The sequence below is a fragment of the Rana temporaria genome, chromosome 6 (genome assembly GCF_905171775.1).
Source record: "Rana temporaria chromosome 6, aRanTem1.1, whole genome shotgun sequence".
NCBI classification, from domain to species: Eukaryota; Metazoa; Chordata; class Amphibia; order Anura; family Ranidae; genus Rana; species Rana temporaria.
The window spans coordinates 32135349-32712064 of NC_053494.1; the positions used below are offsets into that span (position 1 = coordinate 32135349).

Below are 576716 nucleotides of genomic sequence, written 5' to 3' on the forward strand. Positions count from 1 at the left end.
TAAGGACCGCCGCACGACTATATACGTCAACAGAATGGCACGGCTGGGCACATGGACGTATAAGAGCCCAGCCATGGGTCGCGAGCGCGATCCGAAGCTCCATGACCACGTCCGCGGGACCCGCTGACCCGATCGCCGCGGGTGTCCCGCGATCGGGTCACAAGAGCTGAAGATTGGGGAGAGGTCAGTGTAAACACACCTTTCCCATTCTTCTCTGTAGCAGTGTCAGTGATCGTCTGTTCCCTGATAAAGGGAACGACGATCACTGACGTCACACGTCTAGCCCCGCCCCCCTACAGTAAGAAACACACATGAGGTCACACTTAACCCCTACACCGCCCCCTAGTGGTTAACCCCTTCACTGCCATTGTCATTTTCACAGTAATCAGTGCATTTTTTAGGACTTTTCGCTGTGAAAATGACAATGGTCCCAAAAATATGTCAAAAGTGTCCAATGTGTCCGCCATAATGTCGCAGTCATGAAAAAAATTTGCTGATCGCCGCCATTAGTAGGAAAAAAAAAATATTAATAAAAATGCCATAAAACTATCCCCTATTTTGTAAACACTATAAATTTTGCGCAAACCAATCAATAAGTGCTTACTGCGATTTTTTTACCAAAAATATGTAGAAGAACACTTTTTTTATATCTTTTTTGGGGATATGTATCATAGCAAAAAGTAAAAAATATCGATTTTTTTTCAAAATTGTCGCTCTATTTTTGTTTATAGCGCAAAAAATAAAAACCGCAGAGGTGATCAAATACCACCAAAAGAAAGCTCTATTTGTGGGAAAAAAAGGACGCCAATTTTGTTTGGGAGCCACGTCGCACGACCGCGCAATTGTCAGTTAAAGTGACGCAGTGCTGAATCGCAAGGTCCTTAACCTGCATAATGGTCCGGGTCTTAACCGGTTAAAATGACATAATTGCATTTTAGTCTAAATATGAGATCTGAGGTCTTTTTGACCCCAGATCTCATATTTAAGAGGACCTTTTTAAAAAAAAACAATGTAAAAAAAAAAAAAGAAAGTTAAATAAATAAGAAAAAAAAATCTTTTAAAGGGCCCCGTCCCGATGAGCTTGTGCGCAGAAGGGAACGCCTACGTGAGCAGGGCCCGCATATGAAAACGGTGTTCAAACCACACATGTGAGGTATCGCCGCGATTGTTAGAGAAATAATTCTAGCCCTAGACCTCCTCTGTAACTCAAAACATGCAACCTGTAGAATGTTTTAAACGTCGTCTATGGAGATTTTTTAGGGTAAAAGTTTGTCGCCATTCCACGAGCAGGCACAACGTTGAAGTGTGACATGTTGGGTATCAATTTACTCGGTATTACATTATTTTTCACAAAATGTAAAAAAAATTGGGCTAACTTTTCTGTTGTCTTATTTTTTAATTCAAACATTTTACCAAAAAAAGTGCGCTTGTATGACCGCTGCACAAATACTGTATGACAACAAGTATTGCAACGACCGCCATTTTATTCTCTAGGGTGTACTATTTAAATCAGGCGCGTCCCGCGCCGATTTAAATGTGCATGCGCCATCCGTGAATTTTCCTGGCGTACATTGCTCCCACTGACGTCGCTAGGACATCAGTGGTTTCGGCGTGAGCGTAACTTGCGACGATCGGGTTTGAGAATCGACGTAAAAAAAAAAAATTGGACGCGGGAACGATGGCTATACTTAACATTGGCTGCGCCTCATAGAAGCAGGGGTAAGTATACGCCAGGAAAACTGCTACGTAAACATCGTAAAAACACTGCGTCGGGCCCGCGTACGTTCGTGAATTGGCGTATCTCGCTGATTTACATATTTCTCAGCGTAAATCAGTGAAAACCCCCCCAGCGGCCATTTTAAAATGCAGTTAAGATCTGACGGTGTAACACAGTTACACCTGTCAGATCTTAGGCATATCTATGCGTAACTGATTCTATGAATCAGGCGCATAGATACGACCGGCCTAAGTCAGAGATACAACGGCGTATCAGGAGATACACAGTCGTATCTCTCTGTGAATCTGGCCCATTCTGTGTATCCTGCAACTCTAAATGGTCCCTCCTGCTGACTACCACATCACTACAGGGGATAATATTGATGTAATGGTCAACAGGAGGAACCAGTCTGTGCCAACCAAGATAAGAATGGGAGAATACAGATGTTCTACCTTGTGTCATTATGAGTTGAGGAGAACATCACTGCATGATAGTTTGGCTTCTCGGAAAAGATATATACAGAGAAAAGTGTAGCGCTAAAATGTGTAAAAAAGATATCCTATGATGGATATCAGAAATGGTGTTGGATAAATAATAATCAACACCACATGTGACCACCGTAGTGCAAAAAAGCTCATAAAATCAAAGTGACAGTGGCATCAGTAATCCTGTCACTTTGATTTCATGAGCGCTTTTTACATCACTGCAAATGTGAGTGTATTTCTTCCTTTTTATTCAAATATTGTGGAATAATTTGCAGAATTACGCTATGTGCACCCCTTCTTTCTTCTCTTTTTTTTATAATTTATCAGTTGGATACCATGTTATGATACTTAAATCACGATTCGGAGCTTCTTCGTTATCTATTCGAGCCGGATTTCCTATCTGGGTCTCCTGGACCCACACATCTGAGGTTTCATCGAGACATCTATGATATCCCTTCTATGGTTTAATGACCTCTGACAAGCTAGATTGACCTAGTGGGTATACGCTCATTTGGATTCAATCTTTCCGGTAAGCCTTGAGACATATGGTGGTGGATCCTCTATCAATTTTTCCAGTCACTAACTGAATGAATTTATTGGACTTATATAGATTCTGTTTGCACATGTAGTTTTTTCACTGACTTTTTTGCACTACGGTGGTCACATGTGGTGTTGATTATCATTCATCCAACACCATTTCTGATATCCATCATAGGATATCTTTTTTACACATTTTCGGGCAGATCCACATACGCTGCGCCCGGCGCAGATGTAAGATACGCTACGCCGCTGTAACTTACTTGGCATTGGTTTGAATCCTCAACGAATTTGCGCTGTAAGTTACGGCGGCGTAGTGTCTCTCTCGCAGCGTAAGGGAGCGGAATTCAAATTGGGCGGGTAGGGGGTGTGTTTCATTTAAATGAAGCGCGTTCCCTTTGCCGAACGAACTGCGCATGCGCCATCCGTAAAAACTCCCAGGGTGCATTGCTCCAAATGACGTCGCAAGGACGTCATTGTTTTCAACGTGAACGTAAATGGCGTCCAGCCCCATTCACGGACGACTTACGCAAAATTTTCAAAATTAGACATGGGAACGACGGCCATACTTAACATTGAGTACGCCACCATATAGCAGCTTTAACTATACGCCGGAAAAAGCCGTACGGAAACGACGTAAAAAAATGCGACGGCCGGTCGTACGTTCGTGGATCGTCGGAAATAGCTCATTTGCATACTCAACGCGGATTACGACGGGAACGCCACCTAGCGGAAGCCGAAAAATTGCATCTAAGACCCGACGGCGTACGAAGACGTAAGCCTGTCGGATCTAACACAGATGCCATTGTATCTTGTTTTGTGGATACCAAAACAAAGATATGACGCGCAAAATTTGAAATTACGCGGCGTATCAAGAGATACGCCGGCGTAATTTCTTTGAGGATCTGCCCCTTTAGCGCTACACTTTTCTCTGTATATATCTTTTATTGCAATTTTTTTATCTATTTTGCTGTGTTAGCTGCTGCATCTTTTCACTATTTTAGACAGCGCGGTATTGTTTTCCATTTTTGAGCTTCTCGTAAAAGAGCCTGGCTAAATGTGACGTTGTGCAGATTTTAACTGAAAATTGTAGCATCTTTATAAGCTCTTGTGCCATACTGCAACACAGTACATGGGTCCAGGGCATGTCCAGCTTTGGAAGTGAATTGTCAGCCAACCTTCTTTTCCTCCCATTGACCATCAATGCTCGGACATTTCTCTTTTTTTCATCACTTACCTTGGGGCATACCTCCACCCAAGGACTGCCAAAGGCAGGACATTTTCTTCCCCCACTAACCAAATTGAAGAACAAAGCCAAATCAAAGGCATGTGTAGAGGGGAAAGAACACATAAAAATGCATTCATCACGGACTCGAGAATAAGAGACAAATAAAAAATTGTACTCAAGCCAGAAGAGCTCAAAGACAGGAAGGAGTAATTAAACCATGGTTCCCACATTTTATGAAATATGGCTTGTGAGTCAGTGATAGTTTATTGTTAACCAGCATCATATTAATTTGTTCCTTAACTACTTGGAAATAGACTGTAGCTTTCTACCATACTTTGGTTATTGTTTGTTAAGCAGCCAGAAACAAATAACTAGCCAATTTCTGTTGGGAGGAAAAGAGACCGGGAATCATGTGGTGGAGGAGAGCCACCTGTAATGCCGCGTACACACGACCGTTTTTCGGGTTGTAAAAAATGACGTTTTTAAGGGTCTAGAAAAAACAAAGGGCCAGATTCACAAAAGAGATACGACGGCGTATCTCCTGATACGCCGTCGTATCTCTGTGTTACGGCCGTCCTAACTATGCGACTGATTCATAGAATCAGTTACGCATAGCTAGCCCTAAGATCCGACAGGTGTAATTGAATTACACTTTCGGATCTTAAGGATGCAATTCTAGGCCGGCCGCTAGGTGGCGAGGCCATTGCGGTCGGCGTAGAATATGCAAATGACTAGTTACAGCGATTCCCGAACGTCCGCGCTGCCCGTCGATCTAACTTTACGTTGTTTCCGTCGAGTTACGCCGCGTAAAATTAGGGCTGAGCCCTAGTTGTTCTAAGCCATGTTTAAGTATGGCCGTCGTTCCCGCGTCGAAAGTTAAAAAACCACGTCGTTTGCGTAAGTCGTCCGTGAATGGCGCTGGACGCCATTTACGTTAACGTCTAAACAAATGACGTCCGTGCAACGTCATTTAGCGCAATGCACGTCGGGTAATTTACCCGATGGAGCATGCCCATTTGAATTGGGCGGGCTTGCGCCGAGGGCATTTTTGTTACACCGCCGCAAGTTTACAGGTAAGAGTTCTGAGAATCAGGCACTTACGCTGTAAACCTGCGGCGGTGTAACGTAAATCAGATGCGTTACGCTGCCGTGGAGCAACGCAATTGTATCTGAATCTGGCCCAAAGTTTTTTTCAACCCAATCATTAAAATGGCCTTGCCTACACACGATCGTGAAAAAAAAAATGCTCTAGCAAAGCGCGGTGACGTACAACGGCACTATAAAGGAGAAGTTCAATTCGGATGGCGCCACCCTTGGGGCTGCTTTTGCTCCACCCACCAATTTTTAGAAGTACATTTATACCATCACCAAGATGGCCGAACCTAATGCCTGAAAAAGGAGCATGCATGCTCCAAATGCGTGCACCGTCCCGCTCCATCTGACATCTACCTCACACACGGAAGTGACGTCGGCAGCTTCTGTCTGCATGTACCCATGAACTACCAGCACAGCCGTGACCATCCGTGACCAGACTGACACCTTTACACACCGCAGCACGTCCTGCTTTCAGAGCGGATGAACCCTGCACAGTGTCTCCACCTTGCTGACCTTCTCTTATTTACAGTGGGCCAGATTCAGGTAGATCCGTGCAATATTTGCGTGGGCAAAGGGCAACGAGTTTTGCTCTGCGCCCACGCAAATATTTTGAAATGCCCGCGATTCACGGAGCAGTAGCTCCGTAAATTGCGCGGGCGATATGCTAAATAGCCGGGCGTAAGGCTGCCTAATGTAAATGATCCCGCCGGGGGCAGGAATCATTTAAATTAGGCGCGCTCCCGCGCCGAGCGAACAGCGCATGCTCCGTCGGGAAACTTTCCCGACGTGCATTGCGGCAAATGACGTCGCAAGGACGTCATTTGCTTCTAAGTGAACGTGAATGGCGTCCAGCGCCATTCACGAATCACTTACGTAAACGACGTGAAATTTAAATTTCACGAGCGGGAAGTGCGGCTATACTTTAGCATTGGTTGCCCCTGCTATAGCAGGAGCAACCTTGCGCTAAAGTCGCCGTACGGAAACTCCGTACCTTGCGTGCGCAGGGCCCGCGCAACTTTTGTGAATCGGTGGTAGTATGCAATTTGCATACTATACGCCGATCACAATGGCCGCGCCCCCTAGCGGCCAACGCAAGAATGCAGCCAAAGATATGAAGGCATAAGGAGGCTTATGCCTGTCATATCTTAGGCTGCAGTCGGTGTAACGAGGTTCCTGAATCAGGAGCACTCGTTACACCGGAGCAAGTAAGCACTTGCGCCGCGCAACCTATGGTTGCGCGGGCGCAAGTGCTTCTTGAATCTGGGCCACTGTGTATATATTTTTTGTTGCCATTAAAATACTTGACATGCTGCATTTAGATGGCGCTGCTCTCTTTCCTTGGCCAGCTTGGACCTTTGGGGTTCATAGTTATGTGCACTTGCAGAGACGTGGAAGAGAGAGAGGCTCCTGTTTGAATCAGATGTGGAACTAGAAGCGAGAAATATTTTTTATAATAATGACCTGAAAATCTGGACCAGGTGTTTTGTCGGCTTCAAGGATTTAATAGCTAAGGGAACCTTAGCTTCAAAGATATCCATAAATGTTGGAAGAATTGGCCAGATTTGTTGATTGAGAAGGAGGCGGGTATGCTATGTAAGCAATAGAAAAAGTCAGAAAATAGGGAGACCAATCTGGAGGGGTCAGAAGTGAAGTGTGATCACCAGCTCTATTCCACAGTTGGATGGGGGCTAAAGTCTTCCCGGCTGTGTTAAGTTTCCAACTCCTGCATGCTGTATACTTTGATATGTTGTACCTTACATAAACTCCTGTGCTCTACATTCTTTGTACCTTTATATACTCCTGACCCCTTTACCCTACACATATGTTGTATGTTACATACTTATGTTAGCTTAACTGTACTTTGCATACTACTGACTAGGGATGAGCCGAACAACCCCCACGTTTGGTTCGCACCAGAACCTGCGAACAGACCAAAAGTTTGTGTGAACTTTAGAACCCCATTAAAGTCTATGGGACTCGAACGTTTGAAATCTAAAGTGCTAATTTTAAAGGCTAATATGCAAGTTATTGTCCTAAAATGTTTTTGGGGACCCGGGTCCTGCCCCTGGGGACATGTATCAATGCAATAAAAGTTTTAAAAACGGCAGTTTTTTCGGGAGCAGTGATTTTAAATTACTTTTTATCCTTCAGAAATTACACTTTGTGCAGGGACAGTTCTAAGCACAGTTCTAAGCAAGGGAAACAAGCGCTGCTTTACAGACATACTTTACACCCCCCTAGGTATGAATCTTAATGGAATATTTCACTTTTATTATTTCACTTTAAGCATTATTAAAATCACTGCTCCCGAAAAAACTGCATTTTTTTAAAAACTTTTTTTGCTTTGATACATGTCCCCTGGGGCAGGACCCAGGTCCCCAAACATTTTTTATGACAATAACTTGCATATAAGCCTTTAAAATTAGCACTTTAGATTTCTCCTATAGACTTTTCCAGGGTGTTCTGCGGCTTTTCGAATTTGCCGCGAACATGAGTTCGACTGGAACTCGAAGCTCATCCCTACTACTGACTAAGGTGTTTATTGATTAAACCAGGGGTCCTCAAACTATGGCCCTTCAATTGTTCAGGAACTACAATTCCCATCATGCCTAGTCATGTCAGTGAATGTCAGAGTCTTGCAATGCCTCATGGGATGCGTAGTTCTGCAACAGCTGGAGGGCCGTAGTTTGAAGATCCCTGGCTTAAACAGTTGCTGATTGCTAAGTAATTTCCAAGTGTTTTAATAAAGTTCTTCCTTAAAATTTATATCAGGGCAAAATAAAAATAAAACATATTTAGTACATTTCTGCAAGACATGCACATTTTTCCTCATAAGCCCATAGCTGTTTTTATATTCCAACTGTTTTATTCCCTTAAAAATTTGGCAGGTACAGAAAAATACCTGTTGATTTGGCAGGAATACAGTATGCTAACTTCTTGTTTGAGCTGACAGAGCATTACTTTTGCTCAACTGAAATCTCAACCTCAACCAGCGTTGTCAGCTCCACCTTCTGGACTACCAAACTCTGCCTGTCCCCCACCCTTCTGTGTCCTACATACATTGATTTCTGTCCCAGCAAAACAATTGTGATGTCTTGACTGCAAGAGGTGTTGTGCAGTGTAATGAAATTATGCGCTGGAAGCTTCTAGGATACAGCAAATGGCTTTACTTTTATGGAGGAATATCAGAACATGTCTTTTCATGGAACAGTAACACGGAGCAAACAAGTACATGCACTGAGATAGACAATGCATCCTGTCATATCATAGAAAACATGAACTATACACTATAATACTACAGCGCCACCTGCTGCATAGATAGGTATAATGCATACAGTATTGTCAGTTTATTATCAACCATGCTGTTGTTCTTTCCAACAAGAGGCTGCCCACAAAATGTGTATAGAAACAGGACTCTTGGGAGATGTGGTTTTGGGGGATGTGTAGGTCAGCAGAAACTGTATTTGCAAGACATTGCTTGGCGATTATGCCACAGGAAGTAATAAAAGTTGTTTCTCACTACAGAAAGATGGTAAAAGAAAAAAAATACTGTTAGGGCATGAACTGGGATGATTGGAGGTAGAGCTGCACAACTATTCTGGCTAAAATGCGAATCATGATTTTTTTGCTTAGAATAAAATCATGATTCTCTCAGTGGAACACCATCTTTCACATTATACAAAAAATTAGACTAACTTTACTGTTTAGTTTATTTTAAATTCGTTAAAGTGTGTTTTTTCCAATAAAATTGCATTTGAAAGACCGCTCTGCAAATACAGTGTGACATTAAAAATTGCAACAACTGTCATTTTATTCTCTAGGGTCTATGCTAAATATATATATATATATATATATATATATATATATATATATATATATATATATAATGTTTGGGGGTACTAAGTAATTGTCTGCAAAAAAATACTGATTTTAACTTGTAAGCAACAAATGTCAGAAAAAGGTTTAGTCTTTAAGTGGTTAAACTGACCTCATTTACAGGCCAAAGTTTATCCTTTGGATCTAAAAGAATTACGTTACAATGTTTCTCTTTATCTCTGATGTTGTGATAAACTTGGCAGGCTGCCTGAATTTATTTATTTGTCAGCTGTCAGAATTGAGCAGAGAACTCTCTGCACTTGTTACATAGAATCGGGGAAATGCTATTTTAAGATCGTGAGTAGAATTGAATCGTGATTGTGATACATTTGCCTATATGTCTCAGTGTACTGCTCCCTGCTAGCCATGGGTAGAGGTAGAAAGGAATTTCATGTGTGATTCATTCCTCTGACAGGTTATTGACGTGCTAATGTCCTCTCACTATTCTAAACGTTAATTGATCTATTGTGTTGTGTAAAGAAGATCTGTGTTTACCCTTAAAAGATGTGTATTGTATCATCAGGCTAAATGATTAGAGAAGTAGTATGTTAATTATTCTGATTGCTTCAGTGTAGTAATTAACTCCCCTGATGTCTTTATCTAAAGAAACGTGTCTGCATGGTCGGCTCCGACTTGTCTCCTATAATCTGTATGGGAAACCCCACTGTGTGAGGGGGGCGTTCCTAACAGGCTGTAACCACATATAAGCTGAGTTTTTGTGTCAATAAAGTGTCTTGGTTCCAGCATCCAGTCTTGACTCATGTGTGGGGAATCCTGTGATGTTCTTGTATGGAGAGGAGGGAATGCTTGACGGGGATATCATACCGATACCGTCACAAATTGGTTGGCAGCAGCGGGATCTTCCCTTCTACTCTCCTTCACACCCGGATTCCAAGCAGACACTGGAAGAACTACTGGAAGGATTGCTAGCAACAAAACCAAGCGGGTCATCATAGCGGAATCAATGGAGATAGACCAGGAGGACGGGATTGCAGCAACGCCAGCAGTACAAGAGATGGAGACACCAGTGATTCAGGAGGAGGAATCGCCAGCCAACAAGCTAATGAGAGAGAAGCTAGCTTGGTTCGGCCCGAACCCAACGCCGGATGTGGTGCTGAAAGTGATGGACCTGTTAGCGGAGGAGGCTAAACAAATAAGGGACGCAGAACTACAGAAGGATAAACAAATAAGAGACGCAGAACTACATAAGGCTAAACAAATAAGGGACGCAGAACTACAGAAGGATAAACAAATAAGGGACGCAGAACTACAGTTAAAACTGGCAGCAGTCCAACAAGCAGCCGCACATTCTCCAAACAGTGAGTACAGCACAGCAGACGCAAGGAAGATTCCGTTTAGCGCTTTTAAAGCTTTTGATGAAAAGGACTGTGAGATTGATAACTTCCTGGCGGATTTTGAGCGACAATGTAACCTGCACCGAATAGCTAGAAGAGAGTGGGTTGCAATATTGTCAGGCAAACTGTCAGGCAAAGCTTCTGATGCTTTCCGGACCGTGCCAGATCAGGATATCCATAGCTACGCCCGGGTTAAAGAAGTGCTCCTGGCTCGTTATGCAGTAACCCCAGAGTCCCACCGACAGAAGTTCAGGGACTCACGCAAAACCACGAAAGACTCTTACGCAGAATGGGCATGCCAGTTGTGCCTGTCGGCCTCTAACTGGGTTAACAGCAGCCAGGCCACCACCGCAGAGGACATTTTGCAACTAATGCTCCTGGAGCAATTTTACAATCACATCCAGACGGATGTCAAAGATTGGGTGAGAGATCGCAGGCCCATGACTCTACCAGAGGCCGCTAAGTTGGCGGATGAATATGCGGATACTCGCAAGACAAACCAGGTCACACCACGGGTACAACCTCCACCACAAACGGTGCCCTCCCACCCACCAGCCGCTAGATACCAACCTCCTAACAGACCGGTGACATCTAGCCCTCGCTATCCACGCCAGGAGGACAACGAACAACGCTGCTTCCGGTGCAAACAGTTGGGTCACTTCAAGCAGAATTGCCCCATGAATGACAACACCAGGTCAAATTGGTCTCAACCTGGGTACCGCCCACCAGCAGCAGCCCATTGTGTAGACTCGGCTTGGGATCCCCAGGAGCGGGGTCGGGAAGAACCATTGGGCACCCCTTACGAAGCCCTCATGGTACAATCTGCTATTACGGACAACAGGGAACACCATTGTCAGCTGGTCATGGGCTCCAGCCCTGAGCCAGAGGGGCCCTGGAGGGAGCTGGGCAGAAAGAGGCACCGCCGGCCACCCTTCAAGAAGAAGAGGTCCTGGAAGCCGTATAACAAGCTGACCTGGGAGGAGAAGAAGCGACTGGAGGAGAGGGAGTCGCAGCGGGCGTCCCAGATGCGGGCCGAGATGTTCGCCAAGGGCCCACCGGTGGCCCCTTACACCACCACCCAGTTCCTGATGATGAAGGACCACGTGGAGAGCCTGCAGGACATGAGCAAGCAGGAGCTGATCCATGAGTACATGGAGCTGGAGGAGTGCATAAGCCGCATGGAGGAGGAGAACAACCACCTGAGGTCACAGCGGGCTGACCCCCCCAGGCTCCATGAACTGGAGATGGAGCTGGAGAAGCTCCAAGAGGAGAACCGGCGGCTGCGGAGGGAGCAGGGGGTGGCTGAACTTATGGGGCTCTGAGTCCCCTCTCTCCCCCCCCCCGGACTCTGAGCACCAGTGCTACAACAAATATAACTTTTCCTTTTTATGAATCTCCTGTGATTGTCACTTCAGAGCCATAACCTGCCCCCTCCCATAGCGGGACACCTAGACGGCGGCGCACAGACCCATTCGCTGTCTTCACACTGACTTCTGGTGACTTTGCAGATCGCACAAAGACTTGGGGACTGACCGGCGTGTGATCTGACGACCCGGTGACATACCTGAGTCTGAAGCAGTTGTCAAGGGAGGTCAGTCATGCCAAACGGAGTTAACCTCGGACTAAAAGCTCTGAACCCGTCAACCCTACTGGACCAGGGAAGGTCCAACCGGGTTTGCCGGAGCAGGGAGAAAAAGGGGGGCCATTGTGATACATTTGCCTATATGTCTCAGTGTACTGCTCCCTGCTAGCCATGGGTAGAGGTAGAAAGGAATTTCATGTGTGATTCATTCCTCTGACAGGTTATTGACGTGCTAATGTCCTCTCACTATTCTAAACGTTAATTGATCTATTGTGTTGTGTAAAGAAGATCTGTGTTTACCCTTAAAAGATGTGTATTGTATCATCAGGCTAAATGATTAGAGAAGTAGTATGTTAATTATTCTGATTGCTTCAGTGTAGTAATTAACTCCCCTGATGTCTTTATCTAAAGAAACGTGTCTGCATGGTCGGCTCCGACTTGTCTCCTATAATCTGTATGGGAAACCCCACTGTGTGAGGGGGGCGTTCCTAACAGGCTGTAACCACATATAAGCTGAGTTTTTGTGTCAATAAAGTGTCTTGGTTCCAGCATCCAGTCTTGACTCATGTGTGGGGAATCCTGTGATGTTCTTGTATGGAGAGGAGGGAATGCTTGACGGGGATATCATACCGATACCGTCACAGTGATTAATTAAACAATTAGTTTTGCAGGTCTAATTGGAGATAAATGTAATTTTTATAGATTTTAATAGATCACAGCTTACCAATCATTAGATGTGGTGGCTGTGTTTGTTTTCTTTTTTGAGCTTCGCACCGTAGGACAGCACTGTAGCATTGTCAGTGTGGGGGAAGGGGAGTGTTAGATATAATATCAGATTTAAATACACTAAGAAATTGAAACCAAACTCCGGCTAAAACTTTATAAGCAGTTATTTTTCTTTTTGGGATAAAGACTTTATACATTAGTGGTTAGTGAGACTTTCCACCTTACATTGGTGGTCAGTGAGAAAAATTTCCTCTTTATAATGGTGGTCAGTAAAAAGAAATCCCTGCTTACATTAGTGGTCAGTGAGAATTTCCACCTTACATTGGTGATCAGTGAAAATAATTTCCCTCCTACTTCGGTTGCCAGTGAGAATAATTTCCTCCATTCTTTGGTGGTCTTAGAGAATAATTTCCATCTTACATTAGTGGTCAGTGAGAAGAATTTCCCCCTTACAATGGTGGTCAGTAAAATGGATTCCTCACTTACATTAGTGATCAGTGAGAATTTCCACCTTACATTGGTGGTCAGTGAGAAGAATTTTCTCTTTACAATGGTGGTCACTAAAAAGAAATCCCTGCTTACATTGGTGGTCAGTGAGAGTTTCCACTTTAAATTGGTGGTCAGTGAATAGAATTTCATCCTTACTTTAGTGGCCAGTGAGAAGAATTTCTTCTTTACATTGGTGGTCTGTGAGAATAATTCCCCCATTTCAATGGTGGTCAGTAAAAATAATGTCCTGCTTACATTAGTGGTCAGTGAGAAGAATTTCCTCCTTACATTGGGGGTCTGTGAGAATAATTTCCATCTTACAATGGTGGTCAGTAAAAAAAAAATCCCGCTTACATTAGTGGTTAGTGAGACTTTCCACCTTACATTGGTGGTCAGTGAGAAGAATTTCCTCTTTATAATGGTGGTCAGTAAAAAGAAATCCCTGCTTACATTAGTGGTCAGTGAGAATTTCCACCTTACATTGGTGGTCAGTAAAAATAATTTCCTCCCTACTTCGGTTGGCAAAGAGAAGAATTTCCTCCTTACATTGGTGGTCAGTGAGAAGAATTTCCTCCTTACATTGGTGGTCAGAGAAAATAATTCACTGCTTACATTGGTGGTCAGTGAGAAGAATTTCTCCTTTATAATGGTGGTCAGTAAAAAGAAATCCCTGCTTACATTAGTGGTCAGTGAGAATTTCCACCTTACATTGGTGATCAGTGAAAATAATTTCCTCCCTACTTCGGTTGCCAGTGAGAATAATTTCCTCCATTCTTTGGTGGTCTGTGAGAATAATTTCCTCCTTACATTAGTGGTCAGTGAGAAGAATTTACCCCTTACAATGGTGGTCAGTAAAATAATTCCTCACTTACATTAGTGATCAGTGAGAATTTCCACCTTAAATTAGTGGTCAGTGGGAAGAATTTCGGGCCAGATCCTCAAAAGGGATACGCCGGCTTATCTACTGTTACGCCTGTGTATCCCTGTTTCTATCTTTGGAACTGATCCACAGAATCAGTTTCCAAAAGATAGGCAGAAGATCCGACATGTGTAAGGGACTTACACTGCTGGATCTTAGGATGCAGTACCGCATCCGCCGCTGGGGGCATTTCAAGTCGAAATGCCGCTTCGCGTATGCAAATGAGCACTTACGGAGATCCACAAAGCGGTTTAGCTTCGTGAAATCTCCGTAAATACTTACGTTGCAATCGTAAAATTAGGGCTGCTTTTACAAAGTGTAAACTGTTTACACCTTGTAAAAGTAGACCCTTCTTACCCACGACGCTGTTATTTTTTTTCCCGCCGTATCTTTTATTTTTCCCGACGCAACTTTTTTTACCCGGCGCGATTCTCAAAACTCGGCGTAACGTAAAACCGCGCTATGCACCTCGGGAAAATGACGTCGTGAGCATGCGCAGTACATCCGGCGCGGGAGCGCGCCTAATTTAAATGGGACTCGCCCCATGAAAATAGGAACGCCTTGTGCCGGACGGATTTAAGTTACACAGCCGAAAATTTCTAGGTAAGTGCTTTGTGGATCGGGCACTTAGGTAGAAATTTTGCGGCAGTGTAACTTAAAACAGAATATTTAAGTTACGGCGGATCTTTGTGGATCTGGCCCTTCCTCTTTACAATGGTGGTCAGTAAAAAGAAATCCTGGCTTACATTGGTGGTCAGTGAGAGTTTCTACTTTAAATTGGTGGTCAGTGAATAGAATTTCCTCCTTACTTTGGTGGTCAGTGAGAATAATTCCCCCCTTTCAATGGTGGTCAGTAAAAAGAATTTCCTGCTTACATTAGTGGTCAGTGAGAATTTCCACCTTATATTGGTGGTCAGTGAGAAGAATTTCCTCCTTACATTGACCCTTGGAGGTCAATCAGTCATAGCCCAAGGATCCTCCAGCAACCTATCAAAGAAGAACCTCGGGTTCCATGGAACTTTGGTTGAGGATATCTACTTTAAAGTAAAATTTGCATCACTTAATGCAAATAGCAAAAACCTGGCAAAAGAAAATGACTGCAGCTGGAGCTTCAACTGCATTAGCCATGAATCTCCTCTGTAAATCTTCCTGCATGCAGTCTTGGCGCTCAGCGTTTTTTAAATTAATTTTGACCCTAGAAATGGCTACAGCTTAATCAATGCTGTATTTTTGCCTTTTTACAATGACCTTGTCTTTCTTATTATGCAGGGATGGGAATTGTGTTTTGAGATTACTCTTAAAATAAGATGGGACCGTTGACAATGCAGCATTCTTTCAGCAGAACAAATTCGGACTTTGAAAGATTTATTGGCCTAGATTCACGTAGGGCGGCTTTACGTTGTGCAGGCGTAGCGTATCTTATTTACGCTACGCCGCCGCTACTTAGAGAGGCAAGTGCTGTATTCACAAAGCACTTGCGTCCTAAGTTACGGCGGCGTAGCGTAAATCGCCCGGCGTAAGCGCACGTAATTCAAAGTAGGCAGGTCGTGGGCGTGTTGTATTTAAATTAAGCGTGACCCCATGTGGATGCATGGCCGAACGAACGGCGCATGCTCAGTATCACGTCGTATTTACGCCAAAAGATACGCCGGCTCAAGGCCTGTGACGTAAAAGTAACCTACGCACAGCCCCATTCACGTACGGCTTACGTAAACAACGTAAAAAGATACGCTTGTTCCGACGTCCATACCTTGCATGGGCTGCGCCACCTAGAGACCTGCTTTATCTTTACGCCGGCGTATGTCTTACGTAAATGGCGTAACTAATTGCGACGGGCGTACGTACGTTCGTGAATCGGCGTATCTTGCTCATTTACATATTCGATGCGGAAATCAATGGAAGCGCCACCTAGCGGCCAGCGTGAATATGCACCCCAAGATACGACGGCGTAGGAGACTTATGCTGCTCGTATCTTGGCCAAATCTATGCGTAACTGATTCTATGAATCAGGCGCATAGATACAACGGCGGCCATTCGGACTTACGATGGCGTATCTGGAGATACGCCGCCGTAAGTCTTTGTGAATCTGGGCCATTGTGTCTCAAATTAATTTAGTACTGACCGATTGCACAACGATTTATAGAGTACATTGAAGCATTTACAAGTCCTTGTTCTTAAATACAGTCCAGTATACTGTCCTTACCACAATCATACCAATAGCTCCCTATGGAGTGAACCACACAAGCAGCATGCCTTAGTGATAAATCAAATACGAGTATTAAGCATTCACCTACAACTACAGTACATGCAAACTCAGGGCCGACAGTAAAAAAATCCGGCAACTCGGAAGGTTCAAATCCAATTTTCTTTATTGAAAACAATGTTGGGGTAAAAAAAAACAGGAACAAAACAGTTGACGTGTTTCCGCCTAGGCAAGCCTTGTTCATAACAGTTGACACGTTTCAACTTATGCAGGCCTTAGTCATGGCTGAAACCAGGTGTCAAGTCCTGGGGAAAAAAGTGTGGGAAGTGTGGGAACTCCCACCCAAGATCCACTCCCCCACCAAAAAAAAAAAATGATACGCTCATATGCATAATTACTAATTACTGAACCTTAGTAATCCTTTATGTTACTGGCCGCTTCCTGTATATGGATTCATTGGGTAGTGTGCGGGTATTCCGTCACTTCCTCGATGCCGCAATGTCTCCTGGGAGCTTTTTATATTGTTCCCAGGAGACATTGCGGAGGTCTGCCGCAAGTTATCGCGGGATTTAGAAAGAACTTGCAAATTTTTTTTTGGGTGAACCCCCGCTTTAAGCATTTGATGGTATTTTGCCCCATCCACTTTCTTCTATCCTGACAAGTGCCCCAGTCCCTGTTGCAGAGAAACACCCCCATAACCGTATATTACCACCTCCATGCTATACCTGCTAGGTCCTGCATCTTACATGAAAGTTAGGCTTTCTTTTTGCATCCTTTTTACCTCTAACCAGCGATTTTGTTTTGTATGTGTTGTTCTGACATGCTGCATATAACTGCATAATGCAATCTATTTCATGAATAATTTCACAATACAAGCTGACATAGTTCTTTGGTTGTGCTTTGAAGTATTTCTTAACACACCTGCCAACAAAATTTCCTCTCTGTGTTTTTCCCACCAAGGTATCCTGACCTAAGAGGTGCTTTTCAAGTACTGTCAGGGCCGCCATCAGGGAGGTACAGGCATTACACCTGTAAGGGACCCGATGGTCCCCAGGGGCCCGGCCGCCCCCATTTTTTTTTTCGTTTGACCCCCCACCTTTAGCAACTCATTACAGGGGTCCGCACCCCAGTTTTCTTTTTCTTTGTCTGACCCCCCCACCTTTAGCAAGTCGTGACTTTAGTAACTTGTGGCAGGAGAGAAAAGAGAAGACTTGACTCGACTTTGTTTTGTTCGTCAGCACCAACCCCCCCGTCCCGCTTATCATCTCGTGGCAGGAGAGAGAAGAGAAGAGATGACACTTTTGTTACCACAACCCCCCCCCCCCCCGCGCTTATCATCTTGCGGCAGGAGAGAGGAGGCCCCCCTTCCCGTTCCCTGCTCCAGGGGGGGCCTGCCCAAAGCTGTGTAGGGGGCCCCAAAATTTGTGATGGCTGCACTGAGTACTGTACTCCATGGGGGGTCCGCATTGTTAATTATGTTGATCTAAATGTATTGGTAATATTCAATCAATTTCACCTAAGATAATTATTTACTCTAAAACAATGACTTTATATATTAGGAGGGAAATGAAAATGTTATATTGGTTAACTGTTTTACCCTAAAGCTGAACTCCGGGCAAAAAGATTAATAAAGTGAGTACACCCCTTACATTTTTGTAAATATTTTATTATATCTTCTCATGTGACAACACTGAAGAAATTACACTTTGCTACAATGTAAAGTAGTGAGTGTACAGCTTGTATAACAGTGTAAATTTGCTATCCCTTCAAAATAACTCAACACACAGCCATTAATGTCTAAACCGTGGGAACAAAAGCAAATACATCCCTAAGTGAAAATGTCCAAATTGGGCCCAATTAGCCATTTTCCCTCCCTGGTGTCATGTGACTCATTAGTGTTACAAGGTCTCAGGTGTGAAGGGGGAGTAGGTGTGGTAAATTTGGTGTTATCGCTCTCACTGTTTCTCATGGCAAATAACTCTCTGAGGATCTAAAAAAAAACTAAATTGTTGCTCTACATAAAGATGGCCTAGGCTATAAGAAGATTGCCAAGACCCTGAAACTGAGCTGCAGCACGGTGGTCAAAACCATACAGCGGTTTAACAGGACAGGTTCCACTCAGAACAGGCCTCGCCATGGTCAACCAAAGAAGTTGAGTGCACGTGCTCAGCGTCATATCCAGAGGATGTCTTTGGGAAATAAACGTATGAATGCTGCCAGCATTGCTGCAGAGGTTGAAGGGGTGGAGGTCAGCCTGTCTGTGCTCAGACCATACGCCACACACGGCATCAAACTGGTCTGCATCCTCTTCTAAAGATGATGGACAAGAAAGCCTGCAAACAGTTTGCTGAAGACAACCATGTCCTGTGGTCTGATGAGACCAAGATGAACGTATTTGATTCAGATGGTGTCAAGCGTGTGTGGCGGCAACCAGGTGAAGAGTACAAAGACAAGTGTGTCTTGCCTACAGTCAAGCATGGTGGTGGGAGTGTCATGGTCTGGGGCTGCATGAGTGCTGCTGGTGATCTGACGATATGGTTCCTCCTATCGATATGGTTCCCGTCTTGATTGCACATGCGCAATCCGAGCCGACGTAAATCACCGAACCTGAGCAGCTAGAGCAAGAGGTCCAGGGCGACTTGGAATTTGCTGTAAGTGGGCAGTCAGCCTCACGTCTCGCTTAGCTCGCTGTGCTCGGACAGCTCGATGCGCTCTCTCGGCCTCCTGGCTCTTTTTTTAACATCCTCCAATCCATAGGGATGTTAAGGAATGAGCCTGGATGCCGCCCGAGGTTCGTAAATTTCCTTGGGCGTCGCATGCGCCTGCGGAACACCGGAACTGGGTTGGATAAGCTTATATGGTGTATAAGCTCCCGTTGCTAATTCAAAGAGGCCTGTGGAGATAAAGCTGAACGTGTAGGGTGATCTCTACAGTCAGGTGGTATACCCTGTTGCTGTTACGTACCTGGGTGTGAGCCTGATGCGTGGAGGGAGACCTCCCGTACAACCCCGGCTCGGAGACCACTGGAATGGGGACAGTGGTGGTAAGAGCATGGTGAGGTAAGGGTGCCTGTTCTGATAGTTGCTGTTGGTGAAGCTGGAATCGCTGGGCAGGAAGCAGGTGATGCAACTCAGCAGAGCAGCAGATGCAAATCAGCAAAGCAGCAGAAGCAGGTCAGCAGATGCAGATCAGGTGATGCAGGTCAGCAGAGTCAGGCAGGCCGGGTCATACACTTCAGAGCAACAGCATAAACGGCAGGCAGGAGAATAGTCGGAGTCCAGGCTGGGTCTAAGCAACGGTAATCAGGCAGAGAACTGAGCAGGGTCAAACGAGCCGAAGTCAGGACTGGAGACAGAAGCAAGGTCAGGAGAAGCCGGGTCATACACTGGAACAGAATGCTTCAAACAGGAACAGGAATACAAGGGAACAGACGCAGATCAAGCCGCGAGGTGCAGCATCCCCACAGCGTCTTTTATAGGCTGCTGGGCGCCAAAGGTGCGTCTAATGCGTGCGCATGCACGCACAACAGCTGCATAGGTGCGTGCAAGGTCCGTGGTTGGTGCATGCGCGCGCCGAGGGGAGCGAGCAGTACGTCCCTGACAGCAATATATTAGTGGATCGCTCTTCCCCTGGTGCATTTCCACAGCATGGTGCCTGTGCCGAGTGGCTGACACTCTGTGTTTACAATGTAGAGGGGCAGCTACTTGGCATCGAACTCAGAAGCTAGTGGAGATCACTGGAGTGGCGGTGTCTGCTACAATATTTTGCAGCTTCTAGACTAGAGGGATCCCATAGGTATGGCATAAACATAGTTTCATTGGTCTAAGCTGGACCAATGTAACTATAAAAAATATCCAACCTGGACTTCTTCTTTAACAAGCTCCATTGGCCATAAAAATTGTCTTTCTTGCAAAAACGTCATGATGAAGAAAGAACACAGCTGCATTGCCTGTCAGCCTTCACAATCCTCTAATGGTAATGATTACCGCTGTGGGCAATACATTTATAGAAATTGCCAGAAAAGTTGACAGAAAAGAGTAACTGCTGTGAGTGGTCCTTGCCTCAGCACGGCAGTAAAGAACTATTTGTATGAAGGAATGGGGGAAATGAAGTGTGGTGAGACCGTCTGGATAGGAAAGGTTGGTGGTGAAAGTAAGAGGCAGTAAAAGAAAATGTGGTCCCGATGCTGTGCTAGAGTATTATGATTGAAAACTATGTCCTGATATGCCTGCACCCGGGAGGCGGCATGATAGGATTATTGGACAAACTCTGAACGGTGTTGTATGTGAGAAACACTAAGGATATGAAAAGTGGCGAAGTGTCACTTTTGCCCCTATATAGGTCATGCTCTGGGGAAACAACAGCATTTGAGGCAGGTTTTATAACCTGACAGTTCTAATATTCTCCATTACAGTGACCACCTTTGAATAAAGTGAACCTGTCCTCAGTACATGCAAGTGGCAGCTTCATGTAAAGTGGAATTCCAGTATATATCTAATTAAGCCTAAAACTGCTCCTACCTCTTTCTAACCCTACTCCAGGGATAAGCAATTAGCGGACCTCCAGCTGTTGCCAAACTACAAGTCCCATCATGCCTCTGCCTCTGGGTGTCATGCTTGATGCTGTCAGAGTCTCGCTATGCCTCATGGGACTTGTAGTTTGGCAACATCTGGAGGTCCGCTAATTGCTTATCCCTGCCCTACTCCGTAGAAAAAAAATGCTTATACTTACCTACAGGGGCTCCAGTCTGGTCACATGATCTCCCCAGCAGCCAGCTTCAGGGGGAGGAGAGATCGCCGTCAATGGCTGAAATGCTTGTGTGGTGACATCACCCATAGGCTTAGCATAGGACATCTGTTGTTGGTTGTGCCTCCTCTCCCCTGAAGCCGCCAAAAGCAGGAGCGCCCTGAATAGAGGTAAGCATAAGCATCTTCTTTCTACAGGATAGTTAGAACAAGAGTTAGAAGGATCGGTGAGAGACGTTTTAGGCTTAGTTAGATATATAGGTGGATTCAGAAAGACTTAGGCCGGCGTATCTAAGTCTGAATCTGCGCCGACGCAAATTTAAGTGTATTCTGGTAACCAGATACGCTTAAATTAGGCTAAGATACGAGCGGCGTAAGTGTCTTACACCGTCGTATCTTAAAGTGTAATTTTCAGGCTGGCCGCTAGGTGGCGCTTCCATTGCGTTCGGCGTAGAATATGTAAATCACTAGATACGCCGATTCACGAACGTACGCCCGGCTCGACGCAGTACAGATACGCCGTTTACGTAAGGCATTTTCAGGCGTATAGTTATTCCATCAAATAGCTGGACTAGTAATGTTAAGTATGGCCGTCGTTCCCGCGTCGAAATTTGAAAATTTTACGTCGTTTGCGTAAGTCGTCCGTGAATAGGGCTGGATGTAATTTACGTCCACGTCGAAACCAATTCGTCCGTGCGGCGTACTTAGCCGCAATGCACACTGGGAAATGTACACGGACGGCGCATGCGCCGTTCTTAAAAAACGTCCATCGCGTCAGGTCACACTTCATATACATAAAACACGCCCCCCACATCCTCATTTGAATTAGGCACGCTTACGCCGGCCCCATTTACGCTACGTCGCCGTAACTTAGCAGGCAAGTACTTTGTGAATACAGTACATGCCTTGCTTACTCACGGCGGCGTAGTGTAAATACGATACACTACGCCGCCGCAAAGATGCGGTGGGCTTTCTGAATCTAGCTAATAGACTTCCACTCTATTAGCTCACAACTGGGAATGGGTGAACGGTTCGACCCAAGCATTAATTCGGGCCGAACATTGGCTGTTCAACCATTCGACAAACACCCAAATTATCGGGGCGTTCAACCATTTTTTCGGCCCGCCGAATGACCAAAATGCACTGCGCCACCGCACGGTGCATTGGAATCCTTGATTGATTGCAAGTTTAACACTGTATATATTTCAGTGTGATACCTTGCATTTAACTCAGTATTGTTCAGTGCGTTAGTGCTGTTTTACCCAGTATACTTCAGTGTGTTACTGCAAGTTTAACGCCATATATTTCAGTGCATTACCTTCTGTTTAATACAGTATAGTTCAGTGCGTTACTGCAAGTTTAATGCCGTATATTTCAGTGTGGACAGAGGATACTATGGGGACAGAGGCCACTATGGGGACAGAGGCTACTATGGGGGCAGAGGACACTATGAAGGGCAGGGGACACTATAGGGGCAGAGGACACTATGGGGGTAGAGGAAACTATGGGGACAGAGGACACTATGGGGGCAGAGGACAGAGGGCACTATGGGGGCTGAGGATAGAGGACACTATGGGGCAGAGGACACTATGGAGGCAGAGGATACTATGGGGGCAGAGGACACTATTTATTATTATACAGGATTTATATAGCGCCAACAGTTTGCTCAGCGCTTAACAAAATGAAGGCAGACATTACAGTTACAATACAATTTGCTACAAGAGGAACCAGAGGGCTCTGCTCGCTAGAGCTTACAATCTGGGAGGGAGGGTGAATTGATACAAAAGGTAATAGCTGTGGGGATGAGCTGATGGAGAAAGTAAAACAGTGTATTAGTTAGAAGCAGCATAATCTTCTTTAAAGAGAAGGATTTTCAGGGATCATCTAAATATGGATAGATTAGGGGACTGTCAGACAAATTGGGGTAGGGAGTTTCAAAGGATGGGAGAAGCTCTGTAGAAATCCTGTAGGCGAGCATGGGAGGAGGTGACAAGGGAGCTAGAGAGCAGAAGGTCTTGGAAGGACCAAAGAGTGCAGCTTGGTTGATATTTTGAGACTAGATTAGTGATGTAGCTGGGGCAGAGTTGTGGATGACTTCATAAATTATTGTTAGTACTTTGAATTTTATTCGTTGGGTGAGCGGAAGCCAGTGAAGGGATTGGCAGAGAGGGATGGAGGACACTGAATGGTTGGTAAGGTAGATAAGTCTTGCAGCAGCATTCATTATGGACTGAAGGTAAACCAATGAGGAGTGAGTTGCAGTAGTAGAGGCGAGAGATAAACAGGGAGTGAATTAGAAGCTTGGTGGTGTCATCGGTTAAAAAGAGGCGTATTCTAGAGATGTTGCGGAGGCTAAGGCAGCATGATTTGGATAGGGATTGGATGTCGGCCTGAAAGGACAGTTCAGAGTCTAGAGTTACCCCTAGCACCCTGGCATGTGGGGACGGACTGATAGTTGTGCCATTGATCTTGACATAGAACTCAGGGGAAGGGCAGAGATTCAGTTTAAGGAAGTGGTGTGACATCCATTCTGATATGTCTGTTAGTAAATCATTGATGTGTGAGGAGACTGATGGGGTAAGCTGAGGGGCATAGCTTTGACACTATGGGGGCTGAGGACACTATGGAAGCATAAGACACTGCAGTGGGGGGGGGGGGGGTGCAGGGACAGAAGACACAGTTTTAGGGGGCACAGGAAACTTGCTATGGGGGAGGGGGGCAGAGGACACCTGGGAGCGATGTGAAGGGGGACAGAGGACACTGCAATGGAGGGGACCCTATTAGGGACCCCATCACCCCTTCTCACTTGGGGCAGGAAACCCTTCTCCCCTGGGGATGAGGCCCCCATATCCCCAGACACAGGGACCCCATCACCCCTGGGGACAGGGACTCCACCTCCCCTAGGGACAGGGACCACTTCTCACTTATGGACAGGGACCCCATCACCCCAGAGGACGATGGCCCCCATCTCCCCTAAGGACAGGAACCACATCTTCAGATCATGCTGTCTGGCAGAGCTGGCGTCAGCCACCCTTGGGTGCCAGGATGGGGGTGGGGCAATAAAATCTGAATCACCAGCCACAGATTCCCTCAGGGTGAACTGGCTTTGTATTAGTGAAGCACCTTACAGTGAGGTAAACCTGTACTGTTATTACTATGTTAGAATTATTACTATCTTCATTTATTAGCAGGTGAATGCGGCCCTCCATGCATTCACATACATTGAATCCGGCCTATAAGTGGAAAGGTTGCTGACCCCTGGTCTATATACACTCCTCCAGTACACTTGCTTGCAGGACTCCACTGGCACACTTGACAAAAAGATGATTCTGAGACAGTACTAAGTCAGATCTTAGAGCAACAGCCTGTTATAGGCAGGAACCCGGGGCTCCTTTAAATGTGTAGCAGAAGTCAGTGTGTAGTCAGCATTAAAAGAGAAGTATGTTTTTTATTTTAGATTCATACTTACCTAGGTGGATGCAGCATCAGACTGATGCTGCAGCTGTCCCCCAGGCGCCTCTAAATTGAGAACCCAGACACCGAACACCGCCGATGGCTTGGTTCTCTCACCCGTCAGTCAGCATCTCTCCTCTCTGCTCCTCAATGCTCATTGGAGCGCTAAGCTGTGGAGGGGCGGGGAGCGGCCGTCTTAGCAGCTTGCTGAGACTGCCATCAGTCAAGGCAGCTGGCGGATCCAGACTTCCAGAGGTCAGGATGAAGCGCTGCCTCAACTAATTGCAGTGACGTAAGCGAAGAGCGGACTTTAGACCACTTTCCACTGAAAACGGGTCACAAGAGTGCAAAGCGAATTGCACTTCTGTGACCCTTAGGAGAAGCCCAGCCTAATAAGCTCAGGCTGGACTTCTCCTTTAATCACTCCTCTTGTGGCTACTGATCCCAGCACCACCTCTTCAGGCACTGCCAACCCGTCTGGCTGTAACTGCCCCTTTCACTAGCCCTCCTGGCTGCTTCTCCACAGTCCTCCCAAACTGCTCACTCACAAAAGTGACTCCTCAGGAGATCTCTCGGACATGCTGACTCTCTCCCGCTGTTCTCACACTTGCCCCCATGCATCCAGGAAAGGATTCCTCCATGTGTTGTAGAGCTGCACGATTAATCGCGGAGAGAATCGCGATCTCGATTCTCCCTGCCCGCGATCTCCCCACGGGATGACCCGCGATTCTTCTGTTTCACGGCCGGTTCTATGTGACTAGCATGGAACGCAAATGGCGCCGATATCGGAACCGACGTCAGCAGCCTGCGCCGCTGGATGGATGCCTGGGCTTCTCTTGCAGATCTGTACAACTGTAGTGTGTATCCATGCACCACCCAGTGGTTGCCGGCGGTACTGCTTTTGATGTATAAAAAAAGAGACCAGTGATGTGTCTATAATGTTAAAGACCATATAACTCCTATGAAAAAAGCAGAATCAAAGTTTGATTCTGCCTTTTTCATAAGAGTTATATGGTCTTTAACATTATAGACATATCACTGGTCTGTTTTTTATATATTCATATTTTCAGATAAATCACAGGTTTATTTTGACCAGAATCGTGCAGCTCTAATGTGTTGTAGAGGCTCTTTCCAGCACCCGAGCCCCAGGCCCAAGGTCACCCCCCCCAGATTAGGGGGCACCCTCAAGGGCCACCAACAGCCATCTCCATCTTCAACCCAACTGCCCCTGCTGGCATGACTCATGCCTATTTATGAGATGCCTACCCCCTTCCAGACCCTTTTTTGCTTGAGATTGGTCGAGGACCTCATAAATATATGATAGATTAAACAGTAGGTGTGGCGCTGTTCTCCTAAATAATACCAGGACAATGATGCACTCTAGCCAATAACTGTGGTTGGTTAATTAAATGAACAATCCTTGGTGCAAAAAGAATATAACATATAAACATAAGTGACTGATGCTTAAATGTGGCTGGTACTCTGGCAAGTTGATTAATCATATGCATGATGTGACATAAGTGCAATTTTAAATAAATAAAGTGACTGGTGCTTTAAATGCAATTAGTGCTATAACAAATTAATTATTCATATGCATGTACAAATCGTGACATAAGTGCAATCTTAATATAAAGTGGCTTGTGCTCCGGTGATCAAATTGATATGGCACAGTTCTTATTTGAAAACACAAAGGGCCAGATTCTTAAAGATTTACGATGGCGTATCAGTAGGGTGCATATTTACGCTGGCCGCTAGGTGGCGCTTCCGTTGATTTCTGCGTCGAATATGCAAATGAGCTATATACGCCGATTCACGAACGTACGTGCGCCCGTCGCATTTAGTTACGTCGTTTACGTAAGACATACGCTGGCGTAAAGATAAAGCAGGTCTCTAGGTGGCACAGCCAATGCAAAGTATGGACGTCGGAACAAGCGTATCTTTTTACGTTGTTTGCCAATGCAAAGTAGGATGAAAGTAGTGTAGTAGTGTGAACCCAGCCTAAGGCTGGGTTCACACTACTACACTACTTTCATCCTACTTTGCTCTGCTACATTGGTCCTACATTTATCCTACATTGGTCCTACATCCATCCTACTTTCATGAACAGGATACTACTTTGGTCCGACTTCAATGATATTCAATGGGCCTGAAGTAGGATCAATGTAGGACCAAAAGTAGTACAGGGAGCATTTTCAAAGTCGGACCGACTTGTGTAGGACGCTACAAGACGCTCTCATAGGGAAACATTGAACACAGAGCAAAGTAGGATGAAAGTAGTGTAGTAGTGTGAACCCAGCCTACTTTCATCCTACTTTGCTCTGTGTTCAATGTTTCCCTATGAGAGCATCTTGTAGCGTCCTACACAAGTCGGTCCGACTTTGAAAATGCTCCCTGTACTACTTTTGGTCCTACATTCAGGGGCGTTGCTAGGTGGCAAAAAGACCAGGGGCTTCAGCCCGAAGCCAAGCCGCCACCTGGGGGGTGTTGTAGCACGGTCGGTGGAGTGGCGCGGCGCAGGGTGACCTACCTGACACATACCCTGACCTAAGTCAGTGTGTGTGTGTGTGTGTGTGTGTGTGTGTGTGTGTCAGTACACACTGACATAACCTGCATACACTAACACAACCAGACGCCACTCCACTGACCACTGAGACCAGACTACACTGACCAGACTACACTGACCACTGAGACCAGACTCCACTGAGACCACAGACTCCACTGACCACTGAGACCAGACTACACTGACCAGACTACACTGACCACTGAGACCACACTACACTGACCACACTACACTGACCACACTACACTGACCACACTACACTGACCACTGAGACCACACTCCACTGACCACTGAGACCACACTCCACTGACCAGACTCCGCTGACCACTGAGACCAGACTCCACTGACCACTGAGACCACACTCCACTGACACCACACTCCACTGACCAGACTCCACTGACCACTGAGACCAGACTCCACTGACCACACTCCACTGACCACTGAGACCAGACTACACTGACCACACTCCACTGACCACACTCCACTGACCACTGAGACCAGACTACACTGACTAGACTCCACTGACCACACTCCACTGACACCATACTACACTGACCACACTCCACTGACCACTGACCAGACTCCACTGACCACTGAGACCAGACTCCACTGACTAGACTCCACTGACCACTGAGACCAGACTCCACTGACTAGACTCCACTGACCACTGAGACCAGACTCCACTGACTAGACTCCACTGACCACTGAGACCAGACTCCACTGACTAGACTCCACTGACCACTGAGACCAGACTCCACTGACTAGACTCCACTGACCACTGAGACCAGACTCCACTGACTAGACTCCACTGACCACTGAGACCAGACTACACTGACTAAACTCCACTGACCACTGAGACCAGACTACACTGGTCTCAGTGGAGTCTGTGGTCTCAGTGGAGTCTGTGGAGTCTGTGGTCTCAGTGGAGTCTGTGGTCTCAGTGGAGTCTGTGGTCTCAGTGGAGTCTGTGGTCTCAGTGGAGTCTGTGGTCTCAGTGGTCAGTGTAGTCTGGTCAGACTACACTGACCACACTACACTGACCAGACTCCACTGAGACCAGACTACACTGACCACACTACACTGACCACTGAGACCAGACTCCACTGACCACACTACACTGACCACTGAGACCAGACTACACTGACCACACTACACTGACCACTGAGACCACACTCCACTGACCACACTCCACTGAGACCAGACTACACTGACCACTGAGACCAGACTACACTGACCACTGAGACCAGACTACACTGACCACTGAGACCAGACTACACTGACCACTGAGACCAGACTACACTGACCACTGAGACCAGACTACACTGGCCACTGAGACCAGACTACACTGACCACTGAGACCAGACTACACTGACCACTGAGACCAGACTACACTGGTCTCAGTGGTCAGTGTAGTCTGGTCAGTGGAGTGTGGTCTCAGTGGTCAGTGTAGTCTGGTCAGTGGAGTCTGGTCTCAGTGGTCAGTGGAGTCTGTGGTCTCAGTGGAGTCTGTGGTCTCAGTGGTCAGTGTAGTCTGGTCAGACTACACTGACCAGACTCCACCGACCACACTACACTGACCACTGACCAGACTACACTGACCACTGAGACCAGACTACACTGACCACTGACCAGACTACACTGACCACTGAGACCATACTACACTGACCACTGAGACCAGACTACACTGACCACTGAGACCAGACTACACTGACCACTGAGACCAGACTACACTGACCACTGAGACCAGACTACACTGACCACTGAGACCAGACTACACTGACCACTGAGACCAGACTACACTGACCACTGAGACCAGACTACACTGACCACTGAGACCAGACTACACTGACCAGACTACACTGGTCTCAGTGGTCAGTGTAGTCTGGTCAGTGGAGTCTGGTCTCAGTGGTCAGTGGAGTCTGGTCTCAGTGGTCAGTGGAGTCTGGTCTCAGTGGTCAGTGGAGTCTGGTCTCAGTGGTCAGTGGAGTCTGGTCTCAGTGGTCAGTGGAGTCTGGTCTCAGTGGTCAGTGGAGTCTGGTCTCAGTGGTCAGTGGAGTCTGTGGTCTCAGTGGTCAGTGGAGTCTGTGGTCTCAGTGGTCAGTGGAGTCTGGTCAGACTACACTGACCAGACTCCACTGACCACACTACACTGACCACTGACCAGACTCCACTGACCACTGACTCCACTGACCACTGAGACCAGAATCCACTGACCACTGAGACCAGACTCCACTGACCACTGAGACCATACTACACTGACCACTGAGACCAGACTACACTGACCACTGAGACCACACTCCACTGACCACACTCCACTGAGACCAGACTACACTGACCACTGAGACCAGACTACACTGACCACTGAGACCAGACTACACTGACCACTGAGACCAGACTACACTGACCACTGAGACCAGACTACACTGACCACTGAGACCAGACTACACTGACCACTGAGACCAGACTACACTGACCACTGAGACCAGACTACACTGGCCACTGAGACCAGACTACACTGACCACTGAGACCAGACTACACTGGTCTCAGTGGTCAGTGTAGTCTGGTCAGTGGAGTCTGGTCTCAGTGGTCAGTGGAGTCTGTGGTCTCAGTGGAGTCTGTGGTCTCAGTGGTCAGTGTAGTCTGGTCAGACTACACTGACCAGACTCCACCGACCACACTACACTGACCAGACTCCACTGACCACTGAGACCAGACTACACTGACCACTGAGACCAGACTACACTGACCACTGAGACCAGACTCCACTGACCACTGAGACCAGACTCCACTGACCACCGAGACCAGACTCCACTGACCACCGAGACCAGACTCCACTGACCACTGAGACCAGACTCCACTGACCACTGAGACCAGACTACACTGACCACTGAGACCAGACTACACTGACCACTGAGACCAGACTACACTGACCACTGAGACCAGACTACACTGACCACTGAGACCAGACTACACTGACCACTGAGACCAGACTACACTGACCACTGAGACCAGACTACACTGACCACTGAGACCAGACTACACTGACCACTGAGACCAGACTACACTGACCACTGAGACCAGACTAAACTGACCACTGAGACCAGACTACACTGACCACTGACCAGACTACACTGACCACTGAGACCAGACTACACTGACCACTGACCAGACTACACTGACCACTGAGACCAGACTACACTGACCACTGAGACCAGACTACACTGACCACTGAGACCAGACTACACTGACCACTGAGACCAGACTACACTGACCACTGAGACCAGACTACACTGACCACTGAGACCAGACTACACTGACCACTGAGACCAGACTACACTGACCACTGAGACCAGACTACACTGACCACTGAGACCAGACTACACTGACCACTGAGACCAGACTACACTGACCACTGAGACCAGACTCCACTGACCGGTGACCTGACTACACTGACCTCACTACACTGACCTCTGACCTCACTACACTGACCTCTGACCTCACTACACTGACCTACATACACAATCACTGGGTGACCTACCTCGTGGTACAGATGCAGCCAGGACTCGAGGAGGTTCGGGAGCCGATCAGCGATGTGGGGTGCAGGCAGCGCTGTCAGGAGCCGAGGAGGAGAGCCGCATCATGGCGCGCCGGGCGGCATTGTAATTGCCGCCTTCTCAGCTTGCAGGCAGCGCATGGGTCCGGCCATGCGTGGCGTGACGCGTCATCACGTCCCGGCTGCGGATTTGTCCACTGTGATGTCCATCATAACAGCACAGCGCGCCTATGATGGACATCTCACACTGGCCAATCCTGGGATCACGGGCGGGACCGTGATGCGTCCGTCGCACTCGCACGGCAAGTCTGCTGACAAGCAGCACTGTCTGCACTTGACAAAGATAAAAGTTTTACCTGGCCCGACGATTCGGGGCTAATAATGTTATATTAAACGGCCGAGACTCGGGGCTTTTCGGGGTACCATTCGGGGCTTCAGCCCACCAAGCCCCGCCCTAACAACGCCCCTGCCTACATTGATCCTACTTAAGGCTGGGTTCACACTACTACACTACTTTCATCCTACTTTGCTCTGTGTTCAATGTTTCCCTATGAGAGCGTCTTGTAGCATCCTACACAAGTCGGTCCGACTTTGAAAATGCTCCCTGTACTACTTTTGGTCCTACATTGATCCTACTTCAGGCCCATTGAATATCATTGAAGTCGGACCAAAGTAGTATCCTGTTCATGAAAGTAGGATGGATGTAGGACCAATGTAGGATAAATGTAGGACCAATGTAGCAGAGCAAAGTAGGATGAAAGTAGTGTAGTAGTGTGAACCCAGCCTAACACAGAACTCCTTCACACAATCACGGGGTCAATTAGCACAAGCCACAATGAAAGATCCTTAGAAGTTATCCTAGACTCATTTACATTATAACAGGCAGACAGGTGGCTGGAGTTGAACACATTAGCATCTCCTTACAGTATATGTCCCAACAGTATGAATGAGTCACTGTTTCTAATATGGCATATATCCTGGGAGATATTGTGGATAAATATAACTGTCCCGTTTTAACCACTTAAGACCCGGACCATTACGCAGGTAAAGGACCTGGCCAGTTTTTGCGATTCGGCACTTCGTCGCTTTAACTGACAATTGCGCGGTCGTGCGATGTGGCTCCCAAACAAAATTGGCGTTTTTTTTCCCCACAAATAGAGCTTTCTTTTGGTGGTATTTGATCACCTCTGCGGTTTTTATTTTTTGCGCTATTAAAAAAAAATAAAGTGACAATTTTGAAAAAAAAACAATATTTTTTACTTTTTGCTATAATAAATACCCCCAAAAAAGACATAAAATTTTATTTTTTCTCAGTTTAGGCCGATACGTATTCTTGTACATATTTTTGTTAAAAAAAATCGCAATAAGTGTTTATCGATTGGTTTGCTCAAAATTTACAAAATAGGGGATAGTTTTATTGCATTTTTATTAATATTTTTTTTTTACTACTAATGGCGGCGTTCATCAATTTTTTTCGTGACTGCGGCATTATGGCGGATACATTGGACAATTTTGACACATTTTTGGGACCATTGTCATTTTCACAGCAAAAAATGCTATAAAAATGCATTGTTTACTGTGAAAATGACAATTGCAGTGGGAGTTAACCACTAGGGGGCGCTGAAGGGGTTAAGTGTGACCTCATATGTGTTTCTAACTGTAGGGGGCGGGGCTGGACGTGTGACATCATTGATCGCCTTTCCCTATATCAGGGAACAGACGATCAATGACAGCGCCACAGTGAAGAACGGGGAAGCTGTGTTTACACAAAGCTCCCCCCGTTCTTCAGCTCCGGGGACCGATCGGGTCCACGGGTCCCACGGCCGCGGTCACAGAGCTTCGGATGGGGTCGCGCGCGCCCGCGTCCCACGGCTGGGCACTTAAAGAGGACGTACAGGTACGTGCTTGTGCCCAGCCGTGCCATTCTCCCGACGTATATGTGCAGGAGGCCGTCCTTAAGTGGTTTAGACATTTCCTAATGTCCGTTATTTTCTTGCTCACCCTGTGCCCCTAATAGACACAGGGTAATTTAGACATAAGAGGTGCATGGGGAGCTGAAGCAAGGGTGTCCTATACTTTCTAAGGGATTCTGGGTTCCATGGGCCCTCCAGTTACACTTTGCAAAAAACAGTTTATTGAGGGCCAGTGGGAAAAAATGCTGCCTACATTGGTGGCAAGTGGGAAGAATGTCCCCTTTACAGTGGTGGTCAGAAAGCCACTCTTATAGGCAGCTTTGACTTTTTCCTAGTGGCCTTAAAGCGGAGTTCCACCTAAAAATGGAACTTCCGCTTAACCCACTCCTCGCCCCCTTACATGCCACATTTGGCATGTCATTTTTTTGGGGGGGGAGTGGGGGCTTCAGGAGAAGGGGACTTCCTGTCCCACTTCCTCCTTCCGCCGAGGGGCTGGAAAGGCGATTAGCTTAATCGCCTTTTCACAGCCCCTCCCTGTAGGCGAGCGCCTGTCCAATCGGACGGCGCTGCGCCACTCGCGCATGCGCAGTGCCGCTCGCGCATGCGCAGTGGGTGCCCGGCCGTGAAGCCGAAAGCTGTCACTGCCGGGTGCCCACACTAGGAATGAGGGGGGGCGAGGAGCGGAGCCCCGACCGGCGCGTCGCTGGAGCCGTGGAGCAGGTAAGTGTCTGTTTATTAAAAGTCAGCAGCTACACTTTTTGTAGCTGCTGACTTTTAATAAACTTAAAAAATGGCTGGAAAACCCCTTTAACCCTGGAACTATGCAAGCACCAAACAACAGCTCAAGGAACCCCTAGCAACCTCCGAAGAAACCCTAGTTGAGAACGGCTGGCTAAAGAGTCAGAATAAAAACCTGTCAACTAGCATTTTCAAAACAAGGTTATCTTTAGGAGACCCTGTATTTCTCTTATGATAAGTTTACAATATGCACTATATTGATCTTTCTACGTATAGAGCTTCATTACAAAGATAAAATGTGACAGATGGACAGACAGGGCAGAATTTTTTGCCATAAAATGTATAAAAAAACATAAAGCTGGAAGATTCATATCTCTTATACCTTGATTGATCTTTTTTCCTTTATTGGACTTGTGGTTAGATAAAGAACTCAACCTACGTTTAGTGTCTAAGCTCCACAAGAGCAAAATGACCACATCTGATGTCTAACAAAAGGTGCAAAACTGCAGGTTGCTTGGCCTACCCCGTGGTATTTTCCTGGACAGCTTAAACACATTTTCAACAAACATTTATTTGATTTACGCGTCTATTGTGCTTTAAAGGGTTCAAAACTGTGTGAGCCAAAAATAGAAAAAAATAATTCAGGTTACACACAAGCGCGCAGGCAGCAACTGCTAGAAAATGACAGAATGATATATATATGTTCTAAGGCCATGAACTTTCCCATAACACGGCAACGAAGGGTGAATGCATCAAGGGTTAAACTGAACTAGGTTAAAAAAAAAAAAAAAGATTTTTTCTTTTTCATTTTTTTTTCTTTTCGACTGCGTTCTCTCGCCTCTAAATGCTTCCTCTCTACACAGTGAGGATGGAAGTGATTTGTGCTAGGCCTTTCCATTCATATTTCATGTTTTCCCTGCAGCGCAGCTGTTTACCGAGCTCAGTGGCTGCTTTGATGGAAATTGGCAGAGACAGCAACCAGCTAAGAGTAAATCAGAGGCTGTCTCACATCTCCCACTGCTTGCAGTGTGTGTCAGTATGCAGTGAATACCGGCTGTTGGAAGTGTGCAGAGTGCTGTGCATAGTCTTACCAGGCAGAACAGTATGAATGCAGTTTTTCCAGTGCTGTCGCAAATCATGGATGAGAATTGACAGCAGAGGTGCCATTTTTTAGGTAGTTCTGGATTTACCTGGCTGAGCCATTTTCCATAGTTGTGCCTCCCAAATGATGGACAGTAAAAATTTGACAGTAGCTGTAACCCCTCCAGGCTCTATCCAAAATAAAATTAATGCCCTGTACACACGATCGGTTCGTCTGATGAAAACAACCGATGGATTTTTTTGTCAGATATCCGATGAAGCTGGCTTTCATCAGTCTTGCCTACACACCATCGGTTAAAAATCCGATCATGTCCAACGCGGTGACGTAAAACACAACGACGTGCAGAGAAAAATGAAGTTCAATGCTTCAGAGAATGCGTCGACTTGATTCTGAGCATGCTTGGATTTTTGACCGATGGATTTCCCCACAGACGAAAAAAACTGATGGGGTCCACACACAATCGGTTCGTCCGATGAAAACGGTCCATCGGTCCGTTTTCATCAGACAAACCGATCGTGTGAACAGGGCATTAGAGTTTTTTTTATTTTTTCTAGTGTTGGGCTTACAGAGACATTTTAATTTTGCCCATTTGGTACATAGTGACAGTTCCTCCAGATAGTCCTCCAGCTCAGCAAGGTATACTTACATTTATGCTAACTTGCCCCTCCCCGCTGCAGGAGGCCACCCTAATGAAAATGGTGTTAGATGGGTTTTGGAGCTTACTCAGCTGGATGACTTGCCCTCCATGTGACAGTGTTCATGCCTGGTGTTTGTCCACCCGAGCATGTGACCTTCCCCATACCCAAACATGAGAGCAGCGAAGCTAGGGCTCCAATGCAGCAGGAAAGGAATTGCGCATGGGTGAGTATACCTTTCTGGGGATTGAAGGGAAGGCTATCCAGAGGCACTGTTACTTTGCCTTGAATGAGTGAAATAAAAAGTAAGTGTAGCCAAGGTCCGCTTATGTGCTCATAAGTTACTTGTTACATAAGTTACTGTCCTCTGCCCCCTACTGTTAATTGGGTGGGTGGCGACTCTGTTCTGACCTCTGACACCAGTAGGTGGGACACGGCAATAGCCCTGGCCTGTTCAAAAACTGAGTTTGAATTAACTGAGAGTGTATATAAATGGTTTCAGCAAAATCCAGAGGTGTGACAATACCTGTTGAATTTAGACTGTGGTTAATGTTATTGTAAATTTGTTAACAACCTTTTCTCCTCACTAAGTTTTAGGATGGATGTCTCCATGTCTTTAGGGACCAAATAGTTTAAGTGGGTGGAGAGTGTAGCCAAGGTCAGCTATTTTATAAGTTAGAGACAATTTATCTGTTGTTAACACTACAGGTCACAGCACACTGGTCAAGCTGACGCGTTTCACACTGTACTAGTGTTTAATCATAGCTGATGACCTGTAGTGTGGTTTTGGATTTTACAATAAAGGCAATTTTTATTTGGAGTGTGGCTGTCCAGAAGAATCTGTTCTTTTGTTTTGCCCAGCGATGCGGCTGCCCGGATCATTGCTCCTCTCCCCCTCCTCTCTACCGGCGCCTCCATTGCCACTCTGGGCACCCGACCATGACAGCTTTGCCTGCCCGAGTCGTGCTGTGCTCTCGGAGTGGACAGGCAATCTTCTGGGACCTATTATGTGTCCCAGGAGATCGCCTAGAGGGAGGGGTCTCCTAGGTGGAGAGGAGGAGTCATCTAGGCGGCCCGTAGGCAGAAGTGGGACAGGAAGTGCCACTTCTAACGAAGCCCCCCCCCCCCCCCAAAAAAAATACATGCCAAATGTGGCACGTAAGGGGGCGAGGAGTGCTTAAAGTGGAAATTCCACTTTTGGGTAGAACTCCGCTTTAAAGACATTACTGTTGTACAACACACATACAGATTGGCTGGTGGTACTTGTAGTCCCACGGAAGTAAAATTCTCTGTTATACAGGCCACAGCCAGTAGATACCTATGCTCAGTACACATTACTGTTTTCAGCAGCCACATCAAATGACATCTTTAAGAAAGAAGGAAGCTATACTATTACCAGGATAAATCACATCTTTGCTAATTTTGTCACATCTTGCTCTTTTGGCTCACTTTATTTACAACTAAAGAAAGAGGCTAGCCGAAGATATCTGGATTTCAAGGAACACCCCTCACCCTTTTTATAAAATGTTCTTCCCATCTGCCCAAATTGCATTGAACTGCTACAGGAAGCCATCCTTTTGAATATAAGATTGTTTCAATATTGTACAGGATTGCTCGACTGTGCGCTGAGGGGGCAGAAGGGATAGACCTGACACATACGATATAGTGCCTTACTTTCTGTTAACCTGTTCACATAGGTCTCTGTATTGGGTGAGCACTTGTGTTCACTCATAATTCAGGGAATCTTGCACCAATATATTTAGTTTAGACAAGTTTGAGATAAAGGGTGGTATATACAGGGGTGTCCTCATTACTGGTCAAAGTTAATGTACTTAAGTATCTTGTGTTTTGATACTACAGTAAACATATTTGAACTGTTTCTCAGCCTATCAGCGGCCGCGACGGGACATTGCTGCGGCCGCTGATAGGCTGAGCGCACTGTGAGTCACCGACCCGCAGGAAGTGGAAGAGACCGGGACGGCGATATCGGAACAACGGGGGATCGTAGGCAGGTAAGTGAAAGTTTATTTTGTATAGTTTTACAGCCCGGGCACAGCGGGGGTTAAAAGTTTTAGGTCAGAGAACTCCTTTAAGTACTTGACTAATTCTCAGGCCTCGTACACACGACCGAGAATCTCGTCATAAAAGAAACGTTGTTTTCCTTGACAAGATTCTTGTCAGGCTTGACGAGAATCTTGTCAAGCTTTTCTTGCATACACACTGTCAAGACAAAATCTTGTCGTTCTCAAACGCAGTGACGTACAACACGTACGACGGCACTATAAAGGGGAAGTTCGATTCCACTGGCGCCACCCTTGGGGCAGCTTTTGCTAATCTCGTTTTACCACGTGTTAGTAAAAGTTTGGTGAGAGACGATTCACGCTTTTCAGTCTGTTACAGCATGACGAATGTGCTATCTCCATTACGAACGTTACTTTTACCGAAGGTGCGCTCCCGTCTCATACTTTATTCTAAGCATGCGCGGGTTTCTAAGCATACACACGATCGTGTTTCTCGTCGTAAACCAGCCCGGCGAGAAACACGTCGAGGAAATTGAGACTCCCAACGAGAAAAAAGAGAGCATATTTGGTAATGGGTATTTGTTCAGTGTTGGGGTTGATTCATCTATAATTTACCTATGCATTTTTAGTGCTTTTTCCATTTTGCAGATTTGCACTATAGTCCATTCAACATTTCTATAGAACACGTTCTGTAGAGCAAATCTGCAAAATGCAAAAAGCACTAAAAATGCCAGCCTTCTAATAGAAGGATCTATGCTGGTACATTACATCTTGTTGAAAGTAATAGAGTCGCCCTGGCTGGTGGGTCGGTGTCAGTTTATAATCTGTACCCTTATTTATATTATAATAATTATATAATTATAATATATATTTTATCATGTACTCTTGCATGAGCTCCTTTATGTTTCATGTCCATATCCCCTGCGTGGGAATTGGTTATCTGTTTCCCTTTTCATACCTCAAAAAGACATTGAATCAGAAAATAAAATCCACAGTTTGTTCCCAGTAGGGGTGGACCGGAGACATGTTCAATGTTTCCTATGGACTATCAGAGTCCCTCTGTACAAGTCTTTTTGAGATCCAACTGTATCAACTTATTATTGATTGTTTTGTTCAAGTTCGACAAATTGTACGTGATCTTTCTTTTACTGATGTTCATAATGTATGGATGGTTTGACCTTTCCACATGGATTACCCATTATGGGATTGTATGATCTGATGAATCACCTGAACAATTGGATGTTCAACCAGTCTTATACTCTTCTGGTTCCTGTCCATCCGTTGCAAGGGAGGTCTGACATTTAGGCTACAGTTGACAACCTGAGTGCATTTTTGGCCCAATTGCCCATCTTGGAGTGCTTGCATAAGTTTATTTGCAATGGTCTCCCCAAGATAGGGTGGGATTGGTTTGGCTTATAAATGTTTTACTTTATAATTGATCATTCTTAGTTTTACTCTCATGGTACCTAATGTCCAAAGATAACTTTATATATGGTGTAATGTTCATTTTAAAGCACTTTCCATTGTGTTTTTTGCAGGATCCTTCTAAGGCCTCGTACACACGATAGGTTAACCAGAGGACAACGCTCTGAAGGACCATTTTCATCGGTCCAAACCGATTCGTGTGTAGGCCCCATAGGTTGTTTAACCTTAGGTTAAAAAATTGGCAACTTGCGTTAAAATTTAACTGATGGATTGCTAACCGACAGGTCAAAACCGATCGTTAGTATGCAAAACCATCGGTTAAAAATCCACGCATGCTCAGAATGAAGTCGACGCATGCTTGCAAGCATTGAACTTAGTTTTTTTCAGCAAGTCGTTGTGTTTTACGTCACCGCGTTCTGACACGATCGTTTTTTTAACTGATGGTGTGTACGCACGACGGGACATCAGTCAGCTTCATAGGTTAACCTAGGACAACGGTCCTTCAGACCGTTGTCCTCTGGTTAACCTATCGTGTGTATGAGGCTTTAGTGTACAAATAAGTCCCTACGCAACCTTTCTGGATCTATTATAATTCACTGAACCCCATTATTCTGTTCTTCTAACTGCATTCATAAGACCCTGCAGTATATTTTCAAGCTATTATAGAGTCTTGTGTCCATTCTGATACCAATCAATGCACTTCCTGGGAATTGCAAAGTCTTTTCTTTAAATGTCCTCCAAGAACAGAGCAAATTTTCTAAGAAGGAGCGTACTTCCAAAGTTGCAGGCAAATGGGTTCTCCATCAATTCACTTTTCTTGTCCAATATTTTTTATTAAATTTTTCAAAATTTTTAACAAGCCGTGGTTTGCCCACGCAGGGGCGACATAGAACATACAACAAAAAAAATATAAAAAATGTAAGAAATAGCGCATGAACACATAATAGACAACAAGATCAATTATAACCCAGGCCATAAAGGACCAGGTTGAAACATAGACCTATGTCCTAAACACAAATATCTTTCTGTACCTAGGAGTACAGCAGCTTGCATTGTTGGTCCTTATAACGAAGAATAATGACAGAGAAAGCAAACAGGAAAGAAGGAGAAGGGAAAACGAAAGAGTAGAGAGAAAGAGAAGCCCCAGAAGAGGGCAAGTATCACGGACATGGGACCCGCCGGAGCAAGTCTTCCTAAAGCCGACCATAACTGGTCGGGGGCAGGGATGGAAAAGCATAACTTATCCATGGTTCCCACACTTTCAAGAATTTTGCATGCGAATCCTTCAATATACTGGACATCTGCTCATTAATCATCATAGCCGTCATTCTGGATCTCACCCCCTGGAAAGCAACCGACGGAGTCTTCCAGGCCTGAGCAATAGTCCTTTTGGCAGAAATAAAAAGATACGTGGCCAATTTCTGTTGGGGCGCAAATAGGCCCAGTATCGGGCAGTGTAAAAGAGCCAATCGGGCATCCCTACGGACCGTCACATGAAATAATGTCTGTAATAGGCCAAAGACCCTTGACCAAAAGCCGATCAAGCGTGGGCACGACCACCATACATGTAAGACGTCCCCACGTTGACCACAATTCCGAAAGCATCTGTCACTGCTACCAGGATAAGCGTGGGCTAGTCTAGCTGGAACCCAGTACCACCGCAGAAGTACTTTATAGGCGGCCTCTAGAATGGAAGTGTTAAATGAACACTTCGCAATTGACGTCCAAGCTTTGCTCCAGTCCTCTCCCTCAACACTAGAACCAAGGTCTCGCTCCCATTGAGTCACATAGGAGAGGGTCGATAAGGACGACCTACTATTAAGAGATGCATAACATCAATTCACTTTTAATGACTGTATAACTAGACCTACACAGAAGGAACCCAGGAATATGATGTAGTCTGGCAGTGGTCATCCACGGAGATACTTAACCCACTGAACTGGTTTCAAGGGCTTCTGTATGGATGTTTACAGGCATGACACATCAATAGTTGTAGTTGCCATAGTAACAGAAGATCATCAGGTTTCCTGATGCCAAACTGTAATGTGTAAGACAGCCTTTCCAAAACCTCTCGAATAGGATTAAATAATAATTTTCCCAGACTGTGCTTTTTGAGGTACATGTAGCTTATTACTGTTTGCAAACTTTAAGAACAGTGGAAATATTAGCTTAAAGTTCCATGAACAAAAGAGCCCACATTTCTGTCTTCATGTCTCCAACTCCCATCTCCGTCACTTTCTGTGTAAGTTCCAACAAGCAGCTTCCACTGAGAATGACCAAAAAAGTCAAATCAACGCAATAACCTGCGCAAACCCTGAACTTGCAGCTCTCCGCTGCTAAGCAACCAATGCCCTTCTACTAACACCCTTTAAAAGCCCAACTCTGAGCTCTGCAACCAATCCCCTCCCCTCACACATCCATATTTTTCTTAATTTTTTTATAACTTTTTATAAAGTCTTCAGGCTGGACAGGGAATGTGCTGGGTTCTCTTCCTCTTGGGATCTTCTCCAGCAGCAGGTAGTCCTCTGTGTTTGCGAAAGCACCTGTCAGGGATCAGGTGGGAGACTGAGTTGATGGGGTCGGCCTCTCTTATATCTTCTGTCCTGGCTCCGCTGAAGGTGAGACAGAGGAAGCCGAAGGACAAGAGGGAGACGAGTGCCTGAAGAGGAAGATCCCGGGTGAACTGCTTGTCAGGGTTCAGCGGTCTGGAGCATGCTTTTGCATACTAACCGTCAGTTTTGACCGATCGGTTAGGCGTCCATCGGTTGAATTTTAAAGCAAGTTCTAAATTTTTCGACCGAAGGATAACGGACCGATGGGGCCCACACACCATCGGTTTGGACCGATGAAACGGACCTTCAGTCCGTTTCCATCGGTTTTGACTGACCGTGTGTACAAGGCCTAAGGCTCCATACACATCATGCATGTTCCCATGCATCGCGTGTAGGGCATCTCCTCCCTCCCACAGTTCCCACCCACAGTTTGCCATGGTGTGCTAGGTGTGCCACATTACTACAGTACTAAAACTACCCAAAGGTTCTCTCTGTTTCTCTCACCCCTCAAATAATTCGTTTAAATATGTATTTGTTTTTACAAAAAATTGCTTGCCATTTCATTAAATTTATTTCCATAAAAAGACCCAACAAAATCCTCAGCACAGGCCCATGATACTCTTAATCCAGCCCTGCTCCCGATACGCAGACCTCAACATAAAGCCACACATACAAAAGTAGATTTTCATTTTGAACGTTTGTGTGAATTTAAATTGCAAGCCCTTAAAAAATATTGATAAGCTATGCCAATCTCTTAAATTGTAACATTCAATATCAAGTAACATGAAAAGTGATGTAGTGTGTGGCCCAGATCCACAAATAAAATTACGCCGGCGTATCTATTGATACGCCGCGTAATTTCTACGATGCCCCGTCGTATCTTTGTTTTGTATCCACAAAACAAAATACGACTGAATGTGGGCTCGATTCGACTGGCGTACGTCTTAGTACGCCGTCGGATCTTAGTGCATAATTTATGCAGGCCGCTAGTGCGATTCCGTTGATTTCCGCGTAGAGTATGCAAATGAGCTAGATACGGCGGTCTACAAACATACGTCCGCCCGGCGCATTTTTCTACGTCGTTTGCGTAAGGCTTTTTCGGCGTAACGTTACCCCCTCTCTATAGGCGCACGCAATGTTAAGTATGGACGTCGGGCCAGCGTCGAATTTCCGTTGTGTACGTCGTTTGCGTAAAACGTTCGCGAATAGGTTTTGCGTAAATTACATTCACGTTGGAAAGCATTGACTATTTGCGACGTGATTTAAAAAATGCGCACTGGATACCCCCACGGACGGCGCATGCGGCCGTTTCAAAATAAACATCATTTACGTAATAATAAATTAACCATAAAACACGCCCACATCTTATCCATTTGAATTGCCGCCCTTACGCCGACACAGTTACACTACGCCGCCGTAACTTACGGCGCAAATTCTTTGTGGATACGAAAATACGTTGTAAGTTACGGCGGCGTAGTGTATCTGAGATACGCTACGCCGGGCTTACATATGCGCCGAGGTACGTGGATCTGGCCCTGTATGTTTACTGAAGTAGAACCTTTACCCACTCCTTTGTACTAATGTATTTAGGGAACATTCTATTGCGAAACTAACAATCTTTAATCGTGGCATTAATTGCACCTGATACTATGATGGTTTTTGTAGATGGCATCAAGAGATGTGCCGTAGATATTGTGATGCTAAGAGCTTTGACCATCCAAAAACAAAGCAAGAGGAAGAGTAAAAAGCAGAGCTATAGAGCATGGAGTGGTTGAAGAACCATGATAAATGTTCTCATGATTTACTACATGTGCTTTGAATAAAAGGCTAGACACACAAAGGGCCAGATCCACAGTCGCCGAGCGCAACTTAACTTTTCAGAGTTAAGTTACACTGCCGCAAATCTCCCAAGTTAGGTGCCGATCCACAAAGCACTTACCTGGAAATTTGCGGCGCTGTAACTTAAATCCGTCCGGCGCAAGGCGTTCCTATTCAAATGGGCGAGTCCCATTAAATTAGGCGCGCTCCCGCGCCGGACGTACTGCGGCATGCTCCGTCGGGTAAATACCCGACGTTGCATTGCGCTAACTGACGTCGCTCCGACGTCATTGCTTAGACGTTAACGTAAATGGCGTCCAGCGCCATTCACGGACGTCTTACGCAAACGACGTAGAATTTAAAATTCGGACACGGGAACGACGGCCATACTTAACATGGCTTAGGGACAACTAGGGCTTAGCCTAGTTTACGCGGGCGGAACTCAGACGTAAACGACGTAGATTTAGACGGTCGGGCCCGTCGGAGCGTTCGTGGATCGCCGTAACTGTCATTTGCATATTCTACGCCGGGCCTGCAATGGCCTCGCCACCTAGCGGTCCGGCCTAGAATTGCATCCTTAAGATCCGACAGGGTAATTCAATTACACATGTCGGATCTTCGTCCTAACTATGGGAAACTGAGTCTGTGGATCAGTTCCATAGTTAGGACCAGGGATACGACGGAGTAACAGCAGTTACTCCGCCGTATCTCTTTTGAGGATCTGGCCCAGATTTTTTAAGGTTGCCTTCAAAAAGGGTTTTTATAATACTGTATAAAAGACTGCTATACATATTCTGTATTTTAATGGCATTACAGACATTTTAACCACTTACCGACCGCCGCACGACTATATACGTCGGCACTTTGAAGAGGGATAGCTGCTGCCATATCCAAGGTACCAATCTCTTCAGGCGGCAGTTAAGTAAACGTTAATGGTGGTCTCTGCAGCGGGCCCCCCCTCCTGCAGCTCTCCCACACCCTCCACCGCTTACTGGAGCCATTGGTAGCGGCAAAGGCGATCAGGTCTTGTTTTCTGCTGGGTATGGATATGAGTGAGGGCAAGATGGCCCCCACCCGTCTCCATACCATAGCAGGGCGTAAGCGACGTCAAAACGTCACTTTCGCCCATAGCTCTTAAAGGGAATTTTTTTTATTGCATTTTAGTCTAAATATTAAATCTGAGGTCTTTTTGACCCCAGATCTCATATTTAAGAGGAACTGTCATGCTTTTTTTTTCTATTACAGGGGATGTTTACATTCCTTGTTATAGGACTAAAAGTGACACAATTTAAAAAACAAAACAAAAAAAGTGTAAAAATAAATAAAATCAAGTAAAATAAACAAGAATTTTTATTTATTTATTTAAAGCGCCCCGTCCCGACGAGCTTGCGCGCAGAAGCAAACACATACATGAGCAGTGACCGCATATGAAAACGGTGTTCAAACCACACACATGAGGTATCGTCGCAATCATTAGAGCGAGAGCAATAATTCTAGTCCTAGACCTCTGTAATGCCGCGTACACACGATCGGGCAAACCGATGAGAACGGTCTGATGGACTGTTTTCATCGGACCAAACCGATCGTGTGTAGGTGCCATCGGTTATTTATCCATAGGTTAAAAAAAAGCAATCTTGTTTTAAATTGAATCGATGGATACCTAACCGATAGAAAAAAATTATGTTTGTAGGCACGTCCATCGGTTAAAAATCCACGCATGCTCAGAATCAAGTTCGACGCATGCTTGGAAGCATTGAACTTAGTTTTTTTTCAGCACGTCGTTGTGTGTTTTACGTCACCGCGTTCTGACCCGATTGTTTTTTAACCGAGAGGTGTGTAGGCACGGACTGACCAATCAGTCAGCTTCATCGGTTTAACCGATGAAGCGTCCATCAGACCGTTTTCATCGGATGGACCAATCGTGTGTACAGGGCATAACTCAAAACATGCAACCTGTAGAATTTTTTAAATGTTGCCTATGGAGATTCTTAAGGGTAAAAGTTTGACGCCATTCCACAAGCCGGGCGCAATATTGAAGCGTGACAGTTTGGGTATCAATTTACTCAGCGTAACATTATCTTTCACAATATAAAAAAAAATTGGGCTAACTTATTTATTACTTATTTTTTTATTCAAAAAGAAATTTTTTCCCAAAAAAGTGCGCTTGTAAGAATGCTGCGCAAATAAGGTATGAGCAAAAAGTATTGCAAAGACCATTTTATTCTCTAGGGTGTTAGGAAAAAATATATATAATGTATGGGGTTTCTAAGTAACAAAAAAATTATTTTAACTTGTAACACTGAGTCTGAAAACAGGCTCGGGGCAGATGCGTGTTATTTAGTCAGTTCACAATGAAATTAGACTGTGACAGGAGCGATTTAGGAAGCAATGGCTCGGCTCTCTTTTTTTAGCCCCCTTCCATATGGGGAAAATTCCTGGCATCCTCTCTTACATGTAAAAATCATAATTTTTTTATAGAAAATTACTCAGAACCCCAAACATATATATATAATATATATATATATATATAATATATATATATATATATATATTATATATAATATAAAAATAGTTATACTTTTTTTTACTAGAGACCCTAGGGAATAAATGGCGGTTTTTGCAACTTTTTATGTCACACTGTATGTTGCGCAGCAATTATTCAAATGCTTTTTTTTTTTAAAAAGTTTTGTAAATTGAAAAAAAATAAAAAATAAAGTTAGCCCAATTTTTTTATTTTATATGAAAGATGATCTTATGCCGAGTAAATAGATACCTAACATGTCACACATAAAAAATGGGAACACTTGTGGAATGACGCCTAACTTCGGTACTTAAACCGGGGTTCACCCTAAAAAAAAAAAAAAAATCTTGGTCTACCATCCATTCTAGCATACTAGCGTCAGCTACATTATGCTTTAATTATTTTTTTGGCGCTGTACTTACAGTGTAATCCTTTAGTGTTTAGGAAAATAACTATACTAGAAGTATAGATAAACACCGCGCTACTATAAAAAACTTATAAAATCGAGCCAACACCACGGAATGATCAATTTCCGAAAACAAACAAAATAAAACATAAAGTGTAGCGCTAATTATAAGTTGAGATAAAGGATTGGGTATATTAATAATGTAACCAATCATTGAAAAGTGTCCGTATGAAACACATAAAAGAGTCCTAAAAAACTGGTGAAAAAAATTATAATAAATGAATCCTCAAAATTCAGTTCACAGTGATAAATGTGCAAAATAAACTTCAATAAAGAAATGGTAATAAATCTTCATAGGTAAAAAAGATGTATAAATCCAGCACCAAAATGAATGGACGCTTACCAGAAGCTGTGGACCCAGAATAGGCATATACCTAGTGGGTCATTTGCGCTTTAAAGTTGATGATACCAGCGAGGAGGTGAAGTCCAACACAGGATCAGGTGAACTTCGGTTCAGGAAGCACCTTGTATTAGGTAGTAGACTTGGGTCCATATGGAGGTTCAGACACTCAATACAACGAAGTTAGAAAAAAGAAGGCAAAAATGCACATAGTGTAAATCCGTTTAAAAGTTTACTTGATAGCAAAATCAAAAAATGGGTTACACTCACATTTTCAGCATTGGTACAGGCATGTAACAAAGAGCAGTATTGGTCAGGCAAATTCCCGACATGTTTCAATCTAAACGATCATCATCTGGGGTAGTACTAGATGATGATCGTTATATTGCAATCAAAATTTGCAATATTATCAGTAGATAAGCCGACCTAACTCAGAATCTACGCCGACGTATGTTTAAGTGTATTCTCAAACAGAGATACGCTTAAACATATCTAAGATACGACGGCTTGCGCCGTCCTATCTTAGATTGCAATATTTCGGATGGCCGCTAGGTGGCGCTTCCATTGCGGTCGGCGTAGAATATGTAAATTAGTAGATACGCCGATTCACGAACGTACGCCTGGCCGCCGCAGTAGATTTACGCCATTTCCGTAAGGCATTATCAGGCCTAAAGTTATTCCATCTATTAGGTGGAATAGCAATGTTAAAGTATGGCCGCCGTTCCCGCCGCGAGATTCGAAATTTTTACGTCATTTGCGTAAGTCGTCCGCGAATAGCGATTTACGTTGTTTACGTCCACGTCGAAATCAATAGGCCCGTGCGGCGTACTTAGCCGCAATGCACACTGGGAAATGTAGGCTGCCCAGCGCATGCGCAGTTTCAAAAACGTAAAAACTTCAAGCTCATTACTAAAACACGCCCCCCCTCCAACACATTTGAATTAGGCGCCCTTCGCCCGCCCGCATTTACGCTACGCCGCCCCTAAGTAAGGAGGCCAAGTACTTTGAGATTACAGTACTTGCCTCTCTTACTTAAGGCGCGTAGCGTAAACACGCTAGGCTACGCCGCCTTAGATTTGCGCGCCCGTACCTGAATTACTAATAGAGTTTATATAAATAAGTTAATTAATTCAAGCTGATCATTGTAAGCACTCCTCTCAGAGGTACAAACCTCTCACTGCTACATCACCTCCCTGCCCTGGACCTCTGGCCCCTTAATAAAAAAAATAAAAAAAATGTTTTTATTTAAAAAAATAAACAAAAAAAAAAGGGGGTTGCCATCTGGGCTCCTGGGGACCTCCAGGACCCTTACAGGTGTACTGCCTGTACCCCCCTGATGGCGGCCCTGCTTATATGCTTTGACCATTACTGGATTAACTCTTTTGCTGCAAAAAAAAAATGAAAACAAATGCATCCATCATATCTAAGAATTGGTAAGCTACAATTGAAAAAATGTTTGCATTTGGGTTTAATACCTCTTAAACCGCTTGCCGACCAACCACTGTCATTATACTGCGGCAGGTGCACTTTGCAAAGTGGATTTGCCTTTCAGAAAAACCCCCACTGTTTTGTTTTCAAAATTGCCGCATCTTTTTGGTTCTAAAAATTTGAAGAGGTGATTAAATACCACCAAAAGAAAGCATTATTTGTGGGAAAAATGTCAATTATGCTTGGGTACAACGTCGCACGACCGCGGAATTGTCAGTTAAAGCACAGCAGTGCCGTATCGCAAAAAATGGCCTGTCATTAAGGGGGTATTCTTTTCATTATCTGTGCCCCTTTCTGATGATCATGTGCTGAGGGAATATTTCTTCAGTTTCGGGTGCATGCCCGTTTCCCGCTCGCATGTTCTTCTGCCTTGGCTCAAGTCCCGGCCAGCCACCTGCCTACTTATCTCCTTGCTTTCCTTGGTGTGATCTTCCGCCGCTCCTCACGCAGTAGTAGCCGGAACCCAGAGAGTGAGACTCGATAGCCTGTGAGGCGAGCAGCGGCGATGGGCAGAGAGTTTTTACTAGTAACAAAAAAAAAACTTGTCCCTGGATTTCATTTAAAAAATCTAGTCACCTTAGCCCAAGAGAGATAGAAGGAATTGGCAAAGGGTTGACCTCTCTAGGATCTACCGCAAACTGAAAATATCAGTTATGCCCTGTAGACACGGTCAGGATTCCCGACAGGTCAAGGTTTGTCGGAAATCCAGACGGGAAAATTCGAGAACCCTCTCTCCCACACACAAGCGGGTTTTCCGATGGGAACACTCTGGGGTAGATTCAATAACAATTATGCATTTTTTACGTAGGCGCAGGGCACCGTTTTTGCCCTGCGCCCCCGCAAATTTACTGCGCTACCCGCGATTCACGGAGCAGTAGCTCCGTAAATTGCGTGTGCGCTCTTTAAAATTGCCCGGCGTAAGCGCGCGCAATTTAAATGATCCCGTAGGTTGCGGGAATCATTTAAATTAGGCGCGTTCCCGCGCCGATCGTAGAGCGCATGCTCCGTCGGGAAGCTTTCCCGACGTGCATTGCGGCAAATGACGTCGCAAGGACGTCATTTGCTTCAAAGTGAACGTGAATGGCGTCCAGCGCCATTCACGAATCACTTACGCAAACTACGGAAAGTTCAAATTTCGCAACGCGGGAACGACGGGAATACGTAACATTGGCTGCCCCTGCTAATAGCAGGGGCAGCCTTAAGCGAAAACCGCCGTACGCAAACGACGTAAACTGCGTACGCAGGGCTCGCGTAACGTTGTGAATCGGCGTTAGTATGCAATTTGCATACTATACGCTGAGCACAACGGGAACGCCACCTAGCGGCCATCGCAAGAATGCAGCCTAAGATATGCGGGCATAAGAGCCTAGGTGCCACGCATTCTTAGGCTGCTGTCGGCGTAACGAGGTTCCTGAATCAGGAGCATTCGTTACGCCGGCGCAAGTAAGCAACTATGGTTACGCAGGCGCAATTGCTCTCTGAATCCGGCCTCTGATGAGAGCTTTTGCCCGGAATCTCGGCCATGTGTAAGCTCCATCTGAGTTTTTCGATGAGAAAACTGCCAAAAACTTCAGGTTTTCCGCCGGGCAAAAAAGAGAGCAGGTTCTCTTTTTTTGTCCCAGCGTTTTTTGAGCAGTTTTCGCGTCGGAAAAAAACTGCGAGGAGCATACACACGGCGGGACTCCCGGCCAAAAGCGTTCCTTGCAGTTTTCCCGTCGGAAACCCGGTCGTGTGTACGGGGCTTTAGAGATGGACTAACCCTTTAAACAAGGCAACATCAGACTGGCACTTGTGCTGCGTTTCATCTCCCAGCAGGACGTCTATTGAGGGATGTGAGGTCTCCTAGATCTCCAAGCACTCATTCCCTAGTTCTGCAAGGTACTGGCGTATTAAACTGCCTTGTTGCCAAGGGACTTCACACTGCAGAGAGGTGGTGCTGCTGAAATTACTGGCAATGAGAACGTTAAGCTCCACTGCAGAAGCAGGAGGGGGGGGGGGGAAAAAATAAGATTTCAGGCATGTGTATAAAAATGGTACAAGAAGATAACATGTTCTATCTTCTCCTCTGACGTAGGATGTTGTTACCGTTCCAACTATTGAATGACTGGTAGTGTTTGGTGGCGGTGGGGGGGGGGGGGTGAAGTGAATAGATTTGAAGAATCTCTAAGGAAGAAATGGGTGGTGGTGGGGGGGGGGCGGGAGAAAGGATTTGAAAAAGGGAAGGAGGGCAAGGATGGAGAGGGAGAGACAAGCGAAAAGGCGAAGATTGTCTATAAAAGAAGGGGGTAACCTCGCTGGCGCTGAATGACAGGGAAGGTGATCTAGATGCTCCTCTCTCATTAAACATTCCTAAGAGAATCAGGCTGAGCGAGAGGGACAGAGAAGAGACGGCTGCTAGGACCAGACCGCAGGAACGATGCTGGGCTTCTCTGTATCCTTTGAACATTAGCAATGAATAGAAGATAATGCAATGGTTGTTGTTTGTGCATGGGTGAGACGGGGAGACAAACTGTGGTACTGAGGTGGGCGGGGCACTGCAGACCCGGGGGGCTCAGGTAGAGGTGATGTCATGGTGTCACAGGTACATGTCTAAACTGATTTTTACAGGTTTGAGAAGATGCACTTTTGCTACCTTTATACTTGAATCATAGAGACATCCAGCACAGCGGCATGCCGTATACTCCGACCATTACTGTTTTAACTCTTTCGCTGCCAAAAAAAAAAAAGGTCCAACGGTTGCAGGAATGATATTTCATGCAGAAAATCTGCGCTATTTCCCCAGCTTTCCTCCCTCTTGCTACAACACAGATAGCGACGTTACAGATAACCGTAACACGGTCAATCTCTGCATCTTGCCCCCCTGCTTGAGTTGATTACTCATCCAACCCTGCTGCTAAACTAGTCTGCGGAGGTATTTGTAGGGCAGAAATCAGAACTGAGGTTTCGCAGGAACGGTGAAATGTATCTATAGATCTTTATTATAGATCTCCCCCTTTCCAAAAGTCAGCCTGTCTTGGTGGAGGTGATCTCCATACCAGATTGCAGACGTTTCCAGGAGCAATTATATGCTTTGCGCCAGCTGAGTGATGGTGGCAGGAGCAGTCCGTGGTTAAAATTCTGTGAATGTCTGTGTGACTTCATGTCTGCTCTCTATGACCGGGGAGAAGAGTTTTTTTTTTAAATTAAAATGTGAATCTTTTATAGGTGTAAATGGAGATTTATGCTTCACGAGTGGGAAGTTTTTCTTCCTGCAGGTAAACATCTACCTATAGAGGTTTGTATACATAGGACCTTCATTCTTATTTCTTATATTGCTTGTCCATCATAACGGCTTTTAATTTGGTTTTGTGTCTTTGAAGAAAGTTAACATGACTTCTCTATGCAGGAAGATTTTGTGATATGGGAAATGTGTGCCCTGATATTGCTCAGTGCTTAGGTCCTGATGTCTGTAGATGAGGAAGATGTATCCTGATGTCTGTAGGTGAGGAAGATGTGTCCTGATGTCTGTAGGTGAGGAAGATGTGTCCTGATGTCTGTAGGTAAGGAAGACATGTGTCCTGATGTCTGTAGGCGAGGAAGATGTGTCCGGATGTATGTGAGTGAGGAAGACATGTGTCCTGATGTCTGTAGGTGAGGAAGATGTGTCCGGATGTATGTGAGTGAGGAAGACGCGTGTCCTGATGTCTGTAGGTGAGGAAGATGTGTCCTGATGTCTGTAGGTGAGGAAGATGTGTCCTGATGTCTGTAGGTGAGGAAGATGTGTCCTGATGTATGTGAGTGAGGAAGATGTGTCCTGATGTCTGTGAGTAAGAAAGACATGTGTCCTGAGGTCTGTAGGCGAGGAAGATGTGTTCTGATTTCTGTGAGTAAGGAAGATGTGTCCTGATGTCTGTAGGTGACAAAGATGTGTCCTGATGTCTGTAGGTGATGAAGATGTGTCCTGATGTCTGTAGGTGATGAAGATGTGTCCTGATGTATGCGAATGAGGAAGACTGACGCGGAACGCCTGAAGCCCAAACAAGTTCTGGACCCTTTTTTGTCGCTCGAGTTTGGGCGTTTTACATTGGTGACCCTAGACCTGTAAAAAATCGCGGTAAAAAACGCTGCGTTTTGTCGCGGCAAATCGTGGTAAAAAACGATGCGTTTTGTCGCGGCAAATCGCGGTAAAAAACGCCGCAAAACGCTACACTCAGGTGTGAATGCAGCCTTACTCTGATACCCCTAACTAATATCTAGTGGAACCAATTGCCTTCAGAAGTCACCTAATTAGTAAATAGAGTCCACCTGTGTGTAATTTAATCTTAGTATAAATACAGGTGTTTTGTGAAGTCCTCAGAGGTTTGTAGAGAACCTTAAGCCCCGTACACACGATCGGAATTTCCGATGGAAAAAGTCCAACAGACTTTTTGCATCGGAAATTCCGACCGCGTATATGCTCCATCTGACTTTTTCCGAGGAATTCCGTCGGAGTTTAGATAAGGAACATGTTCTCTATTACTCCGTCGGAATTCTGATGTGAGTTTGGTCGGACAAAGGTCGGATCGTGTGTACGGGGCTTTAGTGAACAAACAGCATCATGAAGGCCAAGGAACACACCAGACAGGTCAGGGATAAAGTTGTGGAGAAGTTTGAAGCAGGGTTAGGTTATAAAAAAATATCCCAAGCTTTGAACATCTCGCTGAGGATTGTTCAATCCATCATCCGGGAAGGGAAAGAGTATGGCACAACTGCAAACCTACCAAGGCATGGCCATCCACTGAAACTGACAGGCCGGGCAAGGAGAGCATTAATCAGAGAAGCAGCGAAGAGGCCCATGGTAACTGGAGGAGCTGCAGAGATCCACAGCTCAGGTGGAAGAATCTGTTCACAGGACAACTATTAGTCGTGCTCTCCACAAATCTGACCTTTATGGAAGAGTGGCAAGAAGAAATTCATTGTTGAAAGAAAGCCATAAGAAGTCCCATTTTGCAGTTTGCGAGAAGACGTGGGGGACACGGCAAACATGTGGAAGAAGGTGCTCTGGTCAGACGAGACGAAAATTGAACTTTTTGGCTTAAAAGCAAAATGTTATGTGTGGTGGAAAACTAACACTGCACATCAACCTGAACAAACCATTCCCACCGTGAAACATGGTGGTGGCAGAATCATGGTGTGGGGATGCTTTTCTTCAGCAGGGACAGGGAAGCTGGTCAGAGTTGATGGGAAGATGGATGGAGCCAAATACTGGGCAATCTTAGAAGAAAACCTGTTAAGAGTCTGCAAAAGACTTGAGTCTGGGGTTGAGGTTCACCTTCCAGCAGGACAACAACCCTAAACATACAGCCAGAGCTACAATGGAATGGATTCGATTAAAGCATATTCATGTGCATAGGGTGTGCCTGGTGTGCCTGGGCACACCCTAATGCCCAGACACACCCAGAGCTTTTTTGCTGCCAAAATGTGTGAGAACTTTTTTTTTTTCTAATTGACACTGGTAGCTAGCTGCAAGAATGTGTACAACTCCTGTGGGAACTGCAGCCACTGGCCATAGAGTAATCAGTCAGTCAGTGCATTTTCCGATGAGAACCAGCAGTGGTTCTCAACCTTCCATTGCTGTGGTTCTCAACCTTCTAGTGCTGTGACCCCTTGATAACATTTCCCAAGCTGTGGGGACCCCTAACGGTAAAATAATTTTTTGTAGCATGGGTTGTCAGCACCCAAGGCAAGACAAGAAATTTGCGCCCCTAACCCACAGACATTTAGCGCTAATTGAGTCCTTTTTATTGGCAACTATAATCACAGGTTACTCACAGTTACTCACTGTGTCTCCAGCTTCACTGTGTCTCTGACTTTGTGGTGTCTCGTAGCAGTGACACCTATGCCGAAATCAGGAGATAGGGTCTCCCCCAGCCCCTCCCACTTCACTTTCCTCACCAGTCAGCTGACCTCTAGTCTTTGCCCCCCAGCCATGTCGTGAACTGAATTGGCGCCTGAGAAGAGGCTGAGTGGGTGGCTGTGGGCTCCAGGTACAGGCTAGCTGGGCAGCCACAGGATCCAGGGATAGCCCTGCTGGGTGGCAGCTGGGAGAGTGGTGTGGGCTTCAGGAACAGCCCAGGATTCGGTGACCCCTGGTATATCATCATTCGACCCCCCAGTGGGTCCCGACCAACAGGTTGAGAACCACTGGGCTACAGCATCCCTGTCAGCTGAATATCACTCCACCACCAGTTATCAGAGAAGAAGCATGTGAACTTCAGAGAGCATCTGATACTTCCTGACTACTTACTTCACAGCTGTGGTTTCCCACCATCCTATGCCTGTGTTGCCACAAGACAGCTTGCCAAACTCCTCTCTGATGCAGCATTGGGGGGAAACGGTCTCTCTTCTCGGGTTCCTGCCTCGCTGAGTCGGGCTTACACAGCTGCTCCAGTGCAGGTGGGCGGAGCAGGAAGAGGAAGAGATCATCACACACAGTGCACCCACAATCACTTTCCCCCTGTCCAGCGCACAGCACAGCTCTCCCTGGGGATGACTGAAGATATGAGAGGACAGATAGCAGCCTTTGCCTGTGAGTACTCAACTTCTCTGCCTTTTCTACTATACATTTCTGTTCTGTAAACAGGGCAGGTATACTGAAAGAGAAAGTAAAATTCTTCAACAGGTTAGGAATTCCTGGGACTTCTGAGGTGTTACATAAATGTATTCCACATACACATTATATTCTGTTTAAAACATTATTTTTTTAATAACATATAATGTGTATATATGGAATACATCTATGTAGCACCTCAGAAGTCTCAGGAATTCCTAACCTATCAAAAACTTGTATCATAATAATACAGGCCTCCGCAACTTTGACAGGCAAGTGCAGTATTCACAAAGCAAAGTTGCGGCGGCGGCGTAGTGTAACTCCAGGACAGTAAAAAAGTCTTACCTGATTCTAATTTCTATTAGCCGTGATATTATCACATATGGTCATACCATATAGGGACAATAACCCAGTATGGTATGATGGGGAGGCTGGAGTGGTCACCAGAGCCAGTAACTCATGCCTCGTACCACGACCAGTTTTCCCGTCGGGAAAACTGCCATGACAGCTTTTGGCGGGAAAACTGGCCGTGTGTATGCTCCATGGTAGTTTTTCCTGGACAGGAAAACCACCGGAAATCGCGGCAGGAAAAATTAGAACATGTTCTCTTTTTTCTTGCCGCGATTCCCAGCTGTCTTTTTCCTGGCAGTTACCTATGGGGTGGAGCATATACATGTCTGGGATTCCAGGCCAAAGCTCTCAACGCAGTTTTCCCGAAGGGAAAAACCTCTGGTGTGTACACAGGGAAAGTGACCGAGCAGGTTCTCGGTTTTCCCCCCCGAATCCCAATTGTGTGTACGGGGCATTAGGCTACTTTCACACTGGGGCGTCACGGGCGTTAGCGGTAAAGTGCCGCTATTTTTAGTGGCGCTTTACCGGTTGTTTTTTCGGCCGCTAGCAGGGCGCTTTTAATGATTTCAATGGCAGGGGCGCTTTTAGAGCGGTGTATTCACTGCTCCTACAGCACCTCAAAGATGCGGCTGGCAGGACTTTTTTTACTGTCCTGCCAGCGCACTGCTCTTTCCACACTGGAGAGAATTGAGCAGGTCTTTCAGGGTGCTTTGCAGGTGTTTGTTTTAGCTCTATAGTGCCTGCAAAGCGACCCAGTGTGAAAGTAGCCATAAGACACCTTTCACACTGGGGTATTTTCAGGCATTTTAAAGCGCCTTAAAAATGCCTCCTCAGGTCCTTACTGGAGCCCGCTGTCTCCTGGGACCAGTGTGTTTGTCAGAAGACAGCGGGGGGGTGATGCGAAGTGGCGTGACCGAAAGGTGGCAAATGTGACACGGGGGGGGGGGGGGTGAGGCGTTTGTGTCTTGGCGCCTGATTCAAAGAATCAGATACGCCAGAATTTGTCTAAGATACGACCAGCACAAGTCTCCTACGCCGTCATATCTTAACTGCATATTTACGCTGGCCGCTAGGGGCGTGTACGCTGATTTACGCCTAGAATATGTAAATCAGCTAGATACGCCTATTCACGAACGTACGCCCGGCCGTCGCAGTACAGATACGTCGTTTACGTTAGGCTTTTTCCGGCGTAAAGTTACCCCTGCTATATGAGGCGCAGCCAATGTTAAGTATGGACGTCGGGCCAGCGTCGAATTTTCCGTCGATTACGTCGTTTGCGTAAGTCGTTCGTGAATAGGGCTGCGCGTCATTTACGTTCACGTCGAAAGCATTGGCTTTTTGCGGGTTAATTTGGAGCATGCGCACTGGGATACTTTCACGGACGTTCGTAAAAAGCGTCATTTACGCGGGGTCACAATAAATTAACATAAAACACGCCCACATGTTCCACATTTGAATTAGGCGGGCTTACGCCGGCCTATTTACGCTACACCGCCGCAACTTTGCTTTGTGAATACTGCACTTGCCTGTCAAAGTTGCGGAGGCGTAACGTAAATAGGATACGTTACGCCCGCACACAAATACGCGCTCCCTACCTGAATCTACCCCACAGTATATACACAAAGTCGTGCAGCACTTACTTTCTCTAAGGACCCCTGAAGTGATTGACCACTGGAGACCAGAGATAAACCTGGGTATGGGGAAATGTGACTTTTTCCCCCCTGTACAATAAGGTTGCACAGTGCATATGGCTCACCCATGTGATGTTGCCTCGGTCAGTTAAAGCTGTGTCCTGGAAGTTCATAGCCCTGTGCAAATTAGGACTCTGGCAACTTGTACATTACAAAGGGCTTTTCTTTTTGCTCCCAGGGGCTGAATGGAGCAGCAGGGGAGGGAAAGGAAGATAGATGTAGGTATGTGTCAGTGCAGTATTGTTCGTAGTTGTCCATGTGTTAGTCCGTAGGGTTCAATATGAGTTGGTCCACCCTTTGCAGCTATAACAGCTTCAACTCTTCTGGGAAGGCTGTCCACTAGGTTTAGGAGTGTGTCTTTGGGAATGTTTGACCATTCTTCCAGAAGCGCATTTGTGAGGTCGGCACTGATGTGAACGAGAAGACCTGGCTCACAGACTCCGCTCTAATTCATCCTAAATGTGTTCTCTCGGATTGAGGTCAGAACTGTTCAGGCCAGTCTCCACCCCAAACGTGCGCATCCATGGGCCGGATTCAGGTAGAATTGCGCTTTTTTTGCGGAGGCGCAGGGCAACGATTTTGCCCTGCGCCCCCGCAAATTTGCTCCGCTGCCCTCGATTCACGGAGCAGTAGCTCCGTAAATTGCGAGGGCGCGCCGGCAAAATTGCCCGGCGCTAGAGCACGCAATTTAAATGATCCCGTAGGGGGCGGGAATCATTTAAATTAGGCGCGTTCCCGCGCCGATCGTAGCGTGCATGCTCCTTAGGGAAACTTTCCCGACGTGCATTGCGGCAAATGACGTCGCAAGGACGTCATTTGCTTCAAAGTGAACGTGAATGGCGTCCAGCGCCATTCACGAATCACTTACGCAAACGACGTAAAATTCTAATTTGGCGATGCGGGGTATCCATAACATGGGCTGCCCCTGCTAATAGCAGGGGCAGCCTTGCGCGAAAACCGACGTACGGAAACTCCGTAACTTGCGTACGCAGGGCTCGCGCAACATTGTGAATCGGTGTTAGTATGCAATTTGCATACTATAAACTGAGCACAATGGGAGCACCCCCTAGCGGTCATCGCAAGAATGCAGCCTAAGATATGCGTGGCATAAGAGCCTTATGCCACGCAGATTTTAGGCTGCAGTCGGCGTTACGATGTTCCTGAATCAGGAGCATTCGTTACGCCGGGGCAAGTAAGCAATTGCGCTGTGTAACCTATGGTTACGCAGGCGCAATTGCTTCTTGAATCTGGCTCCATGTATTTATGGATCTTGCTTTGTGCACTGGTCCAAATCATATGGTGGAGGGGGGATTATGGTGTGTTGTTTTTCCGGGTTGGGCCTGGCCCCTTAGTTCCAGTGAAGTCTCTTCTCTTAAGACGCCATTTGGACAATTTCATGCTCCCAACTTTGTGGGAAGAGTTTGCTGATGGCCCCTTCCTGTTCCAACGTGACTACGCACCAGTGCACAGGCAAAGACAATAAAAACACGTATGAGTGAGTTTGGGGTGGAGGGACTTGATTGGCCTGCACAGAGTCCTGATCTCAACCCGCTAGAACACCTTTTGAAAGAATTAGAGAGGAGACTGCAAGCCAGACCTTCTTGTCCAACATCAGTGCCTGTCCTCACAAATGTGCTTCTGGAAGAATGGTCAAACATTCCCATAGACACACTCCCAAACCTTGTGGACAGCCTTCCCAGAAGAGTTGAAGCTGTTATAACTGCAAAGGGTGGGCCAACTCAATATTGAACCCTACAGACTAAGACTGGGATGCCTTTATGGTTATGTGCGTGTAAAGGCAGGCGTCCCAATACTTTTGACAATATAGTGTATGTACAATAATGATTGCTGGAATTTGATATTGTCATTTTCATCTCTTTCTCCGGCAAATGTTGCGACCCCTGACATTGTTACATGCATTCTCAACTAAACTATAAATAGATAATTAAAAAGATTCCTTGAAATTGTCTTTAAAGCCTGCACAATAAAACACAACATAATCGCATGAAACAACAGAGGAAGGGAGACATTTGAGTTAAAAAGGCCTCACACCCGTGGAGTGTTCACATAGCAACTGACAGCTCTACTTATGCCCCACTAGTATAATAAGGCAGCGCTGATCCATATCGCCAACTCGCCCTACAGAGGCTTATCACTAACTAAAGGGATTCAGTTTAAAGAACATTTCCTTTTTTTCTTGTGTTAGTAATGTACGATAATTTAACATATCAAAAATTTGTGGAATGGCAACTGACAGAAGCAGAGTGGAGAGGAAGGTGGGTCGGGAGGTTGGGTTGGGTTTCTTGGGTATTTTTTTTAATTTTGAAGGATGACATGTTTTAAATAATATGCATAGTAAATATTTTAGTGGTCATAAACAGGCATCTGCGTCTGTAGCAATCTAAAATGGATTAGATTTTGTGTGCATCTTTTGCAATGTTGTGAGTTGCCCTTTGTAGTGTATTTCAATCAGTTTTTATGTATCATTAGGTACTAATGTTGATGAATCATTACTTAGCTACAGCATTACGGGCCAGATTCACGTAGAAATGGACTACGCTGCGGCGGCGTAACGTATCCCATTTACGTTACACCGCCGCAAGTTTTCAGCGTAAGTGCTTGATTCACAAAGCACTTGCCTGTAAACTTGCGGCGGTGTAACGTAAATCCGCCTGTGGGACCATTTAAATTAGGCGCATTCCCGCGCCGAACGTACTGCGCATGCTCCGTCCCTAAAATTTCCCGACGTGCATTGCGCTAAATGACGTCGCAAGGACGTCATTGGTTTCGACGTTAACGGAAATGGCGCCCAGCACCATTCACGGATTACTTACGCAAACTACGTGAAATTTAAAAATTCGACGTGGGAATGACGGCCATACTTAACATTGGTTAGACCACCTAGAGGGCATGCTTAGTTTTACGTGACGTATCTCTACAGAAACTACGTAAATTTAGAGCAACGGGGAAAGTGGATGTTCGTGAATCGGCGTAACTAGTCATTTGCATATTCTACGCCAACCGCAATGGAATCGCCACCTAGCGGCCGGCCTAGAATTGCAGCCTAAGATCCGACGGTGTAAGTCACTTACACCTGTCGGATCTTAGGGAGATCTATGCGTTACCTGATTCTATGAATCAGGCGCATAGATACGACAATTGTATCTCAGAGATACGACGGCATATCAGGAGATACGCCGTTGTATCTCTTTTGTGAATCTGGCCCTACATCCCTTAATATGTGGAAGACAATGAGGAGTAATAAATGGGCTTTTTAGGGTGCAATACACTACCACACAAAGATTTCCTTAAAAGTCAAGTTTTATTAAATAATAGGTTAAAATATTGTGTCCATATAAAAACAAATGCAATCATGACCTAATTCTTATAGTCCTTAGTCTCAAAGCGGTATTGTACATGTGGATCCCGCCATGTTTTGCCCGTTAGGGCTTCTTCAGGGGATGAAATATCCGCTAAGGATCAGGGCATTCCTGGGGTTACACATAAGTAGCTTGAATTTAAAGGGTCACTAAAGGAATTTTTTTTTTTTAGCTAAATAGCTTCCTTTACCTTACTGCAGTCCTGGTTTCATGTCCTCATTGTTAGTTTTTGCTCTGATGTTGCTGTAATTCTGCTCTGTTCTGGACACTTCCTGGTTGTCTGTTTCCTGAGGACCACAGTACTGGGAGCTTCTAGTTTCGTTTTCCAAACCATCACTTCTCTATGGCTCTATACAGCACAGAGGCAGGATAACATGTAAAAACTAAACTGAAACTACAGGTACATTATATGATTGATTTTTATCTATTTTTAATCATTTTTAAAAGGAATCAGTTAACTTTTATGTAACTATACCCTGCAAACAGTCATTTGAGCAACACATTTATTTTCCTTTACAACTCCTTTAAGGTCTGAACTATTCAAATATGTTCACGAAAATGTCAAATCATAAAGGGCTCTACGTGACCACAGGAGGCACACAGGGACCACAATATTATATTTCTGGAGATCACCACATTGGGGCATGAGCATGAGATCCTCCCTGAAGGATATAGTGTCACTACTCAGAGAACACTTTTATCTGCGGTGTGCACTTCCCCTCTTGACTCCAGCGCCCAAACGGGTGAAACATGTTGGGATCTCTAGAAATATAATGGTCCTTGTGTGCCTCCTGTGGTCACGTAGAGCCCTTTTATGATTTGACATCTTTGTAAACATCTTTGAATAGTTCAGACCTTAAATGTGCTACTTATGTGTAACCGCAGGAATGTCCTTATCCTTAGGGCTTCTTCAGGCGATGAAATATCCGCTAACGGGCGAAACATGTCGGGATCCACCAGTACAATACCACTATGAGACTATGGCCTATAAGAATTAGGTCATGAGTGCATTTGTTTTTATATGGACACAAAATCTTAACCTATTGTTTTAATAAAAAATTACTTTTAAGGAAATCTTTGCACAATTTTTATGTACAGTATATTTTTGTTAACAAACAGTTTATAAAAAAACCCCAACCTTACCCCCAACTCTCCAACCTTCCCTGATGACCAATCAGCTGTAGACACTACTTCAGTAGTCAAGGCCAAAAAGTTATTTTGTACAATTTGTGAATGTTTATTATGTGCAATCCACATTACATTTGAAATAAAGTTTTCCTTGTTTTCTTAAAATGGAACCTTAGTCGTTGGTTGGTCCTCCATGTTCTCCTCGGTGGTGTCTGTGGATGGTGGGGGTGGTGTTGGTTGGTCCTCTGTGTTATCCTCGGTGGTGTCTGTGGATGGTGGGGATGGTGTTGGTTGGTCCTCTGTGTTCTCCTCGGTGGTGTCTGTGGATGGTGGGGATGGTGTTGGTTGGTCCTCTGTGTTATCCTCGGTGGTGTCTGTGGGTGGTGGGGATGGTGTTGGTTGGTCCTCTGTGTTATCCTCGGTGGTGTCTGTGGATGGTGGGGATGGTGTTGGTTGGTCCTCTGTGTTCTCCTCGGTGGTGTCTGTGGATGGTGGGGGTGGTGTTGGTTGGTCCTCTGTGTTCTCCTCGGTGGTGTCTGTGGATGGTGGGGATGGTGTTGGTTGGTCCTCTGTGTTCTCCTCGGTGGTGTCTGTGGATGGTGGGGATGGTGTTGGTTGGTCCTCTGTGTTCTCCTCGGTGGTGTCTGTGGATGGTGGGGGTGGTGTTGGTTGGTCCTCTGTGTTCTCCTTGTAGTGTCTGTGGGTGGTGGGGGTGGTGTTGGTTGGTCCTCTGTGTTCTCCTCGTAGTGTCTGTGGGTGGTGGGGGTGGTGTTGGTTGGTCCTCTGTGTTCTCCACGTAGTGTCTGTGGGTGGTGGGGGTGGTGTTGGTTGGTCCTCTGTGTTCTCCTCGGTGGTGTCTGTGGATGGTGGGGGTGGTGTTGGTTGGTCCTCTGTGTTCTCCTCGTAGTGTCTGTGGGTGGTGTTGGTTGGTCCTCTGTGTTCTCCTCGGTGGTGTCTGTGGATGGTGGGGGTGGTGTTGGTTGGTCCTCTGTGTTCTCCTCGTAGTGTCTGTGGGTGGTGTTGGTTGGTCCTCTGTGTTCTCCTCGGTGGTGTCTGTGGGTGGTGGGGATGGTGTTGGTTGGTCCTCTGTGTTATCCTCGGTGGTGTCTGTGGATGGTGGGGATGGTGTTGGTTGGTCCTCTGTGTTCTCCTCGGTGGTGTCTGTGGATGGTGGGGGTGGTGTTGGTTGGTCCTCTGTGTTCTCCTCGGTGGTGTCTGTGGATGGTGGGGATGGTGTTGGTTGGTCCTCTGTGTTCTCCTCGGTGGTGTCTGTGGATGGTGGGGATGGTGTTGGTTGGTCCTCTGTGTTCTCCTCGGTGGTGTCTGTGGATGGTGGGGGTGGTGTTGGTTGGTCCTCTGTGTTCTCCTTGTAGTGTCTGTGGGTGGTGGGGGTGGTGTTGGTTGGTCCTCTGTGTTCTCCTCGTAGTGTCTGTGGGTGGTGGGGGGTGGTGTTGGTTGGTCCTCTGTGTTCTCCACGTAGTGTCTGTGGGTGGTGGGGGTGGTGTTGGTTGGTCCTCTGTGTTCTCCTCGGTGGTGTCTGTGGATGGTGGGGGTGGTGTTGGTTGGTCCTCTGTGTTCTCCTCGTAGTGTCTGTGGGTGGTGTTGGTTGGTCCTCTGTGTTCTCCTCGGTGGTGTCTGTGGATGGTGGGGGTGGTGTTGGTTGGTCCTTTGTGTTCTCCACGTAGTGTCTATGGGTGGTGGGGGTGGTGTTGGTTGTTCCTCTGTGTTCTCCTCGGTGGTGTCTGTGGATGGTGGGGGTGGTGTTGGTTGGTCCTCCGTGTTCTCCACGTAGTGTCTGTTTGTGGTGGGGGTGGTGTTGGTTGGTCCTCCGTGTTCTCCTCAGTGATGTCTATGGGTGGGGTTGGTCGGTCCTCCATGTTTTCCTCTGTGATGTCTATGGGTGGGGTTGGTCGGTCCTCCATGTTTTCCTCTGTGATGTCTATGGGTGGTGTTGGTTGGTCCTCTCATCTGATCTCAAAAACAAAAAAAATAAAGAAAAAAATGGAACTTTAGTCAAACCTCTCTTGGTGACCACGTAGAATACAGGTGTAGATCTCTCCAACGAGGACACAGACAATAATTAAAATGTGGTAGAATGTGTAAAAGCGATATTCTTTTTATGGTTGTTGGTGACCCCTTTGAAAAAATATCTTCTCTCTTCCTGTTCTCAGGGTTAGGAAAACTCACCCTTTCTTTCTGGTTCGTCTCAGTAACGTTAAAGTGGAAGTTCACCCTAGAATTACTCTATGTACTGTATGTTAAATGGCCATATTACACATGTACCTTAATAAATGTATAGCACCATGTTTTGCCCTGTACACACGTAATGTCCGACAAGAAAAGTCTGATGTGTAGGCTCCATCTGACTTTTCCTGTCGGAATTTCCGCCAACAAAAATTTGAGAGCTTGTTCTCAAATTTTCCGACTGAAAAAAATTCCAATCGGAAATTCCAATCGTCTGTAGCAATTCCGACGCGCAAAATTTCGATGCATGCTCTGAAACAATTAGACGCATGCATTGCTCGGAAGCATTGAACTTAATTTTCTCGGCTCGTCGTAGTGTTGTACGTCACCGCGTTCTTGACGGTCGAAAGTTCAGAGAACTTTTGTGTGACCGTGTGTATGCAAGCCAAGCTTGAGCTGAATTCCGTCGGAAAAACCATCCAAGGTTTTTTCCGACAGAAAATCCGATCGTGTGTATGCGCCATTAGACATCTGTCGTCATTTAAGTTATCCAGATATTAGCATGTCTGTGCATTAGCATTGGAAACTGCTGACTATTTACGAGCAACACCATGAAACTCTTGGTGTCGCTCAGCCTCCCATACTATCCATGTCTTGTAATTGCAAACCCTGAGGCCCTGTACACACGTCCGAGAAACTCTACGGGCAAAACACATCGTTTTGCTCGTCGAGTTCCTTGTGAAGCCGCCGAGGATCTCGGCGAGCCAAGTTTCCTCATTGACTAACGAGGAAATAGAGAACATGTTCTCTATTTGGCCCGACGAGATCCTCGTCGGTTTCCTCGGCCAAAAGTGTACACACGACCGGGTTTCTCAGCAGAATACGGCTCCGATCGAGTTTCTGGCTGAATTCTGCCGAGAAACTCGGTCGTGTGTACGGGGCCTGACTGGGAAACACTTCTTCTGTATCCTGATGCCGTCAAAGACATAGTTGCATGTTTTTGCTCGCATTTTCCATTGCTGCTTCCCAGACAACGGGAGTGCGGACAGAAATCAAACATGGTACTACACATTTCTCAAAGTGCATGCATTATATGGCTGCTTAATGTTTATAGGGTAATTATAGTTTGAACTTCCACTTGAAACCATAGTATGCAGTGTGTGGTCTTCAGCACGTAATTTGTAGGTCAAAATCAAAGTTGATCAGCATATCCTATTATGATGAATAAAACTTGCATCTTTACTTCTTAAAAGCAAGTTACAGACTTGCTTCCCATGATAAAAAAAAAATCAGGTTATAGCTTAACCACTTAAGACCCGGACCTTTAGGCAGCTAAAGGACCTGGCCAGTTTTTGCGTTCGGCACTGCGTCGCTTTAACTGACAATTGCGCAGTCCAGCGACGTGGCTCCCAAAGAAAATTGGCGTCCTTTTTTTCCCACAAATAGAGCTTTCTTTTGGTGGTATTTGATCACCTCTGCGGTTTTTATTTTTTGCGCTATAAACAAAAATGGAGCGACAATTTTGAAAAAAATGCAATATTTTTTACATTTTGCTATAATAAATATCCCCCAAAAATATATATAAAAAAATGTTTTTTCCTCAGTTAAGGCCGATACGTATTCTTCTTCCACCTATTTTTGGTAAAAACAAAAAATCGCAATAAGCTTTTATCGATTGGTTTGCGCAAAATTTATAGCGTTTACAAAATAGGGGATAGTTTTATTACATTTTTATTAATTATAATTTTTTTACTACTAATGGCGGCGATCAGCGATTTTTTTCGTGACTGTGACATTATGGCGGACACTTTTGACACATTTTTGGGACCATTGTAATTTTCACAGCAAAAAGTGCTATAAAAATGCACTGTTTACTGTGAAAACGACAATTGCAGTTTGGGAGTTAACCACAAGGGGGCGCTGAAGGGGTTAAGTGTGACCTCATTTGTGTTTCTAACTGTAGGGGGGTGTGGCTGTAGTTGTGACGTCATTGATTGTGTTTCCCTATAAAAGGGAACACACGATCAATGACGGCGCCACAGTGAAGAACGGGGAAGCTGTGTTTACACACAGCTCTCCCCGTTCTTCAGCTCCGGGGACCGATCGCGGGACTCCAGCGCCGATCGGGGCTGCGGGTCCTGCTGTCACGGAGCTTCGGACCAGGTAGCGAGCACGCGCACCGGGAGCGCGCCCGCGACCCACGGCTGGGCACTTAAAGAGGACGTACCTGTGCGTTCTTGTGCCCAGCCGTGCCATTCTGCCGACGTATATGTGCAGGAGGCGGTCCTTAAGTGGTTAAAGGGGTTGTAAAGGTACAATTTTTTTTCCTAAATAGCTTGCTTTACCTCAGTGCCCTCCTCCTTCACTTACCTCATCCTTCCATTTTGCTTTTAAATGTCCTTATTTCTTCTGAGAAATCCTTACTTCCTGTTCTTCTGTCTGTAACTCCACACCGTAATGCGAGGCTTTCTCCCTGGTGTGGAGTGTCGTGCTCGCCCCCTCCCTTGGACTACCGCAGAGTCAGGACGCCCACTAAGGCCTCATTCACACAGGCGGACTCCGTCGCTCCCGTCAGCTCAGCGGGAGATCAGTCCGCAGATCTCCGCTGAGCCGACAGATGACAAGCTCCTCTCTGCTCACTGAGAGGGGAGGGGCTTGTCGTGCACCGCTGTGTCCTATGGAGCGATCTGATGAAAACGGACAGCATGTCCGTTTTCATCAGATCTTACCTGATCCGATCCGCATGGACAGATGGGGATGTGGCCCCCATACGTCTGTTTTTAGCGGATCGGGTCGGATGTCAGCGGACATGTCTCCGCTGACATCCGACGCTCCATAGCGATGCATGGAGCGGCCGTTCAGGTCCGTGACAGACGGACCCGAACAGCCCGTAGTGTGAATGAGGCCTAACACACAGCTCCTTTCTCTATTGGCAACGTAGAGAGCGTCCTGACCCTCCTGTAGTCCAAGGGAGGGGGCGAGCACGACACTCCACACCAGGGAGAAAGCCTTGCATTACTGTGTGTAGAAGAACAGGAAGTGAGGATTTCTCAGAAGAAATAAGGACATTTAAAAGCAAAATGGAAGGATGAGGTAAGTGAAGGAGGACTGCACTGAGGTAAAGGAAGCTATTTAGGAAAAAAAAATTGTACCTTTACAACCCCTTGAAGGTTTTACAATGCATTTCGACCCTATCTGAGTCTTGATCCCATGCTTTTATCAGGTATGCATATCAAACTTCTATCTTCGTGTTCTGACCACACAGGGAGTAGAAACTTCCACAAGGAGGCCATGGGTTTAAAAAAAACATCCTGGCAGAGTTTCTAACTCTCCACCACTTGGCTGAACTAAACAGGGTTTTGGCTGGAGTTTTATTTTAATGACATGTTGGAACTGTGCTGTGTCTTTCTGGTTGGTTATTCTCTTTAACATAAAATTCATAGCGTCTTCAGTTTTTGCTGTCCCGATGTGACCTCTTTCAAGTCTGGAAGCTTTGGTTGTTGAAGGGCAGCTCCGTTGGGCTGTCTCGGGGAATGCGTCCAGGATCATCATCCAACCTGCCCAGACTTTGTGGGCAGAGGGTCAGGTCATTGGCAAATGAACCTCTAGAGTGGCAGCATGTCTTCATTTGGAAAGTTAACAGAATATTTCAGTCTGAGGAAATCACGAGAGGATATCCGACCTGGACGCAGCACGGGACGGAGAAGTGGGAGCTACTGCTGTACTGTCACTCAATCAAGGTATACAATATATCGCACTATTTACTACCTGTATCCCCCTGAGGAGATTCTTCTTTGTCTTGGTGACTTTGTCACAGGGACAGAATGTAATGGGAAAGCCAAATTGTCACACTTCTCCGGAACAGGAAATAATAGGAAATCTCCTCAATGGGACACTGTAAAAAAAGCCTGACAGGCATTTTAACCATTGCCTTCTCTATTCAAAAATGTTTTTTGGGGGTGATTTTGATATTTTGTAAGTGCTTGAGTACATGGACTATTAGATCAGTTGTTTGAGCTCAGTTTGTACTTTGATTTTACTCCTCTATGACTATGCAACTTGATGCAAATTTGTGGTAAACATATCAAACGTATAGCAAACATAATGCAAATGCACAAAACGTGATCTCAAATGGGCATGGGGCTCTGCATTATGGTACTTTGCGGTGTGACTTTAAAGGGTCACTAAAGGAAAACATTTTTTTTGCTGAAATGACTGTTTACAGGGTATAGAGACATAAAAGTTAACTGATTCCTTTAAAAAATGATTAAAAATTGAATTTAAACTATCATATAATGTGCCTCTAGTTTCACGTTCGGTTTTAAAGGTACATACATGAATTTCCGGGTGAGAGGTGAGTCGGGAAGACTCACAGAACAAAAACAACAAATCCAGGGCAGTGTTTTGTTTTTAAAATTAATCTGATTGGTTCTGAGGAATTTTAGACACACAGTAATGACAGCTTAGACCACCGTGAAAATCTCCCAGTACTGTGGTTATAAGGAAACAGGCAACCAGGAAGTGTGGAGATCACAGCAGAATTACAGCAACTTCAAAGCAAAAACGAACAATGAGGACATGAAACCAGTACTGCAGTAAGGTAAAGGAAGCTATTTAGCTAAAAAAAAAATTTCCTTTAGTGACCCTTTAAGTGTACTGTGATAGTTAGCTGTAGAGATTTTTCCAGCCATGACAGATCCTCAGGCTTACTCACTGACAGTACTTGTCCTGGCCGGGAATGCCTGGAGGAGCACAGTCCCCGCCCCCTGCTTGTGATTGGAGAAATCATAAATCCTGCCTCTCGTGTCCAATCACTGTGCTGTGATTCGTTACAGCACAAGCTGATTTTTGGGAAGGGGGCTGTCCCTGAAGGGTAGTTTGGAAATGTGGTCACCCTACATAGAACAGGCCAGGCCACCGGTTGCTATAAACAAAAGTTGATGCCCCAGATCAAAATGAAACGACGAGGAGGGCCAGCATGACTGGGACGTGCAGAAGAGTGGGAGTATTAGTGGGGTGATTTTTTGAAAGAGGTAGTGTGCTTATGGGATCGGAGGGTCCACGGCATAGGGTGTGTCCTGTAGTGGGTAAAGAGGCGGGGCGATCTTGTCAGAGCTTGTGAAACATCAGACAGGTTTCTCCCACCCTCTCTTGGTTTGTTTTTTGGATGGTGGGAGCTTCCTGCCTTTTTTGAGGTTCCGGTTGGGTTCTCTGTACTTAGGGTTTGGCTGGTCAATTATTATTTTCTGGGTCTGTTTTTATTCTTGTTATAGCAGTGAGCAGGGGGTCTATTGGGTATTTGAAGGCAGTGCTGTTTCAGAATTGTGGAGAATTATGGGTTGGGCCCATCTTAGATATAGGTGTCCCTTCCTATAAATACATTGGTAACATCAGGGGTCTAATTAGGTTGTATCGGTAGTACGTAAGTGGTTAATTGTCCTCGAGGTGGTGTAATGGTGGCCCTTTATTAGATGGCACATACAACCACTCATAACTGCATTTATTGTGATTTACAAATTGTAAGATGCAAATATTATAGTATATCTGTAATAATATTTGTTTTGTATCTTAGATTAAATGCTTTCTTGGAGCTGCGTCTTTTTTTTTTTTTTAAATAAAGTATTTATTTAAAAAAAAAGAATTATAAAGGGTCATATTCAGCCCATATCAATGCAGTGCGTACTACAATGCATTCACAGGTGCAGCCTGCTGTCTCCATCCTTGGATCTTTCAGAGCTCATACAGCTGTACAGACCTTTCTGTTACACCTGATCCGGCTATTTCTTTATGTATACCGGAAGCACTCTGAGGCCGCGTACTCAAAACCGATGAGAATGGACCGAAGATCAGTTTCATCGGTCCAAACCGACCATGTGTACAGACCAAAATTTTAAAACTTGCTTTAAAATCGAACCGATGGACCGCTGACCGATAGGTCCAAACCAATCTTTAGTACACAAAAGCATCGGTTCAAAACCCACGCATGCTCAAAATCAAGTCGACGCATGCTTGGAAGCATTGAACTTCGTTTTTTTCAGCACGTCGTGTGTTTTACGTCACCGCGTTCTGACCCGATCGGATTTTGAACTGATGGTATGTACACACATGAGACCATCAGGCCACTTCAGCGGTGGACCGATGAAAACGGTCCGTCGGACCATTCTCATCAGATGAACCGGTCGTGTGTAAGCGGCCTAAAGAGTCCTGGACCCCACCTGAGACACAACCTTTCCCCTGTAAGGGGGGAATTTCATAAACAGTTGTGTATACCTAATTGTTTCTTTTTACTGGATGTGTGAGTGACTCACATTACCAGGAAACTTACTTCGTAGGTAGAAGACTTGCGTACATTCAAGGTTCCTCTCAACCCTAGTGGTATCTCAGTAACCGTCACTGTCTTCTGTCTCCAAAGTGACCTTCCATTTCACTAGGTCATCTGGGACCAGCCTTGACTGTCCCTCACCTGGTCAGAGATCTGAAGCAGTGGCATACGGTTAAGTGGTTCTTTAATGCCCTCATTATCAGACAAGTTGTATTTCTCCTCTCCTCCCTTACAGAAGTGTTGGGTGTTGAAGGACCATTCTGTCAGATGTTATGCCCCGTACACACCATCACTTTATGTGATGAAAAAAAACGACGTTTTTAAAAACGTCACTTTAATTGACTGTGTGTGGGGGAAAACGTTGTTTTATGTCTTGTAAAAAACGACCAAAAAAAATTGAAGCATGCTTCAATTTTATGTGTCGTTTTTCAAAACGTTGTTTTTTACTTCACAGAAATTGACCGTGTGTAGCAAAAAACGTCGTTTAAAAAGACGTTTTTACACCCGCGCATGCCCAGAAGCGAGCTTCAATGGAAAACGTGGTGAGAACGTAACCTCGCTTTGCTAGAACATTGTGAGAAAAACGATGGTGTGTAGGCAACTTTGTCTTTGAAAATTGAAGTTTCAAAAACATAGTTTTTTACTTCACAGAAAATGACGTTTTTTTTTCATCACATAAAGTGATGGTGTGTACGGGGCATTACTCTATCCCACCTATGTCTTGGCCTAACTCTGCACAGATTTGGTTCCTGAGTAGTCTGCAGCAGGCCAATGTCATCTTATGGGCAGCAGGCAGAGTACACTATTCTCCTGTTGCAGGTAACCTCAGGAAGACACGAAGATCCCTTTTTTGACAGCAGGGGACTCATCCAACTAGGATTGGACCCTCTTTCAATGACAGATTTGATGCATATTGAGGAAGGAACTCAAGTTTATTCTCTTGTTTTGGCTTCCAGCCAGGCATTTGCTTTTAATAAGTCTCTTGTTCCTTATAACACACAGGATCTGGGCATTTAGGAGCATCCTTAGACCTATGGCTTGGCATTATGGCTCTTTAGCAGGGTTCCACTAGAGTTGCTCAAGAGGTATTTCTCATGTACCAGGGAGGATGTTTTCAGTTATCCTCAACCCTTCTGTCCATTTCCAACGCAGTTAGCTACCAGAGTATTCATGCCCACCCTTCTTTAGGTGTTTCCTTGCACCCTGTCCTTTCAGTCATTGTGGGACAAAATTCCTGAGCTGTCTGGCAGACTCAGAAGTCGTCGCACCATCTTTGCAGGCTGTTGTGTTGGGTTTCTTCTTAGTCAGCCTCGCCTAGAAAATTAGTTGTGTGACACGACGCTCAGGTAGATATGGAGTACTATGAAATTGATCTTTACAAATTAGGAGTATTAAGGCCTATGGCCTTTCTACTTAACTGAATGATACGTTTTGTCAAGACCTGTTTTTGTATAGGTTCCCTCTGTGGATCTTAACCACTGTAGGAAACAAAAGGGACACAAGGGGGCACAAGACTTTGGCCCTGTACACATGGCCGGGAATCCCGTCAGGAAAATAACGTCGGTTTTCCTGACGGGAATTCCTGGCAAGCTTCACTTGCAAAGCTGTGCATACAGACGGCCATTCAAAAGAACCGCCGTTCTTTTGAATTGGAAGAACACAGTGACGTCATCAACTACGACGAGCAATCGTGCTACACCCCACACTAAACTTGTATGCTACCGCGCATGCGTCTAACTCTTATCGAGTATGCGCTGGTTTACCTGGGACAGGTAAGCATACAGACGACTGGTTTTCTCGGCAGGAAACACTCTCTGGGGAATCCCAGCGGGAAAATAGAAAGCAGGGTTCTCTATTTTCCTGTCGGGATTCTCGGCTGTTTTCCTGACGGGAAAACTGCTAGGGAGCATATACATGGCCGGGATTCCCGGCCAAATGCTCTCCTGGCAGTTTTCCTGCCGGGAAAACTGGTCATGTGTACAAGGCTTAAGTCTAGCAGGTTAAAAAATTCTGGCTTTTATTAAAAGCCAAATGGCAACTTACATGGATGGTAGATAATCTACTACCTATGTAAGTTGCCATTTGGATTTTAAGAAAACCCAGTAATTTTTTACCTGCTACGCTTAGTCTGGCGTCCTCTTGTATCCCCTTTGTTTCCTACAGAATTGCTTGCCTCTATGGAGAGCTGCTTCTATATGTTTGATATATGTTTTTTTTTTTTTTATATTACAGACTTTTACAATTAAGGACTTTGTTTTTAACTAATAGGGCAGATCTGTTTTTCCAGCGCCATTCATGATTTCCTTTTGTGGACCTTAACCACTGGCCAGTGGGAATGTGTGGTAGCTGGGAGGATTCGTTCAAGCATGTCCATGGTTGTCCATTTGTGTAAGCAAATTGGAAGTGAATGAGAAAAGCACACAGTTCACGTTTTTTGAGTATGTTATATAATAGCATTGGGAAATCAAATTAGTTAGGTGGAGTGGAAAAAAATTACATAGAAAAACAAAAGATAGAATGGGGCATATAAAGAAAGTATTGAAGGTAGATAGAGGGGAAAGATGGAAAAAATAAGCAAGACAATAAAAAGAAGAGTTGCTTAAATACTGTTTGTCTAAAAAAAACTGCATTGTTACTTGCACATCATTGGACGATGAAAGTCACCACATCCACTAAGCTTTTGACAATTTTTCCTTTCAAATTGCAATTTCCCTTGCAAGGAGAACAGTATATTTGCCTTTGGTGACCCAACCCCATTGCGTCATCATGACAGCCAGGTAATTAGCATTTCCTGGAGAGGTTAATAACAGTAGCCTACATAATTGTTCAGTTCAGTAAGTGTCCTTTATTTATACAGGTTCAGAGCTGATAAAATACAGTCTAGACACTGATCAAATCTAACGAATACTGGAATCTAAGGATGAGCTCCGGCGTGTTCGCATAGAACACGTGCGGAGCCCGCCAGGAAGTCGGCACCCGCGCTGCGCTAATCACAGCCAGGCAGACATTTCCTGATGCTCGGCTGCAGAGATCGGGAAATGTCTGCCTGGCTGTGATTAGAGCAGCGCGAGTCCTGACTTCCTGGCGGGCTCCGCACGTGTTCTATGCGAACACGCCAGTGCTCATCCTTACTGGAATCTATATAATTTTGTGTAGCATCCTCTAGTGTGCTAGTAGTGAAGTACAGGCAAATTTATTTGACTCATGGTAAGTGTGAGCTTGAAATCTGGGTCAGCGCTTATTGCAGGTAAGGCTGGAGGACTCATACAGGCAGGTCTCTGGTGCCTCCCCCTGATTGTGGAAGTTTGGAAAAGCGTCTAGAAGTTAGTGGGTGGAGGGCAGGAGGGTTGATCTGCTTACGTGCTGAGGAGTCTGTCGGTGGCCTAGGAGGGGTCTCCTAGGTCTAGGGAAGACCCCAGCACTAGGCTGAACTCAGGCTGGCTCAGGAGGATCCATTCAGTAGAGCAGTTTGATTTGGAATCTTGCCTGAGAGTAGTGGGAGCAAGGAGGACAGAGTGAGTACATCAGCACACCCAGGGATTTTCAGGGGAGAGACTGCCACATGTAGCAAGCTTTCTAAAGGACAAGGTTGGGCTTAACCCTTTTTATCCTTGCCCTGGAAGATCTTCAGAGCAGCCAGGAGGGCTGGTAGTGCCTGCAAGCAGTGAAGCTGGGAGTAGTTCTACACAAGTAGAGGATACACTCCTGTATGCAGTTTCTCCTATTTATTTGTGTGATATTTCCAAGAAGGACCGAGACCTCCAAATTTGTAATGGACTTTTGCTACTAATCTACTAAGGCTCAGTTCACACCTATGCGTTTTTTGGTGCTTTTTGGAGAAACGCACTACAGTCCATTTAACATGGTTTCTTATGGGACATGTTCACATCTATGCTTTTTTCAGCCCTTGCATTTTTGGACAGTTTAGGGACTTTTTTGAAAGCAAAACAATGCTTCTTACACTATACATGCACATGAACTGTAATGGTATCCCAGTCTTAGTCTGTAGGGTTCAATACTGAGTTGACCCAGAGGAAAAAAGAGATCCGGATGGCCGCACTCCAATTAAATATATTTTAATGGTGTCAGTCCATACAGCAAAGAATAAAAAAGATTGGTAATGCGTTTCACACTGTGGTTGCAGGTCCTTACTCATATCAAGCTATGAGTAAGGACCTGTAACCACGATGTGAAACGCGTCAGTGCCTTTGCTGTATTGCTTTTATTTCATTTAATAAAATCTTTTAAATGGTAATGCACTAGGTCGGTGCGCCCTCCTTTTTCTTTTTTGGGAATGTTTGACCATTCTTCCAGAGGCGCATTTGTGAGGTCAGGCACTGATGTTGGACGAGAAGGCCTCGCAGTCTTTCCTCTGATTCATCCAAAAGGTGTTCTATCAGGTTGAGGCCAGGACTCTATGCAGGCCAGTCAAATTTCTCCACCCTCTGGGCCAGATCCACGTACCTTGGCGCATCTATACGTCCGGCATAGAGTATCTCGGATACACTATGCCGCCGTAACTTACAGCGTATTTTCCGTATCCTCAAAGAATTTGCGCCGTAAGTTACGGCGGCGTAGTGTAACTGTGTCGGTGTAAGGGCGCGCAATTCAAATGGATGAGATGGTAGCGTGTTTTATGGTAATTCCTATTGACCCCACGTAATCAACGTTTTTTTTGAACGGCGCATGTGCTGTCCGTGGGGGTATCCCAGTGCGCATGCTCGAAATTAACCCGCAACAAGCCAATGCTTTCGACGTGAACGATATTCTACGCAAAGCCCTATTCGCGAAAGTTTTACGCAAACGACGTACACGACGGAAAATTCGACGCTGGCCCGACGTCCATACTTAACATTGGCTACGCCTCATATAGCAGGGGTAACTTTACGCCAGGGAAAAAGCCTTACGGAAACTACGTAAAAAAAATCGCCGGCCGGACGTACGTTTGTGGATTGCCGTATCTAGCTAATTTGAATACTCGACGCGGAAATCGACGGAAGCGCCACCTAGCGGCCAGCGTAAATATGCACCTTAGATCCAATGGAGTACTAAGACGTATGCCAGTCGGATCTAGCCCAGCTTCAGGCGTATCTTGTTTTGTGGATACAAAACAAAGATACGCCGAAGCAAAATAGAAGTTACGCGGCGTATCAATAGATACGCCAGCGTAAATTCTTTGTGAATCTGGCCCTCTATCTCTATGTTGTTGTTCTTTGATACAAACTGGGCTTCCCATGTATCTCTTCACCCATCCAAGTTGTTACCCCTGATAAAACATAAAAACAAAGCAGACAAGGGACTGACTTCTTGTGTTTGGATGCGATCAGAGAATGCGTGTTGCCTGGCTTTGCAGGAATAGGAGAGCCAGTTATCAGCAGTCCCTGCAGGGGTAGTGCTACATTTGTAATGAGTTTATTTGGAGTCCTTTCATAGAACATTAGCAGGAGGATCAGACCAAAAAGTATAATTCAATGGAGTTGCAGTGTCCAGGAATTTTGGCGGTGGATAGGTAAGAGAAGCGATCCAAATCTTAGCTTTCACCATCTAACTCCCCACAAGAAAAATGACATCAGAAATGTTAATTTTAGCGGCAGGCTGTGTTCATGCGTTCTTATTTAATAAATAATAAATGAGCTCCAGTATGTCATGACACAGTTTGTCTTCCCAAAGGAAAAAAGTGACATGATATGAGGGTGTAAGTGACAAGAGATGGCTGACACAGTCAGGATCTAAGCCAGTTCTCCTGTCTTGCTAGGGGCGGTTACCTCTCACAGCAAGCAACAATGTAACTATGTATGCCAGTGAACAGTGGCTGGCCAAAAAAGAGAGAACTGCTTATTATTGTCAAACAGTATACACCAATCCGCCATAACATTATGACCACTGACGGGTAACATTGATTATCTCGTTACATTGGACGTGAAAGTGTGAGAGATACAGATAATACAGATAACAGATGCAGATAATATCTGGGTTTGAGGAAAATATATTTAGAAATGTATTTAGTAGGGCTTTGCATCTTGACCGGTCTCACGATTCGATGCGATTACGATTATCAAGTCCACGATTCGATTCGATTCCGCGATGCATCACGATGCATCAAGATTACTGCGCGCGGTTTTCATCTGTTCTTAAAAAAAACTCTCTGCATGTAACAAACTGTAAACACAGCAGACAACTTAAAGAGGAGCTCCAGACTGACCCCAAAATACTACAAGAGATGGACAGAGACTGCGGACAATGATATTAGAGAGAGGATCAGAGACTGCGGACAATGATACTAGAGAGGATCAGAGACTGCGGACAATGATACTAGAGAGGATCAGAGACTGCGGACAATGATACTAGAGAGGATCAGAGACTGCGGACAATGATACTAGAGAGGATCAGAGACTGCGGACAATGATACTAGAGAGGATCAGAGACTGCGGACAATGATACTAGAGAGGATCAGAGACTGCGGACAATGATACTAGAGAGGATCAGAGACTACGGACATGATACTAGAGAGGATCAGAGACTGCGGACATGATACTAGAGAGGATCAGAGACTGCGGACATGATACTAGAGAGGATCCGAGACTGCGGACATTGTCCCCATAAAGTCCTGCCAAACGACAATGTATGCCATGTCATAAATTATGGTTTATGTATGTCTTATTGTCTTAGTGATTGATTCACATCACAACTTCGATACCTTTTTTTTGTATGATTTTTGCTTTTGCTCATTACTGCCACACACGTGCAATGCATGGCTGCATGTGTGTGGCAGTGATGAGCAAAAGCAAAAATCATACAAAAAAAAAGGGTTTCAATTTCAAATCAATGATGTTAATCAATCACTAAGACAATAAGACATACATAAACCAGTGTGCCATCAGTGTGCCAATGCCATCAATTGCTGCCAGTGTGCCATCAATTGCTGCCAGTATGCTGCCAGTATGCCATCAACTGCTGCCAGTGTGCCATCAATTGCCACCAATTGCTGCCAGTGCGCCACCAATTGCTGCCTGTGTGCCACCAATTGCTGTCAGTGTGCCACCAATTGCTGTCAGTGTGCCCATAAATTGCCGTCAGTGTGCCATCAATTGCCGCCACTGTGCCCATAAATTGCCGTCAGTGTGCCATCGGCTTTCAGACTCAAAGTGCGGCGCGCAGGTGACGTCATCATAACATCGATTATTGCAAGTCGTAGCATCATTGCAAAACATTGTCTGCCCTGTCACTTTTCATGGAGATCATTTTCGGCCCTGCCACTGTCACTTTTCCTGGAGGGCATTGTCTGCCCTGCCACTGTCCCTTTTCATAGAGATCATTTTCGGCCCTGTCACTGTCACTTTTCCTGGAGGGCATTGTCTGCCCTGCCACTGTCCCTTTTCATAGAGATCATTTTCGGCCCTGTCACTGCCATTTTTCCTGGAGAGCATTGTCTGCCCTGCCACTTTCACTTTTCGTGGAGATCATTTTTGGCCCTGCCACTGTCACTTTTCCTGGAGAGCATTGTTTTCCCTGCCCTTGTCACTTTTCCTGGAGAGAATTGTCTGCCCTGTCACTTTTCCTGGAGAGCATTGTCTGCCCTGCCACTGTCACTTTTCCTGGAGAGAATTGTCTGCCCTGTCACTTTTCCTGGAGAGCATTGTCTGCCCTGCCACTGTCACTTTTCCTGGAGAGAATTGTCTGCCCTGTCACTTTTCCTGGAGAGAATTGTCTGCCCTGTCACTTTTCCTGGAGAGCATTGTCTGCCCTGTCACTTTTCCTGGAGAGCTTTGTCTGCCCTGCCACTGTCACTTTTCCTGGAGGGCATTGTCTGCTCTGCCACTGTCACTTTTCCTGGATGACATTGTCTGCCCTGCCACTGTCACTTTTCATGGAGATCATTGTCTGCCCTGCCACTGTCACTTTTCCTGGAGAGCTTTGTCTGCCCTGCCACTGTCACTTTTCCTGGAGAGCTTTGTCTGCCCTGTCACTGTCACTTTTCCTGGAGAGCATTGTCTGCCCTGCCACTGTCACTTTTCCTGGAGGGCATTGTCTGCTCTGCCACTGTCCCTTTTCCTGGAGGACATTGTCTGCCTTGCTACTGTCACTTTTCCTGGAGGGCATTGTCTGCTCTGCCACTGTCCCTTTTCCTGGAGGACATTGTCTGCCTTGCTACTGTCACTTTTCCTGGAGAGGATTGTCTGCTCTGCTACTGTCACTTTTCCTGGAGAGGATTGTCTGCCCTCCCACTTTCACTTATCCTGCAGAGCATTGTCTGCCCTGTCACTGTCACTTTTCATGGAGACCATTGTCTGCCCTGTCACTGTCACTTTTGATGGAGACCATTGTCTATATGTAAATGTGGAGAAAAATATAAATAGAAGCATATGACATACAAAAGGAATTTATATACTGAATATTATTATTATTATAGATATTAACCAAATATAGATACCAGACTATTATATAGTTTGCTAAAGTGGGCCTTTAAAGTGTATGCAATCTCTTGATTGAACTTATTTGATTCCTTTATGTTCATTAAATATTAAATTAACATTTTTTTTATTTGCTTGCCAAGTGGAAAAAAAAGCTTTTTGATCCTGGCAAAAATCCAGTGCTGTCCTATGCACTCTGCAATGCCATCTTAAGCCTTCCTATCAGCTGTGCCCAGGTTTTCTCTGTGAACTACAAAATTACTCTCACTTTATAGTTTTTTTGCCTGACTAAGGGTAGACACCTAAAATTATGCACCTCACCCCAAGAAGTAATTAAAAAAAGGGAGTGAATTTTTGGAGGGGCCTATAGCGCTGCTTATACAAATAATAATCAAAACCAGTCAGATGTATACAAGGTGACTAAAACGGATAACAAGACACAAAAAGTTGTTGGGTTTTACAAAAGATCTCCGTTATGGTGGTTGCACATGGAGGCTTTGAAGAGATTGAATGGTCGTAGGTTATTACATGTTTCGCCTCAATGCTTCATCAGGGGATGACCAGAGGTCATTTTGTAGGGCTCTGGCAGTGCTCATCCTGTTCCTCCTTGCACAAAAGAGGAGATACCCATCTTGCTGATGGGTTAAGGACCTTCTACGGCCCTGCCCAGCTGTCCTAGAGTAACTGCCTGTCCCCTCGAATCTCCTCCATGAGCTAGAGACTGTGCTGGGAGACACAGCAAACCTTCTGGCAATTGCATGTATTGATGTGCCATCCTGGAGGAGTTGGACTGCCTGTGAAACCTTTATAGGGTTCAAGTATCGCCTCGTGCTACAAGTAGTGATACTGACTCTAGCCAATTGCAAAACTAGTGAAAACAGAAAAGATGAGTAGAGAAAAAAATGTTGGTGGCCTCCACCTGTAAAGCCATTCCTGTTCTGGAGGTCGTCTCTTTGTTGCCCATCTAGTGCACCTGTTGTTATTTTCATTAACACCAAAGCAGCTGAAACTAATGAACAACTTAAAGTGGAGTTCCACCCATAAATATAACATTACATCAGTACGAATTTTTTTTTTTTTTTTTTTTAGATGCCTTCAAAGTGTTGTTGCTAGGCAGAATAGTAAATCTTCCCACTTCCTGCACCTAGGTGCTTAATGCTTCCTAACCTACACCGCACAGACTCCTGGGAATGTAGTGGCTGTAACTTTCCAGGAGTCTGTGCACTCCCCAGTCTCAAAGAATCATGTGACTTGGACAGCACAGGTGCTGAAACCTGATCTGACACTGCTTGTGCAGCACTGAGCATGTGCGAGATCTGCAAGGCTGAAATCCAGGAAGTCATACAGTCTGCCTTCATGATGCCCACACTTAAGATGGCCCCAGTCAATTTCTATTTTATAAAGTGTCTAAATGCTGTAACAACCTAACAAAACAGACCTTAGTTTACAGGCCAACTTTACTAGAATACATTAAGCTTATGTATTACAGGGGTATTTATATTTAAAAAGTGAAATTGTGGCCGGAACTCCGCTTTAAGCCCTGTACACACAATCGGTTTGACTGATGAAAACGGACCGATGGACCGTTTTCATCGGAAAAAACGATCCTGTGTGGGCCCCATCGGTTTGTTTTCCATCTGTGAAAAAAAATAGAACATGTTTTAAAAATTTCCTATGGATAAAAAACTGATAGAAAAAAATGATCGTCTGTAGAACTCCATCGGAGAAAAATCCACCCATGCTCAGAATCAAGTCGACGCATGCTCGGAAGCATTGAACTTCATTTTTCTCAGCACGTCGTAGTGTTTCACGTCACCGCGTTGGACACGGTCGGATGTTTGACTGATGGTGTGTAGGCAAGACTGATGAAAGTCAGCTTCAGGGCATACAGGGCATAACTCTGCTACTAAACTGACCAGATCAATATCTCAGGAATTTAATTGACTTGTTGCTATTCTCTGATTAAAAAGTGTTCCTTTCATTTTCTTGAGCAGTGTATATGTGTATGACAATTTAAAACAGTTTATTGATATTATTTATTTATTTTTACTCTCCAAAAGCTGTTTTTTTTTTTCTGAACCTGTGATCAGCCGCAGAGGATTACAAATTCCTCCTTCGTATGTTTCCCTGCAGGCAGGCTGGGAAAGATCTGGGTCACGTGACAGCTGTATAACGATTAGACCCGGTTCACACAGGGGCGGCACGACTTTGGGGGCGACTCTGCAAGGTGATCTCAAGACGACTTCAGAGGCGACTTGCAAAATTACTTCTGTATTGAAGTCAATGCAAGTGGCCCCCCGAGTCGCCCCCAAAGTCGTACAAGAACCTTTTTCTAAGTCGGAGCGACTTGAGTCGCTCCTATTAGAATGGTTCCATTGAACAGAGCGGAGTGCGACTTGTCAGGTGGCTGAGTCGCCTGACGAGTCGCCCCTGTGTGAACCGTCTCTGAGGAAAAAGATACTTAAAACCCTTTCACACTGAACCGTTTTTACAGCGTTTTAGCATTAAAAATAGCGCTATTAAAACGTTTATAAATGCTCTCCTTGCATCTCAATGGACCCTTTCACAATAAGTCCTGCAAGCAGCATCTTTGGAGCAGCTTTTGGGCGCTGAAAAAAACGTTCCAGAAACGCCCCTCCATTGAAAAGAAATTGAAAGCTCTGTAAAAACGCCTTACCCTTTCACACTGAGGCGTTGCACTGGCGGGGCGTTGAGAAAAGTCTTGCAAGCAGCATCTTTGGAGCAGCTTTTGGGCGCTGAAAAAAACGCTCCAAAAACGCCCCTCTCCATTGAAATGAATTGAAAGCGCTGTAAAAACGCCTTACCCTTTCACACTGAAAATTTTGTGCGGTATTTCCGCGAAAAGTAATCGGCAAGAACTTTCAAAACAAACACCTCTTATAAAAGAACTAGCAATTGCGTCTGACTCTTAATTGTGATAACGATTTGTCTTTTTCCATTATGCAAATGGAGAACGGCTCACAAAACACAAACGTCTTTTGCTTGCTAAACCACAGAGTCTTTTGGAGCACTTATAGGAAGAGAATGAACCAATTATCCTCTTTATAAAGTGCCCATGGCACTTCCTGTAAATTAGATCTGTATAAACGGAACACTGCACCCCACCACCACCCCCTCTTTTTAGAAGAAAATAATAACTGAAAGCAAAAAAAAAAAATCAAAAGCGGAGGAAAAAAAAAAAAAAAACTCCCAGACTTATGTTCTGACTTCTGTCTGCTTCCTTTAGGCGCTGGTGACATCACTATCTTTTATCCTAGGATCTTAGGAAAGCTAAGGATATCAAATCTCACGAGAAGATGCTCAAACACTATGCAGTTGAGTTTTTTGTAAGACTGATCGGAAAGGTTCATAAAACAGTCCCACAGAAGTCTAAAGCCTCGTACACGTGATCGGATTTCCCGACAACAAATGTGTGATGGCAGGGTTTTGTTGGAAAATCCGACCATTTGTATTCTCCATCGGACAATTGTCGAATTGTCCGACAACAAATGTTGGATAGCGTGCTTTCAAATTTTCCGACAACAAATGTGTGCCGTCGGATTGTCCAAGTCAGTCGGAAAAAAATCCAAAGTACAAACATGCATGCTCAGAAGCAATGCTAACCATAGCACAACATTAGCAGAAGTTGCCCAAAGGGTGGCGCTAAAGAGCTGAAAAACCACATATTTTCGTATTTGTTGGCTGACAACGTTTTGCCGTCTGTATGTAGAATAAGTTCATGGCCAACGCCCTTCTGACAAAATTCCACAGCTTCATTTCATTGTGGGCCGCATCAGCATTATGATTGCCCACAAAAGGGCCGGTTGTATCTGTAAGATTAGATGTCCAGCGCATCCCCTCCCTTTACATTAGATGTCAAGAGCCACCCCACCATCAGAAGTTGGGTCCCCCACTCTCCCTTACATCACAGTGCACCACCTTACCTTATGCTGCTGCTGGGAAGATGCATTGCTTGAAAGCAGAAAGTAAGGGTCTGGAGTAGGACCAGAGGAGGGTTGGAGCCACATGAAATGGCCTGGAGGGCCGGATTCAGCCCGCGGGCCTTGTGTTTGCCACCTATGCTTTAAGGTCATCGGGTCTGCAGGGGATGGATCATGGAAGCTACAAAAAGGGAACAGTTCTATCTTGAAAGTTTAAATTGAGTTTGTTTGCTCAATGTCTTTATGCCTTTCCACCACAGTGTATGTAACATTCTGTCACTTGTTTATCATTAATTTGTCATTTTGCAATGTGCCGGTGTAATGTGACAATGACTGCAATGCGCTTTCTATACAGCCAGGTGACAAGTTGTGCCAGCATCGCTAGATACTGTTCTGATACCAGTGAGATTTCAAACTTATGCTTCCTTCCAGGAGCTCTGTCTTCATTCCAGTGTTAATTTTCTAATGGCTTTTTTTTTTCGTGGATGGTTTCCAGTCCAACACAGATCATTAGGCTTTACAATGTCATTATCAATGTCATTATGCATTATCAATGTCGTCATGCAAGTACAGCAAATATGCCTTAAAGATGAAGTGTGGCTGCGTAGCTGAAGCCCAATGCTGTTTTACAGCAGCCACTCATTTTTGGGGCCCAGGTGCCTCTAACAATCATTCACACGTGAAAGAATCGGAAGCCCACCCTCAGTAGTATCAAGCAAGTTATCCTTGTAACAAGCAAGTTATCCTTGCTGATTTGCATATCATCAGAAACAAAACAATACTGTCAATGGGTAATATTTACAGATCTTAACGGATTTGCTTTAAAAATATTTGTTATGGTGTTTAGGCTCCATTCACATCTAACAGGTAAGAGAGCTGCCGCTCCAGGTGAGCTCACTAGGGTAATTGATGTCCACTCAGAAGCAGATGGGTGCTGGCAATGCACAGGATGTGCAAAAACAATAAGGATATGGACAGCCGCACTCCAGTAACTTGAAAAAAGACGTGCCCTTTATTGGGTACAGGAAAAAATGCACTACAGGTATCAGCACACAGTGGGATAAACAGCTGACGCGTTTCGCATTAAGTGTCAATGCTTAATCATAGCTATAGTATAGCTATGATTAAGCATTGACACTCAATGCGAAACGCGTCAGCTGTTTATCCCACTGTGTGCTGATACCTGTAGTGCATTTTTTCCTGTACCCAATAAAGGGCACGTCTTTTTTCAAGTTACTGGAGTGCGGCTGTCGGTATCCTTATTGTTTTTGCACATCCATTCACATCTAGGCAGACGAAATCGCGGCGTTTTGTCCCGCGAATTGCGCGGCAAATAGCGGCGTTTTGTACCGCGATTTGCGGCGACCAAACGCTGCGATTGTCCGCCTAGATGTGCCCCTAGGATGTGCCCCTCTATGGAGATGGTTCCCGAACGCCAAAAGCCGCCTGAAAAAAAGGTCCGGGACCTTTTTTCAGGCGACAGGCGTACGGCGTTCGGCGTGGAGATGTGAACCATCTCCATAGAGGGCAATGTGTTTCCAGCCCTCTGGCGGCAGCGGCGTCACACTACAGGCGACAAAACGCCTAGGTGTGAATGGGGACTTAGGGTTTATAAGTCGGCCACAGATGACATGAATTTGAAAATTGGAGCCACGTGTGGCTTTATCAGCACAACCCAGCTCAACAAAAGTCCATTTGAAAATCGACTTACCTGGGTCAAAATTATTGCACAACAGGGACTGCAGCCAATCAGATGTAGTCACTGTTCGGGTATTCAGGCAGCTGTGGGTGCTGCCGTAGCTTGAATACAATAGTAGGCACTGGAGATTCCTACAGTAAAGCCTGATACACAAAAGAAGTTGTGTTGAACCAAAAAAAACCTGAAGAGCTCGGGAGCAGATCATGTACTAATAATCCAATGTTAGTACATCGATCTCCCCCGCTGAGCTATTGGCTATTGTGTTCTAATGGGGGGGGGGGGGTGCCCCCCCAGAATACACCAGTCGGCTCTCTCAGCCATTGGCTTGGAGCGTTGATTGGATGCTTTTTCGGTCATGCCCCTTCTACAGAAGTCTGACGTTTGGCTGGCTTCTGTCAGACCGGCTGCTGTACACAAGTGCTGAATGTCAGCTGGTTTCTATTGAACCGGCCAATATCACCCGATATTCGGCCCGTGTGTAAGGAGCTTTACTGTGCCATACTGAGCCTAAACACTAAAATAAAGGCAGCTTAAGATCATATGATTTGAAAATGTGACATAGCTCTTTGTTCCCCAGACTTACCCTCCCTTTACTCTATTGCAGTGTGGTAAGCCTTGAGGTCCAATCGGGTTAATTATGTGCTGATAAGATAGCGAGACCTGTTCTTTTCGATCATCCCCAAGTGTGTCCTGAAGAAGCGAAACGCGTTGGCTCACAGGGGCTCACTGCTGTCCATTTGGTGTCAACCTTCTGTTCACATCATCGTATCTTTCTGTATTTAATGTATGTTTTTTTAACTCTTTCTATACTTGATCTGCCTGTGAGCGATTCGTTACTAATAAAATACAATTTTTTATTATACTCTCGTCCATCTTGCCTACAAAGTCTGAAACAGAGTCTTTGACTTTCATTTTTTCACAAACTTGGTCCTGTCGGATGTGGCTTTAGGAGTGTTGTTCTATTATTTTTTGCTATATCATAATGGTAAATGCTGAAATAAAAGCAAGGGTATCTATAAAACAACCAATTCATCAAGGCTGAAAAACTCTTCCTGAAAGAAAATGTCAACCATAATTTGGCGAGTACTTAGCTGTACACCCATTATAAGCCTTTCTTGCTACTGACTTATAATCTACAAACAAAATATCACCAGTGGTTGGCATCAACGTCCTAAAGAGGGAGGGCCAGATTCAGAGAGAACTTACGCCGACGTATCTGTTGATACGCCGCGTAAGTTCTAGGATGCGCTGTCGTATCTATGCGCCGTATTCTTGAAACCAGATACCCCTGAATTCTGGCTCCATCGGACCGACGTAAGTCTCCTACGCCATCGTATCTTGGGTGCATATTTACGCTGGCCACTAGGGGCGCTTCCATTGATTTACGCGTCGAATATGTAAATGACCTAGATACGCCGATTCACGAACGTACTTGCGCCCGTCGCAGTAAGCTACGCCGTTTACGTGAGGCATACGTCCGGCGTAAAGTTAAGCCTAATAAAGCAGGGGTAAGTCATGTTAGGGCATGGACGTCGGAACAGCCGTCGGATTTTACGTTGTTTGCATAAGTCGTACGTGAATAGGGCTGGGCGTAGGTTACGTTCACGTCGAAAGCATTGAGCCGAAGTATCTTAGGGAGTATATACGACGTGATTCTGAGCATGCGCGCGCATTCGCCGTTCGTTCGGGAATTCATTTACATGGGGTCACGGCAAATTTTAATACAACACGCCCACTACCTTCCTAATTTGAATTAGGCGGGCTTACGCCGGCCCATTTACGCTACGCTGATGTAACTTAAGGAGCAAGTGCTTTGTGAATACTGCTCTTGCCTCTCAGAGTTACGTCGGCGTAGCGCATATGAGATGCGCTACGCCCGCACAAAAATACGCCGCTGTCTCCGAATCTGGCCCGGAGTATCTAAAGAGTTTGAAATGTCGGCTTGGAAATGCTTGTTCTTTGTGAGCAGTCATTAATGTTTTGTGCTTCATTTCCCATTAGGTCCCTGGATAGAAAGTTGCAGAGGCCGGTCCTTGGGAAGTCCCTTACGTTACCCAGCATCCCTCAGTCTCCAGTGCTGACTAGAGTTCCCCAACTTCAGGAAGGACTCCCCCGCCTCCCTTCCACATGTTCAACCAGTACAGACACCCTGACATCGTGCAAACTGCCACCAGCCGGTACGTTTTACAATACAGAAGGTCTGGGGTGGTTTGAAGTAATGAACACCGTTTTGAAAAGTAGATCAATTGTCTTCCTTTGTACTGACAGCACAAGACAAATTCATATGTGACTTTACAAATCTCGGCTTTCTGTAATATACAGCAACAATATCATTTTTCACCAAAACTCTGCAATTTATCATTAGATGTACGACAAGCCATTTTTTGGTTTCAAGTAGAGAACGGGGAAGAGTTAGAACTCCTGTCAGGTTTTTTTTCCTTTCTAGGGCTTCATTAGAGAGATTTCTGTTCCTGCTGACAGCCTTTCCAGAGGTGGCTGGGGGGGGGGTTCCTTGAGCAATGAGCAAATTCTGCCTCTCATATGAGTAACCACTAACAACAGCTGTCTGTAAGGAGGTATTTTCCCCAATGACTACAGACATAGGTGTGCTCAGCCTATTGCATTAGGGTGTGAACCCCAAAGCTCAAACACACATGCCTTTCTCTGCAGCCTCAGCTGCACTGGACCGTGAATGAAACTGCTCTGTGCGGAGTGGCTTCCTGTTTATTCACAAAATAAAGCATAGTAAACGCAGTTTAGCATGCTTCAGTTACAAATGAACACAGTGGGTGAGCGTGTTTATTTAGAAAAGGAAGACACCGGTAAATTACATATTTACTAGCCTCTTCCTCCACTCTCCATCCTGTAATATCCCCCGCAGCAGTTTGAGGGAATGGAGGGAAGGGAAGCCAGCAGCACTGTGGGGCAGGTGGGCCAACACGGGGGGGTAGCCCGGGCAGTAGGGGGAATCGGCACCACAAAAAGTGATTAGGGGAGGGGTGCCTAACCTTTTGAAGAGTGAGGGCCACTTAAGTGACTTGGTAACCGGTCGCGGGCCACAATGAGCGGAGCGAGTGGATGGCATGTCCGTGTCTGCTCTGCATATGCAGAGCGGACACTGACACAGCCCATTATAGTTTTTAGCGGATCGTATTGGAGGTAGGACACAAGTCAGTTTATGTCTGCCACTACTTAGAGGTGAATGGAGGGTCCAATTGGTCAGACTGAGCATGTGAAAGGGGCCCAAGGCTGCTTTCACACTGATGTGCTGTAGTTTACCTGCACCGTGGATGCAATGCAGTGTTACCTTTGACTTGCCTGCACTTTGCAATAGACTTCTATTATATTCTGCAGGTTTGTTGCACTTTCAGAAAGATCACCAAACTGAGGCGATGCGCTGGCGGGAGAAAAAAATCTCCTGCAAGCAGCATCTTAGGAGCGGTGAGAGGAGCGGTGTTTATACCGCTCCTTCCCATTGAAAACAATGGGACACAGCGGTAATACCGCCGGCAATGCACCTCTGCAGAGGCGCATTGCCGGCAGTATTAACCCTTTTTCGCCGCTAGCAGGGGTTAATACCGTACCGCTATTGGCTGAATACCGCCGCAATTCCGACGGTATAGCGCCACTAAAAATAGCGACACCATACCGCCACTGCACATGCTTTCCCCGTGTGAAAGGGGCCTTACAGGAGATTTTTACATTAAGGGGTTGTAAAGGAATTTTTTTTTTCCCTAAATAGCTTCCTTTACCTTAGTGCAGTCCTCCTTCACTCACCTCATCCTTCCATTTTGCTTTTAAATGTCCTTATTTCTTCTGAGAAATCTTCACTTCCTGTTCTTCTGTCTGTAACTCACCACCAGAGGCGGCTCTTTAGATAGGAAAATTAGGCGGTCGCCTAAGGCCTCACACTCACAGGGGCCTCGCGCCCGTCTAACTAGCCCAATGCATTACCCCAGTTTTGAGAGACAGCGGACCTTAACGCTGATGTGCTCAGGCAGCGTTAAGAGCCCTGACTCAAGAGAGGGGCCGCCAGCGTCCGTAACAACCAGTAAATATCGGTGACACCACCCCTTGTGACATCAATGACCCAGCATGCCCTCAGTCAATGACGTCACAAGGAGGAGGGTTCACCAGGTGACATCACCGGGTGGCCCCTGCCCCTTAGTTATTAAAGAGCTGGATCTGGGGGCCACGTTGTTAAAAGGGGGCTTCCAGATTCAGATAAGCCCCCTGCCCGCAGACCCCCACAACCACCGGCCAGGGTTGTGGGGAAGAGGCTCTTGTCCTTTAATTATTTTTCCCATCATGGGTGTGAGTGGGGCCCCATGTCAAGTCTTTTGCCTAAGGCCTCACAAAGCCTAGAGCCGCCTCTGCTCACCACCGTAATGCGAGGCTCTCTTCCTGGTGTGGAGAAAGCCTCTTGAGGGAGGAGGGGGCGAGCAGGAGAGTCAGGACGCCAACTAACACACAGCTCCTTTCTCTGACTCGCCCCCTCAAGGGGCTTTCTCCACACCAGGGAGAAAGCCTCGCATTACTGTGTGGAGTTACAGACAGAAGAACAGGAAGTGAGGATTTCTCAGAAGAAATAAGGACATTTAAAAGCAAAATGGAAGGATGAGGTAAGTGAAGGAGGACTGCACTAAGGTAAAGGAAGCTATTTAGGAACAAAAAAATCCTTTACAACCCCTTTAGGCAAGGTAGAATAAAAAGAAAAGTGTGGGATATTACAAAATAAATGAGTAAGAACAGACATATGGATAGCCCCTCTGGGGACAGCGATCTGCGGTGACACTGCTGCCCTGCTGGAGCAGAATCACTCAAAGCTGACCCTTGTTTTACAAATGAGAGGCCCAGGCTGGCTGCGATCCCGCACTCCTTGACATCGCATCTGTAACTGGGGGAAGACGCGTGCCGACGTCTGCCAAAACTGCTTCTGTTCTCAGTTGATACACGCAAATGTTTTGTCAAGTAATGCTTTGGTACACACTCCAGGAAACATACACTGCTAACTCCGTCTTCAGTCTGTACTTCTGATACTTGGTTATTTCTGTGTCTACGTATTATTTTACAAACGCAAAACTCTTGTACTTTATTAGAAACCATCAAATATTTTTTTATTCCAGTCTTGTATATTACTGTGTTGGTATTTCTTGTTAGCTTTCATCATGCCATTATTACAGCCTTGATTTGTATTGCCAGTGTGCTTTTTAACGTGTGAATTATCCCTGTACTATGGGATTTAGAGGTGGTCAAATAATAAGCTGCAGAAGACATATGGCATAATAGAGTTCTATAGGTTTTGGGTCTTCCAGGGTGCTGAATTTAGTTAAAGCGGAGTTCCACCTAAAAATGGAACTTCCGCTTAACCCACTCCTCGCCCCCTTACATGCCACATCTGGCATGTAATTTTTTTGGGGGGGGGGGAGTGGGGGCTTCAGGAGAAGGGGACTTCCTGTCCCACTTCCTCCTTCCGCCGAGGGGCTGGAAAGGCGATTAGCTTAATCGCCTTTTCACAGCCCCTCCCTGTAGGCGAGCGCCTGTCCAATCGGACAGCGCCGCTCGCGCATGCGCACTGCCGCTTGCGCATGCGCAGTGGGTGCCCGGCCATGAAGCCGAAAGCTGTCACTGCCGGGTGCCCACACTAGGAATGAAGACGCCGGCCGGCGAGGGGGGGCGAGGAGCGGAGCCCCGCCCGGCGCGTCGCTGGAGCCGTGGAGCAGGTAAGTGTCTGTTTATTAAAAGCCAGCAGCTACACTTTTTGTAGCTGCTACTTTTTGTAGCTGCTGACTTTTAATAAACTTTTAATAAACTTTTAATAAACTTAAAAAAAGGTGGAAAATCCCTTTTAAAGGAATGTATAAATACTGTATTTCTCAGTGTTTGCAGTCAAATTCTAACTTAATGCATTAACCACTTAACCCCCGGACCATATTGCTGGTCAAAGACCAGAGCGCTTTTTTGCGATTCGGCACTGCGTCGCTTTAACTGACAATTGCGCGGTCGTGCGACATGGCTCCAAACAAAATTGGCTTCCTTTTTTCCCCACAAATAGAGCTTTCTTTTGGTGGTATTTGATCACCTCTGCGGTTTTTATTTTTTGCGCTATAAACGAAAATAGAGCGACAATTTTGAAAAAAATGAATATTTTTTACTTTTTGCTTTAATAAATATGCTCAAAAAAGATATAAAAAAATGTTTTTTTCCTCAGTTTAGGCCGATATGTATTCTTCTACATATTTTTCATTAAAAAAATCGCAATAAACGTTTATTGATTGGTTTGCGCAAAAGTTATAGCGTTTACAAAATAGGGGGTAGTTTTATGGCATTTTTATTAATATTTTTTTTTTTACTAGTAATGGTGGCAAACAGCGATTTTTTTTCAGTACTGCGACATTATGGCGGACACTTCGGACACTTTTGACACATTTTTGGGACCATTGGCATTTTTATAGCGATCAGTGCTATAAAAATGCATTGGATTACTATAAAAATGCCACTGGCAGGGAAGGGGTTAACACTAGGGGGCGGGGAAGGGGTTAAGTATGTTCCCTGGGTGTGTTCTAACTGTAGGGGGGGTGGCCTCACTAGGGGAAATGACTGATCGCTGTTCATACATTGTATGAACAGACGGTCAGGCATTTCTCCCCTGACAGGACCGGGAGCTGTGTGTTTACACACACAACTCCCGGTCCTAGCTCTGTAACGAGCAATCGCGGCTGCCCGGCGCCGATCGCGCCCGCCGGGCACGCGCACGGGAGTCAGGGACGAGCGGGGGGCACTTAGAGAGCCAACTTTTTAGTGCGGGCTCTCGCGCAGGGGAGCCGACCTGCCGCCGTAGAACTGCGGCGGCTGGTCGGCAAGTAGTTAAATATGATGATGCGCTTACTTTTACTACTTCAGCCCCGGAAGAATTTACCCCCTTCGCAAAAAATAAAAACCGCAGAGGTGATCAAATACCACCAAAAGAAAGCTCTGTTTGTGGGGAAAAAAAAGGACGCAAATTTTGTTTGGGAGTCACGCCGCACAGTCGCGCAATTGTCAGTTAAAACGACGCAGTGCCGAAAGTGGCCCGGTCATTTGGCAGCCAAATGGTCCGGGGCTTAAGTGGTTAAAGATAAAAAATTCCGACACCACTTCTTTGACTTTTTCTCTAGGTCAGCCAAAGACAGCCAGGCAACTGGTAATTTTAGTGAGAGGTCTGGTATTGGTAAAAGATTACTGAACTGTATAATGAAATATGCTGGATGGTATTTAGTTTGAAATGAATGTTTTTTTCTAGTGCCTTTACTGTGAGATGTCCCTCACACTGCGTGTGTTTTCTTCACAGTGGACTCATGGCGCTCTGGAGAAAGGCAGCTAAGCACCAGCACCTTCCCTACACGGATCTTCTCTTCCCCAGAAGAAACCCGTCCCGGTCACCAGCAAGCCTTCCACATACGGAAGAGCATTTCTGTGGACAACCACCTTAGTTCTTGTCATTACCCATTGCAGCCACCCGACCCCCAGGGACAAAGAGTGAAGAGCAAACTGAGAAGACAATTTGTAAGTACATACTTTCTGCTTTCTGGTTCCAATAAAGATCAGGTACAAGAGAAGCATGGAATTTGTAAACAGGGGTCATTTATTGTTTTAGGGATGACCACAACAGCATATGATGTGGGCATTCATGTTTGTAGTGTCTTCACGTCCACAATTGTAGCAAGTCACTGAATTTTTTTCAGGAGGAACAGCTATGGAAGTTAAGGACTGACTGGGTTCTGGAGCAGTTCCTCCAGACAACACAATGATTTTGTCTGCCAACATGGCTATCATTTCCATTATTTGTGGCTTCAGGGTGACTATCTTTAAATTGACCTCCATCTTAGCTACTGACCCAACTTTGGCAAGTGATGCTGCCCCCACCTCGGGGTTGTTGGCCTCAAACATACTGTAGCTTCCTGCTCTCTCACTGTTCTAATGAGCTCAGGATACTTTAGCAACATGCTATTTTCTGAAATATTTTGCTGTATCCAGACTGGCATCTTGCTTAGTTCTCTGATGTACTCAGACAGGCATTCACCCTGGTATTGAAAGGCATGCTCAAATTGATAAATCAGACCTGAAGCCTTCTCTGTTCGTCCAAATTCCTCCTGTGGCATGGTAAGGTAATCATAGGCTGCTCAATGTTTTGACTGAACTTGAGATTCCTGATAGCTTTGTCAAAAACTCCTTTTAACTCTTAATAATACATTGCTTCATCTGTGCTTCAGAGACATCCTGTATGGTCTATTCCATCCAGGTTTCATACTCTTGTCCCCGAGGAGAGCCCCAACTTTCTGTAGCTGTCCCCCTAGTGGATGCTGCTAACCTGACAACACATGAAGAAATTTGCTACTATGGTAACTGAGTTTGCTGACATGAAAGCTCTTTTGGTAGGTGCGGCATAATTTGAGCTCCCTGGACTGGCATCTGGCACTCTCAGCGAAATCAAGCAGGCCTCAGATTCGTTAGTTAGTTGGAGAATGTCCACTTTGGAAACAGATGGGAACCCCCTATTTCCACTAACACCAACAAAGGGGGAACTATTTCTTCCACCGATATCAATGACGGGATACTACTCCTCCTCCTAATAGGGGCACTATGCCGCCTCTTTGACCACCAACCCTGATGCCATATTTAATTTCACTGATGCCAGGCCAGTGACATTTCTGCCCCTGCTGGTCACACTCTCCGGCGCCCTGCTTAAGCCTGACGGACAATAAACTTGCCCTTTGAAAAGTTTGGAGACCCCTGGTTTAGATCAAAGCATATTCATGTGTTAGAATAGTCCAGTCAAAGTCCAGACCTAAATCTAGTTGAGAATCTGTGGCAAGACTTGAAAATTGCTGTTCACAGACGCTCTCCATCCAATCTGACAGAGCTTGAGCAATTTTGCAAAGAATAATGGACAAAAATTTCACTCTTTAGATGTGCAAAGCTGGTAGAGACATCCCCAAAAAGACTTTCAGCTGTAACTGCAGCGAAAGGCAGTTCTACAAAGTATTGAGTCAGGGGGGCTGAATACAAATTTCAAGGCACTGTACTCCCGCAGAAGTTGCTGGATAGGATGGGTTCTCTGTTCTGCCATGACTCTTTAAACTGCTTGGTCCCCACTGACACACATGGATATAGATTGAAGGCCACTCACACTTGTTTAACATAAGCATTTGTAGTTTACCACATCTTATCAGTATTCAGGAAATAGAACTGCTGGGTGTTAGATAAAGTAAGTATATTGTAATAAGGCAAGTCATACACTAGGCAGGCAACTGAACATATTTAAGGATGCTTAACTAAAAAGGGTGAACACTGGCCTGATAAGAGGTACCCCTGGAGGTGGCTACGAAGTACCTGGTGCCTTTCTGTCACTATTAACCAGCTATTATTGGGGCCCATCTGTACATTGGTGCAGAGGAAGCTGTCTATTTAGGGCTGATGGGCTGTTAGGTAAGAATCAGTCTCTATTGGCATTAACTATAGGCAGTAAAAGGTTAAGGTCAGTTGTTCCTCTCACTACTTCTGGTATGCAATGGATCCAGTCCAGTATGCTTGGGGACCTGTTGTCTTAGAAATCCCAGTCCTCACAATCAGGTCTCTCACAAGGCTCAGTCCCAGCGTTCAGACTCTCACCAGCTCTCAGGATCAGTTTCTATAAAGGTGGGCATAGACAGGTAGGAGTAACAGGTCTGTGCCCCAAAGTCCACATCACCAGAGCCTCTCAGTGGCTCAGTCCTCAGCCTCTATGGATGCAGCGCATAGCTCTGGTCCCAACCAGGTGCTTTCGCAGTGTAGTCATGCACAGCAGCAGGTCTGCACACTCTGGTTTCTCTGCACGGTCTGCCCATAACTCTGCAGAATTGTCCAGGAAAAGTTCTGTGCTCCCCTCTTCTTACTTAGAGCAGCTGGGGCATTAATATCTGCAGCCCATAGCCTCCATTGCACAGCCACTTTTCCCATCATCCACGGTCCCATCATCCACTAGGGAAGGGGAATGAGCGGCTTGACTCCTAAGTCCTCTTTTCCCTTACAGACCTCACCACTGATGACAGGAGGGGGTGGGGGAGCAGGGGAAGACTAGAGCAGCAGGATCTCACACAGCCTTCTCTGTAGTATGGCAGACGGCCAGTTTCCCCCCAAATGCTGCCAGTTTGTCCCCAAATGCAGACCGTTTCCCCCCAGCCCGGCATTTACCTTCCTTGGACAGCGCCGTCCTCCTCCATGCTCCATCTGCTCCCTCGATGTCTTCTCCCATCCTCGATGTCGCTTCAGCCAATCAGGTGACCGGTAACCAGACCCGGGGCACCTGATTAGCTGAGAGGTGGGTCAGTGTTAGGGAAGCGATTCCCTAACACAGCATGGTTTAAACAGGGAACGCACAGTCGTGCGCCCTCTGTTTAACTATTTGAAAGCCGATTAGAGCCCACAGGCTCTAATTGGGAAGCCTATTAGAGCCTCTGGTTCTAATCAGGCACTTCCAAAACACACCCACCGCTGTTATTCAGATGGCCGGCGCTCAACAGGGGGCCGGACACCTGAATAGTAGGCGGCAGCGACGATGATAGATATATTCATGCAATGAGTGACGGGTGCGTGCAGGAGAGAGGGTGCGGCACTCTTGCGCCCACTATGGACGCACCGCCACTGTCTGCCACCAATGCAGTCTCCAGTGTCATCTCTCCCACTAAAGCCTGTCCAATGGACAACAAATCAACACTAACACCTTTGTGCAACGAGCAGGGAGCTGAGTCAGGAATCAGTAGTGTTAAATTAGGAAAGTTCTCAAGTGGTGGTACTGTTTAGCAGTATGTTCAGTGCCGATCCTGACCTCTCTGGGGCCCCAAGCAAAATGACATGTCACATTAAAGTTGAGAAGCTGGGGGGGGGGGGGGGGGGGGGGGCTGCCGACAGTGACACATGAAAGATTGAAGTTCAGAAGCGGGGGGAGGGGGTGTTCTGCTGTGTTGGAAATTACGTCTTACATTAAAGTGAGAAGCGGGGGTTGCTGACTTCTTACCTCTTCTCCCATGCAGCCAGCGAGTTGAGAAGCAGGGTGAAGGGCCGAAATTGACTTCTCACCAGGCAGGGCCTCTAGTAATTTGGGGGGCCCTCCACAGCTTTGCGGGGCCCTAAGCGGCTTGCATAGTGAGCCTATAGGGCGGATAGGCCCTGAGTTTTGTATTACAATAATGAATAGACAAAATTACAAATCCTTTTGCAGGTAAAACAGTAAACATCTGTATTTAAATGATGTATTTTAGTTGTTTGTCTGGAGTTCCACTTTAACTAGACCAATAAGTGAGTGCTTCTGAAAGTTAAAATGATTTGGTATCAGATACATATTTTCTATGCACCTTGAAACATCTCTGGAAGTCTTGATGTGTGTTTGGATTTGTAATGATGGCCATTCAGTTCCTGGCAGATGGTCAGATCTGGGCCTTATATCTGTTCTTGATTCGAGGTCTGCCTGTGTATGGTTACCCTTATAATATTGCCATTTTATGCAACAAGGACAATATTGTACTAAGTGCTAAATGATACATGGCTCTACTGCTATAAATGTAGAAATAAGATGTTGATTTTCTCATATCTTCATGTGTCGTTGCATTGAAGTGATTCGTCTTAGGATAACTTTTAGCAATTTATTTTAATCAGTAACTTTGAAAAGTGACTGTTAATGATAGAATGAGGTACACAGTCTGATTTCCATCATTGGATGCTGTAGGTACCCAAAAAAAAAAGATGTTTGGCACCCAAAACATCACCCTTGTGCTGGGATTTTGCCATTTGCAAAGAACATTTTCTTGTTTTACCGATCTTAACCCAGCTGGAATATTGGGGCAGTTTGTATGTACATTTACATGGGATGAGCGTATTTCTGCTTATTATAAAAACCATAGAGGGAAAAGCCATCTCCTGGCTTTGGCACCTTATAGTTCCGTTCACGGGACTTCTACACGCCGACGGACTGATGTTAACCCCTCCTCATCTGGATTCAGCAGTGGTATCGTTGTACACATTTTTATACCAGTATCATACTTAGCTACATGTTTTTATGACTGCTTTTGCTACCGTTTGGTATTACTCGCACCATTTTTACAGTTTATGTAGCTACATCGATTTTATCTCCAGTGCAATATTTATTTTGTTACCTACTTGAAGACTATAAAAGTTTTGATGCTATTCCCATCGAGCGCTGCCTTTGTGTGTTTTTTGTATCCTGCTATCCATTTTTCCAGTGGTTGGTAGCTGCACTGGGAATCGGCCTGCAAGGAGATCAGCTAAAAGTAGTTGGATCTGTATGTGCGTTATAATTAATCGAAATTAGTCGATTAATTGATTTAAAAAAAATTGATTAATCAAACACGAAAATTTTAATCAGTAACAGCCCTAATAATAAGGAATGTCCTTTCCCTTCAATGTTAAGTGCTGAGGGGCCAGTAGTTTACATGGAGCCGTTGAATTAATCAAACATTTATAAACATTAGAAACGAAAAGCAAGGCCAATTGTAAGGCTGCTTTCACACTGAGGCGTGCAGCCGCGGTGACGGTATAGCCGCGCTATTTGTAGCGCGGCTATACCGTCGTATTTACCGCGATATTCGGGCGCTAGCGGTGAGGTTTTAACCCCCACTAGCGGCCGAAAAAGGGGCGTTGCGGGCGGTATTACCGCGCTTTCCCATTGATTTCAATGGTAAGGCGCGGTATAGGAGCGGTGAACACACCGCTCCTATACCGCGGTAAAGATGCGGCTAGCAGGACTTTTGGAGCGCTCCTGCTAGCGCACCGCTTCAATGTGAAAGCCTTCGGGCTTTCACATTGAACACTACAGGGCATGATTTTTCATGCGGTATAGCAGCGCTATTTTTAGCGCTGTACCGCATGAAAAACGCCCCAATGTGCAAGGGGCCTAATAGAAACCTGTTCATTAGGCTCACTCCTGAAAAGTTGAGTCATTGGGTCAGTGGCCCTGTAAACATATAGGGCCAGATTCACGTACATCGGCGTATCTTTGCGCGGGCGTATCTCATATGCGCTACGCCGCCGTAACTTAGAGAGGTGAGTACCGTATTCACAAAGAACTTGCGCCCTAAGTTACGGCGGCGTATCGTAAATGGGCCGGTGTAAGCCCGCCTAATTCAAAGTAGGCTGGTAGGGGGCGTGTTGTATGGAAATAAATAGTGGCCCCACGTAAATGACGCACCTAACGAACGGCGCATGCGCGCATGCTCAGTATCACGTTGAATTTTCTCCTTAAGTTACGCCGGCTCAATGCTTAGTCGACGTGAACGTAACCTACGCCCATCCCCATTCACGTACGACTTACGCAAACGACGTAAAATACGACGCTGTTCGGACGTTTCCGACGTCCATACCTTAACATGACTTACCCCTGCTTTATGAGGGGTAAAGTTACGCCGGTCGTACGCCTTACGGAAACAGCGTATTTTAATTCGCCGGGCGCAAGTACGTTCGTGAATCGGCGTATCTAGCTCATTTGCATATTCGATGCGGAAATATACGAAAGCGCCCCTAGCGACCAGCGTAAATATGCACCTAAGATACGACGGCGTAAGAGACTCACGTCAGTCGTATCTTAGACAAATTCTGGCGTATCTGATTCTTTGATTCAGGCGCCGAGATACGACGCCTCACATTACGCCGTCGTAAGTCCTTTGTGAATCCGGGCCATAGAATTCTACTACTGTTGCTCTTTAAATCCTTAACAGATCACAGATTTGAGAACGGAGAAAAGTCAAATGGTTTTCCTAACACATTGATCTCTTTACAGTTGTGCATTGCTAGCAGAATGCTAATTAAATGCTTGCACAGTTTCCATGCCCCCATAGCAACCAAGTGCTGGATGTAACTGATGGTGCTTACTGTTGATGAAAATCACTTTATGCTGTGATGTATAACCAAGCTTGTGTATTCAGCTGCTTATTTTATTTTTTTAAAGCGGAGGTTCACCCAAAAATCCACTTTTTGACATTAGCTGTAGCATACTGCTAACATCTGCAGTATGCTGTTTTTTTGTTTTTTTTACTTGTACTTATCGTTATATGAGCCCTTGTTTTCCGGCTCCGAGCGGGGAATCCTGCGGGGAATGGGCGTTTCTAAGCGAAGAGGAGTTGATTGACGGCTGCTAAGGCGCGTCTTGGCCTCTGTTTAATCTTCAACTGCCATGATGCTGCACATGTGATCAGTTGTGACACCAGCCATTGGATGGTTTTACAGTTTGGTTGAGAGCACAACCAATGTGACAGTTAGCAATCCCGGCATGCCAGGAATGTAACTGCTTTTTCAAACTGTTAAATTGATGGGTTTACTTCCGCTTTAAGGATGCTGGAAAGTTCATTTTGAGGGTGAACCTCCGCTTTAAATGGTAAATCAAAGTAGAACTTTAAAACACCAATTTGTTTGCATTGCCCCTGTTTATTACCCCACATGCTCAAAGGCATATTTGGGTATCCTGTTGCCCCAGGCCTACCTGGATTATGACTACCCATGTACCCCTGTACAAGCTAGGACTAATATTAGAATTTGCTATTGGAGTGGGGTCTGGTTTATATACAGAGCTACAGTATGGATATAACCTTCTGACTCCTGACTTCTGCCCTTCTGACTCCCCTCAACAATCCCTGCAGCCTCTGTAATGTTCTTTATCATCCAGCAAGGGACACAGGAATTCAGATACTGCTGTGTTATTCTGCCGCCCACAGGAGGCCGGGATACTCAGCCCCCATATAAACCCTCCTCTTGCTTTGTTTTTTGCTACTGTCCTAGGAAGCGTGATGCCTTACCTTCAGCTCTACAGAGAGAGGTCTAATTACTTTTTGCTAGCCTTTCTATCCTTTTGTGGATTTTTCCTGCTGGGGGCATTGAAAATTCTAGCCACCGCCAGTTTTACTGTGGCTTAGGGACCAAGGCTGATGTCATCTGCTGGGTGGAGCGATGATCGTGTAATCTGTCCTGTGACCTTGTCCTCTTTGGTTGCAAAAACAAAATCAGCACCATCTACCTGGGTTTCTGAGTATCTGAATCCTTCCTCACATTGGGTCTAGTTCCATTACTGCTCCGTGGACACAGTGGGCTAGATTCAGGTAGGGGCGCGCATTTTTACGGCGGCGCAGCGTATCGTATTTACGCTACGCCGCCGCAACTTACAAGAGCAAGTGCAGTATTCACAAAGCACTTGCTCCGTAAGATGCGACGGCGTAGCGTAAATGGGGCCGGCGTAAGCGCGCCTAATTCAAATGTGGAAGGGGGGGCGTGTTTTATGTTAATGTGTGATGACCTGACGTGATTGACGTTTTTTACGAACGGCGCATGCGCCGTCCGTGTACATATCCCAGTGTGCATTGCTCCCAAGTACACCGCAACGACGTCATTGGTTTTGACGTGAACGTAAATTACGTCCAGCCCTATTCGAGAACGACTTACGCAAACAACGTAAAAAATTCAAAATTTGAAGCGGGAACGACGTCCATACTTAACATTGCGTGCGCCTCATATAAGCAGGAGCAACGCCGGAAAAGCTTTACGCGAACGACGTAAAAAACTACCGCCGGGCGCACATACGTTTGTGAATCGGCGTAACTAGGTAATTTGCGAAAACAACGGAAGCGACTCTAGCGGCCAGCGTAAAAATGCACACAATTCTACGCCGCTGCATTCAAGTTACGTCGGAGGAGGAAGCCTATTTTTTGGACGTATCTGCCTTGGAGAATCGGCGTAAACGATACGCCGACTTGAAATTGAAATAGGGTGCAATATTTACGCTGGCCGCTAGGTGGCGCTTCCGTTGAGTTCGGCGTAGAATATGCAAATGCCTAGATACGCCGATTCAGAAACGTACGTGCGCCCGTCGCATTGGGGCTGGACGTAATTTACGTTCACGTCGAAACCAATACGTCCTTGCGGCGTACTTAGCCGCAATGCACACTGGGATATGTACACGGACAGCGCATGCACCGTTCGTAAAAAAAACGTCAATCACGTTGGGTCACCACCCATTTACATAAAACACGCCCCCCTCATCCTCATTTGAATTAGGCGCGCTTACGCCGGCCTTATTTACGCTACGCCGCCGTAACTTAGGAGGCAAGTGCTTTGTGAATACAGTACTTGCCTCTCTGATTTACGGCGGCGTATCGTAAATACGATACGCTACGCCGCCGTAAAAATGCGCCCGGCTACCTGAATCTAGCTAAGATTTTTTTTTGAAAAGTTGCTCGTTATTCAAAATGCTCTTTAACTGCGTTACTCGTAAACCGAGGTTCCACTGTATAGCTAAATATTTGTGTGTTGGGGGGGGGGGGGGTAGGTAGGTAGGTAGGTTTCAATAAATGTGTATATCAGTCTATGCACCCTTTCCTATGCAGTATTTCTGGTAATACCTAGATTAGCCTAGCAGGTAGTCATGGTCGATGGTAGTCGGTTGATTTTCTCTCAAGCAGGTGACTCTTTAAAGTTTAATAGCTGCACCCAGTGTTTTGTATTATGCCTGTAAAATGACCCGGACATTGATATCTGCTTATCACTCCGTTTCCTCCCTCATTACCAGCCCTAGTAGTGTAATGAGGATCTCCTGTTACGTTTCTATGAAATCTAAACCCCTGTTCCTTTTTTTTTTTTCTTCAAAAAGAATCTAGTGAAAAGCAGGTATCCCTGAGCAGCTTCTGGGATAATGATATGAACTCCATCTGAGGCATCAGAAAGGTCTGGTACTTCCAGTTTCAGTCTGCGACTTCTGTGGAATTCCTTAGACACGTTATTATAAGACGCAGATACAGAGAAGATCCCCGGCGCTTTTTATGACTACCGGTCTCCACTCGTCCAACCAGTTGACAGATCTTAGCGAGAATCTTTCTTTATCCCTGTAGTTGTCCCGTGTCAATCTATCTAATCTGCCTGCCTGGAATTAGGAGATGTTTTTCAAGGTGTGATCAAAATAATTTATTCTTCACTTTTATGAGACGCGTTGGAGATTTTACACATAGTAAAACCACCCATCGCTTTGATCTTAGTCCATAAAATTTGATGAACAATTTGTTTCCGGGGTAAAAACATTTCAGAAAACAGCGCTTTTCTTGCTATGTGTGTAATGGGGACGTTTGGACCCCAAGGCCCGGGTCGTCGCTGATGTGGTAGATCATGCGGGATGTTCAGAAGGGGAAATCTGTGTTTTGGGGTAAGAAGTCTTTTTTTATTTTTGGACTTGTGATGATTTCCGTGTCATAGTATTTTCAATATCAAGTGTTTTAAAGGCTTGGCTTAGATTGTTAAAGGTTCCAAGAGACATACAACCCATGCCATTTATTATTTATTTGTTGCATTGTGGAACGCTATAGGGGAGCACATACAGTACTTTGTGGATCACTTTTGATGAATACCCTCAGCTGGCCACTGGTATTTTTTAGTGAAGAGATAATACTACAAACACGATGATTTCGGGTTCCTGATTAAATAAGGTAAGTGTACAGAATGAGTGGGTTTAGGGTTAGGATTAAAGTGGAACTTCACTCTCCCAATCAATATTAAAGGGTCACTAAAGGAATTTTTTTTTTTAGCTAAATAGCTTCCTTTACCTTGCTGCAGTCCTGGTTTCATGTCCTCATTGTTCGTTTTTGCATTCATGTTGCTGTAAATCCTCTCTGTTCTGGACACTTCCTGGTTGCCTGTTTCCTGATGACCACAGTACTGGGAGATTTCTCACGGTGGTCACTAATCAAGGAGGTGTGAGTAAAACTAAACTGGATTGGTGCTGAGGAGTTTTAGACAAAGTATCACTGCTCTCTATTGGCTGACTGCCCTCTAGTGGCTCTCTGTACATCAGAGAACCAGCAAACAACAGCAAAAACGAAACTACACTGCAGGCACATTATATGATTGTTTTTTTTATCTATTTTTAATCATTTTTAAAAGGAATCAGTTAACTATTATGTCTCTATGCCCTGTAAACAGTCATTTCAGCAAAAAAAAAAATTTCCTTTAGTGACCCTTTAATAATTTTTAATGTTCATGCTGCTAGCATTAGTAAACAGTAATTCATATTTCGTTGCTTTTAACCACTTACCGCCCGTCCTATAGCAAAATGACGGCTGGCAGTGGTTCAGTTATCCTGACTGGACGTCATATGATGTCCAGCAGGATAACAGCCGCCGCACACCCGTGGGGGCATGCATCGCAGCGATCAGTGGTGCAGTGTGTCAGTCTGACACACCGGTACACCGATCTTGGTAAAGACTGATCACAATGTAAACAGGAAAAGCCGTTTATCGTTTTTTCCTCACTCGCGTCTGAGTGAGTAGAGGATAGCCGATCGGTGACTCTCCTGACGGGGTTTCTGCGCTGATTGTTTATCAGCGCAGACCCCCCCCAATCAAAATGTGCTGGAAAACTCGGCTTATACTCGAGTATATACGGTAACTCACCATATGTACAACAGTCCCAAAGGTGTTCTATCGGGTTGAGGTCAGGACTCTGTGCAGGCCAACAATTGCAAGGTCCTTTGCTGGAGTCCACATCTGCTTCTTGGCTTCTTCCAGATGCTGGTCTTCAGCCATCTTGATTGGCGAGATGATGTAATTCCTCCCTTCAGTCATCATAGCACACAGGCGCCATGCCAGAAATGTAAAAAAGGTTCTGCATGCGTAGTTCAGCGTACATTCTACAGATCACTGCAAGTAGACAGGTAACTTTATTTTATGTCAGAAGAGACCTTGCATTAGCTTTTCATTTTTTAATTTAGACCTGCTTTAAGGGGTTAGGTTAGAAAAGCCTTTTTAAACCAAGGCGCCCAGGCATCTTCAGGGGTGCCTTGGCAAAATGCCTAAAAATTGCCCAAAAATTGTATACAAGCCAGTGAGTGGAACAAGCCTACCTTTTAGTTACACAAAGCCATAGATTTTTATTGTGCACCATTACGATCTTCTGATGAGAAATGCCCCATGCTGAATAATGCCCAGCCGGAGCCGCCGAAAGCCTCCGAACATTGGAATTGACGATCAGCTGTAGAGGGCGCCTGCACGCGATAGTCGACATTGTGCCACACGCTCCCGATGCTCGTGCAAGTCTGCAAGGGGCGGATTTGTTCATGATGGGCACGTTTGTGCGGCGGATGCCTACAGAAGGGGGCGCCATTTGTAATGTTGGGCAGTGCTATTGCTTGTGTTAGATAGCCCGCAAACATGTGTAGGAAGAATAGCAGACATATATTTGTTTCGTAAAAAATTCCGCCACCATCTTAACAGCACTGCCCATCATTACAAAACACGCCCCCTACTGTAGGCATCCGCCCCTCACACGTGCCCATCATGAAGAAATCCGCCTCTTGCAGAGTTGCACGAGAATCGGGAGCGTGTGGCACAATGACGGCTATTGTGCGCAGGCGCCCTCTACAGCTGATCGTCGATTCCGATGTTCGGAGGGTTTCGGACGCTTTGTACTGCGCAAGCGTTGCGCATGCGCAGTACCAGGCGGGCATTATTCGTCAGGACACCGGTGACTTGTCCTCAATGTTCCCCTAACGGGGAAGTTCCTTCACTGACTGAGCAGGCGCAAACTTCCCGACAGAAATCTCCGAACCTCGCCCGGCATCCAGGCTCATTCTTTAACATCCCAGTGGATTGGAGGATGTTAAAAAAAGAGCCAGGAGGCCGAGCGAGCGAAGCGAGCCGTCCGAGCGCAGTGAGGACGTGAGGCCGACTGGACACTTACCTCGAAATCCACGTCGCCCTGGATGCCGGCCGCCGTTCGGGGATTTCCGTCAGCAAGTTTGCACCTGCGCAGTCCTTGAAGGAACTTTCCCGATAGCTGAAACCATCTCAGCACATCAGTTTGCGCATGCGCTGGAACTTCCACGATAGCTGGAACCAGCACGGCAGATCACCGGCATCCTAACAACCAATAACATCATCAGTTAATATGGAGAATGATGGTTGCCTGCCCAGCATCCTGTTTGACCCTACCCTGCCCCTCTCCATCGGCACTGGGGTCACATTGGTGATTAGTTGCCTTTCTGCAATCAAAATCTACTTTTTGGCTCTAATTCCTATTAAAAAATCGCAGTGTACTTCCTGCCACGTGAGTGTGAGTAGGCACTGCGGTGCCTCTAGCCGACATTTTATTGTTTTAATTAAAAAACAAAAACAATAACCATTTGGTCTCATCGAAATGACAAACAAGGAGGCGGTGATTCCGGAAAGCGGCAGTTGGTTCTCGGTGCCCAATTCTGATTGGGGTTGAGAAGCTCAGACATCACATGAAGGACATTCGTCTGTCTGTGTAATATTAGTAACATTGTTTTATGTCAACGTGATTTAGCTTTATTATTATCAGCCGAATCCAGCGTGAGATTCAAGGTCTGTTTTTAATTTGATATGCCCAAACAGAATTGTACGTTTCACGCTAACATTTACTGTTGCCTAGCAACCTATTTGCTGTATGTACATTGGGGTGGTAAAATTGCAGTCCTAGAATTTGAGCAGTTGCAAGCAGAATATCGAAATTCATTACATTGTTTAGAATAAAATAAAAGCCGTGAGGTTCCAGCACATGTATGTACATGGCTGATATAACCCAGAATTAGACACCCCGTCTGCCTGCCGCTCCTGCGTGACTTTCCTCTATATTTTATATTTATTCTTAGCACGTAGCATAATGCCGAACACCAAGAAAATATAAACACACACACACAAAAAAAAAAAGAACGCCATTTGATCTACAGTATATATACATTCCCAAAATCATCATTAAAAATAATTTAAAATAATTATTATAATTTCAAAATAAATACAGCTTTAGATTGTAAGCTCATTTTAGATTCACGAGCAGGGCCCTCCCATTCCTTCTGTATTGAACTCTATTAATAAATAATAATAATAATTAATAAATATAACACTAATAAATAATTTCACAGTTGTGACTCTCGTAATTTGTTTTAAAATTTTTTACTTAATTCACTTATTGTTCTGTGTCTACTTATTTGATAACATGTCACTTTAACCACTTAAGCCCTGGACCATTTTGCGATTTGGCACTCCGTCGTTTTAACTGACAATTGCGCGGTCGTGCGACGTGGCTCCCAAACAAAATTGGCGTCCTTTTTTTCCCACAAATGGAGCTTTGTTTTGGTGGTATTTGATCACCTCTGCAGTTTTTATTTTTTGCACTATAAACAAAAATAAATCGACAAGTTTGAAAAAAAATCAATATTTTTTACTTTTTGCTATAATAAATATTCCTGAAAAATCTATAAAAAAAACACAGCTTAGAACCATATGTATTCTTCTACATATTTTTGGTAAATAAGCGTATATTGATTGGTTTGCACAAAATTTATAGCGTCTACAAAATAGAGGTTAGTTTCATGGCATTTTTATAATTTTTATAATTTTTTGTTTTACTAGTAATGGCGGCGATCTACAATTTTTATCATGAATGCCACTTTTGACGCATTTTTGGGACCATTGTAATTTTTACAGCGACCAGTGCTATAAATATGCACTGATTACTGTGAAAATGACACTGGCAGTGAAGGAGTTAACCACTATGTGGCGCTGAATGGTTAAGTGTGTCCTAGGGAGTGATTCTAATAAGTGACATGTCACTGATCGCTGCTCCCGATGAGAGGGAGCAGTAGATTAGTGTCCTGTCACTAGGTAGAATGGGGAGATGTTTGTTTACACTTGCCTCTCCCCATTCTGCAGCTCTGTGACCCGATTGCGGGACACAGGCGGACATTGAGTCTGCGGATCCCGCGGGCACAGTCATGGAGCTTGTGGCAGGAGCGCGCACGGGCACACCCGCACAGCGGGATTTTCAAAATGACATACGTTACTTTGCCCAGCCGTGACATTCTGCCGATGTAAATGTACAGTAGCCAGTCCTTAATCGGTTAACAGCATAGCTTCACTTGGAGTTGCAGCTATATTGTTAGGTTGGTTTCCAGCGCAGTTATTTCTTCTTTTTGAAGCCAGTAGGTTTTAATAACAGCCAGTCGGCTAGCATTTTTGAAACAGGTGGGAACTGAAAGTGTTGAAGTCATCAAACAACTCAGCTTCCCCGGCACCCCATTCTCAGTGGCCTTCCAATCTCACATATAAATACAGAGCCGAAGCTCAGGAAGGAGGGAGCAGAGTGAGCTAAGCTGCTGAGAAAATGACTTGATGGACTTCAGTCCTTCTGCTCCAACTTTGAGGATGAATATCTCCACAGTGTTTATGGCTACAGAGGTCAGTGGGAATTTGATTAGAAGGCCATTTAGAATAATTAAATAATGCATATTTAAGGAGGGCTTCCATTGTAGAAAACAGAAAGTTAGTTGCCACTGTCATCTGCAATGGGACTTGTGCATACACATTAATCTTTAGAATACTAAAGCGGACCTTTCAGTCTGACTCTCAGGTGGCTATGACCCCCACCCCTTCCAGTGCAGTTTTGCCGAGGGGTCTGCCCAGCCTTCATGTCCTGGCAGAGCCCTTTGGCACACACATGTAGGTGATTTCCCATGCATGCAAAAAGACTGACTCAACAAAAGTCGATTTTTCAATTGACTGTTGTCAAAGGAGCCAGGCAGAAAAATAATGTCCCAACAGCACCTGCATCCAATCACATGAAGGCATTGTTTGGGTATTCTGACAGCTGTAGGTGTGGCTATGAAAATCTTAGTAGCCAGCACTGCAAAGTCATCCATCGTCTATCATGCAAAATCATTCACCATCCATCATGTAGAGTCATCCATCGTCTATCATGCAAAGTCATCCATCGTCTATCATGCAGAGTCATCCATCGTCTATCATGCAGAGTCATCCATCGTCTATCATGCAGAGTCATCCATCGTCTATCATGCAGAGTCATCCATCGTCTATCATGCAAAGTCATCCATCGTCTATCATGCAAAGTCATCCATCGTCTATCATGCAAAGTCATCCATCGTCTATCATGCAAAGTCATCCATCGTCTATCATGCATAATCATTCACCACCCATCATGCAAAGTCATCCATCGTCTATCATGCAAAGTCATCCATCGTCTATCATGCAAAGTCATCCATCGTCTATCATGCAAAGTCATCCATCGTCTATCATGCAAAGTCATCCATCGTCTATCATGCAAAGTCATCCATCGTCTATCATGCAGAATCATCCATCGTCTATCATGCAGAGTCATCCATCGTCTATCATGCAGAGTCATCCATCGTCTATCATGCAGAATCATCCATCGTCTATCATGCATAATCATTCACTACCCATCATGCAGAGTCATCCATCGTCTATCATGCATAATCATTCACTACCCATCATGCAGAGTCATCCATCGTCTATCATGCATAATCATTCACTACCCATCATGCAGAGTCATCCATCGTCTATCATGCATAATCATTCACTACCCATCATGCAGAGTCATCCATCGTCTATCATGCATAATCATTCACTACCCATCATGCAGAGTCATCCATCGTCTATCATGCATAATCATTCACTACCCATCATGCAGAGTCATCCATCGTCTATCATGCATAATCATTCACTACCCATCATGCAGAGTCATCCATCGTCTATCATGCATAATCATTCACTACCCATCATGCAGAGTCATCCATCGTCTATCATGCAAAGTCATCCATCGTCTATCATGCAGAGTCATCCATCGTCTATCATGCATAATCATTCACTACCCATCATGCAGAGTCATCCATCGTCTATCATGCAGAGTCATCCATCGTCTATCATGCAGAGTCATCCATCCATGCTGTTGAGCCTGCAGGGAAATCTTACTACTGTATCTGTATAGCCAGGTCAAAGTCGAACTTGAAAACTTTTACAAGGTCCTCTCTCCTTTCTCCCCCCCCTGGTTGTGAGATGTTGCGCATCGGGGGCGTATGTGCAGGGGTCATAGAAGCGACCCGGCGCCGTGCTCCAGGGGGCCATTGCGGCCCCCTGTACACCTGGATAGGAGTGGCATCGGGGGAGGCATATAGAGGAATCAATCCACCAATCAACTCCACAGATTGATCGGCTCCTCTACATGCGCCCTGCCGCTCCTTCTGTCCACCTCCTGCTGTGTGATCTCTCCCGGCCCCCCTCTTCCCCTACAGCACTGTTGGGTTCCCCCCTCCCCTCTCCCACCAGCTGCTGCGGGGGATGTTTTCAGGATGGAGAGACTAGAAGGGGCGAACAAATGTGTCAATTAGCAGCCCCTTCCTTGTCTTAATGACAATGATCACTGACTCTGTTCATTCATGACTGTGTTTACTATGCTTCGGTTTGTAAATGAATCTGTACAGGACTATTCCTGTCCATTCATTCTGTGCTGCTGAGGCTGCAGAGATGGAGATTGATCATTAACCACTTAAGGACCGCCTCCTGCACATATACGTCGGCAGAATGGCACGGCTGGGCACATGTATGTATAGGTACGTCCTGTACTTTTACCCAGCCGTGGCTCGCAGGCGTGCGCCCGCGACCCGGTCTGAAGCTCCGTGACCGGGACTGTGGAACCCGCGGACTGGATTGCCGCTGGAGTCCCGCAAACGGTCCCCGGAGCTGAAGAACGGGGAGAGCCGTGTGTAAACACAAGCTTCCCCGTTCTTCACTGTGGCGGCTGCATCGATCGTGTCATCCCTTTTATAGAGGGACACAATCGATGATGTCACACTTACAGCCACACCCCCCTACAGTTGTAAACACACTTCAGGGAACACATAACTCCTTCAGCGCCCCCTTGTGGTTAATTCCCAAACTGCAACTACCATTTTCACAATAAACAATGCATTTTTTGCTGTGAAAATGACAATGGTCCCAAACATGTGTCAAAATTGTCCGAAGTGTCCGCCATAATGTCGCAGTCACGAAAAAACTCGCTGATCGCCGCCATTAGTAGTAAAAAAAAAAAAAAATAATAAAAATGCAATAAAACTATCCCCTATTTTGTAAACGCTATAAATTTTGCGCGAACCAACCGATAAACGCTTATTGCGATTTTTTTTTAACCAAAAATAGGTAGGAGAATACATATCGGCCTAAAATGAGTAAAAAAATGTTTTTTTTTTATATATTATAGCAAAAAGTAAAAAATATTGCATTTTTTTCAAAATGGTCATTCTATTTTTGATTATAGCGCAAAAAATAAAAACCGCAGAGGTGATCAAATACGACCAAAAGAAAGCTCTATTTGTGGGAAAAAAAGGACGCCAGTTTTGTTTGGGAGCCACGTCGCACGACCTCGCAATTGTCAGTTAAAGCGACGCAGTGCAGAATCGCAAAACCTGGCCTGGGCATTTAGCTGCCTAAAGGTCAGGGGCTTAAGTGGTTAAAGAAAAATTTCACTCTGCCTATACCCCCTCCCCAAAAAAATGTAATAAAAAAATGCAACAAATAAAAACACTGTAGCTGTACGTCGGCACGGGAATTCGCTTTTGTGGGCGTACGCTCTCATTGGCCAGCGGTAGAGCCAATCAGTGGGTCCGGTGGACTCGATGTCCGCCGGCCACCCGCAATCATTGCCCGCAGTGACAGAATGGGGATCTACCTGTGAAAAATAAAAAGGCAGATCTCTGTACTGACAGGGGACATCACACAGATCCTGTCTGCTATGCAAGAAGACGGATCTATGTGTTTCCCCAGTCACACAGTCCCCCATATAGTTAGAGCACACAGTGAGTTAACACATTTAACCCCTTGATCGCCCCTGATGTTAACCCCTTCCCTGCCAGTGTCATTAGTAAAATAACAGTGCATATTTTTAGCACTGATCACTGTAATAATGTCACTGGTTCCCAAAAAAGTGTCCGATCCATGTGCCGCAATGTCACAGTCCTGCTAAACATTACTGATTGCCGGCATTGCTAGTAAAAAGAAAAAAAGAAAATAATAAAAATGCCATAAATCTATCCCCTATTTTGTGAACCCGATAACTTTAGCGAAAACCAATCAATATACGCTTATGCGATTTTTTTAACCAAAAATATGTAGCAGAATCTGCCTAAACTAATGAATACATATTTTTTTTTTTTTTATGTTTTATAGCAGAAAGTAGCTTTTATTTTTAAATTGTCACTCTTTTTTGGTTTATAGCGCAAACAAATTAAACCGCAGGTTAAACAGAGGACAACGGTCTGATGGACCATTTTTATCGGTCAAAACCGATCGTGTGTGGGCCCCATCGGTTATTTATCTATAGGTTAAAAAAAAAGCAATCTTGTTTTAAATTTAACCGATGGGGAAAAAAACGATCGTTAGTAGGCACAACCATCGGTTAAAAATCCACGCATGCTCAGAATCAAGTCGACGCATGCTTGGAAGCATTGAACTTCATTTTTTTCAGCACGTCGTTGTGTTTTACGTCACCGCGTTCTGACGCGATCGTTTTTTTAACCGATGGTGTGTAGGCGCGACGGACCATCAGTCAGCTTCATCGGTTAACCGATGAAAACGGTCCATCAGACCGCTCTCATCGGATGGACCGTTCGTGTGTACGCGGCATAAAAGAAAGCTCTATTTGTGGGGGGAAAAAAATCATAAATTTTGTTTGGGTACAGCGTTGCACGACCGCACAATTGTCAGTTAAAGTGACGCAGTGCCGTATTGCAAAAAATGGCTTGGTCAGGAAGTGGGTAAATCCTTCCGGGGCTGAAGTTTTTAAAATGAACACAGCGTCACCTGACCTTGCGAAATGAATAGTCCTAATTAACCCCCCCCCCCCCTTTATGTCTGTAACATTGAGACCAGTTTACTGTTAGCTTGCAGCCTCTGGTGTCAATTCTCCCTCTAGTGATCAGATGTGGCATTGCACCAAATTCAGAAAGGCATTGAACAGAGCAACAAGTGCACCTGTCAGGGTGAATGCCACGAGTATGATGGCACGTTTTTACCAAATAAATGTACATTTGTCTATTACCTCTAGATTAAATATTTCTGGTGGAATGACGATATTAGCTATGTTTTAGCTGCTATTTTTTTAGGCTACTGTAGCTGCTACAGTAGCTTGCCTCTTGATCATTGCCCGCGGCGCTCTGCGTGCCCTCTTTATTTTTTGATAGTACAGTGTCTCTGTATACCATTCCTCTGCGCTTCTCTCCCACTAGGGGGTGATATACCCCCAGATAGCATTCAGTGGCATCCTTTGTGCGGGCTGATACGGTACCGGAAAGGATTCTATTGTCCTGTGTCCTTTGCTAAAGCTAAAAAAAACTTGATAAGGTCAGCGGCAGCAGCAAATCTTTATTATCTGCTACAGGGACATTTAACCAAATAGTAGCTGTTGTGGAAACTGTTACACAGCCACGGTGTAAGGCGATGATATAACCACTTTAATTTTCAGTGCTTATTGTACTTCTGTGTACATAGGAGAAAGTGTGCCGATGACGGATAGATAGCACACAAAGCCAGCAGGAGAAATGCCAGCCGCTGGTTTTTATATAAAGAAATTAGCTGGTTTTCTCTTTTCTATCAATGTATTCATCCCTGTTTGTATCCCTATGGAAACCCATGGAAAAGTTGGCTAATCCTCCTTAAATCTGTCTCTTTAAAGCCTCGTACACACGATAGGTTAACCAGAGGACAGCGGTCTGAAGGACCGTTGTCATCGGTTAACCGATGAGGCTGACTGATGGTCCGTCACGTCCACACACCATTGGTTAGATAACTGATCGTGTCAGAACGCGGTGACGTAAAACACAACGACGTGCTGAAAAAAACGAAGTTCAATGCTTCCAAGCATGCGTCGACTTGATTATGAGCATGCGTGGGTTTTTAACCGATGGTTGTGCCTACTAACGATCGGTTTTGACCTATCGGTTAGGAACCCATAGGTTAATTTTTAAAGCAAGTTGGCTTTTTTTTTAACCGATGGTTAAATAACCTATGGGGCCCACACACGATTGGTTTTGACCAATGAAAACGGTCCGTCAGACCATTGTCCTCCATAGTCTGGTTAACCCAGACTATGGAACGCTTTACCAACCAGCATTCGGTTGGAGGAGAACCACTTAGCATTCAGGAGAAAGATCAAAACTCATCTCTTTTGATATCAAAGGAGACAGGAACAACAAGTGCCCAGAGGCGATTTAGTTTGCATGTGCCACGCTATATAAGTTTTAATTCATTCATTCATTCAACCTATCGTGTGTACGAGGCCTTAGGCCCCGTACAGACGAGCGGACAGTGCGATGAAAACGGTCCGCCGGACCGTTTTCATTGGACATGTCGGCTGGGAGATTTCGGTCTGATGGCTGTACACACCATCAAACCGAAATCCGCGCGGACAGAGAACGCGGTGACGTAGACGACACCGACGTTCTCTATCGCGCGAGTTCAATGCTTCCACGCATGCGTCGATACAATTAGACGCAAGCGCGGGATTTCTGTCCGCTGGTTAGACATACTAACCAACGGACTTGTCCGCCGGACAGCTTCCCAGCGGACATGTATCTTAGCATGCTAAGAAACAATTGTCTGCTTGAAATCTGTCCGCTAGCCTGTACACACGATCGGATCTGTCCGCTGACACTGGTCGGCGGACCAGTTTCAGCGGACATGTCCGGTCGTGTGTACGAGGCCTTAGAGTGTCTGTACAACATGGCTGTCTGTTTAGGTCTTATCTAGGAAGAACTGCCTGTGTTAGATCTTAAAGTGGTGTTTTCGCCGAAAAAAAATATATTAAAAGTCAGCAGCAACAAATACTGCAGCTGCTGACTTTTAATATATGGACACTTACCTGTCACTGGCGCCCGCGATGTCGGGTCCTGAAGACGATTTGTCTCTCGGGTGGAGGCAACCGCCATCTTCGGTAAGGGAATCAGGAAGTGAAGCCTTGCAGTTTCACTTCCTGGTTCCCTACTGCACATGCGCGAGTCGCACTGTGTGTCCTCACGGTTCGCTGCTGTCTTCTGGGACCTTTGTGTCTCCCAGAAGACAGCAGGGGGGACAGAGTAGGCGCCGGACGTAGCATAGGTCACCACGATCACCGCAGTGATCTATGTCCCGAAAGTGGGAGCAAACACCTGTATTACACAGGTATCTGCTTCCTCCTCCCTCATGAAAAGTGCCAAATGTGACACCAGAGGGGAGGTTCAATTTTTGGGTAAAACTTGCTTTAAAGTGGTTGTAAAGCTCAGGCATGAAATATGGACAAAGCATATCCCTTTTTTAGTCAATCCGTAGCACTAAATGCCATTTCAATCTGCTGCTTTGTTTGTCTTCTATCAGCATGAGTCACTTCTGATAAGTTTTCCTGACACCAAGAGAAAAAAATGTGACAGAAGGAGCTCCAGCACACAGCCTGTGATTGACAGCCTCAGCTCTGTTTCTGTGTGCTGTGTGAAGAGGGGTGTGTCCCCTCCTTCCAATAAGCGCTCACTAAGTTCTGCAGAGTCTCTCCAGCCTGCTTTCTGAACGCTCAGAGGAGTTGTATAAGTTTGGCACTTTTAATGGCTGTAGAGAAGACATGGCTTCAGAAAAACAGGTACAACTTATGTAGGGGGATTTGTTTAATCTCTGTGTAGTATCTGAGGCTAGTCTCCTCACTGGGTATATGTGAGGTTTACAAGCACTTTAATTAACTGCTTCAGCCCCGGACCATTTTGGTGGTCAATGACCGGGCCACTTTTTGCGATTCGGCACTGCGTCGCTTTAACTGACAATTGCGCGGCTGTGCGACATGGCTCCCAAACAGAATTGGCGTCCTTTTTTTCCCCACAAATAGAGCTTTGTTTTGGTGGTATTTTATCACCTCTCCGATTTTTATTTTTTGCGCTATAAACAAAAAAAGAGCAACAATTTTCAAAAGAATTTAATATTTGTTACTTTTTTCTATAATAAATATCCCCAAAAAATATATAAAAACTTTTTTTTCCCACAGTTTAGGCCGATACGTATTCTTCTACATATTTTTGGTAAAAAATATCGCAATAAACATCTATTGATTGGTTGGCGCAAAAGTTATAGCTTCTACAAAATAGGGGACTGTTTTATGGCATTTTTATTAATATATATTTTTTTTACTAGTAATGGTGGCGATCAGCGATTTTTATCGTGACTGCGACATTATGACGGACACATTGGACACTTTTGACGCCATTTTGGGATCATTGTCATTTTTACAGCGATCAGTGCTATAAAAATACACTGGTTACTGTAAAAATGACACAGGCAGTGAAGGGGTTAACCACTAGGTGGCGCTGCAGGGCTTAAGTGTTCCCTAGGGAGTGATTCTTACTGTTAGGGGGCGTGGCTACACGTGACACATCACTGATGACCGTTCCCGATCACGGGGAACGGTCATCAGTGACAGTGTCACTAGGCAGAATAGGGGAATGCCTTGTTTACAAAGGCATTCCTCTGTTCTGCTCTTGCTGACCGCAATCGCTGGCCTCCCGGGAACTCAATTTCCCGGGACCTGCGGCTACACTCGCGAGGCACGCGTCGGGCGTACGCGTGCTCGCTGGGCGGCAGATTTAAAGGGACAAACCTATATGCCAATCTGGCTGCCCGTGCCATTCTGTCGATGTGAATAGTCGTGCGGCGGTCGGCAAGTGGTTAAAGTTGAACCTCAGGTATGGGTTGTTTTGCATAGTTACTTTCAGCCATCTTGACCCAACATAATATATAGTATACATAGGCCATACCTTGCTAAACCCTCTGGAAGCAGGGAATCGGTGTAGTAGCTGCTGAAACAGTGTATTGGCTACTTTTAAGATTGTACCCCTGACTTTTATTGCAGTAAAGTTGTATCTGGCCCTCTTGGGCGTGGTGTGACGCTTTGTTTTCCATTTTTGTTGCACTAAATGAAAAGAGACTGGTTTGCTCTTATAAAGGATACAGAATGCTCTGCAAAACTAGTGTCATAGGTATATCATGTATTAAAAGTTTTTTTTATCCACTTTAGCCGACCGCCGCCTGTACATTTACGTCGGCAAAATGGCACGTGTGGGTGCTCCGTGACCATGCCCGCGAGACCCGCAGACTCGATGTCCGCCGGTGTCCCACGATTGTGTCACGGAGCTGCAGAATGGGGAGATGCCTATGTAAACAAGGCATTTCCCTGTTCTGCCTTGTGACATGATCTACTGATCCCTGTAATCGGGAGCAGTGATCACTGTTGTGTCACTGGTAGCCCATCCCCCCACACAGTTACAATCACTCCCTAGGACACACTTAACCCCTTCATCACCCCATAGTATTTAACCCCTTCCCTGCCAGTGTAATCAGTGCATTTTTATAGCACTGATCGCTGTATAAATGACAATGGGCACAAAATAGCGTCAAAAGTGTCTGATGTGTCCGCCATAATGTCGCAGTCACGGAAAAAATCGCTGATCGCCGCTATTGTTAAAAAAAAAAAATTATAATAAAAATGCCATAAAACTATCCCCTATTTTGTAGACGCTATTACTTTTCCGCAAACCAATCAATATACGCTTATTGCGTTTTTTGTTTTTTTTTAACCAAAAATATGTCGAAGAATACGTATCGGCCTAAACTGAGAAAGAATTATTTTTTTTATATATTTTTGGGGGATATTTATTATAGCAAAAAGTAAAAAATATTCCTTTTTTTTCTAAATTGTCTCTCTTTTTTTGTTTATAGCACAAAACATAAATAACGCAGAGGTGATCAAATACCACCAAAAGAAAGCTCTATTTGTGGGGGGAAAAAAGGACGTCAATTTTGTTTGGGTACAAAGTCGCACAGTTAAAGAGACGCAGTGCCGAATCGCAAAAAGTGCTCTGGTCAGGAAGGGGGTAAATTCTTCTGGGGATGAAGTGGTTAAAAATATTTTTATTAATTTTACGTTAGAAAAAAAAAATGACAAGACATAACATTCAAAGTCATATACCAGTATATATATATATATATATATATATATATATATATTGTACTTCTAGAATATGCATACCACAAAACATTTTAATACCCCTTAATATACATATAATTCCAAGATTCTTTCAAACCCCCCCCCTCCCCTAAAAAAAAAAAATATTTAAAAAAAGGAAAAGAAAAAAAGGTGAAAATAATATTTATTAGTGTAGGAAGAAAGAGACAGGGGGCCCCGGTATTGGAAATCTCCCTGGTTCCACCTATCAAAAACTGCCCCCCCCCCCCCATTCTCCAACCAACAAATTCACTAGAAACAAAAACGATCCTCCTTATTAACCATAAAACCCCTAATACCTAGAAATTATGAAATATGTAATTATTTATTGATTGATTGAGGGGTGAGTCCCGAGAAAAAAAATGCATCCCGCTGTCACCCCGGTTCCCCCTATTCCCTGTGTTCCCCTGAGAAATATTGACCACAATTACACTACTAACATCCTAGTGAAAAAAAAGGGTGGGGGGTAAAGAAAGAAGGTGAAAATATGAATATAAAATAAAGTAATAATGTAACATAAAGATTGTTTATAAATAATAAAAAATTATAAAAACAGCAGTTTAAAATTTTTTTTTAAATGAAATAAATAAAATTGCCCCCAAACCATTTCGGTTTCCCTTTAAGAATATTGGATTCTGAAATATCATACAGGTAACATGTTCTATCCACCAAAATAGCAGCTTAAATAAACCTGACTATTCTCAGCAATATAAAACATCGTGCCCCCGGGGCAGTTCATTTTATCTTGCCGCAGAAGATAGGAAAACTAATTTTTATTACAGGCAACACAGGGATCGAGTTTCCCCGCACTTATGATATGAGTATCAGAACAGAAACGGCAGGTCTCAAAATCCATGCTGTGTGCCTGAGGACGCTGAGAAACACGCGCCGCCACATACAGGCCAAGTCAGTAAAAAAAAAAAATATATATATATATTGAAAATGTTTATTTTATAAATGCCATTTGCAGCAGAAATATTTTTATTTCATTTTAAGTTCAAGCATGCAAAGTAATGTGTAAGGCTACAGCCATACACTTGTAGACTTGTTGTAGTTGTAGACCTCTATATTCCTCCATGCATGCTACAAGGCATGAATAGAGGAACCTGGAATGCTGCCTGTTGTACTCAGACAGCCACTGCACCATCAGCTGCCTGAATACCCAAAACAGCAACTGCATCCAGGGCTGCCATCAGGGGGGTACAGGCATTACACCTGTATAGGGGCGCGATGGTCCCAAGGGGCCTGGTTGGCCCCCCTCCTGTTTTTTTTTTTTGCATTACACCTGTAAGGGGCCCGATGGTCCCCAGGGCCCCTTACAGGCCTGGCTGCCCCCTTCCGGGTTTTTTTTTTATTTTTTATTTTTTGCATTACACCAACTGCATCCAGGGCCGCCATCAGGGGGGTACAGGCATTACACCTGTAAGGGGCGCGATGGTCCCAAGGGGCCTGGTTGGCCCCCCTCCTGTTTTTTTTGCATTACACCTGTAAGGGGCCTCGATGGTCCCCAGGGCCCCTTACAGGCCTGGCTGCCCCCCTCCCGAGTTTTTTTTTATTTATTTAATTTTTTTTTTTTTTTGCATTACACCTGTAAGGGGCCTGATGGTCCCCAAAGCCCGACCGGGCCCCCTCCCGTTTTTCTTTGCATTAGGTACCCAATGGTCCCCAGGCCCCCCCCCCCCCCCGCTTATCTCGTGTCAGGAGAGATGAGATTAAACTTGTGTTTTTTTCGTCAGCACCCCCTCCCGTTCCCTGCTCCAGGGGGGCCCTGCCTAAAGCTGTGTAAGGGGCCCCAAAATTTGTGATGGCTGCCCTGACTGCATCTGATATGATGCAGTTACTGTTCAGCTGAATTTTCCACCGGCTCCTTTGATTTTTCAATCAAGCTTTGTTGAGCACGGTGGTGGTGGCACAGCTTGAATTGTGGATGAGTCCTGCTGAATCAGAAGAAATTCAAGCTGCGTATGGGTAGCTTTATTTCTAACGTAAGTGTATTTCCTTTATTAAAAATATTGATTTGATAAAAGGTAGAGCTGATATTGTGACATCAATAATTGCCAATGGAAAAAAAACTGTACTCTATGTCCCGGTACACACGGGCAAACATGTACGATGAAACCGGTCCGTCGGACCGTTTTCACCATACATGTCTGCCAGAGGGCTTCTGTATGATGGCTGTACTAACCATCGTACAGAAGTCCGCGCGTAAACAATACGCGGGGCATGTCCGCGTCGTGGGCGGGCCTGCCATTTAAAGGCTTCCACGCATGCGTCGAAGTCATTCGACGCATGCGAGGGACGGCGGGCGCTCGGACATGTACGGTAGGTCTGTACTGACGACCGTACATGTCCGAGCGGGCAGGATTCCAGCGGACAGTTTTAAAACACGTCCAGGAATATTTGTCTGCTGGGAAAAGGCCGGGCGGGCAAATGTTTGCTGGAATCCTGCACGCTCGCGCCTACACACGACCGAACATGTCTGCTGAAACTGGTCCGCGGACCAGTTTCAGCATACATGTTTGGTCGTGTGTACGGGGTTTATGTCTTTAGAAAACAATATTATAAAAGAGACTGCTTCATACAAATATCTGAATGTTAGATATGAGAAAATTAAACCTGGTAAAGGTGCGCTGTTTTATTTTACCACTTCCCGCCCGTAGGAACTCATATGACGTCCTGGACTTTCAGTAGTTGTATCATGATGATGCCTACAGCCAGGGGCGGACTGACCATTCGAGCACTCGGGCACTGCCCGAGGGCCCCATGCCACTAGGGGCCCCATCAGGGGTGACAGCCTCAGTAAAACCAGGGACAGTATGTAAAAATCTGTGTTTTTTAAATAAATCCCAAGATTATAGCTGCTCCGCCTCTCCAGTACCCTTTCAGTGTGTGTATGTGTATTCTGTGTGTATGTGTATTGTGTGTGTATATTGTGTGTCTGTGTGTGTATACTGTATGTGTGTGTATACTGTGTTGCCCCATAATCTATTACCTGGGGGCCTCATAATCTCCTATTGCCCGGGGGCCTCATAATCTCCTATTGCCCGAGGGCCCCATAATCTTCTATTGCCCGGGGGCCCCATAATCTTCTATTGCCCGGGGGCCCCATGAGTTCTCAGTCCGCCCCTGCCTACAGCTACAGGCATCATTTCAGTATCTTTTTTTCAGCCAGCGATTCCCTGTAATGTAAAAGCTGTCCTAGCAGCTAATTAGCTGTTGGATTGCTTTTACAGGCGGAAGCATTGCCGCCGGGTTATATAGAAATGGTCGTGGACCAGATGGCCCCCGACCATCTCTGTGGTCCTGGGAGGCCGGAAGCGGCGTTATGATTACGGCAGATGTACATACTGCTATTTTGTTCTGGAAAACATGAGACTTTTTTTTTTTTTTTTTGATCTTATGCTTTTCAGGATAGAGGAGACATCTGTGGTGCTTAGCTGTGGAGGTGCGAGGAGCGGCCGTCTCAGCCTCTCATAGGCTCGCTGAGAGGCTGAGATGGCTATCAGTCAAGTCACCTGGCGGATCCAGACTCCCAGAGATCACACAGATCTGGACTGATCTGTGTGATGTCAGCAGAGAGTGGACTTCAGACCACTCTCTGCTGAAAACGGGTCACAGGAGTGCTAAACGAATTGCACTCCTGTGACCTGTAGGAGACGCCCAGCCAAACAAGCTCAAGCTGGACTTCTCCTTCAAAGTAACGCAGTGTCGTATCGCCAGGGCTTTTTTTCAGCTAGAACTTGGTGGAACTCAGTTCCACCACCTCTGGCTCAGGCCCTCTGCTCCTGCTCACCACTGTCACTTGTAAACACAGAAGTCCGGCTTCTGTGTTTACAAGTGACAGCTTGTCTCCCAACGGCTCCCACAGATCGCATATGAGCAGCTCTCACTGAGTGCAGGATGGGGGCAAGTGGGATGCAGGTGCCCAGGGTGCAGTGCAGATCCCGATTTCCCCCTCTGGATGATCTCCCTGAAAGTGAGAGAGGCAGAGCCACCTACAGTGTGTGGGGAGGCACTACAGCCAGCTGGATTTTTTAGCTTAAAGCGGATGTGCCATGGGAAAAAAATATTAAAAGCCAGCAGCTACAAATACTGCAGCTGCTGACTTTTAATATTAGGACACTTACCTGTCCTGGAGTCCAGCGCCGTCCGCAGCAGAGGAGGAGCGATCGCTCATCACTCTGCTGCCCCCCCCGCCATCCTCAGTGAGGGAACCAGGAAGTGAAGCGCTCCGGCTTCACTGCCCGGTACCCTACGGCGCATGCGCGAGTTGCGCTGCGCCGCTGATTGGCTCCTGCTGTGTACTGGGAGCCGAGTGTTCCCAGAGCACAACTGGGGGAGGACGGGAGGTGACGTTCTGCCCACAGTAAACCCGAAACTGTGTGGCCAGAAGTGGGTGCAAATACCTGAAAGGTGTCAAATGTGACACCGGAGGGGGGGAGGGTTCCGATCAGCGTGAGTTCCACTTTAGGGTGGAGCTCCGCTTTAAAGCGGAGCTCCACCCAAATCTTCCGGAGGTCAAGTAATTAGGTCAACTAATAGTCAACTAATTAAGTTGTCTATACCTCACATGTCGCATCCATTTTCCTCGAAGGAACCACAAATTAATTTTTTTTTAAATTTAGCTTTCCATGTAATTGAAAATAATTTTTCTTTTATTATTGTTATGTTATTTGCTGTTATTTTAAAAATGATAAAATCTCAGTAGCGGAAATTGTAACGCCTACGTAGAGTTAAATTGATCTTAGTCAGACTTTGTGAAGTAATGATACATAGTGCAGAGAGTAAAGAATTATGAAATGACTTGAAGAAAGTTAAAGGAACACTAAAGGTTTGTTTTTTATTAGATCAATTGATTGCTGTAAGCTAGAGCATTTAAATATCACTTACCTCGTTTTTCCTTTTGACTTCCAAAATACAGTAATCCAGGTTTGAAAATGCCATTTCCTGTCTCTCCTCTTCTTGCTTTCCACCAGCATCTGAGCCGTTTTGCATGGTGGAAAGCAGAATGTGCTCACCCCCTCCCTATGACTACAGCCCTGCGTGAAGATGCTCTCTTATCCCTCACAGGCATGGAGGCTAAGCCTAATGGGAACTGTAGTTCCCATTAGGCCGTGATGTAGCAAGAATGAATGCGCACCGCAAACCAGGAAGTCAGTGAGAATAACGATTCAGGAGTGACAGAGGTGAATAAAACAGCTCGATTTCAACAGGTATCAAACTAGTTATATTGCAAAACATTACTTTTTACTTTATCAGCTACTGTCAGACTTTAATTTGAGAGGAAAATATTTTTGTCTTTACAACCCCTTTAATTCTTGAGTAGGAGATGTGCCTTCATTTGCAGCCACACATTCCTGACACATTTAATAAATGGAGAGGATGTGTGATGGCTCCTCGGGGGATGTTATCCCTTCATTGGTCAGTTCCTGAATATTTTTAGCCCGGTGTTAACTCGGAGTAATGGCTCTGCCAATCATATCCCAGATGTGTGTGATTCAAGACTTATCAGTTGACCAGCGGGGCTCGTCTGTTCTCTCCGCCGTGTCTCATGGTATCTGCACTACGGGATAACACTCCCCGGACTTAAATAACCAATTCAATTCCAAGCTGACAGACGGTCTAATATACCAGCGTGGAGGTAATCATTTCACATTCACACAAGTCCAGCCACAGATGAGTCTTGCCTGAGGCCCTTATTTAGGAATTGCAATGTCTAGATAATCAAGACTGCTTCTGAAGAGGTCTATATATAGTCACAGGAGGGGTTCTGGAGATGGCTAGCCCTCCTCTGATGCAAAATGTTAAAGCTGAACTCCAGGCAACCAGCTAAAAACTCAAATGAATTGCCATATAATGATGCTCAGCAGACAGAAGGCTGCAGATAAATGAGTACAGCTTATGTTGAAGGGTTTGTTTCATATATGTGTATCACCTGAGACTGGTCACTTATGTGGGTATATGTACGTTTTTACAACTACTTTAAGTGGTTGTAAACCCTTAGGCCTCGTACACACGACGGGACCTGTCCGATGAAAACGGTCCGCAGACCGTTTTCATCGGACATGTCCGCTGGGATCATTTGGTCTGATGGCTGTACACACCATCAGACCAAATTTCCCACGGAAAGGATACGCGGTGACTTGGCCGCGCCGATGACGCGGCGATGTGCGTGACCCTGGAAGGTCAATGCTTCCACGTATGCGTCGAATAACTTCGACGCATGCGAGGGCTTTCGGCCGAGCGGACATGTCCGATGAGTCATACAGACGACCGAACATACTAAGAAACATTTGTCCGCTGGAAACCTGTCCGCTCGGCCGGGAATCCGGTCCTGTTTATCTGTAGCCCTCTCTTCTCTACAGCTGTTTAATGTACAGCATTTAGACAACCTTTCTGAGCTCTAGAAGGCAGGGGGAAAAGATCTGAAGTCACACACTGAAAAGCACAGAGCAAGGAGCTGAGTGTAATCTGAGACCTGAGTGAATGGAATGGAAACATCCCCCTCTACACAGTCATGCACAGCCGAGGCTGTCATTTACCTGCTGTGTGCTAGAGGAGTGACAGGGCCATCTCCTGAGATTGCCCAGTGTCAGCATTGACCAGCAGGCTCCAAACTGCAGCCCAGGAGCAGAATGCACCCCTTTCCTTGCCTTTATCCGGCCCTTGGTTCAATATTTCATTTACGAACACCAACAATGGGGCATAATTCCTGGTGCTGAGGCCAACAGTGGGAAACTATTACCCCCACTGACACCATAACAAGGGCATATTTCCTCCCACTGGCAACAGTGGGGCGTAAAGCCTTCCATGGACACCAACGATGGGGCATAATTCCCTTATTGACACCAACAATGGGGCAAAATTCCCTTATTGACACCAACAACAATGGAGCATAATTTCTTCCATTGATACCAACGATGGGCCTCTATTCCTCCCACTGACATCATCAAAAGGGCAGAATTCCTACAACTGGCAACAACAGTAGGGCAGAATTTCTTCCAATGGCACCAACGATGGGGCACTATTCCTCCACTGACTCTAAAGATAAGGCACTGAATTACTCCCACTGGATGCCAGGACATTTTCTACTCCCACTGGCCCTAGTCCCGCCCCCTTTAAATCTAGGGAACAGTAAAGTGACCCTTTGTTTAGAAAGTTTGGAGAGCCCCTGGCATAGATTATCAGAAGAGACTCGTGCAGATAGTAGAGGAATGAGAGAGCAGACAGAAATCACACTAGGTGCCTTGGATTGAGGTAAGTACACACTTTGTACAACCACATTGAAGGTCTCGCCCCCCTTTTTTGGTAACTGGACTGTGAAAGGAGAAGCAGCACACTGATGAGCTCTGATACTCTACTCTCTCGTCCTATGAACATGCTCCTTGCATTAAAATACAACCTAATTGATCATAAAGTGATCCTAGTGGACATACAGCTACTGGATCACGTTTCCAGGCGGTGGAAGGGGGTCATCCCCTCCTGCTGCCGCCGCCTTTACCGGGCTCTCCTTTTACATTAGGGAGCCCAATAAGGATGCGACCAGCAGCATCGGCTCCCGATTCCACGGCCCATGCGATCACAAGCTGAATAAAGTTGATCAAATAAATAAAGGTGCAGTGTTAAAAAAAAATTAAGAAAATAAATAATAATTAAAAAAAATTAAAGAGCCCCGTCCCTTGTGCTTACACGCAAATGCTCACGCCTATGCGCATATGTAAACGGTGATCGGACGTCAGAACAAGAGCAATAATTCTAGGACCAGACCGCTGTACAAATATTGTGCAACAAATTGCAGCAACCACCATTTTATTCTTCAGGGTCTCTGCTTAAAATAATATATAATATTTGGAGTTTCTAAGTAATTTTCTACCAAAAAAAAAAAAATGCAGCTTTTTACATGTACATGTGTTTTACCAAAAAAATGGGTATTATATTGTGCTTGTGTGCACTGAAAACTCATTAAAGAGTATTTTTTAAAAGAACTTTGGTGTCTGATAAACCGCTGCACAAATATTGTGCCACAAATTGAAACAACCACTACTTTATTCTCCAGGGTCTCTGCTTAAAATAATAATGTTTGAAGTTTTAAAGACATTTTCGACCAAAAAAAAAAAATGCTGATTTTTACATGTATGACAGAAATGTCGGAATTGGCCTGGACTGGAACTAGTTCAGAGTAGTTGCACAGTATGTCAGCTCAGATGCCAACTGAGTGATGCCCACTTGTTATACCCACTGGCCTGGATTCAAGAAGCAATTGCGCCTGTGTAACCATAGGTTACACAGCGCAATTGCTTACTTGCCCCGGCGTAACGAATGCTCCTGATTCAGGAACCTCGTTACGCCGACTGCAGCCTAAGATATGCGCGGCATAAGGCTCTTATGCCCGCATATCTTAGGCTGCATTCTTGCGATGGCCGCTAGGTGGCGTTCCCGTTGTGCCCAGCGTATAGTATGCAAATTGCATACTAACGCCGATTCACAACGTTGCGCGAGCCCTGCGTAGGCAATTTACGTCGTTTCCGTACGGCGGTTTTTGCGTAAGGCTGCCCCTGCTATTAGCAGGGGCAGCCCATGTTACGTATACCCGTCGTTCCCGCGTCGGGAAATTTGAAAATTACGTAGTTTGCGTAAGTGAATCGTGAATGGCGCTGGACTCCATTCTTGTTTACTTTGAAGCAAATGACGTCCTTGCGACGTCATTTGCAGCAATGCACGTCGGGAAAGTTTCCCGACGGAGCATGCGCTCTACGATCGGCGCGGGAATGCGCCTAATTTAAATGATTCCCGCCCCCTACGGGATCATTTAAATTGCGCGCGCTTACGCCGGGCATTTTGCCGGAGCGCCCACGCAATTTACGTTGCCCTGTGCCTCCGTAAAAAATGCGCAAAGGTACCTGAATCTACCCCACTGACTTTATGTTATCTTCACCCTCATAGAAGAGTTCAGACAAAATGAAAAATCAATTCCAACAGAATTCAGTTGTAAATAGACCAGACATGGGGGGCCTTATAGGCAGTACAGAAGGGCAGTAATCGGGTACAGAACTGAACCGCAGGGTACTCTGATAAACATCACGGTTTCCAAGGAAATATGCTTTTTCTAATATTTAATCTTTATGTAGGAAACACTACAAGACCACAAGTGTGGCTTTAAATATCTTACAAATATAAAAGGAGTTGGGATTCTTTTTTTTTACAGTTTCCATGGAAACCAAATAAAAACCGGAAAGCTTTATTACATGCCCTGTTTATGCTGCTCATGCACTAGGTGGAGGCAATAGCACGAGTCTTCCACCAGCTACCAGTAGAGGGCCTGACACCTTTAGTTGGACTTTAGAGCAGGGGTAGGCAACCTGGGGCCCTCCAGCTGTTGCAGGAGGGCCCCACGGGGACACAGACAGCATTAAAAACCTGAAAGGTGTTCTAATCCCTATCCACTCCATACAAAAATAATAAAATGTATCACATGGAATTCCTTTATGTACACAGGTCTTTAAAATATGGCTAGCATATTCTTCCTATGCGTTCTGGCGCCTGGGAAGCCACATGCATCGCATACAGCCTGCCATGTGAATGGCAGTACACATGATATTGCATACCTCCCAACTGTCCCTGATTTTGAGGGACTGTCCCTGATTTGGAGCAATGTCCCTCTGTCCCTCATTCTCCTCATGTGTCCCTCTGTCCCTCATTCTCCTCATGTGTCCCTCATTTTGGTCTGATCTATATAGATTTATATAAAATGCACTTTTTATTCATCAAAAAGTGTTTCCCAGTGCTAAACCTTTCATCTGATTTCTAAATTGCTGCATTTGTAAATTCCAAAAGCCATTATAAAGAAATAGTAGTGGAAAAAAAAAGCACTTGTGGATTTAACCAATCGTATTTTTTTGTACAATTCTCCTTTAAGGGGGCGTGGCAAGAGGTGTGCCCTATGCCTGCATACTTTTGCGGATAGGTGTCCCTCATTCCCATCTCAGAAAGTTGGGAGGTATGGATATTGTTATTGTTATTATACAGGATTTATATAGCACCAACAAGTTGCATAGGGGTAGATCCACAGAGCGAGTACGCCGGTGTATCTACTGATACGCCGGCGTACTTTCAAATTTCCTGCGTCGTATCGTTGTTTTGAATCCTCAAAACAAGATAAGACAGCTTCTGGGTTAGATCCGACAGGTGTACGTCTTCGTATCGCCTTCGGATCTAAGATGCAATACTTCGGTGTCCGCTGGCTGGTGTTCACGTCGTTTTCCACGTTGGGTATGCAAATTAGCTATTTCCGACGATCCACGAACGTACGAGTGGCCGGCGCATTTTTTTACGTCGTCTCTAGTCGGCTTTTTCCGGCGTATAGTTAAAGCTGGTATTTCGTCGCGTATAGTTAGATTTGCCATGTTAAGTATGGCCGTCGTTCCCGCGTTTAATTTGAATTACGACGTCATTTAGCGCAAAGCACGGCGGGAAATTTAGGGACGGCGCATGCGCAGTTCATTCGGCGCGGGGACGCGCTTCATTTAAATGAAACACGGCCCCTAATCGCCGATTTGAATTCCGCGCCGTTACGCCGCTTGAGATACACTACGCCGCCGTAACTTACGGCGCAAATTCTTTGGGGATTCAAACCAGCAAAAAGTAAGTTACAGTGGCGTAGCGTATCTCACATACGCTGCGCTGATGTATTTGTATGTGGATCTACCCCATAGTGCTTTACAGCATGAGGGCTGACAGTACAGTTACAATACAATTCAATACAGGAGGGCCCTGCTCGTTAGAGCTTACAATCTAGGAGGGAGTGTGTCAAGTTATACAAAAAGTAATAACTGTGGGGGGAGAACTGGTGGAGAAAATAAAAGTACAGTTGTTAGGTGGGGGTAGAATACTCTTCTCTGAAGAGAAGGGTTTTCAGGGATCATCCAAAAAGCTAAACAGAGTAGGAGATAGTCTGACAGATTTGGGGTAGGGAGTTCCATGGGATGGGAGTGGCTCAGGAGAAGTCTTGGAGGCGAGTATGGGAGGAGGTGACAAGGGAGCTGGAAAGCAGGAGGTCTTGGGATGAACGGAGAAGACGATTTGGGTGGCATTTTGAAACTAGGTTGGTGATGTAGCCGGGGGCAGAGTTGTGAATGGCTTTGTAAGTTGTTAGTATTTTGAATTTAATTTGTTGGGCGCCAGTGGAGGGATTGACAGAGAGGAGTAGCAGACACTGAACGGCTGGTAAGGTGGATGAGTCTGGTATCAGCATTCATGATGGACTGAAGGGGGAATAGCATATGTAAAGGTAAGCCAATAAGAAGGGAGTTGCAATAGTTGAGGCGAGAGATGACCAGCAAACACTCAAAAAAAGATCCAAAAACCCTTCTGGGCATGGAGCATTTCTCGTTTTTTTAATGCGTGTTTTGGTGTGCTCTTGTACACGCCAGTGCTCTTATATGTCGTCATTTACCTGGACATGCACATCTCATGTACAGCGGAGAACGTTGATGTTCAGAAAATAAATTGGACGCCCATGTGTGGATAAACATAGATGCAAAGGAGCATCAGCATTAACAAGAGCACGGCCACGTGCAGCTAGTCTTGTATAGTAGAGTGTATGCAGCAAGTGTGGCACTGGAAAATTACTCTGGGCATGTAATATACCTATAAAAGCTTGATGCACAGAACCCCATATGTGCTCTAATGCCGGGAGGCAGAGCGGCTCCCAATCTAAAAAACAAACACAAGAGGGCACCTCCATCTAGGGGTAGCGATTTATTAAAAAGATGAAAAGACAATAAAAAGGCACTCACTAGTTAAAAGTAGATCAAGGCTTATTATAAACCCATATAGATCTGAGTGAGTGAGTGCATTTTTATTGTCTTTCATTCTTTTTAATAATTTGCTATACCATAACTAGATGGTGGCTCCCTCTTGTGTTTGTTTTTTGTAGGTGCATAAGGATCTCAAGACCTAATCTCAGAGGGTCTGCATCCACGTCACCTGGTGTTTCCTACCACTCTCCTGATCCTCTTATGTGCCCCATAAATGACAGTCAGGTTCTAGTCAGTGCAATACCTTTTTTCATTTTCTTTGGGAGCGGCTCCCAATGATTGGCTTTCACATCTGCCGCAGGCTCCTGATCAGGAGTGGTGACCCACAGCTGTCAGAGAGTGGGCTCCCAGCATTCAACCTTAGACTGCCATGTGACATTAAAGTCCACCTTTCCTACTTCTAAATAAATGCATTATGTGGTTGGGAAAATGTCAAACAGCTTAAAGAGACCCTATTGCCAGACTATTTATTAAAATAAAAGTCTTCTCATATAATTATATGTACATTTAAAGTGATACTAAAGGTTCCCCTTTTTTTTTTTTAAATAACAAACATGTCATACTTGCCTCCACTGTGTAGCTCGTTTTGCACAGAGTGACCCCAAACATAATCTCGTCAGCTCTCGCCGGCTCCTCCCCGCATTAGATAACCCCCCCTGGGAAGCTCTCTCCTGAGGGGGTTACCTTGCGGGCGCGCTCCTGAGTCATACACCCGGCGTCCATAGACGCAGAGTGTATGACTCGACCCCGGCACCCACGTCATTGGATTTGATTGACAGCAGTGGGAGCCGATGGCTGCGCTGCTATCAATCTAGCCAATCAAAGCCGGGACTCCGTGGAGAGGAGGATGGCGGGGACGTGCCAAACAGGAACTGGCTCAGGTAACTAAAACGCATAGTAAAAATGCATAGGATGCATTAAGGTGAAAAAACACGAAACTTTACAACCCCTTTAAGATTTTATGCATGTTATCCTCCCTTCGTAAGAAATTCAATAGGTGTGAGACTGCTGCTGGGTGCCGCCATCTTGGATGTTATGTCAGAAGTCCCAGTAGACTTTGAGCTGTTTGTTTCTCAAGTCACATTCTATAGCAGCTAATCAAAGCCACTTTGCAAGTGGATAAAACGTTAATTTTGGAATGAAGGGAATTAGAAAATAAATATATGCAACAATCACTTTTATTGTCTCATTTCTGCCAGCATTCTCTAGAACGGTTATATCTCATGATATTATTATTATGAAGGATTTATATAGCGCCAACAGTTTGTGTAGCGCTTTACAATGAGGGCAGGCAGTACAGTTACAATAAAATGTAATACAAGAGGAATCGGAGGGTCTTAAGCCGCGTACACACGATCAGTCCATCCGATGAGATCGCTCTGATGGACCGCTGTCATCGGTTAACCGATGAAGATGACTGATGGTCTGTCGCGCCTACACACCATCGGTTAAAAAAACGATCGTGTCAGAACGCGGTGACGTAAAACACAACGACGTGCTGAAAAAAATGAAGTTCAATGCTTCCAAGCATGCGTCGACTTGATTCTGAGCATGCATGGATTTTTAACAGATGGTTGTGCCTACTAACGATCGGTTTTGACCTATCGGTTAGGAATCCATCGGTTAAATTTAAAGCAAGTTGGCTTTTTTTTAACCGATGGTTAAATAACCTATGGGGCCCACACACAATCGGTTTTGACCGATGAAAACGGTCCATCAGACCGTTGTCCTCTGTTTAACCTATCGTGTGTACGAGGCCTTACTCGTTAGATCTTACAATCAAGGGGGAGGCTCAAGTGGTACAAGAGGAAATAGCTATGGGGGATGAACTGATGGAGTAAATACAAGTATAGTTGTTAGGTGGGGGCAGGATAAGCTTCTCTGAAGAGAAGGGTTTTCAGGGATTGTCTAAAAGTGAACAGGGTAGGGGACAGTCAGACAGATTGGGGTAAGGAGTTCCATAGGATGGGAGAGGTTCAGGAAAAGTCCTGGAGGTGAGTATGGAAGCAGGTGATGAGGGATTTAGGGAGCAGGAGGTCTTGGGAGGAACTAAGTTTCATGTACCAGACTGTCGAGCCCGAGATGGCGAGGGTGGCCTCTTGCACATTTCCCATTCAAGAACCCCTGGTAGTGGAGACAGGAACTGATAGGGCAGTGGAAGAGTGCAAGTGTCTGGAAGCTGTAGTAATGAGCTGTAGCTTGGAGACACAGGAGACCTTCCAGTGGTGGTGTGGAGTCTGGTCACAAGCCTTGTTCAGCAGGAGCAAGGCAGGCAGGTGCAGAATAAAGATCAGGTTCAAGGTCTGGAACAGGAAAAGGTTAGTAACGTGCTGGCAGTGGGGTGCCAAATCAGGAAGCAGAGATGTAGTCAAGTCTAAGCGGAGGTCAGTAGCATAAGGGAGAAACAGATATAACAGGCAAGTGTTGGTCCAAGAGAGGTGCCAGACGTAGCCGGGTCAGGAACAAGGTTAGCAGACATGGATAAGAATCAGGAACAAAGGAACCTTTTTGGGCATATGGAGAATTTCGCAGTTTTTCAATGTACGCTTTGGTGTACGACAAAATGTGCGACAAAAGGCGTGCCTGCTAACGGCGTTTGGAGTGCCATTAGCAAATAAAGGTACCGCAAGCACAACGCGGGTTTGCAGTGTGTTTCCGAAATGCGTAGCAAAACCTGTTCTTGTGTGTTCTGTTGCACATTGTGAACGGAGCCTTACTGTTACAGAATATAGTGAGATCGTTTCTCTATAAAGAGCACCTTGGTGTGTTGCTGAGCATTATTGTGAACCCGATGGGGATAGTTTCTTTCTAGTGTTTTAGATGGATCTGTAAGAGATTATTACATAACAGCGGGAGACTCTCACACAATGTTATATGCTGAGAATGAAGGTCCTGACTGTGTCAAGGTTACTGTCATATGAAGGGAGCTTATCTGTCTTCTCAGCAGTCTGGACAGTGTTCCAGCAGCTGCTGTTAATGTCTCTGATCATTATAAATAGTAATTCTACCAGTAAGTGAGGTGATTTTTAGACACATCATGTTGGTTCCGAGACACGCTTAATATATCCTCCGGTGGATTTCTTCTTACTGGAAAAAATTCAAACCTCTGATCAGGGCCATCTTTAATATTGATTGGACCCTGGGCAAAAAAAATCTTGGGGGCCCCCAAATTTCACTCTTCACCTGCTCTGGGACATACAATAAATAGCATCTAGACTCAAAATCAGTTTTCTGTATCAGATCGGGTAGCGATTGCTATTGGTTACATATCATTACCGCTTGCTGACTGATTGCTAGAGGTTACAGCACACATTATGGCTCACTGATTAGTTGCTAGAGGTTACAGCACATGATTTCTGCTTGTTGACTGGATGATGGAGATTATTGTACAGGATAATTTGCTCACCATAGGCGTGCACACAGGGTGTGCCAGGTATGCCCAGGCACATCCTAATCCCCCTGTGCAGCACAGATTTCCTCCTACTGCCCTTGCTCCCATGTTTCCCCCCGCAACGATGCCAGCTTCCCTCCTCTCCTATCGGCTGTTGCTGCTGGGATGTTTTACGAGTGGGGAAGGGGCCAGTAAATATGTAGTTTACTGGCCCCTTCCCTTTCTGAATAAACATTGTGCGTGATCGGTAGTGTGTATTTGGGCTTTGGGGTGCACACCCTAATGCAATAGGCTGCACACACCTATGCTGCTCACCGATTGGTTTCTAGAGGTTACAGCACATCATCTCCTTAATGCCTGCACACCATGGACTGGGGAGGTGAGCAGACCCATCAATGGATCCAGCAGCATTCAGTATAGGTGATGGTGGATATGACCTTAAGGGGGTATGATATACATATGAATGCCGCCTTTATTTACATATCAATTCCACCGGACGCCACTATTTACATATGAATGACGTCACTATTTACATATGAATGACGGTTATTTACATGTAAAGACAGAGTCTGCAGGTGAGTCATCTGTACACAATTGGGCAGAGCTGGGCAGCATTAGTAACAGAACTTCCCACTGAGATATCGGGACACAGCACAGGACTAAAACTTCTAGAAACAAGAGAATTCAAACCAGGATAGTTGGCAAGTAAGTTTTAGGCAGCTTCATTGGACCCCACAACAATGACAGATGCCCCTGCCTCTGATGCATTCACTTCCTACATAGAGGTTATGTGTGTCAGCTACGGGGCACATCAAGAGGTATTCATTGGTCATTTATCTTTACATTTTTGGAGACTTAAAGCGGAGTTCCAGCCTGTAAAAAAATACTGTAGCTGCTGAATTTTAATATAAGGATACTTACCTGTCCAGGGATCCCGCAATGTCGCCACACCTAGCCGATTCGTCAATCGGCTTTGGGTGCAGACACCAACATCTTCACTAAGTGAAACAGAAGTGAAGCAGTTTCCTACTGCGCATGCGTGAGTCACGCTGTGGTTTTTGAACCTGTGTGTCTCCCAGAAGGCTTGGGGGGGGGGGGGGGGAGGAAGAGGAGCCATACATTTTGTAGATGCAGCGATCCTACCCAGAAGTGGGAGCGGGTATATGGTTTTAACAGGTATCTGCTCTCCCCAAAAAGTGCAAAGGGGGCAGTATGGGGGGGGGGGGGGGACGACGACAAACAAGCGGAGCCTCGCCTTTTGGGTGAAGCTCCACTTTAAAATAGAACTATAGGCAAAACATTTTTTACCCCATTTTGGATAGAGCAAGGGAGGGTTATAACCCATCAGATTTTTGTTTTTCCATCTGTCCCATTGTGGAGCTTTCCCTTCACTTCCTGTCCCATAGACAAACAGCAAGGAAATCCCTGCAAAGTAAGGGAATTTCTTTAGGAAAACCCCAGGTCACCAGAACTAGTGTCCCCATTGGAAGATATCCCCTCCATGACTTTTCTGGCTCTTCTAAGTGGCATTGCAGGCCACAATCAAATGGTAGGTCAATCAGCCACAGGCACCCCTAGCAACCTCTGAAGGATTTCTAGGGTTCCACGAAAATCTGCTTGAGAATGGCTGGTCTTTATCCGCTTAGTGACAGCCCTACGTACCCCAATTTACATCAGTGTACTGCTACTGGCCTCCTGCTCTCTGCTGTGCTGAGGCGCCGCAGACCCCGAGACCGGGTGTTACTGCCTTCCATTCAAAAATGGCGCCAGGCGTGACCATTACACCACTGCACATGCGCCCACCCAAAAATTGGTGATCATGTATGAGCTTTGCAGGCTTTGTAATGGTGCAAGTGCAGTTGCGCTGTCAGCTGATAATGGGAATGGTGTTCCCATGTGTTCCTGCAGGACTCAAACCGTAATTTGACCCCTTGATCACCCCTTCACATCCAGTGTCATTAGTACAGTGACAGTGTATAGCACCTCACTGTGCCCATTGCTTGCCTCACCATACTGTGCCCATTGCAGCTTCACTTTGCCAATCTGCATACCTGCTTAGCCCGTTACGTGCAGTCAGACGTCCAGTTTAAAAAAGCTGTGAACCCCAGAGGAATTAGAGAAAACATTAAGAGCTGCACCAGTGTCTAAACTCGCAGCAGGGTCTGGAATTAGGGGGAGGCGGAGCTGCTAGACATAAAGAGATCAACCGACCAACTATAACCTGGACTGTAAAAAAAAAATCTGTTCCGGCTGTCTCGCAAGGTACCTGGGGAGAACGACCTTGCTCCGATCCTGGTCTCCAGGTCTCTGGTCCTGAGCCGGGTGGACGCTGAGTTCAGGGTCGGTCTGGACCTCGTCTTGTTCCGTGATAGGCGGAACACTCAGTTTCCCAGAAGACACTGTGTTCAGTGTTCCGCCTATCACGGACGCCCTCTCTTTCTCGTTACATGGACGAGGACGAGAGGACGTCCGTGATAGGACAGGACAGAACAGGATGAGGAGGAGGCTTGGCTTTTTTCCACTGGACACCCGCGGTCTGACTGCATGTAAGCAGGTACACAGACTCGAGTATAAGCCGAGGGGGGCATTTTCAGCACAAAAAAATGTGCTGCAAAACCCGACTTATACTCGATGGGGACACTAATTCAGGTAACCTGGGGGCCCCAAGGAAATCCCTTAATTTGCAGGAATTTCCTCTCACTTCATGTTTGGCTATTGGAAGGTGAAGGTAAACCTCTGCAATGGGACACGGATGGCGGAAAAAAATCTGACAGGGGTTATAACCCTCCTTTACTCTAAGGCCCCATGCACACGAGACGCTGGTAAACTCGAGTTCAGAGGCATTTGGGCATTTTTTTCAACTGCCCCTGAACACATTTAATGTTATCCTATGTGTCCATGCACACAATCACGTTTTTTGGCGTTTTGAAGCAGTTGGGTTTAGGACCGTTTTTTCAGACGCAAAAATTTGGGTTCAGACGTAAACGTTTTTGTGTTTCAAAGCTTTGGGAGGGTCTACAATGTCTTTGTTACGGACGCTGATAGCCGCAAACGCGGTAAAACTCTGCTAAACGCCGTGAAATTCGCTGCAAAAACGGGCGTTTTAAAGGCCGGTTTTTGCCTTTGAAAACTTGAATTTACATGTGTTTGCTTTTGCTTCTCGTGTGCATGGGGCCTAAAAGTTTTGCCTATAGTTCTACTTTAAAAGAGGTGTTCAGAAAAAAAGGAAACAAAATAAGAAAAACAGCACCGTTTGTAATGAAATAAATCTGTGTCTTTGTCCATTTAAACATATAACATTTTTAGTTTTGGGTGTTTATGTGCTGCAATAGCAGTAATGCAGTAGCAAGTGACATAATCTAATTTGAAATGAATTCCTCTGTCCACCACTAGGTGGAACTCTTTAACCAAAAGCTGGAAAAAAAACAAAGTGCATGTAATAATAGCTGACACCAAATTTATAGGAGGAGACTGGGAGATCTGGTTTGGAAAGTATACATTGTGAATTATGTGTATGCTGAGGTGAAATTGCCAATACATTTGCCTTGTAATATAAAATAGGCTAATGCATGTTTATAATTTTGACCTCTATCAACTTTCTAGATATCGGGCCAGATTCAGATAGGTTACGCGGATCTAAAGATCCGCTCACCTATCTCAGTCACGTTATGCCGCCGCAAGTTTTTGAGGCAAGTGCTTTATTCAGAAAGCACTTGCCTGTAAACTTGCGGCGGCGTATCGTAAATCCCCCGGCGGAATTCAAATTCCGCGGGTAGGGGGCGTGTAAAATTTAAATCAGACGCGTCCCTGCGCCGAACGAACTGCGAATGCGCCGTCTGTAAATTTTCCCAGCGTGCATTGCTCTAAATGACGTCGCTAGGACGTCATTGGTTTCGAAGGGAACGTAAATTACGTCCATCCGTATTCGCGAACGACTTACGCAAATGACGTAAAATTTCAAAACTCGGCGCGGGAACGACGACCATACTTAACATTAGCTACGCCTCATATAGCAGGAGTAACTATACGCCGGAAAAAGCCGAACGCAAACGACGTAAAAAAAAAGCGCCGGGCGGACGTTCGTTTCTGAATCGGCGTAACTCCTCATTTGCATATTCCTCGCGTAATAATACGGAAGCGCCACCTAGCGGCCGGCCTGGAATTGCAGCCTATGATCCGACGGTGTAAGTCACTTACACCTGTCGGATCTTAGGGATATCTATGCGTAACCTGATTCTATGAATCAGTCGCATAGATACGACAGCCGGACTCAGAGATAAGATAGGGTATCAGGAGATACGCCGTCGTATCTTCTTTCTGAATCCTGGCCATCCTGTCTATATATACCTGGCTCATGGCAAACTGCATTCACATTATAGGAGAGATTGATTTGGGAATTCCCAAAAGTATTGGGACGCCTGCTTTTACACTCACATGAACTTTAATGGCATTCCAGTCTTATTCCATATGGTTGCATATTTACTGTTCATGCAGCCAGTGACATCACTGGCGCATGCGCTCTGAAGGCACGGCCACCCGTGCCTTTTCTTCCGAGCCTGAGCCGGAGTCCGCAAACCTGGAAGCAAGACGGGTTAAGATGAGAGCGACTGCAGTGCTGGCATCTCGGCGCTGGAATAGCTTTGCTTTAAGGTAAGTTTAACATATTGTGCTAGCATGTTATGCATACTAGCACATTATGACATTACCTTGCAGGTGCAAAACAAAAAAAAAATGTCCAGCTGTTTATAACCGCTTTAAAGTAAACTCTCACTGACCCTTGTAGCTGCAGGCACTGCTCAGAGTTCATCCTTAAAGTTCAAAATAGCAGCAATTAAGTCTTTTCAATCAGGTCTTAGTACTTTCTCTCCCCCCTGTACCTTTGCACACGCTCTGTTTTTATAGATTGGAAGGCTGTCAACTCACTGGGGAGCAGAGGAAGCTACTGAGAGAAAAGAAAATACATTTATTTATATATTTATTTTTGTTGTACATTTTGAGAATACATTGTTCCACAATGCCTGCAGCTGCACAGGTTACTGAAAGCGTACAGTTAATAAGCATTACAACTTGTAAAGAAAATGTAAATGTTTGAATCTGATGATATTTTATTTTTTTATATAAAAAAGCAGACAAATCCTGCCTGATTAATATAAATATATTTTTATATATAAATATATATATATATATATATATATATATATATATATATATATATATATATATATATATACACACTATATTGCCAAAATTATTGGGACACCTGCCTTTACAAGCACATGATCTTTAATCGCATGCCAGTCTTAGTCTGTAGGGTTCAATATTGAATTGGCTCACCCTTTGCAGCTATAACAGCTTCAACTCTTTTTGGGATGGCTGTCCACAAGGTTTAGGAGTGTGTCTAGGGGAATGTTTGACCAAATCTTCCAGAAGAGCATTTGTGAGGTCAAGGCACGAATGTTCGCCGCAAATAACACATATCTCCTGCGCTAAAAGGTGGGCCCAACAGTGGTGTTACTCTAGGCTCTTGTCCTGGGAAGCTGCGCTCATATGACTGGGGATGTCTAGATGCACTGGAATTGAGAAATAAACAAAGAGCGTATCGGCCTAGTGCATTATCCTCAATAAATTACTTTATTGTGTAATAACAAAGAGTGATACTCACAAACATGCGCTTGGATACAGCTTATCAAATTATTAGCAGCTTTTCGTCCATGTTATCACATTACAGATATAGGGCCAGATCCCCATACATCTGCGCCAGACGCAGCGTATCCAAGATACGCTACGCCGCTGTAACTTACTTTTGTTTTGTTTGAATCCACAACGAATCCGCGGCTCAAGTTACGGCGGCGTAGTGTATCTGTTGCGGCGTAAGGGCGCGGAATTCAAATGGAAGTGATGGGGGCTTGTTTTATGTTAATACGTCGTGATGCGACGTAAACAACGTTTTTTTTTAACTGCGCATGCGCCGTCCCTGGGGGTATCCCAGTGCGCATGCTCGAAATTAAACCGGAACCAGCCAATGCTCACGACGGTGACGTCATTCTACACAAATTCCTATTTGCGAACGACTTACGCAAACGACGCAAAAAATTCAAAATTGTACGCGGGAAGGCCATACTTAACATTGAGTACGCCTCAGAACAGCAGCTTTAACTATACGCCGGAAAAAGCCGAACTCAAACGGCGAAAAAAAAATGCGCCGGCCGACGTACGTTCGTGGATCGCCGTAAATAGCTAATTTGCATACTCGACGTGGATTTCGACGGAAACGCCACCTAGCGGCCGCCGAAAAATTGCATCTAAGATCCGAAGGCTTATGAAGACGTACGCCTGTCGGATCAAGCCGCGATGCCATCGTATCTTGTTTTGAGGATTCAAAACAAAGATACGACGCGGGAATTTTGAAAATAATTTCTTTGTGGATCTGCCCCATAATGTTTCACAGTAAAACTGGCTGACGTGTTTCAAGGTATCATCTCTTCCTTAGAGCCAACCGATATTGGACGAGAAGGCCTGGCTCGCAGTCTCCACTCTAATTTATCAAAAAGGTGTTCTATCAGGTTGAGGTCAGGATTCCGTGCAAGCCAGTCAAGTTCCTCCACCCCAAATTCGCTCATCCACATTATATTGCCAAAAGTATTGGGCCACCCCTCCAAACCATTTGGTGGAGGGGGGATCATGGTGTGGGGTTGTTTTTTAGGGGTTGGGCTTGGCCCTTTAGTTCCAGTGAAGTGAAGTATCAAGGAGTCAGCATACTAAGACATTTTGGACAATTTCCTGCTCTCAGGAGATTGATCTGAATGTTGAATATATACAATATAGTGTCAGAGGTATTGGGATGCCCGCCTTTACACTCACATGAACTTCAATGGCATCGCAGTCTTAGTCTGTAGGGTTCAATATTGAGTTGGCCCACCCTTTGCAGCTATAAAAGCTTCAACTCCTCTGGGAAGGCTGTCCACAAGGTTTAGGAGTGTGTCTATGGGAATGTTTGACCATTCTTCCAGAAATGCATTTGTGAGGTCAGGCACTGATGTTGGACGAGAAGGCCTGGCTCGCAGTCTCTTCTCTCATTCATCCAAAAGGTGTTGAGGTCACCCATGTATTTTTGGACCTTGCTTTGTGCACTGCAAATCATTGGGGGGGGGGGGGGGGTATGATGTGGGGTTGCTTTTCAGGTGTTGGGTTTGGCCCCTTAGTTCCAGTAAAGGGAACTCTTAAGGTGTCGGATTACCAAGACATTTTGGACAATTTCATGCTCCCAACTTTGTGGGAAGAGTTTGGGAGTGGTCCCTTCCTGTTCCAACATGATTGTGCAAAAACAAGGTCCATAAAGACATGGATGAGCGAGTTTGAGGTGGAGGAACTTGACTGGCCTGCACTTTAACCCGATAGAACACCTTTGGTCCAACATCAGTGCCTGACCTCACAAATACGCCTCTGGAAGAATGGTCAAACATTGCCATAGACACACTCCTAAACCTTGTGGACAGCCTTCCCAGAAGAGTTGAACGAGAGAGAGGGAGAGAGAAAAAGACTCTGGGCCAGATTCACGTACAGCTGCGTATCTTTAGTCGGGCGTAGCGCATCTCATATGCCCTACGCCGACGTAACTTAGTGAGGCAAGTACTGTATTCACAAAGCACTTGCTCCCTAAGTTACGGCGGCGTAGCGTAAATGGGCCGGCGTAAGCCCGCGTTATTCAAAGTAGGTTGGTAGGGGGTGTGTTGTATGGAAATGAATCGTGACCCCATGTAAATGATGCGCCGAACGAACGGCGCATGCACGCGCATGCTCAGTATCACGTTGAATTTACACCCTAAGATACGACGGCTCAATGGCAACTACGTGAACGTAACCTACGCCCAGCCCCATTCACGTACGACTTACGTAAACGACGTAAAAAGATACGCTTGTTCCGACGTCCATACTTTGCATTCCTTGCGCCTCATATAGCAGCGGTAACTTTACGCCGGACGTAAGCCTTACGTAAACGGCGTAGCGGGCGCAAGTACGTTCGTGAATCGGTGTATCTAGCTCATTTACATATTCTATGCGTAAATCTACGGAAGCGCCCCTTGCGGCCAGCGTAAATATGCACCCAAGATACGACGGCGTACGGCAACTTACGTCGGTCGGCTGAAGCCATATTTCAGGTGTATCTAGGTTCCTGAATACAGGGCATAGATACGACGGCGCATCTTTGAACTTACGTATCAATAGATTAGTCGGCGTAAGTCGTCTGTGAATCCGGGGCCTCTTTCTGCAGTCACTAATGCTGGCAATAGACTGCCTAAGATTTAGGTGCAGTTGTCTTTATGCAGTTATGGCATATACCATATTAATTCATGTTCTCTATGAAATATAATAATAGATCTACTTAAATCCATATTCTTGGCTGTAAAGATACAGACGTGCACAAGTACTATAGTGTGTGAAATTATGGAGATCCAGAACGGAACGGAATAACGACTTTCAGAAATGGGTCAAATAAATGTACATAACTTTTGAGTGGTTTACGGGAAAAATATTGCTCAGTGATAGACAAAAAAACTCATTAATATTGTGATTATTCCTTTAAGGTATTGTTTTAAGGTCTGTGAGAATTTGGTGGGGGGAGGATGACTATAAGGCCCCCACTCTTCTCCTGCTAAGGCTGTCTGCATGTGCTAATTCTCCCTGCTGCTTTGTAAAGCTGCAGCTTTTAGAGATATATTTATATGAGAAGCAGCTGCTGGGAGTCTTATATTCTGGGTCTTTCTCATTCAGTGGGTTCTCTTTGATGCCTTGCTCTAGGAAATGACTGCTATCATTGAAAACCTTCGACCCCCAAATCTGTTCATTCCAAGATAGGTCTGCCTGCTACTCTAATCATTCCCGTTTATTTCTCGATTTCTGCCTAGTACAATGCATCGATACTAGGGTTGTCCCGATACCACTTTTTTAGGACCAAGTACAAGTACCGATACTTTTTTTCATGTACTCGCCGATACCGATTACCGATACTTTTTTGAAGAATGCCCCTTACATTGGCAGGCAGGGGGAAAGAATGCCCCTTACATTGGCATGCAGGGGGAAAGAATGCCACCAACATTGGCGGTCAGGGGGAAAGAATGCCCCTTACATTGGCGGTCAGGGGGAAAAAATGCCCCTTACATTGGCGGTCAGGGGGAAAAAATGCCCCTTATATTGGCGGTCAGGGGGAAAAGAATGCCCCTTACATTGGCGGTCAGGGGGAAAGAATGCCCCTTACATTGGCGGTCAGGGGGAAAAGAATGCCCCTTACATTGGCGGTCAGGGGGAAAGAATGCCCCTTACCTTGGCGGTCAGGAGGAAAGAATGCCCCTTACCTTGGCGGTCAGGAGGAAAGAATGCCCCTTACATTGGCGGTCAGGGGGAAAGAATGCCCCTTACATTGGCGGTCAGGGGGAAAGAATGCCCCTTACATTGGCGGTCAGGGGGAAAGAATGCCCCTTACCTTGGCGGTCAGGAGGAAAGAATGCCCCTTACATTGGCGGTCAGGAGGAAAGAATGCCCCTTACATTGGCGGTCAGGGGGAAATAATGCCCCTTACCTTGGCGGTCAGGAGGAAAGAATGCCCCTTACATTGGCGGTCAGGGGGAAAGAATGCCCCTTACCTTGGCGGTCAGTGGGAAGAATGCCCCTTACATTGCTGGTCAGTGGGAAGATTGTCCTGCACTCCTGAAGAGTTGGTTCATATTCACCAAAGGAAGGCAGGTCTCCCCTCCCCCTTGGGCCATTCTTAGTGCACTGCTTATCAAAACTCCCTCCCCAGCATCGAAACAAACAGGCAGGAGACTGAGTCACATCTAGCAAAATACCCGCCAGGCTGATGGGATTTACACAGAGAAACAAGCCTTCCCAAATGGCACCCTAAGCATGAGGCACTCCTTCCACCATATTTCTGGGTAAGAGAGAAACATCACTTGTTCCCTTCCCCAGCAGAAGACACGCTGCAAGTTTTACAAACAGTAGCTCATTAAGACGGAAGGCAAGACTGTGTGCATGTCACTTTACTTGCCCGCCTGAAGACTCGCTCTGTTCTCTGCTCTGATCCCCGCCGCGCACTCCGCCCCCTCCACTCTGATTCCCGCCGTGCACTCCGTCCCTGCTCTCCGCTGTACCTCTGTACGCCTCGCCACGCTCTCCACCCTGATCCCCTCCCCGCTCTCCGCCCGCCGCACGCTGACTTCTCTCATCCGAAGTATCGGGTGAAGCATCGGGAGCATTTGCGCGAGTACAAGTACTCACGCAAATGCTCGGTATCGGTCCCGATACCGATACTAGTATCAGTATCGGGACAACCCTATCGGATACAATGATCAGATACAGTGATCAGATACAATGATCAGATACAGTGATCAGATACAGTGATCAGATACAATGATCAGATACAATAATCAGATACAGTGATCAGATACAGTGATCAGATACAGTGATCAGATACAGTGATCAGATACAATGATCAGATACAGTGATCAGATACAATGATCAGATACAGTGATCAGATACAGTGATCAGATACAGTGATCAGATACAATGATCAGATACAGTGATCAGATACAGTGATCAGATACAGTGATCAGATACAGTGATCAGATACAGTGATCAGATACAATGATCAGATACAATGATCAGATACAGTGATCAGATACAGTGATCAGATACAGTGATCAGATACAGTGATCAGATACAATGATCAGATACAATGATCAGATACAGTGATCAGATACAATGATCAGATACAATGATCAGATACAATGATCAGATACATTGATCAGATACAGTGATCAGATACAATGATCAGATACATTGATCAGATACAGTGATCAGATACAGCGATCAGATACAACGATCAGATACAATGATCAGATACAATGATCAGATACAGTGATCAGATACAGTGATCAGATACAATGATCAGATACAGTGATCAGATACAGTGATCAGATACAGTGATCAGATACAATGATCAGATACAGTGATCAGATACAATGATCAGATACAATGATCAGATACAGTGATCAGATACAGTGATCAGATACAGTGATCAGATACAATGATCAGATACAGTGATCAGATACAATGATCAGATACAGTGATCAGATACAATGATCAGATACAATGATCAGATACAGTGATCAGATACAATGATCAGAAACAATGATCAGATACAGTGATCAGATACAGTGATCAGATACAGTGATCAGATACAATGATCAGATACAATGATCAGATACAATGATCAGATACAGTGATCACATGAAATAAGTCTGGTTGTACTGAAGTCGTTCAATGGATCAACTTCAGTACGCCCAGCCTGCCAATAGATGGATTAAGATTGGGTCGATTCCTGCTGAACCGGGCCAATTTCGACCTTTCTTTTACCAGCCTAAGTGTGTGTGTGTGTGTGTGTGTGTGTGGGGATGGGTTTAATACGTACATGATATTGGGGGGGGGGAAAGATGATGTTTTCGCAACAAATCTCACTTTTTCATTCTGCGCTAGTTCCTCTTTATATACATATATTATTCTGTTTAGTTTTCCTATCCAACAGCTTCACCCAAATCTTTGTCCCGTTATCATCACTGTGGCATGTACAGTACAGTGACATAAATCTGAAATTCTCTGTTCAGATGTTTGTGCCCCAAATGCATGTTTTTACATTTAATTTGCATTAAATAGCTCTATCTGCCGTTGTCAAACTTCTTTCTTAATCTTTAATAATCTTTGCTTTCCTGACACAACATTTTAGATCTGTAGGATAAACACACACAGGTATTTTAATGAAACATTGCTATTTTATGTATCCTTACGGGAAACTTATGATCACTATATAAGCAATAAATAACCAGGAGATGTTACAAGGAGGCCTTTGTGTATATTATTTTATCCATCATGCAAAGTGTCTTAGGAGCCCCAAAAACTGTGTTATTTTAAGGGGGTTTTCCCTTTCCTTCTGGTCTCAGGAAACACAACAGGAAGTGTGTGGAAATCTCTCCAGTGGGAAGGGAAGTCACCTCTTAGACAAGTGGTGGCCAACTTGAAATTTAGAGTGTGGCTGCTGACACTTCCAGAGGGCCACACAATAGCAATGGCCAAAAATTTCAGTCCTGCTTCAATTTTTGTAGCGTATTGCAATGAACACCAAAGTAAAAGCAACCCCTAGCATTGGTGCCACTGGACGCCATAATAACCCCTAGCATTGGTGCCACTGGACGCAATAATAACCCCTAGCATTGGTGCCACTGGATGCCATAATAACCCCTAGCATTGGTGCCACTGGACGCAATAATAACCCCTAGCATTGGTGCCACTGGACGCAATAATAACCCCTAGCATTGGTTCCACTGGACGCAATAATAACCCCTAGCATTGGTGCCACTGGACGCAATAATAACCCCTAGCATTGGTGCCACTGGACGCCATAATAACCCCTAGCATTGGTGCCACTGGACGCAATAATAACCCCTAGCATTGGTGCCACTGGACGCAATAATAACCCCTAGCATTGGTGCCACTGGACGCCTTAATAACCCCTAGCATTGGTGCCACTGGACACAATAATAACCCCTAGCATTGGTGCCACTGGACGCAATAATAACCCCTAGCATTGGTGTCAGTGGATGTAAAAATTACCTTCCAACATTGGTGTCAATAAATGTAATAATAACCTCCTAGCACTATTGTGAATACTATTAACCCTCCCTCAACCCCCCCTGCTTTGGCTCCTAACCCCTCTACCCCACTAAATGGGTATTTAGAGAAAGATAATTGGACAGTTTAAACTAAATGAGTAATCATGGCAGAGAAAGTTAACCCCCATCTCTCCTTCCTGTATTGGTGGTCATGGCAGTAAAAGTTAACCCCCCCCATCTCCTCCTGTGTTGGTGATCATGGCTCTAAAAGTTAACCCCCTGCCCCATCGGCGGACATGGTAGTGAAAGTTAACCCCCACCACCCCCTTTTGGTGATAACTTACCCATAAGAAGCTCTTGCGCCGCTCTAACCCACCTTAACCTGTCCAGGCATGGACTCCACTGGATTTGTAAAGGTATGCTGTGGTATCTGGTATAAAGTTGTCAGTAGCAGATCCTTTAAGTCATGTAAGATAGGTTGGGCCTCCATGGATTGGATTTTCCAATTTTTCCAGCACATTCCACAGATGCTTGATTGGATTGAAATCTGGAGAATTTGGAGGCCAGGTCAACACCTCAAACTCGTGTTCCTCAAACTATTCTTGAACGCATCAGACCTTCTTCCATTGCTCTGTGGTCCGGTTATGATGCTTATCTTTGGCTGTAAACAGCATGGGCACCCTGACCCTGACTGGTCTACAGCTATGCAGCCCCATAGGCATCCAGCTGTGATGCACTGTGCATTCTGACACCTTTCATTCAGAGCCAAAATTACCTTGTTTAGCAAATTGAGCCTCACTAGCTCTTCTGTTGGATTAGACTACATGAGCCAGCCTTCGCTCCCCACATGCATCAACAAGCCTTGGCTGTCAGTGACCCTGTCGCCAGTTTGCTGGTTTTACTTCCTTGGACCACTTTTGGTCTGTCCTGACCACTGCAGACTGGGATCATCCCACAAGAGCTGCAGTTTTGGAATTGCTCTGACCCAGTCGTCTTGCCACTACAATTTGGCCCTTGTCAAAGCTAAATCCTTACGGATGCCCATTTTTCTGCTTTCAACACATCAACCTCAGGGGCAACATTTTACTTGCTGCCTAATATACCCCACCCACTTTTAGGTGCTACTGTCATGAAATAATCAGTGTTATTCACTTTACCTTTACCGCTGATTGGTGTATGTAATGAGAACAAATTCTAAGGCCCCGTACACACGAGAGGACTGGATTCCAGCGGATAGATTTCTTAGCATGCTAAGACATTTTTATCCGCTGGAAATCCATCGGCCGGAAATATATCCGCGGAAAAATATCCGCTCGGACGTACACACCACCGGATCTATCCGCTGGAACTGATCTGCGGATAAATCCCAGCGGATAGATCCGGTGGTGTGTACGAGGCCTAAATGGTTGATCCATGGGGAGAATCTATAGAAAATCTTGAGAATATGGGAATATCACCAGAGTAAAAGAAGGAACCATAGAGAAAAGCCTGCCATATATATGTACCCGCCCGATGGTAGGCTGCTTATTGTGGTACCACAGGGTGCGTTTTATAGAGTATAACCATGTAGAAGAGCTTTTGGTTAAATGCATGGGGTGGAAAACTGGAGCAAGAGTGGGAAAGGAGGTCAGCTTGTGAGATAATGGGTGGGTTGGGGATGGAAAGAAGGGAGAGGGTAAAGGGAAGGGGTCTTTTGAGGTGGAAGGAGGGTAGCGGGGGTGGGGGAATGACACAGGGGACTCGAAAAAACACACAGTGGAGTTCTTCTGCAGTTGTCATGAGGATTATATCAAGGCTTGGTTATCAGTTGAGAGGTCTGAAACAGAGTAGCAGTTGGGAAAATATTCGTAACTGAGTCCTAACAAACAAGTGGTATTTATCCGAAAATTTAAGTGACAGTAAAAGTTTGGTGATAGTAAAACCAGTTTCTTCAGTGAAGGTTCTTTCAGTACTAAAGGGAGGAAGTTGGGTCCTCCATAAATTGAATGTCTGAGACCCTCAAACACCAAAGAGGTGGTGGAGTTGTCTGTTACCAGAATAATGAAATGCAGGTTCTCTTGTAGGCAGGTCATGATAGATGGTTGGAATGGCGTAGGAATTCCACCAGGTTATCTCCCAGGTCCATTCCTGTCAGGCCTCGTACACACGACGGGACATGTCCGATTTCCGTTTTCATCGGACATGTCCGCTGGTGGATTTTGGTCTGATGGCTGTACACACCATCAGACCAAATTTCTCGTGGACAGCGAACGCGGTGACGTGGCCGCGCCATCGACGCGGCGACGTGTGCGACCCTGGAAGGTCAATGCTTCCACGCATGCGTCAAATCACTTCGATGCATGCGAGGGCTTTCGGCCGAGCGGACTTGTCCGGTGAGTCGTACAGACGACCGAACATGTCCGACGGACAGGCTTCCAGCGGACATGTTTCTTAGCATGCTAAGAAACATTTGTCCGCTGGAAACCTGTCCGATCCGCCAGAAAATTGTCCGGTCGGCCGTACAGACGACCGAACATGTCCGCGGAAACTGGTCAGACGGACCAGTTTCAGCAGACATGTTCGGTCGTGTGTACGAGGCCTCAGATTAATACTAATCAGTTTTATATTTGACCAGAAGGGCTTTAACAGAGGAAACTCCCAAAAAATATAGAGAAAGATACTTTGCTATTGTTATGCTAAGAGTCGGTTCACACAGCAGCGGCACGACTTCGGGGGCGACTCTGCTAGTCGTCCTGAGGACGACTTCAGAGGCGATTTGCAAAACGACTTCTGTATAGAAGTCAATGCAGGTCGCCCCGAGCCGCACCCCGAAGTCGTACAGGAACCTTTTTCTAAGTCGGAGCGACTTGCGTCGCTTCTATTAGAACGGTTCCATTGCATTGAATGGGACGCCTGTCGTGTCGCCCCAGTGTGAACCGGGTCTAAGGGTTTTAACCCTTCTCTACTTTAGCTAAAGAAAAAAAAACTTTTTGTATAGATACAGGTGTGTGGTAGCCAGTGCTAATTTCGTCAACAAAATTAATACTATTTTAGTCAACTAAAATACGATTAAAACAAAAACAATTCAGATGACCAAAATGCGACTAAAAACTAAAATGGCGTTTTAGTCAAAAGACTATAATTCAGGCTGGGTTCACACTATGTGCGGCCACAGGGCACAGCAGGGGGTCACCGTTCACCATTTCAGGTCTGAATCAGATCCGATTTGTTGCCTGAATTCAGGCCTGAAACAGAGCCAAAGATACACAGGACCCTTCTGCTGTGCGCTCTGCGGCCGCCCCGAAGATGTGTGAACCGACTCCATTGAGAGACGGTCACACTCTCCTGTCATGTGAATTGGAAACCCACATCCAATTTGTAATAGTGTGAACCCAGCCTACAACTAAATCGAATCGAAATTTGATGTCAAAATTAACACTGGTTATATATCACAAAGGCTAAATTTGTGTCTGTAGTGCATGCATAAGTAATAACATTATTCGATTTTTACTCCAGGAGTATATAATGAGTTTGGAAATTCTAGAGAAATGCTTAAATAATGCATTACAATTTCACTAAACCCATTCGATTTTTGTGACTAAAATGTACTGGAGATTTTATTTGACTAAAATACAACTAAAACAATTCAGATGACTAAAATATGACTAAAAGTAAAATTAAATTTTAGTCAAAAGTTTTTGATTAAAACTAAATCGGAATTTGATGTCAAAATTATCACTGGTGGTAGCTTTTTGAACTGTCTACCTCAAGGATCCTCAAGCTACGGCCCTCCAGCTGTTGCGGAACTATACATCCCATGAGGCATTGTAAAACTCTGACATTCACAGACCTGACTAGGCATGATGGGAATTGTAGTTCCTGAACAACTGGAGGGCCATAGTTTGAAGACCCATGGTCTACCTAGTGCAAGATTTTAAAGAAAATAAGTACACTAGGTTCACAGGCATGATGACAGTCATCTATGATGAGTTAATCTAAAATCAATGCTCTCGCCTAGCAGTAAAAAGAGCCGCTGGTTCGAAACCCAACCACGGCACTACCTGCCTGGAGTTTGCATTTTCTCCCTGTGTCTGCGTGGGTTTCCTCCGGGTACTACGGTTTCCTCCCACACTCCAAAGACATGCTGGTAGGTTAATTGGCTTCTGTCTAAATTGGCCCTAGTATATGAATGTGAGTTAGGGACCTTAGATTGTAAGCTCCTTGAGGGTAGGGGCCAATGTGAATGTACAATGTATATGTAAAGCGTTGCGTAAATTGACGGTGCAATATACCGTATTTATCGGCGTATACCGCACACTTTTCCCCCCTTAAAATAAGGCCAAATCGCGGGTGCGCGATATACGCCGATACCCGCTTCCCGCACTGTGTTTGAACCTTGCCGCGACATATACCGAGCACAGTACACTCGGCAAGGCTCGGCTCCCCTCGCCGTCACGCCCTGTGCCGCCTCCTATGCAAGAAGAGCCGAGCGTGCCTGAGTGTACTGCGCTCGGTAGAGCCCGGGAGAAGCGAGGAGGACACCACCGAGGCCGCAGACAGAGGCCGGACCGGACAAGGCCGCCGATGGACGCCGGGCAAGACACCGACGAGGGGCATTCAAACTGTAAGTATTATATTTTTTTCCCGAAATTTCTCTTCCAGGTCAGGGGTGTGAGCTATACGCCGGGGTGCGTTATATGAAGATAAATACGGTAAGTACCTTAAATAATAATAATAATAAGATTCATAACTCACAAAATGCCCTTTTTTTAATGCTGTAATTCTACCTGGAATACACAAGAGGGCAGTAAGTCTATTTCCAATTGAGCTGGTGGAAAACGATGGCTTGCCTGCGTCTCTGGCCTACTTGCGTATTAGATGACTGACCGTATCTGTGTCAGTGATGAATTACCGGATAATTCAGGCTGTAATAACAGCAGGTAGTTAGAAAACTGTTTTAGACAATGCAGCCTTAGGTTAAAATGTAATTATTAAGAACCACTCACAAGGCACAAACTCAATTTTCTGTTCTGTTATTATGAATGGGCTCCTCTGCATATCAATTTATTCCATGTACCTTATATTTAATACCACCCACGTCTTGCCGGTAACGCTTAAGCCTGCCGTGCCTCTACTTGCATTGTTGCTTTCTTTGGCCAGAGTGTATGATCCAGATACAAGTCTCCAGGGTATACCTGATACAGGTTTTTTTTTCTTGGGGGGGGGGGGGGCTATTTTTTCAAGCTTACATTTTATACATATGATTTAATGGGATCATGTGCTCAGATAAATATATAGCTGACCATTGCTGACCTCATCTTTTGAATATGTTAGTTGGTTTTCTTGCTTATCCTCAGGCTTCTGTTCTTTTTGGGTTGCTGGCCCGGTGTTCTCATTTCTATTTATTTCAGTATAGTTGTTCTGGGATCAAAGTGAGCTGAAAACTTTGAGGACACAGTTGGGAATATACATTCTGGGGCAGATCCACAGTGAGAGTACGCCGGCATATCTACTGATACGCCGGCGTACTTTCAAATTTCCCGCGTCGTATCTTTGGTTTGAATCCTCAAACCAAGATACGACGGCATCTGGGTTAGATCCGATAGGCGTACGGCTTTGTACGCCTTCGGATCTTAGATGCAATACTTCGGCGTCCGCTGGGTGGAGTTCTCGTCGTTTTCCGCGTCGAGTATGCAAATTTGCTATTTCCGACGATCCATGAACGTACGCGCGGCCGTCGCATTTTTTTACGTCGTCTCTAGACGGCTTTTTCCGGCGTATAGTTAAAGCTGCTATTTTGCGGCGTATAGTTAGACTTGCCATGTTAAGTATGGCCGTCGTTCCCGCGTTTATTTTGAATTTTTTTTAAAAAAAATTGCGTAAGTCGTCCGTGAATCGGGATGGACGTAATTCACGTCTAAGTTAAAAAAAATTACGTCCTTTAAAATGAAACACGCCCCCTAATCGCCAATTTGAATTCCGCCGCCAGAGATAGACTATGCCGCCGTAACTTACGGAGCACATTCTACCAGGATTCGAACTAAAGCCAGCTAAAGCTGCGCGGGTTCAGATCTCTGTGGATCTGCCCCTCTGTATCTGTACATATACTGATGTGTACTGTTTAAAGATGGCTGTACACTGCCCGAATTTGGGCTGATTTAGCAAATTTGGACTTGTTGGTGGCCCTGTGGGCACCACCAGGCTTGAAAAAAGTTGAATTTGAATTTTGTTGATGGAGACAGCCAAGCAGCAACTGTGTCCTATCCAATGTAGTCAACGCTCGGGTATTCAGTAGCTATTCTTCCCCCTACATTAGCCATTAGGGGAGATCCCTTGGCCATGTTTAGCATTGATGGAGCAATCTATTAGATTTAAATCTTTGTGCCTATGGCTAGCTCTGCCTGCTAAAAAAAAAAAAAAGATTTGTTCAACCAGTCTTTTGATCCAATACCCCCTGCCAGACAGTGTTGCCAAGTCATGGGCCTTTGCTGAAGCAGCAGGACTGCTTGGCCCAGGACACACCCCTAGCCTAAGACTGGACTGTGAAGGAGCAGCAGAACTCACTTTGATCTCTACTCACATCAGTATGTTCTCTTTGTATGTCTAATAGTAGTAGTAAAAATGCTCGAGCAAAGCGCGGTGACGTACAACACGTACAAGGGCACTATAAAGTGGAAGTTCCATTCCAATGGCGCCACCCTTTGGGCTGCTTTTGCTGATTTCGTGTTAGTAAAAGACGATTTGCGCTTTTCAGTCTGTTACAGCGTGATGAACTCCATTACAAACGCTAGTTTTACCAGAACGAGCGCTCCCGTCTCATAACTTGCTTCTGAGCATGCGCGTTTTTTTCACGTCGTTAAAGCCCACACACGACCATTTTTTACGACGTTAAAAACGACAACGTTAAAAACAACAACGTTAAAAATGAAGTGAAGAATTAGAGCATGTTCTAAATTTTTAATGCCCATTTTATACATTGTGAAAAAAGCTCTGGAGCCCACACACAATCGTTTTTAATGACATTAAAAAAACATCATTTTTTTACAACTCGGCATTAGAGTTAATTGCTGTGTACTTTCATGGACATAATGGGCTATATTCAGAAAGAGATACGACAGCGTATCTCCTGATACGCCGTCGTATCTCTGAGTCCGGCCGTCGTATCTATGCGCCTGATTCATAGAATCAGGTTACGCATAGATATCCCTAAGATCCGACAGGTGTAAGTGACTTACACCATCGGATCTTAGGCTGCAATTCCAGGCCCGCCGCTAGGTGGCTCTTCCGTATTATTACGCGAGGAATATGCAAATGAGGAGTTGCGCCGATTCAGAAACGAACGACCGCCCGGCGTTTTTTTTTTACGCCGTTTGCGTTCGGCTTTTTCCGGCGTATAGTTACCCCCTGCTATATGAGGGGTAGCTAATGTTATGCCGCGTACACACCATCACTTTATGTGATAGAAAAAAAACAAAATTTTCTGTGAAGTAAAAAACAACGTTTTTGATACTTCAATTTTCAAAAACGACGTTGCCTACACACCATCGTTTTTTCACAATGCTCTAGCAAAGCGAGGTTACGTTCACCACTTTTTTCCATTGAAGCTCGCTTCATAACTTGCTTCTGGGCATGCGCGGGTTTAAAAACGTCGTTTTAAACGTCGTTTTTTGCTACACACGGTCAATTTCTGTGAAACAAAAAACGACGTTTTGAAAAACGACACATAAAATTGAAGCATGCTTCAAATTTTTTTTGTCGTTTTTCACAAGACATAAAACTAAGTTTTCCCCCACACACGGTCTATTAAATTGACGTTTTTAAAAATGTCGTTTTTTTTCATCACATAAAGTGATGGTGTGTACGCGGCATTAAGTATGGCCGTCGTTCCCGTGCCGAGTTTTGAAATTTTACGTCGTTTGCGAATACGGATGGACGTAATTTACGTTCACGTCGAAAGCAATGACGTCCTTGCGGCGGAATTTCGAGCATGCGCACTGGGATATTTTACGGACGGCGCATGCGCCGTTCAAATAAAACGTAAAAAACGCGGGGTCAACACAACTTTAACTAAAACACGCCCCCTACATCCCCATTTGAATTACACGGCCTTACGCCGCAATAGATACTTTACGCCGCCGTAACTAAGGGTGCAAGTTCTTTCTGAATAAAGGACTTGCGCCCAAAGTTAGAGCGGCGTAACGTATCTCAGATACGTTACGCCGGGCGGACAGATAGGCCAATGTATCTGAATCCAGCTCACTGAGTGCAAAGGCTTTGGAAAGTGCTGTACCCAGACCAGTGGCGTTTTTCTAGAATATAAGATTTGCAAGCCGTAGAGTAACAATTGTTTGGTCCACCCTAATGATAATTTAACCAGGATTCTGATCTCAGGCAGAGAGGTTGCTGGTCAGGATGTGTCTACAACAACGGCTTGGGATAATAGGGAGGTGTGATTAGCATTGGGCAGCAGATGATGTCATTCTGATTTCCCAGGCTAGGGGGAAGGGTAGGTATAATCACCATGACGATATCCCATAGTTTCCTCGTCACAACAGGGCATTCCAGAGGCATCGTTTCACCCATTCCCGGGCAACAGATGTTTCACACGTGCTAAGAATCAGAGTCAACAAAGCATCCAGAAATAGAGTTGTGTGAGCTCATGGGGTGGGAGCCAGCGCAGCTTTCTGGGCCCCCCTTGTAAGAGGCTCTTGCACAAATCCATTGGCCACATGGATCAGATAGCCGCAGGGATGACATCATCCCGTCTCTGGCCAGCGCAGGCTTTTCGCCCTCACTGTGAATACCAGTGTACTGGCTGTCCATTTCCGATCGCAACCCTCAGCCTTTTCACCATAGAAGATATGTTAATGACTGGTGCTTGAAGTGGATCTCTCGGTGAATGAGAGGCCGGCGCACCACGATCAAATGAAATGGTTCATGGCAGATAAGAAAGGATGTTATAATTATAACAGATAAAGTAGCAGAAAAAGGGAACTGTTGGGGAAACAATTGTTGGCTTTGGGCACTTCATGGTGGATAGAAGTGAGGGTATGGTGCAGCTGCCAAGCAGTTATATTACCGAATGTAACAAAAAACATGCATACTGTTTGTAGCGTTTTGTACATAATTATATAAGGGGGGAGTTTACCATTTCCTGGCCCAACGTGGGGGTCAAAAAAACTGAAAATGTGTAAGGCCCCGTACACACGTCCGAGAAAAACACATCGTTTTGCTCGTCGAGTTCCTTGTGAAGCCGCCGGGGATCTCGGCGAGCCAAATTTTCCCATTGACCAACGAGGAAATAGAGAACATGTTCTCTATTTGGCTCGACGAGTTCCTCGGCGGGTTTCTCGGCGAAAAGTGTACACACGACCGGTTTTCTCGGCAGAATACGTCTCCCATCGAGTTTCTTGCTGAATTCTGCCGAGAAACCCGGTCGTGTGTACGGGGCCTCAGAGTTGTGCTTTAGGAGGCACTTTCTACCCAAGATGATTTGTGTACCCCTACATATCAATCATATCGTATTTCCGATTACTTATTCAATTGTAAGGGTGACCAATCATTGCCCACTTTTGTCAATGGCTGGTGGCAAACTCTAGATAATAATATTAAAGTAGTGATTAAAAATGTCTAAACTAGCTGATGGACTGTTTACTTAAAGTGGTTGTAAACCCTTACAGACCACTTAGACCAGGGGTCTCAAACTGGAGGCCCTCCAGCTGTTGCGAAACTACAAGTCCCATGAGGCATTGCAAGGCTGACAGTTACAAGCATGACTCCCACAGGCAGAGGCATGATGGGACATGTAGTTTTGCAACAGCTGGGTGGGCCACCAGTTTGAGACCCCTGACTTTTACCTACAGGTAAGCCTAGATTAAGGCTTACCTGTAGGTGCAAGAAATATCTCCTTAACCTACACGGTTAAGGAGATATTTGCAAGAAAGGTGGCACCGATGTCTACGGCGCATGTGTGCCGTAGACAACGGCGCAGGCGCACTAAGCATGCCATTTCTGAATATACTCTGGTTTCTCTTCAGAATGAAGGAAATCTTCCCTGGCCTTCTTGTCTGGATTTTGTTGCACCTGCCCCCGGACAGTTGTTCCGGAGAGAACACCTGCTCCCCTTCCGGTCGGGGGAGTGGTTAGTATTTCCCGAATGTGATTAGGAGGGAGCGATGGGAGTGGTGGGAGTAACAGGGCACGGGCTCTCCCTAAACTTTCTGAGCTCCTTTCCTCCTGGCTGGGATGGGTGCTGCTGGTCCGGGCTGTGGGCCGGGCGCTCCGTTGAAAAGCCTATGATGATGTGCCCCTGGAGTGGCAGTCCAGGGGTGCCGAAATTGCACTTGTGTTTCTACCGGCACATTTGCTTTTTGGCACCTTGGTCACGTCACTATATAACTCTTTTTGACCACCTGCCTCTAGGGCAGTGTTTCTCAATTCCAGTCCTCAGGCCCCCCCAACAGGTCAGGTTTTCAGGATTTCCCTCAGATGAAAAGGCTGTGGTGATTACTAAGGCAGTGAAACTGATCAAATCACCTGTGCAAAATAATGGAAATCCTGAAAACCTGACCTGTTGGGGGGGCCTGAGGACTGGAATTGAGAAACACTGCTCTAGGGCCAGGCCTTTTGGTCAGGACCAGAGGAATTTTTGATTCCTGGCCGGAGGGCCGGCCATTGTACTACACATCGGTCACTTTTTCACTCTCCTCATCTTCCTTCTCCCCCACTTTCTTTTTTGTTTCCCCTTTGTTTGTCACTTTTATGTTTTTTTTTGTTCGGTGTTCACGTTTGTCACGTTTGATTAGTAGGGTGCGGGTCCTCGGGCCAGCTCTGAACGTCTTGGGAGTGGGTGGACATGGCCTTCTGGCTTAGTTCGCCTGCTCTCATGGGGACTCCCATCGGGGGAGCCCCACCTAGTACTGGGAGGGTTCTGTTTCGGCAGACCCTCTAAGGAATGGGGTCTGTGTTTTTTTTTTTTTTTTGAACATGCTTTATTTTTTCACGACATTTTAAACTATGACGTTTTTCGGGTTGTAAAAAATGATCGTGTGTGGGCTTTAACGACGTGAAATACCCGCGCATGCTCAGAAGCAAGTTATGAGACGGGAGCGCTCGTTCTGGTAAAACTACCGTTCGAAATGGAGTAAGCACATTCATCACGCTGTAACAGACAAAAAAACGCGAATCGTCTTTTACTAACACGGAATCAGCTAAAGCAGCTCAAAGGGTGGCGTCATCCGCATTGAACTTCCCCTTTATAGTGCTGTCGTACGTGTTGTACGTCACCGCGCTTTGCTAGAGCATTTTTTTGTTCACGATCGTGTGTGGGAAACGTCGTTTTAATGATGAAGTTGAAAAAAAATTAGTTTTTTCTAGAGCCTGAAAAACTTTGTTTTTTTACAACCCGAAAAATTATCGTGTGTATGTGGCGTCATGGTCCCATATGTCCCAAAAATAAGACCTAGTTTAAAATGCTTGTAAAATCCTATAATCCACTTTATTACAGTAGTATATAATGTACAATGTGTGTGTTTCTGTAATATAATTGTGACAAATACCTTCGTCATAGCGCCACTCTGCACTTCTGTGACCTGCCGGAGCTCTCTTCCCCGCAATTGTATTACAGAAACACACACATTGAACATTATATACCACTGTAATAAAGTGGATTATAGGATTTTACAAGCATTTTAAACTAGGGCTTATTTTTGGGGTAGGTCTTATTTTCAGGGAAACACGGTATAAGGTGAACCTGTTACTTTCCTACTATGGACAAACTACAGGGTCAGTTTAATTTGAACTCTTAAATCAAAATGGGTTAACAAACTAATGAAGCACCAGTCAAAGATGAAGTCAGCTACGTGTTTGATATTGTTCTTGGTGGCCTATGAAAGTGTTCTACACATTATTGCATCAAACCAGCAAGGAAAGAGTTAAAGGCTGAGCTGGTAATAATGACCATCTGCCCACAGTGGATGTACAGTACAACCCCTCTTCATACACCAGCCCAAGCCATGGGATTGACAAAGATATCCTGTGCAATCCCGTCTCCTTCCCAGAAGTCAGAAATCCCTCTCACTTGTGTAGTTTAATTTTCCAGCAGTTCACATGAGCTTAATCTCATTTCATAAGGAATTCCCTTTTATCTCTCTTCTCTATGGATTTAGATCCATCCCCCCCATTTGCACCTGTGTTTTTGCTGCTGGGAACAAAAAAAAAGAAAAAAGAAAAAGAAAATGTAATTATTTTCCTTGCCATAAATTACTGGTGTTTTCGTCACATTGCCAAACAGTAGCATGGTCTGTATTCCCCAAACTCTGGTGGTTTCTACTATACAACTCATAAATAATATTACAGCTAAGTGGAAGTGACGGAGCAATTGCAGAGTTCATCTTGTATTGAACTGCACAAGGATAAAGACAACTGTGGAGCTTTCCGTGGATAGGGAATACAAATTAAATACATTTTCATGGCTATCCGTGTACTTTATTCATTTTTGCAGCATAGATTTGGCGGATTTGAAGAGAACAAAAAAAGACAATGGGCCAGATTCAGAAACAAATGCCTATCTTTAGGCGGGCGTAGCGTATCTCATATACGCTACGCCGCCGTAACTTTGAGAGTCAAGTCCCGTATTCAGAAATAACTTGCGCCCGAAGTTATTTCTTAGCGTATATGGGCGTATATGGGCCAGCGTAAGCCCGCCTAATTCAAAATAGGCTGGTAGGGGGCGTGTTGTATGCTAATTAATCGGGACCCCACGTAATTGACGCTACTAACGAACGGCGCATGCGCCGTCTGTGAAAGTATCCCAGTGCGCATGCTCCAAATTACGCCGCAAATAGTCAATGCTTTAGACGTGAACGTAACTTACGCACAGCCCTATTCGCGTACGACTTACGTAAACGACGCAAAATTCGACGCTGTCCCGACGTCCATACTTAACATTGGCTACGCCTCATATAGCAGGGGTAACTTTACGCCGGAAAAAGCCTTACGTAAACGACGTAAATCAATGTGCCGGGCGGACGTACGTTTGTGAATCGGCGTATCTAGCTCATTTGCATATTCTTCGCGTAAATCTACGGAAGCGCCTCTAGCGGCCAGCGTTAATATGCACCCTAAGATACAACGGCGTAGGAGACTTACGCTGCTCGTATCTAGGCAACAGTGAGGCGTATCCGATTCTATGAATCAGGCGCCGAGATGCGGAGTTACGGATCTGGAGATATCTAGAGATACGCCGACGTAACTCCTTTCTGAATCTGGCCCAATGTATTGATCGTCAAAGTTTTGTAAGAATGCATCAAAGATTTGATTGCCATAGGGTTCAAATAAAGGCTGATGTTCGGCATTTCTGATCCAGTGGAGGGCAAATAAATGTGACAAATGGTAGAACAAATACAAAAAATGTATTTACGTGTTGGTAAGGTGCATATAAATCTGTTGTTCCATCCAAGAGCTGGAGATACTTGTAACACTTCTAAGTTGTGGTGTTTCAGAGGCTGAGAAATTATTTGGAAAAGTTGGGAGAGTACCCAAGCACTTCCCCATTCTAGAGGAACTTAAAAATGAACTTACCACCCTGTTTTTTTCTTTTTAGCCCCCCCCCTTCTCTGTTTTTCTGGGGTAAATCCTACAAACATATTCACATGTCCAGAAAATCCAATGTTGAAAAATCAAACACAGCCACTGTGCCATCAAACGCAGCCACTGTGCCCATTAAATGCAGCCACTGTGTTTATCAATTGCCACCACTGTGCCACCAAATGCAGCCACTGTGTCCATCAAACGCAGCCACTGTGCCCATCAATTGCCGCTACTGTGCCCATCAATTTCTGCCAGTGTGCTCATCAATTGCCACTACTGTGCCCAGTACCGTATACACTTGAGTATAAGCCAAGTTTTTCAGCAAATTTTTTTGTGCTGAAAATGCCCCCTTCGGCTTATACTCGAGTCACCTTTTTGCGCCTGATATCCCGGACTTTGGGGACCGGTATCGGTACTGGCCCTGGACCCCAAACTTGGCACACATGTAGCCACACTCTTCCTCTATAAGTGTGCAATGTTTGTTGTCCGGGGGGACCTACGTCCGGGGAGCGCAGATTTTTCAAAGCCGGGTAGCCCTTCCATAGACTCCCATGTTAAACGGTAATTTCTCTGGTGAATTGGGTACCCAGTACCAGCCGGTCATACGTCCCCTAAACCCGGAACTTAGGACACATGTAGCCCCATTTCTTCTCTGAAAGTGTGCACTGTTTGTTGTCTGGGGGACCTACGGCTGGGGAGCATCGATTTTTCAACCCGGGCACCCCTTCTATAGACTCCCATTTTAAACGTCAGTCTAGTCATAGACAAAGTGAGGCATGGGCATAGTGAGGCATGGGCACAGTGAGGCATGGGCACAGTGAGGCATGAACATGGACACAGTGAGGCATGCAGATGGACACCCTAGGCTTATTCTTGAGTCAATACATTTTCCCTGTTTTTTGTGGTAAAATTAGGTGCCTTGGCTTATATTCGGGTCAGCTTATACTCAAGTATATATGGTAATTGCTGCCAGTGTGCCCATCAATTGCTGCCAGTGTACCCATCAGTTTCAGCTACTGTGCCCATCAGTTTCTACCAGTGTGCCCATCAATTGCTGCTACTGTGCCCTTTAAATGCTGCCAGTGTGTAGCATTGTCTCAGTGTCTCGGTGCAGTGTCTCGGTGGAGCAGCAATGCATGAATCTATCTATAGTGATAGACAGGTGGCAGGAGAGAGGGGGCAGCGCCCGTGGGCCCTTTATGGACGCACCGCCACTGATCTGCGGTGATCCGTTGCTCTGCAGCTGCACACCAAATTTTGTGCCACCACCTTCCCTTCCTATAGCATTGGAAGCTTGTTTCTCTTCAGGATTCTCATTGGCTCCTTAACTGTGTGGAAGCCAATGTCAATTTCCCCATAGAAGCCAATGGAAACGAAAATTATTTGTTCCACATTGACTTCAATGGCATGCAATACTGCATGTGGCCAGAGGTAGGGGGCACCGGAGAGCCTGGCAAAATATCCCACCCCCCTCCCCTATTGACCCGAGGAGCCTTTGACTTACTAAAGTTGGCCATACAATCATTTCGGTCATAAATTTTCATTTTGAAGAGCATTCATTTGATATACTAATAGTTATTGGGATTAAATCGACCAAAGTGAAAAAAGATCATTTGAAGCCGCAGGATTGAACTAATTTCTCACAGTAAATGTGTTTTTTCGTTTTGGAAAGTCTATTCATTCCAAAATCAAATGTTAAAAGCAAATGGTTGTCAAAGTGGACCTTCCCCTTCTATATGAACTCCCCCCTTCTCCACCCTCCTCCCATCCGCTTCACAAATTGGATTTCTTTTTTTTTTATTTACCTTCTCTTAGAGAAAAAAAGTGTGGCCCCGCCCTCAATGCACATCATTCGCCTAGACCAGGGGTCTCCAAACTGCGGCCCGAGGGCCATATGTGGCCCTTTGCTAGCCTTTATCCGGCCCTTTGGGGCACTATTCATCCCACTGATACCAACAACGGAGCACTATTTCTTCCACCAATACCAATGATGCGATACTATTCCTGCTACTAATTAGAGGCACTACTCCTCCTCCTATTGACCACCAACCCTGAGGCCGTTTTTATTCTCACTGATGCCGGGCCCAAGAATTTTTTTGCCTCCGCTGGGCACAATCCGGCCCTGTTAGAGTCTGAAAGACAATATACTGGCCCTTTATTTGAAAAGTTTGGAGACCAATGGCATAGTCGAATGACATGCATAATGCTCGCTAGGCCTCATTTAATATGCACATCACATGTCCCAGGAGGCCTTTGGTAATTTTTTCCGAAGTGGGGGGGGGGGGCAGGCCTAGCGGCACATAATTTGCAATTGCCCGCTGAACTTGGTAGAGATGGCGGGTCTCTTAATGATGTCACAAGCAAGATAGCGACATGGGACCCAGCGGTGTCTGCTGATAGAAAGATGTCAGAAGGACAACGCTGGATCTGGTGGCTGAGTGAGTATCTGAACTTTTCCTAGAACAACAGGAGGTAAGCGGGGCAGAGAAAAAAAATGGGGGGGGTGGCTAAGCTGAAGGTCCTCTTTAAGTACTTTCGAACAACATTCATCATGTCATTCAATGTACTGATGGGAATTTTCATACAAATGTTCATTGGAAAATCTACTAGCGTATGGCCAACTTTAAACCTTTCATCGATATTGCCTTGGCTGTAAATGGGTTCTTGGTACTTCACTGCACTGTAGCTATGAAGTGGAAGATCACCAAACACTCCTATGCTACAACTGCCATTCTCAACCAGGATTCCATGGAACCCTAGGGTTCTTCCAATGGTTGCTTGGGGTTCCTTAAACTGCAACTGGCCTCTATTTTTATACGTATTTGATTTAAAAATGTGCGCAGGTTTGCTTCCATTCAACCCACTCTAAATGAGGCCCTTTATGTACTCTGTAATGTGTACATTTATTGCCCTGTAGTATATGAAGTCTGTCACAAGGTGGCCCTGCAGCTTCTGGAATAGATAATTGCACCAGTGGGAACTTTATATCAATTTTAACTTCTCCTTAATTACAACACATAAATGCAAAATACAATACATATGGCAACACTTTTTCCCCCTATATATATATATATATATATATATATATATATATATATATATATATATATATATATATATACATATATATATATATATATATATATATATATATATACACATATATATATATATATATATATATATATATATATATATATACACATATATATATATATACATATATAAATTTTGTGAAAATAGTGCAGCGCTGCGTATCTATAATACTTAAACAAATATAAACAAATAATTATACATTTCATAAAACAATTTATGAAAAAATAAAATAAATAAATTATAAAAAAAAGTTCATATGTAAGTTTCCAAAGCTGTCACCGCTGTGTAAAATCCTATTTAAATGGATCCAATATTCAGTGCACACCACCACCTGCTAAAATGCCTGCTCACCTCAAGGATGAGTATAAAACTCATAGGCCCGGATTCACGTATAAGCGCGCATCTTTGTGCGGGCGTAAGGTATCCTATTTACGTTACGCCTCTGCAACTTTGACAGGCAAGTGCAGTATTCTCAAACCAAAGTTGCGGCGGCATAGCGTAAATAGGCCGGCGTAAGCCCGCCTAATTCAAATGTGGAACATGTGGGCGTGTGTTATGTAAATTTAATGTGACCCCGCGTAAATTACGCTTTTTACAAACGGCGCATGCGCCGTCCGTGAAAGTATCCCAGTGCGCATGCTCCAAATTAACCCGCAAGAAGCCAATGCTTTCGACGTGAACGTAAATGACGCACAGCCCTATTCGCAAACGACTTACGCAAACGACGTAAATGTGACAAATTCGACGCTGTTCCGACGTCCATACTTAACATTGCTACGCCTCATCTACGCCTCATATAGCAGGGGTAACTTTACGCCGGGAAAAGCCTAACGTAAACGGCGTATCTGTACTGCGTCGGCCGGGCGTACGTTCGTGAATTGGCGTATCTAGCTGATTTACATATTTCTAGCCGTAAATCAGCGTACACGCCCCTAGCGGCCAGCGTAAATATGCAGTTAAGATACGACGGCGTAGGAGACTTACGCTGGTCGTATCTTATACAAATTCTGGTGTATCTGATTCTTTGAATCAGGCGCCAAGATACGACGCCTCACACTCAGAGATACAACGGCGTATCTCCTACGAGAATCTGGGCCATAGACAGATCAGTCCATGTGTCCACCACGATCAATCCACTTTACCAATGGTAGTAATTCCTACAGTCCCCAGACTGCACCTCTGTGTGGGTAATCAACGTTTGAATTGTCTCCAAACACCACCTTCCTCCATTCTCTTTTTAATAATCAATTCCTCTTCTATATCCAGGGTTAAGGACATGAAACAAAAAACACAAGTACCATAGTGTTCTCTGCTTTTAAATTTATTAAAAAAGCCCCCCTAAAAAGTTACACTTAGAAGAAATAACAATAAAAACAGCATGTATCAAATGACCAGCTCATTCACCGCAGATCAAGACTCACGGTGCTTCGCCTGACATCACAGATACGACTCCTTCCCTCTAAACGCTTGTCGGCCTCTCATTTGCCTTCATCAGTAGATCTAGAACAACCATTTTAAGGCTGAACTCTAGGTACAGATATTTTAATTTCAATATATCCCTCAAAAAAGGATATAAATCCAATGTGTGTGTATACTTAATGCCTTTGCAAACTCAGTTGTTACCTTGTAAAAGTAGCAATGCTGCACATAGCCTGTGCAGACAGCAGAGCTGTGGGAGGGACCCAGCAGGCCCACCAACTAAAGACTGCCTGCAGAAAGATAGGGGGGGGGGTGGAGACAAGACTAGCCACTCTGCACAATGAGAGAGAACAGCATTGAGTGGTCTTCATTACAGGAAGCTTCTGCGTAGAGGTAAAATCTGCGTCACTCATTTGTGAAATCGAATTGTACATGACTGTGTAATCTCAGTCCAGGAATCAGATACTGACTCTGGACAATGCCTCATAAAGATGGATTTATCACCATGGTTCATTATTGTGATGCCTACAGTGGTGGTCATTGGGAAAAATGCTCCTTATGTTGGTGGTCAATGGGAAGAATGCTCCTTACATTGATGGTAAGTGAGAATAATGCTCTTTACATTGGTGGTCAATGGGAAAAAACTCCATAACCCCCCTGGCGGTATTCCCGAGTCTGACTCGGGGTTACATTTTTCTGCTGCAATCGGTAACCCTGAGTCAGACTCGGGCTCGCCTTGCTGAATCCACAGGCATGGTTTACTTACCTTATTCCTGGATCCAGTGATGCCACCGCGCTGTGTGAGCGAGCGGGACCTCGCTCGATTCACACAGTGCCTCTGTGCGCCGATCTCCGTTCCCTGCGACGTTACGACGCACGGGGGTGGAGAACAGCGCCAAATTCAAAAAGGTAAACAAACACCTTACATAAAGTATACTGTAATCTTATAGATTAGGCTTCTTTCACACTATGGATTGTATGTCCGTTTTATAATATCCGTATTACACCTATTAACGGACGTTTATTAACGGATTTAATAATGGATACATACGGATAAATATTTTACCATTCTTCCTTTATTGAAAACGGATAATGTTTATCCGTATATATCCGTATACATCCGTTATATCATTCCTTTCTAACGTCCGTTAATAAAAACCATTTCACCCTTTCTTGAAGTCCAGCTCCAGAAGTCTTTACTGAGCATGCTCAGTAAAATTAACGTCCGTTAACATAACGGACATTTACGGAGACATTTACTAACGTCCGTGCGCCATAGACTTCAATGTTAAAATATAACGGACGTTAATATATCCGTTACTTGCAACGGACAAAAAATGGACAAAAAATAGTGCAAGACCCGTCACATATTCCGTTATAACTAACGTCCGTACGTTATAACGGACTATTACGGATCTTTACGGAACATAAAAAAATTCCATAGACTTTAATGATATTTTATAAAGGACGTATAACTTCCGTTTTTTAACATTATCTGACGGATTTTAATACGGATTATTAAAACGGATTTATTTTGTAGTGTGAAAAGGGCCTTACAGTACTGTATGTAAAAAAATACACACCCCCCTTGTCCCTAGTGGTCTGCCCAGTGTCCTACATGTACTTTTATACGGTATAATAAAAACTGTTCTTTCTGCCTGCAAACTGGAGATTGTCCATAGCAACCAAAAGTGTCCCTTTATGTCAAAAGTGCAGCTAGAAAACAGCGATAATAAATTAGAATCACTTGCAGAATTGTGCGATAGCGATTTGTGGGGAAATTCGTCATAAAAAAATAAAAGTAATGACAGCGACAATTCTGCAACTGAGCACATTTCAGTGATTTTGAGTTGATTATATTATTGAATAATTTTTATTATAATTATATTATTATTTGTTATAATTATTTATTATATTATAATTTATAATTTTGTTTTTAAAAAAAATTCATACCCGGGATGCCTACTAGACTCTTGTTTGGACAGATTTAAGTGAGTTATTCCTAATAATTACAGGCCTACAATATAAAATGCCAAATTTCCTTGCAAATAATGGTACCGCTTTCAGCACCTTTTTTCTGAAATAATCATACCGCCAGGGAGGTTAAATTGGTGGTCAGTGGGAAGAATGCTCCTTACATTAGTGGTCAGTGGGAAGAATGATCCTTACAATGGTGGTCATTGGGAAAAATGCTCCTTATGTTGGTGGTCAGTGGGAAGAATGATCCTTATGTTGGTGGTCAGTGGGAAGAATGATCCTTACATTGATGGTCAATGGGAAGAAACTCCTCAAATTGGTGGTCAATGGGAGGAATGCTCCTTACAATGGTGGTCATTGGGAAAAATGCTCCTTATGTTGGTGGTCAGTGGGAAGAATGATCCTTACATTGGTGGTCAGTAGTAAGAATGCTCCTTACATTGGTAGTCAGTGGGAAGAATGCTCCTTAGGGTCCTTTCACACGGAGCGGACCGTTTCTGTGTCCGCTCCGTGTGTCAGCCAAAGCTCAGCGGGGATCCTCCGTCATCCCCGCTGAGCTGTCGGCGGATAGGGCGGTCCCCGCACACAGTGCAGAGACCGCCCTGTCTCTGCTCTGCTCTCCCCTATGGGGGATCGGATGCAGACGGACCGTCTGTCCGTCTGCATCCGATCCGTTCCGCCGGACGGAAGAAAAATAGGTTTTCTTCCGTTTGCAAAAGCGGATCCCGACGGACGCGGATGGTCGCGGACGTTAGCGGATGCTCCATCCGCTAATGGACGCGATCCCATAGGGATTCATTACAAGTCCGTGTAATGAACGGACGTGCGGAGCGGACGTCTGAAAGGGGCCTAACATGTATAGCCCTTTATTAATTGCTACAAATATTGTAGGTAACCTCTGGAGGAACCCTAGTAAAGAAAGGCTAAGTTAAACAGTGTTCAACTTCAAGCAAACCCGTACTTTGTGGCAGAAAATAAAGGCCACAGGGAATGCACCAACTAATGCAACACATTTTTAATTAAGAAACATGCTAATAAATACACTCATGAAATAAAATGAAGGGTTTATTTATCTGAAGCTCAGAGCAGTCTTTCCTGCAAAGTCCAACTTATTTATTGAAATCCCAGAAAGTGCTCAGAATCAGTAGAGAAGATGGACAAACCTGGTGGTCCTCTGTGGTTAGCGGCAGGAGCTGTAGGCAAAGTGGTAACTGTGCAATGGGAGCGGAGGGATGGGACCCGCCAGATGACAACGTGTAGTGACGAAAATGCCCCCAAGACATTTGTTACTGGAGCATGGGACCTCATGGAATGACTTCCCCATTGCTCCTGTTCTGGTGACAACTTAAAATTTAGAATTTTCCCATCACTTTTAGTCCTGCTGATCGGGACAAATAGAATAAATTTTCCTAATAGGAACTTTGGGCCAGATTCAGATACAATTACGTTGCTCCACGGCAGCGTAACGTATCTGTTTTACGTTACACCGCCGCAGGTTTACAGCGCAAGTGCCTGATTCTCAAAACTCTTACCTGTAAACTTGCGGCGGTGTAACGTAAATGCACTCGGCGCAAGCCCGCCCAATTCAAATGGGGCGGGCACCATTTAAATTAGGTGCGTTCCCGCTCCGAACGTACTGCGCATGCTCCATCGGGTAAATTACCCGACGTGCATTGCGCTAAATGACGTCGCACGGACGTCATTTGTTTAGACGTTAACGTAAATGGGGTCCAGCGCCATTCACGGACGACTTACGCAAACGACGTGGTTTTTTAAATTTCAACGCGGGAACGACGGCCATACTTAACATGGCTTAGAACAACTAGGGCTCAGCCCTAATTTTACGTGGCGTAACTCGACGGAAACGACGTAAAGTTAGATCGATGGGCAGCGCGCACGTTCAGGGATCGCCGTAACTAGTCATTTGCATATTCTACGCCGACCGCAATGGCCTCGCCACCTAGCGGTCGGCCTAGAATTGCATCCTTAAGATCCGAAAGTGTAATTCAATTACACCTGTCGGATCTTAGGGCTAGCTATGCGTAACTGATTCTATGAATCAGTCGCATAGTTAGGACGGCCGTAACACAGAGATACGATGGCGTATCAGGAGATACGCCGTCGTATCTCTTCTGTGAATCTGGCCCACAGCCGGTAACAAAATCCCAACAAGGGGTCTTAAACATACCCCATATTATCAAAAAAAAATTGAAAAACTAAAATTTGGCTTTACCTACACTTGCAAGTGGCAAAAAAATCTTATTTCCGTACATGAAAGTTAGTTTGTCTCCTAGGACTGATGTCACATCACATGTAATCATTAGCCAGCGCATTTGGCTGCTCGGCTTTTCTCGTAGGTTTTTAGCCACAACCAAAGAGGTTAATCCATCTCCTATTTCTTCCCTCCAAACCATTTTCCCACGCCTACTCTTTTCTCCTTTCCCCGGACCTCCTTTCAGGACTGCACACGCATTCTGACACTTGAAGTTGCGTCATTCTTTCGTTATTCGTGCGTGAGGCAAGGGGGTATGTGCCTGGAGTACTGGTATGGTTTCGGGTGTTAGCGTCCCAAGAGAGCAAGTGAAAACATTTTGCAGTGACCAGACAAGTGCGCACCACCCCCTCCCTTCTCCCATTGAGATGAGACACTATTTGAATATGATCCGTGTTTGTGGATCAAGCTTAGCTGTTGTGTTAGTAACATGGCAACAGGCCGGGTTATCAAGCACATAAATCAGCGGGTCATGTTCAGAACTCCAGCTCTCTTCAAGTCACCAACTTGCAGAATTAAAAAATTGCAGGGCAAGGCTGGTTCAGGTCTATGTTATTGCAACATCTGACCTTGCTTCAACTTGTGCACCCAGGAAAGGCTTATAGGGAGCACCTGCTAAAACACCTGCTAAGGAGACGGAATGAGCCCTATCTCTTCACGCCATCTAGGGATTACTTTATAAGTACAGGGTCATTTTCTGTGAGATGGGCGTGTGAGAGACGGGTATATTTTCTATATAATTTTAGGGTGATTAAAGCAAAAGTCTAGGCTAACAGTTAAATACATCGGGCCAGATTCAGAAAAGAGATACGACGGTGTATTTCAAGATACACCGTCGTATCTCTGTTTTTGGCCCCGGGCATCTATGCGTCTGATTCCTAGAATCATAGATACGGCATAGATCCGACAGGTGTAAGTCACTTACACCGTCGGATCTTAGATGTAATTCTACGCTGGCCGCTAGGTGGGGTTTAAGTTGATTTCTCATTTGACTATGCAAATGAGCCTGATACGCCGATTCCCGAACTATTTTGCGCCGCCTCGTCGTTTACGTTGTTTTCGTAAGCGTAAGGTTACCCCTGCTATATGAGGGGTAACCTTACGTCAGTCCGCCGTATGCCATGTTAAGTATGGCGTCGGGTCAGCGTCGTCTTTTTCCGTCGTTTACGTTGTTTTACTAAATCGTTCGCGAATCGGAACTTTACGTCAATGACGCTCACGTCGGCTTCATTGACGTTTTCTGTCGTGAGCTGGAGCATGCGCACTGGGCTATTTTTACGGCCGGCGCATGCGCAGTTCGATCGGCGCGGGGGCGCGCTTAATTTAAATACAAGCCGCCCCCTTTGAATTATGCGGCCATACGCCGGGCCATTTACACTACGCCGCCGCAAATTAAGGAGCAAGTGCTTGGAGAATACGGCACTTGCTCCAGTAAGTTGTGGCGGTGTAGTGTAAATGGCTTACACTACGCCGCCGCAGATTCTATGTGAATCTGCCCCAGTGTGATTCAAAAAGGATGGTGCAAAAGTAAAGACAATTTATTCATAATGGAATGAACCTAACACAACTGTATTAACATGAAAAAAACACATTAAAGCCAGTTTTACACTGAGACGGTAGGTGCCTCGGTGGTAAAGCGCCGCTATTTTTTGGGGTGCTCTACCGTCAATTTTGCGATGCTATTCGGCCGCTAGCGGGGCGCTTTTACCCCCCACTAGTGGCCGGGAAAGGGTTAAAACCACCGCAAAGCACCTCTGCAGAGGCTCTTTGCCGGCGGTATAGCCGCGGTGCTCACTGATTTCAATGGGAAGGAGCGGTATACACACCGCTCCAAAGATGCTTCTAGCAGGACTTTTTTTACCGTCCTGCTAGTGCACCGCTCCAATGTGAAAGGGGTCTAACAGTCCAAGTCTTATCTCTGCATTACAAATGTTCAATATGAGCCCCGCTGGTGACATGGCAGATGTTTAAATGGTACTCCAGTTCTCTCCAGACTCGTGACAGCATGTCCTTGGATATTGACTCAGGTCGTTCAGATCCAGTGGCATTGAGGGGACATACACCAAGTCTTTAGTGTACCCCCACAGAAAGATGTCACAGGGTGTTAGGTCCTCTCAATCACGAAGTCCAGATCAACATTGGTGAATGGTTCTTTCCTGCATGGCCAATCAAATGTTCTGTTAGTCTATCATATTATATTATTATTTGTTATAATTATTTATTATATTATAATTTATAATTTTGTTTTTAAAAAAAATTCATACCCGGGATGCCTACTAGACTCTTGTTTGGACAGATTTAGGTGAGTTATTCCTAATAATTACAGGCCTACAATATAAAATGCCAAATTTCCTTGCAAATAATGGTACCGCTTTCAGCACCTTTTTTCTGAAATAATCATACCGCCAGGGAGGTTAAATTGGTGGTCAGTGGGAAGAATGCTCCTTACATTAGTGGTCAGTGGGAAGAATGATCCTTACAATGGTGGTCATTGGGAAAAATGCTCCTTATGTTGGTGGTCAGTGGGAAGAATGATCCTTATGTTGGTGGTCAGTGGGAAGAATGATCCTTACATTGATGGTCAATGGGAAGAAACTCCTCAAATTGGTGGTCAATGGGAGGAATGCTCCTTACAATGGTGGTCATTGGGAAAAATGCTCCTTATGTTGGTGGTCAGTGGGAAGAATGATCCTTACATTGGTGGTCAGTAGTAAGAATGCTCCTTACATTGGTAGTCAGTGGGAAGAATGCTCCTTAGGGTCCTTTCACACGGAGCGGACCGTTTCTGTGTCCGCTCCGTGTGTCAGCCAAAGCTCAGCGGGGATCCTCCGTCATCCCCGCTGAGCTGTCGGCGGATAGGGCGGTCCCCGCACACAGTGCAGAGACCGCCCTGTCTCTGCTCTGCTCTCCCCTATGGGGGATCGGATGCAGACGGACCGTCTGTCCGTCTGCATCCGATCCGTTCCGCCGGACGGAAGAAAAATAGGTTTTCTTCCGTTTGCAAAAGCGGATCCCGACGGACGCGGATGGTCGCGGACGTTAGCGGATGCTCCATCCGCTAATGGACGCGATCCCATAGGGATTCATTACAAGTCCGTGTAATGAACGGACGTGCGGAGCGGAAGTATCAGCTAACATCCAAGTGGAAATGAAGAGGAGCTAAAAAGAATGTTATTGAGTGAGTGAGTAACTTGTATAGCTCTACAATTGCGATCTGAATCCCTCAAGGAGCTTTGCATTCATTGTCGTCCTGATCCTTCAGAAGAGGTGGGTTTTTTAGTTTTTTCCTAAAAGCCCGATGTTTTTTTTCCATGCGGATAGTCGTGGGTAGAGCGTTCCAGAGTCGTTCTCCCTTAGATTTGTAGTGGGATTTGGGGATTTGGAGAAGGTTTTGGTTGGTTGACCGGAGGACGCGATTAGTGACGTAGGGTTTTATTTTCTCGCTTAAGTTTTGAGAAGCCTTTCCTTGTGCACATTTGTGAATGAGCCAGAGGGTCTTGAATGTGACCCGATCCTTTACGGCTAGCCAGTGGAGGGACCTCAAGACCGGGGAGATAGGTTCCCACGTTTTTTTACCTGTTACCAGTCTGGCTGCCGTGACAGTGGTTACTCTTCTGAGAGACAGATATTGCTGATTGCTCAAGTAACCCTTTGCAACCTCTGGATGAACCCTAGTTGAGAAAGGCTCAGTTAGCCAGTGGTCAACCTCACGCAAACCCGTACTCTGGCAGAAAATAAAATGCACAGGGAACACACCAACTTCTATACATTCATAGAAATAATAAGAAGGAATTGTTTTTCTGAAGGCTCAGACCAGCCTTTTCTTCAAAGCCCAACCCATTTCATGAAGTCCCAGAAAGTCCTTGGGATCAATGGAGAAAGCTGGACAAATCTAGTGGTCCTCTGCGGCCTCTGAGTGGTAAATATGGAATGGGAGCCTAGCGATGGACCCGCCAGATGACAACAATGTAGTGGCATGGGGGGTGGGAGGGGGGACATACACCAAGTCCATGGTGTACCCCCACAGAAAGAAGTTGCAGGGTGTATGTCTGGCCATCGTGGAGGCCAGAGCGATATTGGTGAATTGTTCTTTACTGCATGGCCAATCCAACATTCTATAGGGCATCATTCAGGTATCGGCAAACATCCAAGTAAAAATGAGTAGGAGCACCATTCTGCTGAAACACTAGGTTAGGCTAAGTTAGGTTAACTATCCTTGAGTTGCAAGCTGTTTGTGAGTTTCTTTGCCTAGACTTCCCATATCAAATCCCCCCATGACATTTCAATGGCTGGCTTAAATTAAAGAGCAGTTAAATATACAGTATGTCAACCATGTATTCTGCCTGGAGTTCCACTACAATTATCATGCATATCAAATACTTGATCTTCAGCCAAATTTCAGTTCAGAATCCTGCCAAGGAAACGACCAATTCATAATACTATAAGGGCCATTTCACATAGGTGGTTTTCATTCCGATCAGCAAGGGCTCACAGATCCCCTGCTGATCGGAGCAGAGCGGGATGGTAGACTGGTCCGTGTCTGCTAAATTTATGCAGAGTGGAGACGACAGAGCCTGCTCTGGCCTATGGACCGGCAGGTGTAAACACTCTGCTGTCTGTTTACATCTGACTACCTCCAGTCCGGTCCACCCAAATGGAACAGGACACAGTCGTCCTCCATTTTTTTTTTTGTGGGCCTGATCGGACCTGGAGGTACTGTAGGCGGGTGTAAACAGACACAAGTCCTTTTATATCAGGGGATCCATAGGGATGCATGGACCATCCATGGCAGTAGGATGTGGTTGGATCACCTGTGTGAAAGGGAACTAAGGGCTCTTTCAGACAGGTAGCTTAGGTGGCAGTAAAAACAAGTGGCTGAGCCATGGTTTTGCTGCCCCAAGGCAGCCCACCATAATTGTATTAATGTAGCTGAATAGGGCATAAAACAGATAGCAGAGTTTGACAGGTGGCACTGCCTGTTAAACTCCCCCTTTGAGTTCAGTGAAGCCACAACACATCCATAAGCCAAAAGCTTACATTTTTGGCACAGTCCCAAAATATAAAATAAAAGTAAGAAAAAAAAAAACCCTACAGGGGTCAACCACTACTATACAACCCTCTCAAAGGTGACCTAATTTTCTATAAAGCCTGCTTTTGAGTGGACGTTACCACAGTGCACCTTAACTCTGGGTATATGTCATTGCCATTCATTTTGAATATACAGTTCGACATACAATATGGATGTTACTTCTAAGTGCACTGACTTTTACTACCATTTTTTAACATACAGTAAAATTTACTTTTAGATGGCTGGCTATAAGATTTTTAGTATGCCATATTTATTATGTGCACACAGTTTTTAGATATTCCAGTTTTTATGATTTTGTGTTGTCTTGTTCCTCCCCCCTGATGAAGGAGCCTTAAACTCCCGAAACCCGTTGGCCTTGTCTACTGACTTTGTACCAAGATCAATTAGGTAGATTCACAAAGAGTTAGGCCGGCTTATCAGTAGATAAGCCGACCTAACTCCGAATCTACGCCACCGTATGTTTAGGCGTATGCTCAAACAGAGTTACGCTTGCGCCGTCCTATCTTAGATTGCAATTTTTTGGATGGCCGCTAGGTGGCGCTTCCATTGTGGCCGGCGTAGATTATGTAAATGAGCTTGTACGCCGATTCACGAATGTACGCCCGGCCGCCGCAGTCGAATTACGTAGTTTCCGTAAGGCCTTAGGGGGCCTAAAGTTATTCCACCTATGAGGTGGAATAACAATGTTAAAGTATGGCCGCCATTCCCGCCGCGAGGTTCGAATTTTTTACGTCGTTTGCGTAAGTCGTCCGCGAATCGGGAGTTACGTCGTTTACGTCCACATCGAAATCAATAGGCCCGTACGGCCTACTTAGCCGCAATGCGCACTGGGAAATGTAGGCGCCCGGTGCATGCGCCGTAGCAAAAAACGTCAAAAAACAGGAGGTCAAGCCTCATTACCATACAACACGCCCACCTCCAACCAATTTGAATTAGGCGCCCTTACGCCCGCTCGTTTTAGGCTACGCCGCCGTATATTAGCAGGTAAGTAGATTGAGAATCACCACTAGCCTAGCTAATTTACGGCGGCGTAGCCTAAACACAGTAAGCTACGCCGCCGTAACTTTAGTCCACTGTACGTGAATCTACCTAAATATGTTTTTACTGGACATGCACTAACCGGTGATGCTCTAATCCTTGTACACTTTGCCATTTATTTTTAATGGCACACTTAAAGCATATATACAGTAATGCACCTATACTACAGTGCACCACAATGTGTAGATGTGCTTTGTGGTGCACTACGCTGAAAAAAATAGTACGTTGAGACTTGTTAAAAGCCTATTAAAAAAAGTGGTTTGCTGTAAGGCAAAACGTCTCAATTCACATATAAAGGATTTGAGTTGCCCCAATATAAATGTATGAAGGGATCCTAAGAGCAAAATATGTTCACAGGTATAGGGCAGAAATTGTGTGGAGGTTGGTTGTTGTTTATGTGAGGTATTTTACAGTTCAGAGAGAATAAATACATCATTACAAGCCTTTTAAGACTTTAATCTACCATGTATCTCACATACTTTAGATTCTTTCTTTGGTTTTGGTTTTTAATGTATTTTTTGAGAGGTAATTTCAGCTGTCCATTGTGGACATTCAGCACAACAGTTTCCCTGAGAACAAAACTCCCCTGAATAAAATACAATTTCACAGATATAGACTACTGGTTGATGCCAATGCAACAAGTGCATAGCATTGTCATGACCGTGACTGCTGACAGCCTTTAGCTTCAGTATTTTGAGATACTATTACGTTTGCATGATTGCACAGGGGCTTAGTGATTAGCACCTATACCATGCAGCACTGAGGTTCTTGGTTCAAATCTTGGCCAGACCACTGTCTGCATGGAGTTTGCATGTTCACCCTATAATCACATTGGGCCAGATTCACGTACAATTGCGCCTTTGGAAATTTAAGCCATTTAAGTTACACCGCCGTAAGTTTTCAGGTTTAGTGCTCGATCCACAAAGCACTTACCTGGAAACTTGCGGCGGTGTATCGTAAATGTGTCCGGCGCAAGGCGGGCCAAATCAAATGGGCGGCTAACATTTAAATTAGGCGAGCGCCCGCGCCGGACCTACTGCGCATGCTCCGTTTCCTAACTCCCGCCGTGCTTTGCGCGAAGTGACGTCATTTTTTCAAACGGCGACGCGCGTAGCGTACTTCCGTATTCCCGGACGGCTTACGCAAACGACGTTAAATTTAGAATTTCGACGCGGGAACGACGGCCATACTTTAGACAGCAATACGCTTGCTGACTAAAGTTAGGGCACCAAAAACGACTACTAACTTTGCGACGGGAAACTATACTAGCGGCGACGTAGCGAACACGAAAAACCGTTGTGGATCGCCGTAACTGCTAATTTGCATACCCGACGCTGGTTTACGACGCAAACTCCCCCCAGCGGCGGCCGCGGTACTGCATCCTAAGATCCGACAGTGTAAAACAATTACACCTGTCGGATCTTAGGGATATCTATGCGTAACTGATTCTATGAATCAGTCGCATAGATAGAAACAGAGATACGACGGCATATCAGGAGATACGCCGTCGTATCTCTTTTGTGAATCTGGCCCATTGTTTTTTTCCTCACTCCAAAGATATGCTAGTAGGGTAATTCACTCTTCCACGGACGACTTACGCAAACGACGTAAAATTTTCAAATTTCGACGCGGGAACGACGGCCATACTTAACATTGGCTAGGCCAGCTATTTGTTGGAATAACTTTACGCCGGAAAAACCCATACGCAAACGACGTAAAAAAAATGCGCCGGGTGCACGTACGTTCGTGAATTGGCGTATCTAGTCATTTACATATTCTACGCCGAACTCAATGGAAGCGCCACCTAGCGGCCAGCCTAAAAATGACACTTTAAGATACAACGGCGTAGGAGACTTACGCCGCTCGTATCTTAGCCTAATTTAAGCGTATCTGGTTTCCAGAATACGCTTAAATTTTGGACGGCGTATATTCAGAGTTACGTCGGCGTATCTACTGATACGCCGGCGTAACTGTATCTGAATCTAGCTATTAGTGTATTATCACACTTTTGGTAGTCAGATAGTACATTTTTATTAAGTCTGCACATCAGACCAATAGAAGGGACAACTAAGGAAGAAAGAAGGACCAGACAGATTTGATAAAGTCTCTCCAAATAAGGGACAGGCAGGAACTATGCATCATTGTACGCCAAGGGAGCAAAGAGGTTAATTTTTTTTTTTTTTTTTCATTGAAATCAGGGTGGATTTGAAGGAGGTGTTGAAACTGAGCCCCACAAAACGTGCAGTGAATTCCTGCAGGGTAGGATCATGGGAGGGAATGAGAGAGCTGTGAGATCAGTCTGGTAGAGGATGTAGTCCTTCTGCCAGGCTTTCTCCCCTTTACCACCCTCCCTCCACAGTTATTCAACAGTTGTCTTTTCCATGCATTCCTGTGTTAAAGAGATGATCAAGTTTCCTGAGTGATAAAGTAGAGTCATGGTATTGAGAAAGTAAGCAGTATATTTCCCTTCTCATACCATGTGTTTGTACGTCTCCCTATAAAGTGGGATAAAATGCTCTCACACCAGTGAAAAACTAGAAGCTGAATTACGAGTACAGTTAGAGGACCGGAACCTATAAAAGTAGACTTTAAATGTCATCTGTACAGCTTTATGTTGGTCCAACCAAAGAACTATCTTTAGGATAATCTACATTTTATGCTTGTATCAAAGTCTGCACTAAATTCAAACATTAAAATCACAAAGTCATACAAAAGCAAAAACAAAAAGTAAGTATATATATATATATATATATATATATATATATATATATATATATATATATATATATATATATATATATATATTGAGTAGATATATAGAAATATTATATATATAGAAATATTGTATATACCGTATATACACGAGTATAAGCCGTCCCGAATATAAGCCGAGGCACCTAATTTTACCACAAGAAAATGGGAAAACTGACTCTCTATGTTGCAGATAGAGAAAGGAGCTGTGTGTTAGTGGGCGTCCTGACTCTCCTGTAGTCCAAGGGAGGGGGCGAGCACGACACTCCACAGAAATATGGACATTTAAAAGCAAAATGGAAGGATGAGGTAAGTGAAGGAGGACTGCACTAAGGTAAAGGAAGCTATTTAGGAAAAACAAATTACCTTTACAACCCCTTTAAGCTTGTGTGGGAGTATAGTTATGCAAAAAAAAAAAAAGCTAAAAACCGCTACAGCTAAAAAATGCTGCAAAACACATTTGCAGGGTACAGATTTAGACAGCTAAAGCTACTGATGTTTTTATAATGTCCAGTGTGCATGAGACCAAAAGGATGAACTTCGGTCTGCAAATGAGATCAGTTTAGCCACTTAAAGACACTTGTTGCTTAAAGCGAGTATTTTGGGCTAGAAAACTACTTAGAACCCCAAACATTTTATATATATATATATATATATATATATATATATATATATATATACTTAGCTGAGACCCTAGAGAATAAAATGAAGATCGTTGCAATATATGTTACACGGTATTTGCGCAGCGGCCTTTCAAAAGTATTGTGTATTGGTTCATGTTATATTTTTATATGGTAAAGCTCAAGAAAAAAAAAACGTATTGAACCAAATATATATTTTTTTTTTTCCGAGTATGTCTTTCGAGTAGAATTTTCCATCCTGCTCCTTTTTCTAATCATTGTGGTGAAATAAAACCATTGATTTGACACCACTCACCATTAGAAAATCCAATAAAAATGACAAATGATAAACAAAAATCTACTAGTGTATGGTCAGCTTTATTCTTGTTATCCTTTACCAGGGTAACATGTGTCTAAACCCACGTAATTCTATGGTGAGTGAGAGTCTCAGCTAAGGCAGAGCTGGTTGGAACAATGGTGCTGCTGGTAACAATAACAAATGCGTTCCTGTTGTGGTCATGTGACGCTTGTTATATCGTATTACAGCGTCATATAGTTACCAGCATATAAATATTACAGTGCGGTTATTCTGCCAATTGTTTATTGCATGAAAACAAAATCTAAGGAAACATTTCCCCTCCATACACAATAGCAGTAATAAGCCCAACAATGCTCTAAATAAAACTCCTGTACCTGACGTAACTGTTGGTACATAACTCAATGCAGTGAATGAATGGAGAACCTTTTACTCTACTTTGCTTTCCTGGTTCCCTCTTTCCCTCCTTGCTTACCCTTAGAGCCCTTTCACACTGTGCCACCCATAGCATCGGCAGTAAAACGCCGCTATTTTTACCACCGGCGCTATGGGCGGATTTGCGGCGCATTTTGGCCCCTTATAACCCCCGCTAAAGAGTTATAAGGGTTTACCCCCCCCCCCCCGAGAAAGGGTTAAAATCGCCCGCAATGCGCTGCTTCAGTTGTGCATTGTGGGCGGTTTAGCCGCAGTATAGCCGCACTGTCCCATTGATTTCAATGGGCAGCAGCGGAGGAGGAGCGGTAAACACACCGCTCCTTCTCCACTCCAAAGATGCGGCTAGCAGGACTTTTTTTACCGTCCTGCTAGCGCACCGCTTTAGTGTGAAAGCCCGGGGGCTTTCACATTGGAGTGAATGGGGACAGATTTTTATGGGTGTATTGCAGGCGCTATTTTTAACGCTATAGTACCTGCAATATGCTCCAGTGTGAAAGGGGTCTTATGCTGCATACACACGATCGCTCAAACCGATGAGAACGGTCTGATGGACAGTTTTCATCGGACCAAACCGATCGTGTGTGGGCCCCAACGATTAATTATCCATAGGTTAAAAAAAAGCAATCTTGTTTTAAATTTAACCGATGGATACCTAACCGATAGAAAGAAACGATCGTTAAAAATCCACGCTTGCTCAGAATCAAGTCGACGCATGCTTGGAAGCATTGAACTTCATTTTTTTCAGCACGTCGTTGTGTTTTACGTCACCGCGTTCTGACACGATCGTTTTTTTAACTAATGGTTTGTAGGCACGACGGACCATCAGTCAGCTTCATCGGTTAATCGATGACAACGGTCCATCAGACTGTTTTCATCGGATGAACCGATCGTGTGTACAGGGCTTTACTCCACACTGTGAGCTTCTTACAGTGTGCATCATAAGCTTTCAGCAAGTCAGATTGATGCCGGTGTCTCGTCACATTCAGCTCCCCATAACAGATTGCTCCGGAAGTGACGTCCCATCACCGCCATCTTGCTACACCCCACACTCCTGCACAGTAATGATAGAGTGAGAAGGGGGCAAGCGGACATCTTGTTACACCCACCGGAGTTTTAAATTTCACAGTTATTTTCAACACAAAACGGAGCTTATGTGCTCAAATACAGTGGGCTAGATTCAGGTAGCTGCGCGCGATCTTACGGCGGCGCAGCGTATCGTATTTACGCTGCGCCGCCGTAAGTTTGAGAGGCAAGTGCTGTATTCACAAAGCACTTGCCTCCTAACTTACGGCGCCTAATTCAAATGATGATGAGGGGGGCGTGTTTTATTTAAATTAATGGTGACCCCGCATATTTTACGTTTTTTACGAACGGCGCATGCTCGAAATTCCGCCGTAAATCGTCATTGCTTTCGACGTGAACGTAAATTACGTCCAGCCCTATTTGCGAACGACTTACGCAAACGACGTAAAAAATTCAAATTTTGAAGCGGGAACGACGTCCATACTTAACATTGGCTGAAAAAGCCTAACGTAAACAACGTAAATAAATTGCGCCGGCCGTACGTACGTTTGTGAATCGGCGTATCTAGGTCATTTGCATATTCTACGCCGAAAACAACGGAAGCGCCCCTAGTGGCCAGCGTAAAATTGCACACAATTATACGCTGCCGTATTCAAGTTACGTCGGCGGAGGAAGCCTATTTTTTGAACGTATCTGCCTTTGAGAATCGGCGTAAGGATACGACGGCGCAGATTTTAAATTACGGCGGTGTATCTGGAGATACGCCGCCGTAACTACTACCTGAATCTAGCCCAGTGTTTGGAAATCCGGTGGACTGTTTACATGTTAAAGGTAAAAGTCAGAGGTGTTCTGTCACATTAGCAACCATGTAAGGTCAGCAGGTTTGCTGCTGCTTTTAAAATGTAACATCTAAACAGTCTGTCGGATTTCCAAATACTGTATTAAGAGCCGATTCACACTGGGGCGACTTGCGATCCGACTTCATGTCGCCTCAAGTCGTCCCAAGTCGCGCTGTAGAGAAAAACAATGGAAGTGAATGGGAGCGGTGTTAATACACACGACTCAAGGCGATCCGACTTCAGAAAAGGTTCCTGTACTACTTCAATCCGACTTGTAGGCGATTTGTACCCATTGATTTCAATGGAAGTCGCCTCAGAAGTCGGATCACTGTCTAGCTACTTTCCAGGAAGATAACATACATTTCTCAGGCAAACCCCTCCCTCCCCCTCCCTCTCCCAGAGCTGATTGTTGTTTTATTGGCCACTGGAAAGTCTCCTGTCCTGGAGACAACTTCAAGTTGTGTTGTAAATCGCCCCAGATCGCCCCGTGGTTCATGTTCAAGTCGTGTCGGAGTCGCCTCTGAAAGTCGCGCTGGAAGTCGTGTCGCCCTAGTGTGACTCTTAAACATATAAGCTCTGTTTTGTGTTGAAAATAACTGTGAAATCTAAAACTCCGGTGGGTGTAACAAGATGTCCACCTGCCCCCTTCACACTCTATCATTACTGTGCAGGAGTGTGGGGTGTAGCAAGATGGCGGCTACAGAACTTCACTTCCAGAGCATTCTGTGATGGGGAGCCGAATGTGACGAGACACCGGCCTCATTTCCTGGCTGGAGGAGCAGCATCATCTAGCGCTAGCCCTTTCCTTCCCCTTGCCTGTTACTTTCATTCATTGGATTTCAATCCTCTTAGTTATAGAGCAGGGATATGCAATTAGCGCACCTTCAGCTGTTGCAAAACTACAAGTCCCATCATGCCTCTGCCTCTGGGTGTCATGCTTGTGGCTGTCAGAGTCTTGCTATGCCTCATGGGACTTGTAGTTCTGCAACAGCTGGAGGTCAACCAATTGCATATCCCTGTTATAGAGTCTCAACATTCAAATGCAGCCTTGCCTAGGAAGCCCCTCTCCTCCAGACTGACATCCATTCATCAAGGCATTTTCATATTTGCATAACTCCTCCCAAGGACCAGCCAGATTAGTACTGAGGGAGGGTGGTGTGATGTTTTCAAGAATCTCTATACAGCACCCTGCTGGCCCCTCCCACCAGTTATGATCTCACTGCATTGCATAGTGTAGCACAGAGACCCAGTGGTTATGTCATGGCATCCAAAATTACGTATGTCATCAAAACAGAAAATTGCTTCTTTTTAAAATGTTATTAGCATGTTGATCAGGGAGTAACAGTGGAACAATGGAAGGAAAAATATAAGCTTTAGGTAATACTATCTTCCGAAAGGAATACTATTTTTTGGATGAGTACAGCCCATCCCTCTCCTTACTCTAGTACGTTGGAGGTGTCGGCAGCCTCGAGGTCTGAGCACTGGGCGGAGCTTTTATAGGGGCAGGTTGTAGCGCCTACGCACCTGTTTTCCCTTAGGTAATACTATATATAATGTACCGTATATATAATGTCCATATTAAGAAAAGTTGTATCCAATGCAGAGCAGCTGTTAGAAGTCACGGAGCCCCATACAGCCTATGGGCCCTTTCACAGGTGCGGACAAACGGTCCGTTTATTACAAGTCCGTTTACGGACTTGTAATGCATCCCTATGGGATTGTGGACGTTAGCGGATGATGCATCCGCTAACATCCGCAAACATCCGCCTCCGCAAAGATCCGCATTTGCGGACAGAAGAAAATCCTATTTTTCTTCCGTCTGCCGGATCGGATGAACACGGACACACGGCCCGTATTCATCCGATTCCCCATAGGGGAGAGCGGAGGAGAGACAGGGCGGTCTCTGCACAGTGTGCGGGGACCGCCCTGTCATCCGCCAGCTCAGCGGGGATTTACGGATGATCCCAGCTGAGCCGACGGACACACACGGGGCGGATCAATACGGATCTGCTCCGTGTAAAAGGGCCCTAACTGACAGGGCCCCCCCCCCGGACAAAAGTGACTGAGGATGTAGATGTATCATTCCCATTTTCTGTAGCTTCAGCTGCACAGATGAATGAATGGGAAGTGCTCTGAGGCTTCCTGCTCATTCACAATCTGAATGGACACATGAGTGACCCACCCTTCCACATCCTTTTCAGGCCATTGGCCCCTTTTCAGGGTCCGGGCACCTCAATTACAGCAGCGTTTTTTTTTTTTTTAGGCACCTGATTAGAGCGTCAAAAAAGGCGTCAAAAAAGGTGACCTGTGAGCGTCATGCTTGGCACTCGCAGTTCACCCAGGTGTGTTAGAAAAGCAAATTAATATTTGCTTTCCTAACACTGAAGCGCCTCTCCACCAATCAGGTGCTCGGGTCTGTTACCCGTCACCTGATTGGCTGAAATGACAGGCGCTGTGATTGGACGCCTGATAGAAGAAGAGGACGGGGAAAGATGCATGGAGGACACAGCTCGCCGCCGGCACCCGCTCCCCACCAAGACACGGTAAGTACCGGGCAGATGGTGAGCGGGCAGGGGGGTGTCACAGTGGCGGCATTCGATGGGCACAGTGACTGCATTTGATGGGCGCAGTGGCTGCAATTGATGGGCACAGTGGCGGCAATTGATAGGCACAGTGGCTACAATTGAGGGGCACAGTGGCGGCAATTGATGGGCACAGTGGCTGCAATTGATGGGCACAGTGGTGGCAATTGATGGGCACAGTGGCTGCAATTGATGGGCACAGTGGTGGCAATTGAGGGGCACAGTGGCTGCAATTGATGGGCACAGTGGCTGCAATTGATGGGCACAGTGGTGGCAATTGATGGGCACAGTGGCTGCAATTGATGTTTTTTTTCAGTATTTTTCAGTCTGTTTGCACCCCCAAAAATGTTGAGCACCAGCTGCCACTGTAATAAAGCATATATTCCATTTAATATTTATACACTTACATATCAAGTGTCTTGTGATTACATCAAACAACAGCATAGCTAGTAAAAAAACAAACTGGAGACCTTTCCCACTTGGGCCAAAGTATGGAGAGAAGGCACGGAGACAACCGGAGACGTACACCCCAAACGCGCCCAATAGGGCGTGGTATCGCCAAATCAAGGACTTAACCCCAAGTCCTCAAAGATCTACAGACAATTATTGTTTTTTTAATAAAAATGTCATGTTGCTTGGGACACAGCCGCTGCTCCCAATTTGACAGCCATACAGCAGTGGGTGCCCGGCCCCCATTGCAGACAGTGCGTGTTTGGGGCCGCGCAGATGTCAGATTGGGAACAGCGGCTGTGTCCATGCAGCTGCTGTGTCCCAAGTGACATAAATGGGACAGCCTGCACATGGATGTAGGCAACACCTGTGCATCCCCGTGAACATGACCTTCACACGAGTGTACACTGCAGTACGCCCCATGTGAACGAAGCTTCTATATTCAGTCCTGAGAAAAGTTGCTTTCTTTGTAATAGTAAAATAAAGTCCCATTGCTACATAATTACTACAGTACACAGAACGCCATGGGAATGAGTCAGTGTGAGGTGACACAGCGGTGGCATGGGACACAGAATACAGAGGGCCAGATTCACAGTAGAAATACGCCGACGTATCTACTGATAATCCGGCGTACTTTCAAATTTGCCGCGTCGTATCTTTAGTTTGAATTCTCAAACCAAGATACGACGGCTTTAGGCTTCGATCCGACAGGCGTACGGCTTCGTACGCCTTCGGATCGTTGGTGTAATACTTTGGCGCCCGCTGGGTGGAGTTTGCGCCGTTTTCCGCGTCGGGTATGCTAATTAGCTGTTTACGGCGATTCACGAAGGTACGGGCGTTCATCGCATTCTCTTACGTCGTCGCTAGTCGGCTTTTCCCGGCGTATAGTTACGGCTGCTATTTCATGGCTTATATTTAGACTGCCCATGTTAAAGTATGGCCGTCGTTCCCGCGTCAAATTTAAATTTTTTATTTTTTGGCGTAAGTCGTCCGTGAATAGGAATGGACGTAACGCACGTCGCCGTTCAAAAGATTACGTCGGTGCGACGTCATTTCGCGCAAAGCACGCCGGGAAATTTCAAAACGGAGCATGCGCAGTACGTTCAGCGCGGGAACGCGCCTAATTTAAATGATACACGCCCCATTTGAATTAGGCGGGCTTGCGCCGGACGCATTTACGCTACGCCGCCGCAAGTTTACAGGCAAGTGCTTTGTGAATCAAGCACTTGCGCTTAAAACTTGCGGCGGTGTAACATAAATGGGATACGTTAGACCGCCGCAAATGTACCTGAATCTGGCCCAGAGATTTTAGGCACACCTGCTGTACTTCATTAAAAAATATATATATATTTTTCTTTTTTTGCATTACTGGAAGCCCTCGCTTCGATATATTAGAACTACATAGAAGTAGTTTAAATGATGCACTATTTATGCTGTCAGGCACTCCGTCTGTAGGATACATAATAGTGATTATTTTTAGGAATCATCTGAAACCCTAAGCCTTATGCGTAAATTCCCCTGCCTGCTGCGTAATCCTGATGTGTGTATGTATCAAGTTCCTAGCCTGAATGTGATCTTGGCTGGAGCACGGAGTATTTAGTAGCTGATATAGCCCTTCCATCCCTCCTCTCATTCCCTGGCAGAGGTCTGGGGAGCTATGCTAACAGCAAAAAGGGTAACAACGTTAGGAGGGGGGTATTCTTTATATCATCACAGGTTGACAATCTGGATTGATGGATGATGGGGAATGTTGGTAGACATCGTTCAACTATGGAAAAAGAATAAAGATACCTGTAGCCTTACTCCACTTACTCCACCCAAAGCTAAATATGAGGGAAAACTAAATACAGTGGAACCTCGCTTTAAGAGTAACTTGGTTTGAGAGCGTTTTGATTTGCAAGCAACTTTTTTTTTTAAATTCTGATTTGGTTTGCGAGTGTTGACTCACAAGACGAGCAGAATTCAAGCTAAATAGGCCCGCAGTACCTCATTTGGTCTGGGGGGGGGGGGCAGAAGCTGAGCAGAGCCGAAAATAGGCCTGCAGTACCTCATTTGGTCTGAGGTACGGGAGCGCAGAAGCGGAGTAGAGGCGAAAATAGGCCTGCAGTACCTCATTTTGCCTGAGGTACGGGGGCACAGTAGCCGAGAAAAGCCAAACATTGGCCTGCAGTACCTCATTTGGCCTGAGGTTCAGGGGCTCAGGCCTTTTCGGACGTTTTTTTTTGGCCGCATTCGTTATTGCATCCCGTTGAAGTCAATGCAGAACAAATTATTTTCGTTTCTATTGACTTCAATGGGAAAACTCGCTTTGATATGCGAGTACTTTGAATTACGAGCATTCTCCTGGAACGGATTATGCTCGTAATCCGAGGTTCCACTGTCCAAGAACTAGAGATGTCTCAATACCGATACTAGTATTGGTACCGATACCAAGCATTTCCCCGAGTACTTGTACTCGGGGGAAATGCTCCGATACTTCACCCGATACCTGGGCAGTCAGGGTGATCGGTGCGGCAGGGGAGTTGCAAGTCTTCTCTGTGCTGTCTTCTCCCCCCGTGCTGTCTTCTCCTCTTGTGCTGTCTTCTCCCCCCGTGCTGCCTTCTCCCCCATGCTGCATTCTCCTCCCGTGCTCTGTGCTGCCTTCTCCCCCCATACTCTGTGCTGCCTTCTCCCCTGTGCTCCGTGCTGCCTTCTCCCCCCGTGCTCCGTGCTGCCTTCTCCCCCCGTGCTCCGTGCTGCCTTCTCCCCCCGTGCTCCGTGCTGCCTTCTCCCCCCGTGCTCCGTGCTGCGTTCTCCCCCCGTGCTCCCTTCTCCCCCCGTGCTCCGTGCTGCCTTCTCCCCCGTGCTCCGTGCTGCCTTCTCCCCCGTGCTCCGTGCTGCCTTCTCCCCCGTGCTCCGTGCTAGGTAAGGGGCGCAGGAAACAAGCAAAAGTGTCCTCAGGCCTTTTCGGACGTTTTTTTGGGCCGCATTTGGTATTGCATCCCGTTAAAGTCAATGCAGAACAAATTATTTTCGTTTCCATTGACTTCAATGGGAAAACTCGCTTTGATATGCGAGTTCTTTGGATTACGAGCATTCTCCTGGAACGGATTATGCTCGTAATCCGAGGTTCTACTGTCCAAGAACAATATGTTACAACTTCTTATTATTATATAGAATTTATATAGTGCCAACAGTTTGCGCAATGCTTTACAATATAAAGGGACACAGTACAATTACAATACAAAATGGTTTAGGAGCGCCCTTCTCCTGCAAGCTTACAATCTAATGGGGAGAGGCTGGTAAAACAAAATGTTGTAACTGTGAGGGATGAATGGACGAGGAAGGTAGAAGATTTGGTTGTTAGCTGAAGGCAGGACAGGCCTCTGAGAAGATGATTTTTCACGGATTGCCTAAAAGTGGAGTAGGAGATTAACCGGACAGATTGGGGTAGAGATTTCCAGAGGATGGGAGAGGCTCTGGAGAAGTCCTGAGCATGGGAGGAGGAGACAAGGGAGCTAGAGAGAAGGAGGTCTTGGGAGGAGCGCAGAGGAAGGTTTGGGTTGATGCTTCCCACGTGGTTGATGCTTCTCTGGGGGGTATTCTGAATCCTACTCTATCCATGAATGAGGAATACTACATTTTGGGACTTTAAGATGAAGCACACTGCTAGACTCAATGGATCAATTGAAGTAAACAAATTTATTAGTTACAGAGAGGGCATGACAAACGCCAATAAGGGATAAGTAGGTAAAATAGTAATGAGTTTACAAAGACAAAAGTCTAAACAGTGCACTACGATGAGCCAAGAAAATGAAGTTCAATGCTTCCGATCATGAAATTGTTTCCGAGCATGCGTCTGAATTTTGTGCCTCGGAATTGCTACAGACGATCGGAAATTCCGATTGGAATTTTTTTCCGTCTGAAAATTTGAGAACCAGCTCTCAAATTTTTGTTGCTGGAAATTCCGACAGGAAAAGTCTGATGGAGCATACACGTGGGCGGAATTTCCGACCAAAAGCTCACATCGGACCTTTCTTGTCGGATATTCCGACCGCGTGTACGAGGCATTACAGTTTTGAAGCAAAGAGATGAGTCTTAAAGCGGAGGTCCAGCGACAATTTTTTTCTTAAACCTTTCAGACACTTACATATGCATTATGTTACACTTACTTGTTTAGTGCAATATCTCCCCCGATGTCCGGTTTCGTTTGAAAAACGTAGTTATAAAAACTGTTGATGGCAGGTTTCATGTTGCTTGTGGGCACGTAAAGCCCACAGGCATAAACTTCCTGGATGCAGTGAATGCTGAGCTACCAGCATTCACCGCTCGTTCCCGCGCATGCTCAGTTTGTATGGCGCGGAGCGACCTAAACTTCTACGTTGCCATCACAACGGGCATCGTCATCGGAAGTTGCCGCCCCCTTGTGATGGTAACAGAGAACACAAAACAAACACAGACAAAGGAAAACTCTGTATAGGGCGTCACTTCCAGTTTTGGGATCTCGCGATCATTAGCAGCGGCCATCCGCAATGACTCCTGGGAATACTAACACTTAGCTCCCATGATACACGCCCATACCCGCGGGGGGTCAGAACCAGGAAGTAAGACAGAAAAGAAGGCTGGACAGGTACTTTTTTTTTATTATTATTTCATTTGACAATCTATGATGTGCGAGAATGGGATTAAAGGGGTTGAAAAGGTACAATTTATTTTCCCTAAATAGCTTCCTTTACCTTAGTGCAGTCCTCCTTCACTTACCACATCCTTCCATTTTGCTTTTAAATGTCCTTATTTCTTCTGAGAAATCCTCACTTCCTGTTCTTCTGTCTGTAACTCCACACAGTAATGCGAGGCTTTCTCCCTGGTGTGGAGTGTCGTGCTCGCCCCCTCCCTTGGACTACAGGAGAGTCAGGATGCCCACTAACACACAGCTACTTTCTCTGTCTGCAACGTAGTCTGACTCTCCTGTAGTCCAAGGGAGGGGTGAGCACGACACTCCACACCAGGGAGAAAGCCTTGCATTACTGTGTGGAGTTACAGACAGAAGAACAGGAAGTGAGGATTTCTCCGAAGAAATGAGGACATTTAAAAGCAAAATGGAAGGATGAGGTAAGTGAAGGAGGACTGCACTAAGGTAAAGGAAGCTATTTAGGGAAAATAATTGTACCTTTACAACCCCTTTAAGGTGAACTTAAATTCTTGTGTGGACCTCCACTTTAAAGCGGAGGTTCACCCAAATAACATTTTTCTCAGAACAACTAAGGACTGTAAGTTAAAAAGCTGTCATAGGACCCCGCCAGCCTGAACAACTTAAAGCGGAGGTTCACCCAAATAAAAAAAAATTCAGAACTTCTTTAGACTTCTAACATGTACAGTCCGCAATTTTTTTTTTTTTTACGCTGTACATACCTTATAATCTATCTTTTCATTCCGGGTACTTCTCCCCGCCTGCGCCGTATACAGCCGACTAGCAGATCTGCATGTTCAGCTTCTTTCGGAAACGCAGTGACTCGGATGCGCCTACGCAATACGGGGGGCGGGGCCTTATCCTTATCCGGAAAAGACGTCAATCTTCTGGGCGACCTTCCAGATGACATGTCTCCTCAGCTTGGAAACGCCTACTCCCGCGGGGAGAAGTACCCGGAAGCCGAAGATAAAGATAGATTATAAGGTATGTACAGCGTAAAAAAAAAAAAAAAATTGCGGACTGTACATGTTAGAAGTCTAAAGAAGTTGTTCTGAGAAAAATGTTATTTGGGTGAACCTCCGCTTTAAGTTGTTCAGGCTGGTGGGGTCCTATGACAGCTTTTTAACTTATAGTCCTTAGATGTGGTGGCTGCATTCGTTTTCCTTTTTTGTTTTCACGCTAAACATTTTCAACAAATACAGAAAATACTTGTTGATCTTGCCAGAAATGCTGTCTCTTTGTCACTTCTCGTGAGCTGCACCGTGAAATATCTTCCCTCCTGGATATCTTTTGTAAGCTACTCCCCCCTCCCCCCATGTAATGGAGATGAAAACATATGGATATGATTGGAATCCATATCAGGAGAGCAGCCTAGGGTGACAGCCATGTCCTTCTCCATAGATAACAGTGGAGGGGTGATGTAGCCACCCGGTTACATTAAGCAGGTTATTTTCAGGATTACCAAGTGTAAAAAAAGAAGCTATTTACTGATTATTTTCACTCATTACCTGGAATTGCTCTTTACAGTGGATCTATTCGCATCAGGCTAAATGAACTTTTTCCTGTAATGGATAATAAAGGGTTTGAATGCTTCATTTTCGTGGAGAAAATTCTGCTCTGGACCTTAGGCATTGCTTATATAAGCAGAATCCTAGGCATTTGGTCATGTGATCTGTGCAGATGTGCAGGGTTGCATTTTAGATTGGTTGAACCTGCTGTCCTGTAGAGGTCAATGCCTAGGCCTTTGCTCATGTGACCAGCACTGCAGTCAATTTCTTCAGAGTAAGCTGGGAGGAGTGTCTGCCTGTAATGTCATACGTTGACAGTGGAACCTTGCAGGCATTGTGACTTTTCATGACATCCCTGTAGTCCCATTGCAGGAGCACATACACAAGGATTACCTATGTAAAAGCACAGAAAAGAGAGAGACACAAGTAGTAGATGTATTAAAAAATAAAAATAAAAAAGTGTACACTCACAATAGTGCAAACGGCACATATATGTCAAGCCAGTAGATGGCAGCCTCTCCACAGCCTCCTGGAAGCAGCATCTTGCCCTGGATTAATAACCAGCCTTGAGGCGATTTAGTTCGCATTTGTAGCCAGTGCCGATCCTGACCTGCCTGGGGCCCTAAGCAAAATGACATGGCACATTAAAAATGAGAAGCGGGGGGCGCTGACAACAGTGACATGTCACATTAACCACTTCCAGCCCAAGGACGTCATATGACGTCCTGGACTTTCAATGGGGATATCTGAATGATGCCTGCAGCCACAGGCATTATTCAGATATCCATCTCTTCAGCCGACGAATCCCTGCACCATAAGAACGATCATAGAGGCGCCCCCCCTCCCGCCGCCATCCGGTGCTTCTCCGGGCTCTCCTTTGCCATCGGAGACCTGGAGAAACGATCCACCGGCGTCCGATGGAAACCATAGAGTAGACTGGTGACCAGATGGTCACCAGTCATCTCTATGATCGTCGGAGGCCCAGGCGCGATGTTATGACGTCACGCCCGGGTCCTGGAATGTAAACACAGCCGCAATCGCGGCTGAAAGCATGAGATCCGTGAAAATTTTTTCACGATCTAATGCTTTCCAGCCTGGAGGAGAGATGTGGGGTCTTATTGACCCCGCATCGCTCCATAAAGAGGACCTGTCACAAACCATTCCTATTACAAGGGATGTTTACATTCCTTGTAATAGGAATAAAAGTGATCAAAAAAAAAAAAATGTCCAAAAAAGTGTAAAAATTAAAGAAATTGAGTAAAATAATTTTTTTTTTTTTTTTTTAAACGCCCCTATCCCCGGTAGCTCGCGTTTAGAAGCAAACACACACGTAAGTCCCGCCCACATATGTAAACGCCGTTCAAACCACACATGTGAGGTATCGCCGCGAGCATTAGAGCGCCAGCAACAATTCTAGCACCAGACCTCCTCTGTAACTCTAAATTTGTAACTTGTAAAAAAAAAATAAGCGACGCCTATGGAGATTTTAAAGTACTGACGTTTGGCGCCATTCCATGAGTGTTCGCAATTTTAAAGCGTGACATGTTAGGTATCTATTTACTCGGCATAACTTCATCTTTCACATTATACAAAAAAAATTGGGCTAACTTTACTGTTTTGTTATTTTTTAATTCACAAACCGTTTTTTTTCCCCCAAAAAAAGGCGTTTGAAAAATGATTGCGCAAATACTGTGTGAGATAAAAAGTTGCAATGGCCGGCATTTTATTCCCTAGGGTGTCTGCTAAAAAAAACATATATAGTGTTTGGGGGTTCTGAGTAATTTTCTAACAAAAAAAAAGATTATTTATGCATGTAGGAGAGAAGTGCCAAAATAGGCCCGGTATGGAAGTGGTTAAAGAAAATTGAGAAGCGGGGGGAGGGGGTGTTCTGTTGTCGGAAATGACATCTTACATTAAAGTGAGAAGCGGGGGGTGCTGACTTCTTACCTCTTCTCCCATGCAGCCAGCGAGTTGAGAAGCGGGGTGAGGGGGCGAAAATGACTTCTCACCAGGCGGGGCCTCTAGTAATTTTGGGGGCCCTTTGCAGCTTTGCGGGGCCCTAAGCGCCTTGCATAGTGAGCCTATAGGGCGGATCGGCCCTGTTTGTAGCGCTATATAAGTTAATCACTCACTCTCACTGTACAGAGACTCAGGGGGGAAGCCAGGCATCTGGATGGTGTTGACGTCACAGGGGCGTGGCTACACATTTCAGGGTGGAGCTTCCTCTTTGTCAAACCAATAACATAATATTGGCTTGACAAAGGAGCAGCTTCACCCCAAAACGCTGATATCCTGATCCTGCTGAAGGTGCTGATGCCAACGATGTTTTAACCCTTTAGGCACCTGATAACGTCCTGAGCCACTAAGGGCTTATAGACTTTTATCTTATTTTATTTTTTTATGAAACCTTATTAGAGGTTGGCATCATTTTGCACAATTAATATTTTGGGTGCACACTTTGCTGTCTGACCTTGTGTGATTTTTATAAAGCTGTGGCTGCTTTGGAAAGAAAAAAGGAACTGTAATGCCTCGTACACACACGACCGGTTTTCCAGACAGGGAAACTGCGAGGAGAGCTTTGTGTATGCTCCTCGCAAAACTGCCGAAAAACAAAAAAAGAGAACCAGCTTTCTTTTTTCCCGCTGGGAAAACCGGCAAACTTTTGCCCAGCGTTTTTTGGCAGTTTTCCTATGGGAACGGCCAGGGGCGGACTGACCATTCGTGCACTGCCCGAGGGCCCCATGCCACTAGGGGGCCCCATCAGGTTTGCCAGCCTCAGTAAAACCAGGGACAGTATGTAAAAATCTGTTTTTAAAAAAAATACCAAGATTATAGCTGCCCCGCCTCTCCAGTACTTTTTCAGTGTGTGTATGTGTATTCTGTATGTATACATGCCCCATAATCTATTGCCTGGGGGCCCCATAATCTCCTGTTGCCTGGGGGCCCCATGAGTTGAAGTCCACCCCTGCACACGACCAGGATTCCCGACCAAAGCTCCATTGCAGTTTTCCTGTCGGGAAAACCAGCTGTGTGTAGGGGAAAGACTGCACGAGTACGTTCTCGGCTTTCCCCTTGGGATTTCCGACGGGAACTTTTCTCGTCGGAAATCCTGCACGTGTGTACAGGGCATAAGGCATTAAACGCCTTGAGCTAGATTCAGGTAGGGACGCGCATAGTTACGGCGGCGCAGCATATCGTATTTACGCTACGCCGCCGTAAGTTAGAGAGGCAAGTGCTGTATTCACAAAGCACTTGCCTTCTAAGTTACGGTGGCGTAGCGTAAATAGGGCCGGCGTAAGCGCGCGTAATTTAAATGTGGATGAGGGGGCGTGTTTTATGTAAATTCTTGGTGACCCAACGTGATTGACGTTTTTTACGAATGGCACATGCGCCGTCCGTGTACATATCCCAGTGAGCATTGCTCCAAAGTACGCCGCAAGGACGTATTGCTTTCGATGTGAACGTAAATTACGTCCAGCCCTATTCGCGAACGACTTACGCAAACGACGTAAAATATTCAAAATTTGACGCGGAAACGACGTCCATACTTAACATTGGTACGCCTCATGTACGCCACCATATAGCAGGGGTAACTTTACGCCGTGAAAAGCCTAACGTAAACGGCGTATCTGTACTGCGTCGGACCGGCGTACGTTCGTGAATTCGCGTATATAGCTGATTTACACATTTCTAGGCGTAAATCAGCATACACGCCCCTAGCGGCCAGTGTAAATATGCAGTTAAGATCCAACAGCGTAACAGACTTACGCCGGTCGGTTATAATACAAATCTATGCGTAACTGATTCTAAGAATCAGGCACATAGATACGACCGCCCAGACTCAGAGATACGACGGCGTATCTGGAGATAAGCCGTCGTATCTCTTTTGAGAATCTGGCCCCTTGTCTTTTGATCCCCTTGTAATGTATTTAGCCGATTAAAACTGAGGGTTCAGTTGGGCTTTAATGTAGCTGCACTGATAGATTCTTGCGCTAATACATTTAACAGAAAAAAATAAGTTGTTCTTAGATCTTCAATATTTGGGTTTCCATACACTTTAGACTAATTTAAGTCTCTACATTTTGGTGGACCTTCAGATGTCATCCAATATTGTTTTACATTTTTTTCCCCGTAAAAAGTTGTTGGATGTGAAGCTGGCGGGAACGGACATTTGCCATAAGCCAGCGTTCCTATGAACACGTGACTCTTCCAGACAAACGATCCAAAGAATTCAACCCTATGTGGGCTGCTATTGGTCATTTTTCCATACCATGTTTATGTGTCAAACATTTCCAGACAGTCAAATGAATGTTTAGAAATCATTCATGTCTAAACAACTTTTATCTAATGTCAGTGGGCACCTTAAATTGCTGATTTGGCTGTAATTTCAGCACTGCAGTGCTAGCATTACATTGATCTTGGCAATCTGCAACAGCGATGAAAGTTTCGAGGGAGTAGAAAGGGCTTTTATATTGCAAATGTCATCGCTGAATCTGTTAGACTAATCCTCAAGTCAAATATCCTGAAAACCCATTATGTAAAGTTTAGAAGGAGAATAAACTATTGAAGGGAATATCTAGGTTTTATATTGATATTTTCTTTCTTTATTATGGTAAGAACCAATCAAAAATTTTGCATTTTTTTGTGTCAAATAAATATAAAATATAGCATATTAAAGCGGAGCTCCACCCTAAAGTGGAGCTCCCGCTGATCGGAAACCCTCCCCCCCTCCGGTGTCACATTTGACACCTTTCAGGGGTGAGGGGGGTGCAGATACCTGTCTAAAGACAGGTATTTGCACCCACTTCCGGCCACAGTCTGCGGGCAGGACGTCACCTCCCATCCTCCCCCCCATTGTGCTTTGGGAACAATCGGAGCACAGCAGGAGCCAATCAGCAGGCGCATCGCGACTCGCGCATGCGCCGTAGGGAACCTGGCAGTGAAGCTGGACCGCTTCACTTCCTGGTTCCCTCACCGAGGATGGCGGGGGGGCAGCAGAGTGACGAGCGATCGCTCGTCCTCTGCTGCGGACGGCGCTGTACTCCAGGACAGGCTAGTGTGCCGATATTAAAAATCAGCAGCTGCAGTATTTGTAGCTGCTGACTTTTATTTTTTTTATTTCAGCGGACATCCTCTTTAATATTTAGCATTGTCCTTATAAGTCAGTAGATGGAGCTTTAGCCTCCTTTAAATATGTTTTCCTTTATTTCCTTAGCTCCTTTGTTGTAAAGAGACAGTCATTTTCACATCTCAGTAGCTCAATCTTAAAGAGGATGTCCGCTGAAAAAAAAAAATATTAAAAGCCAGCAGCTACAAATACTGCAGCTGCTGACTTTTAATATTAGGACACTTACCTGTCCTGGAGTCCAGCGCCGTCCGCAGCAGAGGACGAGCGATCACTCGTCACTCTGCTGCCCCCCCGCCATCCTCAGTGAGGAAACCAGGAAGTGAAGCGCTCCGGCTTCACTGCCCGGTTCCCTACGGCGCATACACGATTTGCGCTGCGCCTGCTGATTGGCTCCCGCTGTGCTCTGGGAGCCGAGTGTTCCCAGAACAGAACTGGGGGGGGGGGGACGGGAGGTGACGTCCTGCCCGCAGTCTTTCCGCAGACTGTGGCCGGAAGTGGGTGCAAATACCTGTCTTTAGACAGGTATTTGCACCCCCCTCCCCCCTGAAAGGTGTCAAATGTGACACCGGAAGGGGGGGGGGGTTCCGATCAGCGGGAGTTCCACTTTAGGGTGGAGCTCCGCTTTAAATTTGCAGACACAGAAATGAATAAATATGTTTTTAATGGTCTCGTCAGAGGTGTCAGTTAGACAAAGTCAGCTTCAAAGCAGGTAGCTTCAACTATGCTTCCGTGTTATCTATTTAGATAACTCATAGTTCTCTTGGAATCATTTGTCTAGTATACTTCTAAACCTTGAAAATATTCCCATTGACTATGTAGCAAGTAGAGCATTGCTGAATATAGTTACCCTAGATATGTATGAGGGCACTTTAACTACAGGGAGTGCAGAATTATTAGGCAAGTTGTATTTTTGAGGATTAATTTTATTATTGAACAACAACCATGTTCTCAATGAACCCAAAAAACTCATTAATATCAAAGCTGAATATTTTTGGAAGTAGTTTTTAGTTTGTTTTTAGTTTTAGCTATTTTAGGGGGATATCTGTGTGTGCAGGTGACTATTACTGTGCATAATTATTAGGCAACTTAACAAAAAAACAAATATATACCCATTTCAATTATTTATTTTTACCAGTGAAACCAATATAACATCTCAACATTCACAAATATACATTTCTGACATTCAAAAACAAAACAAAAACAAATCAGTGACCAATATAGCCACCTTTCTTTGCAAGGACACTCAAAAGCCTGCCATCCATGGATTCTGTCAGTGTTTTGATCTGTTCACCATCAACATTGCGTGCAGCAGCAACCACAGCCTCCCAGACACTGTTCAGAGAGGTGTACTGTTTTCCCTCCTTGTAAATCTCACATTTGATGATGGACCACAGGTTCTCAATGGGGTTCAGATCAGGTGAACAAGGAGGCCATGTCATTAGTTTTTCTTCTTTTATACCCTTTCTTGCCAGCCACGCTGTGGAGTACTTGGACGCGTGTGATGGAGCATTGTCCTGCATGAAAATCATGTTTTTCTTGAAGGATGAAGACTTCTTCCTGTACCACTGCTTGAAGAAGGTGTCTTCCAGAAACTGGCAGTAGGACTGGGAGTTGAGCTTGACTCCATCCTCAACCCGAAAAGGCCCCACAAGCTCATCTTTGATGATACCAGCCCAAACCAGTACTCCACCTCCACCTTGCTGGCGTCTGAGTCGGACTGGAGCTCTCTGCCCTTTACCAATCCAGCCACGGGCCCATCCATCTGGCCCATCAAGACTCACTCTCATTTCATCAGTCCATAAAACCTTAGAAAAATCAGTCTTGAGATATTTCTTGGCCCAGTCTTGACTTTTCAGCTTGTGTGTCTTGTTCAGTGGTGGTCGTCTTTCAGCCTTTCTTACCTTGGCCATGTCTCTGAGTATTGCACACCTTGTGCTTTTGGGCACTCCAGTGATGTTGCAGCTCTGAAATATGGCCAAACTGGTGGCAAGTGGCATCTTGGCAGCTGCACGCTTGACTTTTCTCAGTTCATAGGCAGTTATTTTGCGCCTTGGTTTTTCCTCTTTAATATTTAGCATTGTCCTTATAAGTCAGTAGATGGAGCTTTAGCCTCCTTTAAATATGTTTTCCTTTATTTCCTTAGCTCCTTTGTTGTAAAGAGACAGTCATTTTCACATCTCAGTAGCTCAATCTTAAAGAGGATGTCCGCTGAAAAAAAAAAATATTAAAAGCCAGCAGCTACAAATACTGCAGCTGCTGACTTTTAATATTAGGACACTTACCTGTCCTGGAGTCCAGCGCCGTCCGCAGCAGAGGACGAGCGATCACTCGTCACTCTGCTGCCCCCCCGCCATCCTCAGTGAGGAAACCAGGAAGTGAAGCGCTCCGGCTTCACTGCCCGGTTCCCTACGGCGCATACACGATTTGCGCTGCGCCTGCTGATTGGCTCCCGCTGTGCTCTGGGAGCCGAGTGTTCCCAGAACAGAACTGGGGGGGGGGGGGCGGGAGGTGACGTCCTGCCCGCAGTCTTTCCGCAGACTGTGGCCGGAAGTGGGTGCAAATACCTGTCTTTAGACAGGTATTTGCACCCCCCTCCCCCCTGAAAGGTGTCAAATGTGACACCGGAAGGGGGGGGGGGGTTCCGATCAGCGGGAGTTCCACTTTAGGGTGGAGCTCCGCTTTAAATTTGCAGACACAGAAATGAATAAATATGTTTTTAATGGTCTCGTCAGAGGTGTCAGTTAGACAAAGTCAGCTTCAAAGCAGGTAGCTTCAACTATGCTTCCGTGTTATCTATTTAGATAACTCATAGTTCTCTTGGAATCATTTGTCTAGTATACTTCTAAACCTTGAAAATATTCCCATTGACTATGTAGCAAGTAGAGCATTGCTGAATATAGTTACCCTAGATATGTATGAGGGCACTTTAACTACAGGGAGTGCAGAATTATTAGGCAAGTTGTATTTTTGAGGATTAATTTTATTATTGAACAACAACCATGTTCTCAATGAACCCAAAAAACTCATTAATATCAAAGCTGAATATTTTTGGAAGTAGTTTTTAGTTTGTTTTTAGTTTTAGCTATTTTAGGGGGATATCTGTGTGTGCAGGTGACTATTACTGTGCATAATTATTAGGCAACTTAACAAAAAAAACAAATATATACCCATTTCAATTATTTATTTTTACCAGTGAAACCAATATAACATCTCAACATTCGCAAATATACATTTCTGACATTCAAAAACAAAACAAAAACAAATCAGTGACCAATATAGCCACCTTTCTTTGCAAGGACACTCAAAAGCCTGCCATCCATGGATTCTGTCAGTGTTTTGATCTGTTCACCATCAACATTGCGTGCAGCAGCAACCACAGCCTCCCAGACACTGTTCAGAGAGGTGTACTGTTTTCCCTCCTTGTAAATCTCACATTTGATGATGGACCACAGGTTCTCAATGGGGTTCAGATCAGGTGAACAAGGAGGCCATGTCATTAGTTTTTCTTCTTTTATACCCTTTCTTGCCAGCCACGCTGTGGAGTACTTGGACGCGTGTGATGGAGCATTGTCCTGCATGAAAATCATGTTTTTCTTGAAGGATGAAGACTTCTTCCTGTACCACTGCTTGAAGAAGGTGTCTTCCAGAAACTGGCAGTAGGACTGGGAGTTGAGCTTGACTCCATCCTCAACCCGAAAAGGCCCCACAAGCTCATCTTTGATGATACCAGCCCAAACCAGTACTCCACCTCCACCTTGCTGGCGTCTGAGTCGGACTGGAGCTCTCTGCCCTTTACCAATCCAGCCACGGGCCCATCCATCTGGCCCATCAAGACTCACTCTCATTTCATCAGTCCATAAAACCTTAGAAAAATCAGTCTTGAGATATTTCTTGGCCCAGTCTTGACTTTTCAGCTTGTGTGTCTTGTTCAGTGGTGGTCGTCTTTCAGCCTTTCTTACCTTGGCCATGTCTCTGAGTATTGCACACCTTGTGCTTTTGGGCACTCCAGTGATGTTGCAGCTCTGAAATATGGCCAAACTGGTGGCAAGTGGCATCTTGGCAGCTGCACGCTTGACTTTTCTCAGTTCATAGGCAGTTATTTTGCGCCTTGGTTTTTCCACACGCTTGCGACCCTGTTGACTATTTTGAATGAAACGCTTGATTGTTCGATGATCACGCTTCAGAAGCTTTGCAATTTTAAGAGTGCTGCATCCCTCTGCAAGATATCTCACTATTTTTGACTTTTCTGAGCCTGTCAAGTCCTTCTTTTGACCCATTTTGCCAAAGGAAAGGAAGTTGCCTAATAATTATGCACACCTGATATAGGGTGTTGATGTCATTAGACCACACCCCTCATTACAGAGATGCACATCACCTAATATGCTTAATTGGTAGTAGGCTTTCGAGCCTATACAGCTTGGAGTAAGACAACATGCATAAAGAGGATGATGTGGTCAAAATACTCATTTGCCTAATAATTCTGCACTCCCTGTATAAACGTACAAACATTTTTGGCCAAGATAGCCTGAATGGCACCTATTTTATCCACAGCCTGTCAGTCATCCGGTATAATTGCCGTGCGTATAATTAATGAACACCCGTGGTGATTTGTTATAGCTGTGGCAAATACCATTTCAGCTGCATTCAGTCGATGTTGAATGGCAGCACACCGCGGGAAGTATCTGTTTATGGCTCACGTTTTCATGGCTACAAAATTGTTCTAATTTTATAACAACGAGCAAAAAAATGAAATCGCTTGCATGAAAAATATGGTAATGACTTTTTTTTTTTTTCGTAAAAGAGTTTTCTGTAGTAAATAAAAAAACAGGTCTCAGCATAGAATGATCAATCCAGATAGTGGAACAAAAATATTTAATTCTGCTTCACTATATTTAAAAGTAGAAGAAGCTGACACATAGTCGTTCTTCATATTGGTCTATGAAGGTGATAGTTTCTCAACAGGATTTTCCATACACCATTTCATACCACCTGACAACCACTACCATCTCATTTGTTTTATTTGGGGGATATAACTTGGTTGGGGAAAGGGGATATGGGATGCCCATAGAACAGATCACTTTGCCATCATATTTAAAGAATTGTTGAATGGATTGGGCCTTGAAAAACTGATGGAATCTAACATTCACAGTCACTTCCCCTGCATCAACTCCCGCAGGCTGTTACTTCTCCTCTGCACCAACTCCTGCAGACTATTGCTCCCAGGACTCTTCTCCTCCTGCACAAACTTCACTGTGAACTATTAGTCTTTCCGCCCCATCATCTTCATATTACACCAGGCATCACTCTGAATGGTCCCAGGTGCTGACTAAACTTGCAGACTTGTTAGTAGGCCAGGAGCCTGCAGTACACCTTCTTGCTTCCTAGTTATTTAGCAGCTTGCACTTGGTGGTGGACTACTGATCCCAGCTAGCCCGACTTGCATATCCTGTGCCCGCAGGCCATATCGATTTGACACAATAACCCACAGTCTCTCCTCTGGTCTCGCACCCAGCTCACTTGGCATGCCTCCTCCAGATATCCACTGTGATGGAAGTGAAATAAAATGAATATTTTATTCTATGCTATTTTGTGTTATGATTACTTTCCTCCTGAGCTACTCAAATGTTACATATGTATGTGTGAAAATATACCACAGTGCTGTTACTTTTCTTAAGAGACATTATAGGGTTAAATGAACCTTCAGGAAGTAATTAAGTGAAGACAGCTCTTATCGCTCCCTTGTACGCACTCCTAAACTCCCTACTTCCGGCCCATCCCATCGAGTGAAAAAGATGGCCCCCAAAAGACTTTGAAACATGTGCCACGATGCCAAGAACAGACGTCACAGGGGCGTGTAATAAGGGACTATGTATAGACTGAACCAATCAAATGTGCTTATGTGTGTGATGTCATGTTGTCTTTAAAAGGACAAATAAAGTGGGTCCGGTCTCTCTCTGGCTGGAACACCGAAAGAAGCAGTTTGTTTCTCAGCTCTCTGCAGTCTTTCATTATTTGGGTCAAATGGCAGAAATGGGTTTCGCCCTGAGAATTGTGTCAGGGGTCTCATCTTTATCACCACGCCTCACTCACTGACCTTCTCCTGCCCTGAGTCCATGGTGAAGAACTTAACCGGACCTGCATTCCAATTGCTTCTCCAGCCCCTCTGTTTCAGGACACCTCCTCTATGACCGTGTAAGGACGAGGCTCCCTCCCAGATCCCGGGCTCCTCCGCCAAGGCGAGCAACCCCACCCCCTCCAGATGGGGATGGGCCTCCTGCTGTGATCTAGCACTCCATTCTTTCCGTCTCCTAGCCGACAACTCCCCTCCAGAAGCATGCCCTGGCAGCTACCACACAAAAATCCTCACCTCTAAAGCCTCGTACACACAACCGAGGAACTCGACGGGCGAAACACATCGTTTTCCTTGTCGAGTTCCTTGTTAGGCTGTCGAGAAACTCGACAAGCCAATTTTCTCCATTCCCGTCAAGGAAATAGAGAACTTGCTCTCTTTTTAGCTCGTCGAGTTTCTTGACAGTTTCCTCGACGAAAATGTACACACGACCGGTTTCCTCTGCAAAAAAATATCTCCCAGCAATTTTCTTGCTGGTTTTTGCCGAGAAACTCGGTCGTGTGTACGAGGCCTTACACCTACCTAAGGTAGAGGGTGCTACATGAATCTGACGGCAGTGGATTATATACAGTAACATTCAGAATACAAATATTTGAGTGGGTTTATTGTCGGTAGCACAGCTGCATTTCTGAATAATATTCTCTGTTCTCTGATTGATTTTACTTGATCCCTGGGGTTCTGTTATAATAAGGCCTAGTTATAAATAAACAGTGAGCAATAGTACTTATTATTGACATTCATATGTTAACTGAGTTTACATGAAGTTAGCTGCCATTGTGAACAAGAACCTCAGTGCAAATGTGATACATCAAAACTATGTTACTTAAAGAGTAAACTAGAAAGGGGAATACATCTCTTTATTTTTAGGAATCAATAGGAATAATTGACGTAAATGACACACTAGGCCTTTGATGAAGTCACAACTTCTAAAGATGGCCGGAAAGTATACCTGAAGCAGCAGGTAAAGAGGTCAAGCCGTAGCATCTTCAGAGGCAGAATTAGATCATGTAGGAGTAGAATGCTCTCTGAGAATAGCAGCGAGTGTGGGCTGACATAAAGCTGACTCACTACTGATGCAAACTATGCTGTTAATTTAACCTCGCTGCCTTCGTCATGGGCCAGTGCTACCCTCCTCCAGCAAACCTAGGGAGAGTTGTGTCACACTAACAGTATGACCGGAAATATCCCACAATAGCCAAAATGCAATGGGATTTATGATGATAGAACACAACCTTCAAATGTCTGATCTGACAGTCTTTTGAAAATATCTGCACATTGCTCATTCAGGATCACTTCTAGATCGTCAATATATGCAGAAACGCATTTAAAGTCTTTTACGTACCTTGTGGCATAGCCTAACGTGTAGAGGGAGACCTCTAGTATAGCCCTGACTCAATGGCCACTGATGTTGCGATGGTGGCCGCGAGAACGCGGTGAGGTAAGAGTGCCTGTAAGATCTTCCACCGGTCGCAGAGGTGTGTGGTCAGTGCATCACCAGAGTTGAGCTGGATAGCTGGAGTAGCGGATGGCAGCAGGAACAGCCAGGTAGTCAGCAGCTGGTTGCAGACCAGGAGGACTGGCAGCAAAAAGCAGGTGGGAGACCAGTGTAGCCAGGCAGTATACCGAGCAGAACAGACGGATTACTGGATGCAGGGTCAGACAAGCAAGGTCAACAACGGATAGTCAGATACAGACATAGACGGCAGGCAGAGAATGGTCAGGATACAGACAGAGGTTGGCAACACGAGGACAGGCAGATGAGTAAGAGGAGTCTAGAGGCAAGCCAAGGTCAGGGCATGTAGAGTTCAAGCGTGGCCAGGATAACCCCTCTCAATCACAGGCATCAAACACAGGAGCAAGAACAGGAAAACAGGCAACAGCTGAAGATCAGACAGCAATCCACTAGTGAAGCTGCTGCACTTACAGTGCCTTGAAAAAATATTCATACCCCTAAAAAATTTCCACATTTTGCCATGTTACAACCAAAAACGTAAATGGATTTTATTGGGATTTTATGTGATAGATCAACACAAAGTTTTTTTTACAAATAAATATGTGGAAAAAACATGGCAGATCGTCGTTCTGACAGGAGGAAAGAGATGGAATTTGTGTCCCTGCAAAAATTGTGTGCATGTGTTTATATACGGTGGGTGTCAGTAGGGCAGTGGACGGGTTTAATAGTTTTTAATTTTTTTTAATTTTAATTTATTTTTTATAATAATAAAAAAAAAAAGTTTTGCCGAGAAAATAGGATTTTTGTTTATTTGTTGAAATATTAGGGGTTGAAACAGGGGGAATATGCACCACATGGGCTATCTAGGGTGTGTGCACACATATGATAGTTACATATTGATTTCAGGGGAAATACACTTGCCAATTCTTGTTTTCTTCGACTTAGACAGGTTTGATAATTGGATCTTGACTCCTATAGCTCATTTTCTATGTCTGGAACGTTTGGACCCTAATGCCCCGTACACATGATCAGGCTTTTGCCCGGCCAAACTCATATCGGAACATGTTCTCTATCTTAACTCTGATGGAATTCCTCGGAATATGCAATGGAAAAACTCAGATGAGGCATACACGCGGTCGGAATTTTCGATGGAAAAAGTCCGTCTGACTTTTTCCATCGGAAATTCCGATCGTGTGTACGGGGCATTAGTTGTAACTGGTTACGGAAGTGTAGCACTACCCTTAGAAGGAGCTGCTGGTTTGTTTTGGGTGGCATGTTACCTCATGGCTCCTCCGCTGTCTAAGGGTGTATGGTGAATGAAGCATTAACGGAATGTCCACGACAGGTGTCTTTTTCTGTGCTCTTTATTAAAAACAATAAAACTTGGTGGTGATAGAAGAGTTGAAGTAAAAGGAGAAATAGCAGATTCAGGCGCAGCAATAGGGAAACAGTCCTGCTTCCAATAACACTAAGGCCGCGTACACACGGTTGGTCAAAACCGATGAAAACGGACTGAAGGACCTTTTCATCGGACCAAACCGATCGTGTGTGGGCCCCATCGGTCAGTTATCTTTCAGTCAAAAAATGTAGAACTTGCTTTAAAATTGAACCGATGATAGACGCCTAAAGCCTCGTACACACGGCCGAGGAACTCGACGTGCCAAACACATCGAGTTCCTCGGCCAGTTCAGCCCTGAACCCGCCGAGGACCTCGGCGTGACGAGAGCTCCCATAGAACAACGAGGAAATAGAGAACATGTTCTCTATTTCCTCGCCGAGGTCCTCGTCGGCTTCCTCGGCCGAAAGTGTACACACGACCAGTTTCCTCGGCAGAATTCAGCCAGAAACTCGGTCGGAAGCTGAATTCTGCCGAGGAAACTGGTCGTGTGTACGGGGCCTAACCGATAGGTCAAAACCAACGGTTAGTATGCAAAAGCCATGCATGTTCAGAATCAAGTCGACGCATGCTTGGAAGCATTGAACTTCGTTTTTCAGCACGTCCTTGTGTTTTACGTCACCGCGTTCTGACCCGATCGGTTATTTAACCTATGGTGTGTAGGCACATCAGACCATCAGTCAGCTTCATCGGTTAACCGATGAGAACGGTTCTTCGGACCGTTCTCATCGGATGGACTGACCGTGTGTACGCGGCCTTAGTCTTCTTCGCCACTCCAGCCGGAGTGGGTATAACGTACAGGGCCAGGCCTCTCTCACTGGCCTGGCAGTAGAGTATCACTCAGAACTTAGAGGAAAACTCTCTGCCACAGACCCTCCTTAGGATTGAGGTAGCGGAGGTAATCCTCCTTAATAGACTTTGGCCTGGATCTCCTTCAGGTAGTTTGCAGGTTACCGACTGACAGGTGACCAACGTCCATCCTTTCAGTAATCGGTTCCCTTGATCCCCGGTGGATTGTGGAGGCCCTATTGGATTGCCAGCCTCTCTTGGCTCTCCTCAGATGGACTCCCCACCGAACAGCTATCTCGCTTGGGATCTTCTCAGGATTGGGGATCCAGTCGATTACTGGGGCCCCCGCCACAGCTTTAAATGTTCCAGACCAACATGGTCCGGGAACCAGGAACACCGCGTGGCATGCGCACCCCAGCCTCTAAGGCCATTTAGCCGGGGCACCGTGATGCAGTCACCCTAAAGGTTGGTACCGCACTCGAAGAAGAAGAGCCCAAACCCATGGCGTCTGTCTCATAAATACCCTCCCCCAGCATGCACAGCGAGGAGAAACCCTCCTGATAGGCTGCTGGGGAAAAGCACCCAAACCTCAACTCCACTGCTGCCACCTATTGTCCTGGGGTGGGAACAGCACCCCAGGAACAACAGAATAAGCCCAGAGCACAGCACAGCTGAGACAGAGACCCAATTCAACAGAATAACTGGATCAGAGCCAATTAACTCTCTGATCTCTCTCTAAATTTAACAAAGCACTGGTACTTGGAAGTAACCAGGCGCTACAGAAGTTTGGGGAGTTTGTAAACCTGTGTTGCGTATCTTTAGGCTTCTTATTTTCAGACCTTGTATCTTGTACACCTGTATTATATATTGTATATAATACTGATGCAGCGATTGCGTTTAATGCCTGTCTTATCCTACAGATTTTCTTCTGTAAGTTCCTTCTCTTACTTTAAAAACCAATAAAAACTTTATAAAGCCTCCATTAGTCAAAACAGCATGTTAGTGCTCCAAGGATTCCTATTATTAGCATAGGCAGGTAGTTGCCCCAGGCTGTTCTTTTACTGGGCAGACTGTCAGACGAACACGAACATTACTCCTGGAAAATAAAGAACATTACTGTATGCCATGCAATGACATGGAACGGTGAAGAACTGCTCCATTTCTTATTAGAATGAGTGGCAATATCTGAGCATTGCTAATCCTAGTCATTGCTTCTGGTGTTACTATTATTGGTCACAGAAGAGAGAACTTTTTTGAGGCTTTGATTAGTTATAGGAAAGAATCTCTCCAGCTATTTTCATTTAATTGAGCAGACCTATGCTTCTACCACTGCCAACTAACGCCAGAATCATTCTTTTTGCTTTAGCCCAAGCTACAGTCTATCACCGAATATAATTTAAAACTGGCTGAGTGCCGAGGTTGAATTATGTGCAGGCAACCTTGGAAACCATCTTGGGCCTGGTGGATTTTATTTTACATTTGGACAGAGTAGAATGGTAGAACATCTATCAGGGTTTTATTGCTGTCTGTGTCCACGCTGGGGAGATTCACCTCTTTGTTTGTCCTGGTGACCATTGTCACCAGGACTATGATTGAGGAAATTCCAAACTTTTGAGCTGTCGACATAAACAGTAATAAAGGGTACATCATCCTATGGGAGCACTTGCTGCAATGGCAACTGATTTAAAGTGGTTGTAAAGGTAAAAAAAAAAAGGTTTTAAATAACAAACATGTTCTACTTACCTCCACTGTGCAGCTCGTTTTGCACATAGTGGCCCGAACGTCCTCTTCTGGGCTCTCACGGCTCCTCCCCGCAATAGCTAACCCCCTCTGGGAAGCTCTCGTATGAGGGGGTTACCTTGCGGGTGCGCTCCCGTGTCATACACTCGGCGTCCATAGATGCCGGGTGTATGACTCGGCCCGCCCCCTGGCGGCCACGTCATTGGATTTGATGATAGCAGCGGGAGCCAATCTGCGCTGCTATCAATCTATCCAATGAAGAGCCAAGAAGCCTAGGGGAGAGCGACGAGGGATCGCGGCCACTGAAATTCTAGGTTCAGGTAAGTAAATAAGGGGCTCGGGGGGGCGGTCACTGCAAGGCATTAAGGCATAAGCCTCGTACACACGACGGAGAAACACGATGGGCAAAACACATCGTTTTGCTCGTCCAGTTCCTTGATAGGCTGTCGAGGATCTCGGCGAGCCAAATTTCTCCATTGCTGTCAAGGTAAAAGAAGACATGCTCTCTTTTTGGCTCGATGAGATCCTCGACAGTTTCCTCGTCAAACTGTACACACGACCGGTTTTGCCGAGAAACTTGGTCGTGTGTACGAGGCCATAGATGGTAATCTCAAGGCCTGCGGGCCGAATCCGGCCCTCCAAGACATTTCATGTGGCCCTCACACCTCTCCTGCAGCTGCAGGAGAGTTCCAGCCCTCCTCTGGTCCTACTCCTGACCCTTACTTTACCCAAACTGAGCGATTTGTATTCTGTGAATGGAAACTAACAAGACTGATTACTATTGTATGAACAGGAAATCCGGGACAATTGCAATGTAAAAAATAAAATGTGTACCGTCCTCTGTTATCTGTTGCATAATTCATACTGTAAGATATTGCTTTACTTGGCAAACAAGTCCTGCTTGCTAATGTGTATGTAAACCCTTACAATGAACTTATCTTATTTGCTCCCTTCTGGTTTGTTAAATGCTGTATGTATTTTGAAAGGTTTTTCTTATACCTGTTTGATAAGTAAAAAAAAATCATGTTGATCTTGTCAGAAATTCAGAGCTGTCATATGCACTTATCTCAAAGTTTCTATTTAGATCTCCCAGTTCTTATTGTTGGACTACATAATGATTACTCTTTATGGTGTAGGGACCTAAGAGTGGAAGTAGCTGAGTAGTTTAGTAAAATACACTGGACAGTGCTGATACCAGTCTGTCTACAGTCCACAAGAGGAATAAGTAGCTGAGTGTGTTTTTAGGCAGTTCAATAGGTATGTTATTTTTATTTGCAGTAATTTATTCACGGATTAGCCATAACATTATGACAGGTAAAGTGAATAAAAGTGATATTTTTGAGAAAATGGCACCTGGAAGTAGGTGGAGTATATTAGGCAGCTAGTGAACATGTTGTCCCAGAAGTTGATGTGTTAAAGCAGAAAAAATAGGCAAGCGTAAGAGCGACTTTGAAAATGGAACACATTTTAATGCTAGACAACTGGGTCAGAGCAACTCCAAAACTGTGCTCTTGTGGGATGTTTCCAGTCTGCAGTGGTCAGGATCTTTGTTAAAATGGTTCAAGGAAAGAAAACCAGTGAACCAGCCACAGGGTCATGGGCGGCCAAGATTCAATGATGCACGTGGGGAGCAAAGGCTGGCCTGTGTAGTTCAATCCTATAGAAGAGCCATTGTAGCTCAAATTGCTGAAAAAGCTATTGCTGGTTGCGATAGAAAGGTGTCAGAACACACAGTGCATCGCAGTTTGTTGTGTATGGGGCTGCGTAGTCGCATACTGGTCAGGGTGCCTATACTGACCCGTGTCCACAGCTAAAAGCGCCTACAATGGGCATGTGAGCATCAGAACTGGACAATGAAGCAATAAAAAAAGGTGGTCTGGTCTGATGAATTTAAAGGAACACTAAAGGTTCGTTTTTTATTAGATCAATTGATTGCTGTAAGCTAGAGCATTTAAATATCACGTACCTCGTTTTTTCTTTTGACCTCCAAAATACAGTTAATACAGTAATCCAGGTTTGAAAATGCCATTTCCTGTCACTCCTCTTCTTGCTTTCCACCAGCATCTGAGCCGTTTTGCATGGTGGAAAGCAGAATGTGCTCACCCCCTCCCTATGACTACAGCCCTGCGTGAAGATGTTCTCTTATCCCTCACAGGCATGGAGGCTAAGCCTAATGGGAACTGTAGTTCCCATTAGGCCGTGATGTAGCAAGAATGAATGCGCACCGCAAACCAGGAAGTCAGTGAGAATAATGATTCAGGAGTGACGGAGGTGAATAAAACAGCTCAATTTCAACAGGTATCAAACTAGTTATGATGCAAAACATTACTTTTTACTTTATCAGCTACTGTCAGACTTTAATTTAAGAGGAAAATATTTTTGTCTTTACAACCCCTTTAAGAATGGTTAGCACAACAATAAGTTTGAGGTGTTGACTCGGCCTCCAAATTCTCCAGCTCTAAATCCAATTGAGCATCTGCGGGATGTGCTGGTAAAACATGTCTTATCCATTGAGACCCCACCTCCCAACTTACATAACTTAAAGGATCTTCTACTGACAGCTTGGTGCCAGATACCTCAGCATACCTTCAAGCCTCATACACACGACCGAGGAACTCGACGGGAGAAACACATTGTTTTCCTCGTTGAGTTCCTTGTTAGGCTGTTGAGGAACTCGACAAGGCAAGTTTCTCCATTCCCGTCGAGGAAAAAGAAAACATGCTCTCTTTTTGGCTCGACGGGATCCTCGACAGTTTCCTCGTCGAAAAAAAAATCCCAGCAAGTTTCTTGCTGTTTTTTGCAGAGAAACTCGGTCGTGTGTACGAGGCCTTAGAGGTCTAGTGGAGTCCATGCCTTGATGAGTTATGGTGGGCAGTCATAATGATATAGTTGATCGGTGTATAGTGCTGATAATTTACTGCCCACATCCTCTATGGCTGCAGTTGAATCGAGGGAGAGAAAACATAACCAATCGGATTGTAAGTATCGAGAATGTGCACACGGGCCTCACTTTCCATTGTGATTCTAGTGAATTACAACATTCTTGATGATTTTGTTAGCATAATGTTGGCTAGGAGACTAAAGCTTTAAAAACAAACCTACAGAACCCATCTTGTTTGTAACCCAAGAACTGCCTGTATGTGCTTGGCTGAGGAGCCAATGGGGCAAAGCTACTGAACACCTCTAAGTCAGAATCCCCCTTAAAGGTGACGTACTGCATTGCTGCAGAGCCCAGATTGGCCTGGAATAGCCGCCCCCTTCACTGGGGCAGAGGCTGGCACTAGCACCACTCTTCTCATGACAGAAGCGGGCCGCCTCTCTCCCAGAACGCATCACATGTTCATTGGGAATCCTATGTTAAATCATTCGTAGAGGACCTGATTCTGGGTCAGGTTTCCATGCGTAGCCGAGCAACTACCTTGCTGCGATCTTTTGAAAGTCATCCCTTAAGCCAAGATTTAACCGCTTGCTGACCAGCGCACGACAATGTACGTTGGCACAATGACACAGCTGCGCAAATGGGCGTACAAGTACGTCCCCTTTAAGTCACGGCTTAGTGGGCGCGTACCCCGTGACCGCGCCAGCGTGTCCCACGGACTCAATGTCCGCCGGGGACTCGCGATCGTGACATGGAACTGCAGAACGGGGAGATGCCTATGTAAACAAGGCATTTCCCTGTTCTGCCTGGCAACATGACAGGGATCTACTGCTCTCTATCATCGGGAGCAGTGATCTCTGTCATGTTGTAGTGAGACCATCCCCCCCACAGTGAGAATCACTCTCTAGAACACACTTAACCCCTTGATCGCCCCTAGTGTTTAACCCCTTCCTTACCAGTGCCATTTAACCAGTAATCAGTGCATTTTTATAGCACTGATTGCTGTATAAATGACAATGGTCCCAAAATAGTGTCAAAAGTGTCTGATGTGTCCGCCATAATGTCGTAGTCACGATAAAAATCGCAGATCGCCGCCATTACTAATAATAAGAAATTAATTAAAAAAATTGCCATAAATCTATCCCCTATTTTGTAGAAACTATGGGCCAGATTCACGTAGAATCACAGCGGCGTAACGTATCGCATTTACGTTACACCGCCGCAAGTTTTATGGGCAAGTGCTTGATTCACAAAGCACTTGCCTGTAAACTTGCGGCGGCGTAGCGTAAATCCGTCCTGCGCAAGCCCGCCTAATTCAAATGGGGCGTGTATCATTTAAATTAGGCGCGTTCCCGCGCCGAACGTACTGCGCATGCTCCGTTTTGAAATTTCCCGCCGTGCACCGACGTAATTTTTTGAAAGTCGACGTGAGTTACGTCCTTTCCTATTCACGGACGACTTATGCAAAAAATAAATACATTTGAAATTCGACGCGGGAACGACGGCCATACTATAACATGGCAAGTCTAAAGATAGGCCACGAAATAACAGCTTTAACTATACGACGGGAAAAGCCGACTAGCGACGACGTAAGAGAATGCGACGGCCGCACGTACCTTCGTGAATCGCCGTAAACAGCTAATTAGCATACCCGACGCGGAAAACGACACAAACTCCACCCAGCGGGCGCCAAAGTATTACACCTACGATCCGAAGGCGTACGAAGCCGTACGCCTGTCGGGTCGAAGCCAAAAGCCGTCGGATCTTGGTTTGAGGATTCAAACTAAAGATACGACGCAGCAAATTTGAAAATACGCCGGAGTATCAGTAGATACTGCGGCGTATTTCTTCTGTGAATCTGGCCCTATAACGCTTATTGCGATTTTTTTTCCCAAAAGTATGTCGAAGAATATGTATTGGCCTGAACTGAGAAAGACATATTTTTTTTATATATATTTTTGGGGGATATTTATTATAGCAAAAAGTAAATATTGCTTTTTTTTTTTAAATTGTTGCTCTTTTTTTGTTTATAGTGCAAAAAATTTAAACCGCAGAAGTGATCAGATACAAGCTCTATTTGTTAGGAAAAAAAAGGACGTCAATTTTGTTTGGGTGCAACATCGCACGATCGCGCAATTGTCAGTTAAAGTGACACAGTGCTCTGGTCAGGAAGGAGGTAAATTCTTCTGGGGGCTGATGTGGTTTAAAAAAGAAAACTAGTACGGACGATAGACCATATTTGGTATGGATGTCACCTGATGAGAAACTTTTGGGAAAAAGTTCATGAGATATATTGGAAAGTATCGGGAGTAGAGAGGAATTTAAATATAGAAATGTCATTACTATCTTTGACTCCAGACTCAATAAAGAGTATAAAGAAGGATATTTTTCAACATATGATAACGGCTGCTAGAACAATAATAGCTCGTAAGTAGAGAAAATAAAAGCCCAAATATAGCAGACTGGATATGTGAAATGAACTAAATACAATACATGGAAAAACAGATAAGAGGAGAAGGATATATAAATAGTCAAATGGCAGAAATATGGCAAAAATGAGATGCATTCCAGCTCTCGGAACGAATGAAAGAATATATATAAATGAAAATCAGGAGAAATACGAAAGGTAAAGGAAATGGAAAACGGGAGAAAAATAAGCGGGAGAGGGGGATATAGAGAAAGAAAATAATAATTTGGATATGGAAGACAATAGGAGCATATGCAGATTAATGATGAAATTATTTTGTATCAAAGGGTTATTAAAGGAAAAAAATGTTTTCCTTTAAAATAACAAACATGTGCAGTTTGTTTTGCACAGAGTGGCCCCCGATCCACGTCTTCTGGGGTCCCTCGGCGGCTGTCTCTGGTCCTCCCCGCATGTACTCACCACATTCATGCGAGAGCTCGCATGGTGGTGAGTAATTGCGGGCGCGCTCCCGTGATACAGCGAGTGGCCTTAGCCGCTCACTGTATCACTCGGGCCCGCCCCTCGGCACGCCGCGTCACTGGATGTGATTGACAGCAGCGCCCGCCAATGGCTGCGCTGCTTTCAATCCATCCGCTCTACGCAATCAGCGGCCAGGCTGAGTGGCGAAGAGGATCTCGGGACCGCGCGGGACTTTCCAGGGGTCAGGTAAGTATAACGGGGGGTCGGGGGGGGGGGGGGCGGCAGCATCAGATGTTTTTTTACCTTAATGCATAGATTGCATTAAGGTGAATTTTTTTTTTTACTTTACAACTCCTTTAAGGATAAAGGGCCAGATTCACAAACGAGATACGACGGCGTATCTACTGATACGCCGTCGTATCTCTGTTTCTAACTATGCGACTGATTCATAGAATCAGTTGCGCATAGCTAGCCCTAAGATACGACAGGTGTAATGGACTTACACTGTCGGATCTTAGGATGCAGTACCGCGGCTGCCGCTGGGGGGGAGTTCTCGTCGTAAACCAGCCTCGGGTATGCAAATTAGCACTTACGGAGATCCACGAAGCTTTTTCCCTTTCGTTAAGTCGCCGTAAGTGTTAGTTTGCCGTCGCAAAGATAGGGTACCTTTTACAAAGTGTAAAGTTAGTACACCATGTAAAAGTGTACCCGTCTTTTCCGCATCGCTGTCAAATTTTTTTTTTAAAAAATTTTTTCCCGGCGCAACTCTTTTTTCCCCGACGCAACTTTTTTTTACCCGTCGTGATTCACAAAACCTCGGCGCATTGTAACTTCGCGCAAAGCACGTCGGGAAATTTGCGTCGGGAGCATGCGCAGTACGTCCGGCGCGGGAGCGCGCCTAATTTAAATGGGACTCGCCCCATTTGAATTGGCCCGCCTTGCGCCGGCCGGATTTAGGATACACCGCCGCAAATTTACAGGTAAGTGCTTTGTGGATCGGGCACTAACTTGGAAAAATTGCGGCGGTGTAACTTAAATCGGAAAAGTTAAGTTGCGCCCAGGCTACGTGAATCTGGCCCAAAGTAACTAATAGAGATTCATCAAGATTTGGCATATGGAATAACTAATGGAAATAATGTGAATGTTAAAAAGAATTATGTATAAATGTAAAAGTTTTTGTATTTGGTAAAAAATCAATAAAAATAAATTGAAAACAAAAAAGAAGAAAACAAATAACAAAAAACGTAAATGTGTAAATCCTCCCACCTTTGGTTGCAGTTTCTAGGAGGGGGAGAAGGTGAAGCACAAAGAATCCTTCTGATTTGGCTGATTCAGCCCTGGTTCACACTGGGTACGATTTGGAACGATTTGAGATGCGATTTGACATGTCAAATCGCATCTCAAATCGGCGGCATTTGCCGGCAATTGTCGGCAATGGCACTGTCCTAATCAGTGCGACGCCGCATCTGCGATTTCAAAAAGTAGTTCCTGTACTACTTTTTGCGATTTCGGGCCGCGATTTACATTAAATTGTGGCCGAAATCGCGGCAAAATCGCGGTAAAATCGCGCATTTTACCGCGATTTTGAATTCGCAGCAGTGTGAACCTAGGCTCAAGGGACGTAAAATAAGCCTTTTTTAATAAGTTTGGAGCACTTGCACCACATAGTAACTGGATTTGAGACCTGTTTGGACTGCGACACAGGGGACTTTAGATGTTCTTTAACTGCTTGCCTATTAAAGGCTCTATAATTCCATGATGCTTCCTCAGTCAAATAGAGAGGGTCCCTTATGGCGTCAGCAGTGGGTCCAATATTCAAACACAACCAATAATAGTGTACCGTATATAGAAACACAATTACAGAGCATTGACGTAGAATCCCATTAGAAAAATAATACACACACAGTAGCAATTTGTAAGCTAAGTAGAGAAGTAGGTGAACATAAAAATAGACTTGTAAAGACAGTTCTATGCAGCACCCCGTGGGAAATGATGGAGCATGTTGTGTTAATAAGGTTATATGGTGGTAATAATGGGAACTGGGAGGATCGATAGAATGTTTGCACAAATTGTATACTGTATGACAGAAGAGGCCGTTCAAAGCAGAAATAAACTCTCTCAATCAGCGTGTACTAAGCTGCTATCTTTAGTAAATAGATAGGAAAGTATATTATATTTACTTATGTTAAACCTTTTTTTTTTTTTACATTTCTTCAGTTGCTTTCTGGTTTATTGCCAAGGCCAAAATGATGTCATACGTTCCGGAGTCTTCAAGGGCATTTTGTATTTCCATGTAGAGCAGTGGTCTCCAAACTACGACCATTTGCTTGCCTTTATCCGCCCCCTGGTTGCATTATTCCTGCCACTGACACCAACAACGGGGCACTATTCCTTCTATTGACACCAATGATGAGGAATAATTCCTTCCACTGACAACAGAATTTGGGCATTATGGGCCAGATTCACATAGAACTGCGGTGGCGTAACTTATCGTAGATACGTTACACCGCCTCAAGTTTTCATCGCAAGTGCCTGATTCACAAAGCACTTGCGATGAAAACTACGCCGGCGGCCTCCGGCGCAAGGCGGACCAATTTAAATGGGCGTGTGCCATTTAAATTAGGCGCGCTCCCGCGCCGGACCTACTGCGCATGCTCCGTTTCTTAACTCCCGCCGTGCTTTGTGCGCCGTGACGTCATTTTTTCGAACGGCGACGCGCGTAGCGTAATTCCGTATTCCCGGACGACTTACGCAAACGACGTTATTTTTTAAATTTCGACGCGGGAACGATGCCCATACTTTAGACAGCAATACGTGTGCTGTGTAAAGTTAGGGCACCAAAAACGACGACGACTTTACGACAGGAAACTAGACTAGCGGCGACGTAGCGAACGCGAAAATCCGTTGTGGATCCGCCGTAACTCCTAATTTGCATACCCGACGCTGGTTTACGACGCAAACTCCCCCCAGCGGCGGCCGCGGTACTGCATCCTAAGATCCGACAGAGTTAAACAATTACACCTGTCGGATCTTATGGCTATCTATGCGTAACTGATTCTATGAATCAGTCTTATAGATAGAAACAGAGATACGCCGTCGTATCTCTTTGGTGAATCTATTCTCCCACTGACACCAACAACGGGGCACTATTTCCTTCTATTGACACCGATGATGAGGAATAATTCCTTCCACTGACAACAGAAATTGGGCCCTATTCTCCCACTGACACCAACAACGGGGCACTATTTCCTTCTATTAACAACCAATGATGAGGAATAATTCCTTCCACTGACACCAACAATTTCTCCCCCTAATATCAAAGATTGGGCATTGTTTACTAACACAGTCCTGCCCCCTAAAGTCTGAAGGACAGTAAAGTGGCCCTTTCATTAGAAAGTTTGGAGAATCCTGATCTAGAGGAGGGGCTTTCCCAACTAAACACCCCCTCCTGCCTTTATGCCTGAGCTAAGGGCAGATGGATTCCAGGAAGCAAATACTACATGAATCATCTGCCCTTACTCAACAAGAAATGGTAGGAGTTGCGATTTCTCAACAAAATAAATTGTTATTATCACTACACAGGATTTATATACCACCAACAGTTTGCACAGCACTTTACAAAAGGAAGGCATACAATACAATTCAATGCAAGAGGAATCAGATATAGTTTAGTTCCGCTTAACCACTTCCTTACCTGAAAGATAACTACAGTGCGGCTCTGTTGTTTATGGGAGGGCATCGATGGACGTCCTCCTGGAACCACACATCCAGCACGCTCTGTGTCAGTTGTGTCCAATAACAACTGATCACAGTGTAAACAGACTTGTCAGTTATCGACAGTACTTTCCCCATGCGCTGTCACAGCGTAAGGAAAGAAAAGCTGATAACTGGAAATCCTGACAGCGGACATGTACACAAATAATCAGTGCAGCCCCATCAGTGTCAATTGGTGCCCATCAATGCTGCCCATCAGTGCTATCTATTAGTCAGGCTACGCCAGTAGTCAGTCAGTCAGTCAGTCAGTGTCAGCGGTGGAGTAGGGCGCTTCGGATCTTCCGCATACGAGCCTGCTTCCACCCAGACCTGGCAGTCAGAGGCAGGCAGCTGTTAGGCTAGACGCTCCAGGAAACAAGCTCCCTGGACCCAGGAACCAGCATCTCGCTCTCCACGAGGACTCCTCTCTTCCGCAGGTAAGACCCTGCCTCTCAGGGCCTGTCATCTTGGGGATCCACTGACGGCCGTCCTTATCAGGGCAGCCGTCACACAGACCCCACACTGCGGCTTTCTATACTATTTCTTGCCGGCATCTATCGCCAGCACGGCCACCCGCTTTGTGGTAGTCCCAAGTCACCCCCCCTGGGTGTATTTCCGGCGTTTTTTGGTGCTCTTGCACCCCCGCGCCAGCCTGCTCCTTCTCGCGGCCGCCGCACCTTAGGAAAGTCCGCGGCTTCAGCCGCGGCCTACCGGCGCGCCGTTCTTTTCTCCCTACACTAAATTCCTAAGCACAGTTTGCTCTGGTTATTCACCCCCACACCCCCAGAGGCCCACTGTTCAGCAAATTCATCGGTAAATATCATTTTTACCAAGCTGACAGCCCCCCCCCCCAGCCCGGGTCCTGTGCTTTGCCTGGCGGCCATTATTTTGGTATACCCCAGCAGCAGTGACACCCAGCATCCCCCCCCCTTTTTTTCCCCTCCATAAGCCGTCAGTCTTTTGATCCAGGGTTTTGAGCCGATCGCCATCAGGGATCAGGAAGGAATTTTTCTCCCTGCCGCAGCACATTGGCCAGCTTGCCCAGGGTTTTTTTGCCTTCCTCTGGACCAAAAATAAAACCCTATTTCCCTTGAGCTAGGATTCTCGAATCCTCTCTCACCCTACGCCCGCACTCCAGCCCTCGGTGACTGGCAACAATGGTTAAGTTGCGATACTCTGCAGAAACCATTTGGGGTCTGAGACAATTCGCAACTACATTACCTGCCGCCACCACAATAGCCCTAAAATCAGATCAACTTTTGAGGTTCGATCATCGATCGATCACCAAAAATTTCAATCATTCACCACAGCTCAAGCACATATCATGTGCTTTGCTTAACACTAGATCAGCAGTTAAACACCGATCAGAAATCCATGATTTCTTACTACAATACGATCTAGACTGCCTCTTTATTACGGAAAGTTGGCTGTCGGACGATTGCAACACCATTCTCGGAGAACTGGTGCCAGCAAACTATCGCATCTTAACGGAAAATAGAATAGGGCAAAGGGGAGGAGGCCTGGCGGTGATTCATAAGTCGCATATTGCAATCACTAAACCAGTCCTTCAAAATCCTCTACCTTTTATGGAAACCCTTACGCTTCAACTTCAAGCTCATTCTCAGGAGACCGTTCATATTCTCCTCTGCTATAGGCCCCCTGGGCCCAAATCGCAGTTGATATCAGCATTAACGGAGTTCATTTCCACCTACTCCCTTAGCAGCAATCATCTTTTGCTGCTCGGGGATTTCAACTTATGGGCTAACTCCTCACAGGATCCCATCGCGGATGCCTGCATCAACCACCTGGAAGGATTAGGACTTCAACAACTTATACGCGGACCAACGCATGCTTCAGGTCACACACTCGACCTAATTTTCAGACAAAATCTGAAAATAAACATTCTGGGAAATGAACCTTTGCCATGGACAGACCACCATGCAATTAGCTTCATAATCCCCAGAACTCCATTAGTCAGGAAAGTACCCAAGCCAGGGACAATACACTGGGCTAGATCTCAGAGGAAGCTCCACTCGGAACTCTTCAGATCTACCCTGGGAAAGCGAATTGGGGCTATTCCTCCTCAGCTAGCAGCCTCAGATACTTTGGATGCCATTAATGCAGCTCTGCTACAGTCAGCCGACTTAGCAGCACCAAAGCGCAAACTCCGCAGCCGGGCAAAAAAATCCAGCTGGTTCAATAACCAGCTGTCGCTATTGAAGCAAGAGCGCAGAAGGGCGGAAGCCGCCTGGAAAAGAAGTCCGTCAGAAGACCGCCTCAACTTCTACAAAGCAGTAACAACACGCTATCACAAGGAAATTTTCGAAGCCAAAAAACTTCACTTCTCCAGGGTGATTAACAGCGCAATGAATCGCCCACGCGAACTCTTCAGGATGGTCACCCAGACCATGAATCCGGGATGTCTAGAAGTCCCCACTTCAGACACCCAAGAGTTCTGCAATGAACTATCGGATTTCTTCATCAACAAAATTGAAAAAATTCGGGTAAGTATTCGGCAAAACAATACTCCACTCAGCCCCGTCTTCAATCAAAACAACGACGGAACGCCTCTACAATCAACTAAGTTCACTTTGGAACCCATCTCCATCGATACAACAAAAAAATTCATTGGTGTGCTGCGCAACAGCACAGCACCGAATGACATCATTCCCACCAAGCTACTGAAGGAATGTGCCGACATCCTGGCGCCTCCGATCACGCAGCTTATAAATCAGTCATTTAAGGAAGGCATAGTGCCTTCCCTGCTGAAAGAGGGCACAATCCTGCCGATCTTGAAAAAACCTAATTTGGATCCTATGGACCCAACTCACCGCCGTCCCATAACAGGTCTAAATGCTCTGTCCAAGATAATGGAGAAAGTGGTGGTAAAACAGCTGCAACAGCATCTGGATACCCACAACCTACTCGATCCATTTCAATCCGGGTTCCGTCCCGGTCACGGGACAGAAACGGCCTTACTGAAAATATGGGACGATGCGCTCGAGGCCGCAGACGAAGGAGAATCCTGTCTCCTGGTTCTGCTGGACCTAAGCGCAGCTTTTGACACAGTAGACCACAAATTGCTACTGAGACGACTAACAGAAGTCGCCGGAGTCTCAGAAGATACCTTACCATGGTTCTCCTCTTTTCTTGGAAACCGATCACAAACAGTGAAACTGGGATCCTTCACATCAGAAAAACGCACGGTGCCATGTGGGGTCCCCCAAGGATCCCCCCTATCACCAGTGCTGTTTAATATCTATCTTCGTCCTCTCTTTGATATTATCAGTAGCCATGAACTACTTTATCACTCTTATGCAGACGACACGCAGTTGTACTTTCGCATCTGCCATAAAAAGGATCATCATCTCAGATTAGAGAAATGTCTCTCTTCAATAGAAAACTGGATGACTAAGAGTTATCTCAAACTCAATAGTGCTAAAACCGAACTCTTTATCTTCGATGCCAGTCGGAAGAAACCACCGACAACAAACTGGACACCGTCTCCCATTCTGGGACAAATCATCGGCCCTAGTTCCAAAGTCAAAAGCCTGGGAGTCACGTTTGACACCTTTATGACAATGGACGCACAAATAGGGTCAGTAGTCAGCGGGGCGCACCATTTGATGCGCCTACTACGCAGACTTATTCCATTTATCCCCAAAGAAGACGTAGCAGTCGTGGTGGGATCTATCGTGAATTCCAGACTGGACTATGCAAATGCCCTTTACCTCGGGCTACCCAAGTACCAAATCGCTCGTCTTCAAGTCGTACAGAATACGGCCGCTAGACTGGTGACTGGGAAAAAATCTTGGGAATCAATCTCACCTTCACTGAGATCCCTTCACTGGCTGCCAGTGAAAGACAGAATTGCATTCAAAGCACTCTGCCTGACACATAAGTGCATCCATGGGAAGGCTCCTAGATATCTATGCGATAAGATCAAACCGCACAATTGCAACCGCATTCTGCGATCCACCGACCAAAATCTGGTCAAGGTTCCTAAAACCAAATACAAGTCCAAAGGAGAAAGAAGGTTTGCTTTCCAGGGCCCCAGGCTTTGGAATGCTTTACCAACCAGCATTCGGTTGGAGCAAAACCACCTGTCTTTCAGAAGGCAGATCAAGACCCTGCTATTCTGAAAGGCATGAGACAAAAAACAACAAGCGCCCAGAGGCGATTCAGTTCGCATGTGCCGCGCTATATAAGTTTTTCATTCATTCATTAGTGCCCATCAGTGCTGCCTATCAGTGCTCATCAGTGCAGCCTCATCAGTGCATATCAGTGCAGCCTCATCAGTGCCCATCAGTGCAGTCTCATCAGTGCCCATCAGTGCATATCAGTGCAGCCTCATCAGTGCCCATCAGTGCAGCCTATGAGTGCTCATTAGTGCATATCAGTGCAGCCTCATGAGTGCCCATCAGTGCAGCCTGTCAGTGCTCAGTAGTGCATATCAGTGCAGCCTCATCATTCCCCATCAGAGCAGCCTCATCAGTGCCCATCAGTGAAGGAGAAAAAGTACTTATTTGCAAAATGTTTTTTGTTTGTTTAGCAAAAAATTAAAAAACCCAGTGGTGATTAGAAATCACCAAAAGAAAGCTATATCAGTCTCAAAAAAATGATACCATTTTTATTTGGTTACAGTGTAGCATGACCGCGCAATTGTCATTCAAAATGTGACTGCGCTGAAAATTGGCCTGGGCAGGAAGGAGTTACAAGTGCCAAGTAAGCAAGTGGTTAAAGAATGTTTTATCATAGGAATCGTAATAAACTCATCTATACCTGGCGAATCCTGATAAAACATAAAGCAATACTGATTTCCTATGACAGGCTTGGCTGGAGCTGGACTTGTCTGCAGATCGAAATGTCATAAAGGTTGATTGACTGAAGTAATAGAGACAATTCACTTTGCAAAGTGAAAGTAAATAAGGTGAAGCTGTTATCACTTGGCATACCCAACCAGGACTGAAAGCAGGGGCGGACTGACAACTCATGGGGCCCCCGGGCAATAGGAGATTATGGGGCCCCCGGGCTTACAGATGGCCACCACGCCAGGAGGCAGTGCAGAGGCGGGGCAGCTAAAATCTCTGAATTTTCACATCAAAAGCGTGTCGGTTTCAGACATATGAGGGACAGATGTAATAAAAAACACAGATTTTTACATACTGTCCCTGGTTTCATTGAACCTGGCAACCCTGATGGGGCCCCCTAGTGGCATGGGGCCCTCGAGCAGTGCCCGAGAGCTTCAATGGTCAGTCCGCCCCTGACTGAAAGATAAAAGAAAAAAACACAATTTGTATGGGCACCATTGGTTAACTAAAGAAAACACTTATTTACTAACCTCATAAAATGTTCAAGTGTATTTTGTCTGTACAAGCATACAATAAAAATCTTCAACATACAATAAAGCAGTGGTTCTCAACCTCAGTCCTCAAGTACCCCCAACAGGCCATGTTTTGGGAATTTCCCTTAGATAAAATAGCTCTTATTAATACCTTGTCATTGATATTGATTTAAAGCAGCTGTGCAAAGTAAAGAAAAATCTGAAAACATGGCCCATTGGGGGTACTTGAGGACTGAGTTTGAGAACACAGGGCCTGATCCACAAAAACCCGGCGTAACTTAATTTTTCCCGTTAAAGTTACACCACCGCAAAATCTCTACCTAAGTGCCTGATCCACAAAGCACTTACCTAGAAATTTTGAGCGGTGTAACTTAAATCCGTCCGGCGCAAGGCGTTCCTAATCTAATGGGGCGAGTCCCATTTAAATTAGGCGCGCTCCCGCGCCGGACATACTGCGCATGCTCCCGACGCGATTTTCCCGACGTGCTTTGCGCAAAGTTACGCCAGCACCTCTTAGTTTTATTGAAGTCAAAATGCAGAAGCCATATACAAAAAGCCAATAACAAATACTACTGACATTTCGGGGCCACAACAGATCTATTTCCCAAGGTGTAGGGGTCATTTGTGGCCCCAAAATGCCAGTGATATTTGTCATTGACTCTGGTTTTTGTATACGGCTTCTGCAATTTGACCTAATTAAAATTGTGAGATGTATTGGCTGAGGAATATCATCATTATCGAATGGTTCTTAATGGTGTCATCGTGGGCCATGCACTCCTGACTAATGAAGGAAACACAGGGGGGTCTGGGGCTGGATGGATTTATAATAATGGTGATGAGACCAGGGACATCAGAGGGAGGTGTTCACTGTCTTCTGCCACTTTGACATCCACGGCCTCTAAACATTCTCACCCCTTTATTGGAATTTCCATGGTAACCTCCAATATCTTCGCTGAGGAATGTCTGCACTGATGCATTCTATTTTACGTTGTTAGAGATATAATGTTATAATGGTAAACCCACTTGGGCTGATTTACTAGGAATTGAGAATCTTCCCACAATAAATTGTGTATATACTGTATTGATTTCAGCTATCCAATCATGTGAAAAGCAAATTCCTGTTCATTTTGAATACCCAATCATGTGTAGATGAAATAAGGAACAGGAATTTGCTTTTTACAGGATTGGACAATTGAAGTGAAAAATAATTCAATTTATTGTGGGAAGATTCTCAGTTCCTTTAGTTATTAGCCTTTAGGTCTTCACTGACCTGGTTTCTAGCAGATTAAAAATTAATCTTCAATAACTCCAGCACTGTTTTTTTTTTTTTGCCGAGCTATTTTAACAGATTCGTCTGTCTCTTAACCTTTCTAAACGAACTGCTAGTTGTCGTCTCCAATGTAACATTTCCAATATTTGACCCTATTTAAAGTTAAAATATTAGAGCATCAGCATGCCCTGCTTTATCAATAAAAAGCTGACTCTGTGACCTACTAGTGAACAAACTCACATCCCTCCAGTCCAATCTACCCTGCTGCTCAACTCCATCTCCAGCCTTCTCTATGGCCTACCATTTAGAAATTGCAACCATTCACATCATTCCTACTTTGCAACTCAACTCCTCCACCTCCAGCTTTCTTTTTGGCCTACCATTTGGAAACTTCCACCATTTAAATCAATCCTACTCTACTACTCAATTATTTTACTTCCAGCCTTCTGTGTACTGTTGAGAATTTCCACTATTCGGGTCAGTTCTACTCTGCAACTCAACTCCTCCACTTCCAGCTTTCTCTTTGGCCTACCATTTAGAAACTTCCACCATCAAAATCAATCCTACTCTACTGTTCAATTCCTTTACTTCCAGCCTTCTGTGTACTATTGAGAATTTCCACCATTCGGGTCAGTTCTACTCTGCAACTCAATTCCTCCAACTCCAGCCTTCTCTGTGTCCTACCATTTAGAAATTCCACCATTTGGATCAATCCTACTCTGTTAGGCCTCGTACACACGACCGAGTTTCTCGGCAAAAACCAGCAAGAAACATGCTGGGAGATATTTTTTTGCCGAGGAAACCGGTCGTGTGTACATTTTCGTTGAGGAAACTGTCGAGAAACTCGACGAGCCAAAAAGAGAGCAATATTTCCTCGACGGGAATGGAGAAACTTGCCTTGTCCAGTTTCTCGACAGCCTAACAAGGAACACGCTGAGGAAAACGATGTGTTTCGCCTGTCGAGTTCCTCGGTCGTGTGTACGAGGCTTTACTCAATTCCTCCACCTCCAGCTTTCTCTATGACCTACCATTTAGAAATCAATCATACTATACTGCTCAATTCCTTTACTTCCAACCTTCTGTGTACTCTTGAGAATTTCCACTAATTGGGTCAGTTCTACTCTGCTACTCAATTCCTCCACCTCCAGCCTTCTCTGTGTCCTACCATTTAGAAAATTACACCATTTGGATCAATCCTACTCTGTTAAGCCTCGTACACACGTTTGGACTTCCATCTGGCAAATCCGTGGATTTTTGTCCGAAGAGCGTTGTCCATGAACTTGTTCTGCATACAGACGGCAGAACATTTTCAGCCAACATACACCAAACTACGTGGTTTTTCAGCTCTTTAGCACCACCCTTTGGGCAACTTCTACTATTGTTGTCTGATGGTTAGCATTGGTTTGGAGAATGCGTGTTTGTACTATGGATTTTAGTCCGACAGACTTGTGTACACACAATCGAATGACCCGACGGAACACATTTGTTGTCGGACAATTTGAGAGCATGACCATCCAACATTTGTTGTCGGAAATACCGACAACAATTGTCTAATGGAGCATACAGAAGGTCGGATTATCCGACAAAACACGTCCATCACACAATTGTTGCCGGATATCCGATCCTGTGTACGGGCCTTTTTACTCAATTCCTCCACCTCCAGCCTGCTTCTCTTTCTTATCATTGAGAAACTTTCGCGATTTGAATCAATCCTACTTTGCTTCTCAGTTCCTCCACCTTCAGCCTTCTATGTTTCCTACCATTGAGAAACTTTGACCAATCTGTTTAATCCTACTCTGCCACTCAATTCCTCCACCTCCAGCCTTCTATGTTGCCTACCATTGAGAAACTTTGACCATTCTGATTAATCCTACTCGGCTACTCAATTCCTCCACCTCCAGCCTTCTATGTGGCCTAGCATTAAAAAAACTAGAACTCCATATGTGTGGGTGCGGCATGATGCGGCGGCAATAACACACACACACACACACACACACACACACACACACAATTTAAATGCAATTAATGGAATTTGTATTGAAGTAAAGAAAAACAGTTCACAACAAGGCCGGTGGAAGACCCAACTGGGAACACTCACAGATGCCAACAGCAAGTAGTGGAGCAGGTTTCTGCTGAACTGACTATTGGTGTTATTTACGAAAGGCAAATCCACTTTGCAATACAAGTGCAAACTATAAGTGCAAAGTGCATTTGAAATGGCACTGAAAGTGCAGTTGCTGTAAATCTGAGGGGTAGATCTGAAATGAGGGAATCTTGTGCAAGCTAAAATGCAGTTTTTTATTTTCCTTGCATGTCCCCCTTGGATCTACAGCGACTGCACTTGAAAGTGCACTTTGCACTTGAAGTGCAAAGCGGATTTTCTTTTTTTAAATAACCCCCAGTGTCTGTCTGGAGGGGTGGAATGCGGGCTGGCCGGTCTTAACCCAAATGTGAAGGTGTCCTAGGAGAGTGCAGAGCCCTATGCTTTTCGTCACTTGTCTGGAACCTTTCCGTACCTACACTACCTACATGCTGGATGCATGCCAAACCCAGGAGTCAGGGCCTAAAATAGACTCACACCCAAGATAGCCCAGGAAATCATAGAGGAATCACGTTCTTCCTGACTTCCTCTGCACTGCCGCTGCGATTGAGCCCCACCTGCAATGAAGAAAATAGACTGCACCTGCCTACACCCCACACTTGAAAAGCTAGTAAATACCCTAATCATTTCCCTGGGTCATTGTTGCTCTAGTAATTTCTGTGGCCTAGTAGTGCACAAACTGGAACTCCTCCAATCCATACTACTTTGCTACTTAACTCTTCTACCTCCCCTCAGTTCTAAAGTGCTTTCTCCTCTTGTCAATTGCTCCAATGGCTGCTAGTTATACAAAGAATACAGTTCAAAGTCAAACCTACAAGCTGCCTTCTTCCTGGCTCATTTTCTTCCATTTCCCTGGTCTTTGGACACTATCCCAATTGCAGCCTCCACTCTATACATGACCTTCTTCCCTTCAGCACTCTTATCACATCTTCTTCACACTCTTGCCTTCATCTCTTCTCACACGCCTCTCTTCTTCTCTGGAATTCTCTTACACATGCTTTTTTAGCACCCTCCAGACCTTCAAACACACTTTAAATTCCCCTCTTTAATCGTAAGTACTCTATTCTCTTCATTTACTAATCACACACTACTTTCAAAACTCAGAAAGCATATGCCTTACACCTTGTTTCAGCCCTTACTCCTGGATATTGGAAACTCGAAGAACGTGTTTCTTTGCTGTTGTACTTTTTTATTGCTAAATATGTTTTTTTACATTTATCATTTGGAGTGTTTTCATGTATTTATATTATCTGTGTCGAGACAAAGTTTTATACCCAGGGTAAAAACGCCAAAGTTTGACTCATTCCCGACTTCATGAGCTGTAAACTACTTTAGCAGTGAAGGCCTTAAAGCCACCCTCATGCCCAAGGTCGCCTCCTCTTCTGCCCACCCCTCATCCTGGCGCTGTGCATAACTCACCCTAGTTTTTGATGTTTGTGAGAGATGACGCCATTGTAAGTGATCAACAAAAAGATGAATTTGAGGGTTGCTAGTGTTTCCTGTGTTCTGCCAGTGCAGAACTTGAGAAGTGGGACTTCTCTGGTGGAAGAGCAGCAGTGCCTTCTGAATAATGTCAGATGGCGTGCATGATGATGATGTGCCACTGAAGATGTAGCCTCAACAGAAAGCATATGTATGTGCTGAGAGAGCAGAGTGCTGAGTTCCATTGTGTAGGCTGGGCCTCGGAAGATCCCCCACAGAGAGGACTATGAAAGCAGCGAAACCTAAGCTGTCATACAGTATGTGGGACCAGCAATGGAAGGCCAAGTTTCTCTAGATGTTCTTGATCACCTGCCCCCCATGAAGAGCATAGAAACTGTAATGCCATGTACACACGATCGGACATTCCGACAACAAAACCGTGGATTTTTTTCCGACGGATGTTGGCTCAAACTTGTCTTGTCTCTCAAATTTTTGTTGGTGAAAAGTCCAACAGCAAATGTCCGATGGAGCCTACACACGGTCGGAATTTCCAGACAAAAAGCTCCCATCGAACATTTGTTGTCGGACACTCCAACCATGTGTACGCGGCATATAGCTATGACTAAGCATTGAACTCCAATGTGAAACGGTCAGCTATTACCCCACTGTCTGCTGTTTTTATTGTGCCTTTTCCTTTTCATCAATAAAGGCCACCTTTTTAGGCTTATTGGTGTGCGACTGTCCATACCTTCCTTTCCAAGTTTTGCTTCGTGCATTGCCGGCACCCATCTGTTTCTGAGAGGACATTGATTGCGTATTGCGCTTACCTGGAGCGGCTATCTTCCCCTTCTTTTTAGGGATCCAATGATGTCCTCACCCAAGCCAATCCTCTAATCAGCTTCGGGTGCAGACAGCAGCATCTTAAAGCGGGAGTTCACCCATAAGACAATTTTTTCAAACAATCCCCTTAGATGGATGCTCGTTTTGTCTAGGGGAATCGGCTAGTTGTTTTAAAATATGAGCTGTACTTACCGTTTTCGAGATGCATCTTCTCCGTCGCTTCCGGGTATGGGTCTTTGGGAGCGGGCGTTCCTTCTTGATTGACAGTCTTCCCAGAGGCTTTCCGACGGTCGCATCCATCGCGTCACTAGTAGCCGAAAGAAGCCGAACGTCGGTGCGGCTCTATACTGCGCCTGTGCACCGACGTTCGGCTTCTTTCGGAAAATCGTGACGCGATGGATGCGACCGTCGGAAGCCTCTCGGAAGACTGTCAATCAAAATAGGAACGCCCAGTCCCGCAGCCCATACCCGGAAGCGGCGGAGAAGATGCATCTCGTAAACGGTAAGTACTGAGCTGTATTTTAAACTAGCCGATTCCCCTAGACAAAACGAGCATCCATCTAAGGGGAAAAAGTATTATGTACGGGTGAACCCCCGCTTTAAGTAAGCAAAACTGTCAGTGAAATTACAGCTTCACAACCGGTTTTCCATTGCGAATGTCTAAGCCGCACTGCGCCTTGTGAATGGTCGCACAGCCTTCCAGGACCTGTGTTGTGTCCCAGAAGGCTGTGGGGGTGTGGGGGAAGCTGAACACCTGACTTGAATCGCCACAGTGCATATGACTGGAAGTGGGAGCTGGTACCTATCAAAACCGTTCAACCCAAAAAAGTGCCAAATGTGGCGGGGGGGGGGGGGGGGGTGCAAACAGGCAGAACTTCCCCTTTTGGGTGAAGTTTCACTTTTATTTTTCTTATTCAATTTTGGTGTTTAGTTTTTGCGCATCCCACCACACGTTTGGGGGGGGGGGGGAAGAAAAACGATATCATAATAATAATTCTAGGAATTCACAGAGAATCTCATACCTATGGCCATAAACATGAAAGGTTGGTGCGTCTCTATTGTGCTATAGAGAATGTGGCTCCAGGCTAGGGGACGATGAGTAGTTGGAGCACATCGCATTATCCCTCATCGTATCTCATGACTGACAGGCGCCTCAGGCCGAGAATATTGATGTCTGTCTGAGAGGAAATTATAATCAGTTAAAGTTCTGAAATAATAACATGCCAGAAAGAGAAGAACCGCTAATCTGTCCCCCGTCTAGGTAAAACAAACCCAAACCCGGCTGTGTATGTCATGCTCCACTGATTCTTCTTGTAATTGTAGGACATAGCAGGAAGTTGTATGATGGCTCTAGTAAGGAGGGGGGGAAGGTGAAAGTAAACTTTTCTTTGCATTGATTAGCATTTGGCCGTGTGCTTTTCTCTCTCTGTTGTGGAGTTTGCCTTTAGTCTATTGCCAAGCAACCAGATTGTAAAAGTACAACAGGCAGTGTGTGAGGAAAGCATGCACCCAGCTCTCCCCAACCCTCACTGGTTTCTCCATAGGAGCTGGCTGAAGGATCCAACATTTCCCTGGGCCCCTCTCTTTAAGGAGAGGGGCAACTCAGCGCCAAAGAGTCGGGGGGCAACCGGGACAGAGGAACTGCTGAGCAAAATTTTGGTGCTAAACGGCTGGAGAAAGGAGGGAAAGTTGAAAAAAGGAAGAGGAAGAGGAGGAGGAGTGCCCCACTGCTTGAACCTCACTTCTCCGCTTAAGGTTTGCCTGACATTCCTTTTCACTAGTCTAGTGCTTAGTAGCATTCATCCCCCTTCCTTCCCATTGTATGGAGTTACCAATTCCTAAACATTTCCCATTCATCGCCCATTCACCGGCGGATCTGCTAGGTCTGCACTTGCACAGAGAATTTAGTCTCCGCTGCTACCCTCTTAGTTATATCATTTGCAAACTTGCTCTGTCCTGCTAATTGTACAATAAGTACATTAATTATCAGGGTGCTTAAAAGATTGGTGTCTCATGCCGCGTACACACGGTCGTTTTTTGTGATGAAATAAAACAACGTTTTTAAAAACGTCATTTAAAATTATCGTTTGTGGGCTTCACATCGTTTTTTGTCTTCTAAAAAACGACCAAAAAAAAAATTCAAACATGCTTACATTTTTTATGTTGTTTTTCAAAATGTCGTTTTTTGTGTCATAAAAAATGATCGTGTGTGGGCTAAAACTGCGTTTTAAACAACGTTTTAAAGCCGCGCATGCTCAGAAGCAAGTTATGAGATGGGAGCTTGAATGGAACAGAGTGCCATCGTACGTGTTGTACGCAGAGCTTTTTTTCTCAGAAAATAGATGCAGGAACTCAACCACGACCCGTTCAGATTTCACAAACAGTGGAAGGGTCTTAAAGGGGTATTAAATACCCGAATTGCATTAAATACAGAGTGCAGAGTTCAGGGGGTTACAAAGCTGTCACTTGTAAACACATAAACCAAACTTCTGTGTTTACAAGTGATTGTGGTGAGCAGGCACCAAAGGGTCTGAGCCAAAGGTGGTGGAACTGAGTTCCCCCAAGTTCCCCCTGAAAAAAAGCCCTGGTTGTACGTAACCGCGCTTTGCTAGAGCATTTTCAGAAAACGATGGTGTGTGGGCAACGTCGTTTTTTTTTTATGAAGTTAGAAAAACTTTGGTTTTTTTTTCATGATGAAAAACATTGTTTTATTTCATCACAAAAAACGACCGTGTGTACGCGGCATTAGAAGTCATAAGTTGTTAACCACTTACGGACCCAGCCTTTTTCTGACATTTGTTGTTTACTAGTAAAAATCTGTATTTTTTTATAGAAAATGACTTAGAACCCACATGATATATTTTTTTTAGCAGAGACCCTAGAGAATAAAATGGCGGGCGTTGCAATTTTTTTATGTCACACGCCGTTTTTCAAGCGTAATTCTTTGGGGGGAAGAATACACTTTTTAAAAATGTTATTGCAGAAAAACATAATAAATAACCCAATTGTTTTGTAAAATATAAAAGATGATTTCGGGCCCAATAAATAGATGGCAAACATGTCACGCATGCCCGTCACGCAAAACTATGCATGCCTGCACAACGGCAACATACAATGTCAATTTTACTATCTATAGGTGATGCTTTAAAAGCCTTTACAGCTTAACACTTTATATCTACAGAGGAGGTCTAGTGCTAGAATTACTGCCCATGATTTGACATTCGCAGCAATACTTTACATGTGTGGGACGATCGCTGTTTGTGTGCATGTCACCTTTACGCGCCGGCACGGGGGAAAAGGGGCACTTTATTTTGCACTTTCAGTTTTTTTTTTATTACTTTCATTGCTGTCACAAAGAATGTACAGGTGATACTCGAAAAATTAGAGTATTGTGCAAAAGTTCATTGCTTTGATACAGCACTTTGGGAACATCCAACTTCTTTTGCAATTACCTTTTGAGGCTTTCCCTCCTTATAGAGGGTGTCAATGATGGTTTTTCTGCACAACTGTCAGGTCAGCAGTCTTTCCCATGATTGTGATTCCTACTGATCCAGACTGAGAGACCATGTAAAGGCTCAGGAACCCTTTTCAAGTGTTATGGCTTAATTAGCTGATTAAGCCTCGTACACATGACCAAGGAACTCGACGGGCGAAACACATCGTTTTCCTCGTCGAGTTCCTTGTTAGGCTGTCGAGAAACTCGACAAGGCAAGTTTCTCCATTCCCGTCGAGGAAATAGAGAACTTGCTCTCTTTTTGGCTCGTCGAGTTTCTCGACAGTTTCCTCGACGAAAATGTACACACGACCGGTTTCCTCTGCAAAAATATATCTCCCAGCAAGTTTCTTGCTGGTTTTTGCCGGGAAACTCAGTCGTGTGTACGAGGCCTTAGAGTGGGACACTTTGAGCCTAGAATATTGCACTTTTTCACAATATTCTAATTTTCTGAGCTTGTGGATTTGGGGTTTTCATGAGCTGTAAGCCATAATCATCACAATTATGACAAATCATGGCTTGAACTATCTTGCTTTGCATGTAATGAGTCTATCTCATATATTAGTTTCACCTTTTAAGTTGCATTAGTGAAATAAATTAACTTTTGCATGATATTCAAATTTTTCGAGTATTACCTGTAAACATCCTTGTACCAGCAATAGGGACGTGACAAGTATTCTTTATGGAGGGAACTAGGTTCAATAAGACCCCAAATCTCTCCTTTGCACTTGAAAGCATTCAAAACGCCAAGATTGCCACCAATGACAGCCAGGTAAACCGGAAGTGATATCATCGCCTCCAGGTTACCATATCGGAGACCCGTACCAAGCTGATTACGGCTTTGTATTGGTCTCCGGCTAGCCGGCTGGTAGCTCGGGTCTTGCAGTGGAACGGGAGATCCCAAGAGAGACACTGCTTGTAATAACAACCTAGTGGCTAGTTAACCACTCCGGTTGCTATTACAAGAGAGCTGACCGTTGGCTCTAATAAACAGTACCGGGGAGATGCCTGAAGCTGCAGGCATCTCCCCGGTACAACCACTTGAAGTCAAATGACGTACCAGGTACGTGATTTGGTGACAAGTGGTTAAGTTATAAGCTGTTTAAGTGACACTTAAAACAAATTATGCTTAACTCAAAAAGTCCCTTCCACTGCATGTAGAAACAAAGCCACCCTCTCTTGCACATTCCCAAGATAGACTATGGGCTGTGTAGTGTACATATTGCAGGACACATGACCAGAACTAATGTGCACTGCTCATTCCAAGCACACTGAAGTGAGGGGGGAAAAGAGAGGTTTGGGAGCTCATTGAGGACGTTACAAGGAAGCTAGAAACGGTTCAATAAAAAATAGGTTACATGGCCATTACGTAGTGGATATGTATGGATTATTTTTGATGAATAAGGATTTTGTTAAGTGATACTTTGTGCAGCTAAAACTTTTGCTCTAGACTTGGATAGTGTTGGGTAGGATTAGAACCCCAGTTGGGTTTTTACTGCTATCTGGGGCACTGTTGGAGAGATTTCCCCTCTCTGAAGCTGGCCTTACATTGATTGAATTATGGCTGATTCCTTCCCATTTACAGTGAGGAAAAAAATTATTTGATCCTTGACTGATTTTGTATGTTTGCCCACTGACAAATAAATGATCAGTTTATAATTTTAATGGTCGGTTTATTTTAACATTGAGAGAAAAAAAACAAAAAGATTCAGAAAAACGCATTTCAAAAAAGTTATAAATTGATTCGCATTTTAATAAGTGAAAGAAGTATTTGATCCCTTCGCAAAACATGACTTAGTACTTGGTGGCAAAACCCTTGTTGGCAATCACAGGGATCAGACCTTCCTTGTAGTTGGCCACCAGGTTTGCACTCAACTCAGGAGGGATTTTGTCCCACTCCTCTTTGCAAATTCTCTTCAAGTCACTTGTCACTTGCCTAATGACAGCCACTTTCCCCCCGCCGCTAAATAACTGTAGGGGTGGGGTCACCCAGTGATGTCACCCCACCCCCATGATGTCACTTCAGAGATCCCCGCCCCATGTCTGCTCATTAAAAACCAATGAGTCACTGGTTGGGAAGCTGGCGGTTGCTGGCTCCTTAAAATGCCAAAGCTCAAAAACGCTTAAAAAGGTTGTACTAAAAGTCTCAAAAACATTCATAAAAACGTGTTACAAAAATGCTAAAAAAAAGTGACGCTCAGGTGTGAATGCAGCCAGAGTATCTCAGCCTTCTGCAGTGGCCCAGTCAGAGTCCTGACCTCACCCCTATTGAGATGCTGTGGCACCCGAAACACCCAAGAAGACTGTAAGGACTCATTTGCTCTTCCTTCGACTTCAACACACATTAACGGCTAGTTTACACTTGCTTCAAAACAAGGCTTCGGACAGGCTTTGTTGAAGCTCTCTGAACGCTAGTCAAAGCTACTGTCACTAAATTAAATTTTTAGCCTACAGTCCTGTTTACACCTTGCTTTTGCTTTGCTTTGCTTCGGCTTTGCTTCAAAAATGATACCCCATGTAGCTTTAGTGGTGCTATGGCAAAACTTGCTTGGCGTCCCTCAAAGCCTCACCAAAGCCCCACCAAAGGCTCATCGAAGCCCCATTGAAGCCCCACCAAAGCCTATCTCCCTAGGATCTGACAGGTGTAAGTGACTTACACCATCGGATCTTAGGCTGCAATCTCCCACTGGCCGCTAGGTGGCATTTCGTTTTTTGTACGCAACGAATATGCAAATGAGGAGTTCCGCCGATTCAGAAACGATTTTTTTTTACGTCGCTTGCGTTCGGCTTTTTCCGGCGTATAGTTACCCCTGCTATGTGAGGGGTATCCTATGTTAAGTATGGCCGTCGTTCCCGCGCCGAGTTTTACATTTTTACGTCGTTTGCGTAAGTCGTTCGCGAATACGGCTGGACGTAATTTACGTTCACGTCGAAAGCAATGACGTCCTAGCGACGTCATTTGGAGCAATGCACGCTGGGAAATTTAGCCGGCGGCGCATGTGCAGTTAAATCGGCGCGGGGACGCACCTGATTTAAATAGTACACTCCCCCTAGCTGCGGAATTTGAATTCCGCCGGGGGATTTACGATATGCCGCTGCAAGTTTTGAGGTAAGTGCTTTCTGAATACAGCACTAGCCTCAAAAACTTGCGCTGGCGGATCGTAAATCAGATAGATTACGCGGATCTAAAGATCCGCTAATCTATCTGAATCTACCCCATTGTATTTAGTGACAGGAGCTTTGATTGCCGTTCAGCGAGCTTTAACAAAGCGTGCCTGAAGTCATGTTTTGAAGCAATTGTAAACTAGCCCTAAATGTTACCTTTTACAAGGAATCAGAAGCCCCTCCACTAAACCAACTCAAAGCCTTCCTATCCATAACCTCTTAAGCTGGTCATACATGAATTGAAATTCGGCTCATTCAGCAGGGACCAGCCAAATTTCAATCTTTGTATGGGCAGGATTATTGTAACCAAGTGGATTGATCAATCAACTTGGGTAGAACTAGCATGTCAAGTTTTGCTACATACGGTTATTGCCAGTGGCTATAGTCACTGCCAGTAAGCATTGTATTCTGCCGACTGGGCATGCTCCCAGCACCCCCGCTGGTAGAATACAATAGCGCAGCAGGAGGCATTCTTCCATCAACACTGGCTGTGTTAATAGGGGAATTAAGTGATTTTCTTTCCTTCCACCCGTGGTGGAAGGAAAGAAAATCGTATCATCTATGGCCAGGTTATACATTCTTGTTGCTCTCCAATCTCTGCTCCATAGTAGCCATTTTATTCCATGCACTGCACTCATAATGGCCAACAAGCCTGAAACAGCTTTATGCAGTTTGGAATAAATTACTGTAATATTAGGCTGTATCTGGGCTAAAAACCAGCAAATTTATAGCTGGCCAATGGGCAACCATTCGCATGGCTCCAACCACGATCTTGAAATAAGGAATAAACCCCTTGTTGTTTTTTTGGGATCCATGATGGAAGTGAGATACACCAGTTTTAGGAAGGTCGTACTACGCCTTTTGCTACGAAACACAAATAGGACTGTGGAGGGGACCCAGAAATCCAGACTTAGCACCTCTGGAACTCATCACGATCTTCTGCCGCCCATTTCTACCAACTGCTGTTACCAGAATATACACTGCAAACTATGGAGAAAATGTTTCTTTGACATTATGGGCCAGATTCACGAAAAATTACGGCGGCGTAACGTATGTCCTTTACGTTACTCCGCCGTAAGTTTTCATCGTAAGTGCTTGATTCACAAAGCTCTTGCGTGTAAACTTGCGGCGGCGTAGCGTAAAGCCGTCCGGCGCAAGCCCGCCTAATTCAAATGGGGCGGGGACCATTTAAATTAGGCGCGTTCCCGTGCCGGACGTACTGCGCATGCTCGTTTTGACATTTCCCGCCGTGCTTTGCGCAAAATGACGTCGCCCCGACGTAATGTTTTGAACGGCGACGTGCGTAACGTACTTTCGTATTCCCAGGCGACTTACGCAAAAAAAAAAAAAATTTTAATTCGACGCGGGAACGACGGCCATACTTTTACACCACCTAAATAGCAGCCGTGACTTTGCGACGCAAAAAGCCAACTAGCGATGACGTAAGAGAATGCGACGTACGCGCGTACCTTCGTGGATCGCCGTAAACAGCTAATTAGCATACCCGACGCGGAAAACGACGCGATCTCCACCCAGCGGCCGCCAAAGTATTGCATCCTAAGATCCAAAGGCGTACGAAGCCGTACGCCTGTCGGATCTTAGCCAAATGCCGTTGTATCTTTGTTTGTGAATTACAAATAAAGATACGACGCGGCAAATTTGAAAGTACGCCGAAGTATCAGCAGATACTCCGGCGTACTTTTTCTGTGAATCTGGCCCTATAAGTCTTATGATCGGATGCGGCGATGTGATAAAGATTTTTGATCTTTTATGTTTTTTACTGGCTTAACGTTTTTAATGTTAGAAATAAAAAGTGATTTTATTTTCAAGTGGTCACTTCTTGGATAATTGTGATGGTGGGAAGTACTGGCGTCCTACCGTTGACCGTGGGAACACTATACATTTTATAAATAGAAATAATATAGAAGTTTAATATATCTAAAACGACTGTGCGGAATTGTAAATCCAAGTCATGCTGGTGGGATCGCTCTATTTCTATTTCACAAAGTTGGACGGCTTCTGCTCTGTAGGTCTGGGGAAGTCCTGATGTGTTAGACAGGAAAGCCCTCTTGTCTTGCTGAGTCAAAGGTTAACTCCTTATCCACATGATTCCTGGTATGTGAGCTGTTGTGTGTTGCGCCTCCATCATTTACACACTTATTGCTGCGTGCTTGTAGCTGGAGGTGAGAAGAAGGTGCTGATAATAAAGTGTCAACTAATTCCCAATTAGTTCTCCTTTGTCTGACAATGACTGGTAATCCGCTGAATTTCCTGTAGCTCTGCAGGTGTATAATAAGGGCCTCGGGGTTGGAATACCTCAGGGGCAATGTACCTTCCCCAGGGAGACAAATAATACCATCAAGGCTTTGTCTGACAGACTGCTATCCACACTGACCTTTGACATTCCAGACAGGAGTCATCTCAGCATGACCAGAATACCTGTCAAGACTTTCCGAGAAGGCCTACCATTAAACTTGGAGTTCAGTTATTGCACCTTTTTCGAGAAGGGCCAATACTATATTTAAACTGTATACTGTCTAAAGGCAATTGCTTTGTTATTTTTGTTTTGACTAGAGCAGGCATGTCCAAGTCTGGCCTGTGGGCCAATTGCGGCCCGTATTCAGGTTTAATGTGCCCCCCCTCCCCCCTGGTAGTTTGGATATATATATTTCGTGGCCCCAAGGGCCACAAAATATATATACTGAATAGCCGCTGCCTCGGAGGGGGCGAGACTAGCGCCATCAGATTACATACAGGAGAATCTCTTGTTTACCGGGGCTGCATCTGTATTCGGTAGTCCTGTCTCCTGGGCTGCCATTGGATGACTGTTCTGTCTACGATTGGAGGCGGGACTTTGTATTAAAGAGGCCGCCATGTAAACAGGAGATTCTCCTGTATGTAATCTGTTGGCGCTCATCCTGTCCCCTCCGAGGCTGAGGATGGGCATCGATCAGGCTGCACTGATGGCAATAGCGAGGCTGCATTCATGGCACATGTGAGGCTGCATTGATGGGCACTGACCCTTATTTTGCTTCCCAGTTATTTATTTATTTAAAATACATTTTTCCTGAAACTTCCCTCAAAGTAAAGGTGCATGTTATTCGCAGATAAATACGGTACATCCAAATAACACACCCGAGCTCAACCTTAGTCCTGAGCAACGCTCTGGGATTAGTTGGGGCCACAAAAGATATCTATCGCCACAAAGGCAAGATAATTCTTGTTGGGCAGTCTATTGGTGCTCAGATGAACACACTTAGACCGAATTTTAATGGTTCAAAGAATATCAGGCAAAATGGTCGGCCCTCACGCACATTCACTTCATCAAATCTGTCCCTCTTTGAAAAAAGTTTGGACACCCCTGAACTAGAGTATTTTTTTATTACAGGCATTTATATAGCACCAATATTTAAGGCAACAGGGGCGGATAGTTTGTTAAACGCCGCCTCTGGACTCAGCAACACTCTGTGTTATGGCCGATTAGGTGCGGCCTGTGTGTGTGGGGCCAAAACTCGCAGAAACGCAGACCCTGGACACATGAGAAGAGTGTTTACATCTAAATAGCAGCGGCACCAGCCATAGATTTGTACAGAGCACAAATATGACAGCCGCCGCTGTTCGCACGCAGTGTGTGAAGGCAGTCTAAGGCAGGCCATACATTGTCGAATTTCTAAAGATTTTTTTTTTGAAAATCCGAAAATTTGTGCATTTTGTGATCCGACGGTGCCACCATTGATTTTGAAATTCAACCAACCAAACCTTCAATTTCACCTCATGTTCCTACACAAAAGAATTTTCGTGTCTGGGAATCTTATTTTCTTTTCTTGCACATGCGCATTTATTTTTACCGTATTTATCGGCGTATAACACGCACAGGCGTATAACACGCACCCTAACTTTAAGAGGGAAGTTTCAGGAAAATATACTTTCCATAGCCCCCTGCGTATAACATGCAGGCACAGTTTACCCTCTATTTTCAGGGTAAAAAAGGAGTGTTCTACGCCAATATATACAGTACATTTCCCGCACGATTCTATCATTATTTATTAGAAACTTGTTTGTTTTTCCCAAAATTTCCAACCTGTCCAATTAATAAAATTCAATGGGCGCACGAAAATCGGCGGTTACTGCAGCCCACTAATGATGCGTAATACGAATGAAAATTCTTAGATAGGATTTTCAAAAGAAAATTCTTTCAAAATTCGAACCCGTTTACATCTGAGCGATGCAAAATTGGATTTTGCCTGAGATTACGGATTACAGAAAAATAACGGCAAAACATGCAACACGCTTAGGGTGCCATTCATTTTTAAAGACACCGCAAACGTGGTTAGCATGCACGTGGTTTGCCGAGTGACTAACTTGCCAAAATGTCCGCTGAAAAAACAAAATAATGTTCCACACCTTCTTTTGCCCGTTTGTTATGCATAGGACAGCCCATTCAAGTAAAACGTGCAAAAAAAAAAAAAACCGCAAATGGGAATGTGCGTTCTGGCTATGCAAAGTGTGAATGGGCCTTAGGGCTTGTTCACGCTAGTGGTTGGGGGGGGGGGGGCAACCCTCCAACTGTAAGGCCGCGTACACACGGTCGGTCCAAACCGATGAAAACGGCCTGAAGTGCAGTTTCATCGGTCCAAACCGACTGTGTGTACGGCCCATCGGTCTGTTGTCCTTCGGACTAAAATTATAGAAATTGCTTTAAAATCGAATGGACGGCTGACCATCGGTCAAAACCGATGGTTAGTACACAAAAGCATCGGTTCAAAACCCGCGCATGCTCAGAATCAAGTAGACGCATGCTTGGAAGCATTGAACTTTGTTTTTTTCAGCACGTCGTGTGTTTTACGTCACCGCGTTCTGACCCGATTGGGTTTTGAACTGATGGTGTGTACGCACATCAGACCATCGGTCTGCTTCAGCGGTGAACTGATGAAAACGGTCCGTCGGACCATTCTCATCAGATGGATCGACCGTGTGTACGCGGCCTTAGCTGTAGAGGCAGCAGTCAGTGGTGTACGTATGCCACAGCACTTTGCTTCAGGACTTTGGCTAGAATTATACCCCCTTTCACTTTCGACAGACATAGTGCCAACAGAACGTGACCCATTCAAGTGAAAGGGCCGCTCTGCAAGTGCCCCGCAACTGTGTGCACACTGTTACAGCATGCTAGTGGTGGGATCAAGGAGTTAAGGCAGGCAGAGAGGAGGTGATATGACACCTCCACGCCACCTGTTAATTGCTCTCTGTACAGCGATCTGAATACCAGTGTGGATGATCTCCAAGGTTTCTCTTTCACATGCATACAAGAGCCAATTTAGACAGGAGACAATTACCAAACAGTATATCTTTGGAGGGGGGAAAAGAAACTGGAGCACCTGAAGAAAACCCATGCAAACGCAAGGAGAACATGCAAACCCCATGCAGAAACTGTCCCGGCAGGGATCTAAACCTTGGACATTAGTAATGCAAGGGAGAAATGCTGACCACTAGGACACTGCGCTGTAGGAAAGGGTTAGGCACCCTATCCTGTGTATTTGTTCTGGGGACCATTACGACTAAGCATTACCAACTTTTTTTTTTTTTAATGACAGGTTTCCGTTAACACAGCCTTGATTTCTCCCAAGCAGCGTCTCTAGCTAATATCATTTTAATAAAAAGCCGCTCATGTATTCTGCAAGGTCAGAATACATAGAATTAATGTGGCAAGGCCAGAGATGGTGGATGGAGGAACATTGTCTATTCAGAGTTTCAACTAAAGACCTCTTCTGTGTCTATTATTTCACTATGAATATACATATACATTTAAAATGTAACCAACATGGGTCCATACATATATGTTGTCACTTTGGGTCAGGGATTCCGATGGCTTGATGTTACTGTTTTTTCTCAATGCTTCCACCTAAGTTTTTCAGAGGGCCTCACGATGTGCCAAATACATGGTATGTTAGGGTCAGCAGAGGGGGGTAAAATTAGGTATAGTTTCCCTCTAATAATGTTGGGAACCATTACGTTAATCCTTTCTCAAGTTTTGGAATGTATGTGGAATTTCCTCCTCATCCTCCATACACACCATATCTAAAAGGATCTTTCTTGTCTTACAGAGTCTGGGGTCAGCGGACCGGAAAGAATTTCAAACACCAAGGTAAAATCTCCTTCTTCGCTTTGTCATGTGTTTATCTGTGTTGCTGCCACCTGATTATTTCTGAACAGGAACAAGAATAAACCAGGGATATAGTCTTACAGATCTAGCCAGCAGGAGCATGCAGCGTGCGCTCTCAATGTCTTTGTAGATCTGATTTTCCTTGGAAACATTTGTTGTGTGAGCAAAGGAATTTACCTGAAAATAATGTATTGTATTCATTAATACAACAGCCATTGTGCATAAGGGAGCTTGAAGTCTACAGACAATACCTGTAACACACACAAATTAGGGTAAATAAGCGTAAGAGCCAGTTGACCATACCTGTAACACACACAAATGAGGTTAAATAAGAGTTATGCCGCGTACACACAATCGGAAATTTCGACAAGAAATCCGTGGATTTTTTTTTCCGACTGAATCTTGGCTCAAAATTGTGTTGCATACACACGGTCACACAAATGTTGTCTGAAATTCTGAAAGTCAAGAACGCGGTGAGGTACAACACTACAACAAGCCATGAAAAATTAAGTTCAATGATTCCGAGCATGCGTCAAATTGATTCCAAGCATGCGTGTTTTTTTGTGCGTCGGAATTGCAAAGAGACAAGAACTTTTCCTGTCGGAAAAATTAAGAACCAGCTCTCAATTTTTTGCTGTCAGAAATTACAACAGAAAAAGTCAGTTGGAGCCTACACACGGTCGGAATTTCCGACCAAAAGCTCACATCAAACTTTTCTTGTAGGAATTTCCGATCGTGTGTACACGGCATAAGAGCCAGTTGACCTAACAGTGTGATCAAACGACGGCCATACTTAACATTGGCTGCGCCTCATAGAAGCAGGGGTAACTATACGCCGGAAAAAGCCGAACGCAAACGACAAAAAAAAAAAGCGCCGGGCGGTCGTTCATTTCGGAATCGGCGTATCTCCTCATTTGCATAATCGTCGCGTAAATAAACCGAAACGCCACCTAGCGGCCGGCCGGGAATTGCAGCCTAAGATCCGACGGTGTAACACAGTTACACCTGTCGGATCTTAGGCATATCTATGCATAACTGATTCTATGAATCAGTCGCATAGATACGACCGGCACAACTCAGAGATACGACAGTGTATCAGGAGATACACCGTCGTATCTCTATGTGAATCTGGCCCCTTGTGTTGCTTAGCATTTTTCTTTTTCCTTTTTTTTTAACAATAAGATTTTTATATTTTGGAATAAAGTGTTGCATAGACTAGGACCATGCTTTTAAACTCAAATGGGTGCTTGGGGTATTGCTTGTGCGCTGCCCTATTATGAAATCACTGGTGGAACAGTGGCCAGGACACAATTCTGTCTTCCCCGCAGCTGGAGCCATTAAAGCAGAAGTTTGGGTTCCATGACTCACCTCTTCGTATGTGCTATGATAAGACTTTGGCAGTGGTGTGACTTGATAATGAAGTCTCATCTTATCGTATCCATGGTACACTGCTACACATCATTTCCTGCTCACTGAACACAGTATTGTCTCCAACTATGTGTGGCATTCACAAGCCTCATACACAGGTTCAGATTTTCCACGGAACAAAGGGTAGGACTTTTGTCCGAAGGGCGTTGGCCGTGAACTTGTTCTGCAAACAAACGGCAAAATTTTGTCGGCTAACAAACAGAAACAACGTGTTTTTTCTGCTTTTTAGCACCACCTTTTGGGCAACTTCTGCTAATGTTGTCATATGGTTAGCATTCTGAGCATGCGTGTTTGTACTTTGGATTTTCTTTCTGACGGACTTGTGTACACACATTTGTCGGCGGACAATTTGAAAGCATGCTATCCGACAACAATTGTCCAATGGAGCATACAAACGGTCGGATTTTCAAAACCCTGCCATCACACATTTGTTGTCGGAAAATCAGGTTTTGTGTACGAGGCTCAAAGGGGTTGTAAACCTTCATATTTTTTCACCTTAATGCATCCCTTTGCATTAAGGTGAAAAAACACCTTGCAGTCACCGCCCCCCCCCCCCCCCACCGTGCCCCCATTTTACTTACCTGAGCCTCGAATCTTTGTGGGCGCGATCCCGCGTTGCTTTACCCCGGCTCTTGTCGGCTCTTCATAGGATGATTGATAGCAGTGCAGCGATTGGCTCCCGCTGCTGTCAATCAAATCAAAACGCTAACCAGGTGAGTAGTTCAAAGACAAGTGTGTCTTGGCTACAGTCAAGCATGATGGTGGGAGTGTCATGGTCTGGGGCGGCTACAGATCATTGAGGGAACCATGAATACCAACATGTACTGTGACATACTGAAGCAGAGCATGATCCCCTCCCTTCGGAGACTGGGCTGCAGGGCAGTATTCCAACATGATAATGACCCCAAACACACTTTCAAGACAACCACTGTCTTTCTAAAGAAGCTGAGGGTAATTGTATCCAATTTTTTATCTACAGTATATACAGTAAAACCTTGGTTTGAGAGTAACTTGGTTTGAGAGCGTTTTGCACGTAGCATCAAGTCACAGCTGAGTATAAAAGAGAAGAGAGGTACCTCTAAGGCCTCGTACACACGGACGGACTGTCCGCTGAAAACGGTCCGCCGGACCGTTTTCAGCGGACATGTCCGCCCGGAGATTTCTGTCTGATGGTTGTACACACCATCAGACAGAAATCCGTGCGTACACGATACGCGGTGACGTGGCCACGCCGTCGCCGAGACGATGAAGCGGCGACGTGCGCGGCCCTGGAAGTTCAATGCGAGGGATGGCGGCCGATCGGACGTGTCCGGTGAGTCTGTACAGACGACCGAACACGTCCGATGGACAGGCTTCCAGCGGACATGTTTCTTAGCATGCTAAGAATCATTTGTCCGCTGGAAAAAGTCCGCTCGGCCGGGAATCCGGTCCGGTCGGCTGTACACACGACCAAACATGTCTGCTGAAACTGGTCAGCGGACCAGTTTCAGCAGACATGTTCGGTCGTGTGTACGAGGCCTAAGTGTAGCAATATGGTTACATTTAATGAAGGTACAACATTTAGCAAATCACTTGGTTGATGTTTAAAAGAGGCACATCTAAGTATGCAGGTGTCCGGGGCAAAGCTGTCCAAATAGACCATCCTCTGCACCACCATCAAAGTCATCCCTTCCAGGCTGAGCTCCACGAGCCCTTCAAGCCTCGCTTTTAGATCGCTCTACTGCAGGGTAGTCTTCCTGGTCACTATTGCAGACTGACAACGTTGAGAGCTGGCGGTGTGGGGGACGGTCTATGTGGACAGCTTTACCCCGGATGCCTGCATACTTAAATGTGCCTGTTTTAATCATCAACCATGTGATTTGCTAAGGCTCCATGCACACTGGAATAAAAAATGTTGCTTCTACAGGAGTTTTGTGTTCTGCCTGTAGAAGCAACTCAATGTTACCCTTTGTGTCCATACACATTAGGACGTTTACAGGCATATTTTTGAGAACAAGGTTTAGAGGCAGGAAAAAAAACCTTCTAATTCGCGTTTCTGATTGGAGCTCACTGGCAGAAAAATACGTAAAACTCTCCTAAACTCATCTAAACTTTGTACAAAAAATGCTCTATATGGACGTTTTTTTCTCCAAAAAGAACCGACATTTTTTTAAGCCCAGTGTGCATGGAGCCTAAATGTTGTACCTTCAATAAATGTAACCATATTGCTACACTTAGAGGCTCCTCTCTTCTATTTTATACTCTTCAAATCCCCTTGTGGAGGCTTCCATTTGTGGATGGACATTTTATGATTACACAACTTATCACATTGCTATAATCTTTTTATATGGACTATAAACTGAAGGATTTATGAATAAATGGTTGTGGAACGAATTATCTGAGTTTCCATTATTTCTTATGGGAAAATTTGCTTTGATATACAAGCGCTTTGGATTACAAGCATGTTTCTGGAACGAATTATGCTTGCAATCCAAGGTTTTATTGTGTATATACATCTATATCTATAGATATAGATATATACAGTACAGACCAAAAGTTTGGATACACCTTCTCATTCAAAGAGTTTTCTTTTTTTTCATGACTATGAAAATTGTAGATTCACACTGAAGGCATCAAAACTATGAATGAACACATGTGGAATTAAACATAACAAAAAAGTGTGAAACAACTGAAAATATATTTCATATTCTAGGTTCTTCCACCTTTTGCAGCAGACACATCTCTAGAACTGGTAAGAGGAGACTGTGTGAATCAGGCCTTCATGGTAGAATATCTGCTAGGAAACCACTGCTAAAGAAAGGCAACAAGCAGAAGAGACTTGTTTGGGGTAAAGAACACAAGGAATGGACATTAGACCAGTGGAAATCTGTGCTTTGGTCTGATGAGTCCAAACTTGAGATCTTTGGTTCCAACCCCCGTGTCTTTGTGCGACGCAGAAAAGGTGAACGGATGGACTCTACATGCCTGGTTCCCACTGTGAAGCATGGAGGAGGAGGTGTGATGGTGTGGGGGTGCTTTGCTGGTGACACTGTTGGGGATTTATTCAAAATGGAAGGCATACTGAACCAGCATGGCTACCACAGCATCTTGCAGCGGCATGCCATTTCATCCGGTTTGCGTTTAGTTGGACCATCATTTATTTTTCAACAGGACAATGACCCCAAACACACCTCCAGGCTGTGTAAGGGCTATTTGACCAAGAAGGAGAGTGATGGGGTGCTGCGCTAGGTGACTACCTCTTGAAGCTCATCAAGAGAATGCCAAGAGTGTGCCAAGCAGTAATCAAAGCAAAAGGTGGCTACTTTGAAGAACCTAGAATATGAAATATATTTTCAGTTGTTTCACACTTTTTTGTTATGTATAATTCCACATGTGTCAATTCATAGTTTTGATGCCTTCAGTGTGAATCTACAATTTTCATAGTCATGAAAATAAAGAAAATTCTTTGAATGAGAAGGTGTGTCCAAACTTTTGGTCTGTACTGTAGATCTATATATATAAATCTATCTATAAATATACAGTAGATAGATATACATTTATTTATATTATATACAGTATATATATGATGTTCTGTTTGAACTGCCCAGGGCAGTGACCGGTTTATTGAACTCTTCATACTAACATCGGAAATGTCAATTTGGAGTGCATTGACCCTTCGTGTGACACATCCCTCTGGGAGCTGCGATGAACAATTATATTCATGCTCACTGCTTGGATATTATTGGGATGGCTACAGCTCGGAAGAGTTGCCTGCAATGAATCCATTGGAAGGCAGTGTTCTGTATTTTTCTCCTTTATTACATAACAGTACAGTTACAAGTGTCGGATAATGATTTGAATATAGATAATAGAGCACTGACATGCTTTGCAATTAGAAGGCATTCTATGTACAGCTTATATACATAGGGGCTTGCACTAAGCTCGAAGGCTGAGATGGAAAATTCCATGGTGTAGCATTTTAACGCTCTCAGTGATCATTAGAGCACAGCTCGCTGCGATCTAGACTCCTATTCCGCAGCACAGAAAGCGCAAAGTCTGTTTGTACTGAGCTCACAATAGCAGCGAAGGACGATTTTTCTTCCTTCATCTGTGGTCTGACCACAGGAATGAAGCGCTTTATTTTGCAGCCCTGACTCCCGTAGACCCCCCGCCCTCACACCGCCTTCAGTCTGTTCCTACTCGCCCTGTTGCTACCCTACAAAAAGTGTCCCAACAACCGCCAGGCTTGGGATGACTCAGAATTCTGCGTAACCCCCTTTGCTCAGATGCCTCTTTCGTTACATAAGGCACAAACATACAGCTACACAATAAGCCACTTTGTAGAAGCCTTAGGGGCTGTGCTGGCTTTCTGCAGTATTTAGATTAATGCCGGACTGTGTATGTCTGCTCTGTTGGCTGTAGAATATCTTGGCCTGGACATGAGATTCAGAGAAACGCTCCTTGTATGTAAGGACGCTATAGAGGAATCTAAATATATGTTCAGAAGAAGCATGGCTGTGTTGTTTGGGTCATTTTAAAAACATCAGATCTTGTGCATGGTATATAGAAAATGATGGCACCTGTCACCGCCCTTTATGTGAGTGAGAAACTTGTATAGCGAACTGAATCGCCTCACTGCGATATGTGTGCATATAATATTCATGTATTAATATTAATGATCACTTATGTATCAATAGATCACAAGTTTAGGTGCCTATTTGGTAATCGTGTTCAGTAAGATGAATTCCAAGTATGGCAATTTTTACATAGTTACCATACCTCCCAACTTTTTGAGATGGGAATGAGGGACACCTATCAACAAAAGTATGCAGGCATAGGACACACCCCCTACCACGCCCCCTTAAAGGAGAATTGTACAAAAAAAAAACAAGGGGCCAGATCCACGTAGATCGGCGTAACTTTAAATTGGCGTAGCGTATTGTATTAACGCTACACCGCCGCAACTTTGAGAGGCAAGTGCTGTATTCACAAAGCCCGTATTCACAAAGCCCTGTATTCACAAAGCCCGTATGGGCCTGTCCCCTCAGGGGACGGGCCCATAATTTCTTACACTCACACTATGTTTTAAGTCTCCTGGGTTGCTCGACATGGGGCTTGCCAGCTCAACTTGAAAGACTGATCTTGTGGCCAAGAGAGAGCACTACAGGGAGCAGCTCCAGATAAAAGGTGAGTATTGCAGCATGAGCTGTGGGAAAATATTTTAAAAAAAATCTGGCTTTAATAAAATGGTTTCAACGGTCCTTCTTCACCCACCAATCCATATTCAATCTGATCAGTTATAAAAAATCGAAGAAGAGTACACTTATGTACTTGGCTCAGGCCCCCCAGACCCCCTCCTTATGTTTGCATAGCGGTGGGTGGTCAGCTTGAGCTTTCAACAGTCTAGATATTAGCTTGTTTTAATGAGTCACAGGTCTGTGATCTATTACGGACCTGTAATAAATTGCTGTAGAGTGACTTTTATGATGTTAAAGCTGAGAATTCTGTGGTAACTGAATATGTCCTGGTAGATGGTTGGTTGCCAAGGCTGCAGAAACAACAAACAGATCCCTAATGTTTTGTGTCCAGCGTCCTATTTTTTTTAATACGTTGTTATGGCATCACTGTCATTTTTGTTTTCAGTAAAGTGGGGAATGATTATAGTTGGTATGGAGTTTCACTTTAAAGTACAAGCTCAGCCCGGTCCATACTTACCTCTATGGACAGCTGTGGCCTCCTGCTCTTCTCTGCAGTCCAGCTGGTGAAAGTCAAGTGCTGGGCTGTCTCCGCACTAACCTCCTATACCTATAGGGGCAGATCCACAAAAGGATTACGCCGGCGTATCTATTGATACGCCGCGTAATTTCAAAGTTCCTGCGTCGTATCTTTGTTTTGTATCCACAAAACAAGATACGACGGAATGAGGGATCGATCCGACTGGCATATGTCTTAGTACGCCGTCGGATCATAGGTGTATATTTACGCTGGCTGCTAGGTGGTGTTTCCGTCGAATTCCGTGTCGAGTATGCAAATTAGCTACATACGGCGATCCATGAACATACGTCCGGCCGTCAATTTTTTTTACGTTGTTTGCGTTCGGCTTTTTCCGGCGTATAGTTATAGCTGCTATATGGTGGCGTACTCAATGTTAAGTATGGCCGTCGTTCCCGCGTACAATTTTTAAATTTTTACGTCGTTTGCGTAAGTCGTTTGCGAATAGGGATTTGCGTAGAATGACGTCACCGTTGGAAGCATTGGGTTTTTCCAGGTTAATTTCGAGTATGCGCACTGGGATACCCCCGCGGACGGCGCATGCGCAGTTAAAAAAAAACGTTGTTTACGTCGGGTCACGACGTATTAACATAAAACACGCCCCCATTACATCCATTTGAATTCCGCGCCCTTACGCCACCAAAGATACACTATGCCGCTGTAACTTACGGCGCAAATTCTTTGTGGATTCGAAAAAAAAAAAAGTTGCGGCGGCGTAGTGTATCTTAGATACGCTGCGCCCAGCGTATTAATGCGCCCAGGTACGTGGATCTACCCCATAGTCTTGAATGTGACGTTTCTCCTGCAGTAAGCGTGCATCTTATTCAAGTCTATGGGACGTTAGTGTACGAGCAGCCAAGCACCAGATTTGTACTGGCTGGGCTGCAGAGAGTGTGGGAAGCCACAGCTGTCAGAGGAGATACATATGGATCTGCTGGCTTTGGTGTAGATCGAATAAAAAATATGTGCTGTACTGATTTGCACTTACCGTTTTCTCTAAGTGCTTTTTCAAACTGAAGGTGATATATACCGCCCTCTGAAAAGTGTTCTTCAGTGGATTGCTTCACAGATGGTGGTCTAGCAGCGGCTGACAGGTGCTCAGGTGGCGCTACTGCTACCTCCTAAAGCATGTGTAGCGGTACCCCCATAGGGGCTGCTGAAAGTTGTGGTCCACCTGTCACCCGACCCAGCCCGGCATTCACTTCCCAATCACCTTGAGTCAATGAACAGTACATATCTTTGTTTTTTTTATTTTTATTGAGGGATGGGAATTTATGGGATGTCCAGTAGAATTTTAGAACAATCCATTTGGGGCCGAACTATGTACACTCCTTGTACATGACATTTCTTCAACTCCTCCTGCACAACACTTGACTACAGGTAGCACATGGTTAGGCTCAACACTGACTCAGTCAGGCCGTAGAAGTTGCCATTTGCAGGCAGGGACCGCCGGTCCCTTTTAGTGTAGCAAAAATATAGAATAGGAAGTCCTTTAGTGCTAGCTGTCCTATGGTGGACTACTGCTCCCAGCAATCCCTCTTCAGGCCCCTGCCAGGCCACCACTGCCTGTGACATTTCAATACTCACTGGCTTCACACCCAGCTCTGACTGTTGCCTCTCAGTCCTCTCTGGCATGTCTCTCCAGTACTCCTGATAGCACATGTCACTCACCAGCCCTCCCCACCGTACACACACACCGTGGTTCCCTCCTGAAGATTAGCCCAGAAGCACTAGCTCCTGTTGTCCTCTTTGGTTCCTCTCTGCGCCTCCTAACCAAATCCTTCTTGCTTTCCAAAAGAGCTCCGTCCTGCACCGGAACCCCAAGCCCAAGGTCCTTTATTGAGGTTACTGGGAGAGAGGGAGTGCCTATATTCTAAGGATATCCCATTCATTTTGTATAGCCCCATAATGTACTTAGACAGGGGTCTCCAAACTTTCAAAACAAAGGGCCAGTTTACTGCCCTTTAAAAACTTCAGGGGGCCAGACTGTGGCCAGTGGAAGTAGAAAATGCCCTAACATCAGGGGGAGTAAAAATAAATAAAAAATTACACCACTGGTGTCAGTGGGAGGAATAGTGCCCCATTATTTGTGTCGGTGAGAGGAATAGTGCCCCCATCATTGGTGTCAGTGAGAGGAATATTGCCCAGGATTGGTGCCAGTGGGAGGAATAGTGTCCAGGATTGGTATCAGTGGGAGGAATAGTGCCCTCATCATTGGTGTCATTAAGAGCAATAGTGCACCATCATTGGTGCCAGTAGGAGGAATAGCGCCCTCATCATTGGTGTCAGTAAGAAAAATAGTGCCCCATCATTGGTGCCAGTGAGAGGAATAGTGCCCCATCATTTTTGTCAGTGGGAGAATCAGTTACATAACTCTGGTGTCAGTGGGAGGAATAGTTCCCCATCTCTGGTGCCAGTGGGAAGAATAGTGGTCCATCATTGGTGCCAGTGGGAAGAATAGTGGTCCATCATTGGTGTCAGTGGGAAGAATAGTGGTCCATCATTGGTGCCAGTGGGAAGAATAGTGGTCCATCATCGGTGTCAGTGGGAAGAATAGTGGACCATCATTGGTGTCAGTGGGAAGAATAGTGGTCCATGATTGGTGTCAGTGGGAAGAATAGTGGTCCATCATTGGTGCCAGTGGGAAGAATAGTGGTCCATCATTGGTGTCTGTGTGAAGAATAGTGGTCCATCATTGGTGTCAGTGGGAAGAATAGTGGACCATCATTGGTGTCTGTGTGAAGAATAGTGGTCCATCATTGGTGTCTGTGTGAAGAATAGTGGTCCATCATTGGTGTCAGTGGGAAGAATAGTGGTCCATCATTGGTGTCTGTGTGAAGAATAGTGGTCCATCATTGGTGTCAGTGGGAAGAATAGTGGACCATCATTGGTGTCAGTGAGAAGAATAGTGGTCCATCATTGGTGTCAGTGGGAAGAATAGTGGACCATCATTGGTGCCAGTGGGAAGAATAGTGGTCCATCATTGGTGTCTGTGTGAAGAATAGTGGTCCATCATTGGTGTCTGTGTGAAGAATAGTGGTCCATCATTGGTGTCAGTGGGAAGAATAGTGGTCCATCATTGGTGTCAGTGGGAAGAATAGTGGTCCATCATTGGTGTCTGTGTGAAGAATAGTGGTCCATCATTGGTGTCAGTGGGAAGAATAGTGGTCCATCATTGGTGTCTGTGTGAAGAATAGTGGTCCATCATTGGTGTCAGTGGGAAGAATAGTGGACCATCATTGGTGCCAGTGGGAAGAATAGTGGTCCATCATTGGTGTCAGTGGGAAGAATAGTGGTCCATCATTGGTGTCAGTGGGAGAATTAGTCCCCCATCTCTGGTGCCAGTGAGAGGAATAGCACCCCATCACTGGTGTAAATGGAGAGGAATAGTGCCTCATATCAGTGGAAGATAAGTGCCCTAAGGGCTGGATAAAGGAAATCAAAGGACTGCATCCGGCCCACGGGCCGCAGTTTGGAGACCCCTGTACTAAGGCAATGCACATTCATTATAACATGCAGCAATGCACAATACTGTGTTGCAGCAAAAACTTTGTAATTTGTTTTCATGTTTTTGTGCATTGGAAGCCTATTGATTTCATTGGGCTGTCTTAATGCAACGCACGCTAACATAACACCGCATTCATGCGCTAGTGAACTGCATTAACGCACCGCACAAATGTAAACAAGCCTTTCATTTTACTCTACAAATGCTGGGGAAAGAGTGTTTGTACTCAATGAATGAATAAAACCTTCCGTCACTTTGAACTGAGTGTGAAATCCCTTCTTCCAAAAATTCTGATGTTCATTACAGATGTCAGCCAGCAGAGGGCCCCACTTGTTGTCAGAATGACAGCGGAACCAGTAGGGATGCCCACACCTGTTGTAATGAGTAGTGTGATGAGAGTTATGTAGAAGAAGGAGGCTCCTTTAAGATCAGTGAATAAAGTATGAGGAGCAGAGTGCTTTATTACAGGCTTTTTAAAACCACGTTTGAACATTTTACTATGTAGCTAAAATGATTTCCATTATTTTAAAATGTTTTGAATTTTGAATCTCTAAGGCAGGGGTCTCCAAACTGCGGCCAGAGAGCCTTTTTCCGGCCCTTGGGGCACAATTCTTCCCACTGACATGAGGCACTATTCCTCCCATTGACACCAACAATGGGGCACTATATTATCCACTGATACCAATGATGGGATACTATTCCTCCTACTAATAGGCATATATGTTCTCACTGATGCTAGGCCCGTGACTTTTTCTTCCCTTGCTGGCCCCAATCCGGCCCTCCTAAAGTCTGAAGGGCAATAAAGTGGCCCTTTGTTTGAAAAGTTTGGAGACCCCTGATCTACGCCGTCCTAAATTTAAGCGTATTCTGGAAACCAGATACGCCTAAATTAGGCTAAGATACGAGCGGCGTAAGTCTCCTACGCCGTCGTATCTTAGGGTGCAATATTTACGCTGGCCGCTAGGTGGCGCTTCCGTTGAGTTCGGCGTAGAATATGCAAATGACTAAATACGCCGATTCAGAAACGTACGTGCGCCCGGCGCATTTTTTTTACGTTGTTTACGTACGGCTTTTTCCGGCGTAAAGTTAGTCGAACAAATAGCTGGCCTAGTCAATGTTAAGTATGGCCGTCGTTCCCGCGTCGCAATTTGAAATTTTTACGTCGTTTGCGTAAGTCGTCCGTGAATGGGGCTGGACGCAATTTATGTTCACGTCGAAACCAATACGTCCTTGCGGCGTACTTTGGAGCAATACACACTGGGATATGTACACGGACGGCGCATGCGTCAATCACGTCGGGTCACCAATCATTTACATAAAACACACCCCCCTCATCCTCATTTGAATTAGGCGCGCTTACGCCGGCCCCATTTACGCTACGCCGCCGTAACTTAGGAGGCAAGTGCTTTGTCAATACAGCACTTGCCTCTCTGACTTACGGCGGCGTAGCGTAAATACGATACGCTACGCCGCCTCAAAGATGCGCCCGGCTACCTGAATCTAGCTATTAGCTTATTTCAGCATTAAAAAAAATTCGAAATAATCCATGTTCCTGGTATCAAGGTTCAGCTCACTGCCCGTGAAACCTGTCCCTTTCCAAGGTTTCCTGCCTGCTTCAGGGGTCCCGAAATATCACAAGAGCTCAGCTGTATCTCAGTAACAAGCCAGTCCACAATCTTCACACAACTGTGTCCTGCTCCACTCAACATCTCACAGACACCCGCTGGCTGCTTCCTGCCCCTTTCAGGCTCATGATATCCATAGTTGGAGACACTTTCCCACTCAAAAACCTCTCTGAGTCTCCGAATTCCTGGTCCAATTCAGGACTTGCCAACCCTGAGAAAACACTTTCCCCGACTTGTTCATTCCCCGACTTAGTTGGGGTAGGCGGTACACTTTGGTGGAGGTGAGTCAGCCATGCCCCCGTGACCTTTGACCTCTGGGAACCCGCCTTCTGGCCTTTGACCTCTGGGGGAGGTCCCTGTTCTAATTTCTAAATCTTAGCCTTATTCTTCAATGGGAAACCCTAACCCCCCTAACCTTAACCCCTAATCCTAACCTCAACCCTGAGAAAACTGTACATCAGTTTTCTCTTCTAACCATACCCCCCATAACCCCTAATGCTGCATGGGGGAGAATCCCTAAGTTCTCCAAGAATGTCTCTTATCAAATAATGGGGACACTTACACTATATTGTCAAAAGTATTGGGATACTTGCCTTTACACGCACATGAACTTTAATGGCATCCCAGTCTCAGTCTGGTTCAATATTGAGTTGGCCCACCCTTTGTAGCTATAACAGTTTCTTCAGACTCTTTTGGGAAGGATGTTCACAAGGTTTAAGAGTGTGTCTATGGGAATGTTTGACCATTCTTCCAGAAGACCATTTGTGAGGTGGAGAAAGCCTGGCTCGCAATCTCCGCTCTAATTCACCCCAAAGGTGTTCTCTTGGGTTGAAGTAAGGACTCTCTGCAGGTCAGTCAAGTTCCTCCACCCTTAACTCAATCATCCATGTCTTTATGGGCTTGCTTTGTGCACTGGTGTGCAGTCATGTTGGAACAGGAAGGGGCCATCCCCAAACTGTTCCCACAAAGTTAAGAGCATGAAACTGTCTAAAATGTCTTTGTATGCTGACGTCTTAAAAGTTCCCTTTACTGGAACTCAGGGGCCAAGCCCAACCCCTAAAATACAACCCCACACCATAATCCCCCCTCCATCAAATGATCTACACCAGTGCACAAAGCAAGGTCCATAAAGACATGGATGAGCGAGTTTGGGGTGGAGGAACTTGACTGGCCTGCCGTCAACCCCATAGAACACCTTTGTGATGAATTAGAGTGGAGACTGAGCCAGGTCTTCTCAATCAACATCAGTGCCGACCTCACAAAGAAGAATGGTCAAACATTCCCATAGACACACTCCTAAACCTTGAGGACAGCCTTCCCAGAAGAGTTAAAGCTGTTATAGCTGCAAAGGGTGGGCCAACTCAATATTGAACCCTACGTACCAAGACTGGGATGCCATTAAAGTTTGTGTGCGTGTAAAGGCAGGTGTCCCAATACTTTTGACAATATAGTGTATCTCCCATCAAGGGCCCATCCCTGGTATCCTGTACCCCAGCTACACAGGTTGAGCTGAACCTGAACTACACCACTTATAGTGACTAAAGAACAATAATATGGCGAGTGTAGGAACCCTTGTAGACATGTCCTCTTGGCTTTTGTCATGGGTAGTAGTCAGTCTTTCGCTCTCCAATGACCAAATCAGGGCAAATAAAATTGCGCAGAAAGTGCCCGTGTGCCTATAGCTTCAGAGACATCATTAAGCAAAGGCCGAGACTATGAAAGGGGACTATGAAGGAGACTATGAAGGAATGTGTAGAAGAGCATTCTGTAGCGTCCAGAGCCAAGCAATGGAATGTTTGTTTGTTGTGAGAACCAGATACTTGTGTACTTATGCTTTAGGGAAGAGATGATTCAATGTGGAACGCATGATATAATAAGCTACTCTTTCTGTTCATTCATCATAGCTCTGTATATGTTTATGTGGCTGCAGAAAGGCTCATTATTGACTTCTGATCTGACCGATGTGGAGAGTGAAATGTTCTCTGTATTTTAAAGGGCATCTTTCTGTAATTGATGAGCACAGTGTTAAAGGGGTTGTAAAGGTTTGTTTTTTTATTTTCTAAATAGGTTCCTTTAAGCTAGTGCATTGTTGGTTCACTTACCCTTTCCTTCGATTTCCCTTCTAAATGTTTTTTTTTTTCTTTGTCTGAATTTCTCACTTCCTGTTTCTCCTCAGTAAGGTTGCCCCCATCATCCGAGCTGTTCTGGCTGGGGGTTAGTCAGCGTGCTCGCCCCCTCCCTTGGGACTACATCCCTGCGGGGAGACGCTCAGCGGTGGACAATGGGAAGAAGGTCCTTTACATTGTTGGGCAGTGGGGAGAGTGCTCCTTACATTGATTGTCACAGTGAGGAGAATGCTTTTTACATTGGTAGCCAGTGAGAATAATGCTGCTTACATTGGTGGTTACTGGGGAGAATGCTCCTTACATTGGTGATCAGTGCGGAGAATGCTCCTTACATTGGTGATCAGTGCGGAGAATGCTCCTTACATTGGTGATCAGTGCGGAGAATGCTCCTTACATTGGTGATCAGTGCGGAGAATGCTCCTTGCATTGGTGGACAGTGGTAAGAATGTGCCTTACATTTGTGGTCAATGGGAAGAATTCTCCTTACCTTGGGGGGTCAGTGGGAAGAATGCTCTTTACATTGGTGGTCAGTGGGGAGAATGCTTCCTACATTGGTGATCAGTGGGAAGAGTGCTCCTTACATTGGTAGTCAGTAGGAAGAATCTTCCTTGCATTGGGGGGTCAGTAGGGAGAATGCCCCTTACATTGGTGGACAGTGGAGAGAATGCTCCTTACATTGGAGGACAGTGGGAAGAATGCTCCTTACATTGGTGGACAGTGGGAAGAATGCTCCTTACATTTGTAGTCAATGGGAAGAATGCTCCTTACCTTGGTGGACAGTGGGCAGAATGCTCCTTACATTGGTGGATAATGGGAAGAATGTTCCTTACATGTGTAGTCAGTGGGGCGAATGCTCCTTACATTGGTAGTCAGTAGGGAGAGTGCTCCTTACATTGGTAGTCAGTGGGAAGAATGTTCTTTACATTGGTGCACAGTGGGGTGGATGGCTCTTCCATTGGTGGTCAGTGGGGACAATGCTCCTTACATTGGTGGACAGTGAGAAGAATGACCCTTACATTGGTTGTAGTTGGTAGGCAGCCTGTCCCTTCCATTGGTGGTTAGAGAAGAATGTCTCCAAACTTGGCCATACATGGATTGAAATACGGACCATTTAGCATTGGCACTTCTGTACAACCACACTGTTGAAAAATTTCTGCTCGATCAGCGTCAGAAGTCTTCCCGCTGTCAGAATACATAGGAACAGCGGGACGCTTCTCCCATCCACATCTAATGTTTGGATGGGAGAATCTAGTCATATTTTTTTTTGTTCAACTCACTGGTTTCAATGATAAAAAATGAATAATCTATGGGCTGTCTTAGACTGGTGCTCAGGGAACATTTGTGATCAGTAAGAAAAATGGCCATTACACCGGTATTCAGTAGGAAGAATGTTTCTTTTATTGTTGGTCAGTAGGAAGAATGGCTCCCTTAAAAATACAGAAGCTCAAAAGATCCTTGGTGTCAGTAGTTACTTAACTGAGAGTGAGAAATTTCCCACTGCTCAAGGAACCCTTAGCAACCGGTGGAGGTTAAGTATGGCTGGTCTAGCTCATTCTCAAACTGGTACCTATGGTGGTTCTTGCTCCGGGGGGACAGCGGTGCACGCATAGTACCTCCAGTCCTCCAGCCATCCATACAGAAGAGTGAATGATCTGGATTCTGGATCCCTCCTGCAGGGAACTTTCCACCAAGTATGAGAAAAACCTCCCTGAGCAAAAACGAAAGTCTCTGGCAGCCTGAGGTGCTCATTATCTCTATGACATCTGAGTGCCTGTTTTATATACTTTTCTGGTGAACCGAGAAGGTAATTTAAAACAAAAAAAAGGATTTATGCTTCGCAGCTGGGTCCCTGTCAAAAAAAGAACTTTTTCAGAGAACGGTATGCTGGTAGCTTCACAGAATAGACTTGACGTACTGCTATAGCATTTTCATACATTCACACCCACACCAGACATAAAATACTACATAAGTATAGGTAGTATACCAAAAACAGATCGGACTTTTCTTCTCGAATTCCACGCAAAACACATTTTTACTAATCCTCCTGATATTTGGGTCTCTGTGGCCATTCATTTGCATGCCTTTACCCAGAGTCCTTAGCGGCAGGGGGAGCACTCTATGTTGTGGAATTATGTGGTAAGTCAGCTTCTTGGAGCAGTGTGTGAATGTACTCATAAGTGTTCTTTATCATTAATGCACAAGAGAATAGAGGACTCTATTCATACACACAGCCAAGAAAGAGGGCACTTCTGCTCCTATTTACAGCCACCCTGTATAGAACAGACATTATCCCAAGTTGGAGGATGCAGGAGGTAGACCTGCCCCCCAGGGCTGGATTCCTAGCCGAGCTGATGGAAAAATAATATGTTAATTACTCGGGAAAGTGGGATTAAAAAAAAAAAAAAAAAAAGAGCCTTGGCATGGATTGGTGATAAATGTCAGGACTCAAGATTCTGGTGCAGGAAAATATTTCTCAGCCGTTTTAAGCTGGTCTTATAGTAAAGGACACTATAAAAAAACAAATAAATTGTAACCCTATTTATACGGCTGCCTTCCACCATGAGGTCCATGTGAACCCCTTAAAGCAGACCTGACGAGCCAGTGTGTTTTTATAGCCAATGGCACATTTTTTAAATGTAATTCTTCTAGTGCACCTCAAAATGGTTCACTTTTCTACAATGTTGTGTAGTGAGTGTACAGCTTGTATAACAGTGTCAATTTGCTGTCCCCTCAAAATAACTCAACACACAGCCATTAATGTCTAAACCGCTGGCAACAAAAGTGAGTACACCCCTAAGTGAAAATTTCCAAATTGGGCCCAATAATCCATTTTCCCTCTCTGGTGTCATGTGAACCGTTAGTGTTACAAGGTCTCAGGTGTGAATGGGGAGCAGGTGTGTTAAATTTGGTGTTATCGCTCTCACTCTCTTATACTGGTCACTGGAAGTTCAACATGGCACCTCATGGCAAAGAACTCTCTAAAGGATCTGAAAAAAAAGAATTGTTGCACTACATAAAGATGGCCTAGGCTATTAAACAGATTGCCAAGACCCTAAAAATGAGCTGCAGCATGGTGGAAAAGACCATACAGCGGTTTAACAAGACAGGTTCCACTCAGAACAGGCCTCGCCATGGTCGACCAAAGAAGTTGAGTGCACGTGCTCAGCGTCATATCCAGAGGTTGTGTTTGGGAAATAGACCTAGTGCTGCCAGCATTGCTGCAGAGGTTGAAGGGGTGGGGGGTCAGCCTGTCAGTGCTCAAACCTTACGCCACACACTGCATCAAATTGGTCTGCATGGCTGTCGTCCCAGAAGGAAGCCTCTTCTAAAAATGATGCACAAGAAAGCCTGCAAACAGTTTACTGAAGACAAGCAGACTAAGGACCTGAATTACTGGAACCATGTCCTGTGATCTGATGAGACCAAGATAAACATTTGGTTCAGATGGTGTCAAGCGTGTGTGGCGGCAACCAGGTGAGGAGAACAAAGACGAGTGTGTCTTGCCTACAGTCAAGCATGGTGGTGGGAGTGTCATGATCTGGGTCTGCATGAGTGCTGCCGGTGACTTGTCCTTAATGTTCCCCTAACGAGAAAGTTCCTTTAAGGACTGCGCAGGCGCAAACTTGCCGACGGAAATCTCCGAACCTCGGCCGGCATCCAGGCTCATTCTTTAACATCCCAGTGGATTGGAGGATGTTAAAAAAAGAGCCAGGAGGCCGAGCGAGCGGAGCGAGCCGTCCGAGCGAAGCGATGACGTGAGGCCGACTGGCCACTTTCCTCAAAATCCACGTCACCCTGGATGCCGGCCGCGGTTCGGAGATTTCCGTCGGCAAGGATTGCACCTGCGCAGTCCTTGAAGGAACTTTCCCGATGGCTGGAACCATCTCAGCACATCAGCTTGCGCATGCGCTGGAACTTTCGATAGCTGGAACCAGCACGGCAGATCACGGGCACTGGGGAGCTACAGTTCATTGAGGGAACCATGAATGCCAACATGTACTGTGACATACTGAAGCAGAGCATGATCCCCTCCCTTCGGAGACTGGGACGCAGGGCAGTATTCCAACATGATAAAGACCCCAAATACACCTCCAAAGCGACCACTGCCCTGCTAAAGAATCTGAGGGTAAAGGTGATGGACTCACCAAGCATGTCTCCAGACCTAAACCCTGTGCATTTTTGGGGCATCCTCAAACGGAAGGTGGAGGAGCGCAAGGTCTCTAATATCCACCAGCTCCGTGATGTCGTCATGGAGGAGGGGAAGAGGACTCCAGTGGTAACCTGTGAAGCTCCCTGAACTCCATGCCCAAGAGGGTTAAAGGAGAAGTCCATCCTGAGCTTGTTTGGCTGGGCTTCTCCTATGGGTCACAGGAGTGCAATCTGTTTTGCACTCCTGTGATCCGTTTTCAGCAGAGAGCCGTCTGAAGTTCATTCTCTGTTGATGTCACCAAGTTCATCCCTAATTTGGAAGTCTGGATCTGCCAGGTGCCTGGACTGATGGTAGTCTCAAGCTCTCAGCGCACGCCGGGACCTATTTGCAGATCTCTGACAGTACCTATGAAAAGAATACAAGGCCTTCTGGTAAATTGACAATGGTAGATCCTGTCAGTTACCCATCCCTCCTCTCTTTCTCTCTTGTCTATTCATAGGATACCTGTGAAAATGCAAACCATTCTGTGGTTTGTATGGTTGAATGGTTTGTATTTTTTCCACAGGTGTTCTGTGAATAGACAAGAGAGGAGAGACGGGTGAATGACAGGATCTCCCCATGTCCATTCACAGAATGGTTTGTATTTTTTTTTACAAACCTGTCGTATACCCACCGCCCCTCTCTCTCTTGGTCATTCACAGAGTACCTATGAAAAGAATACAAGGCTTTCTGGTAAATTGACAATGGGAGATCCTGTCATTTATCCAACCCCCCTCCCCTTTGCATGTCCACTTACAGACCACCTATAAAAACAATAATACAAGGTGTTCTGTAAATAGACAAGGGGAGATGGGGGGGTTGAATGACGGGATCCCTTTATGCCGCAGTTCTCATTCTAGGTATGGAATAGACTCAGCCCTGGGATTGGTGTCATTAGAGGTAACTTGTATGGAGCTGGAGATCAGCTTTTCTCTGCAGACTGTGTAATTCTCCGGCAGAATGAATGGCGGTAATATAGAAGGAGGATCGCTGTACAGGAGACTCGCAGTGACCCCGGAGCAGGGATTTCTACAGCAGATAATCGGAGATATTTCCAGAAGAAATCTCCCTGGCAGTCTCATGTGTACGGCTCGGTGACATTAGCTGCCCGCGGCGTGTGCTGGAGGGGAGAGTACTGTCCCAGTGATCGGTGGTCCTTCCTCCCTCCGCTCCGAGACGCTCCGAGCCCACTTGTCATTTTGGCTTCTCGCTGCATCGGTTGCCATGGGAACAGTGTAATTCTCATTCTCTCCCCTCTTTTAATTGCTCTGACTGCGCTGTCATTAAAACTTTCCGTCTAACCAGCCCGATATTACCTGTCATGCTGCTAGATGATGTGCAATGTGCGGAAGATCCGGCAGCTGAAGGTGAAGCTCGGGAATAGAAACTGAGGGGAAAATGGAGGCTGGCAAGACTTCGGAAAATACTTATTTCCTGGCTGTCATGCTGATCTGGTTGACATGCTCTGCACTGCATCAAACAACTTGGATAAAAAAAAAAAAAAATCATATTTTTTTACAGTGGAACCTCGGATTACGAGCATAATCCGTTCCAGGAGAATGCTTGTAATTCAAAGCACTCGCATATCAAAGCGTTTCCCCATAGAAGTCAATGGAAACGAAAATAATTTGTTCCGCATTGACTTCTATGGCATGCAATACCGCATGTGGCCAGAGGTGGGGGGGGGGGCGCCAGAGAGCCTCGGAAATACTCAAGGACAGCTCTGCTGAACTCAGAAAACCTTGGAAAAGCTCTGGAACAGAGTATTTCCGAACAGCTCAAATTGGCTCCGGTGTCCCCCTTCCTCAGGCCAAATGCGGTACTGCAAAGGCTTGAATCCTACTCGTTTTGAGAGACAACACTTGCAAACTGAGTCAGGATTAAAAAAAACAAAAAACAGTGCTCTTATTGCGAAACGCTTGTTAACCGCATTACTCACAATCCAAGGTTTCACTGCACTTAGTTCAGTGTTTGTTACCTTTCACTTCAAGCCCTGATGAAAAGAGTGCTTCTCACCCCTGAAACGCGGCGGCTTTGTTCCTGACCAGACCACTGCGTCACTTTAACTGACAATTGCGCGGTCGTGCGGCGTTGTACCCAAACAAAATTTATGTTTTTTCCCCCCCACAAATAGAGCTTTCTTTTGGTGGTATTTGATCACCTCTGCGGTTTTTATTTTTTGCGCTATAAACAAAGAAAAAAACTGTGGGGCAGATCCACAAAAGAATTACGCCGGCGTATCAATAGATACGCCGGCGTAATTCTTTTGTGGATCTGCCCCACGTAATTTTAAAGTTCCCGCGTTGTATCTTTGTTTTGTATCTACAAAACAAGATACAACGGCATCTGGGCTAGATCCGACAGGCGTACGTCTTAGTACGCCGTCGGATCTTAGGTGCATTTTTTCCGCCGGCCGCTTGGTGGCGTTTCCGTCGAATTCCGCATCGAGTATGCAAATTAGCTAGTTACGGTGATCCACGAACGTACGTCCGGCCGGCGCATTTTTTTACGTCGTTTGCGTTCGGCTTTTTCCGGCGTATAGTTAAAGCTGCTATATGGTGGCGTACTCAATGTTAAGTATAGCCGTCGTTCCCGCGTCGAAATTTGAATTTTTTAAGTCGTTCGCAAATAGGGATTTGCGTAGAATGACGTCACCGTCAGAAGCATTGGCTTGTTCCGGTTAAATTTCGAGCTTGCGCACCGGGATACCCCCACGGACGGCGCAAGCGCCGTTCAAAAAAACGTTGTTTGCGTCGGGTCACGACGTATTTACAATAAACATGCCCCCATCACAGCCATTTGAATTCCGCGCCCTTACGCCCCCAAAGATACACTACGCCGCTGTAACTTACGGCGCAAATTCTTTGAGGATTCGAAAAAAAAAAAATAAGTTACGGCGGTATAGTGTATCTTAGATACGCTGCGCCCGGCGGAGAGAAGCGCCGAGGTACGTGGATCTGCCCCAATATTTTCTACTTTCTGCTATAAAATATATCCAATAAATAAAAAAAAAAAAAAAAAAAAAATGTCTTCATCACTTTAGGCCAATATGTATTCTTCTACATATTTCCAATAAGAATATATTGATTGGTTTGCACAAAAGTTATAGCTTCTACAGACTATGGAATAGATTTATGGACTGTTTATTTTTTTTACTAGTCGATCAGTGATTTTTAGCGGGAATGTGACATTGCGGTGGACAAATCTGACACCTATTTATCTCTTAGGCCGGGTACACACGGACAAACATGTATGGTGAAAGCGGTCCGTCGGACCGTTTTCACCATACATGTCTGCCAGAGGGCTTCTGTACGATGGTTGTACACACCATCGTACAGAAGTCCGCGCGTAAACAATACGCGGGGCGTGTCCGCGGTGTCGCCGCGTCGATGACGCGGTGTCGCCGCGACAATGACGCGGCGACGTGCGCGGCCCGCCTTTAAAATGCTTCCACGCATTCGTCGAAGTCATTCGACGCATGCGAGGGACGGCGGGCGCCTGGACATGTACGGTAGGTCTGTACTGACGACCGTACATGTCCGAGCGGGCTGAATTCCAGCGGGCTGTTTTAAAACAAGTCCAGGAATATTTGTCTGCTGGGAAAAGGCCCGGCGGGCAAATGTTTGCTGGAATTCGGCCCGCTCGCGCCCACACACGACCAAACATGTCTGCTGAAACTGGCCTGCGGGCCAGTTTCAGCAGACATGTTTGCTCGTGAGTATGGGGCCAAAGTGTCAGTAAAACGTGTCAGAAGTGACTCATGCTGATAGCGGATGAATGAAGCAGCATAAGAAACGACACTTATGCCGCGTACACACCATCGGAATTTGCGATGGAAAAAGTCAGACGGATTCCGATCGTGTGTAGCCTCATCTGAGTTTTTGATAAAGAGGAGAACTAAGGGCTAGTTTTTGGACTTTTTAGGCACGATTTGGTTGGTCAGAATATATGTACGCAAGAAAAGATTTTCTCTAAAAAATAGATTTGTTTATTTAGATATAAAATATCGTAGTAAGTAGAACAAAATAAAGAAGAAAAAGTATTGCCGTTTCCAGCACAAAAAAACTATCTAAAAGGCTAACTAGGCAAGCCTATCCATAAACACTGACAGGAATATGTACATAAAGTATAACAATGTATCAACAATGAAGTTAAAACACTTCCAAAGAGATTTGGAATAAAGTGCATAAATGTGATTAGTAGTCCTGTCGCGTTGTGGAAATGCAGGCAAAGATATGTCTGCGGTGGTTTGGCTTGCTGCGTTGGTGGACTCGACCGGTTTCGCGCTTTAACAGCGCTTCCTCACGGAGTCAGCAGTGTAGTTTTAACTATAAGACAACATTGAACAATAACATACAAAAAAATTGAATGAAATAAAAAACAGTATATCAATTTAAATAATAACGCTGATAAAGCAGTAAAATATACACAAAAATATATACACGGGCAAGTGGAGGTAAAAGGGGAAGTTAAGGAAAAAAGGGGGGGGGGAAGGGGGGAGGGGGGGGAGGGGGAGGGGGAGGGGGGGGGGGAAAGGGAGGTGGAGAGTAAGGAAAGATTGGGGAAAGGGAGGGGGGGGAGGAAGACATGAGAGGGTAGGGACAGGGAAAAGGAATGGAAAAAAGGAAAAAGCATAAAGTCCTGATAAGTACATACAACCCTAGAGCATTTCCTCAATGATGCAGTGGGAGCGAGGGTGCGTGTGTATATAGAGTATAGAATAGTCATGAGGAGGGTAATGAGATAAAGCAACTGATATAAATACTTACAGATAGTATTGATTGGTAGGGGGATCGATACATAAATTTTCTGGCAAAAATGACAAACACAAAATAGACTGTGTCCGGGCTGCTGGACGTTGTAAGGGGTATAGGGGAACGGCCCAAGTAAAATAGAAAGTAACAGTCTGAGGAATAAAAAATATACAGTGAATATAATATAGAGCTGGTATAGAAAAACAACAAAATAATAAGGAGAACATCCTACCTTCAGTGAAGGAGGGCAGAGCTTGAGGAGAAAGAAAAAGGGGGAGAGGGTGACCACTATCTCTCAACAGTCCTCAATAAATGCTGCACTTCCTGGTAGCAGAAGTGAGTAACCAGAGCTGGGTGCCGGCTGATAGCCAGTAATTAAGGCAATGATAAGCCTGGTATAACAAGGAAAAAAGAACCACATGTAACCTATTAGTTACAGGGAACGGAATAGAGATAAAAGCAGGGAGTAGTGGGGAAGGGCATACCTGGTTCGATGAATGCGATGGCAAATCTCCTCCACGAGTCTCCCGAGAGACTGCAGCGATCGGGTCTCGTGTGCAGGGGTTTAAATAGGGACTCGCTCAGTGCGGAGAGGACGTAACGCACAGAGATGCGTATGACGTCATCCGCAGCAGCCGCGCGTCTCCTCATCACGTGTGCGCGCCGCAGAAGCAAACAGCGCGGCGCCACACCTGAGAGGCATCGCTCCAGGATGGAGAGTTCCATCTAGTGGTGCGAATACAGATCTCCTAGAATAGATCTGTGATGCGCGGCCAGCCACTGCATCGAAGGGGGGGGGGGGGAGGAAAAAATCTCAAAGGGAGGAATGAACCATTACAGGACTGGGAAAAATAATAATAAGGAACTGACATGGTGTGGATAGGGCATGGAGAAAGGGGAAAACACAGCATAGAAAATTGGCCGTGTGTATATAATACTAAGTACTAATTGCAATATCAATGGTTATTAAGAAATAACATATAAAATTCATTGATCGTTGGAGATTCCTTGAATAGATGGAATAGTGTGAGAAATAGTGGGGGGAGAGGGGAGGGGGGGGAAAAAGAAACACAGAGAAAAAGGGAAAAAAGGGGGAAACGAAGAAAAGACTCCAGAAGGTAAAAGAGCAGAGATAGTTAAAGTTTGGTGAACAGCAAAACAATTTAAGCCCATTGATAACATGCCATCAGAGTTACAATAAAATTCTGCATAGTAGTCTCAGTATACATGTAAATAGATACGACACATGAGCCAAATATAGATATATATAGATTGGTATTTTTATGCATATATGGATAGATGGAACTTGCAAAAAATATATAGTGTAAGCATAAAGTTGCATATCATCTCATAAAGAATTTTTATTGACAGAGTAGTGGTTAGGATGTATATCTCTAGGAATTTGCCCCGATGTGGCCATTGCTAATTTATAATATTAGATAGTATTTCTGATGTCAAAAGAAAAGGGAAATGGGATATCACTTTTAACACAGGAAGTAAATAAGAAAATGTTTTATAAAAAAGGTTTGTACGACTGTGCCTCGTTGAGGCCGGGGGCATAGAGGGCGTTGAGGCGCTCTATCCATAGAGTTTCTCTTTGCAATACCAACTTATCCCAATTACCTCCTCGATCATTTTTGGGGATCACAGCGAGAGCAATAAAGGAAACTACCTTATTGCTGAAGCTGTGATATAGGTCTAGGTGTCGACTCACAGAAGTCACCATTTTACCCTTATCAGAATAATAAACGTGGTCACGGATCCTGGCTTTGAATTTTCGGATGGTTTTACCCACATAGAAGGCCTGACATTGACATGTCATCAAATAGATCACTCCCTCTGTGTTACAATCGGCATGGAAGTTGGGTATAAATGTTTCCCCATTGGGCAAAGTAAATCTAGTGCCCTCAGTGATCCATGGGCAAAACGAGCAATGTCCACATCGTGTAATGCCATTTATGGATGTACCTTTATTCCGATTTGATATATAGTGGCTTGATGTGAGTTCATCACGCAGTGATCTGGACCTCCTAAAGGTTACATCGGGTTTAGGGCCTATGTATTTTTTCAGGATAGGATCATTGGTGAGTAAGGTCCAATTTTTTATTAATATGGTACGCAGTTCTTTGTGGTGACCAGAGAACTGCGTGATGAATCTCACTGGTTGGGGGGAAGGATTCTCTTTGATTTTGTATAGCAAGCTTGAACGGGTTCTACGAAAGGCCTTATTGAAGGCCTTGCGTAAAAGGGTTTTGCTATAACCTCGATCAAGTAGACGTTTTTTTAGGAGATTTGCCTGTTCCAGAAAATCAGTGGTTAGAGTGCAGTTCCTGCGTAGGCGCAGGTATTGTGCATAAGGTATGCTTTGAATAAGGTTTGATGGGTGTGCACTATCGGCATGCAGTAGGGTATTACCCGCTGTTTCTTTCCTATAGAGGGTTGATGTTAAACGACCCTGTGAGTCTTTTAAGATTTTTAGGTCCAAAAAAGCTACTTTATCTTGTGCACTGGAATATGTAAATTTGAGATTGTAACTATTAATATTCAAAGCCTCAATAAAGTCATCTAATAGGGATACTGATCCTGTCCAGATTATAAATACATCGTCAATGTATCTTAGCCAATTGGCCACAAATTTGGTATAGATAGATAAGTCTTCATTGGAAAAAACAAAACGTTCCCACCCCCCCAGGTACAGGTTTGCGTAAGCCGGGGCACAGCAAGTGCCCATAGCTACGCCCTGTACCTGGAGGTAGTGGGACTCCTTGAAAACAAAAAAATTTCGGGTAAGAATAAAACGTAGGAGGTCAATGACAAAGTCGTTGAGCTTCCAAGAGTGGTGATCTTGTTCATGAAGGAAGGTACGTGCTGTCGAGATGCCCTGCTCGTGAGGAATACTGGAGTAGAGCGCCTCTACATCCAGAGTCACGAGCAGGGCATCCCGAGGCACGACCATATCCTCAATTTGTTTCAGGAGGTCTAGGGTGTCTCTTGTATATGAGGGTAATGCTAATACATGTGGCATGAGGATAGAATCCACATATCTGCTGGCATTTTCTGTCAGTGATCCAATGCCGGAAACAATCGGTCTTCCCGGTGGGTTTGTGGGGTTTTTATGAATTTTAGGGAGTGCGTATATAGTGGGTGTTCTGGGATGGCGTGTGTTCAAGTAATCATAAAGGTCTTGATTAATTAGACCATTCTGGTGGGCTGATGCCAGAATAACTAGAAACTCATCTTTAAATTGAACAATCTTGTTTGTATGTATCCAATTATACCAATCTCTATTTTGAAGTATCTTTAGAACCATTTTTTCGTAATTCTGTTTAGTCAGTAAGACTATATTTCCACCCTTGTCTGAGGCCTTGATCTCAAGGTCAGGGTGGGATTGTAATAGCTTAATGGCCAATCGTTGTTTTTTAGAGATGTTATGGTTTAGAGGGTTTATCTCAAGATTCTTCAAGTCATTGATGGTAGTTGTAAGAAAAGCCCATATATTGGAGTTGCTGGTGAGATCGGGGAAGCGTTGGGACTTAGGTTTAAATTTATTAATCACCGGGGCAGTAGGAATAGTGACGGGGCTAGGATCAGGGAGATTGGATTCACTTTCCTCCAAGAGCAACATTAGGTCTCGTAGAGCTCTAAAATCCTCCATGGAAAAGTTTTTTACTTTTTCGGAAATTTCTCTTTCCTCAATGGTGCGAAGACGATCACCGTCTACTTCCGGTTCACGTAAGAGGGACTTTGGTGGTGGGTCTTTTACACCTAAAGCTAAACAGCGCCCCCCTATTAGGGACACTCCCTTTGTACACCCCCCTCAAACAAACACTTCTTCTAGTGGTGGTGGTAATAGAACACAAACTAACTATACAGGTGCCACGGCACTTTTAGCTATACAAACGTTGCAATCTCCAAATGTGTCTCACCTTCCCCCTCCAGGAACAACTGCTGTTAACACCAACATAGATATACAAACTGGGGTTCCCAGGAGAAATATCTCCCTTGATATACAACCAACAGCAACACAACTGCAATTATGTACCCGACAAGGTACTCTGGACCCACATGTTGTCTCCCAGGTCTCAAATTTTCAGATCCCTCCGACCATGCTATCCCAAACGTAACACTAAATTCTAATCTAGACATCATTAATCTGACCCCTTACACCTTTTCTAGTGAGCAGCTTGGGGTTCTACGCCTGGGTCTTAGCTTCTGTCCATCTATGAGTCTCAACAAATATGAGACTATTAAAGACTTATATCTATTCACAAGAAATCTAACTTTTAAATTCCTGTTCGATGGTGATCGTCTTCGCACCATTGAGGAAAGAGAAATTTCCGAAAAAGTAAAAAACTTTTCCATGGAGGATTTTAGAGCTCTACGAGACCTAATGTTGCTCTTGGAGGAAAGTGAATCCAATCTCCCTGATCCTAGCCCCGTCACTATTCCTACTGCCCCGGTGATTAATAAATTTAAACCTAAGTCCCAACGCTTCCCCGATCTCACCAGCAACTCCAATATATGGGCTTTTCTTACAACTACCATCAATGACTTGAAGAATCTTGAGATAAACCCTCTAAACCATAACATCTCTAAAAAACAACGATTGGCCATTAAGCTATTACAATCCCACCCTGACCTTGAGATCAAGGCCTCAGACAAGGGTGGAAATATAGTCTTACTGACTAAACAGAATTACGAAAAAATGGTTCTAAAGATACTTCAAAATAGAGATTGGTATAATTGGATACATACAAACAAGATTGTTCAATTTAAAGATGAGTTTCTAGTTATTCTGGCATCAGCCCACCAGAATGGTCTAATTAATCAAGACCTTTATGATTACTTGAACACACGCCATCCCAGAACACCCACTATATACGCACTCCCTAAAATTCATAAAAACCCCACAAACCCACCGGGAAGACCGATTGTTTCCGGCATTGGATCACTGACAGAAAATGCCAGCAGATATGTGGATTCTATCCTCATGCCACATGTATTAGCATTACCCTCATATACAAGAGACACCCTAGACCTCCTGAAACAAATTGAGGATATGGTCGTGCCTCGGGATGCCCTGCTCGTGACTCTGGATGTAGAGGCGCTCTACTCCAGTATTCCTCACGAGCAGGGCATCTCGACAGCACGTACCTTCCTTCATGAACAAGATCACCACTCTTGGAAGCTCAACGACTTTGTCATTGACCTCCTACGTTTTATTCTTACCCGAAATTTTTTTGTTTTCAAGGAGTCCCACTACCTCCAGGTACAGGGCGTAGCTATGGGCACTTGCTGTGCCCCGGCTTACGCAAACCTGTACCTGGGGGGGTGGGAACGTTTTGTTTTTTCCAATGAAGACTTATCTATCTATACCAAATTTGTGGCCAATTGGCTAAGATACATTGACGATGTATTTATAATCTGGACAGGATCAGTATCCCTATTAGATGACTTTATTGAGGCTTTGAATATTAATAGTTACAATCTCAAATTTACATATTCCAGTGCACAAGATAAAGTAGCTTTTTTGGACCTAAAAATCTTAAAAGACTCACAGGGTCGTTTAACATCAACCCTCTATAGGAAAGAAACAGCGGGTAATACCCTACTGCATGCCGATAGTGCACACCCATCAAACCTTATTCAAAGCATACCTTATGCACAATACCTGCGCCTACGCAGGAACTGCACTCTAACCACTGATTTTCTGGAACAGGCAAATCTCCTAAAAAAACGTCTACTTGATCGAGGTTATAGCAAAACCCTTTTACGCAAGGCCTTCAATAAGGCCTTTCGTAGAACCCGTTCAAGCTTGCTATACAAAATCAAAGAGAATCCTTCCCCCCAACCAGTGAGATTCATCACGCAGTTCTCTGGTCACCACAAAGAACTGCGTACCATATTAATAAAAAATTGGACCTTACTCACCAATGATCCTATCCTGAAAAAATACATAGGCCCTAAACCCGATGTAACCTTTAGGAGGTCCAGATCACTGCGTGATGAACTCACATCAAGCCACTATATATCAAATCGGAATAAAGGTACATCCATAAATGGCATTACACGATGTGGACATTGCTCGTTTTGCCCATGGATCACTGAGGGCACTAGATTTACTTTGCCCAATGGGGAAACATTTATACCCAACTTCCATGCCGATTGTAACACAGAGGGAGTGATCTATTTGATGACATGTCAATGTCAGGCCTTCTATGTGGGTAAAACCATCCGAAAATTCAAAGCCAGGATCCGTGACCACGTTTATTATTCTGATAAGGGTAAAATGGTGACTTCTGTGAGTCGACACCTAGACCTATATCACAGCTTCAGCAATAAGGTAGTTTCCTTTATTGCTCTCGCTGTGATCCCCAAAAATGATCGAGGAGGTAATTGGGATAAGTTGGTATTGCAAAGAGAAACTCTATGGATAGAGCGCCTCAACGCCCTCTATGCCCCCGGCCTCAACGAGGCACAGTCGTACAAACCTTTTTTATAAAACATTTTCTTATTTACTTCCTGTGTTAAAAGTGATATCCCACTTCCCTTTTCTTTTGACATCAGAAATACTATCTAATATTATAAATTAGCAATGGCCACATCGGGGCAAATTCCTAGAGATATACATCCTAACCACTACTCTGTCAATAAAAATTCTTTATGAGATGATATGCAACTTTATGCTTACACTATATATTTTTTGCAAGTTCCATCTATCCATATATGCATAAAAATACCAATCTATATATATCTATATTTGGCTCATGTGTCGTATCTATTTACATGTATACTGAGACTACTATGCAGAATTTTATTGTAACTCTGATGGCATGTTATCAATGGGCTTAAATTGTTTTGCTGTTCACCAAACTTTAACTATCTCTGCTCTTTTACCTTCTGGAGTCTTTTCTTTGTTTCCCCCTTTTTTCCCTTTTTCTCTGTGTTTCTTTTTCCCCCCCCTCCCCTCTCCCCCCACTATTTCTCACACTATTCCATCTATTCAAGGAATCTCCAACGATCAATGAATTTTATATGTTATTTCTTAATAACCATTGATATTGCAATTAGTACTTAGTATTATATACACACGGCCAATTTTCTATGCTGTGTTTTCCCCTTTCTCCATGCCCTATCCACACCATGTCAGTTCCTTATTATTATTTTTCCCAGTCCTGTAATGGTTCATTCCTCCCTTTGAGATTTTTTCCTCCCCCCCCCCCCCCTTCGATGCAGTGGCTGGCCGCGCATCACAGATCTATTCTAGGAGATCTGTATTCGCACCACTAGATGGAACTCTCCATCCTGGAGCGATGCCTCTCAGGTGTGGCGCCGCGCTGTTTGCTTCTGCGGCGCGCACACGTGATGAGGAGACGCGCGGCTGCTGCGGATGACGTCATACGCATCTCTGTGCGTTACGTCCTCTCCGCACTGAGCGAGTTCCTATTTAAACCCCTGCACACGAGACCCGATCGCTGCAGTCTCTCGGGAGACTCGTGGAGGAGATTTGCCATCGCATTCATCGAACCAGGTATGCCCTTCCCCACTACTCCCTGCTTTTATCTCTATTCCGTTCCCTGTAACTAATAGGTTACATGTGGTTCTTTTTTCCTTGTTATACCAGGCTTATCATTGCCTTAATTACTGGCTATCAGCCGGCACCCAGCTCTGGTTACTCACTTCTGCTACCAGGAAGTGCAGCATTTATTGAGGACTGTTGAGAGATAGTGGTCACCCTCTCCCCCTTTTTCTTTCTCCTCAAGCTCTGCCCTCCTTCACTGAAGGTAGGATGTTCTCCTTATTATTTTGTTGTTTTTCTATACCAGCTCTATATTATATTCACTGTATATTTTTTATTCCTCAGACTGTTACTTTCTATTTTACTTGGGCCGTTCCCCTATACCCCTTACAACGTCCAGCAGCCCGGACACAGTCTATTTTGTGTTTGTCATTTTTGCCAGAAAATTTATGTATCGATCCCCCTACCAATCAATACTATCTGTAAGTATTTATATCAGTTGCTTTATCTCATTACCCTCCTCATGACTATTCTATACTCTATATACACACGCACCCTCGCTCCCACTGCATCATTGAGGAAATGCTCTAGGGTTGTATGTACTTATCAGGACTTTATGCTTTTTCCTTTTTTCCATTCCTTTTCCCTGTCCCTACCCTCTCATGTCTTCCTCCCCCCCCTCCCTTTCCCCAATCTTTCCTTACTCTCCACCTCCCTTTCCCCCCCCCCCTCCCCCTCCCCCTCCCCCCCCTCCCCCCTTCCCCCCCCCCCTTTTTTCCTTAACTTCCCCTTTTACCTCCACTTGCCCGTGTATATATTTTTGTGTATATTTTACTGCTTTATCAGCGTTATTATTTAAATTGATATACTGTTTTTTATTTCATTCAATTTTTTTGTATGTTATTGTTCAATGTTGTCTTATAGTTAAAACTACACTGCTGACTCCGTGAGGAAGCGCTGTTAAAGCGCGAAACCGGTCGAGTCCACCAACGCAGCAAGCCAAACCACCGCAGACATATCTTTGCCTGCATTTCCACAACGCGACAGGACTACTAATCACATTTATGCACTTTATTCCAAATCTCTTTGGAAGTGTTTTAACTTCATTGTTGATACATTGTTATACTTTATGTACATATTCCTGTCAGTGTTTATGGATAGGCTTGCCTAGTTAGCCTTTTAGATAGTTTTTTTGTGCTGGAAACGGCAATACTTTTTCTTCTTTATTTTGTTCTACTTACTACGATATTTTATATCTAAATAAACAAATCTATTTTTTAGAGAAAATCTTTTCTTGCGTACATATATTCTGACCAACCAAATCGTGCCTAAAAAGTCCAAAAACTAGCCCTTAGTTCTCCTCTTTATCATTTATACCAGGACGTGGCACCCTCTTTTTACCTTATAATATCCACATGCACACTACATGTGAGGATATTGTCATCTCTTCTTTTTCATCTGAGTTTTTTCTTTGGAAATTCCGATGAATTCCATCGGAGTTTAGATATAGAACATGTTCTATTTTTCTCCGATGTGATTTGGCCGGGCAAAAGCCTGATCGTGTGTACGCGGCATTAGAGCTCTGGATTGCGACAAGTACACACTATAGAGGGATATACTGTATACCCAGTGAAGTGATTGGCCTCAGGTTATACACAGAGATGAAACAAATCCTCCTACATAAGGTTTACCTGTCTATCTACATCTTCTCTTCTCTACAGTCGGTCAAAGTCCAGAATTTATAAAGCTTGTCTGAGCTGTCAGAAAAAAGGGGCGGGGATATGAAATTACACACTGCAGAGATCAGTGAGCAAAGCTCTGACAGCTAATTGGAGAGAAGGGACACCCCTCCCCCCCTTAATACAGCACACAGAGCTAAGGCTGCCAATCACAGACTGTGCTGGAGATCCCTCCCCTGTCTCCTTTTTACCTCTTGGTGTCAGTAAAACTTGTCAAAAGTGACTCATGCTGATAGTGGATGAATGAAGCAGCATAAGAAATTACACTTATGCCTTGTACACACGATCGGTTTTCCCGGCGGTAAAATATCTGCTGGGAAAACGGTGGGGAGAACCGAGAACCTGCTCCGTAGTCTTTTCCCCCTACACATGAGAGCTTTAGGCGGGAAACCCGGCCGTGTGTATTTCCCATAGGAAAACTGATGGGCAAAAGACTGCCGGCAGGAAAAAAGAGGACATGCTCTAATTTTTCCAGACGGTTTTCCTGTCGGGGAAGCTACCATGGAGCATACACACGGACAGTTTTCCCGGCTAAAAGCTGTAAAAAAAAAAACTTGATTCACGATTCGAATCGAGTTTTTTTTCCTGATGGGCATCGCACTGGCAGGAGTTTTTAGGCGAGGCCGCGGCTTTTGCCTAGTCTGCTGCGATCCTGGGAAAAGGCAGCGGACTAGGCCGAAGCCTAAAAAATCCTGCCCGCAGCTTGCCGCGATCCTGGGAAAAGGCCGCGTGGAGCACCGGTCCTATGAAAAATAAAAATCGAAAAAATCGATTCGGTCAAAATCTGAATCGATTTGCCCTTGCAACTCGATTCAGATTTTAAATCGATTTTTTCCTCAGTCCTATACTTTGTTCATATTTCATGTCTGAGATTTACAACCACTTTATGTATTTCAGAAAACTATACCGCACTTTAGCCAATAGATGGAGCTGACGATACAGGAATTAAAGGGGTTGTAAAGGTAAAAAAAATGTCCCTAAATATCTTCCTTTACCTTAGTGCAGTCCTCCTGGTGTGGAGAAAGCCTCTTGAGCGGGTGAGCAGGCAAGTCAGGACACTCTCTACTTTGCAGATAGAGAAAGGAGCTGTGTGTTAGTGGGTGTCATGACACTCCTGCTCGCCCCCTCCCCCCTCAGGAGGCTTTCTCCACACCAGGGAGAAAGCCTTGCATTACGGTGTGGAGTTACAGACAGAAGAACAGGAAGTGAGGATTTCTCAGAAGAAATAAGGACATTTAAAAGCAAAATGGAAGGATGAGGTAAGTGAAGGAGGACTGCACTAAGGTAAAGGAAGCTATTTAGGGATTTTTTGTTTTTACTTTTACAACCCCTTTAATCTATTAAATGAATACAGTGACATTCCGTTCAGCTTGTACAACGTTTCTGACATTTGTGCAGCAAAAGTCTTATAAGTGAGCTTGGCTAAGTTTATTGCCTCATGCACGCTGGACTTTTTTTACCACTGCTGTTTTTTTCTGCAGTCTGTATACTCCCCAGCATGTCCATGCACACATAGGCTTTTATCAGCGTTTTCTGGCTGGAAAAACCCAGAACTAGTGGGCTCTAATGGCGCGTACACACGATCATCTTTTGCGTTGTAAAAAATGACGTTTTTTTTTAAAATGTCATTAAAAACGATCGTGTGTGGGCTTCAGAGCATTTTTCGGGTTCTAAAAAACGGGCAAAAAAAAATTCGAACATGCTCTATTTTTTAACGTTGTAGTTTTTCGGTTTGTAAAAAATGATTGTGTGTGGGCTTTAACGACGTGAAAAATCCACGCATGCTCAGAAGCAAGTTATGAGACGGGAGCGCTCGTTCTGGTAAAACTACCGTTCGTAATGGAGTAAGCACATTCATCACGCTGTAACAGACTGAAAAGCGCAAATCGTCTTTTACTAACACAAAATCAGCTAAAGCAGCCCCAAGGGTGGCGTCATCTGATTTGTCGTGAAGAATTAATTCCCCATCTCTGGTGTCCATAAGAAGGAATAGTACCCCATTGTTGGTGTGGGTTAGAGGAATAGTGCCCCATCCTTGGTGTCAGTGGAAGGAATAGTTTCCCATCATTGGTGTGCGTGGGAGAATTAGTTACCCATCTCTGGTGTCCATGGGAGGAATAGTACCCCATTGTTGGTGTCAGTAAGAGGAATGGTCACCAGTCATCTCTATGATCGTCGGCGGCCCAGGCGCGATGTTATGACGTCACGCCCGGGTACTGGAATGTAAACAAAGCCGCAGTCGCGGCTGAAAGCATGAGATCCGTGAATTTTTTTTCACGATCTCATGCTTTCCAGCCCGGAGGAGAGATGTGGGGTCTTATTGACCCCGAATCTCTCCATAAAGAGTACCTGTCATGAACCATTCCTATTACAAGGGATGTTTACATTCCTTGCAATAGGAATAAAAGTGATCAAAAAAAATTAAATGTAAAAAAAAGTGTAAAAATAAAATAAATTAAGTAAAATAAAATAATAAAAAAAAATGTAAACGCCCCTATCCCCAGTAGCTCGCGCTCAGAAGCGAACGCACACGTAAGTCCCGCCCACGTAAGTCCCACCCACATATGTAAACGCCATTTACATACGCATGCGTTAGAGCGCCAGCAATAATTCTAGTACTAGACCTCCTCTGTAACTCTAAACTGGTAACCTGTAAAAAAAAGTGGAGATTTTTAAGTACTGAAGTTTGGCGCCATTCCATGAGTGTGCGCAATTTTAAAGTGTGACATGTTAGGTATCTATTTACTCGGCGTAACTTCATCTTTCACATTATAAAAAAAAACTTTACTGTTTTGTTATTTTTTTAATTCATGAAACCCCAAAAAACGTGTTTGAAAAATGATTGCGCAAATACAGTGCAAGATAAAAAGTTGCAATGACCGCCATTTTATTCCCTAGGGTGTCTGCTAAAAAAGCATATATAGGGCCAGATCCACGTACCTTGGCGCATCTTTCCGTCCGGCGTAGCGCATCTCTGATACACTACGCCGCCGTAACGTACAGCGTATTTTCTGTATCCAAAAAGAATTTGCGCCGTAAGTTATGGCGGCGTAGTGTAACTTTGGCGGCGTAAGGGCGCGCAAATCAAATGGATGTGATGGGGGCGTGTTTTATGCTAATAAGTCTTGACCCGACGTAAATGACGTTTTTTTTGAACGGCGCATGCGCCGTCCGTGCGCATGCTCGAAATTAACCTGCAACAAGCCAATGCTTACGACGTGAACGTCATTCTACGCAAAAACCTATTCGCGAACGACTTACGCAAACGACGTAAAAAATTCAAAATTCGACGCGGGAACGACGGCCATACTTAACATAGGATACGCCTCATATAGCAGGGGTAACTATACGCCAAAAAAAGCCTTACGGAAACGACGTAAAAAAATGCGCCGGCCGGACGTACGTTCGTGGATCGTCGTATCTAGCTAATTTGCATACTCAACGCGGAAATCGACGGAAACGCCACCTAGCGGCCAGCGGAAATATGCACCTTAGATCCAACGGCGTACTAAGACATACGCCAGTCGGATCTAGCACAGCTTCAGGCGTATCTGGTTTTGTGGATACAAAACAAAGATACGCCGGAGCAAATTAGAAGTTACGCGGCGTATCAATAGATGCGCCAGCGTAACTTCTTTGTGGATCTGGCCCATACTGTTTGGGGGTTCTGAGTAATTTTCTAGCAAAAAAATTATGATTTTTGCATGTAGGAGAGAAGTGCCAAAATCGGCCCGGTATGGAAGTGGTTAAATGGCAAAGGGCATGGCTGCTGTGTACATGGATGGCTCCTCTTCTCTCTGGATGGTGGAGTATAACCCCCACTGTTTTCCGGATGTAGAAGTGATCGATGTTATGTAATGCCTTTGCTGACTAATCCTGCTGTGCACCATAGAAGATATGACACCAGTGCAGAGCAAGCAGAATACTGAGAAATACATTTCCAATGGTAATGTGATATGAAAGTGATATCATTTATAGAAGACTTTTTCTCTTTCTATTTCTTGTGTAAAGCACAATTCCAGCATATTTTTGTAATAAGTATTGGAGGAATGCAATAAAAAAGCACCTCTGGCTTTAATATTCACTTTGCCATAGATGTAAAGTACACTCACAGGCCACATTATTAGGTTCCCCCTGTTAAATTGCTTGGTAACACAAATTGCTAATCAGCCAATCACATGGCAGCAATTCAATGCATTTTGGCATCTAGACGTGGTGAAGACGACTTGCTGAAGTTCAAACTGAGCTATAGAATGGGGAAGAAAGAGGAGTTAAGTGATTTTAAATGTGACATGGTTGTTGGTGCCAGGGGGGCTGGTCTGAGTATTTAAAGTGGATGTAAAGCCAGCCACTCTCATCCTTTCTAAACTACTGCCATAGTGCTGATCTATAAGGATATAGATGCCTCCTGCATGAATCCTTACCTGTCACATGTCTCCCCTCTGTCTGTTATAAGAACTGAAAAACGGCAGATTATGTGGGTGGATCTGTTGTCTGGAGCTCGGTGGGTGGAGTCGTGATGTCAGTAGACTCCCCGCCCTCTTATAGAAAAAAGTTTTTCCTGACAAGATTCCTGGCAAGATTTTCTATTTTAGTGTAAGGGGAGTATAGACTCCCCTTACACTAAAATAGAAAATCTTGCCAGGAATCTCGTCAGGAAAAACTTTTTTTTCCTGACGAGAATCTGGGCCATGTGTACAGGGCTTCACTCACCCCCGGTCTGGAGCTCCATGCAAGATTTCTTCTCATGGGGTAAGGATGAACATGAGAAAAGTGAGGGATCAGCCCAGAACTACACGGGAGAAGCTTGTGAATGATCTCAAGGCAGTTGGGACCACAGTCACCAAACAAACCATCAGTAATGCCGCGTACACAGGATCAGTCCATCCCATGAGAACGGACCGATGGACCGTTTTCATCAGTTAACCGATGAAGCTGACTGATGGTCAGTCGCGCCCACACACCATCAGTTAAATAACCGATCGTGTCAGAACGCAGTGACGTAAAACACAATGATGTGCTGAAAAAAAACGAAGTTCAATGCTTCCAAGCATGCGTCGACTTGATTCTGAGCATACGCGGGTTTTTAACCGATGGACGTGCCTACAAATGATCGTTTTGTTTTCTATCAGTTAGGAATCCATCGGTTAAATTTAAAACAAGATTGAATTTTTTTAACCGATGGATAAATAACCTATGGGGCCCACACACGATCGGTTTGGTCTGATGAAAACGGTCCATCAGACCGTTCTCATCGGTTTGACCGATCGTGTGTATGCGGCATAACACAATAAGCCGCCATGGATTGAAATCCTGCAGAGCCCACAAGGTCCCCCTCCTCAAGAAGGCTCATGTACAGGCCTGTCTGAAGTCTGCCAATGAACATTTAAATGATTCAGAGAAGGATTGGGAGAAAGTGTTGTGGTCAGAGGAGACCAAAATTTAGCTCTTTGCCATTAACTCGACTCGCCGTGTTTGAAGGAAGAAAAATGCTGACTATGGGCCAGATTCACAGCAGAGATACGACGGAGGCCGCCGGCGTACGTTTTCATGCAAGTGCTTGGTGAATCAGGCACTTGCGATTAAAACTTGCGGCGGTGTAACGTATCTACGATACATTACGCCGCCGCAGTTCTATGTGAATCTGGCCCTATGACCCTAAGAACACCCTCCCTACAATCAAGCTCAGAGGTGGAAACATGAAGCTTTGGGGCTGTTTCTCTGCTAAGGGTACAGGCCAACTTTGCCGTATTGAGGGGGCAATGGACAGGGACATGTATTGTAAAATCATTGAAGAGAACCTTCTTCCCTCAGCCAGAACATTGAAAATGGGTCGTGGATGGGTCTTCCAGCATTACAATGACCCAAAACATACTGCCAAGGCAACAAAGGAGTGGCTCAAGAAGAAGCACATTAAGGTCATGGAGTGGCCTAGCCATTCTCCAGACCTTAATCCTATAGAAAATGTATGGAGAGCGCTCAAACTTCGAGTTGCCAAGCAACAGCCAAGAAACCTTAAAGGGGTTGTAAAGACAAAAATATTTTCCTCTTAAATTAAAGTCTGACAGTAGCTGATAAAGTAAAAAGTAATGTTTTGCATTATAACTAGTTTGATACCTGTTGAAATCGAGCTGTTTTATTCACCTCCGTCACTCCTGAATCATTATTCTCACTGACTTCCTGGTTTGCGGTGCGCATTCATTCTTGCTACATCACGGCCTAATGGGAACTACAGTTGCCATTAGGCTTAGCCTCCATGCCTGTGAGGGATAAGAGAGCATCTTCACGCAGGGCTGTAGTCATAGAGAGGGGGTGAGCACATTCTGCTTTCCACCATGCAAAACGGCTCAGATGCTGGTGGAAAGCAAGAAGAGGAGAGACAGGAAATGGCATTTTCAATCCTGGATTACTGTATTTTGGAGGTCAAAAGGAAAAACGAGGAAAGTGATATTTAAATGCTCTAGCTTACAGCAATCAATTGATCTAATAAAAAACAAACCTTTAGTGTTCCTTTAAGGATTTAGAGAAGAGTGGACCAAAATCCCTCCTAAAACCTCATACACACGATTGGACTTCCACCTGACTTTTCTGTGGATTTTGGTCTGAAGAGGCATTGGCCCTGAACTTGGTATGCATACACACGGCAGAACTTTTTCAGCCAGCAATCACCAAATCACATGTTTTTTCAGCTCTTTACCGCCACCCTTTTGGCAACTTCTGCTATTGTTTGATGTTTAGCATTGGTTCTGAGCATGTGTGTTTGTACTTTGGACATTAGTCCGATGGACTTGTGTACACAGGATCGGATTATCCTCTATTGGACATTAGTTGCCAGAAAGTTTGAGAGCGTGCACAGCGAACATTTGTCCGTTGAAAAACCGAAAACAATTGTCCGATGGAGTGTACAGACGGTCGTATTGTCCGATAAAACACGTCCGTCAGACCGTTGGTGTCAAAAAGTCAGATTGTGTGTATGGGCCTTTAGATGTGTGCAAACCTGGTAACAGACTACAAGAAACATTTACCTCTGTGCTTGCCAACAAGGGATTCTCCACCAAGTCCTGTTTTGCTTGGGGTCAAAAAAATATTTTACTTACTGAACTGCCACTCAATCTATAACATTTGTGTCGTGTGTTTCTTCTGGATTTTTGGTTGATATTCTGTCTCTATCAATTAAAAAACACCTGTGATAAAACTTATAGACCCTTAGGGCCAGATTCTCGTACAGCGGCGTAATTTTGTGCGGGCGTAACGTATCCGCTTTACGTTACGCCTCCGCAACTTAGACGGGCAAGTGCTGTACTCTCAAAACACTTGCTCTGTAAGTTGCGGCGGCGTAGCGTAAATCGGCCGGCGTAAGCCCGCCTAATTAAAATTTGGATCAGGGGGGCGTGTTTTATGTAAATGTACTGTGACCCGACGTGATTGACATTTTTCCCGAACGGCGCATGCGCCGTCCGTGGAATTTCCCAGTGTGCATTTTTCCAAAGTACGCCGCAAGGACGTCATTGGTTTCGACGTGAACGTAAATGACGTCCAGCCCCATTCACGGACGACTTACGCAAACGACGTAGCTTTTTCAAATTTCGACGCGGGAAACGACGGCCATACTTAACATTGGTACGCCGCAGTTATGCCTCATATAGCAGGGGCAACATTTCGCCGGGAAAAGCCTAAAGTAAACGGCGTATCTTTTCTGCGTCGGCCGCTCGTACGTTCGGGAATTCGCGTATCTAGCTAATTTACATATTTTGACGCGTAAATCAGCTTACACGCCCCTAGCGGCCAGCGTAAAAATGCAGTTAGGCTCCGACAGCATAAGAGACTTACGCCAGTCGGATTGAATAGAAATCTATGCGTAACTGATTCTAAGAATCAGGCGCATAGATACGACGGCTCGGATTCAGACTTACGACGGCGTACATGGTACATGACTCAGGTACATGGTACATGACTCAGGTCATGTACATGGTACATGCACGACGGTACATGGCGCTACGCTGTCGTAAGTCCTCTGAGAATCCGGGCCCTAGTTTCTTTGTAAGTGGGCAAACTTATGCAGGGGATCAAATACATTTTTTTCCCCACTGTATGTGTGGGAAGGGAACGTTTGCATAATCGCCTGACCCACACCGAAAACGCACTTTTCGGTGTGGGCCATTTATTCTGGTTCTGATCCAGTCAAATTTCGGTCCATGTATCATGTACATGGTCCGCTTTACTCTCTCCATTCACATAATTACATTGCCCTTCTGTTTTAATGACTACTTAGAGTTATAAACAATGTAACTTTACCAAGATTATATAACATCTTTCCTTCCCTGACTGCAGGATCTTTAACAAAACACAATGTATCCGGCTGTTCTAAAAGCATCTGTGTCTGTTAGTGAAGGATAAGCTATTGTTCCCTCCTCTGCATCCCACTGACTCTGTCAGTACCATGGACAGTAGAAGGTCTTTATCTCTCACTGTGCAGTAAATTCACTTTCTAAAGACTGGATTAAAGGGAATCTGTCACTGTGCCTATTCCCACATGACAGTGTTCGGGACCGGGGATTACCCAGTTAGGCCCCAACTGTGCATCCTGGAAGTAGGTGTGAGGGTTTTATGTCTCCTCATACCAGGAATTAGCAAGCAGTGCTGGGACAAGGTCATCCAGTGCCCAAGGTGAAGATGCCAAACTGCACCCCCTACCCCTAATCAGGGCCGCCATCAGGGGGGTACCGGCAGTACACCTGTAAGGGGTCCAGAGGTCCCCAGGGGCCCGGAGGCCCACAGGACCCCAGATGGTAAGCCCCCTTTTTTTATTTTTTATATAAAAAAAAAATATTTATATTATTTTATTTATTTTTAGTTCTTTTATATATATATATATATATATATATATATATATATATATATATATATATATATATATATATATATATATACTGTATTTATGGTACAAGTTGGCCTTTAATTATTGTATTCCCCAGAGTGAAGTCCGCCCGGCCTTATACTTGCCTTCATCTTTGATCCAGTGATCTCCTGATTGGCAACCGCATAGCCTTGCTTCTCAAAAACATCCTCCCCATTAGCCTTCACATGCACACCACAGCCCCTTTCCACTTGGGGCCACCATTGGGGGCTCCCCAATGGAACAAAGAGGACCCGGTTGGGATATTTTGTGAAGGAAGGCTATGCAGCTCCGGACGGGGCCACTCAGTGACAACTGGTAGATCTAGAAAGAAGGTGAATATAAGACCATGAGGACTGCACCCTGTGGGGGCTGCCCCCTTCATTAAAAGACAACTTGTGCCAAAGGTGCAGTTGTCCTTTCAGTGCCTAGGGAGTCATCGCCATGGAGCACACAAAGAGAATAGGAGTTCAGACTTATTACACTTGCTTGTTCCAAGTCAAGGACTCACTAGGTAGCAATATCAGATTGAGTGTGGGAACGTTTGAGATTGCTCTTTTAAGGCCGGGTCCACACTATTGTGAATTGGTTGTGGAATCCGCGCATTCCAATTCGCAATAGCAGGAGAATGTGAATGGCTCCCTATGGAGCGGGTTCACATATCTCTGATGCGAGCCCTGTGCGTCTTTTGGTCCATTTCAGGTCCGAATTCAGCCCAAGATTTGGGCTGAAATTGGACCTGAAACGGTGAACCAGGACGCACAGGATCCCTGCTGTGAGCCGCATTGGCATCCAGTGTGAACGGAGCCTTAAAGCAAGTCAGCAATGGCAGTTTTTCTACTTTTGTCCTTACAGGTTCACCTCCAAGGCTGTTCTATTCAAAGCCCAACTCCAGGAATTTTGATAACTCTCCCTTGCAGTGAGGCTGAGCCCGCACTGCAAGTAGGGTTACCACCTTTTCTTCAAGCTAAACCCGAACACTTTACCGATGCACAGCATTTTTTTTTTTTATCGTGGCATACACTATAACATTGTAAAAGATCTGGGACACCTTTGGGTGCCCCAAGAAGAGGAGTAATGCCCCCACCACCAATCCTATCCAGGTGTGACAGGGAGGCAGCACCGGTCCCCTGGAGCGTAGGGAGCCACAGCCTGGTCTGAATAATGTGTCCATGTTTTAGGCAGACTGAAACCCGGACACATGATTCAAAACCTGGATTGTCCAGGTAAATCCTGAACAGGTGGCAACCCGAACTGCAAGGGTTGACTACTCATTTATTCTAGGGTTGAGTAAAAGTATTTTACTTACCTGATCCTCCGTTTCATGGTGGCAATACTGAAACAGAAGGAGAAACAGAAGATATTTTGCTTAAAGCTGAACAAGAGTCATGGGTATTATTCCTGGAATCTTTGTGTATTTCTTTCAGATCGGTTAGAAGATTCAGTGTGAGACTTTACCTGTGCAGGAACCTCCTGTAATAAAGACCTCTCACTGCTGCTCCCTCTCCTTGTGCAGGAAGACTGGTCCTTTCTCCGCCCCCTTCTGTAGTTCTCTGCAGGCAGTCTGTAGTGGGTGGAGCTGCTGTGCCCCTTCATCAGCTCTGTTCTCTGCATGGGCTATGTACATCATAGTACTGTAAAACCTTGGTTTGAGAGCATAATTGGTTTCAGAAACAAGCTTGTAATCCAAAGCACTTCGAGTTTTCTGGGGCTCAGCTTCAGTGGCAGCTGGTGGGTTCTTCTTTTGGGGGGGCGGATTACAAAGAAAACCCCCCCTGTGGCGTGGCACAGCATTGAAAACCCCCTGGGTGGTCCGGCACTTACCCAGGGGGCTGCAGTGTCCTCTCCCCCTCTCCTGGAGTGCGGGCAGTGGGCGCGGTGGCTCCAGTGTCCGCTCCTTCAGCTTCCTCCGCCATGTGTCTCTTCTTCTGCCAAAGCGCTGGGCATCCAATAGGATCGCCTGACGCTTTGGCCAATCAGGGAGCAGGTCTCACAGACCAGCCTCCTGATTGGCGGGGAGGAACTTTAGTGTGAAAAATTGTGAAAATGAATTCGCTATGGTCACACAACTGGGTGGCCTCAGAGTGCAATGCTCTGCACTCTGAGGCCACCTCTTTTTGAAGCCTATTAGAACCTCTGGCCCGGATTCAGAAAGGAGATACGATGGCGTATCTCCAGATACCCCGTCGTATCTCTGAGTGCGGGCCGTCGTATCTATGCGACTGATTCATAGAATCAGTTACACATAGATTTCCCTAAGATCCGACCGGCGGAAGTGTCTTACACCGTCGTATCTTAGGCTGCATATTTACGCTGGCCGCTAGGTGGCGCTTCCGTATAGTTACGTGATGACTATGCTAATTAGGTAGATACACCGATTCAGAAACGTACGTCCGGCCGGCGCATTTTTTTTACGTCATTTACGTTAGGCTTTTTTCGGCGTAAAGTTACCCCTGCTATATGAGACGTAGCTAGTGTTAAGTATGGACGTCGTTCCAGCGTCGAGTTTTGAAAATTTTACGTCGTTTGCGTAAGTCATTCGCGAATAGGGCTGTACGTAAGTTACGTTCACGTCTAAAGCAATGACCTGCGGCGTAATTTCGAGCATGTGCACTGGGATTTTTTCACGAACGGCGCATGCAGCGTTTGTACAAAACGTCAAATACGCGGGGTCACAGTTAATATACATAAAACACATCCACATTTGAATTAGGCGGGCTTACGCCGGACCAAATACGTTAGGCCGCCGTAACTAAGGGCGCAAGTTGTTTCTGCATACGGTACGTTATGCCCGCCCATAGATAGACCATTCTATCTGAATCCGGGCCTCTGACTCTAATCAGGTGCTTCAAAAAAACACCCACCCGCATTGAAATCCATGGTCTGGCGCCACTGATATGTAGATCAAGGGGCTGGACACATGGATAGGGGAGGCGGCGCCCATGCGCCCTCTATGAACGAGCCACCACTGCTCAGCTTCAAAGGAAACCTCAGCTGAAAGAAATGCAATAGTTATCATTGCTGGGCTGCTTCTGAAAATGAAAGTTCTCTGGCTGTCCTGTGGATCAAATGATTGTCAGTCAATGAAGCACTAACCTGGAGCAAGCAGTGACTCCAAAAGTATTTAAAAGTCATTGGACCAACATGAAAGCCAGGCAAAAAGTATTTTCAGCGATGGCTGTCAGGACAGGTTTCCATTGTATATTGATATATTGATTGGCTCAGATGACAAAATAGCTGCCGCCTCTGTTCGTAGACAAGTGTAGCTTAATGTGTAACCATTCTAGCCGGCCGCTAAGGCTGCGGGGGTGTCAGAGAGGGGCCTTGTCGTGATTTCTCTTCGCCCCAAGCTAGAACCGTTCTGTATAAAATTAGCTCTCCAGAAAAAGAAGCCTAAATTAAAAGCATAAATATTTGTGAGCAGCGTCCTAGCTAAAGGCCTAGTGCACAATCTCCCCCCCCCCCACCGCCACCCCAGCCAAACATTGGAGGTGTCATATGCGATTACAGTAGGACAGAGAGAGGCCTTTTCAGCTGCAGACACTACTCCTTTAATGCCACAAGACACGGCAGGCGGCTGAGACCCACAGCCGATCGAGCTCTCATCAATCAGCCCTCGCTAGGGCTCTGAAAGGGCCAGTTTGTTAAACAAACACACTTAGTGTAAAAAGTTTATTCCAGGTAATTAGGGCTTCACTGCAATGGAAACAAATTATTCTGGCTTCTGGTGCCAAGTCAAACAGCAGTGGGGGAGAGACCAGGGACAGGGGAGAGCCACATAGAGAGCCAGGCTGAATTATTATCAGAAAAGTGACAAGACCGAGTAAATATCTGCACATGGATCGAAATAGCTCAGCCTCAGTTTTTCATATGCTCAAATGTTTATATATATATTATATACATTGTAGAAAACTCATTTCACACTCATCTTGTACGTGGTTTCTTTCTTAAGTATGGCTAGGATTCAAAGAATGAACATTTTACAGATATTTTCTATTTTTTTTTGTATGAATATGAGTAAGGAATCTTAAATTGTAAGCTCCTTGAGGAAGAGGCCAGGGTCGGGACAAGGGGTGGGCAGGAGGGCCAACTGCCCTGGGTGCAATGGTTTATTGCAGGGATGAGAGTGCCCAGTGCCAGATGCTTCTGCTTCTGTTACAAGACTAGCAGGAGTAAGGACAGCGACATCACCGCTAACCCTAATCTTAAGAGAAGGGGGTGCGCAGTTTGGTATCTTTGCCCTGGGCACTAGATGACCTTGTCCCGGCACTGACAGAGACTATGGTGAATGTATAATATAGACGTAAAGCACTGCATAAGTTGACGGCGCTATATAAGTACCTGTAATAAATAAATGATAGCACAAGGGACGGTACTTACAATAAAAAGTGTCCCTTGTGCTGGTACTGCTATGTTCATTGAAATCGTTATTCCCATTCATTCATTTACCCCGCAGCTGTGATCTTCTGGGGTTGCAGAGGAGATGTTCACCAGCCGCCGCAGTTATACTGTGGCAAGCTTGCTCGGCTGCACGAATTGCAGTACTGGTGCGTCAGTTCGAGCACTGGCCTTTGCTGGTGCGCGGCACGCCCGTCTCGGGAGCCCGCCCGTTGGTCTGACAGACTTGATGTCCGCCGGCCATCTGCGATCACGGGAAAGAGAACCAGAACGGATATCTGTAATGCCGCATACACACCATCACTTTATGTGATGAAAAAAAACGACATTTTCTGTGAAGTAAAAAACGACGTTTTTGAAACTTCAATTTTCAAAGACGAAGTTGCCTACACACCATCGTTTTTCTCACAATGTTCTAGCAAAGCGAGGTTACGTTCCACCACGTTTTTCCATTGAAGCTCGCTTCATAAGTAGCTACTGGGCATGCGCGGGTGTAAAAACGTTGTTTTAAACGACGTTTTTGCTACACACGGTCAATTTCTGTGAAGTAAAAGTTGACGTTTTGAAAAACGACACATAAAATTGAAGCATGCTTCAATTTTTTTTGGTCGTTTTTTAGAAGACATAAAACAACGTTTTCCCCATCACACGGTCAATTAAAGTGACGTTTTTAAAAACGTCATTTTTTTTCATCACATAAAACGACCATGTGTACGCGGCATTAATGTAAACAGACAGATCCTTGTTCTGACAGGGGAGGAGAGAGATCTGCTGCTCCTAGTGATTAGGAACAGTGATCTCTCTCTTCTCACAGATAGCCCATCCCCATACAGTTAGAAACATCTCCCAAGGAGTACAGTTAACCCCTTGATCACCACTAGTGTTAACCCCTTTCCATGCCAGTGCCATTTATACAATGATCAGTGCATTTTTATAGCACTGATCACTGTATTGGTGTCACTGGTCCCCAAAAAGTGTCACTTAGGTTTAGATTTGTCCTCTGCAATGTCGCAGTCCCGCTAAAAATCGCAGATCGCCGCCATTACCAGTAAAAACAGTAAGAAAAATGCCCCAAAATCAGTAAATCACTAAATCAGTTTCAGTAAGGCAATCCTGTTGTCATGTTAGTGGTAATTTCATTATTCGGGAACACCACCTGTTGAGCCACATGAAAATTCAGGACTTCACACACTGTAAACTGCGTGCTTGCTTAAATAGAAGGTACTGGAAATTGCAAAGCTCATGTAACAAGCAGCTGAAATTCATTATTATGCTTTCCACTACTGTCTTGTCATAGACCTTACTGCCGTTGTTTCCGGCTTTTACTGATATTTTATAGGGAAACCAAGATGTTCCTGGATCAATAATCTTGACAGAAAATAGAAAGTGAGCACTGCTGCTGTCACTTTTTTTGTTGGCGTAGTATTTTCTTTTTAGTGCAGAAGTTGATACTGTTAACTGAAGTATTTTACAGACATCCATAATAGCCGTGCCTAAAGAACACCTGAATTGTGGAGGCTGTGACTAAAAAAAGTCAGGCAGGCGGCATTGAATGAATCGCCAGTATTGGCTTTAAGTTCCCTCTGGCCGATCTTTTCCCCATTTGTGACTTACCATCCCTTGTTCTGTGTAGGCAGCAATCTAAATAGAGCACAGGTGTCAAACACAAGGCCCGCGGGCCGAATCCGTCCCTCCAGGCCATTTTATGTGGCCCTCGCACCTTTCCTGCAGCTGCAGGAGAGCTTCAGCCCTCCTCTGCTCCTCCTCCAGACCCTTACTTTCTGCTTTCAAGAAATGCATTCAGCTTCTTCCCAGCAGCAGTATAAGGAAAGGGGGTGCACTGTGATGTATGGCAGAGTGGGAGACTCAACTTCTGATGGTGGGGTGGCTGTTGACATCTAATGTAAGGGGAGGGGATGCGCTGGACACCTAATCTTACAGATACAACCGGCCCTTCTGAGGTCAATCATTATGCTGATGCGGCCCACAATGGAATTGATTTTGACAACCCTGAAATAGAGGAATAGGGCTTTGCTTTCTCATGTCAGAGCTGCCCCCTAATGACTGGTAACAAGTGGAAAAAGAAAATATGGACAGCCGCACTCCAAAAAACCTTTATGGTTGTCTTTATTAAAAAAAAAAGGAAAAATGCACTACAAGTCACAGCACACAATACGGGAGTAAAACAGCTGACGCGTTTCGCACTATAAATTAGTGCTTAATCATAGTGCTTAATCACCAGTCACCTAATGACTGGTGATCTAATAACTGGAGGGGGGAAATATTCAAGAAACAGAAGGAGAGGTTTTACAAAACACAGAATGGATGAAGCAGAAGCAGGGAGATGCATGCGGTACAGCACAGTAATGGCATTACCAGATCTCTATTCAAATCTCAGGAGACCAGCAAACACAGATAGGAGTACCTCTCATACAGCAGATAAACAGCTATGAGACTCAAGGCATAGCAGTGCCTAGGCAATCTCACTCCGGGAGGTGCAAGGAATTCAAGGCAAAATGTACAGTTTTCAGAGTATTGCTTAGGCACAATTAAAGAAGAATTGTTTTATGATTAATGTAAAAAGTAATCAGCACTTCAGAAACGATAGGCAGAACCATTGGGCAGAAAAGCACTTATTTATGTCTTGTATTTTTGGCTGTAAGCTCCACCCCTGCATGAAGCCCGATTTGTGGGTGCACCTATGGTGGGTTCCAGCAAAGCCCAGTAGCTACTGCTCCCTTTGCTATGCTATCTTGCTGTCATTCCTTTTGTCCACATTCTGCTGAGAGTCTCATTCTCCTCCTCTCGTCTTCTTCTCCCCCACCATCTGTATTTAGCCGCCTAGCCTCCCACAGTTATTCTTCTTTCCCCCAACTCTCACTTCCAGTCTTGTTCTTGTCTTGCCTTATTCCTGTCATTAGTAGTGCAGTGACTCTGTGACGCATGCCTTCTGCCTGAGAAAAGCATTGCCACTCAGATCTAATTATATGTTGGACTCCTTGTGAGCAGTGTGGTCGAACAGCAGTTGGGAAAAGCGGGTATGTTGTTGACCATGCTAGCTCAGGATCCATGCCACCTAGGAAGATGGGACGAAGTACTACCGACTTACGCAAACGACGTAAAAAACTGTCGGGTGCGCGTACGTTTGTGAATCAGCATAAGTATGCAATTTGCATACTCTACGCTGAAAACTACCGGAGCGCCACCTAGCGGCCACCGTAAGAATGCAGCCTAAGATACGATGGCATAAGAGCCTTATGCCAGTCGTATCTTAGGCTACAGTCGGCGTATCGAGCTTTCTGAATACAGAAAGTCGATACGCCGGCGCTACTTAGCAATTACGCAATTACGCTATGGATACGCAGGCGTAATTGCTTGCTGAATTCACCCCACTGTACTTGCCTCACTATGTTACGTTGGTGTAGTGCAAATGGGATGCAATACACCGGCCAAAAGATACGCCATTGTATCTGAATCTGGCTATATATATAAAAGTGCTGTGTAAATTGTCGGTGCCATATAAGTACCTGTAATAAATAAATGATTGTCTGTTTGGATTCTACTATCCCCAGGGTTGTCTCTGGGCATGTTAAAACTGAGAGATTTATTGTACTTAGCTGATATGCAGGGTGTGCAGACAGAGCGGTGCTGCTCAGCAATGTTTGGATGACTTTTAAGACAGCTTGGCAAAAATAACTTGGTATTTATCCTTCTGATTAGAGCAATTATGGCTCAAGATACCGATAATCTGCATGAAATATCACAGTCCACCAGCAAGATTGCAGTAAATGTGTGCTCGTGATGAATAGGCTCCTTTGAGTCTAATGCGGCAGACGTGGATTCTGGGTAATGACATACTAATAATCAAATGGGGCTTGCTTTGTGTTGCCACGACACATTACCTTCTATATAATTTGCATGGAGGTTCTGTGTCTGTTTTTTGCATAGACCGTAGGTTTAGTAAGCTTCTGCCTTCGTTATGAGGTCAATCAGACACACATATTTCTTGATTTATATGAAGTTTACTTAAAACTGCATGCTCTACCTCTGTCTTTCTTTGGCTCTTAAGTATGATTCCACCACAAAAATGTGACTCGGAGATATTAAGGCATTCCCGCTAAGTAGAAACTGGTAATTATTATATATTTTTTTTAAGAGGCAGCCGTAGTTGGAGCTGGAGTCTGAATCACTCAATCGAGTTTTGGAAACATGGAGAAGTATTATATAGGTGGCTGTGTTTATCCAAACCTTCTCAGGCTCATTCCTTCAGGGTGCCTGAGGTCAGAGCCTCTAGATCTCATTTCCAGGCTGGATATCGAGTATTCCCCCCTGTGTTTTGCGGTGATGTGGGCTATGTGTTTGTGTTTTGTGGTAAGGAGGACTGCGTGTGTTTTGTGGTGAGGTTTGCATGTATGCCGTTATAAAGGGGTGGGAAGGTGTAAATAAGATGGAATGCGCTCACATACGGTCTGAACGCACATAAGACCTTCCAGGGAAGTCGCTGTACGTTATCGCAAGCAGTTTTCACGCTCTGGATGTTACAGTAATATGCAGATTTTTTATCAACTTGAATATATTTAATGATATCTTGCAGCTTCTTTCAGTCGGAAAGAGAAGTGGGGCAGATGTAGGTGTAGGAAGTCTAGTAAATGTTACCACTGTTATGTATTGTATGAACAAAATATGATATCCAAACATTCTACGAAAAGTATTCAACTTAATGGAGTGCAGTAAAGTGTTTACTATCCCTACCTTGTTGCAGCACAGCTTGCTGACTGCTTCCCTCCCTGCTTCTACCTTGCTATGGGTAGTGCTTCTGGTTGCAAAGTAACAGGCAGGGGCACGTCAAAGCAACCCTACCATGATGGTGGGAGTATCAGTGCCCAGTCTTTAGAGCAGCCATGCTCATCCAGGGTACTGTGGAACTCTAATGCCCTGTACATGACCGGGATTCCAGATGGGAAAAAGGTCCTTTGGAATTCCCGAGGGGAAAACCGAGAACCTGCTCTTGACTTTTCCCCCGTACAGACGTTCGGTTTTCCCGTCGGGAAAACTCTGATGAGAGCTTTTCCTCGGGAATCCCGACCGTATGTATGCTCCATCTAAGTTTTTCCCCACAGGAAATTGGACAAAAATGTCAGTTTTCCGCCCGGAAAAAGTCAGTCGGGAATCCCGGCGGGGGAAAAAAGAGAGCAGGTTCTGTTTTTTGGTCCGGCGTTTTTTGGGCAGTTTTCCCGTCTAAAAAACTGCGAGGAGCATACACATGGCTGGGATTCCCAGGCCAAAAGCTCTCCTTGCAGTTTTCCCGTTGGGAAATCGGGTCGTGTGTACGGGGCATGAGGTTCATCCTGAATTTGCTTGGGGTTCCTTGAGGTCGGGCTGATTGACCTCCCATCTGATGGTGCCTTCATAGTTCTGGGGCCACTGCCACTCAGTGGCTTGACACCAATGATCTTTTTAGTTATCTGTAAAGGTGGCATTCTGATCACCACTGTACTTAAGCTTTTTTTCCTGTTGACCATCAATGTAGGGAGGATTTTCTTCCTATCATAGATTAACGCCCTATGAACTGGTTTTAGCAGATGTTCCCCAAGACCTAAGTGTGCTCCTCTGGGGTAAAAAGGATGATAAAGGCTGCTTTGGAGTATCATTCCCAGCCTTTTTTTTTTTCAAATTGTTGGTAGTATTAAGGTGCAGAAGAAGTGTTCCTGTGGTACATCAGTGTGTGCCATGGAATGTTGCACCCTGGGGGTCTTCTGGTGCACCTCTGAAGGTGGACTGAGTCTTTGGTAAAGCACTGCAGTAAGTAGTCCCATTTTATGTGTTGGTAGAGTAACTCTTCCTCTATAGTAACTTTTCTACATCTTCTTTTCGTTGCAGGTAAGGTAATGAAGACCATGCAGAAGCATTGTGCTATCACTGAGTTCTTGATGAAGGAGGAGTGCAGGCTGATTGACATCCACAGAAGGCTACAGAATGTTTATAGAGATGACACCATTGACAAGAGCAATCTCTTGTCATTGATGACTCTTGTCAATGCTGTAATCTCCATAAACATACTATATAGCCTTATGTGGATGTTGGACAGCCTGCACTCCTTTTTCGTCAAGTACTCAAGGATGGTACATTGCTTCCATTATCTGTTATTTGCCTGCACTGAAAAAGAAGAAGATGAGTTACTATAGAGCAGTGGTCTCCAAACTGGCCCTCTGGCCAAAGGCAGTCCCTTTGTTTGCCTTTATCCAGCTCTTGGGGCGCTATTTCCAACACTGACAGGAGGCACTATTCCTCCCACTGACACCAACAATGGGGCACTATTCCTCTTACTGACACAAACAATGCAGCACTATTCCTCCCACTGACACCAGTATTGAGAAACTATTCCTCCCACTGACACCAATAATGAGACACTATTCTTCCACCAACACCATTGATGGTGCACTATTCTTTCCAGTGATACCATTTTCTACTCCCACTGGCCACAGTCCAACTCTCTCTAAACTCTAAAAGGCAGTAAACTGGCCTTTTGTTTAGAAAGTTTGGAAACCCCTGGTATAGATGGGATGAAAAAAAAAAACTTGCACCATCCATGGCCAGCTGAAGAGTTGCTCTACCAACATGTGAAATTTGAATGACCTATGTAAAATATTAAAACAATTATGCCCACTTTTGGACTACTTTAGATACAGCTCTCGTATCTATGACCAGAACCTCGAAATTTCTCTTCCTGGATTTGTGCTGAACTGTAAGATCCAGCAAATATTATTTTCCACTATTGTAAACTATCTCCAGTGTCTTAGTCTGCCTAGGAGTGCCGGGACAAGGTCATCTAGAGCCCAGGGTGCCCCCCAAAATGTATGAGTATCATGTGTCAGCAAAAATACCCTCCCCCCAAAAAATTGAGCACTAATCTGCTTGCTTGCTCCCTAAGCATAAATTCCCCCTTCTCCTAGTACAAATCTGCCCCCCTGCTGAAATCCCCCCGTGCCAGAACAAATCTTTGCCCCCCCTCCAAGCCCAAATCCTCACTCTCTTCAAATCCCCCACCCCCTCCAAAAAATCACCCCTCCTAGCACAAATCCTCCTCCCTACTCCTAATCTCCCCTCCTTGCAGAAAAAGAGTCGCCCTTGGGACTTTAAATGAGGTGATCACAGTTTGCCACTGAGTAACAAAAATAGTAACAGTATACATTTTTTATTAAAATAGATGTACATACATGAATAATACAGCATGGTAGCTCAGCCAATGGATTTGCACATAATAAAAGGTAATTAAAATTGATACAAACGTTATACAATGCAGTACATACAAATGCACGCATCAGAGAACCCGACGCATGTTTCGTGAGATCATTGCTCGCTCATCAGGGGTGGATGCAGATGGAATGTATCTAAAATAGATAAAGAGATGTGTCACAGTGGTAAATGCACGAACAATGGCAGAATGGGCCAGAACAAACTGGCCCAATACTTACCAATGAACAAAGCCAGTGTCTCCATTGCTGAACCCCCAAATGGACGGCAGCAGCCAAAGTGTGGCACGGGAGCTGAGGGGGAGAAAACAGACACAGATACCCCCAGGGAGGACGTCAAGCGGCAGACATGGCATGGGTAAAGGTGAATGGTCCTAATTGTCTCAGTATGCGACTTGATAGATATCAGCTGTAAACATAATTGTGTCTCAATGATTTGCCAAAATTAGTAAGATAAATGTCAAGGTATATAGTATAAAAGTATTTTTGTGAGAGCATACAGTATATGCTCTGACATGAGTATGTATATCAAACCTTACTAACTAAGCAAAGTAGACAAAAGTTATTTGTATAGAAACATGTACGGACTAACCGATCCAATAATGGAGCAGACATAGAGACCATGGGTAAAAAAGTAAATCCTGGAGCAGTGTGTTTGTCTGGGAAATCAGTCCCTATAGTGTGAAAAAAGGAAAAAAAGAACTTGGTTTAAAAAAGTGCAAAGAATGCAGATGAAGCACAAATTCTCCCCCCAATCCCCCTTCCTAGCACAACCCCCCCCCCATTTCTCTTTCCAGCATAAATACCCCCCAATCATTCCTACTGGCACAAATCCCCCCAAAATAAATTTCCCCTCCTAACACAGCACTACCATATCACCTCTTCTAGCACAAACCCCCTAAATCCCCCCTCCTAACACAAATCTTTTTTCCCCATCCCCCCTCCCAACACAAATCCCCCCAATAACCATTCCTAGCACATTCGCATAATTTTCCCTCCTAGAATAATTCCCTTCCTTTGCCACTCCCCTCCTCTCCTCAATTTGCCCCCCCCCCCACCCCATATGGACAGTGCCTAGGGCAATTTTCCCTTTTGCCCACCCCTTGTCCCAGCCCCGTCGCCTAGTCTCACCTTAGTACACTTTTATGCAAAGCATCGAATATCCTTATTGTACATCCAGTCTCTGAAAATAAAGATAGTAGCCTAGTGTGGATGGGCAACTGAACAATTTATAAAATGTAAATTACGCACCATTAAGTACAAAAGCTTGCAAAAATATCCTTCCAAGAAACAATCAAAATCAATAACAAGCACTTTTTTTTCTAAATGCATTTGTAAAAACATAAACTCGGTCTTATCCCTAGAAGCATTTACTAAATCAAACCCCCAAGCCAAAGTCGAAGGTTTACTGGTTGTTTGTGCTGCTGTTCAGTAGTGCTCTGTGAGCGGCCCCAGACAAGAGATGGTATGTCAGGAGAGCTGCCCACTGGAGCCTCTGCATTAAGACTGCTGACTCCGCCGGTAACAAGGACTCACTTTGATTTCTCTCTTTTTGCTACTCAGCACCGAATGTTTTGATTCCTAATTTAGATCATCCATCCTGACAAGTTCCAAAACGTGCTGCCTTCTGAAGCCGGCCTTGATGGGGCTGCAGGCTACTCTGATCTAGCACTCTCTTCAACGTACTGCTAAGGGACACTGAAATGAGCCGAGACTTCTGACCCAGGGCTGCCGAGTACGTTAGAATCACTAGCCTTTCTATATAGCCCTCAACGCTGTGCATTAAAGCACCCGTGACAGGTCCTCTTTTTGGGTCTTCGATGGCTTCGAATTTTGTTAGAGCGGATCTCCGGGCAGATATAAAAGGAATGAAGGCAGCTAAGTATTCAATAATAAATCATTACATCTAGAGTAAGTATCTGATCTTGATTAGTTCTCAGCCTCTTGAAATTCAGATGCAAATTAACCACTTAAGGACCGGACCAATATGCTGGCTAAAGACCCAAGGTGTTTTTACAGTTCGGGACTGCGTCGCTTTAACAGACAATTGCGCGGTCGTGCGACGTGGCTCCCAAACAAAATTGGCGTCCTTTTTTCCCCACAAATAGAGCTTTCTTTTGGTGGTATTTGATCACATCTGCGGTTTTTAGTTTTTGCGCTATAAACAAAAATAGAGCGACAATTTTGAAAAAAATTCAATATTTTTTACTTTTTGCTATAATAAATATCCCCCAAAAACATATATAATTTTTTTTTTCCTCAGTTTAGGCCGATACGTATTCTTCTACCTATTTTTGGTGAAAAAAATCGCAATAATCGTTTATCGGTTGATTTGCGCAAAATTTATAGCGTTTACAAAATAGGGGATAGTTTTATTGCATTTTTATTTTTTTAATTTTTTTTACTACTAATGGCGGCGATCAGCGATTTTTTTCGTGACAGCGACATTATGGCGGACACTTCGGACAATTTTGACACATTTTTGGGACCATTGTCATTTTCACAGCAAAAAATGCATTTAAATTGCATTCTTTATTGTGAAAATGACAGTTGCAGTTTGGGAGTTAACCACAGGGGGCGCTGTAGGAGTTAGGGTTCACTGTGTGAGTGTTTACAACTGTAGGGGGGTGTGGCTGTAGGTGTGACGTCATAGATCGTGTCTCCCCTATAAAGGGGATGACGCGATCGATACGCCGCCACAGTGAAGCACGGGGAAGCCGTGTTTACACACGGCTCTCCCCGTTCTTCAGCTCCGGTCCCGGAGCTTCGGACCGGGTCGCGGGAGCGCGCCACGGGAGCGCGCCGCGGGCACGCGCCCGCGACCCACGGCTGGGTACAAGTACAGGACGTATATATACGTGCTTGTGCCCAGCCGTGCCATTCTGCCGACGTATGTGTGCAGGAGGCGGTCCTTAAGTGGTTAAAGTATAACTAAAGGCTAAAGCCCTGTACACACGATCGCATATCTGATGGAATCTAATCCAATGAAGTGAACCAACAATGCACTCGTTTAAAGGAACCTATTTAGAAAATAAAAAACAAACCTTTGCAACCCCTTTAAGAGAAGGAGGGGCAGCACCAAGTGGGTGTCCTGCATGCAAATGTGTTGACAAACAGCATGCTGATAGGAGGAGAGCGTAGAGTGAGCAGAGAGAGGATCTCATCAGTTTTCTGGCTGCTATTTCACTTTCCATTCAGCAAGCTGGCAGGGGGAGATGACACGTCTATATTCATCATGAGCTGTAAGTGGTGTCATCCACCCAGTACTGTTTTTCAGAGCTGGGTAAATTGCAGGACTGGAGGAACAGTAACACATTTTTTTTTGCATGTAAATCTATTCATTTATAGGATTTTATCTCTGTAATTTTCTTCCCTAGAGATCAGATTTAAATTACTGTGACCAGCCTGGTTTGCCCAGGAGACAGATACAGTACTTAGCATGGAGTGTATGCTGACGTCTCCCCCCCATTCTCCCAATAGTCTCCTAAGTACCAGTCTATTATACTAACATTGGTTTGAATGGGAAGGAACTGCTCTGAGCAGAGTATTAGACTGACTGTTGCATATGCTGGACAGATTGGATAATGTGCTTTGGGCAGCTTTTGTCTCCTTCAAACCCGGTTCCGCTGTGACTCTGTTCAGTTAAAGCAATGCAAAACATAATTGGTGTGATGTATGCTATCCCTGAAACTCTGATATAATATCCTTTGAATAATATCCCTTTAACGCTGTGGGGTAGATTCAGGTAAGAGATACGACGGCGTATCTCCAGATACGCCGTCGTATCTCTGAGTGTGCAGCGTCGTATCTATGCGCCTGATTCATAGAATCAGTTACGCATAGATTTGACTAAGATCCGACCGGCGTAAGTGTCTTTTGCCGTCGTATCTTAGTTGCAATTTTAGGCTGGCCGCTAGGTGGCGCTTCCATATATTTACACGTCGAATATGCAAATTAGGTAGATACGCCGATTCAGAAACGTACGTTTGCCCGGCGCATTTTTTTACGTCGTTTACGTTAGGCTTTTTCCGGCATAAAGTTACCCCTGCTATATGAGGCGTATCCTATGTTAAGTATGGACGTCGTTCCCGCGTCGAATTTTAAGTTTTTTTACGTCGTTTGCGTAAGTCGTTCGCGAATAGGGATTTGCGTAAGTTACGTTCACGTCGAAAGCATTGGCTTTTTGCGGGTTAATTTGGAGCATGCGCACTGGGTTACATTCACGGATGGCGCATGCGCCGTTAGTCAAAAACTTCATTTACGTGGGGTCATGTTTTATTTACGTAAAACACGCCCACCTCTTCACAATTTGAATTAGGCGCAGACTTACGCTACGCCGCCGTAACTTAGGGCGCAGGTTCTTGGTGAATACAGAACCTGCCTCACTAAGTTACGGCGGCGTAGCGTATCTGAGATACGTTACGCCCGCACAAAAATAAGCAATTCTACCTGAATCTACCCCACTGTCTGTAGAGCAGAAAAAAGATTCTCAGTCTTGATTTCTAGTGACAATATGCACCTTTCCTTACAAGGCACTGATGTATTGTCAATCAAGATGTAAGGGCTGTTTAACAGAATTTTAACAGAATTTCTTTCAAATTCGTAAGGAAATATTCATTTCATAAACATATGTATCGGACCGGTATGGATGTCAATAAATCAGTAATTTGCATTTGCCTCCTGTGGCTCCTTTCCCGTTCTCCTAACATATCATAGAACCTCACAGTTATTGCCAGTAAGAAGTTAGGGGCACTTTAAGGAGCCAATAGAAACACCTTGATGGACTGAACCTAATGAAGAAATGGTAATATCCATCTACGTTATTTTTGAACCCTGATAAAGGCGGTTGTATCATGATGCCTCCATGAGAGCATGAATGGCGATTGGAGTAGCCAGTTTCTTCCAGGCCTGCCTCTAGTAGTTGGCTTCTACCAGGTGCTCAATTTTTTTGGGGGGGCGCAAACAAACGAAAAAAAAAAAAAAAACATCAATTGCAGCCTCACTGTGCCCATCAAATGCAGCTACTGTGCCTATCAATTGCCACCACTGTGCCCATTAAACGCAGCCACTGTGCCCATCAAACGCAGCCACTGTGCCAAGCAATTGACGCCACTGTGCCAGCAATTGTCGCCACTGTGCCATCAATTGTCGCCACTGTGCCATGCCATCAATTGTTGCCACTGTGCCATCAATTGTCACCACTGTGCCATGCCATCAATTGTCGCCACTGTGCCATCATTTGTCACCACTGTGCCATCAATTGTCGCCACTGTGCCATGCCATCAAATGTCACCACTGTGCCATCAAACACAGCCACTGTGCCATGCTATCAAACACAGCCACTGTGCCATGCCATCAAACGCAGCCACGGTGTCATCAATTGTCACCACTGTGCCATCAATTGTCGCCACTGTGCCCATCAATTGTCACCACTGTGCCCATCAATTGCCACCAGTTTTCCCCCTCAAAAACCACCAGATTGCTTCCCCGTCCCGCTGGCTCTGATAGGCACTTCCAAACACCAACAAACTAATGTTATTCAGATGCAATGCATGAATCTCTATGTATTGTAGACTTGAGTGACGGCGCAGGAGAGAAGGGGCGGCGCTCCTGCGCCCACTATGGATGCACCGCCGCTGGCTTCTACATTAGGGTTCATGCAGAAATGGCAGCATAGGTGCAGTATGCGGTGGCCTGCCAGCTCATTGGAAAGGGTGGAGAGAGTCAGCATAGGCCACAGTCCCTGGACAAGGCCACCTATAGGCAGGTACCTACAAAGGGTTTACCATAGGCGTGGGCACAGGGTGTGCCAGGTGTGCCCAGGCACACCCTAATCACTCTGTGAAGCACAGATTTCCCCTACTGCCCTCCACCCCCTCCCTCCCGCAGCGCTGCCGACTTTCCTCCTCTCCTCCCCCACCAGATGTTGCTGCAGTGATGTTTCAGGATGAGTGGGGGAAGGGGCCGGTAAATATGTAATTTACCAGCCCCTTCCCTTTCTGAATGAACGTTGTGAGTTATCGGTAATGTATGTTTGAGCTTTGGGGTGCACACCCAATGCAATAGGCTGCCCATACCCATGGGGTTTACTGTGTTCCTTTCTGCTCATGTTCCTGCTCTTTCTGTCTGTGCTCGTGCCCTCAAGTTAATTGAGCCGGGGAAAAACTGTTACCATGTCTCACTGTATCCTCGCGTTGACCAGGGGTAACTGGTGCATGAAGGGCTTTCTCACACTTTTGTACCAGGTTAATGCCCCCTACAGGTGAAACCATATAAAAGGTGCTCACTCAATGCGCCCAGAGAGGAATGTTGGGGAAATACTGCCAAAATGTAGCCTGTTACTTTTCTAGAGTGATCACACCCTTAGGGGAGGTGATGGGAACCCATTCCGGTTTCCCCGCACCTTATGGACTTACAAATGCAAAGTAATGGACTTTATGGATTATTGCCAAATTAAGAACTCTAAAGGACTCGCACCTCTTTTGGATTTATTGACTAAATGGACTTTTGCCTTACTAGAATTGCTGTATGGACTTTGCCAGTTGCCTAGGTTACAGTCATTTAATGGGGCACTAGAGAGCTTTGTATAGGAAATTGTGTGAAGATGTCTTTGAAACTATTTTTTGTTCTCTGCAAACTACCTCAGTAAAGGATCTTTGTTCTGCTTTGCCTGGGGTGCATGCGCGGCGTATAAAAAGACCAAGGCTTACAAGGGGACGGAGTTAGAGGTGGATACAGTACATGGGTCTATCGTACAGAGTGCTATCCAGAGGAAGCTAATGTGTCACTGCTAAGAACTACAGTATTTGTGTCATATGCAAGGCAGCCAATCAGCCAGGAGACGGGTGACATGGCAAAGGCGACGGCGGTCACTCCCATAGTGGAGGAGTTTAAGTGCTTGTGTATCGCTACCCCCGCAGGAGCCGCTGGTTAGATTAGGTCGGCATGTTATGTTACCTCTGATATGTCTAGGGATGATGATGATGAAAGCAAATGACGGAATGTCCAAACAGCAGGGTGTCGTTTTCTGCGCTTTTATTCTTGTCCAACACGGCAAACAATTAACTTGAGGTAGATAGAGATAGGTTGGTGAAAGGAGAACTTGCAGATTCAGGCCTGGATAGAACGGAAACAATCCTGCTTCCAATGGGACTCTAACCCTTCGTCGCCACTCTAGCCGGAGTGGGTATAGTGCACCTGGACAGGCCTCTCACACCGACCTGGCAGCCAGGGTATACTCGGAACTTGAGGAGAAATTAAGTCTCTGCCACAAACTTAATAGAACTGATAAGTCAGAACGGGACCTCTGCCACAGGTCCCTTCTCCAAAGCATAGGTAGTGAGGAAAATCCTCTTTGGTAGATTAGTGCCTGAATCTCACTCAGGTAGTCTCTCAAATGGTCACCGACTGACAGGTTACCATCAAGCAAACTGTCAGTGTCCGGTCACCTCGATCCCCAAAGGATTGTCTAGGCCCTGTTGGATCGCCTGCCTCCGGGCTCAACTCAGACTGACTCCCCACCGAACAGCACAACTCGCTTGGGATCTTCTTCAGAATTTTGGGGACCCAGTAGACGACTGGGGCCCCGCCACAGCTTCAGTTGCTCCGGGCCATAAGGGCCGAGAACTCCGCGTAGCACGTGCGCCCCGGCCTGGTAGGCCATATCGCCGAGGCCCGTGATGTGCGCACACCATGAAGGTGGGTGCCGCACCCAGAACCAGGAACAGAACACCCAAAAAATGGCGTCTTCTCTAGAAGTACCCTCCCCCAGCATGCCCCGCGAGGGAGAAACTCCACTGATTGGCTGCTGGCAAGAGGCGCTTCAAAACTGAACTCCACTGCTGCCACCTGTCGCCCAGAGATGGAAAGGTATCTCTGGAACACAAAATGAACTGGCAGTACAGCCCAGCTAGAGTAGAGGCCTCATTTACATGAATTAGTTGGATGAGAGCAACATAACTCTCTCATCCCCCTCTAGATTTAAGATAGCACCTGGACTGAAAGTACACAGGCGATACACTTGCAACCTACACTAGCGATTGATTCCCCACTCTTCGGAACCAGACCCATGGCACAGAGTGCCTAGGGACCCAGTCTGGAGTGACGGCACAAATATGTAGAGGAGCCCTGGGAGAAGAGAGCAAGCATGGAGAGCATTTCCTTTATCCCATAGCAGCCATGGGATTAGTCACTGGGAGAGAGGTGACGGTAATACTGGATTGAAAGATAAAGTGATGAGCGCAATAATAATGACTGTGTATCAAATGTGTTGATCAGTGAATCAAACTGATAATTAACTAAGAATAAAACACAGTGCCAAAAACATAAATAATGAATAAATAACCTGGCCAGCATGTGGCAAGTGAAAAAACATGCACAAACAGCTATGGTGCTGCGAAATGTCAGCAGACAAAATATAATCTCAATAAGTCCTGAGAAACATAGGCTAATAATGAAGCCTTTGAGTATCATGTGCATGAATAAACAAACAACATTCAATGTGATAGAGAAAGTTCCATAAAACAAAAACTCTCCAAAAATAGTGATGTGGTGTTTTCAAGGATCTTCCAATGTAGATCTTCAAATAATATGTGCTCACAAAGCGCTTACCTTCCCAAAGAAGTAATCAAGCCTTGATTAAATGGATGTCCATAAGAGGTGCTGTTAGGTCTGCATCTGGCTATAGATGTCCAAGACGTCCTGTATAATCCTGTGTTTGTGAGCTCCAGACTTCTAGTGGGCAACGATGGTGCTCAGCATGGAGAAATAAAAGAAATAGCTTCCCATAGTGTAGTAAACAAGGGCTGGTTTATTTGTAAAAAACGCTACATTTGCATTTTCAAAAACGAGATAAAACGAAAGGAAAAACAGCTGATCACAGCTTCCTGGTGTGTTGCTATAGTAAGCCCGTCCCTTACATGTTACGCCACGTCACGTGGCTTCATCAGAGGACCTCTGATGAAGCCACGTGACGTGGCGTAACATGTAAGGGACGGGCTTACTATAGCAACACACCAGGAAGCTGTGATCAGCTGTTTTTCCTTTCGTTTTATCTCGTTTTTGAAAATGCAAATGTAGCGTTTTTTACAAATAAACCAGCCCTTGTTTACTACACTATGGGAAGCTATTTCTTTTATTTCTCCATGCTGAGCACCATCGTTGCCCACTAGAAGTCTGGAGCTCACAAACACAGGATTATACAGGACGTCTTGGACATCTATAGCCAGATGCAGACCTAACAGCACCTCTTATGGACATCCATTTAATCAAGGCTTGATTACTTCTTTGGGAAGGTAAGCGCTTTGTGAGCACATATTATTTGAAGATCTACATTGGAAGATCCTTGAAAACACCACATCACTATTTTTGGAGAGTTTTTGTTTTATGGAACTTTCTCTATCACATTGAATGTTGTTTGTTTATTCATGCACATGATACTCAAAGGCTTCATTATTAGCCTATGTTTCTCAGGACTTATTGAGATTATATTTTGTCTGCTGACATTTCGCAGCACCATAGCTGTTTGTGCATGTTTTTTCACTTGCCACATGCTGGCCAGGTTATTTATTCATTATTTATGTTTTTGGCACTGTGTTTTATTCTTAGTTAATTATCAGTTTGATTCACTGATCAACACATTTGATACACAGTCATTATTATTGCGCTCATCACTTTATCTTTCATTACTCCACTGTATTTATTTATATTTATACACCATTAGATTGAGCAGCATTATCACTCATCTCATTATACTATTTTATTTTTCATCTCAAGTTCTATTTGGTAGGCGCGAGAGCACCCCCACATTTTTGTAATACTGGATTGGTGGAGACTGGTACAGGCTCTGAGTGTTCGACTGTCATCAGTGTAAAGAAGTCGGCTATGGATTACAAAGAGTTAGCTGTGAGAGTTAGAGATGAGCCGTAATATTAATTCCACGTGACCACCAACTCCTGCCTAGTGTTTAGGTATTAGCAAGCGCAGTGTCCCCACTAATGCGCCTTAAGCCCCGCCCACACGCCCATTACATCTGAGGTCTGTAGTGGGCTTTGAGATATGGAAGACATAAGGCCTAGTATCAAAAGAAAAAGCTAAGGCTAATGACACAAGGGTGACTCAGATGAATTGTCCATATTAGCAGCATTGCCTGTGTGTCATCAGCCTATGGGTAAAGAGAGAGACTTTGGACCATTTATGGACCTCCTACATGCAAGTGCTAAAAGGAAAAGCACTTGATGAATGGAATATGTATTAAGTCATGCAAATGGTTCACAGCACTATCCTTTGTTTCAGCACAGTAAAGTGCGTATAAAATTGCAGCACTGAGCTGCATTGGTACTGCAGGTATTAATGGCGTATGTTGCCTTCTTGGGGGTTGCCTTTTATGACCCCATGCACTAAAAATTCTACACATACAGTACACTTCTGTGCAATACTTTTTACACAGTATTTAATAACCACTTAAAGACCAGCCACCTGGGCGAATCGTTAACATTGTACGTCGGCCGCCTAGAGACCTCTAGGGGGCATGCACCCGCGCCGCGATGTCCACCGGTCACCCGCGATCGCTCCTGAGAGAGACAGAAGAGGGATCTGTCAGTGTTAACAGACAGTTCCCCGTTCTGTCAGGGTAGGAGAGACAGATTTGCTGTTCCTAGTGATTAGGAACAGCGATCTGTCTCCTCCTCCAGCCATTACACTACCCCCCACAGTTAGAAACACCTCCCTAGGGAACACTTAACCCTTTGATCGCCTCCAAGTGTTAGCCCCCAAGTGTTAAAAATTCACTGATTACTGTGTAAATGACACTGGCAGGGAAGGGGTTAACCAGTAGGGGGCGAGGAAGGGGTTGAGTGTGTCCTTGGGAGTGATTCTACCTTTGGGTGGGGATGGGCTCCCAGTGACACGACATTGATCACAGGGAGCAGTAGATCACTATTCTGTCACTAGGCAGAACAGGGAAATGCCTTGTTTACAGAGGGACATCGCGGGACACTGGCGGATATTGAGTCCGCAGGTCAACGCGTGTGCCCACTAGGCGGCAGATTTAAAGCAACGTACCTGCTTTGCCTCCCCGTGCCATTCTGCCGACGTATATGTATGTGAGGCAGACAGCAAGTGGTTAATCAAATGATATCGGGTAGAAAGGTGGTGACAGGGCCACCCATGGAGTAAATTATGCATCATTTATGACCAGCTTAAGAATTATCGTACTGTTCAATGTAAAGATAGAAGACAAACAAGAAGTTGTCAAACTAAATAGGGAAACTGTGGTGACACCTACAGAGATTATACAGTGTAAGCGTGTAAGGCCACATTTACACTTGTAAATAGGGAAGTTAACAAATGCATGCAGGAGACTCAGCAGGGGTTCCCAGCAACTAGCTGCAGGGACAGTCTTATTGAAAGCAAAGGGAGGATGACAGCTCCCGCAGATGATCGCTGACTGTCTGCATCCAGGGCCGATCATACTCAGGTAGTCACTCCAAAAGCAATAACATGTGAGCGGTCAAGATTAGCTGCAGGATCTGCCAGCCTTCTATCGCTTTCATTGGGGCTGCCACCCACACACAATGACTGTGAACCCCTCCTGGGTTTTGCATTTATTCACAAACAGCCCCAATCACAGGTGTGAATGGGGTCTCAAACATTTATAAATAAATGGGACAGTGACGCTTGTGCAGGAGAAAAGTGTGTTGGGTATGATGGGAGTATGATGGGGGATTAGGTGGGTATGGCAACCAGCAGAAACATTTTGACTCATTTTGACTCAGAAATGGTGGTTATTGATCTTTCCATAATGAGCAGTAAAATCATTAAAGTATATGGTCATAGCCATAAAGGCAAAAGACAGGATCAGAAAAGTGCTCCTCAAAATGCATTTAAGCACCCATTCAAAAAACCTACTAATTATAAAATAGTAGCATGAGAGCCAAGCTCTTTACATGGGGGATTAAAGTCGAAGAATAGAGGTCAGAATCAGTGTCCAGGAAACAGTTGGCTAAAGTTGAAGGAGGCAATTCTGTTACAGTAGAGGTGGCAGGGAGTATGTCAGCATTACTATGGTCCACATAACCTACCTGAGCTGGGTACTAGGTGGTGAGGGGATAACATACATACCTGAGGATATATAACGTGGACTGAAATATTGCAATGGAGGGGTTATCACATATTCTAGAGGCAGGACACTGAGGGGTTAAGTTAGCTGAGCTGGGGACACTGGTGAGTGGAAAAGACCAGAGGAAAGACCAATGTGTGTGCTGGAAGTAGGATCTCTCTGGCGAAAGACCAGTCTGTGTGGCGGAGGTGGGATCCCACTTAAAAAAAAAAAAAAAAATGTGTGCTGAACGTGGAATCTCACTTGGGAAAAATCTTTTTGAAAGATAAATAGTGCATTTTATATACAACTATAAAGACCAGATCACAATAAGGGACAAATAAGGAGGAAAGAGGGACAGAGGAGGGAATCTTACTTGGCAAAATACAATCTTTGTGCTGGAGGTGGGCTCTCACTGGGGATGGAGAAAGACCAACCTGTGTACTGGAGGTTGAATCTGATTTGGGAAAAAACAATCTGTGCTGGAGGTGGGATTATACCGGGGTAAGACCAGTCTGTGTGCTGGAGGTGGAATCTCATTTGAGAAAAAGTCAATCTGTGTGCCGGAGGTGGGATCTCACTGGGGAAAGAACAATCTGTGTGCTGGAGGTGGGACCTCACTGGGGAAAGAACAATCTGTGTGCTGGAGGTGGGACCTCACTGGGGAAAGCACACTTTGTGTGCTGGAGGTGGGACCTCACTGGGGAAAGAAAAATCTGTGTGCTGGAGGTGGGACCTCACTGGGGAAAGCACACTTTGTGTGCTGGAGGTGGGACCTCACTGGGGAAAGAACAATCTGTGTGCTGGAGGTGGGACCTCACTGGGGAAAGCACAATTTGTGTGCTGGAGGTGGGACCTCACTGGGGAAAGAACAATCTGTGTGCTGGAGGTGGGACCTCACTGGGGAAAGAACAATCTGTGTGCTGGAGGTGGGACCTCACTGGGGAAAGAACAATTTGTGTGCTGGAGGTGGGACCTCATTGGGGAAAGAACAATTTGTGTGCTGGAGGTGGGACCTCTCTGGGGAAAGAACAATCTGTGTGCTGGAGGTGGGACCTCACTGGGGAAAAAACAATCTGTGGGCTGGTGGTGGAATCTCATTTGGGAGAAAAGCAATCTGTATGCTGGAAGTCAGATCTCTCTGGGAAAAGACCAGTTTGCATACCTCAAAAACGTTTTGAGATGGGAACGAGGGACACCTATTAGCAAAAGTATGTAGGCATAGAACACACCCCTGCCACGCTCCCTCAAATGAGATGATTTATTCCTTTATATTGGCTTTTGTAATTTAAAAATGCAGAAATTTGGAAATTGGATGAAAGGATTAGCACTGGGAAACACCTTTTTGAAAGATAAATAATGCATTGTATATACAACTATATAGATCAGACCAAAAAAAGGGTTGCAGCGCACAGTGTCAGGAATAATTGTACAGGTGTGTTTTCTTTGTCTTTGCAGGTGTTTTGGCAGCCCATGCAATATAAATGGGCCTCATCAACTAAATGCACACTAGCAAGTATCGTGATGCCCAGCAAAGTTCTTCTGGGGCCATACATTTCATATCAGCTTGATCATGCTAATGTAATTTTAAAAGTTTTTTTTATATTTTTAAGTCTGCAGTTTTCATTACACTGATACCTGGTGAATCCTGCCATAAAGGTCCTTAGTTATAGAGTGATAAGTCTCCCGGTTGTGCTCCTATGTAATCCTGTGTTGCCACTATGTCAAATGGTAGAGACCACAGACGTGGTCCACCATTATCAGAAAGGTGGTTCTGAGCAATGATGTGCATGAAGAGAGAAAAATGGCTGAAAAAAACGGAGGTGATCAGCAGCATTAAGATTCAAATCAGGGGGTTAAGAAAAGGAAAAAACGCTTTTGATGCAAAAAATAAAGCAATTCTAAATGATATGCAGAGCTATAGCAAACTAAATGTATTCCACTTTGGGTTAACGTCTACTTATCAGTAGCAGTACTCTAGTTAACCAGAGACCCGCAATCATTCGCCATAGGCTTTAGATCATACTGGAGTGATCCAGAACAGCAGATATTATATATGGCAACAAAGGCAACCTTATATCTTCAAATAATAAAGTAATTTGATAATGTTTCCATGTACCGTAATTTATGTGAAATGCAAATTTTAATGATCAGTCCGTTTTAACTCAACCTTAGGTTGCATCAGAGTGGAATGGTTTCCATTGACTTGTGTGTGCATCTCTTGTTATTAGTATATATTTTTCTTAACAGAGGTCAAGTCTTATACATGTCACTTGCCAAGCGGCCCTAGGAGTCTGGGAGATGGAAAGATTGCAGTAACCCAGCCGCTTGTTGCTGTGTGCCTCTCTCCCCCTTCCAGGTTCCACTTCACAGCCCATCTCACCTCTCCCTTTCCCTCTGCCCTGTGCTCCTTTCAGGCTGTGTGGTCGGTATCAAGGGAGGTTCACGTTGCTCCATAAAAAATAAAATTCATCAAGGCTGCAATTGCCAAGCCCGTGTAACCACATCTCGGCATGGCTTCCCCCGTCATCACTGTCTGGGCTCCTTCAGAAAATCAGCTTTCCCAGGCTGAGAAAAAAAGCTTGCTTTCAAACCTGGCACCACTTGAATTGTTCATATGTATAAGGTTGTATTATGTTTGGGTGGCGTATTAAAAAACAGCTAAGCGCCGCTTTGAGATTGAGCTCGCAGCAGTGTGGCTAAGGTTTTTGGTGCAATTATTAGGTTATTCGATGCTTGCTTAGCTGATGATACTCCCTAGCCTTCTGACACTCGAAAAGTGTTATTCTAGTTAAAGGGCTACTAAACGTAAAAGAAAAAATGATAGTCCAGCACAAAATGGCCTTTAAGACATCCAAGTGATAGCTTTACAGCAATTGAAATATTTGAATGGTTAACCCATTCCCGCCGAGCGTACGCATATATGCGGCCTCGGAATTAGGGGGTTATACCGGGATGATGCCCATAGCTGCAGGCATCATCCTGCTACAATTTTTTAGAGCGGGTGGTCGGCTTTCCACCGCTGCCTCCCGCTGCCTTCCACCGCTCTTACCGGGCCTCCCGTCCCATTGATCCGCCACTTCTGGCAGCTAGAGTCAGACTGGCGTGAAGCCGGAAACGGCTTCATTCCAGTCTTCTCTCTGTAAACACTGAAGTGACGTCACTTCCGGTTTACACAGCTGCCATGGGCACCGGTTTTTAAAAAATATACAGTATTCAGATTCGCCGTTTTCAACGATCTGAATACTTTGAAGTGCAAAGGAGGGATTTAGGCTCCCCTGGGTTATCCCATTGGGTCTTGGAGCCTAAAGCGGAGCAGAGTGCCCTAAGTGGAGATCGCTACCTGCACTTACCTTGTGAGGAGTAGCTGGAAGCAGTGGAGTTCGCTACCTCTGGGTTCCTTCATCCCTGGATTGAGAGGACCGATATGCCTGTTTGATCATTCATCTGGTAAGAGTGCACACTTAACCCTCTCCCGGTGTGATTTCAAGATTCTCCTCTTCCTAACCAACTTTAATCGGTGGTGGATTTTCCTTCATCTTTCCAACTTCCCAACTTTTTTACTCTTGGATGTTTTTCTTCGGATTTGGACAATATTCAATTTATTTCTTTTTTTGGGGACTAATACATATCCCTAGGTATCAATTCTACCCTCTAGGGATTGTTCTGATTCATCAATTTATTTGTATTAACACACGGTATGATGCCCTTGGGGTGTTAATATTCTGAGTTTATTAAGGACTGTCATTGATTAATTCACTTAATTTATTTAGTATTTGTTTATTTATATTTCATATATAATTATTGACATTTATTTATACATATTCACTATGTTGCATTTTTAGCGCAACCCTTTCTTTTGTTTTTTTGTCCTATTTCACATGTATATCACGTGTATGTAGGTGTTGCAGCTTGAGTTATCTATTTAACACTTTTTTTTCATTATTTATATATATATCAATTTAAAATGTTCACTTTCTCTTAGCGCAATATTTACTCACATGTGTTCGAATCACACATGTGAGGTATCGCCGCGATCGTCAGAGCGAAAGCAATCATTTTAGCACTAGACCTCCTCTGTAACTCTAACCTGGTAACCGTTAATTTCTTTTCAACGCTACGCTTATGGAGATTTTTTGGTACCGTAGTTTGTCGCCTTTCCACAAGTGTGCGCAATTTTAAAGCGTGACATGTTTGGTATCTATTTACTCAGCGTAACATCATCTTTCACATTATACAATAAAATGGGCTAACTTTACTATTTCGTTTTTTTTTTTTTATTTATGAAAGTGTCTTTTTCCCCTAATAGACCGCTGCACAAATACCGTGTGACATAAAATATTGCAGCAATCGCCATTTTATTCTCTAGATTTTCTGCGTAAAAAATATATATAATGTTTGGGGGTTCTAAGTAATTTTCGAGGGGTAATGTATTCCACTTGCTGTCCTTGTTTGTATCTTTTATGGGTTCACCCCTCTGGCAAGTGACTGCAGTACATGTCAGGGTTTTTTATTTTTATTTTATTTTACCTCCAAATTGCTGTAAATATAATTTCTTCATGTTAACAGCTTTCAAAGCTTTGTACAAAAGCAACTCAACTATTCAAGAATGTTGTCAGCCACTGTAGATCCCATATTTTGTATGTACAGTATATCACATCCACTCTTTCCATTCTTGTTTAAACTCTAAAGTAAAGGTCTTAAAGGTAGACACCACATTGAGTTTGCTACCAGCTCTTAGGCCCCTTGCACCTAAGAGGAGTCTTGCTGCAGAGCATACAGTCCAGTGTTTTTTTGCACCTGGGAGACACAGATGCCGTTTCCAGTCCCGCTGCCCATCGCTTGTCAAAGTCTATGGTAGGCTGCAGCTGGGTGGGGCTGACCATTCTACCAAGTGGTACTCGCATCAAGGGCCCTAAGAGTCAAGGGACAATTGTCCAGAATGCAGGTTTTTATAGCCGTATGTGTCCACTTAGGGAGATAGAGGGGTGAAGGTGAGGGAAAATCCCAAATTTTGGGTTGTTCCCAGAACAGGAAGGTACATTTCCCAATGGGGACACTAGTTCTGACGACCATGGAGGCTCACTTTGGAGGGATTTCCTCTAACTCCCTGTTTTGCCTATGGGACAGGAAGTGAAGGGAAATCTCCCGAATGGGATTCAAATGGCAAATATTAGACTTGCAGGGGTTACAACCCTCCCTTACTCTATCCAAAATGAAAAAGAAATGTTTTGCATTTAGTTCTACTTCAATACAAGAGAAGTCAGGTCATGACTTCTTTTCTTAACAGGACTTTTACATTTAAATGTTTAAAATGGTTGTCAGTTTAATTTTAATGAGAGTCTGCACTCATTTGATATTGCCTATTATGCTAACCCCAATGTATTCAACTAAAAATTTTAAAAAGCTAAAATGCTAGCCATTTGTTGCAGAAACTGCTACTCTGAACTAACTGCTGGAGCATTGGTCATTTTAAAGCAATAGAGGAACATTATTTAGCCATCTGTGTCCCTGTTGACTGGGATTACGTACGCTTGTAGGAAAGTGCAGTCTACTTTCTCCAATGCAAGTGGTGCTCTTCAACAGTGGCACTGCAGTTGAAGAGAAACATGGTTCCTGGGTCATCCCATGTGACTATAGCAGCCATATTGGGTCAGGCAGAGGCTTTTTAGGGCTTGGCTTCCAGGTTTGGTCTGCATTTTGCGAGTTGGTATTGAAGGCACAGATACCCTGGTATAGCAGGGAAAGGTTCCTGATGAGGAGGCAAAGCGTAGGGCTCACAACTTCTCTGGACATCTACCTGCTTGGACGCAAGATGGCCAGGCCACATTCTACCCCTCTCTACAGGCGCTGTCAGTTCTGCTGATTCTTGCTCTTTTCACTCTATTGAAACTGAGTGTCCAAGTTCCTTAATTGCACTGGGACTGAGTGTATTATTGCCGCTGCACCACTCTGCAACCCACCTTCACGCTCTTGAGCATAGTTCTGCACAAGCCTTGCTGTGCATCTGCAGGGGCTATAGTTGCATTTCACTCTACAGGCTGTGGAAAAATGCATTTTCATGCCAGGTCTGCTCTAAGTCTGTCATATCCCATAGCTACCAATCAGGTTCAGACCTGGAGAGCGAAATAATAGTTTTGTAGAACATGATGGATACAGAAAACTCTTTTGAAGATGGATTTCACAAACAAGTGATTTTGGTTGGACAACACTTAAGAGAAAACACAGATCAAATCACAGCAAGCAACCGGCAGTTAAAGGGAATCTGCCAGTATGTGTGAAGAGGATGTGATGGAAGCTTGCCTGTCGTTTTCCTGTAAACTCTGCAGGGTAGAATTGAAAAAAACATGTTGAGCAGATCTGCACTTTAACCTGAAACAACAGAATTATCCAAGTGTCTTGACAGCAGTGTATGTCATTGTTCTACAATCAAATGCCTCAGGCCTAGAACTTCTTAGGCCTCCTGAGATGTCTATAACATAATCTGATGCCGTGTAGAATGAAGTCTGCCGCTAGGAGAAGTTGTCTTAATACACAGTCGTCATTTCACGGAAACACCTTTCTACAGTCCAGAGGCTTCCAAATGAGATGTTACTGGATTTTTCATGTCTAATTATTCCATGGCAATGTCCTGTGATGTGTTCCTGAATCTAAGGTCCTTACACATGGATGTGCTCCACTCCATTCAGCAGGGGATCATTGAACAGATCCCTTGCTGACTTGGAGCAGTCTGGGACTGATGCCACTTTTGTGATATTGTTCTGACTCAACTACAAGGCCATAAACTTTATCTCCAGCTTCATATAGGGCTTATACGACCTGGTGTTCTATTTATCCCTTGCATCAATTCAGACAGCTTAACTCAATGATTAAACTCACTGTTAGAGAGACAGACGATGAATCCTTTTGAATGTTACATTTAATGATGGATATTCATAGGTAGAAAAACATTGGTGTTGTAAGCCACATGGAAAGATGTTACAGCATGGTAGTATGCTGAGCAAATGAGTGAGAGACAGGAAGGGGAGGGGAATATACAGAACTATGGAGGGAGAGAGAGTTCAGCTAGACAGAAGGGAACAGAGCATGAAAGACACAGAGCAATAATAAAACACATAATGTAACACAACAGATAGCCATGTCTGTTCAGCATTTTGTCCATATTTTGACATGCTGGATCTATGGACTGCCATATGTAAATGCATGTGTGTCTGTTTAAAGCAGGGGTTCCACGGGAAATCTTTTTTTTTTTAATCTGTGCATCTACTGCCTTTAACATAGTTGTCAGTGTACGCGCGTCTCTGAATTTTAAAGCCATCCGCATGCACATTCAGCCGTGAAGAATTATTTATAAAAAATGTGTCCTGTCAGGTTCCATCTTGCTTGTGGGCACTGTGAAGCCCACAAGCAAATACTTCCGGGATTCTATCCCGCGCATGGGCAGTGTTATCGGCACAAGCTCACAAAGCAGTGAGTTGGTCTATCTCCTGTTTGTCACACTTAGGTTATTTTTTCTGTATGGACTTGGAGGAAGGCAGGTGTAAACAGATGTGTCCATTTACATCCACCTGCCCATAGACTTGCATTGATCTTCTGATCCGGTCCGTCTGTATGTTTTTCAGGCGGATCTGAACAGATGCTCAATGCAAGTCTATGGACAGGTGGATGTAAACAGACATGTAAAAGAATGCATACAGTCTGGTTGGCTATGTTACCTTCAGCTTTGGTTGTATGCTGAAGCATTTACCTAATGCACATTTGCATGCTGTCATCTCCTTTCTGCTAGGCTGTTGTAGACCCAAGTTGGCCAGTCATACTGTGAATTAGCCTGGGCAGCATGCACTTAATGGGCACTGAGCATGCTATCTTTAATACAGTACCACAAACAGAGGGCCCTATGTTCATAGCTCTCAACTGTCACTGATTTCGAGGGACTGTCCCTGATTTGGAGAAATGTCCCTCTGTCCCTCATTCTCCTCATTTTGGTCTGATCTGTATAGTTGTATATAAAATGCACTTTGTATATATCAAAAAGTGTTTTCCAGCCCTAAACCTTTCATCTGATTTCTAAATTGTTGCATTTGTAAATTCCAAAATCCAATATAAAGGAATAGTAGTGGTAAAAAAAAAAAAGCACTTGTGGGTTTTACCAATTTTTTTGTACAATTCTCCTTTAAGAGGGTGTGGCAAGGGGTGTGTCCTATGCCTGCATACTTTTGCTGACAGGTGTCCCTCATCCCCATCTCAAAAAGTTGCGAGGTATGCCTATGTCAGCAGACAATTTTGCAAACAAATTTATTAGAAGGTAGATGGAACTCTGGATCCGCCACAGTCTTGACCACTTCAGTATAACTTTAAGGGCTCTTTCACACGGGCGGTTCGCCTGCCAGTTTTTTTGGCGGACCTGAACGGGCGCTCCGTGCTCCTCTATGAAGCCGCGGATGTCAGCGGTGACATGCCCGCTGACATCCGACCCGCTCCAAACCGCCACAGTGTGACGGAGGAAAAACCTACTTATCCATCCGTCTGGCGGATCGGATCGGATGAACACGGACAGACGGTCCATGCTCATTCGATCCCCCCATAGGGGAGAGCGGAGAAAAGATAGGGCGGTCCCTGCACAGTGTGCGGGGACCGCCCTGTCATCCGCCGGCTCAGTGGGGATCAATGGAGCGTTCCCCGCTGAGCAAGCGGAGGTTCACGGGGCGGATCATTACTGATCCGCCCCATGTGAAAGGGGCCTTATAGGAGAGGAAGTGAAAAGGTAAATATTAGTATTTGCATGCCTGCTCAATTTACTAGGACATTTTAGGGGAGACTGGGTGTTTTAAACGTGAACTTATTATTTAACAGGGAGTGCAAGTTAAAGTCCAGCTAGGTAAACCTCACCTCCACAAATAATCATATACCTCTCCAGCTAAATGCCTCAAAGGCTTACCTAAATCTGTTCTCCAATGACACTCTAGGTCTTGAGTCACCTGCTTCTTCAGTTGCCTACTTCCCTGCCTGGAATCATGGAGATTTCTCATTGGGTCAATCAGTAAAGCCCCGTACACACAATCAGAATTTCCAATGGAAAAAGTCAGACAGACTTTTTCCATCGGAAATTCCGACCGTGTGTATGCCCCATCGTAAATTCCGATGAATTCCATCGGAGTTTAGATATTGAACATGTTCTATTTTACTCCGATGGAATTCCATCGGAATTCCGATGTGATTTTGGTTGGACAAAGGTCCGATCGTATGTACAGGGGCTAAAGGTTCTCACAAGGTCCTGAAGACCCCAGTAATAGCTTGGGGATTCCAGGAGGATAGGAGTTGATAGGACCAGTTAGCCATGGGTGGGAACGTTTAAAATTTTACCCAGAGATGGGCTTTAAAACTGAACTCCAAGCAAAAATAAAAGCACAAGTTATGTTTTCATTAGAAGAAGCGAGAGGGAGAGGGGCACCGCTAGGAGCAAACCAGGCTCTATGGATTACAGGGAGCATGATTAGAGGAGGGGAGTGCACAGGGATGACCTCATCTATGTTCTTTTGCTTTTCATTGACCGCACCAGGCTGTATTTGCTTAAATGCAGTGTAGACTGCTGGGAGATCAAAACACCTGCCTATGGGCAGGTAAGTACACTTAAAAAAAAAAAATTGTAAGGAAGGTGATATTAGTAGAGGGATGTTGGATCGCAATAGTTGCATTCCCACAGCGATAAAACTACAAGACTGGCAGAGTAGAGCCACATATTCTTCGGCAGATGAAAGTGTTCACAGTACATGTATTTCAGCCGTGTCAGTAGCTTTAAATGTGTGGCAGCTTATATTGTGAATGGATCCCTTTGAGTAACATTCATTTTTAGCATGCAATGCAGCTTTCATTTGTGCTGAGTAGCATGCAGCAATGCGCTGGCATAAACAAGCCCTGCAGGAAATGATTCTATTTCTTTCTGATTGATGTAAGTAGTGTGTAGTGTGTAACTCGGTATATTGAATATTTGATGCCCTGTGTTGCCATAGAAAAGCCATTCAGGAAATAGAGAAACATCTTTTCAGTACAAGTGTAGGGTTATAGGTGAGAAGCAAGTGGCGTGGTTAGATAACAGAAAATATAGTATAAGCTTCGGTCTCTAGAAAACAGCTTAGTTATTATAATGCACCTATTGTAAACTGTGATCCACCTAAACAAACTCAATGTTAGAAGGCTCCCTACTTATACATACCACACCATTAGCTAAGCTCCCAACTGTCCCTGATTTCGAGGGACTGACCCTGATTTGGAGAAATGTCCCTCAGTCCCTCTTCCCCCTCATATGTCCCTCATTTTTGTTAGCTCTATATAGTTTTATATAAAATGCACATTTTATCTTTCAAAAAGTGTTTCCCAGTGCTAAGCCTTTCATCCAAATTTGAAATGGCTGCATTTGTACATTTTAAAAGCCAATATAAAGGAATAGTAGTGGTAAAAAAATGCCTTGTGGATTTAATTAACCTTTTTTTTTTGTTAATTCTCTTTTAATGGGGTGTGGCAGGGGTGCATGTCCTATGCCTACATACATTTGTTAGTAGGTGTCCCTCATTCCCATCTCAAAATGTTGGGAGGTATGCATTAGTTAAAAAACAAAATCTGAGTGCCCCTGATGTATACAGATACCAAGTCTTTTAAGGGAGACATTATAGGCACACAAATCGCATTATGCCACAATGCAATGCCATGACCCAAGCAACCTACTGAGAGACCCAGTCAATGCCATAAGGGGTAATAGGAGATTGCCTGTGTTCTAATTTTAAGTCACTGTTTGCATAGACCGTTTGGGATGTTCTCATGGAACTGGAGCTGCATGGCTAGCTAGTAGTACCTATGTGTATGTGATGGTGCCTCATGCACTGCCATAAGATTAGTTTAGGGTCATAACTTATATTGTATTATACCTTCAGAGGTCTCTGTATTAAAGGGGTTGTAAAGGTTCGATTTTTGTCATACTTCCACTGTGCAGTTAGTTTTGCACAGAGTTGCCCCGAACCTCGTCTTTTGGGGTCCCACGGCGGCTGTCTCGGCTCCTCCCCGCAATAGCTAACCCCCTCGATACAGTTGGTATCCATTGACGCCGAGTGTATGACTCTGTCCCGCCCCCCGGGGAGCTTCGTCATTGGATGTGATTGACAGCAGCGGGAGCCAATGGCTGCGCTGCTATCAATCTATCCAATCAACGACCAGACTCAATGGAGAAGAGGATGCGGGTGGATGCGCACAGCAGGTGAACAGGCTCAGGTAAGCGAGGTGTTTTTTCAGCTTAATGCATAGAATTCATTAAGCTGAAAAAACACGAATACAACCCCTTTAAGGGGCCAGTCCACCAAAAGAGGTATTTTAGTAAAAAAAAGTGGAGCTTGGAGGACAATTTCAGTTTCTTACTTCTTGAGTACGTCAGCTGGGACATCTCCCTGACACGATTTCTAGTTCTAGGAGACTTACGTATAACTCTTTTGAGGTTGTGAGGGCCACTGAATGTGGTATACACAAACTTTGCCATTCATGTGTGGAGAATGCCTCTGTCTCTACACAGTACTTTAGGGAAAGGAGGCATCACTTGGATGCCCTTGGCTGGTCCATATCTGTTTGAAATGGTATGAGAGGTTGTTTGGTGTGGATAAAAATGCTAATAGAGGAGGTTGACAAGGCCGGTTAGTTTATTAGACACCAAATATCAGATGTGCTCCAAAAATGGTAATAAATGAGATTCAGTTGAATTTTGATTGGTCTAGGGTACGTTTATTACTCCAAATCCCTTCGGGAGAACCTCTCACCCAGTACTCATTGGTTGGTTGGCTTCAGCTAATCAAGAGTAGTGAGGTCCACGAGTCTTTTTGGCTAGGTGTACCTAAGTGCACCATGAGCCCATTTAAGGTCTTGTGCCCTGGCGGGGTCAGGGAAGGGTCCTCCCTCTTCGGGGGGAAACAATATGGCATTCCCTAAGTGCACTTTTGTGTGTGTTTTTATGAACATTTGTGTGTGTTTTTATATACTTTTTTTGTTCACTTTTCCCCCTTAAAATAGACCAACTAACCAATCTGAACCCAATCCCTATTGCCTTCTAGACTCCAGCACAAGTTTGTAGCCCCCCCCCCTCCCCTTACACAAAAGGATCCTGGATCATAGACAGCATTACAAATGTGATCTGTAAAGAAAATCAGATCCTGGTGACCAATTTTTGAGAATAACTGAGCCATATTTTATAATTTGTGACTCTCGCCACGGTGTTATTTAAAGCAGAGCGAAGTTCGCTGCGTGTGACGCAAACGTCTCTAGAAGGATTAAATAGTGACGCTTATGTCATTAGAAATGCTGACAAAATGTGTATATCCTTCATAAAGTGACTGGGACCCCTCAGGCAGCCTCCTGGGCATGGAGGAAAATGCTCTAGATGTTTCCAATCAGCACTTTTACAGTACAGGAAGCTGCGGTGCACGTGTAATGGGGAGAGATGACCAAAATTCATTCAAAAAAGAAGAAATACTGCAAGGACTGATAACAATCCTCCATGCACCATGTGTGCTGAATTAAAACTTTTTTTACAGTGGGAAAGTTGTAAATCCTCTGTAAGGTTTTTATTGCTGTCCGTTTACTTTGATGAGTATTCTGATGTAGGGGGGCTTCCATGTAAAGTTGGGGAGGATAAAGAGTCAGTCTTTGATAATTCATTGTTTGGTAAAGGACAATATTGGTAAAATATCTTCAACCAGCTCATAGGTTTTCATATATGGCACTGCTTCTCTAGCCGTTATGTTGTAAAGATTATTTATTGTGCAGAACCATTGAGAGCTCTCTCTAGTGGCTGGTTTAATAATCTCTATATTTAATACAATAACCAAAATATGAAAGAGCAAACAGGTAATATTGGAAAGTCACATTTTAATTTATTTAGAATATGGCTTATTTTTTTTTTAAAAGTGCATCAAACCTTAACAGCATAACATTTTATTTGTTAAAGAGAAAGTAAACTTCCTCTGCAGATATTTACCTATAGTTAACCACTTAACCCCCGGGCCATATTGCTGGTCAAAGACCAGAGCACTTTTTGCGATTCGGCACTGTGTCGCTTTAACTGACAATTGCACGGTCGTGCGACGTGACTCCCAAACAAAATTGGCGTCCTTTTTTCCTTACAAATAGAGCTTTCTTTTGGTTATATTTGATCACCTCTGCGGTTTTTCGTTTTTGCGCTATAAACAAAAATAGAGCGACATTTTTGAAAAAAAATAATATTTTTTACTTTTTACCTTAATAAATATCCCCCAAAAATATATAAAAAAACTTTTTTTTCCTCAGTTTAGGCCGATACGTATTCTTCTACATATTTTTCGTAAAAAAAAATTCCCAATAAATGTTTATTGATTGGTTTGCGCAAAAGTTATAGCGTTTACAAAATAGGGGGTAGTTTTATGGCATTTTTATAAAAAAAAATGTTTTACTAGTAATGGCTGCGATCAGCGATTTTTTTTTCGGTACTGCGACATGGCAGACACTTCTGACACATTTTTGGGACCATTGGCATTTTTTTTAGCAATCAGTGCTATAAAAATGCATTGGATTACCATAAAAATGCCACTGGCAGTGAAGGGATTAACACTAGGGGGCGGGGAAGGGGTTAAGTATGTTCCCTGGGTGTGTTCTAACTGTAGGGGGGGTGGCCTCACTAGGGGAAATGACTGATCGCTGTTCATACATTGTATGAACAGACGATCAGCATTTCTCCCCTGACAGGACCGGGAGCTGTATGTTTACACACACAGCTCCCGGTCCTCGCTCTGTAACGAGCAATCGCGGGTGCCCGGCGGCGATCGTGCCCGCCGGGCACCCGCACGGGAGTCACGGATGAGCAGGGGGCACGCGCCCCTAGTGGCCGCTAAGAGAGCCAACGTTATTGTACGTAGAACTGCGGCGGCAGGTCGGCAAGTAGTTAAAGCCTATAATAAGGCTTACCTATAGGTAGTGTAAATATCTCCTCCATGTGCAATGTTTTGGGAGATATGTATGTTACATGCAGCTAGTGACATCACTGGCACATGCGCTCTAAAGAAACGACCATGGGTGCCATTACTTTCAGTGCCCTGTGTCGCGAACGGTGGCTCCCACACCACTCACAGCGCCGGAGCCCACAAACGTTGTTTCAATTATTATTTGGGATGAGGTGCCATATCTACTGAGGACACTCGAACCACACTCCATTACTTGTCAAATTTCTTTATTAGTTTAGGCCAGGCATGTCCAAAGTCTGGCCCGCGGGCCAATTGCGGCCCACTTTCCGGTTTAATGTGCCCCCCCCTGGTAATTTGGATATATATATTTTGTGGCCCTTGGGGCCACAAAATATATATACTGTATCGCCGCTGCCTCGGAGGGGGCGAGACGAACGCCATCAGATTACAGAATCTCTTGTTTACCCGGCTGCATCTGTATTCGGTAGTCCTGTCTCCTGGGCTGCCATTGGATGACTGTTCTGTCTACGATTGGAGGCGGGACTTTGTATTAAAGAGGCCGCCATGTAAACGGGAGATTCTCCTGTATGTAATCTGTTGGCGCACGTCCTGTCCCCTCCGAGGCTGCAGATGGGCATCGATCAGGCTGCACTGATGGCAATAGCGAGGCTGCATTCATGGCACATGTGAGGCTGCATTGATGGACACTGACCCTTATTTTGCTTCCCAGTTCTTTATTTATTTAAAATACATTTTTCCTGAAACTTCCCTCAAAGTAAAGGTGCATGTTATACGCAGATAAATACGGTACATCCAAATAACACACCCGAGCTCAACCTTAGTCCTGAGCAACGCTCTGGGATTAGTTGGGGCCACAAAAGATATCTATCGCCACAAAGGCAAGAGAATTCTTGTTGGGCAGTGTATTGGTGCTCGGATGAACACACTTAGACCGAATTTTAATGGTTCAAAGAATATCAGGCAAAATGGTCGGCCCTCACGCACATTCACTTCATCAAATCTGGCCCTCTTTGAAAAAAGTTTGGACACCCCTGGTTTAGGCCAATGCGTATTCTTCTACATATTTTTGGTATAATTTGGTATTGATTGGTTTGCACAAAACTTAATGGGGCAGATCCACAAAGATCTGCACCGGCGAAGCGTATCTGAGATACGCTACGCCGCCGTAACTTACTTGGCTTTGGTTTGAATCCTCAACGAATTCGCGCCGTAAGTTACGGCGGCGTAGTGTATCTCTTGCGGCGTAAGGGCGCGGAATTCAAATGCGGCGGGTAGGGGGCATGTTTCATGTTTCCGAACGAACTGTGCATGCGCCGTTCCTAAAATTTCCCGCCGTGCATTGCGCTAAATGACGTCGCAAGGACGTCATTGGTTTTGACGTGAATGTAAATGGCGTCCAGCCCCATTCACGGACGACTTACACAAACGACATAAAAATTTTAAAATTAGATGCAGGAACGACGGCCATACTCAACATTGAGTACGCCACCATATAGCAGCTTTAACTATACGCCGGAAAAAGCCGAACGGAAACGACGTAAAAGAATGCGACGGACGCTCATACGTTCGTGGATCGTCGGAAATAGCTAATTTGCATACTCGACGCGGAATACGACGGAAACGCCACCCAGAAAATTGCATCTTAGATCAGACGGCGTACTAAGGCCGGATCTAACACAGATGCTGTCGTATCTTGTTTGGTGGATACCAAAACAAAGATACGACACGCAAAATTTGAAATTACGCGGCGTATCAACAGATACGCCGGCGTAATTTCTTTGAGGATCTGCCCCAATGTGTCTACAAAATAGGGGGTAGATTTATGGCACTTTTATTATTATTATTTTTTTCACTAGTAATGGCGGTGATCATCGATTTTTAGCGAGACTGCAAACAGATCGGATACTTTTGACACTTTTTTGGGACCATTGACATTTATACAGCGATCAGTGCTATAAATAGCCATTGATTACTGTATAAATGTCACTGGCAGTGAAGGGGTTAACACTATGGAGAAATCAAGGGGTTAAGTGTGTCCTAGGGAGGTGTTTCTAACAGTGGGGACAGTGTAGTGACTGCTGGAAGAGACATTTCTCTGTTCCTAATCACTAGGAACAGCAGATCTGTCTATCCTCCCCTGCCAAAACAGGGATCTGTCTGTTTACATTGACAGATCCCCGTTCTGTCTCTCTCAGGAGCGATTGCGGGTGGCCGGCGGACATTGCGGCCCCTGGCCACGCACATCTGCTCCAGCGTGCCCCCTAGTGGTCTTAAAGCGACCACGTACAATTCACCCAGAAGAGCCAACCTGCCGCAGTGCAAATGCAGCGACTGATCCTTAACTGGTTAGATAAGGCTAACAATGTAAGATAAGGCTTAGTTGATAGACTGTTTGCCCCTCTCACCAACCATTGATCTGCTGGCATTGCTTAGAGAAGCAAAGAGACCCAGTGATGACATCACTAGGTCTAAAAGAAGAAGCAATGAGACCCTGTGATGACATCACTAGGTCTAAAAGAAGAAGCAATGAGACCCTGTGATGACATCACTAGGTCTAAAAGAAGAAGCAAAGAGACCCAGTGATGATATCACTAGGTCTAAAAGAAGAAGCAAAGAGACCCTGTGATGACATCACTAGGTCTAAAAGAAGAAGCAAAGAGACCCTGTGATGACATCACTAGGTCTAAAAGAAGAAGCAAAGAGACCCAGTGATGACATCACTAGGTCTAAAAGAAGAAGCAAAGAGACCCTCTGATGACATCACTAGGTCTAAAAGAAGAAGCAAAGAGACCCTGTGATGACATCACTAGGTCTAAAAGAAGAAGCAAAGAGACCCAGTGATGATATCACTAGGTCTAAAAGAAGAAGCAAAGAGACCCTGTGATGACATCACTAGGTCTAAAAGAAGAAGCAAAGAGACCCTGTGATGACATCACTAGGTCTAAAAGAAGAAGCAAAGAGACCCAGTGATGACATCACTAGGTCTAAAAGAAGAAGCAAAGAGACCCTCTGATGACATCACTAGGTCTAAAAGAAGAAGCAAAGAGACCCTGTGATGACATCACTAGGTCTAAAAGAAGAAGCAAAGAGACCCAGTGATGATATCACTAGGTCTAAAAGAAGAAGCAATGAGACCCTGTGATGACATCACTAGGTCTAAAAGAAGAAGCAATGAGACCCTGTGATGACATCACTAGGTCTAAAAGAAGAAGCAATGAGACCCTGTGATGACATCACTAGGTCTAAAAGAAGAAGCAATGAGACACTGTGATGACATCACTAGGTCTAAAATAAGGGTTGTATTGAAAATGCAAATGTTTAAAAACATATTAGCATGTTGATGAAGGGGGAGAGGGAGATGACCCAAGGTAGGTACAATATAGGGAGGTCACATTTGAGCTTTAAAATGTCCCATGCACAAGGGGCCAACACTTAATTGGGGGGGGGGGGGGTTAATTACATCATCCACCTGAGGGGTAAGGGGAACATTTACTTTGAATGGGCAGGTGACAATGTATATTTAAATGTACACCCTACGTCACAATCAATCCTGATTTCACACTGCTTATATTCTCTCATCTGTATATGTGATTAGTTGCATTACAGAAGCAGCTGTATCAAATGCAAATCCTATAAAATATACATTTTTCTGGAGTACATTGGGGAAGCTTCATGCAGTCAGCTTATGCTTGGAAATGTTTAGCTGATGTTTAATGAAATGTGAAGCTTACTTTTCCACGTTGTGAGGTAAGTAATCGAGCAGCCCTATGGATTGTGCAGCAAATATGAGAAGTACACGAGCCTACTCTCAGCTGCTACCATGATGCACAGCAGTGGTGTGGATGGGCGCCAACGCCTGACCTATGCTTATTTTAAAGTGCATCAATCATCAAGTAAAAAAGATATGTTCTATTACCGGATCTTCTAGCACATGGATACTGCATTTTTTTTTCGTTCGGTATGCCATTCTCATTAGCCAACAGTTTCATAATCAACTCTATCCAAACTAGTTTTTTCAGTTTTGAGTAGTTGCAGGCAAATGTAATCACATGTATTCACAAATCTGAGTTATTATATGTGTTTGGTATTCTAATGCCACGTACAAACGATCGGTTCATGCGATGAAAACGGGACCGATGGATTTTTTCATCAGATATTTGATGAAGCTGACTTTCATCAGTCTTGCCTACAGTTAAAAATCCGATCGTGTCCAACGCGGTGACATAAAACACAACGACGTGCAGAGAAAAATGTAGTTCAATGCTTCTGAGCATGCGTCGACTTGATTCTGAGCATGCGTGGATTTTTGACCGATGGATTTCCCCACAGACGATCGTTTTTTTTAACCATACGAAAATTTTAAAACAGGTTCTATTTTTTTCACAGATGGGAAAAAAAAACGATCGGACCGTTTTCATCAGACAAACCGGTCGTGTGTACAGGGCATAACTCATTAAAATGTTATCCAATTTGTGCCAAATTGCAAAAAAATATTGTATTAGTGGTATTGGAATTTATTTTCCACAATTACTGTAAATGGATATTTAAAGTCCATAGAATAGAATATACAGTGAAACAGTGCAGCGCAAAAAATTAAATAAATAATACAAGGAATTATGCTCACAATCCAATGTTTTACTGTATTTTACAAGTTTATTCTACGACTATTCTATTCTATGCAATATGGAAGTATTCAGCGCTGGGAAAAAAAATAAAACTAAGGCCCCGTACACACGATAGAATCCATCCGCTGAAAAATCCCAGCAAATGGGTTTCAGCGGATAGATCCTATGGTGTGTACACTCCAGCAGATCTGTTTCCGCGGATATTTCTCCCCTGGGATGGATTCCAGCAGATCGAATATTTGCTGACATGCCAAACAAATCCATCTGCTGGAGTCCATCCCAACGGATGGATCCGCTGGTCTGTATAGACTCACCGGATCCATCCGTCCGAAGGGATCCCCCGCATGCGTCGTAATGATTCGACGCATGCGTGGAATTCCTTATATGACAGCGTCGCGCACGTCGCCGCGTCATAATCGCGGCGACGGCGCGACACGTCATCGCCAGAGGATTTCGGCGCGGATTTCAATGCGATGGTGAGTACACTCCATCGCATTAAAATCTGCTGAAATCCTCGAGAGGATTTATCCGCGGAAACGGTCCGCTGGACCGTATCCGCGGATAAATCCTCCCGTGTGTATGGGGCCAAAGAGAAAAATATAATTGCTAGCCAGCACTTAGGATAAATTCAGATAAACTTCCCAAAGGCAAAATATACAGTGAAACAGTGCAGCGCAAAAAATTTAATTAAGTAAATAATACAAAAAAAAAAGAGGTGCATAAGTGAAGGTGTATAAGAGAAATCCATGTAGATTTTTAATTAAGTGGTGCAGATTCAGACCAGATAGAAGTCCTCCACCAAAAAGTAAAGATGGCCTCTCACCTCATAAATTGGACCTTAGAAAGGTCACTTAGCATAGTAATTAATCACAGGTCCTATTGGTATCGATCAGAAGGTCGCTTGATAACTCGAGATAATAAGTGGCCCATAGATCACAGCAAAGATTGGACATATGGAATAAAAAAGCAAGAGAGATCTAATGCTCTCAGTAGCAAAAAGGGCATTTATTAAAAGACAAAAAGTCAGTACACTCACATGCGTCGGCTGTGAGTGCTGACGCATGTGAGTGTACTGACTTTTTGTCTTTTAATAAATGCCCTTTTTGCTACTGAGAGCATTAGATCTCTCTTCCTTTTTTATTCCATATGTCCAATCTTTGCTGTGATCTATGGGCCACTTATTATCTCGAGTTATCAAGCGACCTTCTGATCGATACCAATAGGACCTGTGATTAATTACTATGCTAAGTGACCTTTCTAAGGTCGAATTTATGAGGTGAGAGGCCATCTTTACTTTTTGGTGGAGGACTTCTATCTGGTCTGAATCTGCACCACTTAATTAAAAATCTACATGGATTTCTCTTATACACCTTCACTTATGGACTTCTCTTTTCTTGTATTATTTATTTTATTTAATTTTTTGCGCTGCACTGTTTCACTGTATATTTTGCCTTTGGGAAGTTTATCTGAATTTATCCTGAGTGCTGGCTAGCAATTATATTTTTCTCTTAGTTTTATTTTTTTCCCCCAGCGCTGAATACTTCCATATTGCATAGAATAGAATAGTCGTAGAATAAACTTACAGTAAAACATTGGATTGTGAGCATAATTCCTTCCAGAAACATGCTTGTAATCCAAAGCACTTGTATATCAAAGCAAGGTTCCCCATAAGAAATAATCATCACTATCAATTATATTTTTGAAAGTTGCCCCCCTAGTGCAGGACTTGGCTTCCTTCAACCCATGGCTGAAGGAAAGAAAATTGCATAATCTATGGCTTGCTTTACTGACACCCCCAAGCCTACTCATACCCGCTGTTGTTTTCACACTGGGAAGCATGGTGCTGCTCACTTTGCTTTCAGTAAATTTTTATTGATGTTTTAAAGGCTGAACAAAAGAACATAACTTGACAGATTGCCGACAACGTGTCAAAATGCAGCTCTGCAAAAATAATGAGAAGACAAAATCTATTTATTAACCCACTTAATGCTTAATTGCACTTGCATGTGCTTTTAATGTGATAAAATAGAAGCTTTTGTTTACTTGTATCTGTTTCTCTGTTATTGTCTGGGTATCAGTGTAAGGTTAACACATTTTTTACTTGTTCTACAAAAATAGTAAGGGGTTTGCGCAGTTTAGACTATTGCAGTCACCTTTCCTTAAGACTATTAGGATTGGAGGCTGGCAGGTTGCCAAACTAGCAGAGGTCTCAACCAGCAGGAGATCGTAACCTATTCTGTAATCAAGGGTCAGAGACAGCGGCAATTATAGAGTAATCCATAACCGGGCAAGGGTGAAGGCAGCCAGGAATCAGAACTGTAATCCGTATCCAGGGAAAGCATCAGGGAAGGCAGCATTTAGAGGAGTAATGCGTTATCCAGTAACAGGAGAATCCAAAGACAAGAAAGTAAGATTAAAAAGGGAAAAAGAGGGTACGAGATTCAGGCAAGTCCAAAGTGCTGGGTGTGTGATGTCCAATTAGAGTATTAAGAGAGGAAAAAAATCGCGCTAATACAAATAAAATAAAATCTATAAACATGTGAATGGATAATAGATACAGTGACATAGGCAGTATTCAAATGACATATAATGAATATCAAAAGCATGTGTATAAAAATAAAAAAATTGAATAAATGCAAAAAACAAAAAAATAGAGTCCAAATTAAGACCAAAGTAAGGAAGGTCTGCCCGGTGTGTAAGTGATCCACAAAACAGTGCAGTAGATGACGACAAAAGAACCTCCACCACCATCAAACACTGACCCTTACCAGAGCCTGAGATCTCAAAGAGATCAAACACAGCAGAGATATAGGAAAACGACCATCATTCACAGTGAGAATGTAGTAGGAACATCCGCCAGGGTGGACAAAACAAACAGGTATTCACCAGGATCCAAATCATCAATGGATATCAGCACTCAGAAATCTCCTCTGCTGCATCTTCCAGCAACGTCTCCTCTCTACTTCCTCCTGACTCACCTTGATTAGAGTATTGCTGCCAAAGCCTTGCCTGTTACCCAGCAATCCCCGATGCCCAGGCTGCTGAAGTACAACTGTAGGGAAAATTAGATCACACCCTATAGGGGTGAGTAGAGCATGGATGAGCCTCCAGGCTCAATGAAACATTATTTCCAGGACGAAGAAGATACTTTATTTCCCTGGAAATAAGACCTACCCTGGAAATAAGACCTAGCGTTTGTAGCGCCTGGTTACTTCAAAGTATCGGTGCTATTTAAATTTAGAGGGAGATCAGAGTGTAGTTAAACTCTGATCTGGTTAAAATGTTCAAATTGGGTCTCTGTCTCAGCTTGCCTGTGCTGTGGACTCATTCTGTTGTACTGGGGTGTTCTTCCCACCCCAGTGCAGTAGGTGGCAGCAGTGGAGTCAAGGTTTGGGTGCTCTTCCCCAGCAGCCAATCAGGAGGGTTGAGCCTCGCTGTACATGCTGGTGAAGGGTATTTATGGGGCAGACGCCATTAGTTCTGGGTCGTCTTCTTCTTCAAGTGCGGCATCCACCTTTAGGGTGTCTGCACCACGGTGCCCCGGCGTTATGGCCTACCTGGCCGGGACATGCATGCCACGTGGAGTTCCTGGTTCCAGGACCATATGGGTCCGGAACATTTGAGTCATGGCAGGGAGCCCAGTGGTCGACTGGGTTCCCAATTCTGAAGATCCCAAGTGGTATAGCTGTTCGGTGGGGAGTCCATCTGAGGAAAGCCAATGAGAGGCTGGCGATCCAATAGGGTCTCAACAATCCACCAGGGATCGAGGTATCCGGACACTGGGAGGTGGGTCACCTGTAAGTCGGTACCTGAAAGGAATTAGAAGGAGATCCAGGCGTAATTAAAGGAGGTACATCTCTGTAACTTCAATCAGAAGGGCCTGTGACAGAGGTTTCTTACTGAATCCAGCCTAGAATGGTCTGTGGCAGAGACTTCTTCTCAAAGGTTCGAGTGATACTCTGGCTGTCAGGTCAGTGAGAGAGGCCTGTCCAGGTACGCTATTCCCACTCAAGCAGGAGTGGCGCAAAAAAGTGTTACATGTGGGAGCAGGACTGTTTCCCTATTACTACGCCTGAATTTTCTATTCTTCTTCTTCCTTCAACTTTACCTTCTTCACCACAAGTTTATTGTTTTTACCTGGCTGGGTAATAAAGAGCACAGTAAAAGAACACCTGTTGCGGACATTCCTTTACTTCTGCTATATGCACCATACACCCCTAGGAATTCGGAGAGCCACGAGGTAAATGTGCCACCCAAAACAAACCAGCAGCTCCTGCGGGGGTAGTGCTACATGTTATTTTCCAGGAGGGCTGCAATATAAGCCCTACCCCAAAAATAAGTCCTAGTTTAAAATGCTTGTAAAATCCTATAATCCACTCTATTACAGTAGTATATAATGTACAATGTGTGTGTTTCTGTAATATAATTGCGGGAAAGAGAGCTCCGGCGGGTCACAGAAGTGCAGAGTGGCGCTATAACAAAGATATTTGGCACAATTATATTACAGAAACACACATTATATGTAATACTGTAATAGGGTGAATTATAGGATTTTACAAGCATTTTAACTCAGTTCACACTGGGGATTCCTGCAGGCAGGGAGAGAGAAGATCACACATTACATGGTAAGACCTACCCTGAAAATAAGCCCTACTGTGTCTCTTGTTGCCAAAATGAATATAAGACACAGGCTTATTTTTGGGGAAACGCGGTAGGAACTTCATGAACAGAGGAGTTCAGCACCCAGCAGCGTTTTTCTGGGATAAAAACTCTTCCAATCAAGAAAATGTTTTTTTCAGGTGCTCAGCACTCAAAGGCAAAGGCACTGTCTCATTTCCCTAAGGCCTCGTACAGACGAGAGGATACCTGCTGGAAACGGTCCGCCGGACCGTTTCCAGCGGATAAATCCTCTGGTGGATTTGGATCTGATGGCTGTACACACCATCAGATCGAAATCCCCGCGGAATACATCCGCGGTGACGTGGCCGCGACGATGACGCAGCGACGTGCGCGACCCTGGAAGGTGAATACTTCCACGCATGCGTCGAATCATTACGACGCATGGGAGCGGACGGACTGATCCGGTGAGTCTGTACAGACGACCGGATCAGTCCGCTGGACTGGATTCCAGCGGATAGATTTCTTAGCATGCTAAGAAATTTTTATCCGCTGGGAATCCGTCGGCTGGATTTTTATCCGCTGGGAAATGTCCGCTAGGCCGTACACATGACCGGATCTATCTGCTGGAACTGATCCGCGGATCAATCCCAGCGGATAGATCCGGTCGTGTGTACGGGGCCTTACAGTGGTGGATCACTAGACTGATTACAAATGTGATCTTACAGGGGGATATGCACCACTGTGTTTGTGAGTGATATTTCTATTGTGTGTTTATTGTGCTTTTATTTAATAATTTGTTTTACTTACTACACATTGAACGCCCTTATGCTCTGCTGTTTTTCCATTGTCTTTCTGAAACCCTTCCACTGAATGAGGTATTAGACCTGATTCACACCTATGCAGGTTGCGGTTTGCATATTCCAGATGCATTTTGTGTTTTTCTAAACATGTTTTTGACTCATTGAAGTCTATGGTACCAAAAACCAGAAAACGTCCCTGGCCCTTTCCAAAGAAATGCAAAGATGTGAACTACATCCATAGGAAACCATGTTAAATGGACTGTAGTGTGTTTCTGCAAAATGTAAAAATGAACTAAAAAATGCATAGATGTGAACCTATACATTGCTTTTACCAAGATGGCCGCATCCCCACAAAGACACAGTGCAGAACAAGGCATGGTAAGTCAGTAATGAGGATCAGCTGTGGGGGATATAACAGGCACTACTGATGACTAGTCTTGTGTCCTCTGCCTGCCTATTTTGGGGCACAGCTTCCAGGATTCAGTTCTTCTTTAACCGTTTGCTGAGTGTATAACATATATTTATTTAGCACTGATCACTATATTCATGTCACTGGTCCCCAAAAAGTGTGAGCTAGTGTGCAATTTCTCCTCTGCAATATCGCATATAAGTCACTGATTGCCGCCATTACTAGTATAAATAAATAAATAATTGCATAAATATATCCCGTAGTTTTTAGACGCTGATAGCCAGATTCAGGTACACGTGCCTATTTTTAGGCGGGCGTAGCACATCTCATATACGCCGCCGTAAGTTAGAGAGGCAAGTACAGTATTCACAAAGAACTTGCGTCCTAAGTTACGGTGGCGTAGTGTAAATGGGCCGACGTAAGCGCGCGTAATTCAACGTAGGCTGTAGTGGGCGTGTTGTATGCTAATGAATTGTGACCTCACGTAAATGACGCGCCTAACGAACGGCGCATGCGCCGTCTGTGAACGTATCCCAGTGCGCATGCTCAAAATCGTGTCGCAAATAGTCAATGCTTTCGACGTGAACGTAACCTACGCCCAGCCCCATTCTGAATCGACTTACGCAAACGACGTGAAATTCGACGGCTGCCCCGACGTCCATACTTAACATTGGCTACGCCATCTTTTTGGTGGTTTATCTTTACGCCTGAAAACGCCTTACGTAAACGGCGTATCTTACATGCGACAGACGTGTGCGTACGTTCATGAATAGGCGTATCTTGCTCATTTGCATATTCTCGGCGTAAATCGCCGTACATGCCCCTAGCGGCCAGCGTAAATATGCAGCAAAGATACGTAGATACGCAGAGAAGCGTATCTACAAATACGCCGTTGTAAGTCTTTATGAATCTGCCTATATAACTTTTACGCAAACCAATCAATTGGCGTTTTTTGGAATTTTTCTTACCAAAAAAAAAAAAAATCAGAATACATATTGGCCTAAATTGATGAGGACAATTGATTTTTTTACATCTTTTTATTGGATATGTTTTATAGCAGAAAGTATTTTTTTTTTGTAATTGTTGGTCTTTTTTTGTTTATAGCGGAAAAAAATAAAAAAGAAGAGGTGATCAAATATCACTAAAAGAAATCTCTATTTGTGTGAAAAAAGGCCCACAATTTTATGTGGGTACCACGCAGTTGTCAGTTAAATTAATGCAGTACCATATCGCAAAAATAGCCTGGTCATGAAGGGGAGTAAATCTTCCAAAAGTCAAGTAGTTACCGTATATACTCGAGTATAGGCCGAGTTTTTCAGCACATTTCTTTGTGCTGAAAATGCCCCCCTCAGCTTATGCTCGAGTGAGGTGCCACTTACTGGTCTCTGGTGGCATGTGCGGCTGTTCAGTCAATCTGGATCCGTCCCGTAGAGCAGGGGGTCTCCGTATCCCGGCCCACGGGTCACATCCAGCCCGCTCATGTCCGGCAGATAAAGTCACTCCCATCATTCTGTGAGGCTGTCTGGATTGGCTGCTGGGACTGCCAATGTCTTAGCAGCCAGTGACGTCATTGGCGCGGCACCTCCCCGACTAACCCGCCCACTGTTTGTATTAACGATCCTTCTGTAGTGGATGGGGATCGGGAGATGAAGGAGAGCTGAAGTCAGCTCTAGAACGTGCATGTGATGTATATGTACCATACAGTACCGGTACATAGCTAATGTGCAAACTAATGGGACACTGATGGGGACACTCTGATTGAACTACTGATGGGGACACTCCGATTGAACTACTGATGGGGACACTCCGATTGAACTACTGATGGGGACACTCCGATTGAACTACTGATGGGGACACTCCGATTGAACTACTGATGGGGACACTCCGATTGAACTACTGATGGGGACACTCCGATTGAACTACTGATGGGGACACTCCGATTGAACTACTGATGGGGACACTCCGATTGAATTACTGATGGGGACACTCCGATTGAACTACTGATAGGGACACTGATGGGACTACTGATGGGGACACTCTGATGGGACTACTGATGGGGACACTCTGATTGAACTACTGATGGGGACACTCCGATTGAACTACTGATAGGGACACTGATGGGGACACTCTGATGGGACTACTGATGGGGACACTCTGATGGGACTACTGATGGGGACACTCTGATGGGACTACTGATGGGGACACTCTGATGGGACTACTGATGGGGACACTCTGATGGGACTACTGATAGGGACACTCTGATGGGACTACTGATGGGGACACTCTGATGGGACTGCTGATGGGGACACTCTGATGGGACACTGATTTTATTTTTGAAATTTACCGTACCAGTAGCTGCTGCATTTCCCACCCTAGGCTTATACTCGGGTCAATACGTTTTCCATGTTTTTTTGTGGTGAAATTAGGTGCCTCGGCTTATATTCAGGTCGGCCTATACTCGAGTATATACGCTAACTAAAATATAAAACATAATGTGAACCAATTAAATAACGAATTCCTCCCAGAGCACATTTACCAATATCTCCCGAGCCGCTACTATAACAAATAAGGATACTACACAAATAAGTTTGAACTTCCTAAAAGCAAATACAGACTTTAGCAGCGCTAATTGTTCCACATTCAGATCAACATATAAAAATGTCCTTCTTTAACACTCCGTGGGCATGAGAACTGTAAACCTGTTCCCAATCTGGGTTGAATGGCATGAGATTGTTGCAAAAATCCGATCACCGCACCTCGTGATGGACCCCCAATGGGTATCGACTTACCGAACGCAGAAAAAGCAGAGCCTTAAATGATAATATCTCTGTTGTAGATCGAAACACTTCATCTATAACAACTCACCACCATAAAGAGAAACTCACATTGCGTGATACTGTTGTGATAATTTTAATCCATAGAAAAAAAACCTTAATACATTGCACTTACAGAGATAAAAGCGTTCAAAAGCATGTAATATCCTCTAATAACATCAAACTGCGAGCATGACTCTCACCAGCCTTCCGTTGAAAGGTCACGTTTGTACAGATCATTTTTATATGTTGAACTGAATGTTGAACAATTATCGCTGGTAGAGTTTGTATTTGCTGTTGGGAAGTTCAAACTTATTTGTGTAATTAACTAAAATAAATTGTGTTTTTTTTGGTTTTGGTGTTTTCTTTAGATCTTCAGCTCTAGCTCCAGTCTCAGAAGCCTTCTGAGAAAAGTGCATAGAGTGGGTTTGCAAATATACAATAACTTTCTCTATATTATTTTATCCTATGCATTATCTTTTTATAGCTCTGTCTGTGTTTACATTTAGCTGTCTATAAAATGTTAGAATAATCTTACCTTAGGGTTGAATTCAAACAAAACGGGTATGTATCCCTTTGTATTATAAAATCAATAGATGTATTATAAATTAATTTTATAATACATATTTTATTTGGCTAGCGTTTGACCAATCCGGTGTTTGCTACAACTAAGGACCCTATTTTCTCTCAGGTTAGGTAGCGCGGGAATATTCATTATATCTATGTATCCCTTTGGCCGTGCATGGATCTAAGGCATGCTTTCCATGGCAAAAAAGAAACAGCTCGGCGCCTTCTAAGCGTAGTAAGTTGATGAAGGTTCATCTTCTGGGGGTCCCGGGGAAGACGTTGATCACTCGGTGTCCTGTGGACTTGAACTAGCTAATTCCCTTACCTCGAGTGGCTGCGTCGGTGGGGGCCGAACGCCCTCGGAACCTTTGAGAAGGGGAGCTTGTTTCCAGAGTGTGCGGCTGTATAATCGTCACTTCCGGGTCAGAGTTCAGCAGGGGGATGCGCGTGTTCGAGACATGCGTGTCTCTTCTTCAGGCATGCTTTCCATGGCCTAGCTGAAGTCACATAGGATGAACATAGTTTAAAGCCTCGTACACACGATCAGTCCATCCGTTGAAAACGGTCTGAAGGACCGTTGTCTTAGGTTAACCGATGAAGCTGACTGATGGTCCGTCACGCCTACACACCATAGGTTAAATAACCGATCGTGTCAGAACGCGGTGACGTAAAACACAACGAGGTGCTGAAAAAAACGAAGTTCAATGCTTCCAAGCATGCGTCGACTTGATTCTGAGCATGCGCAGGTTTTTAACCGATGGTTTTGCATACTAACGATCGGTTTTGACCTATCAGTTAGCAATCCATCGGTTAAATTTTAAAGCAAGTATTTTTTTTTACTGAAAGTTAAATAACCTATGGGGCCTACACACGATCGGTTTTGACCAATGAAAACGGTCCGTCAGACCCTTCTCATCGTTTTAACCTATCGTGTGTACACGGCCTAAGGATTGCTGGTGGTGCCATTTCTATTTTAATAAAAAATAGATTACAAGGTCAAGAAGTGTGTAGGGATATTTTTTTGGAGAATAAGGATATAAATTAGTGTCACTTTAACCACTTTAACCACTGGGCACATATACCCCCTTCCTGCCCAGGCGAAATTTCAGCTTTCGGCACTGCGTCGCTTTAACTGACAATTGCGCGGTCGTGCGACGTAGTCCCCAAACAAAATCGACATCCTTTTTTTTTCCCACAAATAGAGCTTTCTTTTGGTGGTATTTGATCATCTCTGCGGTTTTTATTTTTTGCGCTATAAACAAAAAAAGAGCGACAATTTTGAAAAAAACACAATATTTTTTACTTTTTGCTATAATAAATATCCCAATTTTTTATTTTATTTTTTAGCAATTTTTTTTCTCAGTTTAGGCCGATATGTATTCTTCTACATATTTTTGGTAAAAAAAATTTGCAATAAGCGTATAGTGATTTGTTTGCGCAACAGTTATAGCGCCTACAAAATAGGGGACAGGATTATGACATTTTTTTTAATGATTATTTTTTACTAGTAATGGCGGCGATCTGCGATTTTTATTGGGACTGCGACATTATGACACATTTTTGGGACCATTCACATTTATACAGCGATTAGTGCTATAAATATGCACTGATTACTGTATAAATGTGACTGGGTTAAATGTGTTCCCTAAGAGTGATTCTAACTGTGGGGGGAGGGGACTGACTGAGGGAGGTGACCGATCTGTGTCCCACAGCATCGATCTCCTCTCCCTGACAGGACATGGATCTCTGTGTTTACCCACAGAGATCCATGTCCTTGTCTGTGTAATGGCCGATCGCGGGTACCTGGCAGACATCGCGCATCGGCACCTCAGTGGCCGGAGGAGCCGAGGACGTCAATAGAAGTCCTCCCGGCATTGTAGAGCGACCTTGTGGCCGTCATTTTACAGTGGCCGGGGCTCCAAGTGGTTAAAGTATAACTAAGGACATTGTTTTTAGTTGTGGATAGAGTGGGGAAGGATTATAACACCTGTCAGTAGTTATCGCTGTCTGTGACCCTGTTATGGAGATTCACTCTCTCTATTTGTCCTGTTTACCATTATCGTTGAAAGTAAAAGAAAACACAAAATTTGGGTTGTCCCCAGAAAAGTAATAGAGGGGAAATATTCCTATGAGGACACTAGTTCTGGTGACCTGGAGGTCCCCAGGGAATTCCCTTAATTTGCAGGGAATTCCCCTCACTTCCTGTTTGGCTATAGGACAGGAAGTGAAGGGAACTCTCAGCAATGGGACAGGGATGGTCAAAAACAAAATTCTGACAGGGGTCAAAACCCTCCCTTGCTCTACCCAAAATGAGAAAAGGAGTTTTGCCTATAGTTCTACTTTAAGTTTTTGTTTCTCGTTTCCTGCCACCCTTTTGCTGTAGACACAAATGCAATAATTTGGGAAGTAAAAAGAAGCTGCTGACAAACTATCACCCTGCACAGGGCTCAAAGCATGTGTGTGAAGTGCTGAGTATAACTGGCATTGCTAGCAAGCACAGTTGTATGTGTGTCATCTCACATTACCACCCATGACAAAGCAAGGATGCACGATGAATGAATTGTGTGGATTTGTAGAAAAGGAAAACAGAGATCTCCAAACCACACTCCTTACTGCAAAGGATTTTCTGTAGCAGGTGCTGTAAATGCTGATAGATGGCTCTGCCCTGGAAGAATAATCACACTACCAGGGATATGTGTAAATTCTTCACTTCACTGACGGTACCACGTTTCACAGACATACTCTATGTAGGTGCATTGACAGAGGAACACTGCAATGGTTCAAAAGCTGGGGTCTGCTTTAGGGCCGTCTTAATAGCATCATGGGCCCCTGGGCAAAGTAATGCTCTGGGGCCCCTACAATGATGACATTGCAGGTAAACAGACATTAAGTAGGTAGGAGGCATACTGCCTCCCTTTTGCATCTATCACCTTCAGTGCCATCATGGGGCCCATAATTTTTGGGCAGCGTGGGCTCAAGGACCAGCTGCTTTGGGGAAAGTGCAGGGGCCCCTGGGCAGTGCCCAGGTGTGCCCTCTCATTAAGACAGCCCTGGTCTGCTTCATCCCTTTATAAGGCTGCATTCACACCTGAGCGTTTTGTAGCCTGAAGCTATAAAACGCTAGAGGGGGAAAAATACATTATTCTCTATGGAGATGGTTCACATCTCCACTCCAAAACGCCTGAAGCTCAAACAAGTTCTGGACCCGAATCGGGCGAATTTGGGCGTTTTTGAACATTTGTATTCCCATAGAAACTAATGGAAACGCTCGATTCAAGCGTCTAGCGCGACAACGAGCGTTTCTACGGGCGTTTTGTCGCTTTAATCTGTTCTGTGAAATAGAATTTTCACCCAGGAAGAAGATAAAAAAAATCTACAAACATAGCAACAAGTGATGAAAGAGATGATAATTTTTCCTATTGGCTAAAATAAAAAACGACGAAGTTCAAAAACGTCGGACAACGCTGTATGCAAACGTGCGAATACGTGTGAATATGCGCGACAAAACGCCGGAAAAAACTATCGAAAACGCTACGCTCAGGTGTGAATGCGGCCTTAGAATAAAGAATTTGTGATGATTGGGGAGGATGGTTGTCATCTCAGGGGAATTAATTTTGCTATTATTTACAGGGCAACCATCATAAACTTTGGGGCCCTTACACAGGTTTAGGCCTGGGCCCCCCTGGGCCTGACCACCAACATTCCCTTAAGACCCGCTCACTGGCCGCCCCACTAAATCCGGACACTGGCCATTCCACTGAGTCCTTCAGTGCACCCACCTTTATTTTAATACTCTTACAACTTTTTAAATTTTCCATCCCATGCCCTCCTCCTCTATTCCCATCTCTTCATCCTTCTCCAATCCCATCTCCTCCATCCCACTTCCTCCTTCTACTCCAGTCCCATCTCCTCCATTCCATGTCCTTCTCCTCCTCCGGTCCCATCTCTTCCTCCTCCATTCCCATTCCCATCTCCTCCTCCTCCTCCTCCAGTCCCATTTCCTCCTTCTCCAATCCCATCTCCTCCATCCCACTTCCTCCTTCTACTCCAGTCCCATCTCCTCCATTCCATGTCCTTCTCCTCCTCCGGTCCCATCTCCTCCTCCTCCAGTCCCATCTCCTCCTCCTCCAGTCCCATCTCCTCCATCCCATGTCCTCCTCCTCCATCCACTGTCCTCCTCTATTCCCATCTCCTCCTCCTCCTCCAGTCCCATTTCCTTCTTCTCCAATCCCATCTCCTCCATCCCACTTCCTCCTTCTACTCCAGTCCCATCTCCTCCATTCCATGTCCTCCTCCTCCAGTCCCATCTCCTCCATCCCATGTCCTCCTCCTTCTCCATCCACTGTCCTCCTCCTCCTCCAGTCCCATCTTGCAGTGCCGGGTGACACAGTGGTGGGGCATTATGGAGCCTGAACCTGGTGCTTCTGCCCCAACAATGCCTGAGTTAACCCTTGATGCCCCTGCCCCTGCCGCATCTGTTGAGGCAACGACGGCTGTCCTGGAGGCGTTTCTCGCCAGGTTTGAAGCGGCCAGTGGCCAGAAGGGGGGTAAAAATCGCCCCCTCCCTGAGCCTGCTTCTGGGGATGTCTCTGACACAGAATCAGGCCCTGCTATTGCGTCTGGCTCTGGTTCTGTCATGTCAGATGATGCAGGCTTAACCCACGCGGACAGTGAGGATGACTCTGCTTCAGGGTCAGTAAATGATAAGGAATTTGTTGGCGCTCTTATTTCTGCGGTGCGTGATACTCAGAAACTTGAGGATTTGGCGGAGGCATCGGATATGCCAATCCCTTTTGGGTTCCGCAAACCGCCACGCACCACAAAAGTGTTTCCTTGTGTTCCATATTTGGACAAATTATTGTACAAGGAATGGGATACGCCGCAGAAAGTTTTTTCTGTTCCAAAATACTTTGCGACCCGTTATCCCTTTGAGGAGGGTCTCTCCTCTGTCAGTGGACCCTCCCGTGTCCAGACTGAGCAAAGCCACCACGTTGCCTGTGGAAGGGGCTCCTGCCTTTAAGGACCCCGTAGATAGGAGAGTGGAGGCTGTGGCCCGCTCCATGTTCACAGTAGTTGGTTCGGCTGTGAGACCGGTTTTGGCCGGGACTCTGGTGTCACAGACTCTGACCGAAAGGGCAAAGCTTTTGCTGCAGGAGCTGGAGGCACAGGATGCTTCTGAGGCCTGTAAGGGCCTGGCTGAACAGTTGGTTCAGGGTCTGAAGTTTGTCTGTGAGTGGGTCCTGGATACGCTCCCCTTGCTTTCCAGGGCCTCCGCCTATGAGGTGGTTCTGCTCCGCCTTGTGTGGCTGAAATGCTGGTCGGCGGACCAGTCCTCAAAGAAGGCCTTAGTGGATTTACCCTTTAAGGGTGAATGTTTTTTTGGGGCATCCCTGGATGACATTATTAAGGATGCCACAGGTGGTAAGAGCACGTTGCTCCCACAGTCTGGGAAGGGCAAGGAGCCTCGCCGTAAGCAAGGGCCCTCCTTTACTACCCCCAAGCGTTTTTTTCTTGCGCCCAGTGCTAAGGCCCGGCTAAGGCCGGGGAACCACGCCCCCTGGGTAGCTGCACTGAGGAAAGTGTTGTTAACACTTAAGTGCTTTTTTTTTTCTGCCTAACTCTCCTGAAGGGAGTGGATATAACCGTAAGGTCAAAGGCTGCTGTGTCCGTCCATGAACTTAGAGAAATGGATTTTACAGTGAGTACAAAAATCCTATTTTTATTGTGCTTCAAGGGTTGTGTACCTCCACTGTATTTGTCCTTTTTTTATATATTTTTTTATGTAATCATTATTTGTGTAATGCTATATTTTACTCCTTTTCACAGTTTTTTTTTCCCTACTGTAGAGAATTTTAACTAAAGAGGTTGTTGAGTTTTTTTTCCTTATTCAATCATTTAAAGGCCATTGCACCTCTAAAAAACCAACTTGGGGAATCACCTTCCCTGTTGATTGCACTGCTTAAAATTGTGACATTTACACTAAAATCTCCTGATTCAGGAGAATGAAAACTCTTCATTTCACTCATCCCTAGGGTTGATGATTTAGTAAAAGTTTATCTAGCGGGATATCATACTTTGACTCACAATAGTGTCCGTTTACATATTTAAAACTTTGGTGCACTTGAGAACAGCGTCCATGGAGACTAGGCAGCTGGCAGTGAACTTTTTGTAGCTTTGGCATCCTTGCTTGGCCCCACCGTGCTAACCTGAAAGCATTTTTATCTCAGTACGGCCTTTTCAGACTCCTTGGGTACCAGTAACAATGGCTTGTTGTTATGTAAAAAAAGCCTGTATCCAGAAAAAAAAATCGAGAGATTCTTCAGTGTTGGAATCTTAGTCACATGGGGCCGTTACAGTCCACCCCCCCTCCCCCAGCTAATCTAGTTTCTATAGAAACAAGATTGGGAAAAAAGACAGACGGAGAGGGGCAGAAAAGAGTGAGAACGAGAGGAACAGGGATAGAGAGGTGAGCAGCATCAGGTAGAAGGGGCGTTCGTGCTTCGGCTCTGACAGGGACGCGGATGGACGGCGGGGGGAGCACGCTAACGAACCGCAGGTGATGCAGTGACTTGCTCCATACAACTGCTCTCCGAGGCTATGCCGTTACCGGCTGCTGTCAAGACACTGCTGGAGATGGACCAGGAGTCGAAGGTAGATTAACAGCAGGTAAGTGTTGGCAATAGTTGCCTAAACCACATATGAGGATAGATAAATTGGCAAGACAGATAGCATCAAGGAGAAGGATTAGATAAATGGCATTAGATACAATTTCAGGACAAGGATATTAATGTCTTGTTGTGAGCACAGTGCAAAGTTGTTGCAAGACAGGCTGGCAGAAATGGATACACGGTAGAGGCAAAAGGGAGGTCTGGAAAATCCGGGAGACGTTGCTCCGTAGATTAACCCCCAACAGGTGGTGGGCAAATCCTGCTCGGAACAGGAACACAGGACACCCAGGTCAAGGGGCCACTCTCCCCTCTTCTCCATATGTTCATCTCATTTGCTACAAACTCCCACTGTCATATTCAGTTTTTTTTTTCCGATTTATTATTTGATTCTGGTCCAGAAGACATCCGAAGGATGGAGTTACAGCTCGGCAATAACTCTGAGAAGGTAACTCCTATTACCTTCCTTGGCGCTCCTTCACCTCACCCTATTAATATTAAGATCTTGTTTTTTTACAAGGTGCTCTATCATTAAAGTTAGGATCACTCGGCCACGGTGGTGAACATTAATACGGCACAGTTCTAGTTAAAATGCAAGTCTGGCTCCTATCGGCCCTGTCCTCAAATGAATTATATAATTCCGGTGCTCCAACCTTTTCCCATCATTATTCATAGTATCCCCTTCCTTGGTTTTCTCCTCCTGTAATTTCTGCAGAGATGAAGTCTCTGCAGAAGACTTCTCCATCCCTTACCTAGCTAGACATTTAATTAATGAGCTGCATGATGTTTGATTGCTGCATACATCCATTCATGTGTATGATTTGTGGCACTGTGTTCGCTGACACTGTTAGACAATGTTTTATATTAATGCACACATTGGGTAAAAAAAAAAAAAAAAAAAATGCTGATTTAAGCCTCAGTAGCAGAAAACATAACTCGTTTCATGGGCAGACTGGACGGTAATGGCTGCCTCTGCAAGCAGCTGCACCAGATTTGTTATTAAAGTTTGTTAGATTGTTATATCATCCGCAGAGAGACGGTAGGATCTTTACTGCACCTGTGTACATTGTGCGTGTGCAGAGAAGACTGCATGAGATTGCTAACTAATTATAGGGAATGGAATGACTTTTTTTATTTATTTTTTCGCATGGGTATCGGTATGTTAGTGTTGTCTTGAGAATTTAAGCGGTTTATTCAGAAATGTTAGATCGAAAACTTAATATGGCTTAGTGACATTCGATGATGAAGTTATTGCTCGCAGTCTTGCATACACCTGTTCTGCATCTGACGACAGGTGCAATAATTGCGTCTGGTCGCCTGCGCTATTCTTAAACCTCATTAACATATTTCTACTCCCACTCTATACGGCAGCTCAAAATAGGGGAGCAATTTGAGAAATAGTAAAGGCTTAGAGTTAAAGCCTCGTGCCACTAAACTGTAAACCAGACCCTCAGACTTTGCTTAGAGGCAATGAGGACAAATAAGAGCTCCCTTAAGAACTGGGGGAACGTTAAAGGAACCAGGAGAAATAGTCTGCCATTGCAAACACTTCATTCTGAACATACTCATTCCCTGGTTGTCTCTGGCAATAGACCTTTTATAGTGGTGACCCGTCCATACAGGGCTAATCCATGTGCCCAGCCCCTAATCTACATGCAGTGCGCTGGACGAATGGATTTTAATGTTTTTTTGTTTTTTAAGCACATGAATAGAGTCTGAGGCTTTTTAAAAAAGGGGTGGGCTTGGGGTTCAGAAGACTGCGCCCTGAGCCCACCCAGTTGTGTAACAATAGTGAATTAATATTTACTATTGTCTTCCTGATTCTTCTCCCAGCCAATCAGGAAGCGGGTCCTGAGACCTGATTGGCCGGATGCCTTAGGACTCTCGGCCAATCGGGTCTCAGCATCCACTTCCTGTTTGGCTGGGAGGAGAAGGAACGGTCCTGGAGCGAGAAGCAGCGGCACTGCCATCTGACTCTTAGGGTTAGGAGGCCTCTGTTTGCCGCCTTCCCGTCCGTCCCCACCTCCCCATCTGTTTCCCCCGGGGGAGGGGGGATCACCGCCTTCCCATCCATCTCTCGGGGAGGGGGGGTCGTTGGTTTGGCGTCCCCCCCACCCCAAAATAATGAGCACCAGCCACCACTGATTCCGGGAATGGCTATTTTTCCATAGATACATTAGCTTGGACCAGTGTGAGTATGTATATTCCATACCTTGCCGATCCTTCTAGAACAGGGGTTCTTAACCTGGGGAATCCCTAAGTGGTCCATAAATGGATTTCAGGGGGTCCGTGGGTGTCACAGAAAAAATAACCTATACATTCACTATATAGCCCCCCCCAATCCCAAATATTGGTTTCCGTTTGAAAGAAAACAAACCCTTCCACTGCTTATAGTGCCATACATATACATAGCTCACAACTGTCCCTGATTTCGAGGGACTGTCCCTGATCTATATAGTTGAATATAAAACGCACTACTTATCAAAAAGTGTTTTACAGTGGTAAACCTTTCATCCAAATTCTAAATTGTTGCATTTGTAAATTTCAAAAGCCAATATAAAGGAATAGTAATGGTAAAAAAAAACAGTAATTTGTTTTAGTACAATCTGCCTTCATGGGGGCGTGGCAGGGGTGTGTCCTATGCCCACATACGTACATACTTTTGCTAATAGGTGTCCCTTATTCCCATTTTTAGAAAGTTGGGAGGTATACATATAGTATGTATGTGCATAGTACATATATTCATTGCATGCAAAGTTGTGTTTATGCAAATATTTCTATGGAGGTGGTCCATAGCTTTTATCAGATTCCTAAAGGGGTCCATGACCCAAAAAAGATTAGGAACCACTGCTCTAGAAGATGGAAATTAATGTACTGTAGTATACACCAGTGTTTACCGCTACTATCCAGGTCCTGTGCCAAGCAGCTGCCCTGCTGTTTAGTGAACAGGATGCCACTTTGCATCATCTCAAAAAATGTAAAGCGTCCTCTGATTGGGTGAAACTGGGCGTGATGTCATGCATTTAAAATGCAAAGTGTTCTTTGAATGATGCCTAAGGGTGAAGTCTGGAATCTGATGTCATGACGCTACATGCACTGACCGTGGCCATCCTGTGGGTTGGAAACATCTCCTCGTTTTATACCTTATGACATGCTTGTTTTTATCGTTTTATATGTGAGTACTCTGAATTTTCTTTTTTTTTTTAATTATACACTGGCTTGATATACTGCACCATGAGGAGAATTTTTCTCTTATTTCAATGCACGAATCTGTGGATTCACTACCTGTAACGGCTATACAAGATCCAGTTGCTTATTGTCTTAGCGGAGACATGATCAGCTCGTGGATATACACTATGCCTGTTTGACCACCTATAACCTAGTGGTCCACTATTTGTGGTAAGAGGCCGGGTGTGTTGATGTTCGGGGGAGGATATCATCATTCGCTCTAGTCTGTCTGATTTACACCTTGGGTGACTCCAGAAAACATCTGTGGACATTTATAGATGTACATATTTATTTTCAGCGCTGCATATACCCATTTTTTCTGTGCTATTATTGTTACCAACAATTCTATGCCAGCTGCTCTAGAGAACCCAAGCGCAGTGAATACTCTATATTTTTATAATACGCAGAACAGAAAAGTCCTTTTTAGCAGATGTGTTCCAGGTCTGCGACTCATAGTAAGAGGGTCGGAATAAAAGTTGGGCAGATAGTATATTTAGAGTGGGAGGAATGGCAGTGTTTTTCTCATGACCCGTTTCATAGTCATTGACCTGGAACTTAGATAGAGATATTTTTCTCTGATTTTGATTTGCTGTTCCCTTGTTCTGGATCAACAACTCAGAAGTATTGAAGCCAGACACAGCCAAGAAACTAGCATATTCAGAAGGAGCCCTTCCGTTCCAATGTCCACATTTGGCTTGTAACAGGTGAAGTTTAATTAGAAAGGTGGAGAGGTCAGGAGTGGAGTGCTTTGCAACTTATGCCCCGTACACGTGGTCGGAATTTCCGACAAGAAAGGTGTAATGTGAGCTTTTGTTCGGAAATTCCCACCGTGTGTAGGCCCCAAGAGACTTTTTCTGTCGGAATTTCCGACATCAAAAATTTGAGAGCTGGAAAAGTTATTGTCGGAAATTCCGATCGTCTGTATGCATTTGCGACACGCAAAAAGACACAGAATCAATTAGACGCATGCTCGAAATCATTGAACTTAATTTTTCTCGGCTCATTGTAGTATTGTACAACACCGCATTCTTGACGGTCGGAATTTTGTGTGACTGTGTGTACACAAGTTTGAGCCAAAATTCCGTCGGAAAAAAATCTACGGTTTTCTTGTTGGAATTCCCGACCGTGTGTACGCGGCATAAGTCTTGGTTCACATTTTAGTTTGTCGGGAAAATAATAAAAGTTCCCGTCACGCAGAGAAACACGTTGCTCTTCAGCAGACACGCGGTTGTGCCATTAATTCTTAGTGGCACCCCATGCATTGGGAAACATGCATGTTACACGAATGCTAAACCACATGGTGCCACAGCATGGTTTCACACAAGGGTTGGAGACTTCCTTCCCTATGTCTCTCCTGGGTGGAGCATCCCATTGAAATGAATGGCCTGTACTACATTCAAATTGTACGCTCGCTCATCTGCATGCAGTAATGTGAACCAAGCCTTAGCCTAGGTTCACATTGGGGCGATTTGTCATGCGATTTGAGAGATCAAATTGCATGACAAGTCGCAGCCTATTGCCGGCAATGGCACCGCGCGACACTGATTTTGCGACGCCGCACCGATTTGCAAAAGTAGTTCCTGTACTACTTTTGCAGATTTCAGGTGTGACTTCAATAGACATCTGTGCATGAAGCCACACAGATATCTATCAAGTAGCACCTGAAATCACGCTGACCTTGCTACTTTGAAATCGCGCTACTGTACTTCAAGTGAAGTAGTGCAATTTCAAAGTAGCATCAATGTGAACCAGGACTTATGGAAAGTTTTTATACTCAGCAAGATGTCCCTCTGCTCTGAGATCCCCCTGACCTTTATGAGAGTTTAAGACTAAAGCAGAACTAAGGACAAATAACCAATGAATTTACTTATGTATGAGTTAAAAAGCAATTAAATGTACTGTATATTTAATGCAATTTGTGTACCTGAATTTGACTTTGTATCACATGACTGTAATCTTTTCTACAGCAGAGCTCAGGCTAGGAGAGGGAGGGGGTGCACTAGTAGCCAATCACGTGTGCTTACAAGGAATTTGCTAACAGGAGGAAAGAGCAGAATGAGTAGAAGGCTGAGCCCATCAATCTTTCATTCTGTCACAGGTAGAAAAATGACCAGGCCACACGGCTTAAAGTTATATAAATCCAAATTTCAAAGGTCTTTGTTAAAAAAAAAAAAATCATTATAATAAAACCTGGTAATCCCACCATGAAGGTCCATGTTAAATCGGAAGTAAATCCATCCATAAAACCGTTTCATTTCCGGCACGTGCCAGAAATGTAACACTCCCATTGGTTGTGCTCTCAACCAAACTGTCAAACTATCCAATGGCTGGTGTCATAACTGATCACATGTGCAGCATCATGGCAGTTGTAGATTAAACAGAAGCAAAGATGGCAGCTTCCTTGGCTGAAAACGATAGGAGGGTTTACTAACACTTTAAGACCCTTTCTGTTATATGAAGACAACACTGTGGGGCAGATCCACAAAGAAAGTACGCTGGCGTATCTATTGATACGCCGGCGTAATTTCAAAATTCCTGCGTCGTATCTTTGTTTTGAATCCTCAAAACAAGATACGACGGTATCTGGGTTAGATCCGACAGGCGTACGTCTTCATACGCCTTCGGATCTTAGATGCAATTTTTCGACGTTCGCTAGGTGGCGTTCCCGTCGTAATCCGCGTCGAGTATGCAAATGATCTATTTCCGACGATCCACGAACGTACGAGCGGCCGTCGCATTTTTTTACATCGTTTCCGTTCGGCTTTTTCCGGCATATAGTCAAAGCTGCTATCTGGTGGCGTACTCAATGTTAAGGAGGGCCGTCGTTTGGGCGTATTTGAGCGTTTCCATTTCCCATAGAAAGTAATGGAAACGCTCGATTCAAGCGACTTGCGCGACAACGGGCGTTTGCTACGGGCGTTTCGTCGCTTTAATCAATAGAACTTGTCGCCCATGCAGAAGATTAAAAAAATCTACCAACATAGCAACAAGTGATGAAAAGATGATCATTTTTCCTATTGGCTAAAATAAAAAACGTCGAAGTACAAAAACGTCGGACAACGCTGTATGCAAACGCGCAAATAAGCATGAATACGCGCGACAAAACACCGGAAAAAAACGCCCAAAAAAACGACCGACGCTCAGGTGTGAATGCAGCCTAAAGGTGCAGAAATTGAGTCTGAACTGTGGTACTCTAGGGGTGCAGGAATTAGGAGTGACCTGAGCTCACAGGGTACAGGAACTGGGGCTGATCTGAGAGGACTCTCTAACTAGTGTGCATTACTATGTTTGAGGTGTTTGTACTGCTTGGACCTTGATAAATGGGACATACCCAGCTTGTCCTGAAATATTGTATGTTAGTGCAAATAATAAAAGGACATTACTCAATTGTTTCTGTATATTACTATATAAGACATAGCGACTATCAATCAAAGTTGTTGGTTACCTTTATAAAGGTGGGCTTCATCCCACCAAAAAGTCACAGTACACTGCATTGTTTATTTGCTTTTCCTGGCAAGCGTTGAGAGTGCCTCAATAATGCGAGTCCTATGTATTTCAATATATGTAAAGAGCACCTAGGTATTGTTTTTAATTTGACGTACAGTATGCTAGGAGCATCACTTGACATTCTGTATCTTCTCATTTTCTGATTCTTTTGCACTGATCGTTATTACGTAATATACTTATATGGATTTGTCATCCTGAGCCTGAATCTGTTTATCCTTCAGCTGTTATGTGTTATGACAGAAGAATCTATCACAATTGGTGGGTTCATTGATACATAAAGGGAACTCACCTTCTCGAATACTAATGTTTCTAGGATACTGTTAGCCCGTCTCATGCTTCTTTAAACCATCAAGGAGTCCTATAGTACCTTTTTCTAAGAAAAAATAAACAGAAAATTGATCTTTTGCTCCATGTGCAATTCTTGAATGACTATCATAGAAAGCGTTGAATCCCTAGGAGGTCATCGATTTATAAGACACAATCAGTAGGATGTACAATGTACTTTGTTCCAAATTATTGAAAGAATAAATGCAGTTTTTACCCTGTTCTATTACCACTTTAGCCCCAGATTTTGTAGCTAAAGGACCAGGCCCCATTTTTTGCGATTCAGCACTGCGTCGCTTTAACTGACGACGTGGCTCCCAAACAAAATTTACGTCCTTTTTTTTCCCACAAATGGAGCTTTCTTTTGGTGGTATTTGATCACCTCTGCGGTTTTTACTTTTTGCGCTATAAACAAAAATAGAGCAAAATTTTAAAATAAATGCAATATTTTTTACTTTTTGCTATAATAAATATCCCCCAAAAATATATAAAAAAAATGTTTTCCTCAGTTTAGGTCGATACGTATTGTTCTACATATTTTTGGTAAAAAAAAATTGCAATAAGCGTTTATTGATTGGTTTGCACGAAAGTTATAGCATCTACAAAAAAGGAGATTGTTTTATGGCATTTTTATTAATAATCTTTTTTTTTACTAGTTATGGCGGCGATCAGCGATTTTTATCGTGACTGCGACATTATGGCAGACACATTGGACACTTTTGACACTATTTTGGGGCCATTGTCATTTTTTCGGCGAGAAGTGCTATAAAAATGCACTGGTTACTGTGAGAATGACACTGGCAGTGGAGGGGTTAACCTGTAGGGGGCACTGAAGGGGTTAAGTGTTTCCTAGGGAGTGATTTCTACTGTGTGGGGGCGTGGCTTGGTGTGTGACGTCACTGATCGTCGTTCCCTATGACAGGGAACAGACAATCAGTGGCAGTCACACTAGGAAGAGCGGGGAAAGGTTTGTTTACACTTACCTCTCCCCGTTTTTCAGCTCTGTGACCCGATCGCGGGACACCGGTGGCAATCGGGTCCCGCGGGCACGGTCACGGAGCATAGGACCAGGTCGCAAGCTCGCCGCCGGCAGCGCGCTTGCGACCCATGGCTGGGCTCTTAAAGGTGACGTACAGGTACGTGCTTGTGCCCAGCCGTGCCCTTCTGCCAACTTATCGGCGTGAAGGGGGTCCTTAAGCGGTTAACTATTGAATGGGTAAACAGTCAGCTAATAGTCACCAGTTCTACTGATCGACAAAAATTGGAGGATAATGTAAAGAATTATCATCAGATGCAAAAATCTTTATTCTTTTTCCCTCAACATAGAAGGATCTCTAATCTAGCATGGAAGAGGAGAAAGGTAACAGCGCTCTCTGCAGGGACAACCCAATCCATACACCAGGTCCACTCACAGGTGCCGAGGCTCGATGTGTCCCAACACACTCCAGAGTGACAGTAAAACAAAAATACTTACGCGTTTCGGCTACTACTAAGGCTATTGCTGAAACGCATCAGTGTTTTATTGTCACTCTGATGTACCAATAAACGACACTTCAAGGATTACAGTTTTGCCAGCTGTTCTTACTGCCGATCTCTAATCTACATCTCCACACAGTTGATTTCAGTTAATAGAACACTTCCTGGGACCCTTATTATCCAGAAAGTTCTAGTACCCAGGATAGTTCTTCATCTTTTTTTTTGGAGGGAATACCCACCAACGCCCACTAGAATCCAGTCTTCTCCTAGTTTACAAATGGGATGAACTGGCAAGGGACCAGCAGGAGCCGCTGAAAAAGAAAGCAGGCAGAGGGGACAATTCACCTTGATAATTTGGAAGTATTTCATTTGAATCAAGACTGTTCAACTCCTATTGAGGAATAAGTACTTAATAAAGGACAACTGCTCCTTTCAACCAATTGTAGTTTCACATTGACACCACCAGCAGGCCATTTTTTTACGATACGCCACTGCGTTAATTTAACACTAATACAGTGATCAGTGCTACAAAATATGCACTGTCACTGTACTAATTACACTGACTGGGAAGGGGTTAACACCAGGGCTGATCAAAGGGTTAACTGTGTGCCTAGCCAGTGTGTGGGAGGTGCTTTTACTAGCGAAAGTTATGGATCCTGTGCTTTGCAGGAACACAGGATCAATGCCTTCCCTACTGACAGAACGGTGATCTGACTTGTTTACATAGGCAGACCACTGTTCTGTCTCTGTGCTGGATGATCGGCGGGTGTTCTGTCGAGAAGTGCCCCCCTATCGAATAGTGCCTGCGTATGCGCAGGACAGGGCCGCACTCCAGCTGAGTTGCCGATCAGCTGGAGTGATGTGAACAGCTCGCAAGCGCACATCGTAGGGGGTATCTCTCGATGGGAGATACCATTTCATGGGCACAATTGAAACCAATACAAACAGCGCGGGGAGACCGTAGTTCTGTGCCTCGCTGTTGCATGGTGGCTTTACAGTGTGACGATGGTCCGGTTTCCCCGCTGTTTGTATATGTTTAAATTGTGGCTGTGAAATAGTATCTCCCATCGAGAGATACCTCCTACAAAGTTCGCATGCGCCATGGTTACATCAGATCAGCTGATTGGCAAATCAGCAATGGTGCTATGACGTACAAAATATTGTGTTTTTTTTTTTAAATTGTCTGCCTTTTTGTTTATAGCGCAAAAAATAAAAACCACAGAGATGATCAAATACCACCAAAAGAAATCTCTATTTGTGGGGAAAAAAGGATGCCAATTTTGTTTGGGTGCAACGTCGCACGACCGCGCAATTGTCAGTTAAAGCAACGCAGTGCCAAATCACAAAAAATGGCCTTATTGAGGCAAGTTCTAAAGCTTTCCCAACGTTTTGGCAGGGGTTAGGCTTTAACCTGAGGAAAGGCTATTAAGATAAAGTTTTCTTAGAAAACAATTTTGCAGCATGCACAAAAGCCACCCTTTACAGTTTTCTGTGGGTAACACAGCCTTTTCTCTTTGCAGTGGATTCATAATACCCTCTTTCCCCAATAAGTCTTTTGCAGTGAAAAGCAAACATTGAGAACTGCAAGAAACTCGGTTGGAAAGAAATACCTTTAATGAAAGTATTCACCAGCACCCATCATTTAATCCCAGTGGTGCCACGTTGTTTCAGCCAGCTTTTCCCACCGGGTAATTAGACAGTAAAATGTTGTCTGAACTGATGTGCAGGATATAATGGCTGTTCCTCAGCAAGCGGGCTTCTGCCAGAACTAAAAGACACCTAGCAGACTAGTCAAAGTTGAATATGCCTCATAGCTCATTTTCATAGCTTATTTTGACAACCAACTGACATCACAAATCCAAGATAATCATTCAGACTGACAACTTGAAATGAGATCTGAAATCCATACTGAACCTTAGTGATAACCCCCCTCTAATGCAAATGCACTGTAAAGTCCTAAACATATCCCTAGATTTGCTTGGCCATATATCAGAACCATGCTTCATCCATGGGGTATTCTGGAAGAAAACATGGCTTACGTGTTAACTGTACACCGCTATCGTCTTTTTTGTATTTCATTAATTCCAGTAATGCCTGGGAGGTGTCTGTAGATTATTCATACCTGGCAGCACCTACATACCTAGGCCTAGGCTTACCTAGGATGTAAATGAAAAGCATTAAACTGTGAGAAAATCGTATAGCGTTATTAGAAGATATTCTAACTAAAGGCTATGGGTAAGCTAAGGTCTGGCCAACCTCAGCCAAACTGAATTCGGTATGAACCCATGTGAAACTGTCAGGTGGTGGCCAAATCAGCTGCAGATATAGAATTTCATACCCTGGGGTAGTCAGGTCTTGGAGGTGGAGGAGGAGATAAATAAGTATATAACCCAATGTGCACCGCTCCTAACACTAAATCAAATATACCTGTAAATGAATTATTAAATGTCAAAAATAAATCTACATCACACTATATATATATCTCCTAAAAAATAAACCTTGTGCAAGTTCTCAATAATATATAAATAATGTCCAATTTAAAGTGCAAGTGCTCAATGTGTTTATACACAGTCCTTAGTCTCATTTAGAAAAATGGTGATAATAGTTCATAATAATAGCAAGAAAAAATGGTGTGGTGTCTTCATACAGTGTGCACTCTCCCCCACCGGGTGTACCCTCACCTTAAGGGCTTAAAAATAAAGCCTGTAGTATGGTTCCTTAATTTGACCAATTAACTTCTAACACAGATCGCTTATTCCTTCCACCTCTTTCCTCCATATACAAATGCTGATCACAAGGCCATACTCCCTCCTGGGCTTTCAATAATCAACTCATATACATGCAGGGAACAACAGAGGCGTACAATAGTGTAATTCCGGCAAGTAAAACTTTATACAATTCAGGCCTCGTACACACGACCGAGGAACTCGTCGGAAAAGACACATCGTTTTCCTCGACGAGTTCCTTGTTAGGCTTGTCGAGGAACTCGACAAGCTTGCTTTGTGTACACACTGTCAAGACAAAATCTCCTTGTTCTCAAACGCGGTGACGTACAACACATACAACGGCAGGGGAAGTTCGATTCCACTGACACAACCCTTGGGGCTGCTTTTGCTAATCTCATGTTACTACGTGTTAAGTAAAAGTTTGGTAAGAGACGATTTGCATCTTTCAGTCTGTTACAGCTTGAAAAATGTGTTATCTCCATTACAAACGCTACTTTTACCGAAGGTGCGCTCCCGTCTCATACTTTATTCTAAGCATGCGCAGGTTTCTTAGCATACACATGATCGTGTTTCTCGTCGAAAACCAGTTTCCTCGATGAAAAACGTACACCTGACCGGTTTCCTCGGCAAAAAAGCTCTCCCACCAAGTTTCTTGATGGATTCTATAGAGGAAAACGGTCGTGTGTACGAGGCCTCACACTCACATTTGATATGATAAAAAACAGCATTAAAATTGTGTGGATGTATTTGAGGGGGTAAGATCGTCATCTGTATTCAGGATCTGCAGCCCCGGTACACAGCGTTTTTCCCCATTCATTTTCACCACAGAACTTCCTGGAAACCTTCCTCATCAGCCAATCTAGATCCTCCTACCGGTTTTGTCACACATCATGACTTCCTCTGGGTCTTCTCGAGGTAAATAAGTAGCATAAGACTGTTGAAAAATTGGAGTTGTGGGTCTCGGTGTGAGTCCATTATTAGGGTGGTATGGCACCATGGTACCATGGTGGCTTTGTTCCTCCCTTGGGAACTTGTGTATGTTACACAGTGAGGAGATGCATGTCAGGGATAAAAGTGAGCTTGGGCTACAAACTCATAGGCTTCTAGGTAAAGCGTCTGTCACAGTTGTGGTCACATGCATGGATCGGCAAGCCCATAACACCAAGTAACTGTTGTGGGCCTTGCAGCCAAAGTAAAGCCAACTATACACATATATTTTTTTCAAACAGATTCCTTTATCTTTGTTGCACAGTGTGGGTGGATGAATCTCTATTACAAATTGAAAGTTGGCTCCGCCAATTTCCTGCTTGGCTCCCTCCATTGACGATGGCTCAATCAAGGGATGTTGGGTGGGAGGCAGCCGACTGGGCCACCCAACTGAGTGAATTTAGCCTGTTCAAAAGGAACCCGACTAAATTCATATTGTATGGCCAGTATAAGGGATTGTGTACATTGGCATTGCTGACAGACGCTGGTGTGTTCATTTGACAGGCATGCATTCAAACGCAAATCACAGCACAAGACTGTATTTGGTCTGTTTTGCCTTTAAAGAAATCTTATTTCAGTGGAACATCCTTCACCCAGAGAAATGCAACCCAAAGCTTGCCAAACACAGCCTGAGAACCGCCATCCCACTGAAATTAGAATCTGCTAGCAACTTTGCTGTTGTTGCTGCTCTTGCTGCAGTCAATACTAATTGTCAATAGAATCCACACATACATAGTTACACCTGTGGCCTACCAATATCCACTTTAAGTACCCAACTGTACGATGTAAAACTTAACAGGATATGCCAATAATATGACACACACTTCAGGCAGAGCCAACAGAAAGACCAACAGGCCATAATCTGGTAGTTTAACCAGGGACTGATACGCAGGACAGTTGTGCATCAGAAGCTGATTTGATAGGGGCCATCACCACCATATTTCCATGGTGCTTTGTATGAACAGATCAAATACTCACTTTGATGGGTAACTGAACAAAGAGACATGAGCAGTGCAGAGGTGGTTGTGCTGTGACCTCCATATATAACAGAATTCATCCAATCCTTTGCCATGCAACCTGTCCATAGCTGACCTTTGGAAGGACTGATCCTTTTCTCTATGGCAGGGATCTGCAACCTTTTCAGTAAGAGGGCCACATCATCATATTTTACAAAAAGTTGTAAAAATCACTGCATAATAAATTAATGAATATGTTTTTCTGTGATATTTTTGGAATTCTGGATGATATGATTTAGAACACGAGAAAAACAACTCAAGTAAAACAAATAAAAGTCCCCCCTTACATCAGTCTCCCCATCAGAGCCCCCCTTAAATCAGTGTCCCCATCAGAGTCCTCCTCCCCTTACATCAGGGTCTCCATCAAAGCCTCCTTATATGAAGGCCTCCTTCAAAGCCTCCTTACATCAGGATCTCCATTAAAGCCTCCGTACATCAGGGTCTCCATCAAAGCCTCCTTACATCAGGGTCCCCATAAATGCCCCCTAACATCAGGGTCTCTATCAGAGCCTCCCTTACATTTTGGGCCTCATCGGAGTCCTACTTACATCACAATCCCCATCAGCAGAAACCAACTGATCTGGATCCTAAGGTGGGCCATAAACAGTGTAATGAAATTTGCATGATTTCCCCATCAACACTGACAGGGCGGAAGCGGGCGGAGGAAGCTGACTCCACGGGGGGAAGACAGTCATTATTGCTAGTGGCTGTAGCAGCTGCTAGTGATAATTGCAAGTGAATCCTGCAGGCTAGTTGTACCCAAGTTGATTGATCAATATCAACTTGGTACATTCAGCCTGCCCACACAAGATTAAAATCTCGGCTGGTTCCCACTCAACCGGCCGAGATTCGAACTGTCTATGGCCGGCCTTAGTATATGCAAACCAGCGGTGAGCCAGATCTTGCAGCGGCCAAATTTGGCCTGCTGCCCATAGTTTGGAGTCCCTTGCTGTAGGGTTTGGGTGCAATACCTTATTTTGATAAACTGAAACCCCTATAGTAAAACGCTGCCCTCCAATGAATGCTGCTATTGAATCATTACATCACCAACTTTTTTTAAATGTACCTTTTATTAAGGTAAACAACAAAAAAGTGTCCTTTGAGTCCCCAACTTATAGAGAAAACTTATAGAGAAACTTATAGAGAAAATATATACTGTATGTGATACAGACAAATCTAACCTTTCCTTGAGTCCCCTCTACCTACGCTCTACTGTATCTTATTTTTTTAGTAAGACAGGCACCCATTGTTAAAGCATGGACACAATTTACAATCAGTTCAATCTCTTAAATCAGATACTCAAACTTGTATTGACATGCTTCTGTATTTCACGCAGACCTTTTAAAATGATTGCTATTACAAATGTGGGTGGAGTCCAGACAATGGGCAGACAATGTGCTTGTCTAAAATGTGATATGGCTTGTGTTACATGTATATAATTGCCACAAGTTTGGAAAATTGCATGTCTATACTAAATATAAAAATCCAATACAGTTTCAGTTTGGTACAACAAAGTTTCAAATGAAAAACAAAGCATTTGATTCTAACCTTTGTCCTGTCTACATAGGGTGTGTGTGCAAGGTTTCTTGTGTAATTTAAAAACGAACTAAGGTTAACGTATATGAAAACTCAGCCACTAAAATCTTGCATAAGATTTAATCAGTTGATGTCATTTAAAAATGAATTTTCAATATTTAATCTGGAGCTTTCATTATAATACCTGGTGATTCTGCCATAAAGATCCTCGTTTAGAAATTTCCTCTTATAGGGTGACAACACTCTGTCCCCGTCTTCCAATGGTCCTCTTGCTCTGTATTTTATTTATAAAATGGCAGTTTTTTTTTTTTTTTTTGATGCACGGTGCCTTAGCAAACTAAATGTCATTCACTTGGGGTTTTCATCTAATTTAATTACCTTCTTTGTAGAAAATTAATTAATCAAGTTCCATCTTTCAGATTCCGGCTACAATATATAATGCCTTGTACACACGATCGGAATTTCCATCGGGCTAAACTCCGATTCCGTTCAAGCTGTCTTGCATACACACACGGTCACACCAAATTCCGACCATCAAGAACGCGGTGACGTACAACACTACAATGAGCCGAGAAAAATGAAGTTCAATGCTTCCGAGCATGCGTCGACTTGATTCTGAGCATGCGTGTTTTTTGAGTTCCACACAGACGAATGGAATTTCCGAAATTTTTTCCATCGGAAAAAAAGAGAAAATGTTCTCTTTCTAAGTCCGTCGGAACTTCCGAAAGAAAAACTCAGATGGGGCACACACATGGTCGGAATATCCGATGAAAAAATTCCGTCTGACTTTTTTCATTGGAAATTCCGATCGTGTGTACGCGGCATTAGGGTGGCTTTTAACTGAGTGGTGGCAGTATAGAAAATGTGATAAAATATATAAGGGCCAAAGCACCAAAGTACAGTGATGCAGATACTAAAAGGTAGTGATAATAAAAATAACTTTGTGTAAATGTCATGGATGGGAAAGACTATCACATGACTGGAGCAGCTGCTGTGTAAATTGATGTAAATAATTGATAAATAGTAGGGTTGTCCCGATACCACTTTTTTAGGACCGAGTACAAGTACCGATACTTTTTTTCATGTACTCGCCGATACCGAATACTGATACTTTTTTTTAAATGCAGCCTTGTGTCCCCAAATGCAGCCTTGTCCCTAAATTCAGCCATGTCCCTAAATTCAGCCATGTCCCTAAATTCAGCCATGTCCCTAATGCAGCCTTGTGTCCCCTAAGACAAAGCCAAGTCAATCCCCCCCCCTCCCCTGGCCGCTGCCGACATCTAGTTACTATGCGCTGGGGGAACACAGCAGCTGTCATTTGCATTTAAATAGCTGTGTGTTCCCCCGCCGTGCCGTCATGTATAGCCCCTCCCCCTTGCCCGGGCACTTTGATAGACAGGTCACCCGTCCGATGGCAGGCGGCAGCGGCAGCAGCTCTCCTCTCCCCCATACGAGGACTGCTCTGCTCCACTCTCCGCCCCCTCTCCACCCCCTCTCCACCCGCACTCAAAAAAAAAAAAAGTATTCTAACAGGCATCGGGAGTATTTGTGCGAGTACAAGTACTAGCGCAAATACTCGGTATCGGTCCCGATACGATACTAGTATCGGTATCGGGACAACCCTAATAAATAGTAAAGAATAAACCGTGCTAAATGCTACATACAACAAAGTTAATAATGAAACACTAAGTTAGATAATAAAACACAAAAAAACACACTAAAAAACAACAATCACTGGAAAAAGTCCCCAGTGAAAAAAGTGTTTGTGCTGTTGGAACAGTATTGAAGGTCTCATACACAGTGCTGTGACTTGGAATATGGATGAAAAATTCTGTGCTCCGTATGTGCTTAAATAGGGTGCCCCCCTAGTAGATGTGCACTCACCCTTGGGATTGGAACAACTATCGCTAGTTAGGTCAAATGCGTTTGTGGGGCGACCCCTGTAGGTTGGATATGGTAAATAATCCTCATGTGGGTAGATATAATAGAAAAGGCCTTAAAAAGTACAGTGCAAAAAACTTTATTCCAAAAGATTTAAAGAAGGCATTCAACTCACATGTAAGAGTGCCTGATATCCTGGCACCCGGAATGAACAGCAGGTCAATAAGTCATCCGTGAAAACTGCCTGATCAATACATGAAGCCGTAGTATAGAAAATGTGTCAGTTTGAAGCACTGACCTGATAATTAGAAGAGTAAGTGCCACACCAAATGAACAGAGTACAAAAAACTTTGTATAAGCCCAAAGCATTGTACAAGTCCATTGTATGAGTAAGAGTCCATTGTATGAGTCCATTATATGAGTCCATTGTATGAGTAAGAGTCCATTGTATGAGTCCATTATATGAGTCCATTGTATGAGTAAGAGTCCATTGTATGAGTCCAAAGCATTTTACAAGTACATTGTACGAGTAAGAGTCCATTACATGAGCCCAAAGCATTGTACAAGTCAACTGTACGAGTATGAGTCCATTGTACGAGTCCAAAGCATTGTACAAGTCCACTGTATGATTATGAGTCCATTGTACGAGTCCAAAGCATTGCAGAAGTCAATTGTACAAGTGCAAGTCCATTGTATGAGCCCAAAGCAGTGTACAAGTATGAGTCTGTTGTATGAGCCCATAGCATTGATCAAGTCCATTGTACAAGCCCAAAACATACAAAATACTTGTACATCCTCAAATGGGACGGAGGGGCAAACCAACACATGTCAGGGGCATCAGGTGGTCCCCCTTCATCAAGGCTTCGGAAACGCGTTGGACAAAATAGAGGTTAAAGATCTTATATTAAAAGTGGACTGATCTACTTCGTAATGCTTTGTAGACTGTGTATATTTGGTGTTGCACTTCCTTTCTTCTAAATATCCGATGATCTACACCCAAGGCCCTCCTAGAAGACCCTTGTGTGCACAGGAGCAGCTTAACCAGAGCAAGTGTAATAGTTTATGAATAACCAACTACGTACCACCAACTGAAATTCAAGGTCCAGCAGCATTCTCCTATGCCCTTCTCTTGGTCCATAATTCTGTATACTACCTAAATGGTACCAATCCATTTGTTTCCATTTTTCCATCAAATCCATCAAGATTTATCCTATACGAGTCAGGCTGGGATACTGTGGTCTGCAATGTGTGCTGAACAAATTTATTAGTGTTTGTTTTTTAAGCAGCCATATCTTGTTATTAGGCATACAGCCTTAATTTCCATCTTATGTGATTAATTATGTAGACACTGGCAGCCTTCTTGGGTTGTTACAAACTCCGCGTTCTGATGTAGGAACATCGAGCTTATGTTTATGAATACTGACATATAGTAGCAGATGTATCGAACTAAAACAGAAAATTCAACATATTTAGGAGACGAAACCATAAAACTGTAAAATAGGACCAGTTGGCGTTTATTTCTCCTTGCTTTTTTTTCATAGCTAGACCCATGGCAGGAGAGACCGTAGTCGTACCCGTTTCTGATGTGAAGTGGTAAATGTCAGTTGTTCCTCTTGACGTTAAGGTCTTTTTTTCTAGCTCAGATTATTGAATGTGCCGTACAGTATGTGTGTGTGTTTGTGTGTGTGTAATGCTCGCAGCGCTACATCTTTATGCATCTTCCTGGTTACCTCGTACCGTACTCCGCAGCTGAACATAAGCATTATGTTCATGCCCAAAGGAAACAAAAAAAATCTTACTGAGATAACATAATGTGATTTCTCTAGGGTTACTTCAGGCAAAAACTGTTTTCAAACCAGGCTTTGCTCATTTAGTAATTCCAGATCTTCCCCACGAGCAAGTTTACGATGCCGCTTATGCAAGCTATTGTTGTATTTGTGTGTGTGTGTGTGTGTGTTGTTGGGGAATGGACATGGAACTGTGAGTGGTATTTGTTACATATGCCTGCACAGGCACTGCATATCTGCCATGATTCATCTCTCTGCTGCAGTACAGTCTGTGCACATGCACTATAAATAGCCTTGGATACAATGCGGTACAGTGTCATTCTCCAGTATTGCTATTATTTAAATTGAACCAGCATGGCTTAATATTGCATCCTTTGCAGAATTATTTTCTCATTCAGCCGTGGTTGATGGAAGGCGGACACTGCAAATCTGGAGATGAGTTAAGTATTCGGATTGACCAAAGGACTATCTAAACCTTGGCTTTTTTTGTTTGTCCCATTTACAGGTCCCTTGGCGGTCTCTCCAAGTTCACACACAGGTTATCGCTGAAAGAGAAGTCTGAGAAGAGGAATGATGCTGAGTTGGCACCTCTGGAGCAGCCTGTTTTCCGACAGAGATCACTGAGCATTGAATGGTGAGAATTATGGGAGCCAACTACAAGAGGGATTGGTCTTAAATGGGAAGTTTCTGGGGACATAGGAGGCATACAGGAGAATTTTCTGATTTGTTTATCGTATTGTAAAATAAATGATTGTATAGAGTTGTTGTTGTATAACATCAGCAGTAGGGGTGCAGTGTTGTATAAGCCAATAACTTAATCAGAAGTATATGTTGGCTAACCCAATAGATAGAAATTGCAAGCTTTGGAAACATTAGGTTTATTGCAGCATAACATGTTTTGAAAGCTGCATTTTCATTGCATGACGTTATCCAACAAGTTTTATGACTTTAGCTCTGAACTTGTAACTTCATGATGAATTAAAATGAATTCCAGTAGATGAATAAGGATGCTGAATGATAGGAACGAACAGTGGAACAGAGTAGTCATTATCTGAATGTACCCAGATTATACAAAGTTTAACTAAAGTTTTTACATACTCTGACTAAGTAGTAAAAGCATTTTAACACAAGCCCTTATTCATCTCTGTAGCTATAGGTGTTGTGGAAAAATAAATCTTCAAATTTACTATAGCGGCACAGAAATCTTCTTTCTTTGTTATTCTTTTTGCACCGGATTTTTGACAGCCTCCCAGCTCTCCAATGCTTTGTATCTTTGTCTTTGCTGTGATTATTGATCTTTAAATTACTTCACACCACATGCAGATAAAGAGGTCAGGGGTGGCTTGTTTTAAAGCTCTTTCGCTGCCTGTTAAGAATATTTAAATCATTTAATGTCCATAATCTGGGCACAGGTGCGCTTTAATCCCTGAATGACATAAAAATTGGTGTAGTGCCAAGTTTTAGGGCACTGTGCAAGGAAGGTGCATTGGCAAACTCATCAGCATCAATTCAGGAATTATATTGCATGTGCTTTTATTTTATGGCATGCTAATTTTCTCATCAAAATGTTAAAGTCACAGATACAATTTTGCACAGGATTAAGATCTTTATGTTTTTTTCCACATGAAATAGTTATATAAAGGGTCACTAAAGGAAAACATTTGTTTGCCTAAAATTAATGTCTGCAAGGTAGACAGACAGAATAGTGTAATGATTCTGTTAAAAAAACAAGTAAATACCTATTAAATTCCTTCATCTATATCACCTCCGGCATTCTAGTTTCGGTTCTCTCATTCACTTCCTGGTTTGCGGCACTCGTTTATGTAAGAACTACATTTCCCAGTATGAATTGCGGCACGCTCAGTAATTCACACCTCCTTGAAGTCTCTAACACGTAGAGAGCATCCTGCCGCACATATGTAGTTCCCAGGAGGGGGTGAGCACGTTACTGACCACCACAGTAAAGCCTCCCTTCACGGTGGTCAGTAAAATCAGACAAGTGGGAAGTGAACAGAACAGAGGAATGTCTGCAGGTAAAGGATGCTTATTATGAAAAAAATGTTTTCCTTTACAACCCCTTTAAAGTGTATGTTAAAGCAAAACTTTTTTTTTTTATAGGGAAGGTTGGACTATTTTTCATCAGTCGGTATTTTATGTTAGGAATCGCATTTTTATTGCCCCTTCGTATGGCTTCTTTTCCATTACATTAATGGACATTGCATAAACCTGGAGCTGAATAGAATGAGCAACACTTGGTAGTGTGAAATGATATAAATTTGTTTAAGGTGTCAGTTGTACATGCATCGCCCTCTGAAAAACGATCCATGGTGGGATTTGATGTGATATGTCCCCTCATCACCACCTGTTTTAACCCCTAAATACCCACAACACAATGCCGCTGCCGTGAGGGGCGTGTACAGTGTCGCTCTATCAATTGAATATGTTCAATTTGGCAGGCGGCACCCCTGTTTCCAAACATGATAGGGGGGATCCTTTTTGGCATGCACCAATGGAAAGTATTGCAGCCATGGCATGTGTACACCTCTGTATGCTACCGTTGCAGCCTAAGGCCCTGTACACACGACCGGATCTGTCCGCTGGGATTTATCCGCGGATCAGATCCGGTCGTGTGTAGGCCCGAGCGGACATTTTCCAGCGGACATTTGTCCAGCCGATAAAAATTTCTTAGCATGCTAAGAAATCTATCCGCTGGAAACCTGTCCTTCGGACTTATCCGGTCGTCTGTACAGACTCACCAGATATGTCCGTCCGATCCCCATCCCTCGCATGCGTCGAAATGATTTACCTTCCAGGGTCGCGCACGTCGCCCGTCATTGTCGTGGCGAATTGCGCGGCCACGTCACCGCGGATGTTTTCCGCTGGGATTTTGATCTGATGGTGTGTACAGCCATCAGATCAAAATCCGCCATCGGACATATCCGATAAACCTAGCCTGAAGGACTAATCCCCTTCACTCACCTAATTTTTGGTTCCCTTGCTCACTAGATTCTGATAGCTCTTGTAGACTTCAGGGGCAAGATACCCTTGTAACATTACAAGGTGGTAGTTTTACTGGAAATGGCATTCCTCAATCCCCATATATTTATCTTAGCTGCGTCCCCCTGCAGCTGCTTACTTATTTGCAACTCGCACTGAGATCAGCTGTGTCGATGACCTGGGAGAGGTGATATCCCTCACCTGGTCATGTGAAAGTTCTGGGCCCAGCGATGGGCTGCTAGACCCGAGAACCGTCACGGGGGAGTAGGTCTCATGCTCCTTCATCCTTCATACCCAAAAGTGCCAAATGGTGTTGCCAGTTGTGAAAGGGCAAGAAACTAATATAAATAAAGTGATTATATGGTGGTTGGGGTATGCCCTGTCCAGAGAGACAGTGACTTTCCCCTGTAGAGGTAAGGTGACAAGGTCTCTTTACCTAGAGCTAGTGCAGATGGGCATTTACGCGACTGCAGAAACCCCACCTGTATGGGATGAAATTAACACAATTATGCCTTCTACACATGATCGAAATTTCTGATGAAAAAAGTCAGACGGAATTTTTTCATTGGATATTCCGACCATGTGTGGGCCCCATCGGATTTTTTTTTCGTTGGAATTTAGAAATAGAACATGTTTTATTTTTTTCCGATGGAAAAAAAAATCCTATCGGAAATTCCCATCGTCTGTGTGGAACTCCGACGAAGAAAAAAACACGCATGCTCCTAATCAACTCGACGCATGCTCGGAAGCATTTTGGACGGTCGGAATTTGGTCTGACAGTGTGTATGCAAGACAGCTTAACCACTTAAGCCCCGGACCAATATGCTGGCTAAAGACCCAAGGTGTTTTTACAGTTCGGGACTGCGTCGCTTTAACAGACAATTGCGCGGTCGAGCGACGTGGCTCCCAAACAAAATTGGCATCCTTTTTTCCCCACAAATAGAGCTTTCTTTTGGTGGTGGTATTTGATCACATCTGCGGTTTTTAGTTTTTAAACAAAAATAGAGCGACAATTTTGAAAAAAATGCAATATTTTTTACTTTTTGCTATAATAAATATCCCCCAAAAACATATATCATTTTTTTTTTCCCTCAGTTTAGGCCGATACGTATTCTTCTACCTATTTTTGGTAAAAAAAATCGTAATAATCGTTTATCGGTTGGTTTGCGCAAAATTTATAGCATTTACAAAATAGGGGATAGTTTTATTGCATTTTAATTTTTTTAATTTTTTTTACTACTAATGGCGGCGATCAGCGATTTTTTTCGTGACTGCGACATTATGGCGGACACTTTGGACAATTTTGACACATTTTTGGGACCATTGTCATTTTCACAGCAAAAAATGCATTTAAATTGCATTGTTTATTGTGAAAATGACAGTTGCAGTTTGGGAGTTAACCACAGGTGGCGCTGTAGGAGTTAGTGTTCACTGTGTGAGTGTTTACAACTGTAGGGGGGTGTGGCTGTAGGTGTGACGTCATCGATCGTGTCTCCCCTATAAAGGGGATGACGCGATCGATACGCCGCCACAGTGAAGCACGGGGAAGCCGTGTTTACACACGGCTCTCCCCGTTCTTGAGGTCCGGGGACCGATCGCCGCACTCGAGCGGCGATCGGGTCCGCGGTCCCGGAACTTCGGCCTGGGTCGCGGGAGCGCGCCGCGGGCGCGCGCCCGCGACCCACGGCTGGGTACAAGTACAGGACGTATATATACGTGCTTGTGCCCAGCCGTGCCATTCTGCCGACGTATATGTGCAGGATGCAGTCCTTAAGTGGTTAAACGGAATTCCGACAGAAAGTTCCATTGGATTTTATCCCATCAGAAATTCCGATCGTGTGTACAGGGTACCTCTTCCCACCTTGGCATTGGTCTACGACCAGTGGTGCGTTTACTCAGTGGGTGACAGGATCAGGGGGTACTTCTACTGCCTAAGGTAAATTCCTTAGCAGGATACTACTTCAGCAGTTGATAAATAATATATTAAATGCACTTTGACAAGCATTTCTATTTACCTGATGGTAAAATGCAATGACTGTAAAAGTATTATTCCATGATCAGTGTAATTATTTAGTTTTAGGTTCTCATATATTTAGCTCATGGTATTGCTAGTTTCTGAGCAATGCGTGGATTTTTGACCGATGGATTTCCCCACAGACGATTGTTTTTTTCTATCGGTTTTTAACCATACGAAAATTTTAAAACAGGTTCTATTTTTTTTCACCGATGGGAAAAAAACTGATGGGGCCCACACACGATTGGTTCGTCCGAAGAAAATGATCCATCGGTCCGTTTTCATCAGACGAACCGTTAGTGTGTACAGGGCTTAAGGCCTCTTTCACACGGGACGGTTAAAGCTACACAGTGCCAAATTGTAAAAAGTCCTCTGGTCAGGAAGAGGCTAAAAAAAAATCTGGGGCTGAAGTGCTTAAATAATACAGTTAATGATTTACTAATACATATCGTACATGGCTGCATGTGTTTATTTTTTTTTTTACAGCTGTAAGAAAATGTGTCTTTATAATGACTTTGAATAAGCCTGGTATTGATATGGATCACTATTCCCACAATCCCAAGTGTTTTGCAAGCGTGGTTGGTTTTGCTGTGGCTCCTTGTTTGCAGGGATTGCATAATTGCCCGGATTGGCATGTGCACTATAGGAAAAGACAATGCAATAATTGTAATTAGGTCTTATCCCAGCGTATGTTTCTCACAGCTTACATCTTTGTCATAGCTGCCAAATTCCTCTCAGCTAGGTATTACACCCCGAGGGTCCAAATTCTGGCATCCGTATAAAATTCATAAAATAATGTTTCATGCTTCTCTGGCACAGACATGTGTTTACTGTGGTCACAAAATAAGTAAAATGCCCAATTGTGTAAATTCTATACGTAGCCATAATGTAGCTCCCCCACAGCGAGGACTGCTGATCAGCCTGGGAATATATAACACATGCCGTATCCCAGGCTTCTTTGGCTTGGGTTCTCTCTTAAAACGAAATCCCTGGTATGGCAATTTTTTACATAGTTATATTGGTCCAGCTTGGATCATTGTAAGTATGTATGTATAATATCAAACAACAAAAGCACTCTTGTGCATAAGTATGATAACCCGGCAAAGATAGGAATGGTAGTCCACTTCACAAGAGGTATTGCTTCAAGCTGTGCTGCCCTCTAGGACTATATTACTCTATGCATGTATAATACCTGTGGGATCTCCCTAGAAGCTGAAAATCACTGTGGTAGTCACCAGGGCCGCTGATAGAAATCATGGGGCCCCGTACAGCCTACGTGATGGGGCCCCCTTTAGCCCCACCCCTGGTCCCTTCTTCAGCCCCCTGGCTGCGCCCCTGGTCTCTCCCCAGACCCCGCCTTAAAACAAAGTGCATGTAATTGTGGCGATCAGCAACTTGATGGTGGGACATGGCAATGCCATAATGTGCTGCAGACAGTGCCATCCATGCCAATTCCATAACACATGTGTGGTCTGCAGAGACAGTGCTACCCATGCTGCCAATGCCAGAAACACATGTGTTGCCTAAAGAGACAGTGCCACCCATACTGCCAATGCCATTGCAATTGCTTGTTGGTGAAATTTTTTTTTTTTATTATTGTTCTGCATTCTTTTATCCTAGATTGCCCTGCCCCCCCCTGCTGGCTGGGCCCGGTACAACAGGGCCAGTTGTACTGGCTTATCAGCAGCCCTGGTAGTCACCACTATTACTATGATTGCTACTAGCTTGCAGGTCCCATGCTAAGTGGCTTCCCTTCTGCTTACTGATCACTGGAGGTCACCATCTCGCAGGGCTGGGACAAGGGGTGGGCAGAAGGGGAAGTTACCTGGACACTGTGGTATCATGTGAGGTGGGGGGGGGGCACCACAAGGAGATTGAAAGGGTAGGGAATTTGTGTTGGGGGGCAGCAGGGGTAAGAATTGTTTTAAGAGAGGAAATTTGGGGGTAGGGGGTGATTGGGGTGCCAGGAAAGGTATTTTGGGGGAATTTGTGTTGAGGGGCAGCAGGGGTAAGAATTGTTTTAAGAGAGGAAATTTGGGGGTAGTGGGTTATTGGGGTGCTAGGAAAGGTATTTTGGGGGAATTTGTGTTGAGGGGCAGCAGGGGGTAAGAATTGTTCTAGGAGAGGAAATTTGGTGGTGGTTGGGGTGCTAGGAAAGGTGATTTGGGGGAATTTGTGTTGGGAGGGGATGAGGGAGGAAGATTTATGCTGGGGGGGGGGGGATTTGAGGTGTTTGTGCTAGAGAAGGTGATATGGTAGAAGGGATTGATGCTAGGAGGGGAAATTGTTTATTTATTTATGGGGGGGGGAATTTTGGGGATAGAGGAATTGTACTAGGAGGAGTGATTTTTTTGTGGGGGGAGAGGATTTTTACTGGGGGATTTGAAGAAAGGGAGAATTTTAGCTGGGAAAGGGGGGGGGGGGCAAATGTTTGTGCTGGGAGGGGGTAATTTAGTTTAGTTTATAAAATTTGTTTTGTTTTGATTTGTTATTTACATAAACGTGTTAAGTTAAATTCATTTAACTCATTTTCGTAATTAGTTTCATTTATTCAACTTCGAATCAATTAAAATGTTTCAAATTCCATTGAAATTCGAATCTAATTCCATTTGTATGGCATTCTAATCGAATTCCATTCTAAAGCAAATTCATTCTATTCAAAATTTTTAATTTTTGAAGATTGATTTTTACTTTCTATTCCATTATATTCTATTGTTTTTTTTCTATTCTATTATTTTGTTTTCTATTCTTATTTTATTGTGTAAAGTGTGAAAGTGTCTGCGCTGTGGGAAACCTGGACTGGGAAAGTGGCAAGGGGGGGGGGTGAGTGAGCGGAAGACCGTAGGTCAGTGAAATAATAAATATATAGACACAGTAAATGTGACCCACAATGAAAAGGAAATGGGTGTGGTCTGGCCTAAAAGGTATGGCGAGAAACACAGAGAAGCCTTATCACTAATAAGTGAATAATTCAAACAAATGAACTTTTGGGGTGAATGGAGAAAATCAACATATAAAATGAGCAAGACTCAAATAAAAGTGATAGAATCTGATAAACAATGGTGAAAAAAACAAATCAAAAAAAAAAAAAAAAAAAAAAAAAAAAAAAAAACAAACAAAAATAGGGATTGACTGATAAGTAGGTAAGTGATTGAGTGTAAGAAATACCAAACTCCAATGGGTCGTGGTGTGTGATCAGGTAGGTCCACACAACGTGCACCCTTCACCAGTAGTGAATCAAATGGCTTACCTCTCTACTCACATATAAACTCAGGTCAGTCACTGTGCCAGCTGGTTATTGAATGTATATTTGCTTGTTACAGTCTCGGTGCATACATGTAAAGACAGCGATATAGATGTTGTTGCTTTGACTTCTTGCAAACAACAAGGAGACAAAATTCCCACAATCAGGGGTGGCTAATAGTCCACTTACACAACTTACAATGATGTATAAGGGGCGTGTGCCTATCTCCACGAGCGCCGAACTCGTATCCCAATCTTCCTGCTACTGCCAGTTTCCTCTCAGCATCGAATGGAGCCGTCCGCTCGTGATGAGACAAATAGGCAGAGATGGAAGAAGAGAGGGGGGCACATCGCGTGAGCCAGGCAAAATAAGTTTATTAAAACAAGTATAAAGAATAAAAGACTCACATAGGGCAGTCTAAAGGCAGTTCCGTAGCTACGAGCGCCGCGCTCGTCCACTGTCCGTCAGGTGCTGCTCCTGGTGTGTACTCTGTATTTTTGGGAATACAGAGTACACACCAGGAGCAGCACCTGACGGACAGTGGACGAGCGCGGCGCTCGTAGCTACGGAACTGCCTTTAGACTGCCCTATGTGAGTCTTTTATTCTTTATACTTGTTTTAATAAACTTATTTTGCCTGGCTCACGCGATGTGCCCCCCTCTCTTCTTCCATCTCTGCCTATTTGTCTCATCACGAGCGGACGGCTCCATTCGATGCTGAGAGGAAACTGGCAGTAGCAGGAAGATTGGGATACGAGTTCGGCGCTCGTGGAGATAGGCACACGCCCCTTATACATCATTGTAAGTTGTGTAAGTGGACTATTAGCCACCCCTGATTGTGGGAATTTTGTCTCCTTGTTGTTTGCAAGAAGTCAAAGCAACAACATCTATATCGCTGTCTTTACATGTATGCACCGAGACTGTAACAAGCAAATATACATTCAATAACCAGCTGGCACAGTGACTGACCTGAGTTTATATGTGAGTAGAGAGGTAAGCCATTTGATTCACTACTGGTGAAGGGTGCACGTTGTGTGGACCTACCTGATCACACACCACGACCCATTGGAGTTTGGTATTTCTTACACTCAATCACTTACCTACTTATCAGTCAATCCCTATTGTTTGGTTTTTTTTTTTTTTTTTGATTTGTTTTTTTCACCATTGTTTATCAGATTCTATCACTTTTATTTGAGTCTTGCTCATTTTATATGTTGATTTTCTCCATTCACCCCAAAAGTTCATTTGTTTGAATTATTCACTTATTAGTGATAAGGCTTCTCTGTGTTTCTCGCCATACCTTTTAGGCCAGACCACACCCATTTCCTTTTCATTGTGGGTCACATTTACTGTGTCTATATATTTATTATTTCACTGACCTACGGTCTTCCGCTCACTCACCCCCCCCCCCCTTGCCACTTTCCCAGTCCAGGTTTCCCACAGCGCAGACACTTTCACACTTTACACATTATATTTTCTCTGTCTTGAGAGGACAACACCCCTGTTGTTTGCTGCAGTACCCACATCCATTCACCCCATTGTCACCCATCCGGCCCACTCTCCTTCAACCATATCCTACACAGCGCAGGAGTCCACCCAATACTATTCTTATTTTATTGCTTTATTTTCAATTCTATTTTATTCTGTTCTTTTATTTTATATTCTATTTTGTTCTATTTTACTCTATTCTTTTATTTTATATTCTATCCTTTTTTCTATTCTTTTATTTTATATTCTGATCCGTTTTACTTAATTATATTCTATACTTTTCTATTCTATTCTTTTCTATTCTATCCCTTTTTTTTACATTTGATTCTAATCTCTTCGGAAATTTGAATGTGATTCGAAAAACTATTCAAATTCGATTAGAAAACTATTCAAATTTGATTCGTAAACTATTCTAATTCAAATTTTGTCAGAAATTTTAATTTTTTTTTTGGATTAATTAAAATCCGAAATTCCGAATAACTAAAAAATTGTCAGAATTTCAGTTCGGAACAAAACAAACTGAACCGCACATGTCTATAAAACATTGAATCACAATTTAAACAAGACCCTGATACCATATGTTCTAGAACTGACTACAAAATGTTAAAAATATTGGACCAATTAGAAAAGGAGGGGGGAATCGAGGATAGCCCCAATGAGATGTATTGTTGGCTTATATTTACCTATGTATATTGTTACAGTATTCCATAATAAGATCCAAGGCCCTGATGAAGCGTGACTGCCCAAAAAAAACGTTGGCCTGAAAAAAACAGTTCTTAAAGGCTAATTTCACCTTTGATCATCTTTTTTTCTAAATCCCAGTCCCACTATCTACCAATATGGCATTAATGTACTTATTTTGCTAAAATAAATCCGCTTTCCGTTAATTCTACACATGCTTACCTCACTCTCTTCATAGCTGTTTAAAAACTCTGCTCCATTACTTATGCCTTACTTCCTGGACAGACTGTAGGTCATGGCACAGAAAGGAGTTGACCAGATGATCTCATTAGCACACACCCTGCATCGTCTACCCTCAGCTGGTCAACTCTTTCCTGTGTCATGACCTAAAGTCTGACCAGGAAGTAAGGCAGAAGTAATGGAGCAGTTTGTTTAAACAGCTATGAAGAGAGTGAGGCAAGCTTGTGTAGAATTAATGGGAAGCTGTTTTGTTTTTGCAAAATAAGTACATTAATGCCATATTGGTACATAGGGGAGCTGGAATTTAGAAGAAAAAAAATAGGGTGAACAAAGGTGTACCTTTAATGCCAGAAAATGTACTATCTTGGATGGCCAACTTATGTGGATGTTTTTAAATTTCTTTCTTAATATTTGTGATATTTCTAATAAAATGTTATATTTTTATAAATACATAGTCTGTGTTCTGCCTGTATTATACCCAAGGAGGTATACACAAAGTGCCACATAATCTCTATGGGCCAGATTCACATAGATTTGTGTTACGCTGCGGCGGCGTAACGTATCCCATTTACGTTACACCGCCGCAAGTTTACAGCGTAAGTGCTTGATTCACAAAGCACTTGCCTGTAAACTTGCGGCGGCGTAGCTTAAATCCGCCCGGCGCAAGCCCGCCTAATTCAAATGGGGCGGGGACCATTTAAATTAGGCGCGTTCCTGTGCCGAACGTACTGCGCATGCGCGTCCCTAAAATTACCTGACGTGCATTGCGCTAAATGACATCATTGGTTTTGACGGTAACGTAAATGGCGTCCAGCGCCATTCACGGATGACTTACGCAAACGACGTGAAATTTCAAATTTCGACGTGTGAACGACGGCCATACTTAACATTGGCTAGGCCACCTAGAGGGCACCCTTAGTTTTACGCCACGTATCTCTATGGAAACAACGTAAATTTAGAGCGACGGGTAAAGCGTACGTTCGTGAATTCGTTTTAACTAGTCATTTGCATATTCTACGCCAACCGCAATGGAATCGCCACCTAGTGGCCGGCCTAGAATTGCAGCCTGTCGGATCTTTGTGAGATCTATGCGTAACCTGATTCTATGAATCAGGCGCATAGTTACGACGGGCGGATCTCAGAGATACGACGGCGTATCAGGAGATACACCTTCGTATCTCTTTTGTGAATCAGGCCCTATATTCTTCTATGAAAAATGTTAGGGATGGTATCTCCTAAAGGTTGAGATTTAATAACACTTCGCCCCCACATACAAAATTATGTTTAAATATGGTATATGCATAGTAACATTGGTTCAAGCTCGATAAAAAAATAAAAAATAAATCAATATCTGCAATTCTTTAGTAATAAAAACTGCAAATTTTAAAATATTACAAATTATTATGGGATGACTTAATATGATATTTTAGTCATTGGATTTACATATTCCTTAAACAATAAAATAAATATAATAAAATAATGTAAATAAAATACAATGTCTGTTCTGGATAAAAATGTAGTTCATTCTATAAAATTACACGTTATTGGAGATATTTGTATTCTTTTGGTACATGGCCAACTGATTGTGTTCTTTCTATTAAAAAGTGCCAGTGTGTAGCACATTTCCCAGGCTGGCCTCCTCCGATCTCTTTCTCTAATGACTCTGGAGTCTCTTTGCTTTCTGAAGAAATGCTATCTGGGAGTTGTTGTACGAGCGGCTCTGGATCTTGGATGGGGACCATGTTCCTGTGGACTGCGGTGTGTGTGTGAAAGTACTTTGTGGTGGGCTCGCAAGCCAAGAGGCGAACGCAAAAATCTGGCCCGAGACTCGCAGAGGGTGGGATGGCGTTGGGGCTGGAAGACAGATAAACAGTAGGGCTTTTCCCCCCACCCATTCTGGGAAACTTATGTGGGGGCTGTGGTGGGGGGAATTAAAGAAGCCTGTCAAGTTTGTGGTTACTCTTCCCGGTGCCTTGCTAATGTCGTACTGGGATTCTGTTTAAAAAAAGAAAAATTGAAATCCTGTTTACCAATGTCATTAGAGCTCCTCTAAGATGCAGGATGTTAATGCAAAAATCATATTCCACGGTTCCCTTATTAGATCTGATTTGATTGAGTGCTAGACTTAATATACGGCTTTATCAGCGTGTACCCACCACCTGCATACAGTCTAGACAGCCTGCTGTGCTGGAAACGAAACCCGTAAGGACTCTTTCACACTGTCAGCAATGCCTACCACCATCTAAAAAGCGATCCACGGTGCCTGATGGGCGATCCTGCTGCCTCCTAATGTCTGTTTTTGTTTTGTTTTTTAATACTATGGGGGATTTTGTATTAAAAAAGCTCGCTCCCATCGTCCAACTCTGCAAGGCAAGTTATAGTTGCCACAATCAGAGGCGTAACCAGAACCTTCAAGGCCCCAGTGCGAGACACCATGACCCCCCGGCTGGGGACTTTTCTTCTGAGCCTAGTGGCGGAACACCAGGGCTCGGTCACAAGTACTACCTTTGCGACCCTGGTAGTTCCTCTACTGGTGTCAGTCGTTTTTTTTTTGTTATTTTATGTGTTTTTTTATTATTATTTTTCTGTGCGAATCCAATGTGGCTGAACTCGCACTGCTCAGACATCGCATGTGATCAGCACCTGCGGTGCGGGTGCGAATCACATGCAATGTCAGAGATTGCACTAGTATGAACCCAGGCTGAGACAAAGAAAGAAGATTGAGCACATAGTCCTCAATTTCCTTCTCTGCAACCTCAGCTGCACAGAATTAATGGACAGGCATAGCCTCCCGTTCATTCACAAACTGAAGCATAGTAAACACAGTTTAAGGCTGGGTTCACATATGTGTGGATTAGATACGGTTTTTATCACATCCAATTCCCATGACATGCGAGTGTGAGCGGCTCTCAATGGAGCTGGTTTCCACATGTCCGGGGCGGCCGCAGTGCGAATTCCAAAAGGGCCCTGTGCGTTTTTGGGTCAGTTCAGGTGCGAATTCAGGCAAAAATTTGTATCCCAATTGCACCCGAACCGGTGAACAGGAACGCACCGGACTTCAAGCTGTTAACCGCGGCTGCATACATGTGAACCTGGCCTCAGTGATTGGTACTGATTACTGACTTTATCAATTGAGAAAAAGAAGGGGCCACATTTACCGGCCCCTTCCACACTCTCCATCCTGACAGTATCCTTCACAGCAGCCAGCGGGATGAGAGGGGGGGGGGCAGAAGAGAGCACAGGGGGGGGGCCCGGAGAGAGAGCACAGGGACCTGGGGGGCAGCAGAAAGAAGCTGGATAGGAGAGACAGCTGCATTTAGAAGAACTGACCCCCTCCATTTTCCTCCTGCAGCAACTGAATGCCTGCAGAAGGGAGAGGAGAAGTGGGCTTTCAGCGGCTGCAGGAGGAACATGGAGGGTTTCTCTATATGCCACTACCTCTCCTACAAACACTTTAAAGCTTACCTGTTGATGATTTTAGATATTCATAGCTATCCTGTGTCCTGTTTGGTATGCCTGTGTCATCTCAAGGAATGTACTCAGCCTTCCTTGTTTTTATCTTGGACTACACAACAATTAGTTCCTATGTTTTGGTGACAAGGAGAGCGGGAGGTATGTGGTAGTTTATCAAGAGACACCAGGGCAAGGCTAACTCAATGAGGCTGATTTACTAAAGGAGTTGAGAATCTTTACTCAAATAATGGGGTTAATTAACTTAAGGCAATAGACTGTGCAGTTGAACTCTGCAAGAGCAGTTTCTCCACAGCTTAGTAAATTAGCAGAAGCTCCGCTGACTACCATCATCCAATCATGTGCAAGCAAAAGTGCTGTCCCCCCCCCTTGCATGTGATTGGGTGTTCTTTGTAAAGAGAAATTTGACCTCCTTTACTAAGCTCTGGAACAATTGCACCTGCAGAGTGAAACTGCACTTTGCAAAGTGCACAGTCTCTTTGACTTTAGTAAACCAACCCCTGTGTTTGAATATTTTTTAAATTTTCCAGTCATATGGAAAACAAATTACATCACAAACACAAATGCTTTTAAAACAATTGAATAACTGAACGTAAAGTGATATTAAAGGGGTTGTAAAGGTTCAGCTATTACTTTTTTTTAAAAAAACAAACATATCATACTTACCTCCACTCTGCAGTTCATTTTGCAGAAGGTGGCCGTCCTCTTCTGGGGTCCCACGGCGGCTCTCGCGGCTCCCCCGCGAGCTAACCCCCTCTGGGAAGCTTTCTCCAGTGGGGGTTAGCTTGCGGGCGCGCTCCCGTGCATACAATCGATGTCTATAGCCACCGATTGTATAACTTGGCCCCACCCCCTTCATTATAGCTACAGTGGAACCTCAGACTGCGAGTTATGCGGTTAACGAGTGTTTCGCAATATGAGCACTGTATTTTGAAAAATCCTAACTCGGTTTGCGAGTGTCGTCTTGCAAAACGAGCAGGAAAGACTCAGAAATACTACGTTTCCAAGCCTTTCTGAGGTTTGCCGAGGTCAACCGAGCTGTCCTCTGGCATTTCTGGCTCTTTCTGAGGCTCTCCGGTAGCCCCCCCCCCCCCCCCCCCCCCGCCTCTGGCCGCATGCCATTGAAGACAATGCGGAACAAATTATTTTCATTTCAATTGACTTCAATGGGGAAACACGCTTTGATATGCGAGTACTTTGGATTACGAGCATTCTCCTAGAACATATTATGCTCGTAATGCAAGGTTCCACTGTAGAAGAATATGTATAGGAAGTTACATGATGAGGAGAGAAATGTTGTCATAAACATAGAAATAATTTGTAGATTAAGTAGATAGAACAGGGTTTCTCAACCAGGGTTCCTGCATAGGTTGCTAGGGGTTCCTTGAGCAATGAGCAATTTCTGACTCAGATACTGTAAGTTCCCACTGGCACCATTGATATTTTTAGCTATCTGTAAGGGGAGAATTCTTCCCAATGACCACAAGTGTAAGAAGCATTCTTCCCTCTGACCACAAGCGTAAGAAGCATTCTTTTCCATGACCATCACACTAATGTATCATGAGTAATTTTTAGCAGGGGTTCCCTGAGACCAAAAGGTTATTTCAAGGGTTCTGCTGTATTTTAAAGGTTGAGAAAGGCTGAGATAGAACATTTCTCCATTTCCAAGTGACCATGTGACTATTTATACTATTTTCTTTTAGGGGGTACATTACATCCCGGAAACGTGTTGTCCTGTTGTCTTGGATTTTTATGATAAAATAAAAATTTCTGAGCTACAAAAAACGTTGGTTATGATCCTATTGTTACCTTCTCCGACTTCTGGATAAAAAAAACATTCTTTGTGGCCTGTTTGTGAAGAACAGTTCCCAGGTGTGATGTTCTTGGCCCCAGGCAGATGCCTTCCTGATGGTCTTGTGAGCTTTGGTACTTGTCCTGCAGAGGGCCATGTTTAAATATTCTGCCCTAGGCACACATAAGAGCCGGTTCACACAAGGGCGACCTGGGATCCGACTTGAAGTTGCCCCAAGTCGTCCCAAGTCGTGTGGTTAAGAAAATCAATGGAAGTGAATGGAGCCGTCTTAATACACACTAATGAAGTCGCTCTGACTTCAGAAAAGGTTCCTGTACTACTTCAATCCGACTTCTAGGCAACTTGTACCCATTGATTTCAATGGAAGTTGCCTCAGAAGTCTGATCACTGTCTTGACTGAAGCAACAATACAGGAAGATAACATACATTTCTCAGGCAAACCCCTCCCCCCTCCCACAGAGCTGATTGTTGTTTGATTGGCCATTGGAAAGCCTCTTGTCCTGGAGGCGACTTGAAGTTGCCTTGTAAGTTGCCTGATGATTCAAACTCAAGTCGTGTCCAAGTTGCCTCCCAAAGTCGGGCTGGAAGTCATGTTGCCCCTGTGTGAACCGGCTTTAAGGCCGCGTACACACGACCGGTCAAAACCGATGAGAATGGACCGAGGTTCAGTTTCATCGGTCCAAACCGACCGTGTGTAGGGCCCATCGGTCTTTTGTCCTTCGGACCAAAATTTTAAAACTTGCTTTAAAATCGAACCGATGGACCACTGACCGATCGGGCCAAACCGATGGTTAGTACACAAAAGCATCGGGTTCAAAACCCGCGCATGCTCAGAATCAAGTCGACGCATGCTTCGAAGCATTGAACTTCATTTTTTTCAGCACGTCGTGTGTTTTACGTCACCGCGTTCTGACCCGATCGGTTTTTGAACTGATGGTGTGTACACACATCAGACCATCAGGCCACATCAGCGGTGGACCGATGAAAACGGTCCGTCGGACCATTCTCATCGGATGAACCGGTCGTGTGTACAGGGCCTAACACTTAAATATCATTCTTCCCTAGGCACACATAACACTTAAATGTCATTCTGCCCTAGGCACACATAACACTTAAATATCATTCTGCCCTAGGCACACATAACACTTAAATATCATTCTGCCCTAGGCACACATAACACTTAAATATCATTCTGCCCTAGGCACACATAACACTTAAATATCATTCTGCCCTAGGCACACATAACACTTAAATATCATTCTGCCCTAGGCACACATAATACTTTTTTGTAAAGACCACCAAACCAAGGTGAGAAAGGCTTAATATTTCCCAATACTGTATGAAGCCTTCTGAATCCTACCCTTCATTCTACAATTTGTTTTGTAGAATGTTAGCCAGAGGTCGCCAGGAGAGGAAAAAAAGAAGAAAGAAATGTTACATAGTCCCAGTCCTCCAGGCACTTTTCTAGTAGGGACCCAATCCTGCCCTCCAAACCCAACTGTTCACTTGTCTGCCAGTTGATTCAGTGTTTTGCCTTTAAAGTGGTTGTAAACCTTAGACATGAAATATGAACAAAACATATCCCTCTATAGTGTGTGCTTGTCTCAATCCAGATGCCTCATTCCTCTTCTAAAGAGTTTTCCTGACACCAGAAGAAAAATGGTGACATGGGAGGACATAGCCTGTGATTGACAGCCTCCGCTCTGTACCTGTGTGATTTGTGAAGAGCCCTCCAATCAACTCTCAGAGCTCTCCTTACTGATGTATCTTCAGCTCTCCACCCCCCTGCTTTTCAGAGCCGAGAGTTCCTGTGTAAATTCTGCACTTTGAATGGATGTAGGGGAAAGACAGCTGTAGTTATACAGGTGCAACTTATGTAGGAGGATTTGTTTAAAGTGTTACAAAACCCACAATAGTAAAATCAGTCTTGAGTTGAGTTGCATCTTGATATGGTGTGGTCATTTAATCTGTAGGATCCCAATGGGCTTGGCGGGACCTTACACCCTAAGGTCCCTAACACACATTCATACACATACGAGGGACATTTTTTTTAGATAGGATCTGATTAGCCTACCAGCATGTCTTTGGGGTGTGGGAGGAAACTGGAGGGAGCCCATGCCGCAACAGGGAGAACATGCAAACTTTAGGCAGATGGTGTTGTGGTCGGGATTTGAACCAGTGACCTTTTTTGCTGCTAGGTGAAGGTGGTAACCACTACACCACTGTGCTGCCCTGTATATGCAGCATAGCATGCTTGTTATACTCACTGTGGAACTTAAGGGGTTAATACTTTGCGGGGAGTTGGGATCAGTGGCAGTGCTGGGGGGAGTTCTGATCAGCCAACTTAGGTGCTCTTGATTAAGGTCACCTGCTGATCTAAGAACTGTAGTGGGGACTTTGTATGGCAACTCTAATCACAGGTAGTGTTACTCACTGTGTCTCAGACTTTGTGGTGTCTCGTAGAAGTGACACCTATGTGGAAATCAGGAGATAGGGTCTCCTCCAGCTTCTCCCACTTCACATTCCTTACCAAGTCAGCTGACCTCTAGTCTCTGTCCCCCAGCCATGCCGTGAACTAAATGAATGGCTGTGAAGAGGCTGAGTGGGCGGCCACGGGCTCCAGGGACATCCCTGCTGGGCGGCCGCAAAAATGCTGGGAGAGCCAGGAGCAGCCCAGGACTTAGTGACCCCTGGCAAATCATCATTTGACCCCTGAGGGGTCCCGACCCCCAGGTTGAGAACCACTGGTCTAGAGGAAAAGAGATTTAATCTCTAAATATGGAAAGGTTTCCTCACAGTTATGCCGCGTGCACACGACGATAAATTTTTTTTTTTTTAAATTGGTTGTGAAAAACGGTCTAGAGCATTTTTGTCGACGTGTAAAATGCCCGTTAAAAATTTAGAACCTGCTCTATTTTTTCTCGTCCTTTTTCACGTCGTCCTTTTTCACATTGTGTAAAACGGTCGTGTGTACCCTTTAATGAGGGGGGGAAAAAACATGCATGCTCAGAAGCAAGTTATGAGACGGGGAAATTGGCAAAAGCAGCCCAAAGGGTGTCGCTATTCGAATGGAACTTCCCCTTTATAGTGCCGTCGTACGTGTTGTACGTCACCGCGCTTTGCTCAAGCTTTTTTTTTCACAAACGTGTGTATGCAAGGCAGGCTTGAGAGGAATCACGACAAATTAACGTCGGTTTTTTTCATGACATGAATAACGGTCGTGTGTACGCAGCATGAAGCCTCGTACACACGACCGAGTTTCTCGGCAAAAACCAGCAAGAAACTTGCTGGTATTTTTTTTTTTGCAGAGGAAACCGGTCGTGTGTACATTTTCGACGAGGAAACTGTCGAGGATCCTGTCGAGCCAAAAAGAGAGCAAGTTCTCTATTTCCTCGACGGGAATGGAGAAACTTGCCTTGTCGAGTTCCTCAACAGCCTAACAAGGAACTCGACGAGGAAAACGATGTGTTTCGCCCGTCGAGTTCCTCGGTCGTGTGTACGAGGCTTAAGAGCTGTTAAAATGTGGAACAGACTCCCTCCAGAGGTGGTTCTCTCCAGCTCAGTAGTTTGCTTTAAGAAAGGCCTGGATGCTTTCCTAAATGTACATAATATAACTGGGTACTAACATTTATAGGTAAAGTTGATCCAGGGAAAGTCTCTTGGGGGATCAGGAAGGATTTTTTTTCCCTGCTGTAGCAAATTGGAGCATACTTTGCTGTTTTTTTTGCCTTCCTCTGGATCAACTGTGGGTATAGAATTGGGTATATGGGATTGTACGATATTTTTTTTAATTATTTTTTATTTTTATGGTTGAACTGGATGGACTTGTGTCTTTTCAACCTGTCTAACTATGTAACTATGTGATGGAGATGGCATACTCTTATTAGAATATAGCACTGAATGCTTCACATCTCTCATAATCCCAACAGCTGTATATAACTTTCTATATCTACGTATATCCCAACAAGCCTTGAGCTCACAGCTAAAGATTTTAAAAACAAACCTCTTCATCTTTATTGAACTCTTATTGTACATGTCATCACAAGTCCTCTGTGCAGGATCGAGCTCTCTGAGGTTTCATGTCGGGGCACAGGGATTCAGTAGGTGTTTTGGAAGGAAGATGTACTGCTGGAATTATAGATGCTGCTGCAGGACATATACCAGGTATTGTGGTCCAACTGAGGTTGTGTTTTCCATATCGCCGGGTTGTGATTACCTTTGTCATTGTCTGAACAGAACTGAAAGCAAAGTTATATATTTTTTTTCAAGCAGAATGCTAAAGCAGAAACCCAATTACAATAGGAATTGTTACTACCGGTATATACAGCTGGTAGGCGTTACATCTATAGCAAGCTCTCTCATTTATTAAGTAAGAGATAGATATGCAGATTTTGTGTCTTTTTGTAATGGTGAATGCTTCCAATAACTTGAAAGCGCTTTATTTTGCCAATTACTTTACCCCATTATTGCATCTTCAGGATGTTTGCTTTTGCAGAAGAGGGGAAGGTTACTGTAATGTACACACGCTCGGTTTTTTCGGTGGTAAAATGTCCACCGAGAAAACCGAGGGGAAAGCCGAAAACCTGTCAGGAAAACTGCCATGGAGCTTTGGCTGGGAATCCCCGGCCGTGTGTATGCTCCACTGGCACTGCCCCGCAAAAAAAAACGCCGGAAATCCAGCCGGGAAAATAGAGAGCAGGTTCTCTATTTTCCTGATGGGATTCCCGGCTGTTTTTCTGACAGGAAAACTGTGAGGAAGCATACACACGTCCGTTTTTCTCGGCCAAAAGCTCTCCTGGCAGTTTTCCTGCCGGTCGTGTGTACGAGGCTTAGCTTACCTCCTTCAGTGGATACTTTGCTTAAAAACTCAGCTTCCCAGCATGCTTCAGGTTCCTGATTGAATTCATTGGCCTCATAGAAGTCAACTGGGATTTTTCAGCATGCTGCAGATAATGGACATGTCTCAGGTATTGGGCCCATTATTCTAGTATTGCTAGTCCAACTTTGTAGTTACTTTTATATGTCTGCTCATTGGATAGAGGTGTTTCCGCAGGTTCATTGTCCAATCTGTAAGTTGGAGGTGGAGAGGTGACCCCAGAAGCTGTAAAAAAGGAAATAGGATACAGTTGTTTGACCTCCTTGGAGATGCAGTGTGGCAGGTGGGGCTGGGACAAGGGGTGGGCCAGAGTGGAAGCTGCCCTAGGCACAGTGGCTTACTGTAGGGATGGGGGTGCCTTTCTTCTGTTACAACACTGCGAGGAGTAGTGACAGCAGCAGTGATTTTGATCACCTAAGCTTGCATGTTGTGAGTGAGGGAGGAAGGTGCAGTTTGGCATTTTTGCCCTGGGCACTGAATGACCTTGTCCTGGCACTGGTGGCAGGGATGCATGAATCACGTGTCTGACTACTCAGAATTACAAAGCCATAAGCATGTTATGTAGCTCTTGGTTGCTACTAGTAAGTAACATTCACCATATCACCCTGCTGCCAGACCTCCATCTATCACATCAGAGACAATAAACAGTCATTTGCATTGTTTTGTTTTTGTTTATTTGGGGGATATTACTTGGTTGGGGGAAAGGGGAGATGGAATACCCATAGAACACGTTGCTTTGCCATCATATTAAAGAACTTGTAATTTGGTTGAGCCTTGAAGTACTGATGCACAGATAATATCTACAGTCACTTCCCCTGCATTGCCATGCAGACTATTACTCCTTCTCTGCATATCTCCTGCTGACTATTGCTCCCAGGACTACCTCTCCCCGGCAGCCTAGTCATTTAGTAGCATGTGTTGCTTGAAGGACTACTGTTCCCAGCAAGTCCGGCCTGCAAATCCTGTGCCCTCAGGCTATATAGATTTGACACCCTCCCCACAGTCTCTCCTCTGACACCCAGCTCCCCTGGCATGCCTCATCCAAAAATCCACTGTGTTCCACTCACCGACCTTTTCCTGCCCCGAGTCCATGATGAAGAAATTTATCTGGACACATATTCCGACAGCTTCTCCAGCCCCTCTGTTCCAGGACACTTCATCCATGACCATTTAAGGATGTAGCTCGCTCCCAGCTTTCCCGGGCTCCTCCAAGATCGGCACACCCCGCCCAGATGGGGATGGCCTCCTGCTGCTGCCTAATACTCCATTCTCCACGTCTCCCAGCCAAAAACTCCTCCCCAGTTGGCTGGGACCTTAGCTTATATGGGAGGCCTGCCCCCTGCCAATACCAAGTGGGGATTGGTCAGGGCTCCTCACATGAGCTGCCTGACACTCCAGCTCCTGGCCCTGCCCCTCTTCCAGAACAATCCACTGAAAGCAGGGGAGGCGCCCAAGTACGGAAGCACCCACTGCTACACTAACCACTCCCTGCCCCCAGATAAAAACAATCAGGCCTGTCTAAATTTTTCCTGCACTGACAGTTTCCCTAGCAAAAAATCCTATTCTAGCACCTACCTACAGTAAAGGGTGCTACAGTTCTATACAAGAAGCTACTTATGTCCTGAAACTTCCGTAACTATTTAAAGGAGTACTTGCACTGTATTTATCGCTCCCAAAATGCCCTACCCAATGAATGGGCAGCATTTTCAAAGCGCCTGAATAGCTTTTCCGAAGCGGCGGAACACAGGAGTTTGTAAACCCCTTCTTTGGGGTTAAAACCGCCCTGCTAGCGGCAGAAAAGCACCGCTAAAACGAGCAGCGCTTTGGTGCTAACACAGTCACGGCCCAAGGGGTCATAACGCTGTATATATGAAAAGTAAGGTCTTAGGCACTATTGTCACTGACCGCTAGTCTCATGAGGTTTGAAGTTGGATTTAGTGATGCCTTTAGTGTGCTGCTCACTTGTCTCCTTGCTGGAGAGGAAGCTGTACATGGGGGCCTGCTGTGCAAGGATCTCCCAGTTTCTGGTTCATTTGTTCTGTGGATTTATACTTTTGCTGCTTCTCGAACATTCCTCCTTCATTAGATCATCAGTCATCAGGGGAGCAGCTCTGACATGAGGCAGCAAAGCCCTATTCTTCTACACAGTTGGTCGCCTCCACACAGAGGCACAGTGCATGGTAGATCAGTGATGGGGAAAAGATAAGCTGCAGGGAGACCGCAGACAATGCAGTAGAGTAGTCCTTAGCCCTCTGTTTGTTTTCTTTGGGCACAGTGTCCACAACTCAGGTTCTCTTTAACTGTTCAGAAAAATTGGTTGCCCACATGCAAAATATTTTACACAAAGGCAACCTACGGCCTCCCATTTGACTAGTTACCCCAAGTGCCAGCATGCTTTGCCAGTCAGTACCATGGGGGGGGGGCACAGTTTGCATTTTTGTCCTTTGTGTTTCCAAATTTCTTTAAAAACTGATGGCAGTTACTACATAAGAGAAAATGCTGTAAAAGCGGTCTGACTTTGTATGACAACAGTAGGGGGTGCTCACAGCCTGTGCTGACTGCGGAGCTGACACAGCCATGCGCTCCAAGTGATTTTGCCGCTGATCCGTTGCCAGGGACAATACGCTTTTTGATATATAGACTTCTGTTGTTTTAGGATTAGGGATCTAAGACACGGATAATATAAAGCGGAGATACCATGCATAATCCTAGCATCAGAGGCTAATACGTTAGTCGAATTAAAACACACAAGTACTATACATAGCAGTGTCTTTAATATTGTACAAGGACAAGTGACATGTCACCCTGCGTTTTGGTGAATGAGTATTTCTATAAGCTGCCATACAGTACCAGGATTAGGTGTGTGTGGGGGGTGGTGGGGGTTGCTGTGATATGGGCATTTGTTTCAGACTACAGGAATAATGGAGCACTGGTCTGGATCATTGACTTCCAGTATTTCTTCGTGGCGTCGCCCATATTTAACCTACTGCAGAACAGATCGCAAGGCGCTTGCGTTTGCCCGCCATTTCAGCTGCAATTGTTAGTTTTAAATTTTAGTGGCGCTATTGTATTTTTATTCCCTTTTAGATTTTCCCTATCCATCACACTGTGATGTTCAACTAAATATAGGCAGGATGAAACTGATTTTATTTTATATCCAGACTGGCTCCAGCCATAGACAAGGTAAACATTAGCCTGCTGTAGGTAGGAAAATCATGGAGAATGGCATTCTGGGAATGCGGCAAGATAATCTGCGCTGTGATTGGTAGATGCCCCGTTGATAATAGGATTCTATATGTAAAGGCTGCAATATGGATAGTTTTGATACAGATTTTTTTTTAGGCGGCATATTTCTAAACAAAATAAAAGTTCTTATGCTTGCTGGTCATATCAGATGTCATTGAAAGAAAAAATATTTAAAGGAAAGAAAATGAAGCCGGGACTTAAAAATAACACTGGTAGTTCTAATAAATGAAGTTGCTGCATGATGAGTTTGGGTTATACTTGGGTAGGGTAACTTCTGAATTATACGCTGTATATGAAATGAAAGCATTTTGATGCGCTCATCAGTTCTGACTCCCGCGACTGTCTCCAAAAATTACAATCGTGCTCATAAAACTCCTTGAGTTAGCTGTCATTGATCTATCTGTGTTTTCATTTTTTCTGAGCTATGGCATGTAAATCTCTTACTTGGCTGTTTGAGTTCTTTTTTTTTTATCAAGATGCTAAACTTACACTATATTGTCAAAAGTATTGGGACGCCTGCCTTTACACATACATTAATTTTAACGGCATCCCAGTCAAAAGCCTCGTACACACGGCCGAGAATCCCTTTTTGTAAAAAAAAACGTAGTTTTTCTCGATGTGATTCTTGTCAAGCTTGACGGGATTCTTGTCTAGCTTTCCTTGCATACTGACACTGTCAGGCCAAAATCTCGTCGTTCTCAAACGCGGTGACGTACAACACGTATGACCTCACTATAAAGGGGAAGTTTGATTCCACTGGTGCCACCCTTGAGGCTGCTTTTGCCAATCTCAAGTTACCGGTTGTTAGTAAAAGTTTGGTGAGTCTTTCAGTCTTTGTGCTTTTCAGTCTGTTACAGCGTGACGAACGTGATATCTCCATTACGAACGCTTGTTTTACCGAAGGTGAGCTCCTGTCTCATACTTGATTCTGACCATGCGTGGGTTTTTAAGACTCAGAAAAGCATACACACAAACGTTTTTCTCATCGTAAACCAGCCAGACGAGAAAATTGAGACTCCCGACGAGAAAATCAAGAGCAGGTTCTCTTTTTTTCTCGTCAAGATTCACAACAGTTTTCTTGACGAGAAACCATAAACACAAACGGTTTTCTCAGCAAAAAGCTCTGCAAGCAGTTTTCTTGCTGTAAAAAAACTGAGCGTGTGTATGAGGCTTTAGTCCGTAGGGTTCAATATTAAGTTGGCCCACTCTTTGCAGCTATAACAGCTTTAACACTTCTGGGAAGGCCGTCCACAAGGTTTAGGAGTCAAAATTCCTTTTTGACAACTAGTCTCCTTATTCTACGAAAAAATGCATTAGACTGGGTTCACACATGCAGGCGCCGGGTGCAGGCGCCGGCATCATTACTAAGGGAAACAGGAAGTGAAGCCTTATGCGCGAGTTGCACTGCACTTTCTGAGTGGGTCTATGCTGTCTTTTGGGACCTGTGTGTCTCCCAGAAGGAGGAGGCGGGAACGAGGAGGGCCGGACATTACGCAGTTCGCCGCACAATGTGCGGCAATCTTTTCCCAGAAGTGGGAGCAGATACCTAGATTTGACAGGTATCTGCTCCCCCCTCCCCCTGAAAGATGCCAAATGAGGCACCGGGGGGGGGGGGGGGGGGGGGAGCCAATCCGCTTTAAGTAAGAACTGTAATATTTTGCTATACACTCTTGTGTTTTTTTTTTGCTCACCTACCTCTCATGACAGTGCCATGTTTCATTTATCAAGCCTCCACTTTCCTGCTTAGTAGTATCGGCCCACAGATGATATATGGTATAATCCAAGCCACTTTTGCCTTGGTAGCTGACTTCTTGAGGGATGAAAACCCTGGCATTCAAAAATGCCTTATGCAGCATCTAAATGATGCCAGTCAACTGAATAGCGGAGGTCCATCCACATCAAGGTAAGACCCACTAATATAAACGATATGCAGTAGATTGCCATTTCTGAAAGCAATTAGAAATATGTGCATAGCAGGGTCCCATTGTATAATATGATAAGATTGACTCTGCAGGCAGTAAACCAAAGACTTCTCTAACAGAACGGAGTGTAAACTCTGAGACAATGCCTTCTGGCAGGCATTGGTGAGTACATGCCACATCTTGCCAGCAATCTATGGAGATAAAAATAAACCACCAAATTTCTGCACAGGTGAGACCAGAAAAGCTTCTGGCAACAACACAATAGGATGGATTGTGGACAGTGAGGATAAGCATAGAGTTGCCGCGCTAAATATTAAAACATGCAAATAAAAAAGTGGCAAAAAAAAATAATCAATGGATAATGAAAGTTCATAAATAGTTAATAGTGGTGAAAATTAAAGTGCAAATCACAATAAACGCATAATCAATGTATAATGAGAGTTCAAAAATAGTCCATGGTGGTGAAAATGAAGTGCAAATCACAACAGTTCTTTAAAAGTGCATCCAGAATGGATAAACATGATCACCCAGATGTGCCGCCACCAAAAAATTAACAAAATGCCTCCTTACCAGAAAAACTGGACTCTGCCTTTTTCAACCAGGGTGCCCAGCAGTGGCGTTGCTAGAGGGTGGCTACTGGGGCTATAGCCCCGAATCTGGGGCCCATAGCCCAGAGTTTCTAGGGCAGGGGTCGGCAACCTGTGGCCCACCACCACTAAATTGTGGGCACCTGGCCCGAGGACATTTTCGCTACTGTCCTCTTCATTGGACAGCAACGAGTGTCCGGCATCACAGGGCTGGATGGGAATATGAACTTCTGGAGTAAACTATGCACATTAAACAGCATGTGATTGGTTGCTGGGCAATCCTAGCAAACACTCACCAGCCTGTTAATGTGAAAAGTTAATTCAATAGTTTCCACCCGATAGTGAATTAGAATCACTTGCAGAATTGAGCGCTAGTGATTTGTGTGGAAATTCGTCATCAGACACTAAGGCCTCATGCCCACGGACGTTTTTACAGCCACTTTTCTGAGCGTTCTTTGCAGCTTAAAAACTGCTCTCCATGTTAGCCTATGGCCTCATGCCCACCATGAAGTTTTTGAGCTGTAAAAAAAAAAACAGGACCAGTGCTTTCTGTCTGGTATGGATCTTAAGGGCAATCCCCCACACCAAAAACAAACAGCGTGGGGGTCCCCCAGGATCCATACCAGACTCTTATCCGAGCATGTAGCACGGCAGGTCAGGAAAGGGGGCGAGTGAGCCCCAGCCCCCACCCCCCCTCCTAGACCATACCAGGTCACATGCCCTCAACATGGGGGGGTTGGTGCACAGGTATCAGCAATTTTTATTTTTGCGGGGTTCCCCTTCAAGATTCACCGCACACGAGTCGCCCTGCAAGTCGGATCATCTTGATCCGACTTCTGGTGCAACCATTGATTTTGAATAGAGAAAGAAAAACGCGACTGAAAGCTAGTGCAGCGAAACTTGCATTGAATTCAATGCAAAAAGCGGAAACATTTTGATTTTTTCCTGGCATCTGTACTAGCTTTACAGGACGTTTTTTAAAACCTCCCTGGGCATGAGGCCTAAAAGTGACGACAGCAACGATTCTGCGACTGAGCAAATTTTTCTCTTTTTTGATTTGACTACATTATTGAATAAAATGCATTAGTATTATTTTTTATAATTATTTATAGTTATTTATTATAATATAATTTATTATTTTGTGTTTCAAACTTTATCATACCCGGGATGTCTACTAGACTCTTGTTTCCACAGATTTAAGTGAGTTATTTCTAAGAATTACAGTCCTACAATATAAATGCAAAATTTCCATGCAAAACAATTGTACCGCTTTGACATTCAGAGATCAAACATATTCATACCGCCAGGGAGGTGAAGGGAGCATTATTATCAGCACTATTATGTGTATAGGCATAGAACAGTCACAGACAGTAAATATGTGGCCATTGAACAGATTGTGTCACTGTAATACAATCTGGCTGGCAGACTGGCAGCCTTCGTCTGGAGATGCCTTTGTGGACAGGCATCTGACACATTTTCTGCATTGACTTTATTGTAATCTCTGCAAACTGTATGCGTGGGCCTACAGTGTATTTTACTTTCTACTAAACATCCTGTTTGTTGAGGATAATACAGGCAACAGGTCTTCTTCAAAATTGGAAATTGTCATCATTCCGCTGTAGTGCAAATAACTAAAATCCAATTGGCCATTGTATGAGCCATTGACATTGTTTAAAGCGGAGGTTCACCCTAATAATCCACCTTTTCAATCTACTTCTCCCCGCGGGAGTAGGCGCACACGAGTTACGGGGTTTCCGAAAGAAGCCGAACATGGAGAGCGCAGGCGGCGTATAGAGCCGACATCTCTGCATGTTCGGCTTCTTTCGGAAACCCTGCAACTGGTGCACGCTTATGCAATACGGGGGGCGGGGCCTTAACCGCCGGGGGGAACAGACGTCAGTCATCAGACGTCAGTCATCTGGGCGACCTCCCAGATGACAATCCCTCTAGGCATAGAAACGCCTACTCCCGCGGGGAGAAGTAGATTGAAAAGATAAATTACAAGGTACGTAAAGCATAAAAAAAAAAAAATTGCGGACTATACTTGTTACGAATGTAAGGAAGTTGGTCAGATATACATGTTATTAGGGTGAACCTAACGGACATTCCCTTGTGCGCGCCCCAGAGGGCGCGGGAGCTCGATTCTGGGAGGATGTCCATGGACGTCCTCCCAGAGTTAAGCAACCGCCTTGTAGACGTATATCGTCTATAGGGCGGTTAGTAAGTGGTTAAAGTACCACATGGGGGGGGGGGGTTTTGTAAAAAATAATGCCTGTCTCCAGGCTAGTGCATGAGATATGTAAACAACCTGTCATTCACAGCAAGGGGGCTGAACAGACCAAGGTTTTTCTCTGTTAGGCCCCGTACACACGGCCGAGGAACTCGACGTGCAAAGCACGTCGAGTTACTCGTCGAGTCTTGGGATGAAGCCGCCGAGGAGCTCGGCGGGCCGCCTTCTCCCATAGAACAACGAGAAAATAGAGAACATGTTCTCTATTTTCTCGTCGAGCTCCTCGGCGGCTCCATCGAGCCAAAACTGTACAGACGACAGAGTTTCTCGGCAGAATCCGGGTTTTGACCGAGTTTCTCGGTGAATTCTGCCGAGAAACTCTGTCGTGTGTACGGGGCCTTAGTCTGTTTTATCTCACTGAACAATAAAAGAGAATTGCTTAGAGCTGAATTAACTCTTTGTGGTAAGACTGGGCACAGATGATAGGAAATCTTTTACTCTACATTGTGACATCCACTTTAATGTTTTATATACCGTATTTATCGGCGTATACTACGCACTTTTTTCCCCTGAAAATCAGGGCAAAATCGTGGGTGCGCGATATACGCCGATACCCGCTTCCCGCGATTCGTTCGAACCACTGCGCCGACATATACCGAGCGCAGTACACTCGGGTATAGTCGGGCAGGCTCGGCTCCTCTCGCGGTCACGTCCTGTGTGTCCTGTATGTCCTTTACGCGAGAGGAGCCGAGCCCGCCCGACTATACCCGAGTGAACTCCGCTCGGTATATGTCGGCGCAGTGGTTCGAACACAGCGCGGGGATCGAGCGGGGAGGACACCACGATGGCCGCAGAAGGACGCCGGACCGGACGAGGCCGCCGATGGACGCGATGGACAACGGGCAGGACGCGATGGACGACGGGCAAGACACCGACGAGGGGCATCCAAACTGTAAGTATTTTTTTTTTGTTGCAGGAATCTTCCTTCAAGTTCGGGGGTGCGCCCTATACACCGGGGCGCGTTATAGCCCGAAAAATACGGTAGCTATACCTACAAAAGGGGCCAGCCTAGAGTCATCTATCAAGACTTCATTTTCTCACTAAAGTTCCACTTTAATTCCTCTGTAGGGTTTTTAGCTATGCCTTGCTTAACGCAGTGGTCAGATTACGAGTTTTTCCCTTGGATCATGAAGAGTTAAGAAGTGTGCATTACCCGAAGAACTGTCAGGGAAAAATATTTTTGTGATCATATTCTCTTCTCTAAATAGTTCTGCTGTTCTGGAGGTATCTAGGACAGGGAGACTAATTAGAGTAATTTACCACTTCACGTGGGGTCAGATATGTTTCACTGGAGAGAGACGGTGGTCAGAAGGTGGGGTGTCTTGTCTGTGGCGAAATCAGCTCCCTGTCCACTCCTAACCCCACCCTGTCGCTAGCAAGCATGTCCCTGATGGCCTTGACTCCTAGCATATTAATCTGCTGGCTCCGGCTGCTCCTGTCACCATAGAAACACCTACAACAGTCTCCTCCGTTGCGATGAGTACCCTAAGACCTCCTCTCCTTAGTGACTTGTTTTTATAAAAGTGTATGCTCCAAATAGAGAAATGTTTGACATTCCTGTTTTTTTTTTCAGGTGTAAAAAGAGAAAGAGGTTCCATAATTCACTGGAAAATATCCAAGGGAAAAACTGGTAGCATGATTTGCTGCTATACATATTTTTAGTATGCAGACAGGAGCAGAGACTTGTTATTCAGCACACATTAATAAATGCTTTGACAGGTACAGCTGACAGCTCTTCTGTGTCATTTATTTAATTGCAGACATCTCCTCCATGCCCTGAACTTCTCTCCTTAAAAATTTGGTGTTTTTTTTTTTCAAATGCCTAAACTGCCGGCTTGTCTGGAAAGTACCAGAGTTCAGAATTTTTGTATGTGTGCTGTGACAAGCATTATTCCTTTCATTTATAGTATATGAATGTCTTTACGTATCCTTTGTGTATCTGTTTGTTGATGTTTGGGCATCAGTAACAGGACTTGTTAGGCCAATTTGCCCTTGCTGAGGCCATTCTTAACCAAGGTTCAGTAGAGCTTTAGGGATCCTCAAGAGGTTGCTAGAGGTTTCCTGAGCTATGGTTAATTGATGTCCCATGTGATGGTGTGTGCATAGTTTAAGGGCCTGTGCCATTTGGCAGAGCCAGCTACATGACATACAGTATATTGTCTGTTTAGCTGTCTATAAGGCTGGTATTCTGACCACCACTGTAATGGGGGTATTCTTCCCACTGATCACCAATGCAGGGGGCAATAGTGCTAGCGGTTCCTTCAGTTGTGGTTAATTGACTTCCTATCTGATGGTGCCCTCATATTTCCAGGTCCATCCCCACTTGGTAGAGCCAGTAGCAGGACACTGATGGTTGTAAGGTTGGCATTGTAATCAGCACTGTAAAGGGTCATTCTTCTCACTGACCACCAATGTATGGGGCATTGGTGTTTGGGGTTCCTTGAGTTATGGTTAATAGACTTCCGATCTAATTGTGCCTTCGTACTATCAGGTCCGTCCCCACTTGGTGGAGCCAGTAGCAGGACACTGATGATCTTTTTAGCTGGCTGTAAGGTTGGCTTTCTACTCATCACTGTAAAGGGGCATTCTTCTCACTGACCACCAATATATGGGGCATTGGTGCTGGGGGTTCCTTGAGTTATGGTTAAAGGGGTTGTAAAGACAAAAATATTTTCCTCTTAAATTTAAGCCTGACAGTAGCTGATAAAGTAAAAAGTAATGTTTTGCATTGTAACTAGTTTGATACCTGTTGAAATCGAGCTGTTTTATTCACCTCCAGCACTCCTGAATTGTTGTTCTCACTGACTTCCTGGTTTGCGGTGCGCATTCATTCTTGCTACATCACGGCCTAATGGGAACTACAGTTCCCATTAGGCTTAGCCTCCATGCCTGTGAGGGATAAGAGAGCATCTTCACGCAGGGCTGTAGTCATAGGGAGGGGGTGAGCACATTCTGCTTTCCACCATGCAAAACGGCTCAGATGCTGGTGGAAAGCAAGAAGAGGAGAGACAGGAAATGGCATTTTCAAACCTGGATTACTGTATTTTGGAGGTCAAAAGGAAAAACGAGGTAAGTGATATTTAAATGCTCTAGCTTACAGCAATCAATTGATCTAATAAAAAACGAACCTTTAGTGTTCCTTTAATTGACTTCCTATCTGATGTTGCCCTCATATTTCCAGGTCCGTCCCCACTTGGTGGAGACAGAACACTGATGATCTTTTTAGCTGGCTGTAAGGTTGGCCTTCTATTTATTACTGTAAAGGGGCATTCTTCTCACAGATCACCAATGTATGGGGTATTAGTGCTAGCGGTTCCTTCAGATGTGGTTAATTGACTTCCTATCTGATGGTGCCCTCATATCTCCAGTTCTGTCCCCACTTGGTGGAGACTGAACACTGATGATCTTTTTAGCTGACTGCAAGGTTGGCCTTCTATTTTTCACTGTAAAGGGGCATTCTTCTCACTGACCACCAATGTATGGGGAATTGGTGTTTGGGGTTTCTTGAGTTATGGATAATTGACTTCCGATCTAATTGTGCCTTCATACTATCAGGTCCGTCCCCACTTGGTGGTGGGGGTTCCTTGAGTTATGGATAATTGATTTCCTATCTAATTTATCTAATTGTGCTTTTATACTATCAGGTATGTATCAAGACACCGATGATCTTTTTGGCTAACTGTAAGGGTGGCATTCTAACCACCACTGTAGGTGTGCATTCTTCTCACTAAACACCAATGTTAGCAATATTTTCTTAATGACCCTTGTGGACTTATCCTAGCAGGGGTTCTCTGAGACCTGAAAATTATAATTTTTTTGTGCATGCATATGTAGCACTACCCCTGGAGGGTGGCATGTTACCTTTATGGCTCCTCCGCCGTCTTAGGGGTGTATGGTGAATGTAGCAGTAACGGAATGTCCACGACAGGTGTCTTTTCTGTGCTCTTTATTACCCAGCCGGGTAAAAACAGTAAACTTGTGGTGAAAGGTAGAGTTGAAAGGAGAAGGAGAACAGCAGATTCAGGCGTAGTAATAGGGTGTAACACTTCTTTCGCCACTCCTGCCTGAGTGGACTTAGTGTACCTGGACAGGCCTCTCTCACTGACCTGGCAGCCAGAGTATCACTCGAACCTTTAGGGAAAAGTCTCTGCCACAGACCCTCCTGGAATGGACTTGAACCTTTAGGGAGAAGTCTCTGCCACAGACTCTCCTGGAGTGGACTCAGAGAAAAACCTCTGCCACAGGCCCTCCTGGAATGAACTTGATTATGGAGATGATCCTCCTCGATAGAATTTTACCTGGATCTCCTTCAGATCGTTTTCAGGTACCGACTGACAGGTAACCAGCCTCTCAGTGTCCGGCTACCTTGATCCCTAGTGGTTTGTCGAGACCCTATTGGATCGCCAGCCTCTCATTGGCTCTCCAACATGGTCCCGGAACCAGGAACACCGCATGGCACGCGCACCCCGGCCTGGAAGGCCATTACGCCGGGGCGCCGTGATTCAGTCATCCTAAAGGTGGGTGCTGCACTCGAAATAGACAACCCCGACCAAATGGCGTCTGTCCCATAAATACCCTCCCCCAGCATGCACAGCAAGGAATCTCCCTCCTGATTGGCTGCTAGGGAAGAGCACCCAACCCTCAACTCCACTGCTGCCACCTATTGTCCTGGGGTGGGAATAGCACCCCAGAAGCAACAAAATGAGCCCACAGCACAGCCAAGCTGAGACATAGACACAGATTTAAACACGTTAACTGGATCAGAGTCAGTTAACACTCTGATCCCCCTCTAAATTTAACTAGGACCGGTACTTTGAAGTAACCAGGCGCTACACATAGTTCTAGGGTCAATGCCAAATTATCTTTTTAGCTGGTTAAAAAGGTGGCATTCTGACCACCGCTGTAAAAGGTGTATTCTTCCCACCAATATAAGGGGCATCTTTCCTACTGACCCTCAATGTATTGCTTTTTTCAGGGGTTCCCTGAGACCTGATAATAAATTCCAAGGACTCCTCTGGGGTGATAAAGTTGAGAAACATTGGGTTAGAGAGTAGGCATACAAAATATCACTACAATATTCTTAAAAGTTCATAGTACCTTAGCCTATCTCTGTATTAGCTATTGTATTTCTCTGCACAGTAAAGGAAGAAACCTGAACATCTAATACATTACAGAGTGTGCAGAGAGAACCCAGGGTTGACCTTCTTGGTGTTTTGCTGTTATTCCACTATCCAATTACAAGATTACAGTACTCGACCAAGCTCTATTGCTTTAACTGCAGTAGAGAAAAGTGGGGTCAGAATCTCTGTGCTGACTAACAAGGGGTACTCCATTTGAAAACTAGCCGAACAAAATAAAGCTGACCTTATAGTGCAGTGCAGATGAATTAATCTTCTGCAGAGGCTATTATATTTTGGCGGCCGGTGCAACCGGCCATCAAAATATCTGCACAGTGTCTGCATCTGATTGGATGTACACATTGTTTCCTTGAAAAGTTTCCAGCAGGGCCCTTCGACACCGAATGATCGACTTTTGCCGGCGAGGGGTGGCAGGGACACCCGATGAGGAATTTTTTTCTGGTTCATTAGGAACTGGGTGAAATTTGTAGTGTATGGCCAGCTTTACACTTGTTCTGGCAGGTAAAACACCTCATACTCATATTTCTGCTGTGAATTAAGGTGTTAGCCCTTACCTTTACTTTAGATGTTTTGTTGTTAGTAGTAGCCTAATAACTTTATATAAAACCCATGCAGTACTTATGCATGGACACGAATGGCTTGCATCACCTACTGGCTTCCTTTCAGGAGTGAGGACTGATTTCATACAACAGTATGTACTGTACCTTGTGCCCTATGGCCAATTACTGACACAGTAAGTGAAGATAATCTTTTTAACAGGGTCATAAACAGTTAAAACCTGACAGATGTTGTAGGCTTTCCCTGCTCTAGCCCAAATTTTTTTTTTAAGTAGAGTAATTTTATGGGTTGTTTTCCAATGTTGCAGGTAATGAACAGTCCTTTTTATGGTATTAAAAAGTTAAGGTGTGGTTGCCCACGGGTATTGACTTGCAACAGATGCCATCAACTGTGCAATGCCTACCAACCCAGTCACCGGCCAGGTCTACCAATGACTTTTAATTGTTCAGCCATCTAAATGAAGTTGTGCAGGGGAAGAGCTGTTTTGCCTTACTTTATTTAAAATTTACTGTCTATGGTAGTAAGTAACAGCAGTAATGTTGCATCAGGACAAGATTTATAATCATTTTAGTAGATTGGCTTTTAAATGGTTTTTGATTTTTCAAAGAAACAGCGGCAGTCATTCCATGCAACATTTTCATCCCTTCTAAATGTAGACTGCAGTAGGAGTGAATGGCAGTGCATTTTATTATTACCTGATTGATCAGGGTTGCAGAGTGATGCCTCGTACACACGACCAGTTTTCCCTTCGGGAAAACTGCCATGACAGCTTTTGGCTGGGAAAACTGGCCGTGTGTATGCTTCATGGCAGTTTTCCCAACAGGAAAACCGCCGGGAATCCCGGCAGGAAAAATAAAAACATGTTCTCTTTTTTCCTGCCGCGATTCCCGTTGGTCTTTTTCCCGGCAGTTTTCCTGCGATGGAGCATACACACGGCCGGGTTTCCCGGCCAAAGCTCTCATGGCAGTTTTCCTGCCAGGAAAACAGGCCATGTGTAGGGGGAAAAAGCTGCCGAGCCGGTTCTCGGCTTTCCCCTCGATTTTTCCCCAGTGGTAAAAAGTCCACCGGGAAACCCGTAAGTGTGTACGAGGCATTAGAATGGAAGGAGACAGAGGGAGTTGGAAATCCTTGTCTTGCAGGATCGCATGCTGAGGGAACGCAGGATCACATGCTTTGGTGTTCCCTAAACACAGTTGACCAGCATGAAGGGTTTGTCTTAGGGACATAACTAGCATAACCAGCATGAAGGGTTTGTCTTAGGGACATAACTAGCATATCTGGCACCTGGGGTGTATTATTTTTTTTAACCCTCTCTATAAATCTATTTTTAGTTATCAGTAAATTATATATCATGCACGCTTGAGGGTGTGGAGTATAATTAGCTGGTGGGGGGCAGATAGCAGCAGTTGTATGTATAGTTGCACTTTTTTGCAGAGATACTGATAGAATGTGCAAACATTTAGAGATGCTATGTCCCACATGGTTACCAATGTTTGAAAAAAAAAGGGGGATGCAAAAGGGGGTATCAAGAAGAGGCATGGGAAATAAAGGGGTGTTGCGTCACAGAGAATGGTGTGGAGTGTTAGAGTATCACCCTATTTGTGTAATAAATGTCATTAGCAGTAATGGTAACCTCCAGCATTGGTGTATTGATCAGTCATGTGTTGCCATCAGTCATCAGCCCTAGATCAGTCATGAGTTGCCATGGTGTGAGTGGCCTGCCTGCCACCACCATAGCAAAAAACAACATTGTGTGTCCTGGCCATAGAATGTAATTGGTTGTTATGGTGCTGGCGGTGGTCCCGTCAGCACCGTGGCAACTGATGATGCTGATCCAGAGCAAGCTGTGTCTGATGATTATGGCATCCTGCTGAAACCCAAATGCCACCCTGGATGACAAACACAAATGCAGCCAATATAAGAGATCCAGAGTAGCCCTTTATGTTGCATCTGTTATAAACATTTATATAGTAGGTAATATCATGGCTACAAATAAGATTAATAACAAATCAACATTCTGTCGCAGACTGGTTAAGTAACTTGACTGATAAAAAATGTGCTGCATACCCAGGAGAAGCACACTGAATGGATTAGCCTTGAATGTCTCTATTGTGTTTCCTGTGTGTCCTATAACCTGGAGATCCATTAAACCGACCCTTTCAGAAAGAAAGGATAATGCAGTCCTGCAGAGAATAGAACGCTCACTATCGCCCTAGGCCATGGAAATGTATTTTATGATGGAAAATGTGAAGCGAACACTGAGAGACCCAGCAAGCTGGGTTAGGGGAGTGTATGGACTGGGAATGTGCGGCCCTTGTAACCCCGACCCTGTGCTGATTCCAGTCAGCCTGGTGCCGAGGTTCAAGTTTCACTCTGGAGAATGAAAGTAGCCATATTTAGCATGAACTTGTACTGGCCACGAGGGAAGAGAAGGGAGGGGTGGAGGAAATAGCGGGGCTATAGAAAAAGACAGCAACCAATGTCTGAGAAGGAGAATTATCTGAGCTCTGCTGGAAAGGGACATCCATAGAAAGGCAATCTACATTACCGTGCACTAAAATATACAGCAATTAGCCAGATTATATGCCACCTGTTCCGCAGACAGGGTATGGCTTCTACAATTAGCTTGGTCAATGTAAAAGTGCATTATTGGGTGCTTTATATAGTCCTGAATAGCAGCAGGGGGCACTTTAGGGTGATGGCTTATAAGTGTCAGCCTGCTATATTCCTGTCAGTGGCCGTGACATGACGACGATCATGCCACCAACACTCCAGATCGGCCATTCAGTTGAACGTCTTGCGCTGCAGAGATCCAAAAAGTATGGGTTTGTTTCCCTACACTAGAGACAGTCCGCAGCATTCTTGCCTGTCTCCAGCTCTGTATTTAAAGGATTTCAAGTGGCACAGTCTCCAGAACAAATTCTTGCATGAGGATACGTTTTTTACAAAGATATGTTTGTACCGTTAACTCCACAAGGCCTTGCTCAAAGCAGACTCTTTCAATAAACCTATGACAGTGTAGTCCAGCACTTAGCTAGTTAATGATTCTAAAAAATATGGCTTTGCTGGCTACTGTAAATCAAAGGTGGGTTCTTAACGATCAGATTAAGGGTGCCAGGGTTACAATAACATTTCTCTGAAGGAGGAGACGTGTTGTGACACAGCTGTGTAATAAACGTGTTCATGAGGTCAGTGGACCGTGCCACGCGCAGAAATAAATTCTGTCTGGTGTATATACATCTGTCTCTTCTATGAAACAAACCCTTTGTGATGGAGTTCTTCCTCACCTTTATACACAACACTAGCTTGAAAATGAAGACGCATGTAGTCAGGAAGGACAGCATTTCGTTTGATGTAATTTTTAAAAGTGTGGTCTTGTATTATGAATGTGCTAGGATCCTTCAACCTATGTTCCATATATACAAATTTAGTGTATGTATGTATCTAAATATCCCTGTAGTCATATCCGACTGCAACTTTACGGGCCAGCTCTCCAGGCACCATGGCTGATGCTTGAGGCCCCGTACACACGACTGAGTTTCTCGGCAGAATTCAGCCAGAAACTCGATCGGAGCCGTATTCTGCCGAGAAACCCGGTCGTGTGTACACTTTTGGCCGAGGAAACCGACGAGCATCTCGTCGGGCTAAATAGAGAACATGTTCTCTATTTCCTCGTTAGTCAAACTTGGCTCGCCGAGATCCTCGGCGGCTTCACAAGGAACTCGACGAGCAAAACGATGTGTTTTGCTCGTCGAGTTTCTCGGATATGTGTACGGGGCCTCAGAGTTTATACCACATGTGTCAACGCAATGCCGGCAGGCCAAATCCCACCCTCAAGGCCATTTCATGTGGCCCTTGCACCTCTCCTGCAGCTGTTGAACCCCCTTTTTCTCCACCCTCACCTGGTTTCAGCAGGAGAACAGAAGTCATCGGCCAGATTTTGTACTTCTCCATGCAGCCACAGAGAGGCTCGTCTCTGCCCCCCGTTTCAGTAGCTGGCGGCAAAGAGGAACTTTATTGGAGACTGCTCAGACAGAACACCATGGCAGAACAATGTTCTGTCTGGGCAGTCTCCAATAAAGTTTCCTGTGGATGATACCAACGGTGTGCAGTCCTCTTTTTCAGTCTTGCATCATCTACTACAAGAGTGTGTTCCATGCCAGTCAGTTAAAGTTTCTTCCCCGTCACTCAGTAATGGATCAATATACAGAACATTATATATCATAGCCAATTAGTACACACCTACTAGGGCCAATTAATCTACCAGCATGTCTTTAATGTATGGGAGGAAACAGAACTTCCTGAAGTAAACTCACACAAGCAGAGGGAGATCATGCAAACTCAATGTGGCCTGGTTAGGATGCAAACCAAGAACCCTAGTGCTGCTAGGCAGGGGATTCTAATGAATGAACATACCATTCGGGCTTTTTCAACTCTCAGTCATTCTGTGGGGTAGCTCCCTGGGCACCATGTCTGATATGCTTCAGAACATTTGCCATGAAATGTTCTTGCCATTTTTTTACAACATACTGTAGGTCACCTGGCCTTTCCTCAACCCTCTCTAGTTGTAAAGTTAGGGACTGGTATGCGGAATGTGCGTAGACAATTTGTACACACATACTAGGGCTAATTTAAGATAGGAGCCAATTAACCTATCAGCATGTCTTTGGGGTGTGGGAGGAATTTTGAGTAACCAGGGGAAACCCACAAAAGCACAGGGAGAACATGCAAACTCCATGCAGGTAGCATCCTGGTTGATATTCGAACCCTAGTGCTGCAACGTAGAGGATTCTGATGAATGTATGTATTAATTCAGTCTTATCTGACTCTCTGTGATTATGTGGACTAACCCTCTGTGCACCATGTCTGATATGTTTCAGAGCCTTGTCCATAGAATTTTCTTGGCAATTTTCTTTTCTTCTCTAATTCCTCAGTTTTGGACCGGTATAATACATTTTCATAGCCAATTTTTTCACACGTACTAGGGCCAATTTAAAACAGGGGCAGATTACCTACTAGCATGTCTTTGGAGTATGGGAAGAAACCAGAGAACCCGGAGTAAACTCACACAAGCACAGGGAGAACCATGTCCTGGTGGTGATTCGAACCAAGGCTACTAGTGCTACAGAGCAGGAGTTTCTGATAAGCGTATATACTGTATCCATTCATTGTTATCCAGCTCTTGGCTATGCTTGTTTTTTTTATTGGCTAGAACTCTGGTCACCTTGTCTGATATCTTCCATAGAATTTTCTTAGCAAATTTTTTTTCGAGGAAAGCCGCCAGGTTAACCTCACAAGCTCGCTAATTGCTCAGCTTAAGGTTGACATGCAGGAGCAAATTAACTTATTTGGAATGTGCGGTAAAACCAGGGTACCCAGAGTAATCCCACACAAGAACTAGGAGAACATGCAAACAGTGTCCTGGTTGGGATCGGATCCAAGGACCACAGCTGCAAGGCATACGTCCTGATCACTAAGTCTCTGTGCTTCTGATGTATAGTCGGCTTATTACCTATACATTTTTGTAGTGCATTTGTACCGTATTGCATGTATTAGCTTAAAGCCAGGTAACTACAGTGTCTTGAAAAAGTATTCATATCCCTTGAAATTTTCCACATTTTGACATGTTACAACCAAAAATGTAAATGTATTTTATTGGGATTTTATGCGATGGACCAACACAAAGTGGCAAATAGTTGCGAAATGGAAGGAAAGTGATATTCAAAAATGTTTACAAATAAATATGTGAAAAGTGTGGCATGAATTTGTATTCGGCCCCCAAGTCAATACTTTGTAGAACCACCTTTTACTGCAATTACAGCTGCAAGTCTTTTTGGGGATGTCTCTATCAGTTTTGCATATCTAGAAAAAGGGACATTTTTGCCCATTCTTCCTTACAAAATGTCTCAAGCTCTGTCAGTTTGGATGAAGAGCATCTGTGAAAAGCAATTCTCTGTCAGGAACCATGAATCAGACGGAGACAGAAAATGCAGTAAATATCACACCTTTACTATAGTGGGAAAAATGGTACAAATAACAAACGTAGTCAAAACATAGCCAGGGTTCGTAATCAAAGTGGGTGGTCAGTGAAAGCCAGTAAATCTGGAAGCCAGAGATCAGCGTAGTCAGAGACAGCAAACAGGATCAGGAACCATAAGGGATGTCAGCCAGGCAAGTCTTAAACAGGAACACAGCAGAGAATCTACAGATATGTTGACCAAGGCGAAGGCATGGAGGAAATAGTTTAAATAGCCTTAAGGGGCTGGTTGACAAGCAGGAAATGATCACCAGGTGAGGCACTGTGGAATGATGAGTGCTGGAAATTAACCGACAGTTGAGCGCTGAGAAGGGAGGGCTCAGTCCAGCCCTGACATTTTCAAGTCTTGCTACAGGTTCTCAATTGGATTTGGTCTGGACTTTCTAACACACGAATATGCTTTCATCTAAACCAGGAATATGCAATTAGCGGACCTCCAGCTGTTGCAAAACTACAAGTCCCATCATGCCTCTGCCTCTGGGTGTCATGCTTGTGGCTGTCAGAGTCTTGCTATGCCTCATGGGACTTGTAGTTCTGCAACAGCTAGAAGTCCTCTAATTGCATATCCCTGATCTAAACCATTCCAGCATAGATCTGGCTGTATGTTTAAGGTAATTGTCCTGCTGGAAGGTTAGCCTCCACCCCAGTCTCAAGTCTTTTGCAGACTCTAACAGGTTTTCTTCTAAAATGTCCCTGTATTTGGTTCCATCCATCTTCCCATCAACTCTGACCAGCTTCCCTGTCCCTGATGACAAGCATCCCCACAACATGATGCTGCCACCACCATGTTTCACAGTGGTGATGGTGTGTTCAGGATGAACTTTTGTAGGCAAAGGTCAAATCAACTTTATTTTTCAATCATTGCGATGAGTAAATTCGAAGGAGCAGGATAGAAATTTTTTATTTTCTATACTTTAAAAAAACAGTTTTTTAACAGCAAATGATACCCTGGGCTCAGAGGGAGTGGTTTACATGATCCTTGTCATTATTCAACCTGAAAGACTAGTGGTGGAAAGAAATTACTTTGAGGGACATCTCTGGGTTGAAGGTGAGTATCACAAGAAAAGCTATTTGTTTTCTATAACTGGGCTGTGAATTTTTGTTTTTATAACTCGGGTTCTGCCTAAGGGCTGAATTTTCAGAGCTGCATAAGCCTAACTGTTAAATGTTTTCTTTGCAGCTTTAGTATGTATTATATTGTCTAATTAATTTTTCTGTCTTCTGTTTAGGTCTTCATCTCCAAAGATGACACAGCAGGTGAAGGACCTCCAGCTGGCACAGACCAAGAAGCCGTCAGGGCCCTCCTCGCCCAACGCTGCCAAGAGGCTGTACAGGAACCTGTCTGGGAAGTTCCGGGTGAACTACACATCGTTCGATGAAGGCAGCTTGGCGGCACGAAATGAAAAGGAGAGGCTGCGGAAGTCATGCCTTGTATGTCACTTAGGAATATTGGGGGTTATCCACAAAGCCGCGGCGCAACGTAACTTTTCGGATTTAAGTTACTCCGCCGCAAAATTCTAAAGTTAGGTGCCGATCCACAAAGCCCTTACCTGGAATTTTGCGGCGCTGTAACTTAAATCTGTCCGGCGCAAGGCGTTCCTATTCAAATGGGCGAGTCCCATTTAAATTAGGCGCGCTCCCGCGCCGGACGTACTGCGCATGCTCCGTCGGGTAAATTACCCGACGTGCATTGCGCTAACTGACGTCGCTCCGACGTCATTTGCTTAGACGTTAACGTAAATGGCGTCCAGCGCCATTCACGGACGTCTTACGCAAACGACGTAGAATTTAAAATTCGACGCGGGAACGACGGCCATACTTAACATGACTTAAGACAACTAGGGCTTAGCCCTAGTTTTACGCGGCGGAACTCGCCGTAACTGGTCATTTGCATATTCTACGCCGGCCGGAATGGCCTCGCCACCTAGCGGCCGGCCTAGAATTGCATCCTTAAGATCCGACAGTGTAATTCAATTACACATGTCGGATCTTCGTCCTAACTATGGGAAACTGAGTCTGTGGATCAGTTCCATAGTTAGGACCAGGGATACGACGGAGTAACAGCAGTTACTCCGCCGTATCTCTTTTGAGGATCTGGCCCATTGATGCTGATGCAAGAAGGTTGTTTTATGAATGGACAATTAGAGGGTGTTAATGGCATTTACATTCATTTCCACATAACTATAGATAGATAGCAGAAATATATATCACAGCATAAATCCAGTGAAACCTGTAGAAAAGTAAAGCTTTTATAATTAGGAAATAGGCAAACTGGAGATTGTATGTCGTTTCATAAACTTTTGTTTCTGGTTTTGGATAGAGGGGTCAGGGATGAGTTATAAAGTTCCCCTTAATTCCTATCTATTAAAATGGGGCCAACAAAACGTGTGTTTAAATCTTTCTAACAGAGTCCCAGATGGCAATAAAAACCTAACCAGGGTTCTTATCATTTTCCACTCTATTCAAAATAAGAAAACATTGTTTTGGTTGAACATATGCTTTAAATGTAAATGCCAGACAAATATAAACGTTAAATTAATCAATTAATAGGATCTGAATGCGCTATACATCATTACCGTATATACTCGAGTATAAGCCGAGTTTTCCAGCACATTTCTTTGTGCTGAAAATGCTCCCCTCGGCTTATACTTGAGTCACCTTTTTGCGCCTGATCTCCTGATCCCCACTCTTCCTCTACAAGTGTACAACGTTTGTTGTCCAGGGGGACCTTGGGCCGGGGAGTTTTTTCAAAGCCGGGCACCCCTTACATAGACTCATATGTTAAACGGTAATTTCTCCGGTGACTTTTGGGACCCAGTACCGGCTGGTCGTAGGTTCTCTGGACCCCATGTAGCCCCACTCTTCCTCTACAAGTGTACAAAGTTTGTTGTCCGGGGGACCTACGGCCGGGGAGCTTTTTCAAAGCCGGGCACCCCTTACATAGACTCCCATATTAAACTTTAATTTCTCCGGTGATTTTGGGGACCCAGTACCGGCTGGTCATAGGTTCTCTGGACCCGAAACTTGGCACTCATGTAGCCCCATTTCTCCTCTACAAGTGTGCAAAGTTTGTTGTCTGGGGGACCTACGGCTGGGGAGCACCGATTTTTCAAAGCCAGGCACCCCTTCCATAGACTCTCATGTTAAACATCAGTCTAGTCATGGGCACAGTGAGGCATGGGCACAGTGAGGCATGGGCACAGTGAGGCATGGACACAGTGAGGCATGGACACAGTGAGGCATGGACACAGTGAGGCATGCACATGGGCAAAGTGAGGCACAGTGAGGCATGCAGATGGACACCCTAGGCTTATACCGGTACTCGAGTCAGTACGTTTTCCCAGTTTTTTTGTGGTAAAATTAGGTGCCTCGGCTTATATTCGGGTTGGCTTATACTCGAGTATATACGGTAATTGTTTTTTGGAACTCATGCAATGTAAGTATCTGGATTTAACTTGACATCGACCTCTTAAAAGCCCCTGTACAGTGGAGCTCAGATTATGAAAAGGAGAAGCAGCAAGATGTGCTGTAGTTCTCATTTTAAAAATACTGCAGTGTTTAAATCACACATCTCTACAAGTCAGTAAGGCCACTTTGATATGTACCGGTTTAGCAAAATTGTTTCCAGAGTCAGCTTTCATTTTTCCTGGGCCCAGGGCTGGTGCAAGAATTTTTGACACCCTAGGCAAAAACCAAATTTTGCTGCCCCCATTGGCTCCACCCAGGACCGCAATCAGGGGGGTACAGGCATTACACTTTTAAGGGGCAACTTGCCGCAGGGAGCCGCTCCCCCCCCCCTGTTTCTTTATTTTAATAAAAAAATATTTTTACGTCTGACCCCCCACCCTTTAGCAACTCGTCTGACTTTAGCAACTTATGGCATGAGAGAGAAGAGAAGACTTGACTTGACTTTGTTTTGTTTGTCAGCACCAACCTCCCCCCCCCCCCCATCCCGCTTATCATCTCACAGAAGGAGAGAGAAGAGATGACCCTTTCATTACCTACCAAAACCCCCCCTTCCCCCCCGCTTATCATCTTGCGGCAGGAGAGAGGAGGAGACCCCCCCCCCGGTTTTCTGCTCCAGGGGGGCCCTGCCCAAAGCTGTGTAAGGGGCCCCAAAATTTTTAATGGCTGCCCTGGCTCCATCCGCTTTGCCCTGCCCATGTGACAGGAGGCAGCGCTATACAGGAAGCATCAGCTCTGCTTCCTTTAACGCTGACTCCAGTGCTGCGCTGCGCCTCCAATTACACTACCAGCCAGACGGAGCAGCTGCCTGAGACTGAGTTAGTTACATGCTGCCGCCTGCAGAGCATGCAGAAGCGGAGGGAAATCAGCAGCCGGGCGCCCTAGGTGGCTGCCTAGTTTGCCTAGTGGTAGCACTGGGCCAACACCCTGCTCACTGCACAGAGGTGATAATGCTGTTTCACTGGCCAATCAGGAGGCCAATAGGTGGAATAGGAATAGGACCAGTACCGGGACTGGATCATCCAGCACCCAGGATGCAGATGAGGATCTGCACCTCCGTCCCCCGTGACTAATTCATGATGTAGAATGGGCATACCACCCGGAACTCATTCTCTGCCCGCTTACTCTAGCTGCCCATGGTTGGCATTGAGTGCATGCTGCACATGAGTGGCCAGTCACATGTTTTCTTATAGCTAGAAGGTAATTGCGCATTCATGGCGTGTTTTCAAGTCAGTTGTGGGCAGATAAGGTGAAAAATGTTTGAGCACGCTGTGAGAGCCCACTGTTTGCCAGCCACTTATCTGGAGCATGCGGTGGGTGCCCTCCTTACCACTGTGCCCAGGGCGACTTTCCCCTCCTGCCCACCCCTTGTTCCAGCCTTACATAGGACGATTAATTGCTAAAGGAGGAACTACATGTACCACCTGTCTGGCTATGCAGTATGAACAATGTAGGTAAATGATACGCACTGTCTTTAACTGTGTATTTAGCTTTTAGTCTGGTGTTTTGCTTTTTCAGGTTCATTCACATATACCTTTTATTGTAGTTTCAGGGGAATTCTGCACTCTTTGAAGCAGTGGAAATGCAAGATCTTGATCGGGTACAAGAATTACTGAAGCAATACAGTGTGGAGGAGCTGGATCTCAACACACCAAATAGCGAGGGCCTGCTTCCACTAGATATAGCGATCATGACCAACAATGCACCCATAGCGAAGACGTTACTGCAGGCCGGAGCAAAGGAGAGCCCACACTGTGAGTAATGTGCACGGAAGGGATGCTCCATTACCTCTACAGAGTTCTTTATGACGGGTTGTTATGCTAATAGTAGCGTAGCTTTGGTTTCAACCACACAGTTTATAGCTTAATTTATAACCCATTATTTCTTTGCAGACAATACTACTTCAGTGTTCTCCACTCTGTCTCTTCACTGCCTCATAATTTATACCAATGGCAACATTATTACGAGGCCTGTTTTTATAGGGCCACAGAACATAAATAACAGGTTGGTTTATGTGTAAATGTTTCAGGAGTTTATAACAAGTAAAGGTAAACTTCAGGCAAATAAAACATGCACGGGGGCTGTGCCTGCACTGCAAAGGTTAATAGCTCATTAGGGGAGTGGAGAAACCATTTTCCTGATCTTCTGCATCCCTACAATGTGGATTGTCCCTTGGTGTCCTCACGTCCAGTGCAGGGTTTTGAACCCCACTCTCTTGATGACACTAGGACCCTAGACTGGTGGAGCACAGGTGTGCAGATGCTGGGGGAACTGATTGCAGTGTGGGCACAGTCCCATTGCAAGGTTCATTTTTCTTTGCCTAGGGTTGGGCTTAAAAGCTAAATATAGCATTAAGGCCTGCATTCTGAAAGTCTCCCCCCGATGGAGGGGTGTGAAATGGGTGGAGGGCAGTGGCGGCTGGTGTTTTTTTTTTTTTTGGGGGGGGGGGTGGCAAACATACACACCACACATAATAGTAATAAATAAATTAATAGTGATCTTGTGCAGTGTTATTATTATACAGGATTTATATAGCGCCAACAGTTTACGCAGTGCTTTACAATTTTAAAGGGAGACAAACAATATAGTTATAATACAATAAAAGACAAGGATTAAGAGGGCCCTGCTCAGAAGAGCTTACAATCTAATAGGGTGGAGCAGGTGATACAAAAGGTTGTAACTGTCGGGAATGAGCTGATGGAAGTGGTAAAAGATTAGTTGGAGATGTGATAGGCTTCCAAAAGGAGATGAGTTTCAGGGATTGCCTGAAGGTAGCAAGAGTAGGGGATAGCCGGACAGGTTAAGGTAGCGAGTTCCAGAGGATGGGAGAGGCTCTGGAGAAATCCTGGAGACAAGCATTGGAGGAGTAGATGAGAGAGCTTGAGAGTAGGAGGTCTAAGTAATGAACTGTCACATACAGTGAAATATTTATGCAATAGTGATGCACCAAAATAAAATCCAAATAAAGTTCAAATGATGTGAAAAAATATTCTTAATGATTAAATTATCTCCAAAAAATAATATTCATTCAGTGTCTTCACCCAACTGTTATTTGCTCCCAGAACTCTCACCTCCAAACAATGCCTATCAAACCTCAAAGATATGGGAATATCCAGCCTTCAGGCTCCAAGCTACAGGATACAATAAATCGCCAGCAGCTTCTCACACATATAATAACAGCAATATCCAATATCAAACTCAAGATGCCGGTGTGTTGTCACATTCAGCTCCCCATCACAGAATGATCCGGAAGTGACGTTCCGTCGCCGCCATCTTGCTACACCCCACACTCCTGCACAGTAATGATAGAGTGAAAAGGGGGCAAGCGGACATCTTGTTACACCCACCGGAGTTTTAGATTTTACAGTTATTTTCAACACAAAACAGAGCTTATGTGCTTAAATACAGTGGCCCAGATTCTCGTACATGGGCGTAAAACTGTGCGGGCGTAACGTATCTGGTTTACGTTACGCCGCCGCAAGTTTTGCAGGCAAGTGCTTTATTCACAAAGAACTTGCCTGTAAAGTTGCGGCGGCGTAGCGTAAATCCCCCGACGCAAGTCCGCCTAATTCAAATGAGCCGGGTAGGGGGCGTGGAGCATTTAAATTAGGCGCGTTCCCGCGCCAAACGTAATGCGCATGCGCCGTCCCTAAAATTCCCCGACGTGCATTGCGCTAAATGACGTCGCAAGGACGTCATTGGTTTCGACGTGAACGTAAATGGCGTCCAGCCCCATTCACGGACGACTTACGCAAACGACGTAAATTTTTAAATTTCGAAGCGGCAACGACGGCCATACTTAACATTGGTTGCCCCTCATATAGCAGGGGCAACTTTACGCGTCGCAAATCTAACGTAAACGTCGTAACTTCACTGCGTCGACCGCGCGTACGTTCGGGAATTCTTGTATTTTGCTAATTTGCATACTCGATCGGGAAAACGATGGAGGCGACACCTAGCGGCGGAAAAAAAAATTGCATTTAAGATCCAACAGCGTAAGAGCCTTACACCTGTCAGATCTAATGGTTATCTATGTGTAACTGATTCTAAGAATAAGTCGCATAGATACGACGGCCCAGATTAGGACTTACGATGGCGCACATGGCGTTGCGCCGTCGTAAGCCCTTTCAGAATCTGGGCCTATACCTGCAGAAGTTTTCCCCCTTCCTCCAGCGACAGGGTCTCTTTAAAATGCTTCATATGATTTTACATGCTTTTACTGGAGCCTGAAAGCACATCTATTAAATTCACAAAATACTTGCTAAATAATCTAAAAACAGATGTTTTCACATCCCACTGTAATATAATTGTGAAACTATTTATTTATTTTGCCATTAATTAAAGCAGAGCCAATGCTAGTTAATGAAGAAACTGGCAACCTTTTTGCATATTATACTCGTTTAAGTGCATTATTTTTCTTGCTGGAATGACTTGTGCTTCCCTTGTACATCTCTACTGTTATCCTAAGGTAGCCGTACACGGTAGCCATGAACAACGTTGATGGAGGACTCTCCATTGCCAACAATTGTATTAAGCAGCTGTAGCAACCGTGACTGCCTGATGGCGCTGCCAAACAGTGACTGCATCTGATAGGATGCAGTTATTATGAAACTGATAATTTTCTACTTGGCTCAGTCGATTTTTTAATCAGCTTTTGTTGACCTGGATGATGCTTGCAGGACTCATATTTTGGCAGATTCAGACAGTGGCGTCACTAGGGTTAGTGTCATCCATTGCGAAAAAAAATGGTGTCACCCCTCCACCAACTAACTCAGTATAGACCCCCTCCCACAGTACAGACCCCCCTCCACTAACTACAGACCCCCCTCCCACAGTACATACCCCCCCACCTAGTACAGACCCCCTCCATCAATATAGACCCCCTCCCTCAGTATAGACCTCCCCCCTCAGTATAGACCCCCCATCAGTACAGACACCCCCACCCAAGTGCAGACCCCCATCAATACAGACACCCCCACCTCAGTGCAATCCTCCCCCCAGTACAGACACCCCCCCTCAGTGCAAACCTCCCCTCAGTACGGACACCCCCCCAGCAGTGCAGACCCCCCTCAGTACAGACACCCCCACCTCAGTGCAGACCCCCCTCAGCAAAGACACCCCCAGCAGTGCAGACCCCCCTCAGTACAGACACCCCCACCTCAGTGCAGACACCCCCCAGCAGTGCAGACCCCCCTCAGTACAGACACCCCCGTCAATGCAGACACCCCCCAGCAGTGCAGATCCCCCTCAGTACAGACACCCCCCTCAGAGCAGACCCCCCTCAGTACAGACACCTGCCAGCAGTGCAGATCCCCCTCAGTACAGACACCCCCTAGTGCAGACCCCCCTCAGTACAGACACCCCCCTAGTTCAGACCCCCCAGCATTACAGACCCCCCTCAGTACAGACACGCCCTTGGGGAGACCCCCCAGCATTAGAGACCCCCCAGCAGTATAGACGCCCCCCCTTACATACCTCAGAACAGTGCTGACAGAAACACACACAGTGTGTTCCTCGAGCGCAGGCCCCTCCTCTTCTGAGGAGGTGGCTTCAGTCCATGTCGCTGAGGTACACGATGGCGCAAGGCACAGCTAATCAGAGCAGTGGGCGGTTTTAGAGGTGCTGCTACCCACAGGTGTCACCCCTCTGGCAGGTGTCACCCGGGTGCGGCCCGCACCCCCCCCCCACTCCTGCCTAGCAACACCTCTGGATTCAGCACAAATCAGCCAAAACTTGAGCAGTCTATACCCAGCCATAGTTGATATCACACCAGGAATTGTACAGAGCCTTCTATACCACTTACCTGCCATATTTTACCCTTCTAGTTATGAGCTTGGAAAGTCGGTCGTTCCATCTGTCCACACTGGTGCGGGAAGCTGAACAAAGAGTGAATGACCTCACTGCCCAAGTTGTTAACGAAGCTCCCAATGCAGATTGTTCTGAAAAAGAAAAGCAGCTGAAATCTTGGGAGTGGCGATATCGGCTATACAAGCGTATGAAAGCGGGATTTGAGCATGCACGTAAGTCAGGTTCATTAAAATGTGTGAAGTTTTCTTTGGCCTGTGTGACAGACTTAAAGGGGTTGTAAGCCCTTGTGTTTTTTCACCTTAATTCATCCTATGCATTAAGGTGAAAAAACACCTGGCCCCCCGTTTTACTTACCTGAGCCCGTTCGTTTCCTCGGCGCTCCCCCACAGTCCTCCTCTCTACGGAGTCCCGGCTTTGATTGGATAGATTGATAGCAGCGCAGCCATTGGCTCCTGCTGCTGTCAATTAAATCCAATGATGCAGGGCCGGGGCATACACTCAGCGTCTATGGACGCTGAGTGTATAACTCAGGAGTGTGCCCGCAAGGTAACCCCCTCGGGAGAGAGCTTCTCCAAGGGGGTTATCTAATGCGGGGAGAGCCACCGAGGGACCCCAGAAGAGGATGTTCGCGGCCACTCTGTGCAAAACTAACTGCACAGTGGAGGTAAGTATGACATGTTTGTTATTTGAAAAGGAACCTTTAGTATCACTTTTAGCCTTGTACACACGGTATGGTTGTTGGCCAACCGATTTTTGTGCCAGGATCTTGTCTTGCATACTAACATTACACAATTGTCGTGCCACAAACACGAACATAGGGCCATATCCACAAAAGAGATACTCCGGCGTAAGCCGTCGTATCTCTGGTTCTAACTTTGGAACTGATCCTCAGAAGCAGTTTTCCTAAGTTAGGCAGAAGATCCGACATCTGTAAGGGACTTACACTGCCGGATCTTAGGATGCAGTACCGCATCCGCCACTGGGGGCATTTCGAGTCGAAATGCCTCTTCTGGTATGCAAATTAGCACTTAGGGCGATCCTCAAAGCTTTTGTGCTTAGTTTTTTCGCCGTAAGTGGTAGTTTGCCTGGTGTAAAACTAGGGCTGCTTTTACAAAGTGTAAAGTTAGTCACACCTTGTAAAGGCCCATTCAAGCGACGGCATTTGGTATGCATTCCCGAGGGAGAACTCCACGGCAATTTGTAAAATCCAAACCGGCATGGGTTCCCCCCCAGGAGCATACCAGGCCCTTAGGTCTGTTATGGGTTGTAAGGAGACCCCCCCTCCGCCGAAAAATCGACGTATGGGGTCCCCCTACAATCCATACCAGACCCGTATCCAAAGCACGCTACCCGGCCTTTCAGGAAGGGATTGGGGACGAGCCACCCCCCCCCCCTCCTGAGCCGTGCCAGGCCGCATGCCCTCAACATGGGGGGGTTGGGTGCTCTGGGGCAGGGGGGCGCACTGCGGGCCCCCCCACCCCAGAGCACCCTGTCCCCATGTTGATGAGGACAGGACCTCTTCCCGACAACCCTTGCCATTGGTTGTCGGGGTCTGCGGGCGGTGGCTTATCGGAATCTGGGAGTCCCCTCAAATAAGGGGGCCCCCAGATACCGGCCCCCCACCTTAAGTGAATGGATATGGGGTACATCGTACCCCTATCCATTCACCTGTAGGCAAAAAGTTAAAGTTAGTAAACACACAACACAAGGGTTTTTAAAATAATTTATTATTCTGCTCCGGATGCCCCCCCTGTCTTCTTTATTAGCTCTATTAGCAGGGGGGGCTTCTTCTTCCACTCTCCGGGGGTCTTTTTCCACTCTCCGGGGGGGGTTTCTTCTTCCGCTCTCCGGGGGGGGGGCTTCTCTGCTCTCCGGGGGGCTTCTTCCATCTTCTCCCCTCTTCCGCTGTTGACTCGGCGAACCCCGGTTCTTCTGCAGATGTCCGGTGCCTTCTTCTTCAGCGCTGGCTGCCTGCTATCTTTGTGTGTTAGCTCAATTTCAAACAGGCAGCCGGCGCGGTCTTCTGTGACGTCAGGGTCTTCTCTTCTGTTCTTCTCCCCTCTTCCGATGTTGCCTCGTCGCATCTTGTCACTGCAATGATGGAAGCGCGCCTTGCAGCCCATTTATATAGGCCTCACCGTCCCATCATGCTCCGGCAGGTACCCACGTGGTGGGTGCCTACCCACGTGCACCCACCACGTGGGTACCTACCGGAGCATGATGGGACGGTGATGCCTATATAAATGGGATGCAAGGCGCGCTTCCATCATTGCAGTGACAAGATGCGACGAGGCAACATCGGAAGAGGGGAGAAGAACAGAAGAGAAGACCCTGACGTCACAGAAGACCGCGCCGGCTGCCTGTTTGAAATTGAGCTAACACACAAAGATAGCAGGCAGCCAGCGCTGAAGAAGAAGGCACCGGACATCTGCAGAAGAACCGGGGTTCGCCGAGTCAACAGCGGAAGAGGGGAGAAGAGAGATGAAGACCCCCGGAGAGCGGAGAAGCCCCCCCCCCGGAGAGCGGAAGAAGAAACCCCCCCCCCGGAGAGTGGAAGAAGACCCCCGGAGAGTGGAAGAAGAAGCCTCCCCTGCTAATAGAGCTAATAAAGAAGACAGGGGGGGCATCCGGAGCAGAATAATAAATTATTTTAAAAACCCTTGTGTTGTGTGTTTACTAACTTTAACTTTTTGCCTACAGGTGAATGGATAGGGGTACGATGTACCCCATATCCATTCACTTAGGGTGGGGGGCCGGTATCTGGGGGCCCCCTTATTTGAGGGGACTCCCAGATTCCGATAAGCCACCGCCCGCAGACCCCGACAACCAATGGCAAGGGTTGTCGGGAAGAGGTCCTGTCCTCATCAACATGGGGACAGGGTGCTCTGGGGTGGGGGGGCCCGCAGTGCGCCCCCCTGCCCCAGAGCACCCAACCCCCCCATGTTGAGGGCATGCGGCCTGGCACGGCTCAGGAGGGGGGGCGCTCGCTCGTCCCCACTCCCTTCCTGACCGGCCGGGTAGCGTGCTTTGGATACGGGTCTGGTATGGATTGTAGGGGGACCCCCTACGTCGATTTTTCGGCGGAGGGGGGGTCTCCTTACAACCCATAACAGACCTAAGGGCCTGGTATGCTCCTGAGGGGGAACCCATGCCGGTTTTTTCTTTGAAAATTGGCATGGAGTTCTCCCTCAGGAATGCATGCTGAGCGACGTTATCATTTTTTTTAATAATTATTTGTTTTCCCGGCGCGTATATTTTTTTTCACCCGTCGCAACTTTAGTGTCCCGTCGCAATCCACAAAGCCGCCCGGCGTCAATTACGTTCGCGCGCTGCACGTCGGGAAAATTACGTCACACGCATGCGCAGTACGGCCGGAGCGGGAGCGCGCCTCATTTAAATTATAAACGCCCCCTGGAGAGGAGGACCGCCTTACGACGGCGGCACTTAAGTTACACGGCCTGAAATTTCTAGGTAAGTGCTTTGAGGATCGGGCACTTAGGTAGAAACTTTAAGTCAGTGTAACTTAACTGCTGAAAGTTAAGTTACGCCGCCTGGCTGAGGATTTGGCCTATAGTGACTTACTACGAGGAATTTCAGCTCTTGAGTGCCACCCTTTTGGCCCCTTCTGCTAATTTCGTGTTTGGTAAACATTGATTCCGAGCATGCGTGTTTGCACTTTCAACCTTTGTGTGACGGATTTGTGTACTGATAATCTGAAAATCCGACGTGGAGCTGTCATCCAACATTGGACAACAATTATCAAAAGAAACGTACCAACGGTAAGATTTTAGGACAACACTCTGTCAACAGACAATCCCCTGCCAACAATCGTATCGTGTATATGAGGTTTTAGGCCTGTTTGGCATGGGCTTCAGCTTGTATAAGAGCACTTTGAACAGCAAGCTTTGACAAAGCATTTGCAGAGCTTTCAGCAAGCTTTGTTGAAGCTTTTGAAGTACCATTCAACTCCAGTTTGTAAATGATGAACAAAGGTAAAGGTGTTGGCACTACAAAAAATCACATAGATAATGATTCAACATAATAAATGGTGCATATTAAACCATATGCAAATTGCAAACTATAACAGTCCAATGTGACAATTCTAACACCATAAAAACATAATATAAATTCTTCTAGTTGGACTTGTCTTCAAATAAATGCTTCACCACGAATGCTCATGAGGTAGATGGCAACTCACCAAAGGTGTTTGACCACCTTTTAAGTTAGGTCAAAATGCGCTTTAATGGAATGTTTCATCGTACTGGCTTTCTGATGACGCCAGTACGATGAAACATACATCAGTGTGGGGATTCGTCATTTACAGGTCCCATTTGTGACAACCAGTGGTGGCCTGTCCATTAGGCGCCGACCTCTCTATCCACACCACCCCCTATATGTATAATACTATTTGTATATGTACTAGAAGGCTTCAGCAGGCTTTTATCAAGCTTTAAGACGTTCTAAAGCCTGCTAGCAGGAGCCAGGAAATATAAAAGGACTAATTTCTTTAAAAAAGCCAGTGGTTGACCCAGCAGGTTCCACCTATAACTGAAATATCAGGTTTTTGGCGGGCTGACCTTTGCTTTTTAGATTGGATCATAACTGTGTATATAAGAAATCTTGGTCTATGAATAAAAATAACTGAGCTTTCCTACTCACGCTGGAAATTTATTCTGCTCCATCTTGCAGGGGTGCCAGACCCTCCAACCAATGTTCGTTTGGCGGTAACCAGCAGCACCACGCTACAAGTGACATTCCAGGAGCCATTAAGTGTCAACTCTGCTGTTGTCACAAAATACAAAGGTAGCAACTCTGTGCAATAACAGTTCTCATGTTCTCTCAAGATTGTGTTTTCATTTTTGTGAAAGTATTGGGCCAGATTCACACATTAATGCACACATATTAACACTTGGGGGGGGGGTTGATTTACTAAATATTAAGCATTCCATTAAGATTATTGCCCATCAGCAGCGTATCATTGCCCACCAGTGCAGTGTATCATTGCCCACCAGTGCAGTGTATCATTGCCCACCAATGCAGTGTATCATTGCCCACCAGTGCAGTGTATCATTGCCCACCAATGCAGTGTATCATTGCCCACCAGTGCAGTGTATCATTGCCCATCAGTGCAGTATATCATAATCCCTCAGTTCAGCATACCATTGCCTATCAGTGCCCACCAGTGCAGCTTATCAGTGCCCATCAGTGCAGCATATCATTGCCCAGCAATGCAGCATATCATTGTTTATGCGTGCAGCATATCATTGACCATCAGTGCAGCATATCAGTATCCATCAATGCAGCCTATCATTGCCCATACATGCAGCCTCATCAGTGCCCAGCAATGCTTCAGGGAGAAATCAGGAGGATCTGCCGCCCGGATGACGCAGAGCGGGGATCTCCCGCCGAGACGCAGCTTGTATATGAATAGCCGCCGCTGTCAAACAAAGTTCCGCCTCCTAGATCTGCTACTGTAATAGACAGCACACTGGTCCAATGTCGGTTCAGGAGGCGGGACTTTGTTTGACAGCGGCCGGCTTTTCATATACAAGCCGCGTCTCAGCAAGAGATCCCCACTCTGTGTCACCCGGTTGCCCGATCCTCCTGACAGTTTCCTGGCTGGTCGCTTCTGGCAGATGCTGTGCGGCCTTTTCTACAGGACATCAGAGTGGCCCGGGGGCAGGGAGACCCCATCCGTGCCGCTCTGATGGCCGCGTCACTTCTGCCAGAAGTGATCAGCCAGGAAACTGTCAGCCCAATCCGCGCCTGCTCCACACTGGCCAAATGTGAGCAGGCGAGTGGAAATTTTAAAGGCTGAGTGTGCGGACACCTTGCTCCAGGGGGGCACCTGCCCCCCCTTGCCTCCCTATGCGGACGCCCATGTGTTAGTGTGGATTGTGTCATAGCAGCCTATTGAAATCAATTAACTGCTAATGCACCAAAAAGTAAAAAAAAGGGGGGAAGGTCACAAATTTTTGTGCTGCCGTTGTGGGTTGGCTTAGTGCGCATGTGCGTTGCCTTAGCCCAATTGAAGTGTTATTCAGAACTAATGGCACCGCAGTGCAGCAACCCGTGTAATGTTCCCACAATACAAAGTAAGCAGGTCATTAGTGTTTGTGATAAAAAAAGGGCCATCCTGAATTATTTATTTTCATAACATATTCCATTAATCTTCTTTTCTATTAATGCAGCTTTACAGTTGCTATTGTTTTTGTTAGATTTTTTTTTAGTAACAACTAGTTATTAAATTTTTTCACGTTTGTAAATATCTTATTTAGAAATAATTGCACACAGTGGAGTCTATACATGTCTGTTTTGTCCAGAATGGCTTAGGAATTAATCAAGAAAGCGACCTACTAGAATTCAATCCTAGGTCCCATTTTATTTGATAGATGATGTAATAAGCAATGCACTTTGTGTTTCTTTGTTATTCTGCAGTGGAATGGAGCTTATCATCTTCATTCTGTCCAAATGTGGGAGAGGTGGTTATCGAGAAGCTGAGAAACTTGCAGTTCAACATCAGAGGTCTTGTTTCAGTAAGTAACCTATTGCTTATTTACAGTATAATGGTAGATGCAAAGGAGCTAACTGGCTATAGGACTAATTTTACCCTGATACTTCAAATGTCCTCTCAGGTTTACAGGGAATGTTTTAAAAAAAATGAATTTTGCTCCTAAAGAATATGTAAACATTTGCTATTCCTGATATATGCCTGATGTACCATGTACTTGTCTTAAAAAAATATCTTGTATCTTTGTATTGCTTCCTTTGTGTGAAATCCCTGGTGTTCCTGCCAGTCCCTCTGCTTTCCTACTACAAACTGACCGCATTAAGCAGGAGAACCCACCATGGTTAGTTCTTTACCTGTGCTGGGAACTCAATGTGCTCTCTTCCAATGATCAGCTGACATGCCCCCTCTGTACAGCCATTTAGTGGGAAGACCAGTGTGCTTCTGTCTCTCCTCCCCTGCCATACTTGAGCTTAAAGTAGGCCTATACTATATCTAATTTCAATATTACTTTACCCAGTTAAGGATCTTCTATAGCAGGGGTGTCAAACTCAATTTCATCATGGGCCGCACCAGCATTATGATTGCTCTCAAAAGGGCCGGTTGTATCTGTAAGATTAGATTTTCAGCACATCCCCTGCCCTAACATTAGATGTTAAGAGCCCCCCCACCATCAGAAGTTGAGTCCCCCACTCTCCCTTACATCACAGTGCACTTTCCTTAAGCTGCTGCTGGGAAGAAGCTGGATGTATTGCTTAAAAGCAGAAAGTAAGGGTCTTGAGGAGGAGGGTGAGGGCCACATGAAATGGCCTGGAGGGCCGGATTCGGCGCGAGCCTTGTATTTGACACCTGTGTTCTATAGTATAAGGCCAAACGTTTGTAGACACATTACTAGAGTTGGGCGAACAGTTTGAGCCAGGCAAAAGTTTGGCCCGAACATCGCTTGTTCGCTCGTTGGAAGAACACCCAAATTTGTGGGGTGCTGCACAGTGCATTCTTATACCCGATCAGGGCACAGTGAATGGCTGGTTGTTAAGGAGCAGGCCGAGAAGCCGACCACAGCATCCTTAACAATGGATGGAAAGAAAAAATGGAGAGGGGGGACCCCCTAATCAGTCCCATGCCCTTTCGGTCTGTTGACAGGGTTGGCCCTTGTCCCTATCAACACGGGGACAAGGTGCTTTGGGGTGGGCCCCCTCATGTTGAGGGCATGTGGCCTGGTGTGGTTCAGGAGTGGGGGACGCTTGCTCGTCGTGCCCCCCCCCCACCCTTTCCTGGCCTGCCAGGCTGCTCGGATAAAGGTCTGGTATGGATTTTGGAGGGGACCCACGTCGCTTTTTTTTATTATTATTTTGACATGGGGTTCCCCTTAAATTCCATACCAGACCCAAAGGGACTGGTATGAATTGGGGGGAACTCCACGCTTTTTTATTTTTTTATTTTTCTATTGCTGGCAATGGTATTGTATTGTAATTTTTTGCCTTGTCTTATGTTGGCCAAGTCCACCCAATGCAGTCCCTACGCACTTGGTGTAAACGGGCCCAGACCAATCAGATCTCCCTTTTCACTTTAAAAGAGAAAAACCAAGAATGTAATTGGTTGCTGTGGGCCAACACAAGCTGAGAAATTTATTTTCTCAGCCATTTTGATGAAGCCAATTATTCTTTAGAATAGCCCGCCGACAGTACTGAAAAACCTTAAGACACACTGCTAACTCTTAAGCCTTGTACACACGACCGAGGCACTCGACGGGCGAAACACATCGTTTTGCTCGTCGAGTTCCTTGTGAAGCTGTCGAGAAACTCGACAAGCCAATTTTCTCCATTCCCGTCAAGGAAATAGAGAACATGCTCTCTTTTTGGCTCGTCGAGTTTCTCAACAGTTTCCTCGACGAAAGTGTACACACGACCGGTTTCCTCGGCAAAAAAATATCTCCCAGCAAGTTTCTTGCTGATTTTTGCCGAGGAAATCGGTCGTGTGTACGAGCCCTTACTCATAAAGACATGTATGGAAAAATGGGTAAAGTTGGTCAGGAAAGGAATGATTTTATAGATTATGTAGTACAGGGGGCTCTGGGGCTTCCCTATGTTATAATCATAATACAAGCTGTAACCGACAACAACAGCATAGTCTCACCAGAGCCGTCCTGTCTGCGTGTGCAGTCTTTCTGAAGTGCAGGCGCTGGCGTAGCAGATGGGTTGTAGACGATGCAGCAGGTGAATGCTGATTTACAAGTCTTTGATACTTTCTCTGGCATGGGAAACAATTACAAGGCTCTCAATGAGATCTCCAGCAGCCCAGCCCCTTTACAGACAGTGCAACATCAGTGTATTTTCAGGATAATCCTCTTTTTCATTTACTGAGTCATCCATTGGTCTAATTTAAAGGGACAATCTCCCACCATGACTTTCTTGATTTGCAGTCCTTTTCCCGTCTAGCTTTATTGGCACCCCTCCCCAGCATCCCTACCCTTGTAATAAATCAGAACTTGGCCATCCGCCACCTACACAGATCAAAACCCTCTCACCAACTCCATAGCTAATTGGAGAACAGGAGCTGGGACTCCACTCAGTCACCTTTTCCATCTCCGGGGCTCAACCCCTGCAGCTAACAAGGTCACAGGCTGGTTGGGGGTAGAGAGCGGAGTTGTTTTATCTTTCTGAGAACTGCATGACAGCTGTCTCTGTATCGTCATCCCTTACCCTCTTCCAGAGCTGCCCCAAGACTTCCAGCCATAATGTAGCCACTATGTAATATCATTTTCCCCCAGGACCATGCTGCATCTTATAGAATGAGAGGAGGACTCTGGGTGAAATGAGTATAAATAGGAATTTTTTAAGGTCTTTAAATAATTATAAAAAAGAAAAAAGTTGAACAATGAAATGTCTCATCATCATGTTATTTAAAAAGAGAGATGTGACTTTATAAATGTCAATATACAATCCAAAGGCTGTCTCCTAACTTATATTGTATAAGAGTTGACAGTTTGGGAACACAGCTAAGGATTTTTTCTTGCCAGGATTGCAAAAGACAAGACGACGGGAAAAACATTATCATGGAGAATAAATATCACTTTATTACCATTTGGAGTACTTAGTGATTTTGGTCAACCATTTTTTGCATATAAAAACATTCTTTTGTGTTTATGTGAGCGTTTAGTGCAATACAGTATAAACAGACATTTTTTTTCCGCCTCCACAGGGTAGAAGCCTACCCTTGGTTAAAGAGGAATGCCTTGTCATAGATTTTGCTTTCCAACATTTCCTTATTAAATGTGATGTCTACAGCAAGACACATCTACATGCCGACCAGCCACTGGTATCATACTGCGGCAGGTCGGCTCGTTCCCGTAAATTGCTGTAGCTGTACACTGGCCCTTTAAAGAGCTATAGCAGGCACACGTGCGCTGAACGGCGTGGGAGCTGATGCGCGGGTGCCCGGCGGCCGCAATGTCCGCCGTCCACCCAGCAATCGCTCTACAGAGAGGCAGAACAGAGATCTGTCAATGTAAACAAACAGTTTCTTGTTCTGTCAGAGGAGTAGAGAGTGATGGTCTGTTCCTAGTGATTAGGAACAGCAATCTCTCTCCTCCTCCAGTCAGTACACTCCCCCAACTGTTAGAAACACCTGCCAGGGAACAAATTTAACCGCTTGATCGCCCCTTAGTGTTAACAATTACCCTGCCAGTGACAAAAAGTGTCCAATTATATACAAAGCATACTATCTCGCCAGAAGCTGCCCAGCCAAGTTTGACAAAATTTGGCACGTGTGGTTAGAATCAGACATCACGAACGCAACACAGTAAGATCTAGCTCCCGCTGTTTGTTTACTTTAACTAAATGTCTTGTAGCGGTGGAGACCTAAGTCTGCTGGTATTTGAGGGGTTTCCCCCAGCCTCAGCACCTCTCCCTGAAGTGGTCACCTGATATATGTGATCCATTTTCCCTCACATACCCCTCCAATTTGACAGCACGAGCAGTCTAAGTTGTAGTTATTACAATAGATATATTAGAACCTATACAAATGTTATAATGTATGTTGTTGCCCAGAGGCTTAGGGCCAGATTCTCGTAGGAGCGCGTAACTTTGTGCGGGCGTAACGTATCTGATTTACGTTACGCCTCCGCAACTTAGACGGGCAAGTGCAGTATTCTCAAAGCACTTGCTCCGTAAGTTGCGGCGGCCTAGCGTAAATCAGCCGGCGTAAGCCCGCCTAATTCAAATGTGGGACAGGGGGGCGTGTTTTATGTTAATGCTATGTGACCCAACGTGATTGAGGTTTTTCACGAACGGCGCATGCGCCGTCCGTGGAAATCTCCCAGTGTGCATTGCTCCTAATACGCCGCAAGGACGTATTGGTTTTGACGTGAACGTAAATTACGTCCAGCCCCATTCACAGACGAGTTACGCAAACAACGTAAAATTTTCAAATTTTGTCGCGGGAACGACGGCCATACTTAACATTGGTACGCCGCACTTACACCACCATATAGCAGGGGTAACTTTATGCCGGGAAAAGCCTAACGTAAACGGCGTAGCTGTACTGCGTCGGCCGGGCGTACATTCGTGAATTCCCGTATCTAGCTGATAAACATATTTCAACGCGTAAATGAGCGTACACGCCCCTAGCGGCCAGCGTAAATATGCAGTTACGATCCGACGGCGTAAGAGACTTACACCTGTCGGATCTAAGGGAAATCTATGCGTAACTGATTCTATGAATCAGGCGCATAGATACGACCGGCCGGACTCAGAGATACGACGGCGTATCTGGAGATACGTATCTCCTCTGAGAATCTGGCCCTATGTTTTGTAACTTTTTTCATTCACCTAAAACGCAATAAAAAGTATTAAAAAAAAAAACACCTGTCTCGTCGAAGGCTCCCGCCATCTTAGATTTGTTAAACAACTAAGGGGCGGAGTCCCTTTATTACGTCACCCCATTAACAACCAGATATTCTTCACACAGAATTTGAATCGGTCAATTTTTCAGCCAATTCGAATTCAAATTGTTCCGAAAATTTGAAATCCGTTAGAAAACAAATACAGTATATGAAACAAAATAAACAAATTTCAATGAAATTCGTTACTATTTCATTCAGAGATTTGAATACATTTGAATCTCTGAATCACCAAAAATGTGTCTGAATTTATATTTGGACCACAATGAATGCACATGTCTAAAGAGGGGACATCAAAATGCTCAGACAGAGATGTGTTATGTCGTTCCTAAGTTAGTAGAACATTGGAAAAGCAAGATATGAATTCTATATGATAGTCTTTAATGGGGAGGGGAACATGGATTCCTATTGCAGGTGTTTGGGCCTGGAGGGGATATGTGGAAACAAGAAGGAAAGGGGTGATTTGGGGGTAAAATTGGGTCATGCCCAGAATTTTTTTTTGCAAAACTGTGGTTTGAGGGTAAATGTGGGTCATGCTCAAAGATAAGTTTTAACAGGAAACTCTACAAGAGGGCCATCTCTGAATGCATAACATGTTGAATCTTGTAGAAAGGAGACTACAGCAGCAGAGCACCAGGCTGGGTACAGGACTGTGATGCCCAATTAGCATAGGATCACTGCAATTGGAACACTAAAATTCAGGCAAACGATTCCCCTTCTTTTTTTTCACAAATTATTTTATTAATATTCAATCCAACAGATAAGCTTAACAGTTAGATGGTTACATTGCATATTGAGCAAAAAAGATCATAAAAAATAAAGAAGGATACTAAAGTCCTACAAATTCCAAGGAAGGCATTACGTAACAGCAATAAGCAAACGTCATGGAACTCAGAAAAATGCTGCGATTCTCCATCTCTTGTATATCTGTCTGGAGTTCAGCTTTAAAGAGAACTCCAGCTTTTCCTCTACAAAACAACAAATGCGTTGTGCATATAAATGCATATAACTGACCCTGCTTTAGTGTAATGTCCCTCCTTAGCTGTATAAAGCAGGTTTCTCTGTCTGTGATGTCACTCCTCCTCCTGGCTGAATTTCACAGTTCTCTGACTTCCTGTTTCCTTTCTTTCCAGTCCTAATACTATATGTCCCATGATCCTTTGAGCCTCTGTAGCTTCAGGGCGGGCTTCTGGGAATTAATGTGGGTGGGTCCTAGAGTTACTACGGGTGTTTCTAGACCTTCAGGTGGGTGGCGAAAGGTGTAAAGCCCTGTACACACGATCGGATATCTGATGGAATCTAGTCCAATGGATTTTTTCGTCGGGTATCCGATGAAGCTGACTTTCATCAGTCTTGCCTACACACCATCGGTCAAAAATCTGACCATGTCCAAACACGGTGACGTAAAACACTACCACGTGCTGAGAAAAATTAAGTTCAATGCTTCCGAGCACGTGTCGACTTGATTCTGAGCATGCGTGGATTTTTGATCGATGGACTTCCACACAGACGATCGTTTTTTTCTATCGTTTTTTTATCCATAGGACAAATTTAAAACATGTTCTATTTTTTTTTCACCGATGTAAAACAAACCCATGGGGCCCACACACGATCGGTTTGTCCAATGACAAACCGATGACAAACCGATTGTGTTTAGAGGGCTTAAATGTGTTATACAACCTCCTGTGCCATTCCTGTCTTGCAGCATGCCAAAGACTAATGGCTTACTGCAAAACTACAGAGGAAGGGCTATTATGAAGGCGTTCCCTTCATATGTAAATTAATTAGATCACAGAGAGCAAAGCTCTTGGAGGGCGGGATCTGAGCGGTAGAACTTTCCCTGTTCACACTGGTTGGCAAATTTAACTTGGCAGATTGAATTCTAATTGTGATATATTCTAATTCTAATTGTGATATATTCAATCCTGCCCAGCAGCTGCACAGCTAGCTATCAGATCAGGCTGTGCATGAAGTGGTTTCCTTCTGGAATAATGCTGAGAGCTGTGAGGCGGGACTTGAGAAGTTTGGACTCTTCCTATAGGTGTGACTGGGACTGGGAAAGGGACATACAGTAGGATATACAGAGTGTCACATGACACAAAGCGACAACTAAACCCAGAAATCAGGGGATCTGCAGACAACAGAGTGACATGGTACAGAGATATGATCTATGCAGGGAGTGATCATTCTATTAAAGGGGTTGTAAAGGTTCGTCTTTCATTTTCTAAACCTTTCCTTAGATTTCCCTTCTAAATGTTTTTTCTCTTTGTTTTCTTTGTCTGAATCTCTCACTTCCTGTTCCTCCTCAGTAAGCTGTTCTGGCTGACTAACCCTCAGCCAGAACGGCTCGGATGATAGGGGCAAGCTTACTGAGGAGAAACAGGAAGTGAGAAATTCAAACAAAGAAAAAAACATTTAGAAGGGAAATCGAAGGAAAGGGTAAGTGAACCAACAATGCACTAGCTTAAAGGAACCTATTTAGAAAATAAAAAATGAACCTTTACAACCCCTTTAAGTTCTAGGGAAAAGAGAGGTGGAATTCAGCTTTAAAGGGTCACTAAAGGAATTTTTTTTTAGCTAAATAGCTTCCTTTACCTTACTGCAGTCCTGGTTTCATGTCCTCATTGTTCGTTTTTGCTTTGAAGTTGCTGTAATTCTGCTGTGATCTCCACACTTCCTGGTTGCCTGTTTCCTTATAACCATGGTACTGGGAGATTTTCACGGTGGTCTAAGCTGTCATTACTGTGTGTCTAAAACTCCTCAGAACCAATCAGATTCATTTTAAAAACAAAACACTGCCCTGGATTTGTTTGTTTTTGTTCTGTGAGTCTTCCCAACTCACCTCTCACCCGGAACTTCATGTATGTACCTTTAAAACCGAAAGTGAAATTAGAGGCATATTATATGATAGATTAAATTCAATTTTTAATCATTTTTAAAAGGAATCAGTTAACTTTTATGTCTCTATACCCAATAAACAGTCATTTCAGCAAAAAAAAATTTCCTTTAGTGACCCTTTAAGAATAGACTGACTAAATCTACTGGGAAATAGCAAAGACAGCCTGTCCCGTTTTGTGATTTCATTAGTTATTGCATGTTTGTAGTGAAAGAGAAAGAGAAACACAGGCGCCTCTGAGTATGGAAAGGAATAAAGAAAAGAGGGCGCACCAGCCTTGTGCATTATCCTTTGGTAAATTCACAAGCATGTGAAAGAAAAAACGCAATGTAAAAGCCTTTAAATGGTGGCAATTGGTCTGGTTACAACAGTCTCCAGATGGTAAAAAAGCCTACTAGTAGGCTCTGAGAAAGAAGGTATCTCTTCGAAACGCGTCATCCAGCAGTGGTCCTAATCTCCTCTCTTCCACCATCTGGAGACTGTTGTAACCAGACGGATTGCCACCATTTGAAGGCTTTTACATTGCTGTTTTTCTTTCACATACTTGTGAGTAGTTTTTGAGAAAAAAATATTAAATACATTTACCAAGGATAATGCACAAGGCTGGTGCGCCCTATTTTCTTTCTTTATTTTCTTGACTGCTAGGATACCACTATCCTGGAGGGCAGCAAGGCCTGAGATGTTATCCGTTTTGAACTCTAGATCACCTGATCAACACATTTGAGAACAAGAGTATTTGTTTTCTGCCTCTGAGTATGGACTGCAATATTTAATATAAAAGGTGCATTAAAAACTCACATAGAAGTTACTGTGTATAGGCACATTGGGGTTCAGTGAGCCACGCCATCAACCGTTCATGCTGTGTTTATGTTCCATGTTCCCCATGTCCAGATCAAATTGAATGTCCTGGCCAGCAGGATACTGGGGCACTCAAGCCGGATCCAAACCGAGGTTTGGAGCGCAGAAGAGGTCCAATGGAGAGGGCTGAAACGAAGCGCTGGGCGAGATGGCGAGACGCGTTTCGGAGCATGCACACTGGAAAGATGTTTGTAGTGACAGAGATAATATCAATTATTCAGGTGTGCTGCTAGAGACATCTTTAAAGGATAACTGACCCTAACACAAAAATCCCTACATCTACAGACATCCATGATCTAACACTAACCTATCTAGCCTTGTAAAGGAGAAATTAGTATATATACCTTTTTTAAAGCCGATCCAACCCGATCCCACGCTGAGCTGTCATCTACAGCTTCACTGTGCAGGCGGGTGCAAAGGACACAGCCGACAATGGATGTCCCATAGTAAGTCTATGGGTGACGTCACTTCCCATTAATTTCACAGCCGTTGTCGGCTGTATCCTCTGCAGAGCTTCCGCCGCTGGAGACCGGCTTCAAAAAAGGTATGTATACTGATTTCTTCTTTACAGGGCGAGAAAGGTTAGTGTTAGATCATGGATACCTGTAGATGTAGCGATTTAAAGTGGAGTTCCACCCATAAATATAACATTACATCAGTAGTTTTAAAAAAAATTCATTAGTCCTTTAAGAATTTTTTTTTTTTTTTTTAGATGCCTTTAAAGTGTTGTTGCTAGGCAGAATAGTTAATCTTCCCTCTTCCTGCACCTAGGTGCTTAAGCTTCCTAACCTACACCGCACAGACTCCTGGGAATGTAGTGGGTGTAACTTTCCAGGAGTCTGTGCACTCCCCAGTCTCGAAGAATCATGTGACTTGGACAGCACAGGTGCTGAAACCTGATCTGAAACCTATTACACTGCTTGTGCAGCACTGAGCATGTGCAAGATCTGCAAGGCTGAAATCCAGGAAGTCATACAGTCTGGCTTCATGATGCCCACACTTAAGATGGCCCCAGTCAATTTCTATTTTATAAAGTGTCTAAATGCTGTAACAACCTAACAAAACGGACCTTAGTTTACAGACTAACTTTACTAGAATACATTAAGCTTCAGTATTACAGGGGTATTTATATTTAAAAAGTGAAATTGTGGCCGGAACTCCGCTTTAAGTGTTAGGGTGGACTTATCCTTTAACTGACTTCTTTTGGTGATTTGACTAGAAGGGGCATAAATAAAGACTACAGCTGCTTTCCATCGTAGGATAGGTCACACTTTTCATGCATGTAATTCATACTTAGCTATTTTCATACATTATTCTTCCTCTAATGCCAAAACCGATTGCTCATTCTGAATAGAAAATGCCTGGTGAGATCTGATTCATGCACATATATATTTAATCCTTTTCTTCTTTTTTTTTTGCACACATCCATCAGAAGCTGAATCACTTTATGTGTCTATTATATATTATGCTGCAGTCTGCTGACAAGCAGCTCAAAGCTAAGCGGTTAAAAAAGAGCAACACAAACCAGTGTTTTTGTAATAAATGTCCCTTCCTGAGAGCTTCTATGTCTCCTTTTGTGCTTTCTTGGAAGAATTTTGTATTCGTTTACTTTCAGGCAGCTTAAAGTATATGTTAGGCTGCATTCACACCTCGGCGTACTAAATCGCTGCGTTTTGTCCCGCGAATTGGGGCGACAAATAGCTGCATTTTGTACCGCGGTTCGCGGCGACAAAACGCCGCGATTATGAATGCAGCCTTCACACCCTCTATGGAGATGGTTCCCATCTCCTATGCCGAACGCCGAAAGACGCCTGAAAAAAAGGTCCGGGACTTTTTTTCAGGCGGCAGGCGTTCGGCGTGGAGATGTGAACCATCTCCATAGAGGGCAATGTTACATCATCCCTCTGGCGTGTCGGGGCGGCAGCGGGCGTCACACTACAGGCAACAAAACGCCTAGGTGTGAATGGGCTCTAAATCTTAAGAATAGTTTTCTCTTATTTGCTCCCTTTTGGTCTGTTAAACATACAATTAAAAGCGTTTGTTATATCAGTTTGATCAGCCCCAAATAACACGAAATTTCATCTGCCAAACTTCATATTTAAAGAGGAAGTAAACCCGGTATTTTTTATTTATTTTTTAAAAAACCTTGCAAGAGAAAGGCATAATGAGCTAGTATGCATAGCATGCATGAATGACTTACCTGAGATCAAAGCCCCCCAACTGCTCCTCGTTCTCCTCCGCCGTCGCCACCATCTTGCCTCGATGTCCCTTCCATGTATTGCCGCTCCGGCGCTGTGACTGGCCGGAGCGGCAACGACCTTACTCTCGCACATGCGTGCGGGACCGGCACGATTCCGCGCATGCGTGTGTGACGGCATAATCCCAGCATGATTCCATTCATGGAGGCGGCCCGCTAGTGTGCCTGCGCTGTTGTCTCTGCAATACTGCCAGGGAGGTTAAGGGGTGTGGCAGGGAGCGTGTCCTATGCCTACATAGGTTTGCTGGTAGGTGTCCCTCATTCCCATCTCAAAATGTTGGGAGGTATGCGGTTTGCTGGGTGGGGTGGGGTTATGTTGCTGAGGGGTCAGTTGTTGGGAAGGTTTTGCTGTTAAGGGAGGAGTCTATGGATGCTGTCTGCTGGGAGATCAGTTGTTGCTGCACAAGGTCTATTGTTGTTGGGGTGGTATTTTTTTACAGGGTTCCGTTTTTGGTGGTGAAAATTTATTGGTAGATCGACCTCTGTTTAATCGCAGTGGCCACGCATTAATCGATATTCGGCCGGTCCCTGCTGAACTGGCGGAATTTTGGTCCATGTTTGTCTGGCTTTAAAGGTTATGTGTTGGGGAAGGTTAAGTGTTGATGAATTGCTTAAGAACAGGGGTTTCTAAACTTTCTAAAAAAAGGGGCCAGTTTACTGTCCTTCAGACTTTATGGGGACCGGACTGTGGCCAGTGAGTAGAAAATATCCTAGTGTCAGTGGGAGTAAACAATGCCACATCTTTAGTGGGATGAATAGTGCCTCATCATTGGTGAAAGTGGGAGGAAGAGTGCCCTATCATTGGTGCAAGTGGGATGAATAGTGTCCCATCATTGGTGAAAGTGGGAGGAAGAGTGCCCTATCATTGGTTCAAGGGGGATGAATAGTGCCTCATTATTGGTGAAAGTGGGAGGAAGAGTGCCCTATCATTGGTGCAAGTGGGAGGAAGAGTGCCCTATCATTGGTGCAAGTGGGATGAATAGTGCCCCATCATTTCTGTCAGTGAGAGGAATACTGCCCCATCATTGGTGTCAACAGGAGGAATATTGCCCCATCATTGGTGTCAGTGGGAGAAATAGTGCCCCATCATTGGTGGTGTCAGTAAGAGGGGGATGAGTGCTCCAATGTTGGTGTCAGTGGCAAGAATTACGTTCCCCATTGTTGGTGTCAGTGGGAGGAATAGTGCCCCAAATTCCAGATAAAGGCAAGCAAAGGGCCGCAAAGTTTGCAGACCACTGCTTTAGGAGATAGGAAAGTACTAGTATAGGGGGAAGAGGGGGGTGCAAATGTTAAAAGCCTACTTAGCGATTTAGTGTTTGGGGTTCTTGGGGGCGAAGTTTTAGAGCAGAGCTTCATCGCAATCTTAAAACTGTACTTAAAAATTCATCTTAAAATACACCTTTAGAAATGTTTAGTAATGACAATCTACAAACAGATACTTATAGATAATCACAGGCTTTTTATTTTTTGAATACTTTATTTTGCCTTTCCATTTATGCCCGTGCCATTTTCACTAAGGGCAGATGAATGCATGCCCCCTTTACTTCTTTTATCAAGAACAGTCTGTGTATTGCATGAGTCTGTAGATACATGTCAGCAAATACACATCAGCGAATAAGGTACATTATACGATACCAACATTGTACGGTACATTATAACGATACCAACCAGAAGTATCTAAATACAAGAATATCACATAAAAAGGGAGAGTTTTTATTTTTTTATTTTTACAAACTGAGATAGTAGCGACCTATACTCATGCATCTCAAACTGACAAAATAGTAATATGCACAAGATGACATGAAATAAAGTAACCTATATTAAAGATGAACCAAACATATTTCTCAGAGCCCTGAGGGCTAGGAAAAATAAACACAGTAAAAAGAAAAAACAAAATGCGACCCATTTTGACAATTGTATTTTTGGAGCTACAATACCTATATCAGAACCATCATCAAAAGTCTCGTGTTGCCTGTCAGGAGCTTCTTGGAATGCTGGCTCTGCCTCCTGAAAGTTGTGACAGTGCACATCAATCTAAGGGGGAAGGTACTGGTGATGTAGCCTTTCCAGGGTGCATCTGCAAGGCCCTGGTTACATCACCTGTGCCTCACTCAACCAGGAAGTAGAAAAACAGTAATTGTAAGTAAAAGCAAAACATGTTTGTTTAACTAATGAATGTAAGATAATTTTATAGAAGCATGTAGAGGTGCATGCAGGTGTGATTTTTTTGTAAAAGTGTGGAAAGGTCAACTTTAAAGACTTGTTTAAGTAAGGGAGACCTACGGTAGGTGTGAGGAGGGTGCTTATGTTTTGGTGTTACACCATCATTCTTGCATCAAAATCTACCAGCACTGGACTTGGTGCATCAAGAAAAAATGTTTTATTATTATTAGTATGTCAACTTAGTAAAAATCCTTCAGGAGAGAAGTTAAAGGGTCACTAAAGGATTTTTTTTTTTAGCTAAATAGCTTCCTTTACCTTACTGCAGTACTGGTTTCATGTCCTTATTGTTCGTTTTTGCTTTGAAGTAGCTGTAATTCTGCTGTGCTGCTCCACACTTCCTGGTTGTCTGTTTCCTTATAACCACAGTACTGGGAGCTTTTCACTGTGGTCTAAGCTGTATTAGTGTGTGTCTAAAACTTAACAGAACCAATCATATTAATTTTAAAAACAAAACACTGCCCTGGATTTGTTTGTTTTTGTTCTGTGTGTCTCTCTAGTTCACAGGAACATGAAACCAGTTTAAAAGTGAAACTAACCTGCAGGCACATTATATGATTGATTTTTATCTATTTGTAATCATTTTTAAAAGGAATCAGTTAACTTTTATGTCTCTATACCCTGTAAACAGTCATTTCAGCAAAACAAATGTTTTCCTTTAGTGACCCTTTAACAAGCGTTTCTATAGATGTACTCTATATTGTTCTGGAAACCTGATACAAGCTAACTGTACTCTTTACTTTGCAAAGTACTAACATTTTATCTCTTTTATATTTACAGGGCACAAGATACTATGTTCAGGTATCTGCATATAACATGAAAGGCTGGGGATTGCCACAATCTTCACTTCCAGCTTTCGCTATTCCATCCAGTAAGTTTTACACATGTGCGATGTCATGTTAGGTGATGAATTACTGCAAATACCCAGACAACCGGCTAATAAATTAGAGAAGTAGAGATGCCTATTATTCAGCTGGGATTTTCTGACTTATCTCTTTGTTAATGTAGTATTGTTGCAGCTTCTAAGAATAACTAACAATAATTATAAACATGTGATATCTCTGAAATATATATATATATATATATATATATATATATATATATATATATATATATATATATATATATATATATATATATACACACATAGATAGATAGATAGATAGATAGATAGATAGATAGATAGATAGATAGATAGATAGATAGATAAATAGATAGATAGATATACTTTACTGTATGTAAAATACCAGTAGAAATGAAATTCAACACACATATAAACAATATAACACATATACATATATAGGAAGGCCAGTATGGTGGCCTTAAATTCTGGGAGGAGCCTAGGGGGTATTTAAGCAGACCACCAATGATGGTCTGTGTCGGCTTCAGTGTGCGGTACCCACCCACTCATTCCCCTTCTCAGGGCACTTCTCTTAAAACAATTTCTCTACAAAACCATCCATTTACTATCTTGGGTATGCCCCCTTCTCTTAGCATACCAGGGCACACTTCAGGTCTACTTTACGTTGTTAGTCTTGTGACGTGTTTATGTGGTTCACATCTCTTCGGACAGAGGGCTCCGACCATCAATATATATAGATAGATAGATAGACAGATAGATAGATAGATAGATAGATAGATAGATAGATAGATAGATAGATAGATAGATATTGATTGCCAGCTAAACACTGCAATGACAATACAAAAACTCCTCAATAAAATATATAGCAGAAGTCAGTGCAGCGCAAACAAACTCATCATTAAAAAAATCACTAAAGGACAAGTCCATGAAAAATATAGATTGTGAAGGTGTCAGAATTAGGGGTGTAACGGATCGTCACCGATCCGTGATCCGAACGGGCCACCCCGTTCGGATCGGCACACCCCGCGATCCGCGGAGCGCTCCGGAGCCTAGGCCTAGGAAAGTCCCCGGCTTCGGCCTAGCTCCGGCCAGTCTGCTTGCCAGAGCCCAGCGTGACACGCCTCCCCGCCTCCCCGGGGAGGCGTGTCACGCTGTGCACTGGGCTCTAGCAAGCTGAATGGGAATGTTAGCAGTGAAGCACTGGTGTGAGAGGAGGGGGGGGAAAGGGGGAAAAAAGAGCACAATAGCACAGGGGGGTGGATTAAAGAGGAAGCAGGTGAGGCTGTTTGGGACTTAAAGTACAATCTTGATGTTTTTACAGCAAAAAAAAAAAATTATTTATATATATATATATATATATATATATATATATATATTTTGCTGTAAAAACATCAAGATTGTACTTTAAGTCCCAAACAGCCTCACCTGCTTCCTCTTTAATCCACCCCCCTGTGAATTGCTATTGTGCTCTTTTTTCGGATCAGCAAAAAAAAAAAAAAAAAAAAAAAAAAAGTTCCTTTTTTTAATTGGTCCAAAAAAATAAATATATTATTTTATTTTATATATATTTATATATATATATATATATATATATATATATATATATAATAAAATAATATATTTTTTTTTTTGGACCAATGAAAAAACGGACCCTTTTTTTTTTTTTGCTGATCCGAAAATGATCAGATCCGTGACTCCTGATCCGAGGATCGATCCGATCCGTGAGTTTTTTGATCCGTTGCACCCCTAGTCAGAATGTTAACTACTGCGGGAAAGGTCTCCACAGTGGTCCTACCTGTGAACGTAACGCGTTCGAGAGGAGGCCCTACGTCTGATGTCACCCGCGGCAATCTTTGAATTTACTGTCTGTATACAGAAATGGCCATACACATACACTTGGCAGAAGTGCTCTGCTTGTAACTAAACCTTTAGGTTTTTAAATAAAATTAGTGATTATACGGAGAGCACTAGATGTTTTGTTCTCATTTGCATATACATGACCAGTGGAGCTATTGATATCTGCATTGTGGACTGAGCGTTGGAGGATATATCCCCATGGTGTGGGAAGTTACATGTTGACCATTATGCTCGTTTTAAGGAGGTGAGAGGCTGCTGTTGTCTGTGGTGGAAGGGCTGGACTCACTCTTAAGATTTGCATACCTGGTATTAGACACCTTTCCCACAGTGGTTAACATCCTGACATTTTCACGATCTATATTTCTCATGGACTTGTCCTTTAGTGATTGTTTTTAAATAAAGAGTTTGTTTGCACTGCACTGATTTCTGCTATATATAAAGTATATACATAGTATATACTAGAGCTGGACAATTAATTGTTAAAGAATCGAAATTGCGAAACTGCCAAGTTTCTCACAACATCAATAAATAGAAACATTGTAATATATGGTTCTTTTAGATCAAAGGGATTAACTTCAGTCTGTAAATGAGGTCAGTTTAACCACTTAAAGACTAAACCTTTTAGTTAAAATCAGTATTTTTTGCAAGAAAATTACTTAGAACCCCCCAAACATTATATATTTTTTTTGCAAAGACCCTAGAGAATAAAATTGTGGTTGTTGCAATATTTTATGTCACACTGTATTTTAAGCACATATTTTTTGGGGAAAAAATACACTCTAATGAATAAAAAAAAATAGCCCAATTTTTTGAATAATGTGAAAGATGATGTTGCGTTGCGAGAATCGTAATTTTTATTCTAAGCAAAAAAATTGTGATTCTCATTTTAGCCAGAATCGTGCAGCTCTTGTATATACACAGTACAGACAGTATACAGCAGGCATGTCCAAAGTCCGGCCCGGGGGCCAATTGCGGCCCCCTGTTCCAGTTTAATATGGCCCCCCTGGTAATTTGGATATATACTGTATTTATCGGTGCTGCCTCGGAGGGGACAGGAAGGGGCGGGGAATGAGTGCTGTCAAATTACATACAGGAGAATCTCCTGTTTACTCTGCGGCATCTGTAATAGGAAGTCTCGTCTCCTGGGCTGCCATTGGACAACTCCTCTGTCTATCATAGTAGGCGGGACATTGTTATAAAGAGGCTGCTGTGTAAACAGGAGATTCTCCTGTATGTAATCTGTTGGCGCTCGTCCCGTCTCCCCTCCGAGGCTGCAGATGGGCATCGATCAGGCTGCATTCATGGCAATGGCAAGGCTGCATTCATGGCAATGGCAAGGCTGCATTCATGGCAATGGCAAGGCTGCATTCATGGGCAATGACCCTTATTTTGCTTCACAGTTCTTTATTAACATTTTTTTCCTGAAACTTCCCTCCTAACGTTAAGGTGCGTGTTATACGCCAATAAATACGGTATATCCAAATAATACGTCTGAGCTCATCTCTTCACCACACACAGCCACAAAGGCAAGAGAATTTTTGTTGGGCAGTGTATTAGTGCTCGGGCAAACACACTTGGACCAAATTTTAATGGTTCAAACAATGTCAGCAAAATGTTTGGCCCTTACGCATGTTCACTTCATCAAATCTGGCCCTCTTTGAAAAAAGTTTGGCCACCCCTGGTATACAGTATAAACACTGCTTGATTTCTGTTTATCCAGATTGGCGTGAGTATGATGGACGTGCACCAAGAAGAAGAGGTCAGGCCGAAGCCCTAGATCTTCTGCTTAGCCAGGTGAAGACGGGTCACCAGCACTGTGTGTGTCATGGTTAGTACTTTATGCTGTCCACAGTTTTCGCAAGTTGCGATCGTTGCACTGTTATTAATTCTGCTCTGTAACCCAAGTTTATATAGATCTTTGTACAAGGTGGTTTGTGTGTACATTCCTATGTTATTCCTATATAGTGCAGAAAATATGCAAGTTTATTTCATACTCAACACCAAGGACTTTGTTTGGTGTAAGCCAAAATAAGCAGCTACGCTTTCAATAGCCTAGCATATCCAGAATAACAAAAGATGATTTATGATTGGCTGCTTTGGACTAATACACACCTGTGTAATCAGTTTTACCTTATAAAAGCCTTTAGTGACTTGCTAACAATAATTAATGAGATAATTATATGCTGCCTTTGCACCTTTTGTGTTCATTGAGATTGAGTCGGATCCTTCTATTTACAGAGCCATTCAAGAACCAGCCGCAGAGCAGAAAGCATTCTGTTTCCAAGAGTTTGAAGCATCTTTTTCATCCCAGTAGCAAGTTTCTCAAAAGCCTCAAGAGGTAAAGGGAACTGGGTGGAGGAATGTTGGTCCTAGGTATTTGGGTAATGGTAGCTAATTTGCAAACACTATGTTCCACACCGTAAAGTATATCTAAGTCCAAAACCTTTTACGTTTTTGATAAAGAAGAGATGGGTTAAACCCATAAGGTCATAGGCGTGCGCAGGGGGTGTGCCTGGGCACACCCTTATCACTACGTGTGGTGCCAATTGCCCCTACTGTCCGGGCTTCCCTCTGTGTTGCACGCCCCCCCATCTTCAGTGCTGCTGGCTTTCCTCCTCTCTTCTCCCCCCAGCTGTTACTGGAGATGTTTCAGGATAGAGAGAAGGGAAGGGTTAGTCAATGTCATTTACCGGCCCCTTCCTTTCTAAATAAACACAGTGAACACACTCACTCATGGCATACATTCATAACTGAAGCATTGCAAACAGTGGTTACTATGCTTCAATTTGTGAATGAACAAAAAGCCGCTCAGCACAGAGCACTTCCCATTCATTCACTGTCAAGTGCAGCTGAGGCTGCACAGAAAGCATGCGTATTTGAGCTTTGGGGTGCACACCCTAATGCAATAGGCTGCGCACACCTATGCATAAGGTTTTGTTTTTGTCATCTATGTCCCACTGGGGAGATTTCCCTTTACTAAGCTAAGCTCTGGGCTTGTGTCGATTGCTCCAGTTTGAGACTTTTCTGAGCTCATTCAGAATTCATTACTGGGTACACTTGACCTGCAACTGACCTGCATTTGACCTGCTTCAAAAAGGTTTGCATACCCATAGACTTGTATGGGAATGCAAAACCCATTTGAAGCAAACAATAGCCCCTCAACACATGCCCTTAAACAAACAGTTGTCCCTGCAACACATAGACAGTTTTCCCTGTACCGGTGACAACTCAAAATGTAGACTTTTTTCCTAATTTTCAGCCCTGTTGATAATGGCCCTCAAGACAAATAGGGTGAATCTCCATAGCAGGGACAGAGACAACAATTAAAAACGACTGGGTTGCTAACCCTTCCATACTCGAGACTAAAGGGCTGAAGAACATTTAAGTCTGAAAAATCTTAGCCTGGGATTTTGCTTATATACTATTTGGAAGGTTAATAAGTGGGGTTTAGATTCAGAGCTTGTCATTACTGCGTGCAGCTAATGCAGACAACTTAAACTTAGGGTTAGGTTTAATAGTCAAAGGTCAGTTAGGCTTAGGGTTGGAACTTAGGGTTGGGGTTAGGTTTAAAGTTCATAAGTCAAAGGTCAGTTAGGCTTAGGGTTGGAACTTGGGGCTAGGGTTGGAACTTAGACCTCTTTCACACTGGGGCGGTTTGCAGGCACCATTGCGCTAAAAAATAGCACCTGCAAACTGACCTGAAACAGCGGCTGCTGTTTCTCCAGTGTGAAAGCACTCAGGCTTTCACACTGGAGCGGGGTGCTAGCAGGCCCGCTCCAAACGTCCTGCTAGCCGCATCTTTGGAGCGGCGAAGGAGCAGTGTGTTCACCTCTCCTCCACCGCTCCTTCCCATTGAAAGCAATGGGAAACCAAGGCTATACCGCCGGCAATGCGCCTCTGCAGAGGCGCATTGCCGGCGATATTAACCCTTTTTCGGCCGCTAGCGGTGGGTAAAACCGCACCACTAGCGGCTGAATACCGCCGCAATTCCGACGGTAAATCGATGCTAAAAATAGCGGCGCTTTACCGCCACCGCACCTCCCGCCCCAGTGTGAAAGGGGTCTTAGGGTTAGGGTTTCCCCTTGAAGAACTAGGCTAGGACTCAGAGATTTGAATAGAGACCTCCCTCAAAGGTCAGAAGACGGGTCCCCAAGGGTCAATGGTCACGAGGCGTGGCTGACCCACCCCCACCAAAGTGTACTGCCTACCCCAACTAAGTCGGAGAGTAAACAAGTCAGGGAATGAACAAGTCGCGGAAAGTGCTTAGACCTGACCCTAATCAAAAGCAAATTAGAAGGTAAAAATAAATAAATCTTTAATTGGTGAGATTTGAAGTCAGCGTTTGCTCATCTTTGGAGGGAGCGCCTGTAAAGATAATTTGTGAAAATAATGATAATAGTGAAACAGTAAAGCTGTATCTTAATGCTTTCAGGGGTCTGTACCTTGCCTCCATATTTTATAAGGATGACAATGTTCTAGTGACTCACGAAGACCAGATCCCAGTGGTGGAAATAGATGACTCCTATTCATGTCTCTTGATGCAAGACTTCCTGTGGTTTACGAAGGTAGGTAGGCATAGCAAGTCCAATTGGTCTCCATATTTACCAAACGCAAAGACACTTTCTGGTCATATTTACATTCCTTATGATTTCCAAGTGCGCAGTGACCGCTATTTACTACCATATGTAGGATTGTAGACAATGGGGATACGTTTTTATTCCAATCCCACCAAACTATTTACTATGCAGATGTCAGCTTTATGAATGGTATCACTGTGCAGAAATTGTGATGGAATTTTCACATTTGCCTTTAAAGCAAACCTGTGATTTTTTACATGAAGGGCCAAGGAACAAGTTCACTTTAATGCTTCCTTCACCAGGAACATCTACTTACCTCTCTTTTGCTCCCTGCACCTCCATTACAGTGCCAGGATAAAGGAAATTAAATTATGTGTAAGCTCTTAGTGGCTCTAGTGTGAGTACAGGTGAAAACCCGAAAAATTTGAATAGCATGCAAAAGTTTATTTATTTCTCTAATGCAACTTAAAAGGTGAAACTAATATATGAGATAGACTCATTACATGCAAAGCAAGATAGTTCAAGCCGTGATTTGTCATAATTGTGATGATTATGGCTTACAGCTCATGAAAACCCCAAATCCACAATCTCAGAAAATTTGAATATTACATGAAATCAATAAAACAAGGATTGTACATAAAATAATATCGGACCTCTGAAATGTAGAAGCATGCATATGTACTCAGTACTTGGTTTGGGCCCCTTTTGCAGCAATTACTGCCTCAATGTGGCGTGGCATGGAAGCCATCAGCCTGTGGCACTGCTGGGGTGTTATGGAAGACCAGGATGCTTCAATAGCGGCCTTCAGCTCTTCTGCATTGCTTGGTCTCATCTTTCTCTTGGCAATGTCCTATAGTTTCTCTATGGGGTTCATGTCAGGCGAGTTTGCTGGCCAATCAAGCACAGTAATCCTACAGGTTTTGGTGCTTTTGGCAGTGCGGGCAAGTCCTGCTGGAAAATGAAGTCAGCATCCCCATAGAGCTCATCTGCGGAAGGAAGCATGAAGTGCTCCAAAATCTCCTGGTAGACGGCTGTGGTGACCCTGAACTTAATGAAGCACAGTAGACCAACACCAGCAGATGACATGGCTCCCCAATTCACCACAGACTGTGGAAACTTCACACTGGACTTCGAGCATCTTGCAGTGTGTGCCTCTCCATTCTTCCTCCATACTTGGGGTCCTTGGTTTCCAAATGAGATGCAAAATTTGCTCTCATCAGAAAAGAGGACTTTGGACCACTGAGCACCAGACCAGGTCTGTTTTTCTTAAGCCCAGGTAAGATGCTCAGGAGTGACTTGACAAGAGGAATCTGACATTTGAAGCCCATGTCCAGGATCTGTCTGTGTATGGTGGCTCTTAATGCACTGACTCCAGCCTCAGTCCACTCCTTGTGAAAGTCCCCAACACTTTTGAATGGCCTTTTCCTGACAATCCTCTAGAGGCTGCGGTCATCCTTGCTGCTTGTGCACCTTTTTCTTCCACACTTTTCCCTTCCACATAACTTTCTATTAATGTGCTTTGATACACTTTTTAAGTTGCATTAGTGAAATAAATGAACTTACTGTGTGATAGTGCCCGGTCAATCGCCCTGCACCAGCCTTTTCACACGAGGAGAAGGAGAACGAGCCACTAAAGGGACTAAGTTCTCCAGTGTCTGAACGGAGAGGTGAAGCAAAAGAAACACATGTGCTCCTGGGAAAGTGAGCATTACGACTTAAAGCAGAACTAAACTTCCTCAATTAACATGAAATATTTTAAATTCTTATGCTGTTAGCATTAGTAAAAAAAAAAAAAAAAAATAGGACAGTATATTCAATTTACTTGTTTTAAACTTTTTTTTTACATTTCTTCAGTTGCTTCCTGGTTTCTGGCCTAGGCCAAAATGATGTCCTGCATCCCAGGAGTCTTTATGGGCTTTTTTTCCCTCTTTCATCTGGAGGAGGGGCTTTCTCGTCTAAGCACACCCTCCTGCCTGCATGCCTGAGCTTAAGGCAGATGGATTCCAGGAAGTAAATGCTACATGAATCATCTGCCCTTACTTAAGATGGCCTCGGCTTGAAATGCTAGGTGGTGTTTTTCAAAGTGTTTTCTCAACAAAATAAAGCATGGAGACGTGGATAGATGGGTGAGTTTGCTTTGAATATTAAAAAATGAATTAAATAGGATGGGTTGGCTCCCACCAGAGCTATACGCACCCTCCTTGTTGTATTATGCCAGAAAACTCATTATCCTTTGTTGGAGGAAAGTGGCAGCACCCTCCGTGGATTCCTGGAAACCTCTAGTGAACAAGGCATTTTCCCTTTATAAGGCAACCTATGCTAGCAGAGGGGCACTTCGAAAATTGAATAAAGTATGGGGAAGATAGGTGGAGTCTCCGCACACTGGGGTTAATTTACTAAAGGCAAATAAACAGTTGCCCTCTGCAAGTGCAGTTTTTTCCAGAGCTTAGCAAATTAGGTAAGGCTTCACTTTGCAAAGAGTACCCAATCACGCGCAAGGAAAATGAAAAAAACAGCATTGTTGCTTGCACGTGATTGGATGATGGAGGTCAGCAGAGTTTCTGCTTGTTTACTAAGCTCTGGAGGAACTGCACTGGCAGAGTGCAACTACACTTTACACTTTACACTTTATTAAAGCGGTTGTAAACCCGCATGAAAAAATAAAATAAAAATTCCTCCTGTAAGGGAAAAGTCATAATGAGCTAATATGCACCGCATATTAGCTCATTATGAAATACTTACCTCGGAACGAGGTGCGTAGCACTTACCTGGTTCAAGCCGAGCAAGATTTCATCTTGCCTCTGCGTGTCTTCCGGGTATCGCCGCTCCAACGCTGTGATTGGCTGGAGCGGCGATGACGTCACTCCCGCGCGTGCGCGCGGGAGATTTAAAACTCGGCAAGGTCCGGCGGCTGCCGGTCCTTTCGCCGCAGATCCCCCCTGCGCATGCGCAGCGGCGCATTGCGAGGGGAATATCTCCTAAACCGTGCAGGTTTAGGAGATATTCTCCTTACCTACAGGTAAGCCTTGTTATAGGCTTACCTGTAGGTAAAAGTACAAAAACGTGGGTTTACAACCACTTTAAATCAACCCCAATGTTTCTGATTGATTGCTTCTTTTTGGTATAATTCAGTCTGTACTGTCTATACCAGTGATGGTGAACCTTGGCACCCCAGATCTTTTGGAACTACATTTCCCATGATGCTCATAAACTCTGCAGTGTAGTTGAGCATCATGGGAAATGTAGTTCCAAAACATCTGGGGTGCCAAGGTTCTCCATCACTGGCTATACTGTCTGTGCTGTCTGTACTGTCTGTACTGTCTAGAATTTCTGTACTGTCTATGCTATATATACTTAACTACGTGAAATGTTTTGTCAATTTCCCTGGCTGTTTATATGTCTATATGTAACGTTTCTCATATCTGCATTGTATATCGAGATGTGTGATACCCTTTTTTTTTATCTTATATTATGGGTGGGTGGGTGCAGGGCCGGGACAAGGAGCGGGCAGGAGGAACGGCTGCCCTGGGCCCATTGCTTTACTGGGGGCACCTTCCTTCTGTTGCAAGGCTGACAGAGGTAATGACAGCGGCAGCGATTTTGACAAGCGAGTGTCTGCTGAATGTAGGATCCCCTAAGCTTTCACATCATGAGCTGGGGAGGGGAGCGCAGTTTGGAATCATTGCCCTGGGGGCTGGAGGACCTTGTCCTGACACTGGGTGGGCGTATAGCCTTGGTTTTTCCTGGGCTGTGGAGAGTGCTGTACGGGGGTAATTTTTATATATTTTTTGTTTTTGTTTTGCTTGTATTTCACTGACTGTATGTAGTTGTTGTGTTTTTTGTTTTGTCTTTGACAAAATTTGATACATTCACTGAGGGTTGATTTACTAAAGGTAAATAGACAGTGCACACTTGCTCCAGAGCTTAGTAAATGAGTAGAAGCTCTGCTGACTTCCGTCATCCAATCATGTGCAAGCAAAAATGCATTTTCTTTTTTTCCTTGCCTTGGGTATTTGCAAAGTGAACCTTTACTTAATTTACTAAACTTTGGAGCAGCGGCGCTTGAAGAGTTCAATTGCACTTTGCAAAGTGCACAGTCTATTTGCCGTTAGTAAATCAGCCCCAATGTCTTGTATTGTCTAATTGCAAACACAATAAAAATAATAATAATATAATAAAAAAAAGAATCAAATAGCATTTTCAGTTTGTGGGGCTCAGATACAGTTTAGTTCTGCTTTAACACCGCTTGGCCAAATCACAGATTTGCTTTACATTGGCTTTTAGGTGATTATTTGTGGTCTAATTTTTACCCTTGCTGTCTTTTTATGAAACCATAAGCCTTAGATGTAAGAGATATAACATGATGCTGTTTTTATTTTGTCCCCCCCCCCAGGTATCATGCATGTGGGATGACATCCTGTGGTTGCGGCAATGTGTTACAGTGTCACAGTCCTCTTGTTCATGTATCCTGCAAACTCGCTTTAAGATGCTGCTGGCTGTGTCTCAAATGCAGGTATAAACCTTGACCATGTGTATTTCCTACTTCCTACATTACTGCAGCCAGCTGCTACCTCTTATATGCTGGCCATACACGGCTCAAATTTCCACCAATTTCGGTTGAATCAGATGGAATTTGAGTTGTAGGTGACCCTGTCAGCACCAGCCACTCATCAAACTTCAGTCTGAATATCAAATGAGCCATGAAGAAAATTTTCGGCTAAACAGTAACTGCCACCACTGTTTGGGTATTCTGACATCTGTGGGAGCAGCAGCCGTTAGAATGCAGCAGCGGAAATTCCTCCTTCCACACTATTTAGCATGGATAGGGGAATCCATTGTTTTCTCTGGTTCGTCCCAGAATCATACTTACTGCATCTGCCCTCCGCCAGCTCTAATATTGAGAACTGAGCGATCAAACACTGCGGATCGCTTGGTTCTCAGGGCTCCCTGAGCAGAGCTGCTGACTGTGAGGCCTCGTACACACGGCCGAGGAACTCGACGTGCCAAACACATCGAGTTCCTCGGCCAGTTCAGCACTGAAGCCGCCGAGGAGCTCAGCGGGGCGAGAGCTCCCATAGAACAACGAGGAAATAGAGAACATGTTCTCTATTTCCTCGTCGAGCTCCTCGTCGGCTTCCTCGGCCGAAAGTGTACACACGACCAGTTTCCTCGGCAGAATTCAGCCAGAAACTCGGTCGGAAGCTGAATTCTGCCGAGGAAACTGGTCGTGTGTACGGGGCCTAAGGCCTCGTACACACAACCAGCAAGAAACTTGCTGGGGGATATTTTTTTGCAGAGGAAACCGGTGGTGTGTACATTTTCGTTGAGGAAACTGTCGAGAAACTCGACGAGCCAAAAAGAGAGCATGTTCTCTATTTCCTTGATGGGAATGGAGAAAATTGGCTTGTCGAGTTTCTCGACAGCCTAACAAGGAACTCGACGATGTGTTTCGCCCGTCGAGTTCCTCGGTTGTGTGTACGAGGCTTAAGTCACCGACTCTCTGCTGGTTACTATGCAGAGCTGCACCACATTTTGTGTGCACCAGTTTTAGTAAATCTCCCTCCTGTTGTGTTTTAGGCTTTATGTACACTGCTGCTGAGAAACAGACGTTTTGGAGCAGTTGGGCATTTTTTTCAGCTGCTCCTGAAGTTTCCTCTATGTTATCTTATTAGTACATGTACACAGGGTCATTTATAGTCCTTTCTAGGCAGTTGAGTTTAGAACAGTGGCGGTGTGTCCATAGTGGGCGCATTAGCGCCGCCCCCTCTCGCTCCTGCACCACCACTGAAAACAATACATAGATTCATGCATTGCATGAATCTATGTATTGTCACCGGCGCCGCTGCTGCCTACTATTTAGGTGGCTGGCCCCCTGGCGAGCGCCGGCCATCTGAATAATGGCAGCTGGTTGGTTGTGGAAGTGTCTATCAGAGCCAGTGGCTCTGATAGGCTTTCTGATTACAGCCTGAGGACTGTAATCGGCTTCCAAATAGTTAACCAGGGGACGCACGGGGTGTGTGTTCCCTGGTTAACACTGACACGCATCTTAGCCAATTAGGTTTACCGGATCTGGTTACCGGTAACCTGATTGGCTGAAGCGACTTCGAAGGCGATCTGGCGGTATTTTGGGGCAATCTGTCGACATTTTAAGGGGCAATCTGGCGGCATTTTACAGGGCAAACTGGCAGCAATTGATGGGCTCAGTGGCAACAATGGCATGGCACAGTGGCTGCGTTTGGCATGTCACAGTGGCGACAATTGATGTGCACAGTGGCGACAATGGCATGGCACAGTGGCTGCGTTTGGCCTGGCAGGACAGATGTTCAGAGGCATTTGAAACACCAATTACATTTTTTTGACTATTTGAAGAATATGTAAACACGGCTAAACAGGTGTTTGTAAACATCGGTTACTATCTGTCAAGTTAAATCATTCAGGGGAGGTTGTAAAATGTTCCGTGTACACTAATGCCTCGTACACGCGATCCGATTATCAGATGATAAAAATTGCTTTCAGATTAATCGTTCGATAATCTGATCGCTAGTACACAGCTTTCGAAAGCCGATCATGACAGTCCGTCCGACAAAATCCGAAGGGACAAACACGAAAATTTTGATGACAGCCCATAGTACGACAATCGTTTAATCAGTACAGTATGCATACGCGCATGATCGAAAACATGAAAATAAACCAGGACACAGGGGTCACTCGTATTTGACATCATTTCAGATACGTAGCTATGCACACCGGAAGGTTTTTCCAGAATCGTACGACAAAAATGTTACTTTTTGTAGAGCACATTTTGCACTGCTGTTTTCGATATTAGTTTTATGCAACAAAATGCGGACGATACGTCGTGCGATAATCGGATTGTGTGTACCATGCATAAGTCTTAAACATATTAAGCGTTCTAGTTCCATTGTGTCATTCTCATCCATCTCCTTCAATCTTCTTTCCTTTTCCAAAGGGCCTCCTAGGATTCCAAGACTTGGGGCAGGTTTACTTCGAACCCATTAAAGACAGGCAAGGAAACATTGTGATTGTGACTCTGAAGGAGGTGAAACTGAGCCAGACGCTGGAGAACGTACGCTGGATGTCGGTGTTTAAACTGCAGACTCACAGGAAGTCTGTCTCATCACCGGAGGAGCCCAGCGCTTTGGATGTCCTACTGATGACACTGCATGTGAGTTGACCTTCTCGGCTTACAGTAGTTGAAGGAAGGAAGTGAGTTAGGTGTGTGTTATCTCCAGGAATGTGTAAGCTGCCTCTTGTGATCCCATATGACCTGTCCCTGCATATGTTTCATCTGACTTATCCCCCATCTCATATGTTCAGATCAGCAGCACCTCCAAAGCTGCCTTTCTTTAAGGCAACGTGAATGTCAGAAGCAGAATATTACATATGCACCATAGTTGTTGAAGGGTTGTGTATTAAAGAGACCCTGTCACCAACTTAGGATACTGCAGGTCAAACTATAGAAAATTCAAATACTTTCAATGCCTACTAGCAGTGTTTTACGTTACCATAAATTATATTTTTTTGCAATATGCTTTTCAACTTATTTGATTACTCCAGGCATTTCAATTCCTTAAAGGGGTTGAAAAGGTAAACAAAAAAATCCTAAATAGCTTCCTTTACCTTAGTGCAGTTTTCTTCACTTACCTCAGCTTTCAGCTGCTGTAGGGAAATACACAGACACAGTGCATAGTTCTGTAATTGTCCTCCTGTCCCGCTGCACTGATCCCCCTCCCTGTGCTGCCAACATCTGATTTCACCATGTGTACCCCCCCCCCCCCAGTGCTGCTGGCTTTCCTCTCCCGCTGGCTTATGTGGGTACACCGGTGGATGGACAGTGGGGGGGGAAGGTGCACTCTTCCTTTTCTGAATTGGACGCAGTGAGCGATCGATGCTGATCGCTCCTTGATAACTGAGCATAGTAAACTGTGTCTTATGTCAGGGTCTTATGTTTACCTTCTTACTTTAATACTGCATTCCCTTACCTGGAACAAACTGGCACATAGGAATATCTGATTTTACCATGTCAGTGACTCAAAGCTTAATGAAACCATTTGGTCAGTCTACTAGCTGGACAGCTAGCATCTTCAGAAGATGACAAGCAATGGGTGTCCCCATGTGCCACTCAGAAAGGTTTGCTTCATGTCATGTAATGTAGCAGGGGCTGAGAACTGAGTAGTTCCTTCTGTTTCTATGGTTTCTACACTATACAGGAGTATTTTTTTGTACATTCCAGGAGAAACTGGCTTACCACAGAAGAAGCAGCCAAGCTTTGCCTGCTGGCCTCTATCTGGGATATCTGAAGCTGTGCAGTGCGGTAGACCAGATCCGAGTGTTGGTTCCTGAACGATTACCCAACATCCTCTGTAATGTCAAAATACGAGCCAATTCAAACGTATCCAGGTGAGTTTTCTTCAAACACAGGTCTAGTATTATTCAGCAAGGGGTCATTGCTTTGCATGGAACAAAATCCTTCCTCTGGAACCTGATCTACATCCCACTGGGCCTGGTTAACCATGTGCCTGAAATAAGAACTGTCTCTACTGACCTGGTGCTAGATTCTCCCTTTCATTGCCCAGCTGCTGGTTTCCAGTGCAGGTTGGAAGCTGATAAATTGCTATGGGGCAGCACAGACAGTGGTTGTTGCAGACACTTTTATAAATATGGCCTAGTAGTGTTTGCATTAAAATATATTACCTAAAAGAATGGCAAGAATACTTCACTACGCTGTCTTTTGACTAACTACATTTCCATACCTCTTATTTGATAGCTCACTGAACATATATCTTATTATGCACAGCATGTTCAACCAATAAAATGCGATAAAAAATTGTTTAGAAAGAAATTCAGAAAATCCAGAAGTAGTTATCACATTGTTCAGGTTACAGCAGCACCTCTAAATCGTTACTACAAAGTCTTGCCACCGATTCTTAATTGGATTTAGGTCTGGACTTTAACTGGGCCATTCTAACACATAAATATGCTTTGATCTAAACCATTCCATTGTAGCTCTGGCTGTATGTTTAGGGTCGTTGTCCTGCTGGAAGGTGAACTTCCACCCCAGTCTCAAGTCTTTTGCAGACTTTAACAGGTTTTCTTCTAAGACTGCCCTGTATTTGGCTCCATCCATCTTCCCATCAACTCTGACCAGCTTCACTGTCCCAGCTGAAGAAAAGCATCCCCACAACATGATGCTGCCACCACCATGTTTCACGGTGGGGATGGTGTGTTCAGGGTGATGAGCACCTTCTTCCACATGTTTGCTGTGTCCCCCACATGGCTTCTCACAAACTGCAAACTGGACTTCTTGTGGCTTTTTTTCCAACAATGGCTTTATTCTTGCCACTTTTCCATTAAGGCCAGATTTGTGGAGTGCACACCTAATAGTTGTCCTATGGATAGATTCTCCCCCCTGAGCTGTGGATCTCTGCAGATCCTCCAGAGTTACCATGGGACTCTTGGCTGCTTCTCTGATCAATGCTCTCCTTGCCTGGCCTGTCAGTTTAGATGGACAGCCATGTTTTTTTAGGTTTGCAGTTGTGCCATACTCTTTCCATTTTTTCATAATGGATTGAACAGTGCTCAGTGAGATGTTTAAAGCTTGTGATATTTTCTTGTAGCCTATCCCTGCTTCAAACTTCTCCACAACTTTATCCCTGACCTGTCTGGTGTGTTCCTTGGCCTTCATGCTGCTGTTTGTTCACTAAGGTTATCTAACAAACCTCTGAGGGCTTCACAGAACAGATGTATTTATATTGAGAATTAATTACACACATGTGGACTCTATTTACTAATTAGGTGACTTCTGAAGGCAATTGGTTCCACTAGATTTTAGTTAGGGGTATCAGAGTAAAGGGGGCTGAATACAAATGCACACCAGACTTTTCACATATTTATTTGTAAACAATTTGGAAAACCATTTATCATTTTCTTTTCACTTCACAAATATGTGCCACTTTGTGTTGGTCTATCACATAAAATACCAATAAAAAATATTTACGTTTTTGGTTGTAACCTGGCAAAATGCGAAACATTTCAAGGGGTATGAATACTTTTTCAAGGCACTGTAGATTAGCACAGGTACTCTGGGCCAGATTCAGGTACCTGCGCCGCGGCGTAACGTATCCCGTTTACGTTACACCGCCGCAAGTTTTCAGCGTAAGTGCTTGATTCAAAAAGCACTTGCCTGTAAACTTACGGCGGTGTAACGTAAAGGCGTCCGGCGCAAGCCCGCCTAATTCAAATAGGGGGTGTACCATTTAAATTAGGCGCGCTCCCGCGCCGGACGTACTGCGCATGCTCCGTTTTGAAATTCCCGCCGTGCTTTGCGCGAAGTGACGTAATTTTTTTTGAACGGCGACATGCGTAACGTACTTTCGTATTCCCGGACGTCTTACGCAAAAAAAAAAAATTTGGAAATTCGATGCGGGAACGACGGCCATACTTTAACATGGCTCGTCTAAAGTTAAGCCATGTAAAAGCATGCTTAACTTTGCGACGGGAAAAAATGACTAGCGACGACGTAACGAACGCGAAAACCTTTGTGGATCGCCGTAAAAGCTCATTTGCATACCCGACGCTGGAAAATTACGCAAACTCCACCCAGCGGCGGCCGAAGTATTGCAGCCTAAGATCCGAAGGCGTACGAAGCCGTAAGCTTGTCGGATCTTAGCCAAAAGCCGTCGTATCTTGTTTGTGAATCACAAATTAAGATATGACGCGGCAATTTTGAAAATACGCCGGAGTATCAGTAGATACTCCGGCATATCTCTTCTGTGAATCTGGCCCTCTGTACCTATGTGTCAGAGGATCACAGGGTACATTTGCACTTTGTAAAAAACACCTCCAAGACTCCAGGGAAGTGGGTAAGGTACACATTCTTTAAAGAAATATTTGTGGATCAGAAATATCATGGCAGCTCAGTCTTTTATACAGAGCCCATGCAGCAGAGCCAACAATAAGAGAAGTGTCCTAACATTTCAGTAAGTTTCAAAATATTTAGCTCGAAATTATTGGAGTTATATTCCTGCTTCCTGTGTGTGGTGTACGTATGTAAACATCGATTCGAAGATTCATTGTAAACTTTAGAGAGCAAGTGGTAAGCCGCAAACAGTTATGGTTACTTTGGGGGTTGCTTGTGTCTTCTCTGAAACAGATAAAAGCTTTTCTTACTATTACAGTAGAGCCTTGTTAAGTATAACTCGAGCATGTTCACTTTTCTCCCCAAGTAAACATACTAAGTGGTCTTAACTGTTCTATACATCCATTCTGGTTTCCCAGCTGCCGAAGTGCCAAAGCCCCAGATTCTATTTTGACGGAAACCAAAAAGTTGAAAGTGATGCAAAAGAAGTAAAGGTCAAGGCTTGATATTAAAAACGCTGCTATATTACGGAAAATGTGTTTGAAAAAATAGTTAAAATAAAAGAGAGTAGGGATTAGCAAAATTGAGAATTTCCATTTCACCAAAATTGTTTCTAATAGCTTGCTTCAATATTTTATGACCCTTACCTTGAACAAGCATGCAAATAAGGATGTGTGACTTAGCCCTTATTCACAATGCCATGGCTTAAAGTGGAGGTTCACCCAAAAAATCTATTTTTAACATTAGATTGGGCCTAATTACAGGAAGCAGAATTGGGTGTTTTGGTTAAAATCAATGCAGTACTTACCTTTTTTGAGATAGATGTTCTCCCGCCGCTTCCGGGTATGGGCTGCGGGACTGGGCGTTCCTATTTGATTGACAGCCTTCCGACCGTCGCATACAGCGCGTCACCAGTTTCCGAAAGTAGCCGAACGTCGGTGCGCAGGCGCCGTATAGCGCCGCACCGATGTTCGGCAACTCGTGACGCTCTGTATGCGACGGTCGGAAGGCTGTCAATCAAATAGGAACGCCCAGTCCCGAAGACCATACCCAGAAGCGGCGGAGAACATCTATCTCAAAAAAGGTAATTACTGCATTGATTTTAATCAAAACACCCGATTCTGCTTCCCGTAATTAGGCCCAATCTAATGTTAAAAAAAAAAATTCGGGTGAACTCCCGCTTTAAAGGTCGCACAACCTTGACTCCGACATCCCTGCGCGACTTCATTGCGGCTTGCATAGTTACATAGTTATATAGTTAGTCAGGTTGAAAAAAGACACAAGTCCATCTAGTTCAACCATAAAACAATAAAATAAAAAATATATCGTACAATCCCATATACCCAATTCTACACCCACAGTTGATCCAGAGGAAGGCAACAAAAAAACAGCAGAGCATGATTTCTACAGCAGGGGAAAAAATTCCTTCCTGATCCCCCGAGAGGCAATCGGATTTTCCCTGGATCACCTATACCTATAAATGTTAGTACCCAGTTATATTATGTACATTTAGGTTTGGTATCCAGGCCTTTCTTAAAGCAATCTTCTGAGCTAGCCAGAACCACCTCTGGAGGGAGTCTATTCCACATTTTCACAGCTCTTACTGTGAAGAAACCTTTCCGTATTTGGAGATAAAATCTCTTTTCCTTTTCCCCCTTGTCCTCTGTGTTGACCGTAATGTGAATAACTCAACACCAAATTCACTATATGGCCCCCTTATATATTTGTACATGTTGATCATATCCCCCCTTATTCTCCTCTTCTTAAGGGCTCTTTCACACGGGTGGACCGTTTACGGATGAAAAAGGGACATACATTGGTCCCTATGAGATTGCGGGTGTCAGCGGATGAACATTCGCTGACACCTGATCTCACCCGGTTCCGCAATCCTCCGATCCTGCAGACGGAGGAAAACCCTATTTTTCCATCCGACGGCGGATCGGGTGAAGACGGTCCGTGTTCATCCGATCCCCCCATAGAGGAGAGCAGAGAAAAGACAGGGCGGTCCCAGAAGTCACAACTAAAGTTGTGCAGGAACCTTTTTCCAAGTCGGAGCATCTTGATTCACACCAATCAGAACGGTTCCATCGCCGTTAATAGGGGGCGACTTGTAATGCGACTTGAACTTTCAAGTCGCATGACAAGTGGGGGGAAGTGTAAACCAGGCCTTAACATGTTACTAAACCCAGGACCCTGCATTCACTATATCTTCTTGCCCATAGTACACAGAACATGGAAATGCAATTTTTTTAGTAAATATAAACTGATAAATATCTTTTCTCATCAGCAGTATATAGAAGTCTTGTGACTCCTATCAGTGTCTGGCCCGAGCACTGATTAAAGCTTGTAGGAGAAGTTTTCATTCTCCTCTGATTGTCCTATGATGCTGCATGACCCCTGACTTTCTGTCTGCAGAGTGCTGAGTGGCCCAATGCTAATCACATGCACCTTGCAAAAAACATGCAAAATCACATGCAAAAAAACTAAAAAAAACTCTTTAGCAATACACACTAAACTGAGCATGTGCAGAGTACCTCCTAGGGCTCTGTTTTATCTATGATTTCTGTGCAATGCAGGTGATTGCGACACAGTAGTACGGCAATCATAGGTTTAAGACTGTGAGGAAGCGACACTGTGCCTGGTGATCTTTGACTTCTCACATGTTGTTCAAGTAGATCTCCACCTCTTTAAAGAGGAAGTAAACCCTCTTAAACATTTCCTAAAAAAAAAAAAAAACCCTGCAAGAGAAAGGCATAATGAGCTAGTATGCATAGCATACTAGCCCATTATGAATTACTTACCTGAGATCGAAGCCCCCGAAGCAGTCCTGGGTGACCTCCTCCGCCGGTGCCATGATACCCGGTGTGACTTCCGGGTATCGCTGCTCCGTTGCTGTGACTGGCCGGAGTAGCGATGACGTCACTCCCGCGGTTGCAGCCACTAACGGCATGATCGCCGTTTGAAGCGGCACGCTCAGTCTGCCTGCGCCCGATGTTACGGCGCATGCGCCTAAGGCCTTCGTACACACGACCGAACATGTCTGCTGAAACTGGTCCGTCGGACCAGTTTCCGCGGACATGTTCGGTCGTGTGTACGGCCGACCGGACAATTTTCCGGCGGATCGGACAGGTTTCCAGCGGACAAATGTTTCTTAGCATGCTAAGAAACATGTCCGCTGGAAGCCTGTCCGTCGGACATGTTCGGTCGTCTGTACAGACTCACCGGACATGTCCGCTCGGCCGAAACCCCTCGCATGCGTCGAAGTGATTCGACGCATGCGTGGAAGCATTGACCTTCCAGGGCCGCGCACGTCGCTGCGTCATCGTCGCGGTGACGGCGCGGCCACGTCACCACGTATCGTGTCCGCGCGGATTTCTGTTTGATGGTGTGTACAACCATCCGACAGAAATCTCAGAGCGGACATGTCCGATGACATCGGTGCCGGTATTTTCTGCAAATATCTCCTAAACCTTTAAGGTTTGGGAGCTATTTGTTGCACCTACAGTTGAGCCTTAATCTAGGCTTACCTGTAGGTTAAAGTGGCTGTAATGGGTTTACAACCACTTTAAGGTTGCTTACCCCTGCTCTAGAGCTTAGTAAATGAGGGGAAGCTCTGCTGACTTCCATCATCCAATCATGTGCAAGCAAAAATGCTGATTATTTATTTACCTTGCATGTGATTGGGTATTCTTTGCAGAGTGAACTTTTACCTCATTTACTAAACTATGTAGCAACTGCTCTTGCACAGTCTAGCTGCCTTTAGTAAATCAACCCCGGAGTGTCAGTATGGAGCTATAATACATACAATTTAAATGCTGACAATAACCAATTTATTTCAGTGGAGAAGCTTTTAATGCAATGCTATTGTGGCACTAGAAAGCTTAGAAGAAAAAAAAAGTATATGTTGCTTGAAAACCTAGATGGTAAAAATGTAAATTTGAGGCTTAGTCCGGCATTCTACTAATTCAGAGTATGTCAAAATCCTTCCAAGCTGATATGCGTCCTTATTCGTATCTATATTTGACAGTAATGTAATGAGAGCTTTCTGTGACACAGAGTTATGAAAGCAGTGCATTGCTGTCTATCAATATTTACTTAGCGGTGCTGTGGGCCTCAGTCCTGGCGGCTCCTGCACCAGTCTAATTGTGGGTTGACTCATTCACAGTAGGTGGCACTGACATCCTAATATAGGGACACTTTTTAATAATTTATAAACAAAATGAGTACAGCATGCTCAGAGGGGATATAATACCATTCTCTGTCTTTCAGTGAGCCCCTTTCTGGATGTTCACTGATCCAGATTGACTCACCAGTCTGTTTCTATTTAAAGCCCTTACGATCAATGTCAGCTTAGCCAGTTTCTGGAAAGCTCAGGTTCTTCTTGCTAGTGGTGGCTCTCTCTACCCTGGGATACATTTCATCACACCACTCAGCTGTTTTCTACATCCAGCTCCAATGGGGTTGGTGGAGTTTGAAGCTCACACAGGCCTTATGGACTGAAGTAATAACCTTCAGACAGTACCAGATGGCTTTGGAACTTGTTTATATTCAGTCAAATTTTTTCTGGTTACAGCCATGAAGAAAAGTCATGAGGTAAACTAGAATGTCCAGCTTTTTTTGCCCTCTTCCATGTGTATTATTTTTAATAATAACTGTGTAGTTATACTTTAAAGGCCTACAGTTGCTGGAACTCAAGCGCCAACCTCCCCAAACCTACCCGCATTTCCTTTCAGTGAGGTTGAGCCTACCTTTTTTTTTTTTTTAAAGAAAACCTCCAACATTCGTAGGAGCGCCATGTTGCATGTCCTTGATTTTTGACAAACCATTCTGCTGCTCCTTCAAGCTAGGTTCATACTGTTGCAGGTGCGGGGGCAGCATGTAAATCGCACACTTTCCCACATCCACAAGCACCTGCCGCCAAAATGTACTGCTCTTATGCAGTGGCGCCATTAAGAATTTATGGCACCCCTGCACGTCTGCCTAAGAGCATCACTGCGCTGAGAGCAGCGCTGAGAAAATGCGCTGCGTTTTTTGTGTGTGGGGTGCCATAATAGCACCCCACACATCAAAAAACGCAGTGCATTTTCAGGTGAGTGAAACTTGTGCAGCTACATTTTGGGAAAGGTGCAAGGACCTCTCCATTCAAATGGATAGGCTGGTGTGCCCACACAAACGTGGCACGCAGGGAACGCAAGAGTGTGGACTTAGCCTTACTATCCAGGCTGGTGCTGGAAGGTGGCCAAGCTTAATTGCAGCAGAGGAAAGTTAGGTAACCAGGCAGGCTGTGTTCTCTGTCAGGGCTATGCATACCTCCCAACTTTTTAAGATGGGAATGAGGGACACCTATGAGCAAAAGTATGCAGGCATAGGACACACCCCTTGCCACGCCCCCTTAAAGGTGAATTGTACAACAACAACAAAAAGATTTGTTAAACCCACAAGTGCTTTGTTTACCACTACTATTCTTTTTTATTGGCTTTTGGAATTTACAAATGCAGCCATTTAGAAATTGGATGAAGGGTTTAGTGCTGGAAAACACCTTTTGATAGATCATATAGTTATATACAACTATATAGATCAGACCAAAATGAGGGACAAATGAGGAGGAATGAGGGACATTGCTCCAAATCAGGGACAGTCCCTCGAAATCATGGACAGTTGGGAGCTCTGGCTATGTACATCTCAGGACTGCATGAAAAGAAATACAAATGCTAGGACTAGGGTTGCCACCTCATCCCTTTAAAACAGAACACATATTAATTACACAGGTTCTGTGGCTGATTAAGGTGGTAATTAAACTCACTTGGTGCCTTATCTGCATTAAATTAGTCTCAGAACCTGTGTAATTAATATGTGTTCTGTTTTAAAGGGATGAGGTGGCAACCCTAGCTAGGACTAGTGGAACATCTCCTATATATGTATTTTAACTGTGTAGTTAACTGTTTTCCAAAAGTTGAGTGATAATTCAAAAAAGGGTTCCATACAGCTGTAGAAGTGTTGCTGTGCCTTTAGTGAATCATAAAAGGGCTTTAGCGAAGAAGAGACGTTCAGGTCACACGGAATAAGGACCCACGTGTCATCCCATAGAGATAGTTGGACACAGCTTTAAATAGGAGTGTAAAAGTGCAGGAAGTGGTGTGAGTGTAAAAGGATAATTTGCTGGCTGAACAAACAGGCTCTGCCTGAGGCTTAGCACGGATGAGCTCAAGAACCTTTTTGCTGTCTCCAAGCATCTGTTGTTGCATAAATTGTAACCGAAGTAAAGGAAGAGCAGGCCAGGCAATCATTTCTAGTTCTGGTGTGTTCAGTGCGATTATATATAAAATGCACCGAGATGTATATGTTTTAGTTTGAGAATCTAGTTCTACATTCGTGAAGATGTGAAATACTGTGATAGTTCATAGAGGGCTGATGATCACTGGTATACGACTAGTTTTCCACTTAGCTTGTAGTTTTGTTTTGCAGCTTTGATTGGTTAAAAAAACTCATGAGTTAATTGTATGTATTTTGCATACTTTCCTATTTTTTTTCCTGTTTTTTAACAGAGACAGAATAACAACAAAAATATGCAGAAAAACAAAAAAGTTATAAATTGATTTGCATTTTAATGAGTGAAATAAGTATTTAATCCCCTATTAGGCTGGGTTCACACTACTACACTACTTTCATCCTACTTTGCTCTGTGTTCAATGTTTCCCTATGAGAGCATCTTGTAGCGTCCTACACAAGTCGGTCCGACTTTGAAAATGCCCCCTGTACTACTTTTGGTCCTACATTGATCCTACTTCAGGCCCATTGAATATCATTGAAGTCAGACCAATGTAGTATCCTGTTCATGAAAGTAGGATGGATGTAGGACCAATGTAGCAGAGCAAAGTAGGATGAAAGTAGTGTAGTAGTGTGAACCCAACCTGATCAGCAAGATTACTGGCTTTCCAGGTGTCTTCTATACAGGTAACGAGCTGAGATTAGGAGCACTCCTTTAACCACTTCATTACCCAGTCATAATCATATGACGCCCACAGATGGGATCTCCCATCCTGGGTGGGCGTCATATGACGTCCTTGACTTTGAGGGGGGATATCTAAATGATGCCTGCAGCTAGAGGCATCATTCATGGCAACGATTCTGTGCACAATAAGAATGATTATAGCGGCAGTTTCGCCGCTTGATCGTTCTTATAGGCGACGGTAGGGGACATCCCCCCTCCCGCCACCAACCGGTGCTTCTCCGGGCTCTTCCGTGCCATCAGGGGCCCAGAGAAAGAATCGCCCGGCGCCGGATGTCGAGCATAGAGATCACCAGTCATCTCTTTGCGCTATAAACAAAAATAGAGCGATAATTTTGAAAAAAATTCAATATTTTTTACTTTTTGCTATAATAAATATCCCCCAAAAATATATAAAAAAAATGTTTTTTCCTCAGTTTAGGCCGATACGTATTCTTCTACCTATTTTTGCATTTTTATTATTTATTTTTTTTCCTACTACTAATGGCGGCGATCAGCGATTTTTTTTCCCTGACTGTGACATTATGGCGGACACTTTAACACATTTTTGGGACCATTGTCATTTTCACAGCAAAAAACGCATTTAAAATGCATTGTTTACTGTGGTAATGACAGTTGCAGTTTGGAAGTTAACCACAGGGGGCGCTGAAGGGGTTATGTGTCACCTAATGTGTGTTTACATCTGTAGGGGGTGTGGCTGTAGGTGTGACGTCATCGATTGTGGATCCCTATAAAAGGGATCACACGATCGATGACACCGCCACAGTGAAGAACAGGGAAGCCGTGTTTACACACGGCTCTCCCCGTTCTTCAGCTCCGAGGGACCGATCACGGGACTCCAGCAGGGATCAGGTCCCGCGGTCCCGGTCATGGAGCTTCGGACCGGGTCGCGGGGGCGCGCCCGCGACCCACGGCTGGGCTTAAAGATCAACGTATATATACGTTGATGTGTCCAGCCGTGCCATTCTGCCGACGTATATCGGCGTTAGGCGGTCCTTTAGTGGTTAACTACATTCACTGAATGCATTCAGTTCTGCATATGTCAAATTCCATGTTGTAGTACGGTATTTTATTCTGCAGAGCATTTTCTTCCCCATGCCTTAGGTTCTGTTACATTTCCAAGATGTATAGATGCGCATTTCCCCCGACTGGGAGATGATTGAGACAGCTTACACCACATAGTGCAGTGTGCTCAGTTTTCCTCCACCATGCCAAAGTCATCTCGCTGAAGCACGTACCCCACCAGTGTGCCGTATTCAGACCTTCAGCTAGCTTTCACCGTCCCCCCATCTAGCACTGCACACGTGCACACGTTGCACATTTGAAATTAACTCATGTTTCAAGATTTTAATCCCACCATCATCAGTTGCCTGGATGGACAGAATTGAAAGATCTGCTTTTAGTATCACCTGTCGCTGCTTTTCCCAATGGTCACTAATCCATGTGCACAGGGTTAAGCCATGAGAACTCGGGCTGCAAATTTTTTCTGATCTGTCTGTATCTGGGGATTTAACCCAGTCAATCCCCGAAGCCCCTTAACAGCTCCTGAGGCGCCATTCATTCTGCAACGTCTGAGCACATTTTTTCGGCACACGGTTTTTTAACAGCAGGAGAGACAGACACATGCAGTATTCAGGGCCTCCATTGGTTAGAGAATTCTGACCCTAATAAGCAAAGGACTGCCAATTTCTAGTAACTGCACAGACAGTCCTCACTGGAGATTTCTTGGTGGGGTACTGAGAAAGAAATCCACAAAGGTCGGATATTGGGTCAAGCTAATAAAAAATGTTGATATTGGAAAAAGTGATGATATTGTTTCTGGTGCTGTTGTTTATGTAGCTCAAACTATAATAAAGTATGTGAGTACTTGAGAGTGTATGTATTACAAGACGTACAACTTATTCAATGTGTTGTCATTATGTGCATATTTATTTGCACTATAGACCTATCGCAATGCAGCGTATTTACCACTTGTGGCCTAACACAACCCTACCTAATTAGTTCACATAGGCCAGTAGTGTCCTAACTGTGGCCCTTTGCTTGCCTTTATCTGGCCCTTAGGACACTATTCCTCAGACTGACATCAATAATGGGGCACCATTTCTCCCATTGACACCATTAAAGTCCCAACCCTCCATTTTTTACACCCTTAAGGGATGGAGGCCTGTGGTGGTGCATACCACATGCCTCATACAAAGTCCCAACCCCATTTTATTTTTCTAACGCCTGTCTCAACCTATTTACTACAGAGGATACCTTGAAATAATTTTCAAGTCTCGGGGAACCCCAGATAAAACCAATTTGTTGGGGGTGAGTGGAAAGAATGTCCCTCACAGTGGTGGGCAAAAGCCACCATTAGAGATAGTTAAAACATTTATTGATTTTTCCAAGTGGTGTTGGTCCTGGAACTATTTGGGCATTATCAAGTGGGAGGTCAATTAGCCACAGCTCCAGGAACATCTAGCAACTTCTGGAGGAATCCTAGTTGAGAATGATTGGTCTAGGTCTTTTTTCGATTTATTGGTTGTAGAACTTGTAACAAGAGAAGGGTTGGGTGGTATGGAATACTCCAAAAATTGCTGACCTGTAACAGGAGGATACATTTCATTAGGTGAAACTTCTTTGAACAGTATTTGAGCCAGAAACAAAGGAAAAGGACAGAACTCAGACCGTTTAGGAGCTGTCTCTGAGAGAGCTACCTCTGGCATCCCAAAAGTAGAACAGCAGACAGTCACTAGGACCCTGATGTGAGGTTAGTACTCACAATATCCAATGGCAGCTACACATCTTTCAGCCTTTACCAGGCACTCTTCAGTGAGTTCTCCAGACCAGATCCTTGGGTGAAACTGCTTAGTTAGCTCCAAAGATATTTAGAAATAGCCCCCCCCCCCCAGATTTGCTATAGCTGGGACCTAAACATCAGCAGACTCAAGCAAAACTACCCCTGAGGCTGGGGACTTCTGCAGCAGGACAAAAACAGGACTGTTCCAGACCCCAGAGTATTTATGTTCTCCCCAGTCACCTACTGTACACACCTCCCCTGGGTTTTCTGGATCACAATAAATATTTAGGCCCCTTTCACACTGGGGCGGGAGGTGCGTCGGCGGTAAAGAACCACTATTTTTAGCGGCGCTTTAACGCCAATTTCGCATCATTATTTGGCCGCTATCGGGGCGCTTTTACCCCCGCTTGCGGCCGAGAAAGGGTTAATACCACCGCAAAGAGCCGCTTCAGCGGCACTTTGTCGGCGGTATAGCCGTGGTGCCCATTAATTTCAATGAGCAGGAGTGGTGGAGGAGTAGTATACACACGCTCCTTCACCGCTTCAAAGACGCTGCTAGCAGGACTTTTTTTACCGTCCTACTAGCGCACTGCTCCAGTATGAAAGCCCTCTGGGCTTTCACACTGGAGAGACAGCAGCGGCTCTTTCAGGGCACTTTGCAGGCGCTATTTTTAGCGTTATAGCGCCTGCAAAGTGCCTCAGGCCTTTTTTTTTGCCGAGGAAACCGGTCGTGTGTACACTTTTCAACAAAGAAACCGCCAAGGATCTCGTCGGGCCAAAAAGAAAGCATGTCTTCTTTTTCCTCGACGGGAATGGGGAAATTTGGCTCGCTGAGATCCTCGACAGCCTAACAAGGAACTCGATGAGCAAAACGATGTGTTTCGCCCGTCGAGTTTCTCAGTCTTGTGTACGAGGCTTCAGTGTGAAAGGAGTCTTAAGCTGCCCATTTCACTCCCAGCCCTCTATGTTCTGGAACCCTCCAGAATGCAGGGGAAAGCAATCAACCATGTGGTCTGTGAGATCTAGAACTGCCCAGAGAAATCAATAGATGCTCCAATGATTATACAGGAGACAAAAAATAAGTTTTAGCTATCATCCTAGCAACCTACCTAGGAGGGTGCTACATCAACTGACAAAGGGTGATAAATGCTTCATGCAATCTCATTATTTTCTCAGATGGCAGGACTGTTTGCACCATTTTGTTTTCTTCTTTTCAGGGAAGAATGGGAGTGGCTTCAGACCTTGGCCATTGTGGACGAACCAATCACCAGTGAGCAGGACTCAGAAAGCTGTCACAATCTATTACTGCAGGAACTTAGAAAAGCTGTTAAAGATATTATGGGTCAAATCAACATTCCTCTTGAAGAGGTAACTTTCTATGCTGGGAAGAAAATAAAAGAATGTCATTAACTTTTTGTTACATATACTGTACCTACATATTGGGGGATTGCACATGTGATAATTTACCTTCATCAACTTGCATGTATAACAAGAACTACCCTTTTGTACACTCTCACTTCTGATTTGGCTTTGTGTTAGGGTCAGAGGGAGAAGCCTCAGCGGGTCACATTTGTAACTCAAGTTTAAATAAAGTTTTACCCGTGGGATTGCTTCAGCAATGCGATTCCCATTTCTTCCATAGTTAGATTGCATTGTGGGGTTTTTGGATGAATCCTGTTTAAAAGTCAGCACTTGGTTTAAGAGGAACCCTAGAGATTTGGGCCTTGAGCAGAGCATTGCTTGAACAAAATTGTGAATTTCCTGCAAAATATGTATTAATAGTCGAGACATGGAGTAGAGAGGCTAAAACAGGCTAGAATGGATGACCTAAAAAGTAGGTAAACCATAAGTACTTTATTTCACCAACATCTGTGTAGTAAAAGTAATAGGGATGTGTCATTGATTGATTATTGAAAGCAGCATAATCTGTTGGAGTGATATGTGTTGCCCCTGTAGGTCTTGCATTCTGGAAAAATAACCTAGGACAGAAAAACGCAGATCAGTCGGTGTTGGTTCACACTACCGTAACTTGGTATCCAAATTGTGTCGCCCCAAGTCGCGCAACATGAGAAATTCCATTGAAGTGAATGAGAGCCGTCTTAATGTACACTACTGAAGTTGCTCTGACTTCAGAAAAGGTTCCTGTACTACTTCAAGGCGACTTCTAGGCAACTTGTACCCATAGATTTCAATGAAAGTTGCCTCCAAGTCGGATCTCTGTCTTAAAGCGGAGGTTCACCCGATTAGGCCACTCAGTTTGATTTACTAGTCCCCCCGATGTTAGGAACGATTTTGCAGTGCAAAAAAAATGTAAAAATCTACATACCGTGTTAGTAGTGGCTCGACCAGGCACTTCCTGGTTAATGGGTTGCGGGACTGGGCGTGTCGATTAGCTCCGCAAAGCATTTTGGGAGCTATCACGTGTGCCTCACAATATGCTAGTCACAGCAGGGAGTGTCCTTTTCAGGACGCTGCCGGCCGTTGTCCTAGCAACTCTGCAGTGTTGACGGCGCGCCTCGCCATCACACTGCGCATGCGCGGGATAGAGCGGTGAATGCCGGGAGAGCATTCACCGCCTCCCGGAAGATCATACAGGAGGGCTTCAGAGTGCCCGTAGTAAAGATGGCAATGTCCATCAGAAAATTTAATAAAATATCTTTCTGGGCGATATCGTAGTGCTAGCGGCAGCGAGGATGAGACTGGTGAGTACTATTTTCTATGTACCACCAGCGTGACAAAAAGCTCTTTAAAAAAAACTGTTTTCCCGCGGAACTCCCGCTTTAACTGAAGCAACTTTACAGGAAGAGAAAATAGTTTACTCAGGCAAACCCCTCCCTCCCACAGAGCCGATTATTCTGTGATTGGCCACAGCCAAAGTCACCTGTCCTGGAGGCAACTTTAAGTCGCGTTGTAAGTTGCTCGAAGTCGCGCTGAAGTTGCCTTGCAAAGTCGCGCTGTAAGTGGGGTTGCCCCTGTGTGAACCGGCACTTGGTGTATGAAGCTTAGTTCAGGTTTATTTACTCAATGTAAGCAAATGAAAAAAATTCTCATTGATTATTTTATCCTCTTTGCATGTAGGCTAAAGACTTCCGTCTCTACAGTCAAGAGGTTCTGGAGTATGGAGGCCAGGTCTCCTTTTTATTGTTGCTGCCTCCATCAGATGATGTCTGCACAGCTCCTGGCCAGAACAGCCCCTATACTCCCTACTCAGGATTCCTCACACTGCCCCTGCAAATTTTTGAGCTAGGTAAGGCCCTCCATAGTCTTGTCATTTGGTTAGCTCTCTGCATATGGCACCATGGTAGGACAGCTACGAAAAAAAGAACAAGAACAAGGACCACCAAATGAAGCTTATTCCCTGTTTTGAACTGCATAAAAATATGCTTAACTTTTATTCTTTATTTAAAGGAATATTTTTGTATTCAAGCTATCTAAGTTTATTATTTGTTGCTTTTTATTGCTCCTTTTTCTTTTTTTATGTGTTTGATTTTTTTTTTTTAAATCAGGAAAATGTTTATTGGAATAAACAATGAGTTTGACAGTCCAAAAAAATGTCAATACAGTGAAATCAGAGTTGACATACATAACCAAATGCAATGTTTACATAAACATTGTCGAGTATAGGTAAATGTGCCCACACACCCACCTTCCAGTGCGTTGACTACACAGTACTAGAGTGGTACCAACCCACGCAAATTAAGACAAAATCACATAAGGTCATCTGAATTATACACAAGTCATTTCATTATGGTCTACTCGGACACATAAACCATCACTGGTATAAAAGTTCCTGTGGGTTGAGAGCAGGGGTATCTAGCCACATTCCCTACCATTTTGAAATTACCAGGACAACCCCTGCATATAACAATATGGCTTTGTAAAAGTAATAAGTTACCTACAGATGACACCCAAGACTTATGCGTAGGGGGATCAGGAGATTTCCACAACAATAGGATTACCCTACAAGGTTAACCTACAAGTGTAAAAGAGGGCCCTGCCTATAGCTATCCTAGGGTATTCCTCCTCAATGACCCCCTCCAGTACATTTAAGAGACAACATTTAGGGTCCACTGGGATTTTTACCCTAAATACCACATTTTTTACTTTACTTTTTTCCACTGTCTCTTTCTTTCTTTTTAAATAATGAGAACAATAAGAAGCCATTTTTGGAACAAGCACAGGTCCAGGATAGTTGACATGTGCTACCATAACCCTCAGCTGCCATTTAAAGTAATTTTACCCTTAAAAACTATGAAAAACCTTATATTTCTCTTTACGAATGCCCCGTACACACGATCGGTTTCCTCATTGGAAAAAGTCAGATGAGAGCTTTTGGTCGGGAATCCCGACCGTGTGTATGCGCCATCAGACTTTTGTCAACTAAAAAACAGCTGGAAAAAGATAGAGAGCAGGTTCTCTATTTCCCTGTCAGGAAAACATCTGATCGGAATTTCCTATCGTGTGTACAAATTCCGACGCATGCTCAGAAACAAATCGACGCATGCTCAGAGGCATAGAACTTAATTTTCTTTTACGTCACTGCATTCTTGGCAGTCAAAAGTTTACCGAACTTTTGTGTGACCGTGTGTATGCAAGGCAGGCTTGAGCAAAATTCCCGTCGGAAAAAAGTTGGATGGTTTTTCCGACTGGAATTCCACTCGTGTGTACAGGGCACAAGTCTTAAGGACATGGGGCCAGATTCACAGAGGAGATACGACGGCGTATCCCCTGATACACCGTCGTATCTCCTGTCGTATCTATGCGGCTGATTCATAGAATCAGTTCCGCATAGATAGCCCTAAGATCCGACAGGTGTAATTGACTTACACCGCCGGATCTTAGGATGCAATACTTCGGCCGCCGCTGGGGCAGTTACGGCGATCCACAAAGGTTTTTCCCGTCGTTACGTCGGCGCAAGTCTTTTTTTCCCGTCGCAAAGTTAGGTGTGCTTTAACATGGTGTAAAATTACTCCACCATGTTAAAGTATGCCCATCGTTCCCGCGTCGCTTTTGATTTCTTTTTTTTTCCAGCGTAAGTACGTTACGCACGTCGCTATTCACAAACATGTCGGGCCGCCGTAAGTTCGCGCAAAGCACGTCGGGAAAATTGCGAACGGAGCATGCGCAGAACGTCCGGCGCGGGAGCGCGCCTAATTTAAATGGTAACCGCCCCATTTGAATTGGGCGGGCTTGCGCCGGACGACTTTACGTTACACCGCCGCAAGTTTCCAGGTAAGTGCTTTGAGGATCAGGCACTTACACTGAAAACTTGCGGCGGTGTAACGTAAACGGGTTACGTTACACGGCCGCAAATTTTCGTGAATCTGGCCCAGTAAACTGGCCCTTTGTTTAGAAAGTTTGAAGGCCACTGCTATAGATAGCAGTTTGGATATACCTGATTGGCCCCATTGCTGGTGAACCAGAAGGTGATTTTGTGTCTATTGGCAGGCTATAACCATTACTGGTTTTAAGAAGAGGCTGTCTAGACAATGCATAAACATACACGCTTGGTATGTTAAATACCATAGTCATCCATCGATCTCAAGTCAATGGCCACTTTTACTCAAGTAATCATTTATATTTTGGAAGTTGAATTATAGCCACAAACACCTTGCCAGCTCATACGTGGGACTAGAGCCGTCGCGTTGTCTGGTGACACTGATTATTCTAAACAAACAACACAAGGACTAAAGGACTGTTAAGAACAAAAAGCACAATACATTAGCAGGGGGCCCCAAAATATAATTCACTTAATTGAAAAAATGTACAAACTCAATCATCCAAATCCCAATTCAAGTAAAATAATACTGTTCTTTTTAATGAAGTCAAAGGATTTATAGCAAACATTTTGCGGTTGTTGGCATTCACAATACGTTATAGCTTAATGTTAAAATAACAAACATGTGCGTTTTTTTTTTTGCATAGAACTTATTTATTGTTCTATTGCTGTATAATTAAGTTTTTTTTTTTTTTTTCTTCTCTATCCAGTTCACTTTTTCACATACGATCGTGATTTTATCAGTCAGTATTGTCAGTTATCCGCCATGTTGGAGCTGGAGTCTCTATTGTCACAGCAAAGTCTTAGGGAGGCCTTCTCTGATTCTGAACTTACAACAGCGAAGCAGCGCCATCAGCAAGTGCAAGACTTTATACAGGTAATGTACAGAGAGAATTGTACATCATATAGAGATCCTGAAAATCTTAGGGCAGGTTGTGTTCTTCAGATGAAGTCAGTTTGGCTCGTAGTGAATGCCTGACACAGACCCCCGTCTCCTTGTTTTTCTGTGGTGTTTGCTGCCCATTCTTATCAGCAGTTGCCAGGCATTCAGGTGATACTGCCACCTTTTAAATACCAAGGTAGGTTTTCTATTTAAATATCACACTTTAGCGCATCCCCATTTATTTGAATAGGTCCCGTTTGGTGGCAGTACTGCCTGCCAAATGTAGCAGGTGGTATCATTTTGGTAATGCCTCTCGCCACATTAAAGTGGTATTAAAGCTTTGTGTTAAAAAAAATAAATGTTATTCTTACATGTGCAGTGGTTTTGGAGCAGCTCCGACCCTGTTCTTTTCTGGTTTCCCCGCAGTGGTGTCGGGTGCTCAAAATCTTTGGGGGGGGGGAAACAAACAGAAAAATACTGAAACAAAAACATCAAATGCAACCACCATGCCCCATCAAATGCAGCCACTGTGCCCATCATATGCAGCTTCTGTGCCCATCATTTACAGCCACTGTGCCCATCATATGCAGCCTCTGTGCCCATCATATGCAGCCTCTGTGCCCATCATATGCAACCACTGTGCCCATCATATGCAGCCTCTGTGCCCATAAAATGCAGCCTCTGTGCCCATCAATAGCAGCCACTGTGTCCATCAATTGCAGCTCCTGTGCCCATCATATGGAGCCTCTGTGCCCATGAAATGCAGCCTCTGTGCTCCATCAATTGCAGCCTCTGTGCCCATCATATGCAGCCTCTGTGCCTCAAGGAGCTCAAACAACAAAGGAATGGCAGCGCGAGATCCTCATTGCGAGATCCTCATTGGAATGATAAAGTAATTTATTCCATAAAAACAAAAAATACACTTACATGTTAAAATATTGGTAATCAGCATAAAGTAGATGGAAGATTGAAAAACACCACAGGGATGTTTCGCAGTGTAATGTATGAAGAAACTGCACAGCAGTCAATGTATGAGCCAGGCCTATCACTCAAGCCGACTTAATAGAAATAAGATCATGACAGCTGTCAAAAAGCTTGCCAATCTTCTGTGTTCTGCACAAGAACATTCTACCTCGTGGCAACCCCTTCGTGTCTGTGAGAAGTGGGGGGCAGTAATGGGGGTGGTGACACGTTTCAGAGGTTCACTCCTCCTTTGTCGAACACCTCCTAGCTTTTGGCAGTGCTGGTGGCAACTAGATAAGGAAATTATCTTTTCTGTACAAGGGAACCAAGACTGTTGATTTATGTGCCGCATTAGTTGAATATAAGTGCATTTTCTATTCCCTCTACAAATACCTGTTGGGCTTGCTAGTGAAGTCTACCTAATCAGCTTCCTGTGATGGTTTGGCAACAATGCTGCACTGCTCCTGAATTCAGAGCAGAGTTGCCACTCACAAATAGCTTGTGCCTGCTTGTACTGCAAAAAAAAAATGCTGCAGCGGGCATTGTCAATACTAATTCAGAAACCTGTAGCTTGTCAATCAGCACTTGGCCACACCAAGCCTTGGCCACTGCTTGTTGGATTGACAGCACTCCTGTTGTTGAAACCTCCCACTGTAAGCAGCAGTGTCTGCAAAGTAGACGCATTAAAAGTCCTCGCAAAATTCCCTACATAAAATATGCTCCTTGTGGCAACTATGGTTTGATTGGTACGAGCGGTACAAATTTCCTTGAATACAAATTTCGCAGAGTATAGAATTTTGACTCCTTGACTCTTCGATGCGTTGGCTGTTGCCTCCATTGGTGTGGTGGAGGGCGGACGGAGGGTTGCGCTTGTTTGTTTATTTTAATTTTGTACTTTGTTTCTACTGTCTTATAGTATTTTAAACTTCTGTTCTTTTGTTATGTTATTTTCTATGATTTCTCGGCTCATTAGGCCTTCTAAATGTATTTGAACGCCTCATTTGAAAATAAGTTGCTGAGTATTGAACATATATGTTGCTGTTGCATCAGCTATGGGCCTCGAGCCTTGTTATCTGCTACTTGAAAATTTTTCAATAAAAACGTATTGAAAGTAAAAAAAGTCACAAATGAAGGAGGATTTGGCTCAGTAAAGCCTTGTACACACAATCAGATTTCCATTGGACAAATCCGTGGAATTTTGTGCGAAGGGCGTTGGCCATGAGCTTGTTCTGCATACAGATGGTAAAACTTTTTCAGCCAACATACACGAAACAACGTGGATTTTATGCTCTTTAGCGCCACACATTGGGCAACTTATGCTAATGCTGTCTTATGGTTAGCATTGGTGCGTGTTTGTACTTTGGATTTTAGTCCGACGGATAATCCGATGGCACACATTTGTTGTTGGAAAATTTAAGAGCATGCTATGCCACATTTGTTGATGAAAATTCTGACAACAATTGTCAAAACGGTCGGATTGTCCAACAAAAACCCTGCCATCACATAATTGTTGTCAGAAAATCTGTTCGTGTGTATGGGCCTTTAGGGAAGGTGAAGGATTTTTTTTTTTTTTTAATGGTTCTATCTCGGCGTATGCTATTGACAGGGATCAATAAAGTTTAATTATAGGGAAAGGAAATGGCAGACAGTATGATATATAAAAATATCTTATTTACTCTTAGCTTTGAAATAAAACACTGAAAAGTGGTATCCAGTGCCTATTATAATACATAAGTTAGTCTGTACATGTAATTACATAAATAGGTTTGTCTGCCTGGCCTATACATTTGGTAATGTTTGTTAGTCCAGGGTCAGCTCGTAATATTCCATTATCTTCCTGTTTATCGGACATCGGCCTGCCCACAGGTGCCATTAATTCTAACACTGTGATTTTACAAGCCGCACAAGATACACAGTTCAGATTACACAATTCTTTTGTGTGTTTCTTAATGATTGTTAGAACCAGCCAAGGGTGTTTTGCCCACGTTCCCAAGCAGCACTTTTGTGGCCCCCGCTGGAAAGGAATAGCAAAGCAATCCCCTATGAGTAAGACAAGTTTGCTTGCACACAGCGGGTACGCAGAAGGGGGGATTTAATAAATGCTTTGATAACTGCTTAAGTGGATGGCTGCACCCGCCAACAGGATAAAGACTGGGAGACCTTTCCACCACTAATACAGACTTGACATTGCCAAGTCCCACAGAGGAAGTCGGGGAGATACGTTGTGTATAAAGGCGTGTGTACTGATTCTGCCGGAGCAGACGTCTCCATGCCATTTATTTATCATGGCAGTGTGTCCAGTGGCTAATGGGGCTATTGGTTGGAAGGCAATTGCAGGAGTCGTCTGGTCTGACCAGGCCGTGCTCCTGCGGAGTTGAGTCTGCAGTTTTTGTTCTTCTGCTTTTTTTTTTTGCCTTTGATATATTGAGTTACAGAAAAGCATTTTTTTCCTTAAGGGCTGGAAACGGAAACATTTAACATTTGTTTTGTTTTGCAAGATACTCTGAAAATATAGTATTTTCAGCAAAGCTACAATTAATCCTTGGATGAATATAGTGTTTCAGTTTACGGTCTATATCTTCTAAGTGATGAGGTCTTGTTTTTAGAGTAGAGCTATTTTATTCATTAGTATAGCGCCAGGAAATTTCACAGATATATACCAAAGACACTGATTATTCACAGCATTTCTTGCCACCAAAGAAGCCGATAAGCTGATATAACTATCTTAGCCATACAGACACAGAGGGGTCTACTTATAAAGAATTTGCAAGTTTCTTTGTTGCTTTTCGTTGGGTGTGTACTACATTCCCTAACATTCAATCCTAAGAGAAAAATAACCAGCCATGAGAGTTAAATATAAAACATATTGGGGTTGATTTACTAAAACTGCAGCGTGCAAAATCTGGCGCAAACAATCTGCTTCCAGTTTTTTTTTTGTCAAAGCTGGTTGTAAAGGATCACCTTGTAAAACAACCCATTCAGTTTAAAATAAAAATAAAAGACAAAACTCTGTTCTGGGCTCCCACGGCGGCTGTCTCGGCTCCTCCCCGCTAAATCTAACCCCCTCTGGGAAGCTCTTTCCAGAGGGGGGTTAGCTTGTGGGCGTGCTCCCGTGTCATACAGTTGGCGTCCGTAGACGGTCCTGCCCCCCCAGCGACCACATCATTGGATGTGATTGACAGCAGCGGGTGCCAATGGCTGCTCTGCTATCAATCTATCCAAGCAGCGGGACCCACTGGCCGGGTATGCGCAGGTGCCACTATCAGATGTGCGAGGAGGGATGGAAGGACGCTATAACATTTCTCCTAAACACACCGAGAGTTGCTAGAGACATGATGAGAACCTCATTTGCATGTGGCCAGCAAGGCCAGACACAATATATGGATAATGGTCATATGGCAAAAAAGAAAGATATAAAATACGTGCATGTTTCCCTATGAGACTGTGTAGAAGGGGATGTGTTCCTTCCCTTCACTCAGTTTACACTCAGCTCTATGGTGTGCAGTGTGTGATGTCAGATCCCTGCCCCCTGCCTTCTGAGGCTCAGAAACACTGTCTAAATTCTGCATTTTGACTGCAGAGAAGAGGCAGCTGCAGATAAACAGGTACAGCTTATGTGAGAGGATCTGTTTTTTCTCTGTGCATAACCTGAGGCTAGCCACTTCTGCAGTTATATGTAAGGGTTTACAACCACTTTGACATTCACCATCGAGAAAATAGTCTAACAATATAGGCCAGTGTTTCTTAGCCAGGGTTCCTCCTGAACTTGCTAGTTATTCCTTGAGCAATAGGCATTTTCTGACTCTCAGTTAAAGTATAACTAAAGGCAAAACTTTTTTGGGGGTTTTCGAAGAAAGGGGCGATGGGTTAGAGCAGGGGTGTCAAACTCAATTTCATCATGGGCCGCATCAGCATTATAATTGCCCTCAAAAGGGCCAATTGTATCTGTAAGATTAGATGTCCAGCGCATCCCCTCCCCTTACATTAGATGTCAAGAGCCCCCCCACCGTCAGAAGTTGAGTCCCCCCACTCTCCCTTACATCACAGTGCACCCCCCTTACCTTATGCTGCTGCTGGGAAGAAATGGATGCATTGCTTGAAAGCAGAAAGTAAGGGTCTGAAGGAGGACCAGAGGAGGGCTGGAGCTGTGTGAGAGGTGCGAGGGCCAAATTCGGCCCGCAGGGCTTGTGTTTGACACCTGTGGATTAGAGCTTCAGAGTCCTTCAGACTAAAGCTGATCACCGATCAGGGTAAAGGGCCAATTAAATTGTCCCTTTACCACGTGATCATCAGCTGTGTCTAATGACAGCTGATCACGGATATAAACATAAGCTTATCGGCTTGCCTTTCCTCAGGCTAACAGCTTAAGCTTATCGGCTCGTGTTAAAGGGGCACCAGCACTGATAATCATGGCACTGCTTATCAGTGTCCTGATTATCAATGCAGTCCCAACAGTGCCCACCAGTGCTGCCTATCAGTGCCCACCAGTGCTGCCAATCAATACCCACCAGTGCTGTCAATCAGTGATCATCAGTGCTGCCAATCAGCGCCCACCAGTGCTACCAATCAATACCTACCAGTCCTGTCAATCGGTGCTGCCATTCAGTGCCTACTCATCTGTGTCATCCATCAGTGCCGCCTATCAGTCCCCATCAGTGCAGCCTAAAAAGTGAAATGCAAAAAGGGTTTCACACAAAACACAACCTTCTGTTAATGACATTTTCTTCCTGTAATCCGCATACAGCAAATGGAAGAAATCTGGAGAGAAATGCGCTGGATGATGGATGCCCTTCAACATGCCAGGTACAAACAGCCGTCTTGTGCTGTGCCACTCACCTGGTTCCTCAGTGTTACTGGAGACATTATACTAAAGGAGAAACCTCAGTCCAACTCATCTCACCTAGACTACTTTCCATCTCCGACTCCCTCACCTGAATCCAACAGGAAGCATAACACAGGTGAGTGGGCTGAACAGTGTCCATAGAGGAAATCCTTATATTACAGTAAGCTTATGTTACCATTCTACTGTCTACCATTGATTGTCAGTGTTGACTAACTCACAGTGACATCAAATGTGGAACACAACACACTGGTGGCAATGCTGCCATCATTATGCTGACTGAAATGCAGCGGTTTCCTGTGACTGACGATGGGAAAGTAATCTAGTGAAAATCATCAACACTAAATTCCTTGAAGTGAGATTTTGTTCAACAAGAATAAAAGTGTGGCACTAAGAAGAAGTAACCAGGCAGAGTGTGCCTTATATCTATGATGCTAAATCTGGAAGTTATGATCCTAAATGTATACAACTTTCACCCAAGATTCACACATTTCACATTAGGAGTCAATTCAAACAATTTGTGAATCTTGGGGGAAAGTTGTGTAAAACGTGGGTAAAAACATTGATAAATAGGCCCCTAAATGTTATGCCCCGTACACACCATCACTTTATGTGATGAAAAAAAACGACATTTTCTGTGAAGTAAAAAATGACCTTTTTGAAACTTCAATTTTCAAAGACGAAGTTGCCTACACACCATCGTTTTTTCACAATGCTCTAGCAAAGCGAGGTTACGTTCCACCACGTTTTTCCATTGAAACTTGCTTCATAACTAGCTTCTGGGCATGAGCGGGTGTAAAAACGTCTTTTTAAACAACGTTTTTTGCTACACACGGTCAATTTCTGTGAAGTAAAAGTTGACGTTTTGAAAAACGACACATAAAATTGAAGCATGCTTCAATTTTTTTGGGTCGTTTTTTACAAGACATAAAACAACGTTTTCCCCCACACACGGTCAATTAAAGTGACGTTTTTAAAAACGTCGTTTTTTTCCATCACATAATTCATACAGAATAGGGGTCTCCAAACCTTCTAAACAGGGGGCAAAGTTACTGCCCTTTAAACTCTAAGAGGTCTGAACTGTGGTCATTGGAAATAGAAAAGGTCCATGGGAAAAAAATAACAATGTCCAAACCTTTGGTGTTAGTGGGAGGAATTATGCCCCATTGGGAGGAAATGTGCCCCATCATTGGTGTCAGTGGAAGGATTTGTGCCCCGTCATTGGTGTCATTGGGCCCAATTGTTGATGTCTTGAAAAAAAATTGAGCCCCATCACTAGTGTCATCGGGAGGAATTATGCCGCTTCACTGGTCTCTTGCACCCTTTGCTTGCTTTTTTCTGGCCCTTGGGGCACCTGGGACACAGTTTGGAAATCACTGATCTATAATCCCAAAAAGTTTTTTCTCTCTATTTCAAATATTGTATGCACTTCTGTTCTTTATGATAAATTTACCAAAAAATACAGATTTATTTCTTTGGACTTACTGTAATAAGATATAGTAAAACAAAATGTCTGCTATGTATGTGTTACATCTAATTACCTTATACTTTGAATAATGGTGGCCTATGGTCACAATTGGTTTTGGATATCTAGCTGTTTATGTTTATTCAGATGCCATTCTTACATATATTTTGATGACCTTTGAGGTTATGTTGAGGGTCTCTCCACTGCTATTTAAGCCAATTATTAGGCAATTCTGTATGTTTTATTCAAACCACATTTGATGGCTTGAGTTGACACAAGTTTATGCTCAAGTTGCAAAAAAACTCCATGCAGACATGATTTTGACTTCATTTTTTTGCATCTGCAGATCTCCTTGCCGCTCAGTATTCTGACAATGAACTGTTGGATGTGAAGTTTGCAAACCAGTCTTCCCCTCTTCTAGATTCGCATGGCATATCTGATGAAGAGGGCTCTTCTGAAGTCTTCCTTGCTACGGACAGTGATTATGACTCTAGTAGAGCCCAGAGTCCAAAGGAGTTAGATCTGGTTTATCCCTCTGGTCAGGAGTGTAGCAGGAGAAACATCCGCAGCTTCAGAGATGGGACACCCGATGTACTTCAAACACATGAGCCCAAAGTAATGACTCAGGAAGACGACCGTCCACAGCAGCTTTATGATAGTGACTTTGTGCTTCCCAGCCGCCAGATTGAACTTTTACGTATTACAGAAAAGCGGCAAGCCTACTGTGTTCGTACCAGCAGCTTGGACTTTCCCAAACAGCCTTACAAGGCAACTCGGAAGTCCTGCCCAGGTTCTGTAGACAGTTCTCCCACAGAGTCAAAGCCTACAGGTTATCGCAGTATTCGTGGGTTGAGGACAAGCACTTCTTTTAGCCCAGACCATGATCAGCCATGTGAAAGCTCACGGCGGATTCACCGCACACAGTCTGTTGAGTGGATACATGACTTCCAAGAACCCTTGGAACCAAGAACTGTAGCAGGTCAAGGGAAAAAGAACAACTCTATAACTCTACGGATATATCCGCAGTATGACACTGGTCTGTCTAAAGAAATGAGTGTTAAGGTACTGTAGAAAGCGGCTGTGTGTGTTTCAGATTATGTCCATATCATTTTCTCCATAGGACAGCATGGACCTGTACATTGGTGGAGGGGTTATTAGCCCAGCAGAACCTCAGACCAGCATTCCTCTGTACCACCCAGCAATAAATATACACACCTGACACATTACCCTAGCTTAGCGCCAGCTGTCTGTCCAGGATGGTTCCAGGGCTGGCTTCCTATATGCACATCATATGGGGATCCAACCTATAAGATGCAATATTAGGAAGGTAATTAAACAACTAATGTGAAGTTTGGCAGAAAAAAACATTTAATTTAATTTCAATGCCTTTATTTTGCCACAATATGTTTCTGTAGCATATAGAATTAAAATAGAAATTTGCAATGCCGAAGTGAAATGAAAAAAAATGATGAACGTAGACAAGCTTGGAAAATACAATACAAAATATGAAGACACTTTAATAAATGATGCTGCTTTGTGGAAATAGCATTCTAGAGCTCCTCTTATTCAAATGTAATAGATAATGCCCAGTTTGCAACTTGGGTACACTGGGCAGCTTTTATAGGGTCAGATTGCTCAATGTTTACCCTGCTTTACTCATCAAAAGCCTATAACCAGCCATGGTGGAGCAAGTAGTCAAATGCCTCATACACACGACCAGTTTTCCCAGCAGGAAAACTGCGGTGAGATTTTTTGGCCGAGAATCCCGGCCATGTGTATGCTCCATCGCAGTTTTTCCCGACAGGGATTCCCGCATTCTTTTTTCCAACAGTTTTCCTATGGGAAAAAATGTGATGGAGCATACACACAGCCGGGAATCCCGGCCAAAAGTCTTACCGTAGTTTTCCCGACGGGGAAACCTATTGTGTGTACAGGGGGAAAGTTACCAAGCAGGTCCTCAGTTATCCCTTTGGGATTCCCGGTGGACTTTTTACCGCCGGGAATCCCGTACCTATGTACGAGTCAATACAATGGTTTTTGGCCTGTTTTTTTCTGGCAGAGGAGTCTCTACGATGAAAACTGTTGTAAAAGAATAATGTCTTCGTAACCCTTATCACCTACCCATAACCAGACCTTTAGGCTAATCAGGGAACTTCACCCTTCCTTCATATGATTCCTTATAAACCAACTCTAGACAAAATGTTTCGGATAGACTTTGGAACAATAAATACTTCTGTCAAGTTTTTATTCCTGTATGTGAAATTAATGGGAAGATTTCTTCTCCTTTCCTTTTTCTATGACAACAGGATAACAAATGAAGGGAGTGGTTGTCAGATGGAGACACAGACAGTATTAAACTCATGACAGAAGAACTAACCCCTCCCCATTCTGTCCAAAGCTTGAAACAAAGTAGCGTGATTAGAAAGTTATGACTCTGTACAATTCAAATGTTTTCCATTTAATGATAAGACATTGTTCATAAAATAGGCATTTGCTTTCACTGTCCAACTACCTCGCAGCAAGCATTCAGTACAGTAATTGCACAGAAAGACTTCATGTAATTAGTGGCGTATGTTCATGAGGAAGAACACAGAATATGAAGCCACCACAGCAAGATTTTTTCCTCCATCCCCCATAGGTATATAAACCCTGTTCCTTACCACAACTTGGCCAATATTGGTCATTACAGTTCGACATATGTCATATATTCCAAACACAGTAAATGTATAGCACTTCTACAAATATACAGTTGTGCTCATAGGTTTACATACCCTGGCAGAATTTTTCAGAGAATATGAATGATAACACAAAAACTATTTTCACTCATGGTTAGTGTTTAGCTGAAGCCATTTATCATTTATTATCAATCAAAGGTGCTTACTCTTTTTAAATCATAATGACAACAGAAACTACCCAAATGACCCTGATCAAAAATGTACATACTCTGGTGATTTTAGCCTAATAACATGCACACAAGTTGACAAAATGGGTTTGAATGGCTATTAAAGGTAACCATCCTCACCTGTGATCTGTTTGCTTGTGTGTATAAAAGGTCAAAGAGTTTCTGGACTTCTGACAGACCCTTGCATCTTTCATCCAGTGCTGCACTGATGTTTCTGGATTCAGAGTCATGGGGAAAGCAAAATAATTGTCAAAGGATCTGCTGTAAAAGGTAGTTGAACTGTATAAAACAGGAAAGGGATATAAAAAGACATCCAAGGAATTGAGAATGCCAATCAGCAGTGTTCAAACTCTAATCAAGAAGTGAAAAATTAGGGGTTTTGTTGAAACCAAACCATGGTCAGGTAGACCAACTAAAATTTCAGCCACAACTGCCAGGAAAATTGTTCGGGATACAAAGAAAAACCCACCAATAACTTCAGGTGAAATACAGGACTCTCTGAAAACATGTGGTGTGGCTGTCTCAAGATGAACAATAAGGAGGCACTTGAAGAAAGATGGGCTGCATGGTCGAGTCGCCAGAAGAAAGTCATTACTACGCAAATGCCACAAAGTATCCCACTTACAATACACCAAACAGCACAGAGTCAAGCCTCAAACCTTCTGCCCCAAAGTCATTTGGAGTGAGGAGTCCAAAATTTAGCTTTTTGGCCACAACCATAAACACTACATTTGGAGAGAAGTCAAGAAGGCCTATAATGAAAGGTACACCATTCCTACTGTGAAACACGGAGGTGGATCGCTGATGTTTTGGGGATGTGTGAGCTACAAAGGCACAGGAAATTTGGTCACAATTGATTGCAAGATGAATGCAGTATGTTATCACAAAATACTGGAGGAACATTTGCATTCATCAGCCAGGAAGCTGTGCATGGGACGTACTTGGACATTCCAACATGACAATGATCCAAAACACAAGGCCAAGTTGACCTGTCATTGGCTACAGCAGAATAAAGTGAAGGTTCTGGAGTGGCCATCTCAGTCTCCTGACCTCAATATCATTGAGCCACTCTGGGGAGATCTCAAACGTGCCGTTCATGCAAGACAGCCCAAGAATTTACATGAACTGGAGGCTATTTGCCAAGAGGAATGGGCAGCTTTACCATCTGAGAATATAAAGAGCATCATCCACAAATACCACAAAAGACTTCAAGCTGTCATTGATGTTAAAGAGGGCAATACACGGTATTAAGAACTGGGGTATGTAAACTTTTGATGAGGATCATTTGGATAGTTTCTGTTATCATTATGATTTAAAAAGAGTAAACACAGTTGATTGATAATAAATGGCTTCAGCCAAACACTAACCATGAGTGAAAGAAAAGTGTTTATGTTATCATTCATATTCTCTGAAAAATGGCAAAGAAATCATAAATTCTGCCAGGGTATGTAAACTTATGAGCACAACTGTTTTTAAGAAGTATACTAAAGCTCATGTACTAAGCTTGTATGTGAGGATTAATGGTTACAGATGTAGAGAATAGCAAACAGTCAGTTGATGTAGGTGTGAATTTACAATTGTGAGAAAAAATAGTGAGCCTTTATTCCTATGATTGGCTCCTAAAATGTCGTCTGATTTCCAGCTTAGCAATCAATAAATACCTTATACCTGACAGGCCAACCCTACACATACTGATATTTACCTGTGCTGCACTGATATTAACCTGTTGGAAAAAAAACATCCCAACTCACCACCAGACATCCAAAAAATGGACTGAAAAAGTTTTGTTGGCAGGAAAATCAGTTCTAAACACTGTGCAGCTCTGATAGGCAGCCATAGGCAATGTTTGCTAAAGGTTATCGCCAATGCTGTATCCTGGCCTACGCCTAGGGCAGCACTCCGAAATGTATGCTTAAAGTAGAACTATAGGCAACACTTTTTTTCATTTTGGATAGAGTAAGGGAGGGTTATAGCCCCTGTCAGTTTATTTTTTACCATCCCTGTCCCATTGCAGAGATTTCCCTTCACTTCCTGCCCCATAGCCAAACAGGAAGTGAGAGGAATTCTATGCAAATTAAGGGAATCCATTGCCCCCAGGCCCTAAGAACTAGTGTCCCCACTCAAAAATTTCCAGGGCGGGTCTTAAACAGAAAGGGGAGTGGCCTTGACAGGAAGGGGTGGGTCATATTTAAATTAGGGGGTGCATGAGTTTAGTCAGGCCTAGGGCAGCACAAAACCTAAATACACTACTGGTTATTGCTATAAAGAAAGCTCTATTGATAAATATTAAAGCAGTGATTAAACCTAAAACCAAATGTAAAATATTGCAGCTTATCAATCATTAGATGTAGTGGCTGTATTTGTTTTTTTCAAACTGGCAGAACACAATAATTACTGCTAGCGGCTATAGCAAAATCCGACAGGCTAGTAGTAACCAAGTCGATTGATGGATCGACTTGGGTAGAACCAGCCTGCCCATAGATGGTTCGAATCTCTTTGGGTCCCTGCTTTACCCGTCGATATGCGATCTATCTATGGCCGGCTTTACAGCAAACTTTGGGGGTTATTTACTAAAGGCAACTCCGCTTTGCACTAAAAGTGTACTGAACGTGCACTTGGAACTGCAATCGCTGTAAATCTGAGGGGAAGATCTAAAAATGAGAGGAAGCTCTGCTGATTTTATCATCCAATCATGTGCCAGCTAAAATGCTGTTTTTTTATTTTCCTTGCATGTCCCCCTTAGATCTACAGCGACTGAACGTTCCAAGTGCACTTTCAGTGCAAAGTGGATTTTCCTTCCGTAAATAACCACCATTGTTTTCTTTTGGAATAAAGGTTTTACATAATAAATAAAAGCTGATTGTTTTATGCACCCCTGCCAGTGTATACAAGCAGTATATTTGGAAATTGAGTTATTAAATGATAGTTTATATTAAAGAAGTTTGAAATTAACCCCTTTAGACTGAGGCCTCGTACACGTGATCGAGTTTCTCGGCAAAAAACAGCAAGAAACTTGCTGTTTTTTGTTTTTGTTTTTTGCAGAGGAAACCAGTCGTGTGTACATTTTTCGACGAGGAAACTGTCGAGGAACTCGACGAGCCAAAAAGAGAGCATGTTCTCTTTTTCCTCGACGGGAATGGAGAAATTGGCACGTCGAGTTCCTCGACAGCCTAACAAGGAACTCGACGAGGAAAACGATGTGTTTCGCCCGTCGAGTTCCTCGGTCGTGTGTACAAGGCCTTAGTCTGTTGCATAGAAGCAGGGTCCCTTGTCATTCTGTATACTGAAACATGTTCCAGTGCCCTAGATTTCGAAAGCAGGACCCGTCAGCTTTTTCCTCCCCTAAAGAAAGCCAGCCTGTTCCTCAAGTAAATTGCACAGGCCTACTAAATGGTCTTATCAGGGTGGAAACTCTTGAAATATCCTATATTATTTTGTGTTACATTCCCACCCCTTGTGCCTCAAGCACCAGGTTATTAAACGGATGCTTCTGTAAATTTTCCTTTAAAAATCCTCTAGTCAAAAGTAATATAACCCAAAAAAATAATTTTTGTCTAAACCAGATGTCAAGAGGATTTGTCGTTTAAAAGGCAACCCTTTAAAAAAAAAAAAGCAACCCTTTAAATCCAGAACCAAAGTATAAAAAGTCATTTAAACAACAGAACCAAAGTATTTAAAGTCCTTTAAAACCAGCCCTTTCTTTCTTTTTATTCTTATGTGAACGCAGTTGCACATTACGAGCAAGACACAGGCCCAGGAAGTTGTAAAGCTGGTGGTCCTTCAGATGAATGAGATCTCCAGGAGCATGCTGGGAAGTACAGAAGGCTACTGCTATGCTGAAGACCAGCTAGACCACTTTGCACTGGTTTTCATCTCAGAAAACAACAAGGAACAGTGGCTGGCTGATGAATTTCTACCTTTCTCACTCCAGAATGTGTGGAACAAGGGTCACTTCTCTGTCCGTATCCGAGAGACTTCTCCTTTACACTTTCAGTACGGTCCAGCTACAACGGTATAAGTTTACAACCCGGATGTTGCTCAAACCAGTCAACCTTCCGAGGGGCTGTCAGCTCAAATTCAATGCTTCCTCTGCTCAATAAAGCAGTTTCCTTGTCCAGAAGTGCGGCCTCTGGGTGGAAATAGGTTTTAAGATTTTTTTTTATTTTTTTTTTTCTTGTCAACCAAAGACTTATCTTCCTGAAAGTGAGAGAAATTTGACTGGCATATGAGAAAATATCTTTTACCACAACTTCTTCACTGGAAAGGAATCTGGAAAAAAGTATTTTTAGAACAACAACATAAAACATACCACTTACACCAAACGAAGCAATACATATTTCTCCCCCCCCCCCTCCACCCTTTTCAACAAAACATTTGGGTTTTATTGATGTGTAAGCCACAAAGACTGAATGGGACCTTGGATGCCTGTCCGCTTGTATGTATCCAGAGCAAAAGAACAAACAGATAACCACAAGAAATTATTTCTTTTTTTATGAAAAAAATATTGTTTATTGTGCTTGTTTTATTGTATCCTGGGAAAAAATAATAATATTTTGTTGCACAATTGTTCCTAAAGCAGTGTTTTCTAGAAAAAAAAAAACTTAAAAAATTTGAGTGCGAGGAAAGCCTGGTACTCTATGTTGACTACTCTCCCCTGTATGCTTTCATTTTAAAGAAATGCCTCTCATTAATAGATTTTCGTTCATTGCCATGACCTCCGTGCCACAGCCAAGTTTCCTCTATCTTTGTTTCGGTGGTTGTGAATTGGCCTTGCGTATGTTAAAAACCGCATGTTTTCAAGTACGCCTCTGTTACTCAATGGGTATATTGAAATTTTGTGGTCCACAGTACAGATTGGTGGTGCTTCCGTGAGAATATCAATGAACTCACTTGTTGAGGCTGTACCAGTCCACGTTCAAACATAAGCAAATTGGGGCTTTTGAATTCTTTGTTGAAATATGTTTGAAGTGTTCTATAATTATGCATTTATCTTGTTACTCTCTGTTCTTATCACTGGCGCCCATCCTCAACTCCGCCATTTTGTATTCCTCTCTATTCAATTTTTTTTGTTGTCTTTAAATGAGCCAGACGATAACAAACAAGACATATCAGTTGCTGTTTTTATTTCTGTAAAAATAAAGACACCACACAGTGTTGAACAAAAGTATAAAGCCCTGGTGCTATTATTGTACAGATATTAAACATTTTGTCAATATCAAAAAGTTGTGTGGTTTTGAAGAAGGGTTTATGAAAATACATTAGTTGGCAAAGAGCTGCAATCTACTTGTAACACACCAGCCGTATAATTGACTTAGGTCACGGGTGTCCAACATTTTGACCTTTCTGGGCCACATTGGAAGAAGAGGAACTGCCTTGGGCCACACATGAAATACACTAACTATAAGGAGAGCTGAAGAGCAGAAAGTCGGCAGATCACAAGTTGACGATCACTGATCTAAAATATATACCTATCTGAGTAATAAAACGTTATTTTTTTGTAATATTTTTTATTACAAGTGCCGCGTACACACGGTAGGATTTTAAGACCAGAAAAGTTCAATGTGAGCTTTTGGTCGAAAGTTCTGACCGTAAGCTCCATCGGACTTTTTCTATCGGAGTTTCCGACAACAAAAATTTGAGAGATGATACTCAATTTTTTCAACAAGAAAAGTTTTCTTTGGAAATTACAATCGTGTGTAGCCAATTCCCACGCACAAAAATACTACGCACGCTCGGAATCAATTCAACGCATGCTCTGAATCATTGAACTTAATATTTCTCGGCTCATTGTAGTGTTGTATGTCACCGAATTCTCGACGGTCGGAATTTTGTGTGACGGTGTGTATGCAACACAAGTTTGAGCCAACATTCCGTCGGAAAAAAAATCCATGGTTTTCTTGTCGGATTTTTCGATCGTGTGTACGCGGCAAAAGAGGTCCACATAAAACTTGATGGATGTAGTAGAAAGTCTCAATGAATTCTCAAAGTGCTCATTAGATATTTTGGTTCTAATTGTGCTTGTGCTTCATCCTTGAAAATAGTTGCTCATAAATACAGGTGCGGCCGACAACGGATCACATGAATAAGGCACATGATTAACCACTTACCCCCCGGACCATATTGCTGCCCAAAGACCAGAGTACTTTTTGCGATTCGGGACTGCGTCGCTTTAACAGACAATTGCGCGGTCGTGCGACGTGGCTCCCAAACAAAATTGGCGTCCTTTTTTTCCCACAAATAGAGCTTTCTTTTGGTGGTATTTGATCACCTCTGCGGTTTTTATTTTTTGCGCTATAAACAAAAATAGAACGACAATTTTGAAAAAAATGAATATTTTTTACTTTTTGCTGTAATAAATATCCCCCAAAAATATATAAAAAAACATTTTTTTTCCTCAGTTTAGGCCGATACGTATTCTTCTACATATTTTTCGTAAAAAAAAATCGCAATAAGCGTTTATTGATTGGTTTGCGCAAAAGTTATAGCGTTTACAAAATAGGGGGTATTTTTATGGCATTTTTATTAATATTTTTTTTACTAGTAATGGCGGCGATCAGCGATTTTTTTTTTTGGTATTGCGACATTATGGCGGACACTTCGGACATTTTTGACACATTTTTGGGACCATTGGCATTTTTATAGCGATCAGTGCTATAAAAATGCATTAGATTACTATAAAAATGCCACTGGCAGTGAAGGGGTTAACACTAGGGGGCGGGGAAGGGGTTAAGTATGCCTGGGTGTGTTCTTACTGTGGGGGGGGGGGGTGGCCTCACTAGGGGAAACACTGATCCTCGGTTCATACAGTGTATGAACCGAAGAAAAGCATTTCCCCTGCTGACAGGAACGAGAGCTGTGTGTTTACACACACAGCTCCCGTTCCCCGCTCTGTACCGAGCGATCGCGTGTGCCCGGCGGCGATCGCGCCCGCCGGGCACACGCACGGGAGTCGGGGGCGAGCGGGGGGCGCGTGCGCGCGCCTCCGGCGGCGCGCGTGCGCCCCTAGTGGCGGCTAAAGGGTAGGACGTCATAATACGTGATCTCGCCTAGGAGAGCCACCTTGTGGACGTATTATGACGGTGCGGCGACGGCAAGTAGTTAAGGTGTGATTGTGAATAGTTGGATATTTTCCTTTGGAAAGATAAAAGTCCAGTAAAGTAACACTGTCTTTTTTCTTTGGTCACATGTGGTCACTGAGTGGAAATGCATTTTTACAAAGAAATCCCCTCAAAAACGAAATTTTTCAGTAAGTTTACGATTTTTAGTTGGGCCGCATTCATAGCTGTCTTTGGCCACAGGTTGGATATCCCTGACTTAGAATCTCTATGTCTATGCTCTCTTGTGTTCATGCGCTATGAGGTTACAGTAGCGAGCAGCAGAAATTATGTTGCTTCACGTAGCTGCTCGACTTACCCCACTAAATGGAGTGATAAATGTGGCACCTTGGGAATGCCTTTGTTCCTTCTTTTTGGAAGGTGGCCATTCAACAGGTTAGGACCTCTTATAGATGCCCAGGAGACTCCACAAATAGTGATGTCAAAGCACACACAACTTGGAGGAGACGCTGAAGCTGGACTGACTGTGGAACCAATCAGAGACTTTATCCCTATCATCTCTGCATGCAACTAAGAAAATTTGATTTGTTGATCGATAATACCTAAGTATAAGGAACACATATATTCATAATATACATTGATGTGCGTTTCCAGTGCAGTATGTTTGTTTTACAGTTTTATATTACAATTGTATATTTTATTTTAGATCCTATAATAAGCACTTACAGCTTGGAGAAAAAAATGATGATGACTTCTTTAGCTTATTTTTCAGATGCCTTTGTTATTTATCACACACATTTTGAATGGGCAACCAGCTCACACAAAGTACAAATATCACTATAAACAGGTCTCATGGTTTGGAGAACTGGTGGATGTGAAAAATAATCCACTCTCGTAATGTCTTTTAGCCCAGCTTCACAGCTTCAGCCTTGAACCGTAAAGCCCTGTACACACGATCGGTTTGTCCAATGAAAACAGACCTATGGACTGTTTTCATCGGACAAACCGATCGTGTGTGGGCCCCATCGGTTTGTTTTAAATCTTTCCTATGGATAAAAAAACGATAGATAAAAACGATTGTCTGTGTGGAAGTCCATCGGTCAAAAATCCACGCATGCTCAGAATCAAGTTGACACATACTCAGGAGCATTGAACTTCATTTTTCTCAGCACGTCGTAGTGTTTTACGTCACCGCGTTTTGGCACGGTCGGATTTTTGACTGATGGTGTGTAGGCAAGACTGATGAAAGTCACAATCGGAAATTCCGACAAGAAATTCGTCAAGAAAACCGTGGATTTTTTTCCCGACGGAATTTTGCTCAAACTTGTGTTGCATACACACGGTCACACAAATGTTGTCTGGAATTCCGACCGTCAAGACTGCAGTGATGTACAACACTATGACGAGCCGAGAATGATTTCGAGCATGCGTCGAATTGATTCCGAGCATGCGTGTTTTTTTGTGCATTGGAAGTGCATACAGATGATCGGAATTTCCGACAAGAACTTTTCCCATCTGAAAAATTGAGAGTCGGCTCTCAATTTTTTGCTGTCGGAAAATCCGACAGAAAAAGTCAGATGGAGCCTACACACGGTCGGAATTTCCTACCAAAAGCTCACATCGAACTTTTCTTGTCGGTATTTCCGATCGTGTGTACGGGGCATTAGTGCGCTCCTGTTTGATGGTCATGTTTAGAAGCCCACAATTCAAATTTTTAAATCCACCAACCTTTATTTTTGTACAGGGATTTCCATTTTACTGATGTATATTTCCCAAGAGCAGTTTTCAAATCTGAATCTGATTGCCAAGGCGAGTTACATTAGAAGTTTACATATCAAAGAGTTCATCCCTGCCTGCAATATTCTTTATTTCATCAGTGTTCCAGAGAAAGACAGCAAGGGACATACCAATGACCGTGCGTCTCCTGATATGTTCAAATAACATCAGTGGCCAAGTAATTGGCTGTTTGCTCTGCAACTTACATTCTTCAACAATGAAGGGTAATTGACATAACAATGCTATTTCTATGCTTCAATGGGCACATTACACATTTCATCCAGGATCTGTGTTGCTGGAATAATACAGCAGAGATTTAGATCACTTTAATTGCATCTAAGTAACTAAGCCTTTATTTACTTTCATCTGAGTGTATTTCAAAACAATGACATGCTAGCGGTTATTAACTCAGATGTCTGATTGCTTTTATTAGATTGCACGTAACAGTCTATTAGCCACCTACAACACCGAAATAACACATTATTAATAGTACCATACAGCAGCAGTCTATTATTACTGATTCCTGACACGAGTTCATGCAGTTCCATGACAAAGAGCCATTTGTAGAGAGGCAATGAGTACTCTCCATAAAAGCTTTAAGCCAGGAAGACAGACACAATTATAAAGCTTTATGTGATTATGTACTTGATACAGTTATGTGAGCTTTCTGGATAAGATGAGGTTTTCCTTGCAGTTGATTAAAATAGAGAAACTGCCATTGCTAACTTTGTTTAGAGGTGCAGGTTCCATGGGTGCTACCTGATGCCTCTTGAGGAGTGAGTCACTTAGGACGGCCATAAATGGTTCGAATCTCGGGCGATTCCTGCTGAACCTAGCCAAGATTTGAACCGTTAATGGGAAGGCTGAATGTACCAAGTTGATCGATCAATCAACTTGGGTACAACCAGCCTGCCGGATTCGCTGCTATAGGCACTAGCAATACTGAGGCCTCGTACACACGACTGAGTTTCTCGGCAAAAAACAGCAAGAAACTTGCTGGGAGATATTTTTTTGCCGAGGAAACCGGTCGTGTGTACATTTTTGTCGAGGAAACTGTCGAGAAACTCGACGAGCCAAAAAGAGAGCAAGTTCTCTATTCCCTCGACGGGAATGGAGAAACTTGCCTTGTTGAGTTCCTCGACAGCCTAACAAGGAACTCGACGAGGAAAACGATGTGTTTCGCCCGTCGAGTTCCTCGGTCGTGTGTATGAGGCTTCACTGTCTTCTCCAGGTGGGGATGGCTTTCCCTGCCCATATCTCCTGGAGAAGACAATTCCTGGTTCCACTGTCAGCACTCTTTGTGTTGATGGAGGAATCGTGCAAATTTCTTTTCTGCAACCCATGGTTGCAGAAAAGTAATGTGCCCCGTGTATGGCCTGCCTTACATCTTATGGCCCCAGTAATGTGTGAAAACTGACCTGAACCTCACACCTTAACTATATGGCCAAATGTATGTAGACAACCCTCAAACCTATTTAGTTTGAGTGTTTCAGGTGAAGGCATGAAAAAACATTTTAGACAACTGTGCATTTTCCAAACTTGTACCAACAGCTTTGGGATGGCCCTTTCTGTTTCAGTATGACTGCGTCCCAATGCAAAAAAGTTAGGCCCACAAAGACCTAAAGTGATGGGTCAAAGCCTTGACCTTAAAGTTGAATTGGCAGGCCTACTTTGAATCTCATCCAATATCAGCACTTGACTGATGGGGCCCATGGGCTTGAGCCCAGTCAAGCCTAATGGTAAGTCCGGCCCAGTATGCACCCTATAATAGGTTGCTCCCAAGGCAGACACTGGTTAATAGGTTGTCCCTAATAGACACAGGGGGGGTTATTTACTAATGACAAATCCACTTTGCACTGCAAGTGCACTTGGAAATGCAGTTGCTGTAGATTTGAGGCGAACACGCAAGGAAAATAAAAAGCAGCATTTTAGCTTGCACATGATTGGATGACAAAATCAGCAAATCTTCCCCTCATTTCAGATCTACCCCTCAGATCTACAGCAATCTACAGCGGCTGCACTTACAAGTGCACTTTCAAGTGCAGTGCAGTGCACTTGTAGTGCACCCCCAGGGTTACCTACACATAGGAGGGGCCGGGAGAGCTGGACAAGGAGATTCCAGTGCTCTCCAAGATATCCTGGGTTCCACAAGCTCCCTGCCCAAAGGGACTCTCGTCACATTGGGGGTTATTAACTAAAGGCAAATCCACTTTGCGCTACAAGTGCAAAGTGCACTTGGAAGTGCAGTTGCTGTAGATCCGAGGGGGACATGCAATGAAAATAAAAAACAGCATTTTAGTTTGCACTTGATTGGATAATAAAATCAGCAGAGCTTCCCCTCCTTTCTAATCTACCCCTCAGATTTACAGCGACTGCACTTCCAAGTGCACTTTGCCCTTGTAGGGCAAAATGGATTTGCTTTTCGTAAATAACCCCCATAGTGAATTTACTTTAAGCAGATATGCTAATCCCAATCATTGATTTGGAGATTGTTACTAGAGGGAGCATTCACAAATCTACGTGAATGGAAGTCATGTAAAAAAAATGAATTTCCATGTTACAATGTGAAGCGAAAATGTACAATTATTGATGGTTTCCTTCCATTCATCCCTTGCTAAGGTGGTCACCTTGATTAAAACTAATTTTTATGTCCTGGCAGGGACAGGTGGACTCCATTACTTGACCATCCTCTAAACCCAACCAGGATAAGAATAGAAGTACCGTATTTATCGGCGTATACCACACACTTTTTTCCCCTTAAAATCAGGGGGAAATCGTGGGTGCGCGATATACGCCGATCCTCCTCAGAGACAGCCGATCCTCGCTGTCTCTGAGCGCCGCCGACAAAGCCTGACAAAGACCGAGCCGAGCCGACTGTACTGCGCAGCCACGCCAGAGGAGCTGAACACACCGGAAATCCGGCTCTGCACAGCTCGACCGAGGCGCCAAATTCAATGCTGCAACCCCCGGCAGACTGACGCGACAGACACCGACAAGGTTGGACGGACCGGCAGACGGAATACGACGGACACCGACAAGGCTGGACGGACCCCGCGCAAGGCCGTAGACGAACGCCGGGCAAGGCCGCCGATGGACGCCGTGCAACACAGCAGACAGACACCGACAAGGCTGGATGGACCCTGCGCAAGGCCGCAGACGGACGCCGGACAAGGCCGCCGATGGACGCCGGGCAACTAAGCAGACGGACACCGACAAGGCTGGACGGACCCCGCGCAAGGCCGCAGACGGACGCCGGACAAGGCCGCCGATGGACGCTGGGCAACACAGCAGACGGACACCCACAAGGTTGGACGGACCGGCAGACGGAACACGACGGACACCGACAAGGCTGGACGGACCCCGCGCAAGGCCGTAGACAAACGCCGGGCAAGGCCGCCGATGGACGCCGTGCAACACAGCAGACAGACACCGACAAGGCTGGATGGACCCTGCGCAAGGCCGCAGACGGACGCCGGACAAGGCCGCCGATGGACGCCGGGCAACTAAGCAGACGGACACCGACAAGGCTGGACGGACCCCGCGCAAGGCCGCAGACGGACGCCGGACAAGGCCGCCGATGGACGCCGGGCAACACAGCAGACGGACACCGACAAGGCTGGATGGACCACGCGCAAGACCGCAGACGGACGCCGGACAAGGCCGCTGATGGACGCCGACAGCAGATGGACACCGACAAGGCTGAGCATCCAAAAGGTATGTTTTTTCCCTAAACTAACCTTCTCAGGTTGGGGTGCGCGCTATACGCCGGCGCGCGGTATATGCCGATAAATACGGTAATTTGATTCTGGACAGTGAAGAAAAAAGAAAAGTGCAACGATTGTGATCACACAAGTGATCTGAATCTCGCTGCATTAGCCAGGCTGTCTACAAGCTACTTGTTGAAATGAGATGCTAACACCTACTAAAGCAGGAAGCAAATCTAATTTTAGGCCTGTGTATCATTTAAGAAAACATTCCCTGTGAGGCTGTAATAGATTATTCTGTCTGGGCCCTTAGAACGTTAGCCTATATCTTCTAGCAGCACTACGGGTCCTATGATACATATAGGGTGCGCCCTGTACTGCCGCGATCCTCCTTTTGTTAAGCGGCAAATTATTCTGCGCAATATAATGTTATCCCTCCTGGCATGTGTTAACGTGATATTCCCAGCATGCATTAACAATGCATCAGGCTTGTGTGAAAAACTAAAAGCATTTCGCACACTGCGCTAGGCCAGCGGGGGCCGGGGTGTCTTCCTGGATCTCGGCACATCCACATAGCTGCTCAGAGATTGCTAGTAATTGTAGAATTAGCAGCGGAGTTGTTAGCATTTTGCCTGAAACATGTTAATGAGGTGCTGGATGTAGGCAGCTGGCTGCCTCCAAATGTTCAGTCACTGGTAATTTATGACTAAGCTAAATCTTGTCAGTCCCTGACCTCATCCAGTAGTAGTTTAACCCATTGCTCTTTAGTACAACTTTAGACAACCTATGGCTCCGCTATCTGCATGAGATCCAGCAGTCCATTATCTTTCAGAGGTGTTGATTTAATAATGGAGCTGAGAACGTCTACTTGGCAAAGCTGTGTTTTCTATGGATGATGCAACGATAGTCTAAACTTGATTCTACCATGAAAACAGCGATGAATTATCCTATAATTTCACCATATAGCACTTTTAATGGAAAACCACATTATGGGCTCTTTCACACTGAGCGCCCGTTTAGGTCCGTCTGTCAGTTTTTTTTGCGGACCTGTACGGGCGCTCCGTCCACCTCTATGGAGCCGCGGATGTCAGCGGTGACATGCCCGCTGACATCCGCTCCGATCCGCCAAAGTGTGACGGAGGAAAAACCTACTTTTCCTTCAATCTGGCGGATCGGATCGGGTGAACACGGACATACGGTCCATGTTCATCCAATCCCCCCCATAGGGGGGAGCGGAGAAAAGACAGGGCGGTCCCTGCACAGTGTGCGGGGACCGCCCTGTCATCCACCGGCTCAGCGGGGATCAACGGAGCGATCCCCGCTGAGCAAGCGGAGGTGCACGGGGCGGATCATTACTGATCCGCCCAGTGTGAAAGAGGCCTAAAAAGTTCCCTGTCGTGTGATTTTTTTTCTTTTTATTAACCAAACTACATGAGATCTTATTGCTCTGTGACGTGGCTTTGTTGAGATGGTGCTGAGTGGCTTTCTTGGACAGCTTCAAGATCTCCATACTTGCTCTAGAATCTAGAGTCTAGATCAGGGATCTCTAAACTGTGGCCCTCCAGCTGTTACGGAACTACACGTCCCATGAGGCATTGTAAAACTCTGATATATACAGTCATGACTAGGCATGATGTTAATTGTAGTTCATGAACAACTGGAGGGCCATAGTTTGGAGACCCCTGGTCTAGATCAATGCCTCAGAAAGTACCAAGGCCATTGAATTTGCATAGGAGAAGAGGTGTAGATCGCGCTGGACTGACTCGATCAGTCACTGCTGTGGGTATGGGCAGATGGGAAGAGTTGGTTTCCAGAGGTTCGTGCCCGGTTGGAGGAAAAGGTGGTGGTGAGCCTTGTTAGGGCCTGGGCTGCTACCCCTGGGTATGGCCTTGTGGTCAACTCCATGTTTGTTTGGAAAGAAGTAAAAGTAAAGGAGCTTTTTATTTATTTATTTTCTTATTTATTTTACTTTTTATTTGATTTATTTACACTGTCTTTTTAAAACAAAAAATTGGGTCACTTTTATTCCTATTACAAGGAATGTAAACATCCCTTGTAATAGAAAAAAAGCATGACAGGACCCCTTAAATGTGAGATCTGGGGTCAAAAAGACCTCAGATCTCACATTTACACTTAAATGCAAAAATAAAAAATATAAAAATGAAATGTTTTTTTTGCAGCTTTTCAGTGCCCATCAGTGCTACCTCATCAGTGGTCATCAGTGCAGCCTCATCAGGGGCCACCAGTGTAACTTATCAGTGCCCATCAGTGCAGCATATCAGTTCTGCCTTAGTGCAGCCCCATCAGTGCAGCTCAAGAGTGCCGCCTCATCAGTGGCCATCAGTGGAGCCTCATCAGTGGCCATCAGTGCAGCCACATCAGTGCAGCCACATCAGTGCAGCTTAAAGGGGTTGTAAACCCAAAGGTTTTTCCACCTTAATGCATCCTATGCAAAAAAAATCTGGCAGTGAACGGCGCTCAGCCTCTTGGAAAGCGAGGGCGAATGTTTCTTTAGAGACGGTTTGCAGGGATGCCACCTGGTCTTCTCCTCATACATTCTTCAGGCACTACCGTATTGATCCGAGGGTTCTCACAACCGTAGAGTTCAGAAGAAGGACAGTTCAGGCTGCAGTGTCCTTATATAATTAAAATACTTATTATTTAGCATTATCCCTCCCATGTGAGCTAGTTATTTATCATCTGTATGTTGCCATGGAGGCACCAGCAAAACGGAAAATTGCATCATGTTTACTGTAATTTTCCTTTCCTGGTGCCTATCTATGGCAGCATGTGCTCCCACCCTTGGTATTCTATATTACAGAGAATGTTGGGGGAGGGATTATGCCTTTCTTTTATGCTATTCACTAGCCCTGATGGAGGAGTCGAGGCAGAGCTCTATCATCTGTATACCGCCATGGAGAGGCACCGGGAAAGGAAAATTATGGTAAGTATGATACCATTTTCCGTTTTCTTTGTTTCTGTTATAAAATCGTACAAATAAGTAATTCTGCTTCTTTACTGATGTGCGCTGATGAGGCTGCACTGATGATCAGTGTAAATGTGTGCTGTCACAGGATAGCCAATTATCGGCTTTCCTTTCCTCACACAGTGACAGCGCTGAGAAAGGGAAATACTGATAACCGGCCATTGTTTACATAGGATCAGTTGTGATTGGACACAACGTATCACATAGTATAGGACCGCTGTGATTGGCCCTTTACCATGATCTGTGAAAGGAGGTCGTCAATAGACACACTTCCAGAACTGAACACTCGCGCTGTAGCCGTTTTTCGGCCACAGCGAGGTCGGCAAGTGTTGAATCATACTTACCGTACTGTAATCTTCTTTTCCTTGTGTCTATCCATGGCAGCATATGCTCCCACCCTTGGTAGTCTATATTACAGAGACTGTTGGGGGAGGGACTATGCCTTTCTTTTATACTATTCACTAGTCGAGGCAGAGCTCTATCATCTGTATACTGCCATGGATAGCCATGTATATTGCAATAGACACCCTCCCAGAACTGGACACTCGAGCTGTAGCCGTCTTTCGGCCACAGCGAGGTCGGCAAGTGTTGAATCATACTTACCGTACTGTAATCTTCTTTTCCTTGTGTCTATCCATGGCAGCATATGCTCCCACCCTTGGTAGTCTATATTACAGAGACTGTTGGGGGAGGGACTATGCCTTTCTTTTATACTATTCACTAGTCGAGGCAGAGCTCTATCATCTGTATACTGCCATGGATAGCCATGTATATTGCAATAGACACCCTCCCAGAACTGCACACTCGAGCTGTAGCCGTCTTTCGGCCATAGCGCGGTCGGCAAATGTTGAATCAACAATCCTCTTCAAGTGATCTTCTCAGCAATATTTTAAATGCTCACCAGATAATGAGACCCCCTTGTATAATGGGTCAAATCACACTTGTGCACTGCTCAACAACAATCCAACGTCACTCTCTCCTCTTCCCTCCACTGCTTGCCAAGCCTTCTGTGCAATAATTCCTCATGGACTTGTAAAAACAGAAACCATTCATAGCGTGATACTATCAAACCAAAACCGTGCTCCCCGCATTTTATTTATTGTGCTCACATACAGCGATCGCTCTATACAACCAATAATATTCCACCACCAGGTGTCCCCTCATGCAATGGAGACTCACCAGAGCCTTGCGACCACAAACAGTCTAGAATGCACCCAATTTCCACTCTCCTCTTCTCTGCTACCTTCTCCAGAGTCACCAATTGACTTCATAAAAAAGAGCTTCCAATAGTGTAGTATTGTTAAAGTGGAGGTTCACCCGGAAATGACAATTTTTAAGATTAGATTGATGCTCATTTTGTCTAGGGGAATCGGGTAGTTTTTTTTAAATCGAAGCCGTACTTACCGTTTTAGAGAGCGATCTTCTCCGCCGCTTCCGGGTATAGGCTGCGGGACTGGGCGTTCCTTCTTGATTGACAGTCTTCCGACAGGCTTCCGACGGTCGCATCTATCGCGTCACAATTTTCCGAAAGTAGCCGAACGTCGGTGCGCAGGCGCCGTATAGAGCCGCACCGACGTTCAGCTTCTTTCGGCTACTCGTGACACGATAGATGCGACCGTCGGAAGCCTGTCAATCAAGAAGGAACGCCCAGACCCGAAGACCATACCCGGAAGCGGCGGAGAAGATCGCTCTCTAAAACGGTAAGTACTGCTTCGTTTTTAAAAAAACTACCCGATTCCCCTAGACAAAATGAGCATCAATCTAATGTTAAATTTTTTTTTTAGGGTGAACTCCCGCTTTAAGTAAAAACATTTATGTATTTTCCAATATGCTTAGATATACAAAGGAAAGATCACACATTCATTTAAAGATGGCCACATCAGGCTTGGGCTGGAGAATTTTACCTTATAGTTAGTTAAGGTGTGGCCAGGGGCAGACTGACAACTCATGGGGCCCTCGGGCATTAGGAAATTATGGCCCCTCGGGCAATAGGAGATTATGGGGCCCCCAGGCAATAAGAGATTATGGGGGCCCCCAGCCAATAGGAGATTATGGGGCCACACAGTACTGTATACACACATACTGTATACATACACAGTATACACACACAGACACACAATATACACACACACACAGTAGAAATACACACACTAAGAAGGTACTGGAGAGGCGGGACAGCTATAATCTTGGGATTTTTAGACCAAATGGATGTTGGTAAGGGACATTTCAGGGACAGATGTAAAAAAACACAGATTTTTACATACTGTCCCTGGTTTTACTGAGGCTGGCAACCCTGATGGGGCCCCCTAGTGGCATGGGGCCCTCGGGCAGTGCCTGAATGGTCAGTCCGCCCCTGGGTGTGGCTATGTTCTAGTTCAAGGGAATTTCAATAGATGGTTCTGAAAAAACTAGCAGCTGAAATCCTCATATGCACTCCAGGAATTAAGTGAGAACTAACCTTCTGTCTGGGATCTGTGGCCCACGTTCAGCTGCAGGTAGATCTTTATAAAAAGGAACAGACCAAGGACTGAGCTTTGTGGTCACCTGAAAGAGAGGGCAAGTTGAAGATGTGAGGCAGAGTGAGAGACACTGAAGTCCAGACCAGTCATAGTATTAGGAGGATATCCAGGATACTGCAAGAACATGAATTCCAGAAAAAGACTTGAGTAACAGAGTTGTCAGACGTGGATGCAGACAGATCTAGTAGACTTCGAATCAAGTACTAATCTTTTGATTGATCACTTATCACTAAGTCATTATTGAAGCCTGTTTCTGAGCAGTGCACAGGGAGTTGGAGCCAGGTTGGAAAGTGTTCGAAAGTGATTGAAGGGAAAGATAGTTCCTTATGTATGACTATTCCAAGGAATTTAAAAGAAAAAGGTAGAAGAGAGTCTTGGGAATAACGAGGGGCCCAGTGAAGGGTTTTATTAATTGTTTTAATATCCAGACAGAAGAAATTGTTAAGAAGAAACTTGGAGCTTAAAAGTCAACCGATCATTAAAATTCACAATTCACATAAATCCATATGTCAAAATTACCAAATACATTATTTTGAGTAAAAAAAAAATATATATATTACTTTTTTTTTTTTCAATAAATCTTTTTATTGGTTATATAGTGTAGTACAGAACATATAAAGGTACACACATACGGGCTTACCTACTTTCTTATCATGAATAAAAAAAATGGAGTTCCCTCATGTGACCTAAAGCCAAAGCAAAGTTCACATGGACTCTTTAGTAGTCCAGTATTAGTAGTGTAGCACCCTCCGAGATACAGTAGGTGGTAGGATTAGGTAAACGTAGTTCTGGCTCACAGTGTTCAGTGGAGCTGCTGTTTTGTTGTTAGGTAAATTTAGTTGTGCTCACTGTAACCAGTGCAGCTGCATGTTATTAGGTCTGTTCAGTTTTTAAGCTACTGCTGGTTTGATTGCTTCTTCTGTTTTCCAGGGAACTATAGATCTCTGTGGAACATAGGTGTGGAGCAATGCAAATAACAGCATGAACTCTTAAACAGCCCTGGCCAATCCCAGGGAGGGTGGCCTGAAGGCTGCTGGGAGTCTGTATAAATACTCTGAAGCCTCGTACACACGACCGAGTTTCTCTGCAAAAACCAGCAAGAAACTAGCTGGGAGATATTTTTTTGCCAAGGAAACCGGTCGTGTGTACATTTTCGTCGAGAAACTCGACGAGCCAAAAAGAGAGCATGTTCTCTATTTCCTTGACGGGAATGGAGAAACTTGGCTTGTCGAGTTTCTCGACGGCTTCACAAGGAACTCGACAAGCAAAACGATGTGTTTCGCCCGTCGAGTTTCTCGGTCGTGTGTACAAGGCCTGAGACACAGAGCAGTTTTGTCTTATCCTGGAGAGGAAAAGTCCAGCATGGGCAGACCTGCCATGTGCTTGCTGTTCACAAGGCCTCAGTTGGGGTAGCTGAGAAGCCTGGATGCTGAAACTACTGACTTACTGAGGGGCTGTCACCTGAAGATCTAGTATCGTATTAGGAGAAAGGTGTTGCATGGATGTTGGAAGGAGGCAAAAAAAGTTCCAAGTATATTTGTGAGCACAGATAGTGAGAGAGGTCTTGGGGGCTCAGCTGTATGTTTGTGTTAAGGGGATATCGGCTGGTGTCGTAAAGAGCTTAGTCTATCTAATTCTCTGTGAAGGGACTCTGCTCTGATTTATATGGTGGAGACTCTGGATGGGGCTGCGTTAGGAGGGATTAGGGGACTCTGTGCCAGACCTGGCGGCCCTGCAGGGTATGAGGATTCTGGAGGGAACTGGGGCCAACTGTGGAGGTGCGATCTCTGGGGGTCTCTCCAGGAGGCTTTGCAGAGGCTTCGTGGGGCACTGTTGGAGGTTGGAGGCACTATGGGGGCTGGAGGCTCTGCAGCAAGTAGGGGCTATTGATGGGGGGGGGGGGTAGATAGTATTGTGGGAGGTTTGGGGCTCACTGTGGGGGCTGAGGGCTTTAAGGGGGCCTAGGGGCACTGTGGGTGTCATTACAGACAACTATGGGAGGTTAGGGGATCTGCAGGTAGGGAGGAGGGAGGCAGTGGCCTGGCAGTAGGCCAGGTCCCGGTAGTTGAGAACCTATGCTCCATAGAATTTGAAATGCAGTAATCCAATCAGAACCTTTTGTGAAGTGGTTGGTATTGATTAGTCGGCTTTGCTCATCATTATTGTGCTTTGTATTGTCTCACTGAACAATGCCATATGTTCCAAAAGACTAATGAAGATTTCACTATCCTCCAACTAAAAGTTATATTTCAAATATTTTACAGAACTGACATTGGCTTTCGCAAAGTAAAAGGATATTCTCATAGATTCATATCACATGTGAAACTGTGTGATACGTAGCTGTCTCTCTGTCTATTTATACACACATGGACTTTTCCCCCAGTCAAGAACTACTGTACACATCCTTACCCATCATTAACCATGGCACTGACCCTTGGCTAGTATTGCCGTTCTTACACAATGTTATATGAACAATGCAGATCTGCTTTATGCTATCTGGCAATACTTTCCAATAAATAAAAAGGGATTCACATGAAGGGTAACGTATGATGTGTTATAGAGCATGCGATGACCTGTACTGCAGGTCACCCTTGCGATGTGACCCCAGGAGGGATACAAAGTGTCTGTACATCTGTGAATCATTTCTGAGCTTGTTCCATAAACGTTATTAGAACCAGCAAAGGATCCTGGGAGAAATAAATGTCATTTTTACTATTTAATCTTGTATGAGTTTGGAATACCTGGAGGTGGGCTTGGCAGACAATTAAAGAGTCTTTTTTGGCAATCACAGAAGTAATATGGCATTGACTCCGTATTTCATGCTGTTGGTGCGGGACATACAACATAAAATGGGAAATGATTAAAATGTGTGCTGCAGACTGACACTGCTGGCTGTTCAGGAAACCCGCCGAACCGCCGTGATGTGTGCGAGAAATACAGCAGAAGGAAGGCATCCTCGTGACACCGAGGAGGAAGGGCTGTCGTTGAGAAGTACAAAGGAAAATTACTCAACGCAGGTCTGGAAGTCGTCACCTACCATTGTATGTGTCATAGTATGAAAGAGAACTATCTCTGTAACACATTTATTATAATCCACAGGGACAACTGCAGACCAGGTCCATCAACAATGAGCGGGAGACCTTTTTGTGAAATCAATAAGTATTCATGAGAAATCATTTATTGAAAACAAAGATATCTTAGGTTTGATCTACTAAAGTACAGTATAGGAAATCAAAGTGAACCTATTTTCACCTCTAACATCCAACTGTGTACAAGACCAAGGGGGACATGATTGAAACTTTTAAAGCCCAACTCTGGGAAAGTACACTTGTTTCCAGGGCTTTTTTTCTCAGAACTCCCTCCTTCCGAGTCACCTCTTGTGTCCACTCCATACACCATTCCTTGGTTCCACCCCCTACCCACCTCCGAGCACCATTCCTTGGTTCCACCCCCTACCCACCTCCGAGCACCATTCTTTGGTTCCACTCCCTACCCACCTCTAAGCACCATTCCTTGGTTCCATCCCCTGCCCACCTCTAAGCACCATTCCTTGGTTCCACCCCCTACCCACCTCCGAGCACCATTCTTTGGTTCCACTCCCTACCCACCTCTAAGCACCATTCCTTGGTTCCACCCCCTACCCACTTCCGAGCACCATTCCTTGGTTCCACCCCCTACCCACCTCCGAGCACCATTCCTTGGTCATATCCCCTGTCGACCTCCGAGCACCATTCCTTGGTTCCATCCCCTGCCCACCTCTAAGCACCATTCCTTGGTTCCACCCCCTACCCACCTCTAAGCACCATTCCTTGGTTATATCACCTGTCGACCTCCGAGCACCATTCCTTGGTTCCATCCCCTGCCCACCTCTAAGCACCATTCCTTGGTTCCACCCCCTACCCACCTCCTCAGTAATGGATACAGAACCAATTATCAATTTATGGAGCTAAGTAATTTGTATGTAATTTGTTAATGATAGGAAGTAAAATAGATCCCCTGTAGCCAACAATGGAGCACACCCAGCAACAATAGACTCTGAACAGCTAGCAACAATATACCCCTTCTTCAACAGTTTATGTCTCCCAGCAATGATTGTCTCCCAAAAGCATAAGAGCCCCCCAACAATAGATCCTCCACCAGCGACAACTGACCTCCCCAGCAACAATAGACCCTCCCCCTGTAAAAATATATCCCCTCCAGCAACAATAGATCCCCCCTCAGCCAGCATCAATAGACCCTCCAGTACACCTCAGCACCCCTTGCCATTACATACATTCAGAGCCGGAGGTGCCGGAACTGCGTTGCCCCGCATTCCTGCTGAAAAAAAGCCCTGCTTGTTTCTGCCTATGGGATGGAAATATATATATATATATACACTGTGTCTTCCTCGGCTGAGGAGAGACAGTGTCTTAAATTGGTTTAATAACAATATTTTCTACTACTTATCGTATAGAATATTAGATAGATAGACCATTAGAATGTAATGTCATTTGGTTTATTGCATTTTTCATCCGTTCCCGTGTGAAATGCCACATGTATTTGTAACTCAAAGTTTATTCTTTCCTACCCCCTTCCCTATCCACATTTTTCGAGGACATCTACTCTCAGGCTTGAGAGTATATGTTTTTTTTTTTTTTGCAGCCTATGAGGACGTAGTTTCCTTGGCAGGGGGAGAATGTAGCACCCTTATCCTAAAATAGGTAAAACAGGTCAATTTAGTTATGCTGGGTGGTAGCCAGCCTGGCTAATTTGTAGTGTTTAGTGGTCAAATGGTTTCTGTCCTAAACCTTGTTTAGCTGTGGTTTCTCCCTTTTGTCAGTAGGTGGTGCTATTTCCTTTGACATTAGTGTGATGAGCTACAGTGAGTTCAGGTTATGGATAAACATACATTTCTCAGCCAATCATATTTATTGCTATGCATGCTGGGAAAAGATATTTATTCGGAAGGAGTCAAGTAACCAAGCTCTTCCCACCCAGGACTGCGTCATGGGTGTATGTGTGTGTGGAACAACTCCTGGCTGCTAGGCCTGAAGCCTGAGGCCTAGCCAGGTGGTCTTCTGGCTGCTAGGCAGACCCGGGCATTTTAGACTGAGCAGCCCGGGTGGGCGCGGCGGTGGCACTTTGCGGCGGCGGTGGTTAATGATGGGATGTGGGGTTCCAGCACCTTGTACCTCTGGACCCCTTTACATTACACAGCACCCTGCACCTCTGGACCCCTTTAAATTACACAGCACCCTGGACCCCTTTACATTACATAGCACCGCACCTCTGGACCCTTTTACATTACACAGCACCCTGTACCTCTGGGCCCCTTTACATTACACAGCACCCTGCACCTCTGGACCCCTTTACATTACACAGCACCCTGAACCTCTGGGCCCCTTTACATTACACAGCACCCTGAACCTCTGGGCCTCTTTACATTACACAGCACCCTGCACCTCTGGGCCTCTTTACATTACACAACACCCTGCACCTCTGGGCCCCTTTACATTACACAGCACCCTGCACCTCTGGAGCCCTTTACATTACACAGCACCCTGCACCTCTGGGCCCCTTAACATCACACAGCACCCTGCTCCTCTGGACCCCTTTACATTACACAGCACCCTGCACCTCTGGAGCCCTTTACATTACACAGCACCCTGCACCTCTGGAGCCCTTTACATTACACAGCACCTTGCACCTATGGACCCTTTTGCATTACACAGCACCCTGCACCTCTGGACCCCTTTACATTACACAGCCCCCCACAGTTTGTTACATAGACTCCCCCCTAATAGTTCTGGACCCCCTACATGTTACAATGGGGGGGGGGAGACGTGACTCAGTATGCCCCATGGCCAGTCCGGCCTGCTGCTAGGCCTATCCGGGTGTTCAAGGTTCTGCTGAGAAAAGCCTGCCAAAGATCCAGAAACGATTCTGAGAGGGATGAAGTTCTAGGGAAGCACCAGGGGTGACCCTTCATAAGCTGGAGCCTTTGAAGTGTCTGGGAGGACTTCAAGAGAGAACTTATCCAAGGGAATCTGTGTATGACACTGTGAGTAAAGTTCAGTTACTAGAGAAGACAGCCTATCCTACAAAGTAGAGATGTGCTGCTTCAGCTTAAAGGCTTTATTTCCTGTACTGTTGTCTAACTTTTCTCACCTATTTTTGTCTAAGGAGTCTGTCAATCTGCCTGTTTCTGATCGCTACTAAGTCCTGTGCCCTATCCCCTCTCTCCCACATTTTTCCTGTTTTAGAAATAAACTTCTCTCTTGTTTAACCACTTCCATACCAGGCACTTACGCACCTTCCTTCCCGAGCCAATTTTCAGCTTTCAGCACTGTCGCAATTTGAATGACAATTCAAATTGCTACACTGTACCCAAATTAATTTTTTATCATTTTGTTCCCACAAATAGAGCTTTCTTTTGGTGGTATTTGATCACCTCTGCAATTTTTTTTTTTTTGCGCAACAACTTAAAAAAGACCGAAATTTTTGAAAAAAAATAAGTATTTTTTTTTTCTGTTAATTTTTTTTGTAAATAAGTAAGTTTTCTTCTTCAATTATAGGCACTGATATGGCGGCACTGATGGGTACCAATGAGGTGGCACCGATGAGGTGACACTGATGGGCACCGATGATTTGGCAGTGATGGGCACCGATAGTAGGCACTGATAGGCGGCGCTGGTATGCTGCACTGAAGGGCATTCATAGGCGGCACTGATGGACACTCATAGGCGGCACTGGACACTCTTTGACGGCACTGATGGGCACTCATGGGTGGCACTGATGGGTACTTATGGGTGGCACAGGGCATAGATGGGCACTAAGAGGTGGCACTGATGGACACTGGGTGGCACTGATGGACACTGAGGGGTGGCACTGATGGCATTGCTGGGCATCATTTCAGCCAGTGCCCATGTTGCCAGTCAGTGCCCATTTGTGGGTACTGATTGCCATCGATTGTGTTAATTTTTTTTTTTTTATTGGTGTTTTTTTTTTTTTGCTCTATTGAGCCCTGGGGGGCACTCCCTGGTGGTCTAGTGTTGGCATCCAAGGGGGGGCTGCGCTGATAAACAATCAGCGCGAACCCTCCCTGTCAGGAGAGCCGCGGATCGGCTCTCCTCTACTCGCGTCTGTCAGATGCGAGTAAGCAAGAGCCGATCAACGGCTCTTTCTGTTTACATCGTGATCAGCTGTGATTGGACACGGCTGATCACGTGGTAAAGAGCCTCCGCCGGAGGCTCTTTACTGAGATCGGAGATGCAGGGTGTCAGACTGACACCCCGCATCACCGATCGCCGCGCTGCATGCCCCCACGGGGGCACGCCGGCATGAAATCCTGCAGGACATCAATAGACGTCCAGTCAAGATTTCACAACCACTTCCCGGACGTCAATTGACTATTGACCGGGCGGGAAGTGGTTAAGCATAAAAGTGACTGGCGCCCAACTATGCCTAGTAACCTGCACCCTGAGGAATTATGTCAGCCCTCCTTACCTCTGGTACTCACCATCAGGCCCCCAGGAGCCACACGACGGTTCTGTTGTTTTTGGTAAGGCTCTTGTTAGTTTTCCATCCCTGTGTCTAGCTACTTTTTCATGTATCTCCTGTGTGGGCTTGTGCTTTTGTTGTTTGTTGACTGTCTGTCTTCTATACTGAAAATGCTCTAATAAAAAGATAAAAAAAAATTAAATAAATGGTGGCGCTTGAGAAGACTGGCACAGTGGATACTTATGATTCAAACATGATAATGCCGCGGTCTAAGTATGTTTTGTATATTTTGACACAGGGGCAATTTAGGGATTTGGGGGAGTAAAGTCACTCTTTACCTGTTCCTGTGCAGGGATAACAATGGCTGATAGAAAGATTCTGGGCCAGATTCACGTACTTGCGCTGCGGCGTAACGTATCGCCTTTACGTTACACCGCCGCAAGTTTTCATTGTAAGTGCTTGATTCACAAAGCACTTGCGTGTAAACTTGCGGCGGCGTAGCGTAAAGCCGTCCGGCGCAAGCCCGCCTAATTCAAATGGGGTGTGTACCATTTAAATTAGGCACGTTCCCGCGCCGGACGTACTGCGCATGCTCCGTTTTGAAATTTCCCGCCGTGCTTTGCACGAAATGACGTCTCCCCAACGTAATTTTTTGAACGGCGACGTGCGTTATGTCCTTTCGTATTCTCGGACGACTTACGCAAAAAAAAAATTTGAAATTCGATGCGGGAACGACGGCCATACTTTAACATGGGCTGTCTATTGTTACACCACCTAAATAGCAGCCGTAACTTTGCAACGCGAAAAGCCGACTAGTGACGACGTAAGAGAATGCGACGAACGCGCGTACCTTCGTGGTTCGCCGTAAAGAGCTAATTAGCATATCCGACGCGGAAAACGACACGATCTCCACCCAGCGGTGCCGAAGTATTGCATCCTAAGGTCCGAAGGCGTACGAAGCCGTACGCCTGTCGGATCTTAGACAAATGCCGTTGTATCTTTGTTTGTGAATTACAAATAAAAATATGACGCGGCAAATTTGAAAGTACGCCGGAGTATCAGCAGATACTCCGGCGTACTTCTTCTCTGAATCTGGCCCTCTGTTTTGAACAAACACGCCTAAAACAGTCATAAATTAGCATATTTGCACTTTCTTATTTTTTACTTTAATATTGTCTTTATTTTGCACTAGTAGAATTTTGCTCAGAAATTATCATTTAAAGAACGCTCACTCAATTCTCTAATCATTAGTGGGGTCAAAACGACGTTCGTTTTCTGCCACAGTGATGAGTAAATTGGAAAGAGGAGGATGGAATATTTTTCTCTAATTTCTAACAGTGAAATGTGGTCTTCATTCAGGAAAGTCCATTCACTCTCCAAATGTTCAAAGCAGACATTTGATACTGTTGATCGACATTTGTCATGTCTTCTAATGTACTGATTTTTATACGAATGTTTGTTTGAAAATTTACTAGTGTAAGGCCAACTTTTACCACTTCACCCCCGGACCATTTGGCTGCCAAAGGACCAGGCCACTTTTTGCGATTCGGCACCGCGTCGCTTTAACTGACAATTGCGCGGTCGTGCAACGTGGCCTCCAAACAAAATTGAAGTCCTTTTTTTCCTACAAATAGAGCTTTCTTTTGGTGGTATTTGATCACCTCTGCGATTTTTATTTTTTGGGCTATAAACAAAAATAGAGCGACAATTTTGAAAAAAAGGCTATAATAAATATCCCCCAAAAATATATAAAAAAAACGTTTTTTTTCCTCAATTTAGGCCGATACGTATTCTTCTACATATTTTTGGTAAAAAAAAAAATTGCAAGAAGCGTTTATTGATTGGTTTGCGCAAAGTTATAACGTCTACAAAATAGGGGATAGTTTTATGCCATTTTTATTGGTAATTTTTTTTTACTAGTAATGGCGGTGATCATCGATTTTTATCATGACTGCGCCATTATGGTGGACACATCGGACACTTTTGACGCTATTTTGGAACCATTCAGATTCATACAGCGAACAGTGCTATAAAAATGCACTGATTACTGTATAAATATGACTGCCACTGAAGGGGTTAACCACTAGAGGGCTAGAAAGGGGTTAAGTGTGTCCTAGGGAGTAATTCTAACTGTTAGGGGGCGTGGCTTACTGTGACACGTCACTGATCGCTGTTCCTGATGAGAGGGAGCAGACGATCAGTGCTGTGTCACTAGGCAGAATAGGGAGATGCCTTGTTTACACTGGTCTCTCCTCATTCTGCAGCTCTGTGACCCGATCGCTGGCAAATATACGTCACTTTGCCCAGCCATGCCATTCTGCCGACGTATATCGGCGTGAGCCAGTCTTTAATCGGTTAATGACCAGTTCTTAGAATGTAGTTCACAATCTACTGAACATCTACTATATCCTTCAGTTCATATGACGGTGGTCATAGTTGTGTCTACCTTTAGCTGTGAATGAAGTGCCCTAATCACACTATGTAGCTTTAGTCCTGTGTAGCATCCAGGGCGCCACTAGCTAATCTTTTTCCAGGAGACGCCATGTGAAATATCAGCGCAGAGCACAATCATGCCAACCATTTCTAGTGCGCTCTGGTGCTGGACTGACATGGTCCTGTAACAGGACGAGAGTGTGCTGACAAAGCCCAGATAAAGGGTCAATAGCTGCCATGTACTTACTAGTACCAGGTTAGGTGGTGTCTCCTGAGTGCTAAAACACAGGAATTCATTAGAAGCACCCAGTACAGAAATGATAAGCATGCCTGGTACTAATATTTGTTGTTAGAAAAACAGGAGTTGGAATACAAAAATATCACAAATTAAACTGAATGATGCTAACAGGTAAACTTAAAGTAGAACTAAAGGCAAAAGTTTTTTTTTTCCATTTTGGATAGAGCAAGGGAGGGATATAACACCTGACAGATTTTTTTTTTTTTTGTTGCTGTCTGTGTCCAATTGCAGAGAAAACTCTGTTACTTCCTGTCCCATAGCTAAACAGGAAGTGAGAGGAAATCCCTGCAAATTAAAGGGGTTGTATGGGTTAGTTAAAAAAAAAAAATAACAAACATGTTATACTTACCTCCACTGTGCAGTTCGTTTTGCACAGAGTGGCCCCGAACCTGGTCTTCTGGGGTCCCTCTGCGGCTGTCTCGGCTCCTCGCCACAAGAGCTAGCCCCCTCTGGGAAGCTCTATACCGAGGGGGTTAGCTTGCGGGCGCGCTGCCTGTCATACACACTGCGTCCATAGACACATTGGCCCGGATTCTCAAAGCACTTACACCTTACATCCTAGTTCCCAGAGAGCCTCAGCCTTACATCAGGGTCCCCAGAGAGCCCCCTTTACACCAGGGTCCCCAGAGAGCCTCCTCCTTACCACAGGGTCCCCAGAGAGCCCCTCCTTACATCAGGGTCCCCAGAGAGCCCCCTTTACACCAGGGTCCCCAGAGAGCCTCCTCCTTACCACAGGGTCCCCAGAGAGCCCCTCCTTACATCAGGGTCCCCAGAGAGCCCCCCTTATATCAGAGTCCCCCAGAGAGCCTCCCCTTACATCAGAGTTCCCAGAGAACCTCAACTTTGCATCAGGGTCCCCAGAGAGCCTCCCCCTTACATCAGGGTCCCCAGAAAGCCCCCCCGTTACATCAGGGTCCACAGAGAGCTCCTTTTTACTTCAGAGTTCCCAGAGAGCTGCTCCTTACGTCAGGGTCACCAGAGAGAGGACGGGCAGTGAGAAATGGTGTAATCTCTCTGCGGCCCGCGGCTGCACAGTGAGGGCAGAACAGTGGTGATGCAGGTGGGTGGTAAGAGATGATGTCATCTCTCTGTTCTCTCACCCACCTGGCTCTCCTGTGCTTCCTGCCCGCTCTCCCGTGCTGCCCGCCACATGGGCTACAGAGGGACCACGGCTCGGTAGTGGGTCGCGGCCCTGTGTTTAGGGACTCCAGGGCCTCAGGCTATGGACCCCAGATTCAGGGCTATAGCTTCAAAAGCCACCCCTTAGTGACGCCACTGGCTGTCACTGAAACCGGTCCACTGAGCCATAGGCCCACTGGGAAACTCCCAGGTAATCCTGATGGCCATTACATACTTGGGTACAACCAGCATGTCTGATTTTTCATGCGATTATTGTCAGCAGCTATAGCCACTAGCAATAATCATTATGTGATCTCCCGGCAGAGATGGCTCCCCATGCCCCCCCCACCAGGAGAACACAATAGCTCCATGGGACGGATTCCCCCATCAACACTGGCTGTGTTAAAAAGGCAATTGAGCCATCATCTATGGCCTGCCTAAGAGAACTACAGATGGTACCATTGCTAAGTCCTTATTGAGAATATGATTAGGAAAGTCAAAGTAAAGTCTTAGGCCCGGATTCTCAGTGGACTTACGACGGCGCAGCGCCATGTACGCCGTCGTAAGTCCTAATCCGAGCCGTCGTATCTATGCGCCTGATTCATAGAATCAGTTACACATAGATATCCATTAGATCCGACAGGCGTAAGTCTCTTATTTTGACAGCTAGGTGGCGCTTCCGTCTAATTCCGCGTTGAGTATGCAAATTAGCTAGATACGCGAATTCCCGAACGTACGCGTGGCCGACGCAGTAAAGTTTTGATGTTTACGTTAGGCTTTTCCCGGCGTATAGTTGCCCCTGCTATATGAGGCGCAGCCAATGTTAAGTATGGCTGTCGTTCCCGCGTCGAAATTTGAAAAAGTTATGTTGTTTGCGTAAGTCGTCCGTGAATGGGGCTGGACGTCATTTACGTTCACGTTGAAACCAAAAACGTCAATTACGTCGGGTCACAGTAGTTTAACATAAAACACGCCCCCCCTTCCACATTTGAATTAGGCGGGCTTACGCCGGCCGATTTACGCTACGCCGCCGCAACTTACGGAGCAAGTGCTTTGAGAATACAGCACTTGCCCGTGTAAGTTGCGGCGGCGTAACGTAAATCGGATACGTTACGCCGCCGCAAGAGATACGCCGATCTACGAGAATCTGGGCCATAATTCCTTATCTGCATACATATTCTGGATTTGTGACTCAAAGTTCTGAAGTAAGGGGGTCAGCATGACGACCAGTCAACTAGCAATGTCCTCTATGTTTTTTCTCAGGAAAGGTTTCCTTTCTAATTAAAATAAAATACTTGCTAGACTATCATTTATTGAAAAACAACATGAAATACAAACCTTATCTGCACTAGATAGGACTCGGCCCCCAGATGTCTCATACTAATTAACAGGGAGGATCTCACCCGCGTTCAACCTTCACACTGACGGGAATCCAAGAACCATTTTGGATACTTTAGGTCAGCTTCGGAGCACATTTTGGCGCACATAACCAAATAAGTTCACAGTAAAGTCTAAAAGAGATGAAGTGGAGCATTCCCGACTAATCCAAATGACTTTATTGCAGGAAGAGTAAAACATTACAAGGCATTGAGATAAAAAAGACCTGGCCAGGCTTTCTATCTAATTGCTTTGTAATGTTTTAATCTCTCCGCAACAATGAAGTGATTTGGATTGGCAGAGGGCGCTCCTATTCATCTCTGTCTCCTTGGACCTTACTGAAGAAATTCAATATGTTTTTTTTTATATTTTTATGTTTAAATCGTATATTTGTTTATAGGGTTCATCTGTGTGTTACAAGGTAGGAAACATCAGCTCATAACCAAAGTCTACTTGGAAATAATTTCGGAGTGCTGGGTTCTGAACACACGTTAAAAGATGCTCCAAGGAACACCTGAGATGAGATGCATTGGGAGCTGAGAGAGTATCAATGAGTTTCAATACTTGGATTCTCAGAAACATCTATTATCCCTCTGGGGGATATGCTCATGCTCTGCACCTGTCTCGATTAGGGGTCGTTCACACAGGGGGCCAGGAAATGGCCAGATGCAGGAAATGCAGAAGCATAGCTAGCAACTGTCCCCGATTTCAAGGGACTGTCCCTGATTTGGAACAATGTCCATCTGTCCTTCTTTCCTCCTCATTTGTCCCTCATTTTGGTCTGATCCATATAGTTGTATATAAAATGCACGTTTTATCTTATAAAAAGTGTTTCCCAGACCTTTTATCCAATTTCTAAAATGCTACATTTGTACATTTTAAAAGCCAATATAAAGGAATAGTAGTGGTAAAAAAGAAGTCCTTGTGGATTTAATTAACCTTTCTTTGGTTAATTCTCCTTTAAGGGGGTAAGGGGTGTGTCCTGTGCCTACATACATTTGTTAGTATGTGTCCCTCATTCCCATCTGAAAATGTTGGGAAGTATGCAGAAAGTTAAATTGCCCTTCTATGCAAGGTTATACAGCCACTCAGTGCTGTACACTTGCTGCGCTCACAATGCTTTGCTTGGCATGTTTGTCAGGTTAGTCCCACCAGGCCACCACCTAAAGAGATCCATTCAAGAGAATATGGCTATAAAGAAAAACGCCCTGCAGCCGTGTGCAATGCACACAGTTGCGGACTGGTGGGTCAGCATTCTTGGGATTGAAAAAGACCATAAGGAGGAGAAAAGTATATTATAAATACAGTGGAACCTCAGATTACGAGCATTATCCGTTCCAGGAGAATGCTCTTAATCCAAAGTACTCGCATATCAAAGCGAGTTTCCCCATTGAAGTTAAAGGAAATGAAAATAATTTGTTATGCTTTGACTTCAATGGCATGCAATACCACATGCAGCCAGAGGAGGGGGGGCACCGGAGAGCCGCAGAAACAGCCGGAAAGGCCCGAGGACAGCTCGGCTGACCTCGACCAAACCTCGGAAAGGCTCGGGAACGTAGTATTTCCGAGTCTTTCAGAACGGCGCCGATCGGCTTCAATCGACTCCGGGTGCCCCCCCCACCTCAGGCCAAATGCGGTACTGCCCCCTGTCAGAACACAACAGCTCAGTGGGAGAGATCCAATGTCATTATTGCGGCTCCAACCGGAGCTGACAATTATTTTTCGTTCTGACCTAGGCTTTAGTAGAGAGGTTATAGTTGACCAATCACACTTTATTCTTCAACCCCTAGACTTAGTGAACATTTAACTGCTGCAGTGTGGGGGACCCATTGCAAGGGTCTTTTTTTTTGTGCTCTGAGCTGGGCTTCAGGCTTAGGGTGCTGCTAAAACATCATACAGGTATACACAAGACAACAATTTCTACCTACACAATAATCTTTTCTGATGCCTAAAAAGATTTTATTTTAACCCTTCTTATTTATTGCTGTAAAGCAGCCATGTCTCATAAAACATGGGGAGCTTTTATTCTTATTTTATGTTGTTAAATGCTGGAGCGGGAGTTAAGCCGGCCATAGATGATGATGAAAATAGAAGAAAATTACTTGATTCTCCCATTAACACAGTCAATGTCGATGAGGGAATCCCTCCCATGGAGCTGGATCGACTTGGGTAAAATCAACCTGCCCATAGATGGTTCGAATCTCAGCCGGTCCCTGTTGAACTCTACCAAGATTCGTGTCATCTATGGCCGGCTTTAAACTTTAAATATCCTGTGCTACCAGCACATAGTCAAACTGTGGTTCTCTCCAGTGTCCTATCCACCCCTTCAACACTACTTCCATTACCAGAGCTGATCAGGGAGCAAGTATACTGTTGATTAGAGCAATGTCCAGGAGGACCGCTAGAGAATCAAGATGATGGGTTTTAATAACTTTACAAGGATGGGAGACATGATTGAAACCTTTAAATGCATCAAGGGTGAAATTAAGGTTCAGGGGGGTGGTATTTTCAATATGAAGCTTAGGTCAAGAACACAGGCCATAAGCTCAAATTAGCAGGAGGGAAGTTCAAAACTAATCTAAGGCCGCGTACACACGATCAGTCCATCCGACGAGAACGGTCCGATGGACCGTTTTCATCGGTTAACCGATGAAGCTGACTGATGGTCTGATGTGCCCACACACCATCAGTTTAAAAACCGATCGTGTCAGAACACGGACACGTAAACCACGTACGACGGCACTATAAAGGGGAAGTTTAAATCCAATGGCACCACCCTTGGGGCTGCTTTAGCTGATTTTGTGTTAGTAAAAGACGATTTGCGCTTTTCTGTCTGTTACAGCGTGATGAATGTGCTATCTCCAAAACGAACGCTAGTTTTACAAGAACGAGCGCTCCCGTCCCCTCATTTAGTCTGAGCATGCGTGGATTTTGAACCGATGGTCGTGCGTACTAACGACCGGTTTTGACCTATCGGTTAGGCGTCCATCGGTTAAATTTTAAAGCAAGTTCTCTTTTTTTTGGACCGAAGGACAACTGACCGATGGGACCCACACACGGTCGATTTGGACCGATGAAACTGAACTTCAGTCCGTTTTCATCGGTTTTGTCCGATCGTGTGTACAAGGCCTAAGAGATTATTACTTTACTAAAAAGAGTAGCTTGTGTAGGTGGGGGTAAGGCCGAGTGGTAGGCACCCAAGAGGGAAGGAACGACACTGGTCTGAGATTTCAAAGGAACGTATTGTCAAGAATGTTCCAAATACACTGACTCAGAGTCTATGTAGAGGTTCTAACCGGCCAGAAACACTCTTATTATGCAGTTGAGTGATGCCTTGAGGACTAACCTGACAGCACCTAGCACAGGAGACAGTTGATAGGCAGTATTCAACGAAGAAAAAAGGTTTCTCACAGCAACAATAATGAACAGTCCCTATACTGTCCATATTCCTTTGGAAAATGTCCCTATGCTAGGCACACTCTCCCTAATCAGCAGGTTTCTGTCCCTATCCTAACCACATGCAAAATGTACACCAAATGCAGTGAGCCAGGGCTTTTTATAAGCACTGCCCTCACTAAAGATGGCCACGGTGGTTATACGGGGCAGTAGCATCCAATCGGACAGCTGCTCAACTGATGACAAGTATGGAGGCCTATCAGGAATACGAGTTTCTCCTGTCCTCCATTCTCCCCGCATGGTGGTTGCAGACAGCACCGCCTGGGTAGGGAGATCAATTTGCACCTGCCTACACATGCATTAGACTTCCTGGAGAGTTAGTGAGTAAGTCAACAGTAAGTGGATTCAAACATGCCCGAGACAAACATATATCTATACTCAGACAAAAAAGTCACGTTACGCAAATAAATCTCCCAAAATGGGGCAACTCAATGGACCACTTGGTCTTCTTTCTGCTGTCACTCTCTATGTTCTATACTTTACAACAGTGTTCAAAAATGCCTCAATTAGGAAAGCTCCACTAATTTGTACTATATGACAACAGTTTGGCTTGCTGATTAAAAGCTGCGACACACTTACCAACCATGATACACCATTTTGTAACCTAGGAGGAGCCAACACTGGTTACTATGGGCAACAACAGTGCCGCAGTTTGTCATAACGTTCAATATTTCCCGTAATATGGTTGCAGCGGAGCTTCTGCTGACCTCAGTCCCAAGCCTGGTAGCGAGGTTAGTGGAAGATTTGGCATGGCTTCAATTATAAGGTATTGTGGGAATATTAAACATCTGATATTAAAGAAATGTACTGTAAAAGCGTCTGAATAAAAAGGAATACTGTCAGCGTTAAGTAGAAACACATTCTGTGGTTAAAGAGCAGCACCGCATCTTTCAACATGATATATAACGGGGAAAATAGATCAAGCAGATTACTCAAATTGTGGTTTTGTTTGCAGGATATATACCATAAGGGCATCTACTCCCGAGGGATCAGAGATAGTCATACAAAACACAATGATATGCACATTCTAAAATGGTTTAAAAATAACATATGTGTGACAATAGTACATTTAACACAATTACAGGGGATTGCAGCAGGCACTGCTCTTTGGCAAAGGGACCAATACAGGAGATTTTTCCTCTGAAGTGTGTACGTCTCCGTATCATGTTCAGTGTTAATCTCCATGTATGAAACAACATCATAGACACGAAAACATATAAAAAAAATAATTTGGCTTGTTATCAAATGTTCTACTTCTTCCTGCTGTTATGTTTTACAGCCGTGAGTAGGGATGAGCAAAGTCGAGTGTGTTGATATCGCTAAAATTGTGGCAAAAAATACGAGATTTCTGCTAAATCTCTGCATTTTGACATTGGTGCCAATTGGGAAAGCAAAATTAAAGCGGAGGTCCGGCGTTAAAAAAAATAAAAGTCAGCAACTACAAACACTGTAGCTGCTGACTTTTAATTAAGGACACTTACCTGTCCAGGGTGCCCGCAATGTCGGCAGCCGAAGCTGAGCAATCGCTCAGGTCTCGGCTGCCCCGCCGCCATCCTCGGTGAGGGAATCAGGAAGTGAATCGTTTTCGGCTTCACTTCCCGGTTCCCAAATGCACATGCGCGAGTCACGCGGCGCTATGTGAATGGGCGGATGTCTCCTGGGACACACACAAGGTCCCAGATAACACTGCTCCCCATTTCCCTGGAGGCAGCGCGAGGAGGAGAAGAAATATGACCCACCACGGCAAGGAAGTGGCAGATTAGGACGATCTGCCTAGTAACAGCCACTTCTGGTAAGTAGAAAAAAATATATATATTTATTTTTTTCTAATTTTTTGTAGCCTTTTTGGCAATTTTTTTTAGTGTGGACCTCAACTTTAAGGAGTTTTTTTCATTGGCTTTTAAGGCTCAATTGAACTCTAACTTTAAAAAGTTCTAAGTGTACAGAGCCTTAAAACTCGTACACACGATCCAACTTTATGGCCATAATTGTCTGACGGACGCGTTGTGTTGGATTATTTGACCGTGTGTATGCTCCATAAGAGAATTATTGGCAGAATTTGTCTGCTCATGCTCACCAACTGTTGGGCAATAAATCTGTTACGTCGGTTCATCCGATCGTGTGTACACAAGTTCGTCCAACTAAAATCCAAAGTACAAACACGCATGCTCAGAACCAATGCTAAACATCAGACAACAATAGCAGAAGTTGCCCAAAGGGTGGCAGTAAAGAGCTGAAAAAACATGTGATTTGGTGAATGTGGGCTGAAAATGTTGTGCCGTGTGTATGCATACCAAGTTTACGGCCTTCGGACCAAAATGGTTTGAAAGGCCTTGTACACACGACAGAGGAACTCGTCGTTAATGAAACATCGTTTTCCTCGACGAGTTCCTTGTCAGGCTTGTCGAGAATCTTGACAAGCTTTCTTTGCGTACACACTGTCAAGACAAAATCTCGTCGTTCTCAAACGCGGTGACGTTCAACACGTACAACGGCACTATAAAGGGGAAGTTCGATTCCACTGGCGCCACCCTTGGGGTTGCTTTTACGTATCTCACGTTACTGCGTGTTAAAGCGGGGGTTCACCCAAAAATCAATTTTTAACATTACATTCAGCCGAGTTGTCCTAATGACAATCGGCTGGTTTTTTTTTTCCCCGTACATACCGTATTTCACCGCCGCTTCCGGGTATGGTCTGCGGGACTGGGCGTTCCTACTTGATTGACAGGCTTCCGACCGTCGCATACAGAGCGTCACAAGTTGCCGAAAGAAGCCGAACGTCGGTGCGGCTCTATACGGCGCCTGCTCACCGACGTTCGGCTTCTTTCGACAACTCGTGACGCGCAGTATGCGACGGTCGGAATCCTGTCAATCAAGTAGGAACGCCCAGTCCCGCAGAAGACATACCCGGAAGCGGCGGTGAAATACGGTATGTACAATTTTTTTTTTAAAAAAAACAGCCGATTGTCATTAGGACAACTCGGCTGAATGTAATGTTAAAAATAGTTTTTTTTGGGTGAACCTCCGCTTTGAGTAAAAGTTTGTTTATACAAGCGGTACACTCACTACTTTACATTGTAGCAAAGTGTCATTTCTTCAGTGTTGTCACATGAAAAGATATAATAAAATATTTATAAAATGTGAGGGGTGTACTCACTTTTGTGAGATACTGTAGGAAAGAAAAAATAAATCACATTTTGCATTGTATTGTGACTTTTCGGCAGTAGGTTGCATAGGGTATAAATACATTTTGCAAGAGAAAAAACTGTCACAGGGAAAAAAAAAAAATCCACAATTTCTTCATTATAATGTGACAAAGGGGTCTTCTAATAAAAATGCCCATAGCAGAAATTGAAAAAAAAATGCTCTGGTCCATAAGAGGTGTGGAGCTGAAGTGGTTAAGCTGCAGCCCATAGATGTGAACTAAGCACACAGTAATTCAATGCTTTCTCATGCAGTAAAATGTATGTGTTTTACTGCAGGAAAAGGACAAGTGTGAGCGGGCTCTAAGGCAAATAAGGGGCATTCCTGCCATTGGGCAACGAATCTCTGACAATTTGCTAAATTGTATTCACAAGTGTATGGGTATATATTTATTTCATATCTATAAATAAAATACGGACCTGCCTTTAATATAAAAATATGCATAGACATTCATTTTAATTCACACCCATTCGTCAGTTATGGATGGTAAGAAAAATCTCCTGTGTGCCAACTAGGAAAGCCTTGTAGAGCAGACGGGATTTTATATGGTGACAGCTTTTGTTCCATGCACTTAGTTAGCCTGGCTCATGTACAATCTGGCATGGATGTGTTTGATTTGACTCCACGTACAAAGTTCTACCTTGTTCCATCTGTACCTGGCTTCAGTCATTTTGTAACAGTTCACTCCCAAGTCCCCCGATGGGGCTATTTTATTGTAAACTAAGTCCTGACCATTAACCACTTAAGCCCCGGACCAATATGCAGCTAAATGCCCAGAGGTGTTTTTAGAATTTGGCACTGCGCTGCTTTAACTGGTAATTGCGCGGTCATGCAATGTTGTACCGAAACAAAATTGGCGTCCTTTTTTCCCCACAAATAGAGCTTTCTTTTGGTGGTATTTGATCACCTCTGCGGTTTTTATTTTTTGCGCTATAAACAAAAATAGAGCGACAATTTTGAAAAAAATGCAATATTTTTTACTTTTTGCTATAATAAATATCCCCCAAAAATATATATAAAAAAATTTCCTCAGTTTAGGCCGATACATATTCTTCTACATATTTTTGGTAAAAAAAAATCGCAATAAGCGTTTATCGGTTGGTTTGCGCAAAATTTATAGCGTTTACAAAATAGGGGATAGTTTTATTGCATTTTTATAATTTTTTTTTTTTTTTACTACTAATGGCGGCGATCATCGATTTTTTTCGTGACTGCGACATTATGGCAGACACTTCGCACAATTTTGACACATTTTTGGGACCATTGTCATTTTCACAGCAAAAAATGCATTGTTTATTGTGGAAATGACAGTTGCAGTTTGGGAGTTAACCACAGGGGGCGCTGAAGGGGTTATGTTTCACCTAGTGTGTGTTTACAACTGTAGGGGGGTGTGGCTGTAGGAGTGACGTCATCGATTGTGTCTCCCTATAAAGGGGATGACACGATCGATGCAGCCGGCCGCCACAGTGAACCACGGGGAAACCGTGTTTACACGCGGCTCTCCCCGTTCTTCAGTTCCGGGGACCGATCGCGGGACCCCAGCGGGTCTTGCGGTCCCGGCTGGGTAGATGTAAAGGACGTACCAGTACGTCGATCTGCCCAGCCATGCCATTCTGCCGACGTATATTGTCGTGCGGCGATCGTTAAGTGGTTAAAACGTAAAGCGGAGTTCTGCCTGGGGAAAAAAATAATTTAAGTCAGCAGCTATATATATTGTAGCTGCTGACATTTAATATATGGACACTTACCTGTCCAGGGAGCCCGCAATGTCGGCACCCCACCCGATTTTCAGATCGACTCTTGGGTGCTGCCGCCACCACCATTCCTGGTAAGGGAAACCGGCAGTGAAGCCTCTTGGCATGCGCGAAGCGCGCTGCGCTTTTTCACCGGAAGAAGGAGGCGGGGGGCCAAAATTCCGAGGGACGGCGCTGCGGCACAGTCTCCTGGAAGTGGCGAAGGGTACGTGTCAAAAACAGATACCCATTCCCCCCTCCCCCCTGAAATGTGCCAAATGTGGCACCGGAGGGGGGGGGGGGGAGCAGATAAGCAATGGTTGCACTTTTGGGTGGAACTCCGCTTTAACCTTCATTTCAGTGTTACAATTGTAAGGCCTCGTACACACGACCGAGGAACTCGTCGTAAATGAATCATCGTTTTCCTCGACGAGTTCCTTGTTAGGCTTGTCGAGAATCTTGACAAGCTTTCTTTGCGTACACACTGTCAAGACCAAATCTCGTCGTTCTCAAACGCAGTGACATTCAACACATACAACGGCAGGGGAAGTTCGATTCCACTGGCGCCACCCTTGGGGCTGCTTTTACTAATCTCATGTTACTGCGTGTTAGTAAAAGTTTGGTGAGAGACGATTCGCGCTTTTCAGTCTGTTACAGTGTGACAAATGTGCTATCTCCATTACAAACGCTACTTTTACCGAAGGTGCGCTCCCGTCTCATACTTTATTCTGAGCATGCGTGGGTTTCTAAGCATACACACGAACGTGTTTCTCATAGAAAACCAGCCCCACGAGGAACACGACGAGGAAATTGAGACTCCCGTCGAGGAAAAAGAGAATTTGTTCTCTTTTTTCCTCGTCGAGTTCCTCGACAGTTTTCTCGATGAAAAACATACACACGACCGTTTTCCTCGGCAAAAAAGCTCTGCCACCAAGTTTTTTGATGGATTTTGTCGAGGAAAACGGTCGTGTGTACGAGGCCTGACAGTAGTAGAGGGTTGGATCCTTTTAGCCATTGATTCATGCAGAAAGTTTGGAATTTAAGTGATAACCTCTATTGGCTAACTTAAAGCGGCTTCACAGCTGGGTGCGCACTGCCCATGCACAAGTCGCGCTGCGCATCCTGAATAGCCATGCAATCTTCTGGGACCTGTTATGTGTCCCAGAAGATTGCAGGGAGGGAGGGGCCGCCTAGGGGGAGAGGAGGAGTCGCCTAGGTGGCCTAGGCGGAAGTGGGAGCTGGGTACCTGTCAAAACTAGGTACCCACCCCCGGGAAAAATTACATGTCAAATGTGGCATGTCAGAGGGTAAGAAGTACTTAAAGCGGAAGTTCCACTTTTGGGTGGAACTCAGCTTTAAAAATGCAAGCTTAACTCAGATCCCTTCTTCAGATTTGTATAAAGGCCGAAGCCCGAAGAATGGATCTGAATTATGTAACATTCTGCAGTGTTACCATTCAGAATAGCAGCTGCCTAAATTCAATCATAAATCAGCACATGATATCTTTCTCTCCTCCAGATTACACTGAAATATAAAGAGTGTGATCATTATTGTTAGTCTTGTTTCCTTGCCCTAATTATTGTACCACCTTTTCTATTACCCCCCTTATCTTACTTGGCCATGCACGTATCTTTTGCCAATAGTTTGTCCTCATCTTAGTTACAGGGAGAGGTGCTTGCAGGACTTTCGCCACTTGCATGGCTTCATCTGGAACAAAAAAAGAAACAAAATCAAATACAAATATGTGTAGTCCAAGTGGGTTGTTGGAATATGAATTCTGCTCTCTATTTTCCCGCCGGGATTCCCGGCGGTTTTAAACCTTGCAGTTTTCTTATAGGGAAACACTGCGAGGGAGCATACACACGGCCGGGATTCCTGGCCAAAGCTCTCCCCGTAGTTTTCCAGACGGGAAAACCTCTTGTGTGTCGGGTGACCACATTTCCAAACTACCATTCAGGGACACTCTCCCTTCCCAAAAATCAGCTTGTGGTGTAACGAATCACAGTACAGTGATTGGACACAAGAGGCTGGATTTATGATTTCTCCAATCACAAGCAGGGGGCGGGGACTGTGCTCCTCCAGGCATTCCCGGCCAGGACAAGTACTGTCAGTGAGTAAGGCCTCGTACACACGACCGAGAAACTTGTTAGGCTGTCGAGGATCTCGGCGAGCCAAATTTCTCCATTCCTGTCGAGGCTCAACGGGATCCTGGACAGTTTCCTCGTCGAAAAGTGTACACACGACCGGTTTCCTCGGCAAAAAAAAAAACCCAGCAAGTTTCTTGCTGGTTTTTGCAGAGAAACTCGGTCGTGTGTACGAGGCCTAAAGCGGTGATGTGGTATCCTTTTTTGGGGGCATCAGATTGACACTGTATTGTCCTGGAATGAATGTGCCCGGGACAGACCTGTAAAATGCGGGACTGTCCCGGGCAATCCGGGACACGTGGTCACCCTACGAGTCGTGTATACATGGGGAAAGCTACCGAGCAGGTTCTGGGTTTTCCCGCCGGGAATCCCGGTCGTGTGTACAGGGCTTCTGTCTCTGATTGAATCTCGATACAGACCTATCTGACTGAAAAAGAAGAAGGGGTTTTGGAATGTTGCTTGTTTTTCCTATATTGTCTACTAAACTTCATGAACAGGCTTTTATAAACAGGACAGTTAATAAGAGCCTGGCAAACATATGAAAAGTATCCAAGATTTATGCTTTCTGGCTGCAGATAAAAAAATACACTATTTTCATTTGCAGTATTTCATACTAAACTATCTAAAAAAAGAAAACATGTTTAAAAATAAGTTATACTTTTATCCTTGACTATAATCGATAAAGAAAAAATCTACAAATTCACTGTACAGTAGCAGTAGTAACTAATAGGACTTTGCACCACTTAAGGACCGTCTCCTGCACATATACGTCGGCAGAATGGCATGGCTGGGCACAAGCACGTACAGGTACGTCCTCTTTAAGTGCCCAGCCGTGGGTTGCGCCCACGACCCGGTCCGAAGCTCCGCTCCTTAGTGGTTAACTCCCAAACTGCAATAGTCATTTTCACAGTAAACAATGCATTTTTATAGCATTTCTGCTTTGAAAATGACAATGGTCCCAAAAATGTGTCAAAATTGTCCGATGTGTCCGCCATAATGTCGCAGTCACAAAAAATATCGCTGATCGCCACCATTAGTAGTAAAAATGTTTTTTAAAAAAAATCCAATAAAACTATCCCCTATTTTGTAAATGCTATAAATTTTGCGCAAACCAATTGATAAATGCTTATTGCGATTTTTTTTACCAAAAGTAGGTAGAAAAATACGTATCGGCCTAAACTGAGGAAAAAAATGTTTTTTTTATCTTTTTTTGGGGGGATATTTATTATAGCAAAAAGTCTAAAATATTGCATTTTTAAAAAAAAATGTTGCTCTATTTTTGTTTATAGCGCAAAAAATAAAAACCGCAGAGGTGATCAAATACAACCAAAAGAAAGCTCTATTTGTGGGAAAAAAAGGACGCCAATTTTGTTTGGGAGCCACGTCGCACGACCGCACAATTGTCAGTTAAAGCGACGCAGTGCCGAATCGCAAAAAGGGGCCTGGTCCTTTACCTGCATTTTGGTCCGGGTCTTAAGTGGTTAAAGTTAAAGGGCAGAGACCACAGCACTGTTGGATAACCCCAGGGTGAGTACTTATTCTTCCTGTATGGTGACACATGCCAAAACTGAGGCACAAAAGATTCTAAATTAAAAAGTTTCAAAATCCACAATACAGGGCCTTTTTTTTAGGAAAATAAGCCAAGATGTGTCATTTGTATAGATGTTTATCTCCATATACAGTGCCTTGAAAAAGTATTCATACCCTTTGAAATTTCCAACATTTTGTCATGTTACAATCAAAACTGTAAATGTATTTTATTGTGATTTTATGTGATAGACCAACATCAAGTGGCACATACAGTGCCTTGCGAAAGTATTCGGTCCCCTTGAACTTTGCGACTATTTGACACATTTCAGGCTTCAAACATAAAGATATAAAACTGTAATTTTTTTTGAAGAATCAACAACAAGTGGGACACAATCATGAAGTGGAATGAAATTTATTGGATATTTCAAACTAGACAGCCGTTCAGGTGGCACAGAACCCCAATCACCTGACCTCACTCAAATAAATAGGCTCTCCAAGCAGGCCAATGGACCCAAGAAAATCAATGCCCATTGGCTGAGATACCCTATCTATTCCTAATCTGTCCTTGCAATGCCCTTGTCTTTTCTAATGTTGCCAAATACCCGGCCATCTAGTGACAGAAGAGAGAAGTGCAACAATTCCAGACTTAGGGTGAAATCAATTGATTCTTTACAATTGGCCAAGGCAATGATACCTGGCAGGTACATTTAGGAGCAACCCTGCCTAAACATCAGGGTTCTACATGCACATACATTTGCTGGGGGAGTGAATCTCAAACCTACAGGATTTGGCTTGAATCCATGGGACTGGCGAACCCAAACTCATCCCTATGTACCAGAACAAAATGTTTGAGGGCAAATGAATCTAAGCACGTAAAATAACCATGGGTCGCAATGGTCGTGAGAAGCCAGCTCTAGAGCTACTGAAATTCTGGGACTTGTAGTGCGTGGAGTACTAGAAATGTGTCCCTCTCTGGTTTAGAACACTGGCTAACCTGCAAAGGTGAACTCTACAATTACAGTATTATTCCCGGAATTTGTTACAATTTAATGCCGTGTTTAAGGATTAACATAAATCATAACAAACTTCCCTGACATTTTTTCTTTAACCATCCCAAGACGGTGGTAAGACTGTCCAACATTGCATCTGACTTGACTAATCCAGTGGAAAGTGATAGTAAATGTGGAATATAAATTCTTTATGTATGTCTGCCAAACTCGAGATGAAAGAATCATTAGAGAGAAAGATCTGGGTGTCTGCCCAGTCTTTCTTCTTCGAAAAGTTATGAAGACGGTAAACGAATGTCAATTATCAAACAAGATATTAATAGATCTCCTCATGGCTACAAAGTCAGGTTTGTTCAGTCAGCCTGGAGTTAAAGAGTACCTGTCAGACAGAAAGCTCAAGGGCAGATATCATTGTCAGGCGCAGGGCCGGATTTGCTCTCCCTGCCGCCCCAAGGCCAGGTTCTGCAATGCACCCCCTCGCTGCAAATCAACAGAGAATGGGCGGCGCGGTTAGTTCAAATTTGTTTTTACTTTTTTATCACTTTTTTTTTGTAACTTGTCGCTTACTTTTTTTCATTTTTGTATAATTTTCTTATTATTTTTCTTATTCTTTACTTTTTTATTTTATTAATTTAATTATTATTTCTCATTTATTTATTGTTTTATCAATTTTGTTCACTTAACTTTTTTGCTATCACACAGGAGAAAACAATTCCCTGTGTAATAGCAATTGTAGGTGACATGTTCTCTTTATTGACCCTGTCACCTCCAAAACAGGAGTCCTAGCACTATGCTAGAACTCCTGTCACAGCTGAGATGGGAAGAGCATCGGCAGCAGGGACAGGAGACAGACTCGGTGGCCGGGGGGAGAATGAAGTCCCGAAGACAGAGCCAGCAGAGAGGTATGGGGGGGGGGGGGGCACACATCTTACAAGTGATTTCGCCGCAATCACTTGTTAACGAGCGAGCGGATTCCCCCATAACTTGCCGCCCTTAACTGTATGTTCCGGGCGTCGGGGGACTCCATGCCACTGCCGCCCCTTGGCGCCCTGCCGCCCCAAGGCCTGGCCTCAGTGGCCTTGTGGGAAATCCGGGCCTGGTCAGGTGGGGTGCAGAACGCACCCTGAAACTTTGCTGATTTCTTGGGATGTTACAGACACAGAAGACAGTTTTAGGAATTGCGCAAAAATTCTTGTGAGTCTTATGCCAGAGATCCCAGTAGTTGGCATAACCTGAAACCCACTGATGTCACTATTACTATTAAAGCAGAACTATATATATATATATATACACAGTATCTCACAAAAGTAAGTAGTGAGTGTACAGCTTGTATAACAGTATAAATTTGCTGTCCCCTTAAAATAACTCAATACACAGCCATTAAGGTCTAAACCGCTGGCAACAAAAGTGAGTACACCCCTAAGTGTAAATGTCCAAATTGGGCCCAAAGTGTCAATATTTTTTGTGGCCACCATTATTTTTTCAGCACTGCCTTAACCCTCTTGGGCATGGAGTTCACCAGAGCTTCACAGGTTGCCACTGGAGTCCTCTTCCCCTCCTCCATGACGACATCACAGAGCTGGTGGATATTAGAGACCTTGCGCTCCTCCACCTTCCATTTGAGGATGCCCCACAGATGCTCAATAGGGTTTAGGTCTGGAGACATGCTTGGCCAGTCCATCACCTTTACCCTCAGCTTCTTTAGCAAGGCAGTGGTCATCTTGGAGGTGTGTTTGGGGTCGTTATCATGTTGGAATACTTCCCTGCGGCCCAGTCTCTGAAGGGAGGGGATCATGCTCTGCTTCAGTATGTCACAGTACATGTTGGCATTCATGGTCCCCTCAGTGAACAGTAGCTCCCCAGTACCGGCAGCATTCATGCAGCCCAGACCACGACACTCCCACCACCATGCTTGACTGTAGGCAAGACACACTTGTCTTTGTACTCCTCACCTGGTTGCCGCCACACACGCTTGACACAATCTGACCCAAATAAGCTTATCTTGGTCTCATCAGACCACAGGACATGGTTCCTGTAATTTATGTCCTTACTCTGCTTGTCTTCAGCAAACTGTTTGCAGGATTTTTTGTCTATTATCTTTAGAAGAGGCTTTCTTCTGGGACGATAGCCATGTAGACCAATTTGATGCAGTGTGCAGCGTATGGTCTAAGCACTGACAGGCTGACCCCCACCCCTTCAACCTCGGCAGCAATGCTGGCAGCACTCATACGTCTATTTCCCAAAGACAACCTCTGGATATGACATATGGATATGACCTCTGAGCATGTGCACTCAACATCTTTGGTTGACCATGGCAAGTCCTGTTCTGAGTGGAACCTATCCTGTTAGGCCTCGTACACACGATCAGTCCATCCGATGAGAACGGTCTGATGGACCGTTTTCATCGGTTAACCAATGAAGCTGACTGATGGTCCGTCGCGCCTACACACCATCGGTTAAAAAAACGATCGTGTCAGAACGCGGTGACGTAAAACACAACGACGTGCTGAAAAAAACGAAGTTCAATGCTTCCAAGCATGCGTAGACTTGATTCTGAGCATGCATGGATTTTTAACCGATGTTTGTGCCTACTGACGATCAGTTTTGACCTATCGGTTAGGAATCCATCGGTTAAATTTAAAGCAAGTTGGCTTTTTTTTAACCTATGGTTAAATAACCTATGGGGCCCACACACGATCAGTTTTGACCGATGAAAACGGTTCATCAGACCGTTGTCCTCTGTTTAACCTATCGTATGTACGAGGCCTTAAACTGCTGCATGGTCTTGAACACCGTGCTGCAGCTCAGTTTCAGGGTCTTGGCAATCATCTTATAGCCTAGGCCATCTTTGTGTAGTGCAACAATTCTTTTTTTCAAATCCTCAGAGAGTTCTTTGCAATGAGGTGCCATGTTGAACTTCCAGTGACCAGTATGAGAGAGTGAGAGCGATAACACTAGATTTAACACACCTGAGACCTTGTAACACCAACGAGTCACATGACACCGGGGAGGAAAAATGTCTAATTCTGCCCAATTTGGACATTTTCACTTAGGGTTGTTCTCACTTTTATTGCCAGCGGTTTAGACATTAATGGCTGTGTGTTGAGTTATTTTGAGGGGACAGCAAATTTACACTGTTATACAAGCTGTACACTCACTACACAACATTGTAGCAAAGTGTCATTTCTTCAGTGTTGTCACATCAAAAGATATAATAAAATATTTACAAAAATGTAAGTGGTGTACTCACTTTTGTGAGATACTATATATAGTGTATGTATACTGTATGTATGTATTAATCAGTACAAAGGGGTCCCCAGCACACTTTCAAACTAGGGTTGCTAACCGCCAGTAAATTTACTGGCAGTTTGTAAAAATCTGTGATTTTTTTACAACTGGCAGTAAATATCAGAGGCTGATAATTTCATGCTGTGTTGACTTTTTAAGTGTAAATCAAGCAACTTACTTTGTTATAAGTAGTGTCAGTGTTTCCATATCATGTTCATACTGTTTAAATATTCACCGTGTTAGTTTTCAATAGGAGTTCTGTAATTTCTCAGGTTGCCAGAAAAAAATCTGCTCCGCCAGTAAATTTCCCAGGTTTTGTCAGTAAAAAATGCTACAGGAGGTTGGCAACCCTGTTTTAAACTAGAGGTTTTATAAGCATACATTTACAAACACTGTGTAGAAGCCACACTGCTGCATAACGGTACCTCTGATTAATGCAACTCTAAATCCTAACCATAGGAACATAGGGCCAGATTCAGAAAGAATATACGTTGGCGTATCTCCAGATACGCCGCCGTAATTTCAAATGTGCGCCGTCGCATCTTTACGCCGATTCACAAAGCGAGATACGCCCAAAAACATGCCTACGCCGGCGTATCGTGGGCGCATAGTTCCGCTGGACGCATTCGGCGTTCCCATTATAAATATGCAAATGAGCTAGATACGCCGATTCACGAACGTACTTGCGCCCGGCGTATTACTATACGCTGTTTACGTAAGGCATACGACCGGCATAACTTTACCCCTCATAAAGCAGGGGTAAGTCATTTTAAGGTATGGACGTCGGAACAGTGTCGTTTTTTTCCGTCGTTTGCGTAAGTCGTACGTAAATGGGGATGAGCGTAGGTTACGTTCACGTCGACAAAGCATTGAGCCGACGTAACTTAGGGAGAAAATTTGACGTGATACTGAGCATGCGCCGTTCGTTAGGCGCGTCATTTACGTGGGGTCACGATTAATTTCCATACAACACGCCCCCTACCAGCCTACTTTGAATTAGGCGGGCTTACGCCGGCCAATTTACGCTACGCCGCCGCAACTTACGGAGCAAGTGCTTTGTGAATACTGCACTTGCCTGTCTAAGTTGTGGAGGCGTAGCGTAAATAGGATACGCTACGCCCGCACAAAGATGCGCCCAGATACGTGAATCTGGCCCATACTGTATATAGCAATGCACAACAAGAGAGCAGGCTTACATGGAATCAGTCCTTTCCTCCTTAAAGGTAGAGCCAGTTCCAAAACAGGTTTGTCCATCGCCCAAGGCAAGGATGCAGAACTGTGCCCCCCTTCCCGGCTGCTTATGCATACTGTAGAAAGCCTGCGCCCATTTTCTACTCTTTTGCTCCGACTGCCCATGGTTGGCATGGAGTGTGCACTGCACATTCATGGCTAATTGCTTGCTTTCTAGCATCTAGAAGGTAGTTGCACATGCACGTTGTATTTCTCATATTATCTGTGGGCTGATAGGGTGGAGAGTGGGCATTTCAGACTACAGCGTGACAGCAGTCACTGTCAGAGCAGACTTCAATCCATGGCCCACTGTTTACCATCCACTGATCTGGAGTGTGCATATGGTGAGGGGTTGCCATCTCTATTGGTGCCCTAGGGAGGCTGCTCCTCCTGCCTGCCCCTTGGTACAGCCACACACCAGAAGCCCAGACATTACCTTTACAAGGCAGCTGAAGACTTCTAGTGTGTGTCTGCTCCAAATCCAACAAAACAAAGATGGTAGCTGTTCTGAAATGACCTGCTCTATACAACAGGAGGAAATCTCTCTAAAGTTGTCACTACACCAATTGTTCACCTTGGAAGATTTTTTCTCTATTTCTGTTTTGGTAACGAATCAAAACTTTGCATTTTCCCTCAATCTCCTCACTACAATGGTCACCAGGCCAATTAATGAAGGTGTTTCCCTTTTAATGGGGAGGAGGGACTGGTGAAATAATGGTTTTCCTTAGCACGGTGCCATAATCAGAGGGGGCTTTTTTTTGGGGGGGGGGGGCACAAACAAACTGAAAAATTCTGGAAAAAAAACATCAATTGCAGCCACTGTGTCCATCAAACGCAGCCACTGTGCAAATCAAATGCAGCCACTATGCCCATTAAACGCAGCCACTGTGCCCATCACCGCAGCCACTTTGCCCATTAAACGCAGCCACTGTGCCAATCAAACACTCCCACTGTGCCCCAAATGTTGCCACTGTGCCCCAAGTGCTGCCACTGTGCCCCAAGTGTTGCCACTGTGCCCCAAATGTTGCCACTGTGCCCCATGTGCTGCCACTGTGCCCCATGTGCTGCCACTGTGCCCCAAATGTTGCCACTGTGCCCCATGTGTTGCCACTGTGCCCCAAGTGCTGTCACTATGCCCCATGTGCTGCCACTGTGCCCCATGTGTTGCCACTGTGCCCCAAGTGCTGCCACTGTGCCCCAAACGTTGCCACTTTGTCCCAAGTGCTGCCACTGTGCCCCCCGTTATCTGCCCGGCACTTATCTTGTCTCGGGTGGGCAGCGGGTGATGGCAGCAAGCGGCAGGTGGCAAGCTGTGTCCGGTGTCTTCCATCTTCCCCGACACCGATGTCTTCTCCCGCCCGCTCCTTCTCTCGTCCTCTGCTGTGATTGGATGCCTGATAGGCATCCAATCACAGCGCCTGTCGCTTCAGCCAATCAGGTGACCGGTAACACAGACCCGGTGCACCTGATTGGCTGAGACGCGGGTCAATGTTAGGAAAGAAAATTCCTTGTTTGCCTAACATACAGCTGAGTGAGAAGCCAACGCACAGCGTTGCGCTCCCGTCTCACATTTTTGGGCACGTATTAGAGCCTGTAATTCAGGTGCCTGAAAAGGGGCCGGACACCTGAATAGGAGGTGTCAGCAGCGACCATACATAGATTAATGCAATGCATGAATCTATCTATGGGGATTAGAGAGTGACAGGAGAGGGGGCGGCGCTCCTGCGCCCTTTATGGACGCACCGCCGCTGGTATGGTGTCTTCTTCTCTATAAAAGCCCTACTTTTGCTTTTCTTTTACTACAGGGCCACTTTTAAATATAATTTGCCAAGCCATCTCTTGATGGGTGGCCTAAAATAGTACAAACATGCATCATGCTGACACACGTATTACTTTACGATCCTTGTCATTATTTGCCCATTGCATTCTTTACAACTGAGGCTCTAGGTATCCCTGAGCAATGCTATACACACACACACATTCCTTTCTAGTTTCTCCTCCTTCCGTGCCCGACTGGCACAGCACAAGGTCTAGCCTCATTCTCTCCCCAAATTGTCACCACGGCCATGACATCATCCTTCTGCTCCGTGTCATCCTATTGGACTCTCTCGCGGACAACTTTGATCTTTTTTTAACTTTAATGAGACATTAATTAATAACACCTGCGGGAAGAATTCCGAGCGTCTCGCCCCCCTTTTTTTTCTCCCCCCCCCCCCTGGCTCGACAATGCTTGAATTTGTCATCCGCGTCCAAAGGCGTACAAAGGGAATAAATAAAATATTAAGCAAAAGACAGGCTTATTACAAAACATGTCTTGTTATGGTAACTTTCATTTTTGTGGTGTACTGCCCTGCAGGATTCATCATCTCTGATCCGTGTCAGATGTCTTCGTAAGTGAAGCCGTGTAGCCCTGTCAAGGAAAGATATATTTTAAAACATAATTGCAGTAAATAGGGCTAAAATACAAACAGATTCTAATGTAAAAAGCTTTGCGGTAAAATAGTTTTTTTTTAAATATTACTCATAACCTTCTCTGCCCTTCACACATTGTTTTTATTATACAAGTGTTTATTTTTTTTACTTTTTTTTTAATAGGAACTTAGTTCATAAAAGATACAAAATAATTATATTTTAAAACCTGCATGTTTTCACGGTTCATTTTACCTTTTACCTTCAGGCACCGCAAAAAAACAAAACAAAAAAACGCAATTGTGATTTCCTTCCTATCTGCAGTCACGCAAGGCAAGTATTGGTAGATGACATGACCAGGGTATTAAAAATGATTGTCTCTAATACTGTTTGACCACCACCCCACCATTTTTCCATACATAGGTAACCACAGATGACACAAATTGGAATTGAATGGCCAAAGCAGTCATTTATTAACATAATAAATAACAGGATGAATGGAGCCCCAAGGCATTTGTAGGAAACTCAACTTAACAGAGTAAAACTGATTACCAAATCGGATACGGTAACACCAATAAATGTAGATACAACCATGGGCGACCCACAATTCACTGTCACTGAACCAAACAAAATAATGGGAGCCATAGCCACAGCTGGCTTCTCTGTTAAACTGTCAGGCCCCGTACACACGTCCGAAAAACTTGACGGGCAAAACACATCGTTTTGCTCGTCGAGTTCCTTGTGAAGCCGCCGAGGATCTCGCCGAGCCAACTTTTCCCATTGACTAACGAGGAAATAGAGAAAATGTTCTCTTTTTGACCCAACGAGATCCTCATCGGCTTCCTCTGCGAAAAGTGTACACACGACCGGTTTTCTCGGCAGAATACGTCTGCCATCGAGTTTCTGGCTGAATTCTGCCAAGAAACTCGGTCGTGTGTACGGGGCCTCAGAGTCCCTAGAGCAGGGGTCTCCAAACTTTCTAAACAAATGGCCAGTTTACTGTCCTTCAGACTTTAGGGGGGCCAGACTGTGGTCATTAGAAGTAGAAAATGTCCCCCATCGTTGGTGTCACTGGGAGGAACTGTGCCCCATCATTGATGTCATTGGGAGAAACTGTGCCACAATTGTTTGGTGTCATTGGGAGGAACTGTGCCCCATTGTTCGTATCATTGAGAGGAACAGTGCTCTATCGTTGGTATCATTGGGAGGAACTTTAGCTATTATTGGTGTCATTGGGAGGAACTGTGCACCATTGTGGTGTCAATGGGGGGGATTTATGCCCTAATGTTGGTATCAGAGGATGAGATATTGCCACAAGAGACAAATAAAAGCAAACAAAGGGCTGCATCTGACCCCTGGGCTGCAGTTTGGAGACCACTGCCCTAGGGCAGTGGTTCTCAACCCATCTAGTGCCGTGACCCCTTGATAAAAGTTCCCAAGTTGTGGGAAAACCCGTAAAATTATTTTCATAGCGTGGGTTGTCAGCCCCTAAGGCAAGTAATTTGCACCCCTAACCCATGGATATTTAGCATTCCCTGAGTCCTGCCCAATCGTACAGTATTAAAACCCCTTATGGTACATTTTAGGATGTACCACTCTTTCTCTTTTTTCTCCTTTCTTTCCCTTTTATCTCTCTATCTTAATTTATTGTCCCCCCCATACCCCTCTCTAGCCGTCTTTCTTGTTCTTTCTCTTTTTCTTTCTCTCCCTTTTTCTTTGTTCCTCTCCCTCTTTTCCTCTCCCTTCCATGTATTCTCTATCTTTATTCCTTCTCTTGCTCCTTGGTGGGGGGGGGGGGATGGGACGAGTGGCAGTGCTGGTGGGGAGTTGGGATGAATGCCAATGCTAGGGGGAGTTTTTATCAGCCAACTTAGGTGCTCTTGATGAAGGTCATCTGCTGATCTAAGAACTGTAATGGGGGTTTTTGATGGCAACTATAATCACAGGTAGTGTTTCTCACTGTGTCTCCAACTTCACTGTGTCTCCAGCTCTATGGTGTCTCGCAGCAGTGACACCTATGCCGAAATCAGGGGATAGGGTCTCCTCCAGCCCCTCCCACTTCACATTCCTCACCAGTCAGCTGACCTCTAGTCTCTGCCCCCCACCCATGACCTGAACTGAATGGGTGGCGGCAAAGAGGCTGAGTGGGTGGCCGCGGGCTCCAAGAACAGCCCAGCTAGGCGAAAACCGGCTCCAGGGACAGCCCTGCTGGGTGGCCACAAAAAGGCTGGGAGAGGAATGTGGGCTTCAGGAACAGCCCAGGGTTCAGTTACCCCTGGCAAATCATCATTTGATCCCAGAGGGGGTCCGGACCCCCAGGTTGAGAACCACTGCCCTAGGGGATAATTTTCCCTTACAGGGTGCATTCCATGGTACACTGCCACCTACAGGACGGAAGGGAAAACGACTTCCAGTAGCCAACACTTATGGCGCAGGGATGGTGCCACAATGTCACCATCAAGTAGCTGGTCTAGGGCAATACCACGCAGCTGCTTCTGGAGTGCATGCATGAGGACAGGACGTGACCACAAAAAGCCTGCAGATCAGCAGCAATGGGCTGCAAAAAAAGATGACAAAAAAATAGAAACAGTATAATTTAACAGAATTGCTTATGATACACAGTGCTTTTGCAAAATAAATGTCATCCAATTAGGATTTACAACAGATCTACTGCTAATTTATAGCTAATATTGACACATCATTCTGCCATTGTGTAATTCCCAGCAGAGTGGCTCTGGTCATACAGGGACCTAAGCCAATTGTTTTGTCATCTTCGGGTGACAGATTTAACAAGTGTTTTTAGGAGTTATTTTTGTCTTGTCATGTTCAGCTTTAGCATTGTGGAGTGACGGGTGACATAACTTTGCTTGTTGTCAATCATCTGCAAGAAGGGATGTCATTGCCCCCGAATTCATAGAGCTGCCATCTGCTAAAAAAGCAGCACTTCCTTGCCTCTGACCCAGGTGTCTTTAAAGTGATTGATGAAGGATGAGTATGGGGGGAGAAGGGGTCAGAATAATCTGGCAGCGGGGCCATGCCTTCTTTTGTGACCTTCATTTTTATCCCCTAAATCTGTTTTGACAACTTCAAAGCAAAATGGCTTTACAATGAATTGCAGGCCAATGATTACCATATATGAGATTACAGTCCAGTCTGGGTAGGTGGTTAGTGGTTGCAATTTTCCATCACTCATGACACATTATGAATCAGGATTTAATAACAAAGTTATAAAATTTGCAAAGCTGCCACCATGCCGTGTAATAAACCAGCGCAAGCAGAATACCAGGAGGCAAGTTTTAAAAAGCCCTTTCGGCCCCTCGCGAAGCCGGACAGCCTCGTCCTTCCCCCCACTTTAAATCTATCCCAAAATGGCACACCTCTCAAGGAACTTCAAAGGGCTGGCGGCTTGTCTTTGTGTATGTGCGTGTGTTTTAATCCTGTGCCTACCCAGATAGATATGACGTCTAGAGACAAACTGGGCCCGGGCATTGTCTTGCAGCAGTGTGAGGCGATGTACGTCTCCTAGGATCTCTGGCGTGCAGCATCCAAGCATGCTTTCATGTCCTTGCTCAACTCAGCTGGAGATGAGAGATCCTTCTCAGCCACTAAGCAGGGGAGATGTCACTGCCACAGAGCAGAAGGGACATGGGGACGAAACAGAGAGAGACAGAGAGGATGGAGCCACTGTAATAACAAGACTTGTGTGTACAACTGCCAAGGCTGGCAGCACATCAACAATTTTCTTCTGACTCCTTGTAATAAACTTTTTGTTTTGATTAGCTGCAGACGAAAAACAACCGACGGTCCTTAATCAATAAAAATGACATTTTGATAGATGGTGGTTTTGAGATCATAGAAGAGCCATTATGTTTGATTTGTTGTTTCCTTCGGCCTTAGTTAGTAGTCACCCCTGCAATAGTGACTCGGGGTGCACCGATGGGGAAAAAGTACAGACTAACAACACAATTTCATGAATCTATCGAGGGTATAGTCATTTTGTTTGGGCCCTTAAATGGAAAATACATTAAGGCCCGCACATTTATGCCGCCGTAGCGTATCTCCTGTACGCTACGCCGAAGCAGCGCAGAGAGGCAAGCACTGAATTCACAAAGCCAGTCCTCCCAAAACTGCGCTTTCAGCGCTGTTACACTTTGAATGACAATTGTGCGGTCATGCTACACTGCAGCGCAGAGAGGCAAGCACTGAATTCACAAAGTCAGTGCTCCCAAAACTGCGCTGGGTTTCCTAGGCGTAAGCCGGCGTAGGTGGAAGTGCAGGAACTCCGTTTCCACACGATCCCGCAGGACTTGAGCCCTGAGTGTTACGGCTGAAGGCCTATCATGGAATAGGTCCCACAGTGTAGAAGTGGAACATAGTTTGAATTTTGGGTTGCCGTCAAAGACCAACAGACTGAACGACTGTTTAGTTTGTTTTCAGATGTTGATGTGTTAAAGAATGTTCATTTAAATAATTTTGTTAACCACTTCCCGACCCCCGCATGTACATATACGTCCACAATATGGCACGTACAGGCACATGGGCGTACACGTACGTCCTCGCCTATTAGCGGGTGGGGGGTCCGATCGGGACCCCCCCCGCTACATGCGGAGGTCGGGTCCGCTCGGGGAGCGATCCGGGACCACGGCGCGGCTATTTGTTTATAGCCGCTCCGTCGCGATCGCTCCCCGGAGCTGAAGAACGAGGAGAGCCGTGTGTAAACACGGCTTCCCCGTCCTTCACTATGGCGGCGCATCGATCGCGTCATTCCCTTTATAGGGAAGACACGATCGATGACGTCATTCCTACAGCCACACCCCCAAACAGTTGTAAACACATACTAGGTGCACCCCAACTCCTACAGCGCCACCTGTGGTTAACTCCCAAACTGCAACTGTCATTTTCACAATAAAGAATGCAATTTAAATGCATTTTTTGCTGTGAAAATGACAATGGTCCCAAAAATGTGTCAAAATTGTCCGAAGTGTCCGCCATAATGTCGCAGTCACGAAAAAAATTGCTGATCGCCGCCATTAGTAGTAAAAAAAAAATAAAAAATAAAAATGCAATAAAACTATCCCCTATTTTGTAAACACTATAAATTTTGCGCAAACCAATCGATAAACGCTTATTGCGATTTTTTTTACTAAAAATAGGTAGAAGAATACGTATCGGCCTAAACTGAGGAAAAAAAATGTTTTTATATATGTTTTTGGGGGATATTTATTACAGCAAAAAGTAAAAAATATTGCTTTTTTTTCAAAATTGTCGTTCTATTTTTGTTTATAGCGCAAAAACTAAAAACCGCAGATGTGATCAAATACCACCAAAAGAAAGCTCTATTTGTGGGGAAAAAAGGACGCCAATTTTGTTTGGGAGCCACGTCGCACGACCGCGCAATTGTCTGTTAAAGCGACGCAGTCCCGAACTGTAAAAACCCCTTGGGTCTTTAGGCTGCATATTGGTCCGGGGCTTAAGTGGTTAATAAAAGGTTGCTACGGCCATTTGTACTCCATTTCATGTGTGGTCTCGTTAATTTGGGTAACGTTAAGGGGTAGGGTGAGTACGAGTGGTCGGGCAGACATCACAAAGGCCATTGGGACAACAGGGAGTTTCCCGGTGGGCAGATGGCTCAGTGGGCCCGACTTCAGTGACAGCGGACTGCCGCCCCCCTCCGCTCCTATGTCTCTCCCTCCCCGCAGCGCTCACCTGGGGGGAACAAAGAAGCAGGGGGAGGAGCAGGGGGGATGACAGAGGAGCATGGGGGGAGGGGGCAGACAGCTGACTCAACAGCTATGTCCTGGGAGTTTCTCACTTCTGCCTAATCTTGTCCCATTAAGGGGGCACCAAACTGATTATTTGCCCCGGGTGAAATAATGTCTAGCTTCCCCACTGGTACTGCCTATAAGAGTACCAGTACCAGCCGTTCTACTCTAATAGAGTAGAATGGCTAGTGGCATGGGTGGCCGGGGGGGGGGGGGGGGTGTTTAGTTGTCCGGCCGCCATGGGAGAGACCTGTCAAAGTGGGCCAGTCTGGATGAAGTTCAGGGCCAAATTTCTGTCCCAGTCCAGCCCTGATCTACACTGGTCATGTACAATCTGCTTTACGCAAACACCTGTGACTTCTAGGGAGCAGAAATGCTCTTATTTATTACGGTGCACGACCCTCTGTGCTCATGTGAATGATCACTTATGATACACAGAGCTTAAGCAAACTGTCATCTAGTTAGGGTTTACATGAACTTAAATGATGTTGGTATCCATTTGTTGAGTCGGGTCAGAGTCCTGGAGACAAACGTTTGCCGGCTTCAGAGAGACAATGAACGCGTTCTGAGTCAGCGGCAGCCATGTATTTATGGTTCATCTGTAAATATTTCCATTTGAGAACTATATTTGCCACAGACGGCTAAGACAGACATTGAGTCCTCCTCAACAAGACGTGCTTTGCTCGCTGTGAATCACTTTCCTCTTGCAAGGGTCTTAACAAGTCTCCAAGACCATCAAAGAGTGAAAAAAATAAAAGTATTTTCATTCAATTATTGTGCATTCCACCATGGAGTCTCTTTAAAGTGGGCTTACAGCTGCATGTAATTTTATGGCGGGAACTGTCTGCAACTTTTATCTAAAATCTGAGCATTTATTAATAAAGCAAAGTCTCCAAAATAACAAAAGAGGCATGTTGTTTGAAGTGGGGCTGCACCATTGTTCTCTGTAACATTCAATTAGATTGCACAACAAATTAAGCTAGTCCAAGTATCCTTAAAAGAAACATACATTGAGAGAAATATGCCGACTGCCATTGGCAACTGCCATTTTGTTGTAAAAATGTTAGATGCTTGGCTGACAAAGGCTGGCCATACATGGCTCGTATTTTCATTCTTTTATTAGGCCTAACAAAAAGAAACCAAAGAAGGTGGATGGAGGAATCCTTGTTGCCGGGACATCGTATTCTGACAGGGCACCCTCTGCTGCCAGAATACACTGATCAGTGGCAGCAGCCGTTGTCTATTGGAAACTTTACCGACATGTGACCTCGACAGAAGTTGATTAGGGCCCCTAGCCCAACTAGGCCCCTAGTTTAAGGGGCCCCCAGCCTCTTCAGCACTTGCTTGATTTCAATCAGTGTTTGGTCATTTTAACACTAACCTAAAACTAGCACGCAGATAAAGAAGGTCAGAATAAATTAAAATATTTGCATATTGTGTTGTGCAGGGCTGGACTGGGACACAAATTTGGCCCTGGACTTCATCCAGACTGGCTCACTTTAATTTTGCAAACACGCACAAAACAATATATAAACTATACGCAATTGCACAAATTGCCTCTCCCTTACATCAGAGTCCCCAGAGAGCTCCCCCATTACATCAGTGTCCCCAGAGAGCCTCAGGCTTGCATCAGGGTCCCCAGGGAGATTCCCCTTTACATTTTCTTTGGTTTATGTTCATTCATTATATGGTGCTGAGGCTGCAGATATGGAGATTGGGGGCTGTGTTCTCAATCTCCTTTCTATGTCTCACAGGTGAAACATCAGAGCTCTATTTAAACGATTTTACTATAGTCACCCAAATCAAATATAATAAATGTAATAACATTTTGTGAAATTAATAAATAAAATGTATTAAAATGGTACAAAAAAAATATAATGAAAAAATGTAATAAAAAAAAAAAAAAAAACTATTGACACCAGTGGCGGAACTACCAGGGTCGAAAAGGTCACACTTTCGACCGGGCCCTGGCATTCCACCACTGTGGGGGGGCAGCCGGGGGTCAGGGGGGCCCCTTATGGTTTTATGCACTGGGGCCCTGAGGGTTCTAGTTACGCCTCTGACTTAAGGTATCAAGAAGAAAAAGCATAAATTACTCCAATGACTTAATTGGCTTCATTATGGGTTGGGGCATGCACATTGCGATTGCTTGGTGGGTTAATGCATCTGCAGTAAAATGTCTGTGCTACACCGCCGGACAACGGTGTATTTTTTCCCGGCACAGAAACCTCAATACAGGGACGTCGGCCATAGTGAAGGGATTTTAAAAGGCAGTAACAACAGTCATGCCCAGTGGCGGCTGGTGCTATATTTTTTTTGGGGGGTGGCAAACAAACCTGGCCCTCTCACTATGTCCCGCCCACCCTATCACTCGATCGACCGCCTGCTCACCAGCCCCGCACTTATCCCATCCAGGTTGCGGCTTCGGCGGTTTCCTTCTTGCATCTGCTCCGGAGTCCCAGCAATCGCTTCTCCTTCCGGCCAATTGGGTCTTAGGACTCCCAGGAGGAGAAGCAGGAAGACATTAATGAATTACAATTTTCTAATATCACACAAGTGAGTCGGCTCGGGGCGCAGTGCTCTGCACCCCGAGTCCATCGTTTTTTAAGCCAATTAGAGCCTCAGCTCTAATCATGTGCTTTAAAAAATTTTTTATTGAAATCCATGTGTCCGGCGCCCTGCGTGGAGATTAAGGGCCAGGCGCCTGGATTAGGGGGGCCTTGGCCCTGTGCCCCTTATGAGCAGCCGCCACTGGTCATGCCCATGCAGGAGCTAAAACATCAAATAGTTAACAAATACTAACTATTAATATACAAAAGAAGTAGATCTTAGATCTGGATGGAAAGTATAAAACCTCTTCAAAAAACAATTGGTAATACAGCTCTTAAAATCTCTTACGTTTACACTGTATTTAACTAAATATATAGAGACAGAAATCTTAAACACGGACAGAAATTTCTAAACACAATCATCTAAAAGCAGAGAAACATACCACCCATTTTTTATAGGGATATTGGCGTTGTCTTGGCCTGAGCACCTAAACCTCTGTGTCTTGTTGCATGTAGGTCACAACCCTAAAAAATGCAGCCGTCTTGCTTTGTTTTCCTTCTACATAAACTAAACCTAGCCTCTAGGAGGAGACGAATATTTATACGTGACTGAGTACGTGCAACTCATAAGATCTTCTGCACTTATTCCCGCAATAAACACCTTTAGCTGCGTCATTGCCGGGTTCACATTTCTGCTCGTCTTCCTTGCTGTGAACTTGTATATAAAGCCAACACTTTTACTTAACTGATACTCTACTCCTGCAGGCTCCACTACAACCTCTGCACCCTTAAGCCTCGTACACGCGACCGAGGAACTCGACGGGCGAAACACATCGTTTTCCTCGTCAAGTTCCTTGTCAGGCTGTCGAGGAACTCGACAAGGCAAGTTTCTCCATTCCCATCGAGGAAATAGAGAACATGCTCTCTTTTTGGCTCGTCGAGTTTCTCGACAGTTTCCTCGACGAAAATGTACACACGACCGGTTTCCTCTGCAAAAAAATATCTCCCAGCAAGTTTCTTGCTGGTTTTTGCCGAGAAACTCGGTCGTGTGTGCGAGGCCTGATGCTCCGGCAGTCAAGGCAGATGCAGGGCCCATAGATGTATGGGTTGAAAAGGCCGCTGACCACCAATATACTGGGATTGTTAAGGGGGGATTAAACGGTCAGCAATAATTTTTTTTTTATGGGGTCATTTAAAATACCACTGAACACCAATGTTGTGTTATTGTTTTGGGGGGCTTACATTTAAACTGAACACCAATGGTAGTGGTGGGGGCATAGGCGTGCGCACAGGGTGTGCCAGGTGTGCCTGGGCACACCCTAATCACCCAGTGTGGTGCATATTTCCAATGTTTAGACCACTGATATTTTACCAAATAGAAATATATATTTTTTTAACCACTTAACCCCCGGACCATATTACTGGTCAAAGACCAGAGCACTTTTGGCGATTCGGCACTGCATCGCTTTAACTGACAATTGCGCGGTCGTGCGACGTGGCTTCCAAACAAAATTGACGTCCTTTTTTCCCCACAAATAGAGCTTTCTTTTAGTGGTAATTGATCACCTCTGCGGTTTTTAGTTTTTGCGCTATAAACAAAAATAAAGTGACAATTTTGAAAAAAAATTATATTTTTTACTTTTTGCTGTAATAAATATCCCCCAAAAATATATAAAAAAACATTTTTTTCCTCAGTTTAGGCCGATACGTATCCTTCTACATATTTTTCGTAAAAAAAAAAAATTGCAATAAGCGTTTATTGATTGGTTTGCGCAAAAGTTATAGCGTTTACAAGATAGGGGGTATTTTTATGGCATTTTTATTAATATTTTTTTTTTAACTAGTAATGGCGGCGATCAGCGATTTTTTTTCGGTACTGCGACATTATGGCGGAAACATCTGACACATTTTTGGGACCATTGGCATTTTTATAGCGATCAGTGCTATAAAAATGCATTGGATTACTATAAAAATGCCACTGGCAGTGAAGGGGTTAACACTAGGGGGCGGGGAAGGGGTTAAGTATGTTCCCTGGGTGTGTTTTAACTGTAGGGGGGGTGGCCTCATTAGGGGAAATGACTGATCTTCTGTTCATACATTGTATGAACAGAAGATCAGCATTTCTCTCCCTGACAGGACCGGGAGCTGTGTGTTTACACACACAGCTCCCGGTCCCCGCTCTGTAACGAGCAATCGCGTGTGCCCGGCGGCGATCGCGCCCCTAATGGCCGCGTCGAGAGCCGACGTTTTACTACGGGCTCTCGCGCAGGGGAGCCAACCTGCCGCCGTAGAACTGCGGCGGCTTGTCGGCAACCAGTTAAATAATATTGTAACTGCCCTACTGACACCAATCTCTGCCCTTATGACACCGTCCACTTCTCTACTGACACTGTCAGTATATATACACATGCACACCCACGCATTTGTGTTTGAGCTTTGGGGTGCACACCCTAATGCAACAGGCTGCGCACACCTATGGGTGTTTTTTTTTTAAATGTCACTGACCGCCAATAATTTGGGGATTGTGTCGGGTGGTTTATCCACTTGTTCACAGGGACAATTTTGGCTTTTTTTGTGTGCATGGTAAAATTTTTTTTGCTCGAAAATTACTTAGAACCCCAAATGTTATTTATTTTCTGAAAGCAGAAGCCCTCCAGAATACAATGGGCTAGATTCAAGTAGCCCCCTGTAAGTTTGTGCAGGCGTAGCGTATGTTATTTAGGCTACACCACCGCAACTTAGAAGGGCAAGTGCAGTATTCACAAAGCATTTGCTCCGTAAGTTGCGGCGGCGTAGCGTAAATCAGCCGGCGTAAGCGCGCCAAATTCAAATTTGCAAGAGGTGGGCGTGTTTTATGTAAATAAAACATGACCCCACGTAAATGACGTCTTTAACGAACGGCGCATGCGCCGTTCATGAAAGAATCCCAGTGCGCATGCTCGAAATTCCGCTGCAAATTGCCAATGCTTTCGACGTGGATGTAATTTACGCAAATCCCTATTCGCGAGCGACTTACGCAAACGGCGAAAAAAAATCGAAATTCGATGCGGGAACGACGTCCATACTTAACATTGCGTACGCCTCATAGAAGCAGGAGCAACGTTACGCCGGAAAAGCCTTACGCAAACAACGTAAAAAATTCCGCCAGGCGCACGTACATTTGTGAATCGGCGTATCTAGGTCATTTGTATATTCTACGCTGAAAACTACGGAAGCGCCACCTAGCGGCCAGCGTAAATATGCACCCTAAGATACGACGGCGTAAGAGACGCCAGTTGGATCTTAGCCTAATTTCGGCGTATCTTGCTTTCTGAATACAGAAAGAAGATACGCCGGCGCAGCTTTGAATTTACGCGGCGTATCTATAGATACGCCGGCGTAAATCATTGCTCAATCTAGTCCAATGTTGGCTATTGCAAATTTTAAATGTCACACTTCCGTTTATCAAATGCAATTGTTCAGGAAAAAATACATTTAAATGATATTTAGCGCACACAAACACAAAAAAATACCCCATTTTCTTGTAAAATAAAAGATGATGTTGTGTCAAATAAAAAGATACCAAACATGCCAAGATTTAAAATTGTGCATGCCTATGAAATGGTGACAAACGACAGTATCTAAAATTATCCATGGGTGATGCTTTAAAAGCCTTTACCATTTATCAGTTTGGAGTTAGTCGTGAATTATGGCCCAAGAATTATTGCTCTCACTCAGACGTTTGGGGTGATACCTTACATTTGTGGTTCAATCACTGTTTACAAATGCGTGCTGGACCTATGCTGTGTTTGCATTTGCATGTATACACGGGGGAGACGTGGGTGCTTTTCATTTATTTTATTTTATTTTATTATTTTTATTTATTTTATTTAAATGTACTTTTTTCAACTTTTTACAATTTTTTTTTTCACTTAACATTATTGCTATCACAAGGGGGCGAACAAGCCCCCTTATGATAACTTTGGGCAGGTGACAAGTACTCTTTTGCCCTCCAAAGCAGCAGGTCAAACACATCTGTTCCCTGATCTGATTTAGGTTAACCGATGAAGCGGATTGATGGTCAGATGTGCCTACACACCATCAGTTAAAAAAACGATCGAGTCCAATGCAGTGACGTGAAACACAATGACGTGCTGAGAAAAATGAAGTTCAATGCTTCCAAGCATGCGTCGACTTGATTCTGAGCATGCGCAGGTTTTTAACCGATGCTTTTGCATACTAACCGTCGGTTTTGACCTATCGGTTAGGCGTCCATCGGTTCAATTTTAAAGCAAGTTTTAAAATTTTTGACCGAAGGATAACTGACGGATGGGGCCCACACCCCATCGGTTTGGACCGATTAAACGGACCCTCAGTGCGTTTCCATCGGTTTGGACCGACCATGTGTACGTGGCCTTAGTCGCTTCTGGTTTCAGAGCTGTCTTTCCATGGCTTTTACTAACACCCCCCAAAATGCCCCATCTTTTTGAAAGTAGACACCCTAAAGTGTCAAGCACACTGCTTAATCAGCTGCTTCCCTGGCTCTAAGGCCCCATACACACTATTAGATTTTCTGCAGATTTTTTTCTTCAGATTTACCAAAACCATATAATATGGGGTCAATTCTTAAAGCCTCGTACACACAATGTGAAATTCGGAAGGGGATTGTCTGAAATTCTTACCGTTAGTACGCTCCTTTTGACAATTATTTTCCAATTTTTTGACAACAAATGTTGGAGGACAGACTAGAAATTTTTGGCAAACGACGGCTCCACGTCCGAATTTCGAATGATCAGTACACAAATCCGTCACACAAAAGTTGAAAGTACAAACACGCATGCGCGGAATAAAGGAACGCCTGGGAAGAGTTCTGTCTTGTAAACTACCGTTCGAAATCTAGAATTAACGTTTGTGACGCGGCAATTGATAAAATGTCAAAATTCTTCTTTAATGGGATAAAAATGAAGCTGCTTTGCATGTAGTTATGCCAAACATATTTTAAAAGGCATTTGTTTTGTACAATCTGAAAATTGCGAATCAGGGGACAAAGACAGCAGTACAAACCTTTCAGAGGTTCCAAACTATCCCCACCCAGGATCCACCATCCTACTAGGAAAAGTCAAGTCAAGGCACTGATAGGTGGCATTGATGCGCACTAATGGGCACTGGTAGGCAGCACTAATGGGCACTGGTAGGCAGCACTAATGGGCACTGGTAGGCGGCACTGATAAGTGACACTGATAAGGATGTACTGATGGGCACTGGTTGTCAGCACTGGTGGGGACAGTTGGGACTGCACTGATAATCAGGACACATTATCGGTGTACATGTCCAAAGGGACATCGGCTCTCTTCTCCACTCCTTGTGCTGTCAGCATGAAGAAAGGAGTGCCGATAACTGGCTTCTGTTTAGATTTGTGATCAGCTAGGATTGGACAAAGCTGATCACCTAGTTAATGAGCTGCTGATTGGCTCTTTGCCTCAATCTGTGATCAGCATTGTCCTGCGATCACAGAACGTGCCGCGTCCCAGAACTAGCCAACCCAATGCTGTATCCTGGCCTAGGCCAACAAAGCCCAGGCCTAGGGCAGCACTTTTTTTAGGGGGGCAGCACGGACCGCGTCCCCGCCGGCTTGCGCTACACTGTTAGGCAAATCAGTTTAGCGCCCCCATAAATCAGCCGCACTGCTTCCAGTATGTGGGCGGTTGGCATTCTGCCACTGTGGGGGGGGGGGGGGGGGCGCGTTGCTTCAAATTTTTTACCATCCCTGTCCCATTGCAGAGATTTCCCTTCACTTCCTGTCCCATAGCCAAACAGGAAGTGAGGAAATCTATGCAAATTAAGGGAATCCATTGCCCCCCCCCCAGACCATCAGAACTAGTGTCCCCACTTGAAAATTTCAGGGTGGGTCTTAAACCGCAAGGGGTGTGGCCTTGACAGGAAGGGGTGGGTCATATTTAAATTAGGGGGTGCCCGAGTTTAGTCAGGCCTAGGGCAGCACAAAACCTAAATACATCCCTGAGCCAACCGCGATGTAGCCATCATTTGGCTGTAGTGCGGTCGCAAGTGGGACATGGTGGAATATATACCAATCAGCTGCAGCCTCTGATTAATGCATTCTGACAGCAGCAGGTGCCGCTGTCAGAATACACTGTCCTGGTGGGGGGAATTCCTCCACCCGCCTCATTTGTGTGGATGGAGGAATCAGTTTATTTTTTTGTTCAGCCCGTGTATGGCTAACTTTACAGAAAACAGGATTTATTATGTCACCTGTTTACCAGCAGCAATGCAGCCTCTTACATATGTCATTTATCTCCGCATTGCCCACGCAGGCCGCAGAGGCTTCTTTTGAAGGGAGTTCATCTGTCAGACTTGCAGACATGATTTCAAGATTTGTAGGGATGGAAATTCTGATCTTTATCAGTGGATATGGTTTGGTGCAGAAGTTACCAGTGGACACCCGCGGCTTGTGAAAGGGAACCCCACAGAGATCAAACACCACGTCTCTCTGAACTCAGCAGAGGCAGTCGTACTCCATCTGTCATTCGCGGTGCTGCACGGAAACCCACATAGGCTGACGTGGTCTGCATTAACGTGACGTTAAGAATTCTGTCCTGAAAATGAATAACTTGTAGCTCACCTAACCCCTGTTTTAAAACAATGGAACAAACGTCTTTAGTTTACACATTTAATGCTTCTCCAACACAAAGCGTTTTAACGGTAAATGGAATGTAAACATTGGTATTAAAGCAGAAGACTGGGGAGACATGAATAAACTCCGTCTCTTCACTGCAAGTCACATTCAGTTTGCACACAAAGGCGCCAGGGTCAGACGCTACATTGGAAAAATAAAGACATTTAATCTGAAGCAGTTGCTCACAATGAATCCATAGGAAGACTTCTGTCATAGGTATAGAATGTGATGTGGGGAAAGGCACAGAATCACAGAAAGCCTTCTGATGTCCAGTTAGATTTACACACTCGCTATATTACGGCAGCAAATGTTATTTGTAAAAAGTAGTCCTTGCATGAAAATTACATCTTTGGTTTTAAAAAAAAGGTAGGTTCAAAAAATGTAGCTTAAAAAAAAGGTAGGTTAAAAAGAATAACACAAGAATAAAAGGTAGAAGGCAGCGTGAATACGGAAATTGCCCCCCTCGGCTTATACGCAAGTCACCTTTTTGCGCCTGATCTCCCGGACTTTGGGGACCCGGTACCAGCTGGCGTAGGTCCCCTGGACCCCAAACTTTTCACGCATATAGCCCCACTTTTCCACTACAATTGTGCCAGGGAGCACCGATTTTTCAAAGCCGGGCCCCCCTTCCATAGACTCCCATGTTAAATGGTAATTTCTCCGGTGACTTTGGGGACTCGGTACCGGCCGGTCGTAGGTCTCCTGGACCCGGACCTTGAAGCCCCATTTCTCCTCTACAAGTGTGCAAAGTTTGTTGTCTGGGAGACCTACGGCTGGGGAGCACCGATTTTTCAAAGCCAGGCACCTCTTTCATAGACTCCCATGTTAAACTTCAGTCTAGTCATGGACACAGTGAGGCATGGGCACAATGAGGCACAGGCACAGTGAGGCATGGGCACAGTGAGGCATGGGCACAGTGAGGCATGGGCACAGTGAGGCATGCACATGAACACAGTGAGGCACAGTGAGGCATGCAGATGGACACCCTAGGCTTATACTCAAGTCAATACGTTTTCCTTTTTTTTTGTGGTAAAATTAGGTGCCTCAGCGTATATTTGGGTCGGCTTATACTCCGGAGTATATACGGTACATCTTATTCTGTGGAGCTAATAAAAAAAGACCATACATCTTTGTATAGATATACAGTATGTTGGTTACACATTTAAAACTTTGTTAACCATTAAGTGCTAACATCCAATGTTTCCTGTACTTTTAACACTATGTATTATTATAGTCTAATTAACCAATTTGAGACCGGGCCTATTTTTCAAACTTGTTGTTTACAAGTGAAAATCATATTTTTTTGCTAGAAAATTACTCAGAACCCCCAAACATTATATAATTTTTTTTCTAACACCCTAGAGAATAAAATGGTTGTAACAATACTTTGTCACACCGTATTTGCGCAGCGGCCTTTTTTTTTTTTATAAAAAAAAAACAACAACAGTAAAGTTAACCCAATTTTTTTATATTGTGAGAGATGATGTTACACCGAGTAAATTGATACCCAAGATGTCACGCTTCAAGATTGTGCCGGGGGAAAGGAGACAAGCTTGTATGCCTCGTACACACGACGGGAAAACTGCTATGAGAGCTTTTCGTCTGGAATCCCGGCCGTGTGTATGCTCCATCACAGTTTTCCCGATGGGAAAACTGCTGGACAAAAAAAGAGAGCAGGATCTCTTTTTTACTGCCAGGAAAAAATCTTGGCGGGAAAACCGTACGTCTGTATGGTTTTCTGACAGGTAAAAAAAACGTGCATGCTCAGAAATAAATTGACGTATGCTCAGAAGCATAGAACTTCATTTTCTCGGCTCATCGTAGTCTTTTACGTCACCGCGTTCTTGGCAGTCAAAAGTTCAGTGGACTTTTGTGTGACTGTGTGTATGCAAGGTAGGCTTGAGGGGAATTCTGTCGAGGAAAACCGGTCGTGTGTACAAAACTCCATTGGCAACGTTTAAAAAATTCTACAGGTTGCATGTTTTGAGTTACAGAGAAGGTCTAGGGCTAAAATGTTTGCTCTTGCTCTAACGATCGCGGTGATACCTCATATGGGTGGTTTGAACACCGTTTATATATGCGGGCACTTCTGCACGTGTGCTCGGTGGGACGGGGCGAGTTAAAAAATGTTTTTACCTTTTCCTTTTTACACTGTTCTTTAGAATAAATAAAAAATTGTGTCACTTTTATTCCTATTACAAGGAATGTAAACATCCCTTTGTAATAGAAAAAAAATCATGGCAGGACTACTTAAATATGAGATCTGGGGTAAAAAATACAAAAAACAAATGTCTCTTAAGCTAAGGGCCTAAGTCAGGGGTTGACAAATTTGCTTGGAATCTAGGAGCCAGCTAAAAAAGTTAGGAGCCAGAAAACGCGCCCCGTCGCGACGAGCTTGCGCGCAGAAGCGAACACATACGTGAGTAGCGCCCACATATGTAAACGGTGTTCAAACCACACATGTAAGGTATCGCCGCGATTGGTAGAGCGAGAGCAATAATTCTAGCCCTAGACCTCCTCTGTAACTCAAAACATGCAACCTGTAGAGTTTTTTAAACGTCGCCTATGGAGATTTTAAAGGGTAAAAGTTTGACGCCATTCCACGAGCGGACGTAATTTTGAAGCGTGACATGTTGGGTATCAATTTACTCGGCGTAACATTATCTTTCATAATATTTAAAAAAATGGGGATAATTTTACTGTTGTCTTATTTTTTAATTTAAAAAAGTGTAATTTTTTCCCCAAAAAAGTGCGCTTGCAAGACCGCTGCGCAAATACGGCATGACAGAAAGTATTGCAACGATCGCCATTTTATTCTCTAGAGTGTTAGGATAAAAAATATATATAATGTTTGGGGGTTCTAATTAGAGGGAAGAAGATGGCAGTGAAAATAGTGAAAAATTACATTAGAATTGCTGTTTAACTTGTAATGCTTAACTTGTAATACCAACGGCCACCACCAGATGGCGCCAGCTTACACATCTGGTGGTAATAACTTGTAATACCAACGGCTCACCACCAGATGGTGCCAGCTCACAAAAAAAAAAAAAAAAAAAATTTTTTTTTTTTATTTGCCCCCCCTTCCAAGCCAAGTCGCCAGGACCCTATTTCTAGTCGCCATGGCGACCTGGCGCCCGGGATTTGTCGACCTCTGGCCTAAGTGATGTTTTGACGTTGCTTCTGCTCTGCAGTGGTATGGCGCCAGGTGGGGGCCATCTTCCCCTTACTCAGCTCCATACCTACCATGGAAGAGGATCCCGATAGCCCCTGGTAAGCGGCGGAGGGCACCGGAGTGTGGCGGGAGCCCTTCTCCCGCCACCGATAAATGTGATCTTGCGGCGAATCCACCACAGAGACCACCTGCTGAACAAGAGGATACCACTGAAGAAGAGGATCTGTGCGACTTCAAGTTGCACAGACTTCATAGTAGTCCCTGTACTACTTTGGTTCGACTTTGATGCAAGTTGAGGTCCATAGACCTTAAGTTTACACAGGCATACCATTCACTTTGAAGTCACGGTAGTGTGAATGGGGCCGGGTAGGCAGTAATGTTGTCACTACTCCTGTCAGCCTTGTAACAGAAGCAACTGGCACTGCCTACAATAAACCATTGTGCCCAAGGCAGTTGTCTCTCCTGCCCACTCCTTGTCCCGGCCCTGGATAAGTCAGAGATAAGAGTGTGATGTAGAAATCCTAGAAAAGTCCTATATCTCCACATAGACAATAGGTGCAGGACATTTATGGGACACATGCTGCCACTGATCTATTCTCAACTCACGCCAGTGTTAATAGAGAGAGTTTGCCGTGTGTCTGCCATTCTTTCTATGTGACTATGAGCATGAGTGGTCTAGAATTGCCTTCACTTAATTCAACACACAAGGAATCATTTTACACAGGCTTAGCAAAAAAAAAAAAGAGAAAAAAAAAAAAGATTGATTTTTTTTCATCCTTATAAATGAACTCTTAAATATCTTGCAGCAGAAGACGTGTCTAAAAAAACATAAAGAATGTGGCAGTGGAAAAAGTATATTAACCTCTCGTACACCGGCGGAGACTGCTCCAATTTACAAATGAATGTTTTACAGATGCCAGCGGAGAAAGTGAACTTCTAACACTGGCTGTTGAAGGATGTCTAGTCGCAGGATATTCGCTTCAACGGAAGTTAATGCTTTGACTTAAACTCTAAGAATTTATATCTACATTTCAGTCCCTCCTTATTCTCTCTGGTTGAAAACAGTCTAAAATGAATTACATCGTGGCTGGCAAAGCCGTTGACAGGCCAAATTATTTCACTCTAATTTACATGAACAGCAAGGAGATGAGATAAAACCATGAAGACAGCGAGTCTAAGGCCCTGTACACACGATCAGTCCATCCGACGAGAACGGTCCAAAGGACCGTTTTCATCGGTTAACCGATGAAGCTGACTGATGGTCTGATCTGCCTACACACCATCAGTTAAAAAAACGATCGAGTCCAACGCGGTGACGTAAAACACAACGACGTGCAGAGAAAGATGAAGTTAAATGCTTCCAAGCATGCGTCGACTTGATTCTGAGCATGCGCGGGTTTTTAACTGATGCTTTTGCGTACTAACCATCGCTTTTGACCTATTCGGTTAGGCGTCCATCGATTCAATTTTAACCCTCCTCTTATGTTAGCTTTCTGTTACTATCCATGATGTTAACGGGTCGGTTTTGACCCGTGTCTTAAATCAGCCATAAAATACCCTCTGAACAATTATTTATCATCCAATTTGTTTCTTACCTCTTGGTTACCTTGTTAGGCTTCTTTATCCTTGAAAAGATTGGTTTTAATATTTTTGGTGTGACCCCTTAGACCTTTCTTTTGATAGCATACCTCTCATTTTAAAATTTAAAAAATGGTAAAATAAACCTCAGCAACTCTGAAATGTATTGGTCCTATGGGCCAGATTCACGAAGAATTGCGGCGGCGTAACGTATCGTAAACCGCCGCAAGTTTTCATCGCAAGTGCCTGATTCACAAAGCACTTGCGATGAAAACTACGCCGGCGGCCTCCGGCGTAAGCCCGCGTAATTTAAATGGGCGTGTGCCATTTAAATTAGGCGCGCTCCCGCAAATTCACGAACGTACACCCGGCCGACGCACTACAGATACGCCGTTTACGTTAGGCTTTTCCCGGCGTAAAGTTACCCATGCTATATGGTGGCGTAAGTGCGGCGTACCAATTTTAAGTATGGCCGTCGTTCCCGTGATGAAATTTGAAAATTTTATGTTGTTTGCGTAACTCGTCCGTGAATGGGGCTGGACTTAATTTACGTTCACGTCAAAACCAATACATCCTTGCGGCGTATTAGGAGCAATGCACACTGGGAGATTTCCACGGACGGCGCATGCGCCGTTTGTGAAAAATGTCAATCACGTCCGGTCACAGAACATTTACATAAAACACGCCCCCCTGTTCCAAATTTGAATTAGGCGGGCTTACGCCGGCCTATTTACGCTACGCCGCCGCAACTTACGGAGCAAGTGCTTTGAGAATACAGCACTTGCCCGTCAAAGTTGCGGAGGCGTAACGTAAATAGGTTACGTTACGCCCGCTCAAAGTTATGCCAAACTACGAGAATCTGGCCCTTAGTTTCATTTGAGGGATTTCATACAACTTCCTGTACTAAAAGGTACAAAAGGCATTGATGGGGGATCTTTACACAATGAGAGAAAACCCCCTCTTGGAGTATAAAAGGGGGAAAGTTGGGACTTTAGATGAAGTATATGGTTCAAGCGAGCATACACTGTTACTAATTAATCATCCCTGTTACTAATTAAGAAAAAGGGGGAAATTTGGGACTTTAGATGAGATCTGTGTTAGAAAAAAACAAATGAATTACACGATCAAGAGAGGTTTATTCATATAAATATACCTGGGACATGGTACATAGCAGATATGACGAGCTGATGGGCATATAATAGACAATGTAAAAATTCCATTATTGCACATGATAAATAAAATCAAAGGAACAGTATAATATACAAACATGATTGAATAAAAAACTGCATTTAACTGCTTGACGCATTTCGTGGATTAAGTTCCACTTCTTCAGAAGCAAATCCAGAATTTATATCTATAAAAATATATATCCAAAATTACTCCAATTAATTAAATAAGGATGTAAGGGAAGGAGAAAACCAAAACACCCCAAAATTACTTACTTATCAGCTCTAAAAATGGTCATGGAATGCTAAAGCCTGACGGTTGAGGAAAACCGGGAGATATCCCCGCCGGGAGCTAAGGGGGCGTGAAACTGCAGACGGCTAAGGCATGAGAAAATTCCTCTAAATTGAGGGGAAATTTTATTTTAAGAAAGTTGTCATTGGGACAAGCGTTACCCATTGGGAAATGTTCCCTCTATTTCTGTTCTGGTGATAAATCAAACTTTAAGGATTTTCATTCACCTTCAGCCCCAATGACGGCAGTCAGCAGGGCAAGTAAAGAAAGTGAATATCCTTTGCAGGAAGATAGACAGTATCAAAGACCTGACAGGGGTTCCAAACCCTCACTACCAAAATGTTCATCTTCGTATTTACGTAGGGGTACTTTAAAGAAATATTTCTGCAGTCTAATGCCGTGTACACACGGTCAGATTTTCCGACAACAAACATTCGATGTGAGCTTGTTGTCGGAAAATCCAACCGTGTGTAGGCTCCATCGGACATTTGCAAGACAAGTTTGAGCCAACATCCGTTGGCTCAAAACTGATGTTGGCTCAAACTGAAAAAAATCCACGGTTTTGTTGTCGGATTTTCGGATCGTCTGTACGAGGCATTAGTTTCATTGGAGGGATTTCATCCAACTTCCTGTACTAAAGATACAAAAGAAATTGAGGGGAAATCTTTACACAATGAGAGGAAACCCCCTCTTGGAGAGCTGTCACCAGAACAGGTACCCTATGAAAAATGTCTTTACAATTTCCGTAACAGTTTTTCTATAGTCTTTAAGAGGTTTATTTCTTATCATCCCCTACAAACAAATCAATTGCCATAGAAGGGGCCCTTTTGGGTCCTCCAACCTTTTTTCCCAACATTTTATCTCTGTGATCATGGATATCAAAATCTATACTAAGGCTGATTATTAGTGCTCTGATTATCAGTGCCGCCTATCAGTGTCCATCAGTGCCGCCTTATCAGTGCTGCCTCATCTGTGCAGCCTCATCAGTGCAGCATATCAGTGCTGCCTCATCAGTGCCCATCAGTGCAGCCTCATTATTGCTCATCAGTGCAGCCCATCAATGTCCATCAGTGCAGCATATCAGTGCCAATCAGTGAAGCCTCATCGTTTGCTCATCAGTGCAGCATCATCATTGCTCATCAGTGCAGCCTTTCGGTGCCCACCAGTGCAGCCTCATGAGCACACATAAGTAAAGAGGAAAAATGAATAGTTGCAACATTTTATAACAGAAACTAGGTAAAAGATTTATATTTTTAAGATTTTCTGTCTTTTTTTGTTTGTTTAGCAAAAAATAAAAAACCCAGTGGTCATTAAATTAAAGCTCTATCTGCCTCAAATAAATGCTAAAATGGGTAGTGTTGCATGACCATGCAATTGTCATTCAAACTGCAACAGCACGGAAAGCGGTAAAATGGCCTGGGCAGTAAAGGAGGGGGGGGGGAGTTCTCAGTATTAAAGTGGTTAAGCGAAACATTTAAAAAAAGATATATTTTGGTGAATGTGTTGCAAAGTTTCTTACCTGGAAATCCTGCCAGTAACATCACTTCCTTTTGTCTGACAACGCTAAGCTGTGGCCTTGCAGGTGGCAGAAGTGTTGTCATTGTCCCAATGCCAACTGATGGCCCCCAAATGGCAGGCTGACAATGTTGCTAAATATTTGGGACAGAAAAATAAATTGTATACAGTGGGACAAAAAGACCAAAAAAAAATAAAAAATTTGAATTTGCAAACACTTTAGTATGTCTCTGCTGCTCTATGAGACTAAAAGCATGGACAGGGCCGGCCCTACAATGGGACCGGGTGGTACCATGGGTATCAGGCGGCACTTTTAGGGGGGCAGCATACTGACGCCTGCCAGCCAGCCCGTTCTGCCCGCTCCTCTGCATGTGAGGAAAACGGTGCTGGGCTGCCTGTGAGGATACTCGCGGGGGGGGGGGAGCAGTCAGCAAGTGAGCGGGCAGGCGCCACTGCCTGTGAGGAGCCCGGCGCCGCTGCTGTTAGTGGTGACGGGAGCAGGTGCGCAGAACATTTCTATATACATGTATAGAGCCATGACACGTCCTTTTACACTCCTATACACATGTATAGAGCCCTGACAGGTCCTTTTATACTCCTTTATACATGTATAGAGCCCTAACAGGTCCTTTTATACTCCTTTATACATGTATAGAGCACTGACAGGTCCTTTTATACTCCTTTATACATGTATAGAGCCATGACACGTCCTTTTACACTCCTATACACATGTATAGAGCCCTGACAGGTCCTTTTATACTCCTTTATACATGTATAGAGCCCTGACAGGTCCTTTTATACTCCTTTATACATGTATAGAGCCCTAACAGGTCCTTTTATACTCCTTTATACATGTATAGAGCACTGACAGGTCCTTTTATACTCCTTTATACATGTATAGAGCCATGACACGTCCTTTTACACTCCTATACACATGTATAGAGCCCTGACAGGTCCTTTTATACTCCTTTATACATGTATAGAGCCCTGACAGGTCCTTTTATACTCCTTTATACATGTATAGAGCCATGACAGGTCCTCTTTATACTCCTATACATGTATAGAGCCATGACAGGTCCTCTTTATACTCCTATACATGTATAGAGCCATGAAAGGTCCTCTTTATACTCCTATACATGTATAGAGCCCTGACAGGTCCTTTTATACTCCTTTATACATGTATAGAGCCCTGACAGGTCCTTTTATACTCCTTTATACATGTATAGAGCCATGACAGGTCCTCTTTATACTCCTATACATGTATAGAGCCATGACAGGTCCTCTTTATACTCCTATACATGTATAGAGCCATGAAAGGTCCTCTTTATACTCCTATACATGTATAGAGCCCTGACAGGTCCTTTTATACTCCTTTATACATGTATAGAGCCCTGACAGGTCCTTTTATACTCCTTTATACATGTATAGAGCCATGACGGGTCCCCTTTAGTTATCATGATATAAAATAATGAATGTGGGGGCCTTTTGGTGGGCGTGATTTTTTTTTTTGGGGGGGGCTAGCATTTCATTCTTGGTCCCAGGCAGCACAATGTCTTGGGCCGGCACTGAGCATGGATGTTCAACCACAGCAAACTACAGCTGCCTCCCCTGGAAATCCAACTCCCCCCTTTCTGCATCAGCCTGTCACTCCACAGCAGCTGCTGAAACTCTTCAGCATTTAAACCTCTGACCCACTACTGACCCGTCATTAATATTAAAAGGATATAAAATTGGTTTCTTCTCTCTTCTGCCGGCACAAGGCAGGGAAAAGTAATATTTTCTGCTTCAAGTGGTTAAAAAAAAAAATGGGTAACCTGACCAAGGCTGAGATAACCCACAGATTGTACAGTTGTCAGAGTTTAGCGCTCTGTCCTGGTGACAACTATCCTCGTATTATTTCCTTACTAAAGAATGATAGTAATGTGGATCAACTGTGGGTAATAGGATTTTATATATGGCATTGTATTATTATTTTTTGGATGAACTAGATGGACTTTTTTCAACCTGACTAACTATGAATAGTTTCTAGCAGTCCACATCATCCATTTATATTTACTCGGTTGTCAACAGATGTTTCTGTAAGTGGCACAGGTTTTGCATAAATCAAATGATTTGAACTAATGGTTTCTAGAGAGAATCATGTGTTACAGACTTTTATTGCCTGGCGAACACATTCCCTGAGCTAATATATAATAGCATATAAGGCATAGTTGCCAACATTCCCGGGATTCACACCCTTTTCCCGGAAATGTGCCGGGAAATCAGTTTTTTTCCGGTTTTCCGCCGCCGGGGGCGTCGTGAATGTCGTTTGCGTTCGGCTTTTTCCGGCGTAAAGTTACCCCTGCTATATGAATAGGGATTTGCGTAGAATGACGTCACCGTCATAAGCATTGGCTTGTTCTGGTTTAATTTCGAGCATGCGCACTGGGATACCCCCACGGACGGCGCATGCGCCGTTCAAAAAAAACGTTGTTTACATCGGGTTACAACGTATTTACATAAAACACGCCCCCATCACATTGATTTGAATTGTGCGCCCTTACGCCGCCAAAGATACACTACACCGCCGTAACTTACGGCGCGCATTCTTTGAGGATTCGAAAAAAAAAAAGTAAGTTACGGCGGCGTAGTGTATCTTAGATACGCTACGCCCTACGGAAATATGCGCCAGGGTACGTGGATCTGGTCCATGGCCTCTTCAACAATTCCGGAAGTTCCTTCATCTGTCAAATGGATCAGAAAGAGAACAAAGACTGAGTACACTGGGCAGTGACAAATATAAATGAGCCAAGGCAACATGACTGATATCCGGAAATAAAATGGAACATCACTGTAACCAATCCTGCATGGTAATACCGCAAGAAAACATCTGGCAATAATGAACCACCTAAACCATACTGTAATAAGTGGCCTGCTGGACCTGGACTTCCTTATGCCAATCTAAATGTTCCTTTTCTGAAGCTTTCCAATATTTTAAGCATTAGCACTGTTATTTTCAAATACGACAAGCTCCTTTTTAGAAGACCTTGACGTTTCGAGTAATTTTCTAGATCCTTCACTGACAAGTATTATTAGAAAGCAGATCAACCCGCCTGAAAACCATCTGTATTTGTTATAAGACTGGTTTTCATGGTCAATAAAAACAAATTCTTCTGATATGTGGTCCAAATACATCTCATCTTTCATATATTAATAGCAGAAATATTATTATTTTAAAATAAACTGAACACATTTTTGAGTTGTCTTCACACAACGGCTGGATCGTTTAAAATGTTTATCAAAACCCTCAACCGCAATCAAAAGAGCAAGACCAAACATCAAATGTAGAATTTAAACAAAAGTCAGTGAAAGTTCCCACCCTTAAGTTTATAGTTGACAGGGAGGGGCGTTTTCAGCTTGTTGAGATTGGATTTTGTACAGCTACTAAAAATCTCATTGTAGGCACCCTGGAACGCTACAACTACATCTGCTTTGGTTTACCATTGTTTAAAAAATTCTGTACAACATGAGAGCCGGTTCACACTGGGGCGGCACGACTTCAGGGGCGACTCGGCAAGGCGTCCTGAAGACGACTTCAGAGGCGACTTGCAAAATTACTTCTGTATAGAAGTCAATGCAAGTCGCCCCGAGTCGTCACGGAAGTCGTACAAGAACCTTTTTCTAAGTCGGAGCGACTTGCGTCGCTCCTATTAGAGCGGTTCTATTGAATAGAATGGGACGCGGCTTGTCAGGCGGCTGAGTCGCCTGACGAGTCGCCTTAGTGTGAACTGGCTCTAAGAGTATATATGCAAATAGCGTACAACTGATGGTATTATCAGAAATCACATTCGGTACAAGTGAAAAAATGTAAAAAAAATTTGGCCTTATGTGTTATGCTTGGCCAAGCTGGCCCGTGCTAGGTTTTGTTCTCTAAAACCTAAATAAACTGATTTTTTTTTTACATTGCAAAAAACTTTCAATGTATAGGTCAGCTCTATAATTTCACTGTAAAATTACATTGCAATGCAAACGTGTAAAAGAATGTTAGCTGCAGGCATTGTGGACCAATTCATTCTCAAAGTCCACAGCAATTTTTTTTTAAAGTGTTCAAGTCCGTGGTTCAGCAGCATAGCTTACCCTGCTCAGCAGTGACACAACAACTCAGAATCAGTGCCTTTGCTGTGAACTTTGAGTATACATTGCTCCACAGTGCCTGCAGCTACAATGGTCAGTGAAACATGTTTAATACTTCAATGTGGATAGCCTGATCACTTATTTTTAAGACTCAATACATACAAGCACCTAGAAATAAGGATTACTTCATCCCACTGCTCCCAAATAAATAACAAAATACACTAAAATAGTAAACACAAAACAGCCATAAACCATTTAGAAAAAAGAAAAACACCAACAACTTTCCCCATTGGCTCCAATTTGGTAAAGTGAAATCAATCAATTTAGCTCATATCAAGTAAGCAACCACCAAGCTTGTAAAAAAAACATAATACTACATTAAATTATAACTTGACAATACATAAATTAGATACTTTAGGTATAATAGACATGTTAAAAACATATAACACACATCATCTTTTCAGTATGTGTATTCTGTGTGTATGTATACTGTGTGTGTATATTGTGTGTTTGTGTGTGTGTATACTGTATGTGTGTGTATACTGTGTAGCCCCATAATATATTGCCGCATAATCTCCTATTGCCCGGGGGCCCCATGAGTTGCCAGTCCTGTATATATACTCCATGTACCCTATTTTAATTATATGTAATAAATGATTTTTCTACTTTCATGTTGACTACTATATGAATTCAAGTGCCTTTAAAGTTCGTATCCAAGGGGAAAAAATCTTTCTCTGTCCATAGTTTTGGAAGTTGGCAACTAATACGCCGGCGTACTTTCAAATTTCCTGCGTCGTATCTTTAGTTTGAATCCTCAAACCAAGATACGACGGCTTCTGGGCTCGATCCGACAGGCGTACGGCTTGGTACGCCTTCGGATTGGAGGTGCAATACTTCGGCGCCCGCTGGGTGGAGTTCGCGTCGTTTCTCGCGTCGGGTATGCAAATTAGGGATTTACGACGATCCACGAACGTACGCGCGGCCGTTGCATTTTCTAACGTCATCTGTAGTCGGCTTTTTCCGCCGAACGCACGTTTGCAACAGCTAACGTGCGTACGCGAATGTGCTAATTAGCAGTGTTTTGCTGGCCTATATAAGGACTACTCTCATAAATCGCTGGATTATCGTCAGCTCTGTATCCTGTGTTTTTGTGTTCCTTGCTCCTGTTTGATTACCTGTTACTGACCCGACTCACCCTGACCTGCTCTGGCTTCTCTCCTGGCTCTGAACCCGGCTTGTTTCACGGACCTGCTCCTTGCGTGTTCCAGATTGACTTCCTGTGTTTAAAACCGGCTTGATCACTACCACACCTCATGACTCTGCTTCTGACTGCCTTCCTGTGTTTGACCCCCGGCCTGGCTTTTGACGACATCTCTGCTTTTCCACCTGCTAAGATCTGCCATCTCCTCCAGGGAACCATTGTCTCTGATCGCCTTCTCTGCTCCGGGGTTGTCCACTTCTGGAACCATCAGACAGCTTCATCGGCAGGCAACCCGTGCATCTCTGGGCCGAGCACCCTCTGTCTCCAACTCCAGGGGTAGTCTGCTCTCAGCCACAAGGTAAGCCCTCTTGTCACCTCAGCCTCCATCCTGGTATGTGACACTCTATGAATATTGGTATGGCACCCTTACTGCTTCACACATATTTGAAGTCAAAGGGTGGTGTCAAAATCCCACACTGAATTCTCCATATTAGAGACCACTCTCCATCAAAAAAGCCTGGTATTAATCATATGGGTACTTTTCCAGTACAATAGGCTGTCCCACTTGCTCCTCTGCCATCTTTGGCCTCTTTTTCTTTGTTGGATTTCCATGTATGTAGAGCCAGTCACAGACCACTTGACGCCAGTCAGTGAAGCAGGGGATCAGAGTGCCTTGAGCAGAGCAACTCAGTCTGTCTCCATAATAGAGACTGAACAAATCATTTACCTTTCTCTGATGTATGATCTTTGGTGTTTTTTTGTTTTTTTCCTTTTTTTAAATTGCTGAATGGCAATTTTAGAATGTGGGACCGTGTACAAACTACCCTGAGCGACAGTCACCACTGGAGTCTCTGAAGTTATAAGAATCCTGCTATGGTTCCAACCCACCAGTGCCTGCTGAAAACATAAATACCACTTTTGGCTGGAGTAGGCCTTTTAATATCTTGTGGTCCTGATTTTTTCCACTTTCTCTAATGGGTCTGTACATGGAAATACACACCACGACACAAGGAAAAACAACTGTTCTTGTGTAATCCATGGAAAATGAAAAGATAATGACAGTTTAAGATAGCTGTGTATTGTGCCTTTCCAGTACGTTATGTTCATTTTCACTCTGACTGACTTAGGGTTAAAACAGCTTAGTGCGTTCATATTTAATGCCGCTGGCTCCGCTTACCGAACCCAAATTATATCTGCACTTCAGAAAAACAAGAACTATTTTTTTTCTTCTACTTGAACTGGCATTAAAAGGGATTAGGAAACAAGATGGGCCGCCCGCCCAGTCGCCCCCTTCAAAAAACTATTGTTCTTTATAAAGTGTGTCTACCACTTTGATGATGTTCGCTGGATATTTTTCAAGAACCATGTATTATAACATCTTTAAGGAAAAAAGGAATGGCATAACGTAATGCAGATTTTTGTCACTGTTCCACAGCTCCTGCTTTTAATTTCCACAGTAAGAAGAGGCTCCAATGCAGTCTGGTGGGGAAAGACTCAACTATTCTCTTGGCCTCCCTGGAGAATACGATGGAATTTGGTTCCTTGAGATTTAAAGGAAACCTCCTCAAAGCACTATTTACATCTAAACTGGTGATATAACATGTCTCCAGCAAAACCTCAGAAACACAATGAAAAATGCTGTTTACTAGGCTCCCATTTAAAAAAAAAAAATTGTTTTAATAAAGCTGAACTTTAGGCAGATACTTACGAAAATATAGAATAGATAACACATATACGTGAATTGTGGATGCTGCACACCCCAATTTGTAGTATTTAATGGAAGATCCCTCAAGGATTTTTTTAGCAGTGAGATAAGTATTGAAAAGCAAGAGATGTTAAATTATATCATTTAAAGTGGAGGTTCACCCGCAAATAACATTTTTTAACCTTAGATTCCTGCTCATTTTGTCTAGGGGAATCGGCTAGTTTTTTTTTAATCAAAGCTGTACTTACCGTTTTAGAGATGCATCTTCTCCGCCGCTTCCGGGTATGGGCTGCAGGACTGGGCGTTTCGATTTTCCGAAAGTAGCCGAACGTCGGTGCGCAGGCGCAGTATAGAGCCGCACCGACGTTCGGCTTCTTTCGGCTACTCGTGACGCGATGGATGCGACCGTCGGAAGCCTGTCGGAAAAGACTGTCAATCAAAATAGGAACGCCCAGTCCCGAAGACCATACCCAGAAGCGGCGGAGAAGATCGCTCTCTAAAACGGTAAGTACGGCTTCGATTTTAAAACAACTAGCCGATTCCCCTAGACAAAATGAGCATCAATCTAAGGGTAAAAAAAAATTTTATGGGTGAACTCCCGCTTTAACCAACAAATAAATACCAATTTTTATGTAACATCTCTTGCTTTTCAATACTTATCTCACTGCTAAAAAAAAACTTGAGGGATCTTCCATTAGATACTTACGAAAAAGCCCTGGTTGGTGTTCAGTGTGGGTGGTACTATATTGTGGTACATTTTTCCTATAATCTTACACAACACTCCTAATAGATACTACTGCAGAATTCTGACTTTAAATGTAGGAATTCTGACTTTTAATCTTAGAATTCTGACTTTGAAACTCAGAATTCTGATTTTGAAACTCATAATTGTGACTTTTAGGCTGGGTTCACATCTAAGCCGCATGCGGCTCACAGCAGGGGCCCAGTGCGTCCCCGTTCACCATTTCAGTTCCAAATTTGTGTCTGAATTCGGGCCTTAAATGGACCAAAAGACGCACAGGACCCAGTGCAAATTGGCACCGGTGCCGCAGCATATATATGTTAACTGGCTACATAAAGAGCCGGTCACAATCTCCTGCTATTGCGAATTGGATGTGGCTAAACCGCATCCAATTCGCACTAGTGTGAACCCAGCCTAAATTGCAGAAGTCTGACTTTGAATCTCACAATTCTTATTTGTTGTAATCTCAGAAATCTGACTTTGAAGTTTAATACATTTTAGAATGGCCCCAAGGTTCTTCTGTAAATCTTAAACAAACCACAGATGAAAACAAAATGTATCTATTAAAACTCTTGACTAAGGTAAAAGAGATATCATCAGCCCAACGTAATAATGGCCGCTATCCTACCCTGACCCTTTTACCTCAACTAAACTGCAATAACTGTTTTGGAGTGAAATTAACCATAGCGGCCATTTATTAACCAATAACCAAATATAACAAGCATTCCTTAAAACAGAAACAATATTAAAGTGGAAATCCAATCTACCACTAAAATTGCTACATCTACAGACACCCATGATCTAACACTAACCCAGCCCTCAAAATTTCCACTCGTCTGCTAGCATTTGGCGAGTGGATTTAAGCTGGGGGCGAGTGATAACAGTTCTGCATGACCAACAGTCCAATCTGTGCCTACACTTAGAGCCACGCTGCGATTGGCGGCCGAAGAGGAAAGGTGCGTGCCCAGGAAAAGTAGTCGGGTGAGCCGCACACAGGCAGAGCAGTACACAGGTGCTCTCCTTACAATTCTCGTTAAGCCATGGACCTGATAGTATGACCTCTCTGAGCCTGGCTTCCCAACCTGACCAATGTAGCTGGAGAGCAGAGAGCAGGAAAGAACAAGTGAGCTGGAGGACTGCGATTATCACCACTCTGGGTGTCCCAGGTAGGCAGTGCAGCACAGCGCTCACCAAGAGTCCCCCTGACAAGAGAGCGGCAGTATGCTGTGTCATTGGCTATGCAGGTGTGTGAATCTTGGTGCTGGATTGTACTCCCTCCCACTGTGCTGCAGCTCCTCTCCTCACTGCCCGACTGAATGAAAGGGGGAACAGGGGCTCCCGATTATGAGAGTGGGTAGAATAGGAGAGGGAGAGAGAGAGAGAGAGAGAGAGGAGGATGGATGGGGGTTGCAGAGGAGACAGCAAGAGAATGGGGGAAAATACCTGGTTCTAGAGAGAGAAGGCAGAGGAGGAGGGAGTACATAAGAAGAGGGAGAGCAATATTTGCAGAAGTAAAAAAGTCCATGTCCCTCTGGTTTGCCCCAGTGCCATATCCCTCTGGTTTGCCCCAGTGCCATATCCCTCTGGTTTGCCCCAGTGCCATGTCCCTCTGGTCTTCCCCCCAGTGCCATATCCCTCTGGTCTTCCCCCCAGTGTCATGTCCCTCTGGTCTTCCCCCCAGTGCCATGTCCCTCTGGTCTTCCCCCCAGTGCCATGTCCCTCTGGTCTTCCCCCCAGTGCCATGTCCCTCTGGTCTTCCCCCCAGTGCCATGTCCCTCTGGTCTTCCCCCCAGTGCGATATGCCTCTGGTTTGCCCCAGTGCCATATGCCTCTGGTTTGCCCCAGTGCCATGTCCCTCTGGTCTGCCCCCAATGCCATGTCCCTCTGGTCTGCCCCAGTGCCCTGTCCCTCTGGTCTGCCCCAGTGCCCTGTCCCATTTTGTTAAAGTTGTTGTTGGTAATATTTAATTGTGTAACTTGATTCGGCATAAAACATTTAACAGTGTCATTCCAAGAGATAATCTACAAGGGCGTGTTTAGGGGCAGAATTAGGGGCGGGGCAGTGTATGGGTTAGGTGAGGCAACAGGTGGCGAGTAACACTTGAGGCCTGGCTAGAAGCTCAGGGCTTGAAATTTTGAGCCCTGCACTAACCTATCTAACCCTGTAAAGAAGAAGTCAGTATACATACCTTCATTAAAGCCGCTCCGGTCCAGGCTACAGCGGTGGAAGCTCTGCAGAGGACACAGCCAACAATGGCTGGGAAATTAATGGGAAGTGACGTCACCCATAGACTTACTATGGGCCTTCCATTAGAAGAAAAGAAGGCTGGACGGCCGCAATCCTATGCAATTTCTTTATTCAAGTGCCGGATACAAAGGAGTCATAGACTCGATGTCTATGGAAGCCGAGTGTATGACACAGGAGCGCGCCCGCAAGGTAACCCCCTCGGGAGAGAGCTTCCCAAAGAGGGTTATCCAATGCGGGGAGGAGCCAGGAGAGCCGCCATGGGACCCCAGAAGAGGACAATCGGGGCCACTCGATGCAAAAAGAACTGCACTGTGGAGGTTAGTATGATATGTTTGTTATAAAGTCAAAGATAGCCAGACATTGGCATTTTCAGAAAGTGGTCAGCAATGTCAACACCTATATTTCTCCCATATGACAAGGGGATTTGGGATGTTTTAGGTGATCCCCTAATATATCAGTTCCCCCGGATGCAATAATTAGCATAAAGTAGCATTAGAATAAAGTCCTATTTAAAGATCTTAACAGCAATTTCTTGTAAAGATGAATAAAAAAAAAAATCAAAAGGAGCTATTTTGTTTAACATAAAGCTGGAAGCACTGTTCTATGATAAGTAGTGCCTGCAGACGCCATCACTTTAGAAGCTTTTGTCACTTTAAGCAACGTAATCAGTTTAAACACATCTGTATCATGTGCAGCTTTGGTATTATAATGCGCTGCTCCTGTTATCAGTAAATATTATTAGAACTGACTAATACCGTCTTGTCTTTTGATCCAGGTTACATATATCATGTGGTTTGCGTTCCAGATCAATGCGCCCCTCTGCTTTTTATCAAAACACTTTGTAGCCCCGATTTCTCCGACATACTTTAAATAAAACATTCACTTCACTTTGACATATTGTAGGACAATCCAAACCATATACAACAACTTTTAAGGCTCCGTTCACATGTTGCTTACCGGGAACGTGTTTTTTTTTTGCGATTTTTAAATTGTGTTTCTGTGTTAGTGTACGAGGCAGTCCAATCACTTCACTGGGCTGCCCTATGTGCATTTTCCGGGTCAAAGGAGCTCAGGGACCAAATTTTGGCCCTGAGCCAGGTGCGATTTTACATGCACGTTTTGCCACGATTCTCGCACGTTTTGTGTTGCAACAATAGCGGCAAACTTGCACTTAGTTTGGGGCGCCTTTCAAGATGAATGACACCCAAATGTGGCAGATTTACAATCACAGGCAGAATTGCGCCATTCTGCCCATAATTCCTAATCGCCTAAAAGTGAATGCGGCCTTAAAGTGTATCTAAGGGCAAAACATTTTTTTTTTATTTAAAGCGTGGAAGGGTTAGAGCCCCTGACAAGTTTATTTGCTGTCTGATTTACTTGCTCTGCAATTAGCACTGTCTCTGTGACAGAAAGTGATGGGAAAAGACAACAGTTTGAGTTGTCATCTGAATGGGAATAATGGGCGATCTTCCAATAAAGAAATGTATTCCAGTGACAACTGTCTAATGCCGCGTACACACGATCGAATTTCCGATGAAATAAAATCCGATGGAATTTTCCGTCGGAATTCTAATGAAGCTGACTTTCATCTGTCTTGCCTACACACTATCAGACTAAATTCCAACCGTCCAAAAATGCGGTGATGTAAAACACTACGACGAGCCGAGAAAAATTAAGTTCAATGCTTTTTCTCCGATGGAATTCCACACAGACGATCGCAATTTCCTATCGGATTTTTTTCCATCGGAAAAATGTAAAACATGTTCTATTTTTTTACACCAATGGAAAAAAGTCCGATGGGGCCCACACATGATCGTTTTTTCTGATGAAAAAAGTCCACCTGGCTTTTTTCATCGGAAAAACCGATCGTGTGCACACGGCTTAAAAGGAGATGATTTCTATCACTTTGGAGCTATTTCCTCTTACTTCCTGTGATGTTTACAGGACAGGCAGTTAGGGGAAGTCTCCCCAGTGTGACGATAAAAGCATAACATTTTAAAAATCTTTAGATGAATCTAAAATGTTGCATATTAATATTCTAAATATTACTTTCTACTATTTCCAGCTAGGAGATGGAGCTCTCAAGATATTTCACCACTTTTCACTCGGTTTGCAGGTTATCATTAAAGCTTAGATTTCGTTGTTTTTTTTAATCAACCTAGTTGATTAGTCACCTAATTAGTAAATAGAGTCCACCTCTTTGTAATTTAATCTCAGTATAAATACAGCTGTTCTGTGAAGCCTTCAGAGGTTTTTAGAGAACCTTAGTGAACAAACAGCAACATGGAGGTCAAGGAACACACCAGACAGGTCAGGGATAAAGTTGTGGAGAAGTTTAAAGCAGGGTTAGGTTATTAAAAAAAATATCCCAAGCTTTGAACATCTCACGGAGCACTGTTTAATCCATCATTCGAAAATGGAAAGAGTATGACACAACTGCAAACCTACCAAGACATGGCCGTCCACCTAAACTGACAGGCCAAAACTGACGGGAAAAGAGAGCATTAATCAGAGAAGCAGCCAAGAGGCCCATGGTAACTCTGGAGGAGCTACAGAGATTCACAGCTCAGGTGGGAGAATCTTGTCTACAGGACAACTATTAGTCATGCACTCCACATATCTGGCCTTTATGGAAGAGTGGCAAGAAGAAAGCCATTGTTGAAAGAAAGCCATAAGAAGTCCTGTTTGCAGTTTGCGAGAAGCCATGTGAGGGACACAGCAAACATGTGGAAGAAGGTGCTTTGGTCAGATGAGACCAAAATGAGCAAAACGCTATGTGTGGAGGAAAACTAACACTACACATCACCCTGAACACACAATATTTTTCAGCAGAGACAGGGAAGCTGGTCAAAGTTGATGAAAAGATGAATGAAAAGACCCAAATACAGGGCAATCTAAGAAGAAAACCTGTTAGAGTCTGCAAAAGACTTGAGACTGGGGCGGAGGTTCACCTTCCAGCAGGACAACGACCCTAAACATACAGCCAGAGCTACAATGGAATGGTTTAGATCAAAGCATTTTCAATTGTTAGAATGGTCCAGTCAAAGTCCAGACCTAAATCCAATTGAGAATCTGTGGCAAGACTTAAAAATTGCTGTTCACAGACGCTCTCCATCCATCCTGACAGAACTTGAGCTTTTTTGCAAAGAAGAATGGGCAAAAATGTCACTCTCTAGATGTGTAAAGCTGGTAGAGACATCCCCAAAAAGACTAATTGCAGCGAAAGGAGGTTCTACAAAGTTTTGAATGAATACAAATGTACACCACACTTTTCACATATTTATTTGTAAAAAAAAAATTGTCTGTCAGGATCAACAATTTTTTTTTTGACTTATCGAACAGATATAACAACTCTTTCAACTGTATGTTTAATGGACCGAAAGGGAGCGAGAAGTTAATTGCAAAGGTTTACATACCCTTTAAATACTAACCAGCTTCTATTGGATAAAGTCACAACCTATAAACAAAATAGATGTTTAGTGGCCATTAAATTATAAGTGAATGACACAAATGTATAGTGTTAATGCACCATGCCTCTGGGGTCAGTGTGAGTCACGGATTACAAATTTTAATGTACACAACATTTTTTTTTATATGTTTATTACTACAAATCAGAAACCCAATTGCAAGTTTAGATTTGATTACCTTTGATGGAAGATTCTTGAGTGCGGATATCTATTGTGTGTTAGAGTTGAAGGCCATTGACATCTATACATATGGGACTGAGTTTCTCTCTAGGCTGATAGCACAGCGAGTCAAGAGAGGAGCACTTATCTTGCAATTACTCATTAGGAGCTATTTTTTTATATTTCAAAGCGGTGTACTACTTATCTGTGCATTGCCAATTAGTGCTGGAAGACAAAGAACACAGTTGTATATGGGATAATTAACAGATGACCCTGGGATGTATTATCATCTGCAGTGTGCAACTCGCTATACACAACGGGAAAACATTGATAATACATGTACTTTACGGTGTCACAACAGACACTAATGGGGATTTGAGATTTCTTAGGGGTGATGCTAATGGACTATTTTCTATCGATAGATGGGTGGGTTACAGTTTACATTTAATGAAGCTGCTAGATGCAATAAACAACGTTTTTAAAGTGTATACATTTTTGACCTTCGCACCAGATAAAGCCAAGAGAAGGACCTTGTCCCTGGTTTAGCCTAATTTATTCCCCCTGCTATTCTACAACACATTAACTTTATATTTCTTTATAGGTTCATTCAATTCTATTCTCTTCATAGATTACATAATTATATTATATTATTTCAATCAACTTAATTTCTGAATTACTTGTCGTCAAATAGCTGCCATGAAGCTATGATTCTGACACTTCATGTTACATAATCTTATCCTACAATCCGCTAGGTTATCTATTTTCATTTACCTTTATAAGAGTTACTTTCCTGAATGATTATGCCTTTTTCTACTATACTATTGTACCGCTCCTACAAAACAAAAGGATCAGGTTAATTCCTGCGTTCAAACGAGGATCATTACGACCTTTAACAAACAACACCACAAATTGGTGAAACGTATCATAGAAAAACACTGGCACATACTAAAAATCAACCCGCTGTTAAGCCAATTTATTCCAAACAAACCTTCGATCACGTACAAAAGGGCTCGGTCTCTGAAAGACAAACTGGTGACAATCGAATACACAGGAGCATTTCGTGGTGACCCGTGTAAACGCTGGGAGACCTTCACATGTGGGGGATGCCCGCAATGCCAGTTTATCGATATCACTAAGAACATCATGTTGCCTAATGGAGCCCCATATAAACCTACGCACTTCGTAAACTGTTGTAAGTTTGAAGTTGTATATCTACTGATGTGTCCATGTGGGTGTTTCTATGTGGGAAAAACTAAACTTGAATTTCAGAAACGGATCAGCAGACATGCACATAGCATGCGGACCTGCAATCCCGACTTGCCTTTAGGACGTCACACAAGAGACGTGCACCAGGGGAATTTCCCAAAAATTAAATTCATAGCTCTAGATAGGGTACACCCCAACTCTAGGGGTGGTGATTGGGACAAGACCCTACTGCAGCGAGAAACCAGATGGATCGTGGCCTTACAGGCCACCTTTGCTCCTGGCCTAAACAGTACTGTCAGTTATCGGCCGTTTCTTGAAGGCTACAAGTCAGGGGTATGGGAAGGGGAGGGCTAATGAGGGGAGGATATTAGTGAAGTTGAAAAATTTAATGAACCTTTGCTCCCTCACCTCCCCTGCTCCCCTCTCCATCCTCCTTTCCCTCTTCCTTCTTTCTCCCCTACCTTCTTGTCTTTCCGGTTTCTTTTTTATTTTTTTTATTTTTTTATTTTATCTGTGGTGTAGGTCACCATATGTGACTAAAATTAACTGATATTGTTCATCTAATAAATCATCTGCTTTCCCAAATTGCATAGGGGATAAAGATCTATCTATACAGATATTCGCTGCAACAATGTTCGGTGTTGTCGAGATGTAACATTTCTGGTAAGATAGAGTTTGGTATTACCATGTGTGGACCTGGTCCTCTCTCCGGGGAGAAAGAAGACTCCTTTTTCTATGGGTCGGTTCTTTTTAGACCTGAGCCGCAATGTAATCTGGGAGTTCACCCAGATGATTGATGTCCTTCAGAAAATGTTCCCCCCGGCAGATAAGGCCCCCCCTGTATTGCGTAGGCGCGTCACGAGAGTCACAGAGTTTCCGAAAGTATCCAAACATGTAGAGCCGCGAGTTAGCTCTACACGGTGTCTGCGCACCGACTAGGAGCCGTGTAGAGCTGACTGCGCAGGCGCCGTATAGAGCCAACTCGCAGCTCTACATGTTCGTCTCCTTTCGTAAACTCTGTGACTCTTGTGACGCACCTACGCAATACGGGGGGGGGCCTTTTCCGCCGGGGGGAAATTTTTCTGATAGACATCAATCATCTGGGTGAACTCCCAGATTACATTGCGGCTCAGCTTGGAAACGCCTACTCCTGCGGGAGTGAGTACTCGGAAGCCGGATTGCAAATATAGATTATAAGGTATGTACAGCCTGAAAAAAAAAAAAAGCCTACTGTACATGTTAGAAGTATAAAGAATTTGGTCTTATATAGATGTTATTTGGGTGAACCTCCGCTTTAAGGACCTTCCTTTTGGACTACCCTTTTTCCCATGGAGGGTGATCCCTATTGAGCTAAAACAGAAGGTCTAGGTAAATCTTCCAACACCTATTCTAGTGACAGCAGTCTAAAGCTTGCTAGACGTAGATCCAATTTGGGGGGATTTCTGAATCGGGAGAAAGCACCACCTGGCTCAACAAAAGTTCATATTTCAATCAACTTTTGTTAAAGGGCAGAAAATGCACAGCAAATCACGCATTCATCCAATCAGATGTATTCACTGTTTAGAAAGCCATGGGTGCTGAAGGTACCTGGCATTACAGATTCATCCATCCACGTGGTATGGTATGGATGGAGGAATAATTTTTTTCAATCCCAGCATCACATGATGAGAAATTGTATCATGTTTGGCCAGCTTGAGAGAAGATTTACCCTAAGGCCCCTTTCACACTGGGGCAGGAGGTGCGTTGGCGGTAAAGCGCCGCTATTTTAGAGGCGCTTTACCATCAATTTTGTGGTGCTATTCGGCCACTAGCAGCCGAGAAAGGGTTAAAAACCCTGAAACCTCTGCAGAGGCGCATTGCCGGCAGTAAAGCCATGGGGTCCCTTTAATTTCAATGGGCAGGAGCGGTGGAGGAGCGGTATACCACGGCTCCTTCACCACTCCAAAGATGCAGCTAGCAGGACTTTTTGTTTACCGTCCTGCTAGCGCACCACTCCAGTGTGTAAGTCCTTGGGGCATTCACACTTGAGAGAGAGCAGCGGTTGTTTAGGGTCAGTTTGCAGACGCTATTTTTAGCGCAATATCGCCTGCAAACCGCTCCAGTGTGAAAGGGGTCTTACTTTGATGTACATTTTCTTTTCTGTAGTGCCTTTAGTACTGGAAGTAAAGGGAAAACACAGGCAGTATAGAATACTGACAGAAATCGTATTCTCTACTATGAAACAAAAAAACAGTTTTGGCCTTTACGTACATTTTAACACAAGCTCTTTGGTCAAGTTACTGTCATTTTCAATGGAACAATGTAGATCTGAGCTATACTCCTTGCAGTAAATGACCGGTGAGGTGACTGCAATGGTTGGCGTCATGCAGGACTGATGTAGAGGGATAGAAAATCACCAGTGCTCCGGTGGGATTTTCACACATTTATTTGTGGAACATCACATCTATCAGATACAGTTGAGATTTTGGGACCTTAAAAGGTCTCTTCTCTTCACATAGTGACCTGTTGCCTTGGGGAAGGGACCCTGTGAGGCCCTGAATCCTCACCTTCTTCTGACAAACATGATAATCCACAAATAATTGTGTGAAAATCCCTCCGAAGCGCTGGGGACTCCCTATCGTTTTATTGTCATTTTAAAATGTCATTGGATTCAGCTGAAAAAAATGTAGACAGGGGGTACTAATGCACAAAACCAATAGGGAATCTGTGGCGAGCAGCCAGCCAACATAAAGGGTATTCTCACACTAACAGTAAATGGCAATCAAAGGAATGTGGCGCTTGCTACATAAAAGCTAAAAATGTGAAATATATAATTAAATAAAACATTGGGGAAAATAAACAATGTGCAAATAATCAATGTGCAAATAATCACAAAATAATCCAATGTGCAAATAGCAGAATAAATGTGCAAATCCAATGTGCAAAAAAGTCAGTGAATTCCCAAAAAATCCAGAGAGAGGGGAGGGCTTCCATAGTGTAGTAATTTCAAAGATTTTTATCAAGACAAATACTGTAGTAGTAACTTACATTAAAAATCTCGGCAAACAGCGTAATGAACATCGGTCTCGGCCACGACTGGAAGTGACGTCACCCGGCTCTCTCCCTCACGCGTATCGTCACTGATCACATTCTCAAAGGCCATAAAACAAAATTCTGTCATTTAAAGCGGTGGTTCACCCTAATAAAACATTTTTTTTTCTATCATTAAATTAGGCATAGTAGCGCGAGCTACAGTATGCCTGTATTTATTTTTTTAGTCCGGTACTCACTGTGCAATCCTAGCGAGACGATTCCGACTCCTGAGCATTCCTATCCAGAGGCAGCATGATTGACGGCCGGCTATGGCGCGTCACGCTTCTCCGGAAATAGCCGAAATAGGACTTGGCGCTTCACGGCGCCTGCGCATAGTCTGTGCGCAGGCGCCGTGAAGAGCCGAGACCTACTCCGGCTATCTTTGGGGAGCATGACGTGCCATAGCCGGCCGTCAATCATGCTCCCTCTGGATAGGAACGCCCATTCCCCGCGGGGAGTCGGAATCGTCTCGCTAGGATTGCACAGTGAGTACCGGACTAAAAAAATAAATACAGGCATACTGTAGCTCGCGCTACTATGCCTAATTTAGTGATGGAAAGTTGTCAATAAGGGTGAACCACCGCTTTAATTTTTTTTTTCATCCTAGTTAGCTTTGTGAATTGAACCTCTTGTAATATGTGTGTAAATTATATCGGCCAAGTGAAAATATTTTAAACCAAAAATACTAATAGACGTTTACACTCCCCCCTTTCCTGCACAAAGGGATAGCTCCCTATCTCAATAGCTGAGCATTCTTTAAACTTTGAGACAATTAAAGGTGTCAAAACAAGGTAGACAGTATTCCCCTGGATTCTACCATATACACTATAGCATTTCCTGCAATTAAAAATGTGAAAGGGGCAGGGGCAAAGTTGGAGGACAATGTAAAAAAGCAAAGCGTTGAACTGACATTTTTATGAATGTCTTTTAAATTATAACTTTAGCCAAACTTTTTCACTTTAATTTTGGACAAGGACATGAGTGGGAAGGACGACTGCTTTAATGTTTTTATTGCTTAAATGGATACATCCAAGGGGCTGAGACTTCAATGCTTGTTATTCCACAGTAGTAAAGGGGAAAAAAAACAGCCATTTGAAGAACTCACTGGCTCTTGAGACGGCTCACATGCAACCAATGGGTACCCAGGAATGTCACTCAGAACCAATAGAAGGTGCACCAGACAAATTTCATAAAGGAGTCCAGCTAACTAAACAGCCAATGTGCTTCAGAGGCAAAAACAGCACCCCCTTCATTATGGCTCAGTAGTGTTTGCAAATGTTTAAATAGACTCATGGAGGCAGATGTCAGGGGGATCTTAAACCTACTGGTTGCAAAGGGATCAGATGGGGCAGAATTATGCCAATAAAATGGCTGTGTTGCACTTAATGCAGTTGGTTAGGTACTATAGCTAGCTTCTGTGTTCTTCACCTATAGTGGCCCCCTTTCCCACAATATAAGCAGGCCTACCAGTATTCAGTTGCCCCCAGGATTTAGAAACAATTTTATAGTGTCTGGCTAATACGCTGGGACAAGAGCGAACTGAGCACACCAAACAGGTACTTGTAGTTTGCAGCCAAGAGTAGTTCAATGACAGTCCAGGTACATGGCAGGCAAGATTCAGAATAGTCAGGGTAAAATCTGTAGTCAAAAAGCAAAGTTCCGAGAGTATTCGATATCCAAGCCGAGGTCATCAACAAGCGAATCCAAACTAGCAGACAGGGAATACAAACAGGGAGCTTATTGGAGCACATGTTAAACACACAATCACAAGCATAAGACTGCAGGCTTGGCTGGCTTAAATCAGGTTTGGTCCCCACCCAGAGACTGCCTACATTACCTCCCAGGTGGACAGACAGGGAAAATGTATCACAGCCAAAACTAGGATGCTGGAATGAGACCAGCAGCTGTGATGGAGCAGGAGCGCTACACGCTCCTGACAGGCTGCTACAAACGAAACCAACTTTTTGGATTTGAGAAGGCCATACCAGAGACTGCACCTTAGGACTATGCGGTCGTAGGACTCCCATCCACGGTCTCAATGGCTATATTTGAAGATATGGTGTTCCCAACAGGTGAGTGGCAAAGCATGACAGTGTCCACCATTATTATTATGTCTCTCCCAGCAGATCGTGATTGGCCAAAGCATGCAGGTCAGGTGCATGCTTTGGCCAATCAGCAGCTGTCAATGCAGACTTTGCAGACAAACGAACACCCAATGTTTGAGTCGAACCTATTAGGGAGATTCACCCTCTCTATTTCTGCTGTTTACAATTATCATTGAAAGTAAAAATAAAACCCTAATTTTGGGTTGCCCCCAGAAAAAAGGGGAAATCTGCCAATGGGTACACTAGTTTTAGTGACCTAGGGGTCCCCAAGGAATTCCCTTCATTTACACTTCCTGTTTGGCTATGTGACAGTAAGGGAAATCTCCACAATGGGACACAGTTGGTGAAAATAAATCTCACAGGGGTTATAACCCTCCCTTACTCTATCCAAAATGGAAAAAAAAATCACCTATTAATCCAGCAAAGCAGGGGGTCATTTTCAGTTCATTGCTTGTTTTTTATTTCATGACCATCACTGAAGACATTTGAGTTATATAGAGCTGAGGAAAGAGGAGGGATTGTGTACATCCCTTAAAAGCCTCTACAACCTACTAATCACACTAATGTACCATAAGTTGCAGATATACATTTTAGATGGGTTCCCTAAGACCTGAAAACTTTTTCAAAGGGTTCCTCCATGATGAAAAAGTTGAAAAAGGCTGGTCCAGAGGGAAAGGGATGAGAAAGTGAACATAAATCAAAGTGCTATTAATATTAGCTACAGCTAACAGAAACAACGTTTATAAAGGTGACCCACATAGCTCATAAAAACTCCATTATAAATGGCCTGCAAACAGGAGATATTATTTAGACATGGTGGTGGTCATTATGGTGGTACACCAAAATTAGGGAAACTTTAGTCTAGATGGAACTATTGGTCTTTACTTGCCATAAATATGTTCTTTCCATCCATTTGGTATATTTTTACAAATCTAAATAATGGCTAAACAGCTTGACTATGACCACAGAGTGAACCACCGTCCCATTGAGTTACTGTTAGGAGTAGCTGTATCTAGTTTGAAAATGCTGTTGAAATTGAAATGTACCAAAGAACTATACAAGCTTATTCACCACATCCCTTGTTAATTATTTCGTTATTGTCTTGTAGCCCATTGAAGGTTAAGTAAGCATGAAAATGTGAACAATAATGTTACAGCTCTAATGCCTCTAAGCCTCTTGTACAACCTCAAATTCCTGTTCCAACCATGCATTCTTCCCAGAATGCCCCCCCCCCCCCCCTCAGCTGATGTCTCCCCAAATGCAGGAGTCCTTCCAATGTGTGGGGGGTTGATGCAGCTTTTACTCCTGTCCTCCAATCTCTCACACACAATAGAAAGACTGGTCACAACTTGAGGTCCGGGCTTCAGTAATTGGCTCAGTATGAAATCGGATGAGACTTTGAATCTCGTAGGGTGGGCAGGAAATGCCTGTAATCAGCAAATAGGTTTAATTCCAACAGAAACAGGAACTTTTTTGAAAAAAAAAAAAAAAAGCTTGCAGGTGTATTTTTTTTAAATCTGCTATTCAATACGATAAGGATTTTTATTACATCTGAGATGTAAAAACATAATACCATAACGTTGAAGTGATTTACTGCAGCCAAATGCTTAGACATAGTACACAGAGACACTGCAGAAAGTTAATACATATAATAACATAATATAACAGAAAGCTTTAGTAGTCCATTGCCAGATTCATCCAAGATTTGCCATACATTCACTTTTTGAATCAACTGTCTGACTTTTAAAAATGGAATCATTATTTGAAGACCAGTTACACCAACATCTGGATGCGTTCTTATTTTCGTTCTGAACTATAGATAAACAGCTTAATACGTTTTAGAATAGGCTTACCTGCCAAAAGATTTGTAATATTGTGCACTCAGTCCAGCTAGGTTCTGCTATCTCTGTGCCTCCGTGTAGGCTACGTCACCTTTGAGTAATACAGCCTGGTCTAGGTGTGGCCATACACACCACAATCGGATTGTAAAATCTCCTTTAAATTTACCAAAATGTTTTAATACGAGGTCAAACCTATTTAATTGCATATCTAATATTGTAGGCAGGTACATTACATAAATGTTAGTAGATTTTAAAGGGTCACTAAAGGAATTTTTTTTTTTTAGCTAAATAGCTTCCTTTACCTTACTGCAGTCCTGGTTTCGTGTCCTCATTGTTCGTTTTTGCTCTGATGTTGCTGTAATTCCTCTCTGTTCTGGACACTTCCTGGTTGTCTGTTTCCTGATCACCTCAGTACTGGGAGATTTCTCACTGTGGTGACTAATCAAGGAGGTGTGATTACTGTGTGTCAGCACCAATCCAGTTTCGTTTTACAATCCATCTCTGCCCTCTATTGGCTCTCTGGCTCTGTACATCAGAGAACCAGGAAACAACAGCAAAAACGAAACTAAACTGCAGGCACATTATATCTATTTTATCTATTTTTAATCATTTTTAAAAGGAATCAGTTAACTATACTGGGCCATATTCTGAGTAGAGTTACGACGGAGTATCTCAGGAAACTCCGTCGTATCTCTCTTTTTTGACCCACGTATCTATGCGAGTGAGTCCTAGAATCATTTTAGCATAGATACGCTGAAGATCCGACATGTGTAAGTCACTTACACTGTCGGGTCTTAAATGTAATTCGCCGCCGGCCGCTAGATGGCGTTTACGTTCAGGTCTCATTTGTTTATGCAAATGAGCCTGATATGCCGATTCCTGAACTAATTTGCGTCGCGTAGCCGTCGCTTACGTCGTTTGCGTAAGCGTAAACTTACCCCTGCTATATGAGGGGTAAGTTTACGCAAGTCCTCCGTATCCGTGTTAAGTATGGCGTCGGGTCCTCGTCGTCTTTTCCCGTCGGGTACGTTGTTTTCCTAAGTCGTTCTTGAATACGACTTAACGTCAATGACGCACACGTAGGCGTCATTGACGTTTTCCGCCGAGAACTGGAGCATGCGCACTGGGCTATTTTTAGCCCGGCGCATTCGCAGTTCGATCGAAACGGGGGCACGCTTAATTTAAATACAAGCCGCCCCCTTTGAAATACGCGGTGATACGCCGGGCCTTTTACACTACGCCTCCGCAAACTACGGAGCAAGTGCTTGAGGAATACGGCACTTGCTCCAGTAAGTTGCGGCGGCGTAGTGTAAATAGCTTACGCGAGGCCGCCGCAGATTATTGGAGAATATGGCCCTATGTCTCTATACCCTGTAAACAGTCATTTCAGCTAAAAAATGTTTTTCTTTTAGTGACCCTTTAAGGCAATGGCACAATCAAACTGTACAGGGCAGTGTTTCTCAACTAGGGTTTCTCCTGAGGGGTTCCTTGAGCTTTGAGCAATGGTGGGTGAATCTCTTCACTGATCACCAATGCAAAGTGTAAACTCTAATGCTAGAGTCAACACTAAATATGCCACATTACTTATTACATTTAGAACTTTCTTTGCCGTATTAATCAGGCTAATGTATCGTGAGCTGTTGGCATTATTATTTTTTAGCAGGGGTTCCCTAGGAACCTGAAAAGGATTTCAAGTGTTCCTCAGGGGTACAAATGTTGAGAAAGGCTGGTATAGTGTATGGTCAGCGGAGGCCCGTCCCATGCTGTGATTGGACAGTGATGACGACGAGGTTTTCACTCGATCAGAAAGCTGCCAGTCAGGGAGAGAGGAGACCGATGCTGTGTCCCTATGTACAAGGTCACCTCCCCCAGTCGGGCCCCCTACACACACAGTTAGAACACACCCAGAGAATACATTTAACCCCTTCCTCACCCCCTAGTGTTAACCCCTTCCCTGCCAGTCACATTCATACAGTAATTAGTGCCTTTTTATAGCACTGATCGCTGTATAAATGTGAATGGTCCCAAAATTGTGTCAAAAGTGTCCGATATGTCCGCCGCAATATCGCAGGCCTGACAAAAAAAATCGCAGTAACTAGTAAAAAAAAAGAAAAAAAAAATCATAAATCTATTTTGTAGGCGCTATAACTTTTGCGCAAACCAATCAATATTTAACAAAAATATGTAGAAGAATACGAATCGCCCTAAACCGAGGAAAACATTTTTATTTATTTTTTTAAATTGGGATATTATTATAACAAAAAGTAAAAAATATTGGGGTAGATTCAAAAAGACTTACGACGGGCGTATCAGTAGATACGCCGTCGTAAGTCAGATTCCCCGCCGTCGTATATTTAAGCGTATTCTCAAACTGAGATACGCTTAAATATTGCTAAGATACGACCGGCGTAAGTCTCCAACGCCGTCGTATCTTAACTGCATATTTATGCTGGCCGCTAGGGGCGTGTACGCTGATTTACGCCTAGAATATGTAAATCAGCTAGATACGCCTATTCACGAACGTACGCCTGGCCGTCGCAGTACAGATACGCCGTTTACATAAGGGGTTTTCAGGCGTAAAGATAAACCACCAAAAACATGGCGCAGCCAATGTTAAGTATGGACGTCGGAAACGCATCAAATTTTTCAAATTGTACGTTGTTTGCGTAACTCGTCCATGAATGGGGCTGGCCGTAATTTACGTTCACGTCGAAAGCATGACGATTTGCCGATGTCATTTGGAGCATGCGCACTGGGATACGTCCACAGACGGCGCATGCGCCGTTCGATCGAAACGTCATTTACGTGGGGTCACAGTTAATATACATAAAACACGCCCACAGCTTCAACATTTGAATTAGGCGGGCTTACGCCGCCCTAATACGCTACGCCGCCGTAACTTCGGCGGTAAAATCTTTGAAAATACCAAACTCACCTCTCAAAGTTAGGAGATACGCTACGCCCGCCTAAAGGTACGTGAATCTACCCCATTGTGTTTTTTTTTCAACGTTTTCTGTCTTTTTTTGTTTATAGCGCAAAAAATAAAAATCACAGAGATGATCAAATAAATACCACCAAAAGAAAGCTCTATTTGTGGGAAAAAAATTATAAAAATTTAGGGCCAGATCCTCAAAAACCCGGCGCAACGTAATTTTTGGCATTTAAGTTACACCGCCGCAAAATCTCTACCTAAGTGCCCGATCCACAAAGCACTTACCTAGAAATTTTGAGCAGTGTAACTTAAATCCGTCCGGTGCAAGGCGTTCCTCTTCAACTGGGGGCGATTCCCATTTAAATTAGGCGCGCTCCCACGCCGGCCGTACTGCGCATGCTCGTGACATCATTTTCCCGACGTGCATAGCGCGAAATTACGTTACGCCAAGCTTTGTGGATCGCGACGGGTCAATAAAGTTGCGTCGGGAAAAAAAAAAGATACGGCGAAAAAAAAAAAATTCAAAACAAAAAAAAAATCGCGTCGCTGGACAGAAGGGTCTGCTTTTACATGGTGTAAACAGTTTACACTTTGTAAAAGCAGCCCTAATTTTGCGTTTGCAAACTAAAACTTACGGAGAAAAAACGAAGCGTAAAAGCTTCGTGGATCTCCATAAGTGCTAATTTGCATACCCGAGGCGGCATTTCGACACGAAATGCCCCCAGCGGCGGATGCGGTACTGCCTCCTAAGATCCGGCAGTGTAAGTCCCTTACACATGTCGGATCTTCTGCCTAACTATGGGAAACTGATTCTGTGGATCAGTTCCATAGTTAGAAACAGGGATACGATAATTTGGTTACAGTGTTGTATGACCGCGCAATTGTCATTCAAAATGCGTCAAGGCTGAAAGCTGAAAATTGGTCTTGGCAGGAAGGCGGTTTAAGTGCCCAGTAATGAAGTGGTTAATGAGACACTGGGGGGTCTATAAGATTATTAGACCACCGATGTCTCCCCTGCACTCTACTGATGCTAATGGAGTGCAGATCAACCTTCATTAGCTTCTTCCCTGGCCACAGCGACCAGAGAAAGTGACAACAGAAACAAGTGACCAAATCCTCTGGGTTCATACTAGCAAGTGGAGAAACTGTTCTCCCTCCGCTCTGCCTGACAACACCCACCATGTGGGTTCTGGGTGAGTATGTGGTATAGTAGAGCCTGGGAAACATGGAATGGGGGTCATCTCAGGGCAGGGAGGGATGTACCAGAGTCCATGGAAGCGAAGTCGGCTGTACAGCCTCTTTTTGTCTTCACACCCTTTACACTAAGGTGTTACACTCTTGCTGATGGATTCCTTGATGACTGCACAATAAAAGACATCAGTGAACAATAAATGTGGACTCGTGTGTCACTGCCCTTTCTATGCTCCATTAAACCTCTTCAAATTCTCAAACCCTTTCAGTGCCAGTTCCATTTTGCACGGCAGACTGCCAAACTTATTTTGTAGTTTATTCAAATACACTATTCAGATCTGACAGACCTTATGTGAAAGATCTCCCTAAAGTGATATCGATTTAAAAAAAAAAAATGTCTTTAACAATTTAATTAGAAAGAACTTACATTTGATATGTTGCGTCCCATTATAGCAGAACACACACACAACACAATTTCAAAGTCTCAATTAAATATGAAAGAGGAACCTGTATCAACTTGATTAGTGACAAATGTATAATGAATACATTTGAAATTTTATTTTTTGCAAAACTAACATTTACATACTGAAGACATTTATGGATCTGATTGTTGACTATGAGAAAAGTTTTGGAACTAACATTTTTTATTTTTTTTGCAACAAGCTTTATGCATCTCTGTAACATAAAGTAACATGCAGTGTGTGTGTTTGGGAATAGCTATTCTGCATCGCAAGCAGGGGTTCACAAAAAAGGATTACCTTTCCAATTTTTTGAACAAGTGTAGCCCACATTATGGTTTAAGCTATAATTTATTTTCTTCTTATTGTCGTTAATTTAGTTATTGACTGGGGCTGCACAGCTAGTGACAAATTAGATGTAAACCTTTCTATGCTCCATTAAACCTAAATGGCTAATTCAGCCATTTTTGTTTAATAAACGATTGACATGCTTTTACTAATGAAATGTACACTAAGGGCCAGATTCACATAGAATTGCGGCCGTGTAACGTAAGCCGTTTACGTTACTCCGCCGCAAGTTTTCAGTCTAAGTGCCCGATCCACAAAGCACTTACCTGGAAACTTGCGGCGGTGTATCGTAAACACGTCCCGCGCAAGCCCGCCCAATTCAAATGGGGCGGGTGCCATTTAAATTAGGCGCGCTCCCGCGCCGGACGTACTGCGCATGCTCCGTTCGCAATTTCCCCGACGTTCCTTGCGCGAAATTACGGCGGCGCGACGTGTTTGTGAATCGCGTGGTGCGTAACGTACTTACGCCGAAAAAAAAATTATTCAAAAGCGACGCGGGAACGACGGGCATACTTTAACATGGTGGAGTAATTTTACACCATGTTAATAGCAGCCCTAACTTTGCGACGGGAAACTAAGACTTGCGCCGACGTAACGACGGGAAAAATCTTCGTGGATCGCCGTAACTGCTAATTTGCATACCCGACGCTGGAATACGACGCAAACTCCCCCCAGCGGCGGCCGAAGTATTGCATCCTAAGATCCGACGGTGTAAGTCAATTACACCTGTCGGATCTTAGGGCTATCTATGCGGAACTGATTCTATGAATCAGCCGCATAGATACGACAGCAGATACGATGGTGTATCAGGAGATACGCCGTCGTATCTGTTCTGTGAATCTGGCCCTATATTACCAAAAGTATTGGGACACATGTGTAGCGCTACCCCCTCAGGAGCCGCAGATTTGTTGTTGGGATCGGCATATTAAGTTACCTTAGTGTTGTCTAGGGGTGCAGTTGGAGAACAGAGTAGTGAGCGAATGTCCAGACAATGAATAGAGGTTTTTCCAATGCTTTATTTCCAGGCCAACATGGCCAACATCAACATCAAATGGGAAGAAAAGGTTGATGAAGAAAGAGGGAGAACTTTGCAGTATCAGGCCTGGATAAGAACCGAGCAATCCTGCTCTCAATAGTACCAAATTATAGTTCGTCGCCACTCCAGCCAGAGTGGGTGAAGTACCCCCGGACAGACCCCTGCCACAAGCCTGGCAGCCGAAGCGTCACTTTGCTGGGAGGAACAGATCTCTCTCACAGACCCGGCTCGAGGGCCTCTGCCACAGGCCTATTACTTTGAATGAGCTAAATGGACGAATAGAGCAAATCCTCCCAGTAGGTTTTAGCATTGATCACCGAATGACAGCAAAGCGTACCTGTCAGCATTTCGGTCACCAGATCCCCAATTGGTTCGTTCAAGCCCTGTTGGATAATCCGCCTCCGGGCTCCCCTCAAGCCAATCCCCCAATCGAACGGCATCCAGCCTGTGATCTTCCCAACAGAACTGGGGACCCAGTAAGTCACTGGGGCCCCTCTTGGCAACATTAAACTCCGCGTAGCATTTGACCCCGGCCTGGAAGGCAATCGCCGGGGTCCGTTGGATGCGCGCACCCTAAAGGTGGATGCCACACCGGGAACCTGGAACCCGCGGGAACAGAAGAACCAATAAAGATGGCGTCTGCCACAGATATACTCTCCCCCAGCATGCTCCGGGAGGGAAAACTCCTCTAATTGGCTGCTGGGGAAAATTGCTCTGCCAGAACCCCTCTAGCGCCACCTGTCGCCCAGGGGCGCAGGCTGACCTACAGGACATTTCTGGGGTGACAGCAGCCCAAATTTGACAAATTGTGAATGGGAGCAAGAATAACTCTCCCATTCCTCATTAACTTTAGCGTAGTGCCCATACTGGAAGTAAGGGGGCGCTACACATGCCTTTACACGCACATACATTTTTGTCCAATGAAGCCTACACGCGGTCAGAATTTCCGACCAAAAGCTCCCATCGAACATTTGTTGTCGGAAATTCTGAGCGTGTGTATGCGGCATTACTCTATAGTAACTCCTTGTTTTTTTATTGTAGGTAAACACTGGATTTCAAACAGAAGCAATGTGGCTCTACACGCAGGCCATCCAATATCCACAGAAGGAGAATGTTTACAAAGATAACACCATTGGAGAGAGCAATGTCTTGTCATTGGTGACTCTTGTCAAAGATGTCACCTCTGTGAACATTTTGTAGCCTTGTGTGGATGTTGGACAGCCTGCACCCCTCCTTTGCCAAAACCTAAATGATGGCACATTGCTTCTGCTTGGAATTCAGTATTTACCTGCAATGAAAAATAAGAGGAGTTACTATAAACAAAGCGCTGAAGAAATATGAACAATCTATATAAGTTATGAAACAAATTATGCCCACTTTTGTGTTACCTCTGATACAGCCCTCGTAGACTTGACCAATATGGCTATTATAAAAAATAAAAAGAATGAACCACTTTCAAGTATTCTGTTAATTAAAAGTAACTATATCCTCCTTTTCATTCATAGTAGTATGCAGTCCTCTTTTACTATTTGTTTCTCATGACACGGAATGACCGTCGGGGGGAGGATGGTGGCTGCCTCTCCTATCTGATTGTCCTGGTCTCTGTATGCCGGTTGTGGAGTGGTTACGTGAGGAGTCTACCAGTGCCAGGGAGCCATGCTGTTCAGTAAACCCGGCTGCCCTCTCACCATGTGGGGGAGCAGCTGCATTTAATTGCTCTGAAAATCTTATCAAATCAAACCCTGGTGTTTAGAACATCAGAGAGGAGAGAGAAACAATACATTGCAGACAAAAACACGAGTAATAGGAACAGAGGAAAGGCCAGTTTCACTCATTTTATTATTTTTAATGATAGCATTAACAGAATGCATATATTATTATTTATCTGTACATTTATTTTATTGTATTTTACCATAAATATGCACTTTTTTTTAAATGAGGGACTAGAGTAATCCTATTTTTATGGAGGCACGTTATCCACCTTATAAAACTTTGGCAGCAAAATAAAACCAACAAGGATACCCCCAATGTTAATATCTTAAAGTCTAATTCCAGTTTGGGGCAAAGAATGAAAATATTAGACATGCGCACACTGAAATATTTAGTTTCGGAATTTCATTTTCGTCCGAAAAATGTATTTATTTACTTACTCCCGAAATTCGTTTTTATTTATTTTGTTTCGTTAAAAAATGCATTCGTCTGAAAATCCAATATTAAGTATGAATCTGTCATTAAATGCTTATGGTGTCTGTTGAATGTTCTAAGAAGATTCGATGAAGCAGCTAAACTGTACGACGCCGCAATCGTACATTTCCGGTCGAATGCTCCGCCCACAAGCTATAGTAGAATTCTAATGTTGTATGACTAGTAAGAATTATATTTATTAAAGTGGTTGTAAACCCACTATTTGGACTTTTACCTACAGGTAAGCCTACAACAAGGCTTACCTGTAGGTAAGGAGAATATCTCCTAAACCTGCACGGTTTAGGAGATATTACCCCCGCAATGCGGGCGGCGCATGCGCAGGGGGACTCCACGGCTGAAGGACCGGCATCGCCGGACCCTGCCGATTTTAAATCTCCCGCGCGCACGCGCGGGAGTGACGTCATCGCCGCTCCAGCCAATCACAGCGCTGGAGCGGCGATACCCGGAAGACACGCCGGAGCAAGATGACATCCTGCTCGGCGTGGACCAGGTAAGTGGTACACACCTCGTTCCGAGGTAAGTATTTCATAATAGGCTAGTATGCGGTGCATACTAGCCTATTATGCCTTTTGCATTGCAGGTTTGGGGGGAAAAAAAAAAGTTTATGCGGTTTACAACCGCTTTAATTATTATCACTAGTCAACCAACATTAGAATTATATAGCCTATGAGTGGAGCATTTGACCACAAATGTCTGCTCGCGGCGATCGCATGTTTTTAGCTGCTTCATCGAACCTTCATGTCTCTATAATATCGAATCTTTTCCCTCAACGTTGAATAATCTTGGACTAATAGAGTCACATTAGAGGCACATTCGACCACAGGTTCGATAGACACAGATCTCTATTGTCAGCGTCATGTCGAATCTTCTATTTATATCGAACTGTTGCCGCAACAAAATGAAAATAAAGCATTTTTCATGTCGGATCTTTTGGATTTCGGATACTGCGTGTTCGTTATCGTTTGTTAAAACGAATGCGAAAAATCCCTGAAAATTGGACGAAAATACATTAGGATGAAAACTAATGCACTCATATCACTCCACAGTCTCTTGGAAAAATGCTGCCCTGGCTGCTATCCAGTGCTGTCCCTCAAGACTCACCTGGTCACCAATCCTGCATTGCTCCAATTTCAAGGTGAATGAAACCCAGCATTATTTAACCTCTTCTAACCTCCAGAAACTAGCCCTTTTTAGAGACTGTAATGCTGGAGGCGTTATATAGGCTTCACGATCACTGTGTTTGGTTGTTACAGTGATCATGTGAAGAAGTATGTCCTACCAGCTTTTGCTTGATTGATGCTAGGCGACAGGGCTCTGTCTGTGACAGCTAGGTCACAGTACTGTGTGCAACTCAGCGCACTCCCACTACAACCCAGCAAAGCTTAACACATATATGCGGCAGCATAGCATAAGGTTCTGCCCCTTTCCCTGGATATATAAGAGAATGCTGTAGAGAACAGCATAACGTCATTATATGTTACTACTCTCTGCAGCATGCCTCAGTTGCAATAGTTTGCTTAGCAGCCATGGCAAAATTATACACCCTGTTGCATCTGGTGGGCAGTATAGCTGCCAAGAGAATGAGGCCCTCTTAAAAGTCATCTATCATGGAGTGCTTTTTAGAGGTGTAAACGAGCCCTTAAGCCCCGAAAAAAAAACAATCGGGATTTCCAACGGGAAAAGTTGAGAACCAGCTCTCAATCTATTTCTGTCGGAATTCCCAACACAAAAAAAAGGCTCCCATCTGACTTTTTCTGTTGGGAATTCCGACCTTGTGTATGGGGCTTTAGGATCTGCCCACCATGTGTTACTACACTTGATCTTAGCCAAAAGGCCAAGAAGCAAAGAGGACCTGTTAACAGACCAAAGAAACCTGGAGAAAAAGCTAGGTGCAAGGATTTTTTTTAATGCATGTGGGGGTGCTCCAATGTGGCTCCATTTCAGATACAAATTCAGGCAAAAATTTGGACCTAATTCGTACCTGAAACGGTGAACGGGGACACACCAAACACCCTGCTGTGTCCCATACTGCACGTGAACCCAGCCTTAAAGAAAGCAATTAAAGAAATATATGGAGGCTGCTATTGCTGATCTAAGAATACTAATTATCTGGCTCTCTGACTTCAGTACATGCAAACCAGTAAATTCAGATCATTCAGCTGTGTGTATAATCTGAGATCCTGCTATTTAGGTCTGTCACGGTAAAGAGGTAAACCAGCTTTCTGCAACCCTGGAGTACAAGTCTCTACACAGGGTTGCCAATGGGAAAACAGAAGGTTAATGTGCAATATTTAAATATTACGAAATAAATTAAATTAATTACTAATTAGATAGGTGAAATTAATGAATTAAAAAGAAATGTGAATATTTAGTTTTTTTTTTTCATTTATTGTACACTATACATCAGCTTGAGCTTGAGCCTGACTGAGTTTTAAAAGAAAAGTGTTCATATGTATATTGACGTTAATCTTTCTTGTGTTAAATACAATGGACGCCTTGGTCACAAAAGCTTACATTCTAATTGTAACTAAAAGTGGGAGCATTTCTCTTTTGTGACTGACAATAGCCAGAGGTTCAGTCTGGTGTGCAATACCAGAGAATTTTAAATATTATACTGTTTCTGAAGGTAAAATTTGCCATATGGATATCAGGTGATCAGGTAGGTCTCAATCTCAAGTCTCAATTGTGCCTTAAAATCGCGGTAAAATATCGGTGTTTTACCGAGATTTTAACGCTCCGCTATAGGCGTATCCAGTGTGAAAGGGGTCTAATGAAGAAACATCAGTGGCTGTCCTAGCTTCATTCAGCAAGAGCCCACAGCGTAGCACTCGCCGCATGTCACTGGAGAGCACATTGAACACATTTTATAAGTGGTCAGAAACATGTAAATAACTCATGAAAGAATAAAGTTACGTTAAAACCAAGCACACCACTTGTGAAATTCCCAATAAGTTTGATGTGTCACATGACCCTCTTCCTATTGAAAAAACAAAAGTTGGATTCAAAATGGCCGACTTCAAAATGACCGCCATGGTCACCACCCATCTTGAAAAGTTTCCCCCCTCACATATACTAATGTGCCACAAACAGGAAGTTAATATCACCAACCATTCCCATTTTATTAAGGTGTATCCATATAAATGGCCCACCCTGTAGATTGCATTTGGCAAAGTAATTAATTTATTTTAATCGTCGCTGTACATTATACAATAACCAAGCTTATTTCATATTGTATAATGTTGTTTGTGTGTTTTCTCGACAATTTCAGCACTTTTCATTGTTTTTTGTGACCATTTGTTAGGATGTTGCTAATAAACATAGTCATAAGACACCAGCCTACGTCATACTGCTAGGTTGTAGTACACAATGCAAGTGTTGGGCACCCTGTCATTGTCTGCTGGGCTAACAGCTAAGTCATCTCCTTCGGGAGTGACGGCTACAAGCGAGAATGTGGCCGTAATGCAGTCAGCATCAGCCGCCAGCTGTGTGTCCAATTTCTGGCTGGGGTTCAAAGTTGATGTCATGAGATAGAAATTCAGGGGTTAAGAAGAAGGCAGATTGTGTGTTTTCACAAACACGATGATGCAAGATCCATATTCAAGCGAAACCGAGATAAGCTCTCTGGGGACGGCGGCTGATTGCTCATCTTCCTTGAAGGATCTTGTGTGGCTCTGTTTTATTAACTGGCCATTCTATTGCTAAATGTTCCTGAAAATCTTATGCAACACGAGTAATAATCACTTGTCTGATCTACTAACACCACCTTTCTAGTATGGGTTACTGTGGCTTAAAGAGCAATTTCAGCCAAAATTAAAGGACAGTTGCAACACAAAAGTTTAAACTAAAACTAACCAAGAGTCCAACAATGATTTATTGGTTCAGTAAATGACCACAAAAAGGACAACACACAGCCAACATATTTTGGGGGGGCCCACAGATCTCCACCTTGAATGAGAACAATTAACTGATTTAGAGACTCAAACGTGGCACAAATACCAGAGTTTGATTGCTTACCGTGTGAAAAATCAGATATGGCCAAAATCAGTGAAACAAAGAATCAGCAATGGAGCTCATTATTGAGTCACTGATTCTGGTCATGGACTACTCAGTTTGGGTGATCAGCACCTCTCCAAACTGTGGAGAGGTGCTGATCCCTCACTAATGATCAAATTTCTCTAATTTCACCTCACCCTCTAGTCTCGTACACACGTACGGGTTTCCCGGCTGGCTTTTTACCGCCGGCAAACCTGAGGGGAAAACCAAGAACCTGCTAGGTAACTTTTCCCCCCTGTACACACGACCTGGTTTCCCGACAAGAAAACTGCCATGAGAACTTTGGTTGGGAAACCCGGCCGTGTGAACGGTCCACCGCAGTCTTTTGCCATAGGAAAACTGCCAGCTTAAAAACCGCCGGGATTCCCGGCGGGAAAAAAAGATAGCTGGTTCTCTTTTTTTCCCCAGCAGTTTTCCTGTCGGGAAAACTGCGATGAGCATACACACGGCCGGGATTCCCGACCAAAAGCTCTCATGGCTGTTTTCCCGACGGGAAACCTGTACGTGTGTATGAAGCTTTACTTTGGCTCGAATAAGGAAGAGCTAAT

General features: G+C 44.5%; 1 protein-coding gene across 3 annotated transcripts; it reads left to right on the forward strand.

Annotated features, from left to right (window-relative positions):
• Positions 1-66279: 66279 nt before the first annotated feature.
• On the forward strand, positions 66280-473856 carry LOC120943363 (ankyrin repeat and fibronectin type-III domain-containing protein 1-like). 3 transcript variants are annotated; one of them, XM_040356610.1, is made up of 23 exons: positions 66280-66585; positions 85220-85395; positions 90549-90763; positions 236530-236570; positions 355332-355460; positions 396657-396858; positions 400439-400646; positions 404718-404912; positions 409390-409503; positions 411139-411236; positions 425120-425210; positions 428779-428886; positions 429297-429396; positions 431491-431623; positions 436029-436148; positions 438603-438818; positions 439887-440053; positions 453520-453670; positions 455381-455549; positions 458291-458457; positions 464171-464384; positions 466078-466793; positions 472361-473856. In XM_040356610.1, exons 1-23 carry the CDS (start codon positions 66464-66466, stop codon positions 472649-472651), a joined length of 4143 nt encoding a protein of 1380 aa, XP_040212544.1. In that variant the 5' UTR covers positions 66280-66463; the 3' UTR covers positions 472652-473856. The 3 variants fall into 3 exon arrangements, with proteins under 3 accessions (XP_040212544.1, XP_040212545.1, XP_040212546.1); XM_040356611.1 differs by lacking the exons at positions 66280-66585; positions 85220-85395; positions 90549-90763 and adding an exon at positions 225260-225525; XM_040356612.1 differs by lacking the exons at positions 66280-66585; positions 85220-85395; positions 90549-90763; positions 236530-236570 and adding an exon at positions 336120-336359.
• Positions 473857-576716: the final 102860 nt, after the last annotated feature.

Bases quoted from the DNA above. Each gene is read 5' to 3' on its own strand.
- LOC120943363 (XM_040356610.1), top strand. From the start codon at position 66,464: ATGTCTTCATTTGGAAAGTTAACAGAATATTTCAGTCTGAGGAAATCA. The intron at 425,211-428,778 runs GTAAGTTTTACA...CTGTTTATCCAG, and splicing joins AGCTTTCGCTATTCCATCCA to ATTGGCGTGAGTATGATGGA. The intron at 455,550-458,290 runs GTAAGGCCCTCC...TTCTCTATCCAG, and splicing joins CCTGCAAATTTTTGAGCTAG to TTCACTTTTTCACATACGAT.